The sequence below is a fragment of the Salvelinus namaycush genome, chromosome 23 (genome assembly GCF_016432855.1).
Source record: "Salvelinus namaycush isolate Seneca chromosome 23, SaNama_1.0, whole genome shotgun sequence".
In the NCBI taxonomy this organism is placed as follows: Eukaryota; Metazoa; Chordata; class Actinopteri; order Salmoniformes; family Salmonidae; genus Salvelinus; species Salvelinus namaycush.
This window is the reverse complement of record NC_052329.1, coordinates 12,584,826-13,139,502: the sequence shown is the minus strand read 5'-3', so window position 1 is coordinate 13,139,502 and position 554,677 is coordinate 12,584,826. Positions and strand designations below refer to the sequence as shown.

At 43.4% G+C, this 554,677-nt stretch overlaps 7 protein-coding genes, 2 long non-coding RNA genes and 2 pseudogenes across 17 annotated transcripts; 6 read left to right on the top strand and 5 right to left on the bottom strand.

The window, feature by feature from the left end:
• Positions 1-9,865: 9,865 nt before the first annotated feature.
• On the bottom strand, positions 9,866-18,548 carry LOC120018734 (sodium- and chloride-dependent GABA transporter 2-like). The gene is made up of 13 exons (XM_038961936.1): positions 18,425-18,548; positions 18,024-18,158; positions 17,060-17,200; positions 13,432-13,519; positions 12,860-12,992; positions 12,461-12,699; positions 12,259-12,383; positions 12,042-12,154; positions 11,804-11,941; positions 11,564-11,666; positions 11,231-11,331; positions 10,794-10,964; positions 9,866-10,543 (listed from the first exon to the last, which is right to left on the bottom strand). Exons 1-13 carry the CDS (start codon positions 18,540-18,542, stop codon positions 10,418-10,420), a joined length of 1,731 nt encoding a protein of 576 aa, XP_038817864.1. The 5' UTR covers positions 18,543-18,548; the 3' UTR covers positions 9,866-10,417.
• A 1,713-nt stretch (positions 18,549-20,261) lies between these two features.
• vwa7 (von Willebrand factor A domain containing 7) lies at positions 20,262-45,842 on the bottom strand. Its single transcript, XM_038962180.1, has 18 exons — positions 45,822-45,842; positions 45,147-45,398; positions 42,839-43,072; positions 42,557-42,653; positions 42,345-42,479; positions 41,925-42,120; positions 41,052-41,221; positions 40,354-40,466; positions 40,029-40,145; positions 39,733-39,942; positions 39,289-39,421; positions 39,031-39,183; positions 38,832-38,924; positions 38,418-38,698; positions 37,994-38,130; positions 37,603-37,762; positions 33,700-34,180; positions 20,262-20,440 (listed from the first exon to the last, which is right to left on the bottom strand). Exons 1-18 carry the CDS (start codon positions 45,840-45,842, stop codon positions 20,262-20,264), a joined length of 3,162 nt encoding a protein of 1,053 aa, XP_038818108.1.
• Positions 45,843-45,984: 142 nt separating this feature from the next.
• Positions 45,985-83,928, top strand: LOC120018970 (annotated as a pseudogene).
• Positions 83,929-87,888: 3,960 nt separating this feature from the next.
• On the top strand, positions 87,889-118,138 carry LOC120018088 (von Willebrand factor A domain-containing protein 5A-like). 2 transcript variants are annotated; one of them, XM_038961066.1, is made up of 22 exons: positions 87,889-88,003; positions 104,010-104,060; positions 104,294-104,496; positions 105,238-105,460; positions 105,796-105,971; positions 106,158-106,272; positions 106,499-106,674; positions 106,858-106,946; positions 107,235-107,379; positions 108,505-108,584; positions 109,017-109,131; positions 109,285-109,443; positions 109,661-109,764; positions 110,498-110,715; positions 110,935-110,964; positions 111,154-111,264; positions 111,421-111,468; positions 111,605-111,622; positions 116,474-116,518; positions 116,741-116,898; positions 117,102-117,225; positions 117,498-118,138. In XM_038961066.1, exons 2-22 carry the CDS (start codon positions 104,018-104,020, stop codon positions 117,575-117,577), a joined length of 2,460 nt encoding a protein of 819 aa, XP_038816994.1. In that variant the 5' UTR covers positions 87,889-88,003; positions 104,010-104,017; the 3' UTR covers positions 117,578-118,138. The 2 variants fall into 2 exon arrangements, with proteins under 2 accessions (XP_038816994.1, XP_038816995.1); XM_038961067.1 differs by lacking the exons at positions 110,935-110,964; positions 111,154-111,264; positions 111,421-111,468; positions 111,605-111,622; positions 116,474-116,518.
• A 1,380-nt stretch (positions 118,139-119,518) lies between these two features.
• On the top strand, positions 119,519-138,316 carry LOC120018090 (von Willebrand factor A domain-containing protein 5A-like). The gene is made up of 18 exons (XM_038961068.1): positions 119,519-119,648; positions 125,609-125,659; positions 127,449-127,651; positions 128,393-128,615; positions 128,949-129,124; positions 129,319-129,433; positions 129,669-129,844; positions 130,028-130,116; positions 130,274-130,418; positions 131,542-131,621; positions 132,059-132,173; positions 132,327-132,485; positions 132,703-132,806; positions 133,544-133,761; positions 133,983-134,120; positions 135,546-135,703; positions 137,457-137,580; positions 137,858-138,316. The coding sequence occupies exons 2-18, from the start codon at positions 125,617-125,619 to the stop codon at positions 137,935-137,937; spliced, it is 2,346 nt and encodes a 781-aa protein (XP_038816996.1). The 5' UTR covers positions 119,519-119,648; positions 125,609-125,616; the 3' UTR covers positions 137,938-138,316.
• Positions 138,317-144,877: 6,561 nt separating this feature from the next.
• Positions 144,878-189,304, top strand: LOC120018087 (von Willebrand factor A domain-containing protein 5A-like). Of its 2 annotated transcripts, XM_038961065.1 has the most exons (19): positions 144,878-145,210; positions 165,577-165,622; positions 176,736-176,786; positions 178,578-178,780; positions 179,522-179,744; positions 180,078-180,253; positions 180,448-180,562; positions 180,800-180,975; positions 181,165-181,253; positions 181,413-181,557; positions 182,792-182,871; positions 183,308-183,422; positions 183,576-183,734; positions 183,958-184,061; positions 184,534-184,751; positions 184,973-185,110; positions 186,534-186,691; positions 188,445-188,568; positions 188,846-189,304. In XM_038961065.1, exons 3-19 carry the CDS (start codon positions 176,744-176,746, stop codon positions 188,923-188,925), a joined length of 2,346 nt encoding a protein of 781 aa, XP_038816993.1. In that variant the 5' UTR covers positions 144,878-145,210; positions 165,577-165,622; positions 176,736-176,743; the 3' UTR covers positions 188,926-189,304. The 2 variants fall into 2 exon arrangements, with proteins under 2 accessions (XP_038816993.1, XP_038816992.1); XM_038961064.1 differs by lacking the exons at positions 144,878-145,210; positions 165,577-165,622 and adding an exon at positions 170,658-170,787.
• Positions 189,305-212,639: 23,335 nt separating this feature from the next.
• Positions 212,640-214,876, bottom strand: LOC120018893. Its single transcript, XR_005472273.1, has 4 exons — positions 214,704-214,876; positions 213,309-214,491; positions 213,013-213,227; positions 212,640-212,787 (listed from the first exon to the last, which is right to left on the bottom strand). It is a non-coding gene; the product is annotated as an uncharacterized LOC120018893 (long non-coding RNA).
• Positions 214,877-215,819: 943 nt separating this feature from the next.
• Positions 215,820-216,831, bottom strand: LOC120018723. Its single transcript, XR_005472243.1, has 3 exons — positions 216,739-216,831; positions 216,218-216,346; positions 215,820-215,968 (listed from the first exon to the last, which is right to left on the bottom strand). It is a non-coding gene; the product is annotated as an uncharacterized LOC120018723 (long non-coding RNA).
• Positions 216,832-229,473: 12,642 nt separating this feature from the next.
• LOC120018086 (heterogeneous nuclear ribonucleoprotein R-like) lies at positions 229,474-235,668 on the top strand. 5 transcript variants are annotated; one of them, XM_038961060.1, is made up of 12 exons: positions 229,475-229,655; positions 230,521-230,687; positions 230,813-230,931; positions 231,081-231,188; positions 231,306-231,419; positions 231,621-231,797; positions 232,085-232,220; positions 232,326-232,531; positions 232,663-232,815; positions 232,886-232,995; positions 233,090-233,679; positions 234,433-235,668. In XM_038961060.1, exons 2-11 carry the CDS (start codon positions 230,525-230,527, stop codon positions 233,676-233,678), a joined length of 1,875 nt encoding a protein of 624 aa, XP_038816988.1. In that variant the 5' UTR covers positions 229,475-229,655; positions 230,521-230,524; the 3' UTR covers position 233,679; positions 234,433-235,668. The 5 variants fall into 5 exon arrangements, with proteins under 5 accessions (XP_038816991.1, XP_038816990.1, XP_038816988.1 ...); XM_038961063.1 differs by lacking the exon at positions 234,433-235,668 and having other exon boundaries at positions 229,474-229,655; positions 232,666-232,815; positions 233,093-234,073; XM_038961062.1 differs by lacking the exon at positions 234,433-235,668 and having other exon boundaries at positions 229,474-229,655; positions 232,666-232,815; positions 233,090-234,073.
• Positions 235,669-237,123: 1,455 nt separating this feature from the next.
• LOC120018969 lies at positions 237,124-255,723 on the bottom strand (annotated as a pseudogene).
• A 26,486-nt stretch (positions 255,724-282,209) lies between these two features.
• slc36a4 (solute carrier family 36 member 4) lies at positions 282,210-534,990 on the top strand. 3 transcript variants are annotated; one of them, XM_038961057.1, is made up of 12 exons: positions 282,210-282,476; positions 282,984-283,065; positions 285,001-285,139; positions 285,357-285,447; positions 287,969-288,057; positions 293,274-293,369; positions 296,788-296,872; positions 302,216-302,488; positions 320,521-320,619; positions 334,881-335,050; positions 380,636-380,805; positions 533,306-534,990. In XM_038961057.1, the coding sequence occupies exons 2-12, from the start codon at positions 283,047-283,049 to the stop codon at positions 533,671-533,673; spliced, it is 1,599 nt and encodes a 532-aa protein (XP_038816985.1). In that variant the 5' UTR covers positions 282,210-282,476; positions 282,984-283,046; the 3' UTR covers positions 533,674-534,990. The 3 variants fall into 3 exon arrangements, with proteins under 3 accessions (XP_038816985.1, XP_038816984.1, XP_038816983.1); XM_038961056.1 differs by having other exon boundaries at positions 282,944-283,065; XM_038961055.1 differs by having other exon boundaries at positions 282,941-283,065.
• The last annotated feature ends 19,687 nt before the right edge of the window (positions 534,991-554,677 follow it).

Sequence of the window (554,677 nt, the reverse complement as noted above, 5' to 3'; positions counted from 1 at the left end):
ATTCCAAGTTCAGACAGAAGTGGGGAGTCAGATCGCTATGATCTCCAGGAACTTTACTTTTGGTGTCTATTTTTAATTGTTGCGCTACTGGTGCTGCCTGTTGATGTTAGGTAGGCAGCTACAGTAGCTGAATGATGTTAACATCTTCGGGTTTTGTTTCATTAAATGTATTTTATTTCATCTGGGTGCTTGTGTGACCTACTAACACCCTGGTACTACCCGTAGCTCCCGCTCTCCTCAGTCCGAGAAAACACTGAGAGAGAAAGGTATGTGTTGCAGATTATTCCTTTGTAGAAGTCCATAACTTGAAATAAATAAAACATCCCAAGGTTAATGCTGGTGATATTGTTATAAGGGAGTGTGAGACTATTGAAACATGTAACTTTCAGAGTTTAATTGTTGTTATTAATATAGTTTACAGTGTTAAAAGTGCTGCTGTTGCTAGCTAGCATGCATTTCTGTGATGCAGACGGTTAGCTGTTTTGCCTACTAGTGCTGGCGTTGCATTATGGGAGATGTAGTTTGTTCATCTACGGTCTTAATGGAATAGAGGCGATTTCACATTGTAACTTGTTTATGTTGCAGTGTTTTTGTACATGAGTTGTTGTATTTTGGTACTGTCAACACTGAAAGCACCTAGCAATGTATTGGGGATGTGAGACAGGATATGTGTTTTACCTTTCTTCATGCTCCTGTGTAGAACAACTTGTCAGATGGTGCATTGGAGACTGATGTGTTCCTGTCCTGTCTTTTCATAATACTATTGCAGGTATGGTTCTATTGTCTAAGAATTAAGATTATACATTCTTTGTATTAAGGACTGGTTATTATTTTATAGTATACATTATGGCTTTATGTATGAGTGTGATTGTGTGAGTCTGAGAAAACACTGAGAGAGAAAGAACAACCTGTCAGATGGTGCATTGGAGACTGATGTGTTCCTGTCCTGTCTTTTCACAATACTATTGCAGATCAACATAAAAGCCTAAAAGACAGCCGTGGTGTCGCTCTTCATTTCTTGGTTCTCCTGTGGTACATAAGAAACCCGCTACAAAAGGAATTCTCCTGTTGGAACATTATTGAAGATTTATGTTAAAAACATCCTAAAGATTGATTCTATACATCATTTGACATGTTTCTACGGACTGTAACGGAACATTTTGGACTTTTCGTCCGTACTTTCCACTGGCCTTGCACGCGCGTCGTGAGTTTAGATTGTGTACTGAACGCGCGAACAACAAGGAGGAATTTGGACATAAATGATGGACATTATCGAACAAAACAAACATTTATTGTGGAACTGGGATTCCTGGGAGTGCATTCTGATGAAGATCATCAAAGGTAAGTGAATATTTATAATGCTATTTCTGACTTATGTTGACTCCAACATGACGGATATCTCTTTGGGTTGATTTGTCGTCTGAGCGCCGTACTCAGATTATTGCATGGTTTGCTTTTTCCGTAAAGGTTTTTTGAAATCTGACACATCGGCTGCATTAAAGAGAAGTGGATCTGAAATTCAATGTGTAACACTTGTATTTTCATCAACATTATGATGACTATTTCTGTAAATTGATGTGGCTCTGCAAAATCACCGGATGTTTTGGAACTACTGAACATAACGCGCCAATGTAAACTGAGATTTTTGGATATAAATATGAACTTTACGAAACAAAACATACATGTATTGTGTAACATGAAGTCCTATGAGTGTCATCTGATGAAGATCATCAAAGGTTAGTGATTAATTTTATCTATATTTCTGCTTTTTGTGACTCCTCTCTTTGGCTGGAATAATGGCTGTGTTTTTCTGTGAATAAGCACTCACCTAACATAATCGTTTGGTTTGCTTTCGTTGTAAAGCCTATTTGTGGGTGGATTTACAACAAGTGTATCTTTAAAATGGTGTAAAATACATGTATGTTTGAGGAATTTTAATTATGGGATTTCTGTTGTTTTGAATTTGGCGCCCTGCAGTTTCACTGGCTGTTGACGAGGTGAGACGCTACCGTTCCACATACCCTAGAGAGGTTAAGAGCACAGCGGTCAGAAAGGAGGAAATAAAGATAGCTCTTCTGGCTCTCTAGGAGGTAGCTCTCGGTTAGCGCGGCAGTTTGTGCGTGCAATGCTGCATAAGTCTTGTTTATTTTCAGCGTGTTTAGTTTGTAAAGTGTTTAACTATTTCATCGGTGTTCCTGCTCTAGATCGTGGTTATCTTTTGGGACAGCACCAGTTATTGATCGCATAGATTAGTAGTAACATTGTTGCGAAGCTTTGACATACAAACGTCAGACGGACGGACAGTGCAACTGCAAGCCTGAAGTCAACAGCTAACACGGAACCCAAACCGGCTGCGCGCATACATTTATTTTGTCCCCCCACACCAAACGCGATCACGACACGCAGGTTAAAATATCAAAACAAACTCTGAACCAATGACATTAATTTGGGGACAGGTCAAAAAGCATTAAACATGTATGGCAATTTAGCTAGTTAGCTTGCACTTGCTAGCTAATTTGGCCTATTTAGCTAGCTTGCTGTTGCTAGCTAATTTGTCCTGGGATATAAACATTGAGTTGTTATTTTACCTGAAATGCACAAGTTCCTCTACTCCGACAATTAATCCACACATAAAACGGCCAACAGAATCGTTTCTAGTCATCTCTCCTTCCAGGCTTTTTCATCTTTGAACTTATATGGTGGTCGGCATCTAAACTTTCATAGTATTACTACACCGACTGGCAACACAGTTCGTCTTTCAATCACCCACGTAGGTATAACCAATGAGGAGATGGCACGTAGGTACCTGCTTCTATAAACCAATGAGGAGATGGGAGAGGCAGGACTTTCAGCACAATCTGCGTCAGAAATAGAAGGGAGTTCTATTTTAGCCCTTGGCAACGCAGACGCTCGTTGGCGCAATAATTGAATAACATGGATTTCTAAATTTATTTTGCGACGCTCGCAAATGCGACGTGTCCGGTCTGGTCAGCATGTAAGAATCGCTCTCGCTCTTCAAGTGGCTTTATTGGCATGGGAAACATATGATAACATTGCCAAAGCAAATGAAGTAGATAATATACAAAAGTGAAATAAACAAAAATGAACAGTAAACATTACACTCAGAGGTTCCAAAAGAATAAAGACACTTCAAATGTCATATGTGTATATATACAGTTGTAACGATATGAAAATGGTTGAAGTACAAAAGGGAAAATAAACATAAATATGGGTGGTATTTACAATGGTGTTTGTTCTTCACTGGTTGCCCTTTTCTTGTGGTAACAAGTCACAAATCTTGCTGCTGTGATGGCACACTGGTATTTTTTTTCACCTTTATTTAACCAGGTAGGCCAGTTGAGAACAAGTTCTCATTTACAACTGCGACCTAGCCAAGATAAAGCAAAGCAGTGCAACACAAACAACAACACAGAGTTACACATGGAATAAACAAACATACAGTCAATAACACAATAGAAAAGTCTATATACAGTGTGTGCAAATGAGGTAAGATAAATAGGCCATAGTGGCAAAATAATAATCAACTGTAATGTCAATACCATTGTAAAGCACAATTTCTCCCCTTTCCAACAGAATCAATTACATGACCTAAACACTGCCCGTTTCTGCATAATTCAAGCAAGCAATGAGCCCCGTCTGGTCTTTTTAAAAATGGCGGGGAGGGGGAAGCAAAACTAATGCGTGATAGTGAGAAGGAGAGATGTCGTGTGGGAAAATTGCTTTTTTTCACTCGATCTGTCCAACTTATCACCTTATCGCCTCTAAAATGTAAATAAAACACTATAAAGAGTTTATATAATGTATCATTACATACCTATTTGAAGGTTTGTGTTGAATTTGAATCGGGTTTTTAGGGCGGTGCTAAAGTGATCTTAGAAGTAAACAGCGGCTTTGAGAATGATAATCGCATGCAATGATGACGCAAAAAATGACTAGGTATCCCCCTTACCCCCTTGTTTTTAAACGATGAGAGAAGTGCTACACCTGGTGGAGAGAGATTGTAAGACAGAAATAGTTGCTTTATGCGTGCTGTACGTTACGACATGACACGTCCCGATGTAACGGAGGGCCCGTTTTTTTCAACTTTTCTCCAATACTATAGAGCCATTACCATGTCGATCAACGCTTGAATAGAAACCTAGTTCACACCCCAGATTTTGAAGTCAACACAGTCGCTACAGTCCCATTAGTTTTCTTTGTAGCCTCGTTTGAATGTCGCGGTTACGCACATTTGTACGGAATGGGGTGAGTTTACGTTACCGATTATCCATTTTAGGACTGGGACTCGTCTCGTATGAACTAACCGTTAGGCTACAGGCAGTCTACACATCCCGACAGCTAGATTATAAACTGAATGAGATAGGTGTAATAGAAACGCAGCGCTTAGAGGTGACATAAAGAAAACGTTCAAAGATAGATCTAGAAATGAGGTACTCTAGTCAACAAGGCGAGGCGAGACGGAGCGCTATGCAAGTGAAGTGAGCGTCCAGTGGCAAAGAGTCTAAATTATTATTGGAGGTAAGCTGTTGGTGATTTTTATATATATGTACTTTGAGACAGATTTTTAAAACAATTTTAATATAAAAAGTCCACTGACCACATTTGCTTTATGTGGACTTTTTCCCTTGATTTAAACCTGCTTACCATGCTTAACCGGCCTTTTATCCACTACTAAGAAGCACATACATACAAATTTGACAAGTATTGTTTAGTAATTTTCTTTCTTAGATTTATTTTTTAGACCTAATTATTTCAGACTTATTTCGTGCGTTTTGTATGTGGGGTTTGTTAACGTGTACTAAAGCAATGGTTCCCGAACAGGTACTAGGCTGTCCACAGGGGGTACTTGAAGACTCATGGGACCATAGGCATATTATTAAAATGTACTTCAGGGGTACTCCAGGCAGAGGAAAATTCAGTTTGTGGTACAGTAACCAAAAAATGGTTGGAAACCACAGTACAATAGTGCAAGTGTGTCTGCTCTGCCGAAGTTGTGATGTTAGGTAAAGGGTAGGGGAGAAGCCGCAGGTTGTGACAGTGCACGTTTGATACACATCATGCACGTTTGTCATAGTGGCCGTTTGTTTACTAAAGAACACCATAGAAATTGACCTATAAACAAAAGCTTAGTTGGAACATCATGTACAAGAAAGTGTCAGTTCTGCGTCTATATAGGCCCCTGAAAACACTACTTTGTGCCTTCTAAAAAGCTTGAAGCGCAAATAGATTTAATTTTGTCAGCTTTTGTTTATTACATAAATTTTTAACCAATCATTCTGCTTTCAAGTCTGTCCAATGACTGACTTAAAGCTTTTCTCCATGACGTGTGTGTGTGTGTGTGTGTGTGTGTGTGTGTGTGTGTGTGTGTGTGTGTGTGTGTGTGTGTGTGTGTGTGTGTGTGTGTGTGTGTGTGTGTGTGTGTGTGTGTGTGTGTGTGTGTGTGTGTGTGTGTGTGTGTCAGAACAGAAAGGATGGGGTCGATCGGGTCAGACTCAGGGTGGGGTTTGAGCCGATATAGATGTTTTTTTTCTCTTGTCCTGGACATAAGATACTGTCACTCAAAGAGAGAACATTGAGAGATGGAATGGATGAGAGACGAAATTGAATAAACATGTCTGTCAGAATAGGGTTAACCTATAGGGTCACACAGTGTGACATAAAGAACCACATCCACATAGTCACTCTAAAGACTTCCCCACACACATGAATGTTGTAAATCACTTCTGAAGCTCACATGATCATATGTATGTTAACCACCATGATTTAACATGCCATGGTTAGTGTGCTGTCATGTCAACAGATGCAATTATTATAATGTTTTTCATGGTGATGTTTGATTAGTGGATGGATATGATATTATCCCACACATAGCCCCCCCCATCCTACCGACACGAACGTACAGCCTGCACACACGGGACCCTGATGTGTCTGGGAGTGAAGAGGAGGAGCCAGACAAAGGGAATGGGGCTGTGCAGGGAGAAGTGACTAGAGCAGAGAACACAGTATTTGACCTTTATTTAACTAGGCAAGTCAGTTAAGAACAAATTCTTATTTTCAATGACAGCCTAGGAACAGTGGGTTAACTGCCTTGTTCAGGGGCAGAACAACAGATTTTACCTTGTCAGCTCGGGGATATGATCTTGCAACCTTTCTGTTACTAGTCCAACACTAACCACTAGGCTACCTGCCACCCCAAATGTCAGAGAGGTGGAGCTCAGGCTGCTGATTATGTATCCAGCAGCATACATAATAATTTTATTTCAAACCACAAAAGAAAAACTCCTCACTAGATCATTTTCCCTTGTACTTGGAGCCAAAGTGTCTCTATTTTTATGACATTTTGAAGTACCATAGGCCTATGCATTTTAAAACATATTCCAGTGAAATGTTACTCAGTGGTGTGTATTTGGTTGTCCATCAGTGCTCAGTATGCCTCTGAAACAGGCTTGTCTAAGTGGGAGAGAGCCACGTGCATCCAGCAAGAATACCAAGGACAGGAGCAACACTGCCACCCTCCTGGCCTCCAGGAGTACTGCAGACACAGAGTCCATCGGAAGAGGCTCTAGCAGCGGCTCTGAAAAAGATTCTGGATATTCCGGTGAGGGAGAACGTTCCGGACACTCGCCCCAAAACGTGTCACCCACCCGCACCTTTGCTGTTACTCACTCATTGTGTTTCCTGTAAACTCTCACACTGCCAGACTCCCTCATGAGTCATGACACACATAGGCTAGTCAGTGCAAGTCACAGCTTCTAATAGGATGGTTTACTGACTACAGTATGACAAGTATGTGACGTGCAACCAATCAGTCAGAGGTGTTGTATTCTTAGATAGAGAAGGACACACGTGTAGTCTACATACACACTGGCCCTCTACTCAGTAGTATTCCTGATAGAATTTCATGAATTCCTTCATGAGGGCTACTAGATTACTGTCCTTGATGATGTGTGAGTATGACTTCACAGGTACCAGTGGGAAACTGTATAACAGGAATCATGTGTCACATTTCTTGTGAGGACAGCTCCCACCCCCCCTGTATTCCCTTTCAATCTGTCTGTAATTCTTCATGTCTTTACACTAAACTCTTTCCTTATTAACCTGCTTGTCTCTCTCTCCCTCTCTTCCCTTCTTCCTCTCCTCCAGACAACAACAGCTGTACAGACTGGCTCCATGCGGATGGGGAGGACCGGGGTAGCAGCTTGAGTGAGCCCAGGGGAAGGGAGGGTCTTCAGGGCCAGGTCAAGCCTGAGCAGGTCCCTCTCCAGGGGAACGACTTCCTGGTCCCCAGCCCTGGAGGCCCCGACCTCCCCCCATATTCATCATCAAGAACGTGGTGTTCAAACAGGTGAGAGAGGTGGGAGGCAGGCTTGGGGTCAATTCCATTTCAGTTAGTCAATTGAGAAATTAAACCAAATTCCAATTTCAAATGTTCCTAATCCCTGGTGTGAGGAGGAAAACGGAGGAGGAGAGCATGAAACTGGAACAAAAGAGCGTAGGAGGTTGCCAATCATAGGACAGCAGAACTAAAAGGAGAGAGAAATAAATGTTGTGACAGGTGGAAGAGGGAGAGGAGGTGACAGGTGGAGGAGGAAGAGAAGGTGACAGGTGGAGGAGGAAGAAGAGGTGACAGGTGGAAGAGGAAGAGGAGGTGACAGGTGGAAGAGGAAGAGAAAGGTGGAGGAGGTGACAGGTGGAAGAGGAGGTGACAGGTGGAGGAGGAGGAGAAAGGTGGAGGAGGTAACAGGTGGAAGAGGAGGAGGAAGATGAGGTGACAGGTGGAAGAGGAGGAGAAAGATGGAGGAGGAAGAGGAGGTGACAGGTGGAAGAGGAAGAGAAAGGTGGAGGAGGTGACAGGTGGAAGAGGAGGTGACAGGTGGAGGAGGAAGAGGAGGAAGAGGAGGTGACAGGAGGAAGAGGAGGTGAAAGGTGGAGGAGGAAGAGGAGGTGACAGATGGAGGAGGATGAGGAGGTGACAGGAGGAAGAGGAGGTGACAGGTGGAGGAGGAAGAGGAGGTGACGGGAATGGGTGGAGGAGGAAGTGACAGGTGGAGGTGATGGAGGAGGAGGTTACAGGTGGTAAATGTCACAGTGAGCTAAGTCAAAACGACTGAATGATTTTAGGGATGTATTTGATGGCACCATTAGACTCATCCTTTTTCACAATCCTCTTACAGCAAGTCCCCTTTAAATAAGTTGCCCTTTCTTTACAGTATGTGTTAGCATGAGGCCTCTCTTTCTCTCATCTTCCTTTTATCTTTCCTTTTGGCTTCAATTACCCCCCCCACACACACACGTACAGTATATCCTGTTTTGGTTCAACCTTTGTAATACTCCCTCCATTCCCCCTTTTCTTCATCCTCTTTCAGAATCAGAATCATCTTTATTACATGTACCAGGTATTTGACTATTTCTCTCTCTCCCAGTCTGTGGCGGTAAAGAATGGTTCAGACCATCACCTCCAGAACCAGCTGAACTGGGAGAACCGAGGAGGAAGTTTCAACGACTCTGGCCCCTGTCATGTGATCCTAGTCCAGCAACCCAGTGAAACCTCACCCTCCCCCACATCCCCAAAGCCCCACAGAACCCAGTCCCAGAGAGCTGACAGCACAGCCAGGAAAACCAAAAGCAGAACTTACCTGCCCAATCTTAAGTCCTACCCCCGTATCACCCCCCATCCCAACAAGAGGCCCTCAGACAAGACCCCAGTGGACCCCCATGGCAAGGGGACTGGCAGTGAGGACCAGAGTCAGAACAAGAGGATCTGTACAGAGGACAAGAGGGATGAGGTGTCCACTATTACTCACTTACAGATGCCATCCAGGCAACACGTCCGCAAGCAGCCAGACCCCAAGAGAAGCTTGTCTCACTGGAGGAGCCCTGTCTCCTCCCCCAGCCCCAGCTCTCGATCTCCCTCCAGCCTTTCCTGCCTTGTGTCCCCTCTGTGTCCAGCTTTTACACTTCCACCGCCCCCCTTCCGGTGGCTACTCTCCCCTCCCGGCCAGCAGGTGGCCCTGCAGGCACGGTCCAGGCCTGTCCTTGTTCAGTGCGGCGCGCGACAGGCGCTTCCTGAACACGGTGGGCATCCTAAGCCAGTCAGGCCTGCTTGACATCACACTGCACACCCAGGACCTCCTCCGCCAGAGCAATGCCATAGACCGAGACATCGCCCAGCTCTGCCAGCACACACAGCTGCTGTACCAGGCCGCCAACAAAAACAACAACCCCTATAACAACAACGACCCACACAACAACAACCCCAATGCCAACGCAGGCTGGGAGAGGATACACCAGGCTCAGTCAGGCTGCTACCCCAGCCTCAAGAACCTGGGGAGTGAAGAGGATCACAACACTTATAGTCCAGAGCCAGGAGTGGGAGGGCACGCCAGTTTCAAGACATTCGGTTGGCTCTAATATCAGCAGTCATACCCACAATGAGGTGGGAGGCATTGGAGTCAACATGGGCCAGCATTCCTGTGGAACGCTTTCAACAGTCCATGCCCTGACGAATTGAGGCTTTACTGAGGGCAAAAGGGGGTGCAACTCAAAATTCCTAATGTTTTGTACACTCGGTTTATAACCATATGCTATGGTTTAAAGATGTCATTGAAACATAAAAGGTCATCTCATTCAGGGTCTTATTCAGATCCTAACAGGGAATTATGTGTTAGCATTGGTCATTGATTGTTTGTTTTATTATTGACAAAGTATTTTGATTTTAGACTAAATACTGTATACTGTGTAGTAGAAAAACTGTGTGTGTTTGCTTCTTGAGTCTCATCTAAGGGAGTGCCAAGACACACATTTCCATGTGACAAAGACAAAACACGCTTCATTTTTTTATCTACTTTAATTAGTGTTTTTAGAAAAACATCCTGTTTCTGATGTCTAATAAGGATTATAAAAATGCAAGTGAAGGCTAACGTTGAGGTAAAGCACTAATTTACAAAACAAAAATGCCATTAGTCAGAGTTGCTGTATATTAGCCAAAAGTGGTCTTTCATATTAACAAACTGACAAACTGACTGATGTGACTATAACTGCTACCATGGAAACTGGAGTGAGTGACTTCAGAAAGGTATGTCATGAGGTACTTCCAGTAACCCATGTTAAGCCTTGAGTGGGGACAGTTGAAAGAACATTGTAGATTGTCATTGTACAAAACAGTGTCTCTAGGTTGCTTGACGCTCTGTGCTTGAGCTATGTTCTTTCAAATGTACGGTGGCAACACTTCAAATATGGAACATGATGACACTGTATTGAAACATGCACCATTGTTCATTATCAATGGTATTCTCTCAACGTGTTGGTAAAGATACAAGAGTTCAGCTAGGTGTTGTGTTAAAATAAATGTTCAGTATACGAAGAGCTTTGACACAAAAACTTTTCTAGGTGTGTGTCAGTTCATTTGTCTGTGCTTTCCCCTGCTACAGTCATGAGTACATCCATCTCTGCTCCAGAGGACAGCCTTTCTCTTCCGGGTCAACAGGAGGTCATGGTCTGGCCGACACAAGTGGAGGAAACGCTGGGGAGTTGAGGGGAAAGTCAGCACATCAACATGTCAACTTTAGTGGTTAATGATTTAAACTTCATTATTTCTTTGTTAGTTGGTTTCTTCAATTTATAGTGAATTAATAATACTTACCCACTCAGTTTACAAAAATAATTTGAGATCTATAAGTCCTCCAATTTGACCCTCTAAACATAATTATTCTATGACCAATCCACGAAGGAAACCCGGGTTTAAACTCCAGTCACAGGTCAGTCACACTCACCTCTCTAAGGCTGCCTGTCCCGGTGCAGATCTGCAGCAGGGCCCACCCGGGGACCAGGACGATGGAGGAGAGGGCCAACAGCCAGCCCAGAACATACACCCATCCTGGGTACACATACCAGCGGTTGAAGGTCAGGGGCTGGTACTCCACCAGAGAGCAGATGAACGACACCTGGGAGAGACACGAGGAAATGAGGATTTCTTCAACATTAATGCTTTTAACTTCTAGAATAACTCCAGATCAGTCCTTGTTGACGTGAGCATGTGAATATAGTTGCTTGTGTAAAGCAAGTGAACGTCCAAATGCAACAGGTGCCATTTGGCAAAACATGCATTTGTAAACTATTGCATTGTGATAGTGCCATCTCATGGTACCTTAGAGAATTGCACAATATGAGTCCTGCTTGCCGTTACTGTCCATCAAAGCCTGAAACTCACCAGGGAAACCAGAGGGGTCATATAGAGCCAGCAGAGCTTGAAGATGGGGTTAGGCCTCATCCCTGTCATGTCCTCTATTACACCATACATACGCTCTGCACCTGGTGGGTAAGATTGGGTACACGTTAATGACATTATCTAAATGTTGACATGAATTGATATCAGGTTTATCATCTCAATAAGATGGATAGTGGAATGATACTGGTTTGCCTTTCTATAGGATTCTATGGCACTACAGTGTTTATGTTTTATATATATTTTATAAATTACATTTTTTATTCGACATAAATCATTGACAGAAATGTATTCCAGGTTAGTTCACGTCAGCCTCACCAAATATCCATCCCATGGCCAGGGTCTCGAACACAGAGAGGAAGAGCACACAGGTTCCGTTACAGGCGTAGTAGTCAAACAGCTGGAACACATACATTCCACCCTGGGGACAGGAGGAGAGAGGTGTGAGTAGGACAACCACTCTCTTTAAGTAGATCACAGTTAGAGATCTGGAACACCATTTCTGTCATTTCTCTCTATACTCTCTCACTCTCTACCCTCTCTTTCTCTCTGTCTGACCTCTGTGACCATGATGAGTTGGAAGAAGAAGCAGGTGAGACAGAAGAAGAGGAGGAAGAGCTCCCTGCGCCCAGTCCTCCGCAGCACCGTGGGAAACAGGTCTGATACTGACGTCATCACCACCTCCATGGCAACAAACTGGATGGGGGAGGAATACAGAACGCCATAGTACACGCCTTTAAACTTTAGAGATTAATGTGTGAACTATTGTGTGTGGACTGTGGAGATAATAGCTAACCTGTGTATCCAGACCCAGTAGAATGATCATGATGAAGAAACAAGCAGCCCACATCTGAGGCAGGGGCATCATGGCTACTGCCTGGGGGTACGCTATGAACGCCAGCCCAGGACCTGAAAGAACCCAGTTTAAAATATAATGTATTTGTTTCACTTCATTTCATCCAAGTGTCCAACTGTCCTGAAGATAACATAATAAAAACGAATTTGTGCAGTACCTGACTCCGCCACCTCCTCAATGGGGACGCCCTGTTCATGAGCCATGAACCCCAGGACTGAGAAGACTGCGAACCCAGCAACCACACTGGTGCCGCTGTTCAGCAAGCACAGCCACAAGCAGTCTCTGAAACATACACAGACACAACATTCAACACACACAGTGTCACCACACACAGTGTGCTGATGAGGATAAGGACTCACTTGTAGCAGTTGTTGTTGTAGGTATTGTAGGAGCCCAACACGGTTAAGGAGCCCACTCCCACACTGTAGGAGAAGAAGATCTGGGAGCCGGCCTCCATCCACACCTGGGGGTCAGAGAGCCGGTCTGGTTCGGGGTAGAGGTAGAACAGGACCCCCTGCATGGCCCCTGGCAGAGTCAGGCCTCTGATCAGCAGTACCAGCAGCATCGCGTAGGGGAAGGTAGCAGTGAAATATACAACCTGGACAGAGAGCGTGTGTATGGATGGAGACAGGGAGAGGGGTGTAAAATCACAAAGACAGAAAGCCATGCGAGAAAAAGAATAAGAGATTGTACTCTTTCAATGCTAAACAGAACATATGCTGTGTGTGTGCATATGTGCTGTGCACAAACACACACACCTTGCCTGTTGACTTGACCCCTTTCCAGATGCAGAAGTAGCAGATGACCCACATGACGATGAGACAGAGCAGCACCTCCCACCTGACACTGCCCACCTCCTCTATACCCCCCGAGATGGCCAGCACACGACGCCTAGATGGAGAGAGGGGAGAGACACAGAGGGAAGAGACAGAGAGAGGGAAGAGACAGAGAGAGGGGAGAGACAGAGAGGGGAAAGACAGAGAGAGGGGAGAGACACAGAGAGGGGAGAGAGTCACAGAGAGGGGAGAGAGTCACAGAGAGGGGAGAGACAGAGAGATAGGAGAGAAACAGAGGGGGGTGAGACAGAGAGAGAAAGGGGAGAGACAGAGAGGGGTGAAACAGAGAGAGGAGGGACAGAGAAGGGGTGAGACAGAGAGATGGGTGAGAAACAGCAGCAACTCCCACGTGACACTGCCCACCTCCCCTATACCGCCCAGATGTCCAGCACACGACGCTTAGAGAAAGAGACTGGTGAATGTAGACAAACTGACATTGTCTTTTATGTTGTGGCCAACTGGAAGATCAAGGTATGTTGAATCCGTAAACTTACTCCCAGAATTCAGTGGCTGCAGAGGTTGAGTTCATCTGTCCGGTCCAATTGAAAGTACGGTTTTGAGAGGAGAAGTCAACACAGTCATCTAATGGGGAGAGAACAGAATGTTTACAACTACAACTTGCTTTAACAATTCTTATGGTACACCCTTTATGTTATTATTTTTTCTGTCTTATTTTACCAGGTGAGTTGACTGAGAATACATTCTCATTTACAGCAACGACCTGGGGAAAGTTACAAAACATAGTCAAAATACATACCAAAAACGTGAGTGAAAATCACCTGGAGGTGAGTTGGAGTACTACGTACCAGTGTTCTAGGGGTTGGTGCAGCCGGTCTAGGGTACCTACCAGTGTTCCAGGGGTTGGTGCAGCTTGCCCAGGGTACCTACCAGTGTTGCAGTAGTTGGTGCAGCTGGCCCAGGGTACCTACCAGTGTTCCAGGGGTTGGTGCAGCTGGCCCAGAGTGCCTACCAGTGTTCCAGTAGTTGGTGCAGCCGGTCTAGGGTACCTACCAGTGTTCCAGGGGTTGGTGCAGCTTGCCCAGGGTACCTACCAGTGTTCCAGGGGTTGGTGCAGCTTGCCCAGGGTACCTACCAGTGTTGCAATAGTTGGTGCAGCTGGCCCAGGGTACCTACCAGTGTTCCAGGGGTTGGTGCAGCTGGCCCAGAGTGCCTACCAGTGTTCCAGTAGTTGGTGCAGCTGGCCCAGAGTGCCTACCAGTGTTCCAGTAGTTGGTGCAGCTGGCCCAGGGTACGTACCAGTGTTCCAGGGGTTGGTGCAGCTGGCCCAGGGTACGTACCAGTGTTCCAGGGGTTGGTGCAGCCGGCCCAGGGTACCTACTAGTGTTCCAGTATTTGGTGCAGCTTGCCCAGGGTACCTTCCAGTGTTCCAGTAGTTGGTGCAGCTGGCCCAGGGTACGTACCAGTGTTCCAGTAGTTGGTGCAGCTGGCCCAGGGTACCTACTAGTGTTCCAGTATTTGGTGCAGCTTGCCCAGGGTACCTGCCAGTGTTCCAGTAGTTGGTGCAGCTGGCCCAGGGTACGTACCAGTGTTCCAGTAGTTGGTGCAGCCGGCCCAGAGTACCTGCCAGTGTTCCAGTAGTTGGTGCAGCTTGCCCAGGGTACCTGCCAGTGTTCCAGTAGTTGGTGCAGCTGGCCCAGAGTACCTACCAGCGTTCCAGTAGTTGGTGCAGCTGGCCCAGGGTACCTACCAGTGTTGCAGTAGTTGGTGCAGCTGGCCCAGGGTATCTACCAGTGTTCCAGTAGTTGGTGCAGCTTGCCCAGTCTACCTACCAGTGTTGCAGTAGTTGGTGCAGCTGGCCCAGAGTACCTACCAGCGTTCCAGTAGTTGGTGCAGCTGGCCCAGGGTACCTACCAGTGTTCCAGTAGTTGGTGCAGCTGGCCCAGAGTGCCTACCAGTGTTCCAGTAGTTGGTGCAGCTGGCCCAGGGTACGTACCAGTGTTCCAGGGGTTGGTGCAGCTGGCCCAGGGTACCTAACAGTGTTCCAGGGTTGGTGCAGCCGGCCCAGGGTACCTACTAGTGTTCCAGTATTTGGTGCAGCTTGCCCAGGGTACCTACCAGTGTTGCAGTAGTTGGTGCAGCCGGCCCAGAGTACCTACCAGCGTTCCAGTAGTTGGTGCAGCTGGCCCAGGGTACCTACCAGTGTTCCAGTAGTTGGTGCAGCTGGCCCAGAGTACCTACCAGTGTTCCAGTAGTTGGTGCAGCTGGCCCAGGGTACCTACCAGTGTTCCAGTAGTTGGTGCAGCTGGCCCAGAGTACCTACCAGCGTTCCAGTAGCTGGTGCAGCTTGCCCAGGGTACCTACCAGTGTTGCAGTAGTTGGTGCAGCCGGCCCAGAGTACCTACCAGCGTTCCAGTAGTTTGTGCAGTTGGCACAGGGTACCTACCAGTGTTCCAGTAGTCGGTGCAGCTGGCCCAGAGTACCTACCAGCGTTCCAGTAGTTGGTGCAGCTGGCCCAGGGTATCTACCAGTGTTCCAGTAGTAGGTGCAGCTGGCCCAGGGTACCTACCAGTGTTGCAGTAGTTGGTGCAGCTGGCCCAGGGTACCTACCAGTGTTGCAGTAGTTGGTGCAGCTGGCCCAGAGTACCTACCAGCGTTCCAGTAGTTGGTGCAGCTGGCCCAGGGTACCTACCAGTGTTCCAGTAGTTGGTGCAGCTGGCCCAGAGTGCCTACCAGCGTTCCAGTAGTTGGTGCAGCTGGCCCAGGGTACCTACCAGTGTTCCAGTAGTTGGTGCAGCTGGCCCAGAGTGCCTACCAGTGTTCCAGTAGTAGGTGCAGCTGGCCCAGGGTACCTACCAGTGTTGCAGTAGTTGGTGCAGCTGGCCCAGAGTACCTACCAGCGTTCCAGTAGTTGGTGCAGCTGGCCCAGGGTACCTACCAGTGTTCCAGTAGTTGGTGCAGCTGGCCCAGAGTGCCTACCAGCGTTCCAGTGGTTGGTGCAGCTGGCCCAGGGTACCTACCAGTGTTCCAGTAGTTGGTGCAGCTGGCCCAGAGTGCCTACCAGTGTTCCAGTAGTTGGTGCAGCTGGCCCAGGGTACGTACCAGTGTTCCAGGGGTTGGTGCAGCTGGCCCAGGGTACCTAACAGTGTTCCAGGGTTGGTGCAGCTGGCCCAGGGTACGTACCAGTGTTCCAGGGGGTTGGTGCAGCTGGCCCAGGGTACCTACCAGTGTTCCAGTAGTTTTTGCAGCTGGCCCAGAGTACCTACCAGCGTTCCAGTAGCTGGTGCAGCTTGCCCAGGGTACCTACCAGTGTTGCAGTAGTTGGTGCAGCTGGCCCAGAGTACCTACCAGCGTTCCAGTAGTTGGTGCAGCTGGCCCAAGGTACCTACCAGTGTTCCAGTAGTCGGTGCAGCTGGCCCAGAGTACCTACCAGCGTTCCAGTAGTTGGTGCAGCTGGCCCAGGGTATCTACCAGTGTTCCAGTAGTTGGTGCAGCTGGCCCAGGGTACCTACCAGTGTTGCAGTAGTTGGTGCAGCTGGCCCAGAGTACCTACCAGTGTTCCAATAGTTGGTGCAGCTGGCCCAGAGTACCTACCAGTGTTCCAGTAGTTGGTGCAGCTGGCCCAGAGTACCTACCAGCGTTCCAGTAGTTGGTGCAGCTGGCCCAGGGTATCTACCAGTGTTCCAGTAGTTGGTGCAGCTGGCCCAGTGTACCTACCAGTGTTCCAGTAGTTGGTGCAGCTGGCCCAGAGTACCTACCAGTGTTCCAGTAGTTGGTGCAGCTGGCCCAGAGTACCTACCAGCGTTCCAGTAGTTGGTGCAGCTGGCCCAGAGTACCTACCAGTGTTCCAGTAGTTGGTGCAGCTGGCCCAGAGTACCTACCAGCGTTCCAGTAGTTGGTGCAGCTGGCCCAGAGTACCTACCAGCGTTCCAGTAGTTGGTGCAGCTGGCCCAGGGTACGTACCATTGTTCCAGTAGGTGCAGCTGGCCCAGAGTGCCTACCAGCGTTCCAGTAGTTGGTGCAGCTGGCCCAGGGTACCTACCAGTGTTGCAGTAGTTGGTGCAGCTGGCCCAGGGTATGTACCAGTGTTCCAGGGGTTGGTGCAGCTGGCCCAGGGTACCTATCAGTGTTCCAGGGTTGGTGCAGCCGGCCCAGGGTACGTACCAGTGTTCCAGGGGTTGGTGCAGCTGGCCCAGGGGAGCTGAGCGCTGAAGGAGAAGACCAGATAGAACAGAGACCAGGCCAGAATGATGATGTAACACATACAGCTGTAGAGGAGGATCAACTGCCCTGCATAGCCAATACCTGAGAGGGAGACACATTGACAGACTATATAACCAGATGATTTTCACATGGTCCTAAATGGACAGGTGTTACACTAACCCTAACTTTATCAAGAGTGAATTACCACACTTTCTTTCTGCCAAAGGTTGGGGAACAAGGCTCAGACAAACAGTTCCTACTCATCTTCCATCTCTTCAAAAAGTAACTTGATTACTCCTACTAATCCTATTAATCCCTTCTCCCTCTAACAAAATGTAATAAAACCTTTCCTGCTCTAACACTTGTCTTTTCCTTCTAGCACTGACTTTGCTGATAGCTGCTCTACTGAATGAAAACATGTACTTACTATTACTGTGATATGTGTTTGTCTCACCTAGCCACCTTAAGATGATTGAACTAACTATACGTTGCTCTGGATAAGAGCATCTGACTCAAATGAAAAATGTATATGTAAATGATAGAAGCATTTACCTTTGATCTGTGAGAAAGTGTCACCAGACTTGGCACTTGTTGTGCCTTCAGCCTGCTTACATATTAACCCCTCTGTCACAAATGAACCTCTTCATGTCATTCTTATCCAGTGGCACAGAGGCCATAGGTGTCAGTGTTTTCGGCCTCCTAGAACAGCCATGGATTCCTTTTATTTGTAGTCAGGAGTTTGTGTCAATTTATTTAGGATTAATTGGAAATCCACCCTCATTACACTGTTCATCAGTCCAATTCAGATGAATTGAAATAGTTTGAGCATCATGTATTCCTATGTTCTTCTGCCTGTCCTGTCTACAGCCCTGTTTCTGTGACTCCTCAGTGGGTGGGGGTGTCATCGTGTTGCCATGGTGCTCACCCTCGGCCAGTGGGCACAGCCTCTTCCAGCAGGTGATGCCCCCCTCCTGAGTGTACTGTCCCATGGCCGTCTCCAGCAGGAACAAGGGCACCCCGCAGGTCATCACAAACACCAGGTACGGCACCAGGAACGCCCCTGACAAATACACACCACCAGATCACTACATGAGAACAAAATGATAGCTACTATATAGCTACTGTAAAGTACCTTATAGAAACAAGAAGAGAAATGCCATGCTTCCATACCTTGTCTTTGTCTTGTGACCTCTATACCTGGTCTGTACGAACGGTACTGTATCAAACATGCTGTATGATACAGGGGTTTAAATGATCTAAGTTGCCTAATTTGATCAGCTGATCATCATTTGAATAACAATGGCACCCTCTCCTTCATGGACTCACCTCCACCATTTTTGTAGCAGAGGTAGGGGAACCTCCACACGTTACCTAGTCCCACCACGTTCCCTGCTACGGCCAGGAGAAATTCTGTCTTGCTGCCCCAGTGACCTCTCTCCTCCATCTTCACCTTCGCTGATCCCTCCTTCGCTGCACATCCTTCCTTCACCATCACCAACATTTCCTTCTGACCCAGATCGTCATCCTTTCTTTTTTCGTCCTCTATCCAGGCTTTTCCTTTTGTTCCATCTCTCCCATATGCCTGTCCGTCCATTGTGTTCTGAAGGCTGGTATCTATCCCAAGTTCAGCCAGCGTGACTGAAGCAGCAGGAGTCTGAAATGTACTCATTGACTCAGACAGACACATTCCAACTGCTACTGTTGAGTTTGGACGACTACAATCCTTCAATAAGTTACTAAGGCCCGAAAGGACCCTACTCAAAGACATAGGATCTAGAGTGCATCAATAAGTTAGAATGATGAGTTATGATTAACCTACATAATCTACTTAGGGTTCAAAACAATCAAATGTTCAAAGAAAAGGGTGGAATGGCATTCCATCTCCTTGCATTCATAAAGTTTTTAATTGAATTGAAATCAAAATGGCTTTTGTCTCAACCATTAACACTGTGCCATTTGTTATGTTCAACAGTGTGATCATGATTCCTGACAGAAATTAAGGGGAAATTCCTAACTTGTCAAACCTGTCTGCTGTACGTGTATGAGGAAAACTGACGTGCTACTCGGAGTCTGTGATGCAATCTTTGCAAGGGACCAATCAGTGTGTTGTACAACAAGGTAATCAGGCTTTGTCAACAAACCCACAGTAACAAAAGTGTGAATGGAAACTCGTCTCTTCACACTCAAGGTGTACACATCCATCTTTACATGAAGCGTATCTTGATTTGGGCTCTGCTTTGCAGCCATACCATACCATATGCAGGTGGGTGTATTTAAGGACATTTACATGGCACATGTATTCTTTATATTAATCACATTAACCATATCTTTGCTTAACATATTTACAATTACATTTTCTCTCTGCATGTTCTGTTGTTATGCAGATGCTCAGGTCCTCCACCTACATCACATAGGGTCAGAGGGTGTAGCAGGTCTGCCAGAGTTCATGGGGTCATGGAGTGTAGATGACAGAACCATCCTCCAGTATGACAGTAGCACCATGCACATGGACGCTGACGCCCCAATGCCTGATTGGCTCAGCAGCAACGAGGGTCTCTCTCGTTGAAGGGGAATGAACTTCGCCTCCAGAATCATTTGCAGGTTTTTAGGATTCACCTTGACTACGATTAGGCAGCATGATAACCGTACAGGTGAGTGCTGTCGACTCAATGTCTTTGTATATCCATTATATTATAATCTCGACAATTTATTTACAAAATAACAAATTAAACAATGGGTTGTCTTTTTTCTATTTCAATGAAAAATAATGAACTGTATGTATTTACACCTCCATATACACTCCTGAAGTCCACAAAGATGACAATAATTCTGGGCAGACCTGGGCGGCTGCAGTCTGTCAAGCTGTCCCTATCATGAAGTGCAGAGCCAACGGAGCATTTGATCTGGAGAGCCTTTACTACGAGTGCATCGTAAGGCTAAAGACCATTTTGAAGTACGCACCTTGGATCCACGACAAAAAAAGGTAGACAAAGTTTAGTAGTCTTGAAATGCAAATTATGTCAGTGGTAGAGACAATGTTGACAACACTAAGAACGTTGAGGTGGCTTGATTACACCTGGCGTTCTCGCAGTCCCTCAAGTACGTGTTATTGATAGAAGAGGCCTACGGATACCCTCCAAGGTGGAGGTCACGTGACAGGGTTCTACCCGCAGGCGGTGCAGGTGGAGTGGCTGGGCGCACAGGGGCTTCCCCTGGTGGACAGGGTGAGCAGTGGAGAGGTGCTACCCAACGGAGACGGTTCGTACCAGCTGAGGAAGAGCTTGAGTGTCCCACAGGGATACAGCTGCTCCACAGCAGTGTAGCCAGGAACATCACAGTAACCTGGGATAAGGGAACATGCCTTTGTTTCATCTTTCCATTTGTTAAGGAATGGACTGTTACCTACAGTATGAGGAAAATGTAACCTATGTTCATTTGGAACGTAATTTTTAAATGACTGACACTTTGAAATGTCTTCTCTTTATGCATGTCCACAGTTCCCAAGACCCGATCCAGCTTCGGCAGGAACAGTATCTTAACAGTGATTGGCTGTCTGTTTCAGTCTGTTGGTCTATTGTGGAAGAGAGGAGCAGTCAGAGAGACCTCCACTGTGACTCCCAAGTCTGACCACGGCATGACCCAGTCCAGGTACTGCAGGCCACACGTCACTGTTTAGCGCCAACCGAGAGGAAGGAGCTCATTTGCTATAACCAGTGGCTTGGTTGATGTGCTTTAGTCCTCAGCCTATGACAAGACAGAGACTTAAACCAGACTTGTAAAACCAGACTTGTAAAAACCTGTCATACTGTAATGAACACGATAGGAGACAGAGCTGAAGGTGTTTAATGGAAGGGACCAGGAGGCAGGCAGCTGGGTCCAGGGGCAGGCAGGTCATACACGGTAGGTCCAAAGTGACAACAGTACAGAGAGGGAATAGGCAGAAAGCATTGTGAGTGAGGAAGGCAGAAACTATCATAGGACTGAAGGACGGGAAAAAGAGCTGCAAGAGAAGTGTCACAAAACAAACCTCTGTTAGGTTCTAATTTCTCAGAGTAAATAACTCACGGACACTAGAGAAGCTTAACCAAGTTTAATTATTCCCAACGGGTCGTTACAGCTGTAATTCAGACAGAAACATTCACACAAGCACTGATTTTTAACCCTTTCTCCTAGGCCGAGTCTCCTGCACAACTGAACATCCAATGCATCTGTCGCTAGACAGAACCTTAGTGATATCTGTTCTTCCTCACTTCATCTAACCTGACCTGTACCCCAAAGTACTCATTCCTCCCCAACTCAAGGCTGTCATGGTTATTGATACAAGGCTGTGTCTACTCCCCTCCCAGGGTATTCCTGATGGCTAACAATAACATCCTGACAATATAAACATTATACATTACCCTCAGTGACATATCCTAACATAATGTAAACGTTATACATCACCCTCAGTGACATATCCTGACAATGTAAACGTTATACATCACCCTCTCACCCTCAGTGACATTGTTAGTTTCCAAGATCTCCACCCAACACATTCCAAAGCCATCTGTCTTTCCACAGAAAACCATTAACTTCTGACATAAAACCCAGTCTCTTTCACTCCTTATATTCTATGCTTCTGATCTATCATGTATTTAATATCTCGATGTTCAAAGTTTAGCCCAAATCCAACACTCACAGTGATGGGGTGCAAGGAACTGAACTAAATAGTGTGGGATAATGACAGGTGTGTGAACAGGTGATTAGAATTCCAGTGGTTGGGATCTGGAGAGAGAGCTGGAAAGTGGGCTGCGTTCCGGGGATCTAAGTGTTTGGGAGTGTGAGTTGGACGCAGACGTTACACATACACTTCAAGATAGGATGTGTACCGTGGAACACTGACGTGCTGTACTATGCTGTGTTGAAATATTAGTGTCGTCTAAATTTATACCAACAAGGAAGTCTGATTTTATTTTTAGGTGTTCTATTTTTAGGTGTTAGGTTTGGGAGCTGGCTGGGGAATTCCCAGAATGGTATTGAAAACTTGTATCATATGAAGCATTGATCAGAACACCATTCATAGCTTAATACACAGAACACTAACAAACAAGCAACAATAGAATATTTGTATATTTCTATGGCACATTGTCAATAAAATACATTGAAAAATATCATATGTAGGCCAACAACTTATTAGTATCATTTCCAGTTACAGTGGTTTTCCTTTGAGAAATTTAACAAACATGTACTTTGTGGCCCATGATGAACACAGAGGTATTTTGGTAAATTAATCCACAAAGTGAAATGTTTATGTTTGTGCACGAGATGTGTTTAACCTGCACTGGGTCCCAATCGTGTGTGTTTTGTAAAAGGGATTTCCAGTGCTAGGTTGAGTGGTTTCCAGTGTTTGCTTGAGTTCGATGTCTTTTACTGGTACCACAGCAGAGCTTGAGTTGTGTCTATATGCCACGCATGCTGACCTACAGTAGAACAGTCCAAATTAAACTCAAAACCAGATATAGCTTGGCAGCCAAGTTTCTTATTTTCAATTACATTTTAGTCATTTAGTGCCTTGCTCAAGGGCTCATTGACAGATTTGTGTCGCCTAATCGGCTCAGGTATTCAAACCAGCAACTTTTCAGCTACTGGCCTAATGTTCTTAACCACTAGGCTACCTGCCACCCATCCCATAGAGTTAATTAGAGGACTTATCATGGATATAATATTTTTTTGCATGGACATTGCCATTAAGGGCTTCCACCAGTTTGATTTTGACTTCTGACATTTGGCAAGCGTGGTAAACAGCACAGCAAGTAAGCATTTCACTGTAAGTATACACCTGCTGTTTACAAAGCATATAACAAATCAAATTAGATTTTTTTTATTTGAGTAGTATCTCGTCCTAGGGTGATGTGTCCAATTTGTCCTGATAGTGGCATTATGCATTTTTTCAAACACAAAAGAAGAAGAAAATGGACTACTTCAAAAAGGAGATGGTCTCAATGAGGCTGTCCGTGCTCTCACAGATGCCATAATGCAACAGATACGAAGATGAGTCCACTAACTAACTCTATGCTTCAGGGCGGAACTAACTCTATCACAAACACAATTTGTTTTTACTTAACTAGGCTAGTCAGTTAAAAATAAACCCTTATTTACAATTACAGTCTAGACCAGCCAAACTCTGACAACACTGGGCCAACTTATGGGACTCCCAATCACAGCCAGTTGTGATACAGCCTGGAATCGAACCAGGGTGTCTGTAGTTACACCTCGAGCACTGAGATGCAGTGCCTTAAACCGCTGTGCCGCTCCAGAGCCCTAAAAATCCGTCAGAAGTGGGATATTCTGTAATTTGACTCAAGCCAACTTCCTATTACACTTCAGCTCATAATCTGTGTTCATGAATACACCAACAAGAACATATTATTGGCAATATGATTACCACAATTGTAAATTCATTAATGTAATTCTCCATCCTAGGTTCATTCATTATTTGAGTTATGCTTTTGGAATTCTTGTCTCACCAAGTTGTATCATAGTACAACAAACCAAATGCAGTGTTACTTTGTATACTTTTTTTAAAGGCTAAACCCAGCAAACACAACCACTACACAATGTTGTCTATTGAAACAGGCTACAGAAACGATAACTTCAAGTGTTGTCTTCCAGCCCCTCCTCTTCATTGCATCGCAACCCAATGGATCTTGAATCCAAAACTCGTCCATTTAGCAATGATAGATGATGTCATTGTCTATTAGTACAACAGCAGTGCTGAACAAGAGGCCGTGATGCCAGAATGGTTGAACCGCCCAGAGGGAATTGAATTCTGGCGGGACGTTAATCGAAATCTGAATTGTAATCGATATGTAATGGTTACTGCTGTGAGAGTAACAAGTGAACATTACAATCATTAACATGGTAAGACAAAATATGTGTGCCAAGACAGTGCAACAGAGAGCTAAAGGCATGGCTATACATGCCGTCAGATTTGACACCTCTAGCACTGAGATGCAGTGCCTTAGACCGCTGCATCACTCAGGAGCCCAAGTGAGTAAGTTGCATTTGTTGAGTAAGGCACCGGGACATTTCCCAATATCATTTACAATTGAATTGGCTGGAGATACACTACAGCATGCAGTGGAAGCTGCTGAGGGGAGAACGATTCATTATAATGGCTGGAATTGAGTATAATGGAGTGAATGGAATGGTATCAAACACAAAAAAATCATTCTGACCATTATTATGAGTCGTCCTTCCCTCAGCAGCCTCCACTGACAGCATGTAGTATGGTCACAAGTGTGATCTTTTTATCCAGTTCCAAAGAAGAACCTGGCCAACATGTACATAGTGAAAGGCATCATTTGGGCGCCAGCTAGCTTAGTGGTTAGAGCATTGGACTAGTAACTGAAAAAAGGTCAAATAAAAAATTGTATCTGTTAAATTCATCTTACTTCTCGCTGTCCTGTTCAAGAGGGGTGTGATTGGGCCTTTCATTGCCATTGTGGATCATTACAATTTAGTATGGAGGTGAGTAGTAGGTAAGAGTCAATCTTAAAACCTCTTGCTACACTAGGTGTTATGTTTGGTCAGAGTAAAGTAAACAAGGGCTTAATGCCCCCTCAGCCACATGTTAATTCAGCTCAAAATCAAGAGGAAGAGGATGTATTTATGCTGCAGTAGTTTGTGTCGGGGGGCTAGGGTCAGTTTGTTATATCTGGAGTACTTCTCCTGTCTTATCCCGTGTCCTGTGTGAATTTAAGTATGCTCTCTCTAATTCTCTCTTTCTTTCTCTCTCTCGGAGGACCTGAGCCCTAGGACCATGCCTCAGGACTACCTGGCATGATGACTCCTTGCTGTCCCCAGTCCACCTGGCTGTGCTGCTGCTCCAGTTTCAACTGTTCTGCCTGCGGCTATGGAACCCTGACCTGTTCACCGGACGTGCTACCTGTCCCAGACCTGCTGTTTTCAACTCTCTAGAGACCGCAGGAGCGGTAGAGATACTCTTAATGATCGGCTATGAAAAGCCAACTGACATTTACTCCTGAGGTGCTGACTTGCTGCACCCTCGACAACTACTGTGATTATTATTATTTGACCATGCTGGTCATTTATGAACATTTGAACATCTTGGCCATGTTCTGTTATAATCTCCACCTGGCACAGCCAGAAGAGGACTGGCCACTCCTCATAGCCTGGTTCCCCTCTAGGTTTCTTCCTAGGTTTAGGCCTCTCTAGGGAGTTTTTCCTAGCCACCGTGCTTCTACACCTGCATTGCTTGCTGTTTGGGGTTTTAGGCTGGGTTTCTGTACAGCACTTTGAGATATCAGCTGATGTAAGAAGGGCTATATAAATACATTTGATTTGAGGACCAATGATTAATTAAAAAGTAATTTTCAGAAATGGAGAGAGATGAGGTGCATATCATTTACCGTTCTATACTGCACTTGCCAAGTATTATCTAATAGTGTTTATTTCTGGTCTTCCAAGTGCTAGTTCATATTCTGAGCGATAAGGGCTTTGTATTTCAGTTAACGAAGTAGTTGATCTGTATACATGTTGTAAACATTTCTGAACACCAAAGAAAAATCTGTATGAATTTGTGCTCTATTGTCACGCTCGCTATCCTCAAACTCCCTGTCATAAAACAACCAAGGCGCAGCGTGCATGTCGTTCCACATCTTTTAATCGGAGTGAAAAACTTAACCAAGAAAACAAACAGGTAAACAGCAAAGAACGTGACGCAACTGAGGTGCACACAAACACACACGGAAAAATAATAATTACCCACACGTTAGGTGGGAAAAAAGGCTGCCTAAGTATGATTCTCAATCAGAGACAACGATAGACAGCTGTCCCTGATTGAGAACCATACCCGGCCAAAACATAGAAATACAGAAACCTAGAAAACAAAACATAGAATGACCACCCCACATCACACCCTGACCTAACCAAATAGAGAAATAAAACAGCTCTCTAAGGTCAGGGCGTGACATCTTTAAAAACCTAGTCATTTACAAATGGTAGACTTTCTGCTTTTGTTGTTGTGGTTGATGTTGTAAAAACAAATCCTGTTAATTGTTATTTTACGGTTACATTAGCTGCAATATACACTTGAAACCACAAATCAATGTTTCAGCATATCATTGAAGGAGTGGTTAACATCAGGAAGTAGCTCCATGGAGGAGGATTTATCGATCTGTTCCAGGGCTGGAAAAGTGAATAGTTTTGTGTGACTGTTAAACAGTAGCTGTGCCTGGGTAAAATCGCCAGGGAAGCCAAGCCAGGAAAAAGACACAGAACAACCTATGTGTTGTGATAATTGCATTGTTTGCTCTATAACCTGTTCATATGCCTTGCCATTGTGATATATAGGCCTATGGCCGAGACAATACGAAGACACAGTGGCAATAAATTGAACCACACATTTCTTTCATTACAAAACCGGAGAGCAACATCTGTCCGGTGAAGTCCACAAAACATATTGCATGTAACAAACAGTTACATGACCAACAGCATGGTCAAGCAAGTTAATGTTTCCGAAACTTTCGGACTACTAAACAACTATGACTTACAACCATGAGTTACAGCAAGTCGCAAAGAAAACAGCCGCTGCCTCCACTATTCCAGCACCATTTCAACATCATCTAATCACCTACAGTATGCTTAGTCGAATACAGTGACAACTAAAATATACCAAAAACGATTTAGTCTAATCAATGTAATCTAAATATGACGTGACTGTCCATGGTACTGATTTATGTGTGTGGTGTGTGCCCATGCGTGTGTGCGTGAGTGCAAGTAAAAAACAAACACATGTTGACCAGTGGCAGTCGATGCCGTTTAAGATGAGCATGGCCTTATTTCTATCACAGCATATTGGATGACTGTCATTCAAATTCCATTCACCCAGTTCAATTTAACATTGAAAGGTTTAAACTACTGCATGATACTAAACGTTTCCCTATACCCATCATGAGGTTGCTACAACCTAGCCTTTGAATGAAAGTTTACAATGTAGGTGCACACAGGTGATTTGATTTGAACACCACGTGAATGGTTCGGACTGGGTGAACTACATTCACGGGTAATTCAAGTCTGGTGCAGCGGTCTAAGGCACTGCATCTCAGTGTTAGATGCGTCACTACAGACCCTGATTTGATTCCAGGCTGTATCACAACCGGCCGTGATTGGGAGTACCATAGGGCAGGGCACAATTGGCCCAGCGTCGTCTGGGTTAGGGTTTGGCCAGGGTAGGCCGTCATTGTAAATAAGAATGTTTTCTTAACTGACTTGCCTAGTTAAATAAAGGTAAAAAGGACACGGCATTTATTTGTCTCTAACACCTTGTAGTGGTGTAAACAGTCTGTTCGTGTCATGTTTTGTCTTTGATCATCATGTCTTGTCCCTGTGCTTCCCTCTGCTGGTCTTATTAGGTTCTTTCCCTCTTTCTATCCCTCTCTCTCCTCCTCCCTCTCTCCCTCTCCCGCTCTCTCTCTCTATCGTTCCGTTCCTGCTCCCAGCTGTTTCTCATTCTCCTAACGACCTCATTTACTCTTTCACACCTGTCCCCTATTTTGCCCTCTGATTAGAGTCCCTATTTCTCCCTCTGTTTTCCGCTTCTGTCCTTGTCGGATTCTTGTTTTATGTTTGCTGTTCTGTGTCCTTGTTCCGCCCTGTCGTGTTTTTGCCTTCTTCAGATGCTGCGTGTGAGCAGGTGTCTATGTCAGCTACGGCCTGTGCCTTCCTGAAGCGACCTGCAGTCTGTGGTCGCGTCTCCAGTCGTTCCTCTCTACTGACGAGAGGATTTCAGTTTCCTGTTTTGGATTTACCTTTGATATATCCAGGAGAATCATTGTTTGTTTAAGACTGGAATAAAGACTCTGTTTCTATTACGTCGCTTTTGGGTCCTCATTCACCAGCATAACAGAAGAATCCGACCAAGAATGGACCCAGCGACTACGGATTCTCGCAACACTGCCGTCGAGATCCAGGGAGCAATGCTCGGCAGACACGAGCAGGAATTGTCTGCTGCTCGTCATGCCGTTGAGACCCTGGCCGCTCATGTCTCCGATCTCTCAGGACAGTTTCAGAGTCTTCGTCTCGTGCCACCAGCTACTTCCTGGTCTTCCGAGTCTCCGGAACCTAGGGTTAATAACCCACCATGTTACTCTGGGCAGCCCACTGAGTGTCGCTCCTTTCTCACCCAGTGTGATATTGTGTTCTCTCTCCAGCCCAACACATACTCAGGAGAGAGAGCTCGGATCGCTTACGTCATATCACTCCTTACTGGTCGGGCTCGGGAGTGGGGCACAGCTATCTGGGAGGCAAGGGCTGAGTGTTCTAACGTTTATCAGAACTTTAAGGAGGAGATGATACGGGTTTTTGATCGTTCAGTTTTTGGGAAGGAGGCTTCCAGGGCCCTGGCTTCCCTATGTCAAGGTGATCGATCCATAACGGATTACTCTATAGAGTTTCGCACTCTTGCTGCATCCAGTGACTGGAACGAGCCGGCGTTGCTCGCTCGTTTTCTGGAGGGACTCCACGCTGAGGTTAAGGATGAGATTCTCTCCCGGGAGGTTCCTTCCAGCGTGGACTCTTTGATTGCACTCGCCATCCGCATAGAACGACGGGTAGATCTTCGTCACCGAGCTCGTGGAAGAGAGCTCGCGTTAACGGTGTTTCCCCTCTCCGCATCTCAACCATCTCCTCCCATCGGCTCAGAGACTGAGCCCATGCAGCTGGGAGGTATTCGCATCTCGACTAAGGAGAGGGAACGGAGAATCACCAACCGCCTTTGCCTCTATTGCGGTTCTGCTGGACATTTTGTCATGTCATGTCCAGTAAAAGGCCAGAGCTCATCAGTAAGCGGAGGGCTACTGGTGAGCGCTACTACTCAGGTCTCTCCATCAAGATCCTGTACTACCTTGTCGGTCCATCTACGCTGGACCGGTTCGGCTGCTTCCTGCAGTGCCTTGATAGACTCTGGGGCTGAGGGTTGTTTTATGGACGAAGCATGGGCTCGGAAACATGAGATTCCTCTCAGACAGTTAGGGAAGCCCACGCCCATGTTCGCCTTAGATGGTAGTCCTCTCCCCAGTATCAGATGTGAGACACTACCTTTAACCCTCACAGTATCTGGTAACCACAGTGAGACCATTTCCTTTTTGATTTTTCGTTCACCTTTTACACCTGTTGTTTTGGGTCATCCCTGGCTAGTATGTCATAATCCTTCTATTAATTGGTCTAGTAATTCTATCCTATCCTGGAACGTTTCTTGTCATGTGAAGTGTTTAATGTCTGCTATCCCTCCTGTTTCTTCTGTCCCCTCTACTCAGGAGGAACCTGGTGATTTGACAGGAGTGCCGGAGGAATATCATGATCTACGCACGGTCTTCAGTCGGTCCAGAGCCAACTCTCTTCCTCCTCACCGGTCGTATGATTGTTGTATTGATCTCCTTCCGGGGACCACTCCCCCTCGGGGTAGACTATACTCTCTGTCGGCTCCCGAACGTAAGGCTCTCGAGGATTATCTGTCTGTTTCTCTCGACGCCGGTACCGTGGTGCCTTCTTCCGCCGGAGCGGGGTTTTTCTTTGTTAAGAAGAAGGACGGTACTCTGCGCCCCTGCGTGGATTATCGAGGGCTGAATGACATAACGGTTAAGAATCGTTATCCGCTTCCCCTTATGTCGTCAGCCTTCGAGATTCTGCAGGGAGCCAGGTTCTTTACTAAGTTGGACCTTCGTAACGCTTACCATCTCGTACGCATCAGAGAGGGGGACGAGTGGAAAACGGCGTTTAACACTCCGTTAGGGCATTTTGAATACCGGGTTCTGCCGTTCGGTCTCGCTAATGCTCCAGCTGTCTTTCAGGCATTAGTTAATGATGTACTGAGAGACATGCTGAACATCTTTGTTTTCGTTTACCTTGACGATATCCTGATTTTTTCACCGTCACTCGAGATTCATGTTCAGCACGTTCGACGTGTACTCCAGCGCCTTTTAGAGAATTGTCTCTACGTGAAGGCTGAGAAGTGCGCCTTTCATGTCTCCTCTGTCACATTTCTCGGTTCTGTTATTTCCGCTGAAGGCATTCAGATGGATCCCGCTAAGGTCCAGGCTGTCAGCGATTGGCCCGTTCCTAAGTCACGTGTCGAGTTACAGCGCTTTCTCGGTTTCGCTAATTTCTATCGGCGTTTCATTCGTAATTTCGGTCAAGTGGCTGCCCCTCTCACAGCTCTGACTTCTGTCAAGACTTGCTTTAAGTGGTCCGGTTCCGCCCAGGGAGCTTTTGATCTCCTCAAGAAGCGTTTTACATCCGCCCCTATCCTTGTTACTCCTGACGTCACTAAACAATTCATTGTCGAGGTTGACGCTTCAGAGGTGGGCGTGGGAGCCATTCTGTCCCAGCGCTTCCAGTCTGACGATAAGGTCCATCCTTGCGCTTACTTTTCTCATCGCCTGTCGCCATCGGAACGCAACTATGATGTGGGTAACCGCGAACTGCTCGCCATCCGCTTAGCCATAGGCGAATGGCGACAGTGGTTGGAGGGGGCGACCGTCCCTTTTGTCGTTTGGACTGACCATAAGAACCTTGAGTACATCCGTTCTGCCAAACGACTTAATGCACGTCAAGCTCGTTGGGCGTTGTTTTTCGCTCGTTTCGAGTTCGTGATTTCCTATCGCCCGGGAAATAAGAACACCAAGCCTGATGCCTTATCCCGTCTCTTTAGTTCTTCTGTGGCTTCTACCGACCCCGAGGGGATTCTCCCTGAAGGGCGTGTTGTCGGGTTGACTGTCTGGGGAATTGAGAGACAGGTAAAGCAAGCACTCACTCACACTGCGTCGCCGCGCGCTTGTCCTAGTAACCTTCTGTTCGTTCCTGTCTCTACTCGTCTGGCTGTTCTTCAGTGGGCTCATTCTGCCAAGTTAGCTGGCCACCCCGGCGTTCGGGGTACGCTTGCTTCTATTCGCCAGCGGTTTTGGTGGCCTACTCAGGAGCGGGACACGCGCCGTTTCGTGGCTGCTTGTTCGGACTGCGCGCAGACTAAGTCAGGTAACTCTCCTCCTGCCGGTCGTCTCAGACCGCTTCCCATTCCTTCTCGACCATGGTCTCACATCGCCTTAGACTTTATTACCGGTCTGCCTTCGTCTGCGGGGAAGACTGTGATTCTTACGGTTATCGATAGGTTCTCTAAGGCGGCACATTTCATTCCCCTCGCTAAGCTTCCTTCCGCTAAGGAGACGGCACAAATCATCATTGAGAATGTGTTCAGAATTCATGGCCTCCCGTTAGACGCCGTTTCAGACAGAGGCCCGCAATTCACGTCACAGTTTTGGAGGGAGTTCTGTCGTTTGATTGGTGCTTCCGTCAGTCTCTCTTCCGGGTTTCATCCCCAGTCTAACGGTCAAGCAGAAAGGGCCAATCAGTCGATTGGTCGCATATTACGCAGCCTTTCGTTTCGAAACCCTGCGTCTTGGGCAGAACAGCTCCCCTGGGCTGAGTACGCTCACAACTCGCTTCCTTCGTCTGCTACCGGGCTATCTCCGTTTCAGAGTAGTCTTGGGTACCAGCCTCCTCTGTTCTCGTCCCAGCTCGCCGAGTCCAGCGTTCCCTCCGCTCAGGCTTTTGTCCAACGTTGTGAGCGCACCTGGAGGAGGGTCAGGTCTGCACTTTGCCGTTACAGGGCGCAGACTGTGAGAGCCGCCAATAAACGTAGGATTAAGAGTCCTAGGTATTGTCGCGGTCAGAGAGTGTGGCTTTCCACTCGTAACCTTCCCCTTACGACAGCTTCTCGCAAGTTGACTCCGCGGTTCATTGGTCCGTTCCGTGTCTCTCAGGTCGTCAATCCTGTCGCTGTGCGACTGCTTCTTCCGCGACATCTTCGTCGCGTCCACCCTGTCTTCCATGTCTCTTGTGTCAAGCCTTTTCTTCGCGCCCCCGTTCGTCTTCCCCCCCCCCCCCCCCCGTCCTTGTCGAGGGCGCACCTATTTACAAGGTACGGAAGATCATGGACATGCGTTCTCGGGGACGTGGTCACCAGTACTTAGTGGATTGGGAGGGTTACGGTCCTGAGGAGAGGAGTTGGGTTCCATCTCGGGACGTGCTGGACCGTTCGTTGATTGATGATTTCCTTCGTTGCCGCCAGGGTTCCTCCTCGAGTGCGCCAGGAGGCGCTCGGTGAGTGGGGGGGTACTGTCATGTTTTGTCTTTGATCATCATGTCTTGTCCCTGTGCTTCCCTCTGCTGGTCTTATTAGGTTCTTTCCCTCTTTCTATCCCTCTCTCTCCTCCTCCCTCTCTCCCTCTCCCGCTCTCTCTCTCTATCGTTCCGTTCCTGCTCCCAGCTGTTTCTCATTCTCCTAACGACCTCATTTACTCTTTCACACCTGTCCCCTATTTTGCCCTCTGATTAGAGTCCCTATTTCTCCCTCTGTTTTCCGCTTCTGTCCTTGTCGGATTCTTGTTTGATGTTTGCTGTTCTGTGTCCTTGTTCCGCCCTGTCGTGTTTTTGCCTTCTTCAGATGCTGCGTGTGAGCAGGTGTCTATGTCAGCTACGGCCTGTGCCTTCCTGAAGCGACCTGCAGTCTGTGGTCGCGTCTCCAGTCGTTCCTCTCTACTGACGAGAGGATTTCAGTTTCCTGTTTTGGATTTACCTTTGATATATCCAGGAGAATCATTGTTTGTTTAAGACTGGAATAAAGACTCTGTTTCTATTACGTCGCTTTTGGGTCCTCATTCACCAGCATAACAGTTCGGGAGTCAGCGATGGGACAAGACTGTAACTACCAATTGGGGAGAAAAAGGGAAAGAAATATTAACAAAAACAAATGACAACAAGGATAAGGGTTTGTATGACACAATGTGTAACCCTCGTCTGATGAAGAAGGAGTGGACCAAAGCGCAGCGTGGTACGTGTTCATAATATTTTAATAAATTAGAACACTCGAACAAAAATAACAAAGAGACAAACGAACAGTTCTGTAAGGTAACTAAACTAAACAGAAAACAACTACCCACAAACCTAGGTGGGAAAAAGGCTACCTAAGTATGATTCTCAATCAGAGACAACGAAAGACAACTTCCTCTGATTGAGAACCACACCCGGCCAAACACAAAGAAATAGAAATCATAGAAATAAAGATACTAGAATGCCCACCCTTGTCACACCCTGGCCTAACCAAAATAGATAATAAAAGCCTCTCTATGGCCAGGGCGTGACAGTACCCCCCCCCAAAGGTGCGGACTCCGGCCGCAAAACCTGACTCTAAAAGGGAGAGGCCCTGGCCATAGAGAGGCTTTTATTCTCTATTTTGGTTAGGCCAGGGCGTGACACAATATCAATAAAGTACTATTTAAAAAATAACTTAATTCATCATTGTCTGCTTTCCAGTGAAGGGTTCAAGTGAGGAACTGAAGTCTAAAGTGTGCTTCTAGTGGCCCATAAAAACAGAAGCCTTTTGGTTACAAAACATCTTTAAGGTTATTTGACATAGAGAAATGATCCCACATCAACCTACAGTGGAACAGTCCAAATCAAACTCAACAATGAAAACAACAGGAAGCAACTTTGCAGCGGCATCTCTCCAGCCCTGTTTGACACTCCACTCCTCTCCCGTATACCCCTCTGCTGGCTGGAGGTCAGGTGGCAGCGCCTCACATTGCCGGCCCCGTCCCACACCAGGAGCTCCGCCTGGGGGGAGCAGCAGGGGGAGGTGTACCTCACCCACAGAGGCTTGGGCAATCCACCTGTCCACTGGGCCACGTTCAGAGGAGGGTTACCATGTACCAGCCTGGGATCCAGTTCAGCATAGCTATTCTCCCCGTGTGCTGGGCTTGTCCTCTCCCTGTCTCTCTGGTTCTGGGGTTTGTGCTTGGGGGTGGGCTGGTTCTCCTCCAGGCTGTCCCCTGGGGGGTCTGTGGGGCTGTGGAGCAGGGTGAGAATGCCCTGACCCTGGGAGAGCTGGAGGGAAGCCAGGCCAGAGCGCCCCCTGTCTGTCACAGCCAGAGAGACAGTCCATCTGGCTCCTGTGCACTGAGTCGGGCCTGGGCAGGTGTGTTCTACTCGCATGATGGAACATGACGGGGGAGACATGTCAGGATCCTGGGGGAGAAGGGGACAGGATGTGATATCAGGGTTACCACATAGGAAATCATGACATAAAGAGGGGTGGGCAAGGTGATTAGTATGTGTATATTAAATAGACATTTCCCTATGTATTTTGAATGCTGGATTCCAGTGAGCCTCTGATCTCCAAAGCTGAGATTCAAAGGCCTTGTTTCTACAGTATGTATGTGTCACGTTCCTGACCTGTTTTCTGTTGTTTTGTATGTGTTTAGTTGGTCAGGGCGTGAGTTGGGGTGGGCATTCTATGTGTTGTGTTTCTATGTTGGGTTTAATGTGTTGCCTGATATGGTTCTCAATTAGAGGCAGGTGTTTGACGTTTCCTCTGATTGAGAACCATATTAAGGTAGGCTGGTTTCACTGTTTGTTTGTGGGTGGTTGTCTTCCGTGTCTGTATGTCTACCACACGGGACTGTTTCGTTTTGTCGTTCGTGTATGTAGTCTGTTCCTGTTCGTGCGTTCTTCGTGTATATGTAAGTTCTCAAGTTCAGGTCTGTCTACGTTCGTTTTGTTATTTTGTAATCATTTCAAGTGTTCTTCGTGTTTCGTCTGTTTGTAAATAAATTCATTATGTATTCACAACCCGCTGCGCGCCTTGATCCGCTCAATCACCACAAGACGACCGTTACAGAACCACCCACCAACGAAGGATCAAGCAGCGGGTTAACGGGCAGCAGCGACAGCAGCAGGTGTACAAGGAGGAATGGACATGGGAGGAAATCCTAGACGGAGAAGGACCCTGGGCAGAACCAGAGGAGTGTCGCCGCCCCAAAGCGGAGCTGGAGGCAGCGAAAGCGGAGAGGCGGCGATATGAGGAGGCAGCACGGAAACAAGGCTGGAAGCCCGTGAGTCAAACCCAAACATTTCTTGGGGGGGGGGCTCTCGGGGAGTGTAGTTGGGTCAGTCAGGAGACGTGAGCCAACTCCTCCTGCTTACCGTAAGGAGCCGGTGAGGGCGGAATTGGAGGTGAGTGACGCAGAGACAGTGAAGGAGTTAATGGGGAAATTGGAGGAGAGAGTTATGAGGGATGTACTGGTTTGGTGCATGAGGCACGGCATCCGTCCGACTGAACGTGTTGGTGAGTTGATGTCACCGGGAACAGCTCTCCATACTCGTCCTGAGGTGCGCGCTAGCCGTCTGGTTAAGACAGTGCCTACACCACGTACCAAGCCTCCTGTGCGTCTCCAGAGTCCTGTGCGTCCTGTTACTGCTCCCCGCACTAGCCCTGAGATACGTGTCCCCAGCCCAGTACCACCAGTGCTGGCACCACGCACCAAGCCTCCTGTGCGTCTCCAGAGCCCTGTTCCTCCTCCATGCACTCTCCCTGTGGTGCGTGTCTCCAGCCCAGTACCTCCAGTACCGGCACCACGCACCAAGCCTCCTGTGCGTCTCCAGAGTCCTGTGCGTCCTGTTGCTGCTCCCCGCACTAGCCTGAAGGTGCGTGTCCTTAGCCCGGTACCTCCAGTTCCGGCACCACGCACCAGGCCTACAGTGCGTCTCAGCCGGCCAGAGTCTGCCGTCTGCCCAGCGGCGCCTGAACTGCCCGTCTGCCCAGCGGCGCCTGAACTGCCCGTCTGCCCAACGCCGTCTGAACTGCCCGTCTGCCCAACGCCGTCTGAACTGCCCGTCTGCCCAACGCCGTCTGAACTGCCCGTCTGCCCAACGGCGCATGAACTGTCCGTCTGCCAAGCGCCGCATGAACGGCCCGTCTGTACTGAGCCTTCAAAGCCGCCCGTCTGTACTGAGCCTGCAAAGCCGCCCGTCTGCCATGAGCCGCTAGAGCCGTCCGCCAGACAGGAGCCGCTAGAGCCGTCCGCCAGACAGGAGCCGCTAGAGCCGTCCGCCAGACAGGAGCCGCTAGAGCCGTCCGCCAGACAGGAGCCGCTAGAGCCGTCCGCCAGACAGGATCAGCCAGAGCCTTCCGCCAGACAGGATCAGCCAGAGCCTTCCGCCAGACAGGATCAGCCAGAGCCTTCCGCCAAACAGGATCAGCCAGAGCCTTCCGCCAAACAGGATCAGCCAGAGCCTTCCGCCAGACAGGATCAGCCAGAGCCTTCCGCCAGACAGGATCAGCCAGAGCCTTCCGCCAGACAGGATCAGCCAGAGCCTTCCGCCAGACAGGATCAGCGAGAGCCTTCCGCCAGACAGGATCAGCCAGAGCCGTCAGCCAGCCATGACCAGCCAGAGCCGTCAGCCAGCCATGACCAGCCTGAGCTGCCCTCCAGTCATGAGCTGCCCTCCAGTCATGAGCTGCCTTCCAGTCATGAGCTGCCCTCCAGTCATGAGCTGCCCTCCAGTCATGAGCTGCCCTCCAGTCATGAGCTGCCCTCCAGTCATGAGCTGCCTTCCAGTCATGAGCTGCCCTACAGTCATGAGCTGCCCTACAGTCATGAGCTGCCCTACAGTCATGAGCTGCCCTACAGTCATGAGCTGCCTTACAGTCATGAGCTGCCACTCAGTCATGAGCTGCCACTCAGTCATGAGCTGCCACTCAGTCAGGAGCTGCCACCCAGTCCGGAGCTGCCACCCAGTCCGGAGCTGCCACCCAGTCCGGAGCTGCCACCCAGTCCGGAGCTGCCAGTAGTCCAGAGTTGCCCCTCTGTCCTGAGCTACCTCTCTGTCCTGAGCTACCTCTCTGTCCTGAGCTACCTCTCTGTCCTGAGCTACCTCTCTGTCCTGAGTTATCTAGGGGGGACCGGTGTTAAGGTTCCTAGACCAGGGTCGGGGGCGAGGATCGCCACTCGGAGGACGCTAAGGAGGGGGACAAAGACAATGGTGGAGTGGTGTCCTCGTCCTGCGCCGGAGCCGCCACCCGCGGACAGATGCCCACCCAGACCCTCCCCTTGAGTTTTAGGGGTGCGCCCGGAGTTCGCACCTTGAGGGGGGGGTTCTGTCACGTTCCTGACCTGTTTTCTGTTGTTTTGTATGCCTTTAGTTGGTCAGGGCGTGAGTTGGGGTGGGCATTCTATGTGTTGTGTTTCTATGTTGGGTTTAATGTGTTGCCTGATATGGTTCTCAATTAGAGGCAGGTGTTTGACGTTTCCTCTGATTGAGAACCATATTAAGGTAGGCTGGTTTCACTGTTTGTTTGTGGGTGGTTGTCTTCCGTGTCTGTATGTCTACCACACGGGACTGTTTCGTTTTGTCGTTCGTGTATGTAGTCTGTTCCTGTTCGTGCGTTCTTCGTGTATATGTAAGTTCTCAAGTTCAGGTCTGTCTACGTTCGTTTTGTTATTTTGTAATCATTTCAAGTGTTCTTCGTGTTTCGTCTGTTTGTAAATAAATAAATTATGTATTCACAACCCGCTGCGCCTTGGTCCGCTCAATCACCACAAGACGACCGTTACAGTATGTATTGTACTCATAGTAGAAGCTCGGTTGTCTCAGTGTATGGGTCTCACCGGAGGAACCACAGTCAGGTGCAACACTGCGTAGTTGGAGTCCAGGGAGTCCAGCACTCGCACTGTCAGGGTCATAGTGACAGCCCCTCCTGCCTCAGCCCCCTTAGGAGTTTGGAGCTCCACCTTCCCCCTCGCTGACCCTCTCTCCCCCACAGAGAGCCTGAGAGAATAACATTTTAGAATGAGAAATAACATAGAGTAGGGAGCAGTGATGACTATCTGCTATACAGTATATATTTTTTAATTAATTGTTGTTTATTTTGCTTAACAAAAGCTTTGTGATTCTGTCTGTAATGCAAAGTGCTATAAAAGTGTAATAAATGATTCATTATTATAATAATTTGCCATTTTGTGACAGTTTGACATTGTTGGTCTGTTTTGCCCTGTCTACCTGTGTGGTCCTCTCTGAGAGAGATATCCCCGGTCATCGTCAGCGGTCAGGGTGAGGTTTCGGGCGGGGCCGTGGTTCTGAACATCAAAAAATACTGTCGTACTGTGGCCAGGAACCAGACGTGGGATAGACAGGACCTGAGGGAGGGAGGGAGGGAGGGAGGGAGGGAGGGAGGGAGGGAGGGAGGGAGGGGGGGAGGGAGGGAGGGAGAGAAGGTGCATAATGTCTTACTCTTTCTTCTATTGTGTTCATGGCTGTGTTGTGCTAGACTGTCTTGTTATTTGTAATGTTCTGCTTGACAACTGATTTTTGTGGTGTGTTCTGTTATGCACAGTGCAGCATTGTGCTCGGCCTTATTGTCCATGATGTCCAGATGTTGGGCTGTACAGTATCAGTTGGCTGATAGTTGCTGTTGTTGTTCTACCTGTATCTTAATGTGTGTGTGCTGGATCATCTCCGTGGAGACGCGTTCCAGGCGGTTCCCTCGCCCGTCTCTGCCGGATAGACGGACACAGAACGGCACCCTGGGAACAGAGGCCATCCAGCCAACCAGCTCCTCTCCAGAGGACGCAGATGAAGAGGACGAGTTTAGCCACACTTTCTGGAGGCTCTCCCCATTGGCTCCCAGCAGGGTCACGTGACTGAAAGAGGCCTCCTCATTGGGCAATAGACCTGTGACAGCCAGCACTAGAAAGGTTGGGACACCTGAACGGACATGAAACACCAAATGGATGAATAGATGTGATCATGATTATTCAGTCATGAAGTGTATAGGCTAGACAAATGAAGGATAAATAAATAGATACTGTATTCTAGCCAAAAACCACACCCCCCTCACCTGCGATTGGACTCCCCTCCACTCTAGCCAGGCCTGGATGCGTTCCATTGGCCTCCACAGCAAAGTAATACAGGAAGTCCACATTGCTGTCAGCTTGGGAGACAGGTATTGCTCTGTTATCAGTTGGCCTACTAGAGTTTTGCTCATGATTACCCTGTGGGAACAGGTACTGTGTGTAGTGTAGTGACAGACGGGGTACCTATGGCATTAAAGGTGACATGACCATCAGCAATGGTGTTGAGGTGCCACTGGCCTGGCTCAATAGGGGACAGCAGGCTGATCCTGTACAGACCCTGAAACTGCTCACACTCTGCCAGGGGACCCTGCTGATTCAACAGAGACTGAGTACGATCTGGGAGGGGCGGAGGGAGACAATGAGAGAAGGAAGATGTCATACAGAAAAGGCTGTCGTCCATGTGTGTATCTACACGTCAGTGTGTGTAATGTGTAGTCGTACCAGTTGGGCTGCTGAGGACACATTGTCTGAGGTCTCCAATGAGGTGAAGGGTCACGCACTTCACTGCATTGTCCACACTGAAGGAGTGGGATAAGTTGGAGTCACTATCACTCTCTGCATGTAGCAGAGTCACCTACAGAGGGAGACAGAAGGCTTTGGCGCGAGGGCAGTGTTTCCCAAATGACGTATTGTAGTCTACAAAATCCCAGACCTAGGGCAACATGTGGGAGGCAACTCATCTAGGGATAATACCAATGACAGGTCTCCTGCCTGAAAAGAATAAGCAGAAAAGTACCATTCTAAGAAACTATTTTATTTAGCATTGTATCATATAGTAATAAAACCTATTAATTTCAGACAAATAGTGGATCAGTATGGGCAGGTGCACCTCTGTAGATAATGATTGTACTCTACCACAGTGAGTATTTTGCCTTGTTGCAGTACCTTATCTGCAGCTGTGTTGTCCTCAACTATGGCAGAGACACGGTGGATGTCTGAGTTAGTGGTGAAGACAGTCAGTCCCCCGGAAACAGAGGACAAGGAGGAGTAGAGAGCGAAACGGTCAGGGGACAGAGTCTCCCTCCTCCTCCTCCTCCTCTTCTTCCCGCTGCCCTTCATCTTGTGACTGGGGTCTTCAGTCAGGAGGAAGGTCACCTGGTGGAGCCAGAAGGGATTGGATTGTTTATCTGGGATCCTTTGTTATAAATTATCATTTTGATCACACAAACAAAAAGTGTTACCTTGCATTGTTTCTCCAGTATAAGAGCCCTCACAGCATTGTACAGGTGAGCATCTTTAGGGGAGGCATCAGTGAATACAAAAATCTCTGACAGGGGTGGGCTATGAGTGAGGGCAAGCTGTAACACACAGGTACATGAATGTACATAAGACTATCAACAAAGAGAGGGTAAAAAACTGCTAAAATATAAAAATGAAATCCTCTGAAAATGATGATTTGGCTGTTGCTATGTACAGTTTATGTTCTGTTTACTGTATGTTATCCTATGCTGTTATTAAAACATAATAATTTGATGTCAAATCAGCTGTAGCTACTCTCTGTGTTACCTGTATGGCAGAAAGACACATCTCAGGTTCATCTCCTCCACCCAGAGCCATCAGGTTCTCCATATAGCTCATGAACTCCTCCGGTTTCTCTGTCTCATACACCGGCCCCACCCCTGGAGCACAGAGAACACAGGGAACATACTCACTTCAGCACCATACACACTGCGTCAGTTACACTGGTAGCACCGCAATATAATTATATATACAGTGCATTCGGAAAGTACTCAGACCCCTTGACTTTAAAAAAAAAATTACATTACAGCCTTATTCTAAAATGTATTTAAAAAAAATAATCCTCATCAATCTACACACAATACACCATAATGATAAAGCGAAAACAGGTTTTAGTTTGTGCAAATGTATTAAAAATAAAAAACTGAAATAACTTATTTACATAAGAATTCAGACCCTTTGCTATTAAACTCAAAATTGAGCTCAGGTGCATCCTGTTTCCATTGATCATCCTTGAGATGTTTCTACAACTTGATTGGAGTCCACCTGTGGTAAATTCAATTGATTGAACATGATTTGGAAAGGCACACACCTGTCTATATAAGGTCCCACAGTTGACAGTGCATGTCAGAGCAAAAACCAAGCCATGAGGTTGAAGGAATTGTTCTGTAGAGCTCAGAGACAGGATTGTGTTGAGGCACAGATCTGGGGAAGGGTAACAAAACATGCCCTCTCCCTCCCCTCACCTGGGTCATGGAAGGGCACCAGCAGGAAGGTGCCAGGCTGCTCGGGAGTGTTGGCACGGGCCTGGATGATAGAGTGGGCACGGAGGCGGGCTGCGGTGATCTCCTCAAACATGCTGCCTGTGGTGTCCATGACAAACACCAGCGCGGGAGGCTGCTTCACACTGAAGAGTCTGCCCTCAGGATAGTACAGCCAACAGAAGGAAACAATCTGCCCTCAGGATAGTACAGCCAACAGAAGGAAACAGTCTGCCCTCAGAATAGTATAGCCAACAGAAGGAAACAGTCTGCCCTCAGGATAGTACAGCCAACAGAAGGAAACAGTCTGCACTCAGGATAGAACAGCCAACAGAAGGAAACAGTCTGCACTCAGGAAAGTACAGACAACAGAAGGAAACAGTCTGCACTCAGGATAGTACAGCCAACAGAAGGAAACAGTCTGCCCTCAGGATAGTACAGCCAACAGAAGGAAACAGTCTGCCCTCAGGAAAGTACAGACAACAGAAGGAAACAGTCTGCCCTCAGGATAGTACAGCCAACAGAAGGAAACAGTCTGCCCTCAGGATAGAACAGCCAACAGAAGGAAACAGTCTGCCCTCAGGATAGAACAGCCAACAGAAGGAAGCAGTCTGCCCTCAGGATAGAACAGCCAACAGAAGGAAACAGTCTGCCCTCAAGATAGTAGAGCCAAGAACAGGAAACACAGTGGCACGAGTAGTTACAACACATTATATGATAAGTTCTGTGTACCATGTTTACCATGTTTAGAATATCAGCACAAATGGATTGTCTATAGATCAAATTAAAATGTAATCATATGAAACTTTATTTTAAAAAGTGTATTTAACACCATAATGAAGGCTACATAGTCCCCACCTAAGGAAGCTGATGTTGCCCACACTGTCTCGGAGGTCTCTGAGCACAGTAATGGTTGCCGTGGTAGCGAGGCGGGCAGCCTCCACATGGAGGTAGTGATGGGGGGAGAAGAGGGGGGAGGTGCTGTCCTTATTGATGCCACCCTTGGCCCCCTGGTGACGACTGCTGTCCAGTACACCCCCGTGACTACACTTCCCTGAAAAACACAGTATTTATAATGATTATTCATCAAAGATAAAGTTATTATAAAGTGTGACAGAGATTTTCTCAAATGGAAACCACACTCATGTTGAAGCTTGCAGACGTTTGAAGTATTTCATTTTTTTTTTTTTTAAGATTACAAATAACCGAATCAATATATCTGGCTCAGATGTTAGTTCTTCAATCTACACAGGAATGAAAATAGCTAGGCCTCCGTACCTTGTGGTTTGGGTGGGTAGGTGCTGAAGTACCCGGTGGTGAGCAGTAGAGGGTACTGCTGACTTTGGGTCAGTCTGGGCAGGAGGTTGTCTCTGCAGGTAGTGCTGTGACACTCCATACAGGTAGGTGTGTCCTCTGGGGAGGACAGATAGACAAAGAGAACTATGAACACAGATCTCGTTAATTTAACCCAAGATGTGTTTTAACTGTACCTGTGGCTACAGGGAAGGCTGGCTGCCCAGGCTGCAGCAGGTGGAGGTATATTGAGTGCTGACCCATCTCCACCCAGTTACTATGGCTGTAGAAATCCTGTTCACAGAGACAGACAATCAGCGTCCTGCAGGTCAGACACTGGGGACCTCTCCTGTCATTCTCATGTAAAAGGCTCATTGCATATTCAAATTGCCACAACGCCAAATATTATTGGATGAGTGATATTTACATTTGACATGATGTGCTATCTTACAGAGTACCGTGTGTTTGGCCTATTGTACCTGCAATGAGTGTAGCAGCTGTCCCAGACTGTGTCTCGCCCCCTGGTACTCTTTGGCCCGTGCAGAGAGCAGGGTTTGGGCCCAGAACTGCCGTAGCATCGCCATAGATTCCTCCACGCGCTCCGAGTCAAAGTGGTAGACTGGGTCGGACCGTGTGGAGCTCAGGAAGTCCATGGCCGCATTGGAATGCACCACCTCCCCCACTGCATGCCAGAACCCCCGACCCAGACCTGCCTGTGAGACCGTCAACATCATCATTCTCATCATCCAGCAACTGAGTTTATTCATCATCATCATCGTCATTATGGATTCACAGCGTCATTATGGATTCCACTAATTCCACTCCAGCCATTACCACAAGGCCTTCCTCCCCAATTAAGGTGCCACCAACCTCCTGTGATATCTGACTAATGCAGCATTCAAAACAACTATGAACTCAGAACTCGGAAATCTCCAACTTCTGACTTCAGTGTGTTCAAACTGGGAACTCAGAGAAAAAAAACGACCTCCGACTGGGAAAATTCGTCTTGAACTCGGAATTCAAAGTCTGCAAGTCGGGAACTCGGCCTCTTTCTAGAGCTCCGACTCCCCAACTTAAAATCACAGACGTCATGATATGACCTCGTTTTTTTCTGAATTCCCAGTTGTCTTGAACATACCATAAGGTCATCATAACAGGGTGTCAGAAGTGCTTACACCTCGTCAAATATAAGATAGGAGTGATTATTTCAAAAACATTATTATGCACCTTGACGAAGTTTTGAGTGACCAAAAGTAGTTAACAGCTAACTGTTCTCTCATGTCTCTTCATTAGTTGAGCAGAGCCAGAGATAGTTTAAAGGAGATTGGAAACTTCCTTGGAATTGTATTAACGGCCATTGTGTACGTTGCCAATGCTACATCAATGGGCCGCGCGGTGCAATCTGGGCGATTCTGGGACAAGGAGCACTCTCCTTCAAGGAGTGAATGGGAATCAATTGGGCACTAGCTCAAAAACCCAACATTGGCATGCCTTTCATCAATAAGAAGCACAAGATTACAAATCTTTTCCAAGATGTGAGATAATTAATTTGCTATCTGTAATATTGTATTGTTTTGGAATCGTAACATTAAGTACTTTCGAGGAAAATAGGCACGTTTATTTCTTACTTGACTGTGTAAAACCTAGTAGTACTACTTATTTCTCTGAGAGTGAGGTGGATATATAGCATTTTGCAAAAAAAACATTGTTATTTGTATCTCTGAAATGAAACCAGATGGCGTAAAGGAGCTTGCAAGGATTTGTAGTCTTGCATGATATCTACTTTGATGCTAATTAGCATTTTCGAATCTGAGTATTAATAAAAGTCACGTTGTCTGAGAGAGATTTACATGGTTATCAAAACATCACGCCAGGGTAAGCCTACACGAAACACAGACCTTATTTTAAGTGTTTCTCAAATCCGCTATGGGAAAAATTGTGGAAAAAAACGATTGGAATAATTTTCCTGTTTGACCGCTAGATTTTATGGGTATTATGACTCATAATGTGGTACTCTATTGAACAAGCCCATAACATGATTAGATAGTGAAAAACACCAATCTCTTTCATCATTTCTTTAAACAATAAAAGCTGATTTACCAACATTTCTTAAAATTGATATATAGGGTTTTGGAATTAAACTCTTCGACTCATTCTTTGCATATGTATCCCTAATGCTCCTAATGAACCATACGTCAGATTCTCTCCAGATTTTGTACATGAAGGAATATAGTTATTATATGATAGAGTGCTTGCTTTGTTATCCAACTGATGTTGTGTCCTTTCTGTCATCCTGTGAACCCTGTTCATTGCTGCTCACAGCAATGTATATTTTTTATTCTGTTTTGAGAAATCTATTTAATTGATTCTGTATTGTATTACCTTTATTTAACTAGGCAAGTCAGTTAAGAACAAATTCTTATTTTCAATGACGGCCTAGAAACAGTGGGTTAACTGCCTTGTGCAGGGGCAGAACGACAGATTTTTACCTTGTCAGCTCAGGGATTCGATCTTGCAACCTTCCGGTTACTAGTCCAACGCTCTAACCACTAGGCAGCCAAAGCAACATTTCCCAAAAGCAGCAATAACACAATAATACTGGTCGTGATACTGACAGCAGTCATCATTAGTATTATCATCATCATGTTGTGTCTATAGACATGTTTGTGTCTATAGACAGCCTTCCATGCATCCTCAATTACCTGGAGCTGGATTAAACGCTCTTAAGGTGGAACACAGTACTGCAATGTGATTATGTGTGTGTTTACATACACACCACAGCCTCACCTGCTCCTGTGTGTGTCGGTGCTGGTGTGTGTTGGCCATGCTCAGTGTCTCCAGAGTGACGTTGAGGACACCCTGCTCTGTGATGAATTGGTGTGTGTAGGAGTCCAAGGACAGGGTTAACACACGGGACCAGAAGTTGGGGAGGAAGCCTCTGCAGCCTGGTAGAGTCAGTACCACACACAGCAGAACATACAGCTCCCTCATCCGAACCCCTGACCCACCATGACCCCTGCTCTGTGACATCATCACTTCCTGGGGAATAGGGTGGGGAGAAGAAGACATTACACCTGAAACATATCATTATTTACATTAGACTTTGGTCTTAGGTATGTTGGTACCGGTAGACTTGCAAGGTTTTTGATAATTGTATCTTTACACAAAATGCAAACCAGTGTGTTACGTGTGTTATGTGCCCGTGTGTGTTGTGTTAGTTGTGAGAACAGGAGGATGTGTGTCTTCAACCTTGTGGCCACATAAACATTTGTTTGTGGTGAGAGAGATTTTCCAAATTGAGCAAAATAGGCCATGAACCCCTTTTGCATTTATCCACCATGTTTATGGGGCATTGATCAGTGAAGTCTCCTAAATACCCCACACCAAATGTCAAACCTCCAACTGAACAGTGTTCTGGAATCTCTGAAGCCTTCTAGCACATTCACTGTTGTGCATACTCACCACAGTGACTATCAGTTTCATGTCTCTAACCTCAACCACTTTTGCTACTTGTCCTATCACGTGCCTTGTTTTCATCAATACCCAAAAACATATTTTATTCTATCTGTCTCTCTGCTTATCTTGCTAGTGTATGCTGTAGGAAATTGTTAAAATGTTTAGCACAATGAAGCCTAATTTAACTTTGAAGTACATGCTCACCAGAAATGACATGGTGAGAGTCACAATACACTGTACTGAAATAAGGATGCTTACCTGACATAGTATGTCTTGATGACTAGATGAACTGGATTGTGAGTGGTACCCATCACTGGGATGTTTCCTTGACTAATCTGATGTAGAACCCTAATTAAAGGGTGTGTTTGTAAATCGCCTCCAGTGAGTCAGAGTGCGCTCTGGGACATTTGTAAATTCAAAGCGTTGTCAGAGTGTTCAGAGCGCACACTGGCCGCTCTGGCTGAGGAGTAGGGTTGATCAGAGTGTTCAGAGCGCACACTGGCTGAGGAGTAGGGTTGATCAGAGTGTTCTGATCTCACAATGGCAGTCAAGCACCCAAGCTTGCTAGCTACTTCCAGACACAAATGAGAGAACACCTCACTCTGACCATTTTACTCCCCATAGCAGAGCTAGTTAGGCTGTTTTCATGCCATCTAGTGCATTAGTGACTGTAACTGTGCTGCTAGCAACAATTTAATTACGTTTTTTGGCAACCTTTACTGACACCTGTCATATTCAATGGGTGTTGTGCGTTTGTAAATGAATCAGTTATTCTGCACTCTGGCACACTCAAAGGAGAGTGCTCTGAAATTGGAATACATAGCCAAAATGAATTTACGAACACACCCAAAGTTAACTAATAATATGTATGATCATCGCCATAGTAATAAAGTGTTGTGTTAGTTGTGAGAACAGGAGGATGTGCATTTTTGATAACATATCTACAGTATTTCACTTTTAATGTGTATAGTATTGCTTACTAGGTGTTGTCCAATGAATTCTGTAACCACTCAATCTTCAAATCAGGGTTGATTGGAAAAAGATGTTCAAAAGAGGACATTGTATTATCATATCTTTGACGAAGGCCATGCAGCCGAAACGCGTCTGAGTTTTGAAACTTTGTTTCCATTGAACATACAAATAAAGGCATTTTAATTAATTATATGAAGAGTGCCTTGGTCCTCCTTTATTTTTGAGGAGGATGTGTGTCTTGAACCTTGTGGCCACATAAACAATTTGTTTGTGGTGACAGAGATTTTCCAAGTAGAACAAAATAGGCCATGAACCCTTTTGCATTTATCCACCATGTTTATGGGGCATTGATCAGTGAAGTCTCCTAAATACCCCACAACAAATGTCAAACCTCCAACTGAACAGTGTTCTGGAATCTCTGAAGCCTTCTAGCACATTCTCTGTTGTCCATACTCACCACAGTGACTATCAGTTTCATGTCTCTAACCTCAACCACTTTTACTGCTTGTCCTATCACAAGCCTTGTTTTCATCAATCTAGAGCATTAGTGTCTGTAACTGTGCTGCTAGCAACAATTTAATTCAGTTTTTTTGCCAACCTTTACTGACACCTGTCATATTCAATGGGGGTTGCTTGTTAGTAAATTCATCAGTTATTCTGCGCTCTGGCACACTCAAAGGAGAGTGCTCTGAAACCGGAGTAGCCTAAATGAATTTACAAACTCACCCAAAGTTAACTAATAATGTGTATGATCATTGCCATAGTAATAAAGAAAACAAAGTTGTACATACATGTATTATATAATATTGTGTTAGATAAACAATTTTAGTCCCATGTGCTGGCTTGTAACCATGGATTTCAGCCATAGAAATATGAACCTAAAATTATTTAAAAGAATACCATTGAATAGCATTGCATTTCATAAGCAGTTGTTACTTATAATTACTATAGTTACTATAATTTCTTGCTGTATATCAGATGAGGAAAGCCCTCATCTTCAACTTGATAATCTAATGTATTGCTGTACGTATGTACGTCGCATAGTCATTTTTTCACCTTAATTCATGACCTGTCTTGGTTCTTGATCCTGTTCCTTCTACTTCCTGCTTGATAAGTGAGTTTGAAATATCTCCAGAGTTCAGACACTATTGGCGTACGTATCAGACATGCTATGTGTCAACTGTCTGTAGAGGAAATCCACATGTGAGTTCTGCTGAGCCTTCAACCACAGTCTGTAATCAGAGAAAAGTTCTTCACACCATTATTATCACACCATTATTGAGTCTTCCAGTCCGTTGTCCTTGGGCCTTGTCTCAAGATGTCCTCTCTGGTATGAAAATACATAAATAAGTAATAGATGGGATGGGCGCCGCTGTTGCAGCTTGCATGAGAGTCTGGTTGACACTGAGTCTTTCTGAGGGGGTAAACGGAAGGCTGAAGGTATCCCCCCCCCCCCATTAATGCACGGTGCATTGACTCTCCACAATAAGGCTGCATATATTACCAGCCATAGTGTTCAACTGAAGGCCTCCCTCCCCCTTCTCTCAATCCCTAATTCCCTCTCTTTTCTCCCAAGAAGAAAAGCATTGGGGCGGCCTCTATGATGAAAACACCCTCTCCACACCCTCTCCCTCCTAGTAGATCCTTTCTTATAACTTTATAAAGAAAGGGGGTCAGTTGCTAACCAACGAGAGACTCAGCATTGCACTTCAGCTCGTTGGCCTGTTTGTTCTAAGAAGAGATGGGGCACAGAGAGGTTAGCTGTAACATATCCAGTACAGTGTTGGAAAAAGTACCCAATTGTCATACTTGTGTAAAAGTATAGACACCTTAATAGAAATTTACTCAAGTAGAAGGGAAAGTCACCCAGTAAAATATTACTTGAGTAAAAGTCTAAAAGTATTTGGTTTTAAATATACTTAAGTATCAAAAGTAAATGTAATTGCTAAAATATACTTAAGTATCAAAATTAAAAGTAAAAGTATAAATCATTTAAAATTCCTTATATTAAGCAGTTTTTACATTTATGCATAGTCAGGGGTACACTCCAACACTCAGACATAATTTACAAACAATGCATTTATGTTCTCTTGATAAGTGCGTGAATTGGACTATGTTCCTGTCCTGCTAAGCATTCATCATGTAACAAGTACTTTTGGACGTCAGGAGAAAATGTATGGAATAAAAAGTACATTATTTTCTTTAGGAATGTAGTGAAGGAAAAGTAAAAGTTGTCAAAAATATAAATATTAAAGTAAAGTACAGATACCACAAAAAACTACTTAAGTAGTACTTTAATGTATTTTGACTTACACCACTGATCCAGTAAAGATAGTGAGTGGGGGCCTTCTGCTGCTTACCTGAATTGTATAGCTAGTATTCCATTCCAGCCATTCCCTTGCCTTGTGTCTCACTAGTAACTCAGCCCAGGCAGTTAATCATTTGATCCTGTTCAAGCAGCCAGGCGCCAGCTGACAGACTGGATATCCACAGACCAGTGGTGATTTTAGCATGTAAATCTTGGTGGTGCAAACACATTTTATGGCGAAGCCACAACACAACACAACACTAAACAATACATTAATTGCAGTATAACGGTGAAAAACCCTGCCCACAAGCTGTTAGGACCTACATAAAGCTGTCCCAACAGCAGAGTCCCAACACCTTACCACTGCTAGACCTGGCTATCAGCGGAGCTTATTCTTGCAGCGAAACAGTTCATTCAGGCTTATTTACTGCCTTTTAAAAACATAGCTGATATGGCTGACTTGCTTAAACAAATGTGGTTTCTACTGACATTTGAGATGTACAAACTATGGCATAAGGGGACAATCCGTAATTTTGATTAAGCTAGGACAGACATAGTCAATATAAATATTTGTTCAGCACTTTTGAAATGTACAGCTACAGAATTCAGAACATGGGCCGTTCTTACAGTGTTATCCCTGTACACCAAGTCAGAACCGTAGGATAAATAAAGGGGACATATAAGCAGACAATGAAAGCTCTTACAATATTCAACGATTACATTTCTCTAAAACAGGTTATAGGCTACATGTGCACCACCAAGTCAGAACAGTAGGCAAAATTATTAGGGTCAGGCACATGGGCTACTAACAGCTTACTACACAACATGCACTTAGTATTACTTTCTTAGCTACAGTATACATGGTCTCCCTGGCAGATTACATCATTTATGCAGCAACATACAAGACATTTTGGCTGCCGTTTTACGATCCCGTAACCAATTGTTCTATTGTGTATGTTTTTTCGCGTTATTTGTAACTTATTTAGTACATAATGTTTCTGCCACTGTGTCTTATGACCGAAAAGAGCTTCTAGATATCAGGACAGTGATTACTCACCCCATACTGAAGAAATACCTTTTCTTCAACGAGTCGGACGGGAAGGATTTACTTCAGATGCCTAACAAGGCCCTCATCAGCGTCATTCACAGGAGAAAGAGACGGAGATATCGAAGACGAAGGTCCGGGTGCCTTGCAAGGATCCAACGCTGAGAGGGTAATCTACCTTTACCATCGGTCCTATTAGCCAACTTACAATCAATCGATAATAAAATAGACAAACTACAATCACGTATATCCTCCCAACGGGACATTAAAAACTGGAATACCTTATGTTTCACCAAGTCGTGGCTTGAACGAAGACATGAATAACATACAGCTGGCGGGTTTTAAGCTTTTTCGGCAGGATAGAACAGCGGCCTCTGGTAAGACAAGGGGTGGCGGTCTATGTATATTTGTAAACAGCAGCTGGTGCACAAAATCTAAGGAGGTCTTTAGGTTTTGCTCGCCTGAGGTAGAGTATCTCATGATAAGCTGTAGATCACAGCTTAGAGTTTTCATTTGTATTTTTTGTAGCTGTCTATATACCACCACAAACCGATGCTGGCACTAAGAACGCACTCAATGAGCTGTATACGGCCATAAGCAAACAGGGAAACACTCATCCAGAGGAAGCGCTCCTAGTGGCCTGGGACTTTAACGCAGGGAAACTCAAATCCGTTTTACTTCATTTCTACCAGCATGTTAAATGTGCAACCAGAGGGAAAAAAACTCTAGACCAGCTTTACTCCACACACAGAGACGCGTACAAAGCTCTCCCTCGCCCTCCATTTGGCAAATCTGACGATAATTCTATCCTCCAGATTCCTGCCTACAAGCAAAAACTAAAGTAGGAAGCACCTGTGACTCGGTCAATAAGAAAGTGATCAGATGAAGCCGATGCTAAGCTACAGGACAGTTTTGCTAACACAGACTGGAATATGTTCCGGGATTCTCCCGATGGCATTGAGGAGTACACCACATCAGTCACTGGCTTCATCAATAAGTGCGTCGATGACGTCGTCCCCACAGTGACCGTACGTACATACCCCAACCAGAAGCCATGGATTACAGGCAACATCCACACTGAGTTAAAGGGTAGAGCTGCTACCCCTCAGGGGTGCGTGCTTAGTCCCCTCCTGTACTCCATGTTCACGCGTCTAGTCAAGGTCCAAAAGGCTTCTGAACAGCTTCTACCCCCAAGCCATAAGATTCCTGAACAGCTAATCAAAGGGCCACCCAGACCCCTCTTTTACGCTGCTGCTACTCTCTGTTTATAATCTATGCATAGTCACTTTAACTCTACCTAGATGTACATATTACCTCAATTACCTCAACTAACCGGTGCCTCCGCACATTCACTCTATACCGGTACCCCCTGTATATAGCCTCGCTATTGTTATTTTACTGCTGCTGTTTAATTACTTGCTACTTTTATTTTCAATTTTTTACTTATCTATTTTTTACTGAACACTTTTTTACTGAAAACGTCTGAAAGCATTGTTTGTTAAGGGCTTGTAAGTAAGCATTTTACTGTAAGGTCTACACCTGTTGTATTTGGCACATGTTAAATAAAGGTTAAATAAAAGCCAAATGTGACAAATAAAATTTTATTTGAGTATGGCATTCTCTGGATTTATGGTGCTTTCCAGACAACTGGGAAGAAACAAGGTTGAATCATGATGACTTCAGTGATCTTCAGGTCGTAGCTCTAGAAAGAGGCCCGAGTTCCCGGCTTACAATTCCAAGTTGGATGACCTTTCAAAATGAGTTTTGCCGGTCGTAGCTTGTTTTTTCCCGAGTTCCCAGTTGTATTGAACTCACTGAAGTCAGATTTCCCAGTTCTGAGTTAACAGTTGTTTTGAGCTTGGCAGAAATCATGCTGGATTGACAGCATGGCCAATGTTGAATGTTTATCATTTTAAGCTTGGAATAGAGACCATTCAACCCAGAGTTAGGACCACACACCCACTCCACTGAATAGCAGGCTAGTGATTGCTTTGCAATGCTTGCAGTTAGCCACTGATTAAATTCCCTCTCTGACTGCTCTGCCTTCATGTGAATGTTGTTCTAACTGCAGGTCAGTCTGGCTGCAGGTCATCAGTTTGACCGGGATGTTGAGATGTCGATGTATTACCAAGACACCCATCAGCCTACTGCTATAGTAGAGGCAGCACAGGCTTCTGCCAAGCCAGGTGAGGGGGGGTGGGTTTACTCTGTTGTAGATTGGTGTATATGAGATCAATGAGTAGTCTAGTCTACTACCTTCATCCATGTTTACAGAGAGGGACATGGTGAGACTGAAGGAGAGAAGGAGAAAAGCTGTTGGACACTTCTGTTCTCTCTCGCTCTCTCTGTCTCTGTCGCTCGCGCACTCTTCTCCCAGGCTCTCTGATGGGTGACCCAGTGGTCATGCTGAGCCTGTACCCAGAGTTCCCCAAGGATGTGATGTCATCGATGACCTCACACGGGGAGTTCCTGTTCGTAGTGGATCGCTCTGGCAGCATAGAATACCCCATTCACAATGGATCTGGGTCACAGGACCGTTTTGGCAGTGCCAAGGTATACACACACACACAGCAACCATATTCTAATGAATGAACAGCTTAATCTGCACAGGATTCACCACTAGGTAGTTTGGAGTTAAATCCAGTACACTGTGGTTACTCTGTACTAGTTCTTTAAGACTGTCCTATAAGGTTTATTGAAGAGTAAAGACACTTGTTGGACTTCTCTCTTGCAGGATACTCTGCTGCTCTTGCTGAAAAGCCTGCCCATGGGCTGCTACTTCAACATCATCGGCTTTGGGTCCAGTTATGAGTCCTTCTTTTCGTGAGTGTTTTCTCCTTCCAACCCCTGTTTCAATCTGTTCAAGTCAGTGTCTGAGGAGTTCAGTTATTTACAAACACATTTAGCTTTGTCATTCTAGGGTTTTATCATGTATGTTGCACCAGGTAATCTAAATCCAAAGATAAACAGTGACATTGTTTGACAGTTCATGTTTACATCTAATCATTTGCAGCACGTAGGGGAAAGATTCAAATGTCCATGGCTTGGGTCTATAATATGTTGTGGTGATGACCCTTTGACCTTGTGTGTGTGTGTGTGTGTGTGTGTGTGTGTGTGTGTGTGTGTGTGTGTGTGTGTGTGTGTGTGTGTGTGTGTGTGTGTGTGTGTCTATCTGGACGTCAGTAAAAGTGTGGAGCACAGCCAGAAGACTATGGATGAGGCTCTGCAGAAGGTGAAAGAAATTAGGGCTGACCTGGGAGGTACAAAGATCCTCCAGCCTTTAAAACATATCTACCGCCAGCCCTGCCTCCCCGACAGGTAGCTGACACAGTTTACTCATACACCTCATACACAAACACACACACACACACACACACACACACACACACACACACACACACACACACACACACACACACACACACACACACACACACACACACACACACACACACACACACACACACACACACACTGTAATTCACATAGGCTCCTCCTGAAACACCTGAAACCCCTCCCACCTTTCCATGACTACAATCACATGAACCTTATGTTCACTACAATGGCATGTTTAGTTACACACTCCCACCCAACCAATGGCATGTTTAGTTACACACTCCCACCCAACCAATGGCATGTTTAGTTACACACTCCCACCCAACCAATGGCATGTTTAGTTACACACTCCCACCCAACCAATGGCATGTTTAGTTACACACTCCCACCCAACCAATGGCATGTTTAGTTACACACTCCCACCCAACCAATGGCATGTTTAGTTACACACTCCCACCCAACCAATGGCATGTTTAGTTACACACTTCCACCCAACCAATGGCATGTTTAGTTACACACTTCCACCCAACCAATGGCATGTTTAGTTACACACTTCCACCCAACCAATGGCATGTTTAGTTACACACTCCCACCCAACCAATGGCATGTTTAGTTGCAGTTACACCCAACCAATGGCATGTTTAGTTACACACTCCCACCCAACCAATGGCATGTTTAGTTACACACTTCCACCCAACCAATGGCATGTTTAGTTACACACTTCCACCCAACCAATGGCATGTTTAGTTACACACTCCCACCCAACCAATGGCATGTTTAGTTACACACTTCCACCCAACCAATGGCATGTTTAGTTACACACTTCCACCCAACCAATGGCATGTTTAGTTACACACTCCCACCCAACCAATGGCATGTTTAGTTACACACTCCCACCCAACCAATGGCATGTTTAGTTACACACTTCCACCCAACCAATGGCATGTTTAGTTGCAGTTACACCCAACCAATGGCATGTTTAGTTGCAGTTACACCCAACCAATGGCATGTTTAGTTGCAGTTACACCCAACCAATGGCATGTTTGTTGCAGTTACACCCAACCAATGGCATGTTTAGTTGCAGTTACACCCAACCAATGGCATGTTTAGTTACACACTTCCACCCAACCAATGGCATGTTTAGTTGCACAGTTACACCCAACCAATGGCATGTTTAGTTGCAGTTACACCCAACCAATAGCATGATTAGTGACACTGTTACACCCAACCAATGGCATGATTAGTTCGTGTTACACCCAACCAATGGCATATTTAGTTACAGTGTTACACCCAACCAATGGCATGTTTAGTTACAGTGTTACACCCAACCAATGGCATGTTTAGTTACAGTGTTATACCCAACGAATGGCATGTTTAGTTACAGAGTTACACCCAACCAAACAGTGTATTTTGAGTGTGTGGTATTTAGAGTAACACGCCTGGCTTACTGTGACCGGTAACCAGTGTTTTTGGTTACTAAGGAAAAATACTCAGTGTACTTCAGTGCTGCACGTACATTATTTAACGTTGAGACATGATCAACATACCCGCTCTGTCCTCCACAGCTCTTCTTGTTCACTGAAGGTGAGGTGGGGAACACCAAGGAAGTCCTGGATCTGGTGAAGACGAATGCCGGTTCTCACAGGTACTGTTTCCCCTATCATTACCTAGTTGGGGCAGAGATCCCAGCTCTGTCACCTCCCACCTGAAAGAATTCGACTAACTGGTTTTAATAGAGTTTGTTACAGAACCCATTGCACCTGTTTTGAAAGTAAAGCTCTAACCACTGGTCTTTTTGACTCAAAGGATGAATTGTAAAACCCAATCTAAAGTAAACCAACCCAACCTGTCTGTGAGCAGCAGTGTGGGAGAGTTCTGTAGGTTAGGGTTTTTCACCCATTAGAAAACGAAAGCCTTCATATTGATGATTCTTCCTGTAGGGGTTAGTGGGGTAAGTTGAGACATTTTTTTACACGCAGCATCACCCTGTCAAGAGAAATACAGTATTCTTTCAAAGACATCTACATATACTGTATTTCAGGAAGTTCTGTATCCCTGGAAATAATCACAATTATAAACATTAGCGTAGCATGCTTGACATTGAAGTGGAAATACTACTACTATCAGCTTTTTGATAAGCGGCTTAACAAAATAAATACATAAATACTATTTTGTTCAATTACAAGATATATCCGTTTAATTTTGTTCACCAACCTCGTTTCCTATCAACCTTGCCTGTCAACTTTTCATTGCGCAGCCCGGTGCGCCCTCCTATGGACTCTTAAAAAATGGTTCTTCACCAACATATTCAGTGTTGTAATCAAATGTCTGATCGTTTGTTTTACAGATTAATCTTATGTTTTGAGAAAGTTGTTTAATACTAAGTAGTTTAATACAGTCATGTGCATTGACATAAACAATTAAAACAGTGTTGGAATTTGTGCTGCAGAGATGCACTTGGAAAGTAAAGGAAGAAATACACAAGATGGGTTGAATAAAAATATGTATATTATATTTTAGACATGTATTTTCGTTTTTACAAATAAATAATTTCATATGAAAACAAACAAAATAAAGAATTAAATCTCGACCTCCATCCCTATATTGTCACAAAAATCACAATATAAATCCAGCTCCACCGCCACCTCTGGATCACACAGCACACACCTGCAGTGGAACCAGTGCTGACAGAAGTTACAGCACACACCTGCAGTGGAACCAGTGCTGACAGAGGTTACAGCACACACCTGCAGTGGAACCAGTGCTGGCAGAAGTCACAGCACACACCTGCAGTGGAACCAGTGCTGACAGAAGTTACAGCACACACCTGCAGTGGAACCAGTGCTGACAGAAATCAAAGCACACACCTGCAGTGGAACCAGTGCTGACAGAAGTCACAGCACACACCTGCAGTGGAACCAGTGCTGACAGAAGTCACAGCACACACCTGCAGTGGAACCAGTGCTGGCAGAAGTCACAGCACACACCTGCAGTGGAACCAGTGCTGACAGAAGTTACAGCACACACCTACAGTGGAACCAGTGCTGACAGAAATCAAAGCACACACCTGCAGTGGAACCAGTGCTGACAGAAGTTACAGCACATACCTGCAGTGGAACCAGTGCTGACAGAAGTCACAGCACACACCTGCAGTGGAACCAGTGCTAACAGAAGTCACAGCACACACCTGCAGTGGAACCAGTGCTGACAGAAGTCACAGCACACACCTGCAGTGGAACCAGTGCTAACAGAAGTCACAGCACACACCTGCAGTGGAACCAGTGCTGACAGAAGTCAAAGCACACACCTGCAGTGGAACCAGTGCTGGCAGAAGCCACAGCACACACCTGCAGTGGAACCAGTGCTGGCAGAAGTCACAGCACACACCTGCAGTGGAACCAGTGCTGGCAGAAGTCACAGCACACACCTGCAGTGGAACCAGTGCTGGAAGAAGTCACAGCACACACCTGCAGTGGAACCAGTGCTGGCAGAAGTCACAGCACACACCTGCAGTGGAACCAGTGCTGACAGAAGTCACAGCACATACCTGCAGTGGAACCAGTGCCGGCAGAAGTCACAGCACACACCTGCAGTGGAACCAGTGCCGACAGAAGTCACAGCACACACCTGCAGTGGAACCAGTGCCGGCAGAAGTCACAGCACAAACCTGCAGTGGAACCAGTGCTGGCAGAAGTCACAGCACACACCTGCAGTGGAACCAGTGCTGGCAGAAGTCACAGCACATACCTGCAGTGGAACCAGTGCTGGCAGAAGTCACAGCACATACCTGCAGTGGAACCAGTGCTGGCAGAAGTCACAGCACACACCTGCAGTGGAACCAGTGCTGGCAGAAGTCACAGCACACACCTGCAGTGGAACCAGTGCTGGAAGAAGTCACAGCACATACCTGCAGTGGAACCAGTGCTGGCAGAAGTCACAGCACACACCTGCAGTGGAACCAGTGCTGGAAGAAGTCACAGCACACACCTGCAGTGGAACCAGTGCTGGAAGAAGTCACAGCACACACCTGCAGTGGAACCAGTGCTGACAGAAGTCAAAGCACACACCTGCAGTGGAACCAGTGCTGACAGAAGTTACAGCACATACCTGCAATGGAACCAGTGCTGGCAGAAGTCACAGCACACACCTGCAGTGGAACCAGTGCTGGCAGAAGTCACAGCACACACTTACAGTGGAACCAGTGCTGGCAGAAGTTACAGCACACACCTACAGTGGAACCAGTGCTGACAGAAATCAAAGCACACACCTGCAGTGGAACCAGTGCTGACAGAAGTTACAGCACATACCTGCAGTGGAACCAGTGCTGACAGAAGTCACAGCACACACCTGCAGTGGAACCAGTGCTAACAGAAGTCACAGCACACACCTGCAGTGGAACCAGTGCTGACAGAAGTCACAGCACACACCTGCAGTGGAACCAGTGCTGACAGAAGTCAAAGCACACACCTGCAGTGGAACCAGTGCTGACAGAAGTCAAAGCACACACCTGCAGTGGAACCAGTGCTGGCAGAAGCCACAGCACACACCTGCAGTGGAACCAGTGCTGGCAGAAGTCAGGAACCAGTGCTGGAAGAAGTCACAGCACACACCTGCCGTGGAACCAGTGCTGACAGAAGTCACAGCACACACCTGCAGTGGAACCAGTGCTGACAGAAGTCACAGCACACACCTGCAGTGGAACCAGTGCTGGCAGAAGTCACAGCACACACCTGCAGTGGAACCAGTGCTGACAGAAGTTACAGCACACACCTACAGTGGAACCAGTGCTGACAGAAATCAAAGCACACACCAGCAGTGGAACCAGTGCTGACAGAAGTTACAGCACATACCTGCAGTGGAACCAGTGCTGACAGAAGTCACAGCACACACCTGCAGTGGAACCAGTGCTAACAGAAGTCACAGCACACACCTGCAGTGGAACCAGTGCTGACAGAAGTCACAGCACACACCTGCAGTGGAACCAGTGCTGACAGAAGTCAAAGCACACACCTGCAGTGGAACCAGTGCTGACAGAAGTCAAAGCACACACCTGCAGTGGAACCAGTGCTGGCAGAAGCCACAGCACACACCTGCAGTGGAACCAGTGCTGGCAGAAGTCACAGCACACACCTGCAGTGGAACCAGTGCTGGCAGAAGTCACAGCACACACCTGCAGTGGAACCAGTGCTGGAAGAAGTCACAGCACACACCTGCAGTGGAACCAGTGCTGGCAGAAGTCACAGCACACACCTGCAGTGGAACCAGTGCCGGCAGAAGTCACAGCACACACCTGCAGTGGAACCAGTGCTGACAGAAGTCACAGCACACACCTGCAGTGGAACCAGTGCTGGCAGAAGTCACAGCACAAACCTGCAGTGGAACCAGTGCTGGCAGAAGTCACAGCACATACCTGCAGTGGAACCAGTGCTGGCAGAAGTCACAGCACATACCTGCAGTGGAACCAGTGCTGGCAGAAGTCACAGCACACACCTGCAGTGGAACCAGTGCTGGCAGAAGTCACAGCACACACCTGCAGTGGAACCAGTGCTGGAAGAAGTCACAGCACATACCTGCAGTGGAACCAGTGCTGGCAGAAGTCACAGCACACACCTGCAGTGGAACCAGTGCTGGAAGAAGTCACAGCACACACCTGCAGTGGAACCAGTGCTGGAAGAAGTCACAGCACACACCTGCAGTGGAACCAGTGCTGGCAGAAGTCACAGCACACACTTACAGTGGAACCAGTGCTGGCAGAAGTTACAGCACACACCTACAGTGGAACCAGTGCTGACAGAAATCAAAGCACACACCTGCAGTGGAACCAGTGCTGACAGAAGTTACAGCACATACCTGCAGTGGAACCAGTGCTGACAGAAGTCACAGCACACACCTGCAGTGGAACCAGTGCTAACAGAAGTCACAGCACACACCTGCAGTGGAACCAGTGCTGACAGAAGTCACAGCACACACCTGCAGTGGAACCAGTGCTGACAGAAGTCAAAGCACACACCTGCAGTGGAACCAGTGCTGACAGAAGTCAAAGCACACACCTGCAGTGGAACCAGTGCTGGCAGAAGCCACAGCACACACCTGCAGTGGAACCAGTGCTGGCAGAAGTCACAGCACACACCTGCAGTGGAACCAGTGCTGGCAGAAGTCAGGAACCAGTGCTGGAAGAAGTCACAGCACACACCTGCAGTGGAACCAGTGCTGGCAGAAGTCACAGCACACACCTGCAGTGGAACCAGTGCTGACAGAAGTCACAGCACATACCTGCAGTGGAACCAGTGCCGGCAGAAGTCACAGCACACACCTGCAGTGGAACCAGTGCTGACAGAAGTCACAGCACACACCTGCAGTGGAACCAGTGCTGGCAGAAGTCACAGCACAAACCTGCAGTGGAACCAGTGCTGGCAGAAGTCACAGCACACACCTGCAGTGGAACCAGTGCTGGCAGAAGTCACAGCACATACCTGCAGTGGAACCAGTGCTGGCAGAAGTCACAGCACATACCTGCAGTGGAACCAGTGCTGGCAGAAGTCACAGCACACACCTGCAGTGGAACCAGTGCTGGCAGAAGTCACAGCACACACCTGCAGTGGAACCAGTGCTGGAAGAAGTCACAGCACATACCTGCAGTGGAACCAGTGCTGGCAGAAGTCACAGCACACACCAGCAGTGGAACCAGTGCTGGAAGAAGTCACAGCACACACCTGCAGTGGAACCAGTGCTGGAAGAAGTCACAGCACACACCTGCAGTGGAACCAGTGCTGACAGAAGTCAAAGCACACACCTGCAGTGGAACCAGTGCTGACAGAAGTTACAGCACATACCTGCAATGGAACCAGTGCTGGCAGAAGTCACAGCACACACCTGCAGTGGAACCAGTGCTGGCAGAAGTCACAGCACACACTTACAGTGGAACCAGTGCTGGCAGAAGTCACAGCACACACTTGCAATGGAACCAGTGCTGGCAGAAGTCACAGCCCACACCTGCAGTGGAACCAGTGCTGACAGAAGTTACAGCACACAACTGCAGTGGAACCAGTGCTGGCAGAAGTCACAGCACATACCTGCAGTGGAACCAGTGCTGACAGAAGTCACAGCCCACACCTGCAGTGGAACCAGTGCTGACAGAAGTTACAGCACACAACTGCAGTGGAACCAGTGCTGGCAGAAGTCACAGCACATACCTGCAGTGGAACCAGTGCTGACAGAAGTCACAGCACACACCTGCAGTGGAACCAGTGCTGCCAGAAGTCACAGCACATACCTGCAGTGGAACCAGTGCTGACAGAAGTCACAGCACACACCTGCAGTGGAACCAGTGCTGACAGAAGTCACAGCACACACCTGCAGTGGAACCAGTGCTGGCAGAAGTCACAGCACACCCATGGCACCTCGGTTCTACACTCCTGTGGGGAGCTTGCAGGCCGATCACGCTCCCTGCGAGCACAGCAGGTGGTGTCCTCTTTTATTTGAAAAAGATATATAAAAACATGAAATTGATTAACATGGTTTTGCCAAATGTAGAAGTACTACAGAAACAATAGGAATTGATACAACTGAGAGAGAAAAACAAACCGATTATGAAGTACCTGAGAATGGTGCCATGGGTGGTGTGACAGAGGTGGCCGGTGAAGCTTTTCTCTTCCTTTTCTGTGCTGCAGTTGAGAGAAAAAGTTGTGTTAAAGTGTGCATGTTTCATGAAAACCCTTTTCAACTTTTTTACATCAATACCTCTGGAGGAAGCGGCAGAAGTTTTGGAGGAGGTGGACATGCCTTGAGGGCTGGTGCTATGGACTGTAGATATGTAAAGAGAGAAAAAAAAGTTTAAACATAGCAGTTTTATAAAACACATAACAAACAGTCATTTTTGGTAATTTAACATGTGTTTAGGTGGCTGTATTCAAAATGCAGGGGACAGGGACACCAGACGGGGCTGCTATGGTGGTGTGACTAAGCGAAGGACCTTGGGACTAAACACCTCCCTCTGCAACTGGATCCTGGATCCAGGTGGTAAGGGTAAGGAACAACACATCCACCACGCTGATCCTCAACATAAGGGCCCCTCAGGGGTTCGTGCTCACTACCCTCCTGTACTCCCTGTTCACTCATGACTGCATGGCCAGGCACAACTCCAACACCATCATCAAGTGACACAACAGTAGTAGGCCTGATCACCGGCAACAATGAGACAGCCTATAGGGAAGAGGTTAAAGACCTGGTCGTGTGGTGCCAGGACAACAACCTCTCCCTCAACGTGAACAAGACAAAGGAGATGATTGTGGACTACAGGAAAAGGAGGACTGAGCACGCCCCCGTTCTCATCGACAGGGCTGCAGTGGAGCAGGTTGAGAGCTTCAAGTTCCTTGGCGTCCACATCACCAACAAACTAACATGGTCCAAGCACACCAAAACAGTTGTGAACAGGGCACGACCAAACCTATTACACCTCAGGAGCCTGAAAAGATTTGGCATGGGTCCTCAGATCCTCAAAAGGTTCTACAGCTGCACCATCGAGAGCATCCTGCTCTCGATGGTGCAGGCAGTTAGGAAATATACACAGGCAGTTAGGAAAGCAAAGGCTAGCTTATTCAAACAGAAATTTTCATCCTGTAACTCAAACTCCCAAAAGTTCGGGGACACTGTAAAGTCCATGGAGAATAAGAGCACCTCCTCCCAGCTGCCCACTGCACTGAGGCTAGGAAACACTGTCACCACCGATAAATCCACGATTATTGAGAATTTCTGGCTACCCCTACCCTAGTCAACAGCCCTGTACCCCCCACCGCAACTTGCCCAAGCCTCCCCCATTTCTCCTTCACCCAAATCCAGATAGCTGATGTTCTGAAAGAGCTGCAAAATCTGGACCCCTACAAATCAGATGGGCTAGACAATCTGGACCCTCTCTTTCTAAAATGATCCGCCGAAATTGTTGTATCCTCTATTACTAGCCTGTTCAACCTCTCTTTTGTATCGTCTGAGATCCCCAAAGATTGGAAAGCTGCCGCGGTCATCCCCCTCTTCAAAGGGGGAGACACTCTAGACCCAAACTGCTACAGACCTATACCTATCCTACCCTGCCTTTCTAAGGTCTTCGAAAGCCAAGCTAACAAACAGATCACCGACCATTTCGAATCCCACCGTACCTTCTCCGCTATGCAATCTGGTTTCTGAGCTGGTCATGGGTGCACCTCAGCCACGCTCAAGGTCCTAAACGATATCATAACCGCCATCGATAAGAGACAATACTGTGCAGCTGTATTCATCGACCTGGCCAAGGCTTTCGACTCTGTCAATCACCACATTCTTATCGGCAGACTCGACAGCCTTGGTTTCTCAAATGACCTCCTCGCCTGGTTCATCAACTACTTCTCAGACAGAGTTCAGTGGGTCAAATCAGAGGGCCTGTTGTCCGGACCTCTGGCAGTCTCTATGGGGGTGCCACATGGTTCAGCCTCGGGCCGACTCTTTTCTCTGTATACATCAATGATGTCGCTCTTGCTGCTGGTGATTCTCTGATCCACCTGTATGCAGACATCACCATTCTGTATACTTCTGGCCCTTCTTTGGACACTGTGTTAACTAACCTCCAGACAAGCTTCAATGCCATACAACTCTCCTTCCGTGGCCTCCAACTGCTCTTCAATGCAAGTAAAACGAAATGCATGCTCTTCAACCGATTGCTGCCCACACCTGCCCGCCCGTCCAGTATCATTACTCTGGACGGTTCTGACTTAAATGTGGACAACTACAGAATATGTGGACAACTACAAATACCTAGCTGTCTGGTTAGACTGTAAACTCTCCTTCCAGACTCACATTAAGCATCTCCAATCCCAAATTAAATCTAGAATCAGCTTCCTATTTTGCAAAAAAGTGTCCTTCACTCATGCTGCCAAACAAACCCTCGTAAAACTGACTATCCTACCGATCGTTGACTTTGGCGATGTCATGTACAAAATAGCCTCCAACACTCTACTCAGCAAATTGGATGCAGTCTATCACAGTGCCATCTGTTTTGTCACCAAAGCCCCATATACAGTACCACCCACCACTGCGACCTGTATGCTCTCGTCGGCTGGCCCTCGCTTCATATTCGTCGCCAAACCCACTGGCTCCAGGTCATCTATAAGTCTTTGCTAGGCAAAGCCCCGCCTTATCTCAGCTCACTGGTCACCATAGCAGCACCCACCCGTAGCATGCGCTCCAGCAGGTATATTTCACTGGTCACCCCCAAAGCCAATTCCTCCTTTGGCCGCCTTTCATTCCAGTTCTCTGCTGCCAATGACTGGAACGAACTGCAAAAATCACTGAAGCTGGAGACTCATATCTCCCTCACTAACTTTAAGCACCAGCTGTAAGAGCAGCTCACAGATCACTACACCTGTACATAGCCCATCTGTAAATAGCCCATCCAACTACCTCATCCCCATATTGTTATTTATTTTATTTATTTTGCTCATTTGCACCCCAGTATCTCTACTTGCACACGCATCTTCTGCACATCTATTTAAAAAAATATATATATTTCACCTTTATTTAACCAGGTAAGCTAGTTGAGAACAAGTTCTCATTTACAACTGCGACCTGGCCAAGATAAAGCAAAGCAGTGTGACACAGACAACAACACAGAGTTACACATGGAGTAAACAATAAACAAGCCAATAACACAGTAGAAAAAAATCGATCCCTCCAGTTTTTAATTGCTATATTGTAATTATTTCGCCACTACGGCCTATTTATTGCCTTACCTCCCTTATCCTACCTTATTTGCACACACTTTATATAGATTTTTCTACTGTATTATTGATTGTATGTTTGTTTATTCCATGTGTAACTGTGTTGTTTGTGTCACACTGCTTTGCTTTATCTTGGCCAGGTCGCAGTTGTAAATGAGAACTTGTTCTCAACTAGCCTACCTGGTTAAATAAAGGTGAAATAAATAAATAAAAATGTAGCTCAACTTACCCAACTCTCCCCGACAGTGATGTGTTTTAATTCAGTCAGCCCACAAGCACAAGAAAATGGTAGAAGTGATCGGGATTTGGTTGATAGCCTAATTTTGGTGTTTGATAACAACAATAACAACAATACTAGTGTTTCCTGGGTGTGTCCCTGTCAGGTGTTTCTCCTTTGGGATCGGGGAGGGGGCCAGCACTGCTCTCATTTCTGGGGTGGCCAAGCAGGCCAGAGGGCACGCACAGTTTATAACAGGACAGGACAGGATGCAGCCCAAAGTAAGATCTTATTAGTGCGTGTGTGTTGTGTGCATGTGCATACGTAAAGAGAGTGCTGTATTGGTTTTACCACTTTCCCACCTCCTTCACTCTCCTCTCTCAGGTGATGCAGTCTCTCCGGTTTGCCCTGCAGCCAGCTGTGGTGGACATCTCAGTCAAATGGAATGTCCCAAAGGAGGTGTCTGTCACCCCTCTGTCTCCACCAATCAGAGTGCACTTCCAGGGTCAAAGGGCACTTCTGTATGCCCAGCTCACTGGGGAGGTGAGGTGCCTTCTACTGTTATGTGTGTTAATATTATTTAACATACAATTTGTCAATGTTCAAAGGGCACTGGTAAGGTCATCATTTATTTGCAAGACAACATTTCCTCTTTTGTTTTATCTCTTTCTCTCTGTCTGTCTCCTTCGCTCTATTCCTCTCTCCTTCGCTCTATTCTTCTCTCCTCTCTCCTTCGCTCTATTCCTCTCTCCTTCGCTCTATACCTCTCTCCTTCGCTCTATTCCTCTCTCAGAGCTCAGGGGACACAGAGGGCTCGATAACTGTTATGTTCTGTTAATTACTGATGTCCCCTTTAAGAATGGAGCATCCTTGGTCATGCGCAGTGTTGTTCTATGTTATTCTGGTACTAACTGATTCCAGTAAAATGTGAAGCTCCAGTACCATTTCTTGTATTCAGAGTCTTTCTTATTATATAAATAAGTAATAAGAGCTAAGACACTACAATGGCGACGAGGATGATTACCTGCAGTGTGCATCACGAATGCAGATGGAGCTCGTAGGAAGAGAGGAAGATTTTGACCCTGTAGCACAACAGCTAGCAAGCAGTGACGACGAGGGGAGAGCTAACGAGAACGAGGCGGCAGATCAAAGACCCGTGGAGCCGGAGGTAAAGAGAATGGCTAGCATCGGGAAAATAGATGTGTTTGAGGACACGCAAGAAAACTGGGCAACTTACATTGAACGACTGGAACAGTACTTCATTGCAAACGACATTGCTGATAACAAGAGAGTACCAGCGTTGTTGAGTTTAATTGGCCCAAAAACGTATAGTTTGCTAAGAGATCTGACTGCCCCTCTGAAGCCCTCAAATAAATCATTCACAGAGATTGTGGAGATATTGCAAAATCACCTATCACCTAAACCACTCCTCATCGCGGAACGTTTTCGTTTCCACAAGAGAGATCAGAATGAGGGTGAGGGTGTTAGTACATATGTAGCAGAGTTGAAGAAACTGTCTGAACATTGCCAGTTTGGAGAGAACCTAAATGACACATTAAGGGATAGATTTGTTTGTGGACTGAAACATGAACACATTCAAAAACGTTTGCTCACAGAATCAGATCTCACGTTTGCAAAGGCTGTTGAAATTGCTATGACTATGGAAATCGCGACGAAAGATGCATTTGATTTGCAAAGTAAAAGAAATACTGACCTATCACAAACTTCCCTGCACAAGTTTTCGCGCAGCCGACAGCGCCCCCGTTTGGCCGAAAAATGCAACAGGTGTGACAGAGATGGTCACAGAGCAGAGGACTGCCGTTTCAAAGACGAAATTTGTCACAAATGCAGTAGAAGGGGGCACATTCAAAGAGCATGCAGAGCAAAATTCAGTCACAACAGGAAAACTGAGAAAATTAAAGGGTCTGTGAATGCACTAGCAGAGAACAGTGGCAGTGATTCAGATGAACGATTAATTGGTACAATGGAGTTAAACACAGTGACTTCTCCCAGCAGTAGCATAATATGGGTGACACCAGATATCGAAGGCAAACCCCTCAAAATGGAGCTGGACACAGGATCTGCAGTGTCTATAATTTCCACTACTGTCTACAATGAGCACTTCAAGGCTATCAAGCTGAAGAACACAAATGTGTTGCTGAAGACCTACTCAGGAGAGAGATTGAGCCCAATGGGGGCGTTGCAGGTCAGAGTGAGCTATGGGGGGCAAACACAGCAGTTACAGCTGTATGTGGTGCCTGGAACTGGCCCCCCATTATTTGGCAGGGAATGGCTTTCAAAAATAAAGCTGAACTGGTGTGATTTGAAAATGCTCCACACGTTCCAGTCCAAAGAGAAAGACACAGACCAAACACTGGAACACTTGCGGAAGAAATACAACACAGTTTTCAGTGATCAGATGGGAACAGTAAAAGGCTTCACAGCAAAACTTGTACTGAGAGATGACGCAACCCCAAAATTCTGCAAAGCCAGATCGGTTCCATACTCCCTGAGACCAAAGGTGGAAGCGGAAATCGATCGCTTGCAGGATACAGGGATCCTGACGAAAGTGGACAGAAGCGAATGGGCCACACCCATAGTTCCTATTGTGAAGAAAGACGGGTCTGTTAGAATGTGTGGGGACTTCAAGGTAACTGTGAATTCAATGTTGCATGTGGACCAATACCCCTTGCCACGTCTGGAGGACATCTTTGCTGCACTAGCTGGTGGGAAACACTTCAGTAAAATCGATCTGAAACAGGCTTACCTGCAGCTACCGGTTGAAGAGAGCTCCAAACAGTACCTGACAATAAACACACACAAAGGTCTATACAGGTATAACCGCCTGGTTTTTGGCATCGCATCGGCCCCAGCCATTTGGCAACGAACTATTGACCAGATTTTGCAAGGAATCCCAGGAACCCAGTGTATCCTGGATGACATGATCATAACAGGACGCACCGACAAAGAACACCTGGCTAACCTGGAAGAGGTCCTGAAAAGACTGAAAGAGCATGGTCTACAGGCAAACTTACAGAAGTGTGAGTTCTTCAAAGACAAGATTGTCTTCTGTGGACATGAAATTGACCGCAATGGATTGCACAAAACACAGGACAAAATCGAGGCAGTGGTACAGGCACCACGACCACAAAATATCACAGAAGTGCGATCTTTTGCGGGACTGATCAATTACTACAGAAGATTCCTCCCAAACCTTTCAGCAGTACTCCAGCCTCTAAATCAGCTCCTGGAAAAGAATAGGACATGGCGGTGGACAGAACAGTGTGAAAATGCATTTCTGGAGGCAAAACGGCTCATCACATCTGAACAGGTCCTGATGCATTACGACCCTGAACTGCCAGTGAAGTTGGCTTGTGATGCGTCCCCTTATGGCTTAGGGGCCGTCCTTTCACACACACTGAAAGATGGGTCAGAGAGGCCAGTTGCATTCGCGTCACGAACATTGAACGATGCAGAGAAAAACTACTCACAAATCGACAAAGAAGCACTGGCGCTAGTGTGGGGCGTCAAGAAATTCCACGCATACCTATATGGCAAGCGTTTCACACTGGTTACGGATCACCAGCCGTTGCTTTCCATTTTCAGTCCAAAGAAAGGCATTCCGGCAATGACAGCAGCCAGGTTACAGCGATACGCCTTGTTCCTTGCCAGTCAAATGTATGACATTGAGTTTAAGCCGTCGTCCCTCCACACAAATGCAGATGGATTATCCAGACTGCCGTGTACAAGAGAAAGACAAAGGAGTGTGGATGCAGTGGACATTTTCCATACCGCTCAGCTCGAGGCACTACCGGTCACAAGCACAGTTATCAAACAGGAGACAAGGAAAGATGTGACCTTGTCAAAAGTGTACACCTACACCATGTCAGGATGGCCAGCTACTGGCAGAAAGGAGCTGACTCCGTATTTCCAGCGGAGAAATGAAATTACAACGTACCAAGGATGTTTGATGTGGGGAATGAGAGTCATGATACCCCAGAAATGCCAACATCAGGTTTTGCAGCAACTACATGAAGGTCATGTTGGAATTGTCAAAATGAAGCTGCTCGCAAGGAGCCACTTCTGGTGGCCAGGTCTGGATCAACAGATAGAAAATATGGCAAAGAACTGTAGCGGATGTTTGGAAACCCTTCACATGCCTGCTCCTGTCCCAGTCCACCCTTGGGAATGGCCCACAGAGCCATGGCAGAGAATTCATGTGGACTACGCTGGTCCCTTTGAAAAGCACATGTTTCTGGTTATAGTTGATGCCCATTCCAAATGGCCAGAGGTGTTTTGCACTGACTCCTCCACCTCAGCTCAGACAATAGAGTGTCTCAGAACAACGTTTGCACGCTTCGGATTGCCGCTGCAGCTAGTAAGTGACAACGCGCAAGCTTTTGTAAGTGACGAGTTTACAAGATTCATGTCAGTAAATGGAATCAAACACTCAACCTCAGCTCCGTACCACCCTGCCACCAATGGGCTGGCAGAACGCTTTGTGCAAACCCTAAAGCAAGGACTCCGTGCAGCAAAACGAGACGAAGGGACTTTGCAAACAAAACTGGCCAAGTTCCTGGCCTCCTACCGAAACACCCCACATGCCACGACAAATGAAAGCCCAGCCGCACTGATGTTCGGGAGGCCTCTCCGCACACGGCTGGACATCATGAAGCCTAACAGGCGTAATGAAGTGCTGAACAAACAAGCCAAGATGCTCTCCGGTGGCCGGGAGCGCCATCTCCAAACAGGACAGGAAGTGATGGTGCGAGACTACAGAGGAGGAGGGAAATGGACAAGAGGGACCGTACATACACAAACGGGACCCAGAACTTACCAGGTTCAAGTGAGCCCAGACATAATGTGGCGGCGTCACATTAACCAAATGCATTCCACGGAAAACAGCACAACAATCGAGAGAGAACAGGCACAGAGAGCTCCTGAGAGTGACACACAGGGAACTGTAGAGGGCGGTGGAGCAGTAAAGAGACCCCAGGCTGAAAGAAGGGAATGTGTTGATGAAGGTGCTGCTATAGCAGAACCTATAAGGGAGCAAGCACACACTGAGGATGTTCAGGAGCCTCCAGACAATCCTAGGCGCTACCCAGAATGAAGGCACCGTCCACCAGACAGACTGGACTTATAAACAAACAAACAAAAACTAACTGTTCAAGTTCAAATTAAAAGATGCAAAATAACCACAACAAGTTCTGGGAAGTGTTTCAGTTGTGGTTTGGTAAAAGTAACTCTGATTGTATAAGAGAGGGAATGTTATGTTCTGTTAATTACTGATGTCCCCTTTAAGAATGGAGCATCCTTGGTCATGCGCAGTGTTGTTCTATGTTATTCTGGTACTAACTGATTCCAGTAAAATGTGAAGCTCCAGTACCATTTCTTGTATTCAGAGTCTTTCTTATTATATAAATAAGTAATAAGAGCTAAGACACTACAATAACAGTGAAGTACAGCCTGGCCAAGCAGCCTGTTGAGAACCAGCTGAGCTTCAGTCTTAAGCCTGCAGAGGACGCTGGGTAAAAACAACACTGCAGGCCTTGGTCAGATGCATTAAGGGAATGTGCCACTATTTACAGGCAGGACTGCCATGATGCTCCGTTAACAGAAACTGTGCCAGCACTTCTAATGCATTTCAGCATTGTAGTATGATTTGATATATATAGTACTGTAGGTACCCCCATTTTATCATCGACCCTCGTCTCCCCCACTCCACCGTCTTAATCTCTCTATCCCTCCTCTCCCCCACTCCATCGTCTCAATCTCTCTATCCCTCCTCTCCTCCACTCCACCGTCTCAATCTCTATATCCGTCCTCTCCCCCACTCCCCCACTCCATCGTCTCAATCTCTATATCCCTCCTCTCCCCCACTCCACTGTCTTAATCTCTCTATCCCTCCTTTCCCCCACTCCTGTCTTAATCTCTCTATCCCTCCTCTCCCCACTCCACTGTCTCAATCTCTATATCCCTCCTCTCCCCCACTCCACTGTCTTAATCTCTCTATCCCTCCTCTCCCCCACTCCATCGTCTCAATCTCTCTATCCCTCCTCTCCCCCACTCCACCGTCTCAATCTCTATATCCGTCCTCTCCCCCACTCCCCCACTCCATCGTCTCAATCTCTCTATCCCTCCTCTCCCCCACTCCACTGTCTTAATCTCTATATCCCTCCTCTCCCCCACTCCACTGTCTTAATCTCTCTATCCCTCCTCTCCCCCACTCCACCGTCTCAATCTCTATATCCGTCCTCTCCCCCACTCCATCGTCTCAATCTCTCTATCCCTCCTCTCCCCCACTCCACCGTCTCAATCTCTATATCCGTCCTCTCCCCCACTCCCCCACTCCACCGTCTTAATCGCTCTATCCCTCCTCTCCCCCACTCCACCGTCTCAATCTCTCTATCCCTCCTCTCCCCTACTCCACTGTCTTAATCTCTCTATCCCTCCTCTCCCCCACTCCATCGTCTCAATCTCTCTATCCCTCCTCTCCCCCACTCCACCGTCTCAATCTCTATATCCGTCCTCTCCCCCACTCCATCGTCTCAATCTCTCTATCCCTCCTCTCCCCCACTCCACCGTCTCAATCTCTATATCCGTCCTCTCCCCCACTCCCCCACTCCACCGTCTTAATCGCTCTATCCCTCCTCTCCCCCACTCCACCGTCTCAATCTCTCTATCCCTCCTCTCCCCTACTCCACTGTCTTAATCTCTCTATCCTCCTCTCCCCCACTCCATCGTCTCAATCTCTCTATCCCTCCTCTCCCCCACTCCACTGTCTTAATCGCACTATCCCTCCTCTCCCCCACTCCACCGTCTTAATCTCTCTATCCCTCCTCTCCCCCACTCCATCGTCTCAATCTCTATATCCGTCCTCTCCCCCACTCCACCGTCTCAATCTCTATATCCGTCCTCTCCCCCACTCCACCGTCTCAATCTCTATATCCCTCCTGTCCCCCACTCCACCGTCTCAATCTCTATATCCCTCCTCTCCCCCACTCCACCGTCTCAATCTCTATATCCGTCCTCTCCCCCACTCCACCCTCTCAATCTCTATATCCGTCCTCTCCCCCACTCCACCGTCTTAATCTCTATATCCGTCCTCTCCCCCACTCCAACGTCTCAATCTCTATATCCCTCCTCTCCCCCACTCCACCGTCTTAATCGCTCTATCCCTCCTCTCCCCCACTCCACTGTCTTAATCTCTCTATCCCTCCTCTCCCCCACTCCAACGTCTCAATCTCTATATCCCTCCTCTCCCCCACTCCACCGTCTTAATCTCTCTATCCCTCCTCTCCCCCACTCCACTGTCTCAATCTCTATATCCCTCCTCTCCCCCACTCCAACGTCTCAATCTCTATATCCCTCCTCTCCCCCACTCCATCGTCTCAATTTCTATATCCGTCCTCTCCCCCACTCCAACGTCTCAATCTCTATATCCGTCCTCTCCCCCACTCCACCGTCTTAATCGCTCTATCCCTCCTCTCCCCCACTCCACTGTCTTAATCTCTCTATCCCTCCTCTCCCCCACTCCACTGTCTCAATCTCTATATCCCTCCTCTCCCCCACTCCACTGTCTTAATCGCTCTATCCCTCCTCTCCCCCACTCCACTGTCTTAATCTCTCTGTCCCTCCTCTCCCCCACTCCACTGTCTTAATCTCTCTATCCCTCCTCTCCCCCACTCCACTGTCTCAATCTCTATATCCCTCCTCTCCCCCACTCCACTGTCTTAATCGCTCTATCCCTCCTCTCCCCCACTCCACCGTCTTAATCGCTCTATCCCTCCTCTCCCCCACTCCACTGTCTTAATCTCTCTATCCCTCCTCTCCCCCACTCCACTGTCTCAATCTCTATATCCCTCCTCTCCCCCACTCCACTGTCTTAATCGCTCTATCCCTCCTCTCCCCCACTCCACTGTCTTAATCGCTCTATCCCTCCTCTCCCCCACTCCACTGTCTTAATCGCTCTATCCCTCCTCTCCCCCACTCCACTGTCTTAATCTCTCTGTCCCTCCTCTTCCCCACTCCACTGTCTTAATCTCTCTATCCCTCCTCTCCCCCACTCCACTGTCTCAATCTCTATATCCCTCCTCTCCCCCACTCCAACGTCTCAATCTCTATATCCCTCCTCTCCCCCACTCCATCGTCTCAATCTCTATATCCGTCCTCTCCCCCACTCCAACGTCTCAATCTCTATATCCGTCCTCTCCCCCACTCCACCGTCTTAATCGCTCTATCCCTCCTCTCCCCCACTCCACTGTCTTAATCTCTCTATCCCTCCTCTCCCCAACTCCACTGTCTTAATCTCTCTGTCCCTCCTCTCCCCCACTCCACTGTCTTAATCTCTCTATCCCTCCTCTCCCCAACTCCACTGTCTTAATCTCTCTATCCCTCCTTTTCCCCCACCCTACCCTACACTCTACCTCTCCCTTACTCAACGTTCATCCTCTCTCTCTCTTCTCACTCACCCTACCTCTCTATCCCTCCCCTCCAGAATGACCATCCACAAGCTGGGGGCTCGAACCCTGATCTGCTCCATGGAGATGGAAGAGGGGGATGGGGGAAAAAGGGGGGAGTGAAAGAGAAGGTGGTAGAGCTCAGTGTCCAATCAGGAGTGAGCAGTGCCTTTACTGCCTTCATCGCTGTCCACAAAGTAGATGGAGAGGCCCTGCATGGACAGCTGCTACGTAGACAAGTCCCCACGCCAAGTGAGTGAGTGTTTGTTTGTGTCCCTCTGTCTCTGTGTATGTGTGTGAGATGGAGAGGCTGTGCAAGGAAATTATTTTATGCATATATTATATAAACAGCGCAAAATAAGTGGTAACTGCGAGCTGCAGTTTTCTAGCTGTGCTGTGTGTGTAAAATTGTAGTCCAGTACTTATCCATAAATGTGTATGTACCTGTATGTTTGTACCCCAGCATTGACCAATTCCTTTTTTCCTTCTTTCTCACAGTGTTGTATGGCAGCCCCATGTCCAGGATGATGTATGTTTATGGGTGCCCCATCATGGGCAACTATGAGAGTCATGAGCGCTGCTCAGAACAGGAAGGGGAGGACCATCATCCTTTGTGAATTTCATAAAAATTGTAAAACATTTAAAGTTATCCTCTATAGATAAAACTATACTAAATACTGTATATTTACATGTCACCAAATAATTTATTAAAACACTATTTTGCAAAGGTCTACAGTAGACTCAACAGCACTCTGTAGGGTAGCACCATGGTGTAGCTGGAGGACAGCTAGCTTCCATCCTCCTCTGGTTTATCTGCTAAGAAGAAGGCCAAAGGTTCGCTCGCCTCTAAGATGAAGGGTACGTGTAAACATGAACCTTGTTTAGTCTTTGAACAGATTAAGTTTTAATTTGTGTGATTCATGTTGAATGATTGAGGAAGTTGTTAATACCGCTCTTTGTCCTTTACCTTCTGGTTTCTTCTGTCATGGTGCAAGTAGGATACCTCTCTAAGCAAGGTGTGTCATTTATTAACTTTGTTCTAAAAAAAAAAAATATTGACAAAAGACGAATTAGAATTTCCATGTGTCTTTTTTTTTTTTTTTTTTTTTTTTTTTTTTTTTTTTTTTTTTTTTTTTTTTTTTTTTGGGGTGGATCAGCTTAATATTGCGGAAAGAATGTTGCTTCCAATGTAATTGTCTGCATCATTTCCAATCCCCCATATTTTTTGGGTAAATATATATATCCATACACGCATGCATACATATATACATATATACATACACATACCTATATAGACATACATACTTTTTTAAAGAATATACCTTTATTATTATTCCCCGCAACCCTACCACCGCTCCCCCAATTGGAGTAAACTAATAAACACTTCTGCTTTTACCTTCAATTTATACATCTTATACCTATTTTACAGACACAGACTACTTTATAATAGTTCTCTCTTGTTTGTTCTTAGTCCTTCCTCTATTTCTGTTGTCCATCCAATTTTATTTCCACTTGTAACTGTGCTATTTCACAAAAGCTCCGCACCTATACACATTTCACAGATCCCGTATGCCCTACATTGTTTATCTTGTTATTAGTCCCACCCTTCAGTTCCACTCAACCCTTCCCATCTATCTTCCAACATCATCCATTTCGGATTTTTATTTGCCATATATTTTTCAACTGTGCTGTGATGCTTCACAAAAGATTTGAACCTTCCTATTCTCATAGCTTCTACAGATTGTAAATTAAAAATAAACATTTTTGCTAAAATAATTATTATATTATTGATTGATTGACTATGGCTTTTCAAATCCCCCAGTATTGCTATCTGTAGCGTTAGTTCTAGGCAAATGTTGCAATTCTTCAGCCATTCCTGGACCTGTGACCAAAAACGAGCTACATATGGACAATACCAAAATAAATGGTCTAATGACTCTGCCTCCTCACAGCAGAATCTACAGAGCTGGGAAGATTGTATACCCCATATATATAACATTCTATTAGTTGCAAGAATTTTGTACAATAATTTAAATTGAAAAATTCGAAGTTTTGAATCCGGCGTTGTTTTGCGTATCAATTCATAAACCATGTGCCATGGAATGGGTACATCGAACATCTCTTCCCAACTATTTTGCAATTTATATGGCACAGCTGTCAGTTTTTTGGTCCTTAAATGAAATTGGTATATGTTTTTATTTATCACACTTTTCTTTAACCATTTATGTTCTTTAATACAGGGCCGACATACAAGTTCCTTACTTTTTTCCCCTTCTACTTGCCTCTTCCATTTTTGTGGTAATGCTGCAATTAATTGGTTGTAATTTTGGGTAGAGCAGACATTTCCATATGTCTGTGTGAGCTGCATGTGTGACATAACTCCACCAGTCCTATTTATGATATCATTCACAAAAATTATACCTTTTTTAAACATTTCTTCGATAAATACAGTTTTTTTATCAATTACTATATTTGAATTTAACCACAATATTTGTTGTACTATTTGTTCCGTCCTTTCAGGTGGATTAAACTGAAATTGCAACCAACTTTCTAAGGCTTGTTTAAAAAATAAGGATATTTTGGAGATTATTTCCTTTTCAAACAACCGAAAGTGAGCAGGTGTAATCTGAATAAAGGGAAAAAGGCCCTTCTTGAACATAGGATGAGACATTCGTACCAATTTACTAGAGAACCAGTTTGGATTTAAGTATAACTTTTGTATGACTGATGCCTTTAGTGAGAGGTCTAATGCTTTAATATTTAATAATTTCTGCCCTCCGAATTCATATTCGTTATATAAATAGGCCCTTTTAATTTTATCTGGCTTGCCGTTCCAAATAAAATGGAATATTTTTTGTTCATATAATTTAAAAAGCAGGTCACTAGGTGTAGGCAAAACCATAAGCAAATAGGTAAACTGTGATATGACTAAAGAGTTAATCAGGGTGATTTTTCCACAAATAGACAAGTATTTTCCTTTCCATGGTAGCAAGATCTTATCTATTTTTGCTAACTTTCTATAAAAATTTATTGGAGTGAGATCATTTCTTTCTTTTGGGATTTTTATACCGAGTATGTCCACATCTCCGTCAGACCATTTAATTGGTAAACTACATGGCAATATAAAATGTGTATTTTTTAGTGATCCAATACGTAATATGGTACATTTATCATAATTTGGTTTTAATCCAGAGAGGATAGCAAAGGTATCTAGATCCTCTATGAGGCCGTGGAGAGACTCTAGTTGTGGTTTTAAAAGAAAACATGAATCATCAGCGTACAATGACACCTTAGTTTTTAAGCCACGGATTTCTAATCCATTAATATTAATGTTTGATCTAATTTTAACAGCTAACATTTCGATGGCAATAATAAATAGATATGCCGATAGTGGACAACCTTGTTTTACTCCTCTAGATAGTTTAAAACTTTCTGAGATGTAGCCATTATTTACTATTTTACACCTAGGGTTACTATACATAATTTTAACCCATTTTATAAGAGATTCCCCAAAATTGAAATATTCTAGGCATTTATATATAAACTCCAGTCGTACTTTATCAAAAGCCTTTTCAAAATCAGCTATGAAAACCAGACCTGGTGTCCCCGATATTTCATAGTGTTCTATTGTTTCCAGTACTTGCCTTATATTATCTCCAATGTATCGTCCATGTAAAAAACCTGTCTGATTAGGATGAATAATATCTGACAAAACTTTTTTTATTCTATGCGCCAAGCATTTTGCTAGGATTTTTGCATCACAACACTGAAGTGTAAGAGGTCTCCAATTTTTTAATTGGACTGGATCTTTATATATACCACTTGGGTCCTGTTTCAGTAATAACGATATCAGACCTTCTTGTTGCGTGTCTGATAATCTACCATTTATATAGGAGTGGTTAAAACAAGCTAATAATGGTCCTTTGAGTATATCAAAAAAAGTTTTGTATACTTCCACTGGTATGCCATCCAGCCCTGGAGTTTTCCCATCCTTAAAGGCCCCAATTGCATCAAGCAGTTCCTCCTCTGTAATTTGGCCTTCACATGAGTCTTTCTGTACAGATGTTAATTTTACATTATTAATAGGAAAAAAATCCATACAATTAGTTTCAGTTAGTGGAGATGGAGGAGCCTGAAACGAAAACATATTCTTAAAGTACTTTACTTCCTCTTTCAAAATATCATTTGGTGAATCATGCGTGACTCCATCATTTGTAACAAGTTTTAATACATTTTTTTTGGTAGCATTTCTATATTGAAGATTGAAAAAGAATTTGGTGCATTTTTCCCCATATTCCATCCAGTTCGCTTTATTTTTATAATGTATTACACTGGATCTTTCTTGAATAAGTTCCTCCATTTCTTTTTGTTTTTCCTCTAACTTATTCTGTGCCTCTATGGTACTGTTTTTATTGCTATCTAACTGTACTGTTAGTCCTTCAATTTCCTTTGTTAATATGGACTCTTTTGATCTAAATTGCTTTTGTTTTATAGATGAGTACTGAATTGCATGGCCTCTAAAGGCACACTTAAAAGTGTCCCATACAATAAGGGGATCTGCTGTACCTATGTTATGTCTGAAAAAGTCAGTTATAAAATCTTCTGTCCTAGTTCTAAACAATTTATCATCTAGTAGACTTTGATTAAATTTCCAATATCCTCGCCCACGTGGAAATTCTGTAAGAGAAATATATATGCCAATTATGTGATGATCCGACCGCATTCTGTCCCCTATCAACACTTTTTTAACTTTTGGTGCCAGAGAGAATGGTATAAGAAAGTAGTCAAGACGACTAGCTTGATTCAGCCTCCGCCATGTATATCTCACTAAATCAGGGTATTTAAGTCTCCATATATCCACTAATTCCAATATATCCATGACATTCATGATTTCCTTAAGTGCCTGAGGGTGATAGTTTGTAGTGTGATTTCCTTTCCGGTCTATAGAGGTATTTAAGACCGTATTAAAATCTCCCACTATAATAATAGAGTCTAGTGTTGCTTGTAGAGTTGATAAATTCTTATATATATTTTCAAAGAAGCTTGGATCATCATTATTCGGACCGTATAGGTTAACAAGCCATATTTGTTTATTGTCCAATAACATATTTAAAATAATCCATCTACCTTGAGGATCTGTTTGGACAATTTGCACATTTGGATCAAAATTATTGTTAATTAAAACCATCACCCCTTTTGAATTTCTTTGCCCATGGGAGAAATATATTTTGCCCCCCCAGTTCTTTTTCCACAAAACTTCATCTAAAACTGTTGAATGGGTTTCCTGTAAACAATAGATATTATAATCCTTCTCTTTTAGCCAGGTAAATACTGATCGTCTTTTCTTATTATCTGCTAAGCCATTACAATTGTAACTGGCTATACTTATTTCACCACTTACCATAATGAGACACACCTTTCATTCTTTTAATCAGAATATATTTTTGTAAACGTACTATTAAAAAGTAACATAATGATTGAGTGTCTATATAGTTGTACCATGATATTTGCATTTCTACTAAGTAAACCTCCAATTGGTCCCTACTATTCCACCCGCTAAAAGGCCTCATCTCGAGATGGCTTGTCATCCCAATGCCCGGTAGACCACCCTCGACCCCCTGTATCCCATAGCCCTGAACCGACTGGGATCCATTCTTTGAAAAGAGCATACAGTGCCATTTACCGAATTGAAGAAGATCAATTACCATATGCATTTCCATTGCCCTCACCTCGATTTGTATTATATATATCTGTGGATCATCCTCTATTGTCCCTAACATCTTTTACTTCTTCCTTCGCAACAGTTGTGGGATACACACATACACCCACACACACTCAGCCCTTACCCCCACACAACCATAAGCTCACTTTCTCAACAATTGCACCATCCCAGAGCCCAACTCAAGATGGGTCATGATTTACAAATGCACTTGTAGTTGCAGCTGCATGAGAAGGCCTGCAAGACCGCACAAAAAATTAGCAAAAATTGAGAGATTTATTTACCATTGTCATATCCTAGATAATGGAGGTCAAATGTACACCTTATTCCTGAAACACCCACAATACGGCCACCCGTCATGACCATGTCCCCACGCATCTCCATGCAGTCCGACTTTGATTTTGTGCCGCCAGGGCCACAATAATATACCCCCTCTCTGAATGTCCGAGTGTGACCCCCTCCCCATGGGTTACTGCAGCTAGTGTTGCCAGCACTGCCACTGCCTGGGTGGGGGCACCCCACCGGAATCCCCACCGGCTAGGTACAAGGTCGTCAAGGTTCTCATTAGCAGCTTTGAGAATTTCCTTGTATATTATGCTCTCCCTTATTGGGGCTTTGGCTTTGCAGGACCAACCCTGCCAAGCAGGCTCAGAATCTTGAGGGGGCAGTGCTGCTCTTGGTCTCTGACCTCATTTTAGCTGCATACAGACCGCTTACAGCTGGCACATAAAACAGTTAGGGACTTCTCCTTAGTATCTGGGTCATTCAGGTGGGTGTCTAGGGTATAGTGCCATGGACCGTACCATTAAAATAGGATAATAAATAATTAGATATAATTTATAAAAAAATAAATAAAAAATGTAGTTCTCCATGATAGGACAATAAATAAATAAGACGTATAATTCATTATAAAAGTATATCCATCATCTGAACAACATTGAAAGCCCTCTCATACCCGGCTCACAGCAATACATTGGCTCTGGGATATGCAACCATTTCATTACTCACTCACTCAACTTTCCAAACATAACAAATAAAATAAAAAATAAACACAAACCATACCATCCACACATACTGTGCCTTCTGTTTACTTAGTTTTTATCTTCACTATGTTGAATTAGTGCTTGTGTGTTCAATTAGTTATATGTGAAGATTTATAGAAAAGCTATATTTTTTATTGTATTGTTACAATCAGTAACCGGGCTTGAATTGTGTTTATTTCCCTCGTCTATGAGAACTTTGTAATTTTTAAAATAACCATGGAGTAGTCTTTGTGTCTCTGAACAACTGGTTATCAATATATAGTTTATCAACGACGAGAGCTACTCGTTTCGCTTTTAATCTATTTTCTTTGAAAATTGGATACAGAACTTTGCGCCGTTCTGCAATTTCCTTCGGAAACTGATCATTCATGCCAATTTTGGTCCCAGCAAGTCTTTTACCCAGGCTTTTAACCATTATTTTATCTTTAAATGAAGCAAATTTGGCAACGATTGGCCGTTCGTACCTCTGCCCTCTCTGTCCGAAGCGGTGAACGCGTTCAAGTTGGATTTTGTCGATAACTTCGCGTGGAATCTGAAGCGCTGTAAGGAGGAACTCTCTAACTATAGATTCAGGAACTTCTCCTTCTTTTTCTTGGATACCTGTAAGTACCAAATTCTCTCTCATGGATCTTGTTTGTATGTCTAGTAAGGTTTCCTTCAGAACGGTGTTCTCCTTTTTAATTCCATTCATTTCGGTTTCAATCTTATTGACTGTCCCTTTTAGCGCGTGTGTTTGCTTCTCCAATGTCGCAGCTTTTTCATCACTCATCTCTAGGCTTGCCTTCAACTCTTTTATATCCTTACTAACTAATTCAAGTATACCCAGTTTGTCATTTATTGATTTTAACAGATCGGTTTCGACCTTTACCATTCCGGGTGGTGAGAATATTAAATCATCAGTGTCTGTAGAAGAGTCACGTTTTCGTTTTGTAATCGGTTCCCCTGTCTTACTCTCCGTCATGTTTGGTTGTTGCCTGTTTTCGTAATATTTGTCGATAAATGTCTCTAGTTTTAGGATTTGTTTTGTGTTATTGTCCAGATTGAAGGTTATCACTCACCAGATTAAATAGTGCTAATATTTTAGTCTAATTTAGCAGATATTTCGAATATTATGTTTTATCTTGAGGTGCTCTACATAAATCCCTTCAGTCCGCCATTACCCTTACGTTACCTTTACGTCATACGTCACTCTCTCTCTAAAACACCTAACCAATTCCTTTTTTCCTTCTTTCTCACAGTGTTGTATGGCAGCCCCATGTCCAGGATGATGTATGTTTATGGGTGCCCCATCATGGGCAACTATGAGAGTCATGAGCGCTGCTCAGAACAGGAAGGGGAGGACCATCATCCTTTGTGAATTTCATAAAAATTGTAAAACATTTAAAGTTATCCTCTATAGATAAAACTATACTAAATACTGTATATTTACATGTCACCAAATAATTTATTAAAACACTATTTTGCAAAGGTCTACAGTAGACTCAACAGCACTCTGTAGGGTAGCACCATGGTGTAGCTGGAGGACAGCTAGCTTCCATCCTCCTCTGGTTTATCTGCTAAGAAGAAGGCCAAAGGTTCGCTCGCCTCTAAGATGAAGGGTACGTGTAAACATGAACCTTGTTTAGTCTTTGAACAGATTAAGTTTTAATTTGTGTGATTCATGTTGAATGATTGAGGAAGTTGTTAATACCGCTCTTTGTCCTTTACCTTCTGGTTTCTTCTGTCATGGTGCAAGTAGGATACCTCTCTAAGCAAGGTGTGTCATTTATTAACTTTGTTCTAAAAAAAAAAAATATTGACAAAAGACGAATTAGAATTTCCATGTGTCTTAGATGCACCTCCACCTCCAGTCAAGATGGCAGAAGGTTTGTGCTCCTTTGCCACTGTTGCTGTTGCTGATTCATTTTATTTGAACAAACAATACAAGGTTAATTGTATGATTATTCTTTAAAGTAATACCATTGGTGGTGTGGGTGGAAATCTAACCACTTTATAATTTTGGTTGTGGATTATGTTGATCTTGTGTTCATGTTTTGTGCAGTATATGGTGCTTTGTTGATCTTGTGCTCATGTTTTGTGCAGTATATGGTGCTTTGTGTTGATCTTGTGTTCATGTTTTGTGCAGTATATGGTGCTTTGTGTTGATCTTGTCTTCATGTTTTGTGCAGTATATGGTGCTTTGTGTTGATCTTGTCTTCATGTTTTGTGCAGTATATGGTGCTTTGTGTTGATCTTGTCTTCATGTTTTGTGCAGTATATGGTGCTTTGTGTTGATCTTGTCTTCATGTTTTGTGCAGTATATGGTGCTTTGTGTTGATCTTGTCTTCATGTTTTGTGCAGTATATAGTGCTTTGTACAAGGCTGACAACTCCAACTGTATGTACTCAAGTTGTAAGAAACTACATGTTTTATTAATTTCAGGGTCAAATCAAATAATTTTATTTGACAAAATGCGGAATTGACATTAAACATTTTATAGCTTTATAGCTTCATATCGATTTATTGATAGACTTGTGTTAATGGGAATATACGACAAACACTACCAATTGACAGTTTTTCAGGTGCTTGTGAAGTAAGATAATTTGGGACAACCGTTAATGTCTGTTTTAACCTAATTCCAAATACCTGCAAATTGTTACTGTGTTTGATGCTCCCTACGTTGTATTTTCATTGGGAACTTTATTACTCAAGCACAGCACAAGGATTTAACTGCAACGGTTAGGATTAGAGTTCGGGTTGAGGTATTAATCTACATTATGGAAGCATTTCGATTTCAATTATGTTGTCCAATCCCATTAGACTTTGACTCTCCAGCCCCAACCTCTAAGCCTGTGAGGGACCCTCTCCTCCAGCTGATCTCCCTTCAGAAGGCCTCTGGTTCCTGGGTCCTGGAGGCAGCGTTGGCTGAGGTGCTGGCGAAGACTGAGGAGGAGGTGTCCAAGCCAAAGCCTGCACAGGTAAGTCCACAGAAATAAACTGATATGGCGTTTCCACAGGCAGCAGGATGAACCGAAAATAGATGAGCATGCTGCAAGATGATGCACTCACACACAGTGTCTGCATGTGTGCTCTATAGAAAGACCATCAGATCTGGACAAAGGCATGATGACCATTGAACTGAATCTCATGTCTCAGCGTCCTTATCTTCTGCCTCTTTCCTCTCTCTTTCTCTCTCCCTTACTCTCTCTGTCTGTCTGTTTGTCTCTCCCTATCTAAGGTGGACCAGGAGGTGTGGGCCACGGTTCTAGCCCTGGTATGGCTCTATGGTTTCAAGATGGAGGCTCAGGAGGAGTGGCAGTTTCTGGCCATGAAGGCAGTATCATGGATTCAGGCTCAGAAGGGTAGCTATAGCTTACACTCAAAGTCCTGGCAACTCTTGTCCTTCATCTGCCCTGATTGGAAAGAAATGATTTAGGTGAAAGCAATTTCCACCATATTACTTAAATTACAAATATATTTACATTTTCAATATAATCATTCACAATACAATGTTGGTGGTATTTTGTCTTCAAACAAGTGTTGAAGATACATTTTGCCCATCCTTGCCACCATGATGCCACAGTATAATGATGCCTGTCCTGGTGATGTTGTGTGTTTCAGTGGCCAGTGTGTCTGAGTGTGTCCAGGCTGGAAACACCCTTCTGGTTTGCCAAGTGCAGAAAGACACCCTGGGGCTCTGACATGTTCACCCTCCCAGTCCTCTCTCTGTCCCCCATACACCTGCTACTCTACCTGGGGTGAGATATACGCACAACCCTGCCTGCTCCTAGTCCCCTCCTCCAAGCAAACTGGTGGAGCTAGCAACTGTACTCGCCTGAGCAAGCCTAATTATCAACCTCTTACCTATATTAGCCTATTGTCATTTACTGTTGGGACACTTATGTATCTCAATGTATTGGTTGTTATTAACATATCAACATTCATCTACGTGTTACATATACAGCTGTACTTGTTAGACTTTGCTTTGGTTATCACTTCCATATAGACTACTGGAAACAATGTAATTTCTCCAAATGCTTGGTAAAATGCCTTCCCACTGGGCACAGATGTCAATTCAACATCTATTCCACCTTGGTTCAATGTAATTTTATTGAAATAACGTGGACACAACGTTTATGCAACCAGTGTGTGCCCGGTGGGTTATTATTGTATGTATCCATTATCCATGTATATGGGGCCAAATGCATGCAGGAAGGAGGTGTGGACAATACAGAAAGCTAGATCAGTGCCTTTACTGTTTGATCATGTAGCACTGTCTCTCTATATTCATGTAATTCCTCATATATGACTGCGCTGGATAAAAATGGATCATAATCTACATCTTTATTGGTCATTGTATCAATTTTCTTAATGACTCCACTCTGTTCCTTCTTCCTGGAACCTATAGCAGTAGTTGCCGATCCCTCCTGGAGAGCCACTGGGTGTGCAGGCTTTTGTTCCAGCCCTGCTTGAACACCAGTGGTGTAAAGTACAACTTAAGTAGTTTTCAAATCAAATCATATTGTATTTCTCACATGAGCCAAATACAACAGGTTTAGACCTTACCGTGAAATGCTTACTTACAAGCCCTTAACCAACAATGCAGTTCAAGAAATAGAGTTAAGAAAATATTTACTAAATAAAATAAATGAATAAATACAATTACATAACAATAACGAGGCCATATACAGGGGGTACCGGTACCCAGTCAATGTGCGGTGGTACAGGTTAGTCAAGGTAATTTGTAAAGTGACATTGCATAGATAATAAACAGCGAGTGGCAGCAGTGTAAAAACAAAGGGGGGATCAATGTAACGGTCCGGGTGGCCATTTGATGAATTGTTCAGCAGTCTTATGGCTTGGAGGTAGAACCTATTAAGGAGCCTTTTGTTCCTAGACTTGTTGCTCCGGTACCGCTTGCTGTGCGGTAGCAGAGAAAACAGTCTATGACTTGGGTGACTGGAGTCTTTGACAATTTTTTGGGCCTTCCTCTGACACCGTCTAGTATATAGGTCTTGGATGTCAGGAAGCTTGGCCCACAGTGATGTACTGGGCCGTACGCACTACCCTCTGTAGCGCCTTACGGTCAGATGCCAAGCAGTTGTCGTACCAGGCGGTGGTGCAACCGGTCAGGATGCTCTCGACGGTGCAGTTGTAGAACTTTTTGAGGATCTGAGGACCCATGCCAAATCTTTTCAGTCTCCTGAGAGGGAAAAGGTGTTGTCATGCCCTCTTCACAACTGTCTTGGTGTGTTTGGACCATGATAGTTCATTGGTGATGTGGACACCAAGGAACTTGAAACTCTCGACCAGCTCCACTTCAGCCCCGTCGATGTTAATGGGGGCCTGTTCGGCCCTCCTTTTCCTATAGTCCACGATCAGCTCCTAGGTCTTGCTCACATTGAGGGAGAGGTTGTTGTCCTGGCACCACACTGTCAGGTCTCTGACCTCCTCCCTATAGGCTGTCTCATCGTTGTTGGTGATCAGGCCTACCACTGTTGTATCGTCAGCAAACTTAATGATGGTGTTGGAGTCGTGCTTGGCCACACAGTCGTGGGTGAACAGGGAGTACAGGAGGGGACTAAGCACACACCCCTGAGGGCCCCCAATGTGGAGGATCAGCGTGGCAGATGTCTTGTTGCCTTCCCTTACCACCTGGGGGCAGCCCGTCAGGAAGTCCAGGATCCAGTTTCAGAGGGAGATATTTAGTCCCAGGGTCCTTAGCTTAGTGATGACCTTTGTGGACACTGGTGTTGGATGCTGAGCTGTAGTAAATAAACAGCATTCTCACATAGGTGTTCCTTTTGTCCAGGTGGGAAAGGGTAGTGTGGAGTGCGATTGAGATTGCGTAATCTGCGGATCTGTTGGGGCTGTATGCAAATTGGAGTGGGTCTAGGGTTTCCGGCATGATGGTGTTGATGTGAGCCATGACCAGCCTTTCAAAGCACTTCATAGCTACCGACGTGAGTGCTACGGGTTGGTAATCATTTAGGCAAGTTACCTTCACTTTCTTGGACACAGGGACTATGTTGGTCTGTTTGAAACATGTAGGTATTACAGACTCAGTCAGGGAGAGGTTTAAAATGTCAGTGAAGACACTTGCCAGTTGGTCCGCGCATGCTTTGAGTACATGTCCATGTAATCCATCTGGCCCCGTGGCTTTCTGAACGTTGACCTATTTAAAGGTCTTGCTCACATCGGCTACAGAGAGCGTGATCACACATTAATCTGGAACAGCTGGTGCTCGCATGCATGCTTCAGTGTTGCTTGCCTCAAAGCGAGCATAAAAGGCATTTAGCTCATCTGGTGGGCTCGCGTCACTGGGCAACTTGCAGCTGGGCTTCCCTTTGTAGTCCATAATATTTTCAAAGCCCTGCCACATCTGATGAGCGTCGGAGCCGGTGTAGTAGGATTCAATCTTAGTCCTGTATTGACGCTTTGCCTGTTTGATGGTTCGTCTGAGGGCATAGTGGGATTTATAAGCGTCCAGATTAGTGTCCAGCTCCTTGAAAGAGGCACCTCTAGCTTGGCGCGAATGTTCCCTGTAATTCATGGATTCTGGTTGGGAAATGTATGTACGGGGACGAAGTCGTCGATGCACTTATTGATGAAGCTGGGGACTGAGGTGGTATACTCCTCAGTGCCATGGGTGAATCCCGGAACATGTTCCATTCTGTGCTAGCAAAATAGTTCTGTAGCGTACAGTATACTTTTTTTCCTCTGGTTGCACTTGTGACATGCTGGTAGAAATGAGGTAAAACGGATTTAACTTTGCCTGCATTAAAGTCACCAGCCGCTAGGAGCACCACTTCTGGATGAGGATTTTCTGTCCTGCTGATGAACAGAGAAGCCAGCCAGCTCTATATTATCCGTGTCGTCGTTGGGGTATCTGTACTTTACTGTACTATTTATATTTTAGGCAACTTTTACTCCACTGCAGGTAGCCTAGTGGTTGGAGCGTTGGGCCAGTAACTGAAAGGTTGCTGGATCAAATCCCGAGCTGACAAGGTAAAAATCTGTCATTCTTCCCCTGAACAAGGCAGTTAACCCACTGTTCCCCAGTAGGCTGTCATTGTAAATATGAATTTGTTCTGAACTGACTTGCCTAGATAAATAAAGGTTAGATTTAAAATACAAAAATTATTTTTACTCCATACATTTACTACTTTTTACTCCATACATTTTCCCTGACACCCAGAAGTAGTAGTTACATTTTGAATGCTTAGCAGGACAGGAAAATGGTGCAATTCACACACTTATCAAGAGAGCATCCCTGGTCATCTCCACTGCCTCTGAACTGGCAGACTCACTAAACACAAATGTTTCGCTTGTAAATTATGTCTTCGTGTTGGAGCGTGCCCTGGCTTTTCATTTTTTTTTTTAATTGTGCCATCTGATTTGTTTAATATAAGGAATTTGAAATTACTTTTACTTTGGATACTTAAGTATATTTTAGCCATTACATTTGCTTTTGATACCTGAGTATATGTAAAACCACAGACTTTTTCACAAGTACTATTTTACTGGGTGAGTTTTACTTTTACTTGAGTCATTTTCTATTAATGTATCTTTATTCAAGTATGACAATTTGGTACTTTTTTCGCCACTGTTGAACACTCCTGATTAATAGGGTCCATGAGGAGTGTTAGGTACCTCCTTATGAGGAAGAGTAGGCTAGAATACCGCCCACACAGACTCTAGATGGTTGTGTTTTCGGGAACACACTCTGGACGACGCTTAGGAATCTACCCCCCCCCCCCCCCCCCCCCCCCCCCACACACTGTCAGATCAACCCCACAACCCACTCTTCTTAGCTGCTTCAACAGTGCCCAGACCCATTTTCAACTCACTTATTCTCTATAAGCCTTTTCGTTTTTTCTGCTTTAGTGAAAGACAACCATAACGTCTTATTAAACCTAATATGGGCAGCAGAATGTCGTAACACCGTACTTCAATCTGACAGGAGATATCCAATGAATTGACTATCTATAAGCACAATGACCAGACAGCTATGTTTAGTGTTCACTCCATTGACGAATTGCTATAGCCTATTGAAATATATGCCTAATAATACGTTTAAAGCGTAAGGTAGAAAGAAACTGCACGACAGACGCAAGAACAACGATTGGTTGAATAGGCCCAATGTGTCTTTTCACCAATGGCAAGGAAGATAGCAGGCGTGACTATGAACACTGGCCAATGAGTTGATTGCGCAATGTTTTCTATTGACGTTTATCTTTATAAACCAGAAAGAAGTAGTCTACTCGGATATTAATGCTACACGAAAGTAGAAACGGTGCGATTTTATCTCCAGGACCAGTAAAAGGAAATCATTGAAAACTAGCCAATCACATATGTCAAGGTAATATGTTACATGACTGCGTCTTTTGGGGATGATTCGCCTATTTATCTCTAAATATTCAACATATGTTGAAATGGCATTAATCTACTTTGCTTATTAATGTTGGTGGCCAATAAAAGTTAGCCAGAAATAGCCAATAATTTCGATTACATCCACATATCACACCATACTTATTTTATGGATGTTTAGGTTGCTAGAGTTGACGCAATGACTGCGGAGAAACAAGCAAAGTGACCACGCCTCAGGGTCTGTTCTAGAGTGCGCAACGTTACAGAACGTTCAGAAATGAATCATTTTGGGGAGACCGGAGGCAATTGTGATTTTGTGTGTGTTACTCTATTGCCCAAAGCCCACTTGAACTAGGCCAGTCATTTTCTTATGTAAGACTTACATCCATAGCTGTGTAACGGATGTGAAATGGCTAGCTAGTTAGCGGGTACGCGCTACTAGCATTTCAATCAGTTACGTCACTTGCTCTGAAACCTAGAAGTAGTGTTGCACCTTGCTCTGCAAGGGCCGTGGCTTTTGTGGAGCGATGGGTAACGACGCTTCGTGGGTGACTGTTGTTGATGTGTGCAGAGGGTCCCTGGTTCGCGCCCGTGTCGGGGCGAGGGGACGGTTTAAAGTTATACTGTTACAGCTGCTTGAAGTAGGGGTGCTGAGGGTGTTGCAGCACCCCCTGATAAACTGAAAAAATAAACTCACTAAACTTATACAGTTGAAGTCAGAAGTTTACATACACCTTAGCCAAATACATTTAAACTCAGTTTTTCACAATTTGACATTTAATCCTAGTAAAAATTCCCTGTCTTAGGTCCGTTAGGATCACCACTTTATTTTAAGAATGTGAAATGTCAGAATAATAGTAGTGATTTTCAGCTTTTATTTATTTAATCACATACCCAGTGGGTCAGAAGTTTACATGCACTCAATTAGTATTTGGTAGCATTGCCTTTTAAATTGTTTAACTTGGGTCAAACGTTTCAGATTCCTTTCCACAAGCTTCCCACAATAAGTTGAATGAATTTTGTCCCATTCCTCCTGACAGAGCTGGTGTAACTGAGTCAGGTTTGTAGGCCTCCTTGCTCACACGCTTTTTCAGTTCTGCCCACACATTTTCTATAGGATTGAGGTCAGGGCTTTGATGGCCACTCCAATACCTTGACTTTGTTGTCCTTAAGCCATTTTGCCACAACTTTGGAAGTATGCTTGGTGTCATTGTCCATTTGCGACCAAGCTTTAACTTCCTGACTGATGTCTTGAGATGTTGCTTCAATACATCCACATAATTTTCCTCATGATGCCATCTATTTTGTGAAGTGTACCAGTCACTCCTGCAGCAAAGCACCCCCACAACATGATGCTGCCACCCCCGTGCTTCACGGTTGGGATGGTGTTCTTCGGCTTGCAAGCCTCCCCCTTTTTCTTCCAAACATGACGATGTTCATTATGGCCAAACAGTTCTATTTTTGTTTCATCAGACCAGAGGACATTTCTCCAAAAAGTACAATCTTTGTCCCCATGTGCAGTTGCAAACCGTAGTCTGTCTTTTTTATGGCAGTTTTGGAGCAGTGGCTTCTTCCTTGCTGAACAGCCTTTCAGGTTATGTTGATATAGGACTCGTTTTACTGTGGATATAGATACTTTTGTACCGGTTTCCTCCAGCATCTTCACAAGGTCCTTTGCTGTTGTTCTGGGATTGATTTGCACCTTTCGCACCAAAGTACGTTCATCTCTAGGAGACAGAACGCATCTCCTTCCTGAGCAGTATGACGGCTGCGTGGTCCCATGGTGTTCATACTTGCGTACTATTGTTTGTACAGATGTACCAATTTTTTTTTCTGCGGTCTTGGCTGATTTCTTTTGATTTTCCCATGATGTCAAGCAAAGAAGCACTGAGTTTGAAGGTAGGCCTTGAAATACATCCACAGGTACACCTCCAATTGACTCAAATTACGTCAATTAGCCTATCAGAAGCTTCTAAAGCCATGACATAATTTTCTGGAATTTTCCAAGCTGTTTAAAGGCACAGTCAACTTAGTGTATGTACACTTCTGACCCACTGGAATTGTGTAAACAATTGTTAGAAAAATTACTTGTCATGCACTTTATATCATTAATGTTTATGAATTAGCACATTATCTAGCCTAGGCAGCCAATGTGCATATCTAGTCTAGTGCATATCTAGGCTACATATTATCATCATATATAGCTATTTCTGTACATAACCAATATTTACAGTTACACCCCTGTTTCTGCATGACCATTTTGTTCCTCTCAAAACATCTTAAGTAGTCTGATGGTGCCCAGAATATATTGTTTGCAACTTATTCGGCTTTCCACCTCTGGGGGTACTTGAGAAGACTCATGAGACCATAGGCCTACTGGTAAAATAAACATAAGGGGGTACTTCAGTGGTACTCTGAACAGAGATAAATTTACTTGGTGTTGCATTAACTGAAAAGGTTTGGGAAACCATTGCTCTACAGGACAGCAAGGCTATTTAAAGTAATTTTCTGTAGAATTCATACCATCTTATGGTTAAAATCACTTGTTTTCATAATTCAGCTGCTTGGCTCAGGATCATTTTAATACTGTGCTACAATTGCTCAAACCCTAGCAGTCGTGACAACCTCACATGCCTAGCAAGAGACAACAATAGTCATGTCATTCATGTAAATGTTATCCAACATATAGACGTTAATGCTCAGGACAGTACAATAACAACATAGTGCCCCCCCCCACCCCCCCACCCCCAAAAGAGCAAACATTTGACCATAAAACATGCAGATAGTGAGATACTTTTCAAGCAGGGATAGAACCAAAATGGGCGTACTGAGTGAGTTTCATCACTCTAGCTTGTATCCGTTTGTAGAAATTCAAGGTGTTACATTAACCTCCGGTTACAATTGCCCCTGGTCTCCCCTGAACAGACATGAATCACAGGCTCTATAACTTATTTATCTGCTAGGGTTAATGTTGCACTATTGCATATTCTACCTCAGGTATGATGGGATAAAGTAGCCTAAATGCAAGTCTGTGTGTGTGTGTTTGTACTGAGAAGCTTCTTGCAAAATGTTTATATAATCCAGGTTGATCAAACTAGTGTGAAATGTTTACTTGCATCTGTAACTCAGTTTGTGGTAGCCTAAATCTCTGAAAGATGAAATACCTGACCTCCATGTGGCAGGTAGGCCTACCTCCTGACATTATTGACTATATATATATGTATGTATGTATGTGGGGAGAACAAGTATTTGATACACTGCTGATTTTGCAGGTTTTCCTACTTACAAAGCATGTAGAGGTCTGTAATTTTTTATCATAGGTACACTTCAACTGTGAGAGACGGAATCTAAAAAATCCAGAAAATCACATTGTATGATTTTTAAGTAATTCATTTTTATTTTATTGCATGACATAAGTATTTGATCACCTACCAACCAGTAAGAATTCCGGCTCTCACAGACCTGTTCGTTTTTCTTTAAGAAGCCCTCCTGTTCTCCACTCATTACCTGTATTAACTGCACCTGTTTGAACTCGTTACCTGTATAAAAGACACCTGTCCACACACTCAATCAAACAGACTCCAACCTCTCCACAATGGCCAAGACCAGAGAGCTGTGTAAGGACATTAGGGATAAAATTGTAGACCTGCACAAGGCTGGGATGGGCTACAGGACAATAGGCAAGCAGCTTGGTGAGAAGGCAACAACTGTTGGCGCAATTATTAGAAAATGGAAGAAGTTCAAGATGACGGTCAATCACCCTCGGTCTGGGGCTCCATGCAAGATCTCACCTCGTGGGGCATCAATGAGGAAGGTGAGGGATCAGCCCAGAACTACATGGCAGGACCTGGTCAATGACCTGAAGAGAGCTGGGACCACAGTCTCAAAGAAAACCATTAGTAACACACTACGCCGTCATGGATTAAAATCCCGCAGCGCACGCAAGGTCCCCCTGCTCAAGCCAGTGCATGTCCAGGCCCGTCTGAAGTTTGCCAATGACCATCTGGATGATCCAGAGGAGGAATGGGAGAAGGTTATGTGGTCTGATGAGACAAAAATAGAGCTTTTTGGTCTAAACTCCACTCGCTGTGTTTGGAGGAAGAAGAAGGATGAGTACAACCCCAAGAACACCATCCCAACCGTGAAGCATGGAGGTGGAAACATCATTCTTTGGGGATGCTTTTCTGCAAAGGGGACAGGACGACTGCACCGTATTGAGGGGAGGATGGATGGGGCCATGTATCGCGAGATCTTGGCCAACAACCTCCTTCCCTCAGTAAGAGCATTGAAGATGGGTCGTGGCTGGGTCTTCCAGCATGACAACGACCCGAAACACACAGCCAGGGCAATTAAGGAGTGGCTCCGTAAGAAGCATCTCAAGGTCCTGGAGTGGCCTAGCCAGTCTCCAGACTGGCTGCTGGGTTGTTGCCCTCCTACGGCCTCATCCACGTCTCCTGATGTACTGGCCTGTCTCCTGGTAGCGCCTCCATGCTCTGGACACTACGCTGACAGACACAGCAAACCTTTTTGCCACAGCTCGCATTGATGTGCCATCCTGGATGAACTGCACTACCTGAGCCACTTGTGTGGGTTGTAGACTCCGTCTCATGCTACCACTAGAGTGAGAGCACCGCCAGCATTCAAAAGTGACCAAAACATCAGCCAGCAAGCATAGGAAATAGAGCCAGCATTCAAAAGTGACCAAAACATCAGCCAGCAAGCATAGGAACTGAGAAGTGGTCTGTGGTCACCACCTGCAGAATCACTCCTTTTTTGGGGGTGTCTTGCTAATTGCCTATAATTTCCACCTTTTGTCTATTCCATTTGCACAACAGCATGTGAAATTTATTGTCAATCAGTGTTGCTTCCTAAGTGGACAGTTTGATTTCATAGAAGTGTGATTGACTTGGAGTTACATTGTGTTGTTTAAGTGTTCCCTTTATTTTTTTGAGCAGTGTGTATATATATATATATATAATTATTCATTACAAAAAACACAAAAAAGGGGTAACATTAAAGTATTAGAACATGAAGAACAAACAATACAGCATCAAGACACTATCAAACATGTATCAGTCTTTCCACAACAGAGCCATCCTTGTGTGTGAGGGTGCGTGTGCATGATAGTGATATGTCATAGTTTCCTTTTTCATGATCACAATCTTGTGAAAGCCGAACCCTCCAAGATCCCCCCACAGTTCCCCAATAGCTGTCCCTCAACCATTCGAGACCCCTCCCACAGACCCCAAATCTCCTAACAGTACTATTTATTATTGACTATTGCATTCCATCCTATTTGACCAGTTCAACCAGAGATTACACTGGATGGACATATATTGACATTATTGCATCAGGCTGCTGTGTTTTCATACTTTGTTGTTAACAAGAACTTCAGGCTTAGAAATATACATTTCTGCACAAAGCTTGTTTTTTGAGGAATTGCTGTATGTTCTGGAAAGACCAATATTGTATTACTGTACAAAGCAATGTTATTTATCAGCAACCAGCAGTTATGGTGCATGATCAACCAGGGCTCGATACAAACTTAAACCAATTTAATGAAGAAGCAACATTAGCACGGGAATGCCCCTGTCGGTGCGTGGGTAAGGGTTCCACGTACAGGGCTGCACAGTTAAGCTAAACACTCCAGGCCAGTCAATCGTCCCTGTCAGTGCCAGTTAAAAAATGAAATAATGTTTGTAATAATGCTATTTTTAATCTAGCCTATTTCATTTATTAAATTACAGACGGATTACCGAAGCTGTTTGTTGGTTATGTAGATTATTAATCACACTTGCGCTGCACACATATAGCCTGTATATCAGGGATCATCAACTAGATTCAGCCACAGGATGATATTTTTCTTGAGTATATGGATGGGGACCTGAACATAATTACTAATAATTTGTTGACTGCTCTGTGGGCCACCAGTTAGGGAACCCTGCCATAGATAGTCTCTGTCTGACAGAAAGAATGTACAGCTTTGAAACAGTTGGTTGTTGAGTGGTGCTGGAAGTGGTTCAAAGTGTTGGTTGAATCCTTGGGACATCCCTACCCTAACCCTTACCTAACCATTGTAAATTTCAACTTCAATGAAGGGGGTCCCAAGGATCCTCAATAGCATGTGTTGCACAAGACATTGCAGAGCTACATTGGAAGTGTGTGTGTGTAACTGACCACAAGATGGAGTAGAAGATGCTCTTTCCTCATCCAGAATAATTCATAAACTTCCATTGGAATAATACAACCTTAACCAAGGACTGTTTTACTTGAACTGATAGCAGGTGCAAATGGTAATACAATATGGGTACCTTTTTCCAACCCATGTTAGAGCCGACAGGGAAACCTTCTTACAACTTCAATGGAAATGGCAGATCCCCTGGCTTAGTTCAATCCAATCCATTTGCACTAAAGCATTCTGCCACAATGAAGGAGAACTTTCTTGGCACAGCTGTCAAAGGCCTTCTTTCCCAACCACAGTCAGGACTGCCTTTTATAACATTCTGACCATGTGACCTGGGCTGGTTGCGGGGAGCTTTCCCTGGCTATTGACTTCTCTCTGTGATGCCATTCCATCCCTTCCCAACCAAATACAACAGGAAATAACACTGGAATGCAGGCCAAAACATGAATTGCCTGAATGAATTGACTCCTACCTCAGCTCACCCATTCTTAAGAACTGGAACTACAGTTTACATTTTTTTTACAACTTCAATTATGTTCACTTTACTCATTTTGGTATCTTATGAGTGTTGAAACATTTGGACAGGACAGTCTTTGTTTGCTTGTTTATTTATATGGGCTCCGAGTGGTGCAGCGGTCTAAGGCACTGCATCTCAGTGCTAGAGGCGTCACTACAGACCCTGGCTCGATTCCAGGCTGTATCACAACCGGCCGTGATTGGGAGCCCCATAGGGCGGCGCACAATTGGCCCAGAGTCGTCCGTGTTAGGCCGAGGTAGGCTGTCATTGTAAATAAGTATTTGTTCTTAATAACTTCTTATGGCTGGGGGCAGTATTGAGTAGCTTGGATGAATAAGGTGCCCAGAGTAAACTGCCTGCTACTCATATTATTAGTAGATTTGGATAGAAAACACTCTGAAGTTTCTAAAACTGTTTGGATGATGTCTGTGAGTATAACAGAACTCATATGGCAGGCAAAAACCTGAGACAAAATCCAACCAGGAAGTTGGAATTCAGAGGTTTTTTAGTTTTTCAACTCATTGCCTATCGAATATACAGTGTCTATGGGGTCATATTGCACTTCCTAAGGCTTCCACCAGATGTCAACAGTCTTTAGAACGTTGTTTGATGCTTCTACTGTGAAGGATGAGGGAATGGGAGCTGAATGAGTCAGAGGTCTGGCAGAGTGCCACGAGCTCAGTCTTGCGCGCTCACGTGAGAGTTAGCTTGCGTTCCATTGCATTTGGTTGGAACATTATTGAAGATTTATGTTAAAAACATCCTAAAGATTGAATCTATACATCGTTTGACATGTTTCTACGGACTGTAACGGAACTTTTTGACTTTTCGTCTGCGCCTCATGAATTTGGATTACTGGGCTAAACGCGCGAACAAAATGAGGTATTTGGACATAAATGATGGACTTTATCGAACAAATCAAACATTTATTGTGGAACTGGGATTCCTAGGAGTGCATTCTGATGAAGATCATCAAAGGTAAGTGAATATTTATAATGCTATTTCTGACTTTGTTGACTCCACAACATGGCGGATATCTGTATGGCTCGTTTTGTTGTCTGAGCGCTGTACTCAGATTATTGCATGGTGTGCTTTTTCGGTAAAGCTTTTTTGAAATCTGACACAGCGGTTGCATTAAGGAGAAGTTTATCTAAAGTTCCATGCATAACAGTTGTATCTTTTATCAATGTTTATTATGAGTATTTCTGTAAATTGATGTGGCTCTCTGCAAAATCACCGGATGTTTTTGAAGCAAAACATTACTGAACGTAACGCACCAATGTAAACTGAGATTTTTGGATATAAATATGAACTTTATCGAACAAAACATACATGTATTGTGTAACATGAAGTCCTATGAGTGTCATCTGATGAAGATCATCAAAGGTTAGTGATTCATTTTATCTCTATTTCTACTTTTTGTGACTCCTCTCCTTGGCTGGAAAAATGGCTGTGTTTTTCTGTGACTAGGTGCAGACCTAACATAATCGTTTGGTGTGCTTTCGTCGGAAAGCCTTTATGAAATCGGACACTGTGGTGGGATTAACAACAAGTTTATCTTTAAAATGGTGTAAAATACTTGTATGTTTGAGGAATTTTAATTATGAGATTTCTGTTTGAATTTGGCGCCCTGCACTTTCACTGGCTTGTTGTCAAATTGATCCCGTTAATGGGGTCTTAGCCCGTCTCAGCCATACGAGGTTTGTTCTTAACTGACTTGCCTAGTTAAATGAAAATTAACGGTGCAATGTCGCTTGCGTCAATTTCTTTGTTTGGAGAGCATGTGTCTGGTTTCTCCGTGATGTTTAATGTGTGAATGCGCGTGCTTGAGTATGTATAGATATACCTGGCCTGCCCGCCAAGAATAGGTGCGGCCAAATGTCTGGAACTGCCCGTTTGGGATGTTCACGTATGGTAACTCAATGGGGAGGCTGCATTTAAGCCTAGGAGACTCTACCTGGGCCTTGTATGGTTAGGACAGGTTTTGCTTGAGAAGAGGCCTTTTTCGTTTTGAATGCTCACATTTTAAAGTCAGAAGTTTGTAAATATAATTGAATTGTACATTTATCACGTCATTACCAGCGCTGTGTAAATATATCCAATATTAATTTGCAGCTATATCTGCCTGACTACTGCTGAATCTTTGTCCTTATGACTGCTACAAGGTCCCTATTTTACAGCAGTATGCTGTCTATTTAGTCAGGCAATGCCCACATTATTCTGACATATTTGGAATGTGGTAATGTTTACTTGTTTCATATTGTTTTCTGTCGGCTACTAAAACAATTAAATATCAAATGTAGGTCTTTGAAAATTACAATTACGTGCTTGAAAAGGTCCTTTAAAATGGTCTTGCCAATGTCTGTATAAACCCTGCATTGGGGCTACTTGCCCAGCCCACAAATGAAAGATCAAATCACCTGCTATTGAAATGATGCACGTATCATTCGCTTCCCTGACACATCTTTACTCGGGCACAAGGGCATGCTAATTTAACTCCTTGTGTTGTCTTAAGGGTAAAAAATGACCCGCCACTATGTTTAACAGCAGAGAAACCTCCCTAAATGATCAACTTGAAATTCGGTGACTTTTACTAGAGTGACCCCAACATTCGAAAAAGTGGAATATCACCTTTGTTTATCTTTCCATGAAAGCTGTACACCACCAGGGTACAAAGATTGTCTTAGGGTCATTTTTGACCCGGCAGTTATAAAATCATTCACACACCACAAAGACACACACACACACAATGAGAAATTGAGATTATGTGTGTTACTGGTTGAACTCAGCCAGAAGCTCTTGAAGAGGAAGATCACCATGGTTGGCACAGTTAGAAAGAACAAGCCTGAGCTCCCTCTGCACTCCTCGCAACAAGGAGGAGAGAGGCCTTCTCATCAAAGTTTGCCTTCACCACCACTCTAGTTTCTTACCTCCCGAAGAGAAACAAGAATGTGGTCCTCCTGAGCACACTTCACAAAACGGCTGAGATCAGTGATTGTGAGGACAGGAATCCAGCCATCATCCTGGACTACAACCGTAACAAAGGTGGCGTGGAAAACCTGGACTAGGTGATTGGCACTTACAGCTGCAGGAGGATGACTGCCTGCTGGCCCCTGGTCATCCTCCTTAACATCATTGATGTGTCCTCATACAATGCCTTTGTGATATGGAACAAGATCAACCCTACCTGGATGCCTGATAAGTGGAACAAGAGGAGGGTGTTCCTGGAGCAGCTGGGAAAGGCACTTGTAACCACACACATTCAAAGAAGGGAGCACCTCCCCCGCACAGCAACCTCTGCAGCGCTTGTGAAAGCTGTTCAGGGGGCTGAATCTTGTCCTGATCCACCTGAGGCTGCAGCTGGGGCAGGCAAGAGGAGGAGATGCCAATTCTGCCCACCAAAGAAAGACTGTAAAACAAATACTATGTGCTGCACATGTGAGAAATACATCTGCAATGTCCATGCACACACACTTGCATACTGTCCTACATGTGCTAATTAGTTGATTGATTTATGTTCTTCAAGTTTTTGTTTTGTATATATTATCTTATTGTATTTGTATTTATTGTTGTTTATACACCTTATGGGTGGGGGCAATAGTTTAAAAAATGGGAGAAGACTAGTATTTTGTAGGTGAATTACTCATTGTACAGTATATAAGAATATATCACTATGTTACCAAAAAAGTTTGACTTATTGTTTCCTTTCAATAAATTGCATTCAAAACTACTTTCTGCACATTTCTGCTACTTTCTTAGGTTATCTCTTGCTAAAAAAGTTATGTTTACACCTATGCTGTACCTTTAGCAATAATAATAATAAACCTCTACTTTAGTAAAGAAAACAATTATGACAGGTGTGTTGTAATAAAAACGAGTGGTGTCCACTGATTTAAATGCAGTCTTTCTGCATTGTGAAGAGAGAAAACCCAGATATTCACAAAGTTTGTGATGAATGACAGGTTGTTTCTTCATGCAAAATAGATTTGGGGTTTAAAATTCAATTAAGATGCTTTATTTCAGGGGTTTAGTGAAGGCGGGTCATTTTTGACCCTTAGGACAAGGGGAGTATACAGAATGTTAACTTCTTGCGACTATAGGGGGTGCTGTTTCTCATTAGCATAATTTGCACTACAGATTAAACGGCTTCCTACTCAATTCTTGCTCGTACAATATGCATATTATTATTATTATTGGATAGAAAACAGTCTCTAGTTTCTATAGCCGTTGGAATTTTGTCTCTGAGTGAAACAGAACTCAATCTACAGCACTTTTCATGATAGGGAGTCAGATTTCAAACATTTTGGCCACTGATCTGGAGTCAGTTTAAAGGTCCGTGTAAATGCTATGGAGAAACAGACACTTCTTACGTCTACCCCTGGATGTCAGTGCGTGATGACGCTTTGAATGGAGTCGATTGCGCAATCAGGGGCTGTATAAAAGGCCAAAGACCGGAAGTAGCTTCCCTTTGCTGCCTGCGCCTTGCGCGCGAAGGACATCGGACTCGCCTCCTTCCAAGTTTTAGTTTAGCCAGTAATATTTCTCCGGTCATGTTTTTACTCGTTAGAGGTGTTAAAAACATCATAAGGTAGTTAATTTAAACCGTTTTATAGCAATTTATATCCGTTTAGTGCGATTTTGAGGCATTTATTTCTGAGACACTTTGAACCGCTGGGGACGTTTCCAGTTCATGCCGAACGTTAGTGGGCATTTCCACATGGCAAGAGGACAGCTTTCGACCAAAAGACGATTAGACCCAAGAAAGGATTCTTTGCCCAAGATTCTGATGGAAGAACAGCTCACAGTAAGAACAATTTATGATGATAAATCGTGTTTCTGTCGAAAAATGTTAAACGCTTATGGCGCCATTTTGTTTTGTATAGCTTCGCTGTATTGAAAAGTAAGGATAATTTAAAAAATTTAAATCAGCGATTGCATTAAGAACTAATTTGTCTTTCGATTCCTGTCAACCCTGTATTTTTTAGTCAAGTATATGATTAGCTTTCGATTAAACTAGATCACTCTGAAAGATGACGTCCGACATTTTGAGGCTTGATTTGCTACTATTTTCATTGTATAACCACGGTTTTTTATGGCTAAATATGCACATTTTCGAACAAACAATATATGTATGTTGTAATATGATGTTACAGGAGTGTCATCGGAAGAATTCTGAGAAGGTTAGTGAAAAAATTAATATATTTTGGCGATGATTACGTTATCGCTCTCTTTGGCTTGAATTCATGCTGGGGTAACGTTTGCATATGTGGTATGCTAATATAACGATTTATTGTGTTTTCGCCGTAAAACACTTAGAAAATCTGAAATGTTGTCTGAATTCACAAGATCTGTGTCTTTCCATTGCTATGTGCTGTGTATTTTTAGGAAATGTTTTATGATGAGTAAATTGGTAATACAAGTTGCTCTCTGTAGTAATTCTAGTCGCTTTGGTGAGATTTGTGATGGTGGCTGCAATGGCAAACTATGATTTATACCTGAAATATGCACATTTTTCTAACAAAACCTATCCTATACAATAAATATGTTATCAGACTGTCATCTGATGAGGTTTTTTCTTGGTTAGTGGCTATCAATATCTTAGTTTAGCCGAATTGGTGATAGCTATTGATGCAGTAAGAAAATGGTGGAGTAAAAAAATTGTTGTCTTTTGCTAACAGTGGTTAGCTAATAGATTTACATATTGTGTCTTCCCTGTAAAACATTTTACAAATCAGAGATGACGGCTTGAATCACAAGATCTGTATCTTTCATTTGGTGTCTTGGACTTGTGATTTCATGAACAATTTTTTTTATGATATCCCTGTAACTTTAGGCTAGGCTATGCTAGTCAGCAATTATGCTGGGGGGGATCCCGGATCCGGGTTTGGTGGTCGGTAGAGGTTAAGACTACACGTGTTAAAATATGGCTTGTCATTATTAGGCAGGCTCTGTATGGAATACAGGCTCATTATGGGACACAGGCCAGGTCATTATCAATTATAAAAAGTGAGACCAAATCATGTGATTGGTGCAACAACTGAAAACGTTGGTAGCAGTGGACCCCAGAATAAATACCAGCCCATGGAGAGAACCACAAGATTGAACTTCTCTCAACTTTCTAGAGTTTTCCCTGTTAACACCATCAACGTTTCCCTTTACTGTGTCAATTGTGATCGAATCGACGCAATATTAGCCACTTTAAATGCAACATAACAAAACAAACTATGCAAGAGATTTTGTTGTAGGCAGAAGGCACCAGAGTAGGATTCTATGGTACTCCTTTTGTGCACGACTCAGCCCCTACACTACACAGACCGGTGCAGCATAAACAATCCGAGTTGCAGCAGGCTTATATGCCAATAGACTATTGCCATATATGGATGTGTGCAATTTACCTTTAACTGGTCTGTGTTTACAGCTGTGAACGTGAGTATATGCAGCTTTCTTTCTTCTCAAATCAAGCGCATGTAGCCACGTGCAAATTTTGTTCATATCCTTTGCTAGTTAGTAAGTTATTAGCCCAGTTGTTATAGATAATTTGTAGTCAGAAATAGGGGAGTGATTGCTTCCTACAAGAGCACACAATGTGTACATTTCCAGACATGTTTTATTTTTTTTGTCTTAAAGAGGAGTGTTGTATATTTAGACATATTTAGGCTTGAATACGCTAAGTATTAGGGTAGCATAATGTGTCTGATTCTCTGTAATAATGGTATGGGAATAATAATGCATTATATTTTGTAAAGTGGTTTCTTGCATCAAACACAACAACATTTTCATTCAATCAATCAAATGTATTTATATATAGCCCTTCGTACATCAGCTAATATCTCCAAGTGCTGTACAGAAACCCAGCCTAAAACCCCAAACAGCAAGCAATGCAGGTGTAGAAGCACGGTGGCTAGGAAAAACTCCCTAGAAAGGCCAAAACCTAGGAAGAAACCTAGAGAGGAACCAGGCTATGAGGGGTGGCCAGTCCTCTTCTGGCTGTGCCGGGTGGAGATTATAACAGAACATGGCCAAGATGTTCAAATGTTCATAAATGACCAGAATGGTCAAATAATAATAATAATCACAGAAGTTATCGAGGGTGTAGCAAGTCAGCACCTCAGGAGTAAATGTCAGTTGGCTTTTCATAGCCGATCATTAAGAGTATCTCTACCGCTCCTGCAGTCTCTAGAGAGATGAAAACAGCAGGTCTGGGACAGGTAGCACGCCCGGTGGACAGGTCAGGGTTCCATAGCCGCAGGCAGAACAGTTGAAACTGGAACAGCAGCAAGGCCAGGTGGACTGGGGACAGCAAGGAGTCATCATGCCCGGTAGTCCTGACGCATGGTCCTAGGGCTCAGGTCCTCCGAGAGAGAGAAAGAAGGAGAGAATTAGAGAGCATACTTAAATTCACACAGGACACCGGATAAGACAGGAGAAGTACTCCAGATATAACAAACTGACCCTAGCCCCCCGACACATAAACTACTGCAGCATAAATACTGGAGGCTGAGACAGGAGGGGTCAGGAGACACTGTGGCCCCATCCGATGATACTCCCGGACAGGGCCAAACAGGAAGGATATAATTCTGGCAGCCGTATTTAGCACTAACTGAAGTTTATTTAGTGCTTTATCCGGGTAGCCGGAAAGTAGAGCATTGCAGTAGTCTAACCTAGAAGTAACAAAAGCATGGATAAATTTTTCTGCATCATTTTTGGACAGAAAATGTCGGATTTTTGCAATGTTACGTAGATGGAAATAAGCTGTCCTTGAAACAGTCTTGATATGTTCGTCAAAAGAGAGATCAGGGTCCAGAGTAACGCCGAGGTCCTTGACAGTTTTATTTGAGACGACTTTACAACCATCAAGATTAATTGTCAGATTTAACAGAAGATCTCTTTGTTTCTTGGGACCTAGAACAAGCATCTCTGTTTTGTCCGAGTTTAAAAGTAGAACGTTTTCAGCCATCCACTTCCTTATGTCTGAAACACAGGCTTCTAGCGAGGGCAATTTTGGGGCTTCACCATGTTTCATTGAAATGTACAGCTGTGTGTCATCCGCATAGCAGTGAAAGTTAACATTATGTTTTCGAATTACATCCCCAAGAGGTAAAATATATAGTGAAAACAATAGTGGTCCTAAAACGGAACCTTGAGGAACACCGAAATGTACAGTTGATTTGTCAGAGGACAAACCATTCACAGAGACAAACTGATATCTTTCCAACAGATAAGATCTAAACCAGGCCAGAACTTGTCCGTGTAGACCAATTTGGGTTTCCAGTCTCTCCAAAAGAATGTGGTGATCGATGGTATCAAAGGCAGCACTAAGGTCTAGTAGCACGAGGACAGATGCAGAGCCTCGGTCTGACGCCATTAAAAGGTCATTTACCACCTTCACAAGTGCAGTCTCAGTGCTATGATGGGGTCTAAAACCAGACTGAAGCATTTCGTATACATTGTTTGTCTTCAGGAAGGCAGTCAGCTTTTTCTAAAATTTGAGAGGAATGGAAGATTTGATATAGGCCGATAGTTTTTTATATTTTCTGGGTCAAGGTTTGTTTTTTTCAAGAGGCTTTATTACTGCCACTTTTAGTGAGTTTGGTACACATCCGGTGGATAGAGAGCCGTTTATTATGTTCAACATAGGAGGGCCAAGCACATGAAGCAGCTCTTTCAGTAGTTTAGTTGGAATGGAATCATTCACCTCCTTGTATGAAGGACAAGTGGATAAACAGGTTAATGTCAAGCCCTGCATGTTTTTTTCAAAAGTCTCATGTAATGTATTCATACATTGAACACCACACATTGGCTGCTACTGTTGGCTGAATGATAGAACAGCTACTTCCATGTTAAAATGTTATGGGATACATTTTCTCATTGTTTTTGATGGTATGCCACTCTGGTAGGCCTACATTATGATCAAATAGCCACAGTAGCCTACTTGGCCACTGTTAAAACTGTATCTTAAAGTGGGTACAGCCTCGGTGTTCATAATTAAACGCGCGCTGGAAGTTACACAGTATTTTTTTTTAAATCCAGTTTGCATTCAGCAGACTTGAAATTTGCTCCGTGGTAAAAAATGTTTTAGGGAACATTGTTGTAGAGCCCTGCCAACATGGTTAGCTGAACCTCTCAATGACTGTCATCCTTTTGTCAGTAGTTGTATTCTGTGGTTGCCTTTAAAAAACAATTCATCATAGACACTTGGCATATTACCATTAACTGTTTACTGTTGCACGGCAATTAAACTTTAACGTAAGACGCCGGTAAAAGGACAATGATATGACACATGACTTCTCCATACAGGAGCCAAAATGGTGAACTGCTGTGGATTGGTAACTGTCAAGAATGAACCAGGTACGGTTTGAAAGCATAAATGATTGTTTACTTCCTGTGTCTGTTTCTCTTCCTTTTTTATTAAATAAATACTTCAGAACATTTCACCACATTTATATTGTTTTTCACTAAATTAAACATTTCCATGAGATGAGCGATAAATCACATTTACTATTTCCAAGTGGTTCCCAAACGTTGTCATCGTCAGTTTTCTCTCTTCCATCTATTGCTCCATCCATCCCTCCTTCTCTCAGTGCCTCTGAAGAGTATTGCTGTGGAAGTGAGTGTGCAGGGGCATGTGGCCACTGTGAGCTCCACTCTGCAGTATGAGAACCAGGAGCAGAGCCCCCTGGAGGCCATCTTTGTTTTCCCTCTGCCGGGAGAGGCTGCTGTCTGCAGGTTCAGCGCCAAGATAGGACAGACTGAGGTGGTGGCTGAGGTTCAGGAGAAACAGAAGGTGAGGAGAGATGACAAGTCAATAATGAGACAAATGCAACTATAGACATATTTTTTATGACATTTTCTGAGATCTACAAAAATATAATTTATTGCAGGATTTGGGTTAATTTCACATTAATACCAATCAATAACATGTTAGTACAAGTGTTGTTACTAGTGTAATTATAGCGTTACTACACAGTTTAAGAGAAACTTGGTGTAAAATGTTACCGGCCAGCTAACCTGGCCCCATTTCCATCAAGGCAACCTAATAATCCTTTCATTCCTAATTGGCAAATATCACTCCTCGCCTCTCCACCATGAGATCTGGTGTGTGGTGAGCGTTCTGGTACAAAACGGTTGCTGTGCATCACCCAGGTGGGTACCACACATTGATGGTGGATGAGATGAGTTTCCCCCTTACTATGTAAAGTGCTTTTGGTACCTCAGTTGGTAGAAAGGCTCTATATAAATCCAATCCATAACTTATTATTATCACTTTATGGTTAACCAGCAGTCTATGACCTAGTGGGCTTCAAAAGTTATTCAGATGTTTGTTGACAGCTCTCTGCTCTCAGTATTAGACTTTGACCCTGTAAAACTGGTTCCCAACCTACTGCTTTGTCAAAGCGACTCTCTGTCAAACCCCATTGACCTGACTAGTGTCAGTCAGACAGCACCTTCCCCTGGATGTATGCTACTGTACTATACTGTGTGTCAGGTTGATGATGCGTCCCTGTGTTCCTCTGTCCCTCCTCAGGCACAGGAGCAGTATGATGATGCATTGAGCTCGGGACAGCAGGCCTTCCTATTGGAGGAGAGTGATGAGAGCCCGGACGTGTTCAAGCTGAGTGTGGGTAGTCTGCCTCCAGGGGAGAAGGCCTCTGTCAGCCTGGACTATGTGACAGAGCTGGCTGTACAGGCTGACGACGGCCTGAGGCTCTGCCTGCCCGCCGTGCTCAACCCCCGCTACCAACCCCAGGGTAAGAACATGGGCCCCTGTATAGAGACACAAACCACTAATACATCATAGGGCACTGCAAAACAAAGTAAAAACCTTGTGGGCAGCAGTGTGACTAGGAACCAGTACCTGGTCCCATAGGGCAGTGGTCTTCAGTCCTGCTATTGGAGACCCACAGGGGATGGTGCATGCTTTAGTTACAGTCCCGTTTTAATGAATTAATCATTATTGAATTAATCAAGGTCTTGGTGAGTTGTTGATGAGATGAAAGAAGTGTTAGTGCTGGGCTGGAACAAAAACATTTTAATCTGTGGGTCTCTCTCTCCCCTCTCTCCCTCACCCATCTCTCTCTCTAAGGGTCAGACAGTGGTAGTGGTGGCAGTGCCCAGGTGTCCTCAGTGCCCGCTGGTTCTGTCCCCTACAGTCTGTCCCTCAGTGCCCATGTGTCGTCCCCTCATCCCATTTCTAGAGTAGAGTCCAACTGTCCCCTGGACCCACTCAACTACCTCAACACAGAGAAAACCCAAGCCACGGTACTGTGTGTGTGTGTTCATATGCATGTGTAAGTGTGTTGCTTTACGTACGTATGGATGTGTACACTGTGTGTATGTCTGTGTGCTTGCACTCTCACTAGCACCATAAACCATCAGAATCCTTCATAGTTGTTCAATTCCCTCTCTGACTGCTCTGCCTTCATGTGAATGTTGTTCTAACTGCAGGTCAGCCTGGCTGCAGGTCATCAGTTTGACCGGGATGTTGAGCTGTTGTTGTATTACCAAGACACCCATCAGCCTACTGCTATAGTAGAGGCAGCACAGGCTTCTGCCAAGCCAGGTGAGGGGGGTGGGTGTACTCTGTTGTAGATTGGTGTATATGAGATCAATGAGTAGTCTAGTCTACTACTTTCATCCATGTTTACAGAGAGGGACATGGTGAGACTGAAGGAGGGGCGTCCTCTAGAAATGGAGAATAACTGTTGGACACTTATTTCTTTCTCTCGTTCTCTTTCTATCGCCCTCACGCTTTCTCTCTCTCTCTCTCTCTCTCTCTCTCTCTCCAGGCTCTCTGATGGGTGACCCAGTGGTCATGCTGAGCTTGTACCCAGAGTTCCCCAAGGATGTGATGTCATCTATGACCTCACACGGGGAGTTCCTGTTCGTAGTGGATCGCTCTGGCAGCATGGAATGCCCCATGCACCTTGGGTCTGGGTCACAGGACCGTATTGGCAGTGCCAGGGTATACACACACACACACAGCAACCCTATTCTAATGAATGAACAGCTCAATCTGCACAGGATTCACCACTAGGTAGTTTGGAGTTAAATCCAGTACACTGTGGTTACTCTGTACTAGTTCTTTAAGACTGTCCTATAAGGTTTATTGAAGAGTAAAGACACTTGTTGGACTTCTCTCTTGCAGGATACTCTGCTGCTCTTGCTGAAAAGCCTGCCCATGGGCTGCTACTTCAACATCATCGGCTTTGGGTCCAGTTATGAGTCCTTCTTTTCGTGAGTGTTTTCTCCTTCCAACCCCTGTTTCAATCTGTTCAAGTCAGTGTCTGAGGAGTTCAGTTATTTACAAACACATTTAGCTTTGTCATTCTAGGGTTTTATCATGTATGTTGCACCAGGTAATCTAAATCCAAAGATAAACAGTGACATTGTTTGACAGGTCATGTTTACATCTAATAATTTGCACCCCTTAGGGGAATGATTCAAATGTCCATGGCATGGGTCTGTAATATGTTGTGGTGATGACCCTTTGACCTTGTGTGTGTATATCTATCTGGACGTCAGTAAGAGTGTGGAGTACAGCCAGAAGACTATGGATGAGGCTCTGCAGAAGGTGAAAGAAATTAGGGCTGACCTGGGAGGTACAGAGATCCTCCAGCCTTTAAAACATATCTACAGCCAGCCCTGCCTCCCCGACCAGCCCAGACAGGTAGCTAACACACCTTACATACCTTACAGTGCCTTAGACTGAGTGGCGCAGCGGTCTAAGGCACTGAATCTCAGTGCTAGAGGCGTCACTACAGACCGTGGTTTGATTCCAGGCTGTATCACAACCGGCCGTGATTGGGAGTCCCATAGGGCGGCGCACAATTGGCCCAGCGTTGTCCGGATTAGCGTTTGGCCGGGGTAGGCCGTCATTGTAAATAAGAATTTGTTCTTATCTGACTTGCCTAGTTAAATAATAATAATATACACACAAACACTGCTATAGAGAAATGTCTGTCCTTTCTGTAACGATGCTTCCATTGAAACAGAACCTCATGCGTTGCTTTACTGTGGGTTATACAATGACATTAGGGATTATGTTTTCGTCAGCTGTCCAGCCAAAGTGATAGTTCAAATTATCTAGATGAAAATAATTGTGTGCAATGTTATCAGGTAACAATAATGTAAATGCCTCTGCTAAAGCCTGCCACCGTATCCTCCAACAGACATTTCTTTAGAAGTTTCTGAATGTCCTTTTATCTACTTTACTTAGTTTTGTTTATGCATACGTGTATAGATGACGCAATGTATAACGACTGTTACCCAAAATATAGATCATGTAATGTATTTTTGATGACGCCAAAGGAACCACTGTACCATGTTTGACTAGGTTTGTTTTTTAGTGTCTCAACTATCTGAGTGGTCAACAAAAATCTGTCAGTTATTGTATCATTGTGGAGTGGCATTTTTAATATTTTTTTCTAATCACCTCACTCATTGGCCTTCTAGGGCTGGCTGGCTGTGATTCATACAGGTTCCTCCTGAAACACCTGAAACTCCTCCCACCTTTCCATGTGTAACACGCAGGATATGAACCCTGGTCTCCCACGGGAGCAACCAATGTCTTAGACCATGAGGGAATTCCCTTTTGGGCTTTGGGCATGTTTAGTTACAGAGTAACACCCTAGCAAACAGTGTATTTTGAGTGTGGTATTTACAGTAACACGCCTGGCTTACTGGGACAGCAAATAGACCTGTGATTTTGGTTACTAAGGAAACATTCTCAGTATACTTCAGTGCTGCACGTACATTATTTAATGTTGAGACATACCCGCTCTGTCCTCCACAGCTCTTCTTGTTCACTGACGGTGAGGTGGGGAACACCAAGGAAGTCCTGGATCTGGTGAAGACGAATGCCGGTTCTCACAGGTGGGCCCACAAGCACTGTTTCCCCTATCATTACCTAGTTGGGGCAGGATCCCAGCTCTGTCACCTCCCACCTGAAAAAAATCGACTTATTGGTTTTAATAGAGTTAGTTACAGAACCCATTGCACCTGTCTGGAAAGTAAAGCTCTAACCACTGGTCTTCTTGACTCAAAAGATTAATTGTAAAACCCAATCTAAAGTAAACCGACCCAACCTGTCTGTGAGCAGCAGTGTGAGAGTTCTGTAGGTTAGGGTTTTTCACCCCTGTTAGAAAACAAAAGCTTTTGTATTGATGATTCTTCCTGTACAGTTATGTGTTTTCAGTCACCCCACGAGGACAAGAAAATTATACAAGTGATATGGATTTGGTTGATAGACTTTTTTTGGTATTTGATAACAACAATACTAGTGTTTCCTGGGTGTGTCCCTGTCAGGTGTTTCTCCTTTGGGATCGGGGAGGGGGCCAGCACTGCTCTCATTTCTGGGGTGGCCAAGCAGGCCAGAGGGCACGCACAGTTTATCACAGGACAGGACAGGATGCAGCCCAAAGTAAGAGAGCTTATCAGTGTGTGTGCATGTGTAAAGTGAGGGCTCTATTGGCTACAAACATTTTCATCACCTCCCTTATTCTCTTGTTTTTCTCTTTCCTTTTTTAATTACATTATTTACCACTTTCCCACCTCCTTCACTCTCCTCCCTCAGGTGATGCAGTCTCTCCGGTTTGCCCTGCAGCCAGCTGTGGTGGACATCTCAGTCAAGTGGAATGTCCCAAAGGGGGTCTCTGTCACACCTCTGTCTCCACCAATCAGAGTGGTCTTCCAGGGCCAAAGGGCACTTCTGTATGCCCAGCTCACTGGGGAGGTGAGGAATCTGCCTTCTACTGTTATGAATGTTAATATTGTTTAACATACTGTATGTCAATGTTCAAATGACACTGGTAAGGTCATAACTTATTTGCAAGACAACAATTTTTTGGGTCACGGTCCACGTGTTTTTACTAAACTCTGTATTTCCTTGTTTTCTTTCTCTCGTTCTGTCTGTCTCTTTCTCGCTCTCTCTCATTCTCTCCCCTGCTCAGAGCTCAGGGGACACAGAGGGCTCGGTGATAGTGAAGTACAGCCTGGCCAAGCAGCCTGTTGAGAACCAGCTGAGCTTCAGTCTTAAGCCTGCAGAGGACACTGGGTAAAAACAACACTGCAGGCCTTGGTCAGATGCATTAAGGGAATGTGCCACTATTTTCAGGCAGGACTGCCATGATGCTCCGTTAACAGAAACTGTGCCAGCACTTCTAATGCATTTCAGCATTGTAGTATGATTTGATATATATAGTACTGTAGGTATCCCCCATTTTATCATCGACCTTCGTCTCCCCCACTCCGTCTTAATCTCTATATCCCTCCTCTCCCCCACTCCACCTTCTTAATATCTATATCCCTCCTCTCCCCATCGCACTTTTTCTCTCTATCCCTCCTCTACCCAACTCCACTGTCTTAATCTCTATATCCCTCCTCTCCCCCACTCCACTGTCTTAATCTCTCTATCCCTCCTCTCCCCCACTCCACCGTCTTAATCTCTCTATCCCTCCTCTCCCCCACTCCATCGTCTCAATCTCTATATCCCTCCTCTCCCCCACTCCACTGTCTTAATCTCTCTATCCCTCCTCTCCCCCACTCCACCGTCTTAATCTCTATATCCCTCCTCTCCCTCACTCCACCGTCTCAATCTCTATATCCCTCCTCTCCCCCACTCCACCGTCTTAATCTCTATATCCCTCCTCTCCCCCATCGCACTTCTTCTCTCTAACCCTCCTCTCTCCCACTCCACCGTCTCAATCTCTATATCCCTCCTCTCCCACATCTAACTCTTATCTCTCTCTCTCTTTCCTCTACTTCTTCTCTCTATCCCTCCTCTCCAGAATGACCGTCCACAGGCTGGGTGCTCGAACCCTGATCCAATCCCTGGAGGTGGAAGAGAGAGAGCAGGATGGTGAGAAGGAGGGAGTGAAAGAGAAGGTGATAGAGCTCAGCGTCCAATCAGGAGTGAGCAGTGCCTTTACCGCCTTCATCGCTGTCCACAAAGGAGATGGAGAGGCCCTGCATGGACAGCTGCTACGCAGACAAGTCCCCACGCCAAGTGAGTGAGTGTTTGTGTGACGGGGAGAGGCTGTACAAGGAAATTATTTTATGCAGATATGTAAACAGCGCTAAATAAATGGTAACCGCGAGCTGAAGTGTCTCAAACTGTGCCCCCTGCACTTGAGACAGAATCCTCATTGTTTAGTCATTAATGTGTTCGGTGCATGTACCTTCATGTTTGTAACCCAGTGACCTGTGTTTTCCCCTTCTTTCTCAGTGTTGAATCTAAGGGAATGTTCACTGAAAGGTTTGTGCTACTTTGCCACTGTTACATTGTTACTGTTGCGGATTCATTTTATTTGAACAAACAATACAAGGTACTTATACAAATTGAATTGACTGTTTTATTCTTTAAAGTAATACCATTGTTGGTGTTTGTGGAAATCTAACCACTTTATAATTTGTGTTGTGGATCTTGTGTTCATGTTTTGTGCAGATTGGGATTTATGCAGTAGTGTACTTGAGTGCGATATGAAACTATCTGAACTCGATGACCGAGCTGATCAGCTTATGTGCTCTGCGTCAGAGTTTGAGGTCGGCACGAAGAGTAAGTGTAAGATGCGTAAAAGAAACAGTAAGCACCAAGTCTATTTGGTTTAGAAACAAATTTGCATGATTCGGGGACATTACCATATTTCAATTATGCATAAGTATCACTTATGAGTTTATAATAAACATACTATCACTGTTCATTTGTATTAAGGTATGTCTGCTCAGAAGGCCAAAGGTTCGCTCGCATCTAGGGTGAAGGGTACGTTTAAACTACCCTTTTGTTTAAAAAAAGAAATACATTTTAATTTGTGTGATTCACGTTGAATGATTGAGGAAGTTACTAATACTGCTCTTTGTCCTTTACCTCCTGGTTTCTTGTGTCCTGGTGCAAGTAGGATTCTTCTCTCAACAACGTATGTAATTTGCAAACTTTTTTAATTTTTTCTGTATTATTCACAGCACAAATATTTTAGTGATAATTAGGGTCAGGGTTCCAGTTAGGGTCAAGGTGACCCAGTTGGCCACTGGCGATTCTAATGGAGGGGTTGAGGTATTAGGTTCCAGTATGTAACCGTTTTGATCGTTTGTTGTCCCATCAAACTTTGCCCATTCTGAAGGGAAGCCATTAGTGCCTGGAGATTTGTTTAGTTTAAAAAAAGAAATACATTTTAATTTGTGTGATTCACGTTGAATGATTGAGGAAGTTACTAATACTGCTCTTCGTCCTTTACCTCCTGGTATCTTGTGTCATGGTGCAAGTTGGATTCTTCTCTCAACAAGGTTTGTAATTTGCAAACTTTTAAATATTTTTTTATTTTGACTATTATTCACAGCACAAATATTTGACCGTGATGATTAGGATTAGGGTAAGGGTGACCCAGTTAGCCACTGGCGATATAATAGAGTGGTTGAGATGTTAGGTTCCAGTCATTCAAATCAAATTTTATTTGTCACATACACATGGTTAGCAGATGTTAATGTGAGTGTAGCGAAATGCTTGTGCTTCTAGTTCCGACCATGCAGTAATATCTAACAAGTAATCTAACAATTTCACAACTACCTTATACACAAGTGTAAAGGAATGAATAAGAATATGTACATAAAAATAAATGAATGAGTGATGGCCGAACGGCATAGGCAAGATGCAGTAGATGGTATAGCGTATAGAATATACATATGAGATGAGTAATGTAGGGTATGTAAACATTATATAAAAAGTAGCATTGTTTTAAGTGGCTAGTGATAAATTTATTACCTCAATTTTTCCATTATTAAAGTGGCTAGAGTTGAGTCAGTATGTTGGCAGCAGCCACTCAATGTTAGTGGTGGCTCTTTTACAGTCTGATGGCCTTGCGATAGAAGCTGTTTTTCAGTCTCTCGTTCCCCACTTTGATGCACCTGTACTGACCTCTTCTTCTGGATGATAGCGGGGTGAACAGGCAGTGGCTCGGGTGGTTGTTGTCCTTGAGGATCTTTTTGGCCTTCCTGTGACATCGGGTGGTGTAGGTGTCCTGGAGGGCAGGTAGTTTGCCCCCGGTGATGCGTTGTGCAGACCTCACTACCCTCTGGAGAGCCTTACGGTTATGGGCGGAGCAGCTGCCGTACCAAGCGGTGATACAGCCCGACAGGATGCTCTCTATTGTGCATCTGTAAAAGTTTGTGAGTGTTTTTGGTGACAAGGCGCTACTGCGCCTTCACCACGCTGTCTGTGTGGGTGGACCATTTCAGTTTGTCCGTGATGTGTACGCCAAGGAACTTAAGTTACTACCCTCTCCACTACTGTCCCGTCGATGCGGATTGGGGGGTGCTCCCTCTGCTGTTTCCTGAAGTCGACGATCATCTCCTTTGTTTTGTTGACGTTGAGTGTGAGGTTATTTTCCTGACACCACACTCCGAGGGCCCTCACCTCCTCCCTGTAGGCCGTCTCGTCGTTGTTGGTAATCAAGCCTACCACTGTAGTGTCGTCTGCAAACTTGATGATTGAGTTGGAGGCGTGCATGGCCACGCAGTCGTGGGTGAACAGGGAGTACAGGAGAGGGCTCAGAACGCACCCTTGTGGGGCCCCAGTGTTGAGGATCAGCGGGGTGGAGATGTTGTTACCTACCCTCACCACCTGGGGGCGGCCCGTCAGGAAGTCCAGTACCCAGTTGCACAGGGTGGGGTCGAGACCCAGGGTCTCGAGCTTGATGACGAGTTTGGAGGGTACTATGGTGTTAAATGCTGAGCTGTAGTCGATGAACAGCATTCTCACATAGGTATTCCTCTTGTCCAGATGGGTTAGGGCAGTGTGGTTGCGATTGCGTCGTCTGTGGACCTATTGGGGTGGGTCTAGGGTGTCAGGTAGGGTGAAGGTGATATGGTCCTTGACTAGTCTCTCAAAGCACTTCATGATGACGGAAGTGAGTGCTACGGGGCGGTAGTCGTTTAGCTCAGTTACCTTAGCTTTCTTGGGAACAGGAACAATGGTGGCCCTCTTGAAGCATGTGGGAACAGCAGACTGGGATAAGGATTGATTGAATATGTCCGTAAACTCTGAGGACGCGGCTGGGGATGCCGTCTGGGCCTGCAGCCTTGCGAGGGTTAACACGTTTAAATGTTTTGCTCGCGTCGGCTGCAGTGAAGGAGAGTGTGAGTGTACTCTTGCCGAGGTGACTTGCTTGAGTCTTTCCGCCGGTGAAGACTACTTTCTCCTGGCGGTATACTTCACTGAGATGCCCCTCGACTTCAGGTCCTCCGCCGCCTCATCTGCATGCTCGTATGTAACCGGGTCAGTACACTTTTGCCGGGAATGGTGTTTAAAAGTGAATCCCTTTCTCTTTTAGTACCTTCTTGATAGGGGTGTATTCCTTACTTCCTTTTCAGTATGTCTCCCGTGTAGTCATGATCAAAGAACACTCGTTGGCCTTAGAAGTTATTAACAGGCTTTTTCCAGGCTGCACGGGGAAAAACGATGGATTTTGGTGGGACACAGCTGGGGGGGGGGTTTGAGGCCAGAACTCGGTGTGCTCTCTCGAGTACCAGGTCTGTGTCATCTTCAAGTATTTATTTGAATAGACCCTCCACGAATGTGGGCATCGAGTCTTTTTCTCTGCCCTCTGCCACGGAATAAAGTCTGTTATTACGATGTGAAAAACTGTCGAGTTCTGTCACTTTTGCCTGAAGTGCATGATGGCTTTTCAAAGACTGTACAAGTGCACCCTTGACTGCAGTGTTCTATGTGTCTGTTTCCCAAATGCGCTGATCTGCATCCCACATTATTGTAGATATGCTGTGAAGTTGTTATTTGTTTTCTTTGAGTTTGTGGTTAATGTCCATGTTGAACTCATTTTGTTATTTTCGTACATCTTCTCGAAGTTCCTCTTGAAAGCCTGTGAGCGCATTGCGCAAATCCTCCTTTATCACCTCGAAAATTAGGATACTTTTGCTGCTGTTAGCTTATTTGCGCTAGCATGAGCCATATCTGTTTAGTCTACGATTTTAGCTTCTCCTGACTTGTTACAAACTATTGTTGTAGCTCCACAACCTCTTCCTACTTTCTCCTTTTCCATTTTAACTTCTTATGGCTGCAGGGGCAGTATTGAGTAGCTTGGATGAAAGGTGCCCAGAGTAAACTGCCTGCTCCTCAGTCATAGTTGCTAATATATGCATATTATTATTAGTATTGGATAGAAAACACTCTGAAGTTTCTAAAACTGTTTGAATTATGTCTGTGGGTAACAGAACTCATATGGCAGGCAAAAACCTGAGAAGTTCCACTTCCTGTTTGGAATTTTTCTGAGGCTGGTAGTTTTTCAACCAAGCTCTCATTGAAATTACAGTGAGATATGGATGAGTTTTCACTTCCTATGGCTTCCACTAGATGTCAACAGTCAATAGAACTTTGTCTGATGACTCTGCTGTGAAGGGGGGCCGAAGGAGACAGGAATGAGTAACCAAAGCCATGAGGTGACCACGCGCGTTCACGTGGGAGGCAGCTCCGTTCCATCGCTCAACTGAAGTCAATGTCATTCTCCGGTTGGAACGTTATTCAAGATGTATGTTAACAACATTCTTAAGATTGATTCAATACATCGTTTGACATGTTTCTACTGACTGTTACGGAACTTTTGGACATTTCGTCACGTTATAGTGGATGCGCTTTGTGACTTTGGAATTGTTTACTAAATGCGCTACCCAAAGTAGCTAATTGGACATAAATAAGTGACATTATCGAACAAATCAAGCATTTATTGTGGACCTGGGATTCCTAGGACTGCATTCTGATGAAGTTCATCAAAGGTAAGGAAACATTTATCATGTATTTTCTGGTTTCTGTTGACTCCAACATGGCGGCTAATTTTACTATTGTTCCGTCTCAGATTATTGCATGGTTTGCTTTTTCCGTAAAGTTTTTTTTAAATCTGACACAGCGGTTGCATTAAGGAGAGGTATATCTATAATTCCATGTGTATAACTTGTATTATCATCTACATTTATGATGAGTATTTCTGTTGAAACGATGTGGCTATGCACTATCACTGGATGTTTTTGGAACTAGTGAATGTAACGCGCCAATGTAAACTCAGATTTTTTTTATATAAATATGAACTTTATCAAACAAAACATGCATGTATTGTGTAACATGAAGTCCTATGAGTGTCATCTGATGAAGATCATCAAAGGTTAGTGATTCATTTTATCTCTATTTGTGCTATTTGTGGCTCCTCTCTTTGGCTGGAAAAATTGCTGAATTTTTCTTTGAGTTGGTAGTGACCTAACAATCGTTTGTGGTGCTTTTGCTGAAAAGCCTATTTGAAATCGGACACTTTGGTGGGATTAACAACAAGAGTGCCTTTTAAAATGGTATAAGACACATGTATGTTTGAGGAATTTTAATTATGAGATTTCTGTTTGAATTTGGCGCCCTGCACTTTCACTGGCTGTTGTCATATCGATCCTGTTACCGGGATTGCAGCCATATGAATTAAAATGAGTTACTATAATGCTCAGAGTAAATACTTCAATTTAGGGGGAAAATACCCAACCAATGTGCAGTACGAAAAAAAAGGCAGCCATTGCCTAAGTTGCGTCACCGGAAGCCCTCTACAATACACATTTTATAGCTTTATCCTTTTCACATTTCATAGCTTTTACAGAAGTGTTGGAATCACATAATTAATATTGATAAATTTTTGATAGAAGTAAACTGTAATTGTATTATTTAGTTAATCAATTATTGATAGAATTGTGTTAATGGGAATATACAACGAATATATGTTTTTCAGGTGCTTGTGAAGTATTAGAATGTGACGAAGACTGTGATGAAGAAGGTAATTTGGGGCAGGTGTTAATGTCTGTTTTAACCTAATTCTAAATACCTGCAAATTGTTACTGTGTTTGATGCTCCCTACATTGTTATTTTTATTGTGACTTTATTACTCAAGCACAGCACAAGGATTTAACTGCAACGGTTAGGATTAGAGTTCGGGTTGAGGTATTAATCTACATTATGGAAGCATTTCGATTTCAATTATGTTATCCAATCCCAATAGACTTTGACTCTCCAGACCCAACCTCTAAGCCTGTGAGGGACCCTCTCCTCCAGCTGATCTCCCTTCAGAAGGCCTCTGGTTCCTGGGTCCTGGAGGCAGCGTTGGCTGAGGTGCTGGCGAAGACTGAGGAGGAGGTGTCCAAGCCAAAGCCTGCACAGGTAGGTCCACAGAAATAAACTGATATGGCGTTTCCACAGGCAGCAGGATGAACCGAAAATAGATGAGCATGCTGCAAGATGATGCACTCACACACAGTGTCTGCATGTGTGCTCTATAGAAAGACCATCAGATCTGGACAAAGGCATGAAGACCATTGAACTGAATCTCATGTCTCAGCGTCCTTATCTTCTGTCTCTGTCAGGTTGGCCAGGAGGTGTGGGCCACGGTTCTAGCCCTGGTATGGCTCTATGGTTTCAAGATGGAGGCTCAGGAGGATTGGCAGTTTCTGGCCATGAAGGCAGTATCATGGATCCAGGCTCAGAAAGGTAGCTATAGCTTACACTCATAGTCCTGGCAACTCTTGTCCTTCATCTGCCCTGATTTGGAAAGAAATTGTTCAGGTGAAAGCAATTTCCTAGTAGGGATCCACCATATTACTTAAATGACAAATATATTTATATTTTGAATATAATCATTCACAATACAATGTTGGTGGTATTTTGTCTTCAAACAAGTGTTGAAGATACATTTTGCCCATCCTTGCAACCATGATGCCACAGTATAATGATGCCTGTCCTGGTGATGTTGTGTGTTTCAGTGGCCAGTGTGTCTGAGTGTGTCCAGGCTGGAAACACCCTTCTGGGTTGCCAGGTGCAGAAAGACACCCTGGGACTCTGAGAGGTTTACCCTGCCAGTCCTTTCTCTGTCCCCCACACGCCCGCTACTCTACCTGGGGTGAGATATACACACAACCCTGCCTGCTCCTAGTCCCCTACTCCAAGCAAACTGGTGGAGCTAGCAACTGTACCGGCCTGAACAAGCCTAATTATCAAGCTGTTAGAGCCGATTTGGACATATTTGTATAAAAGACTGAACATACCGAGCTCCATGTACATTTCATTTGTGTAAATATATTAATGTATATGATGAAATATTATGTACGTACCTTTATGATTTATATTTACCTGATTGAGATATATTCATCTGTTGTTAGTGTAACTGTTAGCCCCCCACTCTTGCCCATTTCATTGTACTGTGTTAAGTGTGTTAGGATAAAGGCAGGAAGTTGGGCCTTCGGGGGAAGGAGTCCTTGCTAGATGCGGGAGCGGTATAGTTTTTTGACCATACAGACAGACAGACAGACATACAAACAGGTCATATTAAGTAATCTATGCTTTAAGTTGATTGGAGAATAATTTTTTTGTTAGAAATAAGAATAAAAAAATGTGTTGCACCATATCCCTGGATCTCATTGATTGTTTGGCCGTTTGGAAACCTTGAGTGTGGACTGTATGCGTACGAAACAACCCCGCTTCAGGCTTGGGCAGTGGCTATGGTAAAGAGGAAAGGAAGCCACTACACAACCTCTTACCTATGTTAGCCTATTGTCATTTACTGTTGGGACACTTATGTATTGGTTGTTATTAACATATCAACATGAATCTACGTGTTACATATACAGCTGTACTTGTTAGACTTTGCTTTGGTTATCACTTCCATATATGTAACGGATGTGAAATGGCTAGCTAGTTAGCGGGTACGCGCTAGTAGCGTTTCAATCAGTTACGTCACTTGCTCTGAAACCTATTAGTAGTGTTGCCCCTTGCTCTGCAAGGGCCGCGGCTTTTGTGGAGCGATGGGTAACGACGCTTCGTGGGTGACTGTTGTTGATGTGTGCAGAAGGTCCCTGGTTCGCGCCCGGGTATGGGCGAGGGGACGGTTTAAAGTTATACTGTTACATATAGACTACTGGAAACAATGTGTATGCAGTACTCGTCATCACTAACCAAAATGCTAGCCTTATGCTTGCTCCAAATGCTTGGTAAAATGCCTTCCCACTGGGCACAGTTGTCAATTCAACATCTATTCCACCTTGGTTCAATGTAATTTTATTTAAATAACGTGGAAACAACATTGATGCAACCAGTGTGTGCCCGGTGGGTTATTATTGTATGTATCCATTATCCATGTATATGGGGCCAAATGCATGCAGGAAGGAGGTGTGGACAATACAGAAAGCTAGATCAGTGCCTTTACTGTTTGATCATGTAACACTGTCTCTCTATATTCATGTAATTCCTCATATATGACTGCACTTGATTAAAATCTATCACAATCTACATCTTAATTGGTCATTGTATCTATTTTTTTAATGACTTCACTCTGTTCCTTCTGCATGGAACCTAGAATAGGAGTAGCCGAACCCTCCTGGAGAGTCACTGGGAGTGCAGGCTTTTGTTCCAGCCCTGCTTGAACACACCTGATTAATAGGGTCCATGAGGAGTGTTAGGTATGATGAGTAGGCTAGTAGACTCCATTAACGTCTTTTTAAGCCTAATACTCTGACAGTAGATAACCAATGAATTGACTAGCCATAAACACAATAACCATACAGATATGTTTAGTGTTCAGTCCATTGACGAATTGCTATAGCCAATAGAAATAAATGTCGAATAATACGTTTAAAGCATTAGGGTAGTAAAAACCCGCGCTACAGACGCAAGAACAACGATTGGTTGAATAGGCCCAATGTGACTTTTCACCAATGGTAAGGAAGATAGCAGGCGTGACTATGAACACTGGCCAATGAGTTGATTGCGCAATGTTTTCTATTGACGTTTATCTTTATAAACCAGGAAGAGGTAGCCTACTCGGATATTAATGCTACACGGAAGTAGAAACGGTGGGATTCTATCTCCAGGACCAGTAAAAGGAAATCATTGAAAACTAGCCTATCACATATGTAAAGGTAATATGTTACATAACTGCGTCGTTTATAGGATGATTCGCCTATTTATGTGAAAGCATTCAGGTTTTCAAAATATTGTACATTTTATCAGACATATTTTCAAATTACGTATTACCTACTTTGCTTATGATTGTCGGTGGCAAGAAATAGCCATTCAATTCGATATCATCCACATATCACACTATCCTTATTTTTTGGATGTTTGATTTAGGTTACTATAATAGACGCAATGACTGTGCAGAGCAACAAGCAAAGAGACCACGCCTTGGGGTCCGTTCAGTAGTGCGGAACGTTACAGAACGTTCAGAAATTGGTCATGTTGACGAGACCGGGGGCAATTGTGGTTTTGTGTGGTTTAAAAAAAAAAATGTAATCCGCAGAGCCCACTTGAACTGGTCCTGTCATTTTTTTATATAAGACACTGGGGGTACTTGGCTTATCCTCAGAGGGTACTTGAGAAGACTCATGAGACCATATGCTAACTGGTAAAATGCACTTCTGGGGGTACTTCAGTGGTACTCTGGACAGAACAAAATGTTCTTGTTGGTACATTAACCGAAAAAGGTTGGGAAACCACTGCTCTACAGGACAGCAAGGCTATTTTACATGTATTATTTGTGTAATTCATACCATCTTAAAGTTAAAATCACTTGTACTCATAATTTGGCTGCTTGGCTCATGATCATTGTATTACTGTGCTACAATTGCCCCCAACCCTAACAGTCATGACGGAACCTGATGTGCCTAGCAAGAGACAGCAATAGTCAAATGTCATTCATGTCAATGTTTATCCAACATATAGCTTGAATTGTTGGACGTTAATACTCAGGACCATACAATAAGAATACAAATGAAATACCTGACCTCTAAGTGGCAGGTAGGCCTACCTCCTGACATTATTGACTATTGCATTCCATCCTATTTGACCAGTTCAACCAGAGATTACACTGGCTGAACAGATATTGACATTATTGCATCAGGCTGCTGTGATTTCATTATTTGTTGTTCACAATAACTTCAAGCTTGGAAATGTCAAATTTTACACAAAGCATCTGTTGTATGAGGAATTACTGTCTGTTCTGGAAAGATATTGGAAACCAATATTGTATTACTGTACAAAGCAATGTTCTTTATCAGCAACCAGCAGTTATGGCGCATGATCAACCAGGGCTCGATACTGTGACCACAACAGTTGTATTTGTGACCATTTGACTTGGCAGTGCGACACACATTTTGAATTGGTCACAATGGTGCCAATGAGAAATGTACCTGGTCACGGTAGTTTTTAGTTAACAATTTGCTTTTCAAATTTTGATTAAAATGAAATTATGTATTTAAACAATAATGTGCAATTGGCCCAAATTGAACCAACCTTCTGAAGAAGCAACAACAGCACGGGAATGCTCCTGTCCGGGCGTGCATCAGGGCTCCACATACAGGGCTGCACAGTTATGCTAAACACTCCAGTGCAACACTGACTGTTAGTGCCTGTAAAGAAAAAATGTTCTTGTGTTAATGCTATTTTTAATCTAGGCTATGTAATTGATTAAAATACATGGATTCCCGATTATTAATCACAAGTGCGTTGCACACATATAAATCAGAGGTCATCAACTACATTCAGCCACGGCCGATATTTTTCTTGAGCGGATGGTCGTGGACCGTAACATAATTACCAATCATTTGAAGACTGCATATTGACCGCAAGAATCCCAAACAGATATATTTGACTAAAACAATCATTTGAAACCTTGCATACATTTGTGTACAATCACTTGGATTGATCTATTATGCGTGGGAATACTTGGGATGTCCAAAATTAAAATCACTAGGAGCTCATTTCATGGTGTTTTTACAGTTTTATATCCAACAATTAAAAAATATATTAAAAAATGAAAATTTAAGTTAGGGAACCCTGCAATAGTCTTTCTGGAATAGAGAATGCACAGCTTTCAAACGTTTTGGTTGTTGAGTGGCGTTGAAAGTGTTAAAAAGTGTTGGTTGAATATTTGCAATGCCAAATTCAGTCAACGGAATAAGCCTACCTTAAATTATATTTTGGCCTTAAAGTTCTACTGCTCCAATATAATTATGCTGTGATTTCATTTCAGATCAGTTTATATGATAGATGTTGCCGCTTTCATTTTGTTTCCCACTGTTTCAATTGAAGGGTGTTGCGCTAGTCTGTTGTGCTTGTTGAGGTAAAACCATGTGCGGTTATTATGAGCAAGACATCAAATGTTTGTTTCAACTTGGTTTTCCATACAAGCGCCTTGCGGTCAACTTGGTTTTCCATACAAGCGCCTTGACAGTATCTATGTCACCCCTGTTGATGAGGATGGAGTCTTGTCCAGCCTGGTTCCTCCTGAAGTCCACAATCAACTGCTTTATTTTGCTAATGTTGAAGGAGAGGTTGTTTACATGGCGCCACGCCAGCAGAGTGCCTACCTCCTCCCTGTAGTCTGTCACGTAGTTGATGGTAATCAGGCCTACTACTGTCGTGTCGTCAGCGAACTTGTGAACTTATGTTAGGCACGCAGTCGTGGGTACACAGGGAATATAGGAGGGGAATGAGTACGCACCCTGTGGGGCCCCCGTGTTGAGAATCAATGTCAAGGAGGTAATGTGACCTACATTCACCGCCTGGGGGGGTGAGCCGTCAGGAAGTCCAGGACCCAGTTCAGACCCAGGGCTGTCAGCTTTGTAATCAGCTTATAGGGCACTATGGTATTGAAGGCCGAGCTGTAGTCGATGAACAGCATCCTCACATATGTATCCCTTTTGTCCAGGTGGGTAAGGGCAGTGTGTATTGCAATGTCGATTGCGTCAATTTCTTTCTTTTCTTTGTTTGGAGAGCATGTGTCTGGTTTTTCCGTGATGTTCAATGTGTGAACGTGCGTGCTTGAGCATGTATAGATACACCTGGCCTGCTCGCCAAGATCTGGCCACACCTATTCTTTAGAAGTGCCTGTTTTGGGATGTTCACGTCTGTTCACGTTTGATAACTCAATGGGGAGGCTGCATTTGAGCCTAGGAGAACCCACATGTGCTTTGTATGGTTAGGACAGTTTTTTTTTTTTCTGATAAGAGGCCATTTTTCTTTTTGAATGCTCACATTTTAAAGTCAGAAGTTTGTAAATATAATTGAATTGTACATTTATCACATCACCAGCGCTGTGTAAATAAATCCAATATTCATTTGCACCTCTATCTGCCTGACTACTGCGGAATCTTTGTCCTTATGACTGCTACAAGGTCCCTATTTTACAGCAGTATGCTATTTATTTAGTCAGGCAATGCCCACATTATTCTGACATATTTAGAATGTAAAAAATAATAATCTGAATGTCAATTCATAATGCCATTGGGTAGGCCTGTTAAAACATGTTATTCTTATGGTGGTTATATATATATATATAAAGTAGTTAGTCTGCCTAATAAAGTGTATATATATATATATATATATATATATATATATATATATATATTGGCTATTAAAACAGTTACATTTTTAAATGTAGGTCCTTGAAAATTACAATTAAGTGCTTGAAAAAGTCCTTTAAAATTGTCTTGGCAATGTCTGTGTAAACCCTTCATTGTGGCTACTTGCTCAGCCCACAAATGAAAGCTCAAATCACCTGCTATTGAAATGATGCACTCATCATTCGCTTCCCTGTCACATCTTTACTCGGGCACAAGGGCATGCTAATTTAAAAGATGGCTTGTCATTATTAGGCAGGTTCTATATGGAATTCAGGCTCATTATGGGACACACGCCAGGTCATTGTCAATTATTTAAAAAAGTGAGACCAAATCATGTGCTTTGTGCAACAACTGAAAAAGTTGGTGTAGAGAAATGTTCCCTCTAAAGTGCGTAGTAGTGCGCAGAAGATATAAAGTACCTGTCAAAAGTTTGGACACACCTGCTCATTTAAGGGTTTGTCTTTATTTTTTACTATTTTCTACTGTATATCATCCCATGTATAGAACCACAAGATTGAACTTCACTCAACTTTCTAGAGTTTTCCCTGTTAACACTATCAACGTTTCCCTTTACTGTGTCAATTGTGATTGAATCAACACAATATTACCCACTATCAATTCAACATAACGAAACAAAACTAACTACGCAAGAGATTGTCATATGAAGAATTCATTAGAGTAGGATTCTATTGCGCACGACTGAGCCCATACTTTACACCGAACGGTGCGGCATAACTAATCAGAGCTGCAGTAGGCCTATATGCAATATTTGGATCTGTGCCATTTACTTTGAACTGGACTGTATTTAGAGTTGTGGTCTTGAGTAGATGCGCTTGTTTGGAGATCAAAGCGAGAGCAGCATGTAGCCACGTGTGCACATTTTGTTCATATCCTTTTTTAGTTGCTTCTACGTGCTTCTACACCTGCATTGCTTGCTGTTTGGGGTTTTAGGCTGGGTTTCTGTACAGCACTTTGAGATATCAGCTGATGTAAGAAGGGCTATATAAACACATTTGATTTGTTTTAGTTAGTGAGTTATTAGCCCAGTTAAAGATAATTTGTAGTCAGAAATAGGGAGTGATTGCTTCCTGCAAGAGCACAAAACATGTACATTTTTTGTGTTGTACTTTGAGACCGGCTTGAATACGCTAAGTAGCCTATAGGCAGAGGTTAGCATAATTTGTCTGATTCTCTGTAATAATGGTTTGGGAATAATAATGCATTTTATTTTGAAAAGTGGTTTCTTGCATCGAAACACAACATGAGAGTAATTGTCACCTCCTTGTCTGAAGGACAAGTGGATAAACAGGTAAATGTCAAGCTCTTGTTAGGGTTGCGTCAATTCACTCTGGTATAAGGATAAGTATGACAGAGTCACCGATTGTATGCTATGTATTTTTTATTAACTAAGCAATAAATGGTAAATGCAATTTTCGTATATACGGGTTCAATGTATCATCACGCAGGATAAGACAGAGAACTGACTTGTTCCTGACAAAGACATTATAATATACTCTGACAGAGTTAGTTCCTGCTTCCGAGCCGGCCTGTCACAGAGTAGAGACTGGGCGTGGTTTAGACTCACCCAGCCTATCGCCGGCGCTCAGGCTAGTCCTAGCCTCTTTGCGCTCTTTGGTGTCCCGGCGCTGTTGCTGTGTAGATTACGCTCCCTCACCCCAGAGACTGAGGTCAGACAGCTCTGCAACATTGTCTGAGCTATTTGCACCTGCATACAAAAGCACACTGTTCTCGCTCAAGGCTAACCACAGCTTCCCAGCACACTTATCTGGGGCTAACTGTTACTTCCAGCACACACACACAGACACCCAGGCGCCCAGGCCAACAGTTGCTAATATTCAATCACATGTGATATAGTATTGGGTTATAGTGCATAACTCAGAACCTCACACTCTGCATGTTTAAAAAAAAATAAAGTCTCATGGAATGAAGCCTACATTGAACACCACTCATTGGCTGCTACTGTAGGCTGAATGATAGAACAGCTACTTCCATGTTAAAATGTTATGGGATACATTTTCTCATTGTTTTTGATGGTAGGCCACTCTGGTAGGCCTACATTATGATCAAATAGCCACAGTAGCCTACTTGGCCACTGTTAAAACTGTATCTTAAAGTGGGTACAGCCTCGGTGTTCATAATTAAACGCGCGCTGGAAGTTACACAGTATTTAAAAAATGTTCCAGTTTGCGTTCAGCAGACTTAAAATTTGCTCAGTGCCTCAAAAAATATTTTGAGGGAACATTGTTGTAGAGCCCTGCCAACATGGTTAGATAAACCTCTCAATTACTGTCATCCTACTGTCAGTAGTTGCATTCTGTGGCTGCCTTTATAAAACAATTTATCATAGACACTTGGCATATTACCATTAACTGTTTACTGTTGCACGGCAATTAAACTTTATTAACGTAAGACGCCCGTAAAAGGACAATGATATGACACCTGACTTCTCCATACAGGAGCCAAAATGGTGAACTGCTGTGGATTGGTAACTGTCAAGAATGAACCAGGTACGGTTTGAAAGCATAAATGATTGTTTACTTCCTGTGTCTGTTTCTCTTCCTTTTTTATTAAATAAATACTTCAGAACATTTCACCACCTTTACAGTTGAAGTCGGAAGTTTACATACACTTAGGTTGGAGTTATTAAAACTCGTTTTTCAACCACTCCACACATTTCTTGTTAACAAACTATAGTTTTGGAAAGTCAGTTAGGACATCTACTTTGTGCATGACACAAGTCATTTTAACAACAATTGTTTACAGACAGATTATTTCACTTGTAATTCAGTGTATCGCAATTCCAGTGGGTCAGAAGTTTACATACACTAAGTTGACTGTGCCTTTAAACAGCTTGGAAAATTCCAGAAAATGATGTCATGGCTTTAGAAGCTTCTGATAGACTAATTGACATCATTTGAGTCAATTGGAGTTGTACCTGTGGATGTATTTCAAGACCTACGTTCAAACTCAGTGCCTCTTTGCTTGACATCATGGGAAAATCTAAAATAAATCAGCCAAGACCTTAGAAAAAAAAAGGTAGACCTCCAAGTCTGGTTCATCCTTGGGAGCAATTTCCAAATGCCTGAGGGTACCACGTTCATCTGTACAAACAATAGTACTCAAGTATGAACACCATGGGACCACGCAGCCGTCATACCGCTCAGGAAGGAGACGCGTTCTGTCTCCTAGAGATGAATGTACTTTGGTGCGAAAAGTGCAAATCAATCCCAGAACAACAGCAAAGGACCTTGTGAAGATGCTGGCGGAAACAGGTACAAAAGTATCTATATCCACAGTAAAACGAGTCCTATATCGACATAACCTGAAAGGCTGTTCAGCAAGGAAGAAGCCACTGCTCCAAAACCAGCATTAAAAAAGCCAGAATACAGTTTGCAACTGCACATGGGGACAAATATCGTACTTTGTGGAGAAATGTCCTCTGGTCTGATGAAACAAAAATAGAGCTGCTTGGCCATAATGACCATTGTTATGTTTGGAGGAAAAAGGGGGTGGCTTGCAAGCCGAAGAACACCATCCCAACCGTGAAGCACGGGGGTGGCAGCATCATGTTGTGGGGGTGCTTTGCTGCAGGAGTGACTGGTGCACTTCACAAAATAGATGGCATCATGAGGCAGGAAAATTATGTGCATTTTTTGAAGCAACATCTCAAGACATCTGTCAGGAAGTTAAAGCTTGGTCGCAAATGGGTCTTCCAAATGGACAATGACCCCAAGCATACTTCCAAAGTTGTGGCAAAATGGCTTAAGGACAACGAAGTCTAGGTATTGGAGTGGCCATCACAAAGCCCTGACCTCAATCCTATAGAAAATGTGGGCAGAACTGAAGAAGTGTGTGCGAGCAAGGAGGCCTACAAACCTGACTCAGTTACACCAGCTCTGTCAGGAGGAATGAGCCAAAATTCACCCAACTTATTGTGGGAAGCTTGTGGAAGGCTACCTGAAACGATTGACCCAAGTTAAACAATTTAAAGGCAATGCTACCAAATACTAATTGAGTATATGTTTACTTCTGACCCACTGGGAATGTGATGAAGGAAATAAAAGCTGAAATAAGTCATTCTCTCTACTATTATTCTGACATTTCATATTCTTAAAATGAAGTGGTGATCCTAACTGACCAAAACAGGGAATTTTTATTAGGATTAAATGTCAGGAATTGTGAAAAACTGAGTTTAAATGTATTTGGCTCAGGTGTATGTAAACTTCTGATTTCAACTGTATATTGTTTTTCACAAAATAAAAAATATGTTGCTCCATCCATCCCTCCTTCTCTCAGTGCCTCTGAAGAGTATTGCTGTGGAAGTGAGTGTGCAGGGGCATGTGGCCACTGTGAGCTCCACTCTGCAGTATGAGAACCAGGAGCAGAGCCCTCTGGAGGCCATCTTTGTTTTCCCTCTGCCGGGAGAGGCTGCTGTCTGCAGGTTCAGCGCCAAGATAGGACAGACTGAGGTGGTGGCTGAGGTTCAGGAGAAACAGAAGGTGAGGAGAGATGACAAGTCAATAATGAGACAAATGCAACTATAGACATATTTTTTATGACATTTTCTGAGATCTACAAAAGTATAATTTATTGCAGGATTTGGGTTAATTTCACATTAATACCAATCAATAACATGTTAGTACAAGTGTTGTTACTAGTGTAATTATAGCGTTACTACACAGTTTAAGAGAAACTTGGTGTAAAATGTTACGGGCCAGCTAACCTGGCCCCATTTCCATCAAGGCAACCTAATAATCCCTTCATTCCTAATTGGCAAATATCACTCCTCGCCTCTCCACCATGAGATCTGGTGTGTGGTGAGCGTTCTGGTACAAAACGGTTGCTGTGCATCACCCAGGTGGGTACCACACATTGATGGTGGATGAGATGAGTTTCCCCCTTACTATGTAAAGTGCTTTTGGTACCTCAGTTGGTAGAAAGGCTCTATATAAATCCAATCCATAACTTATTATTATCACTTTATGGTTAACCAGCAGTCTATGACCTAGTGGGCTTCAAAAGTTATTCAGATGTTTGTTGACAGCTCTCTGCTCTCAGTATTAGACATTGACCCTGTAAAACTGGTTCCCAACCTACTGCTTTGTCAAAGCGACTCTCTGTCAAACCCCATTGACCTGACTAGTGTCAGTCAGACAGCACATTCCCCTGGATGTATGCTACTGTACTATACTGTGTGTCAGGTTGATGATGCGTCCCTGTGTTCCTCTGTCCCTCCTCAGGCACAGGAGCAGTATGATGATGCATTGAGCTCGGGACAGCAGGCCTTCCTATTGGAGGAGAGTGATGAGAGCCCGGACGTGTTCAAGCTGAGTGTGGGAAGTCTGCCTCCAGGGGAGAAGGCCTCTGTCAGCCTGGACTATGTGACAGAGCTGGCTGTACAGGCTGACGACGGCCTGAGGCTCTGCCTGCCCGCCGTGCTCAACCCCCGCTACCAACCCCAGGGTAAGAACATGGGCCCCTGTATAGAGACACAAACCACTAATACATCATAGGGCACTGCAAAACAAAGTAAAAACCTTGTGGGCAGCAGTGTGACTATGAACCAGTACCTGGTCCCATAGGGCAGTGGTCTTCAGTCCTGCTATTGGAGACCCACAGGGGATGGTGCATGCTTTAGTTACAGTCCCGTTTTAATGAATTAATCATTATTGAATTAATCAAGGTCTTGGTGAGTTGTTGATGAGATGAAAGAAGTGTTAGTGCTGGGCTGGAACAAAAACATTTTAATCTGTGGGTCTCTCTCTCCCCTCTCTCCCTCACCCATCTCTCTCTAAGGGTCAGACAGTGGTAGTGGTGGCAGTGCCCAGGTGTCCTCGGTGCCCGCTGGTTCTGTCCCCTACAGTCTGTCCCTCAGTGCCCATGTGTCGTCCCCTCATCCCATCTCTAGAGTAGAGTCCAACTGTCCCCTGGACCCACTCAACTACCTCAACACAGAGAAAACCCAAGCCACGGTACTGTGTGTGTGTGTGTGTTCATATGCATGTGTAAGTGTGTTGCTTTACGTACGTACGTATGAATGTGTACACTGTGTGTATGTCTGTGTGCTTGCACTCTCACTAGCACCATAAACCATCAGAATCCTTCATAGTTGTTCAATTCCCTCTCTGACTGCTCTACCTTCATGTGAATGTTGTTCTAACTGCAGGTCAGTCTGGCTGCAGGTCATCAGTTTGACCGGGATGTTGAGCTGTTGTTGTATTACCAAGACACCCATCAGCCTACTGCTATAGTAGAGGCAGCACAGGCTTCTGCCAAGCCAGGTGAGGGGGGTGGGTGTACTCTGTTGTAGATTGGTGTATATGAGATCAATGAGTAGTCTAGTTTACTACCTTCATTCATGTTTACAGAGAGGGACATGGTGAGACTGAAGGAGAGGCGTCCTCTAGAAATGGAGAATAACTGTTGGACACTTATTTCTTTCTCTCGTTCTCTTTCTCTCGCCCTCACGCTTTCTCTCTTTCTCTTTCTCTCTCTCTCTCTCTCTCTCCCCCCCAGGCTCTCTGATGGGTGACCCAGTGGTCATGCTGAGCTTGTACCCAGAGTTTCCCAAGGATGTGATGTCATCTATGACCTCACACGGGGAGTTCCTGTTCGTAGTGGATCGCTCTGGCAGCATGGAATGCCCCATGCACCTTGGGTCTGGGTCACAGGACCGTATTGGTAGTGCCAGGGTATACACACACACACACAGCAACCCTATTCTAATAAATGAACAGCTCAATCTGCACAGGATTCACCACTAGGTAGTTTGGAGTTAAATCCAGTACACTGTGGTTACTCTGTACTAGTTCTTTAAGACTGTCCTATAAGGTTTATTGAAGAGTAAAGACACTTGTTGGACTTCTCTCTTGCAGGATACTCTGCTGCTCTTGCTGAAAAGCCTGCCAATGGGCTGCTACTTCAACATCATCGGCTTTGGGTCCAGTTATGAGTCCTTCTTTTCGTGAGTGTTTTCTCCTTCCAACCCCTGTTTCAATCATGTTTACATCTAATAATTTGCAGCAGGTAGGGGAAGGATTCAAATGTCCATGGCTTGGGTCTGTAATATGTTGTGGTGATGACCCTTTGACCTTGTGTGTGTGTGTCTATCTGGATGTCAGTAAGAGTGTGGAGTACAGCCAGAAGACTATGGATGAGGCTCTGCAGAAGGTGAAAGAAATGAGGGCTGACCTGGGAGGTACAGAGATCCTCCAGCCTTTAAAACATATCTACAGCCAGCCCTGCCTCCCCGACCAGCCCAGACAGGTAGCTAACACACCTTACATACCTTACAGTGCCTTAGACCGAGTGGCGCAGCGGTCTAAGGCACTGCATCTCAGTGCTAGAGGCGTCACTACAGACCCTGGTTTGATTCCAGGCTGTATCACAACCGGCCGTGATTGGGAGTCCCACAGGGCGGCGCACAATTGGCCCAGCGTTGTCCGGATTAGCGTTTGGCCGGGGTAGGCTGTCATTGTAAATAAGAATTTGTTCTTATCTGACTTGCCTAGTTAAATAATAATAATTTACACACAAACACTGCCATAGAGAAATGTCTGTCCTTTCTGTAACGATGCTTCCATTGAAACAGAACCTCATGCGTTGCTTTACTGTGGGTTATACAATGACATTATGGATGTTTTTTGTCAGCTGTCCAGCCAAAGTGATAGTTCAAATTATCTAGATGAAAATAATTGTGTGCAATGTTATCAGGTAACAATAATGTAAATGCCTCTGCTAAAGCCTGCCACCGTATCCTCCAACAGACATTTCTTTAGAAGTTTCTGAATGTCCTTGTATCTACTTTACTTAGTTTTGTTTATGCATACGTGTATAGATGACGCAATGTATAACGACTGTTACCCAAAATATAGATGATGTAATGTATTTTTGATGACGCCAAAGGAACCACTGTACCATGTTTGACTAGGTTTGTTTTTTAGTGTCTCAACTATCTGAGTGGTCAACAAAAATCTGTCAGTTATTGTATCATTGTGGAGTGGCATTTTTTATATTTTTTTCTAATCACCTCACTCATTGGCCTTCTAGGGCTGGCTGGCTGTGATTCATACAGGTTCCTCCTGAAACACCTGAAACTCCTCCCACCTTTCCATGTGTAACACGCAGGATATGAACCCTGGTCTCCCACGGGAGCAACCAATGTCTTAGACCATGAGGGAATTCCCTTTTGGGCTTTGGGCATGTTTAGTTACAGAGTAACACCCTAGCAAACAGTGTATTTTGAGTGTGGTATTTACAGTAACATGCCTGGCTTACTGGGACAGCAAATAGACCTGTGTTTTTGGTTACTAAGGAAACATTCTCAGTATACTTCAGTGCTGCACGTACATTATTTAATGTTGAGACATACCCGCTCTGTCCTCCACAGCTCTTCTTGTTCACTGACGGTGAGGTGGGGAACACCAAGGAAGTCCTGGATCTGGTGAAGACGAATGCCGGTTCTCACAGGTGGGCCCACAAGCACTGTTTCCCCTATCATTACCTAGTTGGGGCAGAGATCCCAGCTCTGTCACCTCCCACCTGAAAGAATTCGACTAACTGGTTTTAATAGAGAGTTTGTTACAGAACCCATTGCACCTGTCTGGAAAGTAAAGCTCTAACCACTGGTCTTTTTGACTCAAAAGATGAATTGTAAAACCCAATCTAAAGTAAACCTACCCAACCTGTCTGTGAGCAGCAGTGTGGGACAGTTCTGTAGGTTAGGGTTTTTCACCCCTGTTAGAAAACAAAAGCTTTTGTATTGATGATTCTTCCTGTACAGTTATGTGTTTTCAGTCACCCCACGAGGACAAGAAAATTATACAAGTGATATGGATTTGGTTGATAGACTTTTTTTGGTATTTGATAACAACAATAATAGTGTTTCCTGGGTGTGTCCCTGTCAGGTGTTTCTCCTTTGGGATCGGGGAGGGGGCCAGCACTGCTCTCATTTCTGGGGTGGCCAAGCAGGCCAGAGGGTACGCACAGTTTATCACAGGACAGGACAGGATGCAGCCCAAAGTAAGAGAGCTTATCAGTGTGTGTGCATGTGTAAAGTGAGGGCTCTATTGGCTACAAACATTTTCATCACCTCCCTTATTCTCTTGTTTTTCTCTTTCCTTTTTTAATTACATTATTTACCACTTTCCCACCTCCTTCACTCTCCTCCCTCAGGTGATGCAGTCCCTCCGGTTTGCCCTGCAGCCAGCTGTGGTGGACATCTCAGTCAAGTGGAATGTCCCAAAGGGGGTCTCTGTCACCCCTCTGTCTCCACCAATCAGAGTGGTCTTCCAGGGCCAAAGGGCACTTCTGTATGCCCAGCTCACTGGGGAGGTGAGGACTCTGCCTTCTACTGTTATGAATGTTAATATTGTTTAACATACTGTATGTCAATGTTCAAATGACACTGGTAAGGTCATAACTTATTTGCAAGACAAGAATTTTTTGGGTCACGGTCCACGTGTTTTTACTAAACTCTGTATTTCCTTGTTTTCTTTCTCTCGTTCTGTCTGTCTCTTTCTCGCTCTCTCTCATTCTCTCCCCTGCTCAGAGCTCAGGGGACACAGAGGGCTCGGTGATAGTGAAGTACAGCCTGGCCAAGCAGCCTGTTGAGAACCAGCTGAGCTTCAGTCTTAAGCCTGCAGAGGACACTGGGTAAAAACAACACTGCAGGCCTTGGTCAGATGCATTAAGGGAATGTGCCACTATTTTCAGGCAACACTGCTATGACACTCCATTAATAGAAACTGTGCCAGCACTTCTAATGCATTTCAGCTATGTAGTATGATTTTATATAGTTCTGTAGGTACCCCCATCTTATCATCGACCCTCGTCTCCCCCCACTCCATCGTCTTAATCTCTCTATCCCTCCTCTCCCACACTCCACTGTCTTAATCTCTATATCCCTCCTCTCCCTCACTCCACTGTCTTAATCTCTCTATCCCTCCTCTCCCACACTCCACTGTCTTAATCTCTATATCCCTCCTCTCCCCCACTCCACTGTCTTAATCTCTCTGTCCCTCCTCTCCCCCACTCCATCGTCTTAATCTCTCTATCCCTCCTCTCCCACACTCTACTGTCTTAATCTCTATATCCCTCCTCTCCCCCACTCCACTGTCTTAATCTCTCTGTCCCTCCTCTCCCTCACTCCACTGTCTTAATCTCTCTATCCCTCCTCTCCCCCACTCCACTGTCTTAATCTCTCTGTCCCTCCTCTCCCTCACTCCACTGTCTTAATCTCTCTATCCCTCCTCTCCCCCACTCCACTGTCTTAATCTCTATATCCCTCCTCTCCCACACTCCACTGTCTTAATCTCTCTGTCCCTCCTCTCCCACATCTAACTCTTATCTCTCTCTTTCCTCTACCTCTTCTCTCTATCCCTCCTCTCCAGAATGACCGTCCACAGGCTGGGTGCTCGAACCCTGATCCAATCCCTGGAGGTGGAAGAGAGAGAGCAGGATGGTGAGAAGGAGGGAGTGAAAGAGAAGGTGATAGAGCTCAGCGTCCAATCAGGAGTGAGCAGTGCCTTTACTGCCTTCATCGCTGTCCACAAAGGAGATGGAGAGGCCCTGCATGGACAGCTGCTACGCAGACAAGTCCCGACGCCAAGTGAGTGAGTGTTTGTGTGACGGGGAGAGGCTGTGCAAGGAAATTATTTTATGCAGATATGTAAACAGCGCTAAATAAATGGTAACCGCGAGCTGAAGTGTCTCAAACTGTGCCCCCTGCACGTGTAAGACGGAATCCTCATTGTTTAGTCATTAATGTGTTCGGTGCGTGTACCTTCATGTTTGTAACCCAGTGACCTGTGTTTTTCCCTTCTTTCTCAGTGTTGTATCACAGCCCCATGCCCAAGATGATGTTGTGTGATATGGCTCAGTGCAGCCCCATGCCCATGATGATGGGGTGTAGTCTGCAGATGAAAATGAGGTCCCCAGTCAAGTTAAAGTTGAGCAAAAAGAGTAAAGGTCAGCACCGAGTCTATTTGTTTAAGAAACAAGTTACATGTCTCTATTTCAATATGCTTACGTATCACTATTATGAGTTAATACTAAACCCTGTTAATATGATCCCTGTTCAGTTGTATTAAGATTGTGATCTTATGGGTTCATGTTTAAAGTCTGCATGTTTTGAATAAACTACATGTTTTATTCATTTCAGGGTTAATTCAAATAATAAAATTTTACAAAATGTGTATTGACACACTTCATAACTTTTACAGAAATGTTGGAATCAACATTGTTAATGTTGAATTATACTAAACAAAAATATAAAACGCAACATGCAACAATTTTAATAGATTTTACGGAGTTACAGTTCATATGAGGAAACCAGTCAATTTTAAATGCATCTAATATATTGATTTTACATGACTGGGAATATAGATATGCATCTGTTGGTCACAGATGCCTTTAAAAAAAAATGGGCCTCAGGATATCGTCACGGTATTTTTGTGCATTCAAATTGCCATCGATAAAATGCAATTGTGTTCGTTGTCCGTAGCGTCTGCCTGCCAGTACCATAACCCCACCGCCACCATGGGGCACTCTGTTCACAACGTTGACATCAGCAAATCACTCACCCACACAACGCCATACACGTGGTCTGCAGGTTGTGAGGCCCTTAGGACGTACTGCCAAATTTTCTTAAACGGCGTTGGATGCGGCTTATGGTAACATTCAATTATCTGGCAACAGCTCTGGTGGACATTCCTGCAGTCAGCATGACAATTGCATGCTCCCTCAACTTGAGACATCTGTGGAGTTGTATGAAAAAACTGCACATTTATTGTCCCCAACACAAGGTTCACCTGTGTAATGATCATGCTGTTTAATCAGCTTCTTGATATGCCACACCTGTCAAGTGGATGGATTATCTTGGCAAATGGGAAATTCTCACTATCAGGGATGTAAACCAATTTGTGCACAACATTTTATTTGAGCTTACCAAAAATTTCCGGCATCTTTTATTTCAGCTCATGAAACATGGGACCAACACTTTACATGTTGCGTTTATATTTTTGTTCAGTGTATTTTGGGTAGAAGTACTGTAATGTTGAATTGTGATCTTTAATAGATAGACTTTTGTTAGTGGGAATGTACGACACTAACATAAACAATTTTAAGGGTTAATGTCTGTGTTAACCTAATTCCAAATACCTGTTATTCACATGGGAATTGTAACACTGTTTGATGCTCCTCAGTGTTCTATTTATTGTGATTGTATTACTCAAGCACAGCACAAGGATTTTACCGCAACTGTTAGGATTCTGGTTAGGGTTAGGGTGACCCAGTTAGCCACTGGCGCTATAATGGAACAGTTAAGGTATTAGGTATGTAATCATTTAGATAATTTGTAACTGTTCTAACCATTAAGTTGTCCAATCCCATTAGACTTTGACTCTCCAGCCCCAACCTCTAAGCCTGTGAGGGACCCTCTCCTCCAGCTGATCTCCCTTCAGAAGGCCTCTGGTTCCTGGGTCCTGGAGGCAGGGTTGGCTGAGGTGCTGGCGAAGACTGAGGAGGAGGTGTCCAAGCCAAAGCCTGCACAGGTAGGTCCACAGAAATAAACAGATGCCAGGGTTTTTCTTTGTTTTTACTATTTTCTACATTTTAGAATAATAGACAAGACATAAACACTATGAAATAACACATGGAATCATGTAGTAACCATAAGTGTTAAACAAATCAAAATATATTTTAAATTCTTCAAAGTAGCCACCCTTTGCCTTGATGACAGCTTTGCACACTCTTGGAATTCTCTCAACCAGCTTCACCTGGAATGATTTTCCAACAGCATGTAAGGAGTAACCACATATGCTGAGCACTTGTTGGCTGCTTTTCCTTCACTCTGCGGTCCAACTCATCCTTAACCATCTCAATTGGGTTGAGGTTGGGTGATTGTGAAGGCCAGGTCATCTGATGCAGCACTCCATCTCTCTTCTTCTTGGTCAAATATCCCTTACACAGCCTGGAGGTGTGTTGGGTCATTGTCCTGTTAAAAAACAAATTATACTCCCACTAAGCGCAAACCAGATGGGATGGCGTATCGCTGCAGAATGCTGTGCTAGCCATGCTGGTTAAGTGTGCCTTCAATTCTAAATAGATCAGACCGTGTCACCAGCAAAGCACCATCACACCCCCTCCATGCTTCACGGTGGGAACCACACATGCGGAGATCATCCGTTCATCTACTCTGCGTTTCACAAAGACCCGCCGGTTGGAACCAAACATCTCAAATTTGGATTCATCAGACCAAAAGACAGATTTCCACCGGTCTAATGTCCATTGCTCGTGTTTCTTGGCCCAAGCAAGTCTCTTCTTCTTATTGGTGTCCTTCAGTAGTGGTTTCTTTGCAGCAATTCGACCATGAAAGCCGGATTCACGCAGTCTCCTCTGAACAGTTGATGTTGAGATGCGTCTGTTACTTGTACTCTGTGAAGCATTTATTTGGGCTGCAATTTCTGAGGCTGGTAACTCTAATGAACTTATCCTCTGCAGCATAGGTAACTCTGGGTCTTCCTTTCCTGTGGCGGTCCTCATGAGAACTATTTTCATCATAGCGCTTGATGGTTTTTGTAACTGCACTTGAAGAAACTTTAAAAGTTCTTGAAATTTTCCAGATTGACCCTCTTTCATGTCTTAAAGTAATGACGGACTGTTGTTTCTCTTTGCTTATTTGAGCTTTTCTTGCCATAATATGGACTTGGTATTTTACCAAATAGGGCTGTCTTCTGTATACCACCCCTACCATGTCACAACACAACTGATTGGCTCAAACGCATTAAGAAGGAAATAAATTTCACAATTTCACTTTTAACAAGGCTCACCTGTTCATTGAAATGCATTCCAGGTGACTACCTCATGAAGCTGGTTGAGAGAATGCCAAGAGTGTGCAAAGCTGTGATCAAGGCAAAGGGTGGCTACTTTGAAGAATCTCAAAAACAAATCAAAATATATTTTATGTTACTTTTTAGGTTACTACATGATTCCATATGTGTTATTCCATAGTTTTGATGTCTTCACTATTATTCTACAATGTAGAACGTAGTAAAAATAAAGAAAAACCCTTGAATGAAGAGGTGTGTCCAACCTTTTTAACTGATACTGTATATTATGAGCATGCTGCAAGATGATGCACTCAGAGTATCTGCACGTGCACTCTATAGAAAGACCATCAGCTCTGGACAAAAGCATGATGAACATTGAATTGAATGTCCCCATGATACCCATGTCTCAGTGTCCTTATTTTCTGTTTCTCTCTCCATCTGTCTGTCTCTCGCTCTCACTCTCTCCCTCACTCAGGTGGACCAGGAGGTGTGGGCCACAGTTCTAGCCCTGGTATGGCTCTATGGTTTCAAGATGGAGGCTCAGGAGGAGTGGCAGTTTCTGGCCATGAAGGCAGTATCATGGATCCAGGATCAGAAAGGTAGCTATAGCTTACTCTCATAGTCCTGGCAACTCTTGTCCTTCATCTTCCCTGATTGGAAAGAAATTGTTTAGGTGAAACTAATTTCCTAGTAGGAATCTACCATACTGTATTACTTAAATGACAAATATATTTACATTTTGAGTATTATCATTCACAATACAATGTTGGTGGTATTTTGTCTTCAAACAAGTGTTCCAGATACATTGTGCCAATCCTTGCCACCATGATGCTACAGTATAATGATGCCTGTCCTGGTGATGTTGTGTGTTTTCAGCGACCAGTGTGTCCGAGTGTGTCCAGGCTGGAAATAACCTTCTGGGTTGCCAAGTGCAGAAAGACACCCTGGGGCTCTGACATGTTCACCCTCCCAGTCCTCTCTCTGTCCCCCATACACCTGCTACTCTACCTGGGGTGAGATATACACGCAACCCTGCCTGCTCCTAGTCCCCTCCTCCAAGCAAACTGGTGGAGCTAGCAACTGTACTCGCCTGAACAAGCCTAATTATCAACCTCTTACCTATATTAGCCTATTGTCATTTACTGTTGGGACACTTATGTATCTCAATGTATTGGTTGTTATTAACATATCAACATTCATCTACGTGTTACATATACAGCTGTACTTGTTAGACTTTGCTTTGGTTATCAATTCCATATAGACTACTGGAAACAATGTGTATGCAGTACTTGTCATCACTAACCAAAATGCTTGATAAAAGGCCTTATTATTGTATGTATGCATTATCCACATATATGAGGCCAAATGCATGCAGGGAGAAGTTGTGGATAATATGAAAAGCCAAATGAGTGCCTATCCGGGTGCCTTTACTGTGTGATCATGTAACACTTTCTCTGTATTCATGTAATTCCTCATATACACTACCGTTCAAAAGTTTGAGGTCACTTAAATATTTTCTATTTTTTTTTAAAGAAAAGCACATTTTTGTCCATTTAAAATAACATCAAATTGATCAGAAATAGTGTAGACATTGTTAATGTTGTAAATGACTATTGTAGTTGGAAACGGCTGATTTTTAATGAAATATCTACATAGGCGTATAAAGGTCCATTATCAGCAACCATCACTCCTGTGTTCCAATGGCACATTGTGTTAGCTAATCCAAGTTTATAATTTTAAAAGGATAATTGATCATTAGAAAACCCTTTTCCAATTATGTTAGCACAGCTGAAAACTGTTGTGCTGATTTTAAAGAAGCAATAAAACTGGCCTTCTTTAGTCTAGCTGAGTATTTCTAAGTTACCCCAAACTTTTGAACGGTAGTGTACACCACCGGTCAAAAGTTTGGACACCCCTACTCATTCAAGGGTTTTTATTTATTTTTACTATTTTCTACATTGTACAATAATGAATAATGAAGACATCAAAACTATGAATTAACACATGGAATCATCTAGTTACAATAAAAGTGTTAAACAAATCACAATGTGAGATTTTTCAAAGTAGCCACCCTTTGCCTTGATGACAACTTTGCACACTCTTGGCATTCTCTCAACCAGCTTCACCTGGAATGCTTTTCCAACAGTCTTGAAGGACTTCCCACATATGCTGAGCACTTGTTGGCTGCTTTTCCTTCACTGCGGTCTGACTCATCCCAAACCCTCTCAATTTGGTTGAGGTCTGGGGATTTTGGAGGCCAGGTCATCTGATGCAGCACTCCATCACTATCATCCTTGTTAAAATAGCCCTTACACAGCCTGGCGGTCTGTTGTGTCATTGTCCTGTTGAAAAACAAATGATAGTCCCACTAAACCCAAACCAGATGGCATAACCAGCATTCTGCAGCGATAAGTGTTTCTTAAATTCTAAATAAATCACAGACAGTGTCACCAGCAAAGCACCCCCACATCATAACACCTCCTCCATGCTTTACGGTGGGAAATACACATGCGGAGATCATCCGTTCACCCACACCGCGTCTCACAAAGACACAGCTGTTGGAACCAAAAATCCAGACCAAAGGACAAATTTCCACCGGTCTCATGTCCATTGCTCGTGTTTCTTGGCCCAAGCAAGTCTCTTCTTCTCATTGGTGTTCTTTAGTAGTGATTTTCTTTGCAGCAATGCGACCATAAAGGCCCGATTCACACAGTATCCTCTGAACAGTTGATGTTGAGATGTGTCTGTTACTTGAACTCTGAAGCATTTATTTGGGCTGCAATTTCTGATGTTAACTCTAATGAACTTATCCTCTGCAGCAGAAGTAACTCTGGGTCTTCTATTCCTGTGGTGGTCCTCATGAGAGCCAGTTTCATCATAGCGCTTGATGTTTTTTTGCGACTGCATCCCCCCCACCTTGTCACAACACAACTGATTGGCTCAAACGCATTAAGAAGGAAATTAAAATTAACTTTTAACAAGGCACACCTGTTCATTGAAATGCATTCCAGGTGACTACCTCATGAAGCTGGTTGAGAGAATGCCAAGAGCGTGCAAAGCTGTCATCAAGGCAAAGGGTGGCAACTTTGAAGAATCTCAAATATATTTAGATTTGTTTAACACTTTTTTGGTTACTACATGATTCCATATGTGTTATTTCATAGTTTTGATGTCTTCACTATTATTCTACAATGTAGAAAATAGTCAAAATAAAGAAAAACCATGAATGAGTAGGTGTTCTAAAACTTTTGACCGGTATCGTACGACTTCACTTGATAAAAATGGATCATAATCTACATCTTTATTGGTCATTGTATCTATTTTCTTAATGACTCCACTCGGTTCCTTCTGCATTGAACCGACGTCAGGAGTTACCAACCCCTCCTGGGGAGCCACTGGGTGACCGGCTTTTGAACACACCTGATTAATAGGGTCCATGAGGAGTGTTACAGTAGGTCCCTCCTGATGAGGAAGAGTAGGCTAGAAGACAACTTTTAACAAACACTATATATACACAAAAGTATTTGTGTATTTTCAAATTAGCGGATTCGGCTGTTTCAGCCACACCCGTTGCTGGCAGTTGTATAAAATCGAGCAGACAGACATGCAATCTCCATAGGAAAATATTAGCAGTAGAATGGCCTTACTGAAGAGCTGAGTGACTTTCAATGTGGCACCGTCATAGGATAGAGCTGCTCCAGTCAACCATAAGTGCTGTTATTGTGAAGTGGAAATGTCTTGGAGCAGCAACAGCTCTGCCAGGAAGTGGTAGGCCACACAAGCTCACAGAACGGGACCGCCGAGTGCTGAAGCGCTTAGCGTGTAAAAATTGTCTGTCTTCTACTGGAACAGTCGCTACCGAAATACAAACTGCCTCTGGAAGCAATGTCAGCACAAGAACTGTTCCTCGGGAGCTTCATGAAATGGGTTTCCATGGCCAAGCAGCCGCACACAAGCCTAAGATCACCATGCGCAATGCCAAGCGTTGGCTGAAGTAGTGTAAAGCTCGCCACCATTGGACTCTGGTGCAGTGGAAATGAGTTCTCTGGAGTGATGAATCACACTTCATCTGGCAGTCTGACGGACGAATCTGGGTTTAGCGGATGCCGGGAGAACACTACCTGCCCGACTGTATAATGCCAACTGTAAAGTTGGATGGAGGAGGAATAATGGTCTAGGGCTGTTTTTCATGGTTCGGGCTAGACCACTTAGTTACAGTGAAGGAAAATCTTAACGCTACAGCATAAACTACATTCTAGACCAGGTATTCCCAAACTTGGGTACGCGCAATGCCGTCGGGGGTACGCCAAATAAAAATGTGATTCACATTAAAAAATAAAAAATGTATCTTCACATTTTCAAACAGTACATTTATATTTTCCAACAGGGCTATACATTTGGGTGAGTTTTTTTTTTCTTGCCTGAGTAGCCTCGTTTCACTGCCAAAAATTGTATTAAACCATCTAGTGTTCAGCAAAATAACAACACAAAATCAAATACAGGTAGCCTAGTCAAATAATTAACATTCAATCTCATTAACTGTTACTCTCTCACGGGAAACCTTCACTCTTACGCAGATATTTAGAAACGAAACATGACCATTTTAAAAACAAGCCACGAGTTTTTTGAGTGAGAAAAAAGACGACTTTCGAGTAGTAAGACCTATAAAAGCAACAGATGCATTAATAAGAAGGGGCTATATGGGTCTTATATGGTGAGCTACAGAGTGGCTATGACAGGCAAGCCCCATACTATTGTGGAAGACTAATTCTTCCTGCTGCCGCGGTTATGGCTGGGACAATGCTGGAGGAAAAGGCCCAAAAAACTATACAAACAATGCCTTCATCAAACGACACTGTTTCACAATGCATCAGTGACATGGCAGGAGATGTTTTGAAACAATTACTGCTTTGCATACAAGCCAGTGAATAATATGCGTTACAGCTGGATGAGTCAACAGATGTAGTGGGCCTGGCACAGGACCTGGTATATGTCTGTTACGTTTATGGGGGGTCAATTAAGGAAGACATCCTCTTCCGCAAACCACTGGAAACCAGGACAACATGAGAGGATATTTTTAAAGTACTAGACAGCTTTGTGACATCAAATGGACTTTGGTGGTCAAGATGTGTTGGTATCTGTACTGATGGGGCAAAAGCCATGACAGGGAGACATAGTGGAGTGGTAACGCGCATGCAAGCAGTTACTCCCGACACCACTTGGGAATGCCTGACAGCTTGAAAAACGTTTTGAACACGACAGTGAAAATGGTTAACTTTGTTAAAGCAAGGCCCCAGAACTCTCATGTATTTTCTGCATTATGCAATGATGTGCAATGACCATGTAACGCTTTTACAACATACAGAAGTGCGCTGGTTATCAAGGGGCAAAGTATTGAAGTGGTGGAAGTGGTGTTGGAGGGCCAGTAGGAGGCACTCTTTCCTCTGGTCTAAAAAATATCCCAATGCCCTAGGGCAGTGATTGGGGATACTGCCCTGTGTAGGGTGCCGTCTTTCGGGATGGGACGTTAAACGGGTGTCCTGACTCTCTGAGGTCATTAAAGATCCCATGGCACTTATCGTAAGAGTAGGGGTGTTAACCCTGGTGTCCTGGCTAAATTCCCAATCTGGCCCTCAAACCATCATGGTCACCTAATAATCCCCAGTTTACAATTGTCTCAATCATTCCCCTCCTCTCCCCTGTAACTATTCCCCAGGTCGTTGCTGTAAATGAGAACGTGTTCTCAGTCAATTTACCTGGTAAAATAACTGAAAAATAAAATAACAGATTTTTTATTTTTTTTATTTACACGTTTTTAAAAAATAATTGAAGAACGAGCTTAAAGTTTTCTTTACTGACCATAATTTTCACTTGTCTCACCGCTTACATGATGATGAGTTTCTCACACGACTGGCCTATCTGGGTGATGTTTTTTTCTCGCCTGAATGATCTGAATCTAGGATTACAGGGACTCTCCACAACTAAATTCAATGTGCGGGACAAATTTGAGGCTATGATTAAGAAGTTGGAGCTATTTTCTGTCTGCCTTAACAAGTACAACACACAGGTCTTTCCATCATTGTATGATTTATTTTGTGTGCAAATGAACTCAAGCTTACGGACAATGTCAAATGTGATATAGCGAAGCACCTGAGTGAGCTGGGTGTGCAATTACGCAGGTACTTTCCCGAAACGGACGACATAAACAACTGGATTCGTTATCCTTTTCATGCCCTGCCTCCAGTCCACTTACTGATATCTGAACAAGAAAGCCTCATTGAAATTGCAACAAGCGGTTCTGTGAATATTGAAATTAATCAGAAGCCACTGCCAGATTTCTGGATAGGGCTGCGCTCAGAGTATCCTGCCTTGGCAAATTGTGCTGTTAAGACAGTGATGCCCTTTGCAACCACGTACCTATGTGAGAGTGGATTTTCGGCCCACACTAGCATGAAAACTAAATACAGGCACAGACTGTGTGTGGAAAATAATTGAAGACAGACTCTCCAATACAACCCAACATTGCAGAGTTATGTGCATCATTTCAAGCACACCCTTCTCATTAACCTGTGGTGAGTTATTCACAATGTTTGATGATCAAATAAGGTTTTATATGTAAGATGGCTAAATAAAGAGCAAAATTATTGATTATTATTATTTGTGCCCTGGTCCTATAAGAGCTCTTGGTCACTTCCCACGAGCTGGGTTGTGACAAAAACACACTAATTCTTATGTTTAATAAATGTATCGTATAGTGTGTGTGTGGCAGGCTTACAATGATGGCAAACAACAATATTTGAGAGTGTGCTGACCCTGGTGCTAGAGGGGGTTACAGAACTATAGAACAATAAAAAGTTTGGGAACCACTGTCCTAGACGATTCTGTGCTTCCAACTTTGTGGCAACAGTTTGGGGAAGGCCCTTTCCTGTTTCGGCATGACAATGCCCCCATGCACAAAGCATACAGAAATGGTTTGTCAAGATCACTGTGGAAGATCTTGTCTAGCCTGCACAGATCCCTGACCTCAACCCTATTGGGATGAATTGGAAAGCCGACTGCGAGCCAGTGTGTGAAATGGCTAGCTAGTTAGCAGGGTGTGCGCTAATAGCGTTTCAATCGGTGACATCACACACTCTGAGACCTTGAAGTAGTTGTTTCCCTGCGGATTTTGTGGAGCGATAGGTAACGATGCTTCGAGGGTGTCGGTTGTTGATGTGTGTAGAGGATCCCTGGTTCAAGCCCAGGTAGGGGCGGAAGGAAGACTGTTCCTTCCGCCCCTAGGCCTAATCAGACAACATCAGTGCCCGACCTCACTAATGCTCGTGGCTGAATCGAAGCAAGTCGCCACCTCAATGTTCCAACATCTAGTGGAAAGCCTTCCCAGAAGAGTGGAGGCTTTTATAGCAGCAAAGGGGGACCAACTCATTAATACCCATGATATATATTTTTTACATTACTAGTCACTTAGTGGACACTCTTATCCAGAGTGACTTACAGGAGCAATTAGGGTTAAGTGCCTTGCTCAAGGGTACACCGACATATTTTTTTCACCTACTCGGGGATTTGAACCAGCGACCTTTTCGTTACTAGCCCAACGCTCTTAACCACTAGGCCAATTCTGACATTTTGGAATGAGATGTTTGACGAGCAGCTGTCCACATACTTTTGGTCATGAGTATTGGTCAATGTGTTATGATAATTGAAGACAGAATTATTCAGAGACATCATACTATGTAAACTTCCCAGTTCCTTTACCGTATCCCGAGCAGCTCACCAACCATCCTACTTGTTGCTTAGTAAAACTGGACCTCTTTCCCCAACTATAGGTGCAAGACAGGAAAACATCTGTACTACAGTGGCTATGTCGCTCCTGCCCTATAGGGCGAACTGGTTTATTTGGCATCGGCCTCTGTCTCTGAGCTCTATTGCCATTTGCCACGTAATCTCCCGAGTGCAGAGCATATGCAGAGTTCATATGCTAGTCGGAACTAGAAAACGTGGAAATGTCAGACTTGCTAACTGGTTGTAGTTATATACGTGCCGTGTACATGGTTAGCAAGTGGGTAAATGTCCGAGTTTCCTAGCTCCGACTAGCACGTGAAAGCGGCAATAGGCATAGGTACAAGGGGCGGATTGCGTAGCAGAGGAACACGAGCCTGTCGGAACCGGAGAACACACGGGCAAGATTTTAGAGGATACAAGTTCATGGGAGAGATTATTTTAGTTTCCCTTGTGTAAGAAATTGTAATAGATACTGGAAACTTGTAATAACAACTTCTCAACATAAGCTATCTTTTATACAAAATACACACCCCCCCGTTTTCCCTTGGACATATGCTGGTCTCATTAGACACCAACCACCGACACACACAACTCCCCTCCCCCATGACAACCACAGACACACACAACTCAAGGTTGGAGCACAAGACAAAGAACTGTGTGAAGAACCAATGGAACGTTGACACCAGGCCTGATCAGGACTACCCACGACCCAGATCGACCAATCAGAAGGCCAGACTACAAGATCAACCTACTTTGCTTGTTGCCTATATAATCTGTATGAACTGTTTAGAGCGCTCTCTTTTCCCGACGATTCCATACGAATCAGAAAGAAGGGGCCGTGTTGCACGATATACTAAGATATTTTTACATGTGATTAAACGGCCTTATTATACAAATATCCACCTCGTCCTATGTCTCCACTTGATCTCCTGTCTCTAGTAACTGTTTCACTAACAAACTTGGTAGCAGAGGATGGTTTAGACACCTTTGAATTCGGTCCATAGAAAATTGATCAGACAGGAGACGTGTGGGAGAAAGATTCCAGAAGGAGAGGTGACCTGTCCGAAGGAGATATCGCGATTCAACTCACCCAGGAAACTGATCAAAGAGCTCGAAACTATAAGGTAAGCAGATGCCTGTTTAATCAAAATCTGTATATTGTATTATAGCCAATATCTAAATTGTGATCAGGAGTACTGGGGTGAGTGTGAATTGTTGTTAAATTTATGTGGAATTGTTTAGAATCTAAGGCATTGTGTAAAGATATCTAAGTATTAATAGGTCAAAGACTTGTTCACATAGTCTGGCACTAGTCGATATGCTGATCGATTAGGTGTACAGTGAGGAATAAGCTTTATAAGGATTCATATAGACGGGCCATAGGTGAAAGTTGACCGTCTAGGGGTTACCGTGAGGAGTCCACAAAATAAAAATAAAAAGGGGATTCATACAGTCGGGCCATAGCTGACAGTCGATCAGCCAGGGGTTACCGTGAAGAATCCATAATTAAAAGATGAGATCCAGATAGTCGGGCAATAGTTGGATTGGCAATTAACTAGGTGTTACCGTGAGGACCCATAAAAAAATATAAAAATAAAAATACGATTCATACAGTCGGGCAATAGATTGATCAGCTAGGTGTTACCGTGAAGAATCTAATGTGATATTGTATGTTCAAGTTGTGTTGGCGCAATGTGGGTGATTGAACGTTCCACGAGACCGATTGCTACTAATTAGCCATATGCTAAGTTGAGGCTGTGTTTAAAGTGACCGCCGAGTCAGAATGTGTGAGCTGCTGTGAAGCAGCTATTTTGTGCTGATAAGTTGACTTGATTTTTTCCCTCTCGTGCTGCTGGGTTTGCCTTAAGGACTAGAAATCATTTGATAATTATTCTAGAAGCGCTAGGATACACTAATATATTGTCCCTAAAGGACACGTTTGAAATACTTTGGGAAAGTATTTAATTAATTAGTTGAATATTGTAATAATAATATTTTTTGAGAAAAATGAGTCCTAGAATTAATTAAATAATTATTTTAGAAGCGCTAGAATATACTAGTATATTGTCCCAAAAGGATATTTCTGAAATGTTTTGGCAAAGTATTTAATTAATCAAAAAAGTTAAAATTAATCGAAAAAGTTAAAAGTAATAATAACTTTTGAATAAAAGTTCCTAAAATTGCCATTCCAATTATTAAAGAAGCGCTTGAATTCACTAATATATTGTTCCAAAAGGATATTGCCGAAATACTTTGGCAAAGTATTTAATTAATCGAAAAAGTGAAAATCAAAAATAACTTTTTGGAAATAGTTCCTAAAATCTTTATTCCAATTATTTTAGGAGTGCTTGAATATACTAATATATGGTTCCAAAAGGATATAGCTGAAATATTGTTGGAAAACGAAAAAAAAATAGAATAGATCCAGATATAGCTTAATTACAAAATGGCCACGACCACCGTCCCCAAACACAAATTCAATGAATACTTAGATCAGAGAATGAAGGACAGAGCAGGGGGGAGAATACAATATAAAGCCATTAAAAAGGTGTGGGAAGAAGTGAGGCTAAAATGGACGCAGGCAGGTTACCTTAGTGGGGCGGCCCCATCAAAAGGGCAACTCCTCACTATGGAGAAAGAATTAGAGGAAGTAGTGAAGGAAGGGATAGAAAGTGAAATTGAAAGGAATAAGAACCACTTATTCACAAAGGAAGGTACAAAACATAGGGAGAAAGCAGAGGCAGAACTAAAAATAGGCATGTGGGCGATTGAAGAAATCAGGAGAGCACTCCCTTACAGGAAACCTGACATGATGGGGGTGGTCACTGGAGCCCCATCTGACACCAGAGAGGGCAGGCCCAACAATAATGACGCCCCACCTACCACCACAGCAGCCCCATCGGCCCCAACCCATCTATACCCAGAACTGCCACAGGGAGAGAAAATAACACCACCTCCCTATTTTCAAAATCCATTCACCCACCTCCCTCAAAACCCTTTTTTGACCCCTGCTGTGGTACAGGCACCGGTGTTTGTGGTGCATGAAGGACACCTAAAAGGAAGCATGACTTTGGGGATCCAAGAAGGGCAACTCGTGTGTGAAGAGAGGCCTGATCATCGAGAAAGGGAGGAAAGGGATAGAGCATACACACAGGGACGTGGGGGGGGTTCGAACTCCGCCTCACTACAGGGACACGGTGGGTCTCTACCAACCTACCCACAAGGACGGGGTGGTGGGTCTTGTCGTGGAAAATCATCTCAGAAATATAACACTCATAAGAACTTGTGAAATCAAATAGACTTTTTAATACAAAGTATATCAAAGCCGGAATGTCCCGCGGAACACACACCTTCTCAGAACTCCAGCTGTTATATTTATACACACATAGTATTATGTCCATCCCTTATGCAAATGACCTTTCTTTTCTTAAGTCTTTCACCACCATTATCTTTTAGTTCAAGCCTCCTACTTGTTCACGCCCAATAACGCTCATATCTGTTTTCAATTTGATTATAATGGTGGCTGGACCCTCTATCTTTTAGTGTGTCAGCATAATGTCTCAATTCTTTTCTTAAATGTGTCTATGTACTCTTTGTTCAGTTTACCTTTATTGGAATCAGCAGATTCTGTCCTATATGCCTCTGTGTAGAAGCAGCTGACTATGAATCTCTTTATCATTAGTGTCAGGTCAGCAGACCATGTGTCTCTTTATCCTAAGTGTCAGGTCAGCAGACCATGTGTTTCTCTATCCTTAGTGTCAGGTCAGCAGACCATGTGTTTCTTTATCATTAGTGTCAGGTCAGCAGACCATGTGTTCTCTCCCTTTCATTAGTGTGGTCTATCTTTAATGTTCAGCCATTTTATACATCTATGTGCTGTCCTATACATCTCATTTACTCCTACAAATCCCTCCTCTGGGGCTAAATAGCCACATAAATTATACAAATAAGACTTTGGGATAGTAAATGAGAATACCTATGATAAACAAGAAAATACAAAAACAGAGTAAAGCATATAAACCAACTGGACCAAACATCTCCAATTTGTTAATGTGAAATAGGAGTAAAAGATCCAATCAGAAACATTAAAGAAAACCTAACTAGACCAAACATTTCAACATTATCCTCCCTTGCAGACACCTACCAACCTTTGTTAGATTATTAAAGACATGGTCCATAGACACTTGTAACCGGAATACCCTCTGTCACCTAACATGTTTTTGTAAAATGATCCTATTTTTAGAAGGCAAAACTAACTTTAATGAAAAGAAAATATATATGTTCATCGATATATATATCTAAAAATTCAAAGAAACATACAAAGTGTGACAAAGCATTAGGCAAAATAAAAATGCTAAAACCCCATTATCTAGGAGCACAGTCCTCATCCTTACAAATAAGACAATCTCCTCTTTGACACTTGGCACAGAAAAAAGGTTCCGGGTGATGGTTATGACCATCCTCATGAATTTTTGTACACCACTTGCAATTGTGACGCAAAAGACACTGTTTGTGTACATGTATAAGTAATCATTCATAATCAACCCTTTATCATTACTTTTACGAACTCCCACATTCTCTAACACCCAAATAGTATCACTTCTACAGTGGTGTTTCCTACATCAATTCCTTCGGTGTGGTGTCTGTAAAAACATTCATATTTTCCTTTAACCACGGTACCACTGTCTAATTGAGGTACAGTTAATTCAGTTCTAATGTTATAGGCAGCACAATCATTGTCTCCCAGCATAATCTCATTCAACATAGTTTTACCCCTAATGCTTACCCAGAGCAATCCTACATTTTATGTCACACAAGGAAATAGAATACTTAATATTGGTACAATGGTCATTTTTCCAACTTACACAGTTTTTAAATGATGCTGGTCCAGAGACTATTAAAAGATCAGACAAAGGTGATTTTCTACACAAAATACAATTGTCCATTCTGTGTTTGTTTGCCATATACTTAGCCCATTCGTATCACTCCTTCTTCACTACTTCTTCTCGTGTGGTGTCCTTGAGTGGTTCTGATATATCTAATTCTGTCGCTTTTACAATGTTCTTATCTTGAGGTAGATCATTAACTTTTATCAGAAAGTTCCAAATGTCAGTAAAAAACTCTCCTGACTCTGATGTCTCAGGTTGCTTTGTGGGTACGGTGGTCTGCTTGGTAATGGCAGTCGATGTCATCTAGTGGTAGCTACTGTGGTCGTCACAGCAGCCGCCACCCTTGTTGTTGTCACAGGTTCTTCCTGTTCAGGTGCAGGGGTAGGATCAATCTTAATGACCGTGGTGCTACTCCCTTCGGTCACTGTTGTTCTTGTTATTTCAACTATTAATTCTTCACCTTCAACTGGTTCAATCTGATTCATGATGAGCACCCTCTCGTCTTTCTCTTTGATTAATGTCAGGTCACATCCTTTCGGGTCCCAAACGACTTGTCCCTTTGTTTGGTGATGTGTCCATCCACAGAGGGCCATCTCCGGTAAGGGTTTGATCCTTATGATTGAAATAAACTTCAGTTCTCCTGCTTCTGTTATAAATTGAGGTGGAACAGAGATTCTAACCTTGTCAGTCTTTTTGGATTGTTCGGCTGATTCCTTTCTTCTCTTCCTGCTTCCACCATACATCTTGATTGTGCATGAGTCTGTTGTTTCTATACTAGCATTCACTATTACTTCTGTTATGTCAATGTCATTATTCTTTTGTTGTTCTAACTTCAATTGTCTGTATAGGAGACCATTCAAGAGTTGAAAAGTCAATTGTGGGGAAATCCCCATTTTCTTCAGCTTGCGGGACTTTTCCTTCTCTTTCTTCACCTGAGGCTCCCTCCTCAGGCCGGACTTAGCTTCCATCTGGAAGGGTTTCAATTTTAGGGAAGAAATGTTCTCATTCTGTTCCTTGTGAGGCCTCTCCTCCTCTTCTGGGTGCATTAGTCGGTGCACCTGTCACATTTTGGCTTTCACTTGATTTGCTGTTTTCTTGGCTCCTCCCTGGTGAATCAGCATCCTCTGTGTCCTCATCTCTATATGGTTGTGTCCTTCTCTCTGTTGGGACTCAGCTGCAGTGGTTCAGATGGTACCACGTCTGGCTTCCTTTCACTTGGACGGATGTTCTTGTTGCTTTGGCCACCTCATAGGGTCCTTCTCTCCTCGGTGGATCCCACTTCCTCCGGAACACTCGAACGTGTACTAGATCTCCTGGTGTCACTGGGAAAGGTCCTTCTGGTCCCCTTGGATCATCAGACGCAGAACCTCTCGTCCTGGTTCAGGTTTCTGCCTTCTGTCTGTGAGGCATTCATACTTAGAGACTTATGGCCTCTGTTCTATGATTGCACCATACATCCTCTTACTTCCATCACTCATCACACAACAAACTGACATTCCAGCTGAAGCTGGCGAACCCCTCTCCTTCTGGTTTCCTAAACATAAGACTTGGAAAACAACAGACAAAACATAACAGCATTGACAATGTTATGTGTTATGCATAAACATATTCATGAAAACTGAAATCTGAGACCATGACAATTCCCACTCTCTCTTCACCTGACTCTATGCCTCCAGGATACTTTTCTGCTGGACTCCACAAAAATAAAAGCCCTAAAAAGCTTCCTCATGCTTCCACCCAGTCTTCCCCTTTTGGCCCCAGGTTCTGAGAGGTGTTCCCAAATCATGTCATTTTTTACTTAGTTTCCCATCTGCTCCATTTTAACTGATAATCATGTGCATAACCTTAATCAACATTATCTCTTCTTGACGTAATTCAACACTATATATGCTTTCACATCAATTCCTTTAACATGTTTGTTTAGAGTATAATATCCTATCATCTATTCTTTTTCACATGATGCATTAAAAAATAAAACAAGTAGCCTCCAAACTCAACCCAGTATGTCTATAGTAGAATCTAGTCTCTCTCTCTTTCTCTCTCTGATTCCACATCCTCTGTCATGGTGTTTTCAAGCTCACCCATTATTCAGCTGGACCTCACTTCTCGTGAGACTTATGCACCCACCAAAGAGAGACATGAAGAACTTTAACCACTGCAGTGTTGTAAGAAGTATACCACCAGCCTGGTGTATCTTGATGTACACTCAGTCTCCAGAATGCAGCCCAAGCCCTTCCATTTCTGGCTGTTTTTTCCTGAGGACATACACACTAACACATGGGTTATTTTCTGACAACAGACTTTCTTCTTATAGCAATATAACTAAATCTTAATTTTTAATAACAGCCCTATGTAAACATTCTGCCTCAAATACCTGGCCTCCTGCCACAGACATATTCATAATGATAGTCAAATGATTGTCCCTACAGCAACTGCTGTAAAATAACATATAATCATTCAAGCGTCTTCCAGTTGGATTAATATCCAATCCTAACAAAACTAAGTCATAAGTTTCTTAAACTTTTGCTCTAATGTTCAAAATGCCACCACTTATTATTTTTACCATATCTTTAGATATGTGAATTGTTCTATTTACTTTAGAATTGTCCCTATATTTTACACAGCCAGCTGTCTTTCCTTTTCTGTGAATTATCTCTATTTTTATACATAGTTTCTAGAAATAACACCCCTTCACTACCATTACCTTCATTTATGAGTCCCCTAACCCATAACAGCCATTGTTTGATACATACTTAAAACATCCTTAAGTCAATTTATATATCATTTATATCAGTATCAGTCCCTCCTCAGGAACATATACACAACCTTATGTTCCTCAAAACAAAAATAAATTGACCAAACGAGAAAAAGAGAAAATTTTTTATAATAATTACACATTTGCAATAAATTACCACTATTTGTAATGTAATTAAACCTGGAGAAAACGTCCATCCGTGTCATTCTATGCCCATGTTATTATTGGTCTCTTTCTTCTTCATTCTTGGGTATCTTCGCACAACAGACTACCTTTTTATTCAATTAAACATCACATTTTATCATTACAATTCCAATGACATTATAAAACAAAAGAAACAAAAAACCTTTAATCTAATATTCTGTAAGTTTTGTCAACCTCCTTGTCTCAGGATTAGATTCCAGAGCGGCCCTAGGCCTATTAAATTTAAACAGTTCTATATCTAAATAACTAAACAGTTATTTATTTATTTATTTTATACATTTTCCAACCCAATATTCAGGATAACAATCCTTAGTGTTTACTTTAACTCAAATTTGACCTTATCTATTCAATACACATCATCCCTTTAATAATTAACATTTATACTAAACACTTTTATTACCAGTACTATCTATTTTCCCAATAGCCCTTTTGTCTCAGTTTCTCTCATGAGTGGCCTGATAATAAAAAAATCAGTACCCCAATTCCTTTAAGTCATTATTCTCCCTGGCCCATATCATTTCAGCATGTCTTTTTTTAGATACAGTTCACAGATCATCAGACACAGTTGTCCCTCACTATTCAGTCGGTTAGGGTGGGTTTGAGCTCCACACCCACTAGTAGTGATATTCTCTCCCATGCCTTAAAGCATTCTGACCTCACCTTTTATGATAACTCCCTTATTCTACTGGTGATCTCTCAGATGAATTACAGATGAGGTATTTATCAACAAAACCCTCACAGAGACCCACACTCCAATAAACCCTTTGGAGTAACTTTCATCACTTTTTATATGCAGAATGAACAAAACACATTTGTATTTACCCAAAGACCATAACCCCAAGGAACTGATAGTTTTACCTATGAACCCATGTTATATCAAAATTAAAATTAAAATAAACCTATTTGAATAACTTATTCAATTTAAGGGTACAACTCTTCATAATTTTCCCAGGGACATAATAGATTTTCAAAGTAATTATACAGTTTGAATAGAGTCTGGTGTCTTTTAATCATTTTATAAGTAAATCCCACCTGTTCCAACAATTTCTAGTAAAAGGTGATCAGTCTTTCACAGGAAATTCTTAGGATTCAGGGCATTTTGACACCATTAATATGTTTCCACTCCCCCTTTCTTTAGGAACAACTTAAATACATTTTTCAAAAACATTTCCATCCTTTTGCATACCCAATTTGAAACTGAATTGGAAAAAACCCTTCCAATAAATCTACTAATGCATATTCATTCCCAGTACATGGTGTACTTACTAGTGAACCATAAGCCAATATCGCAAAGGGACTGGACTCACTCATCCAGAACTCCATTTTTTAGCCTTATCCAGATACTTTTATTTTTAAAGCAACTGACTTTAAGAACTGCTTTCCACAGTAATGCAGTCTCCAATGACATTTTGACCAGAGAAGATTAAACCCTTTTTTTCTGGAAAAGAAAGTATACATATCGTTAATATTCACAATGTTACCTTTTAATCAGCAAATAGTTTTTATTCCATAAACGTCTTAACAGTTTTCAGAGAATGACGGTATAGAATGCCTAACAATTGAAATTCCATCTGTACTCTACTAGATGTCAAGTCAAACGTGATCTAATACTTCTTCTTGACCACATATAAACTGTAATCTCTATGAAACACTCATTGTTCGCTCAGAGACTACACACCGCCAAGTAAAAAATTCCATTCTCACTAACCTCAAACCAATTAGTTGTTTGTTATTTTGACAAGGATATAAACTCTTGTATAGCGGCATTTCCTGCTACCGCACTAAGTTCTAGTGTCACATTACACTATTTTCCCCATACCCAATATACCTATATCCAGAACAGAGAGCTATTTTCTTATTGGTTCTTAGATCTTGTCAATAGTTCTGCTAATCACCCGCACGTCTGCGAGGACTAGAGGAACCACATTTGTACCTCATCGCAATGTATTTTCTGATGATAGAATGTTGACATCAGAACGCCTGCAAATCGAGCTTCACATTTTGGTCCCATGCGACTGTGCCTCCCTTATTCTAGTTAGAGGCACCCTTCCTCAACTTTCTACTCTGTCACAGGAGGGCTGCGCGCTCCCTCTTCTGGAAGCTCTGCCTACACACACACAACCTGTCCTATCTTTCTTCCTAATGTTCTATCTTTACACAGATCCACTCATTTCTTACAACATTTTCATTCATCCTTTTTATTTTTCATCTGTTCATTCAATCCCTTTGTTTTTACCTCAAAACAACTTAGTCTTTCTTTATTGACTTAATTCACTTCCTCCTACATAAGCCTAGACTGCTAAGATTTCTACAATATGACGAGACTACTGTCTAATCGGATCAGCTTGTCTTCATATCCTATTCACCCCCCCAATACTGATCTTTTCTTCTATTATTAGAGTAGTATTGTGGCGTGACCTACTGAATTACAAAACCCTGTTAGCTAGACAGAGCGGTTTTTTATTCGCAGGATTTCTTTTGCATTTGAACGCCGCACAATCGGGCAAACGTTTTTCCTACAACCTAATATTTCACCCGTACAGTCCTCCTTTCAGAGCGTTAACCATGAAATATTTATTTAACTACTGATTTATGCTTTGACCGTATAAGCTACTTTTGCAGTTGAACGCCGCACAATCGGGCTAACGTTCTTTCTGCCTTCTAAATATTCATCCGTTCAGTCCCCCATTCTGGGGCGGTAGCCATGAAATATTTATTTAACTACTAAATATTCACCAACAGATCCTTCTGCCGTGAATATCCCACCCAAGCAGACCTCTTTAAAAATGTTCCTTTTTTAAAGAGCGGTATCGTGGCTTCCTAACTACTTATTTATGCAGTTCTCTGTTATCTTTAGAGCCGTTATTCATAAGTAACCTGTCCAAGCATTCCTTCTACTAATTTTATTGAAGAGGTATCACAGGATTTTCTACCTATTATTTATCTACTGATTTATGCTTTAACCGTATAAACTGCTAGTTGTAGCCCTGCGCCTGAGCCCAGCCGCTCAACTAGAGAGTACAAACAGTCGCGCCAATCAGCCCACACAAGGCTGCTCAAAATGGATGGTCCGACGAGAGGGGCAGTCCGAATCACACACACCCGACACGAGTCGCCCGCTCAGGTTGACTGAGGTGTGTTTACGCACATCCCAAAACAGATCCTGATACGGTCGAACCCGGCCAAGCAGAATCAGACGGAACAACTCCCCCAATCAAACCAGACACATGAGCCCGTCTCGAGCAGTCCAACCAGAACAAATGCCCGCTCCCCCCAGCCAAACACCCAACACAAGCGAAGTTCACAGTTCCAGTTCACTCAATCTCTAGACATGCGCATTCATACAAAACCCAAATTACACATACATGCAAATTCATTGAATTCAAAAGTTCTTTAGTATTTACTGGTTTCTTTTTAGGAAATTTGAAAGAGAGACTTACATGGCGCCCCTCTCGCTGAGACAGGATCTCTGAAGCAATCCATACAAACATTTCAACTATGTAAGAACAAGCTTACCTTTTTCATAGTTGTGGCCATAGTGTTTGCAAGATTGTCCAAAGAAACTATCTCCAGCCCTGAACGCCATTCCTCAGTCCCTGTCCCTCCTGGCTAAGCTCGCCAAATATGTCGTGGAAAATCATCTCAGAAATATAACACTCATAAGAACTTGTGAAATCAAATAGACTTTTTAATACAAAGTATATCAAAGCCGGAATGTCCCGCGGAACACACACCTTCTCAGAACTCCAGCTGTTATATTTATACACACATAGTATTATGTCCATCCCTTATGCAAATGACCTTTCTTTTCTTAAGTCTTTCACCACCATTATCTTTTAGTTCAAGCCTCCTACTTGTTCACGCCCAATAACGCTCATATCTGTTTTCAATTTGATTATAATGGTGGCTGGACCCTCTATCTTTTAGTGTGTCAGCATAATGTCTCAATTCTTTTCTTAAATGTGTCTATGTACTCTTTGTTCAGTTTACCTTTATTGGAATCAGCAGATTCTGTCCTATATGCCTCTGTGTAGAAGCAGCTGACTATGAATCTCTTTATCATTAGTGTCAGGTCAGCAGACCATGTGTCTCTTTATCCTAAGTGTCAGGTCAGCAGACCATGTGTTTCTCTATCCTTAGTGTCAGGTCAGCAGACCATGTGTTTCTTTATCATTAGTGTCAGGTCAGCAGACCATGTGTTCTCTCCCTTTCATTAGTGTGGTCTATCTTTAATGTTCAGCCATTTTATACATCTATGTGCTGTCCTATACATCTCATTTACTCCTACAGTCTCAACCAGGCCCTTTGAAGAGAGAAGACAGAGAGCTGATTCAGTTTTCTTCCACTCCAAACCCAGACTGGTTCAGAAACAGAACACGGGGGGATAGTCAAATAGTCTCTGAAGGGTCATGGTCGTCACCAGGACAATGTTCCTCTGGGGCCTCATTAAGAAGGAACCACAGCAAGGACGATGAATTTGAGAACAGAACAGGACAAGATGAAGAGGAGGTGGAGCGAGACCTCAGGGAGTCAGTGGCACTGGCCAGATCTATGATAGAAGATGCTGAACGTGGAGAGGGCTCGTACCATATAAAAGGGGTAATGATGGGGAAGGTGACGGATTTGGTCGAACCTATTAGACAGTCCGTACGTCTCAGGGAACAGAACAGCAGGGGTGTCTCGTCCAGGGCAGACTGGGATCCCCAACATGGAGGACGAGGAGGGTCGGAGATGCAGATGCCGTTGAGGCCCACTCCGGACGGAGGGCATGAAGAATACCAACCCTGGAAAATAACAGACCTTACCACTTTGATGGAACAATTACCCAGCCTGCATGGGGGTGCCTCTGCATGGCTCCTTCAACTCCAAACACTGACGTCAGGTCTACGGCTCTGTTTAGGTGACATGAGGGCCCTTCTGGCTAGAGCAACAGACCATACCACCATGAGTGCTCTGATAAGAGATGCAGATCTTGCCGCAGCCCCGGCTGCACTGGCCCAGGAAGACTTCCGAGCGGAATTGTGGGCAGTGTTGAGAAGGGCATATCCCACAGAACGAAACCATGCAACCCTTTCATCATTCACCATCAATCCAGGGGAACAACCGGCAGCCTACCTCGACAGAGCGAAGACCACATGGAGAACTGTTCATGAAGAACCATATGACCATACTGGCACCACGGTCAGCATGTGGAAGGAGATGGTGGTGAGCGGTGCTCCAATTGAGGTCCGAACTAAACTTAGGGCCACGGTGGGGTTAATGGCACTTCCCCAGGCTCAGTTCAATTCCCATGTACATCACCACATCACCCAATACAATAAGGATAAGGGAGGGGCTGAAACACAAGTCCAGTCCCTACAGGTACAACTTTTGAAACTACAATTGAAAGAGGCCCAGAAAGGAGATAAACCGAAGAAACAAATGGTGGCTGAAGATCAACAAGACATCTCACAAATCATTGAAAAAACGGTTTCACAAATGATACAGCAACAACAACCACCCATGGCACCACAGGGACCTCCCATGCCAGCACCCGGGATGGAACAACCTGTCCCAATGGCCGCACAACCATACTATTACCCACCACAACCAGGCTATTCGTCTACATGGGGACAACAACCAAGGAACACTGGACCCTGGGGGAGCTGTTACAATTGTAAGCAGACAGGACATATGGCTCGTCTGTGTCCATACCCAGTGACAGCGGCCCAAAACCAGTGGATGGTGAATAGGGGACGAGGATACGCCCTGAGGCCGAGGGGAGGAGTCCGACCAATGATGTACCAACCACGTGCAGCCCAACAACCTGCATACAATCACCCACCCCAAGACCCTAACCAACAGCCGCCTCCTCCTTTCCAGGGCATGTCAGACGAATATGCCCCATGGCCCTGAAGCTGCCCACCACCACAGAACGAGAATGGGGGTCAACATTTTCCACTCCACACCGAACCAACTATCATGTGTGAGGTGGAGGGAGTGACCCACCAATTTTTGGTAGATACAGGATGTACGTATTCTGCCATAAGATCTCGTCAACCACTCTCTTCGGAAACAATACAGGTGGTGGGGGTATCAGGAACACCCGAAGCACAAAACAAGACCATTCCATTGCTTTTCTCATGGGGCCCTTCCAATTTGAAGCATCAGTTCCTATACTGTCCCAATTGTCCAATCAACCTCCTAGGAAGGGATCTACTGTGCAAACTAAAATGTTCAATTTACCTCACTGAGAAGGGCGTGGAGGTCTCCATTGATCCTATTCCCTCAACACCAAATCATCCCGTCAAAATACTAATGCTACCCATCATTCCAACCCCTGTGTTGTCAGCAACGCAAGAAATCTATTGGCTGAAATGCATTGAAACAGGTCCAGGGACCCCGGAGGTCCAGTTTAAGTTCAATCAACTGAAATCACAGATCTATGCATTACACCCATACAAGACCCCACAAGCTGAAATCCACTGTACATTGAATGTGACAGACAATGACGTGAACACATACACCGATGACTGGGATGAGAACATGATGCACCTAACGCCATCCATCAGGTGTTGCACCATTGTGTGTGGACAAGAGGGGGTGGCAGCACCAGTCATCCTACCACCTCATTTGAAATCCTGGTACCTACTAGGGGAGGAGTCAGCTCCCCATGTTACACTGGCAGTGGGTAACGGTTTTGAAGCAAGGAGCCTGGGCCCTATGATCAGACGAGCATCCAAACTTCAGTGGGAACCCACCCAAACACCGGGAATACACAAGGCCACCACTGAAAACATGTGGAGGTTCATGACTGTTGACACTGAAGAACACTGTCTTCCAGAACGACTGACCCTGCCAAGACACCATGGTAAGCCATACACCGACCACCCATCTACCAAAGCATTGATCTCCACCATAGATGAAAGGATATGGACTCACACCCCTTTTGATGTGGGCCAACTACAGGTGGCACCGGTCACCATCACCCTACTGAACCCAGGTCAAATACCTGTTTACCGAACTCAATACCGTTTGAAACCCGAACAGACCATGGGGATCCAACCGACCATTAATGGGTTACTAAGAGTACAGGTTATCTATCGAACTGTATCTCCATGGAACACGCCGATCCTACCAGTGCTGAAAGCTGGAGGAGAAACATACCGGATGGTTCAAGACTTCCGAGCAGTAAATGACGTTACTGCACCTATAGACCTACCTGTCCCTGACCCTCACATCACTCTGAGCAATCTGTCTCCAAAACACCAATACTTCACGGTGGTGGATCTGGCTAATGCTTTCTTCAGCATCCCACTTGATGAAGCCTCACAGCCACTCTTTGCTTTCACGTACGAACATCAACAGTACACTTATTCGGTTCTCCCACAGGGTTACAGGTGTTCTCCCGGAATCTTCAATCACATCCTTAAGACACACCTGGCAGAGTTGAAAATCCCAGAAGGTGTGATACTGATCCAATATGTAGACGACCTTTTGCTGGGGGCTCCCACTTCTGATCTCTGCCTACAGATGACAAAAACATTACTGGACTTCCTGGCCGTCAAAGGATACAAAGTCAAAATGAGCAAAGTCCAGTCCTGTCGCAGAACTGTCCTTTTCCTTGGTAGAGAAATCTCGGGAGAAGGAGCAGGACTCTCCAAAACCCACAGAGACTCTATACTTCATCATCCACGCCCCATCACTGTGTCGGGAATGTTGTCTTTCCTTGGCTTGACAGGGTACAGCCGAACACACATCCCAGACTACACTGCCAGAACTGAGCCACTGAGAGAAATAGTGCGAGAGGCGGGACCAAGGAACCTACACTCGTCATTGACATGGACCACTGAAGCATCAAAGGCTTTTGCACTCTTGAAAACAGATCTCTCAGTGGCAGCAGCATTGACATCACCTGACTACAAAAACAAATTCCATCTGGATGTTTCTGAAAAGGAAGGATTCACATCATCCAGCCTTTTTCAGAAACAAGAGGGGGAGAGAAGAGTGTTGATGTATCACTCCTCCAAATTGGACCACATCGAAGTAGGACAAACCACATGTTCCAGGTATGTAGCTGCAGTGGCAAAAGCTATTGAAAAAACAGCCCATTTGGTAATGTGCCATCCATTGGAAATACACACCCACCATGGGGTTGCAGCATATCTGATGAGCAAAGAATTCACGTTCAGCGTTGAAAGAAAAACGAAAATCCAGAATAAATGCACACAATCACACATCACATTTGTCAACACTGACAAAAACATGGCAGACGCACTCAATGCTGAAGAAGGACTACCCCACTCCTGTGTAGAAAGAGCTGCACAAGAACTGAAACTGAGACCTGACCTGGGGAACGAACCACTCACCAACCCGGACCTATGGTTATACACAGATGGATGCTGCTATAGAGGAGAGGAAGGGAACATAGCAGCATACGCAGTGGTGCAGCAGCTCCCGGATAGATCACATGTGACTTTGGAATCTGCCATCATCACACAACCTGCATCAGCCCAATTAGCTGAAATCATAGGTTTGACACAAGCTCTGGAAAGAGCTGAAGGAAAGACTGTAAACATCTACACCGACTCAGCGTATGCTCATGGAGCAGTCCATACTGATGGACCACAATGGGTTAGACGCAACTTCACCACCACAGGAAACCTGCCAATCAAACACAAGACACAGATGGAAAAACTGATTAAATCAGTCTCACTACCTAAGAAGGTGGCCATCATGAAGTGTAAAGGACATCAACAACTGAAAAACAGAGTCAGCGAGGGAAATGATGCAGCTGACAAAGCAGCCAAGAAAGCTGGTGGATACACCCCGAGAAAAAATGATACTTCAGATCCAACCAGCTCGGACTGAGCTCACAGGGCAACACATAAAAGAACTCCAGTTTTCAGCAGGACCCTATGAACACTCAGTATGGGGACAGAAAGGGGCCACCAAAGGACCTGATGAACTGTGGAGATGCCATGATGGCAGACTAGTGGCCCCTGCAAACCTCTGTCCAGAACTAATACGAGAAGCTCATGGGCCCACACACGAAGGCAAACTGAAGACTTTACAAAAGGTGTCCCACATCTGGTGGCACCCCCACATGAAAGACATGACAGATTTGTTTTGTGACGAGTGTAGCATTTGTGGTAGCCACAATCCAAAGAAACCATATCAAACGCCCATGGGTTCATACCCAGTCCCAAACGCTTGTTTTCAGGACATCAGCATAGATTACACAGATATGGGGCAAGACAATGTGACAAATGGAAAAAGGTACCTGTTAGTTATGGTAGACAGGTTCTCTAAATGGGTTGAGGCAATACCAACAGCAAGGGAGGATGCAAAATCGGTCATTAAGTGGCTGCAAACCGAACTCATACCAAGGTATGGAGTCCCCAGGCAAATCAGATCCGACAACGGATCCCACTTCAGTAACAAACACCTGAGACAGGTGGAGGAAAGATTTGGCATTGTACACAAATTTGGGTCAGTGTACAAGCCCCAATCGCAGGGCCTCGTGGAGCGCTCAAATCAGACCCTTAAGGCTAAGATAGCTAAGGTATGTGCAGGTTCGAAGTTGACGTGGGTTGAAGCCCTGCCCCTGGCATTGATGGCCATGAGAGCCTCGCCAGGTGCAGGCACCCATCTCTCTCCTCATGAGATAATGACTGGAAGAGTCATGCCTGGTCCACCAAGGGAGGGAGGTCATATGCCCGCCCTTGATGTACAACAAATTGTAATGTCTGAATATGTGAGAAAACTGACGGAACTTTCTGCAGCTCTCTCCAAACAGATTCACAAGGTCCAGGAGGGGGAGCTGACGGGAGATCCGGCATCACTGAAGGTAAAAGTTGGTGACTGGGTAAGGGTGAAAGTCCACAAGAGAAAGTGGCTAGAACCCAGGTGGACTGGACCGTACGAAGTGAAGGAGGTTACTTCACACTCAGTCCAGGTCAAAGGTAAATCGGGCGCACCTTGGCATCACCTTACACATTGTACACCAGCCCCAACTCCTTCCAGAACTCTGACTGAAGTCAGGGCCGATTTGGCCAATCTCAATTCGACTCCAACCAAACAAACCTTAGTTGGTGAAAATGGGACGCCAGCCCCAGTTTCCACGAACTAAGGCTACTCGCCTAGGAACGGGATATCTCAATCCCTGGGAGAAACTGGGAATTTCCGGTCCCTTGTTTGTTATTTTCATAATCATTACTGGAGTGTCCCTAGGAACTTTCACATGGCTTATACAACAGCTCACACATTCACCCCTCTCACATCTTACAACTACTAATGTCACGTCCAACATTACCCTCGATCTCACCAGTCCTGCCATACACAAACGTAGCACTACAACCACAGACCAACCCTGCACTCCAACAGAGGTTAGAAGCACCACCTTATGTGTACCCGTTAATGTGACCACCACCATTACACTGTCTTGGGGGGTATTGGGAAAAGCTAGGAATGGCCTGGGAGGGCATGCTTTGGAGTACACCAGATTTAACTGGTATATGACAAAAGGGGGGTTTCAGGAGTGGTCATGGAAGAGCCTGGTCGCTGAGACTGGTCCTGACTGGTCCAGTTATTCATCAGGGCAAGCAGTTCTTATCTGGCGGAAAAGATTGTCACTGACTAGGACTAAATTGCGTAATTGGGGTTTATCACTAATTATCCGACCAGGTACTGGGACGGGTTGTCAGGATTTTATACTAGCACCACAGGTAGAGTCTAGCAAGGATCTACTCTACTGGCCATTAAAAATCTGCATTACACAGCAGGCTCAGCCCTCTGCTATTTCTGACCGGTTTACTGTTTTAACATCTAGGGGGAAGGGTGATTGGGGTCCTATTAATATGGTCCCCACTCCTACCACCCCTGATGATATCATTCTTACTGCCACCGGAATCTCAGGGTTCTCTAACAATTGGCTCCTATTGACTGAACAAGCAGCTAATATGACCCTGCAAAGCTGCGTCGTTTGTATGGGAGCTAGGCCATTGCTCCGCATAGTCCCAGCCGCTATTAGCGGAGACTGTCTAATGCCCCTTATGGACGAAGACAACCCACCTGAGAAGTGTTCACAGTGGGACGCTGTTTATCCGGTAGTCACCACGGTGGTCAAGAAACCGATATTCTCCTCCAGTGTGGCTAGAGCTAACTTCACATGCATAACCATGACAGGTGGAGGGACATTGTTGGGTAAGCTCCCTGTTAGTTGGTGCTCGTACACTCACATGCTCACGGCAATCTTTAAACCAGTGTCTAGAGCTGATGTGTGGTGGTGGTGTGGGGGAACTAGTCTGTTGGACAGACTTCCCCACAATGCCACTGGTACCTGTGCACTTGTAACTCTTTTGTTGCCCATCTCTGTGTACCCCATAGGCGTCCAAGATCTCCTCACCCGTATACAAGCCCTGGGTCCTGAATATTGGCCTATCAGGACCAAGCGCACGGTGGGCCCTTCTGCTGGGGACCCAACTTACATTGATGCAATTGGCGTCCCCAGGGGGGTACCAGATGAGTATAAATTGGTTGACCAAGTAGCCGCGGGTTTTGAATCATCATTTTGCTGGTGGTGTACAGTTAATAAAAATGTGGACAGAATTAACTACATTCATTTTAATGTCCAGAAACTGGGCAATTGGACTCAACAAGGCTTCGAGGCGGTCCATGGACAATTGGCAGCTACGTCCCTGATGGCATTTCAAAATAGAATCGCGGTTGATATGTTATTGGCTGAACGGGGGGGGGTCTGTGCAATGTTTGGTGAACAGTGTTGTACTTTCATTCCCAACAACACAGCTACGGATGGGAGTCTGACTGTAGCATTGGAGGGACTTCGTACCCTTAATGGTAAGATGAAACAGCATTCTGGAGTGGACACTTCTATGTGGGACTCATGGATGGATGCTTTTGGTAAATATAAGACGCTGGTTTCCTCTATCCTAGTATCTATTTCCGTTTTTGCAGGCATTCTTGTACTTTGTGGATGCTGTTGCATTCCATGTGCGCGGACGCTTGTTAGCCGTGTTATCACTGCCGCCATAGACCCTAATCAGGAAAGGGCCCAAATGTTCCCATTGCTTGATGATGGGGAAGCTGGACTTGTCTATCTATTTGAGGACTAAGAAACTTTTATGTCACGTCTCTTGTGAGACGTGAAGAGGGGGAATCAAAATTTGTCTTCTGACAAATTTTATCCCATAGCTTTGTCTTTTTTTACTTTTATGTCACGTCTCTTGTGAGACGTGAAGAGGGGGAATCAAAATTTGTCTTCTGACAAATTTTATCCCATAGCTTTGTCTTTTTTTACTTTTATGTCACGTCTCTTGTGAGACGTGAAGAGGGGGAATCAAAATTTGTCTTCTGACAAATTTTATCCCATAGCTTTGTCTTTTTTTTACTTTTATGTCACGTCTCTTGTGACAAATTTTAACTAGTTTATTCACGTCTATAAGACGTGAAGAGGGGGATTTGTAAGAAATTGTAATAGATACTGGAAACTTGTAATAACAACTTCTCAACATAAGCTATCTTTTATACAAAATACACACACCCCCGTTTTCCCTTGGACATATGCTGGTCTCATTAGACACCAACCACCGACACACACAACTCCCCTCCCCCATGACAACCACAGACACACACAACTCAAGGTTGGAGCACAAGACAAAGAACTGTGTGAAGAACCAATGGAACGTTGACACCAGGCCTGATCAGGACTACCCACGACCCAGATCGACCAATCAGAAGGCCAGACTACAAGATCAACCTACTTTGCTTGTTGCCTATATAATCTGTATGAACTGTTTAGAGCGCTCTCTTTTCCCGACGATTCCATACGAATCAGAAAGAAGGGGCCGTGTTGCACGATATACTAAGATATTTTTACATGTGATTAAACGGCCTTATTATACAAATATCCACCTCGTCCTATGTCTCCACTTGATCTCCTGTCTCTAGTAACTGTTTCACTAACACTTGCAAAAACAAAACATTGAAACGTGGATGTTGTTGATTAAGTAGGTAAGTGAAAGTAACGCTAATTAGGTTAGCTACTGTAGTTATATTTTCGACTGGTAGAGGTGGCGCAAGTATGTGCCAGTGTCGTTATGGCTAGCTACAGAATTCTAGCTAACATTAGGGGATTAGCTAGCTCGCAAACGTTTAGTTTTTGACGTTGAAGTTCTTAACGTAGCTAGTTCCTATATCAGGCTAATAATTATTTAAATATACCCTGATGCCAAATGTTTACATTATCGCATATGTTAGTCGGTCACATGTTGAGCTTGTACTTCTTCGTGGCTTCATGCACTGTTTGACTGACTTGGGCTTAGCAACACTGCCCAAATTCGTTGAACAATCAATCAACCAAATAACTACGTGAAATGACACTTGTATATGGTTGCATGATCATCGGTTTGCATTCCTGTCGACTACCTGTGGATCTTCCTCGTCGAGAAAACCGAAGATTAGGCGAACTAGTTTAATACTAACGTTACGTATGCATGAACATAAACTGTAGCTATTGGATTCAACATGCTGTTCACATATTAAACTCAGCAAAAAGAGAACGTCCCTTTTTCAGGACCCTGTCTTTAAAAGATCATTCGTAAAAAAGGGACACATTATTCCATTTCTGTTAGTCACATGTCTGTGGAACTTGTTCAGTTTGGAAAAGGGAAGTTGGATTAATGGGTGTGATAAGGAAGGGCAGAGCTGTTTAGAATTCTTCAGGAAAGATCTGACTGGGGTGATTGTGTTCTGTAGTCCAGTAGGCTTTATTTATCATATTTTTTTTTTTACACTGTTTACATTTGATTAAAAAATGCAGTAATATCAGTTGGCACAATATAGAACAATAACCTAATGTATTTGCATCACAACATGGCCAATGTTGGGCCAATCCATATGAAATCCTGGGTCTGATGCATGTCCATGATGCCAAAAAAGCCTGTCCACTTTAAAAACGTTCACCAGCCCATTTATATTCTGACAGAGGGATGGATGTTAGACATTTTGACTGTTCAGTACTAAAAAAAAAGACGGTATTTTTTAGAACAGAAGGCCAGCACAGAAAAAATTATGCATTTATCTATACAAAAAAATATAAATGCAACAATTTTATTGAGTTACAGTTCATATAAGGAAATCAGTCAATTTTAAATAAATTCCTTAGGCTGTAATCTATAGATTTCACATGACTGGGCAGTGGCGCAGCCATGGGTGGGCTTGAGAGGGCATAGGCCCACCCACTTGGGAGGCGGGCCCAGCCAATCATAATAGTTTCCCCCACAAAAGGGCTTTATTACAGACAGAAACACTCCTCAGTTTCATCAGCTGGTGAAGAAGCCGAATGTGGAGGTCCTGGGTTGGCGTGGTTACAAGTGGTCTGCTGTTGTAAGGCCGGTTGGACGCACCGCCAAATTCTCTAAAATGACGGAGGCGGCTTATGGTAGTGAAATGAACATTAAATTATCTGGCAACAGCTCTGGTGGACATTCCTGCAGTCAGCATGCCAATTGCACGCTCCCTCCAACATGAGACATCTTTGGCATTGTGTTGTGTGACAAAACTGCACATTTTAGTGGCCTTTTATTGTCCCCAACACAAGGTGCACCTATAATGATCATGCTGTTTAATCAGCATATTGATATGCCACACCTGTCAAATGGATGGATTATCTTGGCAAAGGAGAAATGCTTACTAACAGGGATGTAAGCAAATTTGTGCACAATCTGAGAGAAATAAGCTTTTTGTGCGTATGGAACATTTCTGGGATCTTTTATTTCAGCTCATGAAACATGGGACTAACATTTTACATGTTGCGTTTTTATATTTTTGTTCAGTATATATGCCAACAGTGCAACAATGCCTAATTTATCATAACCATTACAGATAATGAATCCTAATTGCTAAATTGCCTATTATATAGTCAATAAAAAGTGCCATTTTAAGATTAATTTATTGAAACAGTAATATCAACTGGTTATATTAGTGCGTTTGGAAAGTATTCAGACCCCTTCACTTTTTCCACCTTTTTGTTACGTTACAGCCTTACTTTAAAATGTATTTAAACATTTGTTTTATCTCAATCTACACACAACTCCCCATAATTACAAAGCAAAAACTGGTTTTAGAAAATATTTGCAAATGTATAAAAAAAAAAAAAAAAAAATGATCACATACAAAAGTATTCGAACCCTTTACTCAGTACTTTGTTGAAGCACCTTTTGGCAACGATTACAGCCTCAAGTCTTCTTGGGTATGACGCTACAAGCTTGGCACACCTGTATTTGGGGAGTTTCATTCTTCTCTGCAGATCCTCAAGCTCTGTCAGGTTGGATGGGGAGCGTCGCTACACAGCTATTTTCATGTCTCTCCAGAGATGTTCGATCGGGTTCAAGTCCAGGCTCTGGCGGGGCCACTCAAGGACTTTCAGAGACTTGTCCCAAAGCCACTCCTGTGTTGTCTTGGCTGTGTGCTTAGGGTCCTTGTCCTGTTGGGAGGTGAATCTTTGCCCCCAGTCTGAGGTCCTAAGCGCTCTGGAGCAGGTTTTCATCAAGGATCTCTCTGTGCTTTGCTCTGTTCATCTTTTCCTTGATCCTGACTAGTCTCCCAGTTCCTGCTGCTGGAAAACATCCCCACAGCATGATGCTGCCACCACCATGCTTCACCATAGGGATAGTATTGGTGATGAGAGGTGCCTGGTTGCCTCCAGATGTGACACTTGGCAGTTTCTGGCCATGAAGGCAGTATCATGGATCCAGGCTCAGAAAGGTAGCTATATTTTACACTCATAGTCCTGGCAACTCTTGTCCTTCATCTGCCCTGATTTGGAAAGAAATTGTTCAGGTGAAAGCAATTTCCTAGTAGGGATCCACCATATTACTTAAATGACAAATATATTTGTATTTTGAATATAATCATTCACAATACAATGTTGGTGGTATTTTGTCTTCAAACAAGTGTTGAAGATACATTTTGCCCATCCTTGCAACCATGATGCCACAGTATAATGATGCCTGTCCTGGTGATGTTGTGTGTTTCAGTGGCCAGTGTGTCCGAGTGTGTCCAGGCTGGAAACACCCTTCTGGGTTGCCAGGTGCAGAAAGACACCCTGGGACTCTGAGAGGTTTACCCTGCCAGTCCTTTCTCTGTCCCCCACACGCCCGCTACTCTACCTGGGGTGAGATATACACACAACCCTGCCTGCTCCTAGTCCCCTACTCCAAGCAAACTGGTGGAGCTAGCAACTGTACCGGCCTGAACAAGCCTAATTATCAAGCTGTTAGAGCTTGGACATATTTGTATAAAAGACTGAACATACCGAGCTCCATGTACATTTCATTTGTGTAAATATATTAATGTATATGATGAAATATTATGTACGTACCTTTATGATTTATATTTACCTGATTGAGATATATTCATCTGTTGTTAGTGTAACTGTTAGCCCCCCACTCTTGCCCATTTCATTGTACTGTGTTAAGTGTGTTAGGATAAAGGCAGGAAGTTGGGCCTTCGGGGGAAGGAGTCCTTGCTAGATGCGGGAGCGGTATAGTTTTTTGACCATACAGACAGACATACAAACAGGTCATATTAAGTAATCTATGCTTTAAGTTGATTGGAGAATAATTTTTTTGTTAGAAATAAGAATAAAAAAATGTGTTGCACCATATCCCTGGATCTCATTGATTGTTTGGCCGTTTGGAAACCTTGAGTGTGGACTGTATGCGTACGAAACAACCCCGCTTCAGGCTTGGGCAGTGGCTATGGTAAAGAGGAAAGGAAGCCACTACACAACCTCTTACCTATGTTAGCCTATTGTCATTTACTGTTGGGACACTTATGTATTGGTTGTTATTAACATATCAACATGAATCTACGTGTTACATATACAGCTGTACTTGTTAGACTTTGCTTTGGTTATCACTTCCATATATGTAACGGATGTGAAATGGCTAGCTAGTTAGCGGGTACGCGCTAGTAGCGTTTCAATCAGTTACGTCACTTGCTCTGAAACCTATTAGTAGTGTTGCCCCTTGCTCTGCAAGGGCCGCGGCTTTTGTGGAGCGATGGGTAACGACGCTTCGTGGGTGACTGTTGTTGATGTGTGCAGAAGGTCCCTGGTTCGCGCCCGGGTATGGGCGAGGGGACGGTTTAAAGTTATACTGTTACATATAGACTACTGGAAACAATGTGTATGCAGTACTCGTCATCACTAACCAAAATGCTAGCCTTATGCTTGCTCCAAATGCTTGGTAAAATGCCTTCCCACTGGGCACAGTTGTCAATTCAACATCTATTCCACCTTGGTTCAATGTAATTTTATTTAAATAACGTGGAAACAACATTGATGCAACCAGTGTGTGCCCGGTGGGTTATTATTGTATGTATCCATTATCCATGTATATGGGGCCAAATGCATGCAGGAAGGAGGTGTGGACAATACAGAAAGCTAGATCAGTGCCTTTACTGTTTGATCATGTAACACTGTCTCTCTATATTCATGTAATTCCTCATATATGACTGCACTTGATTAAAATCTATCACAATCTACATCTTAATTGGTCATTGTATCTATTTTTTTAATGACTTCACTCTGTTCCTTCTGCATGGAACCTAGAATAGGAGTAGCCGAACCCTCCTGGAGAGTCACTGGGAGTGCAGGCTTTTGTTCCAGCCCTGCTTGAACACACCTGATTAATAGGGTCCATGAGGAGTGTTAGGTATGATGAGTAGGCTAGTAGACTCCATTAACGTCTTTTTAAGCCTAATACTCTGACAGTAGATAACCAATGAATTGACTAGCCATAAACACAATAACCATACAGATATGTTTAGTGTTCAGTCCATTGACGAATTGCTATAGCCAATAGAAATAAATGTCGAATAATACGTTTAAAGCATTAGGGTAGTAAAAACCCGCGCTACAGACGCAAGAACAACGATTGGTTGAATAGGCCCAATGTGACTTTTCACCAATGGTAAGGAAGATAGCAGGCGTGACTATGAACACTGGCCAATGAGTTGATTGCGCAATGTTTTCTATTGACGTTTATCTTTATAAACCAGGAAGAGGTAGCCTACTCGGATATTAATGCTACACGGAAGTAGAAACGGTGGGATTCTATCTCCAGGACCAGTAAAAGGAAATCATTGAAAACTAGCCTATCACATATGTAAAGGTAATATGTTACATAACTGCGTCGTTTATAGGATGATTCGCCTATTTATGTGAAAGCATTCAGGTTTTCAAAATATTGTACATTTTATCAGACATATTTTCAAATTACGTATTACCTACTTTGCTTATGATTGTCGGTGGCAAGAAATAGCCATTCAATTCGATATCATCCACATATCACACTATCCATATTTTTTGGATGTTTGATTTAGGTTACTATAATAGACGCAATGACTGTGCAGAGCAACAAGCAAAGAGACCACGCCTTGGGGTCCGTTCAGTAGTGCGGAACGTTACAGAACGTTCAGAAATTGGTCATGTTGACGAGACCGGGGGCAATTGTGGTTTTGTGTGGTTTAAAAAAAAAAATGTAATCCGCAGAGCCCACTTGAACTGGTCCTGTCATTTTTTTATATAAGACACTGGGGGTACTTGGCTTATCCTCAGAGGGTACTTGAGAAGACTCATGAGACCATATGCTAACTGGTAAAATGCACTTCTGGGGGTACTTCAGTGGTACTCTGGACAGAACAAAATGTTCTTGTTGGTACATTAACCGAAAAAGGTTGGGAAACCACTGCTCTACAGGACAGCAAGGCTATTTTACATGTATTATTTGTGTAATTCATACCATCTTAAAGTTAAAATCACTTGTACTCATAATTTGGCTGCTTGGCTCATGATCATTGTATTACTGTGCTACAATTGCCCCCAACCCTAACAGTCATGACGGAACCTGATGTGCCTAGCAAGAGACAGCAATAGTCAAATGTCATTCATGTCAATGTTTATCCAACATATAGCTTGAATTGTTGGACGTTAATACTCAGGACCATACAATAAGAATACAAATGAAATACCTGACCTCTAAGTGGCAGGTAGGCCTACCTCCTGACATTATTGACTATTGCATTCCATCCTATTTGACCAGTTCAACCAGAGATTACACTGGCTGAACAGATATTGACATTATTGCATCAGGCTGCTGTGATTTCATTATTTGTTGTTCACAATAACTTCAAGCTTGGAAATGTCAAATTTTACACAAAGCATCTGTTGTATGAGGAATTACTGTCTGTTCTGGAAAGATATTGGAAACCAATATTGTATTACTGTACAAAGCAATGTTCTTTATCAGCAACCAGCAGTTATGGCGCATGATCAACCAGGGCTCGATACTGTGACCACAACAGTTGTATTTGTGACCATTTGACTTGGCAGTGCGACACACATTTTGAATTGGTCACAATGGTGCCAATGAGAAATGTACCTGGTCACGGTAGTTTTTAGTTAACAATTTGCTTTTCAAATTTTGATTAAAATGAAATTATGTATTTAAACAATAATGTGCAATTGGCCCAAATTGAACCAACCTTCTGAAGAAGCAACAACAGCACGGGAATGCTCCTGTCCGGGCGTGCATCAGGGCTCCACATACAGGGCTGCACAGTTATGCTAAACACTCCAGTGCAACACTGACTGTTAGTGCCTGTAAAGAAAAAATGTTCTTGTGTTAATGCTATTTTTAATCTAGGCTATGTAATTGATTAAAATACATGGATTCCCGATTATTAATCACAAGTGCGTTGCACACATATAAATCAGAGGTCATCAACTACATTCAGCCACGGCCGATATTTTTCTTGAGCGGATGGTCGTGGACCGTAACATAATTACCAATCATTTGAAGACTGCATATTGACCGCAAGAATCCCAAACAGATATATTTGACTAAAACAATCATTTGAAACCTTGCATACATTTGTGTACAATCACTTGGATTGATCTATTATGCGTGGGAATACTTGGGATGTCCAAAATTAAAATCACTAGGAGCTCATTTCATGGTGTTTTTACAGTTTTATATCCAACAATTAAAAAATATATTAAAAAATGAAAATTTAAGTTAGGGAACCCTGCAATAGTCTTTCTGGAATAGAGAATGCACAGCTTTCAAACGTTTTGGTTGTTGAGTGGCGTTGAAAGTGTTAAAAAGTGTTGGTTGAATATTTGCAATGCCAAATTCAGTCAACGGAATAAGCCTACCTTAAATTATATTTTGGCCTTAAAGTTCTACTGCTCCAATATAATTATGCTGTGATTTCATTTCAGATCAGTTTATATGATAGATGTTGCCGCTTTCATTTTGTTTCCCACTGTTTCAATTGAAGGGTGTTGCGCTAGTCTGTTGTGCTTGTTGAGGTAAAACCATGTGCGGTTATTATGAGCAAGACATCAAATGTTTGTTTCAACTTGGTTTTCCATACAAGCGCCTTGCGGTCAACTTGGTTTTCCATACAAGCGCCTTGACAGTATCTATGTCACCCCTGTTGATGAGGATGGAGTCTTGTCCAGCCTGGTTCCTCCTGAAGTCCACAATCAACTGCTTTATTTTGCTAATGTTGAAGGAGAGGTTGTTTACATGGCGCCACGCCAGCAGAGTGCCTACCTCCTCCCTGTAGTCTGTCACGTAGTTGATGGTAATCAGGCCTACTACTGTCGTGTCGTCAGCGAACTTGTGAACTTATGTTAGGCACGCAGTCGTGGGTACACAGGGAATATAGGAGGGGAATGAGTACGCACCCTGTGGGGCCCCCGTGTTGAGAATCAATGTCAAGGAGGTAATGTGACCTACATTCACCGCCTGGGGGGGTGAGCCGTCAGGAAGTCCAGGACCCAGTTCAGACCCAGGGCTGTCAGCTTTGTAATCAGCTTATAGGGCACTATGGTATTGAAGGCCGAGCTGTAGTCGATGAACAGCATCCTCACATATGTATCCCTTTTGTCCAGGTGGGTAAGGGCCGTGTGTATTGCAATGTCGATTGCGTCAATTTCTTTCTTTTCTTTGTTTGGAGAGCATGTGTCTGGTTTTTCCGTGATGTTCAATGTGTGAACGTGCGTGCTTGAGCATGTATAGATACACCTGGCCTGCTCGCCAAGATCTGGCCACACCTATTCTTTAGAAGTGCCTGTTTTGGGATGTTCACGTCTGTTCACGTTTGATAACTCAATGGGGAGGCTGCATTTGAGCCTAGGAGAACCCACATGTGCTTTGTATGGTTAGGACAGTTTTTTTTTTTTCTGATAAGAGGCCATTTTTCTTTTTGAATGCTCACATTTTAAAGTCAGAAGTTTGTAAATATAATTGAATTGTACATTTATCACATCACCAGCGCTGTGTAAATAAATCCAATATTCATTTGCACCTCTATCTGCCTGACTACTGCGGAATCTTTGTCCTTATGACTGCTACAAGGTCCCTATTTTACAGCAGTATGCTATTTATTTAGTCAGGCAATGCCCACATTATTCTGACATATTTAGAATGTAAAAAATAATAATCTGAATGTCAATTCATAATGCCATTGGGTAGGCCTGTTAAAACATGTTATTCTTATGGTGGTTATATATATATATATATATATATATAAAGTAGTTAGTCTGCCTAATAAAGTGTATATATATATATATATATATTGGCTATTAAAACAGTTACATTTTTAAATGTAGGTCCTTGAAAATTACAATTAAGTGCTTGAAAAAGTCCTTTAAAATTGTCTTGGCAATGTCTGTGTAAACCCTTCATTGTGGCTACTTGCTCAGCCCACAAATGAAAGATCAAATCACCTGCTATTGAAATGATGCACTCATCATTCGCTTCCCTGTCACATCTTTACTCGGGCACAAGGGCATGCTAATTTAAAAGATGGCTTGTCATTATTAGGCAGGTTCTATATGGAATTCAGGCTCATTATGGGACACACGCCAGGTCATTGTCAATTATTTAAAAAAGTGAGACCAAATCATGTGCTTTGTGCAACAACTGAAAAAGTTGGTGTAGAGAAATGTTCCCTCTAAAGTGCGTAGTAGTGCGCAGAAGATATAAAGTACCTGTCAAAAGTTTGGACACACCTGCTCATTTAAGGGTTTGTCTTTATTTTTTACTATTTTCTACTGTATATCATCCCATGTATAGAACCACAAGATTGAACTTCACTCAACTTTCTAGAGTTTTCCCTGTTAACACTATCAACGTTTCCCTTTACTGTGTCAATTGTGATTGAATCAACACAATATTACCCACTATCAATTCAACATAACGAAACAAAACTAACTACGCAAGAGATTGTCATATGAAGAATTCATTAGAGTAGGATTCTATTGCGCACGACTGAGCCCATACTTTACACCGAACGGTGCGGCATAACTAATCAGAGCTGCAGTAGGCCTATATGCAATATTTGGATCTGTGCCATTTACTTTGAACTGGACTGTATTTAGAGTTGTGGTCTTGAGTAGATGCGCTTGTTTGGAGATCAAAGCGAGAGCAGCATGTAGCCACGTGTGCACATTTTGTTCATATCCTTTTTTAGTTGCTTCTACGTGCTTCTACACCTGCATTGCTTGCTGTTTGGGGTTTTAGGCTGGGTTTCTGTACAGCACTTTGAGATATCAGCTGATGTAAGAAGGGCTATATAAACACATTTGATTTGTTTTAGTTAGTGAGTTATTAGCCCAGTTAAAGATAATTTGTAGTCAGAAATAGGGAGTGATTGCTTCCTGCAAGAGCACAAAACATGTACATTTTTTGTGTTGTACTTTGAGACCGGCTTGAATACGCTAAGTAGCCTATAGGCAGAGGTTAGCATAATTTGTCTGATTCTCTGTAATAATGGTTTGGGAATAATAATGCATTTTATTTTGAAAAGTGGTTTCTTGCATCGAAACACAACATGAGAGTAATTGTCACCTCCTTGTCTGAAGGACAAGTGGATAAACAGGTAAATGTCAAGCTCTTGTTAGGGTTGCGTCAATTCACTCTGGTATAAGGATAAGTATGACAGAGTCACCGATTGTATGCTATGTATTTTTTATTAACTAAGCAATAAATGGTAAATGCAATTTTCGTATATACGGGTTCAATGTATCATCACGCAGGATAAGACAGAGAACTGACTTGTTCCTGACAAAGACATTATAATATACTCTGACAGAGTTAGTTCCTGCTTCCGAGCCGGCCTGTCACAGAGTAGAGACTGGGCGTGGTTTAGACTCACCCAGCCTATCGCCGGCGCTCAGGCTAGTCCTAGCCTCTTTGCGCTCTTTGGTGTCCCGGCGCTGTTGCTGTGTAGATTACGCTCCCTCACCCCAGAGACTGAGGTCAGACAGCTCTGCAACATTGTCTGAGCTATTTGCACCTGCATACAAAAGCACACTGTTCTCGCTCAAGGCTAACCACAGCTTCCCAGCACACTTATCTGGGGCTAACTGTTACTTCCAGCACACACACACAGACACCCAGGCGCCCAGGCCAACAGTTGCTAATATTCAATCACATGTGATATAGTATTGGGTTATAGTGCATAACTCAGAACCTCACACTCTGCATGTTTAAAAAAAAATAAAGTCTCATGGAATGAAGCCTACATTGAACACCACTCATTGGCTGCTACTGTAGGCTGAATGATAGAACAGCTACTTCCATGTTAAAATGTTATGGGATACATTTTCTCATTGTTTTTGATGGTAGGCCACTCTGGTAGGCCTACATTATGATCAAATAGCCACAGTAGCCTACTTGGCCACTGTTAAAACTGTATCTTAAAGTGGGTACAGCCTCGGTGTTCATAATTAAACGCGCGCTGGAAGTTACACAGTATTTAAAAAATGTTCCAGTTTGCGTTCAGCAGACTTAAAATTTGCTCAGTGCCTCAAAAAATATTTTGAGGGAACATTGTTGTAGAGCCCTGCCAACATGGTTAGATAAACCTCTCAATTACTGTCATCCTACTGTCAGTAGTTGCATTCTGTGGCTGCCTTTATAAAACAATTTATCATAGACACTTGGCATATTACCATTAACTGTTTACTGTTGCACGGCAATTAAACTTTATTAACGTAAGACGCCCGTAAAAGGACAATGATATGACACCTGACTTCTCCATACAGGAGCCAAAATGGTGAACTGCTGTGGATTGGTAACTGTCAAGAATGAACCAGGTACGGTTTGAAAGCATAAATGATTGTTTACTTCCTGTGTCTGTTTCTCTTCCTTTTTTATTAAATAAATACTTCAGAACATTTCACCACCTTTACAGTTGAAGTCGGAAGTTTACATACACTTAGGTTGGAGTTATTAAAACTCGTTTTTCAACCACTCCACACATTTCTTGTTAACAAACTATAGTTTTGGAAAGTCAGTTAGGACATCTACTTTGTGCATGACACAAGTCATTTTAACAACAATTGTTTACAGACAGATTATTTCACTTGTAATTCAGTGTATCGCAATTCCAGTGGGTCAGAAGTTTACATACACTAAGTTGACTGTGCCTTTAAACAGCTTGGAAAATTCCAGAAAATGATGTCATGGCTTTAGAAGCTTCTGATAGACTAATTGACATCATTTGAGTCAATTGGAGTTGTACCTGTGGATGTATTTCAAGACCTACGTTCAAACTCAGTGCCTCTTTGCTTGACATCATGGGAAAATCTAAAATAAATCAGCCAAGACCTTAGAAAAAAAAAGGTAGACCTCCACAAGTCTGGTTCATCCTTGGGAGCAATTTCCAAATGCCTGAGGGTACCACGTTCATCTGTACAAACAATAGTACTCAAGTATGAACACCATGGGACCACGCAGCCGTCATACCGCTCAGGAAGGAGACGCGTTCTGTCTCCTAGAGATGAATGTACTTTGGTGCGAAAAGTGCAAATCAATCCCAGAACAACAGCAAAGGACCTTGTGAAGATGCTGGCGGAAACAGGTACAAAAGTATCTATATCCACAGTAAAACGAGTCCTATATCGACATAACCTGAAAGGCTGTTCAGCAAGGAAGAAGCCACTGCTCCAAAACCAGCATTAAAAAAGCCAGAATACAGTTTGCAACTGCACATGGGGACAAATATCGTACTTTGTGGAGAAATGTCCTCTGGTCTGATGAAACAAAAATAGAGCTGCTTGGCCATAATGACCATTGTTATGTTTGGAGGAAAAAGGGGGTGGCTTGCAAGCCGAAGAACACCATCCCAACCGTGAAGCACGGGGGTGGCAGCATCATGTTGTGGGGGTGCTTTGCTGCAGGAGTGACTGGTGCACTTCACAAAATAGATGGCATCATGAGGCAGGAAAATTATGTGCATTTTTTGAAGCAACATCTCAAGACATCTGTCAGGAAGTTAAAGCTTGGTCGCAAATGGGTCTTCCAAATGGACAATGACCCCAAGCATACTTCCAAAGTTGTGGCAAAATGGCTTAAGGACAACGAAGTCTAGGTATTGGAGTGGCCATCACAAAGCCCTGACCTCAATCCTATAGAAAATGTGGGCAGAACTGAAGAAGTGTGTGCGAGCAAGGAGGCCTACAAACCTGACTCAGTTACACCAGCTCTGTCAGGAGGAATGAGCCAAAATTCACCCAACTTATTGTGGGAAGCTTGTGGAAGGCTACCTGAAACGATTGACCCAAGTTAAACAATTTAAAGGCAATGCTACCAAATACTAATTGAGTATATGTTTACTTCTGACCCACTGGGAATGTGATGAAGGAAATAAAAGCTGAAATAAGTCATTCTCTCTACTATTATTCTGACATTTCATATTCTTAAAATGAAGTGGTGATCCTAACTGACCAAAACAGGGAATTTTTATTAGGATTAAATGTCAGGAATTGTGAAAAACTGAGTTTAAATGTATTTGGCTCAGGTGTATGTAAACTTCTGATTTCAACTGTATATTGTTTTTCACAAAATAAAAAATATGTTGCTCCATCCATCCCTCCTTCTCTCAGTGCCTCTGAAGAGTATTGCTGTGGAAGTGAGTGTGCAGGGGCATGTGGCCACTGTGAGCTCCACTCTGCAGTATGAGAACCAGGAGCAGAGCCCTCTGGAGGCCATCTTTGTTTTCCCTCTGCCGGGAGAGGCTGCTGTCTGCAGGTTCAGCGCCAAGATAGGACAGACTGAGGTGGTGGCTGAGGTTCAGGAGAAACAGAAGGTGAGGAGAGATGACAAGTCAATAATGAGACAAATGCAACTATAGACATATTTTTTATGACATTTTCTGAGATCTACAAAAGTATAATTTATTGCAGGATTTGGGTTAATTTCACATTAATACCAATCAATAACATGTTAGTACAAGTGTTGTTACTAGTGTAATTATAGCGTTACTACACAGTTTAAGAGAAACTTGGTGTAAAATGTTACGGGCCAGCTAACCTGGCCCCATTTCCATCAAGGCAACCTAATAATCCCTTCATTCCTAATTGGCAAATATCACTCCTCGCCTCTCCACCATGAGATCTGGTGTGTGGTGAGCGTTCTGGTACAAAACGGTTGCTGTGCATCACCCAGGTGGGTACCACACATTGATGGTGGATGAGATGAGTTTCCCCCTTACTATGTAAAGTGCTTTTGGTACCTCAGTTGGTAGAAAGGCTCTATATAAATCCAATCCATAACTTATTATTATCACTTTATGGTTAACCAGCAGTCTATGACCTAGTGGGCTTCAAAAGTTATTCAGATGTTTGTTGACAGCTCTCTGCTCTCAGTATTAGACATTGACCCTGTAAAACTGGTTCCCAACCTACTGCTTTGTCAAAGCGACTCTCTGTCAAACCCCATTGACCTGACTAGTGTCAGTCAGACAGCACATTCCCCTGGATGTATGCTACTGTACTATACTGTGTGTCAGGTTGATGATGCGTCCCTGTGTTCCTCTGTCCCTCCTCAGGCACAGGAGCAGTATGATGATGCATTGAGCTCGGGACAGCAGGCCTTCCTATTGGAGGAGAGTGATGAGAGCCCGGACGTGTTCAAGCTGAGTGTGGGAAGTCTGCCTCCAGGGGAGAAGGCCTCTGTCAGCCTGGACTATGTGACAGAGCTGGCTGTACAGGCTGACGACGGCCTGAGGCTCTGCCTGCCCGCCGTGCTCAACCCCCGCTACCAACCCCAGGGTAAGAACATGGGCCCCTGTATAGAGACACAAACCACTAATACATCATAGGGCACTGCAAAACAAAGTAAAAACCTTGTGGGCAGCAGTGTGACTATGAACCAGTACCTGGTCCCATAGGGCAGTGGTCTTCAGTCCTGCTATTGGAGACCCACAGGGGATGGTGCATGCTTTAGTTACAGTCCCGTTTTAATGAATTAATCATTATTGAATTAATCAAGGTCTTGGTGAGTTGTTGATGAGATGAAAGAAGTGTTAGTGCTGGGCTGGAACAAAAACATTTTAATCTGTGGGTCTCTCTCTCCCCTCTCTCCCTCACCCATCTCTCTCTAAGGGTCAGACAGTGGTAGTGGTGGCAGTGCCCAGGTGTCCTCGGTGCCCGCTGGTTCTGTCCCCTACAGTCTGTCCCTCAGTGCCCATGTGTCGTCCCCTCATCCCATCTCTAGAGTAGAGTCCAACTGTCCCCTGGACCCACTCAACTACCTCAACACAGAGAAAACCCAAGCCACGGTACTGTGTGTGTGTGTGTGTTCATATGCATGTGTAAGTGTGTTGCTTTACGTACGTACGTATGAATGTGTACACTGTGTGTATGTCTGTGTGCTTGCACTCTCACTAGCACCATAAACCATCAGAATCCTTCATAGTTGTTCAATTCCCTCTCTGACTGCTCTACCTTCATGTGAATGTTGTTCTAACTGCAGGTCAGTCTGGCTGCAGGTCATCAGTTTGACCGGGATGTTGAGCTGTTGTTGTATTACCAAGACACCCATCAGCCTACTGCTATAGTAGAGGCAGCACAGGCTTCTGCCAAGCCAGGTGAGGGGGGTGGGTGTACTCTGTTGTAGATTGGTGTATATGAGATCAATGAGTAGTCTAGTTTACTACCTTCATTCATGTTTACAGAGAGGGACATGGTGAGACTGAAGGAGAGGCGTCCTCTAGAAATGGAGAATAACTGTTGGACACTTATTTCTTTCTCTCGTTCTCTTTCTCTCGCCCTCACGCTTTCTCTCTTTCTCTTTCTCTCTCTCTCTCTCTCTCTCTCCCCCCCAGGCTCTCTGATGGGTGACCCAGTGGTCATGCTGAGCTTGTACCCAGAGTTTCCCAAGGATGTGATGTCATCTATGACCTCACACGGGGAGTTCCTGTTCGTAGTGGATCGCTCTGGCAGCATGGAATGCCCCATGCACCTTGGGTCTGGGTCACAGGACCGTATTGGCAGTGCCAGGGTATACACACACACACACACACACAGCAACCCTATTCTAATAAATGAACAGCTCAATCTGCACAGGATTCACCACTAGGTAGTTTGGAGTTAAATCCAGTACACTGTGGTTACTCTGTACTAGTTCTTTAAGACTGTCCTATAAGGTTTATTGAAGAGTAAAGACACTTGTTGGACTTCTCTCTTGCAGGATACTCTGCTGCTCTTGCTGAAAAGCCTGCCAATGGGCTGCTACTTCAACATCATCGGCTTTGGGTCCAGTTATGAGTCCTTCTTTTCGTGAGTGTTTTCTCCTTCCAACCCCTGTTTCAATCATGTTTACATCTAATAATTTGCAGCAGGTAGGGGAAGGATTCAAATGTCCATGGCTTGGGTCTGTAATATGTTGTGGTGATGACCCTTTGACCTTGTGTGTGTGTGTGTCTATCTGGATGTCAGTAAGAGTGTGGAGTACAGCCAGAAGACTATGGATGAGGCTCTGCAGAAGGTGAAAGAAATGAGAGCTGACCTGGGAGGTACAGAGATCCTCCAGCCTTTAAAACATATCTACAGCCAGCCCTGCCTCCCCGACCAGCCCAGACAGGTAGCTAACACACCTTACATACCTTACAGTGCCTTAGACCGAGTGGCGCAGCGGTCTAAGGCACTGCATCTCAGTGCTAGAGGCGTCACTACAGACCCTGGTTTGATTCCAGGCTGTATCACAACCGGCCGTGATTGGGAGTCCCACAGGGCGGCGCACAATTGGCCCAGCGTTGTCCGGATTAGCGTTTGGCCGGGGTAGGCTGTCATTGTAAATAAGAATTTGTTCTTATCTGACTTGCCTAGTTAAATAATAATAATTTACACACAAACACTGCCATAGAGAAATGTCTGTCCTTTCTGTAACGATGCTTCCATTGAAACAGAACCTCATGCGTTGCTTTACTGTGGGTTATACAATGACATTATGGATGTTTTTTGTCAGCTGTCCAGCCAAAGTGATAGTTCAAATTATCTAGATGAAAATAATTGTGTGCAATGTTATCAGGTAACAATAATGTAAATGCCTCTGCTAAAGCCTGCCACCGTATCCTCCAACAGACATTTCTTTAGAAGTTTCTGAATGTCCTTGTATCTACTTTACTTAGTTTTGTTTATGCATACGTGTATAGATGACGCAATGTATAACGACTGTTACCCAAAATATAGATGATGTAATGTATTTTTGATGACGCCAAAGGAACCACTGTACCATGTTTGACTAGGTTTGTTTTTTAGTGTCTCAACTATCTGAGTGGTCAACAAAAATCTGTCAGTTATTGTATCATTGTGGAGTGGCATTTTTTATATTTTTTTCTAATCACCTCACTCATTGGCCTTCTAGGGCTGGCTGGCTGTGATTCATACAGGTTCCTCCTGAAACACCTGAAACTCCTCCCACCTTTCCATGTGTAACACGCAGGATATGAACCCTGGTCTCCCACGGGAGCAACCAATGTCTTAGACCATGAGGGAATTCCCTTTTGGGCTTTGGGCATGTTTAGTTACAGAGTAACACCCTAGCAAACAGTGTATTTTGAGTGTGGTATTTACAGTAACATGCCTGGCTTACTGGGACAGCAAATAGACCTGTGTTTTTGGTTACTAAGGAAACATTCTCAGTATACTTCAGTGCTGCACGTACATTATTTAATCAATCAATTTTATTTTATATAGCCCTTCGTACATCAGCTAATATCTCGAAGTGCTGTACAGAAACCCAGCCTAAAACCCCAAACAGCTAGTAATGCAGGTGTAGAAGCACGGTTGAGACATACCCGCTCTGTCCTCCACAGCTCTTCTTGTTCACTGACGGTGAGGTGGGGAACACCAAGGAAGTCCTGGATCTGGTGAAGACGAATGCCGGTTCTCACAGGTGGGCCCACAAGCACTGTTTACCCTATCATTACCTAGTTGGGGCAGAGATCCCAGCTCTGTCACCTCCCACCTGAAAAAAATTTTACTTATTGGTTTTAATAGAGTTTGTTACAGAACCCATTGCACCTGTCTGGAAAGTAAAGCTCTAACCACTGGTCTTTTTGACTCAAAAGATGAATTGTAAAACCCAATCTAAAGTAAACCTACCCAACCTGTCTGTGAGCAGCAGTGTGGGACAGTTCTGTAGGTTAGGGTTTTTCACCCCTGTTAGAAAACGAAAGCTTTTGTATTGATGATTCTTCCTGTACAGTTATGTGTTTTCAGTCACCCCACGAGGACAAGAAAATTATACAAGTGATATGGATTTGGTTGATAGACTTTTTTTGGTATTTGATAACAACAATAATAGTGTTTCCTGGGTGTGTCCCTGTCAGGTGTTTCTCCTTTGGGATCGGGGAGGGGGCCAGCACTGCTCTCATTTCTGGGGTGGCCAAGCAGGCCAGAGGGCACGCACAGTTTATCACAGGACAGGACAGGATGCAGCCCAAAGTAAGAGAGCTTATCAGTGTGTGTGCATGTGTAAAGTGAGGGCTCTATTGGCTACAAACATTTTCATCACCTCCCTTATTCTCTTGTTTTTCTCTTTCCTTTTTTAATTACATTATTTACCACTTTCCCACCTCCTTCACTCTCCTCCCTCAGGTGATGCAGTCCCTCCGGTTTGCCCTGCAGCCAGCTGTGGTGGACATCTCAGTCAAGTGGAATGTCCCAAAGGGGGTCTCTGTCACCCCTCTGTCTCCACCAATCAGAGTGGTCTTCCAGGGCCAAAGGGCACTTCTGTATGCCCAGCTCACTGGGGAGGTGAGGACTCTGCCTTCTACTGTTATGAATGTTAATATTGTTTAACATACTGTATGTCAATGTTCAAATGACACTGGTAAGGTCATAACTTATTTGCAAGACAACAATTTTTTGGGTCACGGTCCACGTGTTTTTACTAAACTCTGTATTTCCTTGTTTTCTTTCTCTCGTTCTGTCTGTCTCTTTCTCCTTCTCACTCTCTCTCATTCTCTCCCCTGCTCAGAGCTCAGGGGACACAGAGGGCTCGGTGATAGTGAAGTACAGCCTGGCCAAGCAGCCTGTTGAGAACCAGCTGAGCTTCAGTCTTAAGCCTGCAGAGGACACTGGGTAAAAACAACACTGCAGGCCTTGGTCAGATGCATTAAGGGAATGTGCCACTATTTTCAGGCAACACTGCTATGACACTCCATTAATAGAAACTGTGCCAGCACTTCTAATGCATTTCAGCTATGTAGTATGATTTGATATATATTTATATAGTTCTGTAGGTACCCCCATCTTATCATCGACCCTCCTCTCCCACACTCCACTGTCTTAATCTCTCCTCTCCCACACTCCACCGTCTTAATCTCTCTATCCCTCCTCTCCCACACTCAACTGTCTTAATCTCTATATCCCTCCTCTCCCCCACTCCACTGTCTTAATCTCTCTATCCCTCCTCTCCCACACTCCACTGTCTTAATCTCTATATCCCTCCTCTCCCCCACTCCACTGTCTTAATCTCTCTGTCCCTCCTCTCCCACATCTAACTCTTATCTCTCTCTTTCCTCTACCTCTTCTCTCTATCCCTCCTCTCCAGAATGACCGTCCACAGGCTGGGTGCTCGAACCCTGATCCAATCCCTGGAGGTGGAAGAGAGAGAGCAGGATGGTGAGAAGGAGGGAGTGAAAGAGAAGGTGATAGAGCTCAGCGTCCAATCAGGAGTGAGCAGTGCCTTTACTGCCTTCATCGCTGTCCACAAAGGAGATGGAGAGGCCCTGCATGGACAGCTGCTACGCAGACAAGTCCCGACGCCAAGTGAGTGAGTGTTTGTGTGACGGGGAGAGGCTGTGCAAGGAAATTATTTTATGCAGATATGTAAACAGCGCTAAATAAATGGTAACCGCGAGCTGAAGTGTCTCAAACTGTGCCCCCTGCACGTGTAAGACGGAATCCTCATTGTTTAGTCATTAATGTGTTCGGTGCGTGTACCTTCATGTTTGTAACCCAGTGACCTGTGTTTTTCCCTTCTTTCTCAGTGTTGTATCACAGCCCCATGCCCAAGATGATGTTGTGTGATATGGCTCAGTGCAGCCCCATGCCCATGATGATGGGGTGTAGTCTGCAGATGAAAATGAGGTCCCCAGTCAAGTTAAAGTTGAGCAAAAAGAGTAAAGGTCAGCACCGAGTCTATTTGTTTAAGAAACAAGTTACATGTCTCTATTTCAATATGCTTACGTATCACTATTATGAGTTAATACTAAACCCTGTTAATATGATCCCTGTTCAGTTGTATTAAGATTGTGATCTTATGGGTTCATGTTTAAAGTCTGCATGTTTTGAATAAACTACATGTTTTATTCATTTCAGGGTTAATTCAAATAATTCAATTTTACAAAATGTGTATTGACACATTTCATAACTTTTACAGAAATGTTAGAATCAACATTGTTAATGTTGAATTATATAAAACGCAACATGCAACAATTTTAATAGATTTTACGGAGTTACAGTTCATATGAGGAAACCAGTCAATTTTAAATGCATCTAATATATTGATTTTACATGACTGGGAATATAGATATGCATCTGTTGGTCACAGATGCCTTTAAAAAAAAATGGGCCTCAGGATATCGTCACGGTATTTTTGTGCATTCAAATTGCCATCGATAAAATGCAATTGTGTTCGTTGTCCGTAGCATATGCCTGCCCGTACCATAACCCCCACTGCCACCATGGGAAACTCTGTTCACAACGTTGACATCAGCAAATCACTCACCCACACAACGCCATACACGTGGTCTGCAGGTTGTGAGGCCGTTTGGACGTACTGCCAAATTTTCTTAAACGGCGTTGGAGGTGGCTTATGGTAGAGAAATTAACATTCAAATATCTGGCAACAGCTCTGGTGGACATTCCTGCAGTCAGCATGACAATTGCATGCTCCCTCAACTTGAGACATCTGTGGAGTTGTATGAAAAAAACTGCACATTTATTGTCCCCAACACAAGGTTCACCTGTGTAATGATCATGCTGTTTAATCAGCTTCTTGATATGCCACACCTGTCAAGTGGATGGATTATCTTGGCAAAGGGGAAATTCTCACTATCAGGGATGTAAACCAATTTGTGCACGACATTTTATTTGAGCTTACCAAATATTTCCGGCATCTTTTATTTCTGCTCATGAAACATGGGACCAACACTTTACATGTTGCGTTTATATTTTTGTTCAGTGTATTTTGGGTAGAAGTACTGTAATGTTGAATTGTGATCTTTAATAGATAGACTTTTGTTAGTGGGAATGTACGACACTAACATAAACAATTTTAAGGGTTAATGTCTGTGTTAACCTAATTCCAAATACCTGTTATTCACATGGGAATTGTAACACTGTTTGATGCTCCTCAGTGTTCTATTTATTGTGATTGTATTACTCAAGCACAGCACAAGGATTTTACCGCAACTGTTAGGATTCTGGTTAGGGTTAGGGTGACCCAGTTAGCCACTGGCGCTATAATGGAACAGTTAAGGTATTAGGTATGTAATCATTTAGATAATTTGTAACTGTTCTAACCATTAAGTTGTCCAATCCCATTAGACTTTGACTCTCCAGCCCCAACCTCTAAGCCTGTGAGGGACCCTCTCCTCCAGCTGATCTCCCTTCAGAAGGCCTCTGGTTCCTGGGTCCTGGAGGCAGGGTTGGCTGAGGTGCTGGCGAAGACTGAGGAGGAGGTGTCCAAGCCAAAGCCTGCACAGGTAGGTCCACAGAAATAAACAGATGCCAGGGTTTTTCTTTGTTTTTACTATTTTCTACATTTTAGAATAATAGACAAGACATAAACACTATGAAATAACACATGGAATCATGTAGTAACCATAAGTGTTAAACAAATCAAAATATATTTTAAATTCTTCAAAGTAGCCACCCTTTGCCTTGATGACAGCTTTGCACACTCTTGGAATTCTCTCAACCAGCTTCACCTGGAATGATTTTCCAACAGCATGTAAGGAGTAACCACATATGCTGAGCACTTGTTGGCTGCTTTTCCTTCACTCTGCGGTCCAACTCATCCTTAACCATCTCAATTGGGTTGAGGTTGGGTGATTGTGAAGGCCAGGTCATCTGATGCAGCACTCCATCTCTCTTCTTCTTGGTCAAATATCCCTTACACAGCCTGGAGGTGTGTTGGGTCATTGTCCTGTTAAAAAACAAATTATACTCCCACTAAGCGCAAACCAGATGGGATGGCGTATCGCTGCAGAATGCTGTGCTAGCCATGCTGGTTAAGTGTGCCTTCAATTCTAAATAGATCAGACCGTGTCACCAGCAAAGCACCATCACACCCCCTCCATGCTTCACGGTGGGAACCACACATGCGGAGATCATCCGTTCATCTACTCTGCGTTTCACAAAGACCCGCCGGTTGGAACCAAACATCTCAAATTTGGATTCATCAGACCAAAAGACAGATTTCCACCGGTCTAATGTCCATTGCTCGTGTTTCTTGGCCCAAGCAAGTCTCTTCTTCTTATTGGTGTCCTTCAGTAGTGGTTTCTTTGCAGCAATTCGACCATGAAAGCCGGATTCACGCAGTCTCCTCTGAACAGTTGATGTTGAGATGCGTCTGTTACTTGTACTCTGTGAAGCATTTATTTGGGCTGCAATTTCTGAGGCTGGTAACTCTAATGAACTTATCCTCTGCAGCATAGGTAACTCTGGGTCTTCCTTTCCTGTGGCGGTCCTCATGAGAACTATTTTCATCATAGCGCTTGATGGTTTTTGTAACTGCACTTGAAGAAACTTTAAAAGTTCTTGAAATTTTCCAGATTGACCCTCTTTCATGTCTTAAAGTAATGACGGACTGTTGTTTCTCTTTGCTTATTTGAGCTTTTCTTGCCATAATATGGACTTGGTATTTTACCAAATAGGGCTGTCTTCTGTATACCACCCCTACCATGTCACAACACAACTGATTGGCTCAAACGCATTAAGAAGGAAATAAATTTCACAATTTCACTTTTAACAAGGCTCACCTGTTCATTGAAATGCATTCCAGGTGACTACCTCATGAAGCTGGTTGAGAGAATGCCAAGAGTGTGCAAAGCTGTGATCAAGGCAAAGGGTGGCTACTTTGAAGAATCTCAAAAACAAATCAAAATATATTTTATGTTACTTTTTAGGTTACTACATGATTCCATATGTGTTATTCCATAGTTTTGATGTCTTCACTATTATTCTACAATGTAGAACGTAGTAAAAATAAAGAAAAACCCTTGAATGAAGAGGTGTGTCCAACCTTTTTAACTGATACTGTATATTATGAGCATGCTGCAAGATGATGCACTCAGAGTATCTGCACGTGCACTCTATAGAAAGACCATCAGCTCTGGACAAAAGCATGATGAACATTGAATTGAATGTCCCCATGATACCCATGTCTCAGTGTCCTTATTTTCTGTTTCTCTCTCCATCTGTCTGTCTCTCGCTCTCACTCTCTCCCTCACTCAGGTGGACCAGGAGGTGTGGGCCACAGTTCTAGCCCTGGTATGGCTCTATGGTTTCAAGATGGAGGCTCAGGAGGAGTGGCAGTTTCTGGCCATGAAGGCAGTATCATGGATCCAGGATCAGAAAGGTAGCTATAGCTTACTCTCATAGTCCTGGCAACTCTTGTCCTTCATCTTCCCTGATTGGAAAGAAATTGTTTAGGTGAAACTAATTTCCTAGTAGGAATCTACCATACTGTATTACTTAAATGACAAATATATTTACATTTTGAGTATTATCATTCACAATACAATGTTGGTGGTATTTTGTCTTCAAACAAGTGTTCCAGATACATTGTGCCAATCCTTGCCACCATGATGCTACAGTATAATGATGCCTGTCCTGGTGATGTTGTGTGTTTTCAGCGACCAGTGTGTCCGAGTGTGTCCAGGCTGGAAATAACCTTCTGGGTTGCCAAGTGCAGAAAGACACCCTGGGGCTCTGACATGTTCACCCTCCCAGTCCTCTCTCTGTCCCCCATACACCTGCTACTCTACCTGGGGTGAGATATACACGCAACCCTGCCTGCTCCTAGTCCCCTCCTCCAAGCAAACTGGTGGAGCTAGCAACTGTACTCGCCTGAACAAGCCTAATTATCAACCTCTTACCTATATTAGCCTATTGTCATTTACTGTTGGGACACTTATGTATCTCAATGTATTGGTTGTTATTAACATATCAACATTCATCTACGTGTTACATATACAGCTGTACTTGTTAGACTTTGCTTTGGTTATCAATTCCATATAGACTACTGGAAACAATGTGTATGCAGTACTTGTCATCACTAACCAAAATGCTTGATAAAAGGCCTTATTATTGTATGTATGCATTATCCACATATATGAGGCCAAATGCATGCAGGGAGAAGTTGTGGATAATATGAAAAGCCAAATGAGTGCCTATCCGGGTGCCTTTACTGTGTGATCATGTAACACTTTCTCTGTATTCATGTAATTCCTCATATACACTACCGTTCAAAAGTTTGAGGTCACTTAAATATTTTCTATTTTTTTTTAAAGAAAAGCACATTTTTGTCCATTTAAAATAACATCAAATTGATCAGAAATAGTGTAGACATTGTTAATGTTGTAAATGACTATTGTAGTTGGAAACGGCTGATTTTTAATGAAATATCTACATAGGCGTATAAAGGTCCATTATCAGCAACCATCACTCCTGTGTTCCAATGGCACATTGTGTTAGCTAATCCAAGTTTATAATTTTAAAAGGATAATTGATCATTAGAAAACCCTTTTCCAATTATGTTAGCACAGCTGAAAACTGTTGTGCTGATTTTAAAGAAGCAATAAAACTGGCCTTCTTTAGTCTAGCTGAGTATTTCTAAGTTACCCCAAACTTTTGAACGGTAGTGTACACCACCGGTCAAAAGTTTGGACACCCCTACTCATTCAAGGGTTTTTATTTATTTTTACTATTTTCTACATTGTACAATAATGAATAATGAAGACATCAAAACTATGAATTAACACATGGAATCATCTAGTTACAATAAAAGTGTTAAACAAATCACAATGTGAGATTTTTCAAAGTAGCCACCCTTTGCCTTGATGACAACTTTGCACACTCTTGGCATTCTCTCAACCAGCTTCACCTGGAATGCTTTTCCAACAGTCTTGAAGGACTTCCCACATATGCTGAGCACTTGTTGGCTGCTTTTCCTTCACTGCGGTCTGACTCATCCCAAACCCTCTCAATTTGGTTGAGGTCTGGGGATTTTGGAGGCCAGGTCATCTGATGCAGCACTCCATCACTATCATCCTTGTTAAAATAGCCCTTACACAGCCTGGCGGTCTGTTGTGTCATTGTCCTGTTGAAAAACAAATGATAGTCCCACTAAACCCAAACCAGATGGCATAACCAGCATTCTGCAGCGATAAGTGTTTCTTAAATTCTAAATAAATCACAGACAGTGTCACCAGCAAAGCACCCCCACATCATAACACCTCCTCCATGCTTTACGGTGGGAAATACACATGCGGAGATCATCCGTTCACCCACACCGCGTCTCACAAAGACACAGCTGTTGGAACCAAAAATCCAGACCAAAGGACAAATTTCCACCGGTCTCATGTCCATTGCTCGTGTTTCTTGGCCCAAGCAAGTCTCTTCTTCTCATTGGTGTTCTTTAGTAGTGATTTTCTTTGCAGCAATGCGACCATAAAGGCCCGATTCACACAGTATCCTCTGAACAGTTGATGTTGAGATGTGTCTGTTACTTGAACTCTGAAGCATTTATTTGGGCTGCAATTTCTGATGTTAACTCTAATGAACTTATCCTCTGCAGCAGAAGTAACTCTGGGTCTTCTATTCCTGTGGTGGTCCTCATGAGAGCCAGTTTCATCATAGCGCTTGATGTTTTTTTGCGACTGCATCCCCCCCACCTTGTCACAACACAACTGATTGGCTCAAACGCATTAAGAAGGAAATTAAAATTAACTTTTAACAAGGCACACCTGTTCATTGAAATGCATTCCAGGTGACTACCTCATGAAGCTGGTTGAGAGAATGCCAAGAGCGTGCAAAGCTGTCATCAAGGCAAAGGGTGGCAACTTTGAAGAATCTCAAATATATTTAGATTTGTTTAACACTTTTTTGGTTACTACATGATTCCATATGTGTTATTTCATAGTTTTGATGTCTTCACTATTATTCTACAATGTAGAAAATAGTCAAAATAAAGAAAAACCATGAATGAGTAGGTGTTCTAAAACTTTTGACCGGTATCGTACGACTTCACTTGATAAAAATGGATCATAATCTACATCTTTATTGGTCATTGTATCTATTTTCTTAATGACTCCACTCGGTTCCTTCTGCATTGAACCGACGTCAGGAGTTACCAACCCCTCCTGGGGAGCCACTGGGTGACCGGCTTTTGAACACACCTGATTAATAGGGTCCATGAGGAGTGTTACAGTAGGTCCCTCCTGATGAGGAAGAGTAGGCTAGAAGACAACTTTTAACAAACACTATATATACACAAAAGTATTTGTGTATTTTCAAATTAGCGGATTCGGCTGTTTCAGCCACACCCGTTGCTGGCAGTTGTATAAAATCGAGCAGACAGACATGCAATCTCCATAGGAAAATATTAGCAGTAGAATGGCCTTACTGAAGAGCTGAGTGACTTTCAATGTGGCACCGTCATAGGATAGAGCTGCTCCAGTCAACCATAAGTGCTGTTATTGTGAAGTGGAAATGTCTTGGAGCAGCAACAGCTCTGCCAGGAAGTGGTAGGCCACACAAGCTCACAGAACGGGACCGCCGAGTGCTGAAGCGCTTAGCGTGTAAAAATTGTCTGTCTTCTACTGGAACAGTCGCTACCGAAATACAAACTGCCTCTGGAAGCAATGTCAGCACAAGAACTGTTCCTCGGGAGCTTCATGAAATGGGTTTCCATGGCCAAGCAGCCGCACACAAGCCTAAGATCACCATGCGCAATGCCAAGCGTTGGCTGAAGTAGTGTAAAGCTCGCCACCATTGGACTCTGGTGCAGTGGAAATGAGTTCTCTGGAGTGATGAATCACACTTCATCTGGCAGTCTGACGGACGAATCTGGGTTTAGCGGATGCCGGGAGAACACTACCTGCCCGACTGTATAATGCCAACTGTAAAGTTGGATGGAGGAGGAATAATGGTCTAGGGCTGTTTTTCATGGTTCGGGCTAGACCACTTAGTTACAGTGAAGGAAAATCTTAACGCTACAGCATAAACTACATTCTAGACCAGGTATTCCCAAACTTGGGTACGCGCAATGCCGTCGGGGGTACGCCAAATAAAAATGTGATTCACATTAAAAAATAAAAAATGTATCTTCACATTTTCAAACAGTACATTTATATTTTCCAACAGGGCTATACATTTGGGTGAGTTTTTTTTTTCTTGCCTGAGTAGCCTCGTTTCACTGCCAAAAATTGTATTAAACCATCTAGTGTTCAGCAAAATAACAACACAAAATCAAATACAGGTAGCCTAGTCAAATAATTAACATTCAATCTCATTAACTGTTACTCTCTCACGGGAAACCTTCACTCTTACGCAGATATTTAGAAACGAAACATGACCATTTTAAAAACAAGCCACGAGTTTTTTGAGTGAGAAAAAAGACGACTTTCGAGTAGTAAGACCTATAAAAGCAACAGATGCATTAATAAGAAGGGGCTATATGGGTCTTATATGGTGAGCTACAGAGTGGCTATGACAGGCAAGCCCCATACTATTGTGGAAGACTAATTCTTCCTGCTGCCGCGGTTATGGCTGGGACAATGCTGGAGGAAAAGGCCCAAAAAACTATACAAACAATGCCTTCATCAAACGACACTGTTTCACAATGCATCAGTGACATGGCAGGAGATGTTTTGAAACAATTACTGCTTTGCATACAAGCCAGTGAATAATATGCGTTACAGCTGGATGAGTCAACAGATGTAGTGGGCCTGGCACAGGACCTGGTATATGTCTGTTACGTTTATGGGGGGTCAATTAAGGAAGACATCCTCTTCCGCAAACCACTGGAAACCAGGACAACATGAGAGGATATTTTTAAAGTACTAGACAGCTTTGTGACATCAAATGGACTTTGGTGGTCAAGATGTGTTGGTATCTGTACTGATGGGGCAAAAGCCATGACAGGGAGACATAGTGGAGTGGTAACGCGCATGCAAGCAGTTACTCCCGACACCACTTGGGAATGCCTGACAGCTTGAAAAACGTTTTGAACACGACAGTGAAAATGGTTAACTTTGTTAAAGCAAGGCCCCAGAACTCTCATGTATTTTCTGCATTATGCAATGATGTGCAATGACCATGTAACGCTTTTACAACATACAGAAGTGCGCTGGTTATCAAGGGGCAAAGTATTGAAGTGGTGGAAGTGGTGTTGGAGGGCCAGTAGGAGGCACTCTTTCCTCTGGTCTAAAAAATATCCCAATGCCCTAGGGCAGTGATTGGGGATACTGCCCTGTGTAGGGTGCCGTCTTTCGGGATGGGACGTTAAACGGGTGTCCTGACTCTCTGAGGTCATTAAAGATCCCATGGCACTTATCGTAAGAGTAGGGGTGTTAACCCTGGTGTCCTGGCTAAATTCCCAATCTGGCCCTCAAACCATCATGGTCACCTAATAATCCCCAGTTTACAATTGTCTCAATCATTCCCCTCCTCTCCCCTGTAACTATTCCCCAGGTCGTTGCTGTAAATGAGAACGTGTTCTCAGTCAATTTACCTGGTAAAATAACTGAAAAATAAAATAACAGATTTTTTATTTTTTTTATTTACACGTTTTTAAAAAATAATTGAAGAACGAGCTTAAAGTTTTCTTTACTGACCATAATTTTCACTTGTCTCACCGCTTACATGATGATGAGTTTCTCACACGACTGGCCTATCTGGGTGATGTTTTTTTCTCGCCTGAATGATCTGAATCTAGGATTACAGGGACTCTCCACAACTAAATTCAATGTGCGGGACAAATTTGAGGCTATGATTAAGAAGTTGGAGCTATTTTCTGTCTGCCTTAACAAGTACAACACACAGGTCTTTCCATCATTGTATGATTTATTTTGTGTGCAAATGAACTCAAGCTTACGGACAATGTCAAATGTGATATAGCGAAGCACCTGAGTGAGCTGGGTGTGCAATTACGCAGGTACTTTCCCGAAACGGACGACATAAACAACTGGATTCGTTATCCTTTTCATGCCCTGCCTCCAGTCCACTTACTGATATCTGAACAAGAAAGCCTCATTGAAATTGCAACAAGCGGTTCTGTGAATATTGAAATTAATCAGAAGCCACTGCCAGATTTCTGGATAGGGCTGCGCTCAGAGTATCCTGCCTTGGCAAATTGTGCTGTTAAGACAGTGATGCCCTTTGCAACCACGTACCTATGTGAGAGTGGATTTTCGGCCCACACTAGCATGAAAACTAAATACAGGCACAGACTGTGTGTGGAAAATAATTGAAGACAGACTCTCCAATACAACCCAACATTGCAGAGTTATGTGCATCATTTCAAGCACACCCTTCTCATTAACCTGTGGTGAGTTATTCACAATGTTTGATGATCAAATAAGGTTTTATATGTAAGATGGCTAAATAAAGAGCAAAATTATTGATTATTATTATTTGTGCCCTGGTCCTATAAGAGCTCTTGGTCACTTCCCACGAGCTGGGTTGTGACAAAAACACACTAATTCTTATGTTTAATAAATGTATCGTATAGTGTGTGTGTGGCAGGCTTACAATGATGGCAAACAACAATATTTGAGAGTGTGCTGACCCTGGTGCTAGAGGGGGTTACAGAACTATAGAACAATAAAAAGTTTGGGAACCACTGTCCTAGACGATTCTGTGCTTCCAACTTTGTGGCAACAGTTTGGGGAAGGCCCTTTCCTGTTTCGGCATGACAATGCCCCCATGCACAAAGCATACAGAAATGGTTTGTCAAGATCACTGTGGAAGATCTTGTCTAGCCTGCACAGATCCCTGACCTCAACCCTATTGGGATGAATTGGAAAGCCGACTGCGAGCCAGTGTGTGAAATGGCTAGCTAGTTAGCAGGGTGTGCGCTAATAGCGTTTCAATCGGTGACATCACACACTCTGAGACCTTGAAGTAGTTGTTTCCCTGCGGATTTTGTGGAGCGATAGGTAACGATGCTTCGAGGGTGTCGGTTGTTGATGTGTGTAGAGGATCCCTGGTTCAAGCCCAGGTAGGGGCGGAAGGAAGACTGTTCCTTCCGCCCCTAGGCCTAATCAGACAACATCAGTGCCCGACCTCACTAATGCTCGTGGCTGAATCGAAGCAAGTCGCCACCTCAATGTTCCAACATCTAGTGGAAAGCCTTCCCAGAAGAGTGGAGGCTTTTATAGCAGCAAAGGGGGACCAACTCATTAATACCCATGATATATATTTTTTACATTACTAGTCACTTAGTGGACACTCTTATCCAGAGTGACTTACAGGAGCAATTAGGGTTAAGTGCCTTGCTCAAGGGTACACCGACATATTTTTTTCACCTACTCGGGGATTTGAACCAGCGACCTTTTCGTTACTAGCCCAACGCTCTTAACCACTAGGCCAATTCTGACATTTTGGAATGAGATGTTTGACGAGCAGCTGTCCACATACTTTTGGTCATGAGTATTGGTCAATGTGTTATGATAATTGAAGACAGAATTATTCAGAGACATCATACTATGTAAACTTCCCAGTTCCTTTACCGTATCCCGAGCAGCTCACCAACCATCCTACTTGTTGCTTAGTAAAACTGGACCTCTTTCCCCAACTATAGGTGCAAGACAGGAAAACATCTGTACTACAGTGGCTATGTCGCTCCTGCCCTATAGGGCGAACTGGTTTATTTGGCATCGGCCTCTGTCTCTGAGCTCTATTGCCATTTGCCACGTAATCTCCCGAGTGCAGAGCATATGCAGAGTTCATATGCTAGTCGGAACTAGAAAACGTGGAAATGTCAGACTTGCTAACTGGTTGTAGTTATATACGTGCCGTGTACATGGTTAGCAAGTGGGTAAATGTCCGAGTTTCCTAGCTCCGACTAGCACGTGAAAGCGGCAATAGGCATAGGTACAAGGGGCGGATTGCGTAGCAGAGGAACACGAGCCTGTCGGAACCGGAGAACACACGGGCAAGATTTTAGAGGATACAAGTTCATGGGAGAGATTATTTTAGTTTCCCTTGCAAAAACAAAACATTGAAACGTGGATGTTGTTGATTAAGTAGGTAAGTGAAAGTAACGCTAATTAGGTTAGCTACTGTAGTTATATTTTCGACTGGTAGAGGTGGCGCAAGTATGTGCCAGTGTCGTTATGGCTAGCTACAGAATTCTAGCTAACATTAGGGGATTAGCTAGCTCGCAAACGTTTAGTTTTTGACGTTGAAGTTCTTAACGTAGCTAGTTCCTATATCAGGCTAATAATTATTTAAATATACCCTGATGCCAAATGTTTACATTATCGCATATGTTAGTCGGTCACATGTTGAGCTTGTACTTCTTCGTGGCTTCATGCACTGTTTGACTGACTTGGGCTTAGCAACACTGCCCAAATTCGTTGAACAATCAATCAACCAAATAACTACGTGAAATGACACTTGTATATGGTTGCATGATCATCGGTTTGCATTCCTGTCGACTACCTGTGGATCTTCCTCGTCGAGAAAACCGAAGATTAGGCGAACTAGTTTAATACTAACGTTACGTATGCATGAACATAAACTGTAGCTATTGGATTCAACATGCTGTTCACATATTAAACTCAGCAAAAAGAGAACGTCCCTTTTTCAGGACCCTGTCTTTAAAAGATCATTCGTAAAAAAGGGACACATTATTCCATTTCTGTTAGTCACATGTCTGTGGAACTTGTTCAGTTTGGAAAAGGGAAGTTGGATTAATGGGTGTGATAAGGAAGGGCAGAGCTGTTTAGAATTCTTCAGGAAAGATCTGACTGGGGTGATTGTGTTCTGTAGTCCAGTAGGCTTTATTTATCAGATTTTTTTTTTTACACTGTTTACATTTGATTAAAAAATGCAGTAATATCAGTTGGCACAATATAGAACAATAACCTAATGTATTTGCATCACAACATGGCCAATGTTGGGCCAATCCATATGAAATCCTGGGTCTGATGCATGTCCATGATGCCAAAAAAGCCTGTCCACTTTAAAAACGTTCACCAGCCCATTTATATTCTGACAGAGGGATGGATGTTAGACATTTTGACTGTTCAGTACTAAAAAAAAAGACGGTATTTTTTAGAACAGAAGGCCAGCACAGAAAAAATTATGCATTTATCTATACAAAAAAATATAAATGCAACAATTTTATTGAGTTACAGTTCATATAAGGAAATCAGTCAATTTTAAATAAATTCCTTAGGCTGTAATCTATAGATTTCACATGACTGGGCAGTGGCGCAGCCATGGGTGGGCTTGAGAGGGCATAGGCCCACCCACTTGGGAGGCGGGCCCAGCCAATCATAATAGTTTCCCCCACAAAAGGGCTTTATTACAGACAGAAACACTCCTCAGTTTCATCAGCTGGTGAAGAAGCCGAATGTGGAGGTCCTGGGTTGGCGTGGTTACAAGTGGTCTGCTGTTGTAAGGCCGGTTGGACGCACCGCCAAATTCTCTAAAATGACGGAGGCGGCTTATGGTAGTGAAATGAACATTAAATTATCTGGCAACAGCTCTGGTGGACATTCCTGCAGTCAGCATGCCAATTGCACGCTCCCTCCAACATGAGACATCTTTGGCATTGTGTTGTGTGACAAAACTGCACATTTTAGTGGCCTTTTATTGTCCCCAACACAAGGTGCACCTATAATGATCATGCTGTTTAATCAGCATATTGATATGCCACACCTGTCAAATGGATGGATTATCTTGGCAAAGGAGAAATGCTTACTAACAGGGATGTAAGCAAATTTGTGCACAATCTGAGAGAAATAAGCTTTTTGTGCGTATGGAACATTTCTGGGATCTTTTATTTCAGCTCATGAAACATGGGACTAACATTTTACATGTTGCGTTTTTATATTTTTGTTCAGTATATATGCCAACAGTGCAACAATGCCTAATTTATCATAACCATTACAGATAATGAATCCTAATTGCTAAATTGCCTATTATATAGTCAATAAAAAGTGCCATTTTAAGATTAATTTATTGAAACAGTAATATCAACTGGTTATATTAGTGCGTTTGGAAAGTATTCAGACCCCTTCACTTTTTCCACCTTTTTGTTACGTTACAGCCTTACTTTAAAATGTATTTAAACATTTGTTTTATCTCAATCTACACACAACTCCCCATAATTACAAAGCAAAAACTGGTTTTAGAAAATATTTGCAAATGTATTAAATTTTTTTTAAACTGATCACATACAAAAGTATTCGAACCCTTTACTCAGTACTTTGTTGAAGCACCTTTTGGCAACGATTACAGCCTCAAGTCTTCTTGGGTATGACGCTACAAGCATGGCACACCTGTATTTGGGGAGTTTCATTCTTCTCTGCAGATCCTCAAGCTCTGTCAGGTTGGATGGGGAGCGTCGCTACACAGCTATTTTCATGTCTCTCCAGGGATGTTCGATCGGGTTCAAGTCCAGGCTCTGGCGGGGCCACTCAAGGACTTTCAGAGACTTGTCCCAAAGCCACTCCTGTGTTGTCTTGGCTGTGTGCTTAGGGTCCTTGTCCTGTTGGGAGGTGAATCTTTGCCCCCAGTCTGAGGTCCTGAGTGCTCTGGAGCAGGTTTTCATCAAGGATCTCTCTGTGCTTTGCTCTGTTCATATTTTCCTTGATCCTGACTAGTCTCCCAGTTCCTGCTGCTGGAAAACATCCCCACAGCATGATGCCGCCACCACCATGCTTCACCATAGGGATAGTATTGGTGATGAGAGGTGCCTGGTTGCCTCCAGATGTGACACTTGGCATTCAGGCCAGATAGTTCAATTTAGGTTTCATCAGACCAGAGAATCTTGTTTCTCATGAGAGTAATTTAGGTCCCTTTTGGCAAACTCCAAGCGGGTTGTCATGTGCCTTTTACTGAGGAGTGGCTTCCATCTGGCCACTCTACCATAAAGGCCTGATTGGTGGAGTGCTGCAGAGATGGTTGTCCTTCTGGAAGGTTCTCGCATCTACACAGAGGAGCTCTGTCAGAGTGACCATCAGGTTCTTGGTCACCTTCCTGACCAAGGCCCTTCTCTCCTGATTGCTTAGTTTGGCCGGGCGGCCAGCTTTAGGAAGAGTCTTGGTGGTTCCAAACTTCTTCCATTTAAGAAAGATGGAGGCTACTGTATTCTTTGGGACCTTCAATGCTGCATACATTTTTTTTGGTACCCTTCCCCGCATCTGTGCCTCGACACAATCCTGTCTCGGAGTTGTACGGACAATTCCTTCGACCTCTTTGCTTGGTTTTTGCTCTGACATGCACTGTCAACTCTGGGACCTTATATAGACAGGTGTGTGCCTTTTTTCTAAATCATGTCCAATCAATTTAATTTACCACCGGTGGACTTCAGTCAAGTTGTAGAAACAGCTCAAGTATGATCAATGGAAACAGGATGCACCTGAGCTCAATTTCAAGTCTCATAGCAAAGGGTCTGAATACTTATGTAAAATAAGGTATTTGTTTTTTATATCAATATTATAATGAATTTCTAAAATCCTGTTTTTGTGTGTGTGTGTGTAATGGCGCTTGCTTGTAGAAGTCTATGGCTGTGCAATGGCATAGCCTTGTCTTGTTATTTTAGCTGACAAGATGCTCTAATTTCCCTGAGCCCTTATCACAGTCAAGACACCTATTTTATAGTTTATATGATTGTGTGTGTGTGTGTGTGTATATATATATATATATATATATATATATATATATATATATATATATATATATATATATATATATATATATATATATATATATATATATACAATTATGGGAAGTGATGCGCATCTCAGGTCTAGAACAGTTATTCTCAGTGATCTTTTGATACGGGCTCCAAAAAAATATATATTTATATACACAGATGTTTGATTTAGTTTATTCTGCCTGTTCTTTGGAATTTTCAAAATGGATGAACAATTTCACATTGAAACTGCATGGGGATGAATTACGACCACGGCATCTGTTTGGTGAGTAGGCCTAGGCTTAATGACTCTGATAAATACGCTGTTTGTCTTTATCAAACTGTTTTGCGTATTTTTAATGTGGAATCTGTCAGTTTAGGGGGTTATAGCCTAGGCTAACCAATTCCAACGCCTCATGTCCACCAGATAAGTCTAACTCTTTGCGTTCTTGTGTAAGTCATTCCGCAACGCTACATTGGGGATGCCGCACTAGGCTGCGGTGTGTCCTGTGAACCGCATGCCTTCAATATTTTCAACTCGTGCGTTGCTTTACTGTACGGTGATGCAAACGGAAGTACACACACAGACTTTAACTAGCTAGCTTTTAGCTAATTGAAAGCAAAGCACATGTATGGAAAATGTGGGTTCGTCAGTTGCCACAAAGTTATAAACCCCACCTATTTCTAAAATGTATCTAATTAAAATCTGAATTTAAACCTTAACCACACTGCTAACCTTATGCCTAACCTTAAATGAAGACCAAAAAGCATATTTTTGTTTTTAATGTATCTTTACAATATAGCCAATTTTGGCATTGTCTGTGGTAACTAGTGATAACTGCAAAGTAGCCTAAGTGGAAAATGTATTTCAGCTTGTTGTTGGAACACCTAACTCCCTACTTCAGTCAACCAGTCCATTTGGAATTTGTGTTAAAACTTGTCATTTGGCAAGGAATGTAGCTGGTTTATCCCATCAGTAGGATATGTAATTATAGGCATTTCTGTATGACTAATGGGAGCTTGTGTGTAGAGGGAACGCAAGGGAATTTAGGGCAAACTGTTTGACTTGGTTTCTTTTTAGTTGTGCCCCGCGAATGCACATATACAAATGGAACACTAGAGTCAATAATAATAGTTTGACATCTATTTGAGTACTCAATTACCAATGGCCATCCCTACAAGGGAGGGGACAATTCAATGCCAAACAATGAGCTAAAGACTAAACATCCTTCTGGAAATACCAGGGTTGTGTTCAATAGGGCACACTGAAAATCTAGATTGTTATTGTTGGAGAAGTGCAGGTAGTAAGAAGCCTACCTCCCCGTTTAATTATTCAGATAGTAGCCTACCTCCCAGTTTTTATTCACTTTGAAAACGTTTTCTTCTTATTGAACATGACCCGGGTCATCTACCTATCAGTCACTGCTGTGATATGAAAGACAGTCAATCTGAAGGAAGTAGTTTAATACGTCTGAGTGTGTGGAACTACTGCTGACTGGTTCAGACTCTCCCTGTCTGCAGCAACAGCCAAGAATGTTTCAGGCACTATGACACTGCTGAGTATTGAGATTGGGCCTCAGCCTGCACCAGTCTACCAGAATCCACGGTATATCATCCAGGAGAGATTAAAAATGACATGACGGCCTTGCGTATACAATGACAGAATTTACACCACATCACTTTATGTAGCCTGGAATGCAGCATCCAAGAGATGTCTTACTCAAAACCCATATTTACATAGTGTGAAGTGACTATGTAAATGTTGCTATACTAAAATGTCCTTGTTAGCGGATGGTGTTTTTTTGTTGTTTATTAAGTAACAACAACAATGTGCAGCCGTTCTGCTGCCCTGTGTTCGGTTGTCATAGTGACTGGTGTCATTTATTTTCTTCAGAGATCCTTCGGTGGAAGCGTTGCCATTAGACGTGCAGGGGGGAAACCAGGGGAGGATGAACTGTATAATGGTCATTTAGTAGCATTTTAGAACTGGTCATTTCTGACCACACTTGTGGTTTAGGATGATCCTTCATTTGGATTTGGCTAACTGTGTAATATAGATATGGTTAAGTAATGTAAAATATGGTTCTCTTGTCTCTCACTTAAGTCTTAGTCAGACTTAGCCCAAGGTACCAATAAACGAATGAAAATACATAGCCGTAGCCTGATTTGTATACTGTATGTTCTCTTCCTGGTCATAGGTGTGTGGTGTTGGCGAGCAAGTGGACCACTAATGACTGCACCGTCAGAACTGTAGAGGCAGTAACTGTCACTGCATCTGCAGGACTTGTCTGAGAGACTTGGCTGACCCTACGGAGTGTTGCAGTGTGCCTGCCCAGGGAGGGTGCCACCATGAGGCAGCTGAAGGGGAAGCCCAAGAAGGAGACGTCCAGGGACAAGAAGGAGCGTAAGGCGGCCATGCAGGAGGCCCGGTCGCAGGTGGCCACAGTGGTTCTACCCACGCTGGCTGTGGTGGTGCTGCTCATCGTAGTCTTCGTTTACGTAGCCACCATGCCCAGGGCCATAGAGTAGTGGCCGGTTCCACATACCTCCCCTTGGCCCTAACCCCTTGATGTTGCCATGTCTGTCGGGTCTTAATAGGTATAAGCAGTGTCAGCGTTCTCCAACCCTGTTCCTGGAGAGATACCTTCCTGTAGGTCTTCACTCCAACCCTAGTTGTAACTAACCTGATTCAGCCTATCAACTAGCTAATTATTAGAATCAGGTGTGCTAGATGAGGGTTGGAGCGAAAAACTACAGGAAGGTATCTCTCCAAGAACAGCGTTGGCGTGAACCTACAGGACGGTAGCTCTCCAGGAACAGCGTTGGAGAGCCCTGAGCAGTGTAGTACTAAAGCGTCCACCATATTGCTCTTATCTAATAGATCTCGGCCAAGGGGAAGGGTAGGGGTTGAATTGGGTCCTGCTCTAGGATGGCCGGGCCCCGCTGGGGATGTATGCCTCAGCCCTGCCTCCATGGACTGGGTCCCAATTTACCCAGAGACTTGCTGCACCCAAAGGATGACTCCCAGCTTAATGTACTCATCCTTCATATAGCTGTTTTTTAAAATGTTATTTTATTTAACCTTTATTTAACTAGGCAAGTTTTCTGGTCACTCATTTCATCCTCTCACCCACACTTCACTATCTCCTTGTGTCCTCGGGGACCTGCCATTTGTCTTAATTGAAGCTTCCTGCCAAGTGCCGTTTTCCCATGAGAGAATTTGAGCTGCAAAACATTCAAATTGAATGGAGAAGTATTACAGGAGTGGCTTCATAGGTGCCTTTTTGATGGATGAAGATGTGTGGCAACCATGTTAGCTCAAGGGCAGAACTTTTTTCCGCTACATCTCACTCATTCTGTAACAACAGTGGGATTCATGTTGGCTCTGGTGCTGTGTTAGAGTTTCAATTTCCTGTTTACCAAAGGACTTTCAGTACACACCTGGGGATGTTTTATTCAGGTGAAAGGTTGAAGGAGCATTTAATTAAAGTGTGACAAAATGAATCTACTGGCATTGTTTAGCAATGTGTTTTTTAAGATTAAGGTTACATGACAAAAGAGCATTTGACAGTTTTTCAGGCCAGAATGTATACATCCAAAAATGTGCGATTACAAAAAAAAAAGAACGGATTTTCACATGCCAGCAATTGGTCCCATCTGTTCGAATAGTTGAAAGCAACTCAGGATTTTGTCCTGATTGAATGTGATGTTTTTGTACTATACAGCTTGTGAATATGTCACACAGGAGAACATAATATATTCATGTACAATCCAAGCGCTACACACTTTGTACCTTTTTTAAGATATTGACAACTTTGACTTTTGGGTCGCTCAGTATGACATCTGTGCAGATGCGAAAATATGTGCCTTATAACATTTGACAATTCCTCTTTTTCAGTTAATAAAGAACTGAAAACTGTTTGTTGCTCTAGTCCCCTCAAACTTGATTCTGGACCTCGAAGCCATTTTTTCCCCCCATTGTTCCCCTCTATTCAGGGACTGGTTTAGATCTGGGGCACCTGGTGGGTGCAATTACCTCCTAGGGTAAGTCTAGTCTATTTGGTGTAATTGTGTACGTTTGACCCATATGCAGTAATGCAGGCAGCCCGGTGGATCAGTAGCGTCACTTGGCATCTTCTAGGGACACTAAAGAGCACAGTGTTCCTACTGTCCCCTAGGCGTACTGTATGGCTGTGTTGTCCCGTTGCCCAAAGTCTGACTTGCTTTGGATGAGGAATGGTTTTGTGAAACCCAAAGGTGTGCTCTGTCCCTGGTCATCGCTCATTGTCTCTGTGGTGCTATGCAAAGCAGGATACATCCTTCAGTGAGGCACAAGAGATTGTATGTCTGAAGCTATCCTTAACATGTTGTGATTGAATTTGATAGTAGCTGTGACTAAACATGGAATAAGGAATAGACCTAGCCTATTTTATACATAAGAGAGGAGTTATATTGTGTGACGACTCAATTTTGAGTTACTTGTTATACAGCTGTAATTAACTGCATAGGGCTCATGTAAAACCAGCCTCTGGAAATGCCTTTGAAAACATGGCCCATTCCTCATCATTAAAGACAGATTATGACAGGAGGCAAATTTAGCCTATCAGTTGGATTTTGCTCTGTCCTGTAATATATACAGTGGGGAGAACAAGTATTTGATACACTGCCGATTTTGCAGGTTTTCCTACTTACAAAGCATGTAGAGGTCTGTAATTTTTATCATAGGTACACTTCAACTGTGAGAGACGGAATCTAAAACAAAAATCCAGAAAATCACATTTGTATGATTTTTAAGTAGTTAATTTGCATTTTATTGCATGACATAAGTATTTGATACATCAGAAAAGCAGAACTTAATATTTGGTACAGAAACCTTTGTTTGCAATTACAGAGATCATACGTTTCCTGTAGTTCTTGACCAGGTTTGCACACACTGCAGCAGGGATTTTGGCCCACTCCTCCATACAGACCTTCTCCAGATCCTTCAGGTTTCGGGGCTGTCGCTGGGCAATACGGACTTTCAGCTCCCTCCAAAGATTTTCTATTGGGTTCAGGTCTGGAGACTGGCTAGGCCACTCCAGGACCTTGAGATGCTTCTTACGGAGCCACTCCTTAGTTGCCCTGGCTGTGTGTTTCGGGTCGTTGTCATGCTGGAAGACCCAGCCACGACCCATCTTCAATGCTCTTACTGAGGGAAGGAGGTTGTTGGCCAAGATCTCGCGATACATGGCCCCATCCATCCTCCCCTCAATACGGTGCAGTCGTCCTGTCCCCTTTGCAGAAAAGCATCCCCAAAGAATGATGTTTCCACCTCCATGCATCACGGTTGAGATGGTGTTCTTGGGGTTGTACTCATCCTTCTTCTTCCTCCAAACACGGCGAGTGGAGTTTAGACCAAAAAGCTCTATTTTTGTCTCATCAGACCACATAACCTTCTCCCATTCCTCCTCTGGATCATCCAGATGGTCATTGGCAAACTTCAGACGGGCCTGGACATGCGCTGGCTTGAGCAGGGGGACCTTGCGTGCGCTGCAGGATTTTAATCCATGACGGGGTAGTGTGTTACTAATGGTTTTCTTTGAGACTGTGGTCCCAGCTCTCTTCAGGTCATTGACCAGGTCCTGCCATGTAGTTCTGGGCTGATCCCTCACCTTCCTCATGATCATTGATGCCCCATGAGATGAGATCTTGCATGGAGCCCCAGACCGAGGGTGATTGACCGTCATCTTGAACTTCTTCCATTTTCTAATAATTGCACCAACAGTTGTTGCCTTCTCACCAAGCTGCTTGCCTATTGTCCTGTAGCCCATCACAGCCTTGTGCAGGTCTACAATTTTATCCCTGATGTCCTTACACAGCTCTCTGGTCTTGGTCATTGTGGAGAGGTTGGAGTCTGTTTGATTGAGTGTGTGGACAGGTGTCTTTTATACAGGTAACAAGTTCAAACAGGTGCAGTTAATACAGGTAATGAGTGGAGAACAGGAGGGCTTCTTAAAGAAAAACTAACAGGTCTGTGAGCTGGAATTCTTACTGGTTGGTAGGTGATCAAATGCTTACGTCATGCAATAAAATGCAAATTAATTACTTAAAAATCATACAATGTGATTTTCTGGATTTTTGTTTTAGATTCCGTCTCTCACAGTTGAAGTGTACCTATGATAAAAAATTACAGACCTCTACATGCTTTGTAAGTAGGAAAACCTGCAAAATCGCCAGTGTATCAAATACTTGTTCTTCCCACTGTATAATCTGAGAGTGTGTAGGCAAGGATGAACAAGGGAAAGAACATGATCTAAGATTGAGTGCGCCTTAGAAGCTTCAGATGGAGCACTTAAAGCAAGGACAAAATCTGTAATATACTGAGACGGTGGTGAATCCTCTATTGTGTAGTAGATTGACATTTTTTGATGAGCTGCTATCCATAAATGTCAGAGCAGAGAAAAGGCTATTAACCTTATCAGTCTTGAGACCCCAACAAAAATTGTCTTTTCATTTATGACTTTCATTTATCTGTATGTCCAGCCCTTATATTTAGCCTCAAAGTGTTTTACCATTTTATTTTCAGGACAACCAGGGCTACAAGTAAAACAATTTGACATAAAAAGTTGCATTCATGAGTTTTATTGACTAATGTATATATATATATATATATTTTTTTTTAAATGTTATCCCATTTTCTCCCCAATGTTCGTGGTATCCAATCGCTAGTAATTACTATCTTGTCTCATCGCTACAACTCCCGTACGGGCTCGGGAGAGACGAAGGTTGAAAGCCATGCGTCCTCCGAAGCACAACCCAACCAAGCCGCACTGCTTCTTAACACAGCGCGCCTCCAACCCGGAAGCCAGCCGCACCAATGTGTCGGAGGAAACACCGTGTACCTGGCCCCCTTGGTTAGCGCGCACTGCACCCGGCCCGCCACAGGAGTCGCTGGAGCGCGATGAGACAAGGATATCCCTACCGGCCAAACCCTCCCTAACCCGGACGACGCTATGCCAATTGTGCGTCGCCCCACGGACCTCCCGGTCGCGGCCGGCTGCGACAGAGCCTGGGCGCGAACCCAGAGACTCTGGTGGCCACCCGGGAGGCCCGACTAATGTATATTTAAAAAAAAATAATAATAATAGTCAGCCAATGCAAAAACCTGATAATGTATTTATATGAATGCTGTACGTACATAAATTGTTTGGTCAGTGGGAAATGAATATCCAACTCGTCAGTGACAAATGTGCAGTTTGGAGTTTATTACAGCAACTATGTGAGCTTATTACAGTATTATAGGCACTATCTCCTTGGATTTCCTATGATCTTCTTTGTAGAATAACCCCTTACCTTCTAAGGACTCTTATGTAGCTTGTGAGCGTCAAAAACATGATACGTGCATGTTTGTGAGAGTCAGCTTTTTATAGATCGCTTTTAGGTAACTACCCAGCCTCGGGCCCCTTCGGGATCCGCCCTTGTCCCACAAACACCGCTCTAGCTCGGCCCCTGTTAATCACAAAGCTGAAGCAGGAGACATAGACAAATCCAATGGTACAACCCAGAAGTCTGTAGCTCAAACACACAATGTTTAAAAGGGGTTAGAAGTCCAAATCGTGCCGGCGTCGCGGTGGGACTCATTGGGACCCATGTGAAATAGAGAAGGTTAAGCCGAGACACAAGCACCTCACACCATACCCCCTCCCTTCTTCCAACTCACAGCAGCAACATGAAGTTAGTATACTTCTATCTATCCACTATACAGCAAAAATACCCAGCAGACCATTACCTTGGAGAAGTGCTGTAGTCTAACAAGATGTCTGTTTGAATGGATCCAGCCTCTTCCCTATTCTCTAGTCTCCCCTCTCTTCCTGGTGTCTCATTAAAAGTTGGAGGGAGACAGATGGTGCGGTGCAAGTCAAGCATGGCTGACTTCATATGTCAGCTTCTCTATCTCTGTGCTCTCTCTCACTATCCCCATTCTTGCTGGGTTAGAGGTGTGGTGGTTTGGGGTCAAGTGCTTGAGAAATGTTAACAATTACTTTCTATTAGATAAAAAGACATCACATCTAAAAACATTTGTTTTTTTACTAAGACCATAGAATCATGTATACTGTTCATCTGAATAGTTTGAGATGTACAGTAAGACCTCTGATATAAACACGTTGAGAATGGAGGTCGTTCAGAACATTGGAATGTTCAAATCATTATGGAAAATATTGAGTAAAAAAAAATCTTAGTCTCCCTTGAACAGAATATTATCTTGAAACCATCTGCCATCCTCCTTTTCTCCTCATTTGAGACCAAGCACTGAGACACTGATGAATAGTCATTGACTGACAGTATTGGATAGAGTGGTTCAGTGAAGGTGGAGTGAAATGCAGGTGTGTCATAGACTTGTTAGAAGGACAGAATGCCGTGTGAGGAGTTCAGATACACCCCAACTCTGTCAGCGTTTGAGGAAACGACGTTTAAGGAGTCTCAGGCGCCAGGATTTGTCATTGTAACAAAATAAACAGTTGAGCTCTTTTCCAACCCTGCTCATGTGTTTATATGCCACACCTGCATTAAACCCTTTCCCACTACACTCAGCCTCCCAGTAACAACGTCCAGTCAAACCTTCTCTTCACAGCACCTGAGGATAGTCTTCAAATCTCTGTTGTGATATAGATTCCGACGTTCCATATCCAGACATTGCACAGTTCTTCTGTTTTTCTGTCTTCAAAGATGGAAGGCAGGCGTGAGGAAGAGACCAAGTGGGTTTTGTCAGATTTGACTTTCTGGAGCAGGTTAGAATAATTAGGTTAAAGTTAGGGTTAGCTAAAATGCAAAATGAGAACCACATTTGACGTTAATTTAACTTTTAGCCATGACCGATCAGTTGGGACTACTCTATGGTATTATGGCGGTACGCAAACATGTTAGAGGTGCATGCCGCGACCCACTGTACAGGGTAGTATACGAGATAAAATAAAACATTAAGGGAAAGGGGGGAGATAAATCACATTGTTCCCAAATAATAAACAATTGACAAAGAAACAACTCTGATTGCTACAGGCTCTCTGGTGCCTGAGAAAGAATGACATATTCAGACAGTATTCCTTACGTTTCAGCCGTGAAATCCTGGATACCCAAGAACCTTTCACCCGCAGATACAACGATGGCAGTTTCTTGGGACTCATTAGGCCAGTACAAACTTGCACAATAAAACGCCACGAAATCCACCTTGACGAACAGTATATCAGTTTCCCTCAGCTGTTGAAGTGGGACCATTCTAGTCAATGAGACGGCAGATACGCGTGTGAACATGCATATAACACCGATATAACGTATTTTTTTCAAAGTTGCCGAAATTCCAAGTGTCAACTCATATCAGTGCATTCGTAACCTACCATTACGAAACTTCATTTGATCAAATAAACCATGGATTGAAAATTGAGACTCGGAGTGTGAGAACGAGTGGGCTACAGTCGTGACAAAGAAAGGAAACAAAATAAGTAAAGCTGTGATGGAAACAAAGAAATCCCTAGATTAGTTTATAGTCGGAGTGAGGGGTTTGATGTCACCTGCATGGAACGCCGTTTGGGTCTTAAAGCACGTGGTCAAAACGTGATCTTATTGTAATGACCTGACTAGATCATAAAGGAACAATTGTCCAGACAGAGGGTTGAGTTTACGAATTGACGGTTTATTAACCCAACTTTACACAGGCTACTGTTTGGCCGTAGCCCACGCCAAATAAACGAAAGATACCCCACAAGCAACCGTGACCTTCTCTTGTGAAGCCCAGACGTAAGAGAGAGAACAATGGCTAAACCTGGTCTTAACTTCCAATGCTCCATCCCCCTGCCCAACACCCCTCCACGCCACTCCGCCAAACACCAGGATGCCCGGCATCAGAACATTCCAGGCATCCCCGCATGTCGGACCCCGCGAACACTGGTAAGTACAACACAACCCACTAATAGCCTACCACATAACACACCGCTGTCTGTGCGGGTAGCTACATTATTAATGCTACGTTTGTAAAGTAAACAAGTGCAGGCGTTAAATTAACGTCTTCATGAGCTAAATTAACGCCTACACGCGTCAAATAAGCGTGTGCAAATGTGCTTGTAGTCGGTTCAACATGTGCTAAATAAACGGCTGCAAACGGTCCTGCACACTTGTCAAGTTAACGCCTACAGATGCTAAATATACACCTACACACGCTAATTTAACGCGTTCTTAATATGCTAATTTTACTAGGCAATTTCCCTAGCTCCTCCTTTCAACCAGATTTCACAGTTTTAAGGAACTTCATTTTCCACTGCAAGCAGAGTTTGAACCTTTACAAGGTAACTTTGAAATTTGTTGTTACTGAATCGTAACGTTTATCAGCTAGTTTACAGTGGAAGGATCTGTTTCTCATCACTGGCTATAAAATTCAGCTAACATTAATCTAGCACCAGGATCAGCAGTGTTTAGCATAAGCTAAATCAGATATTTTGCTAGCTAATTTAGCTAACTTCGGTAGCCTCGAACCCCGGCCATATATCATAAGTTAGTTAGCCTCAAACTCAGTGAACGGCACCGTCTTGTGTTTTATTAAAAACCCTGCTGAAAAAAACATGTAAACTATAACAGCCACGGAAACACATTGGACTGTGTTAATACTATCAAGGTAAATTCATTTACATACTAGCAAGATTGTTGCTTGTATGCAGGGCCAGGCATACATAGATTAGACAACGGAGATGCTCAAAATCCTGGTAGTACTCGATTTCTGGACTATTGTCTTTATTTTGCTTTATCATTGACTTAAGACAAGCTACCTAAATGTGACTTGTCGGCTAGTACTGAAGCAGGACATGTTTTTGAGTTACGTTTTTAGCCCAAAGCCTTGTATTTAAGCAAAACAACTTATTCAGCCTGACTGGCTTTCATTTAAATGCTAGCGTTAGCCGCGCTAGCTCGCGATTAGCATGAAGACAGAAAAGCTCACAAAGCAAATTTGGCTAGTGACAACCTTGTAAAACCTTTGCTAACATCTAACGTTACATGTCAGCTTTCAAACAGAGTAGACTAATGTGCACGTTCAACTTTTTGAATATATTCCATCGAAGCTTAGTAGGGTAATTAATTAACTTCAGGCATATACCCAGTACTGCTTCAAAGGAATAGAGTTCCCATTCCTTCCGCTTTATTTTCACACAATTGTGTCTAGCAGAAGGGAACCATGAAGCGGAGCTTGGAATGGGCAAGGAGGAGGCTGATAAAGTAGCAGAGAAGACCTGATTCATCAAGTATCAATTAATTTAGGTGATTCTCACCTGGTTGGCATGCATGCACAACGACAAGGTATGCAACATTAAGCCCAATCAAATATCCAATGTTATTAAAACATGTATCCCAATTTACAGTCAAGCAACGTTTTTCAGTTGTGTTAATGTTATGAACTACAATCTATGGTTCTTGGAGTCAATGTATCAATTGAAAGTGACTACAATTAGACATTTTAAAACTGTGCCAGTAAAGATGACAAAGTAATCTGCTCTTATGGTTCTGTTTAAATTTTTTCAGACACTTCAATCTGACACTCTTGTTAATGTTTGACGTTAGGCAAAACATCTTCAGCCACGGTAGGACGGAGTGTCTGTGGTTGTACCAGGAAAGGACATTAGAAGTTAGGTCCCCATGATATCGAAGCTTCTTACCGTCTCCACTGCAGCCCAGTCGATATCGATTTTTTTAAAAACTGGATCAATAGATTGTACAACTCCAGTTTGCCTATTGTCCCAACAAATGTCAATTATACATTTTTACATACGTTAGAGTGCATTTTCTTTTATAGCTTTGCGTTCAACACCATCCTTACCCACAAACTGATTAGCAGGCTCTGGGTGTAAATCCTGTAATAAATTAGATTTTTTACATTATAAGAATGTGTATCCCCAGAATGGACCTGACACTACCATGGTACACATGAAGGAGCTGTGGGACCTGACAATGGTGATAGGACAAGTCTCAGCATAAGCAAAACAAAGTAGATGGGATAATGGTCAAGTATCACCATCTACTGTACATTGACATGGAGATGATCAGCAGCTGCAAGTTCCTGGGCACCCTGATATCCTTTTCTGCCCTCAGTTACTTCACTCAAAGTCCCACTTGTGCTTCTCCACTACCCTCAAACTTGCTGCACCACGACCTATGTACCAACTACAGTGTCTTATTGCCATAACACATGTAAATGAAATGTCCATATTTACTGTAAGATGTATTTATTGTAACAGTCCCTTGACATAACTACTTTGCATAATGCTCAGTTTACCCACTAAGAACTTTTTTTTGCTGATTCACAAACCTGTCGGAAACTTTCATAATATAAATTATTTTGGGACACATCAATTAACATTGGCTGCAGTATTCCGAACTTACTAGGTGGTCATGCAATAAACGTTTTGGATAATTCCCCTTAAATGAATTCTTTAAATCAAATCAAGTTGTCTGTCACATGCGCCAAACAACAGGTGTAGTAGACCTTACAGTGAAATGCTTACTTACAAGCCCTTAACCAACAATGCAGTGACAAAAAAAAGTAAATCATTTAAGAGCATCAGTAAAATAACAATAGTGAGGCTATATACAGGGGGAGTACCGTTACAGAGAATGTGCGGGGGCACTGGTTAGTCGAGTTAATATATACATATAGGTAGAGATATTAAAGTGACTGCATAGATAGAGTAGCAGCAAATAGTCTGGTAGCCATTTGATTAAATGTTCAGTAGTCTTATGGCTTGGGGGTAGAATCTGTTTAGAAGCCTCTTGGACCTAGACTTGGCGGTTTGCCGTGCGGTTGCAGAGAACTGTAGCTGTGGCTCCACTGGCAATCCCAGCCTAGGAATGCTGAAGCCCCTGATGTGAAAATGAAAACCTCCATGGTTAAAGGGTATGTGTTCCCCTCTGAAAAAAGGAAAGGTGGGGACATTAAATTCCATAAGTAACACTTGTTGGAGAACACAATACTCTTAAGTGAAAGTGGTTTGGGATTTAATTTATCTATTACATTCTTAGGGGGCCCATGGAAGAATAAGGCTACAAAATGCTGTCCCACAGTTGTGAGAGTGATTAGGTGATGTTTTACTGATGTGAGCCGTGTTACTTCAATGATCATGGTTTGCATCGAACCTTCCACCTCCAGAAGTCAGTCCCTCCAGAAACAATGACTCTTCTCTCTCTATTGCTCTTTGATTGGTACCAGGTGGGCAGCGCTCTGCTTTGAAGAGGGAAGCTATGTCTTTGGCCAAAAGAGGTTTCTCAGCGTAGATGAAAAGCCTCTGAAGAGGCTTGAGTGTCTATTCATGTAAGGCAGGAGACCTAGACACTCCAGACCCTCTTTGAATCTATAAAGTAAAAAAAAGTCGATGAATTTGCCCTGAAGAATTTAACTAAACTTGAGATTCCTTAGATATATGGAAACTCACTACTCAAGAGGATCCCGTATCCTGCTTTCTAAGTAGAACTTTGTGGCTGACTCCACCAGGGCATCCCTCTCCAATGTACGAATGTATTGCACTGGACCCAACATGACCACTTCCTGTGCCTCGTCAACAGTGCTAACTGGATCTTAGATTGTTTATTGAACTGTGTTTTGGGACAAATTAGCAAAACAATAAACTGATTATCACTACCCTTAAAGATTGACTGCCAACAAAAATAAACCAAATCCATGTGGAAAAGTGAACTATAACCCAAAATGTTATCAAACTTAGTGCAAATTAACAGTAACATAACATCCACCACAGTATAAAGTACTTACCTTCTCCAACTTCTCGCTGAAGTCATATTCCACAATTTCTTTCAGTTCTGGCACAGGAGGTTTTAGGCCAAACACTTGACTGTATAGCCTCTCTGAAAAAATGTGGCTCTACACCCCCATGTACCAGACAGACAGCAATCATGCGGCACACCTGCTTGTATACGCTATCAGAGTGCAGTCACACAGAAGACGTACAGTAAATAAAGGACACATTACATACAAAAATCAAATGTCTTACTCAAGTCATATATATTGCCATAAACAAACGTGTCTTTGTTGGTGTAAAAGTGTAACTCACCTTGAGAGTTGCAAGAAAGGCATTTTTGTCAATCAGGTCCCTCAAATATTGCAGAGGAATGAATGGCACTCATTAGCAGCTGGAGAAATTCTCTTGAGGGACCACCCTCATCAGCTGCCCCTTTTCCGTAAGCATCCCTAAAAACCATGTCTATTTTTGCCTCCGGATTAAAGGGGGCTCTCTTAAAGCCTCTCATTGCACAATCATAAATGTTGTCCCTCATCACGTTCATTTGGTTGGCATCTCTTTATTTTCAGCAGTGTTTGGAGGTCAACACCAAAGAGAGACATTCAGAATAACAAAGTTCAGATACTTCCCACAATTCATCTGTAATAAGACATTTAATTATTTACAGGGATGACTTACTCATTGTCATCACCAACATCAACAGAAGAGTTTGGTGAAGGTGGGTGACAAGCCTCATGGAATGGTGGAGGGGAGGCCACAGGAAGTGGTATAGGTGGAGGGGAGGCCACAAGAAGTGGTGCAGAAGATGGGGTGCCACAGGAATAGGTGCTGCCACAAGTGTAGCCTCGTTTGTAGAAGTAGTCTGTAAAAGGTCATTTAAAGGCTTATACATTTCAAAAACATGGAGAAAGCAATAAAGCTGTCAAACAATGTGATTGCGTTCTGAAAGTGATTTACAGACAGAATGTAGCCGCATGCATCACTCACTATAGAATGTAATCAATGTGTTGGTCAAGAAGACCTTAAGGATGCATGTAGCTCTATCTATTAAATAATACTTTCAATATGTATTACATTCAACAAGCAGACGGTGTTGTTTCCTCCTCCATGGTCCGTCCTAACTCTGGAGGGAACGCCATGTCTGGAGACAGCATTCATCAAGCAATCCATGACAGTACTGCTGCGATTGTTGCTGGAAGCACGGAGAAATACAACGAGGCGGCTGTACCCATCAATGCCACTATGAAGTATCCTCCACCTAAATCAGAAAACAGCACTGGTTGATACAAAAGCTGAACACATGAAATATACAAACATCACCCTCCTCCTTTACCACTTAGATGCTGCATCGGGTTCCTGCAGTATATAACAAAGCAGCAGACCAGATATTAAATTAACATCTAAAATGTGGAACAATGTTAATGAATCAAGAGGACAGACTCCTGTTGTTCACACTTAGGCACAAATACTTTGTTCCAACCGTTTTTGCCTCAGTATGTCCTCAATATAAGCATGTTTGTTAATTTCATGATGCAGATATTCTATCGATCACAGAAGTAGCAGGAACACAATAAAACAATTATTATCCACCTGACTGACATATTGGGCCATTGCTTGCTAAACTGAACTGTTAGTTGTTGATGAACAATGAGTTGTACAACTTCTCACCAGTGATATAGATAATTGTGTCTATCACAAAGATACATCTACCTTATCAGTTTGTGGTTTCCATCAAGGTGCCATAACGAGTTTAGTCCAGCAACACGGTATGACCTTCTATGTAGCCTCTGCGACATGGCTCTGAGGGCAGCCGCTCTCGGGTTACCACGAATCATGCTGTCCCTCACTCTGCGTCTCTGCTCCCGGATTCCCAATGCCCTTAATTGTGCTCGAACAGCCTCCAGTCCAAGTTTGTCGTTCCCAGCCACCAAGTCTTTAATCTTTTCATCCAGAGCCAAGTCTGACATGACAGAATATAATGGTGCATGTGACAAATTGAATTGTCTGGGAAAACATTTGTAACAATGGACAGGGATAAGGGTAATGTATATCATCATAGTCATTTTAAAGTCCTGTCTTGATAGTAGTCATTCTAAATTGTTTTATTGGTAAGAATAGGGAAAACCATGCATCTAAAGTCTGTAGTTTATAGCATTTCGCCCAAGAACAACTGACCTTAGACGACGTTTGAGTGTTGATCGGGACATGTTGAATATCAGCCATCTGAGACACACTGAAAGCACAGGACATCAGAAACCTCAGTTGCTCTTGAGTGATGGCATAACAAGATGCACCTCTAGCTCCTCTCCAAGTCCGAGGAGCCCGGTAACCGGAACTGGCTGTAACAATAATACACTGCGTTTAGGCTACTTAATGTATTGTCACACCGCCCGCCCCCCTCATTCCAAAAACACTTTAAAATTATAGTAACTGTCACAAATTGTGGCCAAGTAATGTTTTTATAATATTGGATTTTAAAGCCAAGACATAAATGGAAATGTTGACCAAGAACAAATACAATGGGCAGCAGAAGGAAGAGTGAAAAAAACAACAGTAAACCCAACCACACCCACTACAATGCTGCTTACCTTGTTGTGCATGCCAGCCAGACAAACGCACTTCCTGAATGAACTGAGATACTTGATCAATTGGATCATCTGCTGAAGCATCATTGATCAGCCTCCCCCTAGCCCAGGCTCCTCTGCATGGTTTCCATTCTGCAAAACGACAGTTTTGTGAAAATAGAGAACATAGGACTGCAATTCTTGTTAAAAGTGCCATAGTACTAACGTTAACGTTCCTGGTTCTGAAGTTGTTAATTTCTGCATTATAGGCTTAGATTAAATATTAAAATTTCAAAGGGTATTCAAAAGTAATATCTGTGCTGTTGGAAAGCTGGTATGTTGTCGATATTAGCAAAGTTTTTGCAGGGTTGTCTTAGGTCAAATGAGCTTTAAGTGAGTTTTGTAAATGTTTTCATGCTAATCGCGAGCTAGCACGGCTAAGGCTAGGTGGCATTGCAATTATAGCTAGCCAGCCTGAAAATACAAAAAAATGCCTAAAAAGACAAAAACATGTTTCACGTCAGTACTCCTCGACAATAAATCACCTTTATGTAGTTAGCAGGGCTGTAAAAATGTTACAAGACTGCGCCGTTCACTGCGGCAATGGCCGGGGTGTGCGGATCAACTTTAGGATTAATAATAGTGTAATGAAACAGCAGGGGGCAGGTCTCGAACCCTCGACCTTCTAGCCCAAGGTCCGGCGCGCTATCGACTGTGTCGCAAAAGCATGCTCGTGCGGCAGACTCGATTTCCGCGCTTATAAACCTAGGGTCGTTACACTAGTATTTAAAAAATAATCAACCTTGTTAACGTGGACTCAAGGGCATCAAGTCCAGGATTATCAGAGAGCAGAAGCCAAGTGCAGTCATTTAGGGTCTGTTTACAGCGGATAAGGAAGTTCCATCTCGCCATCTTCAATTGGGGTGTTGTTGCATCAAACTGACTACACTGATTATTGAAACCTGGTTGAAAGGAGGAGCTATGGAAATTGGCTAGTAAAATGTGCATATTAAGGAACGCGTTAAATTAGCGTGTGTAGGTGTATTTTTTAGCAGCTGTAGGCGTTAACTTGACGTGTGCAGGACCGCTTGCAGCCGTTTATTTAGCACATGTTGAACCCCTGCAAGCACATTTGCGTGTGTTGATTTGATGCGTGCAGGCGTTAATTTAACGCATGCACCTGTTTACTTTACAAACGTAGCATTAAAAATATCACGTTTTGACCACGTGCTTTAAGACCCAAGCGGCGTTCCATACACCTGGGCCTGGGGGATTCTCACCTGGGGGTTTCATTTGGAGTATCGTGTATGCTTTGGATGAAGTGGCGTCAGTGAGTCACGAGCTGGTCTTATTCTGATGTATGTCCGCGGAACAGAAGAAGCGTGCTTTGCGCCTCAAACAGATTTTTGAATGTTTTCATTATGGATTACCGAAGCAGGGCGCCTGTCTGAGGGGTTATCTCTGTGGGTTTTATTTTTTTATTTAACCTTTATTTAACCAGGTAGGCCAATTGAGAACAATTTCTCATTTACAACTGCGACCAGGCCAAGATAAAGCAAAGACCGAGGTAAAGCCAGTTTCAGGTTGGATATTCGACGGATATTCGCCAGTAGTTTTCCTTACGGCCACCAACAGCAGTTAGGGACCGTCAACATAGTGACAAATCACATTTTTCTAATTTCAATAGCTCTTTAACCATTACTCCTAAAACTTTCAAAACTGGTTGTAGCTAACCCGATGGCATAGACACACATTGCACACACTTTTTTTTGTCGATTTACATCTCACACTATTTAAAATTATTTATTTACATTTTTGAATTTCAATAGCTCATTGGTCATGTGACCTAGTGACTTCAAACAAGGTTCAGAATGTCCACTGACTACCCTTCTATATTGCACACCCTTTAGTTTGTCCATTTTCATCTCACATGATTTTACATACATTTTTCAATATTTAAAATTTCAATAGCTCCTTGGTCATGTGACCTACTGACTTCAAACAAGGTTCAGAATGTCCACTCAGTGGGCCTACACATTGCACACACTTTAGTTTGTCCATTTCCATCTCACAAGATTTTACATTAATCTTTCAAACATGTAACATTTCAATAGCTCCTTGGTCATGTGACCTACTGACTTCAAACAAGGTTCAGAATGTCCACTGACTATGCCTTCATATCACACACTCTGATGTTTGTCTACTTTCATCTCATGCTATTAGACTTAAATATGTAAGCTTTGCAGGCCTTCATTTTACATGGGTGTTAATTTTTTGGGGGGCAGGTTAACAAATGTTCCAGCCTCACAATAACTATCTTTCACATGGACACTGAAAAGATCCGCAAATGGCTGTATGTGGTATGGATCAAGGACAGGAGAGGTGATGGAACAGAGGTTCTTAAAGGAAGGCGCACAGGTAGGCCTCATGAAAACAATGTTTCATATGCTCTTTTTAATCACAGTAATAGGCAGGGATTTGTCAGTCAGTGAGCTTGATAACGTGAAATAATAATTTTCATCACTTTCATTTACTGTACATTAACACAAATCCTTCTACGCAGTTTACATAACCTGATAATGACTTGATAGTTGAGTGCATTCACAACAAGCCACCTGCAGACAACGTACAAAATGCTATAGTGCATTTGAGGGTTCCTTTTTCTGATGATAAATTGTTATTTGATGCATGGCCTACTATTTCTAACTGGAAAAATAAATTCCTATGTATTTAGTGTAACACCAAAATGTATAACATTCCAACCACAACTACACTTTCAAACTAGTTTTTTTCCTGTGCAGTGATCAACTTACATTTTGATAGATTTTTGTATTTCTGAGTGACGTAAAGGTTTTTGCAGGGATAGTGATTAATTAACTTTTAATGTCATTACAGAAAACATACAACAACAACAAAATGATCGAGTTAACAACACATTAGAAACAGAGCGTGTCATGAAACTGGCAAATAAAGATGACAATGGAAAGGGAAATATTGATGATGGCCAGAAATTCAGTCAACACCAACTAGATCATTACTCCAGAGACAGAGGGACAAAAGGTGAGGCAGAGACTCTAGAGGACAGGAAAGATGGCATACAAGCACAAAGTGACAATATTTTTTTTATATGTTAAAGGATTGCGATAGTGTGTTTTCAGTTCATGTTTAAGAGGACAATATCTCTTCTAAATGTGTTTCCTTTCCATATTGCAGGTCACAGCTCTGGCGAAGAAACAATTGCGAGGTGGTGGTTGCTGTTGTGAGGTCTACAGACAAAAAGTCCTTTTACCTTCTCCGTCATTCAGAGTTTAAAACTCTGCAGCCCCACAAATGTTTGTGGTTGAGGTAATAAATACTAGCCATAACATAACAATAAGCATTTTTTAAATCACAATTCTAAACATATTGTGTAAAAAAATTAATACAGTGTGAAGGATGAACATAGAAGTACATTAGATGTGCACCTAACCAAGTCTAAGGACATGTAATATCATTATGTAGTTAACTGGAATTGGAGTTTAATGTTTCTGATGACGTACACTTGAATATTTATGGCCCTAATTTTTTATGACATACTGTGAAAAAATCTCTTGGCTGCTGGCTCTGTCACTTTCAGACATGCGCAGAGCAGACTGAAAGGGGAAGGGTAGCTCTTGACTTGAACCACAGGGGTTCTCTGTAAAGAGAGAGTAGTCCAAAAGGCACAGACACACCCCTTGACTTTCAATTGGCACCCTTGACCTGTGTATTCTCTCCTGATTGGCTCTGTGGTGCTTAGTCAATGGGAACTCCGTTGCCTGCCCCATCATAAAGTTTATACACAGTCTGGTAGTCTGACTGAAGTGCCAGAGGTATGAGGAGAGACATCCTCCTTTATGGGAACAAATATTTCCTAACACTTTGGATCCTTTTCTTGGACAGTTAGAAGACACACTGCATCAATGCAACAAAAAAAAGATTACTAATTACTATCCATGAGTAACCTCAACCTTGTGGGTCTGTGGGTGATGGGCCAATAAAGTGGCAACTCAATTCTACCGCTGACTAGTCTCTCATGCCCATAGGAACGAGGACACAGAGCAATAGTTTTTCATCTAAACCAGCCCTTTTTTACTGGACTACACTAACCCCTAATTGGGGCTCTTTTCTTGACACACAGTAGCAGTTTACCAGATAAGAAGTCAAGAAGATCAAAAAGTAGATTGTTGTAAGGGTGTATTACGTCCTGTGCTGTCCCCATTGTCAAATCGATTCTGGATTCTGAGTGGTAAAATCATAGCTGGAAAATGCCTCTATGTATGTGGGAATGTCTTATGTCCATCCTACATGTAGTGTTGGTACATGGAATATTCCTCAACTGCATATGTCATACATTGCTATTGCAAATATAAGTATTATGTTCAACAACTGACATTTTCAGATATTATTTTGACAAACACACTTTACATTTACATTTACATTTAAGTCATTTAGCAGACGCTCTTATCCAGAGCGACTTACAAGTACATACATTCATACTTTTTTTGTACTGGCCCCCCGTGGGAATCGAACCCACAACCCTGGCGTTGCAAGCGCCATGCTCTACCAACTGAGCCACACGGGGCCCACTTTAACACACTTTGGTGCTTACAATTCATTCTCTATTGTCATAGATTTGGCGGGCACTGTCATCTGTGATCTTTGTGATATGACTTTCTTTAAGCACGTACTGATGAAACTGTCACTTAATATTTTTTTCATAAAGTCTAAAAACGCTCTACATTTATTCACTCTGTGATAGGGTTGGATTTTATATGCTAATTTTATTATTGTCCTGTAAATGGTTCAGTGCCTATAATTTAGGCTGTGTGTAGAATGGGGCATAAAGGAAATTACCTCTACTAGATTATAGCGATAAGGAAAACAGCATACAATTTTGGCATGTGTATTAAATTGCCTATAACTAATTTAGAATTCCATTATGTTTACATAAAAAAGAGAATACTTCAAAATGAGAAGATCCTGCCATGGAAAAGACGACTGGGTGGACATCAGTGGAAAGGAGGGGAAATAACTCCCACCATGCAGCAGGACACCTTCAGCTGCAGGGTCTTTGTAATGCAGGTTTGATAGTTATATTTTCAATAATGAATGGTTAGCTGTTATGTGACAATTAGGTCAAAAACTCTATTTAATTTTTTTGGTGTAGATGGCCAAGGAAGTTGCACAGAACTTCCCCAACATCCCCTCCCAAATTGATATAGAACCTTCACAAAAACACATGGAGCAACTGCGAAAAGAAATGGCTGTGGATATACTAAAAATGTCTGGTATGTAATGACATTTAATTCAAAGTAAATGTAAATTCTTTATTTTTATGTAGTTGTGTGGGACAGCTATATGTTCAGTTCATGCCTATGATTTCAGAGTTCAACAAAGCCAACAACTGCTTCATGTGTGCCACTGATAAAGATCCTGGATGTGGCCCAAAGACTGACTGGGTTAGTAACATGTAAGACAATGTATGATATAACACAATGGATGGCTAATTTGTCATATTGCATTGATATTTGATATTATTTATAACGTGTTACGCTTTGTTTTGTTTTAGATTTAATGTTTTGCATGCCAACAGTGGTTCCATGTACTGTGCCTAGGAATGAAGACAAAAGAGTTCAACAGAATAAAGAACACAAACTGGAAGTGCAGTCTTTGTTGTTGAAAATGTATGCTATACCCCATCCACACAGGCTCTGAAATGTACATCAACCAGGGATAAAGAGAAAGTTAACACTGTAAAATGTTTCGTACTTATTTAAAGTAAAGTGTCTGTTGACATGTTGGAAAAGATTAAAGGTCTACAATTTCTGTAATTTGTGTGGTGGCATTTTCCTGTATTACCAAATGAGGAGAGTTACAAACTACACACCAGTCAGAGTTATACTTAAACTTCATCTTTAATGAGCTTTAAGCTTTAGCCTTTGACTTTCAACAATTCACTATCTATAATGAATTATTGAGAGTCACTACAGAAGAATACAAAGATATTTTATAGCCAAGATACACCCCTCAACTTACATGACGAACCACAGATCTTAGGAACTCTTCACAAAGGGACTTTTACTTGAGAAAGGAGTATCCCTTAGCCAGATAGCATTCGCTATAAATTATCGCTCAGTTTGGTCACTAAAACGAGGTTCTAATCTCGTTCCTGGTAGTTCATAGTACAAAAACATTACCTCATCCAAGGCATAACTCAATTATCAACTCTAGATACCCCCATCTCAAGTAAACCCTCTCTTGACCCCTCTAGGTCATACACTGTCCCAGGATAAGTGTAAGATGAGAGAGGACATACAATGTTTTCAGACACTGCCATACACCTCCCCCCAATGGGAAAAGGAGGGAGTAACTGGCGCACAGACATTGTGGAGACAAGTAATTGGTTCCCCATTAATCACGCCATCCCTTCACATGGTTTAAGAATAGGTAAAGACACATTCACATATGAAGACAATGTTCCATTCTGTCCTCTTCCCTTTCTGATATTCTGCATAGCACCAGAGATATGTGAAAGACAAGCCTGACCTCTCCCCTCTCTGGGCCCCAAGTGACTGAGCCCTAGCTGAGGGAAAAGTGCAACTGCCAACAATATAGTCCAAAAGGATACATTCTAATGACAAGTATCTTACATAAGCATATTATATAAATAAAACATCTTATTTATCTATGTTACCCAACTAATTCTGATTCATCTGCCACATTTGTCAATATTACATTTATATCCATTGATTTACTGGCCACCATAACTGTGGTTACATGTTCAGTATATGTATTGACCAGCAAACCCACTGCAGCCTACCTCACTAGCTCACTCTCCATCCCTGCTTTGGATAATTAATAACATGACTCTCGTACTTTGCCATTTTCTTTTATGGTTGATATTAACGACGAAAGGAGATATTATCTGTCTCCTATTGTGTACCGCTGTTAAATACTGTGGGGAAAAGAGAAAAAAAAGGGAAAATAAGTACTTAGAACTACCAATTATTACAGATAAATATTAAAGAAAAGGGTAAACACAACACTGGACTGAACCCCCTAATTGTCAAACTAATATTAATGTACAACAATATAGAAGATACATGACTAGAGGTTATGCAATATGGGTGTATATCCACTGCATGCTTCTTATGTGTGTAATTGACATGACCAAGGAGCTATTGCAAAACTATGAAAAATGTACGTTACACCGTGTGATTTTACAGTACACAACCAAGAGTGTGCAATATAGAAGGGTACATCCTGAACCTTGTTTGAAGTCATTAGGTCACATGACCAAGGAGCTATTGAAATTAGAAAGTTTGAAAAATGTATGTAAAGTCATGTGAGATGAAAATGGACAAACTAAAGGGTGTGCAATGTGTAGGCCCACTGAGTGGACATTCTGAACCTTGTTTGAAGTCAGTAGGTCACATGACCAAGGAGCTATTGAAATTTTACATTTGGAAAAATGTATGTAAAATCTTGTGAGATGAAAATTGACAAACTAAAGGGTGTGCAATGTGTAAGCCCACTGAGTGGACATTCTGAACCTTGTTTGAAGTCAGTAGGTCACATGACCAAGGAGCTATTGCAATTTTAAATATTGAAAAATGTATGTAAAATCATGTGAGTGAAAATGGACAAACTTTAATGGTGTGCAATATAGAAGGGTAGTCAGTGGACTTTCTGAACCTTATTTGAAGTCATTAGGTCACATGACCAAGGAGCTATTGAAATTTGAAATTCAGAAAAATTCATGTTAAATCATGTGAGATGAAAATGGACAAACTAAAGGGTGTGCAATATATAAGGGTAGTCAGTGGACTTTCTGAACCTTGTTTGAAGTCATTAGGTCACATGACCAAGGAGCTATTTAAATTTAAAATTTTGAAAAATTCATGTAAAATCTTGTGAGATGAAAATGGACAAACTAAAGGGTGTGCAATATGTAGGCCCACTGAGTGGACATTCTGAACCTTGTTTGAAGTCATTAGCTATTGAAATTCGAATGTAAAAAAAAGTTTGTACTTTGTTTACGCTCCCTAACTAATTCAACTAGGAATACAAAATGCTGCTGACATTTCCACATGTTTATTAGCTTTGGAAAGTGAATTAATGTCCAAATCATGAAAATGTGCAGATGATGATGTGCAGTAGAGATACTGGAGTGCAAAAGAGCAAGAGGATAAATAACAAAAAGGGGATGAGGTAGTTGGGTGTGTTATTTACAGATTGGCTGTGTACAGGTACAGTGATCGGTAAGCTGCTCTGACAGCTGATGCTTAAAGTTAGAGAGGGAGTGTTACGGATACAAGTGTTCTGTGTGTATCCTGTGTGTATTTCTTTTCTCTCCTTCTCCCCTACTCACAGGTGACAATAATCATTCCCCAATCAGTCATCAATCAGTCGCTAATCGGAAGACACCTGCTCCTTTTCCCTTACCCAATCACAGTCCCTTTCCCTTGGTTTAAAACCCCTGTCAGTTGTTTTCTCAGTAGCTCAGCTCAATCTCTTTGTAACATGCCTTCTGTCTGTAGGTCGCTTGTGTGTTTTGCAGCTACATGTCACTTTGTCCCCCACCTGTGAGTATTGTTTTGGTTATGGTGTTTGAGTGTTTGTTTGATGGTGGGAAAAGGGGGTAACCAGACAAGTCGCCCTTGGGCATACACTACCCGTAGGTAAACTTTGTTATATAAACACTAGTTAGAACTGGGCGGACCACCCCCTGTATTTTTGGTTAGTTAGCTGTTTGTGAAGTAGGCTAGTCTAGTTTAGGGGTGTTTTTGGATTATTCTTTCATTCCTTTGGTCCCGCTCAGCCCCTTTTCCTGCTCCCCCCATTACCGTGTGTTTTTAAATAAACCTTGAGTGTTTGACGGTAGTAATTTAGTTGTCTGGTTATTTTTGTTATTTTTGGGTGTTGGTAAGTTGCTATGACCAGTGAGCTGAGAAAAGGTGGGGCTTTACCTAACAAAGACCTATAAATGACCTGGAGCCAATGGGTTTGGCGCCGAATATGTAGTGAGGGCCAGCAAACAAGAGCATACAGGTCGCAGTGGTGGGTAGTATATTTGGCTTTGGTGATGTGGATGGAATTTATATGTTTAAATGAATTATTAGAATGTTCCACCCTGAAACTATATAATTGTATGTAATTGATTAGAATCATCAATGAAATACATTAGAATCATCAAATTATTATTAATGATGTGTGTGGTGTTAGTCAGTAAAATTATAATAAATGATGTGTGTAGTTTTAGTCAGAATTAGGGTAAAACAATATGTCTCTAAAGTGTCTTAAACACAGACTGTCTGAGCAAGATTCGGTGCAGTCCTTGGCTAGGGGCTACTGAGAGATTTGGGAAAGGACAGAGAGTGCTTCTCACGGTCCCTAATCTTTGTCGGCTGGGTAGTGGGACAGTGTGTGCGTAGGATACTTAATGTTTGTGTGTGAAAGTATGTGCATAAGAAGCCAGTATAAAATGAATGGTTTTGTACCACTAACTAGCGCGCCCGTGAATAAACATTTTGACTATCATAGCTGGGGCCTCGGTCTGTTTCATTCAACCAGTATCTTACAAATTCTGGGTTGCAGACTGAGTAGTTAATTGAAGTTCAGTTTATGAACATTGAGAACATAATTCTCGTAACAGGTGACAAAATGGATTGCACTGTGATAGACTACATCCAGTTTGCTGAGTAGAGTGTTGGAGGCTATTTTGTAAGTGACATCGCCAAAGTCAAGGATTGGTAGGATAGTCAGTTTTACGAGGGTATGTTTGGTAGCATGAGTGAAGGAGACTTTGTTGCGAAATAGGAAGCCAATTCTAGATTTAATTTTGGATTGGAGATGCTTAATGTGAGTCTGGAAATAGAGTTTACAATCTAACCAGACACCTAGGTATTTGTAGTTGTCCACATATTCTAAGTCAGAACTGTCCAGAGTACTCATGCTAGTTGGGCGGGTGGGTGCGGGCAGCAATCGGTTGAAAGCATGCATTTAGTTTTGCTAGCATTTAAAAGCAGTTGGAGGCCACGGAAAGAGTGTTGTATGGCATTGAAGCTCGTTTGGAGGTTTGTTAACACAGTGTCCAAAGAAGGGCCAGATGTGTACAGAATGGTGTCATCTGCGTAGAGGTGGATCATTGAATCACCAGCAGCAAGAGCGACATCAATGATGTATACAGAGAAAAGAGTCGGCCCGAGATATGAACCCTGTGGCACCCCCATAGAGACTGCCAGAGGTCCGGACAACAGGCCCTCCGATTTGACACACTGAACTCTGTCAGAGAAGTAGTTGGTGAACCAGGCAAGGCAGTCATTTGAGAAACCAAGGCTATTGAGTCTGCCGATAAGAATGCGGTGATTGACAGAGTCGAAAGCCTTGGCCAGGTCGATGAATACGGCTGAACAGTACTGTCTTTTATCGATGACGGTTATGATATCATTTAAGACCTTGAGCGTGGCTGAGGTGCACCATGACCAGCTCGGAAACCAGATTGCATAGTGGAGAAGGTACGGTGGGATTCAAAATGGTCGGTGATCTGTTTGTTAACTTGTCTTTCGAAGATTTTAGAAAGGCAGGGCAGGATGGATATAGGTCTGTAACAGTTTGGGTCTAGAGTGTCTCCCCCTTTGAAGAGGGTCATGACCGCGGCAGCTTTCCAATCTTTGGGGATCTCAGACGATACGAAAGAGAGGTTGAACAGGCTAGTAATAGGGGTTGCAACAATTTTGTTTGATAATTTTAGAATGAGAGGGTCCAGATTGTCTAGCCCAGCTGATTTGTAGAGATCCAGATTTTGCAGCTCTTTCAGAACATCAGCTGTCTGGATTTGGGTGAAGGAGAAGCGGGGGGGGGCTGGGCAAGTTGCTGCAGAGGTTGCTGAGCTGTTGGCCGGGGTAGGGGTAGCCAGGTGGAAAGCATGGCCAGCCGTAGAAAAATGCTTTTTGAAATGATTGATTATCGTAGATTTATCGGTGATGACAGTGTTTCCTAGCCTCAGTGCAGTGGGCAGCTGGGAGGAGGTGCTCTTATTCTGCATGGACTTTACAGTGTCCCAAAACTTTTTGGAATTAGTGCTACAGGATGCAAATTTCTGTTTGAAAAAGCTAGCCTTAGCTTTCCTAACTGCCTGTGTATATTGGTTCCTGACTTCCCTGAAAAGTTCCATATCGTGGGGGCTATTCGATGCTAATGCAGAATGCCACAGGATGTTTTTGTGCTGGTCAAGGGCAGTCAAGTCTGGGGTGAACCAAGGGCTATATCTGTTAGTTCTACCTTTTTTTGAATGGGGCATGCTTATTTAAGATGACAAGGAAAGCACTTTTAAAGAGCAACCAGGCATCCTCTACTGACAGGATGAGGTCAATATCCTTCCAGGATACCTGGGCCAGGTTGATAAGAAAGGCCTACTCGCTGAAGTGTTTTAGGGTGCGTTTGACAGTGATGAGGGGTGGTTGTTTGACCGCGGACCCATTACGCAATGAGGCAGTGATTGCTGAGATCCTGGTTGAGGACAGCAGAGGTGTATTCAGAGGGCAGGTTGGTCAGGAGGATATCTAAGAGGGTGCCCATGGTTACTGATTTAGGGTTGTACCTGGTAGGTTCCTTGATAATTTGTGTGAGATTGAGGGCATCTAGTTTAGATTGTAGGATGACCGGGGTGTTAAGCATATCCCAGTTTAGGTCACCTAACAGTATGAACTCTGAAGATAGATGGGGGAGCAATCAATTCACATATGGTGTCCAGGGCACAGCTGGGGGCTGAAGGGGGTCTATAACAAGCAGCAATGATGGAAAGGTGGATTTTTAAAAGTAGAAGCTCAAATTGTTTGGGCACAGACCTGGATAGTATGACAGAACTCTGCAGTCTATCTCTGCAGTAGATTGCATCTCCGCCCCCTTTGGCAGTTATATCTCGTCGGAAGATGTTATAGTTAGGGATGGGGATTTCAGGATTTTTGGCTAGGACATCAGGGTTTGCGGAGTGTGCTAAAGCAGTGAATAAAACAAACTTAGGGAGGAGGCTTCTAATGTTAACATACATGAAACCAAGGTTTTTACAGTTACAGAAGTCAACAAATGAGAGCGCCTGGGGAATGGGAGTGGTGCTGGGGGCTGCAGGGCCTGGTCATCTAGTGTGTTCGGAACAGAGAGTAAAAGGAGCAGATTTCTGGGTGCGGAAGAATAGATTCAATGCATAATGTACAGACAAGGGTATGGTAGGATGTGAGTACAGTGGAGGTAAACCTAGGCATTGAGTGACGATGAGAGAGCTTTTGTCTCTTGAGGCACCTGTTAAGCCAGGTGAGGTCACCGCATGTGTGGGGGGTGGAACAAAAGCACTATCTAAGGCATATTGGGCAGGGCTGGGGGTTCTACAGTGAAATAAGACAATAATCACTAACCAAAATTTATTTGATTTATTTCACCTTTATTTAACCAGGTAGGCTAGTTGAGAACAAGTTCTCATTTGCAACTGCGACCTGGCCAAGATAAAGCAATGCAGTTCGACACATACAACAACACAAAGTTACACATGGAATAAACCAACATACAATCAAAAATACAGTAGAAAATCTATATACAGCATGTGCAAATGAGGTAGGATAAGAGAGGTAAGGCAATAAATAGGCCATGGTGGCGAAGTAATTACAATATAATAAATACAGTATGGGGATGAGTTAGATAACAGCAATTGACAAGGCATATTGACATTAGGGAGAGGCATGTGTAGCTGAGTGATCATAGAGTCCAATGAGTAGCACAAGATGAGTCAAGGAGCCAGGGTTGCACATTCAAATGGATGCAAATGTTATACCTGAGGAAGTAGGTGAAGTGATTGGTGCACGTCGACAGACTTGTATGGTGAATGGAGTAAGGAAACCCACTTCGTCCATATTATTATTATTATTTTTTTTTACAAGTCTCTACCTTCTCATGTTAAACTAGGCTTTATGATATACCCTACAATAGCTTTTGTGCACAATCCCCTCCAGTGTTATAAATGCAAAAGATTTGGGCATGTATCAAGTGTATGCAGAAGGAAATTATATCATATACCAGTTGAGGTTATATGCTGCAACTGTGGTCGCGACTATGCGCCCGAGTTCCCGGATTGCTCTGATTTTCTTTCCCCTTTCATATTTTGTTTCACAAAGTGTAATGGATTTACACTCCAGTCCAGTTTGTGGCGGTAATGCAGCTTTTGGTTGCCAACTGCCATTTTAGAAGTCACAGAAGAAGTCTTATTTTCGTGGACAGATTTTCAGCAGAGTAAATCAATGGAGTAATGCAAATGATACTTTAGTCCCTCTCGTTTCGCGACTTCCGTTCTGCTGAAACATATTATTAACATTTACCATATTGGATAACTCTTTTGGTTAATTGCGGCAAAATATATTTTACGATATTGTTATTTTCCTGGAAAAGATAGGTAAGCGTTTGCTAACTGTTAATTGTTCACCTTTGGCCGGTGGTTTATTTGATTTCTGTAAAGGTGTCCAGCAAGCTAACAAGGCCTTGGCTGTTACTAGCTGGCTAACGTTAGCACTGGTAGCTAACTATTTGCTTAGCTACGCGTATGAACCTTGATACTAGGTTTTATATCTTTTAAATGTTGTTATTTCTAACGTTAAAGCGATTATTTAGCTGGATGTAAAAGTTACAAATTGTGACAATCCAGTCAGCTTTAACTAGGTGGCTAACGTTAGGGGGCGGGACGGTGCTTAGCCGGAGATTTAACTAAGAAATACACACCGCCATCCAAGCTAGCTTCAACTCACAACGTTTTAGTTTGCTTGACCACAGATTTAATTTTGGCTTGACTAGTTCGCTAGATAGCTTGCCACCAATATAAACGTAGGATTTACTTGTCTCCATGTATTTTATATTTCACCTCATGTTTGTCTGTATTGAAATTAATGGGTTAGCTTTTCTGATGCAGTTACACATTTAGCCAACGTTACCATCGGAAAGAAACGTTTTAGATTGTCAGAAGATACCAACTCTACCTTTACGCTTCTTTACACTGAACAGCAGCGTAAACAAGCGTAACGGTAGGGTCTTTAGCATCATGCTAACTTTTTACAGTCCTTTAGAGGTTTTAGCTAAATGGGAGTAACTATTGCAGCAGGGCAGCATTTGCAAATATACATGTTAGAAAAGGGAACGTTTATGTTCCCTACAAGTTGCTAGTGTCCATCTGTAAAAAGCAGCTGAAACAATATATTTGGGTTTTAGATTAGAATGTCAAACTGAAATCCTGTTTTTATCTTATCTATTTTTCCCTTTTTTCTCAGGAGAATGGCTGCTGCCGAGGTGAACAGTAGTTCTGCTCCGGTGATGGAGGAAAAGGAGCCTATAGAAGTCACCACCGAAGGCGAGCACACAGAGAACTACCAGACACTAATTGATGTCGGACTGCCGCAGAAAGTGGCTGACAGTCTCAACAAAATATTCTCTACTGGTGGGGCATCCGTCATACAATGGCTGAGTCTAATCTATTTTCCAAAGAAACATGGTGTTGCTCAAGAATGCATGAAGTGGATAAAGGCCAGGTTGTAATAGTACAAATCTGTCTTGTACCAACAGGGTTGCTGGCATACGCTGACCTAGACGAGAGGGCCATCGATGCTCTGAGGGCGTTCAATGAAGTGGGAGCATTGTCTGTACTGTCGCAGTTCAAAGAAAGTGACCTGACCCATGTCCAGGTGAGTTAGTGGGACTGGAATGAAAGAGAAGTCAGTTTAGATAATTGCATTAGAATGAGTCTAAGAAGTTGACATTGAGGGGTCTATAATTTTTCTTCTGATCATAACACCCAATACATGAATCAACTCTGCTGTGGTTTGCTTTCCAGAACAAAAGTGCTTTTCTTTGTGCAGCTATGAAGACATACAGACAGAGGGAAAAGCAAGGAAGTAAAGTACAGGAATCCTCTAAGGGTCCTGCTGAGTCCAAGATCAAGGTAAAATGCAACTGTTTGAATGTTCATTCAGTGGGTCAATGGAACCTGCTGTGTGTGTGAACCTGCTCAGGTTGTGTAGTTCTGTAGTGGTTATGCTGTTGTCGACGTGTTCCCCAGGCTCTGCTGGAGCGGACAGGATACACCCTGGACGTCACCACCGGACAGAGGAAATACGGAGGGCCCCCACCAGAGGAAGTGTTTAAAGGAGCACAGCCTGGGATTGGAACTGAGGTAAAGCTGCTGGAGATGCTCCATTTTCAAGTAACACTATTTGAAAGGTTTATGGTCATCGCGGCAGAGCTGTTAACTGATATAGAGAAGAGTTTGCAAGTCTGTGGCCCCAAGAATGTCAATTGAGAAGTTTATAGCAATACCACAGCATTCTTCCCTGATCACACTGGAACCCTCATTCAGGCTGTCTTCTGCCTTTAGGTGTTTGTGGGAAAGATCCCCAGAGACCTGTATGAAGATGAGCTGGTGCCTCTGTTTGAGAAGGCGGGCCCAATCTGGGATCTGAGGTTAATGATGGACCCCCTGTCGGGTCAGAACCGGGGATATGCCTTCATCAACTTCTGCAGCAAGGATGCAGCAGCTGAGGCGGTGAAACTTGTAAGTCCTTGCAGTCAGACATGGTCTTAGTTTACCTTCTAAGAAACAAAGGGCTGATTTCCCAGACCCAGATTAAGCCTTGTCCTGGTTTTGAAAATCACTTTCAATAGGGTATCTTCATTGAGTGTGCTTTTTAGTCTAGGGCCAGGTTTAATCTGTGTATTGAAACCGGCCCAAGATGTGATACATATTTAATTTTGGAGCGGTCGTTGGCCAGCCTGCTACCTTATCAACCCTACAAAGCCATCAACCCTACAAAGCCATCTTTCCTCTACCCTTGTTTTCAGTGTGACAACTATGAAATCCGGTCTAGGAAACACCTTGGAGTGTGCATATCTGTAGCGAACAACCGCCTGTTTGTCGGATCAATCCCAAAGAACAAGACCAGAGAGAGCATATTGGATGACTTCAGCAAAGTCACAGGTCAGTGACAGTGCAGACACCCCAATTTGGTTTACTTAGTTTTATGTTCTGTGTGTAAACTGATATGTGACCAATGATATGTCATTCTCGTTCTTGTTCCTCCAGAGGGGCTTCAGGAAGTGATCCTCTACCACCAGCCGGATGACAAGGAGACGAACCGTGGCTTCTGTTTCCTGGAGTACGAGGACCACAAGTCTGCAGCCCAGGCCCGCCGCTGCCTCATGAGTGGCAAGGTGATGGTGTGGGGGAACCCGGTCACTGTGGAGTGGGCCAACCCGGTCACTGAGCGCGACACGGATGTCATGGCCAATGTGAGTCATTTCTCACTTTCTCTGTCCATTTCTCGCTTCCCCCCCATCTTGTTTGTTTTACATCAACACATTTTATTCAACTTTTATTTATACTTCTCTAAACGGAGTTCAACTTTGTCTGTGTGAGTCAGCAGGCGAAGGTTTTGTTTGTCAGGAAGCTTGCCACCTCAGTCACAGAGGAGCTACTAGTGAAGACATTCTCTGCCTTTGGCAAACTGGAGCGAGTGTATAAGCTCAAAGACTACGCCTTTGTCCACTTTGAGGACAGGGACGCCGCTGTGAAGGTGGGTTACCCTCAGTATTTTTTTTTTTACCATGCTTCGTATATCTGAAAATGTTTTCTCTTTTTCTCAGGCAATGGTAGACATGAATGGAAAGGAGCTGGGGGGAGAGGCGATTGAAATAAGAATAGCAAAGAAGAAGAAGGCGCGGAAGACTCAGCGCCAGACCACCAGAAACCCAGGGTGAGGCCACAGAGACTGGTATTGACTTATATCTGATTTAGTAGATCTCCCACCATGGGATTACATTGAAAGTTGTGTTTTTCCTGGTTTTCAGCAGGAATGACGATTACAACCAGCCACCGCCACGCATGCCTCCACCAGATAGGGGCAGGGGCCGTGGTCGCCGCGGGGGCTACGCCGCCTACCCTCCAGACTACCACAGCTATGATGACCACTACGGCTATGACTATCATGACCCCTGCAGGGGTTACGAGGACCCCTACTACGGTTACGAGGACCCCTACTACGGTTACGAGGACCCCTACTACGGTTACGAGGACCCCTACTACGGTTACGAGGACGTGTACAGCGAGAAGGGCCGTGGCAGCAGGGGAGGCCCGCCCCCTCCTAGGGCCCGTGGAACACCACCCACACAGGGCCGAGGGGGCTATGCGCAGAGGGGGCCACCCATCAGAGGGCCCAGGGGTGGCAGAGGAGGGGGCCGTGGGGGACTCTTCCAGCCACAGAGGGCCCACAGTACCCAAGGAGCCAGGGGGAACCGTGGGGGGAATGTGGGCGGGAAGAGGAAGGCAGACGTCTTCAACCAGCCTGACTCAAAGCGCCGGCAGACCAACAAGCAGAACTGGGGGTCCCAGCTCATCACCCAGCAGCAAGGTGGCGACTATTCTGATAACTATGGTTAAGGTAATGACACGCTGGAGTTTCACAGGGTTATTATGGGCATTGGTGGAAGTAGACACATGAAAAAGGTATTTGACCAAAAAAAAAGTTTTTCAATTTTTGAATGTCTTTTTAATCTTCATCCCTTACCAAAAAATAATGAATTGGCTGGAATTGCATTTTGGGCTGGAAATGTGAATGTAACCATTTTGCTGAATAATTACTTGTAATATTACGTATGTTTTAACACACATCACTTATACCTAAAAGTGTCTAGCGTTTTTCTAGAGGTAGATCACTTGTTTAAAAAAGAATTATATTATTATAGCTTCCTTTGTTTTCTTTGGGAAGCCATAGCAGCTTGTTCTGTTTTTGTATTTATAACTTTTACTTTTCAATTAAACTCAGTTGAGCATCATTCAATTGCCAGTCTATTCCTCACCTTACCTAAAATATCACATTTGGAACACTATTTTCTCTACTTTTTGCTCAAGGAATAAATCAAGAGACCAAGTGAAATTGTAGAATACCAAGAGACTCCATGGCAGAGCTCACAAACAATATATGAATGATTTAATATATATATATTTTTTTGAACCCTTTTACTTTTCCAGGAAATGCCTCCCTCTTACAGTGCACCCGGAAAGTTTTCAGACTCCTCGACTTTTTGAGAGGAGTCTTTTTGCAGTCTTTCCATAGAGAAATGCTAAGAGCAAACAACTTTGGTTCAATGACATCCATTTTGTTTGTTTTGTCCTTCTATTCCAATTTACACAGGTGGTGAGGTGAGAGCTGCAGCGCTTGAGTGAGAAACAAACTCACCCTGAACTTTGTTCCTTACAAAAGGGTGAGCTATTACTAGTAGTTTCTAGCCCAAACCGTGCTGAATCTACAGATTATTTTGTAAGAAGACCGATTTCCAAGATGTCTCCTGGTCTGACAAACACTGCTGTTGCTCTGCGCCACCTTCCACTGCCGATGCAGTGGATTGAGACGCGGCCCATGCAAACAAAAGTCTAGTTTAAACTAATGGATTTTAATGGTCATTTTATTGTTTATTTGATTATTATGCTAATTACAGAGCAGGCTTTATACTGCAATTTCATTGCCTTTGCCAAGTCAATTTGCTTGCTTTGCATATGCCATTCAATGTTTTCTCGTCAACTATTTAGATAAAGATTTGAGACATGTCAGCAAAAATCACCAGTGATCAAGCTCCACTGCATATTTCTGGTCTTTTTTCCATGCAAGTCAAAAAGACAATTTAAAAACTTCCCGTCAAGGGGCCCGGCTTAAAGTGTAGGCCAAATTCCTTGACAGAAACCGACTTTGATACTAGTTTCTCTAGACTAATCTCTTGTGGACAGATGAAATGGTGAGAATCTGTCAAGGCTCATATAGAATTATGTGATTACGAGCAGCAGTAGTTCCTGGTTTTGGGTTTTGGTCATTGATTTAAGTGGGACGAATCAGGATTGGGCGACGGCAGTGTAAGAACTGGTGCGGGGAATTTTCAAGCATGTTTGCGGATAAACGGTAACCACATCCACAAAGTCAACTGTTTATTTTGTAAAAATTCATATAAACAAGTGTACTTTTTAATCATGTTAGGACACTAGGCATTACATTTATGTAAAACCAATTCAGTGTGGCTAGTGTCAGTCTATCCCTTCACTCAGGGGACCCCTGTCAACGATGAAGGTCCTATCCAAATAAATTAAACCTCAGTGACAGAATTACTTAGACTTCCCCTCACATTAAGGACACAGTATGGCTACCTTCCTATTTAGTACTAGTCCATACATAGTCCTTACTTCTAAGTGATGTTGTAAAAAGGCTATCTTTTCACACACAGTGAAGGTCCTATGCAAAGTCAATCCATTTGACATCAATGTAAAGGACTTCCCTCACAATATGGACACAGCCTAGGTGTGCCCTCCAATTTTAAGTGGCATTGTACACTGAACAAAAATATAAATGCAACATGCAACAATTTCAAAGATTTGACTGAGTTACAGTTCATAGAAGGAAATCAGTAAATTTAAATAAATTCATTAGGCCCTAATCTGTGGACTTCAGATGACTGGGCAGGGGCGCAGCCATAGGTGGGCCTGGCAGGGCATACAGTTGAAGTCGAAAGTTTACATACACGTAGGTTGGAGTCACTTAAAACTAGTTTTTCAACCACTCCACAAATTTTTGTTGATTAACAAAGTATAGTTTTGGCAAGTCGGTTAGGACATCTACTTTGTGCATGACACAAGTAATTTTTCCAACAATTGTTTACAGATTATTTCACTTATAATTCAGTGGGTAGAAGTGTACATACAATAAGTTGACTGCCTTTAAACAGCTTGGAAAATTCCAGAAAATGTTATTGCTTTAGAAGCTTCTGATAGACTAATTGACATCATTTGAGTCAATTGGAGGTGTACCTGTGGATGTATTTCAAGGCCTACCTTCAAACTCAGTGCCTCTTTGCTTGACATCATGGGAAAATCAAAAGAAATCAGCAAAAAAATTGTGGACCTCCACAAGTCTGGTTCATCCTTGGGAGCAATTTCCAAACCACATTCATCTGTACAAACAATAGTACGCAAGTATAAACACCATGGGACCGCGCAGCTGTCATACCGCTCAGGAAGGAGACATGTTCTGTCTCCTAGAGATGAATGTACTTTGGTGCGAAAAATGCAAATCAATCCCAGAACATCAGCAAAGGACCTTGTGAAGATGCTGGAGGAAACAGGTACAAAAGTATCTATATCCACAGTAAAATTAGTCCTATATCGACATAACTTGAAAGGCTGCTCAGCAAGGAAGAAGCCACTGCTCCAAAACCGCTATTAAAAAAGCATTCTTAAAATAAAATGGTGATCCTAAAACGGAATTTTTACTAGGATTAAATGTCAGGAATTGTGAAAAACTGAGTTTAAATGTATTTGGCTAAGGTGTATGTAAACTTCCGACTTCAACTGTAGGTCCACCCACTGGGAAGCCAGGCCCAGCCAATCAAGATTTTTTTCCCCCACAAAAGGGCTTTCTTACAGACAGAAATACTCCTGAGCACCCCTTCAGATGGTCCCGCAGGTGAAGAAGCCAGATGTGGAGGTCCTGGGTTTGCGTGGTTATATGTTGTCTGTGGTTGTGAGGCCGGTTAGATGTACTGCCAAATTCTCTAAAACGATGTTGAAGGGGGCTTATGGTAGAGAAATTAACATTAAATTCTCTGGCAACAGCTCTGTTCGACATTCCGGCAGTCAGCATGCCAATTGCACGCTCCCTCGAAACTTGACAAATCTGGCATTGTGTTGTGTGACAAAAATACACATTTAAGAGTGGCCTTTTATTGTCCCCAGCACAAGATACACCTGTGTAATCAGCTTATTGATATGGTGAAAGAATTACCATGGCAAAGGAGAAATGCTCACTAACAGGGTTGTAAACAAATTTGTGTACGAAGTTTGAGAGAAATTAGCTTTTTGTGCGTATGAAAGTTTCTGGAATCTTATTTCAGCATGGTACAAATTGTTTATTTTTGTTCAGTATTAAAAGGCAATATCTTTTCAGTTTTGAGCACAAATTAATGAGAAACTACTATATCTGTATAATATCGAAGTCTTTAGGCAGGTAATTTGACCTGGAGGTTAATCTAATCCATGTGATGTGGTATAGCCTAGCTAGCTGCAGAAGCTGTGGTCTAATAGCACTCCAATGACTATCTGTCTGGTGATGGAGTTATCACTTCAAACCTCTCAGTAATGGGCCTATCAATCTGATCTGGTGGTGAGTGCCTGTCTTTGTTTCTGCATCGGTGTGATACTTTGATATGTTCATAAACAATGATAATGTAATTCTTATATAATTATCTTTTCCTTGTTTTAATGAGACCATAATACTCTATAAAACATGTAGATCTGCATAAAGGAGGCTACATCATTAGCATGGACTGTTGTAGTACCCACATGCTATCTGGGATCCTTGTGACATCCCAACCTCATTTAAGTGGACATTTCAGATGGTTTAGGTAAGGATTATTGTTAGGGTTTAGGGTAGGGACGTCAAGGATCCCAAATAGCACTGACAATACCACAACATGGCTGCTTTTACTCTGAACATCTGATTTATCAGCAAAAAAGTAAACATTACTTTAAATTAGTGAGTCCTGTCTTTGAGTTGTTGGCACCAGCCAGATGTCATAGTGTAGTGGTCAGCAGAGGGTGCCAGAAGATATGTTTTTACCTCTCAACATCCTGAAGGCTCAGTCTGCAAAAATTGTACCTTCAAATTTGGGATGCAGTGTGTGCACCCCTAGGTAAAGCTAGGTTCTCTGCTTGAGCACGATTGCCAACAAAGAAATTAAACAGATACAAAAGGCCAGGGATTTCTTTTTCTCTTGTCTGTGTATCGTCCTACCCTCAAAGGGTGTTATGGGGATAGGTTGGCTTCCTTCCTCTATCCACTAGGTGGCAAAAATACCCAGTAGACCATTACCTTGGAGAAGCGCTGTAGTCTAACAAGATGTCTGTTTGAATGGATCCAGCACCTTCTCTAATCTCCCCTCTCTTCCGGGTGTCTCATTAAAAGTTGGAGGGAGACAGATGGTGCGGTTCAAGTCAAGCATGGCTGACTTCATATGTCAGCTTATCTATCTCTGTGATGTTTAGTGTACATCTTAGGCAGCATTCAGACAGGTAGCCTAATTCTGATATTTTTTTCTCTCACTAAATTGGTCTTTTGACCAGTCAGATCAGCTCTGAAAAGATCTTATGAGCACAGCCTGACTGACTCTTCTCCCTCCTGCCCTGAGGGCGAGTGTGTATTCCTAATGGTCCACCCTTCAGGGTAGAGAGTGTGGATGGATTGGTGGGATGAAAGTATAAAACATGTTGGGGTTAGGAGCTTAAGAAATCCTTCATATAAAGAAACATTTCTTATAATACACATAAGACCACAATCATACATATTGTACATGTAATAGTTTGATAATGTACCCATTATTATTCAAAAATAAAAACACCCCGAACCTTGAGAACAATGTACAGAAAAAAAGCTAAGGAGAAGCTCCCCTTGTATCTGAACGCAACATATCATACAGAATAGGTCAAACTTTCAACCCCTATATTGAATAAGTATGCAGTTTATATACAGTAGGACCTCAGATCGGGAATCCAGGTTCTTTCGAAATGTTTGTAATTTTGCAATGTACTGGGGGGAAAGAGTTTAAACAATTATGGATAATATGAATGGAGTATTTCCATGTATTGGTCAACTGGATATGGTTTAGACTCCACCTCTGCTGTCCTTCTGAGTCCATGATAGTTTATTAGTAAACATTCAACATAATCCTCCTTTTCTCTAGGCCAATTTAAGACCTAACACAGGGACACTGATGAATAGTCATTGACTGAAAATGCTGGATAAAGTGGTTCAGTGAAGGTGGACTGGAATGTGTGGAGGTGGGTCAGAGTAGACTAGGTAGAAGGACAGAATGCCTTGTGAGGAGTTCAGATACACCCCAACTCTGTCAGTGCTGGAAGAGGGGGTAGGTATGACCGTCTGCTCATTTGTGCCAGACAGAGAGTTTGAGGAAACCATGTTTAAGGAGTCTTAGGCTCCAGGATTTGTCATTGTAACCAAGCAAACAGTTATGCCCTTTTCCAACCCTGCTCATGTGTTTATATGCCACACCTACATGAAACCCTTTCCCACTACACTCTGCCTCCCAGTAACAGCACCCAGTCAGACCCTCTCTACACAGCACCTGAGGACAGTCATTAAATCTCTCTGTGTGAGGCAAACATAGATGATCATCATCCTCCCATGTCACAGTTCTTCCGTTGTTAGACAGAGAGAGCTTTTTGTGTGCTGTGTTAGGGTCCAGTGTGAGCGCACAGGCATCTGCAATAAAGAGAGGTTAGGAATCGGTACACATGCCAAGATTAATTTATGCATTTAGGAGACTAGAGAAGTTAATGATGAAAAACACACTTCTTCAGGCCTGGTTTTAAGTAGCACTCTTCATTGTGTTCCACACTAAGGGAAGCAGAGGAACAGTGATTTAGTGACAGAAACAAGACTTTGGTTGTAACTCAGTGAAACCAGCACTAAATGGTTTCTCAGACACAGATTACGCCTAGTTTTGGACTAAGGAGCACTTTCAAGTTACTTGATTTACTTTAGTATGAAGAGTGGATCGCCCAGTACATCAGAGAGCAGTCTCACTCCGTCTCCTGGGTGATTGTAGCTCAGATCCAGCTCTCGCAGGTGTGAGGGGTTTGATCTCAGAGCTGCAGCCAGAGAAGCACATCCTTCCATTGAGACAAGACAGCCAGAAAGCCTGCAAAAGGAAGACATCACTATTTTAAAAGCAGACTTCTACCTACTCATTTCACATATGTAAATGGTTAATTAATGAAATGGGCTGTGAATGACAATTTCATAATCTATTAAGTGAAATTCATAACTACCTCAGTGTCTCCAGTTCACAATGTTTATTCCCCAGTCCAGCAGAGAGCAGCTTCACTCCTGAATTGTGCAGGTTGTCACAGAGTACTAGCGTTCTCAGGTATGAGGGGTATGAACGTAGAGCTGAAGCCAAAGAAGCACAGCCTTCCTCTGTGATGCCACAGGATGAGATCCTGCAGGAAGAGTTCAGAGAAATCTTGAAAATATTAAATGCCACAATATTTGAGATTGTTTAAGGTGTAGTTAAAAGGTTAAACCTGTAAAAATTTCTACCTGCAACAAGCACCAAATGCCAGTTACATAGTAGTAGCAGAGGAATAGAAATCTACGAGTGCAAAACGTACTTTGTAGAACACTGTCTGATGGTGTAAAAATCAGCCTTTGTTGTGACTAGCCTGTCCGAATGTTGTGTGTGCAACTTCCTGTATTATGATTGGGTCTCGTTGGCGTGGTTGATAAGGTAAGATCCAGTACTAAGGCTGGGTTTACACAGGCAGCCCAATTCTGATCTTTTGCCCAATTATTGTTGACAGGCAGCCTGTCATTTCAGGTGTTAAGGCATTTTTTTCTCCAGGCTAATGATCCCGAAACGTGCGTATCACATTCGGAGCTTCTGTTTATGCTCTACTTTACGCACATTCTCTGCTCTACTACTCTGGTGAATGGTTAGATCAAAGCTGAATCAATGTCTGCAAGATCGCATAATCATAACAGAATATAATAGTATTACTGTATGCTACTGTAAGACAAACACATTTTTCTCCCATGTGGCCGAAACTCAACATTGTGCGCCACTATGCAAAATACTCAGGTAAACTATGCTATGGTTTGTAAACACCATCTGCTAAAAAATGTGGTTACTGAACATCGAAAACACTGTATAACTCAAGAAAATCTAAATGCATACCCCCATAAACTGATTGAAGTCAAATGGTTGGTATGCAGATGCTGCATGGACATTATCAGTAAAACTTGAAGAATTATCATTCACGATTGACAGTGACAAATGTGAAGGGAAGGTAGAGTTGACAGGTCTAGCAAAAATGTCTAGCCAAATGACCACAAAACACGCCCACAAGGCCTTTTCGCCTCAATTTGTAGGGACATGGACTAGAGGTCGACCGATTAATTAGGGCTGATTTCAATTTTTTTATAACAATCGGTAATCGGCATTATTGGACGCTGATTATGTCCAATTACATTGCAATCCACGAGGAGACTGCATGGCAGTCTGTTTACCTGTTACGCGAGTGCAGCAAAGCAGCCAAGGTAAGTTGCTAGCTAGCATTAAACTTATAAAAAACTATTTTCACATAATCCTTGCAATCCTGCGTTGCATGTTAATTTATCATCGAATCACAGCCTACTTCAATTTCGCCAAACGGGTGATTTAACAAAAGCACATTAGTGAAAAAAAGCACCCTGTCCCTAACCATAAACATCAATGCCTTTCTTAAAATCAATACACAGAAGTATATATTTTTAAACCTGCATATTTAAGAAATTCATGTTAGCAGGCAAAATAGGAAAATTGTGTCACTTCTATTGTGTTCAGTGCAAGCAGAGTCAGGGTATATGCAGCAGTTTGGGCCACCTGGCTCTTTGCGAACTGTGTGAAGACCATTTCTTCCTAACAAAGACTAATTAAATTTGCCTGAATTTTACATAATTATGACATGACATTGAAGGTTGTGCAATGTAACAACAATATTTAGATTTAGGGTTGCCACCCGTTTGATGAAATACGGAACGGTTCCGTATTTCACTGAAAGAATAAACGTTTTGTTTTCGAAATGATAGTTTCCGGATTTGACCATATTAATGACCAAAGGCTCATATTTCTCTGTTTATTATATTATAATTATGTCTATGATTTGATATAGCAGTCTGACTGAGCGGTGGTAGGCAGCAGCAGGCTCGTAAACATTAATTCAAACAGCACTTTACGGCGTTTGCCAGCAGCTCTTAGCAATGCTTGAAGCACAGTGCTGTTTATGACTTCACGCCTATCGACTCCCGACATTAGGCTGGCAATACTAAAGTGCCTATAAGAACATCCAATAGTTAAAGGTATATGAAATACAAATGGGAGAGAGAAATAGTCGACGCGTCATAATTCCTATCGTAACTACAACCTCAAACGAATTAACTGGGAATATTGAGACTCATGTTAAAAGGAACCACCAGCTTTCATATGTTCTGAGCAAGGAACTTAATCAGCTTTTTTACATGGCACAAATTGCACTTTTACTTTCTTCTCCAACACTGTTTTTGCATTATTTAAACCAAATTTAACATGTTTCATTATTTATTTGAGACTAAATTGATTTTATGTATTATATTAGTTAAAATACAAAAGTGTTCATTCAGTATTGTTGTAATTGTCATTATTACAAATAAATATATTTAAAAAACTTTAAAAACTCCCTCACTCTCTTTGACCTCCTCCACGAGAAAATTACCTATTTCTTTCCCGTTTGTTGGCTCCCCCGCGTGGGGGTTCATGCTCTCTGATTGGCTCAGTCACGTTGTTGGCCACTGACGAACATTGCGATTCTACAAGTAGAATGGTAGGTTCATCGCTACCAGGTCGGCATGCTGCAGTTACCGCTTTTGTTCTAGCAAGAGAAAAGGAACGGCCTCCCACTGTGATAAGTACCTATCGGCAGTGAGAGCACGGTGTGTTTCATGCTTTAGTCAATCATTCCATAAGAGGTCGAGGTCTCTACCTTTTCTTTACTACTGAACACGCTTCTTTCTGAAAAAAAAATGCACATACCTCAAAGTCTCCAATTTCTGTAGTCCAGCAGAGAGCAGTTTCACACCTGAATCTTGTAAATCATTGCCACCCAGGTCCAGCTCTTTCAAGTGTGATGAGGTTGAGCCAAGAGCAGACTCCAAAGCTGAACAACATTCCATTGTTAGATTGCATTGATTTAGCCTTAGGGAAAAAATATACAGAATTATGGGTTATAGTCATAGCCTACTCCTGTCTATACAGAAATAAAAAAATCTTTCAAAATAGGCTACTACACCAGAAAGCATGATTTGGCCACAGAGGATCATTAGTTTTTGGGGAAAAAAATACACTGTGGATTGTTTTAAATCACATTGCCTACAAATCAGAAGGGCGAATTTGGGCAGTGCATGCTGAAAATACCAAATAGAGTTGAGTTGCGACTGTCAATGAAAAGTGGAGGCCCAGCTAGCCATACTTTTATTTAACTAGTCAAGTCAGTTAAGAACAAATTCTTATTTACAATGATCGCCTAGGAACAGTGGGATAACTGCCTTGTTCAGTGCAGAACGACAGATTCTTTACCTTGTCAAGTCGGGGATTCGATCTAGCAACCTTTCGGTTACTAGTCTAACGCTCTAACCACTAGGCTACCTGCCTCCTCTAACCACTAGGCTACCTGCCTCCTCTAACCACTAGGCTACCTGCCTCCTCTAACCACTAGGCTACCTGCCTCCTCTAACCACTAGGCTCCCTGCCTCCTCTAACCACTAGGCTCCCTGCCTCCTCTAACCACTAGGCTACCTGCCTCCTCTAACCACTAGGCTACCTGCCTCCTCTAACCACTAGGCTACCTGCCTCCTCTAACCACTAGGCTACCTGCCTCCTCTAACCACTAGGCTACCTGCCTCCTCTAACCACTAGGCTACCTGCCTCCTCTAACCACTAGGCTACCTGCCTCCTCTAACCACTAGGCTACCTGCCACCCCTATTGCAATATTTTAAAAGACAATTGCGGGAAAACATATTTGCTTTCCAAACTTTTGCTGTAAAGAGAAGACAATGAAAATACTTTAGTTATAAAAATGCTCCACTTAATTGATAGAACAGTATAGCCTATCTTATTGGCACCAGCGGAGAGCATCGCCATATCCCGAGCTGAAACAAACACTTGAACTGGACAGTTTTCGCAACCTCTTCATTCAAAGACTCAATCAAGGACACGCTTACTTTACTGACAGTTGTGGCTGCTTTGCGTGATGTATTGTTGCCTCTACCTTCTTGCCATTTGTGCTGTTGTCTGTACCATGTTTTGTGCTGCTACCATGCTGTTATGTGTTGCTGCCTTGCTATGTTGTCTTAGGTCTCGCTTTATGTAGTGTTGTCTCTCTTGTCATGTGTGTTTTGTCCTATATTATATACAGTGGGGCAAAAAAGTATTTAGTCAGCCACCAATTGTGCAAGTTCTCCCACTTAAAGACGAGAGAGGTCTGTAATTTTCATCATAGGTACACTTCAACTATGACAGACAAAATTAGAAAAAAAATCCAGAAAATCACATTGTAGGATTTTTAATGAATTTATTTGCAAATTATGGTGGAAAATAAGTATTTGGTCAATAACAAAAGTTTCTCTACTTTGTTATACACCCTTTGTTGGCAATGACAGAGGTCAAACGTTTTCTGTAAGTCTTCACAAGGTTTTCACACACTGTTGCTGGTATTTTGGCCCATTCCTCCATGCAGATCTCCTCTAGAGCAGTGATGTTTTGGGGCTGTTGCTGGGCAACACGGACTTTCAACTCCCTCCAAAGATTTTCTATGGGGTTGAGATCTGGAGACTGGCTAGGCCACTCCATGACCTTGAAATGCTTCTTACGAAGCCACTCCTTCGTTGCCCGGACAGTGTGTTTGGGATCATTGTCATGCTGAAAGACCCAGCCACGTTTCATCTTCAATGCCCTTGCTGATGGAAGGAGGTTTTCACTCAAAATCTCACGATACATGGCCCCATTCATTCTGTCCTTTACACGGATCAGTCGTCCTGGTCCCTTTGCAGAAAAACGTGTTGTTTCCACCCCCATGCTTCACAGTAGGTATGGTGTTCTTTGGATGCAACTCAGCATTCTTTGTCCTCCAAACACGACGAGTTGAGTTTACCAAAAAGTTCTATTTTGGTTTCATCTGACCATATGACATTCTCCCAATCTTCTTCTGGATCATCCAAATGCTCTCTAGCAAACTTCAGACGGGCCTGGACATGTACTGGCTTAAGCAGGGGGACACGTCTGGCACTGCAGGATTTGAGTCCCTGGCGGCGTAGTGTGTTACTGATGGTAGGCTTTGTTACTTTGGTCCCAGCTCTCTGCAGGTCATTCACTAGGTCCCCCCGTGTGGTTCTGGGATTTTTGCTCACCGTTCTTGTGATCATTTTGACCCCACGGGGTGAGATCTTGCGTGGAGCCCCAGATCGAGGGAGATTATCAGTGGTCTTGTATGTCTTCCATTTCCTAATAATTGCTCCCACAGTTGATTTCTTCAAACCAAGCTGCTTACCTATTGCAGATTCAGCCTTCCCAGCCTGGTGCAGGTCTACAATTTTGTTTCTGGTGTCCTTTGACAGCTCTTTGGTCTTGGCCATAGTGGAGTTTGGAGTGTGACTGTTTGAGGTTGTGGACAGGTGTCTTTTATACTGATAACAAGTTCAAACAGGTGCCATTACAGGTAACGAGTGGAGGACAGAGGAGCCTCTTAAAGAAGAAGTTACAGGTCTGTGAGAACCAGAAATCTTGCTTGTTTGTAGGTGACCAAATACTTATTTTCCACCATAATTTGCAAATAAATTAATTAAAAATCCTACAATGTGATTTTCTGGATTTTTTCCCCTCATTTTGTCTGTCATAGTTGAAGTGTACCTATGATGAAAATTACAGGCCTCTCATCTTAAGTGGGAGAACTTGCACAATTGGTGGCTGACTAAATACTTTTTTGCCCCACTGTATACACACACACACAGTTGAAGTTGGAAGTTTACATAAACCTTAGAAAAACAAATACATTTAAACTCAGTTTCACAATTTCTGACATTTAATCCTAGTAAGAATTCCCTGTCTTAAGTCAGTTAGGATCACCACTTTATTTTAAGAATGTGAAATGTCAGAATAGAGAGAATTATTTATTTCAGCTTTTATTTATTTCATCACATTCCCAGTGGGTCAAAAGTTTACATACACTTAATTCGTATTTGGTAGCATTACCTTTAAATTGTTTAACTTGGGTCAAACATTTTGGGTAGCCTTCCACAAGCTTCCCACAATAAGTTGGGTGAATTTTGGCCAATTCTTCCTGACAGAGCTGGTGTAACTGAGTCAGGTTTGTAGGCCTCTTTGCTCGGACACACGTTTTTTCAGTTCTGCCCACAATTTCTATAGGATTGAGATCAGGGCTTTGTGATGGCCACTCCAATACCTTGACTTCGTTGTCCTTAAGCCATTTTGCCACAACTTTGGAAGTATGCTTGGGGTCATTGTCCATTTGGAAGACCCATTTGCGACCAAGCTTTAACTTCCTGACTGATGTCTTGAGATGTTGCTTCAATATATCCACATAATTTTCCACCCTCATGATGCCATCTATTTTGTGAAGTGCACCAGTCCCTCCTGCAGCAAAGCACCCCCACAACATGATGCTGCCACCCTGTGCTTCACGGTTGAGATGGTGTTCTTTGGCTTGCAAGCCTCCCCCTTTTTCCTCCAAACATAACGATGGTCATTATGGCCAAACAGTTCTATTTTTGTTTCATCAGACCAGAGGACATTTCTCCAAAAAGTATGATCTTTGCAGTTGCAGAATTGCAGTTGCAAACCGTAGTCTGGCTTTTTTTTAATGGCGGTTTTGGAGCAGTGGCTTCTTCCTTGCTGAGCGGCCTTTCAGGTTGTCGCTACAGGACTCGTTTTACTGTGGATATAGATACTTTTGTACCTATTTCCTCCAGCATCTTCACAAGGTCGTTTGCTGTTCTGGGATTGATTTGCACTTGTCACACCAAAGTACGTTCATCTCTAGGAGACAGAACGAGTCTCCTTCCTGAGCGGTATGACGGCTGCGTGGTCCCATGGTGTTTATACTTGCGTACTATTGTTTATACAGATGAACGTGGTACCTTCAGGCATTTGGAAATTGCTCCCAAGGATGAACCAGACTTGTGGAGATCTACCATTTTTTTTCCCTGCGGTCTTGGCTGATTTCTTTTGATTTTCCCATGATGTCAAGCAAAGAGGCACTGAGTTTGAAGGTAGGCCTTGAAGTACATCCACAGGTACACCTCCAATTGACTCAAATTATGTCAATTAGCCTATTAGAAGCTTCTAAAGCCATGACCTCATTTTCTGGAATTTTCCAAGCAGTTTAAAGGCACAGTCAACTTAGTGTATGTAAACTTCTGACCCACTGGAATTGAGATACAGTGAAATAATCTGTCTATAAACAGTTGTTGGAAAAATGACTTGTGTCATTCACAAAGTAGATGTCCTAACCGACTTGCCAAAACTATAGTTTGTTAACAAGAAATTTGTGGAGTGATTGAAAATGTTGTTTTAATGACTACAACCTAAGTGTATGTAAACTTCCGACTTCAACTGTATATATTATTTTTATCCCCCGTTCCCACAGGATGCTTTTTGGTAGGCCATCATTGTAAATAAGAATTTGTTCTTTCCTGACTTGCCTTGTTAAATTAAAAAATAATCATAAATATCCCCGGTGATGGCGGTAGATGAATGGCACGACAATGGGCCTCAGGTTCGCTTCACAGTATCTGTGTGCATTCAAATTGCCATCAATAAAATGCAATTGTGTTTGTTGTCCGTAGGTTATGCCTGCCCATACCATAACCCCACCGCCATCATGGGGCACTCTGTTCACAACGTCAACATCAGTAAACTGCTCGCCCACATGACGCAATACACGCTGTCTGCCATCTGCCCGGTACAGTTGAAGCCAGGATTTATCTGTGAAGAGCACACTTATCCAGCATGCCAGTGGCCAACGAAGGTGAGCATTTGCCTACTGAAGTTGGTTACAACGCCAAACCTGCAGTCAGGTCAAGACCCTGGTGATGACAACGAGCACGCAGATGAGCTTCCCTTAGACGGTTTCTGCAGAAATTATTTGGTTGTGCAAACCCACAGTTTCATCAGCTGTCCGGGTGGCTGGTCTCAGACGATCCCGCAGGTGAAGAGGCCGGATGTGAAGGTCCTGATCTGGAGTGGTTTCACATGGTCTGTGGTTGTGAGGCCGGTTGGAAGTACTGCCAAATGATCTAAAACGACATTGGAGGTGGCTTTTGGTAGAGAAATGAACAATCAATTCTCTGGCAATCGCTCTGGTGGACATTCCTGCAGTCAGCATGTCAATTGCACACTCCCTCAACTTGAGACATCTGTGGCATTGTGTTGTGTTACAAAAAAGTTGACTTGTCCCCAGCACAAGGTGCACCTGTATAATGATCATGCTGTTTAATCAGCTTCTTGATATGCCACACCTGTCAGGTGGATGGATTATCTTGGCAAAGGAGAAATGCTCACTAAAAGGAATGTACCGGTAAACAAATTTGTGCACAGAATGAGAGAAATAAGCTTTTTGTGCGTATGGAACATTTCGGGGATCTTTTATTTCAGCTCATGAAACTACAGGACCATGCTGCGTTTATATTTTTGTTCAGTGTAAAAGGGCAACATTTTCCCGAGGGTGCAGTGAGAACCAATGGGTTGGACGATACTTCTCATCAATCATCTTTAAAAAAAAAAGTATACTTAACTGGAAATCAACCAATTCTAAGTCGTTAACGAACAGGTAAAATGCTTTATTATCTAAAAATTGGAAGTGCGTGGGCTACTGAGAGAAACAAAGTGATGAGGGCACTGGATATAGAGGTGTGTGCTAATGGATCTGGGCAGGTGTGAAGTAGTTGATGTTGTCATTTGTATGCTTCTAAAATATATTAACAAAAGGAATAGTGGGCCATCTTAAGTCTGCAAATGTGATGAATATTGGCTTACCCAAACTTGTAACTCACACGCTGCCTAAGGTAATAGTCTACACACACTGTAATTACACCTAAATGTGGAACGAACAAACAACATTTACTCACCTCAAGATCTTCAGTTTACAGCGTTGACTACACAACCCATCACAGAGCAGATCCATATGGGAGTGTTGCAAGTCATTGTAACTCAGGTCCAGCTTTCGCAGTAAGTTTGTTGACTTTATAGCTGAGGCCACTACTCCCCAAGACCTCTCTGAGGTTACAGCCAGCAAGTCTACAACGACAGAGTAAATACATTTAAACTAACCTCTACAAATGTGTAGGTACAGTGCATTCAGAAAGTATTAAGACCCCTTCCCTTTTTCCACATTTTGTTGCATTACAGCCTTATTTTTAAATGGATTAAATACATTTTTTCCTCATCAATCTACACACAACACCCCATAATGACAAGGCGAAAACAGGTTTAGAATTTTTTGCAAATGTATTAAAAATAAAAAACAGAAATACCTTTATTTACATAAGTATTCAGACCATTCGCTATGAGATTTGAAATTGAGCTCAGGTGCATCCTGTTTCCATTGATCATCCTCAAGATGTTTCTACAACTTGATTGGAGTCCACCTGTCATAAATTCAATTGATTGGACATGATTTGGAAAGGCAAACACCTGTCTATATAAGGTCACACAGTTGACAGTGCATGTCAGAGCAAAAACCAAGCTGAGGTCGAAGGAATTGTCCGTAGAGCTCAGGGACAGGATTGTGTCAAGGCACAGATCTGGGGAAGGGTACCAAAACATTTCTGTAGCATTGAAGGTCCCCAAGAACAGTGGCCTCCATCATTCTTAAATGGAAGAAGTTTAGAACCACCATGACTCTTCCTAGAGCTGGCCACGCGGACAAACAGGGGATAAGGGCCTTGGTCAGGGAGGTGACCAAGAACCCGATGGTCATTCTGACAGAGCGCCAGAGTTCCTCTGTGGAGATGGGAGAACCTTCCAGAAGGACAACCATCTTTGCAGCACTCCACCAATCAGGACTTTATGGTAGAGTGGCCAGACAGAAGCCACTCCTTAGTAAAAGGCACATGACAGCCACTTGGAGTTTGCCAAAAGGCAATTAAAGGACTCAGACCATGAGAAACAAGATTCTCTGGTCTGATGAAACCATGATTGAACTCTTTGGCCTGAATGCCAAGCGTAACGTCTGGAGGAAACCTTGCACCATGGTGGTGAAGCATGGTGGTGGCAGCATCAAACTGTGGGGATTTTTTTCAGAGGCGAGGACTGGGAGATTAGTCAGGATCGAGAGAAAGATGAACGGCGCAAAGTACACAGAGATCCTTGATGAAAACCTGCTCCAGGGCGCTCAGGACCTCGGAAGGTGAACCTTTGCCCCCAGTCTAACAGGACAACGACCCTAAGCACACAGCCAAGACAACGCAGGAGTGGCTTCGGGACAAGTCTCTGAATGTCCTAGAGTGGCCCAGCCAGAGCCCGGACTTGAATCCGATCAAACATCTCTGGAGACCTGAAAATAGTTGTGTGGCGACACTCCCCATCGAACCTGACAGAGCTTGAGAGAATGTGCAGAGAAGAATGAAACTCCCCAAATAGAGGTGTACCAAGCTTGTAGCGTCATACCCTAGAAGACTCGAGGTGCTTCAAAGTACTGAGTAAAGGGTCTGAATAATTATGTAAATGTGCTAAGTTTATTTTTAATACATTTGCAAACATTTCTAAAAACCAGTTTTTGCATTGCAGTTGTGGGGTATTGTGTGTAGATTGAGGGCAAAAAACAATTCAATACATTTTAGAATAAAGGCTGTAACGTAACAAAATGTGGAAAAAGACAAGGGGTCTGAATACACTATGTGCATAATTAGCTTAACACTCACAAAGCGTTTCTGCAGTACTTGATAAGTGGAATCAGCCTCTTTCGTCCCTCCTCACAAGTGTTGAACTTCTTTAGGTCAAGCTCATCCAGAATCTCCCTTGACATCAGCACAGTAGCCAGAGTTGTGCATTTAGCAGGTGAGAGCTTTGTTCCTCCACGATTTCCTGACCTCAGGTACGCTTCAACCTCTTCAGTAAGTGTATTGTCATTTATTTCAGCCAAACAGTATACAAGGTTAATGGATCTCTCAGGGGAGTTGTGCAACCTCAGCTGTTCCTTTATGTAAAACTTTGTTTCTTCAACACTATCTGCATAGCTCTCCGTCTCTGACAGTAGGTCTTGTAGGAGTCTCTGATTGGAGTCCAGTGAAAGGCCAAGAAGGAAGCGGAGCATAAGGTCCAGATGTCCATTCACACTCTGCAAGGCATTGCGCAATGCACTCTTCAGTAACACATGAAAGGATGGTTTTTCATGTAGAACCAGCTCTGAAGACTCAGAGCCAGACACTTCTTCAGCCTCATCATCATTGAATGACTGAGTGTTCCTCAGGCTCTTCCTCCAGAGTTGAGTTGTCTTCAATAGTGGACTCTAGACTTTCTCCAGACTCATCACTCTGCGAAGCATCTGAATGGTCTCCGTTATCGCCCAACAAAGCCGCAGAACCTTCTTCCAGGTCCTCCTCAACAAACCTCTTATGGAGGAAAGACTCCAACACACAAAGGTTATCGGTTGTGTAGCAGTAGAGTAAATACAGAGCGGCAAAGTACTCCTGGATGGTGAAATGCACAAAGCAGTAGACTTTCTCGCAGTAGAGCCCATCTTCTTGTTTAAAGATTTCTGTGCACAATCCAGATTGCACTGAAGCTACATTGATGTCAAGGCCACACTATCAGATCCTTCTCATAAAATATGAGATTGCTTTTATTCAGGTGTTCAAAAGCTAGCTTGGCCAGCTTTAGAATGATCTCTTTATCTGATTCTTTGATCCTCCGCGCATCTGTCTCATTGCTGTTATGATACTTCTGGTTTTTCAGGTTTGTCTGAATGAGCACGAAGTGTGTGTACATCTCAGAAAGGGTTTTAGGGATTTCTTTGCAGTCATTTGTCAACATCTCCCCTAGAACCATAGCAGTGATCCAGCAGAAGACTGGAATCTGGCACATGATGTTGAGGCTCCTTTTTGTCTTTATGTGGGAGATGATTCGATTGGCCAGGTTTGCATCCGAACAGAATCTCTTCCTGAAGTACTCTTCCTTCTGTGAGTCATTGAACCCACGCACTTCTGTCATCTGTGTTATGTTCTTCCTGGGGATCTGATTGGCTGCTGCTGGTCGGGAGGTTATCCAGAGGCAAGCACTGGGTAGCAGATTCCCCTTAATGAGATTTGTCAATAGCACATCAATGGGCGCTTCTTCTGCCATGTCAAACAATATCTTGTTTCGGTTGAAATCCAGTGGAAGTTGGCTTTCATCCAGACCATCGAAGATAAACAGAACTTGACAAACTGCAATTTTCTTTGCATCCTCTATTTCTCTAAGTTCCTCGTGGAAGCTACACAGAAGGCCATGAAGACTGAACTGTTTTTCGACCAAATTCAATTCCCGGAATGGAAGCAGAAATATAAAATCCAGATGCGGATTGGCTTTTCCTTCTGCCCAGTCAAGGATGAACTTTTGGACAGTGACTGTTTTCCCGATCCCAGCAATGCCCTTGGTCATCACAGTTGTGATTATTCTGTCCTCTCCAGGTAAAGGTTTAAAGATGTTGTTGCAGTTGACAGGAGTGTCTTCTGATGTGCATGTTCTGGATGCTGTCTCAATCTGCAACACCTCATGTTTGTTACAGAGCCCTTCGGTCTCTCCTGCTGTGATGTAGAGTTTTGTGTAAATATTGTTGAGAAGAGTTTTATTTCTGCCGTTGCCTTCAAACAGGTGTTTATAGCGGCTTTTCAGTCTGGATTTATGCTTCTCTTTGATTCTCTGTAGGAGAGCATTCTCTGCAAGGACAAAGTTACAAGGACACAAAACACACAGGTTAAAAAAAAGGTACTGTATGTGATGACCACCAGTTGAAAAGCACACAAATGAAATAATCACATTGCCAAATCACCACATGATATCTACTTAGCAGTAGGAAGTCTTCTATGTGCCTGCTTTGCTGTAACTTGGATGTGCACCAGGTACAGGGTGTCAGGCCACCCTTCACTTACTGTAGAAACAGGACGGAAACACACAATCAGTTTATGGTGCTAAAATGAAATGTTGAGGATAAATGCTGAGTCCATTTGATCCAGTTAAGGATACTGTAAAAACCTACTACCACTACAAGTACACTAATCATTTACATAATACACTAATCTATAAAGTGTTCGAAAAATGTATGTCTTACCCTTGATCACTGCTTTGTGGAGCCACTGACAAGTCCCCTGGAATATACAAAACATAAACATTGCTTAGGATACAAATCATTTGGAATTTGAGTGGCACATTCCATATGAAGAAAAAAATAAGCAAAGCACAAGGTCTACCTAATGAAACTAATGTTATCAATGAGCAATTATAAAATGTCATGAAGTTACTGTTTTAAATGTATTCAGATGCTAATTAGAATCATAACAGATACACTTACTGCTCTGCTGAGATGACACGTTAATATTAACAGAGCCCAAAATATAGTTGTTGTTGAGGTGTGGTGCAACGTTAGTGCCTCCAGACTGGGCTGTGTAGGAATGTCCAAAAGCATGTGCTGGTAACATGAGGGATGGGGAGGAGGAGACTGGTGGAATGGATGACAGGAGAGGAGGGCCCAGTGAAAGAGGATGGGGGAGGGGGACGTGTGGTGAAACAGAGGATGACAGAGAGGAAAGGTGAGGATGAGTAAGATGTGGAAGGGGGGGTTGCCGTGGTGAAACAGAGGAATGGAGAGGCTGGCAGTTCGATGAAAAGGAAGAGGATGGGAGTGAAGCTTGTGTCTGCTCAGTGGTAGGTTGATCTCCTAGACCTAGAGAGAGGAAAGAGAGTTGGATACTACATACTTGTCACTTACAAAAACTGACTTAGGGATAGCCCCCTTTGTTAAAATTTTCACCTAAAATGACATACCCAAATCTAACTGCCTGTAGCTCAGGCCCTGAAGCAAGGATATGCATATTCTTGGTACCATTTGAAAGGAAACACTGGAGTTTTTGGAAATGTGAATTGAATGTAGGAGAATAACACACTAGATCTGGTAGAAGAAAATACAAAGGAAAAAAAACGTTTTTTTTTCTACCACCACCTTTGAAATGCAATAAAGGTCCCAGTTCTAGCCATCACTCTGGTTGTAATTCCGATTGTGTCCACAAGATGGCAGCAGTGTATGTGAGTTTCAGACGGATAACTTGAAGTATGAGCGAACTACATGACATTTAGTGTGAAGTCACCCAGGTACATTTGGGAGAATCGTGAAGGAGACATCTGTATTCATATTACATTTTTCTGCAAGAATATCGTCAAATCTGTATACTTGGACTTTGATTTAGCTTTTCCAGTATTAGTAGCCATAGTATAAGTTCAACATTTGCAAAACAACCAGTTTTCATAACTTCATAACTCTGAATATCCTTATAATTTTTGTCCAAAAGGAAAAGGTATGCTGTCGCAAAAGGTTAGCAGCTACATTTTGCAACAGATACAGGGTTTCTGGATACTCCTGTGAAGCCCAGCTCATTGGCTATCTAGCTAGCTTTGTTTGACCGCGATTTGCGCTTATTTGACAAAGCTAGAGTCGATCAAGTGAAGACCGCCCGCGTCATCGGCGTGCCATGAAGGCTTCGCTCTTTGACCAAATTTGGTGTCCTATAGGATATACTACACCCCTAATGATATAGTGAAGTCTGGTTACGTTCTAGGATCTGAGGAATACATACGAACGTGATTTGACCGGTTTAAACTACGTTTAGGGTTAGATTTTCACAGATTCTTTGAAAATTGAACGAGTGGAAATACCAAATCGATTGTGCATGCTATATGGACCTTTTTAGGGTATGAAAAAGGATTTTATCTAACAAAACTTCATGTTATCTCTGGGATGATAAATCAGAGCAAGATTTCAGAATAAGTACACATTTCATCTTCAGAGGTGAATTTATCAAACCTATCGCGGTGAAAAGTGTTTTGTTTTTAGGAGCTTTCAAACAATAGCATGGCATTTTTTCCCACAGTAATAGCTACTGTAAATTGGACAGTGCAGTTATATTAACAAGAATTTAAGCTTTCAGTCGATATAAGACACTTATATGTACCGACATTTGTTGTTTCTCTAAAATTTGCAATCGTGACAAAGCGCTGCATGATTTACAACTGTCCCGTTGAAGGGACGCCTATCCCTAAGAAGTTTTCATTTGAAATGGCTTACTCCTTTCCCTGTTGCTTGAGGGTGGGTCGTTGCGTTCTTGTGGTATCTGTCCAGGCGTGTCAATGAGGGGGGAACTCTTAGGGCTCTCCCTACACTGGAGACAGGATGCTGATGTTGGACAAGACCTGCCAAACATCTTTCCAATACATGGCTTGGTGCCAAGATTCTTCTTCCACTCAGGTTTCTGCAACAATAAGCGTGAATAAGACTACATCAAATGTTATTGGTATTGCTTGAAAAGTTGTTAGAAAGAAGTTATGCTTTTTAGCCAAATCTACTGAATCTTTTAGAAAATGGATGACTGACGACATCATTGTTTATATGACACTTGTTGAGAAATCTGCAATTCATTGACAGATATAACATGTTTAATCATCAACATAAGTGGTAATATGGGCTTAAGTAATGCGTTACAAAGTTACATTGTAAATACAGGAAATAAGCAATACACATACAATTAAGAGAATAAATTAAATGTTCCATTAACCTTAGATTTACAGAGAGCCATTGACTGACCTTTGCCATGGTGCGTCTCTTTTTGCCACAACCCGTCTTTGCAATGGACCTTCTCTTTTTGTTGTTCATGGTGTCCTCCTCCAAAACGTGTTTTGACAGGCTGCGACCAGTTTCCCCCTCTTGTCTATTTCATAGAGGCGGGGGGGATCAACAGTACCATACAATCGAATGTTCATTATGCTTGGGAAAACAATTTGCATGCAGTCTCTCATCTGTAGCTTATATGGGTCATTCTCATGTCATTTTTCACGTGATTTTCTCTTGGATCACTGAGATTAGGATCTGTACATATCTATTTCATAATTGTTTTTTTAATCAGATATGTATTTTACCACAAAATCATTATTAACAGTTTCATAGTCCAAAAAAGTAAACAAATCCATTTCTAATATATATATTTTACATTGCTCCCTTATGAAAAGGCTTGAGTTAAATATAACATTGAAAAATAAAAATTATTCAAATTAAATTACAATTTTTTATTTAAATTAAATTTTCCCAATTTGAGCGTTTTAGACGTTTTGGTATTGAGAATGCCAAGTGGCATTAAGGGGGTGTTTGAAAATAGGAACCTCATGCTGATGGCATTTAAGTGAATAAATTAACTTAAAGATGCACTATGCAGAAATCGCTACACCATTTCCTGGTTGCTAAAATTCTAATAGTTCACCTAATTTTAGTTTGTGACAAAACAAGCAGTCATTGTGTAGAGAATCATTGTACCATCTAAACCACTGAAATATCCTTCTATAAACAAAAATATTGTCTATTCAGCTGTTTGAACACAAAAAGGAAACATAGAAATAATACACATAGAACAGATCTACCACTTAGACTTGCTTTCAACTGGAATGAAAGACCTATATTTCTATGTGAATTTGGTCAGGAATCACAAAAAGTTACATATTGTAGCTTTAACTTGTGCTCATCTAAGGACTACTCCTGGGGATGATGCATCATGGGTGAATACGTTTTTACAGAAACTTGAAAAAGTGTCACGGTAATGTAAAATTCAACTAGTATACAATTTTTTATGATTTATGGACAAACTACCACAATTTTTTTTTGTGTTAATTGAAAATAAAGTAACATTTTATTTAGGGTGAAAATGTACAAAATAATATTCAATAAGACACTTAGCCAAGTGTCAGAATAATAGTTGATTTTTGCCAATGCATCATGGTTTTGTAACTCAATTTCCTACAGACTGGTTTCATTAGAGAGAGATCCAACCAAATCATGAGAAAACAAAAATATATTTAACTGACACATTGGAAAGAATTAACAAAAAAAACTGAGCAAACTAGAATGCTATTTGGCCCTGAACAGAGAGTACACAGAGGCAGAATACCTGACCACTGTGACTGACCCAAAATTAAGGAAAGCTTTGATTATGTACAGACTTAGTGAGCATAGTCTTGCTATTGAGGCCGCTGTAGGCAGACCTGGCTCTCAAGAGAAGACTGGTTATGTGCACACTGCCCACAGAATGAGGTGGAAACTGAGCTGCACTTCCTAACCTCCTGCCAAATGTATGACCATAGAGACACATATTTCCCTCAGATTACACAAACCCACAAAGAAATTGAAAACAAATCCAATTTTGATCAACTCCCATATCTATTGGGTGAAATACCACAGTGTGCATCACACTCAGACTCAGTCAGTCTAAAAGAGCGCGAACTGTACGGCGCAAACATCACCACACGACACAACAGGAACTAGCTCTCTAGACAAATAAGTAGTCCAGATAGCTAGCATATGAGTAGTGGAATGGAAGAGATAGTGTATGCACCTCCGAGACAATCTAACGTTTACAATAAGTAACCTAGTTCACTTTTTTTGGACATATTGCAACAGTGAAAAAAATGCAGCGTGTAGACTGCAGAAGCAACTTACCCGAACAGGCTACTGTCCTCGTCCAAAGCGGGATTTGTACTGTACTTTCATTTCCAAGTCAATTTTCTTTGCATATCCCTTCAATGTATGTTTACTCGTCAACTATTATGATAAAGACTTGTATAAGACATTCCAGCTAAATTCATCGGTGGTACACATTTCGGGATTCATTTTATTCCAGGAATGCAATACAACCACACACACAAAAAAAAAAATATAGTAAAGGGGCGCGGTTTACAGACTGCATTTCCTTGCCAGAAACGAACGGCCATCTGAATACTCGTTTCCCGGTTTACCTCCAATGATTCATATATACACTAGATTACTTATAGGGGGCGCTGTGTTGAAATCAAATCACCGAGTACGACAGGCGTAAACCCCATTCCCAACAAAGCAGAGTTAATTAAAAAGTAAGAAATATTTGCTAAAGGAAATAGTAACACAAAAAATATATTTTAATTTAACACTTTTTGGGTCACTACATATTGATGTGTTATTTCATATGTCTTATTATTCTACAATGTAGAAAATAGTAAAAATAAAGAAAATCCCTTGAATGAGTAGGTGTGTCCAAAGTTGACTGGTACTGTATATAAAAACATTTTCCTTAAAATATCATTTTTAGAGATGACTAATGTCACTGTCCCCACTACCCCCCCCAATAAATAATTTAAATACTGTAGAATTTCATTCATTCCTATGGAGGACTGCTCCTATTAAGGAGTGCAAATATGGCTGACCAGTGGCTTCAAACCTACCAATGGCCAATACATAGCATCAGTAATCCAGGGTTTGTAATCCAGGGTTTGTACACATTGGTTGCAACCCACAATGTAACAATGTCCCAGAATAAAAAAAGTCAGTGTAAGTGAATTTTTTCATATTTCTGCAACTTTGAACCTAAATCCAATGACATGGTTCATTTTGGGGGGGTTTTCACATTGATTGACAACTCAACCAAATGTAAATCAAAACGTTGAACTGATGTCTGTGCCTATAGGCTATATAGAATTAGTGTGTAGCATCATAGTGAAGCACATTTGAATTATGGTAGGAGGACGCTAGGAATTAGGATTCCGTAAAACCAGTCCAGCAGGGCATTAGTGCCAGTCTATCCCTTCACTCATCATGAAAGTCCTATGCAAATAAAGTCAACCTCAGTGATGACATAATTACTAATGGACTTCCCCTCACAATGAATTCACATATGACTACTTTCCTATTTAGAACTAGTCCATAGATAGCCATTACTTTTAAGTGACATTGTAGAAAGGCCATATCTTTTCACAGTTTATAGTAGCAAAATAAAGGGGAACTAGCTCTGTATAATATCAAGGCCTATAGGCAGGTAATTTGACCTGGAGGTTAATCTAATCCATGTGATGTGGTATAGCCTAGCTAGCTGCAGAAGCTGTGGTCTAATAGCACTCCAATGACTATCTGGTGATTGGGAGTTATCACTTCAAACCTCACTCAGGACTAGACTTACAAATATGTTCTGGTGGTGAGTCTGCCTGTCTGTATTTCTGCATCTGCGTGATACTTTGTTGATATGTTCATAATATTCATATGAACAAAGGTTACACATTCCTTCAATTCTTTCAATGCACTTTGTAATAGTTTGGTCACAAAATGTGGCTCTGTTGTTGGCTGAGAATTCACCCATGTTTTGCCTCTGGTGCACAATGTCCTACCTAATTCATAGGCAAAACATTTGCGCAGCAATTATAATTATTTCTTCCTTATTTAAATTAGACTCCGAAACTGGCGCATCTGAAGTGTTGGCCCCCATGTTTCATGAGCTGTAGCATGTGGATAAAATTACAAAGTCATCATTTGTGGGGTCCCTAACACTTAACCATATCGACTACACTATGTTTGCTTTTACTCTTCTCTGAACAGCTGACTTATCAGAAAAAAAGTAAACATTACTTTCTTTGGAAAATAGCAAACTTGTGAGTCCTGTCAACAGTTGTTGGCTCCAGCCAGATGTCATTGAGTGTAGTGGTCAGCAGAGGGCGCCAGAAGACACGTTCTCTTGCCACACAACGTCCTCAATGCCTCCTCGTGGCGAGCTCAAAGTCAACAAAACATTTGTACCTTCAAATTCGGAATGCAGTATGCACCCCTTGGTAAAGCTAGGTTCTCTGCTAGTAGCTTAGGGTCCGGTAAAAATGTGGCCTTTATAACCGCATTTCATGCAATTCTACATAATTTTACGTGACTGGAGAATTTGGCAGAATATTTTTTAATACCGCACAAATGATCGAAATGACAGGCTTCTTTGACACTGACAAACGGAGAATCTGAGATCAATAAAAACGACATTGAATTCATCAATAGCCTAGGCGTGTGGACACATTATAGGCTACAATATGAGGAAATTATAGGACTAAACATGCCTTCCAGTTTTACTGGCTCACCCAATGAAGCGCAGCTCACTCGCTGGTGATGGCCGATGCGTTCCTGCCAAAAGGCCGTATCTCGCGCTCGTCTTACTTTGTAAAACAATATTTGGAAGTTTATAAAATATTTAGTTAGCCTACAGATTATAGTTCTCTTTTCAGCAGGAGCCATTTGGTTTCCAACCTGTTTTCCCGCGATTGTATTTGACATATTGCGAAAGGACTGTTTGTGTACTGTTCACTGACAGATTTGCCGCACGTTCCTTGTTGGACTACATAAAATCTACAGCTACGCAATTTAAAAAAATTAACTAGCAATCATCCGTGGCTTAATTATGGGCATTTTCATGCTGTAGTAGGCTATTCTGAATTATTTCATTTATTTCTGAACAGACAGCAGTTATTCTATAACTTTGGTAAATGTATTTTCATTTATCAGGGGTGCTGCAGCTCCTCTAGAACCCATCACGCGGCTATGATTCTATAAAGAAACAAATTATGAAGTGCAACGCTGGAGAGATGAGTTTCAGGCTCATGTCTATCTGAGCAGAGATAAGCCAAACCACACGGCCAACAACATTGGACACTATGGAACACAAAGCCTTCACTATCTCATCCTGGAATATCCAAGGCCTGAGGTCATCTGCCTTTGGTCTAAAGAGCAGGAACCTGGACTTCAAAATAAAATAAAAAAATACAGACATTGTCATCCTACAAGTAACATGGTCTAGAGGAGATGGACCCACTGGTTTCCCTCTAGGTTACAGAGAGCTGGTAGTCCCATTAATCAAACTACCAGGTGTGAAACAGGGAAGGGACTCAGGGGGTATGCTAATTTGGTACAGAGCAGGAATAACTCACTCTATTAAATGAATCAAAACAGGAACATTTTACATTTGGCTAGAAATTCAAAAGGAAATTATCTTAAGAGAAGAATCTTCTCCTGTGTGCTACCTATATCCCCCCACTAGAATCCCCATGCTTTAATGAAGACAGCTTCTCCATCCTGGAGGGGGAAATCAATCATTTCCAGGCCCAGGGACATGTACTCGTCTGTGGCGACCTAAAAGCCAGAACCTGACACCCTCAGCACACAAGGGGACAAACACCTGCTTGGAGGTGACAGCATTCCCTCCTCCATATGCCCCCCTAGGGACAACATAACCAACAAAAACAGCAGCTCTGTCGCACGCTGGGTATGTACATAGTCAATGGTAGGCGTCGAGGGGACTCCTATGGTAGGTACACCTATAGCTCATCTCTTGGCAGTAGAACTGTAGACTACTTTATCACTGACCTCAACCCAGAGTCTCTCAGGGCGTTCAGTCAGCCCACTGACACCCCTATCAGTTCATAGCAAAATCACAGTCTACTTGAACAGAGGAATACTCAATCATGAAATGCTATAGATGGAAGGAATGTAGTATGGAAACCTACCAAAAAACTATTAGGCAACAGCAAATTCAATCCCTTTTCGACAATTTCCTGGACAAAACGTTCCACTGTAATAGTGAAGGTGTAAACTTGGCAGTAGAAAATATAAACAGTATAGTTGACCTCTCAGCTTCCCTATCAAATCTAAAAATGTCAAAACAGAAAACCAAAGAAAATTAACAGTGACAAATGGTTTGATGAAGAATGCAAAAACCTAGGAAAAGAAATTGAGAAACCTGTACAACCAAAAACAGAGACCCAGAAAACCCGAGTCTAAGCTTCACTGGTGAATCACTAAAACAATACAGAAAACTAAGGAACAGCACATCTGAAATCAGCTCAATGTAATTGAAGAATCCATAGATTACCCACTTCTGGGAAAATTGGAAAACACTAAACAAATAATTATCTATCCAAAATGGAGACATATGGGTAAACCACTTCTCCAATCTTTTTGGCTCTATAACAAAGAACAGCAAAAACATATACATGATCAAATACAAATCTTAGAATCAACTATTAAAGGCTACCAGAAAACACTGGATTATCCAATTATCTTGAAAGAACTACAGGACAAAATAACAACCCTCCAACCCAAAAAGGCCTGTGGTGTTGATGGTATCCTTAATGAAATGATCAAATATACAGACAACAAATTCCAATTGGCTATACTAAAACTCTTTAACATCATCCTGAGCTCTGGCATCTTCCCCAATATTTGGAACGAATGACTGATCACCCCAATCCACAAAAGTGGAGACAAATTTGACCCCAACAACTACCGTGGGATATGCGTCAACAGCAACCTTGGGAAAATCCTTTGCATTATCATTAACAGCAGACTCGTACATTTTCTAAGTGAAAACAATGTGCTGAGCAAATGTCAAATTGGCTTTTTACCAAATTATCGTACGACAGACCATGTATTCACCCTGCACACCCTAATTGACAAACCAAAACAAAGGCAAAGTCCTCTCATTTAAAAAAAGCCTTCAACTCAATTTGGCATTAGGGCCTGCTATACAAATTGATGGAAAGTGGTGTTGGGGGAAAAACATACAACATTATAAAATCCATGTACACAAACAACAAGTGTGCGGTTAAAATTGGCAAAAAACACATTTCTTCCCACAGGGCCATGGGGTGAGACAGGGATGCAGCTTAGGCTCCACCCTCTTCAACATATATAAACGAATTGGCGAGGGCACTAGAACAGTCTGCAGCACCCGGCCTCACCTTATTAAAATCTGAAGTCAAATGTCTACTGTTTGCTGATGATCTGGTGCTTCTGTCCCCAACCAAGGAGGGCCTACAGCAGAACCTAGATCTTCTGCACAGATTCTGCCAGACCTGGGCCCTGCCAGTAAATCTCAGTAAGACCAAAATAATGGTGTTGCAAAAACGGTCCAGTCATCAGGACCACAAATACAAATTCCATCGCGACACCGTTGCCCTAGAGAGCACAAAAAAAACCAATACATACCTTGGCCTAAACATCAACGCCACAGGTAACTTCCACAAAGCTGTGAACGATCTGAGAGACAAGGCAAGAAGGGCCTTCTATGCCATAAAAAGGAACGTAAAATTTGATATACCAATTAGGATCTGGTTAAAAATAGTAGGCCAGCATCCCAGAATCACCTCTTCACTGTTGATGTTGGGACTGGTGTTTTGCAGGTACTATTTAATGAAATTGCCAGTTGAGGACTTGTGAGGCGTCTGTTTCTCAAACTAGACACTCTAATGTTGTCACGCCCTGACCGTAAAGAGCTTTTTATGTCTCTATTCTGGTTTGGTCAGGGTGTGATTTGGGTGGGCATTCTATGTTCATTTTCTATGTTTTGTATTTCTTTGTGTTTGGCCAGGTGTGGTTGTCAATCAGAGGCAGCTGTCTATCGTTGTCTCTGATTGAGAATCATACTTAGGCAGCTTTTTCTCATCTGTGTTTTGTGGGTAGTTGTTTTCTGTTTAGTGTTTTGCACCTGACAGGACTGTTTTGGTTTCGGTTATTCACTTTGTTATTTTTGTTTAGTGTTCAGTTTAAATAAAAAGTCATGAACACTTACCACGCTGCGCTTTGGTCCGATTCCTCTTCATCCGAAGATGACACCCGTTACAAATATACTTGTCCTCTTGCTCAGTTGCGCACCGGGGCCTCCCACTCCTCGTTATATTCTGGTTAGAGACCGTTTGCGCTGTTCCTTGAAGGGAGTAGTACACAGCGTTGTAGTGATCTTCGGTTTCTTGGCAAGTTCTCGCATGGAATAGCCTTCATTTCTCAGAACAAGAATAGACTGACGGGTTTCAGAAGAAAGTCCTTTGTTTCTGCCTATTTTGAGCCTGTAATCAAACCCACAAGTGCTGATGCTCCAGATACTCAACTAGTCTAAAGAAGGCCAGTTTTATTGCTTCTTTAATTAGCACAACAGCTGTGCTAACTTTTCAGCTGTGCTAACATAATTGGAAAAGGGTTTTCTATTAATCAATTAGCCTTTTAAAATGATAAACTTGGATTAGCTAACACAACGTGCCATTGGAACACAGGAGTGATGGTTGCTGATACGCCTCTGTACGCCTATGTAAATATTCCATAATAAAATCTTCCATTTCCAGCTACAATAGTCATTTACAACATTAACAATGTCTACACTGTATTTCTGATCAATTTTATGTTATTTTAAAGGACGAAAAAAATAGTTTTTTTTTTTTAAACAAGGACATTTCTAAGTGACCCCAAACTTTTGAACGGTAGTGTATGTTTCCCATGCCAATAAAGTGCCTTGAATTGAACTGATAAGGAGAGAGATCATAGAAAGTGAACCTCTTTGAGTTCTGTGAGCGATACAGACGTGCTACTCACACTCACAATGTTACGCAAACCATAAACCTGGGCTGACCCAACCCAAATCAACTCTTAGAATATTAGGTCCGGGCTGAAATTGAATTTTTTCACATTAGGGCAGTGGTGGAAAAAGTACCCAATTGTCATACTTGAGTAAAAGTAAAGATACTTTAATAGAAAATGACTCAAGTAAAAGTCACCCATTAAAATACTACTTGAGTAAAAGTCTAAAAGTATTTGGTATTAAATGTACTTAAGAATTAAAAGTAAATGTAATCGCTAAAATATACTTTCTAAAAAGTAAAAGTATGAATCATTTCACATTCCTTATATTAAACAAACCAGACGGCACGATTTTCTTGTTTAAAAAAAATGTACGCATAGCCAGGGGCACATTTCAACACTCAGACATCATTTACAAACAAAGCATCTGTGTTTAGTGAGTCTGCCAGATCAGAGGCAATAGGAATGACCAGGGATGTTCTCTTGATAAGTGTGTGAATTAGACATTTTCCTGTCCTGCTAAGCATTCAAAATGTAACTAGTACTTTTGGGTGTCAGGGAAAATGTAAGGAGTACATTATTTTCTTTAGGAATGTAGTGAAGTAAAAGTAAAAGTTGGCAAAAATATAAATAGTAAAGTACAGATACCCCAAAAAACTATTTAAGTAGTACTTTAAAGTATTTTTACTTAAGTACTTTACACCACTGCATTAGGGTTTGATTAAGTCTTGGACAATTAACAAAGAGGCAACTCGAATTAACTGCGATTGCTTTCATTCGAATTTTGCATTGCAAAATGTGACAATTATTTGTCATGCCATGAGAGGTACCGGATCCGGCCAAATAGGTCCCGGATCGAAACAGTCCAAAACACATTTGCAAATTATTAATAAATGATAAATGGATTTATTCATATTGTACTCAACTGTACAAGCTATTTTGATTTATATAAACCACACTTTAAAAAGATCCAATGCTGTCACGATCGTCGTATGGAATGGACCAAGGTGCAGCGTGGTAAGCGTAAATTTTTCTTTATTTGCAAATGTTGCCAACAAAACAATAATACAACAAAAACGAACATGAAGCTCCATAAGGCTATACATGCACAAACGAAGACAACTACCCACAACTACCAAAAGGAAAAAAGGCTGCCTAAGTATGATTCCCAATCAGAGACAACGATAGACAGCTGTCCCTGATTGAGAACCATACCCGGCCAAAACATAGAAACAAACAACATAGAATGCCCACCCCAAATCACACCCTGACCTAACCAAATAGAGAAATAAAACGGCTCTCTAAGGTCACCCAAAGGTGCGGACTCCCGACCGCAAACCTGAACCTATAGAGGAGGGTCCGCGTGGGCATCTACCCTCGGTGGCGGCTCCGGCTCGGGACGGCTCGGCTCCGGCTCCGGCTCTGGCTCCCCCCACTTCGGTGGCACCTCTGGTGAGAGGACCCTCGTCGCCGACCCCGGACTGGGGACCTTCGCCGCAGGCCCCGGACTGGGGACCCTCGCCGCAGGCCCCGGACTGGGGACCGTCGCCAGAGGCCCCGGACTGGGGACCGTCGCCGGAGGCTCCGGACTGACCTGTGAAGCAGGCACAGGATGAACCGGGCTGTGGGGGAGCACTGAAGATCTGGTGCTTCTCCTTGGCACCACTCTTCCAGGCTGAATGCCCACTTTAGCCCGGCACGTGCGGAGCGCAGGCACAGGGCGCACTGAACTGTCACAGCGCACCGGAGACACAGTGCGCAGAGCCGGCGCAGGATACCCTTGGCCGAAACAGTGCACCGGAGACCAAGAGCGCTGAGCTGGCACAACCCGCCCTGGCTGGATGCCCACTCTAGCGTGGCACTTGCGGAGAGCTGGCTCCGAGCGCACCGGGCTGTGCACGCGCACTGGAGACACTGTGTGCTTTACCGCATAACACGGTGCCTGACCAGTACCACGCTCCTTGCCGTGAGCACGGGGAGTTAGCTCCGCCAACCTCCCCGTGTCCCTCCCCCAATTTTTTTTGGGGGGAGTGGCTTCTCGGGCTTCCGTCGATGACTTGCATCCTCATATCGTCGCCGCTCCTCCTTCGCTGCCTTTATCTCCTCCTTTGGACGGCGATATTCTCCAGCCTGCCTCCAGGGTCCTTTCCCGTCCAGGATCTCCTCCCCATGAGTCCCTTTCTCCATGCTGCTTGGTCCTTTGGTGGTGGGTAGTTCTGCCACGATCGTCGTATGGAATGGACCAAGGTGCAGCGTGGTGAGCGTACATTTTTCTTTATTTGCAAATGTCGCCAACAAAACAATAATACAAAATGGGCGTGACAAATGCAGACGTTTTTATTTCAATATCAAATCATTTCTGGGTAACAATTAACTACCTTACTGTGATCGCTTTCAATTAAAATTGTAAAAAATAAATAAAAATAGCTTATTAGCAAAGAGCAATTTCTCAAGCACAAATTTAGCTTGGACTGTCTGGGAGTGGTCTGAGTGGGGAGGGGAAAACTGAAAACTAGCTGATACGGGAAGAAAGGTTTTGTCTATTAACTAATTTACCACCTGGTGATGTCCCCAGGCAGGCCAAAACTCCATCCCACAAAAACAGGCTGAAATTTCAGGCAGTCTTATCAAACAGCACTTACCCTATGTCACGTCTACTCCCACTCCCCCTCCCCCTCTCCAGTGCTCAACGTCGCCGGTCTAATAACCACCGGTCCTGGCAACCCATCATTACACACACCTGGCAACCTTCATTACGCACACCTGGCAACCTTCATTACGCACACCTGCACCTCATCCTTAGGCACACCTGGACCTCATCACTTCCCTGATTACTCCCCATTTATCTAGAGCTCCTTTATCACCCATCAGGCAGTATTGTTTCTGTGTTATGTTCAGATGCTGCGCTTGTTCCTGTAGCCACTCTGGGTGTTCTTATTACACACTGACTGCACCTGCTTCCTGACATTAAAAGTGCATTATCACAATTTCACAGTAATATTCCAACCTCATAGTGTGGAAATATGTACACTGTGAAACACAGGAATATCACTTTTTTTTTTACTGCACTAGTCCTTTATCCATGACCTATTATGACATTTAAAAATGACCCACATTCAGTTTTGTAACTTTGTGAGTGGTCACGCTATTGATAATGACGCTGTGATTATACTACACTATCTAAGGCATTAATAGGGATGTCATGTATTGCCCACTTGTTATTCAATTATCAAGTGACAGGATTGGCTATGTAACAGAAAGGGGTCACAAAGATAAGAGTGGGAGGTCATAATGGGGGAGTTGAGGGAGGGAGATGGGGAGGTCAGAATGGGGGAGGGATGGGGAGGTCAGAATTGGGGAGGGAGATGGGGAGGTCAGAATGCGGGAGGGATGGGGAGGTCAGAATGGGGGAGGGAGGGAGATGGGGAGGTCAGAATGGGGGAGGGAGGGAGAGAGGGAGATCAGAATGGGGAAAGAGGCAGATGGGGAGGTCAGAATGGGGGAGGGATGGGGAGGTCAGAATGGGGGAGGAATGGGGAGGTCAGAATGGGGGAGGGAGGGAGATGGGGAGGTCAGAATGGGGGGTGGGAGGAAGATGGGGAGGCAGAGAGAGTGGACATCAAAGGATTTCGTAACTGCCATTATAAATGGTACTGCTAACCTAGAGTCCATTCACACATTCAAATGAAATATATACAGGATGACAATGCATCCCACCCAATCTACCTACCTCATCCCCATACTGTTTTTATTTTATTTACTTTTCTGCTCTTTTGCACACCAGTATCTCTACTTGCACATCATCATCTGCTCATTTATCACTCCAGTGTTAATCTGCTAAATTGTAATTATTCGCTCCTATGGCCTATTTATTGCCTACCTCCTCATGCCTTTTGCACACACTGTATGTAGACTTTATTTTTTCTACTGTGTTATTGGCTTGTTTATTGTTTGCTCCATGTGTAACTCTGTGTTGTTGTCTGTGTCACACTGCTTTGCTTTATCTTGGCCAGGTCGCAGTTGCAAATGAGAACTTGTTCTCAACTAGCCTACCTGGTTAAATAAAGGTGAACAAAAAAAAAAAAATTCCTACACACACACACACACACACACACACACACACACACACACACACACACACACACACACACACACACACAGCTTGTGTAAGTAATGACTAATGTGGAGTGTGTGATTGTGTGTGGAGGAAGGAAGAGGAGAGGAGTAGAGGGTAGAAGTGGAGGTGGGTGTATAGGAAGGCATAGCCTTCTGTGGAGCAGCAAATTAACCCCTGAAGAATGTACAGTATGTCACAGCATCTCATCAGTCAGATCTGCTGTGAAAGTCAGAATACGCATGGAACGCTAGCTGCTGTTTCCCAATCAGTTAATTACAAGCAGGGTTGTGTTGTTCTCTGAGTAAATTGGTTCATTATAGGGTCAGCTGAGTTGTGGCGTTTCATAATTAGCTTGTTTGTTTCAGAGGGTGCTCAGTTCAGTCAGCTCATAACCAGGGATTTTGGGTTGTTGACACTGGAACTTTAACTACCTGGACTAACACCAGATCATTCTCGGTCTCGAGACCACATTTTGAGTGTCCAGGTCTTGTCTAGGTGTCAGATACATTTGTATTCGGTCTTGACGCTGTCTCGGACAGTGAGGACTTGTAATTTCTTCCCGAGACCAGCAGAGTAAAAAACTCACAATTATCAGCTTCCATTCAGTAAGCGCATAAAACCGCTTCGCCAGGCCAAATATATACACTCCTTTCTTTAAACATTAATACCTGCAGTCTTTTTCTTTTATTTAACCTTTATTTACCTAGGCAAGTCAGTTAAGAAGTAAAGGTTAGCCTAGTGGTTAGGGCGTTGGGCCAGTAACCGAAAGGTTCTTAGATCGAATCCCCGAGCTGACAAAAATCTGTCATTCTGCCCCTGAACAAGGCAGTTTCACCCACTGTTCCTAGGCCATCATTGTAAATAAGAATTTGTTCTTAACTGACTTGCCTAGTTAAATAAAGGTTAAAGAACCAATTCTTATTTACAATGAAGGTCTACCAAAAGGCAAAAGGCCTCCTACGGGACCTGGGATAAAAAATATAAATATAGGACAAAACACACATCACGACAAGAGAGACAACATTACATAAAGAGAGGCCAAAGACAACAACATAGCAAGGCAGCAACACATGACAACACAGCATGGTAGCAGCACAAAACATGGTACAAACATTATTGGGCACAGAAAACAGCACAAAGGGCAAGAAGGTAGAGACAACAATACATCACATACTTGTGATATATTTACACTACACATACACTATATATACAAAAGTATGTGAACACCCCTTTAAATTTGTGGATTTGGCTATTTCAGCCACACCCGTTGCTGACAGATGTATAAAACCGAGCACACAGCCATGCAATTTCCATAGACAAACATTGGCAGTAGAATGGCCTTACCGAAGAGCTCAGTGACTTTCAACGTGGCACCGTCATAGGATGCCACCTTTCTAACAAGTCAGTTCGTCATGTCTACCCTGTTAGAGCTTCCCGGTCAACTGTAAATGCTGTTATTGTGAAGTGGAAACGTCTAGGATTTGGCGGATGCCAGGAAAACGCTACCTGCCTAGATGCATAGTCCCATCTGTAAAGTTTGGTGGAGGAGGAATAATGGTCTAGGGCTGTTTTTCATGGTTCGGGCTAGGCCCCTTAGTTCCAGTGAAGGGAAATCTTAACGCTACAGCATACAATGACATTCTAGATGATTCTGTGTTTCCAACTTTGTGGCAACAGTTTGGGGAAGGCCCTTTCCTGTTTCAAGAAATTAATAGCTGCTTGTGAAATTGTGTCTTAATCCTAATTGATCAAATAATGTATTTTTTCATATTAATAACTCCCACCGATAGTCCCTGCAGTCCCTTGAAGGTAAACCTCTGTCAAGGTTTAATTTGCTTTGAAGTAGAAATGAATAGATATTTCTGAGTGTCACCCCGAGCACTCCCCCAACACACACAACCTACTTCGTGTGGGTTTACATTGAGTCAGACTTCAAAGGGATTGGCTCAGACTGTCATGGAGTTCTGTATGTGGTTTAGCTCAGAGGGATAACACAGTCTTGTGGCACACAGGATACCCAAGTTTCGGACCCTGGTGGACCACGTTTACCTTGGTTCTAGCATTCAAGTTGTGTGCCCACTTGTTGAACTTACCTCAGCCTCAACTTGTGTGGTCTTAGAGTAAACTCACTTTTGCTACAGACACAAACCGAGAGGAAGTTTGGGAAAAGCAAAACACTTTCTCCCAGTGGCATGTGTAAATCACACAGGAGGGGAGTAGCTAGATGAATTAAAATAAAGAAGGACGAAAATGAGAAGCTTCATTATTATCAAACCCTGGAGTTCCATTTCAGGGGTGCATGGGCATTCTCCAGCTAGATGAGACCATCCAGCTGCAAGTGGAACCAGCCACCAGCCACCTGTCCAATTACATTTCACCTTTAATTAATGGGAAATAATAAGGCTATAATTAAACTTGCAATAGGCTGAAAATGACAATTTCATTATCATCACAGAAAGTAATTTCAAATACTAACATGATAGGTCACTGAATTTGTCTGGGGTCCCTAAAGATCCCCCCCCAAAATTCTCCAATTTGTCTGGCTCTTGGGATGCGAGAAATGACAGTTCGAGCGAGAGAACCGGGAGGAAGAAATTATATTGTTTTTCTGGTCTTGCACAAAGAGCGCTTAAAAGACATAAGTATGAAATTAGGAAAAGTCTGTTTCTTCAGCCTCGGTTCAAGGAAGTTAATTACAAAGTTTGGATTTGTCTCCAACAGATAGGATCAGGCAAAGTAGTGTAGAGATGGTCTAGCCTAATTTAAAGTGTATCCCAACAGGGGTGCAGCTAGTGACCCCAAGCAGATGTTACCATGGTCATAGGAGTCATTCTCTCTCTCTCTCTCTCTCTCACTCTCACTCTCTCACTCTCTCACTCTCTCACTCACTCACTCACTCACTCACTCACTCACTCACTCACTCACTCACTCACTCACTCACTCACTCACTCACTCACTCACATGCATTATGAAGAGCACTGCTAAGGAACAGAACCATTCTAGAAAAGTCAATGTGAAAAGAAAATATCCAAACTACCATAGTAAGGTTTAGGTCGGGCATGGTGTTGTCAAAAGGGCACAACAGTATCCTTCTTACTCTGTCCTCCTCTGTCTTTCTCTCTCTCTGTAGCACTCAGTGTTACTCAGCCTCTCTACCACACCCTCTCAATGTCTATCTGAGAGCATCTCTCTTTCACAACCAATTAATTTCCAATTGGAAGAAGCAAACAAGTATTGGATATGAAACTTGGTACTGATAGCTTTTCTTCATTCCATTTGGTTTTAAATGAACTTGTGGATAATTGTTTATTGTTGTGATGGAGGACAACCCTGAGGGAGTGTATTTAAACGTAAATGGTGTTTTTAGGTTCAGTGCTGTTACAAATGACAGGGAATCACATCTGTCAACACTGTGTTGCTTTCGATTGTTGGTCATTGACCTCAGCTAAGTTTACTAAACAAGTATAATGGCTGACTTTAAAGGGCAAATTTAATTGGCCTGCAAGTTTTTCCACTACAAAATCGAAATTTGTTGACCTCTGAAACAGCATGTTTTAATAAGAAATGGGAACTGTTAGTCTGCAATTATCCGCAACTACCATAATTCAACCATAGTTCAATTAAGAACTATTTACAAGATTAACTCCCCGTAGATGAACATATTAAAGCCATTTGGTAATGTTGCTAATTTTAATAGATCATTTTAGTCTCTGATTCATATCTCTCGATTTGGGCAGACAAGAAATGGGAAAAGCTTTTGGAATAACAGTTCATGAAGGTGACACGCACATGCACTGACATACACAAGAGCACAGAGTGACTTGGTCAGATACAGCTGTAGTGAAAAGCCTTCACATTAGGAGGGAGCACCTCAAAATGTTTTGTGAAAATCTTCTGTTTATTGTTACAGAAAATGTGTTATTTATTACACTGTCATTAACTGTCTCTGGCTAGAATAGTCTGCCTCGTCTAGTTATAGCTTCACAATGTGTCCGGCCTGTAGCAAGTGTTTAGGCCTCCTGTCTTAGTCAGCTTAGCTGAAAACTGATTTGATTTTGCATGCCAATTGAACCGATATGTATAGAGCAAATGCAATTCTGAGAAGAGCTCTACTCCAGTCTTACATTAAATCTTAGATGTGACAAACTGATTAATGGCTTTTGAAAGTCAGATTATTTTTAGAGGACCGGATTTCAAAGACAAGAGAGAGTATAGATCAGAATCACCTTTATTTGCAAAATACATTTGCATGTTCAGGAATTTGACTCGGTGGAATGGTGCTGCCACAATAAACAGAATACACAGACAGACAATGAACACAGGATACGGACAAAATATATAGATGCATAATTTACATTTGGAGCACTAGTCATTGAACAGCCTTTTGAGATAAATTATAAGCTCATATTTTCCTACCAATTTGCCTGCCACAGTGGAGGTGACAATAGCTAGTTCAGCCTTTCAACTTGGAAGTACTGTAAAGCAATCCTCAGTTAATATCTGAATCAAATGATGAATTCTATGAATAATTAATGTATGGTGACGTATTGAGCGATCAATGAATCATAACTATAATAATAAAGCAGATTGATTCTGTATTCAGCAGATTTAGTTAAATTTGGATAAATACACTTTTTGCTAAATGTAATATTTGGCCAAATGTTGAAAACACATAGAATGACTCAGTGCTATTTCTTAATTTGTTGATAGTGATGAAAAAAAGTGCCTGGTATATTAAGGAGTACAGTCAGTGTTCACTAGTGGATTTATCTTTATTTATTTTCTTCAACCTCCAGTTTAAAACCATGCAGGTCACCCATATGCTACGTTCTTTATATAACTTACACTGAACAAAAATATAAACGCAACATGTAAAGTGTTGATCCGATTTTTAAATTCAATGAAATAAAAGATCCCTGAAATACACACAAAAAGCTTATTTCTCAGAAATGTTATGCAAAAATGTGTTTACATCCCTATTAGTGAGCATTTCTCATTTGCCAAGATAATCCATCCACCTGACAGGTGTGGCATTTCAAGAAGCTGATTAAACAGCATGATCATTACACAGGTGCACCTTGTGCTGGGGACAATAAAAGGCCATGTGCAGTTTTGTCACACAACATAATGCCACAGATGTCTCAATTGGCATGCTGACTGCAGGAATGTCCACCAGAGCTGTTGCCAGAGAATTGCAGTTTCATTTCTCTACCATAAGCTGCCTCCAATGTCATTTTAGAAAATTTGGCAGTATGTCCAAACCAGCCTCACAACCGCAGAACACGTGTAACCACGCCAGCCCAGGACCTCCACATCCGGCTTCTTCACCTGCGGGATCATCTGAGACCAGCCACCCGGACAGCTGATGAAACTGAGGAGTATTTCTGTCTGTAATAAAGCCCTTTTGTGGGGAAAAACTAATACTGATTTGCTGGGCCCAGCTCCCCAGTGGGCTGACCTATGTCCTCCCTGGCCCACCCATAGGGTGGCGCACAATTGGCCCAGCATCGTCCGGGCTAGGGTTTGGCCGTCATTGTAAATAAGAATTTGTTCTTAACTGACTTGCCTAGTTAAATAAAGGTAAAATAAAACAAATAACAAATAAAAATGGCTGCTCCCCTGCCAAGTCATGTGAAATCCATAGTTAAGGGCCTGTATTCAATTGACTGATTTGCTTATATGAACTGTAACGCAGTAAAATCATTGAAATTGTTGCATTTTGCGTTTATATTTTTGTTTAGTATAGTTACAGGCACAGTGTCAAAACCTCATCAAAACCTCATCATAAGAATGATGCTCTACCCTATAAAGTCATGTACACAATGCAATCTATAGAAGCCAACCGCTTGGATAGGTCAGCTCATAGTACTGTAGACCTCTCTATAGAAACCAACCACTTGGATAGGTCAGCTCATAGTACTGTAGACCTCTCTATAGAAACCAACCACTTGGATAGGTCAGGTCATAGTACTGTAGACCTCTCAATAGAAACCAACCACTTGGATAGGTCAGCTCATAGTACTGTAGGCCTCTCTATAGAAACCAACCACTTGGATAGGTCAGGTCATAGTACTGTAGACCTCTCTATAGAAACCAACCACTTGGATAGGTCAGGTCATAGTACTGTAGACCTCTCTATAGAAACCAACCACTTGGATAGGTCAGCTCATAGTACTGTAGACCTCTCTATAGAAACCAACCACTTGGATAGGTCAGGTCATAGTACTGTAGACCTCTCTATAGAAACCAAACACTTGGATAGGTCAGGTCATAGTACTGTAGGCCTCTCTATAGAAACCAACCACTTGGATAGGTCAGCTCATAGTACTGTAGACCTCTCTATAGAAACCAACCGCTTGGATAGGTCAGGTCATAGTACTGTAGACCTCTCTATAGAAACCAACCACTTGGATAGGTCAGGTCATAGTACTGTAGGCCTCTCTATAGAAACCAACCACTTGGATAGGTCAGCTCATAGTACTGTAGGCCTCTTGGTGAAAGTGCTGTTCTCTCCCCTCACTAGGACACTGAATCATATGCACAACAACCTTGTGACAGTGTCAATCATAGACAAACTTGTAGCAGTATTTTACAGTGTCATGATTATGCACCTGATGGTGTACAAAAGGCTGTGAAGTATTTGTAGTTAATCACAGTGGTGGAAAAAGTACCCAATTGTCATACTTGAATAAAAGTAAAGCTACCTTAATAGAAAATAACTCAAGTAAAAGGGAAAGTTACCCAGTAAAATCATACTTGAGTAAAAGTCTAAAAGTATTTGGTTTTAAATGTACTTAAGTATCAAAAGTAAATGTAATTGCTAAAATATACTTAAGTATCAAAAGTAAAAGTATAAGTAATTTCAAATTAAGCAAACCAGATGGCACCATAATTTGTTGTTTTGTTTTACTGATAGCCAGGGGCATGCTCCAACACTCAGACATCATTTACAAACGAAGCATGTGTTTAGCGAGTCTGCCAGATCAAAGGCACTAGGGATGACCAGGGATGTTCTCTTGATAAGTGTGTGAATTAGACAATTTTCCTGTCCTGCTAAGCATTCAAAATGTAATGAGTACTTTTGGGCGTCAGGGAAAATGTATGGAGTAAAAAGTGCATAATTTTCTTTAAGAATGTAGTGAAGTAAAAGTTGTAAAAAATATAAATAGTAAAGTAAAGTACAGATACCCCAAAAACAACTTAAGTAGTACTTTCAAGTTTTTTACTTAACTAATTTACACCACTGGTTAATTTATTATATGTCCCCCCCTTTCTTCTCCCCAATTTTGTCATATCCAATTGGTTAATCATATCAGTAATGTTAGTTCCTCATATCAGAGCTGTAGCTCCGCCCACTGGCGAAGTGAAGCAGAGCATGCTGGGCGATCTCCAGCTCAGAGAAGATCAGCTCGAGAGAAGTTAAGTGAGAGAAAGTTCCAGCCATCCTTGTGTTTTCCCACCAGTTAGGTTTTATTGTGTTAGCCAAGGCCAGTGTGCGTCCTTGTTGATATGCAAGTACATATTTCATATCTTTCAGCGGTTTATGTCTGAAGATGCACTCTGCGACGATAATGTCAGATTTACGGTTATGCTAATTAGTAGTTTATACTGCGAGCCACTTAGCTATTGTGAGCTGGTTTGCACTGTTTTAGTTGTCATATCATTTCGTACATTTAACCCTGTATTTGTAAAGAATAATGTCCCCCAGTGCGTTGTTTATATACCCTGTAATTGTATACGTGTATAGTACATCATTATATGGGTATTACATTGTATTTCACTGTTTCTAGGAATTTAAGTTCATTGTGCAGTTGTAGCCCTGTACTGAATATGATGGTGCTATGTTTTGTAGTACAAGTACGGCGGCACCCCATTGATCTCAAATTAGTGCAGTCACAGTCAAGTTGCATTGCACTGTATGGTCCTGTATAGCATTAAGTCATCATAGTCATGTTATGTTGTTTATAAGAGATGTGAATTGGAGATAGTATTCTGTCATTTACTATTGTATCTTTATTTATCTCTTTACTTGCAGACCACACAGACACACTGGTTGAAGCAAGTTGCCAGACCACTAAGTGCCCTAGCCCATCCATACTACTGTCATACTGTAGTATGGATCTGTCTGTCATCTGTGCCCTTACCAGCACATGGGAGCGAACAGATAAAGTAAGACCTAACCTAAAGAATATACAGTCCACCAAGTCCTCACTAACAATGTGTTCTGTTCAAGCCGGATAAAGGTGTTTACTCCTGGATCAAGATGCAGCGAGTTACCGGTGAAGCCTGGACCTGGTCTGATCATCCAAGGCACCAATCCTCACCTTATCCAGGTTATACGAGCACAGGACAGTATGTACATGGACAAGATGACCTTCAGCCTCGCATGGAGGGAGCTGCCAAGATGACACCCCTCACTCCACCCAGCCCCTTCCTCTCCAGCCAGGCCAGATGGGACACAACTCCAGATGAGTGGGAGACCTTCAGAGAGTACAGGGCCATCCTAAACCCTCCTCTGACCCACGAGAGCATTTTACATTTACATTTAAGTCATTTAGCAGACGCTCTTATCCAGAGCGACTTACAAATTGGAAAATTCATACATATTCATCCTGGTCCCCCCGTGGGAATTGAACCCTGGTCCCCCCATGGGAATTGAACCCACAACCCTGGCGTTGCAAGCGCCATGCTCTACCAACTGAGCCACACGGGACCAGAAGGATGAGCAGAAGGATGAGCCACAGTAAGCAGAGTAAGGAGCAACATAGAGGTCTGTCCATGGTCTACAACAGTCCCTGGGAACACAGGAAGCCACCTACACAGCACGAGCTAGTGAGAAAGTACATTGAGCAAGATAGAGGCCAGCTGCAGCAGTCCCAGCGAGCTATGCAGGTCAGGCCCACTCAGCTACGTGAGAAACAAGAAGAGATGGTACAGCTCGCCGAGACTCTCCTCTCCGTGCTGCCACAGCTCACATCCCAGTCTATAGCTAGTCTCTCCCACTAAGCCAGCCCCTACAGTGCCCTCATGCCGAGGTATCCTTCCAGCAGATAAAGTTCAGCTGACACCACCACGGCCCGCGTCAGAGCTGGTTGAACATACAAAGCCATCACCCAACGAAGAAGATACGGCTTGTGATGGACAGTATGACAACAGTGAGTGGCCTGACCCCCCCCCCCCCCCCCCCCCCCCAACGTGGTCTCCAGCATGTGTTGAGTCACTACTGCCATGTCATCAGAGTGACTCCAAGCCTATAGTGCGGCTACCAAGAGCCTCCTCCAGCAGCTATGAGTTCCCTCAGTCCCGGTGCTCACTCCACCTGTCAGGAGGCTACTCTTCCACCAGTGGTCCAGCTAAGAGAAATACCTACCTGTCAGCTCCTAGACACTCCCAGTGTGGAATATCAGCCCCTTGATGGTGCCATGGTGTGTCTACCTGTCCCTGCCATTGGTTCTCAGTTCGCCCTCAGCATGGGTATCCAGCCTGTTCCTGACAAGGTGTTTCAGTCTGCCACCACGAAGGACCCATCAGTCAACAGTAGCCTGCAGCCAGCCACTGTTCCAGAGTTGCCACCCGCTCCTGCTACAGAGCTGAAGTTAATCAACGAGGTGCTCTTTAGCTGCTCCAGCCACAGGGGCGCTGCCTACCCTGTCCTGGAGCCCAGACCAGCTACTGAAGATGTGGCCCAGACTGCCACCTTCCCCAGGGTTACTGCTGATCTCTACAAAGCTAACCCATTCTTCCCTCAGGATCCTGTATGCCACTGACTATGGGGCCGAGCCTACCCCGTGCTCCAGCCTCCTGTCTGTTCCTGCTATAGGAGCTCAGCCTACCCCTGTCAAGTCAGACTCACTGTCTGCCAGGCATGAGGAGCAGCGTTCTCCATCCATGAGGGCCCAGCCTGTTTCCATCATCTTAGACCCGCTGCCTGCTACCCGGGCAGCCCAGCTGGACCTAAAGGTACAACCTGGCCCTGTCTTCAGGTCACCAGATTCTGCAACAGAGAACCATCGTGTTGCAGCCACAGGCCCACAGACCGCCGTTGAAACAGATCATCAGCCAGCATCTCCCTGGTTGCCACCAGCCGCAGCCCAGGGATCCTCAGCTCGTCTCAGTATCTCTCCTACCAGCTGCAGCCCAGGGGCCACCACCTGGCTTTAGACTAAGAGTCATCCCTGTTTCAGTTAGGGGGGCTTCGCCAGTAGCCAACGACAAGCCCCCACCTGCTCCTGATGAGGAGCCCAATTCATCTCCAGCAACGTGCCCTCCACTTGGCCCTGGCTTCCAGACACCGGCTCCGTTGGGGAGCCCACCACTGCTTCCTCCACAGGGGCCGCTTTAGCCGCCGCCCTGAGGTCCCATCCATTCCTTGCCAGCAAGGTTTTCTCTGTTCCTATGGGGCAGCCTCCGCCTGCTCCTCATCGGAGACCTTCAGCGACGCCTCCTGAGGCCAGAGCTCGACCCTGAATTCTGGGTCTTTCAGTCATCTCGCCTGCAACCTCTGCTAGTCCCTGCCTGTGAGGTCCACCCTGGCTCAGCCGGGGAGCCCCAACCTGCCAGTTGTTGAGAACCCTTTGCAGCTCTAGCCCAGGGTCCACAGTCACACCCTGCTTGGGGAGCTCTGCTGCCTTCTCTGGAGAACATGTCTGTCCCTGCTGTCAGCCCGATTATCAGCTCAGATCTGGCTCCTGACCCTAAGACTCAGTTTCCCTTGGTCTGGAGGTCCTTGGCTAATCTGGTTGGGGAGTCTCAGTCAGAGCCTGAGCCTTTTAGGCTGTCCGCCGTAGAGCTACTACCTGGCCCTGCTCTAAGGATCAAGCCAGCTCCTGCCAATGGAGCCCAGAGCACTCCCTCCTTTGAGTCTCAGACTGTGTCAGCCCCAGAGACTGTTTCCTCTGACAAGTCTGCCCCTAGTACAGATTCCCTGCTGGTAGCCCCAACATCCTCTGAGTCAGTTGTTGGAGACCTGTTGGACCATGTAGTAGGACCTGTCTGCCAGCCTTTACTTGCCACAGTGTCCTGCCGTGGGTTATTAGTCAGGCCATGTTGCCAGGCCTTTAGGTGCCACTGTCCTTAGCTCCCCTGTCACCAGACACGCAGGTGTCCCTGGTGCCCTATTAGCTAAGCAGTCAGGTGTTCCCCCTAGTTTCAGCCAGCTGACACCCTAGTAGTTTGGACTGTAACGGACAGCAGCTCCTACACCACTAGAGCAGAGAACCCTTTCCGTCATTTAAGCCCTGGACTAGAGTTTATTTGTTTTTAGTGGTTATGCCTAGCCAGGCCCTCTGTTGATGGGATGGCTAGACACCCCTAGACATCTGGTATTATGTCTGTTAAGTTTGGGTAATTGTTAAGATGGTCCTTCTACATAAAAATTATAGGACTGAGGAGCTCAGTTCAGGTGACTTTTTAAGAGGACATTCTACTCCGAAATGAAATAAGTATGCTGACACCATCTAAAATAGAATTTCCACCTACAGAAATTAACCCAATAACACATTGGTTAAATTATTAGTAAAAAATATTTTAACCTATTGGGTCATGTACAGAATATGGCCTATGCATGGTCCATAATATCAGGTATGCTATTAGCAATAAACATTATCACCTTTAGCCCAACTGATGCAGCAAAGTGCAAATAAATAGGCAACCCCATGCTTCAGCCTATCTCCATTTACCCTATTGTGCATTTACATTTTTTTATTTCACCTTTATTTAACTAGACAAGTCAGTTAAGAACAAATATTTTTTTTTACAAATGACGGCCTACCCGGCCAAACCCAGACGACGCTGGGCCAATTGTGCACCGTCCTACAGGACTCCCATTCAAAGCCAGATGTGATACAGCCTGGATTCAAACCAGGGACTGTAATGACGCCTCTTGCACTAAGATGCAGAGCCTTAGACCGCTGCGCCACTCTTGAGCCTCAACTCAAAATCATTAGCCAGATCTCAAATGTGATCCTTTAACTAGTTATCATATTGATGAATTTTATGACCCAAAACACTTGCATAAACACTGAATGTAATGTAGGCCTACCTGTTAGGGTAACTTAGGGTAACTCGCCACCTGAGGTAAAAAGTCCCCTGCCTGTACTTCTCACAGAAACCACTTCATATAAAGATTCCCCCCCAACACTTTCCTTGGTTTCCAATACTCTTGCTCAACAAAAAATATCTGTTTCATCACAATTTAAGTCATTCCAAAGAAATTATTTTAAGGTAGAGAGGCATTGTACCCCAAGTCACCCTACGATTGACCGGTGTTATATTTAGCCCCACTCTCCCCTCATGCTTAACCATTCTTCTGCTAAAAACCCTGTGTTTAAAAAGGCTCAGTTTGCTCATATTTAGGAGTTGATAAATAAAGCAGGAATAGAAAGCTGGGATTCCTCTCTTTTTAACAAAAGCCATTAAAACTGCTGTTTTTGCAATTGCAAGAATTGTTGTGCATTGACTGCTTGTCAGAATTCATGTTTCCCTCCCTGTGGCACTTATAACATGAATGTGCCAATAGAGGAATATTTATCTAGCATAGAACACAACAACAAGCCGACTAGGTAAATTGATCAACTATTATACCATGGGGTTGTTTGATTTTTCTATTAATTACTTGTTTTGTTTGCAGAGGAAAAGTACATGTGGAATGTTCTAGCATCTTCAATGCGTCTCAGCAGAAATATTTTTTCATGTTCCATATTGTTTTGGTTGCGTAGTGGCAATGATTTTGCCGTGGCGCACCCCCACAGCAAAATGAGTACAGCGGAAACATTGGTCTGGTACATATAGGTACATACAGTAGATTGTGTGAGTGTGACCGGTTGCTTGCTGGGCTACAACCTGGTCTCAGATAATTTCATATTATTCTGTATGTACATCTGAACACCCCATTTAGTGTAGACCCTTTTGCCATACGCGACACACTGACAGATACGCGTGACTCTTGACGGCAGTAAGAAAGCCATTGCCATCTGCGCCCATTCATCATAGCCTAGATTTACGTTTTTATTACTTCTAAACAAAACAACTTTTTGGGGTTCTCATACTCTTACAATGATGTTTTGATTCTTGCTTGAACAGTCGCCAAGATTATATTTGGTTGTGGTCTTTGCAAAATAACTATTTTGGATGCAACAGTTGTTAGCTAGAATTCTAACACTCATTGATGTAGACTGGCTAGCTTTTGCTACAAAGAGACATTTTACTGGTTGAAGTTTAAGTGTTTAAAAAAAAAGTATAATGCAGTTGATTTGCAATGATGACAAACATATTAAGAAAGACATTTATACAAGCCTTAAAATCCAATTATAAACCAAAAGTAGTGTGAAATGCACTCATAAGCAACATGTAAATAGAGGCTTTTTGTTGTTGTTGCTGGTGTTCTATAAACCCCCTTGCTCTGCCACCAACTTGCACACATCGCCCTTGTGCGGCAATGTTTGCAAACATAGAAAGGGTCTATATGGCACTGAGTATCCCGGATTTATATTTACTATGTTACGTCTAGTCTATGAGACCAGGCTGGTCATGTGTGTAAAAATAGCTGCACTATTGTACTGCACTGTTCCAATATGGGACCAGGCCATTAGTTCAGCTCACATGTCATCAGATTTGTACAGGGACTGCATCACTGCAAGGGATCCAGCCAGCCAGGGCTGAAGAGTTGATGACTGTCAACCCAACTCTAATTAGGGCTACTTCAGGCACGAAGCGAAAAAACTTCACAACTGCAAGAGGCATCGTAAATATGTGGACACGTTTCCTTTAAGACTCCCCCCTCCCGGGTTGACAATTGTAGCGGGTGTGACGTTTCCCACATCTCGTCGGCTAAGGAAAATATGCTGTTCTACGCCTTCTAATCCGGAGAATTTCAACCTTGTAATGAAATTGTAACCAAAGAGGACAGCTATGATTTCATAAACTCAATGGAAGTGTTCCCGTCATTTCAACATCCATCCAAAAAGAACAACAGAACGTCTCGACAGGAACGTTTGGGTTTTGACAGAGCTTTCGACCGAAGTAGCAAGTTATCATTGCCCTGACTGAACCGCGAGACAGTTTGGTAGGATCATTCAGAACCCCACACTGCTTATGACTAGACTACAACGTAACTAGCTCTAACTAACATTAACATCATTCATAGAGCCACGTTAAATTGATAGCACTGCTGTCATTGTTATAGTGTATCCATAATAGCACGGCTACAGATTTGATAGCTGGCTACGTTCTATTTTTTGTCTGTTCGTTCGAACAAGAATAGCACTGATTTACCCCGTTTCTTACATTGACGGCATATTTTAGCCCACAACTTTTACTACAAAACCAGTGAATTGCACGTTATGTTTTGATACGTTGCAATATATTATGCGATAGGCCTAAGCTGCTATTAGTTTAGTTAGCTACAATGTCTGTAATATCACGGATTTTGCTGGTGTCTACTACGAGCAAGCCAAATGACAACGTGTCAATAGCGTTGTGAAGATGAATCAATAACATTGTTCATGTTTCCATATATTATCGTATCAGTAGACCAACTGCACGCCTACCCATCTCGCCCTTTCCTGGCCAGGGCTAACCGCCACACAGTGACAGGACTGTCTGTGTCGACTGCTGCCCAGATGCCCGGTGGAGGATGCCTTCGCAACAGCTAGGTAGCTACTAGCCTCTCTGGGAATGATGATGACGCTGGGATTTATGGGTTGGAATTAAAGGGAACAACTGTCATTTCAACGTTTTGGTGGAAACAGATTCAGCCGTGCTATTTATTCCCTCCCTCACAGTAGCCTCTTTTTTTGGTGCGAGACTAGAGCAGTGGTTCCCAACAAGGGGTACTAGGCCTGTCCACAGGGGGTACTTGAGAAGATTCATGAGACCATAGGTCTCGTGGTAAAATGAACATGAGGGGGTGCTTCAGGGTTACTCCAGGCAGAGCAAAATTCAGTTGGTGGTGCAGTAAGCAAAAATGGTTGGGAACCAGTGGACTAGAGCAGCCCATACAATATTGTGCTGTCCAACAACCATTTAAAGACTTTGCTATTAATCTATTGAAGGTTAAAGAGACACTCATTAAATGAACTACCAATATGACATTTCTTAGTAATAATACTAGTATGATAGTAATAATCCAGTGGTTATTAGCATAACATTATGAGAGACTTATACTGGAGATTCAACGCTTGCTGACTGACACTCCTGGTTCCACCACTTTGCATGGCATCTTTGTCAACACTTTGCATTGCATCTGATCTGAGCGTTAAGAAAAAGAATGGATCCTGTGAAATAAGAGTCCATGATGTAGTGTCTTTATAGCCTTGAGCTTCCACCTCAATGTTCTTCTTTGTATGTTAGTGAAGAACGTTAGCGGACTGGTTTTAAGTGGTTTAAATAGATCTGACACAGGCAGCTAAAGTATTCTCTAAATTGTTCCAACAGTGAGTGAGCCACAACCTCTCGCTTGCTCTACAAAAAAGTACACCTTTTTGCTGCCTCAGACTTACACCATGCCCAAACTGGATGTGCGCAAATTGATTTTGTCCCCCCACACCAAACGCGATCACGACACGCAGGTTGAAATATCAAATCAAACTCTGAACCAATTATATTAATTTGTGGACAAGTCGATTATGAAAGTTAGTTGCCAATCGCCATATAAAGTCCAAAGAAGAAAAAGCCTGGAAGGAGGAGAGATGACTAGAAATGATTCGGTTGACCGTTTTATGTGTGGATTAATTGTCGGAGTAGAGGACCTTATAGGTAAAATAACAACTCACTGTTTATATCCCAGGACAAATTAGCTAGCAACAGCAAGCTAGCTAACTAGCTAAATTGCCATAAATGTTTAATGCTTTTCGACTTGTCCCCAAATTTATATATTTGGTTCAGAGTTTGTTTTGATATTTCAACCTGCGTGTCGTGTATGCGTTTGGTGTGGGGGGACAAAATCAATTTGAGCATCGTGGGCGCACTCGCATGTCTGGTTTGGGCATGGTGTTAGACCAGCTCTTAGTGTTGAGACCACATTCTCAAGGACAAAGAGAGCACATAATTATAATTTACAATTGAGTCAGTCTGATAATACATTTAGCTGGTAGTATTTCAATGTCAACAGTCCATTGATATTCAATGTCAAGGCATGGTCTCTTCTCTTTTCCCTGTGTGTGGCTGGAGGTTGAGGTTGCCATGAGTGAACCTGCTCAAAGGTTAAAGAATACGATTGCAATAGAATGAATAACTGATCTTTGCCCCCTGTCATTACCCTGGCCAAACATCTGAAACCCTACCTCTTCAAAGAGTATCTTAAATAATACCACAGTGGATTTAACAAGTGACATCAATAAGGAATGATAGCTTTCACCTGGATTCACCTGGTCAGTCTATATCATGGAAAGAGCAGGTGTTCTTAATCTTTTGTATACTAATACACTACTTCATGAAAGGTGTTAAAAATATAGCTATTACCTATCCTATCTTTTCAGATGCTTAGGGGCTAGGTGTTTAGGGCTCGATTTGGGAGGAACCATTAGATTAAGGAACACTGTGAACTAGTGACTGACCTTAACCTCTAACCTCCTGGTTAACCCTTCCAGACATGGAGGTGATGACACCCCTCATCGAGAACCCTGGAGGAGGAGGAGGGCAGGAGGAGGAGAACTCTGAAGAGGACCAGGATCCAGAGCTGCTGCCTGTCAGACACTATGAGCTGGGCAACAGCCACCAGGGCATCACGTAAATTAACACACCTCTCAACCATGAAACACTTCAAATGCCAGATTCTGAAACGTAGAGGCACTCTCTATTAGTGGTTAGAGTTGTTGTACTGCAGGTCTGTGATAGTGAACACTGAGGCCCATCAGGAATTGAGTTTGACTCCCATGCCATTCAAGATCAAATTACATTGGTCTCAGAGTGGACCCCTAATCCGAACCCTCTTTGTGTTCCACAGGTTTACTCAGGCTCTCATCCACCTGCTAAAGGGGAACATTGGAACTGGGTTGCTGGGTCTTCCCCTGGCAGTACGCAACGCAGGGGTCATAGTGAGTAACTTATGTCGCACTAGGATATTTACATTTGAGTCATTTAGCAGATGCTCTTATCCAGAGCAACTTACAGGAGCAATTAGGGTTAAGTTCCTTACTCCAAGGGCACATCAACAGATTTTTCACAGAGTCGGCTCTGGGGTTCAAACCAGCGACCTTTCGGTTACTGGTCCAACGCTCGTCCCCACTAGGCTACCTTCCGCTTTACACTTTGCACACCATAACACAAACAGGGCTGGGTCACACTTTACATTACATTAGTGTCCTTGTGTACTGCTGTAAGTACATTGTAAGATTGTTTATTTTTTTCTACTGAATAAACCAAAACATTCTCTTGTGAGAGTCAAGGCAGAGAAAAGGCTGGGAACCCACTATATTGGCAAAGAAGTGTTTCAGAAAACTTGGCCTTGGTTGTAAAGTTACTGAGAGAACTTGCGCAATGTGTCATGCCTACAGCATTGCATTATACATCATTGATATTGGTTGGTAAAAATGATTGGGATTCGCTAATGCTTTAACAGAAAAGCAAGGCAAGAAACAGTAATGGACTGGGCATGAATATGGGTTATGCATAAATATGTATTACATGATCATCTCTGATCTGAATGTTCATTGGAAGTAATTATATAAAACACATGATAAGATCATTCTCACGATTCCATTGTTTGATTTAACCAGCAATTCAGTTTGTGTGTTTTACTGGACCAGTCTGTACAATAGAGGAGCAGAAATTAACACACCTTGTACAAATGAATACACACATAGGCATTAAGCTCCAAGCCTTCAGGTGTGTTAATGTAGTGTTGTGGAAGAGTTAGGAGTCATTGTAAGTGGTGTCAGTGGACCTGCTAGACTCCTCTGTCTACAGACAATGATTCCCTGCTGTGGATCCTGGCTCATGTTAAGTTGATTTGGGGTTTTATATTTGGGCCTCTGTGTCATACAGTTCAAAGGTCATAGTAAGTTGTATGTAGACTTGTATGTTTATTGACCTGGTTTGCCCCTGCTAACTGGGCAGGGCACACAATTGTTATCTCTGAGTATTACACATGGATGTGAGTGTGCAATTACACAATCATGTGTCTGTTTGTGTCATGGATGTGATATCAGATGAATATTTGAATCCGTAGATTGCTGCAGTTTCTTTTCTGAAGCAAGGCCTGCTTAATCAGCTAGTGAGGTGTTCATCAAACTAGTCTCCACCACCAATGCTTCAGCAACATGGTATAAACCTGCCTGTGTGTCTGCCTGCTGTGCAGCTGTGGCACTGGCTAGTGGCTGATCTCAGATCAGTTTGTCTCATATCTTTCCTGTGAATCCTCCATTTGCTAAACGGACAAAGGAGGATATGATCATGCTAGACAAATGTCATTATTTGAAAGGACAATCAGGTCAATTTGTACACTTCAGACTAATCTCGTCTACCAGCTGGCTCTGTTGCAATTGAGACTGAGAACGAGGTTAGCTTCAGACCAACAGCAGGCACAGATCACTTGTCGTGTAAAATGACTAAATTAGACATGCTATGCTGTTTTTACTTAGAGAATTGTCCTTTGTTTAATGCTAGTGTTTTTTCCCTGATGCAGGCTTGTTGTCTTGTATGACTTAGTTATAAGTCTGGGCGTACAGATAAGAGCCTGCAGTGTGTAACATCCCGTTTGTACTGTCTGTAGGAACTCCTCTGTATGGAAACATGCAGGAAGGAACAGACAATGGTGGCAACATCATCTATCTTAATCTACACAGACAAGCTAAATGCCTTTCAAACACTATGTTCCGTCACCCTTGTTTGCAGACATCTGCTAACTGCCACATAGACAAAGAGGTTGGACTTTTCTATAAAAGCTGAGAGAGATCTTGTTCGTAGCGCTTTCACCTCTGACTGTTCTTAGTGATGGTTGATTGCTTCATTTTTGCAAATCTTATATTAAAGTTGTTGTTTGAAAGAATCTGCTGTCTCTCTTCCTATAGAATGTGTCTGACACGGCTACCATACCAGTGAAACAGTGATAGCCTGCATGTCACATTTATGACGTTGCCGGGGTTACATTGCGTTTGCTCGACTTTCCCCACAGAATCGGCAGGCTCCATAGACTAGATGATGTTCCAGTGCTAGTATTGTATCTAGGTTGAGAAGGGAACCAAAATGTTGTTGTGTATCCTCTTGCTTAATTTCCCCTCCTTTATGCTGTCTCATAATGATGGTGTGATCATGTCACATGACAGAGAGATCTTGTGTGTGAAGGACAAAACTGAACAGGGCAAAATTACTATTAAAATAAATCACAACACAGTTATGTGAAATTATGTTTTCCGTGACATACATAGAATATCACAGCGCTATCCCACTACTGGTTGTGTGTAAGTGAGAAGTAGCCTATTTCTCAGGGTTATATCTGATGCTTTTGCACTACTATGGACTGATGTTTGCTGTAGTGTTCCTGTCTGGTTTCAGTTGGTGTTGACGTTACTGTCAGTATGTTCACAGTCTGTTCTTTGTGTGTGTTTATTTCTCCAGGTGGGGCCTCTTTGCCTGGTGCTGATGGGTGTGGTCTGTGTTCACTGTATGCACATCCTGGTTAACTGTAGCCACCACCTGTGTGAGAGGTAATAACACACACACAGCACGCCCTTAGCAGCATCCTCACTGACAAGCCCCTCGTGTGTCATGGTGTTTCATATCTGTCTCATTGTGTTTACAATTACATTAATAAAAACACTTAACCGTCAGGGACCCAGCCGCTCTGTCGACTCATGCTGTCTCTGTCTCTCGGTCTCTGTTTTTCTTCTGTATCTGTCTCTCTCTTCCTTTCTGTCTCAGAGAGAGAGAGAGACAGAGATGCTTTTTATTGTCTAAATCCATTTTAGTGCTGAGAGCAGATAACAACCAGCTAGAGGTCTTTACAGGTCCAAAAAGTTGGATCTGTGGCTTTCCCACCTGACCACGATATGCATAAATAATAAAAGAAAATATTGAGACCTGTTCTGAATGTACCCGAGGACAGACAGACCTGTTCTGAATGTACCCGAGGACAGACAGACCTGTTCCGTAAAGGACCGGGGAAACATACCCTTGCTGGTTTGCATCCGAAAAACCTGTTCAGATCCAAAAGAAGGGGAGAGAGAAAAGGAAACCTCCAAATCGGTGCTGCCACGCCATCAATAAACAAGTGATATTGGCCAAGTGATCTGCAGCTACGTGTCCTTAATGTGTAACATATTCAAAACATTATAGTCTGTTATATTGGTTTTTACTTCCTAAAACAATAGTGGTCCACCTTACGGTTCAGCTGTCCGAGATTTGAGCGATAAATGCATCAGTGCATTGCATACATATACTGTAGGCCTATATGCCTAGGCTTCCACTGTGTGATATTCATATTTACTAAATAAATATTAAGAGAGAAGCTTAGTCCTAGAGACACAGAGAGAAGGAAAGAGATGCTGGCGCCATGTTTCCCGACATCGACATGGATTACTTACTTTATACTTGTCAGGCTACTACTGCTATTCAGATATAAATCAAATTTTATTTGTCACATGCGCCGAATACAACAGGTGTAAGAACTTACCGTGCAATGCTTACTTACAAGGTCTTAACCAACAATGCAGTTTGATGAAAATATATAAAAAAAGTAGCACTAAATAACAATGAGGCTATATACAGGGACTACCAGTTCTGAGTCAATGTGCGGGAGTACAGGCTAGTCAAGGTAATTTGTACATGTAGGTAGGGGTAAAGTGACTATGCATAGATAATAAACAGCAAATAGCAGTAGTGTAAAAACAAAGGGGCGGTAGAGTCTTATGGTTTGGGGGTAGAAGCTGTTAAGGAGCCTTTTGGACCTAGACTTGGTGCTCCGGTACCACTTGCCATGCTGTAGCAGAGAGAACAGTCTATGACTTGGGTGACCATTGTTTTGGGCCTTCCTCTAATAGCCCCGTGTATATAGGTCCTGAATGGCAGGAAGCTTGGCCCCAGTGATGTACTGGGCTGTACGCACTACCCTCTGTAGTGCCTTGCGGTCAATGCCGAGCAGTTGCCATACCAGGCGGTGATGCAACCGGTCAGTATGCTTTCGATGGTGCAGCTGTAGAACTTTTTGAGGATCTGGGGACCCATGCCAAGTCTTTTCAGTCTCCTGAGGTGGAAAAGGTGTTGTCGTGCCTTCTTCACAACTGTCATGGTGTGTTTGGACCATGCTTAAATCAAATCAAACTTTATTTGCCTTACTGTGAAATGCTTACTTACAAGCCCTTAACCAACAGTGCAGTTCAAGAAGAGTTAAACTATTTACCAAATAAACTAAAGTAAAAAATTATAAGTAACACAATAAAATACAAGGCTATGTAAAGGGGTACCGAGTCAGTATGTAGGGGTACAGGTTAGTCTGTAATTTGTACATGTAGGTAGAGGTGAAGTGACTATGCATAGATAATAAACAGCGAGTAGCAGCAGTGTACAAAACAAATGGAGGGGGAGGGTCAATGTAAATAGTCCGTTGGCCATTTGATTAATTGTTCAGCAGTCTTATGGCTTGGGGTTAGAAAAGCTGTTAAGGAGCCTTTTGGTCATAGACTTGGTGCTCTGGTACTGCTTGCCGTGCGGTAGCAGAGAAAACAGTCTATGTGACTGGAGTCTCTGACAATTTTTGGGGCTTTCTTCTGACACCGCCTATTATATAGGTCCTGGATGGCAGGAAGTTTGGCCCCAGTGATGTACTGGGCCGTACGCACTGCACTTCCCTCTAGCGCCTTACAGTCAGATGCCAAGCAGTTGCCATACCAGGCAGTGATGCAACCGGTCAGGATACTCTCGATGGTGCAGCTGTAGAACTTTGAGGATCTGGGGACCCATGATAAATCTTCTCAGTCTCTTGAGGGGGAAAAGGTGTTGTCGTGCCTGTCACAACCTGGCTCTTAGATGGTGACAAGCAAGAGAGACAACACGTTGGCAGTTAAGGAGTAATAAAGTATAAAACTACAAAGGAAATCTAACCTGTGAAGTGTGAAAGTAAGCATGTGAAGGGCGTAATGGAGATACATGGATGAAGGTAAAATGTGTGTAAGTGTTGAAGGGTGCACCTAATCAAAAAACAAAATCAACCAGATCACAAAACAAATTAGTGCTGAGAGAGAGAGAGAGGGGTGCAACTTGTCACCTTAACGACCCAATCAGCTCCACCTATCCCCAATCTGCAAGTGAAAGCACAAACACAGAGGAACCAGGGTCCTTAGCTTAGTGATGAGCTTCGTGGGCACTATGGTGTTGAACGCTGAGCTGTAGTCAATGAACAGCATTCTCACATAGGTGTTCCTTTTGTCCAGGTGGGAAAGGGAGGTGTGATTGAGATTTTGTCATCTGTTGGGGTGGTATGCGAATTGCAGTGGGTCTAGGGTATCTAGTAGGATGCTGTTGATGTGAGCCATGCCCAGCTTTTCACAGCACTTCATGGCTACCGACGTGAGTGCGATGGGGCGGTAATCATTTAGGCAGGTTACCTTAGTGTTATTGGGCACAGGGACTGCGGTGGTCTGCTTGAAATATGTAGGTAGTACGGACTCGGTCAGGGAAAGGTTGAAAATGTCAGTGAAGACATTCTCTTTATTTGCGTCGGTTTGTGATGGTAAATAGGCGTACAGAAGGAGGCTAATTCATAAATGTTCGCTTAGAATGTACACTACCGTTCAAAAGTTTGGGGTCACTTAGAAATGTCCTTGTTTTTGAAAGAAATGCAAATGTTTTTTGTCAATTAAAATGACATCAAATTGCTCAGAAATACAGTGTAAATCAAATCAAATTTTATTTGTCACATACACATGGTTAGCAGATGTTAATGCGAGTGTAGCGAAATGCTTGTGCTTCTAGTTCCGACAATGCAGTAATAACCAACAAGAAATCTAACCTAACAATTCCACAACTACTACCTTATACACACAAGTGTAAAGGGATAAAGAATATGTACATAAAGATATATAGACATGTAGACATTGTTAATGTTTAAAATGACTATTGTAGCTGGAAACAGCTGATTTTTAATGGATTATCTACATAGGCGTCTGTTTCTCAAACTAGACACTTTAATGTACTTGTCCTCTTGCTCAGTTGTGCAACGGGGCCTCCCACTCTTTCTATTCTGGTTAGAGCCAGTTTGAGCTATTCTGTGAAGGGAGTAGTACACAGCGTTTTTTTTTTTGCATGGAATAGCCTTAATTTCTTAGAACAAGAATAGACTGACGAGTTTCAGAAGAAAGTCCTTTGTTTCTGCCCATTTTAAGCCTGTAATCGAACCCACAAATGCTGATGCTCCAGATACTCAACTAGTCTAAAGAAGACCAGTTTTATTGCTTCTTTAATTAACACAACAGTTTTCAGTTATGCTAAAGTAATTGCAAAAGGGTTTTCTAATGATCAATTAGCCTTTTAAAATGATAGACTTGGATTAGCTAACACAATGTGCCATTGGAACACAGGAGTGATGGTTGCTGATAATGGGCCTCTGTACGCCTATGTAGATATTCCATAAAAGAATCTGCCATTTCCAGCTACAATAGTCATTTACAACATTAACAATGTCTACACTATATTTCTGATCAATTTGATGTAATTTTAATGGCCACAAATGTGCTTTTCTTTAAAAAACAAGGACATTTCTAAGTGACCCCAAACTTTTGAACGGTAGTGTATTTTTATAAAGAGAACCATTATATTGTTAGTAACTCTCCTAAAGAATTCTTCTTCACCTCAAGTTCAACTGTCAGAGTCATTTGGAGTTCTGGTGCACTCTGCCTTCATAGGCCTGCTGTAGCTAAGCCTAATAATAGCCATACCACACCAAACCTTCACAAAAGTTGCTTAACTTTAATATCAAAAGTAAGTCAAGGCATTGTTTATAGGGAAAATACAGGCAGGTTCTTATATTGTGGCATTAAATTAATTATCAACATAGTCGATTGCCTACCCAACAAATGACAGCAATAGGCTAATGCTATTTCTTTTACAACAGGCCTACTTTTAACCTTCATCTAAATACGGAGCACAAAATTAAAGAAAGTTTGAACTTGATTTAGCCAATGAAAATGTCTCAACAAAATGAAACAAACTCTTTTTGCATAGGCTATTTTAAAAAAAACGGTTTAGATTATTAAATGGGCCTACAGTAGTAATAATAACAATAATGATTTATAATAATAATGACTAAACAATTGATAATAAATAGCAAGTGAAATAGCTAAAAATCAAATAAATAGAACAGTAAACATTACACTCAAAGTTCCAAAGGAATAGAGACATTTCAAATGTCATATTATGGCTGTATACAGTGTTGTAACGATGTGCAAATAAGTACAAAAGGGAAAATAAATATGGGATGTATTTACAAAAACTGGGTCACCTCAAAACTGTCACCTGAAATGACATCTACACAGTATTAATCACTGTGATTATTTCAATAGAGCGTTGGAGAGAGTGACTATCCACAGCAGAGTGATGGGACTGTAATGTAATATATTGTAATCGCCTCATCCAAACCAGAACACAATGTACTCGCTTTCAGACGGCCGTCTCAATCTTCCGTTGTCTGGTTTCCAGCAATCTACCACCCCTTCTCTCTTTGTCTGTCTCTCGCTCTTTTCTGTTGTCCTCTTGTCTGTCGCTCTGCCTACCCAATAAGGACAGAACAGGACTGCAGAGAGACTTTGTCTTTTAATTCCCTCAGATCTTGTGGTCCATCTTCCTCTTGTCACTGTATCTCTTGGTGCCTCTCTCTGTGACACCAAATATGTACAAAATGTATGACAGTCATCCTCCTCTCCTCCCCCAGGTTGAAGAGACCTCCCCTGGGGTACAGTGACACAGTGGCCTTCTCCATGGAGCACAGCTCCTACCAGTGCTTCAGGAAGAGTGCCAGATTTGGGAGGTGAGATGAACGCTCTTTTCATCTGGAGGTCAATTTTTGACCCATCACCGCTGTAGTCACATGACTCCTCTTAGGGCCAGTGGGTGCTAGAAGCTATTCAAATCCCTAATATCTATGACAAAAATGTATGTAGTTCTGTCCTTGAGCTGTTCTTGTCTATTAATGTTCTGTATTATGTCATGTTTTGTGTGGAACCCGGGAAGAGTAGCTGTTGTTTTTGCAACAGCTAATGGGTATCGTAATAAAATACCAAATACCAAAGGTCAACAAGAGCCTAGTGGTAAGAATCGATGATGGTATATCAGGCAGTTTGGGATGGTAGCCATAGTTTGATGTTTTAAGGAGGGATGGTTAACAATACATATCTCTACAGCCAGTTCACTACTGAGGTTCGCCGGCTGTGTGCTCATGCTTGACATAGAGGAAGCTCTAATCTATGTGACTCCCCCATGATAATGGATTGCATTTATGAAGTGCATCTTATGAATTGACTCTTAACTGACAATCCAACAGCACTCTCCATTGATTGGGGTTAACTCAATTAAATTCACTACCACAGCCTTTCATTTGAGATTCATAGATACTGTTTTGGTTCAGCAGAATGCTTACTGGTTGCTTAAGTGTTATAGATGAGGAAAAAATGCATTTAATGTAGCGTTTGAATAGAATACAAGGTTTGAGTGGTGGTCTGAGAATGACTGATTGTTCGGCACTACCTCTCAAATGCTTCAGTTTGACTTCATTGAATATATTTTAATGAAACCTTTCATTACTTATTGTAAGCAACAGCAGTAATATACTACCTGACTACAATGGCGGTAATATACTACCTGGCTACAACGGCGGTAACATACTACCTGACTACAACAGCAGTAATATACTACCTGACTACAACGGCGGTAACATACTACCTGACTACAACAGCAGTAATATACTACCTGACTACAACAGCAGTAATATACTACCTGACTACAACGGCGGTAATATACTACCTGACTACAACGGCAGTAATATACTACCTGGCTACAACGGCGGTAACATACTACCTGGCTACAACAGCAGTAATATACTACCTGGCTACAACGGCGGTAACATACTACCTGACTACAACGGCGGTAACATACTACCTGGCTACAACAGCAGTAATATACTACCTGGCTACAACGGCGGTAACATACTACCTGACTACAACAGCAGTAATATACTACCTGGCTACAACAGCAGTAATATACTACCTGGCTACAACGGCGGTAACATACTACCTGACTACAACAGCAGTAATATACTACCTGACTACAACAGCAGTAATATACTACCTGACTACAACAGTAGTAATATACTACCTGGCTACAACGGCGGTAACATACTACATGACTACAACGGCGGTAACGTACTACCTGGCTACAACGGCGGTAACGTACTACCTGGCTACAACGGCGGTAACGTACTACCTGGCTACAACGGCGGTAACGTACTACCTGGCTACAACGGCGGTAACGTACTACCTGGCTACAACGGCGGTAACGTACTACCTGGCTACAACGGCGGTAACGTACTACCTGGCTACAACGGCGGTAACGTACTACCTGGCTACAACGGCGGTAACGTACTACCTGGCTACAACGGCGGTAACGTACTACCTGGCTACAACGGCGGTAACGTACTACCTGGCTACAACGGCGGTAATGTACTACCTGACTACAACGGCGGTAATATACTACCTGGCTACAACGGCGGTAATATACTACCTGACTACAACGGCGGTAATATACTACCTGGCTACAACGGCGGTAATATACTACCTGGCTACAACGGCGGTAACATACTACCTGGCTACAACGGCGGTAACATACTACCTGGCTACAACGGCGGTAACATACTACCTGGCTACAACGGCGGTAACATACTACCTGGCTACAACGGCGGTAACATACTACCTGGCTACAACGGCGGTAATATACTACCTGGCTACAACGGCGGTAACATACTACCTGGCTACAACGGCGGTAATATACTACCTGGCTACAACGGCGGTAATATACTACCTGGCTACAACGGCGGTAACATACTACCTGGCTACAACGGCGGTAACATACTACCTGGCTACAACAGCAGTAATATACTACCTGGCTACAACGGCGGTAACATACTACCTGACTACAACAGCAGTAATATACTACCTGGCTACAACAGCAGTAATATACTACCTGGCTACAACGGCGGTAACATACTACCTGACTACAACAGCAGTAATATACTACCTGACTACAACAGCAGTAATATACTACCTGACTACAACAGTAGTAATATACTACCTGGCTACAACGGCGGTAACATACTACATGACTACAACGGCGGTAACGTACTACCTGGCTACAACGGCGGTAACGTACTACCTGACTACAACGGCGGTAACATACTACCTGGCTACAACGGCGGTAACGTACTACCTGGCTACAACGGCGGTAACGTACTACCTGGCTACAACGGCGGTAACATACTACCTGACTACAACGGCGGTAATATACTACCTGACTACAACGGCGGTAATATACTACCTGGCTACAACGGCGGTAATATACTACCTGGCTACAACGGCGGTAACATACTACCTGGCTACAACGGCGGTAATATACTACCTGGCTACAACGGCGGTAACATACTACCTGGCTACAACGGCGGTAACATACTACCTGGCTACAACGGCGGTAACATACTACCTGGCTACAACGGCGGTAACATACTACCTGGCTACAACGGCGGTAACATACTACCTGGCTACAACGGCGGTAACATACTACCTGGCTACAACGGCGGTAACGTACTACCTGGCTACAACGGCGGTAACATACTACCTGGCTACAACGGCGGTAATATACTACCTGGCTACAACGGCGGTAACATACTACCTGGCTACAACGGCGGTAACATACTACCTGGCTACAACGGCGGTAATATACTACCTGGCTACAACGGCGGTAACATACTACCTGACTACAACGGCGGTAACATACTACCTGGCTACAACGGCGGTAATATACTACCTGGCTACAACGGCGGTAACATACTACCTGGCTACAAAGGCGGTAATATCAGTGTGTAATCACCAGATTTCTGAGTTTTACACATGATATGCTGATTCATTTTGGATCAGCTAATTACCAGCTATAGTGAGGAACATATTTAGAGACAGGCTAGAGGAGGAGTCAAGACAGGATTCTGATTAGTTTATTATTGCTACTTTATAAAAATGGCTTGCTAGCAGTGAAAATGCCCTCATGCACATAGAAAATATTAAAGAGTAAAATGGTAATACAGAACAGAACTTCTGTATTCTAACATCGTATAAGCCATCCAGATATTTAAGAGCTGTTTTAACATGTTTATGTCCCTGTCATGTCCTCCTGTCCTGTTCTAGGCACCTGGTCAACTTCTTCCTGGTGTTGACACAGCTGGGATTCTGCAGTGCATACTTTGTGTTCCTGGCAGAGAATATAAAACAGGTAGGCTCTGTTCCCACCTATCGAATACAGACCAGTGTGTTGTTCTTAAAAGCCTACCAATCAAAAACAGATGTGTGTTGAGTGTCCGTATACCCACCTATCAAATACAGACCAATATGGTGTGTTCTTAAAAGCCTACCAATCAAACAAACGCCTGTGGAAGTGTCTCTGTACTCCTATCTATCAAAAGCAATGGGTGTGTCACAAGTATGTGTCACTGACCAAATCAATCCTGTACAGATACTGAATTGGTATTATTAACTGGGTGGTTTGAGCCCTGAATGGCTGACAGCCGTGGTATACTTAAGCAATAAGGCATGGGGGTGTGGTATATGGCCAATATACCACGGCTAAGGGCTGTTCTTATGCACGACGCATAACGGAGTGCCTGGACACAACCCTTAGCCGTAGTATATTGGCCATATACCACAAACCTCTGAGGTACCTTATTGCTATTATAAACTGGTTACCAACGTAATTAGAGCAGTAAAAATAAATGTTTCGTCATACCCGTGGTATGTTAGCCAATCAGCATTCAGGGCTTGAACCACCCAGTTTATAATAGATCGTATACTACGTGTATGGCAAAACATTTCGTTTTACTGCTTTAACGACGTTGGTAACCAGTATAATAGCAATACACTACTCTGGGTTTTTTGGAGTTTAGGCACAATGTAATATTGACCAAATATGGCCAATATTTGGCCAATATTGCATTGTGCCTAAGAACAAACCTTAGCCATGGTATATTGGCCGTATACCAATAACCCATATTCAACTGAGCTGCCTAACCTATCAATCCCGGTTGCTTGGGGATGTACCCCTCAATTAGATGGTGTGTTTGGAGGATTACCTCTTGTCATCCCAACTCTTGAGCTGTTCTAATGGTTGACTTGCAGTGACACACAACGTTCCCTAGGAGACGCTAGTGGTGTTTCATCTCTGAGCTCTCTGCTTGCCTGACTTTCTCAGCCTCTCTTTCTCTCTCGTGCTCCCACACAATTTATAAACTGTATTAGATGGTGATCTCTTCCTTATGGACTAGCATAGATAGTCAACCATTTCCATATGGACAACGATAAAGACTTCATGCAGTGCCTCTTTAATTCAAAACTCAAATGTGATTATTTGGTAGGGCATAGTCAGGAGTAGTAATATCAGAGTGAATAAAGTATGGTACAATCTTATATTGAAATGGACTGAAATTCTTCAACCGTTATGATGGAACATTTAAAAAATCAATTTCTCTCTTTCTATCTCTAACAAAGTTTATTGTTATTTATTGGGTTGCAGCTCCTCAATCCAAACATGTAGCATCATTAGACCTTCTGCTAACTGCCGTACTACGTACTCTCTGTGGTCTCAGTTCATCAGAAAACATTTACTGCTGACCCGGGTCTCTCTGTGTGTGTTTAGGCTCAATATACTAATTGTTTATGCTCATATAGGAGTACACACATAAGATGTATTTGTCAAAAGCTGAGCAAAGCTTCCTATTGGTAGTTAAACAGTGGGGTTGAATGGGGCAAAGCCACCAGAGCTTTAGAATTTTCGAACATGGCAGATGAGATATGAGTGTCTAGTTGTTCTGAATTAGAAAAAGTAAACAGAGGCATCTGATACAATATTTAGATTGCTTTAATGATCTGTATAGGGCTGGTTGGTTGGCCCGTTGCATTGTGGGTACATCTCTATTCCCAAACTAGGTTCTAATACTTTTTTGTTTTCACTGTAAATTAACTCTTTAAACTCTTATTTTCACAGTTTTTATCAATGGCGACCATTTAGCCAGAGGTGGAATGTGCACCATTTCCAAACTCTATTCCCAAACTAGGTTCTAATACCTTTTTGTTTTCACTGTAAATTAACTCTTTAAACTCTTATTTTCACAGTTTTTATCCATGGCAACCATTTAGCCAGAGGTGGAATGTGCACCATGGCGCCTTTTGTTCTTTTAGAGCTTGATGTCATAGCGGGATCATATTCTGGACAGCCATTGGTCCATACTAGAGGTGTGCCCACTTTAGAGGACATTGGGTCTGCCCACGTCGTTTATATTATAGTACTTTATTTACAAAAAAACTAGTTTATTAAAATAACGATTTTCTATTATATTGACGAGAGATTTTAAAAAATTGTAAAATTAATTTTACCTTTATTTAACTAGGCAAGTCAGTTAAGAACAAATTCTTATTTTCAATATTCCAGTGACCGCTTTAACAATGGCAATACATTTCCTCAAAGATGGAAGGCAGGCGGGAGGAGGCAAGATCTGGTGGTACCATTCTAGCCAATGGGAGGGCAGATACGTGTGTCAACAACCGGCCATAGAGATAGTGGACTCATCTTTTTATCATTGTCCATATTCAATAAATAATAGGTTACTGGATATATTTCAGTGGAGTTCTTTGGGACGTGTATGTAAGTGCAATATGTAGTATCTAACTGGACTGGTGTCCATCTCCTCTCTATGGTGCTTAGTTATGAGATGATGTGATGCAGTATTCCTCCTTATGGGATTATGTGAGGCTATATCAGTGTGCATTATTTAATACTAGTTGTCTAGAGCTAGGAAGGAAGCCCTGTACTACTCTATCATATGAAATCAATACCACACACTGTCTTTTCTCTCTCTCTCTCTCTCTCTTTGTCGCTCTCTATCCCCCCTCCCTCTCTACCCTCCCCCTTCTGTCTCTTTCTCTCTCTATCTTTCTTGCATAATTTATTTCCTGGCATCCACAACAAACAAGCTTACATGCATAAACATAGTAGATATTCAGTTTACTACACAGTTTATACAAGCAGGCATACATTACTGTAGTAAATGCACTCTCAGGGCTGTGCCATTGAACCTACAGCAGCACATAGAGGTAACGCCAACAAAAAGTCTCTTAATCGAGCATTGGGCCACCATGAGCCAGAACAGCTTCAATGCACCTTGGCATAGATTCTGCAAGTGTCTGGAACTCTGTTGGAGGGATGCGACACATTCGTCCACTAGAAATTCCATCATTTGGTGTTTAGTTGATGGTGATGGAAAATGCGGTCTCAAGTGCCACTCCAGAATCGCCCACAAGTGTTCAATTGGGTTGAGATCTGGTGACTGAGACACTCACACACACACACACATTATACATGTCTATTATATTGACAAGATATTCCAGTGATTGCTCTAAAAATGGAAATACGTCTTTGTATCTGTGCCATTATTGCCTTAATAGTGCTGCCCATGCTGTCACAGACGCTATCTCCCTTTTCAAGTAGTCAATTTTCTACTTCATTGTCTGATTGCTCTCAACTCATTGGAATCCCCACCCAGTTGACTACTTTAAAATGATGGAAGCCCTCAATGGCAATGTCCATGCTAAAACGGGTTATATCCATGATCGCTATGACAACGGGCACAACTCCGATAGTCATTTTATTTTTCAATGTTGCCAACATGCCACGTGCGTTCGTAACAACCTAACCATTACAAAACTTCTATTTGATCAAATAAGCCTCACAAAGCAAATTAGCAATTCAGTTTGATGACCAACTTCAACACTTTTTCTCATTGACCTCCATACAAAAATTCCTCAATTCGTCTGCTTATTTTCGTGGACAGATTTTGGGCTGAGTAAAACATCTCGCTTCACCTCTTCCTCTCTTGTATCCCTCATTTATTTAAGTGTTTACTTTATTTTGGCAGTTTCCTGTACATACCCATCTTTGTATGTGTTCATAGTATGACAACAGCTAGCTACATAGAGTGCATTCGGAAAATATTCAGACCCCTTGAGTTTTTCCACATTTTGTTACGTTACAGCCTTATTCTAAAATGGATTTAAAAAAAAAATGATCCTCATCACTTCACACACTACCACATAATGACAAAGCGAAAACAGGTTTTTAGATATTTGTATTAAAATTGTATTAAAATTGTATTAAAATTGTATTAGAAACAGAACTACCTTCTTTACATAAGTATTCAGACCGTTTGCTCTGAGACTCGAAATTGAGCTTAGGTGAATCCTGTTTCCATTGATCATTCTTGAGCTGTTTCTACAACTTGATTATAGATTCAATGGATTGGACATGATTTGGAAAGGCACACCGCTGTCTATATAAGGTCTCACAGTTGACAGTGCATGTCAGAGCAAAAACCAAGCCATAAGGTTGAAGGCATTGCCTGTCATTATGGGGCATTGTGTTTTGTAGATTGAGGAATAAAAAAAATAACACATTTTACAATAAGGCTGTAATGTAACAAAATGTGGAAAAAGTGAAGGGGTCTGAATACTTTTTGAATGCTCATACTGCTGATGGTTTATGGGTGACGTGGAGTAGCTGTGTAGATGGATCGCTACAGTATTCCCATTAGTGACTGAAGAATGTGGTGAATGGGGGTGATATGACGAATGAATAAGCACTTTAGTTAGATTTATTTAATCATTCTTTATAGCAAGGTCATCAATTGAGAACCTGTTTTTATTTAAAACAACACCCTGAGTAGCACGAGGTGGTGAGTGAGTGACTTATGATAATTATAAATGGGTGATGGGTTAATGGGTGAACGAACTACCCACTGTATTTTCAGGTAGCACCATTTCTCTCCCTGCATTCGTAGCCCTCCACCTCTGGGACTGGGAGACTAGTGGTTAAGAGCGTTGGGCTAGTAACCGAAAGGTTGCTGGTTTGAATCCCCCGACCGACTAGGTGAAAGATCTGTTGATGTGCCCTTGAGCAAGGCACTTAATGCCAATTGCTACTCTTAAGTCGCTCTGGATAAGAGTGTCTGCTAAATGACTAAAATGTAATAGCAGACAGTCTAATTTAATGAAACCCTGATCTTTCTAGCCTGTCTGAGCTGTGGAATGAGATGGAATCATGGGGATATAATTTGGAGCCCCCCTCATCTCCTCTACCCCCTCCCATTTCTAGTCCACTCCCTGGTGTTGTATTGAATATTCATTAATCCCAGAAAGTTTTCTGATAGTTTTTCTCTGGGAAAATCTTTTGTTGTTGATAGAAGCGGGAGAGCTGCTTATCGACAAGCAAGAGGCCAATCCACTTCACTTATCGACAAGCACGAGGCCAATCCACTTCTTCACTTCCATGATAAGCTCCTAAAATGTTTTTCTCTGGCAAGGAGAGAACACGCAGTAGCCTTAATTGCAGTCTGTAGATTTAGTGGGATCTCTATCTAAAGGTTTATCGGAAGGTTCCTTCAGGGTGATGGGGTGAGGTGAGTTTCACTCATGAACAGACTACCATTAATCACAACTTTTTGTGTGTGTGTGCATGCGTGTGTGTGTGTGTGTGTGTGCGTGCACCTGTGTGTATCCATTCCTTCCTCTCTAGGTCGTTGAGGGATACCAAGGTGTAAACATCACCCTGGCAGATGAATCCCTGTCATTCGCCAACACCTCCATGGTGCCAGCCCCGGTCCCTCTACCCACCATGGTGCCCTCTGAGCCCTGGGCACTGGACCTGCGTCTTTACATGCTCTTCTTCCTGCCCTTCCTCATCCTGCTGGTGTTCATGAAGGACCTGAAGAACATGGCCGTCCTGTCGTTGCTGGCCAACGTCTGCATGGCCGTCAGCGTCATCATCATCTTCCAGTACATCACGACGGTAAGCATGTTGTTTACACTGTTGTTGTTTACACTGTTGTTGTGGCCGTCAGGGTCATCATCATCTTCCAGTACATCACGACGGTAAGCATGTTGTTTACACTGTTGTTGTTTACACTGTTGTTGTGGCTGTCAGCGTCATCATCATCTTCCAGTACATCACGACGGTAAGCATGTTGTTTACACTGTTGTTGTTTACACTGTTGTTGTGGCTGTCAGCGTCATCATCATCTTCCAGTACATCACGACGGTAAGCATGTTGTTTACACTGTTGTTGTTTACACTGTTGTTGTGGCTGTCAGCGTCATCATCATCTTCCAGTACATCACGACGGTAAGCATGTTGTTTACACTGTTGTTGTTTACACTGTTGTTGTGGCCGTCAGGGTCATCATCATCTTCCAGTACATCACGACGGTAAGTGTTAACTCGAAATGACACAACGACAAGGTTCCAGTTTAACAAAGTTTACTCAACTATATGAACACACTACAAGGTAGCCATTACACTCCAGGCTAGGTCCAACAACGAACAGCCTTCCAGCGCATGCGCACTCTTGACTGAGTGATAGCCCCGTAATAACAGAAATATAGGGATACTTAAAACATGAACTTAACAATCTCCCCCTTTTCTTTAAAGACAAATAAAACATCAACAACATAATTAAAGGTCCAAGTATTATTCAAGATCCCCATTACAAATGGGTTGTGTTACAGGCTGCCACTTTCCATTACTGAGAGCCTGTAGGAGCGAGAGCCTGTAGGAGCACAAGACCGGATGCTCCCTTTTTAGTCAGACAGTCAGCAAGCTGTTCCTTTGTGGTCGACCACAGAATCCGCTGGATTCTCTGTGCTTGAATAAGTTCCTTGATGCTGCTAATCTCAAAGTCTTTTCTCTGTGACAGACTTGGTTGACTTCACAGCATCAACTAATGAGTAGTTGTCAGTGACACAAACTACAGGTAGGAAGTGCCGTTTTGTCCCACCAGTGATAACCTAGCGAAGCATCACTGAAGACAACTAGTTTCAAAGAGTCATCTTTTCCAACATGCTGAAACTTTAACGTCACTTGTTGTGATTCCAGTTTACGAACAACTTTGTTTGCCTCATGAATGGTTTGTACAGTGGCGTGTTTTGTGTTAGATGCCAAGTTGCAACCATCAAACCAGGTCTACTCTGTCTCGCAGCCCATAAAATTTGTCCCATCTTTGACCTCAATTGACCAGCTTCAATTCCACAGAGGGGAATTCCTTTGTACGGCTCTTGAAGAATCCATGTGGATAGGTTGAAGATTCTTGATATAGCTCTCCTGTTGCATCAGTATTTTTCCATCAACTGTAATAAACTCTATGCCAACATAACAAAAATGATCATGCTCCTCACGGCCAACCTAGAAAACAGCTTTGAGGTGTGGAATCACAGTTGAAGCAAAGGTCTGTGAGCCACCCCAGATAAAGTCATCAACATGACAGGCAAGTACTCCAGTCACATTGCAGTCTTGATCAAGCCAATAGAAGACTGCAGGATCCACTTGTGACATTTTTCCACCTGTATTCAGCATTGTTGCCTTGACTTTGTTGTACCAGTAGAGTGATCCATCTGCCAGTCCATACACACACTTTTTTAGTTTCCACAGTGTTCCTTCACTTTTAGCTTCGGGCGGAGGTCGGATGTGAATGTCCCTTGACAGCTCTGTTCCCTGCAAAAATCCAGATTTGATGTCTATGGAATTAAGTTTCCATTTTTTCTGGCAGATCACTGACATCAGCAATCTGAGTGACTCTGAGGCCCATGTCGGTGAGTCTTTTGGGAGTTCTTTAGCAGCCAGCTCCTCAAAAACTCTAGCCACTAGACGTGCTTTGGGCACTATTCCAGTTAAGGATTCTTTAAGGGTACACACCCACCTTGTTGAGACGCACTTTTGGCCAATGTCTTTGACTTCCTCAAACACTCCATTTTTCCTCCAATTACTGAGCTCATCTAGCTTAGCTGAGTCAAATGACACGTCCTTTGTTTCAAGTACATCATCATTTTGAATGTCATTCTGTTTTTCTCGATTTTCCATTGGTTCAATTCTGATATTATCTACAAGTGGCAGGTCAGCTGACCCTGTTGTACCAGAAAGTGTAGCTGGTTCAGAGTACTGCAAGTTGTACCAGTTCTTGTGTTTTGCTTTTCCTGCTCGTCCAATGACGGTTGCTGTATGTGGAATACCACTTTCTCTGTCCGTGTATTTAACAGGTTGTCCAGTTTTCAGATTGGAACAACCATGTTCTCTTAACACATGTGGCTGTTGAATGTTTTCCTCATTTGAACGCTCAACAGTATTACCTGTGGCATGGTTGAAGGTCTCTGCTCCATTTCCTATGTCAGTTTCGGTGTCCATATCATTGGATGCGACATCTGGTAGGTTTGTGTCTGTTACTGTGTCCTTTTTGTCATTTTCATTAGGAGACTGATTCTCAGCAACAGCCCCTCTATCTTGTTGATCATTTACTTTCCGCAATCTTGAGTGATGCACCCTGACAATCATGCCTCCGTGCCTCACAAATATCACCACACCATCTTGACCAATGACTACTCCCGGTCCTTTCCACTCTTGACAGTCAACTCGTTTGTAGTACACTTTGTCTCCAGACTCGTACTTCTCATCATCATTATTCCCTGAACTGCTGAGTAACTTTTGAAGTCTGTTAACTGTATCATGTCCAAACTGTTTGTAAAGCTTTAACAATACTTTGTGTTTTTCTTTAGTGCTCATGTTCTCTGTGACTGTCAGAATCTTCATGTGCTCTGTGTCAGTCAGAATCTCATTTTTGCATGGACACTGTGTGATGTCTTTGTCTAAAATGTTTACACAATAGTGGCCTGAGGTAGTAAGTTCAAGAGTCACTGGTTGTTTAAACATCACTGCCTTGTCATTTTTTATGTCTAGTACAGCCTCTGCCTTCTTGAGGGAAGCTTTGCTTAATAGTAAGGGGATATCTGTAGGGACCACCTCTGTTTCAATGTGACACTTAGTCTGACCAATTTTTGCTGGTATCTTAACTCTCTTGGTAGAATGGACAATTCTCCCGTCTCCAAATTTGAAAGCTCTGTTGCTTGGTGTGTCAATCATATTTTGTACTTCCTTCATATTTAGTTCACTGACATAGCTATCAAGCCATTTTGCACCACACACTGTCCGTGTACATGCAGTATCAATCACAGCAGATCCTAAGGATTCAACTATAAAAATCTCAGTATCAGAAGCAGATTCATTTGAAAACAGTGTAATGTTACACTGCTCTATCTCTGTGTTTACATTTTCCTCTGTTAGTTTAACTTGTTCATTTTTATGAGGACAGTCTTTAACCCAATGGTAAGTGCTTTGACAAATAGCACATTTCGATCTCCTTCCATATGTGTCCAGTGGATTTGTGCCGGGAAATGGCGCCCTCTTCTGGTTATCTTGAGAACGTGACTTTTTGGCGCCTTTTCTGTGCTGCTCGGTGTAATATGCTGCGTCACTCACTTGCATTCCATCTGTTATTGGCGCGACAGACGTCTTTTCACCAAATATTCTTTTTAGTGCCGACTTCATAGATGCAAAAGTCAGCACAGTACAAGCAGTCAACGCCAACTGTTTCTCCCTACCATCTAGACAAGCAGTGTCTAGCAACTTGAACCCTAACACTGCATCTGGGAGAACCATGTCGTACTTGCGCATTCTATTGTACCTCTGTTCGAAATCAATGATGTAGTCCGCCATTGCAACCGAAATATCTCTCGTAACACTGTCAAAGTTTGAATATGCCTCGTAGGCACGGTCTTTCTCTTCTTTAAGAAATACAGAATCCAGTGCTGTGATCAAAGTTCCCATACCGTCATCCTTGTTCAAATCCTCAACGGATATCTCCAGTGCTGTATCTCTCGCTCTTCCCTCGAGCGATAATACCACCGCAAGTGCTTGCTTTTTCGCGTCCAGATTAGTAACGCGTGTCCAGATTCCCAGTTCATTTTTCCAACTTTCGTACGACCTCTTCTCGTCGAAGCGAGGTGGCACGTTGTAGTTAGAAGCCATCGTCTGCTACCAATGTTAACTCGAAATGACACAACGACAAGGTTCCAGTTTAACAAAGTTTACTCAACTATATGAACACACTACAAGGTAGCCATTACACTCCAGGCTAGGTCCAACAACGAACAGCCTTCCAGCGCATGCGCACTCTTGACTGAGTGATAGCCCCGTAATAACAGAAATATAGGGATACTTAAAACATGAACTTAACAGTAAGCATGTTGTTTACACTGTTGTAGTTTACACTGTTGTTGTTTACACTGTTGTTGTGGCTGTCAGCGTCATCATCATCTTCCAGTGCATCACGACGGTAAGTGGAATAAGTCAATGGGAAACGGTTATCCATGTTTAACACTACACTAGTACAGTTTGTTTATGTGGTAGTCACGCTCCAGATGTTGTCGTCCACCTGCACAACGGTTCTCAACCTAGGCACTTAAAATCTGTGATTCAAATGGGTGTGTGGGAAGATGATATATTCTTCTTTGGACTTGTCTATTTTCTCCAGCACCTAATCGAGGAAGTCTGTGTGAGACACACACACCATACCCCCAGCTGTTCCAGACTGTTTTTACACTGTTGTGGTGACGCGCCCCCATGTGTTGGCTTTGATATTGACCTGAAGCCTGTCTTCAGTGTACCACAGACAGAAACATAGTTAAAAATAATGTAGCTAGGGCCTCCCGAGTGGTGCAGTGGTCTAAGGTACTGCATCGCAGTGCTTGAGGCATCACTACAGACCCGGGTTCGATGTGTCACAACCGGCGGTGACCGGGAGTCCCATAGGGCGGCGCACAATTGGCCCAGCGTCGTTAGGGGAGGGTTTGGCCGGGGGGCTTTACTTGGCTCATCACACTCTAGCGACACTTTGTGGCGGGCCGGGCCCCTGCAGGCTGACTTCAGCCGTCAGTTGAACAGTGTTTCCTCCGACACATTGGTGCAGCTGGCTTCCGGGTGATGCGGGCGGGTGTTAAGAAGTGTGGTTTGGCGGGTCATGTTTCGGAGGACGCATGACTCGACCTTCGCCTCTCCCGAGCCCGTTGGGGAGTTGCAGCGATGAGATAAGATCGTAATCACGGAAAAATTATGTAGCTTATGTAACTGAATGCCTGTAGGTTAAATGGTAAGCATCTTTGGCAATTACCAATTGACTGTGAACAATCTGGTGTGTGTGTGTGTGTAAGCTACTGTATGTGTGTGTGGGAACTGGGAAGTAGCTGTCTGTGTAAAATATTGAATCTCCCTGTGGTCTGCATATGTCCGCTGTGGAAGATCATACCCCTTGTGTCTGTACTGTCTGCTTCTGTGAAACGTGAGACTCCCTTGTATCCACTACATGTCTCCTGTGTACTGCTGAGCGATTAAAAAAACAACAAAAAAAAAAAAAAACGACAACATTTAAACAACTAATTTACAGTTTTTTTTGTTGTGAGCTCGATGTGCAGTTTCTGTAGAGAGACTACCGGTCTAAAGTTTTAGAACAACTACTATTTTTCCAGTTTTTATTGAAATTCACACAGTTTAATGTCTTAATGTACTCTGAAATGAAAGAATAGAACAAATAAACAATTGGAGACAAAAAATAAATCATGGAATCCTTTTGTTCAACAAAATGTAATCTACATTTTTGACTCATCAAAATAGCCAGCTTGGGCAGACATATCAGCCGAACAGACTCGTGCCATTCTTTCTACAATGGAAATCAAATATTGTTCGGAAAGTTCTTCCTAACACTGTTGCAGAAGAGGGTATTGCATGGCGCTGCAAAATGCTGTAGTAGCCGTTTTGGTTCAGGGTGTCACTCACTCTGTGCAAGTCGCCGACTCTGGATCCAGCAAAAGAGCCCGAGACATCCTCCTCCATGTTTGACAGTTGGTGTCACACACTGAGGAACCATCCTGTTACCTACTCGATGGTGTACAAAAACCCTGCGTGATGAATCGAAGATTTAAAATTTTGATTCATAAGACCTTCTTTCAGTCTTCAGTAGTCCACTGGCGGTGCTTTATGGCCCAGGCAAGCGTCTCTAATTTTGCCATTTTAGCAATGGCTTTCTTACTGCCACTCGACCTGTCAAACCTGCAGCTTGAAGTCTTCTCTTCACAGATCAAATCAAATGTATTTATATAGTCCTTCGTACATCAGCTGATATCTCAAAGTGCTGTACAGAAACACAGCCTAAAACCCCAAACAGCAAGTAATGCAGGTGTAGAAGCACGGTGGCTAGGAAAAACTCCCTAGAAAGGCCAAAACCTAGGAAGAAACCTAGAGAGGAACCAGGCTATGAGGGGTAGCCAGTCCTCTTCTGGCTGTGCCGGGTGGAGATTATAACAGAACATTGCCAAGATGTTCAAATGTTCATAAATGACCAGCATGGTCAAATAATAATAATCACAGTAGTTGTCTCAGTTGAAACTGAGACTTGTTTACTTCGACCAGTATTAAGTTGTGCTTGAAGCTGTTGTCCTGTGAGACGGCTATCACGTAAGCTGTTGACTCTCAGAAACTTGTCTTCTGATTCTGTTTTGGCTTTAGGTCTGTCAGACCTCTTCCTGTCAGAGTTCCCTCCAGTTTCCAAGTGCCTTTTGATGATGTAGAAAACTACTCACTGACACCATGGCTTTCTTTGCAATTTCTCTTAAGGAAAGACCTACACTTTTAAGGGTTAATATGGTCTGTCTGGCTTCCTTTGTTAATTGCTTTTTTCTTGCCATTATGATAGCAATATACTACTTATTGCAGTACAACACTGTCCAAATAATACTTAAGAGGGTGTAGTAACAGTCTGTTCCAACACTGCTTTAATACAGACAGAGTAATCAACACAAATTTGGACACCTGTAGGAATTGTTAGCACCAACTTTCAAGGCTTAATTTACTTCCATTGCTGCAGAACAGCTGTACGTTGTTAACCCTTTACTTGTTCCCTGGAAAATAGCTTTTTTTTATAACTCTGAAATGTACATTATTTTTCAGTTATTGGTAACCTTCTGGTAAACTTATATTTTTAACCTCTGGCAGTTTACCGCTTACCTTTGAACCATTTCAGGTTATTCACTGGACTTGAACTGCTTACATTTCACCCACATTTTTGCAGTTTTTATTGTTCTAAAACTTTCGACCGGTAGTGTAAATCAGATCATGCCTGTACCGTGTGATGTAGAGTTGTAGTTTCCAGCAGGCCAATATTTTACATAGAATACCAGTCAAAGGTTTAGGGACACCTACTCATTAAATATTTTAGTTTTAATTTTTTTTTTTTTTTTTTAATTTTCTACATTGTAGAATAATATTGAAGACATCAAAACTATGAAATAAAACATATGGAATCATGTAGTAACCAAAAAAGTTTTAAACAAATCAAAATATATTTTAGTTTCTTCAAAGTAGCCACCCTTTGCCTTGTTGACAGCTTTACACACTCTTGGCATTCTCTCAACCAGCTTCACCTGGAATGCTTTTCCAACAGTCTTGAAGGAGTTCCCACATACAGTTGAAGTCAGAAGTTTACATACACCTGAGCCAAATACATTTATAATTCCTGACATTTAATCCTAGTAAAAATTCCCTGTCTTAAGTCAGTTAGGATCACCACTTTACTTTAAGAATGTGAAATGTCAGAATAATAGTAGAAACAATATTTATTTCAGCTTTTATTTCTTTCATCACATTCCCAGTGGGTCAGAAGTTTACATACACTCAATTAGTATTTAGTAGCATTGCCTTTAAATTATTTAACTTGGGTCAAACGTTTCGGGTAGCCTTCCACAAGTTGGGTGAATTTTGGCCCATTCCTCCTAACAGGGCTGGTGTAACTGAGTCAGGTTTGTAGGCCTCCTTGCTCACACACACTTTTTCAGTTCTGCCCACAAATTTTCTATAGGATTGAGGTCAGGGCTTTGTGATGGCCACTCCAATACCTTGACTCTGTTGTCCTTAACTTGTTTGTGATAGGGGGCAGCATTTTCACTTTTGGATGAATAGCGTGCCCAGAGTGAACTGCCTCCTACTCAGTCCCAGATGCTAATATATGCATATTATTATTAGTATTGGATAGGAAACACTCTGAAGTTTCTAAAACTGTTTGAATGATGTCTGTGAGTATAACAGAACTCATATGGCAGGCAAAAACCTAAGAAAAAATCCAAACAGGAAGTGGGAAATCTGAGGTTTTTAGTTTTTGAACTCACCCCTATCGAATAGAGAGTGGGATATGGGTTATTTTTGGGACGCATTTTTTCACTTCCTAAGGCTTCCACTAGATGTCAACCGTCTTTAGAACGTGGTTTCAGGCTGCTCGTGAAGGGGGGCCGGATGGGAGATGTTTGAGTAAGGGGTCTGCCTACAGCCTCGTTCTCAGTCATGCGCTTTTACTTGAGAGGTTGCTCTCGTTCCAGTGCATTTGTACAGACAATGGAATTCTCCGGTTGGAACATTATTGAACTTTTATGATAAAAACATCCTAAAGATTGATTCTATACTTAGTTTGACAAGTTTCTTCGACCTGTAATATAACTTTTTGAACGTTTCGTCCGAATGGACCAGATCGCACTTTTGGATTGTTTACCAAACGCCCTAACAAAAGAAGCTATTGGACATAAATGATGGACATTATCGAACAAAACAAGCATTTATTGTGGAACTGCGATTCCTGGGAGTGCATTCTGATGAAGATCATCAAAGGTAAGTGAATATTTATAATGCTTTTTATGAATAATGTTGACTACCCAACATGGCGGATATTTCTCTGGCTGGTTTGGGCTCTGAGCTCCGTTCTCAGATTATGCTTTTTCCGTAAAGTTTTTTTGAAATCTGACACAGCGGTTGCATTAAGGAGAAGTGTATCTAAAGTTTAATGTATAATAGCTGCATTTTCATCAACATTTATTATGAGTATTTCTGTGAATTCATGTGGCTCTCTGCAATATCACTGCATGTTTTGGAACTACTGAATCTAACACGCCAATGTAAAATAAGATTTTTGGATATAAATATGAACTTTACCGAACAAAACATACATCTATTGTGTAACATGAAGTCCTATGAGTGTCATCTGATGAAGTTCATCAAAGGTTAGTGATACATTTTATCTCTATTTGTGCTTTTTGTGACTCCTCTCTTTGGCGGGAAAAATTGCTGGGTTTTTCCTGTGAGTTGGTGGTGACCTAACATAATCGTTTGTGGCGCTTTCGCTGTAAAGCATTTTTGATATCAGACACTGTGGCTGGATTAACGAGAATTTTATCTTTAAAATGGTGCCTAATACTTGTATGTTTGAGAAATTTGATTTATGAGATTTCTGTTGATTTGTATTTGGCGCCCTGCAATTTTATTGGCTGTTGGCGAGGGGTTCCGCTAGGTTAAGCCATTTTGCCACAACTTTGGAAGTATGCTTGGGGTCATTGTCCATTTGGAAGACCCATTTGTGACCAAGCGTTAACTTCCTGACTGATGTCTTGAAATGTTGCTTCAATATATCCACATAATTGTCCTTCCTCATGAAGCCATACATTTTGTGAAGTGCATCAGTCCCTCCTGCAGCAAAGCACTCCCACATCATGGATGCTGCCATCCCCGTGCTTCACGGTTGGGATGGTGTTCTTCGGCTTGCAAGCCTACACTTTTTCCTCCAAACATAACGATGGTCATGATAGCCAAACCAGTTCTATTTTTGTTTCATCAGACCAGAGGACATTTCTCCAAAAAGTACGATCTTTGTCCCCATGTGCAGTTGCAAACCATAGTCTGGCTTTTTTATGGCAGTTTTGGAGCAGTGGCTTCTTCCTTGCTGAGTGGCCTTTCAGGTTATGTCGATGTAGGACTCGTTTTACAGTGGATATAGATAGTTTTGTACCTGTTTCCTCCAGCATCTTCACAAGGTCCTTTTCTGTTGTTCTGGGATTGATTTGCACCTTTCGCACCAAAGTACGTTCATCTCTAGGAGACAGAACGCGTCTCCTTCCTGAGCGGTATGACGGATGTGTCCCATGGTGTTTATACTTGCGTACTATTGTTTGTACAGATGAACGTGGTACTTTCAGGCGTTTGGAAATTGCTCCCAAGAATGAACCAGACTTGTGGATGTCTACAATTCTTTTTCTGAGGTCTTGGCTGATTTTCTTTTGATTTTCCCATTATGTCAAGCAAAGAGACACTGAGTTTGAAGGTAGGCCTTGAAATACATCCACAGGTACACCTCCAATAGACTCAAACGATGGAAATTATTCTATCAGAAGCTTCTAAAGCCATGACATAATTTTATGGAATTTTCCAAGCTGGTTAAAGGCACAGTCAACTTAGTGTATGTTAACTTCTGACCCACTGGAATTGTGATCAAGTGAAATAATCTGTCTACAAACAGTTGATGGAAAAATTACTTGTGTCATGCACAAAGTAGATGTCCTAACCGACTTGCCAAAACTATAGTGTGTTAACAAGACATTTGTGGAGTGGTTGAAAAATGAGTTTGTAAACTTCTGACTTCAACTGTTTGCTGAGCACTTGTTGGCTACTTTATCTTCGATCTGCGGTCCAACTCATCCCAAACCATCTCAATTGGGTTCAGGTTGGTGAATGTGGAGTCAAGGTCATCTGATGCAGCACTCCATCACTCTCCTTCTTCATCAAATAGCCCTTACACAGCCTGGGGGAGTGTTGGGTCATTGTCCTGCTGAAAAACAAATGATAGTCCTACTAAGCGCAAACCAGATGGGATGGCGTATCACTGCAGAATGCTGTGGAAGCCATGCTCATTAAGTGTGCCTTGAATTCTAAATAAAGCACTGACAGTGTCACCAGCAAATCACCCCCACACCATCACACCTCTTCCTCCGTGCCTCACGGTGGAAACCACACATGCGGAGATCATCCGTTCACCTACTGTGCGTCTCACAAAGACATGGCAGTTGGAACCAAAAATCTCAGATTTGGCCTCATCAGACCAAAGGACAGATTTCTACCAGTCTAATGTCCATTGTTCATGTTTCTTGACCCAAGCAAGTACCTTCTTATTATTGGTGTCCTTCAGTAGTGGTTTCTTTGCAGCAATTTGACCATGAAGGCCTGATTTTGACAGTCTCTTCTGAACAGTTGATGTTGATATGTGTCTATTACTTGAACTCTGTGAAGCATTTATTTGTGCTGCAATCTGAGGTGACGCTAACTCTAATGAATTTATCCTCTGCAGCAGAGGTAATTCTGGGTCTTCCTTTCCTGTGGTGGTCCTCATGAGAGCCAGTTTAATCATTGCACTTGATGGTTTTTGCGACTGCACTTGAAGATGTTCCGGATTGACTGACCTTCATATCTTAAAATAATGATGGACTGTTGTTTCTCTTTGCTTATTTGAGCTTTTCTTGCCATAATATGGACATGGTCTTTTACCAAATAGGGCTATCTTCTGTATACCACCCCTACCTTGTCACAACACAACTGATTGGCTCAAAAGCATTAAGAAGGAAAGAAATTCCACAAATGAATTTATTAACAAGGCACTGTTAATTGAAATGCTTTTCAGGTGACTACCTCATGAAGCTGGTTGAGAGAATACCAAGAGTTTGTAAAGCTGTCATCAATGCAAAGGGTGAATACTTTGAAGAATCTCATATAATATATATTTAGAATTGTTTAACACTTTTTTTGGTTACTAAATGATTCCATATGTGTTATATCATAGGTTTGATGTCTTCACTATTATTCTACAATGTAGAAAATGGTCAAAGTAAAGAAAAACCCTGGAATGGGTAGGTGTGTCAACTTTTGAGTGGTACTGTAGTTTAGCGCAGAAATCGTGGTAATTAATGACCATAATCCATTGCGTGTCTGCTTAAACTTGTCCGGTCTGTGCGGTGCAGACACGGAGACTGAGGGAAGAGAGAACCACGTGATGGAGAGGGATAGAAAGCGGTTGCTTTGCGTATCTGAAAATACATGATCTAAGTGAAAAGTACACCCTGAAAAAATAAATGATAAAAATATATACACTACCTTTCAAAAGTTTGGGGTCACTTAGAAATGTCCTTTTTGAAAGAAAAGCACATTTTTTTGTTCATTAAAATAACATCAAAATGATCAGAAATACAGTGTAGACATTGTTAATGTTGTAAATGACTATTGTAGCTGGAAATGGCAGATTTATCTTATGGAATATCTACATAGGCGTACAGAGGCCCATAATCAGCAACCATCACTCCTGTGTTCCAATGGCACGTTGTGTTAGCTAATCCAAGTTTATCACTTTAAAAAGGCTAATTGATCATTAGAAAACCCTTTTGCAATTATGTTAGCACAGCTGAAAACTGTAGTGCTGACTTTAAAGAAGCAATACAACTGATCTTTAGACTGGAGCATCTGGAGCATCAGCATTTGTGGGTTCGATTACAGGCTCAAAATGGGCAGAAACTAAGATCTTTCTTCTGAAACTTGTCAGTCTATTCTTGTTCTGAGAAATGAAGGCTATTCCATACGAGAAATTGCGAAGAAATTGAAGCTCTCTTACAACTCTGTGTACTACTCCCTTCACAGAACAGCAAAAACTGTCTATAACCAGAATAGAAAGAGGAGTGGGAGGCCCCGGTGCACAACTGAGCAAGAGTACAAGTACATTAGAGTGTCTAGTTTGAGAAACAAACGCCTCACAAGCCTCACAAGCCCTCAACTGGCAGCTTCATTAAATAGTAGCCGCAAAACACCAGTCTCAACTAGAGTTCCGACCGATTATGATTTTTCAATACCGATACCGATTAATCGGACGATTTTTATTTATTTATATATATATATATTTCCCCCCCCATTGAGTTGTAATAATGACAATTACAACAATACTGAATTAACACTTATTTTTTTTTATTTTATTTTATTTTTTTATTTTTTATCCCATTTTCTCCCCAATTTCCGTGGTATCCAATCGCTAGTAATTACTATCTTGTCTCATCGCTACAACTTCCGTACGGGCTTGGGAGAGACGAAGGTTGAAAGCCATGCGTCCTCCGAAGCACAACCCAACCAAGCCGCACTGCTTCTTAACACAGCGCGCCTCCAACCCGGAAGCCAGCCGCACGAATGTGTCGGAGGAAACACCGTGTACCTGGCCCCCTTGGTTAGCGCGCACTGCGCCCGGCCCGCCACAGGAGTCGCTGGAGCGCGATGAGACAAGGATATCCCTACCGGCCAAACCCTCCCTAACCCGGACGACGCTATGCCAATTGTGCGTCGCCCCACGGACCTCCCGGTCGCGGCCGGCTGCGACAGAGCCTGGGCGCGAACCCAGAGACTCTGGTGGCGCAGTTAGCACTGCGATGCAGTGCCCTAGACCACTGCGCCACCCGGGAGGCCCCAATTAACACTTATTTTAACTTAATACATCAATAAAATCTATTTAGCCTCAAATAAATAATGAAACATGTTCAATTTGGTTTAAATAATGCAAAAACAAAGTGTTGGAGAAGAAAGTAAAAGTGCAATATGTGTCATGTAAAAAAGCTAACGTTTAAGTTCCTTGCTCAGAACATGAGAACATATGAAAGCTGGTGGTTCCTTTTAACATGAGTCTTCAATATTCCCAGGTAAGAAGTTTTAGGTTGTAGTTATTATAGGAATTATAGGACTATTTCTCTCTATACGATTTGTATTTCATATACCTTTGACTATTGGATGTTCTTATAGGCACTTTAGTATTGCCAGTGTAACTGTATAGCTTCCGTCCCTCTCCTCGCTCCTACCTGGGCACGAACCAGGAACACATCGACAACAGCCACCCTCGAAGCAGCGTTACCCATGCAGAGCAAGGAGAACAATTACTCTAAGTCTCAGAGCGAGTGACGTTTGAAACGCTATTAGCACGCACCCCGCTAACTAGCTAGACATTTCACATCGGTTACACCAGCCTAATCTCGGGAGTTGATAGGCTTGAAGTCATAAACAGCGCAATAGCTGCTGGCAAACGCAAGAAAGTGCTGTTTGAATGAATGCTTACGAGCCTGCTGCTGCCTACCACCGCTCACTCAGACTGCTCTATCAAATCATAGACTTAATTATAACATAATAACACACAGAAATACGAGCCTTTGGTCATTAAAATGGTAGAATCCGGAAACTATCATTTCGAAAACAAAACATTTATTCTTTCAGTGAAATACAGAACCGTTCCGTATTTTATCTAACGGATGGCATCCCTAAGTCTAAATATTGCTGTTACATTGTACAACCTTCAATGTTATGTCATAATTATGTACAATTCTGGCAAATTAATTACGGCCTTTGTTAGGAATAAATGGACTTCACACAGTTCACAATGAGCCAGGCGGCCCAAACTGCTGCATATACCCTGACTGCTTGCACGGAACGCAAGAGAAGTGACACAATTTCCCTAATTATAAGAAATTCATGTTAGTAGGCAATATTAACTAAATATGCAGGTTTAAAAATATATACTTGTGTATTGATTTTAAAGAAAGACATTGATGTTTATGGTTAGGTACATTGGTGCAACGTCAGTGCTTTTTTCGCAAATGTGCTTGTTAAATCCTCACCGTTTGTCGAAGTAGGCGCATCGATTATATGCAACGCAGGACACGCTAGATAAACTAGTAATAACTACACATGGTTGATGATAACTAGTGATTATGTTAAGATTGATTGTTTTTTATAAGATAAGTTTAATGCTAGCTAGCAACTTACCTTGGCTTCTTGCTGCATTCGCGTAACAGGCAGGCTCCTCGTGGAGTACAATGAGAGGCAGGTGGTTAGAGCGTTGGACTAGTTAACTGTAAGGTTGCTAGATAGAATCCCGGAGCTGACAAGGTAAAAATCTGTCGTTCTGCCCCTGAACAAGGCAGTTAACGCACCGTTCCTAGGCCGTCATTGAAAATAAGAATGTGTTCTTAACTGACTTGCCTAGTTAAATATCCATCTTAATCTTTTCTTTTTATTGGCAGTCTGAGATATGGCTTTTTCTTTGCCACTCTGCCTTGAAGGCCAGCATCCTGGAGTCGCCTGTTCACTCCCCCTTCCCCCCAAACTACTACCTGCGGCTATGACTACCATCTTGGGACTTTTATTTTGTTTTATTCAGTGTTATTACAACGTTCAATCCACATAGTGCATTTAATGTGTAAAAACATTATCAAAACTGAATCGAAAACTGATAATTATTTTAGAATGAACCAAAACCGAACCGATTTCAAAAAGCATGCTCAGCACTACATGGTTCTCCATTGTAGCCACTACACGTCTCCTGTGAGACATGGTTCTCCATTGTAGCCACTACACGTCTCCTGTGAGACATGGTTCTCCATTGTAGCCACTACACGTCTCCTGTGAAACATGGTTCTCCATTGTAGCCACTACACGTCTCCTGTGAGACATGGTTCTCCATTGTAGCCACTACACGTCTCCTGTGAGACATGGTTCTCCATTGTAGCCACTACACGTCTCCTGTGAGACATGGTTCTCCATTGTAGCCACTACACGTCTCCTGTGAGACATGGTTCTCCATTGTAGCCACTACACGTCTCCTGTGAGACATGGTTCTCCATTGTAGCCACTACACGTCTCCTGTGAGACATGGTTCTCCATTGTAGCCACTACACGTCTCCTGTGAGACATGGTTCTCCATTGTAGCCACTACACGTCTCCTGTGAAACATGGTTCTCCATTGTAGCCACTACACGTCTCCTGTGAGACATGGTTCTCCATTGTAGCCACTACACGTCTCCTGTGAGACATGGTTCTCCATTGTAGCCACTACACGTCTCCTGTGAGACATGGTTCTCCATTGTAGCCACTACACGTCTCCTGTGAGACATGGTTCTCCATTGTAGCCACTACACGTCTCCTGTGAGACATGGTTCTCCATTGTAGCCACTACACGTCTCCTGTGAGACATGGTTCTCCATTGTAGCCACTACACGTCTCCTGTGAAACATGGTTCTCCGGGCGATTTCCATTTCCAATAAAGTATAGGGTCCATGACTTGTGTTTACAATGAAAGATTTGAACAGTCAGTGTCAGGGTGCACTTTGTTTCTATGAGCGATGAAGAACAACGTTTAAAAGCTTGTCTACTTGGACTGTTCCCAAGGTCATTCTAAGAATACAATTAGGCCTTTTGGAGCAGATTGACATCAGATGTAAGTGTTCCTGACGTGTCGTGTAATCCAGCGTTGATTGCTGTTTTAGATTTCCCACAGAAGGTTGTGCCAGCCAGGGTTGTGTATCTGCGAGTGTGTGTGGCACAGCTCATCCCTCAGCTGTGTGGGTGGGTGGCTGGGCAGTGTTCCGGGCAGTGGTCTAGGTGCCCTTGTGAACAGCCCTCATCAATCACCAGCTGAATTAAGTTTTAAATAGATTCATTAGGACCCCTGTCAGTCGCTGGGCGTCTCTGTGTGACGCGGTAGACGACACGCGTCCACAGGGGAACACAACACTGCATCCCTAATTCACCGTTAGGTTAATGGGTTGACGGCTAGGTGACCTAACTCCATTTCTCCTCCCTCTCTTTCTGTTCTGTCTCTTAGTCTCTGACTAATGTGTTATGGGACTCTCTTACTGTCCTTTCATTCATTCCTTCCACTCTGTGCCTGGGATTCTTCTTTTTCTCTGTTCCCTCTCGCTGTCTCACTCGGTTTTATCTGTGAGTCAGGGGAAATCTTTCCCTCTCTTCACTGTGTCTCTGAGCCAGTGTCTCTTGTGTCCTTGGCAGTGATGAGGAAGTTGATTCTGTTCTATAGACCCTTATGGGAGTAGCTCCTCTGACAGACTAATGTGTTAGTGTCCCTGTTTTCCTAATCGCCTGCTCCTCTGTCTGCTGTCGCCCCTCTCTGACAGACTGTCATTGTCCCTGTTTTCTTAAACGCCTGCTCTTCTGTCTGCTGTCACCCCTCTCTGACAGACTGTCATTGTCCCTGTTTTCCTAAACGCCTGCTCTTCTGTCTGCTGTCACCCCTCTCTGACAGACTGTCATTGTCCCTGTTTTCCTAAACGCCTGCTCTTCTGTCTGCTGTCACCCCTCTCTGACAGACTGTCATTGTCCCTGTTTTCCTAATCGCCTGCTCCTCTGTCTGCTGTCACCCCTCTCTGACAGACTGTCATTGTCCCTGTTTTCCTAAACGCCTGCTCTTCTGTCTGCTGTCACCCTCTCTGACAGACTGTCATTGTCCCTGTTTTCCTAAACTCCTGCTCTTCTGTCTGCTGTCACCCCTCTCTGACAGACTGTCATTGTCCCTGTTTTCCTAAACGCCTGCTCTTCTGTCTGCTGTCACCCCTCTCTGACAGACTGTAATTGTCCCTGTTTTCTTAAACGCCTGCTCTTCTGTCTGCTGTCACCCCTCTCTGACAGACTGTCATTGTCCCTGTTTTCCTAAACGCCTGCTCTTCTGTCTGCTGTCACCCCTCTCTGACAGACTGTCATTGTCCCTGTTTTCCTAAACGCCTGCTCTTCTGTCTGCTGTCACCCCTCTCTGACAGACTGTCATTGTCCCTGTTTTCCTAATCGCCTGCTCCTCTGTCTGCTGTCGCCCCTCTCTGACAGACTGTCATTGTCCCTGTTTTCCTAAACGCCTGCTCTTCTGTCTGCTGTCACCCCTCTCTGACAGACTGTCATTGTCCCTGTTTTCCTAAACGCCTGCTCTTCTGTCTGCTGTCACCCCTCTCTGACAGACTGTCATTGTCCCTGTTTTCCTAATCGCCTGCTCCTCTGTCTGCTGTCACCCCTCTCTGACAGACTGTCATTGTCCCTGTTTTCCTAAACGCCTGCTCTTCTGTCTGCTGTCACCCCTCTCTGACAGACTGTCATTGTCCCTGTTTTCCTAAACTCCTGCTCTTCTGTCTGCTGTCACCCCTCTCTGACAGACTGTCATTGTCCCTGTTTTCCTAAACTCCTGCTCTTCTGTCTGCTGTCACCCCTCTCTGACAGACTGTCATTGTCCCTGTTTTCCTAAACGCCTGCTCTTCTGTCTGCTGTCGCCCCTCTCTGACAGGATTTTGGGGACCTTCAACGTCTCCCTCTCACTTCCCCCTTGGGCAAGTTCCCCTTCTTCTTCGGAACAGCCATCTTTGCCTTCGAAGGCATCGGAGTGGTAAGTACTCTTCAACAACTGGGACTCTATTTGCCCAAACCCTTATGTAGTTAGAAACACCTGATTGGTTCCGGCACTTATGTGACCAGCTCTGGATTGGATGATGATTGGGGACCACGGGCCACGGCTGCAGTTAAAAGCCTTGAACACTGCATGGCTTAGAGAATGTTCAAGCCAAGGATAGTATTAGTGTTAATGTCATATAATTGATCCAGGGTGAATAGTGAGGATGGTGAGATCACATACTCATCTTACCCTCAGCGTGGTCGTTAACAAGAGGATGCATCTGGTTTTCAAGGGAAATGAAAAGAGAAGCCTGACTTCCGCTTTTGGACGTCAACAAGTCGACACCACTCCATCTTAACTCCTCCTCCACATTTACTGGATTGGATGAACAGTGTGAAAGTGAACCTCCCCCGGCATTTTATTTTTTTCTCATCAGGACCAGAAAGAAAAACGCTGCTCAGGTGTGCCTGCTACGTTAGGTTAACCTTAGCTAGGTTAAATGCTGACCTCCGATGAGAGGGTTGAAGAATGGAAAAGTCCAATGATAACTCCTGGTGAGAGGGTTAAACTGGGCTAATCAGAGGGTTAAGCTAACGCTAACCTTCAGCTGGAGCTGGGGATTCAGTGGAGCTGGGGATTCAGCTGGAGCTGGGGATTCAGCGGGGATGGGGATTCAGCTGGAGCTGGGGATTCAGCTGGAGCTGGGGATTCAGTGGGGCTGGGGATTCAGCTGGAGCTGGGGATTCAGTGGGGATGGGGATTCAGCTGGAGCTGGGGATTTGATGGGGATTCAGCTGGAGCTGGGGATTCAGCTGGAGCTGGGGATTCAGTGGGGATGGGGATTCAGCTGGAGCTGGGGATTCAGTGGGGATGGGGATTCAGCTGGAGCTGGGGATTTGATGGGGATTCAGTGGGGATGGGGATTCAGCTGGAGCTGGGGATTCAGTGGGGATGGGGATTCAGCTGGAGCTGGGGATTCAGTGGGGATGGGGATTCAGCTGGAGCTGGGGATTTGATGGGGATGGTGTCCTGCAGATAAGGATAAGTGTGTGTGTGTGTGCGCCCGCCATGGGCATGATGATGTATGAGGTGGTACCACGGTGTGTTGACAGAGGGGCAGAGGAATACTCCCTGACCGCCGCTAACCCATTAATCAGCCAACCGGTGGGCACAGGGTGATGGCCGACACGTCACCACGACAACCCGACAGCCAGGCCCCTCCGGATCAGCACATCTCCCTACAGAGGGAGGAAGAAGGAGAGAAGAGTACAAAATAAGAGAGAAAGGTTGTGGAGAGAATTGCTGACGCTGCTCAGATAGGATAGATGACCAGGAAGGAAGAATGAATGATAGCAGATAAAGTAAATAAATAATTGAAGTAGTTAAGCCTCCTCCAGTTATCCCGTTCCACTCTCTCTGAGTGCCTTCTCTCTCTCCTCTCTCTCTGGTAGTGATCCACGACCATATGGGTTCTCTCAGTCACCCTGACAGGGTAATTATCCGCCTGGGGATGTGATCTTCACACCATTCCCCTGGGATAAGCAATGGGGAAGGGAGAGAGCCGGCCTGAAACGGGTGTCACTGGGCCAATTGGTAATAACTGATTGGCCAGCGCTGCTGCCAGTAAAAGTGTATCTAACAGAGGGAAGGGGTTGGGTTAAATGCGGAAGACACATTTCGGTTGAATGCGTTCAGTTGTGATTTAGGTGTCCCCTTTCCTTTCCCACATCTCCAGTAGGTACTTGACTTCTGTTAGCTCGAACTATGGTTCCTTCTAGCACTAAAAACTGGGCCAAAGTGCTTTGGTGTGCTTCTCACTTACTGACATACCTTTATCTGTACATTCTCCACCTGTCTCTCCAGCACAAAGTTCATAAAACAGAGAACTAGTTCAGCTCCCTGCAGATACTCTTGGCGCTAATGCTAATTGTGTTGGCTAGGCCAGCTAAAGCAACTGTTAGGTGTTTTGGCTTTGGGCTTCAGGGTTTAAAGGAAGGTTATTAAGCTGGGTTGCAGGTTTCTTTCCAAACAATCATCTAAACCCCCTTTAATCCTCACCTTACCAGAAGATCTCTCTCACCCCTCTCAAGGATATACTAAGACTGTAAGTAAGTAAGTATTTTAAGACGGTAGATTAGCGCAAGGCTGTGTGCTGCACCTTTGGATGCCTCTGCTTTTGATTCCAGGGAGTTTATAGGTAGTATTTGATTCCAGGGAGTTTATAGGTAGTGTTTGATTCCAGGGAGTTTATAGGTAGTGTTTGATTCCAGGGAGTTTATAGGTAGTGTTTGATTCCAGGGAGTTTATAGGTAGTGTTTGATTCCAGGGAGTTTATAGGTAGTATTTGATTCCAGGGAGTTTATAGGTAATGTTTGATTCCAGGGAGTTTATAGGTAGTGTTTGATTCCAGGGAGTTTATAGGTAGTGTTTGATTCCAGGGAGTTTATAGGTAGTGTGTGATTCCAGGGAGTTTATAGGTAGTGTTTGATTCCAGGGAGTTTATAGGTAGTGTTTGATTCCAGGGAGTTTATAATCAATCAAGTTTATTTTATATAGCCCTTCGTACATCAGCTAATATCTCGAAGTGCTGTACAGAAACCCAGCCTAAAACCCCAAACAGCAAGCAATGCAGGTGTAGAAGCACGGTGGCTAGGAAAAACTCCCTAGAAAGGCCAAAACCTAGGAAGAAACCTAGAGAGGAACCAGGCTATGAGGGGTGGCCAGTCCTCTTCTGGCTGTGCCGGGTGGAGATTATAACAGAACATGGCCAAGATGTTCAAAATGTTCATAAATGACAAGCATGGTCAAATAATAATCAGGAATAAATGTCAGTTGGCTTTTCATAGCCGATAATTAAGAGTTGAAAACAGCAGGTCTGGGACAGGTAGGGGTTCCATAACCGCAGGCAGAACAGTTGAAACTGGGACAGCAGCAAGGCCAGGTGGACTGGGGACAGCAAGGAGTCATCATGCCCGGTAGTCCTGACGTATGGTCCTAGGGCTCAGTTCCTCCAAGAGAGAGAAAGAAAGAGAGAAGGAGAGAATTAGAGAGAGCCAAGATGTTCAAAATGTTCATAAATGACAAGCATGGTCAAATAATAATCAGGAATAAATGTCAGTTGGCTTTTCATAGCCGATCATTAAGAGTTGAAAACAGCAGGTCTGGGACAGGTAGGGGTTCCATAACTGCAGGCAGAACAGTTGAAACTGGAACAGCAGCGAGGCCAGGGGGACTGGGGACAGCAAGGAGTCATCATGCCCAGTAGTCCTGACGTATGGTCCTAGGGCTCAGGTCCTCCGAGAGAGAGAAAGAAAGAGAGAAGGAGAGAATTAGAGAAAGCATACTTAAATTCACACAGGACACTGGATAAGACAGGAGAAGTACTCCAGATATAACCAACTGGCCCTAGCCCCCCGACACAAACTACTGCAGCATAAATACTGGAGGCTGAGACAGGAGGGGTCAGGAGACACTGTGGCCCCATCCGATGATACCCCCGGACAGGGCCAAACAGGAAGGATATAACCCCACCCACTTTGCCAAAGCACAGCCCCCGCACCACTAGAGGGATATCTTCAGCCACCAACTTACAATCCTGAGACAAGGCCGAGTATAGCCCACAAATATCTCCACCACAGCACAAACCAAGGGGGGGCGCCAACCCGGACAGGAAGATCACGTCAGTAACTCAACCCACTCAAGTGACGCACCCCTCCTAGGGACGGCATGAAAGAGCACCAGTAAGCCAGTGACTCAGCCCCTGTAATAGGGTTAGAGGTAGAGAATCCCAGTGGAGGGGAACCGGCCAGGCAGAGACAGCAAGGGCGGTTCGTTGCTCCAGAGCCTTTCCGTTCACCTTCACACTCCTGGGCCAGACTACACTCAATCATATGACCTACTGAAGAGATAAGTCTTCAGTAAAGACTTAAAGGTTGAGACCGAGTCTGCGTCTCTCACATGGGTAGGCAGACCATTCCATAAAAATGGAGATCTATAGGAGAAAGCCCTGCCTCCAGCTGTTTGCTTAGAAATTCTAGGGACAATTAGGAGGCCTGCGTCTTGTGACCGTAGCGTACGTGTAGGTATGTACGGCAGGACCAACTCGGAAAGATAGGTAGGAGCAAGCCCATGTAACGCTTTATAGGTTAACAGTAAAACCTTGAAATCAGCCCTTGCCTTAACAGGAAGCCAGTGTAGGGAAGCTAGCACTGGAGTAATATGATCAAATTTCTTGGTTCTAGTCAGGATTCTAGCAGCCGTATTTAGCACTAACTGAAGTTTATTTAGTGCTTTATCCGGGTAGCCGGAAAGTAGAGCATTGCAGTAGTCTAGCCTAGAAGTAACAAATGCATGGATTAATTTTTCTGCATCATTTTTGGACAGAAAATTTCTGATTTTTGCAATGTTACGTAGATGGAAAAAAGCTGTCCTTGAAACAGTCTTGATATGTTCGTCAAAAGAGAGATCAGGGTCAAGAGTAACGCCGAGGTCCTTCACAGTTTTATTTGAGACGACTTTACAACCATCAAGATTAATTGTCAGATTTAACACAAGATCTCTTTGTTTCTTGGGACCTAGAACAAGCATCTCTGTTTTGTCCGAGTTTAAAAGTAGAAAGTTTTCAGCCATCCACTTCCTTATGTCTGAAACACAGGCTTCTAGCGAGGGCAATTTTGGGGCTTCACCATGTTTCATTGAAATGTACAGCTGTATGTCATCCGCATAGCAGTGAAAGTTAACATTATGTTTTCGAATAACATCCCCAAACACTAGGTAGTGTATAGGTAGTGTTTGATTCCAGGGAGTTTATAGGTAGTGTTTGATTCCAGGGAGTTTATAGGTAGTGTTTGATTCCAGGGAGTTTATAGGTAGTGTTTGATTCCAGGGAGTTTATAGGTAGTGTTTGATTCCAGGGAGTTTATAGGTAGTATTTGATTCCAGGGAGTTTATAGGTAGTGTTTGATTCCAGGGAGTTTATAGGTAGTTTTTGATTCCAGGGAGTTTATAGGTAGTGTTTGATTCCAGGGAGTTTATAGGTAGTGTTTGATTCCAGGGAGTTTATAGGTAGTTTTTGATTCCAGGGAGTTTATAGGTAGTGTTTGATTCCAGGGAGTTTATAGGTAGTGTTTGATTCCAGGGAGTTTATAGGTAGTGTTTGATTCCAGGGAGTTTATAGGTAGTTTTTGATTCCAGGGAGTTTATAGGTAGTGTTTGATTCCAGGGAGTTTATAGGTAGTGTTTGATTCCAGGGAGTTTATAGGTAGTTTTTGATTCCAGGGAGTTTATAGGTAGTGTTTGATTCCAGGGAGTTTATAGGTAGTGTTTGATTCCAGGGAGTTTATAGGTAGTGTTTGATTCCAGGGAGTTTATAGGTAGTGTTTGATTCCAGGGAGTTTATAGGTAGTGTTTGGCCTCTTACCTCTAACTCCTCCATCAAGTCCAGGGCAGTTAGCAGATGGATACAGGCCATGGGTGAAAGTATTTGGTGAATTTGTTAAAGTTTTCTCCTCTGGCTCCGGGGAGGGGGGGGGGGTGAGGGCGAGAAAAGCCCCCAAAAATGTAGTACGGCACAGAACAATTGTTCTAATCTTATTTTAAAGAGAGACCGCTACTTGTGGCTATTGACACAGGCTCCCTGGTTCTCTTGGCAGGTTATTTGTATACTGTGTTGATAGGCTGTTTTGTGCAGAGAGAGATTTCCATGACTTTGATCTCTCCACTTTCCCTGGGCTTTGCTTTCTATTTGAACGGAGAAGGCGTTGCTGCTTATTTGTGTCTTCACGCTACAGTAGATCCAATGTGCACCCAGAGATCTGTTGCCAGTGATCTACTCCTCTGATTTACATAATACTGCTCTGGGTTCCGTTTAATTCAGAGAGCCACTCTGAAGAGAGAGAGAGAGAAAGGACATTTTAAACTACATCTGTTAAAGGACAGTTTTTTTTTAACCAAATCAAAATGTTTGTTATAAGGGTCTAGACACTTTTTTTTTGTAATTTCACTTGGTTTTGAGAAACTCAACCAAGCCGCACTGCTTCTTTAACACAGCGCGCCTCCAACCCGGAAGCCAGCCGCACCAATGTGTCGGAGGAAACACCGTGCACCTGGCCCCCTTGGTTAGCACGCACTGCGCCCGGCCCGCCACAGGAGTCGCTGGAGCGCGATGAGACAAGGATATCCCTACCGGCCAAACCCACCCTAACCCGGACGACGCTAGCCCAATTGTGCGTCGCCCCACGGACCTCCCGGTCGCGGCCGGCTGCGACAGAGCCTGGGCGCGAACCCAGAGACTCTGGTGGCGCAGTTAGCACTGCGATGCAGTGCCCTAGACCACTGCGCCACCCGGGAGGCCGACCAAATACCTTTTCTAAACTGCAAAGCTCTAAGTATAGTGATGCAGGTCTTTTAGATGTTGTACACATGAAATTGTCATTCCAAACTTTATGTGCAACGTTATATTCCATTGTGTTGCCCCTCGAGCGATACCCCTCTGTACAGCTGGATAGGGGAAACCGCTGTAGTCGTACAAAATAATATAACGTTGCAGATAAAGTTCGAAATGGCACAATTTTGTGTCAGACCCTCAGGTTTAGAAATGCATATCTGGTTTTCATTATCTTACTTTTCTCTCTTTCTTGTTTTCTCCCTCTCCCACCCTCTCTCTCTCCCTCTCCCACCCTCTCTCTCTCTCTCCCTCTCCCGCCCTCCACCTCTCTCTCTCTCCCTCTCCCGCCCTCTCTCTCTCTCTCCCTCTCCTGCCCTCTCTCTCTCTCTCTCCCTCTCCTGCCCTCTCTCTCTCTCTCTCTCTCTCTCTCTCTCTCTCTCTCTCTCTCTCTCTCTCCCGCCCTCTCTCTCCCTCTCCCGCCCTCTCTCTCCCTCTCCCGCCCTCTCTCTCCCTCTCCCGCCCTCTCTCTCCCTCTCCCGCCCTCTCTCTCTCTCCCTCTCCCGCCCTCCACCTCTCTCTCTCTCTCCCTCTCCCGCCCTCCACCTCTCTCTCTCTCTCCCTCTCCCGCCCTCTCTCTCTCTCTCCCTCTCCTGCCCTCTCTCTCTCTCTCTCTCTCTCTCTCTCTCTCTCTCTCTCTCTCTCTCTCTCTCTCTCTCTCTCTCCCCCTCTCTCTCTCTCCCTCTCCCCCCCCCCCCCTCTCTCTCTCTCTCTCTCCCTCTCCCGCCCTCTCTCTCTCTCTCCCTCTCCTGCCCTCTCTCTCTCTCTCTCTCTCTCTCCCTCTCCCGCCCTCTCTCTCTCTCCCTCTCCCGCCCTCTCTCTCTCTCTCCCTCTCCCGCCCTCTCTCTCTCTCTCTCTCTCTCTCTCTCTCTCCCTCTCCCGCCCTCTCTCTCTCTCTCCCTCTCCCGCCCTCTCTCTCTCTCTCCCTCTCCCCCCCTCTCTCTCTCTCTCCATCTCCCTCCCTCTCTCTCTCTCTCCCTCTCCCGCCCTCTCTCTCTCTCTCCCTCTCCCCCCCTCTCTCTCTCTCTCCCTCTCCCCCTCTCTCTCTCTCTCTCCCTCTCCCGCCCTCTCTCTCTCTCTCTCTCCCTCTCCCGCCCTCTCTCTCTCTCTCTCCCTCTCCCGCCCTCTCTCTCTCTCTCTCCCTCTCCCGCCCTCTCTCTCTCTCTCTCCCTCTCCCGCCCTCTCTCTCTCTCCCGCCCTCTCTCTCTCTCTCCCGCCCTCTCTCTCTCTCCCGCCCTCTCTCTCTCTCTCTCCCGCCCTCTCTCTCTCTCTCTCCCGCCCTCTCTCTCTCTCCCTCTCCCGCCCTCTCTCTCTCTCCCTCTCCCGCCCTCTCTCTCTCTCTCTCCCTCTCCCGCCCTCTCTCTCTCTCTCTCCCTCTCCCGCCCTCTCTCTCTCTCTCTCTCCCTCTCCCGCCCTCTCTCTCTCTCTCTCTCCCTCTCCCTCCCTCTCTCTCTCCCTCTCCCGCCCTCTCTCTCTCTTTTCTAACAGAAATGCTGACCTAGTAAGTGCAACAGGCAAAAAGGTTTTCCCCTCGGTCTCGTGTCTTAATCTGTTTTCCAGAGCCCCCTTTCTCCTCCGTGGCTCACCTAATTTCTTTGTCTTTAATGGCAGGTCTAGTATTTTCCTATGGCCTGCCGGAGACACTTCTTTTGAACTAAAATTCTGAGGCTGAAGCTTCAGCTGGCCAGCCTGATCGATTGAAATTCCAGAATGACAAATGTAGCAGAGGACATAAATATTGCAATTAGGGATGGGGATTCGGCTCCTGCCTCAAACCAGGGTTTTATTGGGCTGGGGGTTTCTTAAAGGGTTTCTCGGGTGTGGAGGCTGACTGTTATGTAATGCTAATACATACATACACTGTGCTTGGCTCCTCTACCCAGCGCTGCCTGCTTCTCTGCGCAGGAGGTGAGCTCTGCAGAGGGCTGATTGAGCCTTGCTCACTGTAGGTTTCTGTATAAATAGACTTCATCTAATACCCTTGGCCTGGGTGGTAGAGTAATAAAGGAAAAATATATATATAAAAATATATATTTTTTGCTAAAACATATATGGGGGATTGGAAGTGATGTAGACAATTACATTGGAAGCTACAGTCTATCTGCAATACTAAAACTGATCTACCCACTAAAAAAATGAATATCTATAAAAAAATGCCCCCGGCCAAGTTTGTGTTGAAACCACTGGTACGTACGTATGTATTCATACATATAGACATACACATAGCTACCTACACCCCACATGCAATGCAGGCGCTCTTACTAACGTAGGCTACACTCTCTTACTTATCCATATTCATGGACACACACTGTTCAGTAATATACATGGACATGACGTATGTACACAAGCACATCCCAAGCTCATTTTGACATGTATCATAGCATGCCCATTTACACCCAAACAAGATCCAGTCTCCACATATGCAAACACACTTTGTCTCTGTCACACTCTTTGCCCGCTCTGCGAGTGATGTATGAACAGATCCACAGCCTCATTTCGCGCGCACACACACGCTATACTCTGGCCCAAGACTAACAGTAGAGAAAATCTGCCTAGGGTGATGTAATACCGTACAGTAATATAATGTGAAGCGATCATGTCTTACTGGTAGCAGGGACCTTTGACCTCTTCTCTCATTACAAGGGGATTGTGGCCAACCTGAGGTCAGCAGTAGTTAGTTGAGGTCTCAACCTTTTGGCATAAACACAAAATGGCTGTTGGGTTGCTGTGGTGCGAGAAAGACGACACAATGACTCAGGTGATTGGCTTAATGCTGCTACTCCTGATTTGTTGCAATGCGCGGTTGGCGGCAGGTGATTCGCTGAGAGATAATAGCTGGCTAGGCCTCCCTTCCCTACTGACAATCCCATATTGCCCTCTTCATTGCCTTAATACTAAATTGCCATCAATTAACCTTTAATTAACCTTTAATTGATGACAAATTAGTTGGATAGGTCAATGAAGGAGAACTGTTGTCATGACTACAGGCAGAGAGAGAGAGGCTGTTCTTTAGCGTTGTGTGACTGCTTAATCTGCCTGCATATTAGCCGCTCGAGTGCTAAGGTAGTGGCGAGAGAGTCTAACCGAAGGGGAGAGGGGGGCTGATGAACCAGTTTCAACCTCAGTGTCGGATGGACGCCTTGAGAAAGAAATTACTTATCACTTTGATATTCATGGTCAAGAACACATATTTGGGGGAATTAATCATGATTATAACATTTCAGCACTGATAAACTTCAAATAGTTTAGTGTCCTCATTGAATATTTTTTGTCTTTCATCTGACCTTGTCTCTATATTTGCTTTCATTTTCTCTTTCTGTTTCTCATTTACCATGCTCCTCTACCCAGTCTACTGCTTTATCTTCCCTTTTCTCTCTGTGTCTCTCTCTCTGTCGGTCTCCCTGTGTGTGTGTGTGTGTGTGTGTGTGTGTGTGTGTGTGTGTGTGTGTGTGTGTGTGTGTGTGTCGGTCTCCGTGTGTGTGTGTGTCGGTCTCTGTGTGTGTGTGTGTGTCGCTCTCCCTGTGTGTGTGTGTCGCTCTCCCTGTGTGTGTGTGTGTCGGTCTCCCTGTGTGTGTGTGTGTGTGTGTGTGTGTCGGTCTCCCTGTGTGTGTGTGTGTCGATCTCCCTGTGTGTGTGTGTCGATCTCCCTGTGTGCGTGTGTGTCGGTCTCCCTGTGTGTATGTGTGTGTGTGTGTGTGTCGGTCTCCCTGTGTGTGTGTCGGTCTCCCTGTGTGTGTGTGTGTGTGTGTGTGTGTGTGTGTGTGTTGGTCTCCCTGTGCGTGTGTGTCGGTCTCCCTGTGGGTGTGTGTGTCGGTCTCCCTGTGTGTGTGTGTGTGTCGGTCTCCCTGTGTGTGTGTGTGTGTCGGTCTCCCTGTGTGTGTGTGTGTGTCGGTCTCCCTGTGGGTGTGTGTGTGTCGGTCTCCCTGTGTGTGTGTGTGTGTGTGTCGGTCTCCCTGTGTGTGTGTGTGTCGGTCTCCCTGTGGGTGTGTGTGTGTCGGTCTCCCTGTGTGTGTGTGTGTGTGTGTCGGTCTCCCTGTGTGTGTGTGTGTCGGTCTCCCTGTGTGTGTGTGTGTGTCGGTCTCCCTCTGTGTGTGTGTGTGCCGGTCTCCCTGTGTGTGTGTGTGTGTGTCGGTCTCCCTGTGGGTGTGTGTGTCGGTCTCCCTGTGGGTGTGTGTGTCGGTCTCCCTGTGTGTGTGTGTGTCGGTCTCCCTGTGTGTGTGTGTGTGTGTGTGTGTCGGTCTCCCTGTGTGTGTGTGTGTCGGTCTCCCTGTGTGTGTGTGTGTCGGTCTCCCTGTGGGTGTGTGTGTGTCGGTCTCCCTGTGTGTGTGTGTGTGTCGGTCTCCCTGTGTGTGTGTGTGTCGGTCTCCCTGTGTGTGTGTGTGTGTGTGTGTGTGTGTGTGTGTGTCGGTCTCCCTCTGTGTGTGTGTGTGCCGGTCTCCCTGTGTGTGTGTGTGTGCCGGTCTCCCTGTGTGTGTGTGTGTGTGTCGGTCTCCCTGTGTGTGTGTGTGTGTCGGTCTCCCTGTGTGTGTGTGTGTGTGTCGGTCTCCCTGTGTGTGTGTGTCGGTCTCCCTGTGTGTGTGTGTGTGTGTCGGTCTCTCTGTGTGTGTGTGTGTGTCGGTCTCCCTGTGTGTGTGTGTGTGTGTCGGTCTCCCTGTGTGTGTGTGTGTGTGTCGGTCTCCCTGTGTGTGTGTGTGTGTGTCGGTCTCCCTGTGTGTGTGTGTGTGTGTCGGTCTCCCTGTGTGTGTGTGTGTGTGTCGGTCTCCCTGTGTGTGTGTGTGTGTGTGTGTCGGTCTCCCTGTGTGTGTGTGTGTGTGTGTGTCGGTCTCCCTGTGTGTGTGTGTGTGTGTGTGTCGGTCTCCCTGTGTGTGTGTGTGTGTGTGTGTCGGTCTCCCTGTGTGTGTGTGTGTGTGTGTGTGTGTGTGTGTCGGTCTCCCTGTGTGTGTGTGTGTGTGTGTGTCGGTCTCCCTGTGTGTGTGTGTGTCGGTCTCCCTTTGTGTGTGTCGGTCTCCCTGTGTGTGTGTGTGTGTGTCGGTCTCCCTGTGTGTGTGTGTGTGTGTGTGTGTGTGTCGGTCTCCCTGTGTGTGTGTGTGTCGGTCTCCCTGTGTGTGTGTGTGTGTGTGTGTCGGTCTCCCTGTGTGTGTGTGTGTCGGTCTCCCTGTGTGTGTGTGTCGGTCTCCCTGTGTGTGCGCGTCTGTCTCTGATTGTGTGTGTGTGTCTCTGTCTGTCTATCTCTGTCTGGGCTTGTCTGTCTGGGTCTGTCTGTGTGTCTGTGTCTGTCTGTCTCGCTCTCTGTCTGTCTGTCTGTCTCTGTCTGTGTCTGTCTGTTTCTGTCTCTGTTTGTGTGTGTCTCGTCTGTCTGTCTGTCTGGGTTTGTCTGTCTGGGTCTGTCTGTGTGTCTGTCTCTCTGTCTGTCTCTCTCTCTGTCTCTCTGTGTGTGTGTCTCTGTGTGTGTGTGTGTCTCTGTCTCTGTCTGGGTTTGTCTCTGTGTGTGTGTGTGTGTGTGTGTGTGTGTGTGTGTGTGTGTGTGTGTGTGTGTGTGTGTGTGTGTGTGTGTGTGTGTGTGTGTGTCTTTCTCTGGGTCTGTCTCTGTCTGGGTTTGTTTGTCTGGGTCTGCCTTTGTCTGTTTGTATGTGTCTGTCTGTCTATCTGGGTCTATATGTCTGTCTCTGTCTGTGTGTGTGTGTCTCTGTCTGTGTGTCTGTCTGTCTTTTTGGGTCTGTCTCGCTCTGTCTGGGTTTGTTTGTCTGGGTCTGTCTCTGTCTGGGTCTGCCTTTGTCTGTTTGTATGTGTCTGTCTGTTTCTGTCTGGGTCTCTGTCTGTTTGGGTCTGTGTGTCTCTGTCTGGGTCTGTCTGTTTCTGTTTGTGTGTCTGTCTGTGTGTCTGTGTTTCTGTTTGTCTGTCTCTGTCTGTTTGGGTCTGTCTGTTTGGGTCTGTCTGGGACTGTCTGTGTGTCAGTCTGTCTGTCTGTCTGTCTGTGTTTCTGTTTGTCTGTTTGGGTCTGTCTGTCTCTGTCTGTTTGGGTCTGTGTTTGGTTCTGTCTGTCTGTCTGTCTGTCTGTCTGTCTGTCTGTCTGTCTGTCTGTCTGTCTGTCTGTCTGTCTGTCTGTCTCTTTCTGTTTGTCTGTGTCTCTGTCTGTCTGTCTCTCTTTCTGTTTGTCTGTGTCTCTGTCTGTCTGTGTCTTTCTGTTTGTCTGTTCTCTGTTGTCTGTGTCTTTCTGTTTGTCTGTTCTCTGTTGTCTGTGTCTGTCTGTCTCTGTCTTTATCCCTCACTCTCCCCTCTATCTCTCCTACTCTCCTCCATCTCCAGCTCTCTCTCTCTCTCTCTCTCTCTCTCTCTCTCAGTCCACATCTATGTCTCTGTATGTGTCTGCTCCTCTCTCATTAGTGGGCTGTACCCCAGGCTGAGAGGTCAGTGTTATTAGCTTGTTAACTGAACCACCTGTTGTCTGCTGAATGCAGACCAGCTGTCTGCCCAATGCCGCCATCTCACACACCCTGCTTGATGTGGCGGTAAGAAGGCAGGGGCTCCTGGCACTGTGGCTTTAGTCAGGTCTCTTAGATCAGTGGAGTTTTGGCATGTTACTTCTCTGGCTCTGAAGCAACTCAGTCACTGTTGGAGTCTTGGCTGGTTTGCCCTGTTACGGAGTTTGTGGTTTGAGGGCCATGTGTTTGAGATGTTTTGTTGTGAGTGAGGTAAGGTTCTTGGACAGATAGCCAAACAGGAGAGGCCCTTGACAACTTTTTATTGTGATTTAGATGTATCCACTTACTCTGACACCTAAAGATACATTCATGTTGGCTGTGTGCTTTCATACATTAGTCTAATAGTGTGTTTTGTATGCATAATCAGTGCATCAGAAATCAGGTCTTTGAAGTGTTCACCATCCCTCTGTGTCTGTCAGCCTTGTTGGTGCTGCAATTGTTCTCAATTCGCTGCCAGACGAAGTCATGAATCACCAAGTCAAACAGCAGTCCGACAACTTTTCAGTCGCATCAGGAGGAGAGGTAACAAGCCCCTGTCAAGAACTGATCAGTCACTACCAAGAAGGGAAGAGGGAAAGAAAAATACATCTGTTCATTGAATATGTATGTGATTTTGACAGCCAGGTTTAAACCTGTTCAAATGAAACTGTTGTTACCCAAATTAGAAAGCATCTATATTTTCTTGACGTGAGGAGGGGAAGAGCGAGAGGGTGAGAGGGAATGAAAGAAAGAGAGAAAGGGAGGTAGGTGCGAGTGTCTGGGGATCTAATTATGCCACGGTCTCTTTATGTGGAGGTTTGGTGATGAATACCAATCATTAATCCCTCTGCCCAGATCTAGATGCGTTCCCGGGGCAGAGAGCGGAGAGCAGTTCCTCAGTGTGTGTGTGGTACTTAGCAGTGATAATGTTTCCTGCCACCCTGCCATGCTGCATCCCCACAGGGCACGAGCCAAACGACAGCACCTAAAACATCCAACACCCACCCTCCCTCTCACCCAGCATACCAACTCTCCTCATCCCCAGCAAAAGTCTGATCCCTCCCAAAGCTGTGAGCTTGGTAAACGTCTGGGGTTAACGTAGGTCACCATGTATAATGTAATCAGAGACCTCTTATCTGCTCAGTTATCCTTCTCTCTGCCAAGGATTTGTTATTCAACAGAAGGATGATGCTTTTCATCTTTTCGTGGCTTTTTCAGATCTCAATACTTAGTTTTTCGGGGGGACTCTTTCCAGGCTTTTATTCAAGATAATGTATTTATTTGTGTTGCATTACTTTTATTATACAGCATTCCTGTTTTCTTGACAATCTCCCTCTGTGTGTATGTGGCAGGTTCTTCCTCTAGAGAACCAGATGAAGGAACCGAAGCGGTTCCCCACGGCTCTGAACATCGGGATGGGTATCACCATCGTCCTCTACGTTGTCTTGGCAACGCTGGGCTACCTCCACTTTGGTGATGACATCAAAGGAAGCATAACCCTTAACCTTCCTCACAACGCATGGTAAGCCCCGTCACATAAACAGGAAGATGGTTGAACATGGTAGTACACGGTGTCTGTTAGCGGACACGGTGTAGATGGCTGGGTGGCTGGCCTTTTTAAAGGAGCTTGTTGTAAAGAGACCTAGGAACAAATTGACCTGCTCTGTCTCCCAGTAAAGGGTTTCTCTGATGCTGTAGAGGACAGAGAGGTTAGGTTGGCCGTCTCAGTACTATGGCGACGGTATTGTGGGTGTGTACTGTGTGTTTGTAGTCAATGTGCGACTGTGTAGTGTGTGTGTATGTGTGTGGTTACATCATGTTTAATTATGATTTGCGTGTGTGTCAGTATTATATGCTGCCTCCTCTAGACTTGGGCGGTATCCACATTGTCCTACCTTCATACCAACCAACATTTGGTAATGCTAAACACAACGGGCGCTTTTCTCAAACCCCATTGACCTCAAACCCCATTGAGCTCTCAAACCCCAAATTCCATAGCGAATGCTAGCAAAATGCTAACAAGCGCAATGCGATAATGTTATGCAGTCTCTGACAAACTATTTGCAGGACAGACATCACAGCTCATAAACTTATACAAGTATCTCAAAAATGCTACTCAGGTTTCTGCGTGCATAAAACCTATATTAGACAGCAAGGCTCTTGTTTCTAGAAGAAGCTAAATTAACTATCCAAATGCACAATTGAAGTACATTTAGCACATTTTAGACAGTTAACTTAATAGGTAGCCTAGCGGTTAAGAGCATTGGACCAGTAATTGAAACGTTGCTGGTTTGAATCCACAAGCCGACTAGGTGAAAAATTTGTCGATGTGCCCTTGAGCAAGGCACTTAACCCTAATTGCTCCTGTAAGTCGCTCTGGATAAGAGTGTCTGCTAAATTACTAAAATGTAAATGTAAAATAAGATATCTTGTTGGCAAACATTTTAAAGTTGTGAATTCCATACTGTAACTAGGTCAACCGGCGCATGCTGCACCACAGTGAGTGACTCACAAGGCGCTGGTCTCTCATTGTGTGCTTGTAAACAAACACCACATGACTGGGGACTACTGGTAAGGTTCATAATGTAAAATAATGTGACGGGTGAAATGAAGAACGCAATCTGCTTTATCTCCTAACGTATTATACAAGTTGACTGCAGGTATTTACTTAAAAAGGAGCTACAAATATTCACATTTATTAAAAAACTTCAAAGAAATAGTTTTGACGGTATTGACTGTATTGATAAACCATCTCCTGGCTGTTTTCACGTTCCCCGGTATACTGTCCAAGCCAAGTATCGATGTAGTGTGTGTCTCTGTGATATGTCCTTTTGTCCTCTTTGTTTGAGTTTGTGTGAAATGTGGGTGTCAGTTACCATGTTGTATTACTGTAGAGGTCAGCTCAGTGTAACATGACCAGACGAGGTATGCCATGGTGAGTTACCATGTTGTATTACTGTAGAGGTCAGCTCAGTGTAACATGACCAGACGAGGTATGCCATGGTGAGTTACCATGTTGTATTACTGTAGAGGTCAGCTCAGTGTAACATGACCAGACGAGGTATGCCATGGTGAGTTACCATGTTGTATTACTGTAGAGGTCAGCTCAGTGTAACATGACCAGACGAGGTATGCCATGGTGAGTTACCATGTTGTATTACTGTAGAGGTCAGCTCAGTGTTACATGACCAGACGAGGTATGCCATGGTGAGTTACCATGTTGTATTACTGTAGAGGTCAGCTCAGTGTAACATGACCAGACGAGGTATGCCATGGTGAGTTACCATGTTGTATTACTGTAGAGGTCAGCTCAGTGTAACATGACCAGACGAGGTATGCCATGGTCAGTTACCATGTTGTATTACTGTAGAGGTCAGCTCAGTGTAACATGACCAGACGAGGTATGCCATGGTGAGTTACCATGTTGTATTACTGTAGAGGTCAGCTCAGTGTAACATGACCAGACGAGGTATGCCATGGTGAGTTACCATGTTGTATTACTGTAGAGGTCAGCTCAGTGTAACATGACCAGACGAGGTATGCCATGGTGAGTTACCATGTTGTATTACTGTAGAGGTCAGCTCAGTGTAACATGACCAGACGAGGTATGCCATGGTGAGTTACCATGTTGTATTACTGTAGAGGTCAGCTCAGTGTAACATGACCAGACGAGGTATGCTATGGTGAGTTACCATGTTGTATTACTGTAGAGGTCTGCGGGGGACTGTTTTATTTATCCCGCTCCCACCCGCACCTGCAGCCGCACCCCGCCCGCTGCTGGTGGCTTTCTGTCTAACACCCACCCGGTACAGCAATAACTGGTCCCGAACCCAACCGCAGTCCTGCAATGTTATTTTAGGTGTATGTGACGCATCTCACTTGCCAGCCATGGTCCCAGCAATTATGCGCCCTATAGGCAATATCAAGATGCACAAAAATAAATTAAGAAATAGGTTAAATTACCAGAGATTCTCATGTGGCCCATTATATTAGGCTACCGGTATTACTGGGCTATATCAGCCAATAGGCTAGACTTTTTATTATTTTTTTTTTAATTTTTTTTATTTTTTATTTTATTTTTTATTTTTTATTTTTTTATTTTTTTTTTTGGGGTGGATCAGCTTAATATTGCGGAAAGAATGTTGCTTCCAATGTAATTGTCTGCATCATTTCCAATCCCCCATATTTTTTTGGGTAAATATATATATCCATACACGCATGCATACATATATACATATATACATACACATACCTATATAGACATACATACTTTTTTAAAGAATATACCTTTATTATTATTCCCCGCAACCCTACCACCGCTCCCCCAATTGGAGTAAACTAATAAACACTTCTGCTTTTACCTTCAATTTATACATCTTATACCTATTTTACAGACACAGACTACTTTATAATAGTTCTCTCTTGTTTGTTCTTAGTCCTTCCTCTATTTCTGTTGTCCATCCAATTTTATTTCCACTTGTAACTGTGCTATTTCACAAAAGCTCCGCACCTATACACATTTCACAGATCCCGTATGCCCTACATTGTTTATCTTGTTATTAGTCCCACCCTTCAGTTCTACTCAATCCTTCCCATCTATCTTCCAACATCATCCATTTCGGATTTTTATTTGCCATATATTTTTCAACTGTGCTGTGATGCTTCACAAAAGATTTGAACCTTCCTATTCTCATAACTTCTACAGATTGTAAATTAAAAATAAACATTTTTGCTAAAATAATTATTATATTATTGATTGATTGACTATGGCTTTTCAAATCCCCCAGTATTGCTATCTGTAGCGTTAGTTCTAGGCAAATGTTGCAATTCTTCAGCCATTCCTGGACCTGTGACCAAAAACGAGCTACATATGGACAATACCAAAATAAATGGTCTAATGACTCTGCCTCCTCACAGCAGAATCTACAGAGCTGGGAAGATTGTATACCCCATATATATAACATTCTATTAGTTGCAAGAATTTTGTACAATAATTTAAATTGAAAAATTCGAAGTTTTGAATCCGGCGTTGTTTTGCGTATCAATTCATAAACCATGTGCCATGGAATGGGTACATCGAACATCTCTTCCCAACTATTTTGCAATTTATATGGCACAGCTGTCAGTTTTTTGGTCCTTAAATGAAATTGGTATATGTTTTTATTTATCACACTTTTCTTTAACCATTTATGTTCTTTAATACAGGGCCGACATACAAGTTCCTTACTTTTTTCCCCTTCTACTTGCCTCTTCCATTTTTGTGGTAATGCTGCAATTAATTGGTTGTAATTTTGGGTAGAGCAGACATTTCCATATGTCTGTGTGAGCTGCATGTGTGACATAACTCCACCAGTCCTATTTATGATATCATTCACAAAAATTATACCTTTTTTAAACATTTCTTCGATAAATACAGTTTTTTTATCAATTACTATATTTGAATTTAACCACAATATTTGTTGTACTATTTGTTCCGTCCTTTCAGGTGGATTAAACTGAAATTGCAACCAACTTTCTAAGGCTTGTTTAAAAAATAAGGATATTTTGGAGATTATTTCCTTTTCAAACAACCGAAAGTGAGCAGGTGTAATCTGAATAAAGGGAAAAAGGCCCTTCTTGAACATAGGATGAGACATTCGTACCAATTTACTAGAGAACCAGTTTGGATTTAAGTATAACTTTTGTATGACTGATGCCTTTAGTGAGAGGTCTAATGCTTTAATATTTAATAATTTCTGCCCTCCGAATTCATATTCGTTATATAAATAGGCCCTTTTAATTTTATCTGGCTTGCCGTTCCAAATAAAATGGAATATTTTTTGTTCATATAATTTAAAAAGCAGGTCACTAGGTGTAGGCAAAACCATAAGCAAATAGGTAAACTGTGATATGACTAAAGAGTTAATCAGGGTGATTTTTCCACAAATAGACAAGTATTTTCCTTTCCATGGTAGCAAGATCTTATCTATTTTTGCTAACTTTCTATAAAAATTTATTGGAGTGAGATCATTTCTTTCTTTTGGGATTTTTATACCGAGTATATCCACATCTCCGTCAGACCATTTAATTGGTAAACTACATGGCAATATAAAATGTGTATTTTTTAGTGATCCAATACGTAATATGGTACATTTATCATAATTTGGTTTTAATCCAGAGAGGATAGCAAAGGTATCTAGATCCTCTATGAGGCCGTGGAGAGACTCTAGTTGTGGTTTTAAAAGAAAACATGAATCATCAGCGTACAATGACACCTTAGTTTTTAAGCCACGGATTTCTAATCCATTAATATTAATGTTTGATCTAATTTTAACAGCTAACATTTCGATGGCAATAATAAATAGATATGCCGATAGTGGACAACCTTGTTTTACTCCTCTAGATAGTTTAAAACTTTCTGAGATGTAGCCATTATTTACTATTTTACACCTAGGGTTACTATACATAATTTTAACCCATTTTATAAGAGATTCCCCAAAATTGAAATATTCTAGGCATTTATATATAAACTCCAGTCGTACTTTATCAAAAGCCTTTTCAAAATCAGCTATGAAAACCAGACCTGGTGTCCCCGATATTTCATAGTGTTCTATTGTTTCCAGTACTTGCCTTATATTATCTCCAATGTATCGTCCATGTAAAAAACCTGTCTGATTAGGATGAATAATATCTGACAAAACTTTTTTTATTCTATGCGCCAAGCATTTTGCTAGGATTTTTGCATCACAACACTGAAGTGTAAGAGGTCTCCAATTTTTTAATTGGACTGGATCTTTATATATACCACTTGGGTCCTGTTTCAGTAATAACGATATCAGACCTTCTTGTTGCGTGTCTGATAATCTACCATTTATATAGGAGTGGTTAAAACAAGCTAATAATGGTCCTTTGAGTATATCAAAAAAAGTTTTGTATACTTCCACTGGTATGCCATCCAGCCCTGGAGTTTTCCCATCCTTAAAGGCCCCAATTGCATCAAGCAGTTCCTCCTCTGTAATTTGGCCTTCACATGAGTCTTTCTGTACAGATGTTAATTTTACATTATTAATAGGAAAAAAATCCATACAATTAGTTTCAGTTAGTGGAGATGGAGGAGCCTGAAACGAAAACATATTCTTAAAGTACTTTACTTCCTCTTTCAAAATATCATTTGGTGAATCATGCGTGACTCCATCATTTGTAACAAGTTTTAATACATTTTTTTTGGTAGCATTTCTATATTGAAGATTGAAAAAGAATTTGGTGCATTTTTCCCCATATTCCATCCAGTTCGCTTTATTTTTATAATGTATTACACTGGATCTTTCTTGAATAAGTTCCTCCATTTCTTTTTGTTTTTCCTCTAACTTATTCTGTGCCTCTATGGTACTGTTTTTATTGCTATCTAACTGTACTGTTAGTCCTTCAATTTCCTTTGTTAATATGGACTCTTTTGATCTAAATTGCTTTTGTTTTATAGATGAGTACTGAATTGCATGGCCTCTAAAGGCACACTTAAAAGTGTCCCATACAATAAGGGGATCTGCTGTACCTATGTTATGTCTGAAAAAGTCAGTTATAAAATCTTCTGTCCTAGTTCTAAACAATTTATCATCTAGTAGACTTTGATTAAATTTCCAATATCCTCGCCCACGTGGAAATTCTGTAAGAGAAATATATATGCCAATTATGTGATGATCCGACCGCATTCTGTCCCCTATCAACACTTTTTTAACTTTTGGTGCCAGAGAGAATGGTATAAGAAAGTAGTCAAGACGACTAGCTTGATTCAGCCTCCGCCATGTATATCTCACTAAATCAGGGTATTTAAGTCTCCATATATCCACTAATTCCAATATATCCATGACATTCATGATTTCCTTAAGTGCCTGAGGGTGATAGTTTGTAGTGTGATTTCCTTTCCGGTCTATAGAGGTATTTAAGACCGTATTAAAATCTCCCACTATAATAATAGAGTCTAGTGTTGCTTGTAGAGTTGATAAATTCTTATATATATTTTCAAAGAAGCTTGGATCATCATTATTCGGACCGTATAGGTTAACAAGCCATATTTGTTTATTGTCCAATAACATATTTAAAATAATCCATCTACCTTGAGGATCTGTTTGGACAATTTGCACATTTGGATCAAAATTATTGTTAATTAAAACCATCACCCCTTTTGAATTTCTTTGCCCATGGGAGAAATATATTTTGCCCCCCCAGTTCTTTTTCCACAAAACTTCATCTAAAACTGTTGAATGGGTTTCCTGTAAACAATAGATATTATAATCCTTCTCTTTTAGCCAGGTAAATACTGATCGTCTTTTCTTATTATCTGCTAAGCCATTACAATTGTAACTGGCTATACTTATTTCACCACTTACCATAATGAGACACACCTTTCATTCTTTTAATCAGAATATATTTTTGTAAACGTACTATTAAAAAGTAACATAATGATTGAGTGTCTATATAGTTGTACCATGATATTTGCATTTCTACTAAGTAAACCTCCAATTGGTCCCTACTATTCCACCCGCTAAAAGGCCTCATCTCGAGATGGCTTGTCATCCCAATGCCCGGTAGACCACCCTCGACCCCCTGTATCCCATAGCCCTGAACCGACTGGGATCCATTCTTTGAAAAGAGCATACAGTGCCATTTACCGAATTGAAGAAGATCAATTACCATATGCATTTCCATTGCCCTCACCTCGATTTGTATTATGTATATCTGTGGATCATCCTCTATTGTCCCTAACATCTTTTACTTCTTCCTTCGCAACAGTTGTGGGATACACACATACACCCACACACACTCAGCCCTTACCCCCACACAACCATAAGCTCACTTTCTCAACAATTGCACCATCCCAGAGCCCAACTCAAGATGGGTCATGATTTACAAATGCACTTGCAGTTGCAGCTGCATGAGAAGGCCTGCAAGACCGCACAAAAAATTAGCAAAAATTGAGAGATTTATTTACCATTGTCATATCCTAGATAATGGAGGTCAAATGTACACCCTATTCCTGAAACACCCACAATACGGCCACCCGTCATGACCATGTCCCCACGCATCTCCATGCAGTCCGACTTTGATTTTGTGCCGCCAGGGCCACAATAATATACCCCCTCTCTGAATGTCCGAGTGTGACCCCCTCCCCATGGGTTACTGCAGCTAGTGTTGCCAGCACTGCCACTGCCTGGGTGGGGGCACCCCACCGGAATCCCCACCGGCTAGGTACAAGGTCGTCAAGGTTCTCATTAGCAGCTTTGAGAATTTCCTTGTATATTATGCTCTCCCTTATTGGGGCTTTGGCTTTGCAGGACCAACCCTGCCAAGCAGGCTCAGAATCTTGAGGGGGCAGTGCTGCTCTTGGTCTCTGACCTCATTTTAGCTGCATACAGACCGCTTACAGCGTGCACATAAAACAGTTAGGGACTTCTCCTTAGTATCTGGGTCATTCAGGTGGGTGTCTAGGATATAGTGCCATGGACCGTACCATTAAAATAGGATAATAAATAATTAGATATAATTTATAAAAAAATAAATAAAAAATGTAGTTCTCCATGATAGGACAATAAATAAATAAGACGTATAATTCATTATAAAAGTATATCCATCATCTGAACAACATTGAAAGCCCTCTCATACCCGGCTCACAGCAATACATTGGCTCTGGGATATGCAACCATTTCATTACTCACTCACTCAACTTTCCAAACATAACAAATAAAATAAAATAAAAACACAAACCATACCATCCACACATACTGTGCCTTCTGTTTACTTAGTTTTTATCTTCACTATGTTGAATTAGTGCTTGTGTGTTCAATTAGTTATATGTGAAGATTTATAGAAAAGCTATATTTTTTATTGTATTGTTACAATCAGTAACCGGGCTTGAATTGTGTTTATTTCCCTCGTCTATGAGAACTTTGTAATTTTTAAAATAACCATGGAGTAGTCTTTGTGTCTCTGAACAACTGGTTATCAATATATAGTTTATCAACGACGAGAGCTACTCGTTTCGCTTTTAATCTATTTTCTTTGAAAATTGGATACAGAACTTTGCGCCGTTCTGCAATTTCCTTCGGAAACTGATCATTCATGCCAATTTTGGTCCCAGCAAGTCTTTTACCCAGGCTTTTAACCATGATTTTATCTTTAAATGAAGCAAATTTGGCAACGATTGGGCGTTCGTACCTCTGCCCTCTCTGTCCGAAGCGGTGAACGCGTTCAAGTTGGATTTTGTCGATAACTTCGCGTGGAATCTGAAGCGCTGTAAGGAGGAACTCTCTAACTATAGATTCAGGAACTTCTCCTTCTTTTTCTTGGATACCTGTAAGTACCAAATTCTCTCTCATGGATCTAGTTTGTATGTCTAGTAAGGTTTCCTTCAGAACGGTGTTCTCCTTTTTAATTCCATTCATTTCGGTTTCAATCTTATTGACTGTCCCTTTTAGCGCGTGTGTTTGCTTCTCCAATGTCGCAGCTTTTTCATCACTCATCTCTAGGCTTGCCTTCAACTCTTTTATATCCTTACTAACTAATTCAAGTATACCCAGTTTGTCATTTATTGATTTTAACAGATCGGTTTCGACCTTTACCATTCCGGGTGGTGAGAATATTAAATCATCAGTGTCTGTAGAAGAGTCACGTTTTCGTTTTGTAATCGGTTCCCCTGTCTTACTCTCCGTCATGTTTGGTTGTTGCCTGTTTTCGTAATATTTGTCGATAAATGTCTCTAGTTTTAGGATTTGTTTTGTGTTATTGTCCAGATTGAAGGTTATCACTCACCAGATTAAGTAGTGCTAATATTTTAGTCTAATTTAGCAGATATTTCGAATATTATGTTTTATCTTGAGGTGCTCTACATAAATCCCTTCAGTCCGCCATTACCCTTACGTTACCTTTACGTCATACGTCACTCTCTCTCGTCCTCTCCTTCTCCTCTCCTTCTCCCACCCGCACCTGCAGCCGCACCCCGCCCGCTGCTGGTGGCTTTCTGTCTAACACCCACCCGGTACAGCAATAACTGGTCCCGAACCCAACCGCAGTCCTGCAATGTTATTTTAGGTGTATGTGACGCATCTCACTTGCCAGCCATGGTCCCAGCAATTATGCGCCCTATAGGCAATATCAAGATGCACAAAAATAAATTAAGAAATAGGTTAAATTACCAGAGATTCTCATGTGGCCCATTATATTAGGCTACCGGTATTACTGGGCTATATCAGCCAATAGGCTAGACTTAGTTTGAAGAGAGTTGAGTAGGAGTTGGAGGGACTTTTCAGCTACATTTATAGCCTACCTTTTTAGGAGTGGGACAATTTTCAGACTTAGACAAATATTGGTGATCAATATTTATTTCTAGGCAATGTAGTAAACTATAGCCTAATCTGCAATAGTGTGTAGTTCCATAGCGTAGCGGGCCCAGCCATTCACCGTGGGAATTATTTAAGTGCGCCACTTCCCCATGATCTAAGGGCACTCTCTGGTTGAATTGTATCTTTTAGATTTAAATCATTGTAATTTTTAAGGTTAACCACTTTACAATGATTTTGAGATACAAAGACAATATTATAATATCTACTTTTTTTGTATATTTTTTTCATGATTGTAAATTCTCCCTAGACCCCATTTTCATATGAGGCGACCCCTAGTTTGGGAACCACTGCTATAGCCTATGCATGGGCAGAGAAACACAAGGTAGCAATCTTTCCAAGGAAAAGTACTTCCTAAATATGAGACTTTACTTTGATATTACTGGCTGCAATTGATATTGTGAAAACAATGTGTGGGGAGGCAGAGGCACAGAAACTCACATCAATACCTTTGTCAAATAACACTGTTAATCAAATAATATTTATTTCTAGCAATCAAGAGGAAACTCTGATTGAACGACAAAAGAAATCCCCTGTTTATGCTCTCCAACTGGACGTTAGCTGCCACGGCCGTGTCGGGGGGGTGCTATTCACGAGCACATATTGTTCTGTCTCACGATTCCTGAGCATGAAACGGCACAAGGCATGTTCAGTGTGCTACGTGGCTATATTGACGAGAAACAGATTCCATGGGTTTGAATGGTGGTCTTTTGCACATATATGTGGCTCCATCTATGGAGGGCAGGCCTCTGCACTCTAAGTGTCCCTCATGAGTGATGACTGCTCACCTCCAACGCTTGGAAGAGCACTTTGGGAACTACTTCCCAGTCTGTTTGACTGTGATCCTGATTTAGTTGACATGCCGGTAATTGAAATTTAACTGCGAATTGAAGTGTCATGTGACCGAATGCATTCACGGGTCACAACGGAGGAGTTTTGGTTTCTGGCTCAAAGGGAATAAATACCCTGCTGTCTCCCTCTGAGCATAAATGCCACGTTTTAAACAGCCGGGAACTTGGAAGTCGGAAATCTCCGACTTCAGAGCATTCAAGACAACTGTGAAGTTGGGGGGGAAAATTTGCTTCGACTGGGATAAATCGTTTTAAACAGTTATCCAACTTGGGAACTTTCCGACCTGAATCCTGACGTCATGATTTCACCTCTTATTTTTTCCCAGTTGTCTTGAAAGCACCATACAAATCATGGTACCCTTCACCAGTTCATATCATCTGTGTGAAGCTATGAATTAGTGCTCTCGTCTGCATTAAAGCCAAATATCGGCTGTTAATTACACATGGTTGGGGTCGCGAGACTTTTCAGATATCAAACTGTGGTCATGGGACAAAATAGTTTGGGAACCCCTGGGCTATATCCTACTCCATTTAATTGAGACCACACACGCACCAGATCTTGCACGTATGGCTACTGAACTTAAAATCAGATTTTATTGGTCACATACACATATTTAGCAGATGTTGTTGCGAGTGTAGCGGAATGCTTGTGTTCTTAGCTCCAACAATGCAGTAATATCCAACAATTCTCAACAATACACACAAATCTAGAAGTTAAAGAATGGAATTAAGAAATATATCAATATTAGGGTGAGCAGTGTCTGAGTATAAATATATTTACAGTTGTTCCTCCTTTAAAAGCTGCGAGCTTACGCCGCGGGACTTAGAGGTAATTTGGGGTTTAGTACGGCACCCTGCGTCACCACTTCATTGCTCCAGACCAGCGCAAGGGGGAGTTAGAGCACTGATTTTGCTTTTGGGTCCTACTGTGTCTCTGACAATGAATAGGCGACATAAACCTAAATATAAATAATTGATAATTGTGCATGACTTCAGTATTACTTACTAAAACTGTTGTTACACTAAGGTTTTTATTATTTTATTTTGTTTAGATATTTTGCTCTTGCTGTAGTACTGTAGGCCACTCCCGACCAGTCACGTTGTACAGCACCTGAGTGGTGCAACGGTCTAAGTCACTGCTACAGATGCTGGTTCAATACCCATGCCGGCCTCGACTGGGAGACCCATGAGATGACTAGGTTTTTCTCCCTTTAAAAACAGAAATAAGTAATTCTAAATTACAAACTGGCTTTATTTACAAATTAGTAACAATGTCTCACCCCATGTTCAAGAATGGCCTTTTTCTCGCTCATTTTACGTTATTTGAAAACGAAGTCATCTCAAATATTTAAGGGGCATTGCACTAATAATGGAGGTGACTTGGGAAACGATCCCGCTGTTTTGTTCTTAGTGCCAGTCTGCACGTTCAAACTAAAACAATGTAACTAATAATGGCATCTTTATGCTTTCATTAATAAAATAATGATACAAATGATCTTTCAAAATACAGATGTTTATTTAGTTATGGATCCATAACGAATTACTATGGGAATAAATATCACTGAATTACAGAAATATCCTCCAATCCTCTATATGTAATTATTGCCGGAGAGTCACGTCATTTTTCCCCGATATATTGTAGGCCTACCGTAGGCGACATGAGTCTCACTAGTGTTGAGTAATGTGCTGTTAAAAGTGGTGTAGGTCTTATTTATTTAAAGAGCATATTGAAGTTAGAAGCAATAGGCTACTACTATTTTAGCACCATTTCGTGCTGCTCTGAGACAAGCATGGGGACTGGTCTTCATAAATCAATGAGATTTTTATTTTCATGGAATCTCTGTTTTGGTGATGGTTAGACTACAATTATAAAATTAGGGTGTAGAAATGTTATGCTCTTAGTGTAACCTTTATTTAACTAGGCAAGTCAGTTAAGAACAAATTATTATTTACAAGGACAGCCTACTCCTTCCTCCCCGTCGGTAATTGAACCCCGGTCTCCTGCAGGACATGGGGATTCTTTAGCTAAGTAGCCCAGTACTGTACTCCCGACCATCACGTTGTACAGCGCCATATTTTCTGCTCCATCCTAACGGAGACCCAGAGTTTTTTGTTTTCCTTGGAATAGAAACACCATAATATTAATCAAATTAATCCCAAACTCTAAAAGTAATTGGAATGGTAGATACAAAGTATTTGTAACATTGTGGTTACAATAAAGAATGTAAACAAGATGCTTTGTTTTTATTTATAGTAGTGATGGCCAGCTGGTGGCATTTTGAAAACAGGTTTTCAAACACTTGTAGCCCGATTAGCAGGACAATAGACTCTTTATAACCCGGCTACTGTAGGTGTGAACATCCCCCTACCTGCAATGTATTCAATGCTTAAGTACTCTGAAGTGTTACATTTCTAACTCAAAACAGCAGTACAGTATTTCTTCATCAACATCTTTGTTTTCATTAATAAAATAATGAGAAAATTACTCTTTCAAAATGCAGATGTTGATTTAGTTATGGATCCATAACGAATTACTATGGGAATAAATATCACTGAATTACAGAAATATTGGAACAAAGTTGTCTAATGAAGGCAAACAAATAGTTTCTTACTGGAAAATACTCTTTCAAACACACATGGTCACGTTGTACAGCATCATTATGGCTATTAGCAGGGCTATATTTTGGCCTTTTAAAAGATTACAATCGCTCACTGTAGTTTTTTTGCAAACAAAATAATCTCTAAATTATCGTTTTTATATATATCTTATATATATACAGTGGGGAGAACAAGTATTTGATACACTGCCAATTTTGCAGGTGTATCAAACACCTTGATACACTGCCAATTTTGCAGGTGTATTTTGCAAGCATCTCAAGGTCCTGGAGTGGCCTAGCCAGTCTCCAGACCTGAACCCAATAGAAAATCTTTGGAGGGAGCTAAAAGTCCGTATTGCCCAGCGACAGCCCCGAAACCTGAAGGATCTGGAGAAGGTCTGTATGGAGGAGTGGGCCAAAATCCCTGCTGCAATGTGTCAAGAACTACAGGAAACGTATGATCTCTGTAATTGCAAACAAAGGTTTCTGTACCAAATATTAAGTTCTGCTTTTCTGATGTATCAAATACTTATGTCATGCAATAAAATGCAAATTAATTACTTAAAAATCATACAATGTGATTTTCTGGATGTTTGTATTAGATTCCTTCTCTCACAGTTGAAGTGTACCTATGATAAAAATTACAGACCTCTACATGCTTTGTAAGTAGGAAAACCTGCAAAATGGTCAGTGTATCAAATACTTGTTCTCCCCACTGTATATATATGCCTTCCCGCTGTGGACGTCTATTTCAGCTCCATTTTGCGCTGCTCTGAGACAAGCATGGAGAAATGAAAATGTTCAATTATATTCGTAAGATATATGTGTTGAATGAATATAAGTAAGTGATGTCTGCTAAATAATCAAGATAGGTTTCTCCCAGAAATATTTAATTCTAAATAACAATCTGATTTTCATTTACAAATTAGTGAGAATGTCTTACCCCATGTTCAATAATTGCCTTTTTCTCACTCACTCCAGTTTAAATGAAAATGAAATCTCCAAAATATCATTACTTTTTAAACAAAGCTATTATTGTTATTATTATTATTAATTCATTTCGAGTTATATAAAAGCCCCTTAATATCTGAGAATATCTAACAGAAAATGCACCTTAGATATTAATATAGAGTCCTCCAATCCTCTAAATGTAATTATTGACGGAGAGTCACGTCATTGAAAAAAAATATTTTTAGATATACTGTAGGCCAACCATGGGCGAAATTAGTATTTGTTACACTACAATTAGGGTGTAGAAATGTTATTCCCCTTAGATATTAATTTAGAATTCTACTATCTACTACCTCTTATACTGTAGCCTACTCCCGACCGTCACGTTGTACAGCGCAATATTTTCCATTCCATCCTAATGGAAACCCTGAGGGTTTCATTTTTAGTTTTTCTCGGAATAGAAACACCATAATATTAATCAAGTTAATTAAGCAACATTTCTTAAAATCAGTCCCATGTACTATGTTATTACAAAAAAGGTTTTAAATTCTCTAGTAATGCCAATATGGGAGACTATCAAATGCTTCTCAAAGTTGCTTTGACCACCTCTGGTGGTCAAACTAGCACTAACTTGCATTAACGTAAAAAAATCGCTGACAATGAAATAACGTGCCATAGAATGCTGCAGCAGCCCGCAAGGTGCTGCAACTATTAAAGGAGGAACCACTGTACAGTACAAGTCAAAAGTTTGGAAACACCTACTCATTCCAGGGCTTTTCTTTATTTTTACAATTTTCTACATTGTAGAATAATAGTGAAGACAAACAATGAAATGACACATGGAATCGTGTAGTAACCAAAAAAGTGTTAAACAAATCAAAATATATTTATATTTGAGATTCTTCGAAGTAGCCACCTTTGCCTTGATGACAGATTTACATTGGCGCCTTACGTTCAGAAGTTACAAAACATCCTTTGATTTTGCAGAGAGTCACATCAATTTACAGGAATACTCATAATAGACATTGCTAAAAGATACAACTGTTATGCATGGAATTTTAGATGCACTTCTCCTTAACCTCTCTGCGCTACGGATCCCTTTAGCGGGATCATTTTCCTAAACAACCGCTGAATTGCAGGGCGCAAAATATTACTAAAAATATTTATAATCATGCAATCACAAGTGAAATATACCAAAACACAGCTTAGCTTGTTGTTAATCCACCTATCGTGTCAGATTTTGAAAATATGCTTTACAGCGAAAGCAATCCAAGCTTTTGTGAGTGTATCAATCAATGCTAGAACAGCTAGCCCCAAATTAGCATGGTCACGAAAGTCAGAAAAGCAATAAAATTAATCGCTTACCTTTGATAATCTTCGGATGTTTGCACTCACGAGACTCCCAGTTACACAATAAATGTTATTTTTGTTCGATAAATATTACTTTTATAACAAAAAAACACCATTTGGGTTGCACGTTATGTTCAGAAAACTACATCCTCGTTCCTTTCGACGAAAATTCCAAAAAGTATCCGTAATGTTCGTAGAAACATGTCAAATGTTTTTTATAATCAATCCTCAGGTTGTTTTTAACATACATAATCGATAATATTTCAACCGGACCGTAACCTATTCAATAAAAGAGAGAAAGAAAATGGAGAGCTACCCCTCGCGCGCGCAGGAACTAATCAAAGGACCCCTGACTAGTTTTGAAAAATCTCGCTCATTTTTCAAAATAAAAGCCTGAAACTATGTCTAAAGCCTGGTCACAGCCCGAGGAAGCCATTGGAAAAGGAATCTGGTTGATACCCCTTTAAATGGAAGAAAGACGGGCCAGGAAACACAGATAAAAAAAAAAATAACACGTCCGGGTTAGATTTTCTCAGGTTTTCGCCTGCAAAATAAGTTTTGTTATACTCACAGACAATATTTTGACAGTTTTGGAAACTTTGGAGTGTTTTCTACCCTAATCTGTAAATTATATGCATATTCTACGATCTGGACCTGAGAAATAGTATGTTTACCTTGGGAACGTTATTTTAAAAAATCAAATAATAATCTGACCCCTAGCGTCAAGAAGTTAATGCAACCGCTGTGTCAGATTTCAAAAAAGCTTTACGTAAAAAGCAAACCATGCAATAATCTGAGTCGGCGCTCAGAGCCCAATCAAGACACAAATATATCCGCCATATTATGCAGTCAACAGAAGTCAGAAGTAACATTATAAACATTCACCTACCTTTGATGATCTTCATCAGAATGCACTCCCAGGAATCCCAGTTCCACAATAAATGTTTGTTTTGTTCGATAATGTCCATCATTTATGTCCAAATTCCTCCTTGTTGTTCTAGCGTTCAGTACACTTCCCAAACTCACGACGCACGGGCAGGTCCAGCGGAAAGTATGGACGAAAAGTTAAAAAAGTTATATTACAGTCTGTAAAAACATGACAAGCGAAGTATTGAATCAATCTTTAGGATGTTTTTAACATAATTCTTCAATAATGTTCCAACCGGAGTATTCCATTGTCTTCAGAAGTGCGATGGAACAGAGCTCGCTCTCACGTGAATGCTCATGGTCAGGGCATGTTCAGGTCATGATAGAACTGACTCATTCCTCTCTCCTTCGGCCCCACTTCACAGTAGAAGCATCAGACAAGGTTCTAACGACTGTTGACATCTAGTGGAAGCCTTAGGAAATGCAACATTACCAATATCCCACTGTATCTTCAATAGGAGCTGAGTTGAAAATCGAACAACCTCAGATTTCCCACTTCCGGGTTGGATTTTTTTCTCAGGTTTTTGCCTGCCATATGAGTTCTGTTATACTCAGACATCATTCAAACAGTTTTAGAAACTTCAGAGTGTTTTCTATCCAAATCTACTAATAATATGCATATTCTAGCTTTTTTGGCTTTGGCTTTTCATCCGGATGTGAAAATACTGCCCCTTACCCCAAAGAAGTTAATGCGTTTGAGCTAATCAGTTGTAGGGGTGGTATACAGAAGATAGCCCTATTTGGTAAAAGACCAAGTGCATATTATGGCAAGAACAGCTCAAATAAGCAAAGAGAAATGACAGTCCATCATTACTTTAAGACAGGTAGGTCAGTCAATCTGGCAAGAACTTAGAACGTTTCTTCAAGTGCAGTCGCAAAAACCATCAGGTAATATGATTACACTAGCTCTCATGTTGACCGCCACAGGAAAGGAAGACCCAGAGTTACTTACATCTGCTGCAGAGGATAAGTTCATTAGTGTTACCAGCCTCAGAAATTGCTGCCCAAATAAATGCTTCACAGAGTTCAAGTAACAGACACATCTCAACATCAACTGTTCAGAGGAGACTACGTGAATCAGGCCTTCATGGTCGAATTGCTGCAAAGAAATTCACTACTAAAGGACATCAATAATCTTGGCTTGGGCCAAGATACACGAGCAATGGACGTTAAGACCGGTGGAAATGTGTCCTTTATACTGATGAGTCCAAATTTTTGATTTTTGGTTCCAACTTGCATGTCTTTGTGAGACGCAGAGTAGACGAATGGATGATCTCCACATGTTCTCACTGTGAAGCATGGAGGAGGAGGTGTGATGCTGTGGGGGGGATTTGCTGGTGACACTGTCAGTGATTTATTTACAATTCAAGGCACACTTAACCAGCATGGCTACCACAGCATTATGCTGATACGCCAAAGCTGCTTTGCACAGTCTTGGCATTCTCTCATCCAGCTTCACCTGGAATGCTTTTCCAACAGTCTTTGAAGAAGTTCCCACATATGCTGAGCACTTGTTGGCTGATTTTCCTTCACTCTGTGTCCAACTCATCCCAAACCATCTCAATTGGGTTGAGGTCAGTGAATGTGGAGGCCAGGTGATCTGATGCAGCAGTCCATCACTCTCCTTCTTGGTAAAATGTTGAAAAACAAATGATAGTCCCACAAAGCGCAAACCAGATGGGATGGCGTATCACAGCATAATGCTGTGGTAGCCATGCTGGTTAAGTGTGCCTTGAATTGTAAATAAATCACTGACAGTGTCACCAGCAAATCCCCCCCACAGCATCACACCTCCTCCTCCATGCTTCACAGTGAGAACATGTGGAGATCATCCATTCGTGGCTACATTGAAGAATCCAAAATATATTTTTATTTGTTTAACAATTTTTTGGTTTACTACATGATTCCATATGTGTTATTTAATAGTTTTGATGAAAATAGTGAAAATAAAGGAAAAACTCTTGAATGAGTAGGTGTCCAAAATTTTGACGGGTGCCATATGTGATGGGCTGTATAGACATTATGGACAGTATGAAGATATAATATTTACTATATCTGTAGAATACGTAGTAGTGATGCACCGATATGACATGTTCGGCCCATACCGATATCCAATATTTTCCTTGCCCCCCAAAAAACGGTACGATAACCAATATTTAAAATGTTTGCGGCCTTTTAAGTATTCTAGTACAGTTAAATAGTTAACACACACATGTACACAGCGGTCTAAGGCACTGCATCTCAGTGCAAGAGGCGTCACTACAGTCCCCAGTTCAAATCCAGGCTGTATCACATCTGGCCGTGATTGGGAGTCCCATAGGGCAGCTGCATAATTGCCCCAGCGGTTTTGTTATTGATGTCCTTTGACATCAGTTTTGCACATTGGCGTTAAACTGGACATCGGGCTGATACCGATGATGCCATTTTTAGCTAATATCGTCAGATTCCGATATGTTCACTGATATATCGTGCATCCCAAATACGTAGGATAGAATAGTGTGTGTATATATACAGCAATAGTTGAATAGGATGACATTGACTAGAATGCAGTATATACATATGAAATTAGTATCTTGAAGCAGGTGGAATGATGAAAGCGGACACTTGCACTTTCTCTTGAGCTACATGCACCATTTTGCGCTGCTTTGAGACAAGCATGGGGACTGGTCTTGATAAATCAATCAGGTTTTTATTTTAGCTGAATCTCTGTTTTGGTATTGGTTAGCCTACAATTAGGGTGTGGACATGTTAGGATTATTTTGCTCTTCAGTCGCTTAGTAGCCTAGGCCTACTCTCGACCGGTCACGTTGTACAGTGCCATATTTTCTTAACGGAAACCCTGAGGCCTGCATAGGCTACTGTAAATTTTCATTTTGCATTTTCCTTTTTTCATGGAATAGAAACACCATAATATGAATCATTTTAATTAAGCTACATTTCTAACAGTATAAACAGCACATCAAATTCAATAATAATTTACAAACAAATTATAATCAATCCCATATAGTCTGTTCTAACAAAAAAGGTTTTAAAGTCTCTCGTACAGCCAACATTTAAAACAGTCAAATGCATTCGTAAATTCAATCACTTTAGCCGACATGTTGCGGTTTATATATTTTTTTATTATTCAATGCTCCCTTTGTTATTTTGTTTTATAACTAAAATGCTTGACTGGGGGCCTCCCGGGTGGCGCAGTGGTCTAGGGCACTGCATCGCAGTGCTAACTGTGCCACCAGAGTCTCTGGGTTCGCGCCCAGGCTCTGTCGCAGCCGGCCGCGACCGGGAGGTCCGTGGGGCGACGCACAATTGGGCTAGCGTCGTCCGGGTTAGGGAGGGTTTGGCCGGTAGGGATATCCTTGTCTCATCGCGCTCCAGCGACTCCTGTGGCGGGCCGGGCGCAGTGCGCGCTAACCAAGGGGGCCAGGTGCACGGTGTTTCCTCCGACACATTGGTGCGGCTGACTTCCGGGTTGGAGGCGCGCTGTGTTAAAGAAGCAGTGCGGCTTGGTTGGGTTGTGCTTCGGAGGACGCATGGCTTTCGACCTTCGTCTCTCCCGAGCCCGTACGGGAGTTGTAGCGATGAGACAAGATAGTAATTACTAGCGATTGGATACCACGAAAATTGGGGAGAAAAGGGGATAAAATTTAAATAAAAAAATAAAAAAATGGATGGCTTGTATGCTGTGTGATAACATGCATTATTGATTGATTGGTATACTGTATATTGAAGTAGGCCTTTATGCCAATAAGTAAGTTATGCTAAAACCGCTACAGTAAACAGGACTCTTAGGCCTACAACTCCATGTCGTTTCAACAACTTAGCTTTAATGGTAACAATGGCTGACAGTAAAGTACTATGACATGGCACTTCAACGTGCCATACCATTCCGCAGCACCCCGCAAGCTGTGCTGCAGTATGACACAACTTTCAAAGGAAGAACCACTGTACGATATAGCCTACCTTTTAGGAGGACGATTTGCAGGCAGAGACAAATAAATGGGTAATCAATATTTATTGAAAATGAAAGGCACAACACTCACTCACTATGGTAACCTAACCTATGCGCACCTTGCTCCTTTTCATTGATGATAAATGTTTTTTGATTGCACCTCAACTCGCGTTGGTTAAGTGCCCTCTTCTTTCCTTTGTCAATATTTATTTACAGACGCTGTAGTAAACAATGGTCTAATCATATTTAATTTCCTTGGAAAGATAACTGCTCCGTGATTCTCCGCCCATGCTTGCCTACCCTATTATTTTGAGACCACATATATTGGGCGCTCTTCATCTCACACACCCAACTAGGAGAGGAAAGGTAGGCTGCTTAACTTGAAGCAGAGAATTCTGAGTGTGTGTGAATAACTTGGAAGAACGTGTCCCGATTGGTGTTTTTAAATCACTGATTTTGAGGCTGATTCCCTGACCTGTCAATGTTTTTAATTTGCTGTTTTATGATTTTGTTATACTCTTGTAAATTCTATGGTTTTTGCTAGATTACTTGTAGTTTTTCGTGTCTGTTTGTAATTGTGTAATGACTTGGTGCTGCCTATCTTGGCCAGGACGCTCTTGAAAAGAGATTTAAAATCTCAATGAGCGCTTCCTGGTTAAAAAAAAAAAAATGATGTTTTTAATATAATAGATAGGCTAAAGCATACAAATCAGAAAGACAACCGTTTCCAAATAAATAAAAATAATCTCAAAGTTGTCTGTCTGACCGCCTGCTCCCAACCATGAAAAATGCTAACTGCATAGCAAGGATCTCTGTCGGGACCTCAGGTCCTCTATATTACTGTATGTATGGCCCAGCCCAGTGTAATATGACAAGACGAGGTATGCTATGGTGAGGTTTGTCACTCGGGGAGTGAGAGTACAAATGTGCTTTAATTGCCAAAGTCGTTTGGGTCTAATTTAATGAATAGGGCAGGCCCAAATGTAATGAGACAGAGGGGGGCTAGCATTTTGTCTTTCAGGTGATTGATGACTGCACATTTCATTATCCCTCATGTTTGATAAACGCAGCTTCATCAAGTGCCAGCCAGCCAGACCACACACACACACACACACACACACACACACACACACACACACACACACACACACACACACACACACACACACACACACACACACACACACACACACACACACACTAGCATCTAAGTACACTCACTCTCACACATCTCCTTGGCGTGAACTTGCCACAGCTTTCGGAAACTGAATATTTGCAAAAAAAGCTCATACCCCCCAAGATGCCCTGAGTATTTGGTTCTCCATTTTTCACTGGCAAGACGAATTGTATCTGTAGCTCAGTTTAGAGAGAAAGAGAGGGGGAGAAAGTGGTAATAGAAGACTACCCACTGGGCACAGACGTCATTTCAACATCTAGTTTGATTTACATTTTGGTTGAAGTTGTCAACAAATGTGAAATCAACATAAAATGTCAGTCATGTCATTGGATTTATGTTAAAAGTTTGGTGAAAAAAAATATGAAATTCCCTTTAATTACTTTTTGCAAATCGATACATTTTCCACATTAATTCAACATATTATTTTTTTATGAAGTGGAAATAGTCTATTCAGAGAGCCTGGGGGCCAGGGGCAGCAGACACATTTGTTTTCACCATTGGAATAGGGATGTGGAAATATAGTGCATGCATCATATCTGCAGGCCCCAGATAACTAGCTGCCATTGCTTGCATGAGCCAAGATGGAGAGGCTTTTCAGTGGCGCCCACTGGAGAAACACAGTGGAGCGTGCAACTGCCGGTTAGAGTGGTTCTGTTGCTTGTGTCTATTCCCCCACGCAGAAATGATGAGCTTCTGTCCTCAATCTGGTGGATACCATGAGTCTCTCTCTGTCTCTGGCCAATGCAGTGGTTCTCCTCTGCCTGTGAGAGGTGATATTACCTCTCCCCTTCCTCCTCTCTCCATCTTGTCTCATATTGAAGGCTTTTTGCAGTGTTCTCCTCCACTCCCTGTACACTAAATAGTATGAGTTGCTATTCTCCATCCTCTCGGGCTCCTGGCTAGTAGGGATTTACACTATTACCACTTCTTGTCCTCCCTCCCTTTCTCTCGCTCTCTTTCATTGTGCCTCATTCACCTAACCTTTCCCTCACAGCTCAGCACCCAGCATTAACTCTCCTCCCAGGTCTCCACTGTACTTTCCTTCCTCAATTTCCTTCCTCAATGGGTCCGTAATTGGCTCTATTGCCTCCTCTCTTTCCCTATAATGGCCTATTCTCCCTGTCCCTTTTCCCCCTCCGCCGGGTTGCTGTCAGTGGGCTTTGTCTGATATCAGAACTACAGTAGGAGGAGAATGTTTTTCATGGCTTTACCTCTGGTAGTGTGCGGGAGGTCTTTGCCGTGTGATAACCTCGATGAATAATTTCCAATAGAATCCCTCTGTGGCTTGGTAGGGGGCTAATCCCTGCAGAGGAGAGAAAGGGGGGGGGGGGAGAGGGAAAAAGCGGGACAGAGAGCGGGACAGGGGGACGAGCGAGAGCGAGGGAAAGGGGAGAGGGAGCGAGAGACTGACTGACCAGGAGAAAAGATGTTTAGGGACCTGGAGAGAAAACAACATGTCCAAATGACATCAGTTTGACTGGTTGTAAGGAAACAGAAAGCTGTGAAGACGACCCAAAAATGTTGTGACTGTCGAATTGTAACAGCCCATCACTGCTATCATCCTCTTTTACAGCTTTACCAAGTCTTTCCCGAACGTTACTGTTCTGGCCCATCCTTTGCTTTATCTTCAACTCTCCATTTCACAGTTTTTCTCTTATTGAATTAAACTCCGACATTGTCCTTTTTGCCTCCATGGATAGATGTTACCTTTTTCTGCCCATTCCCAAAAGCATTTGGCGATTGGCGCATAGGCTATTTGGTGTGCGTACATTTAGGCCCAAGTTTAGGCTTACGCACTAATGCCAGATAGCCTAAAATAATATAATAAACTTAGCTACATGGCCAATAGCAATTTATAACCTCCCTCTTACCTTCAGTGGTTGCTCCACTAAAAGTTTTGCGATTATGCTGCGGGACATAGAGGTAATTTGTGGTTTAGTACGGTACTACTTCATTGCTCCAGACCAGCGCAAGGGGGAGTTGGAGCACTGATTATGCTTTTGGGTCCTACTGTGTCTCTAACTGACAATGAATAGGCAACATAAACCTAAATAGAAACTGATAATTGTGCACGACTTCAGTATTACTTACTAAAACTGTTGTAACAACTAAGGTTTTTATTATTTTATTTTGTTTGGATTATTTTGCTCTTGCTGAAGTACTGTAGGCCACTCCCGACCGGTCACGTTGTACATCGCCTGAGTGGCACAATGGTCTAAGACACTGCATAGCAGTGCAAGCTGTGTTGCTACAGATGCTGGTTCAATACCTGTGCCGGCCTCGACTGGGAGACTCATGATATGACTGTAGGTTTTTGGTTTCTCTCCCTCTAAAAACAGAAATAAATTATTCTAAATAACAAACTGGCTTTATTTACAAATTAGTAACAATGTCTCACACCATGTTCAAGAATGGCCTTTTTCTCGCTCATTTTACATTATTTGAAAAACGAAATAATCTCCAAAATATTATTTTTTAAACAAAGCGATTATTATTAATTTTGAATTATATTACAGCCCCTTGGATATTTTCACACATATTATTAACCCTGTTATTAGCAGGACAATATATATTGGTCATGGCTCCCGAGTGGCTCACAATGGGATTGCCTTGCAGTTCTCCAGCTGTATCCACTGAAACAGTGGGGCAGGGGGCACGGGATGGGCCACAGAGCCGCGCACAGAAGACGGACCTAGCCCATGGGGAGGGGGGGTGGACCCCTTCCCGCCCCACTGGGTAGCACAGAGTAACACTTTAAGGGGCATTGCACTATTAATGGCGTTGACTAGGGAAACGATCCCGCTGTTCTTAGTGCCAGTCTGCACGTTCAAACTAAAACAATGTAACTAATAATGGCGTGAAAAATGCCCGTTAGATATGAATTCGGAGGGCAGATATTATTAAGTATTAAAGCATTAGACCTCTCACTAAAGGCGTCATTCAAAAGTTATACTTAAATCCGAACTGGATTTAACGAAGAATTACACGAAAAGCACACATTTGTAAATCCCCAAACTCTTTAAGTAATTGGAAAGGTAGATACAAATTATGTGTGACATTGTGGTTATAATAAAGAATGTAAACAAGATGCTGTGTTTTTATTTACAGTAGTGATGGCCAGCTGGTGGCATTTTGAAAACAGGTTTTCAAACACTTGTAGCCCGATTAGCAGGACAATAGACTCTTTATAACCCGGCTACTGTAGGTTTGAAAGTCACACCTTTCCAGGATTCCTCACCCCGCCCCAAACTCCCCCTTAACACAGTTACCATTCAAAAACGATTTGTTTATCTAAAACAAATGACATAGCGACCAAAGAGAACAGACGAAATGGACATTGTTTTCATCAAGCCAGTTTCTTTCTATGGTGCTACCCGTTCCACTTGAAAATGAGCCGGAGCTGAGAGGATCACCAAAATTAAAGGTATTTTGGTTTCAGTGTATTTTCTTTAAAAAAAAGTATATAGCCCATCAATGTGTAATAAAATCGATAATTAAATAAAGGTTAAATAAAAATAAAAAATGTTCTATATTGTGTACTAAAAACTAGAATGTATTTTTGCAGAGCATACAACCATGCTGAAAATCATCCGTGGAGATCAGTGGACAAAGGACTGGACAATGGAATGGGCCGAACCGAGAAAACTCATGGTTGCCAAGAAAGCGGTTAGTTTTCTTGATTCTTCAAATGTGTACACAGCATTTGTGTGTTGGAGTCGCTGTTAATTCTTAATTAATCTACCGTTTCTCTTATAGACCACTGTAATCGATGGGGGCTCAGGGTGGTACCATTCTGGTCATCTGATGAAGGTGCACATGGATCAGATTCAAATTTTGAAGACCGAGATCGGGCCATTGAAGGCAGACCAGCAGAAAGAGAAACATTATCTGAGAGCAGAGATACGGGCGACAACTGATCCATTTGTTCAGAGCCAGGCGGCATTGGCGGAGGTTCAGGTGTTGAGGAGTGCTAGGAATGAGATGGAGTCGCAATCCATGCCAGGCACACCTGTGAGCTCTGGAACTCCACCTCCAACAGGCAGAGTCAACATACTTTGCGGGTTCATCAGGTTGTCGGTTCACCCTGACATTTCCATTCCTCTTCTGACAACAGAACTTGACCAACTGCTCACCAGGCACAGTAAGGGCCGTTTGGACCGTTACGCTGTTCTGCTATAGCCTAATAAACAAATGCAGGTGGCTTATATCTTCAAAATTCTTTATTATCCAAATGTAAAAGCATGTACTGTATTTCTTCATCAGCATCTTTATGCTTTCGTTAATAAAATAATAATAAAAATACTCTTTCAAAATGCCGACGTTTATTTAGTTATGGATCCATAACGAATTATTATGGTAATAAATATCACTGAATTACAGAAATATTGGAACAAAGTTGTCTAATGAAGGGAACCAAATTGTTGCTTACTGGAAAATACTCATGGTCACGTTGTACAGCGCCATTAGCAGGGCTATATTTTGGCCTTTATGGGTGGCGCACAACTAGCCCAGCGTTTCTCTCCCTCTAAAAACCGAAATAAATGTTTTGGGCTTTACAAATATTATTTTGGCCTTTATTCAGATTTTTTAAAATCACCTCCAATATCGTTATGTATTATCAAGTTGATGGCACAGGCATATAGACCGGCACCTACATAAAGCTGAGTGACTCACTCATTCATGGCTTTGGATCAAAATAAATAAGTACCAACATTCTTTCTGATAGTCTTTAATGAATAAATGTTTAGGTTATCCTGACCTGGACACCATGTACAGTACTATAATAGTATTATAATAGCCCATTACCAAATGCTCTCTGTATTTTGATACTTTGTGGATGGGGGCTCCCGAATTGCAAAATGCATTGCTACAGATGCAGGTTCGACGGGGTCGACCCATAGAGGCGGCTTTTGGTTTTAATTTAGAATCCTCTATATGTAATTATTGGCGGAGAGTCACGTCATGTTTTTTGATTATACCGTAGGCGACATGAGTCTCACTAGTGTTGAGTAATGTGCTGTCAAAAGTGGTGTAGGTCTTATTTATTTAAAGAGCATATTGAAGTTAGAAGCAATAGGATTTGGAACAAAAGCCTACAACCATTTTAGCACCTTTTCGCGCTGCTCTGAGACAAGCATGGGGACTGGTCTTGATAAATCAATGAGATTTATATTTTAACTTAATCTCAGTTTGGGTATTGGTTAGACTAGAATTAGGGTGTAGCAATGTTATGCTCTTAGTGTAACCTTTATTTAACTAGGCAAATCAGTTATGAGCAAATTCTTATTTAAAAGGACAGCCTACTCCTTCCTCCCTGTTGGGGAATTGAACCCCGGTCTCCCGCGTGCCCACACAACACAGGGATTCTTTAGCTAAGTAGCCCAGTACTGTAGCCTACTCCTGATCATCACGTTGTACAGCGCCATATTTTCCATTCCATCCTAACGGAAACCGAGGGTTTTTCATTTTTCTTGGAATAGAAACACCATAATATTAAGCAAAATTCTTAAAATCAGTCGCATATAGTATGTTCTTACAAAAATAGGTTTTAAATTCTCTAGTACAGCCGCTATTGAAGGCTATCAAATGCTTCTCAAATATGCCCTCTGGTGGTCAAACTAGCACTAACTAGCATTAATGGTACCAGTGGTTCACACTTACATAACGTGCCATAGAATTCTGCGGCACCATGCAAGCTGTGCCGCAGTACGCTGCAACTTTTAAAGGACAAACCACTGTAGATAAGAAGCTCTCCCTAGAAGAGAAGGGATCCTTAAATGAACAGTGATAATTATCTTGAATAGCAATACTACTCCACTATTGATATTACAATGGCCACTACTAAACTCGCTAATGAAAACAAAGGAATAATTAGCATCAACAATTAACTTTTCAGACTCTTTTGTTTAGGAGAGGTGAAGGTCGAGATTCATGCGTCCTCCGAAACACGACCCTGCAACGCTGCACTGCTTGTTGACACACTGCTCGCTTAACCCGGAAGCCAGGCGCACCAAAGACGCCCGGCCCGCCACAAGGAGGCACTAGAGCGCGAGGGGACAAGGACATCCCGGCCGGCCAAACCGTCCCCTAACCTAGACGACGATGGGCCAATTGTGTGCCGCCTCATGGGTCTCCCAGTCATGGCTGGCTGTAACACAGCAAGGGATCGAACCCGGGTCTGTAGTGATGCCTGCGATGTAGTGCCTTAGAACGCTGAGGCCCTATTTGCGTTTGTATTCTTATATAATAGAGTAGCGATATCAAAGCAAAAAATATGCCCCAAGGTTCGCCAAAGTACGTGTCGTTTTGGTATTTGGTGTCCCAACGCAGGTAGTTCAGCGGGCAATGCACTCGAACCCCCCGCAACCAGTGATTATATAAAACATATTTCATTCAGGCTGCAAAGTTATTGGTTTCCTCCTTAACTAGCTTTAATGGAGTTCAGCCAAGGAAAAAACTGGGAAAATGTGCAAACTGTCTTTAATAAAACCTAGTAGCTTGTGCTACATTATGTACAGTGTCCAGCCAATCAGGTTGCACCAGTCTGTTGTTTACCCTTGTATGAATGCTGTACACAATGTACAGGAGTAGCATTAACCACCCTAGCATGGTGGTGGAAAATGGTATTTTAATAAGACAGTACGTAGACCAAACAATTAGTCAATTTGTGTGGGGAGAAATAGAGGAAAATGTCCCGACGTGGCGATGGCTCACAGGCGCGTCATCACCCTTCATTTATATGCTCAGTGATCGTTACACTACCTCCGGAGAAAACTATTGCAGTTTTCCAATTGCTTGATCTGCTTTTTTGCTTCTGGCCATGACAAGTGGTTATTCTTGACTGGGGAAGCAGAGCCCACTGTATTCTTAGTTCCTACTCTACTCCACAGCCAGCCAGGAAGAGTTATGCAACTGCAGGATATACAGTAGACTAGAGAGCTTCGTCTGTCAATGGCCCTATAATGTTCTATTTCGGGACTATATCTTAATATATTTAGATGCATTTTTCATATGCATATAATTTGTTTATGGCTTAATGCAGATGTATTTTTTTTATAGTGCTGCTATTCATTATTATTATTTTTTTTAACAGAAATCGTGTGTTCGGTTGGCGTTTTTATGTTTGTGATTTAAAATGCAAACCGATGCCAGAATATCACACAAACGCTCCCAGCACCTGTCACACACAGATAAGACCTGGGTTCAAGTACTATTTCAAATGTCTAATTTACTTTCAAATACATTCATACAAGTAAGTGTTCAGCTAGTTGAATATTTTAATGTATTTGGAAATACACTTGGAAAGTATTTTAAATACTAAAATACACTAACTCAAATGCACTCCCATACATTTAACCCAGGTATTTCAAAATAGTATTTGAAATACACTACTGTTCAAAAGATGGAGGTCACTTAGAAATGTCCTTGTTTTCCATGAAAACTTACATGAAATGAGTTGCAAAATGAATAGGAAATATAGTCAAGACGTTCACAAGGTTATACATAATGATTTTTAATTGAAATAATAATTGCGTCCTTCAAACTTTGCTTTTGTCAAAGAATCCTCCATTTGCAGCAATTACAGCCTTGCAGACCTTTGGCATTCCAGTTGTCAATTTGTTGAGGTAATCTGAAGAGATTTCATCCCATGCTTCCTGAAGCACCTCCCACAAGTTGGATTGGCTTGATGGGCACTTCTTACGTACCATACGGTCAAGCTGCTCCCACAACAGCTCAATAGGGTTGAGATCCGGTGACTGTGCCTGCCACTCCATTATAGACAGAATACCAGCTGACTGCTTCTTCCCTAAATAGTTCTTGCATAGTTTGGAGCTGTGCTTTGGGTCATTGTCCTGTTGTAGGAGGAAATTGGCTAAGCGCCAATTAAGCGCCGTCCACAGGGAATGGCATGGCTTTGCAAAATGATAGCCTTCCTTCTTCAAGATCCGTTTTACCCTGTACATATCTCATACTTTACCACCCCCAGACCATCACATTGCCCCCACCATGCTTGACAGATGGCGTCAAGCACTCCTCCAGCATTTTTTCTGCCTCTCACGAATGTTCTTCTTTGTGATCCGAACACCTCAAGCTTAGATTCGTCTGTCCATAACACTTTTTTCCAATCTTCCTCTGTCCAGTGTCTGTGTTCTTTTGCCCATCTTAATCTTTTCTTTTTATTGGTCAGTCTGAGATATGGCTTTTTCTTTGCAACTCTGTCTAGAAGGCCAGCATCCTGGAGTCGCCTCTTCACTGTTGACGTTGAGACTGGTGTTTTGCTGCCAGTTGAGGACTTGTGAGGCGTCTGTTTCTGAAAATGGACAGTAATGTACTTGTCCTCTTGCTCAGTTTTGCACTGGGGCTTCCCACTCCTCTTTCTATTCTGGTTAGAGCCAGTTTGCGCTGTTCTGTGAAGGGAGTAGTACACAACGTTGTACGAGATCTTCAGTTTCTTGGCAGTTTCTCGCATGGAATAGCCTTCATTTCTCAGAACATGAATAGACTGACGAGTTTCAGTAGAAAGTTCTTTGTTTCTGGCCATTTTGAGCCTGTAATCGAACCCACAAATGCTGATGCTCCAGATACTCAACTAGTCTAAAGAAGGCCAGTTTTATTGCTTCTTTAATCAGAACAACAGTTTTCAGCTGCGCTAACATAATTGCAGAAGGGTTTTCTAATGATCAATTAGCCTTTTTAAAATGATTAACTTGGATTAGCTAACACAACGTGCCATTGGAACACAGGAGTGATGGTTGCTGATAATGGGCCTCTATACGCCTATGTAGATATTCCATATAAAATCTGCCGTTTCCAGCTACAATAGTCATTTACAACATTAGCAATGTCTACACTGTATTTCTGATCAATTTGATGTTATTTTAATGGACCAAAAATGAGCTTTTCCTTCAAAAACAAGGACATTTCTAAGTGACCCCAAACTTTTGAATGGTAGTGTGTTTGAAAATCCTGTCAATTTTTTTTTCAGACTATTTGTGTTTTCCAAATAACCATTCAAATACTCAAATAAAAGTACTTGTTTTCGGCTGTGTATTAGAAAATACTCAAATACGCAAAGTAATTTTAAATACCAGATGCACGTATTTGGACGCAGGTCTGACAAACACACACTCGCACACACCTTAATTTGCTAGTGTTGTGCTGGGGAACATACAACGTGGGTTGCAGGTGCCTTTTGATATCTGGTAGCGTGGGCCTGGCTGCGAGGCAAGGCGGGGTGCGTGGATTAAAGTGTTTGGATTGGATGACTTCCTTGTCTGTGTATGGCTGGTAGTAACCTGGGAGATTTAGCGTAAGGTGTCAGGGTTGCCTGAGGTGGCCGTAACCCATAATCTCCTGCTTCACTCACAGGAAACCACAGAGTGGACCCATGATTAATCACACCACACACAGATTTATTCCTGTGTGTGTGTGTGTGTGTGTGTGTGTGTGTGTGTGTGTGTGTGTGTGTGTGTGTGTGTGTGTGTGTGTGGCCTCATCTCAGCAGCCTGCCAGTGCATCAACCATACTTGCTTCCAACACACATATGACATTCCTTTTGCAACACACTTTCTCTACCTTTAGACCAAACACTGTCCCTGACCCCTGTTATTAAACACACTTTAGACCAAACACTGTCCCTGACTCCTGTTATTAAACACACTTTAGACCAAACACTGTCCCTGACCCCTGTTATTAAACACACTTTAGACCAAACACTGTCCCTGACTCCTGTTATTAAACACACTTTAGAACAAACACTGTCCCTGACCCCTGTTATTAAACACACTTTAGACCAAACACTGTCCCTGACCCCTGTTATTAAACACACTTTAGACCAAACACTGTCCCTGACCCCTGTTATTAAACACACTTTAGACCAAACACTGTCCCTGACCCCTGTTATTAAACACACTTTAGACCAAACACTGTCCCTGACCCCTGTTATTAAACACACTTTAGACCAAACACTGTCCCTGACCCCTGTTATTAAACACACTTTAGACCAAACACTGTCCCTGACCCCTGTTATTAAACACACTTTAGACCAAACACTGTCCCTGACCCCTGTTATTAAACACACTTTAGACCAAACACTGTCCCTGACCCCTGTTATTAAACACACTTTAGACCAAACACTGTCCCTGACCCCTGTTATTAAACACACTTTAGACCAAACACTGTCCTTGACCCCTGTTATTAAACACACTTTAGACCAAGCACTGTCCCTGACCCCTGTTATTAAACACACTTTAGACCAAACACTGTCCCTGACCCCTGTTATTAAACACACTTTAGACCAAACACTGTCCCTGACCCCTGTTATTAAACACACGTTAGAACAAACACTGTCCCTGACCCCTGTTATTAAACACACTTTAGACCAAACACTGTCCCTGACCCCTGTTATTAAACACACTTTAGACCAAACACTGTCCCTGACCCCTGTTATTAAACACACTTTAGACCAAACACTGTCCCTGACCCCTGTTATTAAACACACTTTAGACCAAACACTGTCCCTGACCCCTGTTATTAAACACACTTTAGACCAAACACTGTCCCTGACCCCTGTTATTAAACACACTTTAGACCAAACACTGTCCCTGACCCCTGTTATTAAACACACTTTAGACCAAACACTGTCCCTGACCCCTGTTATTAAACACACTTTAGACCAAACACTGTCCCTGACCCCTGTTATTAAACACACTTTAGACCAAACACTGTCCCTGACCCCTGTTATTAAACACACTTTAGAACAAACACTGTCCCTGACCCCTGTTATTAAACACACTTTAGACCAAACACTGTCCCTGACCCCTGTTATTAAACACACTTTAGACCAAACACTGTCCCTGACCCCTGTTATTAAACACACTTTAGACCAAACACTGTCCCTGACCCCTGTTATTAAACACACTTTAGACCAAACACTGTCCCTGACCCCTGTTATTAAACACACTTTAGACCAAACACTGTCCCTGACCCCTGTTATTAAACACACTTTAGACCAAACACTGTCCCTGACCCCTGTTATTAAACACACTTTAGAACAAACACTGTCCCTGACCCCTGTTATTAAACACACTTTAGACCAAACACTGTCCCTGACCCCTGTTATTAAACACACTTTAGACCAAACACTGTCCCTGACCCCTGTTATTAAACACACTTTAGACCAAACACTGTCCCTGACCCCTGTTATTAAACACACTTTAGACCAAACACTGTCCCTGACCCCTGTTATTAAACACACTTTAGACCAAACACTGTCCCTGACCCCTGTTATTAAACACACTTTAGAACAAACACTGTCCCTGACCCCTGTTATTAAACACACTTTAGAACAAACACTGTCCCTGACCCCTGTTATTAAACACACTTTAGACCAAACACTGTCCCTGACCCCTGTTATTAAACACACTTTAGACCAAACACTGTCCCTGACCCCTGTTATTAAACACACTTTAGACCAAACACTGTCCCTGACCCCTGTAATTAAACACACTTTAGACCAAACACTGTCCCTGACCCCTGTTATTAAACACACTTTAGACCAAACACTGTCCCTGACCCCTGTTATTAAACACACTTTAGAACAAACACTGTCCCTGACCCCTGTTATTAAACACACTTTAGACCAAACACTGTCCCTGACCCCTGTTATTAAACACACTTTAGACCAAACACTGTCCCTGACCCCTGTTATTAAACACACTTTAGACCAAACACTGTCCCTGACCCCTGTTATTAAACACACTTTAGACCAAACACTGTCCCTGACCCCTGTTATTAAACACACTTTAGACCAAACACTGTCCCTGACCCCTGTTATTAAACACACTTTAGACCAAACACTGTCCCTGACCCCTGTTATTAAACACACTTTAGACCAAACACTGTCCCTGACCCCTGTTATTAAACACACTTTAGACCAAACACTGTCCCTGACCCCTGTTATTAAACACACTTTAGACCAAACACTGTCCCTGACCCCTGTTATTAAACACACTTTAGACCAAGCACTGTCCCTGACCCCTGTTATTAAACACACGTTAGAACAAACACTGTCCCTGACCCCTGTTATTAAACACACGTTAGAACAAACACTGTCCCTGATCCCTGTTATTAAACACACTTTAGACCAAACACTGTCCCTGACCCCTGTTATTAAACACACTTTAGACCAAACACTGTCCCTGACCCCTGTTATTAAACACACTTTAGACCAAACACTGTCCCTGACCCCTGTTATTAAACACACTTTAGACCAAACACTGTCCCTGACCCCTGTTATTAAACACACTTTAGAACAAACACTGTCCCTGACCCCTGTTATTAAACACACTTTAGAACAAACACTGTCCCTGACCCCTGTTATTAAACACACTTTAGACCAAACACTGTCCCTGACCCCTGTTATTAAACACACTTTAGACCAAACACTGTCCCTGACCCCTGTTATTAAACACACTTTAGACCAAACACTGTCCCTGACCCCTGTTATTAAACACACTTTAGACCAAACACTGTCCCTGACCCCTGTAATTAAACACACTTTAGACCAAACACTGTCCCTGACCCCTGTTATTAAACACACTTTAGACCAAGCACTGTCCCTGACCCCTGTTATTAAACACACTTTAGACCAAGCACTGTCCCTGACCCCTGTTATTAAACACACTTTAGAACAAACACTGTCCCTGACCCCTGTTATTAAACACACTTTAGACCAAACACTGTCCCTGACCCCTGTTATTAAACACACTTTAGACCAAACACTGTCCCTGACCCCTGTTATTAAACACACTTTAGACCAAACACTGTCCCTGACCCCTGTTATTAAACACACTTTAGACCAAACACTGTCCCTGACCCCTGTTATTAAACACACTTTAGACCAAACACTGTCCCTGACCCCTGTTATTAAACACACTTTAGACCAAACACTGTCCCTGACCCCTGTTATTAAACACACTTTAGACCAAACACTGTCCCTGACCCCTGTTATTAAACACACTTTAGACCAAGCACTGTCCCTGACCCCTGTTATTAAACACACGTTAGAACAAACACTGTCCCTGACCCCTGTTATTAAACACACGTTAGAACAAACACTGTCCCTGATCCCTGTTATTAAACACACTTTAGACCAAACACTGTCCCTGACCCCTGTTATTAAACACACTTTAGACCAAACACTGTCCCTGACCCCTGTTATTAAACACACTTTAGACCAAACACTGTCCCTGACCCCTGTTATTAAACACACTTTAGACCAAACACTGTCCCTGACCCCTGTTATTAAACACACTTTAGACCAAACACTGTCCCTGACCCCTGTTATTAAACACACTTTAGAACAAACACTGTCCCTGACCCCTGTTATTAAACACACTTTAGACCAAACACTGTCCCTGACCCCTGTTATTAAACACACTTTAGACCAAACACTGTCCCTGACCCCTGTTATTAAACACACTTTAGACCAAACACTGTCCCTGACCCCTGTTATTAAACACACTTTAGACCAAACACTGTCCCTGACCCCTGTTATTAAACACACTTTAGACCAAACACTGTCCCTGACCCCTGTTATTAAACACACTTTAGAACAAACACTGTCCCTGACCCCTGTTATTAAACACACTTTAGACCAAACACTGTCCCTGACCCCTGTTATTAAACACACTTTAGACCAAACACTGTCCCTGACCCCTGTTATTAAACACACTTTAGAACAAACACTGTCCCTGACCCCTGTTATTAAACACACTTTAGAACAAACACTGTCCCTGACCCCTGTTATTAAACACACTTTAGACCAAACACTGTCCCTGACCCCTGTTATTAAACACACTTTAGACCAAACACTGTCCCTGACCCCTGTTATTAAACACACTTTAGAACAAACACTGTCCCTGACCCCTGTTATTAAACACACTTTAGAACAAACACTGTCCCTGACCCCTGTTATTAAACACACTTTAGACCAAACACTGTCCCTGACCCCTGTTATTAAACACACTTTAGACCAAACACTGTCCCTGACCCCTGTTATTAAACACACTTTAGAACAAACACTGTCCCTGACCCCTGTTATTAAACACACTTTAGACCAAACACTGTCCCTGACCCCTGTTATTAAACACACTTTAGACCAAACACTGTCCCTGACCCCTGTTATTAAACACACTTTAGAACAAACACTGTCCCTGACCCCTGTTATTAAACACACTTTAGACCAAACACTGTCCCTGACCCCTGTTATTAAACACACTTTAGACCAAACACTGTCCCTGACCCCTGTTATTAAACACACTTTAGACCAAACACTGTCCCTGACCCCTGTTATTAAACACACTTTAGACCAAACACTGTCCCTGACCCCTGTTATTAAACACACTTTAGACCAAACACTGTCCCTGACCCCTGTTATTAAACACACTTTAGACCAAACACTGTCCCTGACCCCTGTTATTAAACACACTTTAGACCAAACACTGTCCCTGACCCCTGTTATTAAACACACTTTAGAACAAACACTGTCCCTGACCCCTGTTATTAAACACACTTTAGAACAAACACTGTCCCTGACCCCTGTTATTAAACACACTTTAGACCAAACACTGTCCCTGACCCCTGTTATTAAACACACTTTAGACCAAACACTGTCCCTGACCCCTGTTATTAAACACACTTTAGACCAAACACTGTCCCTGACCCCTGTTATTAAACACACTTTAGACCAAACACTGTCCCTGACCCCTGTTATTAAACACACTTTAGACCAAACACTGTCCCTGACCCCTGTTATTAAACACACTTTAGACCAAACACTGTCCCTGACCCCTGTTATTAAACACACTTTAGACCAAACACTGTCCCTGACCCCTGTTATTAAACACACTTTAGACCAAACACTGTCCCTGACCCCTGTTATTAAACACACTTTAGAACAAACACTGTCCCTGACCCCTGTTATTAAACACACTTTAGACCAAACACTGTCCCTGACCCCTGTTATTAAACACACTTTAGACCAAACACTGTCCCTGACCCCTGTTATTAAACACACTTTAGACCAAACACTGTCCCTGACCCCTGTTATTAAACACACTTTAGACCAAACACTGTCCCTGACCCCTGTTATTAAACACACTTTAGACCAAACACTGTCCCTGACCCCTGTTATTAAACACACTTTAGACCAAACACTGTCCCTGACCCCTGTTATTAAACACACTTTAGACCAAACACTGTCCCTGACCCCTGTTATTAAACACACTTTAGACCAAACACTGTCCCTGACCCCTGTTATTAAACACACTTTAGACCAAACACTGTCCCTGACCCCTGTTATTAAACACACTTTAGACCAAACACTGTCCCTGACCCCTGTTATTAAACACACTTTAGACCAAACACTGTCCCTGACCCCTGTTATTAAACACACTTTAGACCAAACACTGTCCCTGACCCCTGTTATTAAACACACTTTAGACCAAACACTGTCCCTGACCCCTGTTATTAAACACACTTTAGACCAAACACTGTCCCTGACCCCTGTTATTAAACACACTTTAGACCAAACACTGTCCCTGACCCCTGTTATTAAACACACTTTAGACCAAACACTGTCCCTGACCCCTGTTATTAAACACACTTTAGACCAAACACTGTCCCTGACCCCTGTTATTAAACACACTTTAGACCAAACACTGTCCCTGACCCCTGTTATTAAACACACTTTAGACCAAACACTGTCCCTGACCCCTGTTATTAAACACACTTTAGACCAAACACTGTCCCTGACCCCTGTTATTAAACACACTTTAGACCAAACACTGTCCCTGACCCCTGTTATTAAACACACTTTAGACCAAACACTGTCCCTGACCCCTGTTATTAAACACACTTTAGACCAAACACTGTCCCTGACCCCTGTTATTAAACACACTTTAGACCAAACACTGTCCCTGACCCCTGTTATTAAACACACTTTAGACCAAACACTGTCCCTGACCCCTGTTATTAAACACACTTTAGACCAAACACTGTCCCTGACCCCTGTTATTAAACACACTTTAGACCAAACACTGTCCCTGACCCCTGTTATTAAACACACTTTAGACCAAACACTGTCCCTGACCCCTGTTATTAAACACACTTTAGACCAAACACTGTCCTGACCCCTGTTATTAAACACACTTTAGACCAAACACTGTCCCTGACCCCTGTTATTAAACACACTTTAGACCAAACACTGTCCCTGACCCCTGTTATTAAACACACTTTAGACCAAACACTGTCCCTGACCCCTGTTATTAAACACACTTTAGACCAAACACTGTCCCTGACCCCTGTTATTAAACACACTTTAGACCAAACACTGTCCCTGACCCCTGTTATTAAACACACTTTAGACCAAACACTGTCCCTGACCCCTGTTATTAAACACACTTTAGACCAAACACTGTCCCTGACCCCTGTTATTAAACACACTTTAGACCAAACACTGTCCCTGACCCCTGTTATTAAACACACTTTAGACCAAACACTGTCCCTGACCCCTGTTATTAAACACACTTTAGACAAACACTGTCCTGACCCCTGTTATTAAACACACTTTAGACCAAACACTGTCCCTGACCCCTGTTATTAAACACACTTTAGAACAAACACTGTCCCTGACCCCTGTTATTAAACACACTTTAGAACAAACACTGTCCCTGACCCCTGTTATTAAACACACTTTAGACCAAACACTGTCCCTGACCCCTGTTATTAAACACACTTTAGACCAAACACTGTCCCTGACCCCTGTTATTAAACACACTTTAGACCAAACACTGTCCCTGACCCCTGTTATTAAACACACTTTAGACCAAACACTGTCCCTGACCCCTGTTATTAAACACACTTTAGACCAAACACTGTCCCTGACCCCTGTTATTAAACACACTTTAGACCAAACACTGTCCCTGACCCCTGTTATTAAACACACTTTAGACCAAACACTGTCCCTGACCCCTGTTATTAAACACACTTTAGACCAAACACTGTCCCTGACCCCTGTTATTAAACACACTTTAGACCAAGCACTGTCCCTGACCCCTGTTATTAAACACACTTTAGAACAAACACTGTCCCTGATCCCTGTTATTAAACACACTTTAGACCAAACACTGTCCCTGACCCCTGTTATTAAACACACTTTAGACCAAACACTGTCCCTGACCCCTGTTATTAAACACACTTTAGACCAAACACTGTCCCTGACCCCTGTTATTAAACACACTTTAGAACAAACACTGTCCCTGACCCCTGTTATTAAACACACTTTAGAACAAACACTGTCCCTGACCCCTGTTATTAAACACACTTTAGACCAAACACTGTCCCTGACCCCTGTTATTAAACACACTTTAGAACAAACACTGTCCCTGACCCCTGTTATTAAACACACTTTAGAACAAACACTGTCCCTGACCCCTGTTATTAAACACACTTTAGACCAAACACTGTCCCTGACCCCTGTTATTAAACACACTTTAGACCAAGCACTGTCCCTGACCCCTGTTATTAAACACACTTTAGACCAAACACTGTCCCTGACCCCTGTTATTAAACACACTTTAGACCAAACACTGTCCCTGACCCCTGTTATTAAACACACTTTAGACCAAACACTGTCCCTGACCCCTGTTATTAAACACACTTTAGACCAAACACTGTCCCTGACCCCTGTTATTAAACACACTTTAGAACAAACACTGTCCCTGACCCCTGTTATTAAACACACTTTAGACCAAACACTGTCCCTGACCCCTGTTATTAAACACACTTTAGACCAAACACTGTCCCTGACCCCTGTTATTAAACACACTTTAGAACAAACACTGTCCCTGACCCCTGTTATTAAACACACTTTAGAACAAACACTGTCCCTGACCCCTGTTATTAAACACACTTTAGACCAAACACTGTCCCTGACCCCTGTTATTAAACACACTTTAGACCAAACACTGTCCCTGACCCCTGTTATTAAACACACTTTAGACCAAACACTGTCCCTGACCCCTGTTATTAAACACACTTTAGACCAAACACTGTCCCTGACCCCTGTTATTAAACACACTTTAGAACAAACACTGTCCCTGACCCCTGTTATTAAACACACTTTAGAACAAACACTGTCCCTGACCCCTGTTATTAAACACACTTTAGAACAAACACTGTCCCTGACCCCTGTTATTAAACACACTTTAGAACAAACACTGTCCCTGACCCCTGTTATTAAACACACTTTAGAACAAACACTGTCCCTGACCCCTGTTATTAAACACACTTTAGACCAAACACTGTCCCTGACCCCTGTTATTAAACACACTTTAGACCAAACACTGTCCCTGACCCCTGTTATTAAACACACTTTAGACCAAACACTGTCCCTGACCCCTGTTATTAAACACACTTTAGACCAAACACTGTCCCTGACCCCTGTTATTAAACACACTTTAGACCAAACACTGTCCCTGACCCCTGTTATTAAACACACTTTAGACCAAACACTGTCCCTGACCCCTGTTATTAAACACACTTTAGACCAAACACTGTCCCTGACCCCTGTTATTAAACACACTTTAGACCAAACACTGTCCCTGACCCTGTTATTAAACACACTTTAGACCAAACACTGTCCCTGACCCCTGTTATTAAACACACTTTAGACCAAACACTGTCCCTGACCCCTGTTATTAAACACACTTTAGACCAAACACTGTCCCTGACCCCTGTTATTAAACACACTTTAGACCAAACACTGTCCCTGACCCCTGTTATTAAACACACTTTAGACCAAACACTGTCCCTGACCCCTGTTATTAAACACACTTTAGACCAAACACTGTCCCTGACCCCTGTTATTAAACACACTTTAGACCAAACACTGTCCCTGACCCCTGTTATTAAACACACTTTAGACCAAACACTGTCCCTGACCCCTGTTATTAAACACACTTTAGACCAAACACTGTCCCTGACCCCTGTTATTAAACACACTTTAGACCAAACACTGTCCCTGACCCCTGTTATTAAACACACTTTAGACCAAACACTGTCCCTGACCCCTGTTATTAAACACACTTTAGACCAAACACTGTCCCTGACCCCTGTTATTAAACACACTTTAGACCAAACACTGTCCCTGACCCCTGTTATTAAACACACTTTAGACCAAACACTGTCCCTGACCCCTGTTATTAAACACACTTTAGACCAAACACTGTCCCTGACCCCTGTTATTAAACACACTTTAGACCAAACACTGTCCCTGACCCCTGTTATTAAACACACTTTAGACCAAACACTGTCCCTGACCCCTGTTATTAAACACACTTTAGACCAAACACTGTCCCTGACCCCTGTTATTAAACACACTTTAGACCAAACACTGTCCCTGACCCCTGTTATTAAACACACTTTAGACCAAACACTGTCCCTGACCCCTGTTATTAAACACACTTTAGACCAAACACTGTCCCTGACCCCTGTTATTAAACACACTTTAGACCAAACACTGTCCCTGACCCCTGTTATTAAACACACTTTAGACCAAACACTGTCCCTGACCCCTGTTATTAAACACACTTTAGACCAAACACTGTCCCTGACCCCTGTTATTAAACACACTTTAGACCAAACACTGTCCCTGACCCCTGTTATTAAACACACTTTAGACCAAACACTGTCCCTGACCCCTGTTATTAAACACACTTTAGACCAAACACTGTCCCTGACCCCTGTTATTAAACACACTTTAGACCAAACACTGTCCCTGACCCCTGTTATTAAACACACTTTAGACCAAACACTGTCCCTGACCCCTGTTATTAAACACACTTTAGACCAAACACTGTCCCTGACCCCTGTTATTAAACACACTTTAGACCAAACACTGTCCCTGACCCCTGTTATTAAACACACTTTAGACCAAACACTGTCCCTGACCCCTGTTATTAAACACACTTTAGACCAAACACTGTCCCTGACCCCTGTTATTAAACACACTTTAGACCAAACACTGTCCCTGACCCCTGTTATTAAACACACTTTAGACCAAACACTGTCCCTGACCCCTGTTATTAAACACACTTTAGACCAAACACTGTCCCTGACCCCTGTTATTAAACACACTTTAGACCAAACACTGTCCCTGACCCCTGTTATTAAACACACTTTAGACCAAACACTGTCCCTGACCCCTGTTATTAAACACACTTTAGACCAAACACTGTCCCTGACCCCTGTTATTAAACACACTTTAGACCAAACACTGTCCCTGACCCCTGTTATTAAACACACTTTAGACCAAACACTGTCCCTGACCCCTGTTATTAAACACACTTTAGACCAAACACTGTCCCTGACCCCTGTTATTAAACACACTTTAGACCAAACACTGTCCCTGACCCCTGTTATTAAACACACTTTAGACCAAACACTGTCCCTGACCCCTGTTATTAAACACACTTTAGACCAAACACTGTCCCTGACCCCTGTTATTAAACACACTTTAGACCAAACACTGTCCCTGACCCCTGTTATTAAACACACTTTAGACCAAACACTGTCCCTGACCCCTGTTATTAAACACACTTTAGACCAAACACTGTCCCTGACCCCTGTTATTAAACACACTTTAGACCAAACACTGTCCCTGACCCCTGTTATTAAACACACTTTAGAACAAACACTGTCCCTGACCCCTGTTATTAAACACTCTTTAGACCAAACACTGTCCCTGACCCCTGTTATTAAACACACTTTAGGCCAAACTGTCACGATCGTCATAATAAGCGGACCAAGGCGCAGCGTGAGAGACATACATCTTCCTTTTATTAGATGAAGACGTAACACGAAACACTCTTACAAAAACTAACAAAACAATAAACGACCGTGAAGCTATAAACGAAAGTGCACACACAAGCTACTAACGTTCAACATAGACAATTACCCACAAACACCTAAAGCCTATGGCTGCCTTAAATATGGCTCCCAATCAGAGACAACAATAAACAGCTGTCTCTGATTGAGAACCAAATCAGGCAACCATAGACTTTCCTAAACACCTACACTGAACACAACCCCATACATACTACAAAACCCCCTAAACAATACACACACCCTAAACTAGACAAAACACACAAACATCCCCCATGTCACACCCTGACCTAACTAAACTAATCAAGAAAATATATATAACAAAGGCCAGGGTGTGACACAAACACTGTCCCTGACCCCTGTAATTAAACACACTTTAGACCAAACACTGTCCCTGACCCCTGTTATTAAACACACTTTAGACCAAACACTGTCCCTGACCCCTGTTATTAAACACACTTTAGACCAAACACTGTCCCTGACCCCTGTTATTAAACACACTTTAGAACAAACACTGTCCCTGACCCCTGTTATTAAACACACTTTAGACCAAACACTGTCCCTGACCCCTGTTATTAAACACACTTTCGAACAAACACCGTCCCTGACCCCTGTTATTAAACACACTTTAGACCAAACACTGTCCCTGACCCCTGTTATTAAACACACTTTAGACCAAACACTGTCCCTGACCCCTGTTATTAAACACACTTTAGACCAAACACTGTCCCTGACTCCTGTTATTAAACACACTTTAGACCAAGCACTGTCCCTGACCCCTGTTATTAAACACACGTTAGAACAAACACTGTCCCTGACCCCTGTTATTAAACACACTTTAGACCAAACACTGTCCCTGACCCCTGTTATTAAACACACTTTAGACCAAGCACTGTCCCTGACCCCTGTTATTAAACACACTTTAGACCAAACACTGTCCCTGACCCCTGTTATTAAACACACTTTAGACCAAACACTGTCCCTGACCCCTGTTATTAAACACACTTTAGACCAAACACTGTCCCTGACCCCTGTTATTAAACACACTTTAGACCAAACACTGTCCCTGACCCCTGTTATTAAACACACTTTAGAACAAACACTGTCCCTGACCCCTGTTATTAAACACACGTTAGAACAAACACTGTCCCTGACCCCTGTTATTAAACACACTTTAGACCAAACACTGTCCCTGACCCCTGTTATTAAACACACTTTAGACCAAACACTGTCCCTGACTCCTGTTACTAAACACACTTTAGACCAAGCACTGTCCCTGACCCCTGTTATTAAACACACGTTAGAACAAACACTGTCCCTGACCCCTGTTATTAAACACACTTTAGACCAAACACTGTCCCTGACCCCTGTTATTAAACACACTTTAGACCAAGCACTGTCCCTGACCCCTGTTATTAAACACACTTTAGACCAAACACTGTCCCTGACCCCTGTTATTAAACACACTTTAGACCAAACACTGTCCCTGACCCCTGTTATTAAACACACTTTAGACCAAACACTGTCCCTGACCCCTGTTATTAAACACACTTTAGACCAAACACTGTCCCTGACCCCTGTTATTAAACACACTTTAGAACAAACACTGTCCCTGACCCCTGTTATTAAACACACGTTAGAACAAACACTGTCCCTGACCCCTGTTATTAAACACACTTTAGACCAAACACTGTCCCTGACCCCTGTTATTAAACACACTTTAGACCACAGGCAGGCGGTGGGGAGGACGGGTTCATTGTTTTGACTGGAATGGAAAAAATGAAATGGTATTAAACACATGGTTTCCATGTGTTTGATACCCTTCAATTCACTCCTTTCCAGCCAATATTATGAACTGTCCTCCCCTCAGTAGCCTCCTGTGCTTTAGACCAAACATTGTCATTGGCCCCTGTGGTTATACACACCTCTGCCTGTTACTGTACAGTAGGGCCCCATGGGGATGAACTGAAAACACACCTGGACCTGTAGACTAAATACAGCTGAGACTGTAGTCAAAACATGGCAAGGCCTCTATTCCAAACACACTTGGACCTGTAGAATAAAAACGGCTTAGACTGTGGTCAAAACATGGCTGGGCCTCTTCCAAACACACCTGGACCTGTAGACTAAATACAGCTGAGACTGTAGTCAAAACATGGCAAGGCCTCTATTCCAAACACACCTGGACCTGTAGAATAAAAACGGCTTAGACTGTGGTCAAAACATGGCTGGGCCTCTTCCAAACACACCTGGACCTGTAGACTAAATACAGCCGAGACTGTGGTCAAAACATGGCTGGGCCTCTTCCAAACACACCTGGACCTGTAGACTAAATACAGCTGAGACTGTGGTCAAAACATGGCTGGGCCTCTTCCAAACACACCTGGACCTGTAGATTAAATACAGCTGAGACTGTGGTCAAAACATGGCTGGGCCTCTTCCAAACACACCTGGACCTGTAGAATAAATACAGCCGAGACTGTGGTCAAAACATGGCTGGGCCTCTTCCAAACACACCTGGACCTGTAGATTAAATACAGCTGAGACTGTGGTCAAAACATGGCTGGGCCTCTTCCAAACGCACCTGGACCTGTAGACTAAATACAGCTGAGACTGTGGTCAAAACATGGCTGGGCCTCTTCCAAACACACCTGGACCTGTAGAATAAATACAGCCGAGACTGTAGTCAAAACATGGCTGGGCCTCTTCCAAACACACCTGGACCTGTAGAATAAATACAGCCGAGACTGTGGTCAAAACATGGCTGGGCCTCTTCCAAACACACCTGGACCTGTAGACTAAATACAGCTGAGACTGTGGTCAAAACATGGCTGGGCCTCTTCCAAACACACCTGGACCTGTAGAATAAATACAGCCGAGACTGTGGTCAAAACATGGCTGGGCCTCTATTCCAAGGCTCTGTTTCAAATCCACTGGTTCAAAGCAGTTCTCACTCTTATCTCCCCTGTGTGTGTTTCTCTCTGCAGGACCAATCAGATGGTGAAGATCCTGTACTCCTTCGGAGTGTTTGTTAGCTTTGCCATCCAGTTCTTCGTCCCGGCGGAGATCATGATTCCCCCGGTCCAAGCGAGGCTAAGGAAGAGCTGGAGGGCACCCTGTGAGATGATCCTCAGAGGCCTGCTCGTCTGCCTCACCTGTGAGTACCTTCTCTCTGTCTATAGTATGTATGTATGTATGTATGTATGTATGTATGTATGTATGTATGTATGTATATATATATACATACACACAGTTGAAGTCGGAAGTTTACATACACTTAGGTTGGAGTCATTAAAACTCGCTTTTCAACCACTCCACAAATTACTTTTTAACAAACTATAGTTTTGGCAAGTCGGTTAGGACATCTACTTTGTGCATGACACAAGTAATTTTTCCAACAATTGTTTACAGACAGATTATTTCACTTATAATTCACTGTATCACAATTCCAGTGGGTCAGAAGTGTACATACACTAAGTTGACTGTGCCTTTAAACAGCTTAGAAAATGATGTCATGGCTTTAGAAGCTTCTGATAGGCTAAGTGACATAATTTGAGTTTATTGGAGGTGTATCTGTGGATGTGTTTCAAGGCCTACCTTCAAACTCAGTGCCTCTTTGCTTGACATCATGGGAAAATCTAAAGAAATCAGCCAAGACCTCAGAAAAAAATTATAGACCTCCACAAGTCTGCTTCATTCTTGGGAGCAATTTCCAAACGCGTGAAGGTACCACATTCATCTCTACAAACAATAGTACGCAAGTATAAACACCATGGGACCACGCAGCCGTCATACATGTTCTGTCTCCTAGAGATGAACGTACTTTGGTGCGAAAAGTGCAAATCAATCCCAGAACAACAGCAAAGGACCTTGTGAAGATGCTGGAGGAAACATGTACAGAAGTATCTATATCCACTGTAAAACAAGTTCTATATCGACATAACCTGAAAGGCCGCTCAGCAAGGAAGAAGCCACTTCTCCAAAACCGCCATAAAAAAGCCATACTATGGTTTGCAACTGCACATTGGGACAAAGATCGTACTTTTCAAATGTGCTCTGGTCTGATGAAACAAAAATAGAACTGTTTGGCCATAATGACCATCGTTATGTTTGGAGGAAAAGGGGGAGGCTTGCAAGCCAAAGAACACCATCTCAACCGTGAAGCACAGGGTGGCAGCATCATGTTGTGGGGGTGCTTTGCTGCAGGAGGGAATGGTGCACTTCACAAAATAGATGGCATCATGAGGCGGGAAAATTATGTGGATATATTGAAGCAACATCTCAAGACATCAGTCAGAAAGTTAAAGCTTGGTCGCAAATGGGTCTTCTATATGGACAGTGATCCCAAGCATACTTCAAAAGTTGTGGCAAAATGGCTTAAGGACAACAAAGTCAAGGTAATGGAGTGGCCATCACAAAGCCCTGACCTCAATCCTTTAGAATATTTGTCAGCACAACTGAAAAAGCGTGTGCGAGCAAAGAGGCCTACAAACCTGACTCAGTTACACCAGCTCTGTCAGGAGAAATGGGCCAAAGTTCACCCAACTTATTGTGTGAAGCTTGTGGAAGGCTACCCGAGACGTTTGACCCAAGTTAAACAATTTAAAGGCAAAGCTACCAAATACTAATTGAGTGTATGTAAACTTCTGACCCACTTTTGAATGTGATGAAAGAAACAAAGATGAAATAAATCATTCTCTCTACTATTATTCTGAAATTTCACATTCTTAAAATAAAGTGGTGATCCTAACTGACCTAAGACAGGGAATTTTTATTAAATGTCAGGAATTGTGAAAAACAAACTTTAACTTCTTATGGGCAGGTGGGACGGTAGCATCCCACCTAGCCAATATCCGGTGAAATTTCAGAGCGCGAAATTGAAACTACAGAATTATAAATATTTTTATTTCGTAATTTTCATAGAATCACAAGTGTAATACATCAAAATAAAGCTTAACTTCTTGTTAATCTAGCTGCTGTGTCAGATTTCAAAAAGGCTTTACGGCGATAGCACACCATGCGATTATCTGAGGACAGCGCCCCGCTAACAAAAGCATGAAAAACCTGTTTCAACCAGGCAGGTGCGCCACGAAAGTCAGAAATAGCGATATAATAAATGCCTTACCTTTGATGATCTTCTTCTGTTGGCACTCCAAAAGGTCCCAGATACATCACAAATGGTCCTTTTGTTCGATAAAGTCCTTCTTTTATATCCAAAAAAAGTCAGTATAGCTGGCGCGCTTCAGTCAATAATACACCCTGTTTCCCTCCATCAAAATGCATACAAAAGGAATCCCATATGTTACTAATAAACTTTTCCAAACAAGTCAAACAATGTTTATAATCAAACCTTAGGTACCCTAATAAGTAAATAAACAATAAAATTTAAGACGGAGAATTGTTATTGTCTTTACCGGAGAAAAATACCAAAGAAACACTACAGCCAAAATGGGAGCCACCTAGAAAACTACAATTTCTGGCTAATTTTTTCCAAAAACCAGCCTACAACTCTTTCTAAAGACGGTTGACATCTAGTGGAAGCCCTAGGAACTGCAATCTGGGAGGATTTCGCCTTATAATAAAAGTGACAGCCATTGAAAACAGTGGTAGGCCGATTGTTTTTTTGGGGGGGATGGTTTGTCCTCGGGGTTTCGCCTGCCATATCAGTCCTGTTATACTCACAGACATTATTTTAACAGTTTTAGAAACTTTAGAGAGCTTTCTATCAAAATCTACCAACTATATGCATATCCTAGCTTCTGGGCCTGAATAACAGGCAGTTTACTTTGGGCACGCTTTTCACCCGGACGTGGAAATACTGCCCCCTACCCAAGAGAGGTTAAATGTATTTGGCTAAGGTGTATGTAAACTTCCGACTTCAACTGTGTATATATATATGTGTGTGTGTGTGTGTGTGTGTGTATATGGTGAACTGAATGACTGACTGCTTGTTTATCTGACCTGTGAGTACTTACATTGTATCTACTGTGTACTGATGGTGTATAACAGCTGTGAGTGAGTGGGATGATCCTAGACTTTTTTACATTTGCTACAAACTATGTCAAAGGAGATTATTTCTCTAGGGTTTGTGGGTAGCACAACTGCTTGTGTATCCATGTAGCTGGGCTGTGAGAAACATCTGAGAATCTTGTCTGTGTCCTCTGTCTGATTTACAATGTGAGAGTGGTCTCATTTGATCGGACCTGGAATTAATCTCTTTGGCTGAGAATCATGAAAGACTTTTTACATATTTTTCCCTATGCAGGCAGGCAGACAGGCAGCCCCCAGATGTTGAATGAATGAACAAGCAGAAGATTGACTGCGAAATGGCTGGTTGTCATGGTGCTTTCAATTATCTCACTGTGTCTGAGTTGCACTCTTCAAAGACTTTTATGGTGTGTGTGTGTGTCTGTACGTACGGGGTGTTCTAGTGGGATACCCCAGGGAGAACCCAACCCAGGGAGGTACAGATGTAGCTCTTCCCCTCTTCATCTCAAAGTAAACACTGATGCCATTAGTTTCCCTCCTCCTCTTTATCTTAAAGTAAACACTGATGCCATTAGTTTCCCTCCTCCTCTTTATCTTAAAGTAAACACTGATGCCATTAGTTTCCCTCCTCCTCTTTATCTTAAAGTAAACACTGATGCCGGTAGTTTCCCTCCTCTTCATCTCAAAGTAAACACTGATGTCGGTAGTTTCCCTCCTCTCCTCTTCATCTCAAAGTAAACACTGATGTCGTTAGTTTCCCTCCTCCTCTTTATCTTAAAGTAAACACTGATGTCGTTAGTTTCCCTCCTCCTCTTTATCTTAAAGTAAACACTGATGTCGTTAGTTTCCCTCCTCCTCTTTATCTTAAAGTAAACACTGATGCCGGTAGTTTCCCTCCTCTTCATCTCAAAGTAAACACTGATGCCATTAGTTTCCCTCCTCTCCTCTTCATCTCAAAGTAAACACTGATGTCGTTAGTTTCCCTCCTCCTCTTTATCTTAAAGTAAACACTGATGTCGTTAGTTTCCCTCCTCTCCTCTTCATCTTAAAGTAAACACTGATGCCATTAGTTTCCCTCCTCCTCTTTATCTTAAAGTAAACACTGATGCCATTAGTTTCCCTCCTACTCTTTATCTTAAAGTAAACACTGATGCCATTAGTTTCCCTCCTCCTCTTTATCTTAAAGTAAACACTGATGCCATTAGTTTCCCTCCTCCTCTTTATCTTAAAGTAAACACTGATGCCATTAGTTTCCCTCCTACTCTTTATCTTAAAGTAAACACTGATGCCATTAGTTTCCCTCCTCCTCTTTATCTTAAAGTAAACACTGATGCCATTAGTTTCCCTCCTCCTCTTTATCTTAAAGTAAACACTGATGCCGGTAGTTTCCCTCCTCTTCATCTCAAAGTAAACACTGATGCCGGTAGTTTCCCTCCTCTCCTCTTCATCTCAAAGTAAACACTGATGTCGTTAGTTTCCCTCCTCTCCTCTTCATCTCAAAGTAAACACTGATGTCGGTAGTTTCCCTCCTCTCCTCTTCATCTCAAAGTAAACACTGATGTCGTTAGTTTCCCTCCTCTCCTCTTCATCTCAAAGTAAACACTGATGCCGGTAGTTTCCCTCCTCTCCTCTTCATCTCAAAGTAAACACTGATGTCGGTAGTTTCCCTCCTCCTCTTTATCTTAAAGTAAACACTGATGTCGTTAGTTTCCCTCCTCCTCTTTATCTTAAAGTAAACACTGATGCCATTAGTTTCCCTCCTCTCCTCTTCATCTCAAAGTAAACACTGATGTCGTTAGTTTCCCTCCTCCTCTTTATCTTAAAGTAAACACTGATGTCGGTAGTTTCCCTCCTCTCCTCTTCATCTTAAAGTAAACACTGATGTCGGTAGTTTCCCTCCTCTCCTCTTCATCTTAAAGTAAACACTGATGTCGTTAGTTTCCCTCCTCTCCTCTTCATCTTAAAGTAAACACTGATGTCGTTAGTTTCCCTCCTCCTCTTTATCTTAAAGTAAACACTGATGTCGTTAGTTTCCCTCCTCCTCTTTATCTTAAAGTAAACACTGATGCCGTTAGTTTCCCTCCTCCTCTTTATCTTAAAGTAAACACTGATGCCGGTAGTTTTCCTCTTTATCTTAAAGTAAACACTGATGCCGTTAGTTTCCTCCTCTTCATCTCAAAGTTAACTTTGATGCCGTTAGTTTGCTTCTTCCTCTCTTGTCTGAAATGATTAATTGGAAGAAGTTAAGTTAAAAGCTGGCTAACGGATGGAAGAATAATGAATAGCATGACTGCATAAAATAGGAAACTGCTGAGGAAGAGGTGGAGGATGAGGAGGAGAGCATTGGAAACAGATCCTCAGGATATGTCTGTCTGTCTGTCAACAGACACTACATACCAACTAATGTGGCCAGTTGGGCTTGCGCCTGCTAGGATAGGATACTACACTGTCAATGTGGGGAGGCCTGTTTGCCCAGTTCTATTTGAACAGACTCCATACTCTGCCTTGTAGTCACCAAGAGCCCTGTCCATGGTGCTGAACTGGCTGGGTAAATAGTTTGAGCCCTGTCCATGGTGCTGAACTGGCTGGGTGAATAGTTTGAGCCCTGTCCATGGTCCTGCTTTGGCTGGGTGAATAGTTAGAGTCCTGTCCATGGTGCTGAAATGGCTAGGTGGCGAGCTATAACCCTGTCCATGGTGCTGAACTGGCTGGGTGACTAGGCCTGGCTGAACAGACGATGCTGCCCATGGTAGACCTACCATAACCTTGACCAGAGGGTGGTTGGAAGTGAAATTTAGTGACAACTTAATGCAATGAACACAAGCATCAGCTTTGAAGCTTAACATGTATTAGCTTGTGTTGGTGTCGAGTTTATAAATATATCATAAAAAAGTAATTGATGAATTTATGTTGACGGAGGGGAAATTGAGGTCATATAGTATCTCTATTGTTTTGTCTTAATACCCATCTTTGGATAAATTGAATCAGCCGCTGAACCGTGGAGCCACCCAGAAGTGATATATACAGTTGAAGTCGGAAGTTTACATACACAAACTATAGTTTTGGCAAGTCGGTTAGGACACCTACTTTGTGCATGACACAAGTAATTTTTCCAACAATTGTTTACAGACAGATTATTTCACTTATAATTCACTGTATCACAATTCCAGTGGGTCAGAAGTTTACATACACTAAGTTGACTGTGCCTTTAAACAGCTTGGAAAATTCCAGAAAATGATGTCATGGCTTTAGAAGCTTCTGATAGGCTAAGTGACATCATTTGAGTCAATTGGAGGTGTACCTGTCGATTTAGGCCTACCTTCAACCCCAGTGCGTTGTTTTTGCTTGACATCATGGGAAATTCAAAAGAAATCAGCCAAGACCACAGAATTTTCTTTTTACCTCCACAAGTCTGGTTCATTCTTGGGAGCAATTTCCAAACGCTTGAAGGTACCACGTTCATCTGTACAAACAATAGTACGCAAGTATAAGCACCATGGGACCACGCAGCCGTCATAACGCTCAGGAAGGAAACACGTTCTGTCTCCTAGAGATGAACGTACTTTGGTACGAAAAGTGCAAATCAATCCTAGAACAACAGAAAAGGACCTTGTGAAGATGCTGGAGGAAACATGTACAAAACTATCTATATCCACAGTAAAACGAGTCCTATATCGACATAACCTGAAAGGCCTCTCAGCATGGAAGATGCCACTGCTCCAAAACCGCCATTAAAAAGCCAGACTACGGTTTGCAACTGTACATGGGGACAAAGAATGTACTTTTTGGAGAAATGTGCTCTGGTCTGATGAAACAAAAATAGAACTGTTTGGCCATAATGACCATCGTTATGTTTGGAGGAAAAGGGGGATGCTTGCAAGCCGAAGAACACCATCCCAAACGTGAAACACAGGGGTGGCAGCATCATGTTGTGGGGGTGCTTTGCTGCAGGAGGGACTGGTGCCCTTAACAAAATAGATGGCTTCATGAGGAAGGACAATTATGTGGATATATTGAAGCAACATCTCAAGACATAAGTCAGGAAGTTAACGCTTGGTCACAAATGTTTGGCAAACCTAATATGGGACATTTTCACTTAGGGGTGTACTCACTTTTGTTGCCAGCGGTTTAGACATGAATGGCTGTGTGTTGAGTTATTTTGAGGGGACAGCAAATTTACACTGTTATACAAGCTGTACACTCACTACTTTACATTGTAGCAAAGTGTCATTTCTTCAGTGTTGTCACATGAAAAGATATACTCAAATATTTACAAAAATGTGAGTGGTGTACTCACTTTTGTGATATACTGTATATCTATATAATAAATATATATATATATATATATATACATGTATATCTATCTATTTAATAAATACATAACTATCTATATCTATCTATATAATAAATACATATATATCTATCTATATAATAAATACATATATATATATATATATATATATCTATATAATAAATACACATATATATATATATATATATACATGTATATCTATCTATTTAATAAATACATAACTATCTATATCTATCTATATAATAAATACATATATATATATATCTATCTATATAATAAATACATATATATATATATATCTATCTATATAATAAATACATACATATATATATATATACATGTATATCTATCTATCTATTTAATAAATACATAACTATATCTATATCTATCTATATAATAAATACATATATATATCAGTTTACCGCCGTCGCTCGTGCCTACCCTTATTTATGATATTCATGAAGTTTGGCATGATGACAGAACGTCTGTTCATCCCCCAATCATCTATTCCTTCATCTGTTCATCCCCCAATCCATCTATTCCTTCATCTGTTCATCCCCCAATCCCCCAATCCATCTATTCATTTTTTAAATGTATTTTATTTCACCTTTATTTAACCAGGTAGGCAAAAAAAAGGCCATGTCGGCGAAGTAAATACAATATAGCAAGTAAAACACTGGAATGGTTGATTTGCAGTGGAAGAATGTGCAAAGTAGAGATAGAAATAATGGGGTGCAAAGGAGCAAAATAAATGAATAAATAAATACAGTTGTGAAAGAGGTAGTTGTTTGGGCTAAATTATAGATGGGCTATGTACAGGTGCAGTAATCTATGAGCTGCTCTGACAGCTGGTGCTTAAAGCTAGTGAGGGAGATAAGTGTTTCCAGTTTCAGAGATTTTTGTAGTTCGTTCCAGTCATTGGCAGCAGAGAACTGGAAGGAGAGGTGGCCAAAGGAAGAGTTGGTTTTGGGGTGACCAGAGAGATATACCTGCTGGAGCGCGTGCTACGGGTGGGTGCTGCTATGGTGACCAGCGAGCTGAGATAAGGGGGGACTTTACCTAGCAGGGTCTTGTAAATGACCTGGAGCCAGTGGGTTTGGCGACGAGTATGAAGCGAGGGCCAGCCAACGAGAGTGTACAGGTCGCAGTTTTGGGTAGTATATGGGGCTTTCGTGACAAAACGGATGGCACTGTGATAGACTGCATCCAATTTATTGAGTAGGATTTTGGAGGCTATTTTGTAAATGACATCACCGAAGTCGAGGATTGGTAGGATGGTCAGTTTTACAAGGGTATGTTTGGCAGCATGAGTGAAGGATGCTTTCTTGCGGAATAGGAAGCCAATTCCAGATTTAACTTTGGATTGGAGATGTTTGATGTGAGTCTGGAAGGAGAGTTTACAGTCTAACCAGACACCTAGGTATTTTTAGTTGTCCACATATTCTAATTCAGAGCCGTCCAGAGTAGTGATGTTGGACAGGCGGGCAGGTGCAGGCAGCGATCGGTTGAAGAGCATGCATTTAGTTTTACTTGTATTTAAGAGCAATTTGAGGCCACGGAAGGAGAGTTGTATGGCATTGAAGCTCGCCTGGAGGGTACCGTAATTGCTGGACTATTAAGCGCACCTGAATATAAGCCGTACCCACTGAATTTTTTAAAAATATGTATTTTGTACATAAATAAACCGCACACGTCTATAAGCCGCAAGTGCCTACCGGTACATTGAAACAAATGAACTTTACACAGCCTTTAAACGAAACACGGCTTGTAACAAAAATAAATAGGCTTTTAAACGAAACACGGCTTGTAACAAAAATAAATAGGCTTTAACGAAACACGGCTTGTAACAAAAATAAAAAAAATAGCAGTAAACAGTAGCCTACCAAGAAAGTCAAACTTCATTGCGGTGGCGATTGTTTTGGCTTTCAGTCGGATCTGCACAGTTGAAACACCTCGGCCGTCTGCTCTCTGTGTGTTGACCCAGTCTTCAAGCTCATTTTCTAGTTCGGGCAATCTGCTTTTCTTCTTTGAAAGCTTTTGTTGTCAGCGTCAGTTCCTCACGCTGCTGTTTCCAACGTCTTATCATCGACTCATTAAGGCCAAGCTCCCGTGCAGCAGCTCTATTTCCTTTTCCAACAGCCAGATCGATCGCCTTCAACTTGAAAGCTGCATCATATGCATTTCTCCGTGTCTTTGCCATGATGAGGGTGACAAAATGACTACCGTAATCAGAATGATGGGAAGTTTGAGCGCGCTCGATTTACGTGACATTATGTGACGGTGCTCAGTTTTTTGGCGGCGTGAATCTTGTGAAAAAAATTTAAAAAATCATAAATTAGCCGTGTCATTGTATAAACCGCGAGGTTCATAGCGTGGGAAAAAAGTAGCGGCTTATAGTCCGGAAATTATGGTAGTTAACACAGTGTCCAAAGAAGGGCCAGAAGTATACAGAATGGTGTCGTCTGCGTAGAGGTGGATCAGAGACTCACCAGCAGCAAGAGCGACATCATTGATGTATACAGAGAAGAGAGTCGGTCCAAGAATTGAACCCTGTGGCACCCCCATAGAGACTGCCAGAGGCCCGGACAACAGACCCTCCGTTTTGACACACTGAACTCTATCAGAGAAGTAGTTGGTGAACCAGGCGAGGCAATCATTTGAGAAACCAAGGCTGTCGAGTCTGCCGATGAGGATGTGGTGATTGACAGAGTCGAAAGCCTTGGCCAGGTCAATGAATACGGCTGCACAGTATTGTTTCTTATCGATGGCGGTTAAGATATCGTTTAGGACCTTGAGCGTGGCTGAGGTGCACCCATGACCAGCTCTGAAACCAGATTGCATAGCGGAGAAGGTATGGTGGGATTCGAAATGGTCGGTAATCTGTTTGTTGACTTGGCTTTCGAAGACCTTAGAAAGGCAGGGTAGGATAGATATAGGTCTGTAGCAGTTTGGGTCAAGAGTGTCCCCCCCTTTGAAGAGGGGGATGACCGCAGCTGCTTTCCAATCTTTGGGAAGCTACAGACTTCTCTCAGCTTGTCTCTGTAGGACCATATATCCAGGTGCAGCTTCAGGTATTCTACTTTATTACTGTTGTAGAAAACCCTTACATTGACCTGTATTACTGTTGTAGAAAACCCCTACATTGACCTGTATTACTGTTGTAGAAAACCCTTACATTGACCTGTATTACTGTTGTAGAAAACCCTTACATTGACCTGTATTACTGTTGTAGAAAACCCTTACATTGACCTGGATTACTGTTGTAGAAAACCCTTACATTGACCTGTATTACTGTTGTAGAAAACCCCTACATTGACCTGTATTACTGTTGTAGAAAACCCTTACATTGACCTGTATTACTGTTGTAGAAAACCCTTACATTGACCTGTATTACTGTTGTAGAAAACCCTTACATTGACCTGTATTACTGTTGTAGAAAACCCTTACATTGACCTGTATTACTGTTGTAGAAAACCCCTACATTGACCTGTATTACTGTTGTAGAAAACCCTTACATTGACCTGTATTACTGTTGTAGAAAACCCCTACATTGACCTGTATTACTGTCTGTCTTTGTGTTTGCGTCCTAATTGGTTACAAATTAAATATGACTTTACTCTCATGGTTTTAGTTGAAAAAAAAACATATCTTTGCTATTTGATGATGCTGGTCTAACTGGTTGGGGCCCAGATATGCTTAGCGGCCTCTACTGGGTAGAAATATGTTCAGATACCACCTTCGCTAGTTGTTCAGTTTTCGGTAGATAGAATTAAGCCGAAAGTGAACATCAAGGTGTCTGCATGTATTTTAAATGTGTAGGGTATATATAGTGATGTTCTCCTCTTGGTGGTGTTAGAGTAGTGTAAATACAGTGATGTTCTCCTCTTGGTGGTGTTAGAGTAGTGTATATACAGTGATGTTCTCCTCTTGGTGGTGTTAGAGTAGTGTATATACAGTGATGTTCTCCTCTTGGTGGTGTTAGAGTAGTGTATATACAGTGATGTTCTCCTCTTGGTGGTGTTAGAGTAGTGTATATACAGTGATGTTCTCCTCTTGGTGGTGTTAGAGTAGTGTATATACAGTGATGTTCTCCTCTTGGTGGTGTTAGAGTAGTGTATATACAGTGATGTTCTCCTCTTGGTGGTGTGGAGTTGTGGGGACCTTGCTGTTTTTTCATGGTTTATGGCCCCAGTGAGACACAGTGTTTTATTTGCCTTGTCACCCTGCCGTTGGTCAAACCTAAGACACATAAAACATACCATGGAACAGGGTGTTACAGCAAGGTTTCTCTCTCATCACCACGCGTGTGTTTGTGTTTTGTGTGTGTGTTTTGTGTGTGTGTGTGTGTGTGTGTGTGTGTGTGTGGCTCAGTTGGTAGAGTAAGGCGCTTGCAACGCCACGGTTGTGGGTTCAATTCCCACAGGGGACCAGTATGAAAACGTATGCTCTCACTACTGTAAGTCGCTCTGGATAAGAGCATCTGCTAAATGACTAAAATGTAAAAAGTGTGGGTGTGGCAGTGAGAGATAGGTATGAAATATGGGGACACGAGGGACACGTCTCTCTGTGTGTGTTCTTTCACCCCTTCATAAACAGCAATATTATATTAACTCTTATTAAACGCCAGCGAACAGGGATATATACACAGTACCAGTCAAGTTTGGACACACCTACTCATTCAAGGGTTTTTCTGTATTTTCTACATTGTAGAAGAATAGTGAAGACATCAACACCATGAAATAACACATATGGAATCATGTAGTAACCAACAAAGTGTTACACAAATCCAAATATATTTTATATTTGAGATTCTTCAAAGTAGCCACCCTTTGCCATGACAGCTTTGCACACTCTTGGCATTCTCTGAACCAGCTTCAATCGGTAGTCACCTGGAATGGTTTCAATTAACAGGTGTGGCTTGTAAAAAGTTAATTTGTGGAATTTCTATCCTTCTTAATGCATTTGAGCCAATCAGTTGTGTTGTGACTAGGTAGGTGTGGTATGCAGAAGATAGCCCTATTTGGTAAAAGACCAAGTCCATATTATGGCAAGAACAGCTCGACAAGCAAAGAGAAACGAGAGTCCATAATTACTTTACGATATGAAGGTCAGTCAATACGGAACATTTCAAGAACTTTGAAGTTTCAAGTGCAGTCACTAAAACCATCAAGCTCTATGATGAAACTGGCTCTCGTGTTGACCGCCACAGGAAAGGAAGACCCAGAGTTTCTTACCTCTGCTGCAGAGGATAAGTTCATTAGTGTTACCAGCCTCAGAAATTTCAGCCCAAATAAATGCTTCACAGAGTTCAAGTAACAGACACATCTCAACATCAACTGTTCAGAGGAGACTACGTGAATCAGGCCTTCATGGTCGAATTGCTGCAAAGAAACCACTACTAAAGGACAGCAATAATAAGATGACTTGCTTGGTCCAAGAAAAACGAGCAATGGATATTAGACCGTTGGAAATCTGTCCTTTGGTCTGATGAATCCAAATTTGAGATTTTTGGTTCCAACCGCCTTGTCTTTGTGAGATGCAGAGTAGGTGAACGGATGATCTCCGCATGTGTAGTTTCCCCCGTGAAGCATGGAGGAGGAGGTGTGATGGTGTGGGGGTGCTTTGCTGGTGACACTGTCAGTGATTGATTTAGAATTCAAGACACACTTAACCAGCATGGCTACCTTAACATTCTGCAGTGATATGCCATCCCATCTGGTTTACTCTTAGTGGGACTATCATTTGTTTTTCAACAGGACAATGACCCAACACACCGCCAGGCTGTGTAAGGGCTATTTGATCAAGAAGGAGAGCGATGGAGTGCTGCATCAGATGACCTGGCCTCCACAATCACCGACCTCAACACAATTAAGATGGTTTGGGAAGAGTTGCACCGCAGAGTGAAGGAAAAGCAGCCAACAAGTGCTCAACATATATGTGGGAACTCCTTCAAGACTGTTGGAAAAGCATTCCTCATGAAGCTGGTTGAGAGAATGCTAAGAATGTGCAAAGCTGTCATCACGGCAACGGGTGGCTATTTTGAAGAATCTCAAATATAAAATATATTTTGATTTGTTTAACACTTTTTTGGTTACTAGATGATTCCATATGTGTTATTTAATAGGTTTGATGTCTTCACTATTCTTCTACAATGTAGAAAATAGAAAAAGTACATTAAAACCTTGAATGAGTAGGTGTATCCACATAATTGACTGGTACTTAATGCCACTCTAATGAAATCAGGATTCCGAGAAATGACAGATGCGTGCCGTTTCTAATAAGTTTCCCCAGAATGAAACTTAGAAGAAGGGATATCTCACTGCCCTTGCAAACCTCCGATACTGGAATTAGATTTCCCTACATGTACCTTGGCAGCTCTCAGATGTATGGGCTAACAATATGTGTTGTTTTAATTAAAAGAGGGTAATGAGTAGTTAAGGTCTTTGATGAACTGACTGCCTGTACGTTTTTGTCTGCTGGGAAAATGCTGATAATGGGCCGGGATAAGATGTGAGGTCTCTCTCTCTCTTGCCCCCTCCCCTTCTCGGGATGATGAAGTTCGCTTGGACCAACACTCCATATTCTGTTGGCAGTGTGTAGCGCTCACCTTGTGTGTGTACTCGTGTGGTTTCATGTGCGTGTGTATCTGTACTTTGGTATGAGTTGTGTGTGTATTTTTATCACTCTAACCTTGTCTAAGTTCTCTGTCTTTGTGTATGTGAGTGTCTCTTTCGCTCTATCTTTGGGTGTCTCAGTCTCTCTTTCAGTCTATCGCTACCTTTGGCTGTCTTTGAGTGTGTTGTTCAGTTGATTTTTCTGTCTGCCTGAACAGAGTCTGAACATAGAGGCGAGTTGGACATTCTGACTCCAGTGTACACACGCGCACACACACACACAAAAAAGTGGGCGTCTCGATGGAAGAGCACAAAGTCTGGGCCTCGCTCTTAGTAATGTGCCCGGCAACAAACATAATTGATAGAAAACAGACATTACTAATCCGGCCACGTCTAATCTTTATGGAAAACACCCACCTCCGCTCTGCAGCTAATTTTGCTGCTTCTCTACATCTGCCTCCGGTTCCAACACGACGCAGGCTTCCCTGCTAACGCATGCTCTGGATGTCACTATCTCCCCCTACACACACGTACTTATGCACACACACATGTACTTATGCACACACACACACGTACTTATGCACACACACACAGATGTCGACTCACATGCACTAATGCATGCACTCACACTCCCATTTCCAGAAGCCAACTCAGTGGTGAGATGCAGTGAGTTGCTGGCATGAAAAGAGCATATGAAAGAGAGAGTTTATCTACTCTGTGAATGAACAGCAGAGCAAAGCGAATGGGGAGGAGTGTTAAGTTCACCCCCGCTGTGAAGGACTGTCTGTCTGACCCAGTACTCTACTGTGAGAGTACAGTGAGGGTTGTGGTTTCAGTGGAGTTGTGAACTGGGCCTGGAATTCTCTTTGTGTAGTTTGATATTGTGTCTGTTGTGGAACATTTGTGGATGTGGGTGTTAATGTTGGGGTGATGTCATATTTACTTTGTGACTTTCCTCAGTTACTTACCTTTAAACTTTTTTGTTTACTGCAATAGGCTAAGAGTCACTGTGCTTCATTGGTTCAGCTTTGTTATGACGCGTGTAATAATGTTCTCTTTGTAATCACCAGAGCAGAAATTTTGCCTTTACGAGACATTAAACACCGGTCAACAGGCCAACTGGCAGATATTTGTACTAAAGTGACCTTTGTCTCAACTTGTTTGTTAGCTAAGAAGGGAAGTAAAAGGCTTTGCATGCTTTTAACAAACACACACACACCTCATTGACAGACACACTGACAAACACACCAAGAGCGAGCATCAGAGGGACATATCTAGACTGAGGTGATATCTAGGGACTTTCTTTGTACCGTTGTTTTGCGCTGCAGAAAAGAGATGGGTTCAGGGGCTCCCTGCCTGTCTCATCTTTCCCCCTCTCCTCCCCGGGGCAGGTGGCAGCCTGTACCAGATGGGCAGAGCAGGTGTGTGGGGGAAGAGGAAACATTTCGATATGTAATGAGCTCCACCACCCTACTCTAGGAGAAAAGCAACAAACATCAATATTATTATCCCGCTACAGTATATTATTATATACTGTAGTGTTGCAAGGTATTCCGAAACGTTGGTACTTTTTCCATACAAAAAACCCCGGTTCGGTAGTAGAATTTTTGTTATGTTCGGTATTTCTGGCAAATGTGTCTTTCACATGATTGAGAGGATCAAGTCTGTATCAGCACAGCCCCTTTTATAGTGTGGAGAGTAAAGTGGCTGCTCCACTTAGGAATTCATTGCTAGAGCCCCATTAGCTCCGTACTCATGATGCACAGAAGTTAAAACGCTTGAATAATGCTACACGATATGTTGAAACTGTTCGCAAAACAATGTCCATACATGCTAGAACGCTTTCACAATGCAAGATGATACCGGTAGCTTTCAGTTCCCTACCCTAGTGCTTTGTTTGTGATAAAATGCAAACCATAATGCAAAATATGCTGATTTCAAAGCAGATTGTCACCATAAACTTCACATTTTCTCCCTTTGCCACAGAAAACTAATTAACTTCTTCGTCTCTCTCCCCTCCCATCTGGTTTATACTATATTAAATAGCCACAAAGTCAAATTCCACGGCCACATTCTGCCTTGTGAATGCTCTCATTACTTTCTTAAATAGACAGCATACAATTTGACAATAGAGGGGATTGCTTCTTGTTTGTTGTTGATCAGTACAATAAAATATGTTCTAAATGTAAGGGACTGTTTTGTCATCTGTAGCCCCATGAAATCAGCTAATACAAGTTTAAAAACTCAATGCACACATTCCTATTGAATAATATGCATTCACCTGTATTGTGAATAGACCTAGGCTGCATCTTGATTTACCCAGTTTCTGTCTCTAAAAAAATATACATAAACGTTTTCACATGTAGTGATATTGAACTCAAAAGATTCCCAACGATTTAACAGAGTCGTAGCTGAGTGTGTCTGTCTAGATCAAGTGCCATTATGTGACTTTGGCTGGGACGCCTTGTTTTGTTGTGGTATCGTTTTCATATCGAGTATCGTGATACTAAACCTGGTATCGGTGTCAACATTCTGGTATGGTGACAAGTCTAATATGCTGTATCGGCCTTCACACAGAGAGTGAGAGACTATCAGGCAGTTCAGACATACAGTATGTATAAACACACAAAGACGAGATGTGTTGAAGTTCTTCAGGGATTGAACTTTACCTTCACTCCAACAGCCAGACAGAACATCCCAAAATAATCTTCTTATTGATCAGTCATTACCGTTTGAAAATTGCAGCTCTCCACGTTGGTACAGCTTCAAAGCTGTTTCCTAGGTAACTGTTCTTCTATAGTGTTCTGTCTTTTTCTCTTCTCTGTCAAAGGCCGGCATCTGATCTCAAGGGCTGAATGTGGAGAGAGGGAGGGAGGAACACCAACTCCACACTCTGCCTTGTAGTTACCAGGATCCCTGTCCACGGTGCTGAACTGTCTTGGTGATTCGTCAGAACCCTCTCTATGGTGCTGAACTGGGTGGGTGAATAGTTAGAGCCCTGTCCACGGTGCTGAACTGTCTTGGTGATTCGTCAGAACCCTCTCTATGGTGCTGAACTGCCTGGCTAATTAGTGAGAACCTGGTCCTCGGTGCTGAACTGGCTGGTTAAATAGTGAATGGCCTACAGGAGGTTTTTTAGAAAGATGGACTTGTACTTGGTATATGCTCACACAGTAGAGGTGTTTGTTTGAGCAGTCCATTTTTAAGAACTGCCAAAGAAGAGAAGCAGGCCAGTATGTTGATTGCTGTACCTCCATAGTTTGTTTTTGTTGTTGTTAATTAAAAAGTGATGACGGTGCCTGGATCATAACAAGCATAGCATGCTCAGTATAATTGTGCTATAAAACGGTCAAATAAAAGGCTTTGTTGTGTTGGTAGTCACGCCAGGAAGAAGAGTTCTGCTCTCACACTCCAAGCTTTAGTCTGTAGGAGGTCAGCGAAAACATAACTGGGGATTTTAGTGTCAGTATGTTTTTCCCCCGGTATAATGTATTGATAGAACTTCACTGTCGTGTGTCGTGATACTAAACCTGGTATCGAAGTCAAAATGAATGTGTGTGTATATATCAGTGTAAGTCTGTGTAATTCAGTGCTTCTGGGGTCTTAATAGATACTGATGAAAGAGACTGATAAACAACGTACCACCTGTATGACTGGAGGAGCCTTCTAGCTTACTATTAGACTGTTGCGTTAAGCCTAACCTGCTAGTGGACTGTTGAGTTTTCGAATCTGGAGGGTGTTGGAAGAATAGGAGATGGACGGACACACGCACGCACACACTTTCTCCTCAGGAGCCTGAGGCCTTCCCTTCATCTAACACGCTCAAGCACATGCGCATTCATTCATTAGTATGCCCTCCAGGGTGTATGGTCCAGTCAGCTGTGTTAGACAGGCCCACTCTGGCAACCCAACCTCACCACTTCTCCTCTATACAGTGCATTAGGAAAGTATTCAGACCCACATTTTGATGCGTACAGCCTTATTCTAAAATGGATTGACTAAAAATATGTTCCTCATCAATCTACACACAATACCTCATAATGACAGTGAAAACATGTTTTTTTTTTTTTTTTTGCAAATCTATTAAAAATAATAAACAGAAATACCCTTTTTACATAAGTATTCAGACTCTTTGCTATGAGACTTGAAATTGAACTTAGGTGCATCCTGTTTCCATTGATCATCCTTGAGATGTTTCTACAACTTGATTGGAGTCCACCTGTGGTAAATTCAATTGATTGGACATGATTTGGAAAGGCACACACTTGTCATATAAGGTCCCACAGTTGACGTTGCATGTCAGAGAAAAAACCAAGCCTTGAGGTCGAAGGAATTGTCCGTAGAGCTCAGAGACAGGAAGGATTCTGTCGAGGCACAGATCTTGGGAAGGGTACCAAAACATTATGCAGCATTGAAGGTCCCCAAGAACACAGTGGCTTCCATCATTATTAAATGGAAGAAGTTTAGAACCACCAAGATTCTTCCTAGAACTGCCCGCACGGCCAAACTGAGAAATTGGGAAGAAGGGCCTTGGTCAGGAAGGTGACCAAGAACCTGATGGTCACTCTGACAGAGCTCCTCTGTGGAGATGGGAGAACCTTCCAGAAGGACAACCATCTTTGCAGCACTCCACCAATCAGGACTTTATGGCAGAGTGGCCAGACGGAAGCCACTCCTCAGTAAAAGGCACATGACCGCCCACTTGGAGTTTGCCAAAAGGCTCTGACCATGAGAAACAAGATTCTCTGGTCTGATGAAACCAAGATTGAACTCTGGCCTGAATGCCAAGCGTCACACCTGGCACCATCGGGATGATTTTCAGCGGCAGGGACTGGGAGACTAGTAAGGATCGAGTCAAAGATGAATGGAGCACAAGTACAGAGAGATCCTTGATCCAGAGCTCTCAGGACCTCAGACTGGGGCAAAGGTTCACCTTTCAACAGGACAACGACCCAAAGCACACAGCCAAGACAACACAGGAGTGGCTTCGGGACAAGTCTCAATGTCCTTGAGTGGCCCAACCAGAGCCTGGACTTGAACCCGATCGAACATCTCTGGAAAGACCCGAAAATAGCTGTGCAGCGACTCTCCCCATCCAACCTTACAGAGCTTGAGAGGATCTACAGAGAAGATTGGGAGAAACTCCCCAAATATAGGTGTGCCAAGCTTGTGGTGTCATACCCAAGAAGACTCAATGCTGTAATCGCTGCCAAAGGTGCTTCAACAAAGTACGTAGTAAAGGGTTTGAATACTTATGTATATGTGATATTTCAGTTTTTTTATTTGTAATAAATGTGCAAAAATGTCTAAACCTGTTTATGCTTTGTCATTTTGGGGTATTGTGTGTAGATTGATGAGGGGGGAAATAACGATTTATTCAGTTTTAGAATAAGGCTGTAACATAACAAAATCTGGAAAAAGTCAAGGGGTCTGAATACTTTCCGAAGGCACCGTATGTCCTGTGTAATTTAGCTTGATAAATCAATATGGAGGACTAGGATCAAGGCCTTTGACAAGTCTGCCCTAAGTTGAGGTCTATTCAAAGTGTACTAAATTCATCACGCCTGTGGGGATCGGCCTCAAAGCTAGACTTTCATGAGGCTATCACCCTCCACTCCTTACTCGCGCGCAAACACACACACAGTCTTGTACAGCTAACCTTGTGGAGAGACACACACACACACACACACACACACACACACACACACACACACACACACACACACACACACACACACACACACACACACACACACACACACACACACAAAATTAACAGTTTGCGGTTGAAAGCTAATATAGTGCCCTCCCAGTGAGAAAGGGTACATAAAGTATGACACGTACCTGTGTCTGGCTTCTCTAGGCTGTGTGTGGTTGACCTCAGCCTGAACCTATAGAGACATGCTGATTCATAGGCCATCATTATAGCCATCATTGTTTCAAATGTCTTTCAATCTGTTTCAAACAAGTAGAGAGGTTGAGTTCAGTCCAATAGTCCTGATGGATATCCTCTGTGGTTGAGGGTACTATTCCAACTGATGTTTGTCGTTGAAGGTTGACAGGGTGTCTGGATTGAAAACCCTCTGGGCATCTTCCCAACACCTGAACCTGACACAGCTGGTAATGACTCAACAAAACAACAATAAAAAAAAAAGAAGCTTTACAGCATTATGAGAAAATTGTTCCAAAATAGCATGCCGGGCCTGACTCGGACGAAGCTCCGCCTCAGTCTCTGTTCCCTGCATTATTTAGCCTGACGTTTAGAAATGGAGGGTTCCTTTCTCCCGTGTCAGAGTGTTTCTCTCTCTAGTAGAAAGGTGTCCTTATCTTGATGTCCACGCCTCAGGGGAACCATTTTCCTCCAAATTTAGATGTTCTGCTCCTAACCCTCTGGTCATTGATACAGTGCCTTCAGAACATATTCACACCCCTTTAATTCCACATGTTGTTGTGTTACAGCCTTAATTTAAATTGATAACATTTTAGATTTTTTCCCCCCACTGGCCTACAAAAAATACCCCATAGTGTCAAAATGGAAATATGTTTTTTGAACTTTTTACGAATTAATTAAAAATGAAAAGCTGAAATGTCTTCAGTGAATAACTATTCAACCCCTTTGTTATGGCAAGCCTAAATAAGTTCAGGAGTAACAATGTGCTTAACAAGTCACATAGTAAGTTGTATGGACTCATGCAATAAGTGTTTAACATGATTTTTGAATGACTACCTCATCTCTGTACCTCACATATACAGTTATCTGTAAGGTCCATCAGTCGAGCAGTGCATTTCAAACAGACTCAACCACGAACACTAGGAAGGTTTTCCAATGCCTCGCAAGGAAGGGCACATATTGGAAGATCGGTAAATAAAAACAGATATTGAAATTCACTTTGAGCATGGTGAAGTTATTAATTACACTTTGAACGGTGTATCAATACACCATTGTCATTAGAAAGATACAGGCGTCCTTCCTAACTCAGTTGCCAGAGATGAAGGAAACCACTCCGGGATTTCACCATGAGGCCAATGGGGACTTTAAAACATTTACAGAGTTTAATGGCTGTGATAGGAGAAATCTGATGATGGATCAACAAAATTGTAATTACTCCACAATACTAACTTAATTGACCGAGTAAAAAGAAGGAAGCCTGTACAGAATCAAAATATTCCAAAGCATGCATCCTGTTTGCAAAAAGGCACTAAAGTGATACTGCAAAAAATGCACCAAAGCAATTAACTTTTTGTCCTGAATACAAAGTGTTATGTTTGGGGCAAATCCAATACAACACATTACTAAGTACCACTCTCTATAGATGTCACTGGTTTAGATGGACAGTTCTGGCTGTAGATGTCACTGGTTTAGGCGGGCAGTGCTGGCTGTAAATTTCACTGGTTTAGACAGACAGTTCTGGCTGTAGATGTCACTGGTTTAGACAGACAGTTCTGGCTGTATATTTCACTGGTTTAGACGGACAGTTCTGGCTGTATATTTCACTGGTTTAGACGTACAGTGCTGGCTGTATATTTCACTGGTTTAGACGGACAGTTCTGGCTGTAGATGTCACTGGTTTAGAGGGGCAGTTCTGGCTGTATATTTCACTGGTTTAGACGTACAGTGCTGGCTGTATATTTCACTGGTTTAGACAGACAGTTCTGGCTGTAGATGTCACTGGTTTAGACGGACAGTTCTGGCTGTATATTTCACTGGTTTAGACGTACAGTTCTGGCTGTATATTTCACTGGTTTAGATGTACAGTGCTGGCTGTATATTTCACTGGTTTAGACAGACAGTTCTGGCTGTAGATGTCACTGGTTTAGACGGACAGTTCTGGCTGTATATTTCACTGGTTTAGACGGACAGTTCTGGCTGTATATTTCACTGGTTTAGACGTACAGTGCTGGCTGTATATTTCACTGGTTTAGACGTACAGTGCTGGCTGTATATTTCACTGGTTTAGACAGACAGTTCTGGCTGTAGATGTCACTGGTTTAGACGGACAGTTCTGGCTGTATATTTCACTGGTTTAGACGGACAGTTCTGGCTGTAGATGTCACTGGTTTAGACGGACAGTTCTGGCTGTAGATGTCACTGGTTTAGACGGACAGTTCTGGCTGTAGATGTCACTGCTTTAGACGGACAGTTCTGGCTGTAGATGTCACTGCTTTAGACGGACAGTTCTGGCTGTAGATGTCACTAGTTTAGACAGTCTTGACTGTAGATATACTTGAAAGGTACCAGAAAGCACCTGGATGATCAGCAAGTCTCTTGGAAGAATGTTCTATGGACAGATGAGTCAAAATAATAACCTTTTGGACAAAGTCCAGACCTAATCCCAGTTGAGATGTTGTGGCTGGAAAACCCACATGTTGCTGAATTTAAAGCAGTTCTGCATGCAACTGTGGGCCAAAATTCCTCCACAGCGATGTGAACACTGATCAACAACTACAGGAAGCGTTTGGTTGCAGTCATTGCATCTAAAGGTGGCACATCCACTTATTGAGTGTGAGGGGGCAATTACTTTTTCACCCAGGGGAATTGAGTGTTGCATAACTTTTATTAATTAAATAAATAAAATAAAAACATTTTTTTTTTTGTTATTTGTCAACTGAGGCTCCCTTTATCTAATATTTAGGTTTTGGTTGAAGATCTGCTAACATTCAGTATAAAAGAATATGCAAAAATAGAGAATCTCAATGGGGGCAAATACTTTTTCACGGCACTATATACACTGCTCAAAAAAATAAAGGGAACACTTAAACAACACAATGTAACTCCAAGTCAATCACACTTCTGTGAAATCAAACTGTCCACTTAGGAAGCAACACTGATTGACAATAAATTTCACATGCTGTTGTGCAAATGGAATAGACAAAAGGTGGAAATTATAGGCAATTAGCAAGACACCCCCAATAAAGGAGTGATTCTGCAGGTGGTGACCACAGACCACTTCTCAGTTCCTATGCTTCCTGGCTGATGTTTTGGTCACTTTTGAATGCTGGCGGTGCTCTCACTCTAGTGGTAGCATGAGACGGAGTCTACAACCCACACAAGTGGCTCAGGTAGTGCAGCTCATCCAGGATGGCACATCAATGCGAGCTGTGGCAAGAAGGTTTGCTGTGTCTGTCAGCGTAGTGTCCAGAGCATGGAGGCGCTACCAGGAGACAGGCCAGTACATCAGGAGACGTGGAGGAGGCCGTAGGAGGGCAACAACCCAGCAGCAGGACCGCTACCTCCGCCTTTGAGCAGGAGGAGCACTGCCAGAGCCCTGCAAAATGACCTCCAGCAGGCCACAAATGTGCATGTGTCTGCTCAAACGGTCAGAAACAGACTCCATGAGGGTGGTATGAGGGCCCGACGTCCACAGGTGGGGGTTGTGCTTACAGCCCAACACCGTGCAGGACGTTTGGCATTTGCCAGAGAACACCAATATTGGCAAATTCACCACTGGCGCCCTGTGCTCTTCACAGATGAAAGCAGGTTCACACTGAGCACATGAGCACATGTGACAGACGTGACAGAGTCTGGAGACGCCGTGGAGAACGTTCTGCTGCCTGCAACATCCTCCAGCATGACCGGTTTGGCGGTGGGTCAGTCATGGTGTGGGGTGGCATTTCTTTGTGGGGCCGCACAGCCCTCCATGTGCTCGCCAGAGGTAGCCTGACTGCCATTAGGTATCGAGATGAGATCCTCAGTGCCTTTGTGAGACCATATGCTGACACATGCACATTTGTGGCCTGCTGGAGGTCATTTTGCAGGGCTCTGGCAGTGCTCCTCCTGCTCAAAGGCGGAGGTAGCGGTCCTGCTGCTGGGTTGTTGCCCTCCTACGGCCTCCTCCACGTCTCCTGATGTACTGGCCTGTCTCCTGGTAGCGCCTCCATGCTCTGGACACTACGCTGACAGACACAGCAAACCTTCTTGCCACAGCTCGCATTGATGTGCCATCCTGGATGAGCTGCACTACCTGAGCCACTTGTGTGGGTTGTAGACTCCGTCTCATGCTACCACTAGAGTGAGAGCACCGCCGGCATTCAAAAGTGACCAAAACATCAGCCAGGAAGCATAGGAACTGAGAAGTGGTCTGTGGTCACCACCTGCAGAATCACTCCTTTATTGGGGGTGTCTTGCTAATTGCCTATAATTTCCACCTTTTGTCTATTCCATTTGCACAACAGCATGTGAAATGTATTGTCAATCAGTGTTGCTTCCTAAGTGGACAGTTTGATTTCACAGAAGTGTGATTGACTTGGAGTTACATTGTGTTGTTTAAGTGTTCCCTTTATTTTTTTGAGCAGTGTATATTGTAGTAGAGATACAGTATGTTAGATATACTGTATATTATAGGAGAGAAGAGATAGAAAAGGGTATGATGATAGATGTGATTAGAGCAGTAGTTCTGGAATAAAACAAGACAGGCTAGATCTACAGTAGCTGTAATCCTAAAGTTGTTCTAGAATAAAACAAGACAGGCTAGATCTACAGTAGCTGTAATCCTAAAGTTGCTGTATGTCCCCCTAGTAGTCGTGTCTCCTCGCTGCCTCATTACTGTTTGGCCCCGTTCCCCTGTCTCTTCATTGTTTTGTTGGTAGTGTCTCTCCCTTTGCATCTTCCTGTATCCTATCATTTGTAGTCCCCTTTTCCTTTGACCTTGTAGTCTTGTCATTAGGCTTAATCCATCATTCTGTTGACCCTCTTTATTTCTCTATTTTCTCCTCATTGCTATTCTGGTGTGTTCTCCTGGGCCCTTGTCCTCTTCTCCCCCATTCTCTTTCTTCCCTGTTGTCCTTTTCGCCCTATATGCTTTCCCCTCTTTCTTGGTTCTTTTGGCCATTCACTCTCTCCCACCCTCTCGCTCACCCTCCCCCACCCTCTCGCTCACCCTCGCTTCCACCCTCTCGCTCACCCTCGCTCCCACCCTCTCGCTCACCCTCACTCCCACCCTCTCGCTCACCCTCGCTCCCACCCTCTCGCTCACCCTCACTCCCAACCTCTCGCTCACCCTCTCGCTCACCCACTCTCCCCTTCGCTCATCCTCTCACCCCTTTGCTCATCCTCTCTCACTCTCTTTCAACCCCCCTCTCTCTCCCTCTCTCTCACCCCTTCTCTCATCCTCTCTCAACATCTCGCTTACACTCTTTCACCCCCCCGTCTCTGTCTCACCTTCTCTTCACATTTAGCTACCCGACTGGCCTACTTTCCCTCCCCTCTTCTGTTGCATAGGTCACTTTCCCACACCCTCATTACATTGCCCCTTTTCTTTTTTTCCTGTCACTCTCTTTCACACTCACCACCTTTCTCTTTTGCCTCACCCCTTCTCTCCCTCAACTCCTCCTTCTACCTCCTTCCCTTTCTCCTTTGCCTAACATCTTATCTCTCTGGCCTCACCCCCTCTCCCCACACTACCATCAAAACCCCCACCCTCCTCTCCCTGTCCTGGCCTCACCCCTTTCCCCTGTGCCCTGGTGGAGGTGAACCCAGGCTGTGTGATGAGGGGGGCTGAGGGGTCACTGTTTAGTGTGATGAGTTAGACAGACCTGCTCTCTGAGACCAGGGGACCAGGCTGAGACCTGGCAGTTTTTCACACTCCCTAGTAATCTATTTAGAACCTTTCGATGCCTCTGTCGCCTCACAAAGCCCCTGAGTTATTACCTGCCATCTGGGATCTGACAGCCACAACCACAACCTCAGCCACTATCACAACTAGGATTGACTATTTTCACAGTATTTAACAAATGTTCCATCCCGAGAATAAATCACTTTTCTCCCGGGTAACCCGGTATTTCACGGCAAAAACAGAAGTGTCATTCTAAAGCATATACTGTAAATCATATAAATATGTCTGGATTTGATTAGAGCTTTGATCAGCATGAAAATTCAAGCTTGGTGCTACCTGAGCCTGGTGAGCCATACATTGAATACATTTTATGAGCCCAAGCCCCCCCAAAAAACGAATTATTGTGCTGTTATCCAATACAGCATATATAATATACTGTGTATGCTACTGCACATAACACAGGACAGAAGAACAGAACAACCCATAGATGTAGCTATGCTCTCTTGGGTAAATAAATGAAACAAGCTCCAGTAATCTTTTTGAGCGTGGACTGTATTACTGTACTATATTGGATTATACTGTATTATATGAGCTGGAATTACGCACCTCGTTCAGACCATGAAGCTGGGAGAGAGCATGGAATGCTGGTGCAGTACGTGTCCTACAAAGTTACAATTATAGGCTAGCAAATGTGATTTAAATTTTTGTATATTATAGGGCCCATTTAATTCTTTTTTTAACTTAACGACATTTGTGGGTTTTCAAGGATGAACTGCTCGTTTCAAGTCCTGCCACAACATCTCAATTGGGATTAGGGCTGGACTTCGACTAGGCCATTCCAAAACTTCAAATTAGTTAGATTTTTAAACATTTTGATGTAGAGTTGATTGTGTGTTTAGGATTATTATTTTGCTGCATGACCTTGCTGCACTTCAGCTTCAGCTCACAGATGGATGGTCTGACATTCTCCTTTAGAATTGTCTGATACAGAGCAGCATTTATGGTTCCTCCTACTAAGGCAAGTCATCCAGGTCCAGAGGTAGCAAAAAAAAAGAAAAAAGCATTTCTGTCTCTAATAAAGCCCTTCTGTCTCTGATAAAGCCCTTCTGTCTCTAATAAAGCCATTCTGTCTCTAATAAAGCCATTCTGTCTCTGATAAAGCCCTTCTGTCTCTAATAAAGCCCTTCTGTCTCTGATAAAGCCTTTCTGTCTCTGATCAATCAATCAATCAATCAATCAATCAAGTTTATTTTATATAGCCCTTCGTACATCAGCTAATATCTCGAAGTGCTGTACAGAAACACAGCCTAAAACCCCAAACAGCAAGCAATGCAGGTGTAGAAGCACGGTGGCTAGGAAAAACTCCCTAGAAAGGCCAAAACCTAGGAAGAAACCTAGAGAGGAACCAGGCTATGAGGGGTGGCCAGTCCTCTTCTGGCTGTGCCGGGTGGAGATTATAACAGAACATGGCCAAGATGTTCAAAATGTTCATAAATGACAAGCATGGTCAAATAATAATCAGGAATAAATGTCAGTTGGCTTTTCATAGCCGATAATTAAGAGTTGAAAACAGCAGGTCTGGGACAGGTAGGGGTTCCATAACCGCAGGCAGAACAGTTGAAACTGGGACAGCAGCAAGGCCAGGTGGACTGGGGACAGCAAGGAGTCATCATGCCCGGTAGTCCTGACGTATGGTCCTAGGGCTCAGTTCCCCCGAGAGAGAGAAAGAAAGAGAGAAGGAGAGAATTAGAGAGAGCCAAGATTTTCAAAATGTTCATAAATGACAAGCATGGTCAAATAATAATCAGGAATAAATGTCAGTTGGCTTTTCATAGCCGATCATTAAGAGTTGAAAACAGCAGGTCTGGGACAGGTAGGGGTTCCATAACTGCAGGCAGAACAGTTGAAACTGGGACAGCAGCAAGGCCAGGTGGACTGGGGACAGCAAGGAGTCATCATGCCCAGTAGTCCTGACGTATGGTCCTAGGGCTCAGGTCCTCCGAGAGAGAGAAAGAAAGAGAGAAGGAGAGAATTAGAGAGAGCATACTTAAATTCACACAGGACACTGGATAAGACAGGAGAAGTACTCCAGATATAACCAACTGGCCCTAGCCCCCCGACACAAACTACTGCAGCATAATTACTGGAGGCTGAGACAGGAGGGGTCAGGAGACACTGTGGCCCCATCCGATGATACCCCCGGACAGGGCCAAACAGGAAGGATATAACCCCACCCACTTTGCCAAAGCACAGCCCCCGCACCACTAGAGGGATATCTTCAGCCACCAACTTACAATCCTGAGACGAGGCCGAGTATAGCCCACAAAGATCTCCACCACAGCACAAACCAAGGGGGGGCGCCAACCCAGACAGGAAGATCACGTCAGTAACTCAACCCACTCAAGTGACGCACCCCTCCTAGGGACGGCATGAAAGAGCACCAGTAAGCCAGTGACTCAGCCCCTGTAATAGGGTTAGAGGTAGAGAATCCCAGTGGAGGGGAACCGGCCAGGCAGAGACAGCAAGGGCGGTTCGTTGCTCCAGAGCCTTTCCGTTCACCTTCACACTCCTGGGCCAGACTACACTCAATCATATGACCTACTGAAGAGATAAGTCTTCAGTAAAGACTTAAAGGTTGAGACCGAGTCTGCGTCTCTCACATGGGTAGGCAGACCATTCCATAAAAATGGAGATCTATAGGAGAAAGCCCTGCCTCCAGCTGTTTGCTTAGAAATTCTAGGGACACGTGTAGGTATGTACGGCAGGACCAACTCGGAAAGATAGGTAGGAGCAAACCCATGTAACGCTTTATAGGTTAACAGTAAAACCTTGAAATCAGCCCTTGCCTTAACAGGAAGCCAGTGTAGGGAAGCTAGCACTGGAGTAATATGATCAAATTTCTTGGTTCTAGTCAGGATTCTAGCAGCCGTATTTAGCACTAACTGAAGTTTATTTAGTGCTTTATCCGGGTAGCCGGAAAGTAGAGTATTGCAGTAGTCTAGCCTAGAAGTAACAAATGCATGGATTAATTTTTCTGCATCATTTTTGGACAGAAAATTTCTGATTTTTGCAATGTTACGTAGATGGAAAAAAGCTGTCCTTGAAACAGTCTTGATATGTTCGTCAAAAGAGAGATCAGGGTCAAGAGTAACGCCAAGGTCCTTCACAGTTTTATTTGAGACGACTTTACAACCATCAAGATTAATTGTCAGATTTAACAGAAGATCTCTTTGTTTCTTGGGACCTAGAACAAGCATCTCTGTTTTGTCCGAGTTTAAAAGTAGAAAGTTTTCAGCCATCCACTTCCTTATGTCTGAAACACAGGCTTCTAGCGAGGGCAATTTTGGGGCTTCACCATGTTTCATTGAAATGTACAGCTGTGTGTCATCCGCATAGCAGTGAAAGTTAACATTATGTTTTCGAATAACATCCCCAAGAGGTAAAATATATAGTGAAAACAATAGTGGTCCTAAAACGGAACCTTGAGGAACACCGAAATGTACAGTTGATTTGTCAGAGGACAAACCATTCACAGAGACAAACTGATATCTTTCCAACAGATAAGATCTAAACCAGGCCAGAACTTGTCCGTGTAGACCAATTTGGGTTTCCAGTCTCTCCAAAAGAATGTGGTGATCGATGGTGTCAAAGGCAGCACTAAGGTCTAGTAGCAGGAGGACAGATGCAGAGCCTCGGTCTGACGCCATTAAAAGGTCATTTACCACCTTCACAAGTGCAGTCTCAGTGCTATGATGGGGTCTAAAACCAGACTGAAGCATTTTGTATACATTGTTTGTCTTCAGGAAGGCAGTGAGTTGCTGCGCAACAGCTTTTTCAAAAAATTTTGAGAGGAATGGAAGATTCGATATAGGCCGATAGTTTTTTATATTTTCCGGGTCAAGGTTTGGCTTTTTCAAGAGAGGCTTTATTACTGCCACTTTTAGTGAGTTTGGTACACATCCGGTGGATAGAGAGCCGTTTATTATGTTCAACATAGGAGGGCCAAGCACAGGAAGCAGCTCTTTCAGTAGTTTAGTAGGAATAGGATCCAGTATGATAAAGCCCTTCTGTCTCTGATAAAGCCCTTCTGTCTCTAATAAAGCCCTTCTGTCTCTGATAAAGCCCTTCTGTCTCTGATAAAGCCCTTCTGTCTCTGATAAAGCCCTTCTGTCTCTGATAAAGCCCTTCTGTCTCTGATAAAGCCTTTCTGTCTCTAATAAAGCCCTTCTGTCTCTAATAAAGCCCTTCTGTGGGGAAAAACTAATTCTGATTGGGTGGGTCTGGCTCCCCAGTGGGTGGCCCTATGCCCTCCCAGGCCAACACATGGCTGCGCCCCTTTCCAGTCATGTGAAATCCATAGATTAGGACCTAATTTATTTATTTCAAATGACTGATTTCCTTATATGAACTGTAATTCAGCAAAATTGTTTAAATTGTTGCATGTTGCGATTTATTTATGTTCAGCGTGTGTGTGTATTTTTGTTCAGTGTGTATGTATGTATGTATATAAACTCAGCAAAAAAACAAACGTTCCTTTTTCAGGACCCTGTCTTTCAAAGATAATTTGTAAAAATCCAAATAACTTCACAGATCTTCACTGTAAAGGGTTTAAACACTGTTTCCCATGCTTGTTCAATGAACCGTAAACAATTAATGAACATGCACCTGTGGAACGGTCGTTAAGACACTATCTATCAATCAATCAAATGTACTTATAAAGCCCTTACATCAGCTGATGTCACAAAGTGCTGTACAGAAACCCAGCCTAAAACCCCAAACAGCAAGCAATGCAGGTGTAGAAGCACGGTGGCTAGGAAACCTAGAGAGGAACCAGGCTATGAGGGGTGGCCAGTCCTCTTCTGGCTGTACCGGGTGGAGATTATAGCAGAACATGGCCAAGATGTTCAAATGTTCATAAATGATCAGCATGGTCAAATAATAATAATCACAGTAGTTGTCGAGGGTGCAGCAAGTCAGCACATCAGGAGTAAATGTCAGTTGGCTTTTTATAGCCGATCATTCAGAGTATCTCTACCGCTCCTGCTGTCTCTAGAGAGTTGAAAACAGCAGGTCTGGGACAAGTAGCACGTCCGGTGAACAGGTCAGGGTTCCATAACCGCAGGCAGAACAGTTGAAACTGGAGCAGCAGCACGACCAGGTGGACTGGGGACAGCAAGAAGTCATCAGGCCAGGTAGTCCTGAGGCATTGTCCTAGGGCTCAGGTCCTCCGAGAGAGAGAAAGAAAGAGAATTAGAGAGAACATACTTAAATTCACACAGGACACCGGATAAGACAGGAGAAATACTCCAGATATAACAGACTGACCCTAGTCCCCCGACACAAATTATTGCAGCATAAACACTGGAGGCTGAGACAGGAGGGGTCGGGAGACACTGTGGCCCCATCCGATGATACCCCGGGACAGGGCCAAACAGGCAGGATATAACCCCACCCACTTTGCCAAAGCACAGCCCCCACACCACTAGAGGGATATCTCCACCACCAACTTACCATTCTGAGACAAGGCCGAGGATAGCCCACGAAGATATCCCCCACGGCACAACCCAAGGGGGGCCGCCAACCTGGACAGGAAGATCACGTCAGTGACTCAACCCACTCAAGTGACGCACCAGTCCTAGGGATGGCATGGAAGAGCACCAGTAAGCCAGTGACTCAGCCCATGTAATAGGGTTTGAGGCAGAGAATCCCAGTGGAGAGAGGGGAACCAGCCAGGCAGAGACAGCAAGGGTGGTTCATTGCTCCAGTGCCTTTCCGTTCACCTTCACACTCCTGGGCCAGACGACACTCAATCATAGGACCTACTGAAGATATGAGTCTTCAATAAAGACTTAAAGGTTGTGACCGAGTCTGCTACAGTAGTCATTTACAACATTAGCTATGTCTACACTGTATTTCTGATCAATTTGATGTTATTTTAATGGACAAAAAATGTGCTTTTCTTTCAAAACAAGGACATTTCTAAGTGACCCCAAACTTTTGAACGGTGGTTTACATACATACAGAGATGTCGAAAGTTTAAATACAGTTAGGTTGGAGTCATTAAAACTTGTTTTTCAACCATTCCACAAATTTCTTGTTAACAAACTATAGTTTTGGCAAATCGGTTAGGACATCTACTTTGTGCATGAAACAGGTAATTTTTCCAACAATTGTTTACAGATACACTGTGTCATAATTCCAGTGGGTCAGACGTTTACATACACTAAGTTGACTGTGCCTTTAAACAGCTTGGAAAATTCCAGAAAATGATGTCATGGCTTTAGAAGCGTCTGATAGGCTAAGTGACATCATTTGTGTCAATTGGAGGTGTACCTGTGGATGTATTTCAAGGCCTATCTTCAAACTCACTGCCTCTGCTTGACATCATGGGAAAATTTGAAGAAATCAGCCAACACCTCAGATTTTTTTTACCTCCACAAGTCTGGTTCATCCTTGAGAGCAATTTCCAAACGCCTGAAGGTACCATGTTCATCTGTACAAACAATAGTAAGCAAGTATAAACACCATAGGACCACGCAGCCGCCATACCGCTCAGGAAGGAGACGCATTCTGTCTCCTAGAGATGAGTGTACTTTGGTGCGAAAAGTGCAAATCAATCCCAGAACTACAGCAAAGGAACTTGTGAAGATGCTGGAGGAAACGGGTACAAAAATATCTTTATCCACAGTAAAACGAGTCCTATATCGACATAACCTGAAAGGCCGCTCAGCAAGGAAGAAGCCACTGCTCCAAAACCGCCATAAAAAAGCCAGACTACGGTTTGCAACTGCACATAGGGACAAAGATTGTACTTTTTGGAGAAATGTCCTCTGGTCTGAGGAAACAAAAATAGAACTGTTTGGCCATGATGCCCATTGTTATGTTTGGAGGAAAAAGGGGGAGGCTTGCAAGTTGAAGAACACTATCCCAACCGTGAAGCACCGGGATGGCAGCATCATGTTGTGGGGGTGCTTTGCTCCAGGAGGGACTGGTGCACTTCACAAAATAGATGGCTTCATGAGGAAGGACAATTATGTGGATATATTGAAGTAACATCACAAGACATCAGTCAGGAAGTTAAAGCTTGGTTGTAAATGGGTCTTCCAAATGGACAATGACCCCAAGCATACTTCCAAAGTTGTGGCAAAATGGCTTAAGGACAACAAAGTCAAGGTATTGGAGTGGCCATCACAAAGCCCTGACCTTAATCCTATAGAAAATTTGTCGGCAGAACTGAAAAATTGTGTGCGAGCAAGGAGGCCTACAAACCTGACTCAGTTACACCAGCTCTGTCAGGAGGAATATGCCAAAATTCACCCTCCCATTGTGGGAAGCTTATGCAAGGCTACCCGAAACATTTGACCCAAGTTAAACAATTTAAAGGCAATGCTACCAAATACTAAATGAGTGTATGTAAACTTCTGCCCCTGGGAATGTGATGAAAGAAATAAAAGCTGAAATAAATCATTCTCTCTACTATTATTTTGACATTTCATATTCTTAAAATAAAGTGGTGATTCTTAATGACCTAAGACAGGGAATTTTTTACTAGGATTCAATTTTGGGAATTGTGAAAAACTGAGTTTAAATGTATTTGGCTAAGGTGTATGTAAACTTCCGACTTCAACTGTACATACAGTGCATTCGAGAAAGTATTCAGACCCATTGACCTTTTTTCCACATTTTGTTACGTTACAGCCTTATTCTAAAATGTATAAAATATTTTTTTCCCCTCATCAATCTACACACAATATCCCATAACGACAAACCAAACAGTTTTTATTTTTGTTTTGCAAATGTATTAAAAGCTGAAATATCACATTTCCATAGTAATCAGACCCTTTACTCAGTACTTTGTTGAAGCAGCTTTGGCAGTGATTACAGCCTCGTGTCTTCTTGGGTATGACGCTACAAGCTTGGCACACCTGTATATGGTGAGTTTCTCCAATTCTTCTCTGCAGATCCTCTCAAGCTCTGTCAGGTTGGATGAAGAGCGTCCCTGCACAGCTGTTTTCAGGTCTCTCCAGAGATGTTCGATCGGTTCAAGTCCGGGCTCTGGCTGGGCCACTCAAGGACATTCAGAGACTTGTCCCGAAGCCACTCCTTTGTTGTCTTAGCTGTGTGCTTAGGGTCGTTGTCCTATTGAAAGGTGAACCTTACTCCCAGTGTGAGGTCCTGAGGGCTCTGGAGCAGGTTTTCATCAAGGATCTCGCGGAACTTTTCTCTGTTCATCTTTACCTTGATTCTGACTAGTCTCCGAATCTCTGCCGTTGGAAAATCATCCCCACAGCATGATGGTGCCACCACTATGCTTCACCTTATGGTTGGTGGTGGATTCTTCCAGAGGTGACACTTGGCATTCAGGCCAAAGAGTTCAATCTTGGTTTCATCAGACCAGATAATCTTGTTTCTGAAGGTCTTACTCCAAGCGGGCTGTCATGTGCCTTTTACTGAGGAGTGGCTTCCGTCTGGCCACTCTACCATAAAGTCCTGATTGGTGGAGTGCTGCAGAGATGGTTGTCCTTATGGAAGGTTTTTCCATCTTTTTTCCAACTCTTGACCTCTGTCAGAGTGACCATCGGGTTCTTGGTCACCTCCCTGACCAAGGCCCTTCTCCCCCGATTGCTCAGTTTGGCCGGGCGGCCAGCTCTAGGAAGAGTCTTGGTGGTTCCAAACTACTTCCATTTAAGAATGATGGAAGCAACTGTGTTCTTGGGGACCTTTAATGCTGCAGTAAGTTTTTGGTACCCTTCCCCAGATCTGTGCCCCAGACACAATACTATCTCGGAGCTCTACGGACAATTCCTTCGACCTCATGGCTTGTTTTTTTGTTTGTTTCTCATAGCAAAGTGTCTGAATACTTATGTAAATAAGGTATTTCTGTTTTTATTTTTTAAATGTACAAACATTTCTATAAACCTGTTTTCGCTTTGTCATTATGGGGTATTTTGTGAAGATTGATGAGGAAAACATTTGAGCAATTTTAGAATAAGCCTCTAACAACAAAATATGGAAAAATGAATACTTTCCGAATGCACTGTAAATATCAATGAATTGACGAGGTCACTAGACACACAAACAATATATCCAAAAGTATGTGGACACCCCTTCAAAATTAGCGGATTCGGCTTTTTCAGCACATCAGTTGCTGACAGGTGTATAAAATTGACCACAAAGCCATAGACAAACATTGGCAGTTGAATGGCCTTACTGAAGAGCTCAATGACTTTCAATGTGGCACCATCATAGGATGCAACCTTTCCAACAAGTCAGTTCATCAAATTTCTGCCCTGCTAGAGCTGCCCCGGTCAGCTGTAAGTGCTGTTATTGTGAAGTGGAAATATCTAGGAGCAACAACGGCTCAGCCGTTAAGTGGTAGGCCACACAAGCTCACAGAACACAACCGACAAGTGCAGAAGCGCGTAGCGTGTAATAATCATCTGTCCTCAGTTGCAACACTCACTACCGAATTCCAAAGAAATCTCAGCACAATAACTGTTGGTTGGAGGATTATCTATTTTAAATGGAATTGATAGAGAGATTGCGAGAGAGTTCTCTCGTATGCACTGATTAAAAGCAATGATATTCGAGTGACAGGCAGTTTTAAAACTTTGTAGCTACAATAAAAATAAAGCATCTTTACAAAAAAGGAAATGAGGTGTCCCCCAAATGCCAGAAGGAGATGTGTAAATTAGATGTGCATTCAGTCCTTTTATTACTGTAGCGTAGGCTATGCTGCAGCAAATGTAGGCCCACCTGTCCGGGGAAAACAGTTACCATGGTGAGATGTGCTGTCTGTCCCCACCCTGAGCATTGCTGTTTGATCGTGCAGATGACAGTGAGAAGCCAGATTTAGACATATCATTTAACAGTTCCATTTCACTTCATGATGTCGATAGAAATCATTTACCGGTTTCTCGCAGTTATTTATCCCGGGAAAAGGGAGTGGGTTTCGGCGGGAAATCTCAGTAACCTGGTTCCCGCTATTCATTCCTAATCACAGCCAGAACCACAGCCACTGCCACATACACAGTCACAGCCACAGCCTGCACGGCCAGGCCCCACTACTCACTGCTACACCAGGCCTGTTTTCTTCTTCATGCCCGGAGGTTGACCATGTTTCAGAGTTAGTGTCCCCATGTTCCCTTTGGTCTTCTTAATGAGACTGTAGGTGTAACCTGGAAATGTTAGGCGATCATGATTGGACAACATTTTACTTGAGCTGTTTTGATGAAGGCTCATTATGTTGCTATCAGCAGTTGTAATGGATCACCTGTCATAAGCTGTCATAAGTCCTTATGTCATGCGTATGAAAGGTTTAAGTAGTCTTTGCATCAAAGTTAAAGTGTTGGCAATTATATATATTTTTTTACCAACTTTCTGCCAACCTTCTGCAACAAACTGCAAATTCCAAGAAAAGTAATATCTCTAGTCAGCAGCTGTCCTGCTACGTACGGCATCGTTTGGCCGCCTTTCCTTCCAGTTCTCTGCTGCCAGTGACTGGAACGAATTGCAAAAATCGCTGAAGCTGGAGACTTATATTTCCCTCACTAACTTTAAGCATCAGCTATCTGAGCAGCTAACCGATCGCTGCAGCTGTAAATAGTCCATCTGCAAATATCCCACCCAATCTACCTACTTCATCCCCATATTGTTTTTATTTACTTTTCTGCTCTTTTGCACACCAGTATCTCTACTTGCACATCATCTGCTCATTTATCACTCCAGTGTTAATTTGCTAAATTGTAATTACTTCGCTACTATGGCCTATTTATTGCCTACCTCCTCACGCCATTTGCACACACTGTATATAGACTTTCTTTTTTTCTATTGTGTTATTGACTGTACGCTTGTCTATTCCATGTGTAACTCTGTGTTGTTGTTTGTGTCGCACTGCTTTGCTTTATCTTGGCCAGGTCACAGTTGTAAATGAGAACTTGTTCTCAACTGGCCTACCTTGTTAAATAAAGGTGAAAAAAAATACAAGAGTCCTACGAAAGAGAAGAGGGGAGAGAAGTGAAAGAGAGACAGACAAGTCTGAGTGAATGAAAGACGAAAAATATAGAAACGAAGGGAGGTAGAGAAAGAGAAATGAACAAAAACAGAGAGATTGAGAGGCCTGGAGTAACATAGGAAGTGACAGTCAGAGTGATTGAGAGGCCTAGAGTAACATAGGAAGTGACAGTCAGAGAGATTGAGAGGCCTAGAGTAACATAGGAAGTGACAGTCAGAGAGATTGAGAGGCCTGGAGTAACATAGGAAGTGACAGTCAGAGAGATTGAGAGGCCTAGAGTAACATAGGAAGTGACAGTCAGAGATTGAGAGGCCTAGAGTAACATAGGAAGTGACAGTCAGAGAGATTGAGAGGCCTAGAGTAACATAGGAAGTGACAGTCAGAGAGATTGAGAGGCCTATAGTAACATAGGAAGTGACAGTCAGAGAGATTGAGAGGCCTGGAGTAACATAGGAAGTGACAGTCAGAGAGATTGAGAGGCCTGGAGTAACATAGGAAGTGACAGTCAGAGAGATTGAGAGGCCTAGAGTAACATAGGAAGTGACAGTCAGAGAGATTGAGAGGCCTGGAGTAACATAGGAAGTGACAGTCAGAGAGATTGAGAGGCCTAGAATAACATAGGAAGTGACAGTCAGAGAGATTGAGAGGCCTGGAGTAATATGAAGTGACAGTCAGAGAGATTGAGAGGCCTGGAGTGACATAGGAAGAGACAGTCAGAGAGATTGAGAGGCCTGGAGTGACATAGGAAGTGACAGTCAGAGAGATTGAGAGGCCTGGCGTGACATAGGAAGTGACAGTCAGAGAGATTGAGAGGCCTAGAATAACATAGGAAGTGACAGTCAGAGAGATTGAGAGGCCTGGAGTAACATGAAGTGACAGTCAGAGAGATTGAGAGGCCTGGAGTAACATAGGAAGGGACAGTCAGAGATTGAGAGGCCTGGAGTAACATAGGAAGGGACAGTCAGAGAGATTGAGAGGCCTAGAGTAACATAGGAAGTGACAGTCAGAGAGATTGAGAGGCCTGGAGTGACATAGGAAGAGACAGTCAGAGAGATTGAGAGGCCTGGAGTGACATAGGAAGTGACAGTCAGAGAGATTGAGAGGCCTGGCGTGACATAGGAAGTGACAGTCAGAGAGACAGACCGACAGAGTCAGTGTTTATTTCCCTCTTAGCTTTATCCCACAGGGAATATCCTCCAACTAACATGCTCTGTGGGGACAGTTACCTAATATGCTCTTTTCAGGCCTCCTATCTCTGACATCATGTGTTGCAGGGCTGTCTGAGCTATAGTAGGGTTGGTCAGAGGTGTGTGTGTGTGCGTGCGTATGGCGTGTGTCTTCGGGATGTGATGGTGTGCCAAAGTGTGTCATCGGGCTGGCTGAGCTGTAAAAGGCAGGACTGGTCAGATGTCAGTTACAGTCAGGCCATCAGTCCCTCCTTTTCGTCAGATAACTGGCTGGCTGGCTGGTGGCCTGTCTCTCCCTGTCTGTATCCTGTGACTTCACTTGTTTGACAGATCAACCCCATCCCTCAGGCTAGGCAGGGTTGGTTAGATGGGTTTGGATGAGGTGGTGTGTGTGATGATGCAACCACAGTCTGCGCAACCACAGACACAGCCTGCACAACCACAGCCTGCACAACCACAGCCACAACCACAGCCTGCACGTCCACAGCCACAGCCACAACCACAGCCTGTACAACCATAACCACAAGCACAGCCTGCACGGCCAGGCCCCACTACTCACTGCTACACCAGGCCTGTTTTCTTCTTCATGCCCGGAGGTTGACCATGTTTCAGAGTTAGTGTCCCCATGTTCCCTTTGGTCTTCTTAATGAGGCTGTAGGTGTAACCTGGAAATGTTAGGCGGTCATGATTGGACAACGTTTTACTTGAGCTCTTTTGATGAAGGCTCATTATGTTGCTATCAGCAGTTGTAATGGATCACCTGTCATAAGTCCTTATGTCATGCCTATGAAAGGTTTAAGCAGTCCTTGCCACAAAGTTAGTGTTGGCAATTATGCATTTCTTTACCAACCTTCTGCAACAAACTGCAAATTCCAAGAAAAGTAATATCTCTAGTCTGCAGCTGTCCACCTACGTATGGCATGAACATGTGAAACTGTTGTCTTTTGGGACTACCAATGCAAAAATCCATACAGTATGTGGAAAAAAATGAAACGATTTGACAGCAAGTAGACATAGGGATAGAAAGAGGAAAGGGGACAAACTCTGGGGACCTGCTCTTTCCTCTGAGAGTGATTGGCCTGTGATAGGAAAGGAGAGATGGAGGGGAGGAAGAGGAAAGGAGAGATGGAGGGGAGGAGACAGCATTTCTCCCACACTCTCATCTGAACACACCACAGGTATTTCACAAGGCTGTTGCTGAAAGCCCTCTGTTTACCTTACAGAGTACCATGGGAGAGGAGAGGAGAGGAGAGGAGAGGAGAGGAGAGGAGTGAAGGAGAGAGAGGAAATGAGAGACAGAGAAAGGTCTGAATGAATGAAAGAAGATGAAAACAAAAGAAACCGAAAGAGAAGGGAGGTAGAGAAAGAGAAAAGAACAAAACAGTCAGAGATTGAGAGGCCTGGAGTAACATAGGAAGTGACAGTCAGAGATCGAGAGGCCTAGAGTAACATAGGAAGGGACAGTCAGAGAGATTGAGAGGCCTAGAGTAACATAGGAAGTGACAGTCAGAGAGATTGAGAGGCCTGGAGTAACATAGGAAGTGACAGTCAGAGATCGAGAGGCCTAGAGTAACATAGGAAGTGACAGTCAGAGATCGAGAGGCCTAGAGTAACATAGGAAGTGACAGTCAGAGATCGAGAGGCCTAGAGTAACATAGGAAGGGACAGTCAGAGATCGAGAGGCCTAGAGTAACATAGGAAGTGACAGTCAGAGATCGAGAGGCCTAGAGTAACATAGGAAGGGACAGTCAGAGAGATTGAGAGGCCTAGAGTAACATAGGACGTGACAGTCAGAGATTGAGAGGCCTGGAGTAACATAGGAAGTGACAGTCAGAGATCGAGAGGCCTAGAGTAACATAGGAAGGGACAGTCAGAGAGATTGAGAGGCCTAGAGTAACATAGGAAGTGACAGTCAGAGATTGAGAGGCCTGGAGTAACATAGGAAGTGACAGTCAGAGATCGAGAGGCCTAGAGTAACATAGGAAGGGACAGTCAGAGAGATTGAGAGGCCTGGAGTAACATAGGAAGGGACAGTCAGAGAGATTGAGAGGCCTGGAGTAACATAGGAAGTGACAGTCAGAGATCGAGAGGCCTAGAGTAACATAGGAAGGGACAGTCAGAGAGATTGAGAGGCCTGGAGTAACATAGGAAGTGACAGTCAGAGATTGAGAGGCCTGGAGTAACATAGGAAGTGACAGTCAGAGATTGAGAGGCCTGGAGTAACATAGGAAGTGACAGTCAGAGATTGAGAGGCCTGGAGTAACATAGGAAGTGACAGTCAGAGATCGAGAGGCCTAGAGTAACATAGGAAGGGACAGTCAGAGAGATTGAGAGGCCTAGAGTAACATAGGAAGTGACAGTCAGAGAGATTGAGAGGCCTAGAGTAACATAGGAAGGGACAGTCAGAGAGATTGAGAGGCCTAGAGTAACATAGGAAGTGACAGTCAGAGAGATTGAGAGGCCTAGAGTAACATAGGAAGGGACAGTCAGAGAGATTGAGAGGCCTGGAGTAACATAGGAAGTGACAGTCAGAGAGATTGAGAGGCCTGGAGTAACATAGGAAGTGACAGTCAGAGATTGAGAGGCCTGGAGTAACATAGGAAGTGACAGTCAGAGAGATTGAGAGGCCTGGAGTAACATGAAGTGACAGTCAGAGAGATTGAGAGGCCTGGAGTAACATAGGAAGTGACAGTCAGAGAGATTGAGAGGCCTGGAGTAACATAGGAAGTGACAGTCAGAGAGATTGAGAGGCCTGGAGTAACATAGGAAGTGACAGTCAGAGAGATTGAGAGGCCTGGAGTAACATAGGAAGGGACAGTCAGAGATCGAGACGTCTAGAGTAACATAGGAAGGGACAGTCAGAGAGATTGAGAGGCCTGGAGTAACATAGGAAGTGACAGTCAGAGATCGAAACGTCTAGAGTAACATAGGAAGGGACAGTCAGAGAGATTGAGAGGCCTGGAGTAACATAGGAAGTGACAGTCAGAGAGATTGAGAGGCCTAGAGTAACATAGGAATGGACAGTCAGAGAGATTGAGAGGCCTATAGTAACATAGGAAGGGACAGTCAGAGAGATTGAGAGGCCTGGAGTAACATAGGAAGGGACAGTCAGAGAGATTGAGAGGCCTGGAGTAACATAGGAAGTGACAGTCAGAGAGATTGAGAGGCCTGGAGTAACATAGGAAGTGACAGTCAGAGACTTTTAGCTTTAGCGCACAGGGAATATCCCTCCATTTCATATCCTCCAACTAACAGGCTCTGTGGGGACAGTTACCTAACATGCTCCCTTCAGGCCTCCCGTCTCTGATGCCCCAGGCATCATGTGTTACAGGGCTGTCTGAGCTGTAGGAGGGTTGGTCAGAGGTATGTGTTCGCGTGCATGTCTTCGGGATGCTATGGTGTGTCATCGGGCTGGCTGAGCTGTAAAAGGCAGGGCTGGTCAGATGTCAGTTACAGTCAGGCCATCAGTCCCTAATATCCGTCAGATAGCTGGCTGGCTGGTGGCCTGTCTGTCTGTATCCTGTGACTTCACTTTTTTGACAGATCATCACCATCCCTCAGTTTACTGGCGTGACCTCATAGGCTGGGCAGTGTTGGTTAGACAGGTTTGGATGAGGTGGTGTGTGTGTGTGTGTGTTGTGTGCTGTGTGTTGTGTGTTGTGTGCTGTGTGTGTGTGCCTTCCTCCTGACCCTGACAGGGTTATTAGCATGGCTGGGGATGAGTCAGAAATGTGATGGATTTTGAGAGGAGGTGTAAGCACTCCCTCAGCAGATGGATGCACACACTTCTCCCTCCTTCCCTCCCTTAAAGGCTTAGGTGAGGCTATCTGTCAGTTTGGTTTGGGGTTCATTGTTCTTAATCTAATTACCACTGTCCTTCATTACCACTGTCCTTCATTACCACTGTCCTTCATTACCACTGTCCTTCATTACCACTGTCCTTCATTACCACTGTCCTTCATTACCACTGTCCTTCATTACCACTGTCCTTCATTTGGTTTTAAACAGAGTGAGGGACTAAGTGTCCCTGCTATATTAAGACCAGCTGGCTGACTGGGGTGGTACATGACACCCAGGACAAACACAGGTCTGAACACTGTTCTAATGGTTTACCAGATGTCAGTCACTGGCAGCTACAGGGTGTGTACTGCAGGGCATCAGCCAAGTCAAAGCCCTTAGTCATGCTGCTCAGCTTACCCCAGTCCGTACTGAAGCTCTCCAGTTGGAAGCTGTGAGTCCGAAATAATGTTTTAAGTTGTCTTTCCACCTTTGCTCTGACAGGATGGAGAGGAGACATGGGGCTGCCGCTAAGCTCCTGAAAGGGAGATTTAGATATCCCAACGGAATGTTTAGGAAATGAAGGCCAACTTTTTTTAGGTTACCCATTCCCAAATAAGTTAGTTTTTTTGCAGCGTGATGGACATCAATCGAAGCATGTTACCAGACCTGGGTTCCAATAGTATTTGTTTTCTTTCAAATACTTTGCTCTCTGCAATTGATTGAATCAGGGCCTTACATGAGTGCTGTAAGAATGGTTAGGTTAAGTCCGGCTTGTTTTTTTCTCCTGTTAGTATACTGATGCAGCATGGCTTACAGCGGAAACTAACAACAGTGGGTTGACTGCAGTCCCCCACAGACGAAAGACAGAGAAGACTGAGGGAATGAGAAAGAAAGAAAAATGAGAAGGAGAGAGAGGAACACAAACAGCCCTATTCACAAGAGGACAGGTGTGTCACTAACTGACAGTTCCCATATAGGGTTTGTGGGGGTATAGGGGGAGGTTGGTGGGGGTGATAGGGGTGTATGGGGGCTTTAGTGAAGTCTGTCAGGAAGTTACCCCTGGCTGCTGACATCACCAGTAAAAACACATCCAGAACTACTGGACTGTTTAATTGCTATTCATGAATTAAACAGTTATTTGTAGTGTGTGTTATTTTCTTGCTTACCCTAAAGCCGTGCAGTACAAGGGTTGCTGCTCAGCATTACAGTAGAAAGGCTGCCATTTGTTGTGCGGTCTGTTGGTATTAATAATAGATTATTTTAGATGAGAAGGTTTTGACCTGGAGATTTTAAAAGCCTCTAAAACGAAGGTTGGTGGAGGGAGGGAGGCAGGCAGGTCATTTGAGGATAGGCATCAACACAGTACAGACCTTCTGAATGAAGTATTTCGCTGGATGAATCCCCGTGAGTCCAAATTATGTGCATGTCGCCAAACAATGTTTATTCACAAGGCTTGGGCCTGCCTACTTATCACAACAGGCATTCTGTGGTGCATCCAGAGTCTAGTCTCTCTCTGTGAAACACTATATTAGGCTGAAACATTCATAAGAAAACTAAGTTGTATAACTAACATGAGCCTTATTCAATGCAGTGCTATGTTATGTTCTGAGCATAGACATGTACTATGTAGAACTTACAGTTCACGATTCTGTAGTCTATCAAAATGACTGAGCCATGTCCATTCAACATGATTCTGTAGTCTATCAACATGACTGAGCCACGTCCATTCAACATGATTCTGTAGTCTATCAAAATGACTGAGTCATGTCCATTGAACATGATTCTGTAGTCTATCAACATGACTGAGCCACGTCCATTCAACATGATTCTGTAGTCTATCAAAATGACTGAGCCATGTCCATTCAACATGATTCTGTAGTCTATCAACATGACTGAGCCACGTCCATTCAACATGATTCTGTAGTCTATCAAAATGACTGAGCCATGTCTATTCAACATTACATTTACACTTAAGTCATTTAAAAGACGCTCTTATCCAGAGCGACTTACAAATTGGTGCATTCACCTTATGATATCCAGTGGAACAACCACTTTACAATAGTGCATCTAAATCTTTTAAGGGGGGGGGGGGGGGGGGGGGGGGGTTAGAAGGATTACTTTATCCTATCCTAGGTATTCCTTAAAGAGGTGGGGTTTCAGGTGTCTCCGGAAGGTGGTGATTGACTCCGCTGACCTGGCGTCGTGAGGGAGTTTGTTCCACCATTGGGGTGCCAGAGCTGCGAACAGTTTTGACTGGGCTGAGCGGGAACTGTACTTCCTCAGAGGTAGGGAGGCGAGCAGGCCAGAGGTGGATGAACGCAGTGCCCTTGTTTGGGTGTAGGGCCTGATCAGAGCCTGAAGGTTCGGAGGTGCCGTTCCCCTCACAGCTCCGTAGGCAAGCACCATGGTCTTGTAGCGGATGCGAGCTTCAACTGGAAGCCAGTGGAGAGAGCGGAGGAGCGGGGTGACGTGAGAGAACTTGGGAAGGTTGAACACCAGACGGGCTGCGGCGTTCTGGATGAGTTGTAGGGGTTTAATGGCACAGGCAGGGAGCCCAGCCAACAGCGAGTTGCAGTAATCCAGACGGGAGATGACAAGTGCCTGGATTAGGACCTGCGCCGCTTCCTGTGTGAGGCAGGGTCGTACTCTGCGAATGTTGTAGAGCATGAACCTACAGGAACGGGTCACCGCCTTGATGTTAGTTGAGAACGACAGGGTGTTGTCCAGGATCACGCCAAGGTTCTTAGCACTCTGGGAGGAGGACACAATGGAGTTGTCAACCGTGATGGCGAGATCATGGAATGGGCAGTCCTTCCCCGGGAGGAAGAGCAGCTTCGTCTTGCCGAGGTTCAGCTTGAGGTGGTGATCCGTCATCCACACTGATATGTCTGCCAGACATGCAGAGATGCGATTCGCCACCTGGTTATCAGAAGGGGGAAAGGAGAAGATTAATTGTGTGTCGTCTGCGTAGCAATAATAGGAGAGACCATGTGAGGATATGACAGAGCCAAGTGACTTGGTGTATAGCGAGAATAGGAGAGGGCCTAGAACAGAGCCCTGGGGGACACCAGTGGTGAGAGCACGTGGTGCGGAGACAGATTCTCGCCACGCCACCTGGTAGGAGCGACCTGTCAGGTAGGACGCAATCCAAGCGTGGGCCGCGCCGGAGATGCCCAACTCGGAGAGGGTGGAGAGGAGGATCTGATGGTTCACAGTATCAATAGACATGACTCAGTCATTGATTCAACATGATTCTGTAGTCTATCAAAATGACTGAGCCATGTCCATTCAACATGATTCTGTAGTCTATCAAAATGACTGAGTCATGTCTATTCAACATGATTCTGTAGTCTATCAACATGACTGAGTCATGTCTATTCAACATGATTCTGTAGTCTATCAAAATGCCTGAGCCACGTCTATTCAACATGATTCTGTAGTCTATCAAAAATGACTGAGTCATGTCCATTCAACATGATTCTGTAGTCTATCAAAATGACTGAGCCATGTCTATTCAACATTTCCATTCAACACAAAAAAATGTCTGCAATGTTCTTTGGGGCGGCAGGGAGCCTAGTGGTTAGAGCGTTGGGCCAGTAACCGAAAGGTTGCTGGATCGAATCCCCGAGCTGACAAGGTAAAACATCTGTCGTTCTGCCCCTGAACAAGGCAGTTAACCCACTGTTCCCCGGTAGGCCGTTATTGTAAACATTTTTTTTTTTTTACCGACTTGCCTAGTTAAATCAAAAATCAAAAATAAATTGATAGGCCTATTTCTCTTAACCACCCCTTAATTTCCCTCCCCTCTCTCAACATCAGTTCTTGTTTCTCGACGTAGCTTCTTCTCTACCCGTTCATTTCCTTCTCTCGACGCATCATTTTTTTATTTTGCTTTGTAGCTTCTATACTTGGAGTTTGTTTTTCCAACTGCATTATTTCCATCTGGGTCTATGCCCTCCCAAGCCCACCTATGGCTTAACCCCTGCCAAGTCATGTGAAATCCATAGATTAGGGCCTAATTTATTTCAATTGACTGATTCCCTATATGAACTGTAACTCTTTGAAATCTTTGAAATTGTTGCGTGTTGCATTTATATTTTTGTTCAGTGTAGTAATACAGGGTCATACACTGTAGACCTTAATACAGGGTCATACACTGTAGGCCTTAATACAGGGTCATATACTGTAGACCTTAATACAGGGTCATATACTGTAGACCTTAATACAGGGTCATATACTGTAGACCTTAATACAGGGTCATACACTGTAGACCTTAATACAGGGTCATACACTGTAGGCCTTAATACAGGGTCATACACTGTAGACCTTAATACAGGGTCATACACTGTAGACCTTAATACAGGGTCATATACTGTAGACCTTAATACAGGGTCATACACTGTAGACCTTAATACAGGGTCATACACTGTAGACCTTAATACAGGGTCATATACTGTAGACCTTAATACGGGGTCATACACTGTAGACCTTAATACGGGGTCATACACTGTAGACCTTAATACGGGGTCATATACTGTAGACCTTAATACGGGGTCATACACTGTAGGCCTTAATACGGGGTCATACACTGTAGGCCTTAATACGGGGTCATACACTGTAGACCTTAATACAGGGTCATACACTGTAGACCTTAATACAGGGTCATACACTGTAGACCTTAATACAGGGTCATATACTGTAGACCTTAATACAGGGTCATACACTGTAGACCTTAATACGGGCTCATACACTGTAGACCTTAATACGGGGTCATACACTGTAGACCTTAATACAGGGTCATGAACAGCCTCAAGTTGTCGAAAGCGCTCCACATGGATGCTGGCCCATGTTGACTCCAATGCTTCCCACAGTTGTCAAGTAGGCTGGATGTTCTTTGGTGTTGAACCATTCTTGATACACACGGGAAACTGTTGAGCGTGAAAAAAATCCAGCAACATTGCAGTTCTTGACACACTCATGCTAGTGTCTTTCCCATTCACTCTCTGAATGGCACACATACACAATCCATGTCTCAGATGTCTCAAGGCTTTACAAAAATTATTCTTTAACCTGTCTCCTCCCCTTCATCTACACTGATTTACAGTTGAAATTGGAAGTTTACATACACCTTAGCCAAATACATTTAAACTCAGTTTTTCACAATTCCTGACATTTAATCCTAGTAGAAATTCCCTGTCTTAAGTCAGTTAGGATCACCACTTTATTTTATTAAGAATGTGAAATGTCAGAATAATAGTAGAGAGAAGGATTTATTTCAAGTTTACATACACTAATTTAGTATTTGGTAGCATTGCCTAATTGTTTAACTTGGGTCAAATGTTTCGGGTAGCCTTCCACAAGCTTCCCACAATGGGAGGGTGAATTTTGGCCCATTCCTCCTGACAGAGCTGATGTAACTGAGTCAGGTTTGTAGGCCTCCTTGCTCGCACACGCTTTTTCAGTTCTGCCAACAAATTGTCTATAGGATTGAGGTCAGGGCTTTGTGATGGCCACTCTAATACCTTGACTTTGTTGTCCTTAAGTAATTTTGTCACAACTTTGGAAGTATGCTTGGGGTCATTGTCCATTTGGAAGACCCATGATGCTATCTATTTTGTGAAGTGCACCAGTCCCTCCTGCAGCAAAGCACCCCCACAACATGATGCTGCCAGCCCCCGTGCTTCACGGTTGGGATGGTGTTCTTCGGCTTGCAAGCCTCTCCCTTTTTCCTCCAAACATAACAATAGTCATTATGGCCAAGCAGTTCTATTTTTGTTTCATCAGACCAGAGGACATTTCTCCAAAAAGTACGATCTTTGTCCCCATGTGCAGTTGCAAACCGTAGTCTGGCTTTTTTCTGGCGGTTTTGGAGCAGTGGCTTCTTCCTTGCTGAGCGGCCTTTCAGGTTATGTCGATATAGGACTCGTTTTACTGTGGATCGATATAGGACTCGTTTTACTGTGGATATAGATACTTTTGTACCAGTTTCCTCCAGCTTCTTCACAAGGTCCTTTGCTGCTGTTCTGGGATTGATTTGCACTTTTCGCACCAAAGTACGTTCATCTCTAGGAGACAGAATGCGTCTCCTTCCTGAACGGTATGACGGCTGCGTGGTCCCATGATGTTTATACTTGCGTACTATTGTTTGTACAGATGAACATGGTACCTTCAGGCGTTTGGAAATTGCTCCCAAGGATGAACCAGACTTGTGGAGGTAAACAATTTTTTCTGAGGTCTTGGCTGATTTCTTTTGATTTTCCCATGATGTCAAGCAAAGAGAGACTGAGTTTGAAGGTAGGCCTTGAAATAGATCCACAGGTACACCTCCATTTGACTCAAATTATGTAAATTAGCCTATCAGAAGCTTCTAAAGCCATGACATAATTTTCTGGAATTTTCCAAGCTGTTTAAAGGCACAGTCAACTTATTGTATGTAAACTTCTGACCCACTGGAATTGCGATACAGTGAATTATAAGTGAAATAATCTCTCTGTTAACAATTGTTGGAAAAATTACGTGTGTCATGCACGAAGTAGATGTCCTAACCGACTTGCCAAAGCTATAGTTTGTTAACAAGAAATGTGTGTAGTGGTTGAAAAATTAGTTTTAATGACTTTAACCTAAGTGTATGTAAACTTCCAACTTCAAGTGGATACAACAAGTGACATCAATGTTTTGTACACTCAGTGTATATAGATAGATTCAAATTAAGTTTTCTCATCACCTAGGCTAAAGTGTGAAAGCTCAGCTAATTGAAGTGTTGGATGTTGAATGTGTTGGTCCTCTATGGATCAGTTAATTGAGCATGGAGCCTGCAGCATCTGGATTATGGTTTAGATTCCCGGGGCCACCGATACTGTATGTAAAATGGATCCACGCATGACTCTTAAGTTAATTTGGATAAAGGCTTCTGCAAAATTGCATTTTTATTATTATTATTATTGTTATTATTGTGCAAATGGGGTTTACAAAGAGTAGAGGTAAGGCTCTACAGCTTGCTGTTTAAGTAGAGCTAGAATGGCCTATTAGGCCCCATCTCCAAGCAGACAGATTTATAGTATAGCTCTGATCAACCTTTAAACCCTTAAAACCATTCCTGACACCTTGAGCCAATCTTATCCCATCCTTCCACATCTCTCCCTCTCTCTCCCCCTCTCCCCTCCTCTACCTCTCCCTCCTCTCCACTCTGGCTGTGTTGTTCACTACACCAGACAACCTGTCTGTCTGACATGTGGTACACCAGACAACCTTTCTGTCTGACATGTGGTACAGCAGAAAACCTGTCTATCTGACATGTGGTACACCAGACAACCTGTCTGTCTGACCTGTATTACACCAGACAACCTGTCTGTCTGACCTGTATTACACCAGACAACCTGTCTGTCTGACATGTGGTACAGCAGAAAACATGTCTGTCTGACATGTGGTACACCAGACAACATGTCTGTCTGACATGTGGTACACCAGACAACCTGTCTGTCTGACCTGTATTACACCAGACAACCTGTCTGTTTGACCTGTATTACACCAGACAGCCTGTCTGTCTGACATTTGGTACACCAGGCAACCTGTCTGTCTGACCTGTATTACACCAGACAACCTGTCTGTCTGACCTGTATTACACCAGACAACCTGTCTGTTTGACCTGTATTACACCAGACAGCCTGTCTGTCTGACATTTGGTACACCAGGCAACCTGTCTGTCTGACCTGTATTACACCAGACAACCTGTCTGTCTGACCTGTATTACACCAGACAACCTGTCTGACATGTGGTACACCAGACAACCTGTCTGTCTGACCTGTATTACACCAGACAACCTGTCTGTCTGACCTGTATTACACCAGACAACCTGTCTGTCTGACCTGTATTACACCAGACAGCCTGTCTGTCTGACATTTGGTACACCAGGCAACCTGTCTGTCTGACCTGTATTACACCAGACAACCTGTCTGTCTGACCTGTATTACACCAGACAGCCTGTCTGTCTGACATTTGGTACACCAGGCAACCTGTCTGTCTGACCTGTATTACACCAGACAACCTGTCTGTCTGACCTGTATTACACCAGACAACCTGTCTGACATGTGGTACACCAGACAACCTGTCTGTCTGACCTGTATTACACCAGACAACCTGTCTGTCTGACCTGTATTACACCAGACAACCTGTCTGACATGTGGTACACCAGACAACCTGTCTGTCTGACCTGTATTACACCAGACAACCTGTCTGTCTGACCTGTATTACACCAGGCAACCTGTCTGTCTGACCTGTATTACACCAGAAAACCTGTCTGACATGTGGTACACCAGACAACCTGTCTGTCTGACCTGTATTACACCAGACAACCTGTCTGTCTGACCTGTATTACACCAGACAACCTGTCTGTCTGACCTGTATTACACCAGAAAACCTGTCTGACATGTGGTACACCAGACAACCTGTCTGTCTGACCTGTATTACACCAGACAACCTGTCTGTCTGACCTGTATTACACCAGACAACCTGTCTGACGCTGCATTTCTGTTCCTATCCGGTCCGCTGTCACTAAGACGTTGCATTTCTGTTCCCGTCTGGTCTGCTGTCACTAAGACGTTGTGTTTCTGTTCTCGTCTGGTCCGCTGTCACCGAGACGTTGCGTTTCTGTTCCCGTCTGGTCTGCTGTCACTGAGAAGATGTGTTTCTGTTCCCGTCTGGTCCGCTGTCACCAAGACGTTGCGTTTCTGTTCCCGTCTGGTCTGCTGTCACCAAGAAGATGAAGCAGTTGTCTTTGTGTAATCCAGCCAGTCATAAATCACCCCAAAAGGTTGTACTTTAATCTTTTGGCCACTTTTGGCCGTTGACAGGAGAAATGTTTTTAGGCCTATGAGATAGATTTCATCATCAGGTACATGTGTCGGACCTCTTCATAAACCACAGAGGGCTCGTAGAGAGAGTCTTTTAGCAGAGATAGGCAGTCAGGGGACATCCCTTGCTCTCTGTCCCTGACTCTCCTGACAATAGATCCAATTACAGGGCTTGATTGCACTCTCTCATCGGACAACACCGTCATATATGACAAATTAAATCACATTTTATTCGTCACATGCTCTGAATACAGCAGGTGTAGACCTTACTGTGAAATGCTTACTTAGAAGCCCTTAACCAATGATACAGTTTTAAGAAATTAGAGTTAAGAAAAGATTGACTAAATAAACTGAAGTATGGGCTTGTGTTTGAAAGTGGACATAACTTTGAGCGACTATGTAGTATAAAGCCATGTTACATTGTTTGACATCCAGAAATGGGGAACCATTGTCAGTTTTCAGGAGGCCGGGGAGATTGAGCTTCAAACACAAGCCCAGTGAATGAAGGGCACCATACAGACAGATGACTTGGTTCCCTTCTCCCTTCATCTCCTCCATCCTTCATTCTTTGGAGTTGTGAATGAATGGTGTGTGGGGTACAGAAGACATGGTGCCCTCCCCTAATCCCACCCCACTATAGTCCCAGCCAGTAATCCACCCTCTCTGTGAAGTAACCACAAAACTAATCCCAGCCAATACTAAATTCACAAATTAGCACCCAAAATATATCAGAGACCGAGAAAAAAGGATGGAAAGACAGAAAGGAGAATGGATGGCAGAGAGAGAGAAGTTTACTTATTGTCTTACTCATTTTAGCTAATAGCTCTTTGATTTGTTTTGTGCCAGGACCTTATTTGACTTCCTTATCTACAAGCTGAAGCAGATGAGAGGGGAAATTGGTGGTATTAACGATGCTAGCAGAACACGAAGCTAATCCGTTTTTCCGTCTCAATCTCTAATTGCGTGTCCTTCAGTGGAACAACAGAACACCGACACCACACCGCAGCACCATGCTACTCTGTCATGCTAATATACTAAAATAAAGTTATTACTTCGTGATTCTGGGGATTTTCCATCTCAGCGAAACCCACAGTGCTTTTGAGGAAAAAACATTCCTATTCAGTGGCCCGGAAAATTACGGAATATTGGTGAGAAGTGCAGGATATAATGAAGGGGTTTATGAACCAGGCCAGTTCTTCTGAGGGTGTGATTTCATTTCTCTCTCTCTCTCTCTCTCTCTCTCTGTCTCTCTGTCTCTCTCTCTCTCTCTCTCTCTCTCTCTCTCTCTCTCTCTCTCTCTCTCTCTCTCTCTCTCTCTCTCTCTCTCTCTCTCTCTCTCTCTCTCTCTCTCTCTATCTCTCTCTAAAATCCCTGGCAATATCCAGGATCATAGCATAATGGTAGAAAGGTAACCACACAGCACCCCTCCACACACTGCTGGAGTGATGCTCAGCCATCATTTTATGGGGTCAATGGTCAGCTAAGTACGATGAGTCAGCCTGATGAGGTAATTGTGTGAAGCAGTCCTGGAAAACAATGAGAGTTAGTTTGTTTTTAAGGTTCAGGTGCTTGTTCATGCTGGTATTGAGGTAAGTAGGTGAAGTGTTTATTTTTATTTTGTTAAGGTCATAAAGTAGCTAGGTTTATGGTGAGATAGGGTTGTAGTATGAGGCATATTTGGTCTTTAGGTGTGAGGATTGCCTTGGGTTTATGAGGTAAGGGTTATGTGTTTATGCTATAGGGAATGGATTTGGTTGTGTTGGGGTTAGGACGTTAGATGAAGGTTTATGCTATAGTGATGGATTTGGTTGTGTTGGGGTTAGGATGTTAGATGTAGATTGTCTCAAAGGTTAGGGTTGTTTGTTAGTGTTTGGACATTGGGTGAAGGTTTTCTCAAGGTTAGGGATTTGTTGAGGGGTAGGCTTTGCCGCCCACTGGCGCCCCATGTCATTACTTATATGTTCACTTCAAAACTCACTTCTATTGACCTCATTCTCAATTAAACAAGTTTTTTTTTGTTTCCGCCCTCGTCTTAAGCATCAATGAGCCTTTGAAGTGCCTTTGAAGTAATTACGCTGATCCACATTCCTTTCCAAGCACCCGGTCGGCGAGACAAAAGAAACTGTTTAAACTCCCTTGAACCACATTCCTTTTCAAGCACCCGGTCGGCGAGACAAAATAAACTGTTTAAACTCCCACAGATTTACGTCTAACTCTTCAGGTCATCGGGTGGGAATCTCAGACAAGCATGCTGTCCATAAACAATGAGATCTGAGATGGAAATAGAGAGCAGGTCGTCTCCTCCCTCCTCCATATTCATAGTCTGTGTTCATATTCATATCCTGGGGAGAGCAGCTGTCCCTAGGCAGAGGAGGAACCTGCTGACGGGACAGGTGACATGGCAGCCCACGCCACCCTCCATTTTATTGCCCAGCATTATTCACCGACTCTTCTCGTTTCTTCTCCATCAGCTCCTGTTTGTGTGAATAAGAGTCCTCTGTTTGTGGATTATCAAATGAAATCAAAGTTTATTTGCCAGGTGCGCCGAATACAAGGTGAACAATGGGTAAGTAAAGAAATAAAACAACAGTAAAAAGACAGGCTATATACAATAGCGAGGCTATAAAAGTAGCAAGGCTACATACAGACACCGGTTAGTCAGGCTGATTGAGGTAGTATGTACATATGGTTAAAGTGACTATGCATATATGAGGAACAGAGAGTAGCAGTAGTGTAAAAGAGAGGTTGGTGGGTGGCGGGACACAATGCAGATAGCCCGATTAGCCAATGTGCGGGAGCACTGGTTGGTCGGGCCAATTGAGGTAGTATGTACATGAATGTATAGTTAAAGTGACTATGCATATGTGATAAAAAGAGAGTAGCAGCAGCGTAAACGAGGGGTTGGGGGGGCACACAATGCAAATAGTCCGGGTAGCCATTTGATTACCTGTTCAGGAGTCTTATGGCTTGGGGTAAAAACTGATGAGAAGCCTTTTTGTCCTAGACTTGGCACTCCGGTACTGCTTGCCATGCGGTAGTAGAGAGAACAGTCTATGACTGGGGTGGCTGGGGTCTTTGACAATTTTTAGGGCCTTCCTCTGACACCGCCTTGGTTTGTTTGTGAATTTGTGTTTTACATTAGCCAGCCAGCCAGCCTACTTCTTGATTTAGTTTGTTCTTTACATGTATATTAGATTAAATAGCTTGCTACGTTGTGAATGTTTCATATTAATGTCAATGGCTGCATACCAGCAGAATACCACCCTTCATCCCACTGCTGGCTTGCCTCTGTAGCGAAGCAGGGTTGGTCATTAGATGGGAGACCAGATGCTGTTGGAAGTGGTGTTGGAGGCCAATAGGGGGCACTCTTCCCTCTGGTCTATGGAGATCCCAATGCTCCAGGGCAGTGAAGGGGACATTGCCATCTTTCGGATGGGACGTTAAACGGGTGTCCTGACTCACTGTGGTCATAACAAATCCCTTGGCTCTTATTGTCAGTTGAGTCTACTGAGGGGAGGACGGCTCATAATAATGGCCATAAAGGAGCAAATGGAATGGCATCAAACACATGGAAACCATAGCTGATGTGTGGTGAGCGTTCTGGCACAAAAATGGTTGCCGTGCGTCACCTAGGTGGGTGCACTGTATAAGTCCAATCTATTACCATTAATCCCTGGCTGTGACCCCACTTTCTGAGGGTGTCGGGGGGAGTGGGATATGCAAAAAATACATTTTGCATGCGTTTAGTACACACGTGGGTCTTTTTATATACTAGGGACAACTTGTTACAGCTGTTGATAAGTCATTGATAATATTCTGCCAATTTTTATCTATACAAGCTCATAGCAAAACAGTAACAAGGTAATCACACATCACGCCTCCACACACTCCTGGAGTGATGCTCACCTGTCACTTTGTGGGGTCTGGGGTCAGCTGAGTACGGTGAGTCCCTCCTCGATCAGACGGACAGCATCATTGCGTTTTGGTACACCAGAAGTACATTCTGGGGTTAAGACTAGATGAAGGTGTTATAGTGGATAAATTTGGTTTTATTTTCAAACACTCGGTTGGCGAGACAAAATAAACTGCTTAAACTCAAAGATTTACGTCTAACTCTTAAGGTCATCGGGTGGGAAACTCCATAAAAAATGAGTTCTGAGATGGAAATCATATCTTCCTTACTTTTTTTTAAGAACTCAGTCGGTGTCTTAACTTACTGTTAAGAGTTAGAATAGTAGAATACACAAGGTGACATTCAGAAATGTGGTGGTGCATCAGCAGTTTCTCTGTTGTCAGTCACTAACCACATTTAAATCCACAGTTTTTATGCGAGTAAAGTCATACCGTATAGAAAAAAATCACGACAGTCAGACAGTTCCTTCCGGATGCTAACATCTGTAAAATGAGTGTGTTCAGCCTACACAGTGAAGGAGGGTATTTGTGTGTAGTCTCATTGTGTTTGGTCTGGAGCCCCTGATGGTGTTTGGGGGTGGCCATGGTTAATATTCTTTTGACCTTAAGGCTGCCAATTTTGGTGGTCCTCCATGCTTTTCTTTGGTCTGCATCAATCCAGATCTCATTATGACGTGTCCTTGAAGAACTTTATACGCAGTTGCTAATATGGAATTAGAACACAGTCAGCACCGTGACGTACAGTAATACCGTAAAACTTCAATTAACCGCCCAGTCTCAAATAGCCGCCTGTCCCTTTTAGTAGCCGGGTATTGGCACACATTTCAGCAAATAAACACCTGTTTAAAAAAAACACTGGGTCTAAAATAATTGTTTACGAGTGAACTTCAGTGAGTACCGTAAAGATTGAGCAAAAGAATAGAAAGGAGAGCAAGATGGATGAAACAGCAGTGTGAAACAGAAGTTTTACTGTAATAGCCTTTTGTTCAGATGTTACACGTTTCTGGCTTCAATTAGACTGCACAAAGAAGGAGCACTATTTTCAGAAGATGCCTGTTACGCTTGATACTAGAAGCAACATTTATTTTATAACCTCTAATTTTGCTACTTCTATGAGAGGGCAGAACTATAACGAGCAGCTGTTCACAGGACAAAACATATCTTACCTTGTTTTCAACTTCTTACAGTATCATTTGATTAAAGACTTTGTCAACTCTGATGTATTTTTGGAGGAGTGGTCAGTCAGTACCATAACCAATCAGTGTCTAATAAGACAGGAACAGAAGACTAAAGTGCAGCCCTGGAGTTTGGGTGGGTGTTATATAAATCGGCATGCAGCTGGTAGTGGAGAGTAAGGGGAGTGGCGGTAGCGGAACCTACGGGCCAGACAGAGGATCCATCAGAACAGATCTGAGGACATGTCTGTCTCCCATAATCATATAGAACAGACCTAGCACACCCACTCACACCTGAGCCACAAACACACACCTCTCAAACCCTGCTTGATGCTCAACCACACACACCTTTCAGACCCTGTTCAGTGCACACACACCTTGGCTCTTCGGGCCTTCACTCAACAAAGGGCTTTTTACAAATCCTTTGTTGTAAGATTGAAAGAAAGACGGAGAGAGGAGGAGTGAGCGTGTCCGCGCCCAGCCTGACTTCATCTGTTCTCTCTTGATTTCTCTGACGTGGTAGCAGACTTTTTCTTTACAAAGGCCCCAGTGAAGCACTAAGCCCTCTGGTCCTGGGAGGGATCTATTCTCTGTCTGTAGACTAATATATCTGACCCATCCGCTCTCTCTTTTGTACTTCACAAGCTATGACTTAAAGTGTCAGATGCATAGCTTTGGGAGAATAGGGAGACTTGATTACTCTCCTAGCTAGCCAAAGTCAGCATGGAGTCTGAGACCCAGACAGACCGAGCAGTAGGCCTATGCTTTATAACTCTACAGACAGACCTCCAGGGCCCCCATCCTGCTGGCTTTCCTGTCTCACTGGCAACTTCATTAATCAGTTTATGTAATTGATAGGCTAAACCAGGGGGTAGGCAACGCTGGTCCTGGAGATCTATCATGTTCCCAACCCAGAACTAACACATCTATATAAAAATAATGAAATTACACGGAACTAAAGATCAGTTTGGTGTTTCCCCTCCTGATGGATGTGGTCAGGATTTGGGGAGGGGTGTTAATCCTAGTTCTTCTACCCGGAGAAGAACTAGGATCAATTCACCATGGTACTGTGTCAAGCCAGGGGTCTAAAGGGCCTGACAGTTCTATATTCACCTTGGTAGGCCTAAAGGACATGTGTCTGTGTTGGCTGTATAGATACAGTTTCTATTTGTTTCTGTTGTGGACATGGTTGTGTGGGTGTGTGAGAGAAAATAGTTATTCTGAACAAAAATATAAACTCAACATGTAAAGTTTTGGTCCTGTGTTTCATGATCTGAAATAAAAGATCCCAGAAATGTTCCATATGCACCAAAAGCTTATTTCTCAAAATTGTTGTGCACAAATTTGATTACATCCCTGTTAGTGAGCATTTCTCCTTTTTCCAAGATAATCAATCCACCTGACAGGTGTGGCATATCACGAAGCTGATTAAACAGCATGACCATTACACAGGTGCACCTTGTGCTGGGGACAATAAAATGCCACTCTAAAATGTCCAGTTTTGTCACACAACACAATGCCACAGATGTCTCAAGTGCAATTGGAAGATAATTTAATGTTAATTTCTCTACCATAAACCGCCTCCAATGTTGTTTTAGAGAATTTAGCATTACGTCCAACCGGCCTGACAACCACAGACCACGTGTAATCTCACCAGACCAGGACCTCCACATCCGTCTTCTTCATCTGCAGGATCGTCTGAGAACAACCATGCATACAGCTGATGAAACTATGGATTATTTCTGTCTGTAATAAAGCCCTTTTGTGGGGAAAAACTAATTCTGATTGGCAGGTCGTGGCTTCCAAGTGGGTGGGTCTATGCCCTCCCTAGCCCACCCATGGCTGCACCCCTGCCCAGTCATGTGAAATCCATAGATTAGGGCCTAATGAATTTATTTCAGTTGACAGATTTCCTTATATGAACTTTAAAAAAAGATGATGTAGTTCTGTCCTTGAGCTGTTCTTCTCTATTAATGTTCTGTATTATGTTTCATGTTCTGTGTGGAACCCGGGAAGAGTAGCTGCTGCTTTTGCAACAGCTAATAAAGATCCTAATAAAATACCAAACTCAGTAAAATCGTTGAAATTGTTGCATATATGTTTTTGCTCTTTTCAGAAGGAAAGATGCAGTAATAGACAGGTGTTGAGTAAATCTGTCAATCACATTCAGGCTCTTCTGCTGCTGTTTTAATTTGATAACAAATTATTCTTATACATTTTAAATATTTTTTTGTCATTTAGCAGACGCTCCAGAACAACTTACATACATTTTTCATATTTTTTATTCTGTCACGGCCGTCGTCGGAAGGAGACCATGGTGCAGCGTGGTGAGCGTACATTTTCTTTTATTATAGTAAATGTCGCCAAGAAAACTAAGAAACGACCGTGAAGCTTAACAGGGCATTAGTGCCACTAACAAAGATAACTACCCACAAACACCAAAGGAAAAAAGGCTGCCTAAGTATGATTCCCAATCAGAGACAACGATAGACAGCTGTCCCTGATTGAGAACCATACCCGGCCAAAACATAGAATTACAAAACATAGAAATAAAGAAACTAGAATGCCCACCCTAGTCACACCCTGGCCTAACCAAAATAGAGAATTAAAACCTCTCTATGGCCAGGGCGTGACAGTACTGGTCCCCCGTGGTAATCGAAACCACAACCCTGACGTTGCAAGCCCCATGCTCTATCAACTAAGCCACATGGGACCATGGCATGACTGACTCACAAACAGCCAGGGAACAGGGGTTTGGCGCAAACATCAACTCGAAAACATTAACACAGAGAAGGCATGCACTTTAATGCACGTTGGTAGGAGCCAACAAATGTGCAGTCTATTGCCAGTTCATTAACCTGTAAGATATGACTGACATTAGTTACAGCTCTTAAAGGAATGGTTCACTGATGATTTTTCACTTACCTAGGCTGTTGCCAACCGACCCAGACAGAATTTGAAGTACATATTTGGGTTATTTAGTAACGTTCAGAAGCCTCTGCGTAGCAATAGCTTTCCCCAACCAAAGGCTAATGGAATCATTGGGGGCAGCTACTTCATACACTTAAAAGTTAGAAAATGTACTTATATCAACTCCCAAATCGAAGTTGTGCAGGGATTTTATGAATAATTTATGAATAATTCCTTTAAAAGGAATTCATGAGTGTTCTCGTCATTGATCATTATCAAGAATTGGAGTAATTACAAAATTACTAGTACACTGTGTTGACCTTGATTCAACACATATTTTAATGTGTGCCGTCCTAGAATGTAATGTGTGTTTTGAAACCAATGACTGTACTTTATGTTCTCAAAACTACCAGTACTTGTAAGTAACCAAATAAAATAAGCAGCTAATTATGTTCCTACTAATCCCCTAGTTATCATAAAGAAATTGTCATTTAAATAACTGCTAGATAGCGTAGAGCATTCTGTGTTGTGGTATTGTAATAAGCAAGCTTGTTCATAGAGAACATAATTAATTCATGCCTCTGCACGTGTGAAAACACGCGCACACACATATACACATACACGAGCGCCCAGAAACATACCCGGCAAATACGCATCTGTCTCAGCCAAGCATCAACCCTTTGATCAACCCGCCCTTTGTGTGTGTGTGTACACTCCTCCCATGCTGGGACGCAACACTTCATTGGCAGCCGTAGGGGGTAAGTGTGAGACATTTACCTGTGAATTGCAACACAGTATGTAGGTGCTGTTTTACCAGTAAGCTCTGGGCTCTGTTGAGTGTACTGTTCTGAAGCTAGTGTTCTGTAGCCAGTGTTCTGTAGTCGGCTCCGGTGAGTGTACTGTTCTGTAGCCAGTGTTCTGTAGCCAGTGTTCTGTAGCCGGCTCCGGTGAGTGTACTGTTCTGTAGCCAGTGTTCTGTAGCCAGTGTTCTGTAGTCGGCTCCGGTGAGTGTACTGTTCTGAAGCCAGTGTTCTGTAGCCGGCTCCGGTGAGTGTACTGTTCTGTAGCCAGTGTTCTGTAGCCAGTGTTCTGTAGCCGGCTCCGGTGAGTGTACTGTTCTGTAGCCAGTGTTCTGTAGCTGGCTCCAGTGAGTGTACTGTTCTGTAGCCAGTGTTCTGTAGCCAGTGTTCTGTAGTCGGCTCCGGTGAGTGTACTGTTCTGTAGCCAGTGTTCTGTAGCTGGCTCCGGTGAGTGTACTGTTCTGTAGCCAGTGTTCTGTAGCTGGCTCCGGTGAGTGTACTGTTCTGTAGCCAGTGTTCTGTAGCTGGCTCCGGTGAGTGTACTGTTCTGTAGCCAGTGTTCTGTAGCCAGTGTTCTGTAGCCAGTGTTCTGTAGCTGGCTCCGGTGAGTGTACTGTTCTGTAGCCAGTGTTCTGTAGCTGGCTCCGGTGAGTGTACTGTTCTGTAGCCAGTGTTCTGTAGCCAGTGTTCTGTAGCTGGCTCCGGTGAGAGTACTGTTCTGTAGCCAGTGTTCTGTAGCTGGCTCCGGTGAGTGTACTGTTCTGTAGCCAGTGTTCTGTAGCCAGTGTTCTGTAGCCGGCTCCGGTGAGTGTACTGTTCTGTAGCCAGTGTTCTGTAGCTGGCTCCGGTGAGTGTACTGTTCTGTAGCCAGTGGAAGAAAGGTTCTACCTCTGACAGTTGATCTTCCTTTACCCCGTCGTAGAACTGACAAGTTACTGTTCTGTGCTCTTACAAGCGTGATATAACTGGTGTCACAAGCCATTGTAAAGGCAGACAGTGGTTTCTGGTAAATATTTGTAAGCTGTTGTGAAGAATATTTCTGTGATATGTTATCATAGCAAGCTGTGTAGGGAGATAACTAGCTCATCATAATAAGTATTTTTGTCAGAAATCTGTTTAGATTGGCATGTCTTACCGGCAATTTCACAGAAATGGTTTGAATCCTCCTGGTGTGTGAGGCTGAAAATGTACAGTACCAGTCAAAAGTTTGGACAGACCTACTCATTCAAGGGTTTTTCTTTATTTTTACTATTGTCTACATTGTAGAATAATAGTGAAGACATCAAAACTATGAAATAACACATATGGAAACATGTAGTAACCAAAAAAGTGTTAAACAAATCAAAATATGTAAGTAGCCACCCTTTGCCTTGATGACAGCTTTGCACACTCTTGGCATTCTCTCAACCAGCTTCATGAGGAATGCTTTTCCAACAGTTGAAGGAGTTCCCACATATGTTGAGCACTTGTTGGCTGCTTTTCCTTCTGCGGTCCAATTCATCCAAAACCATCTAAATTCGGTTGAGGTCAGGTAAGTGTGGAGGCCAGGTCATCTGATGCAGCACTCCATCACCCTCCTTCTTGGTCAAATAGCCCTTACACAGCCTGCAGGTGTGTTTTGGGTCATTGTCCTGTTGAAAAACTAATGGTAGTCCCATTAAGCTCAAATCAGATGGGATGGCGTATCGCTGCAGAATGCTGTGGTAGCCATGCTGGTTAAGTGTGCCTTGAATTCTAAATCAATCATGACAGTTTCACCAGCAAAGCACCATCACACCTCCTCCTCCATGCTTCGCAATGGGAACCACACGTGGGGATCATCCGTTCACCTACTCTGCATCTCAAATTTGGATTCATCAGACCAAAGGACAGATTTCCACCGGTCTAATTGGCCCAAGCAAATCTCTTCTTATTGGTGTCCTTCAGTAGTGGTTTCTTTGCAGCAATTCGACCATGAAGGCCTGATTCACGCAGTCTCCTCTGAACAGTTGATTTTTAGATGTGTCTGTTACTTTAATTTATTTGGGCTGCAATCTGAGGTTCAGTTAACTCTAATGAACTTATCCTCTGCAACAGAGGTAACTCTGGGTCTTCCGTTCCTGTGGCAGTCCTCATGAGAGCCAGTTTCATCATAGTGCTTGATGGTTTTTACGACTGCAGTTGAAGAAACGTTCAAAGTTCATGTCTTAAAGTAATGATGGACTGTCGTTTCTCTTTGCTTATTTGAGCTGTTCTTGCCGTAATATGGACTTGGTATTTTACCAAATAGGACTATCTTCTGTATACCACCCCTACCTTGTCACAACACAACTGATTGGCTCAAATGCATTAAGAAGGAAAGAAATTCCACAAATGAACTTTTAACAAGGCACACCTGTTAATTGAAATGCATTCCAGGTGAATACCTCATGAAGCTGGTTGAGAGAATTCCAAGAGTGTGCAAAGCTGTCATGGCAAAGGGTGGCTACTTTGAAGAATCTCAAATATACCATACATTTAGATTTGTTTAGAATCCTTCAGAACTAACCTGTTCCCTGACTAACTCCATTTATCCTTAATGAAGGTTCTGAGCCGTGAGTTGAGGACCAATGAAATCAGATTCCCTCCCTTTCGCACAGATTGCGTCATCATCCCCTTAATTTGAGCAAGGCGACTGATTAAATATTTAAAATGTTTATTTGTTTGTTAAAAAATGGTAATGTTAAAATACCTATCACATTAGACCAGCAGCATACCACCCTGCATCCCTCTGATGGCTTGCCTCAAGCTAAGCAGGGTTGGTCCTGTTCAGTCCCTGGATGGGAGACCAGATGCTGCTGGAAGTGGTGTTGAAGGGCCAGTAGGAGGCACTCTTTCTTTTGGTAAAAAATCAATAAATGTGTAAGGTTCCGTCTTTCAGATGGGACATTAAAAAGGTGTCTTGACTCTCTGCGGTCACTAAAGATTCCATGGCCCTTATTGTAAGAGTAGGGTTGTTAACCCCAGTCTCCTGGCCCTTATGCCATCATGGCCACCTAATCATCCACAGCTTCCAAGTGGCTCATTCATCCCCCTCCTCTCCCCTGTAACTATTCGCCAGGTTCTTTTTGTAAATGAGAATGTGTTCTCAGTCAACTTACTTAGTCAAATAAAGGTTAAATAAAATAAACACATTTAGTAATGACAGAATGCATTTGAAACTTGTGTATGACTTAATTATCTGTTTTTTTCCGTAGCTGTCTTTATACAGAGCGAGGTTGGAACTAAAACCGCACAAAATGAGCTGTATTCCGTCATAAGGAAACAGGAAAACGCTCATCCAGAGGCGGCGCTACTAGTGGCTGGTGACTTTAAAGCAGAGAAACTTTAATCAGTGTTACCGAATTTCTATCAACATGTTAAATGTGCAACCAGAGGTAAAAAAATTCTAGACCACCTCTACTCCACACACGGAGATGTGTAGAAAGGTCTCCCTTGCCCTCCATTTGGCAAATCTGACCATAACTCTATCCTCTTGATTCCTGCTTACAAGCAAAAATTAAAGCAGGAAGCACCAGTGACTGGGTCTATAACAAAGTGGTCAGATGAAGCAGATGCTAAACTACAGGACTGTTTTGCTAGCACAGACTGGAATATGTTCCGGGATTCTTCCGATGGCATTGAGTAGTACACTGCATCAGTCACTGGCTTTATCAATAAGTGCATTGAGGACGTCGTCCCCACAGTGACCGTACGTACATACCCCAACCAGAAGCCATGGATTACTGGAAACATTCGCACTGAGTTAAAGGGTAGAGCTGCCGCTTTCAATGAGCGGGACTCTAACCCGGAAGCTTATAAGAAATCCCGCTATGCCCTCCGACGAACCATCAAACAAGCAAAGCATCAATACAGGACTAAGATCAAATCATACTACACCGGCTATGATGCTCGTCAGATGTGGCAGGGCTTGCAAACTATTACAGACTACAAAGGGAAGCACAGCCGAGAGCTGCCCAGTGACACGAGCCTACCAGACGAGCTAAATAGCTTCTATGCTCGCTTCGAGGCTAGTAACACTGAAGAATGCATGAGAGCATGAGCTGTTCCGGACGACTCTGTGATCACGCTCTCCACAGCCGATGTTAGTAAGACCTTTAAACAGGTCAACATTCACAAGGTCGCTGGGCCAGACGAATTACCAGGACGTGTACTCCGAGCATGCGCTGACCAACTGGAAAGTGTCTTCACTGACATGTTCAACCTCTCCCTGTCTGAGTCTGTAATACCAACATGTTTCAAGCAGACCTCCATAGTCCCTGTGCCCAAGAACACTAAAGTAACCTGCCTAAATGACTACCGACCAGTAGCACTCACGTCTGTAGCCATGAAATGCTTTGAAAGGCTGGTCATGGCTCACATCAACACCATTGTCCCAGAAACCCTGGACCCACTCCAATTTGCATACCGCACCAACAGATCCACAGATGATGCAATCTCTATTGCACTCCACACTGCCCTTTCCCACCTGGACAAAAGGAACACCTATGTGAGAAAGCTATTCATTGACTACAGCTCGCCGTTCAACACCGTAGTGCCCTCAAAACTCATCACTAAGCTAAGGACCCTGGGACTAAACAGCTCCCTGTGCAACTGGATCCTAAACTTCCTGACGGGCCGCTCCCAGGTGGTAAGGGTAGGTAACAACACATCCAACACGCTGATCCTTAAAACGGGGCACCTCAGGGGTGCGTGCTCAGTCCCATCCTGTACTCCCTGTTCACTTATGACTGGACTGCCTGGCACAACTCCAACACCATCATTACGTTTGCTGATGACACAACAGTGGTAGGCCTAATCACTGACATCGATGAGACAGCCTATAGGGAGGAGGTCAGAGACCTGACCATGTGGTGCAAGGACAACAACCTCTCCCTCAACGTGATGAAGACAAAGGAGATGATTGTGGACTACAGGGAAAGAGGACCGAGCATGCCCCCATTCTCATTGACGGGGCTGTAGTGGAGTTCCTTGGCGTCCACATCAACAACAAACTAATATGGTCCAAGCACACCAAGACAGTCGTGAAGAGGGCACAACAAAACCTATTCCCACTCAGGAGACTGAAAAGATTTGGCATGGGTCCCCAGATCCTCAAAAGGTTACAGCTGCACCATCGAGAGCATCCTGACGGGTTGCATCACTGCCTGGTATGGTAACTGCTCGGCCTCCGACCGCAAGGCACTACAGAGGGTAGTGCGTACGGCCCAGTACATCACCGGGGCCAAGCTTCCTTCCATCCAGGACCTCTATACCAGGCGGTGTCAGAGGAAGGCCCTAAAAATCATCAAACTCCAGGCTCCCTATTCATAGACTGTTCTCTCTGCTACCGCATGGCAAGCGGTACCGGAGCGTCAAGTCTAGGTCCAAGAGGCTTCTAAAAAGCTTCTATCCCCAAGCCATAATACTCCTGCTAATCAAATGGCTACCAAACTATTTGCACCCCCCCCCCCCCCCCCCCCCCACGCTGCTACAACTCTCTGTTATTATCTATGCATAGCCACTTTAACAACCCTACCTGCAAGTACATAATTATCTGAATTACCTCGACACCGGTGCCCCCGCACATTGACACATTGACTCTGTACCCCCTGTATATAGCCCCGTTATTGTTATTCACTGCTGCTCTTTAATTATTTGTTTTTCTTATCTTACCTTTTACTTAATTTTACTTTTTGGGTATTTTTCTTAACTGCATCGTTGGTTAAGGGTTTGTAAGTAAGCATTTCACTGTAAGGTCCACACCTGTTGTATTCGGCGCATTTGACAAATAAAATTTGATTTGATTGGATTACACTTCGTTTATTGACAGGAGAGGGGAAAAAGGTGATAGTGCATTGATTTCTGCACAAATGAAAATGTGGCACTGACTCACCCATTGATTGAGGTTTCAGCGTTGTCTCATTGAAGAGTTTGGTGTTCAACTCTCCAAGTGCAACATGCACGCGCAGTTACAAGCCTGCTAGAGTTAACGGCAGGCGGACAAGCAATATCCACCATCGTAGTGCGGATGAAGGCTGAATGAGAAGCTGAAGCTGGCTGGCTTTAGACAACCCTGAGTAGATCTAGCTTCAATCGTACTATACCCCTCTGCTCTTTTCATAAATTCCTCGATGCTGGGTTGAACATAATTCTTCCTCACTCTCTTTCTTTCTCTGTCTTCTGTCTCGCACACGCACACACACACACACACACACACACACACACACACACACACACACACACACACACACACACACACACACACACACACACACACACACACACACACACTTTAAAATGTATTTGAGTCCACCAATCATAATTCATACAATAAAGATTGAAACATTTCAGGACGGGGATATCTGGACCCCTAAGGAAAAAGAGAGCACCTTCTCCTCCACACAGCAAGGCAGACCGTGACTGCTGACACAAAGCAGTAGCTGCTTCCCCTTCGCCTTATGTAGGCCTGCTATCTGAAGGCCAGGCACTGTCAGCCTGTGAACATGGCCCAGAAGGCTATCTGAAGGACAGGTACTGTCAGCCTGTGAACATGGCCCAGAAGGCTATCTGAAGGCCAGGTACTGTCAGCCTGTGAACATGGCCCAGACTGCTATCTGAAGGACAGGTACTGTCAGCCTGTGAACATGGCCCAGACTGCTATCTGAAGGCCAGGCACTGTCAGCCTGTGAACATGGCCCAGAAGGCTATCTGAAGGCCAGGTACTGTCAGCCTGTGAACATTGCCCAGACTGCTATCTGAAGGACAGGTACTGTCAGCCTGTGAACATTGCCCAGACTGCTATCTGAAGGACAGGTACTGTCAGCCTGTGAACATGGCCCAGACTGCTATCTGAAGGACAGGTACTGTCAGCCTGTGAACATGGCCCAGACTGCTATCTGAAGGACAGGTACTGTCAGCCTGTGAACATGGCCCAGAAGGCTATCTGAAGGCCAGGTACTGTCAGCCTGTGAACATGGCCCAGACTGCTATCTGAAGGACAGGTACTGTCAGCCTGTGAACATGGCCCAGAAGGCTATCTGAAGGACAGGTACTGTCAGCCTGTGAACATTGCCCAGACTGCTATCTGAAGGACAGGTACTGTCAGCCTGTGAACATGGCCCAGAAGGCTATCTGAAGGCCAGGTACTGTCAGCCTGTGAACATGGCCCAGACTGCTATCTGAAGGACAGGTACTGTCAGCCTGTGAACATGGCCCAGAAGGCTATCTGAAGGCCAGGTACTGTCAGCCTGTGAACATGGCCCAGAAGGCTATCTGAAGGACAGGTACTGTCAGCCTGTGAACATGGCCCAGAAGGCTATCTGAAGGCCAGGTACTGTCAGCCTGTGAACATGGCCCAGACTGCTATCTGAAGGACAGGTACTGTCAGCCTGTGAACATGGCCCAGACTGCTATCTGAAGGCCAGGTACTGTCAGCCTGTGAACATGGCCCAGACTGCTATCTGAAGGACAGGTACTGTCAGCCTGTGAACATGGCCCAGACTGCTATCTGAAGGACAGGTACTGTCAGCCTGTGAACATGGCCCAGACTGCTGTCTGAAGGACAGGTACTGTCAGCCTGTGAACATGGCCCAGACTGCTATCTGAAGGCCAGGTACTGTCAGCCTGTGAACATGGCCCAGAAGGCTATCTGAAGGCCAGGTACTGTCAGCCTGTGAACATGGCCCAGAAGGCTATCTGAAGGCCAGGTACTGTCAGCCTGTGAACATGGCCCAGAAGGCTATCTGAAGGCCAGGTACTGTCAGCCTGTGAACATGGCCCAGAAGGCTATCTGAAGGACAGGTACTGTCAGCCTGTGAACATTGCCCAGACTGCTATCTGAAGGACAGGTACTGTCAGCCTGTGAACATTGCCCAGACTGCTATCTGAAGGACAGGTACTGTCAGCCTGTGAACATGGCCCAGACTGCTATCTGAAGGCCAGGTACTGTCAGCCTGTGAACATGGCCCAGACTGCTATCTGAAGGACAGGTACTGTCAGCCTGTGAACATTGCCCAGACTGCTATCTGAAGGCCAGGTACTGTCAGCCTGTGAACATGGCCCAGAAGGCTATCTGAAGGCCAGGTACTGTCAGCCTGTGAACATGGCCCAGACTGCTATCTGAAGGACAGGTACTGTCAGCCTGTGAACATGGCCCAGACTGCTATCTGAAGGACAGGTACTGTCAGCCTGTGAACATTGCCCAGAAGGCTATCTGAAGGCCAGGTACTGTCAGCCTGTGAACATGGCCCAGAAGGCTATCTGAAGGCCAGGTACTGTCAGCCTGTGAACATGGACCAGACTGCTATCTGAAGGACAGGTACTGTCAGCCTGTGAACATTGCCCAGACTGCTATCTGAAGGCCAGGTACTGTCAGCCTGTGAACATGGCCCAGACTGCTATCTGAAGGACAGGTACTGTCAGCCTGTGAACATTGCCCAGACTGCTATCTGAAGGACAGGTACTGTCAGCCTGTGAACATGGCCCAGACTGCTATCTGAAGGACAGGTACTGTCAGCCTGTGAACATGGCCCAGACTGCTATCTGAAGGACAGGTACTGTCAGCCTGTGAACATGGCCCAGACTGCTATCTGAAGGACAGGTACTGTCAGCCTGTGAACATGGCCCAGACTGCTATCTGAAGGACAGGTACTGTCAGCCTGTGAACATTGCCCAGACTGCTATCTGAAGGCCAGGTACTGTCAGCCTGTGAACATGGCCCAGACTGCTATCTGAAGGACAGGTACTGTCAGCCTGTGAACATTGCCCAGACTGCTATCTGAAGGACAGGTACTGTCAGCCTGTGAACATGGCCCAGACTGCTATCTGAAGGACAGGTACTGTCAGCCTGTGAACATGGCCCAGACTGCTATCTGAAGGACAGGTACTGTCAGCCTGTGAACATTGCCCAGACTGCTATCTGAAGGACAGGTACTGTCAGCCTGTGAACATGGCCCAGACTGCTATCTGAAGGACAGGTACTGTCCCCAATATCACCCCAGCAAGCTTGAACTGATATCCAAGGCTGTTTAGGCGTGACACGAAGGGCTGGTATTCAAGCAGCTTGTCTGAGATCTCATTTTCTGCAGATGATGGCATGTGAGTCCCTCCAGGATTAATAACTTTTCAGTGGGAGTATCTCTTCTGTGTGGTCTGCAGGTAGTGGCTTGCACAGTGCTAGCATCTGTTCTACTGCTATACCAGCTTTCTCAAATGCCACTTGCATCCAACTGGAGGTACACCTAACACATGCCAATCATCAGATGCCCACTGTGTGTGTGTGTTTTGTCTTCTGTTTGTGTGTGTGTTTTGTCTTCTGTTTGTGTGTGTGTGTGTGAGACAAAGAGGGAGAGAAAGGCACAGAGATGGGATGGTTTTATGTGTCTTTGAGAGAGAAGAAAAGACAGGAGAGAGAGAGTCACCAAGATAATGAGCCTGTATGAGTACACGCACATGTTCACATAATGTATGTATTTCTGTGAAAGGAGAGAGCAAGTGAGAGAGGTTACATGTTTACCATGAAACAGTTAGCGACACATCAGCCTTGTCGACCAAACCCTTAACCCCACTTCCTCCCCTCTAACCAACACATTCACGTTTCAATTCGTTCTCCATTCTCAGCCTGGAACCGACACAGACAGATAACAGGAACAAAAAGAAAACTCTCACCACTCATCCTCAGTCTGTCTCTCCCCCTATCCACCCCTCCCTCCTTCCTCCGTGTGTGTGTGTGTGTGTGTGTGTGTGTGTGTGTGTGTGTGTGTGTGTGTTCACGTGTCAGGTAATGTTTGTGTAAGGGGGGAACCTGCTAAAATGGAGCCTTGGAGCCACAGAGGGATTGTGTAGTAAAAAGAAAAGTCGGCCTTCGACCCAGAGACAAGCAGAATAGGTGGGACAGCTGTGTTTCTACCATGGCAGGGCAGGCTAATTAGTCTGGGCGGTATGTGTGTGTGCGTGTGTTCACGTTCAAGGTAATGAGGCTTTTAGGTCTCTTTTGTACTTACTGCAGGTAGTCTGCTATTAATATTGCCTGGAGCCTTATGGGTTAGTTGGTTATTTGTGTAAAAGTGCCATGATTCGCTGTACTGCACATTCGATTATGTAGATCAAGATTTTTTTTATTTTATTACTTTTAAATCTGCTTCCAGAGTCCAACTCCATACATACTGTAGTAGACAGAGTTTTCTCTCTTCTCAGAAGGTATAACTTTACTCCACCGTCTTCAATCGTTTTCTGCAGATTTGGCCCTCTCTCTGCAGTCTTTTCAGTGTCAGGACTCTAGCCAAAACCTTGAAGCGGTAAGTGGTAAAAGAGAGAAAGCCTTTCCTTTTCATGCGTAGAATTGGCCCATTTAGAAGTTACAACATTGTAAAAACGGATACTAAAAGTTAATGTGGGATTTTAGGCATTGTTGATTTTACAGTGCATTGTTAAAGGGTAGGGCAATGGTGGGTGGTGGTGGTAGTGGAGGAGATGAACAGAACAATGAAATTATATTTTTTCCAGTTGCTTTTATTTGCCTTCGTCAAACAAAATGGAGGCTGCTTATTGATTGACCACAATTCCTACTGACCTTGTTAGGGTTGAAGTTGAAGTGGTTGCAGCTCTAGTTTAGCATTAGCGTAGCGCAGTGGTTCTCAAACGAAATGTTCCTTTGACCCTCAAGATGAACCAACAAATTAGCTGCTGCTCACCAGTCAGTCCACTCACCATTTCTGAAAAACACTGGGGAAGCTTAGCAAGTTTGCAGACGACACAACAGTGGTAACACTGATCACCGACAACGACGAGACAGCCTATAGGGAGGAGGTCAGAGACCTGGCCGGGTGGTGCCAGAATAACAACCTATCCCTCAACGTAACCAAGATTAAGGAGATGATTGTGGACTACAGGAAAAGGAGGACCGAGCACGCCCCCATTCTCATCGACGGGGCTGTAGTGGAGCAGGTTGAGAGCTTCAAGTTCCTTGGTGTCCACATCAACAACAAACTAGAATGGTCCAGACACACCAAGACAGTCGTGAAGAGGAAGAGGGCACGACAAAGACTATTCCCCCTCAGAAAACTAAAAAGATTTGGCATGGGTCCTGAGATCCTCAAAAGGTTCTACAGCTGCAACATCGAGAGGATCCTGACTGGTTGCATCACTGCCTGCTACGGCAATTGCTCGGTTTCTGACGGCAAGGCACTACAGAGGGTAGTGCGTACGGCCCAGTACATCACTGGGGCTAAACTGCCTGCCATCCAGGACCTCTACACCAGGCGGTGTCAGAGGAAGGCCCTAAAAATTGTCAAAGACCCCAGCCACCCCAGTCATAGACTGTTCTCTCTACTACCGCATGGCAAGCAGTACCGGAGTGCCAAGTCTAGGACAAAAAGGCTTCTCAACAGTTTTTACCCCAAGCCATAAGACTCCTGAACAGGTAATCAAATGGCTACCCGGACTATTTACATTGTGTGCCCCCCACCCCTCTTTTACGCTGCTGCTACTCACTGTTTACCGGTGTCTTTATGTAGCCTTGCTACTTTTATAGCCTCGCTATTGTATATAGCCTGTCTTTTTACTGTTGTTTTATTTCTTTACTTACCCATTGTTCACCTAATACCTTTTTTGCACTATTGGTTAGAGCCTGTAAGTAAGCATTTCACTGTAAGGTCTACACTTGTTGTATTCGGCGCACTTGACAAATAAACTTTGATTAGCCTTAGCATTAGCATTAGCCTATAGGGAGACGTTAGGCTAGCTCTGAAGTGGAGGAGATATAGATAGCGAGATGAGGGATCTCCAGGACTGAGGATTCGATCCGATAACAAACCCCCCCCCCCCCCCCCCCTCTCGCCCGTCCTCTGTCCCTCTCTGAGAGAAACTGATACATTACATTGTCTCATCTGGCCTCTAACAGGATCTAATAAAGACCAATAGGATGTTGTCTTTTTGGCTTGTGTGACACTGCCACGATCTATGGTGTAATCTCCTCAGAAGCAATTCCAATACAGATGCAGGCAGCTCAGGTCACTGAGGCGAGGAAGGTCAGCTTGGTGGGGTTATAGGTCAAGGGTCAGGTTGCCAAAGATGTACAGTATGTATGTGGGTTGTATATATGTTTTACCTATAAAGGTGACCCACAGTGACTCATCCATTGCTGTTGTGTTCTAACTGAAATTGGTTAGGGATGGGGTAATGCATGGGATGGCGTTACACTTTGAGGGATGTTGTAGTAGCTGGGTGTACAATGAGTCAATAAGAAAACGGAGGTCAGAAAACTCCGGAAGACTGCAAAAAGGAATGGTTGAAACTTACAGAAAAGAGAGACTGTAGCTTTAATCTATGCAACTCCAGATACTGTAGAATAAATAGGAAGTTCATGGATGAACGAAGACCTCAACAACAGCTGGATTGGGTAATGTTGATGTTGCCCCCACTAAGAGTTAGTCAAGCAGATTTAATGTGTATGGTGTGTATGGTGTGGAGGCAGCTTAATGTGCTCCAGTAGCCAGGTATGGAGGCAGCTTCATGTGCTCCAGTAGCCAGGTGTGGGGGCAGCTTAATGTGCTCCACTAACCAGTAGCCAGGTATGGAGGCAGCTTCATGTGCTCCAGTAGCCAGGTGTGGAGGCAGTTTAATGTGCTCCAGTAGCCAGGTGAGGAGGCAGTTTAATGTGCTCCAGTAGCCAGGTGTGGAGGCAGTTTAATGTGCTCCAGTAGCCAGGTGTGGAGGCATGTTTAATGTGCTCCAGTAGCCAGGTGTGGAGGCAGTTTAATGTGCTCCTGTAGCCAGGTGTGGATGCAGTTTAATGTGCTCCAGTAGCCAGATGTGGAGGCAGTTTAATGTGCTCCAGTAGCCAGGTGTGGAGGCAGTTTAATGTGCTCCAGTAGCCAGGTGTGGAGGCAGCTTCATGTGCTCCAGTAGCCAGGTGTGGGGGCAGCTTAATGTGCTCCACTAACCAGTAGCCAGGTATGGAGGCAGCTTCATGTGCTCCAGTAGCCAGGTGTGGAGGCAGTTTAATGTGCTCCAGGTGTGGAGGCAGCTGAATGTGCTCCAGTAGCCAGATAGTAAAGTGTTTATGTATCTTCACAAAGACGGCCCTACTGATCAGCACTGCCTGGGATCGATGGCTCCTACCACCTTTAGCCTGGGGCTCGCAATGAGGAGGACACACACACACAATCTGGAGGAGAAAATGTATCACTGATTGGCCAATTGGCTCAGTGACCTGTGTTGACACAGGAAGTAGGCTCTCATACGCCCTCAGGTTTCATCCTGCCAGTTCTCTGAGAGCCCTGCCTCAATCCCATCTCACGTCGATAATATTACAAGGACTCCCTGGTTGTAGATGGCAGCAACAACATGTTTCTCTCTTATTTACTCACTGCAGGCAATGAATTTGAATACATTTTTTAAACACAGCAGGTGGCTGAAGCAGCCAAAACAGCATCTACTTCAGAGGCGTGGTAGAAAAACACTTTAAATGAGACATGCCTCAATAAGGCATGTCTCATTTAAAGCGTAAGGGACATCCTTACATCTCAGACATACATAAGAGACATTGGCAGCGAAGACCTGAGCTCAACTCGTCTCAATTTTTTTTGTCTCTGAGACTCACATTAGTAAGAGTCATTGGTGTCTGTTGTTCTGTTCCCTATTAAGGGGATAGTTCAGGCAAAATGTATATTTGGTTCGAATTATCCTTTAAGATTTTTGAGGACGTTTCGACTTGTAGTGCAGCTTTGCTTAAATTGGTTCGGCTGTTTACTGTCATGAATTCAGACGATTGTAATATGCTAAATCATAACTGTATCCAGACATAAATAATGGATTATTGTAGATTTGGTCACGATGGGGCCTTCAGACACAACTCAAGGTGAGGGTAATTTGACCCAAATATACATTTTGCCTGAATTATCCCTTTAGGAACAAAAGTTTGTGCTCATCTTGTCAGGTCTGTTGTGTTGTCAAAGAGAGATTAGTTTGAGTCTCAGCTCAACTCGCCTGGCTTATATTCTTCTCCCTCAGACTCTCCAAAACAGGAAGATTAAATTACGTTTCAAACCCGGTGACCTGGCTCTGGTGCAGTCGTCTTCTTTTGTTTTTCTGGAAGTCTAGATGGAGAGGCGTGGTTGGCGGTGCGAGGTTCAACTCGCTCGGTCTTTATCAGAATTTCCATTATCAGCTGCTCAGCAGAGTGGGGAGCTTAGCCGTGTGTGTGTGTGTGTGTGTGTGTGTGTGTGTGTGTGTGTGTGTGTGTGTGTGTGTGTGTGTGTGTGTGTGTGTGTGAGCAACGAGGGGCGTTTAATAAGAGGCCAGTGGTTAGAGATGTGACCTATATAAAAGACGGGCTGAGGAGGTCAAACACACACTGTCGATAAGATTGACCTGTGTTGGTGAATGGGTTTGTGTGCGTGTGCGGATGTGGCATTGTGAATGTGTGTAGATGAGTGTGTACAGAAAGTATGTGTGCCTCTGTCTTAAATAAGTGATAATAATTTTCATGAAGACACGCACATTATGGAAAAGCTTATTGATAGCGGTCCATTATAAAAGTTACTTACCGCATCAGCTTTCAAGTCAGTCTTAGTCGTTTGGTGGGTTCAACCAATAGATTGAGAGATATGCAAAATAGCATGGGTAAATGTCCTTCATCAAGTCAAGAATGGGTGAACGTCTTAAGTAGGACAGATTTCCATCCAGCGCCTCATCACCACATTAGCTAATTACAACAATAATCCTTTCATTGTTTAGAACACCATTAGATGTAGTGTACCTACCCTTTAATCAAGGGCTTTAAGTGCATGATTTATGCTTTTGACAATGTCATCTAAATAAAATCTTTATCAAACCTGCTGCTGTTAATGGTGTTACAACAGTGGTGATTTTGAGATCTTATTATATTGTTTTGTTGGTTTGTGCTGTTTACTTTGCATGGTGGGTTGAGTTGAGGCCCACAGTCACGTGGTGAAATGCAGACTGCAGAGACACACACACACGGCTCGAGAGGAGAGTTAGCCTTCCCTCTTGTGTATGGAGGATTTATCCTTTGATGTCACTAATCATATTATATTTCTCCCTCCCTCCCTCTCTCCATCCCTCCCTCCCTCCCTCTCTCCACCCCCTGGGATGCTGTGTCTGCTCTGTCTAATGTGGACTCTTCTCCTCTAGGTAAGTTTGTGTATTCACTCACAACATAGGTCATGTTAATCACTCCATTCTGAGCCAATTGTATGTCCATATCACCTGGCAGGATGCCAACCACTCTGCCTCAGATTGAGTGGAGTGTGTGTGTGTGTGTGTGTGTGTGTGTGTGTGTGTGTGTGTGTGTGTGTGTGTGTGTGTGTGTGTGTGTGTGTGTGTGTGTGTGTGTGTGTGTGTGTGTGTGTGTGTGTGTGTGTGTGTATGCAGTCATCAGAAGGCCCTTAGAAGACTGTGAGGTGGGAATGTGTGGGCCTGTGTGTGTGTGTGTGTTTGCAGTCATCAGAAGGCCCTTAGAAGACTGAGGTGGGAGTGTGTGGGCCTGTGTGTCAGGGTGTGCATTAAGAAACAATGATTGATATCTGTGAAAGGCTATGAGGATTTCACTAAGAACTTCCCTCAATGTCAGACCCTTATTCTCCCCTAAGGGACTATTTAAATCTGCCTCTCTGACACAGTAGGGAGGAGAACGTGCTGTTGGTAATTCACTGTGCTGAATTATAACGTTCAGTCAAAGTTATGGACCGGGAGACGAAGACAACAAGAGTCAGTCCATAAAGAGGAGTGATGCATTGTGTGCTGGGAGTGTGTAGGGGGGAAGTGGGATCTCGTGTGTGTGTGTGGGAGGGAAGTGGGATCTCGTGTGTGTGTGTGTGGGAGGTAAGTATAGTACCAGAGGACAGATATATACTTTATTGTAGTGTATCTTTGTGCTGAAATATGCAATTTTTATCATGATGAGAGTCAGAGAGAAGAAAAACAGACGCGTTCTGTGTGTGTGTGTGTGTGTGTGTGTGTGTGTGTGTGTGTGTGTGTGTGTGTGTGTGTGTGTGTGTGTGTGTGTGTGTGTGTGTGTGTGTGTGTGTGTGTGTGTGTGTGTGTGTGTCCATGCATGCCTGTATGTGTGATGAGAAAGGCATCATCTCGTCAGTGTGTGTGGGATGTCCAGACTCGTGACTGTGATTGTATACATGGGAAATTGAGCTGATCTGATGTGCAATTTAGCAGGTCTAATGCAAGGACACACACACACACATATGAACACATACACACACGTTACGTGGTAGCAGTCGTTTAGAACGGACAGCCCATGCTCAGTGGTTCAGCTGTGGTCATTCTGCGGTGTAGTCGAATCCTAATGACACCCTCATTAATGTCTGCATTCACCTTGTCTCTGGACAGTACTACACCCATCCAGTATGACGACAGGCAGGTTGACGTGACCGTGACTGTGTGGAGCTGCTGTGTACCCAGGCAGGTTGAAGTGACTGTGTGAGCCTACTGTGTTCCCAGGCAGGTTGACGTGACTGTGTGGAGCTGCTGTGTTCCCAGGCAGGTTGACGTGACTGTGTGGAGCTGCTGTGTACCCAGGCAGGTTGACGTGACTGAGTGGAGCTGCTGTGTACCAAGGCAGGTTGAAGTGACTGTGTGGAGCTGCTGTGTACCCAGGCAGGTTGACGTGACTGTGTGGGCCTACTGTGTTCCCAGGCAGGTTGAAGTGACTGTGTGGAGCTGCTGTGTACCCAGGCAGGTTGAAGTGACTGTGTGGGCCTACTGTGTTCCCAGGCAGGTTGAAGTGACTGTGTGGAGCTGCTGTGTACCCAGGCAGGTTGAAGTGACTGTGTGGGCCTACTGTGTTCCCAGGCAGGTTGAAGTGACTGTGTGGAGCTGCTGTGTACCCAGGCAGGTTGACGTGACTGTGTAGGCCTACTATGTTCCCAGGCAGGTTGAAGTGACTGTGTGGAGCTACTGTGTTCCCAGGTAGGTTGAAGTGACTGTGTAGGCCTGTTCCCAGGCAGGTTGAAGTGACTGTGTGGAGCTACTGTGTTCCCAGGCAGGTTGAAGTGACTGTGTGGGCCTACTGTGTTCCCAGGCAGGTTGAAGTGACTGTGTAGGCCTACTGTGTTCCCAGGCAGGTTGAAGTGACTGTGTGGAGCTACTGTGTTCCCAGGCAGGTTGAAGTGACTGTGTGGGCCTACTGTGTTCCCAGGCAGGTTGAAGTGACTGTGTGGAGCTACTGTGTTCCCAGGTAGGTTGAAGTGACTGTGTAGGCCTTCTGTGTTCCCAGGCAGGTTGACGTGACTGTGTGGAGCTGCTGTGTTCCCAGGCAGGTTGACGTGACTGTGTGGAGCTGCTGTGTTCCCAGGCAGGTTGACGTGACTGTGTGAAGCTGCTGTGTTCCCAGGCAGGTTGACGTGACTGTGTGGAGCTGCTGTGTACCCAGGCAGGTTGACGTGACTGTGTGGAGCTGCTGTGTTCCCAGGCAGGTTGACGTGACTGTGTGGAGCTGCTGTGTTCCCAGGCAGGTTGAAGTGACTGTGTGGAGCTGCTGTGTTCCCAGGCAGGTTGACATGACTGTGTGGAGCTGCTGTGTTCCCAGGCAGGTTGAAGTGACTGTGTGGGCCTACTGTGTTCCCAGGCAGGTTGAAGTGACTGTGTGGAGCTACTGTGTTCCCAGGTAGGTTGAAGTGACTGTGTAGGCCTTCTGTGTTCCCAGGCAGGTTGACGTGACTGTGTGGAGCTGCTGTGTTCCCAGGCAGGTTGACGTGACTGTGTGAAGCTGCTGTGTTCCCAGGCAGGTTGACGTGACTGTGTGGAGCTGCTGTGTACCCAGGCAGGTTGACGTGACTGTGTGGAGCTGCTGTGTTCCCAGGCAGGTTGACGTGACTGTGTGGAGCTGCTGTGTTCCCAGGCAGGTTGAAGTGACTGTGTGGAGCTGCTGTGTTCCCAGGCAGGTTGACGTGACTGTGTGGAGCTGCTGTGTTCCCAGGCAGGTTGACGTGACTGTGTGGAGCTGCTGTGTTCCCAGGCAGGTTGACGTGACTGTGTGGAGCTGCTGTGTTCCCAGGCAGGTTGACGTGACTGTGTGGAGCTGCTGTGTTTCCAGGCAGGTTGACGTGACTGTGTGGAGCTGCTGTGTTCCCAGGCAGGTTGACGTGACTGTGTGGAGCTGCTGTGTTCCCAGGCAGGTTGACGTGACTGTGTGGAGCTGCTGTGTTCCCAGGCAGGTTGACGTGACTGTGTGGAGCTGCTGTGTTCCCAGGCAGGTTGACGTGACATTTTGGCTTATTGTCTGCGAAGCTTCCAGAAGCCAGGATGGCTCTACCGTCGCTGACAGTTTCAAGTCAGCTTCAGAGACGAGGAGAGGGAGGGAGAGAGAGAGACGAAGTAGAAGAGAGAGAGAGTGGGAGAGGGAGAGAGAGCCTGTGTTGTCTTCACTAGGGCTGTTACGGTGATATTACTGCCACACCGGTGTTCACGACTCATGACGGGGGTTAAATTCCACATGACTGTTCAGTCATGGTAATTAGGCTTCTCCAAGCTCTGATGCTGCTGCTGGTCATTAGTAGCCTACCAAACTTGCTAACTGCTTTGTACTCAGCACTCAATTGTCCCTCCAATCACTCTGACATCAATGCAAATGTATTCGAAAATCTAATCAAACACTTCACGAGAGCCCATGAGCTCATGTTGCGCAACATTTCTATAGACTATGCAATTGCGGGAGAAAACAGAGTGATGGCCTCTACTAAAAAGAGGAGGTTCCCATCAGCTTTCTATAGGCTAAGCCTACTATATTTATTTCTCAACTTTCCTAATATTAAGCATATTGCTTTTCTTTATAACAGGAGTTTAGCCTACCTGACTAAAATGAAAATGAATCACAGGAAAAGTGTCATCCATTCGCTATTCAACTGCATAGATGACATGTATTTTTTCCACTGCCCCTGTTTTGAGACATGTGCATGATAATGGTCCATTATAAATTAAAACAAATTTCATACATACTGTATATTGTTAATTATATGTAAATAAAAGATTAGATCAAGAACAGTCTGATGGGTGACAATATAAGCCTATCACTTGTGAATGATATATTATCACTTGTGAGTGATGCCCAGCTTGTGTGCAGTGAGGCAAGAAACAGCGTTTTTTTTTTTTTACTTCTTAAAATCATAGTCACACACCTCATGTAGCCTAGCCCATAGGTCTATTAGTTTTGATAAGGTTTGTATCACAACTAAAGTGGCCGAATAACTTTTTTTAAATCAGCACATTAATCCACTTTACAACGGGTGTAGAGCCTAACTGGCAGACATAAGCAGCACATGAGTTTCAAGTTTGGGTAAGATCATTTTCACCATAGAAATGCACCTATAATAAAGCATTACATGCAGAATTACATTTACGGTCACTTTTGATAATGGTGTTTTCCCACTAAATTATTGCATTTTGGAACCTTCACACTTATAGCCTACTGCCGTGTGCGCATTAGTATGCTTATAATGTGAAGAAATAGCCTAATACTTTATCAACATTTTAAGCTAAACATTCTGATCTGTTGCACCAGCCTCATTGCTTAAAACATGTTTTTTGAGTAGTGGTTGTATTCATTTAGGGTCTATTGCATCCCACAACTGTCCCAGACTATGTTTGGAATATTTATTTCTCGCACAGAATAGGTCAACTTTTGTACTATGGGGGATAGTAGATCGACATAGGCTAATGCTTTTGCTGTTCGTTAGGCCTACTCATCTTGTTTGCTGACAAAAAGTAAATGTGGACAGTTCTTCCAATATCTTCAATGTGCACCTCGGAATTGGATAAGGACATGCGCAGTTGCGTCCCTGATGTGTCGGCCTTCTTGTAGCCTGTGAGAAAGACCTGATCACGTGACAGGCATTGGCTAATAAGAATTGAGCTGTCTGAGAGCGCCATGTGAGTGAGAGGTGCTTCGGAGCACACAGCCGAGAAGGAAAATATAATTATTATATTCAGCCCAAGGTCACCCTGGCCATTGGCCTTCATTCATTCTTTTAGGGGGTATTACAGCCACACAAAGGGGATACCCCCGGGAAGTTTGAGGACTTATCAGGTGTTTTTCAAATTGTGAATGAGAGACTGATGAAATGTGTGCAGCCTGCGCAAAAAAACTAATCAGAGCTCTTCCCTTAATGCGACTTTTTTCAAATCATCATTAGAGTCGCATCATGCAGGCGTAGAATGTATAAAAAATATATAATGCCCAACTTTTGCATCACAACTAAAGTTGCATAAATTACTCTAAATTAAGGATATAGGAGTACCTGTTTATTGGTTAACTGCTCAACACAGAATAGCCATGTGTGCACTCCCTCAAATCATTTGGAGAAAATATCCTCTATTTTATTCAGCTTTGTTTATTTGTATTCTTCATACTATAAAATAATGCCATGGAATTCTAAGCAATTCTTGTCTGCTCAATGAACTAGTGTAGCTCACCGCCATTTGGCATAGCCAGATCGGGACCTAACATAAGGACAACTCAAGAGTATGCTATTCTTTTTTTCTGAAATACACTACATTTTCTTCATATCATGTTTCTTTAGACCTGTCTAAAATAGAAAATGGATTTAATGTGGTGGTGTAGACTATATTACATGGATTTATTAGACTTTTTAGAATGTAGATGTTCCAAAGGTCTGCATCACTGACTTGTTGGCTATACGTGAAAGGAGATTTTTATTTTATTTTATTTCACCATTATTTAACCAGGTAGGCCAGTTGAGAACAAGTTCTCATTTACAACTGCGACCTGGCCAAGATAAAGCAAAGCAGTGCAACACAAACAACAACACAGAGTTACACATGGAATAAACAAACATACAGTCAATAACACAATAGAAAAGTCTATATAAAGTGTGTGCAAATGAGGTAATATAAGGTAGGTAAGGCAATAAATAGGCCATAGTGGCAAAATAATTACAATTTAGGAATTAAACACTGGAGTGATAGATGTGCAGAAGATGAATGTGCAAGTAGAGATACTGGGGTGCAAAGGATTTTTTTTTTATAACAGTATGGGGATGAGGTAGTTGGATGGGCTATTTACAGATGAGCTATGTACAGGTGCAGTGATCTGTGAGCTGCTCTGACAGCTGGTGCTTAAAGTTAGAGAGGGAGATATGAGTTTCCCGCTTCAGTGATTTTTGCAATTAGTTCCAGTCATTGGCAGGAGAGAACTGGAAGGTAAGGTGGCCAAATGAGGAATTGGCTTTGGGGGTGACAATTGAAATATACCTGCTGGAGCGCGTGCTACGGGTGGGTGCTGCTATGGTGACCAGTGAGCTGAGATAAGGCGGGGCTTTACCTAGCAAAGACTTACAGATAACCTGGAGCCAGTGGGTTTTGCGACGAATATGAAGCGAGGGCCAGCCAACGAGAGCATACTGGCAGGTCGCAGTGGTGGGTAGTATATGGGGCTTTGGTGACAAAACTGATGGCACTATGATAGACTGCATCCAATTTTCTGAGTAGAGTGTTGGAGGCTATTTTGTAAATGACATCGCCGAAGTCAAGGATCGGTAGGATAGTCAGTTTTACGAGGGTATGTTTAGCAGCATGAGTGAAGGATGCTTTGTTGTGAAATAGGAAGCCGATTCTAGATTTAATTTTGGATTGGAGATGCTTAATGTGAGTCTGGAAGGAGAGTTTACAATCTAACCAGACACCTAGCTATTTGTAGTTGTCCACATTTGTAAGTCAGAACTTAGCTTCAAGTCCAGAATCACTACTCTGGACGGGCAGGCAGGTGAGGGCAGCGATCAGTTGAAGACTGTGCATTTAGTTTTGCTTGCATTTAAGAGCAGTTGGAGGCCACGGAGGAGAGTTGTATGGCATTGAAGCTCGTCTAACACAGTGTCCAAAGAAGGGCCAGAAGTATACAGAATGGTGTCATCTGCGTAGAGGTGGATCATTGAATCACCAGCAGCAAGAGCGACATCAATGATGTATACAGAGAAAAGAGTCGGCCCGAGAATTGAACCCTGTGGCACTCCCATAAAGACTGCCAGAGGTCCGGACAACAGGCCCTCTGATTTGACACACTGAACTCTATCTGAGAAGTAGTTGGTGAAGCAGGCGAGGCAGTCATTTGAGAAGCCAAGGCTATTGAGTCTGCCGATAAGAATGCAGTGATTGACAGAGTCGAAAGCCTTGGCCAGGTCGATGAAGACGGCTGCACAGTACTGTCTTTAATTGATGGTGGTTATGATATCATTTAGGACCTTGAGAGGTTGAAAGAGAGGTTGAACAGGCTAGTAATAGGGGTTGCAACAATTGCAGCGGATGATTTTAGAAAGAGAGGGTCCAGATTGTCTAGCCCGACTGATTTGTAGGGGTCCGGATTTTGCAGCTCTTTCAGAACATCGGCTATCTGGATTTGGGTGAAGGACAAATAGGAGAGGCTTGGGCAAATTGCTGTGGGGGGTGCAGGGCTGTTGACTGGGGTAGGGGTAGCCAGGTGGAAAGCATGGCCAGCCGTAGAAAAATGCTTTTTGAAATTCTCAATAATCATGGATTAATCGGTGGTGACCGTGTTTCCTAGCCTCAGTGCAGTGGGCAGCTGGGAGGAGGTGATCTTATTCTCCATGGACTTTACAGTGTCCCAGAACTTTTTGGAGTTTGTGCCACAGGATGCAAATTTCTGTTTGAAAAAGCTAGCCTTTGCTTTCCTATCTGCCTGTGTATATTGGTTCCTGAAGTTGCATATCGCGGGGGCTATTCGATTCTAATGCAGTACGCGACAGGATGTTTTTGTGCTGGTCAAGGGCAGTCAGGTCTGGAGTGAACCAAGGGTTATATCTGTTCCTGGTTCTACATTTTTTGAATGGGGCATGCTTATTTAAGATGGTGAGGAAAGCACTTTTAAAGAATAACCAGGCATCCTCTACTGACGGAATGAGATCCTTCCAGGATACATGGGCCAGGTCGATTAGAAAGGCCTGCTCGCTGAAGTGTTTTAGGGAGCGTTTGACAGTGATGAGGGGTGGTCGTTTGACCGCAGACCCATTACGGACGCAGGCAATGAGGCAGTGATCACAGATCCTGGTTGAAGACAGCAGAGGTGTATTTGGAGGGCAGGCTGGTTAGGATGACATCTATGAGGGTGCCCGTGTTTATGGATTTGGGGTTGTACCTAGTAGGTTCCTTGATAATTTGTGTGAGATTGAGGGCATCTAGCTTAGATTGAAGGATGGCCGGGGTATTAAGCATGTCCCAGTTTAGGTCACCTAACAGTACGAGCTCTGACGATGGATGGGTGGCAATCAATTCACATATGGTGTCCAGGGCACAGCTGGGGGCAGAAGGTGGTCTATAGCAAACAGCAACGGTGAGAGACTTGTTTCTGGAAAGGTGGATTTTTAAAAGTAGAAGCTCAAATTGTTTGGGCACAGACCTGGATAGTATGACAGAACTCTGCAGGCTATCTCTGCAGTAGATTGCAACTCCGCCCCCTTTGGCAGTTCTATGTGGGGCCGCACAGCCCTCCATGTGCTCGCCAAAGGTAGCCTGACTGCCATTAGGTACCAAGATGAGATCCTCAGACCCCTTGTGAGACCATATGCTGACACATGCACATTTGTGGCCTGCTGGAGGTCATTTTGCAGGGCTCTGGCAGTGCTCCTCCTTGCACAAAGGCGGAGGTAGCGGTCCTGCTGCTGGGTTGTTGCCCTCCTACGGCCTCCTCCACGTCTCCTGATGTACTGGCCTGTCTCCTGGTAGTGCCTCCATGCTCTGGACACTACGCTGACAGACACAGCAAACCTTCTTGCCACAGCTCGCATTGATGTGCCATCCTTGATGAGCTGCACTACCTGAGCCACTTGTGTGGGTTGTAGACTCCGTCTCATGCTACCACTAGAGTGAAAGCACCTCCAGCATTCAAAAGTGACCAAAACATCAGCCAGGAAGCATAGGAACTGAGAAGTGGTCTGTGGTCACCACCTGCAGAACCACTCCTTTATTGGGGGTGTCTTGCTAATTGCCTATAATTTCCACCTTTTGTCTATTCCATTTGCACAACAGCATGTGAAATGTATTGTCAATCAGTGTTGCTTCCTAAGTGGACAGTTTGATTTCACAGAAGTGTGATTGACTTGGAGTTACATTGTGTTGTTTAAGTGTTCCCTTTATTTTTTTGAGCAGTGTAGTTATGGTTGGAAATGTCAGGGTTTTTGGTGGCCTTCCTAAGCCAGGATTCAGACACGGCTAGGACATCCGGGTTGGCAGATTGGGCTAAAGCAGTGAATAAAACAAACTTAGGGAGGAGGCTTCTAATGTGAACATGCATGAAACCAAGGCTTTTACGGTTACAGAAGTCAACAAATGAGAGCGCCTGGGGAATGGGAGTGGAGCTAGGCACTGCAGGACCTGGATTAACCTCTACATTGCCAGAGGAACAGATGAGGAGTAGGCTAAGGGTACGGCTAAAGGCTATAAGAACTGGTCGTCTAGTGCGTTCGGAACAGAGAGTAAAGGAGCAGGTTTCTGGGCGCGGAAGCATAGATTCAAGGCATAATGTACAGACAAAGGTATGGTAGGATGTGAATACAGTCGAGGTAAACCTAGGCATTGAGTGACGATGAGAGAGGTATTGTCTCTACAGACATAATTTAAACCAGGTGAGGTCACCTGGTGTGGGAGTTGGAACAAAAGGGTTAGCTAAGGCATATTGAGCAGGGCTGGAGGCTCTACAGTGAAATAAGACAATAATCACTAACCAAAACAGCAATGGACAAGACATATTGACATTAGGCAGAGGCATGCGTAGCCAAGTGAGTAGCTAGGCGGTCTGGAGACACGGCGATTCAGACAGCTAGCGGGCCAGGGCTAGCAGACTAGCCGAAGGGTCTTAGAGGGACGTCGTTACGGAAGAGTCAGTTGTAGCCCCCTCGGGTGGATACGTCGGCAGACCAATCGTGATGGATCGGCTGGGCTCCGTGTAGTAAAAGGGTCCAGGCCAATTGGCAAAATAGCTATTGTAGCCCAAGAAAATTGGCTGATGGACCTCTTCACCTAACAGTCCGATATGCTCTAGACATCTAACAGGCTGCGCCTAGCAGGCTAGCAGATGAGCATTCAGGGGACATCGTGACGGAGGAGCCTGTTGAAAACCCCCTTGGGCGGATTACGTCGGTAGATCAGCCGTGAAGGATCGGCAGGGCTCCGTATCGGCAGTGAAAGGGGTCCATGCCAATTGGCAAAATAGGTATTGTAGCCCAAGGAGTGGCTGATGGACCTCTTCAGCTAGCCGGGAGATGGGCCTAGCATAGGCTAGCTCCAGGGTAATTGGTGCTTGCTTCGGGACAGAGACGTTAGCCAGGATTAGCCACTCGGATGCTAAATGTGTTTGTTAATCGTCAATTACCGTGAGATCGTCAGTTGCTTGACAATCACCTTCTGACAAAATTTTGTGACCGCCACAGCCCCAGTCTTCACCACCATGTTCCCTTCAGTCTACCAACAGAACAGAGCTGTAGTCAGACGGAGAGCCATTAGGATTTATTAACCAGCGACTCTACTCATTCAATTAATTGCTACACTCCCTTTCTCTGTCTCTCCCTCATTCACAGTCCCACTCATTCTCTGTTTCTCCCTCATTCATAGGCCCACTCATTCTCTCTGTCACTCTCTCAGTCTGATTCATTGTTCACCAGTAGTCTAAATGTAACCTTAGATCATGAAAGATGCAACCATAGTCATTAGCAGTAATACACCGATTCTTTTCACCTGGTCCATTATTGATTTACTGTAGGCCATTGATTTCAATCACGAGTAATTGACCCATTCACTTTTTAGTGCTGTTAGGATATCATTGAGTAGAGTGAATCTTTTCAGCATTAGAGATTTTCCTGGCCTGCTCTACTTCCCACTCCTAAATATCTCTACAGATAATTTCTCTGAAATTTAAGGCAGTGCTTGACTTGGGCAGGAGCTCACCAGAGCTGAGTACCTGCACCTCACATTTTCTACTGCTTGAGCTCCAGTTCCTCATAGAATATTAGCTCAAATGTATTGTGGATCTTCTGCACCTAAATATAAATAGTACCAGCACCCAAAATGAGTACCGGCACCTATTTTAGTCCAAGTCAAACACTGGTTTAAGGTCACATAAAACATAATATTATTTATCTGTCTCTCTTGCTATTGTTTGCTCAGCGAATAGTCTACTCACACTTTTCCATAGATCAAGGGCCTCCTGAGTAAATTACTGAGACAATATATCATCACCACATTAGAGTAAACATCCTCCCTCATTGAGATTTACTGTCCTGTTTACCCCATGCAAAGCCATTGCTCACTAACAAGAGACGAAGCGAGGAGAAGAGATAGATGAATCCATTTGAAGTTTGCACGCGAGAACAACTTCTCTTATCTAAGTCTTGGATGGAATACCTAAATAACCGCCCAGGTTGTTACTGTCAGACTTTTCCTCATATCCAATGAGTGAGACAGTGTAGTTGACATTTTGTCATACTGTAGGCCTAAATGGACCTGCTATTGTATTGGTTCATACTGATGATGGGGTAAAGTTGATTCAACCAATAGTAGAGGAGGGAGCGGCAGGCAGTTCCTAGTCTGCTCTGTTTATATGGTATTGTCTCCTTTACCTCGTTTTGGGACCGGAAAGGGAATTTCCCCTCAGAGTTTTTAATAATTTTATTTCATTTCTTTATGCGTCTTCTTTACTGCACAGTGGCTCCTGCTGTTTGACATATTGATGTTGTTCTCCCATGAACCTTTGAACTGCACTGACAGGAACGCCTTCGGTGGAGAGCGCATGGTCTGGCCGAGGCCTGGGAAGAGAAGCGTGTCGCCGCTGTGCCTCGAAGCCGAGGCTGAGATGACAGCCTCGGCAGGAGCCAATGATGGGTCAGGACGACACAGCATCAGACTGGGGTATTGGAGAAGAAATCTAGTGTCCTTGTCAAGAGATTCATCAATATCTATCTGGCTGAGATGGCACTGCCTCCTCCCCAGGGGTACAGTCCAAACCTGTAGTTATTTTTTTTACCTCTTCTCCAAAAAGTGCCTACTCTCTGACCTTGTCGTTGGAGGATCTGTCACAGTAGGGAGAGACAGAGGCAATAGGAGAGAGGAGAGGAGGAAAGAGGCCTAAGAAACTTAGTGAAGAAAGACGCAAACATAGTGTTTATAGATACACTGCTCACTCTGCAACGACAGGCCCCTCACCCACAGTTCAGTTCTCCAGATGGATACATAGCCAACGTCCTTCTGTCACTGTGACAAGTGTGATTTGGGAAGCCTCAGCTATGTGATGTGTTTGTGATGCTGAGAGATCATGGAGGAGTTCTCCTGTGGAGACAGAGCTGGTGCTGGTCTGCTCCCATCTCCCATACCAATTAGAGAAAAGGGCATTATGCAAACGAGATGGCCCGGAGTTTGTCATCTTCATCATCAGTGATATTAGAGGCTGAGACTGAACCTCCACTGTGTCTGACTGAGTCTAAACCTCCACTGTGTCTGACTGAGTCTAAACCTCCACTGTGTCTGACTCAGTCTGATCCTCCACTGTGTCTGACTCAGTCTAAACCTCCACTGTGTCTGACTCAGTCTAATCCTCCACTGTGTCTGACTCAGTCTAATCCTCCAATGTGTCTGACTCAGTCTAAACCTCCACTGTGTCTGACTCAGTCTAAACCTCCACTGTGTCTGACTCAGTCTAATCCTCCACTGTGTCTGACTCAGTCTAATCCTCCACTGTGTCTGACTCAGTCTAAACCTCCACTGTGTCTGACTCAGTCTAAACCTCCACTGTGTCTGACTCAGTCTAAACCTCCACTGTGTCTGACTCAGTCTAAACCTCCACTGTGTCTGACTCAGTCTAATCCTCCACTGTGTCTGACTCAGTCTCCACCTCCACTGTGTCTGACTCAGTCTAAACCTCCACTGTGTCTGACTCAGTCTAAACCTCCACTGTGTCTGACTCAGTCTAAACCTCCACTGTGTCTGAATCAGTCTAAACCTCCACTGTGTCTGACTCAGTCTAATCCTCCACTGTGTCTGACTCAGTCTAAACCTCCACTGTGTCTGACTCAGTCTAAACCTCCACTGTGTCTGACTCAGTCTAAACCTCCACTGTGTCTGAATCAGTCTAAACCTCCACTGTGTCTGACTCAGTCTAAACCTCCACTGTGTCTGAATCAGTCTAAACCTCCACTGTGTCTGACTCAGTCTAAACCTCCACTGTGTCTGAATCAGTCTAAACCTCCACTGTGTCTGACTCAGTCTAAACCTCCACTGTGTCTGAATCAGTCTAAACCTCCACTGTGTCTGAATCAGTCTAAACCTCCACTGTGTCTGACTCAGTCTGATCCTCCACTGTGTCTGACTCAGTCTAAACCTCCACTGTGTTTGACTGTAGTATGAGCTATGGATCTCAAAGGAGTTGTCATTTAGACATTATTCTCATAGGTTTATGATGTTGCTTTTCTCTTCTGACTGTAAGAAGCCACAGTGACAGTACACTTCCAGGGAGGCCTTCCCAGACCCAACTAAAGAAATATTGCATTAAAATGTCAGCTTGTTAACTGCTGCTGTTTCGAGCCTTGTCACTTTATTTGTAGCTGCACATAGCCGCGGGAGGTAGGGGTGCTGAGGGTGCTGCAGCACCCCCTGAAAAATCACAATAAAAAAATGAATACAAATGTTAAGAACTAGGTCCTGTATTAGCAGACCGATATCGCTGTCTGTAGACCGGGCAAATTCACTCATGTTTATATCAACTGCTGCTTGATAATCCACAGTCAAAAGGATTGCACAAAACACTTCACACAACTTTCTGCTCTGCTGCCGCAATCCATTCATTTCATTAATTCATTCATTAATTTTGAAAAACTTGCTTTTGAAATACGTTTTCTGTTTGGGAGCGAGAGGAGGAAAGGAGCTGGGACGTTTAATCACAACACGGAAATAATTGATAAAGCACCCAAATGTTTAATTTAGGGATGTGAGACACTTACTCCATACTTATACAGACTGCCACAGGCAATGTAGAGAGCGAGACAGAATGCAGAGAGGATAAAGCTCTTTGAAATGGGGAAAAGCATATTATATGCTGCAGCTGTAGCGTAACGTTAGGAGCCGTGCAGATGGAGCAGAGTGTTAAGACTCAGATTGATTGCGGTATTAGTTTGTCTGATTCAGCTATAGTGTTCGCTTATGGACCTGGATGGAATTGAATGGACTATTTATTTCTTATACTAATGTGATGTGATATGGTCTGTAGAGTTAGTGTACAAATCGGCTCTATAGCAGGTGCAGCAATTACCAAAGATTTGCTTGTTTTCTGTTCAGTTAATTGCTCAATTAATATCATTGATTGGCCGGAGTCCATTTACTTGATGCGCTCCTGGACCGTGATAATTGAATCGGCCTGCTCTGTAGTGATTGATTATAGGTTTAGTGTATAGAGTGAACTTGGACATTGAGTCGTAATAGTCTGCCCTATTGCATGTCAATTGATCCCATTGAACAATTAGACAGACTGTAGTACACAGCTTTGAGCCATACGACGGACATTTCATAACCTTTGGCCTCGAATTGAACCGTTGGTCTGTAAGTGTTGTTGAGCTTTAGGTTTCTCTGTCAGATGTTCTGACTGCTGTTGGAATATGTACAGGCTATGTACAGACTATGGCTATGTATAGATTGTAACACAGTTGGGACACCAATGCTATGCGGTGGCTGCCACATGACCTATACACAGACCATAGTCACCACTCGAATGTCCCATACTGTACCTGCCGCCCTTATTCACAAAAACAGATCCTCTTGTTCACGGGCTTATTCAAATGTCATTCAAACCCGTCAGAGAGCTAACGCTCTGAGCTGGTTGAAGACAACACGATTCATTGTTTAATCTCACACGTCTATTTTGAGTCTGTCTCGGTTTTGGGCCAGCTGCCATTGCATGATAGGATCGGAAATTGTCACTTTCTTTCTGATTGTGACTCCGTCTCTGTCTGTTTTGTCTGGAATATAAGCCACCCGGCTGGCTGAGAGAGTTGAGAGAGACGATGACTTTGGAGCCAGGTCGTTCTGTCTGTGTAGTACTCTGACTGACACCTCAGGCCCGTGGTTTTTAAAATGTCACTTTTTGTTAGACTCTTCAGGTTTGGGTCTGGGGCTCTTCCATGTCTGAGACCCCATAAGTTAGGTGGTGTGGCAGGTGACTGACATCTTTATGATTCTCAAGGCTCACGTGCACGCTTGTTTTGAAATCTGCCCCTGTGCTCTCGTGCACTCTCCAACTAATCTGTGTAGTCTGGCTCACATGCACGCCCATGTTAGGCTGCATTGCTACGTACATAGTCATGCTCCAGTCAGGTGATGTTGCTATAGACTCATCTTCAGCATGTTCCTGTTTCGATTGGCATTTAGTGCTACACACACGTGCATGCTCCCTGTCAACCTCTGTTGCTAGACTCACCTGCATGCTCCCTGTTAACCTCTGCTGCTAGACTCACATGCATGCTCCCTGTTAACCTCTGTTGCTAGACTCACGTGCATGCTCCCTGTTAACCTCTGTTGCTAGACTCACGTGCATGCTCCCTGTCAACCTCTGTTGCTAGACTCACGTGCATGCTCCCTGTCAACCTCTGTTGCTAGACTCACGTGCATGCTCCCTGTCAACCTCTGTTGCTAGACTCACGTGCATGCTCCCTGTCAACCTCTGTTGCTAGACTCACGTGCATGCTCCCTGTTAACCTCTGTTGCTAGACTCACGTGCATGCTCCCTGTCAACCTCTGTTGCTAGACTCACGTGCATGCTCCCTGTCAACCTCTGTTGCTAGACTCACGTGCATGCTCCCTGTCAACCTCTGTTGCTAGACTCACGTGCATGCTCCCTGTCAACCTCTGTTGCTAGACTCACCTGCATGCTCCCTGTTAACCTCTGTTGCTAGACTCACCTGCATGCTCCCTGTTAACCTCTGCTGCTAGACTCACATGCATGCTCCCTGTTAACCTCTGTTGCTAGAATCACATGCATGCTCCCTGTTAACCTCTGTTGCTAGACTCACCTGCATGCTCCCTGTTAACCTCTGCTGCTAGACTCACATGCATGCTCCCTGTTAACCTCTGTTGCTAGACTCACCTGCATGCTCCCTGTTAACCTCTGCTGCTAGACTCACCTGCATGCTCCCTGTTAACCTCTGTTGCTAGACTCACCTGCATGCTCCCTGTTAACCTCTGTTGCTAGACTCACGTGCATGCTCCCTGTTAACCTCTGTTGCTATAGGCTCACGTGCATGCTCCCTGTCAACCTCTGTTGCTATAGGCTCACGTGAGCACCATGCCTTAGCCACCATAGCTAGGCGCACGTACAGGTTCCTGTGTTAAGCCAGTGCTGCTATGCTTACCAGCATGTTTACGTTAGCCGTTATCAGCATATTAATAACCTGTTGCTTGGCTCACTTTATGGCCCTATTATGCCCATGTGCATGTTCTGTCAGTTTTCATCAGAATACAAGCCCACTCACATGCACACTCCTGGTCACATCTAACTCTAAACTGTCTGGCTCATACATAAAGCAGCACACAGTTGTAAACCATGACAACCATACGTCATACAGTACATAACAGCTCCCTTTCATGCTCTCTCCTGCTAGTCTTCATTGGCTAGTCTCACATGTACACCTACCTCTGTCTGCCTCTAATCCCTTTCACGTGTACACCTAACTCTGTCTGCCTTTAATCCCTTTCACATGTACACCTACCTCTCTCTGCCTTTAATCCCTTTCACATGCACACCTACCTCTCTCTGCCTCTAATCCCGTTCACGTGCACACCTGCCTCTAATCCCGTTCACGTGAACACCTGCCTCTGTCTGCCTCTAATCCCTTTCACGTGTACACCTACCTCTGTCTGCCTCTAATCCCTTTTACGTGTACACCTACATATGTCTGCCTCTAATCCCTTTTACGTGTACACCTACCTCTGTCCGCCTCTAATCCCTTTCACATGTACAGATACCTCTGTCTGCCTCTAATCCCTTTCACATGTACAGATATCTCTGTCTGCCTCTAATCCCGTTCACGTGCACACCTGCCTCTGTCTGCCTCTAATCCCTTTCACGTGTACACCTACCTCTGTCTGCCTTTAATCCCTTTTACGTGTACACCTACCTCTGTCTGCCTCTAATCCCTTTTACGTGTACACCTACCTCTGTCTGCCTCTAATCCCTTTCACATGTACAGATACCTCTGTCTGCCTCTAATCCCTTTCACATGTACAGATACCTCTGTCTGCCTCTAATCCCTTTCACGTGCACCTCTTTCATTTGTGTGTCTATTTATGACTCTGCATAGCTAACCTCTCGTGCAAGCTCCTGTGATAGGGTAACATATCTGTCCCTTTAATAGAGTGCAGTCAGCCAGCCACAGCAGAAGGAGCTATTTGAGGGAATATGATTTTTTTGTTACCCTCTTCCTTCCCTGGGATTTTAGCAGACAAGCACTTTCTCCTGCTATGCCTTGTCCGCTCAGTTCAAACCCCCACTGATGGGGAGTCAGGGACCTTCTTTCTCCCTCAGAGTTCATGCACCTAACGTCAAGCATTATTCCGTTTCAAATCTAACAAAAGGCCATGGAACTGTGCCGTGTTGAATCACCGGGGAGTCCAGAGAAAACATTACCGCAAGAAGAAGCTCCCAGCTTCCTGTTTAGTTTTTATCCCGGCTGTTGATCTGGGCTGTTTAGTTTTTATCCCGGCTGTTGATCTGGGCTGTTTAGTTTTTATCCCGGCTGTTGATCTGGGCTGTTTAGTTTTTATCCCGGCTGTTGATCTGGGCTGTTTAGTTTTTATCCCGGCTGTTGATCTGGGCTGTTTAGTTTTTATCCCGGCTGTTGATCTGGGCTGTTTAGTTTTTATCCCGGCTGTTGATCTGGGCTGTTTTGTTGATATTGGGATATGCCTGTGGCTTCCTCTCCTCTCTCAACAATCAGCTTTTCTGGCAGGCCACGCGGATTAGTTGTGTAATTCAATGCTCCTTGGAAATCCCCCTCTGAAAAATGGAGAGGACTATGTCACTCCAAAATAGGATGAAGATTGAAAGTGTTGTGTTCTATGGAGTATATGTCTAAGAGTGGCAGTGGGGATTGAAAGCTGTTCTACAGGATAGAAGATCAGGGTTTTGCTGATGTCACATAGCTTAGCTATTTGTTTTTAAGTCACACTGGTTGGCCATTGTTCTTTAGTAAGCTTTTATTTATATTTTATTTGTCCGATGATTCCTTTCGTAGAGGCGTTCATACAGGCATACTTATATTTAAGCAATAAGGCCCGAGAGGGTGTGGTATATGGACAATATACCACGGCTAAGGGCTGTTCTCTGTACGACGCAACGCAGAATGGCTGAATACAGCCCTTAGCCGTGGTATATTGTACATATACCACAAACCCCCAGGGTGCCTTATTGTTATTATCAACTAGTTACCAATGTAATTAAAGCCGTAAAAAGAAATTCCTTGTCGTACTTGTTGTATACCGTCTGATATAGCATGGCTGTCAGCCAATCTGCATTCAGGGCTCGAACCACCCAGTTTATAATATTCTATAAATACATCTACAATTCGTGAACAGATTTCCCCATAATCATTCCACCATTCCAAGGGTTTAAACCACATGAATACGTGTTGGGCTTATAGCTGTAGTGGTCTTGTATATGACCTATAGCTGTAATGGTCTTGTATATGACCTAGAGCTGTAATGGTCTTGTATAGGACCTATAGCTGTAATGGTCTTGTATAGGACCTATAGCTGTAATGGTCTTGTATATGACCTATAGCTGTAATGGTCTTGTATAGGACCTATAGCTGTAATGGTCTTGTATATGACCTAGAGCTGTAATGGTCTTGTATAGGACCTATAGCTGTAATGGTCTTGTATAGGACCTATAGCTGTAATGGTCTTGTATAGGACCTATAGCTGTAATGGTCTTGTATAGGACCTATAGCTGTAATGGTCTTGTATATGACCTATAGCTGTGATGGTCTTGTATAGGGCCTATAGCTGTAATGGTCTTGTATATGACCTATAGCTGTAATGGTCTTGTATATGACCTATAGCTGTGATGGTCTTGTATATGACCTATAGCTGTAATGGTCTTGTATATGACCTATAGCTGTAATGGTCTTGTATAGGACCTATAGCTGTAATGGTCTTGTATATGACCTAGAGCTGTAATGGTCTTGTATAGGACCTATAGCTGTAATGGTCTTGTATATGACCAATAGCTGTAATGGTCTTGTATAGGACCTATAGCTGTAATGGTCTTGTATAGGACCTATAGCTGTAATGGTCTTGTATAGGATCTATAGCTGTAATGGTCTTGTATAGGACCTATAGCTGTAATGGTCTTGTATAGGATCTATAGCTGTAATGGTCTTGTATGGGACCTATAGCTGTAATGGTCTTGTATAGGACCTATAGCTGTAATGGTCTTGTATAGGACCTATAGCTGTAATGGTCTTGTATAGGACCTATAGCTGTAATGGTCTTGTATAGGACCTATAGCTGTAATGGTCTTGTATATGACCTATAGCTGTAATGGTCTTGTATAGGACCTATAGCTGTAATGGTCTTGTATAGGACCTATAGCTGTAATGGTCTTGTATAGGACCTATAGCTGTAATGGTCTTGTATAGGACCTATAGCTGTAATGGTCTTGTATAGGACCTATAGCTGTAATGGTCTTGTATAGGACCTATAGCTGTAATGGTCTTGTATATGACCTATAGCTGTAATGGTCTTGTATAGGACCTATAGCTGTAATGGTCTTGTATATGACCTATAGCTGTAATGGTCTTGTATATGACCTATAGCTGTAATGGTCTTGTATAGGACCTATAGCTGTAATGGTCTTGTATATGACCTATAGCTGTAATGGTCTTGTATATGACCTATAGCTGTGATGGTCTTGTATATGACCTATAGCTGTAATGGTCTTGTATATGACCTATAGCTGTAATGGTCTTGTATATGACCTATAGCTGTAATGGTCTTGTATATGACCTATAGCTGTAATGGTCTTGTATAGGACCTATAGCTGTAATGGTATTGAGTTGATGATAGCTGTACCATTACAAAGTTGTGTGGTAGTTTGAAAGAGACCGCCCGAGTTCTTGGAGGATAAGTACAATGCCATAAAATGAATTAGTGAAGACACACTGACTGAACAGCTATAAAAATGTTATTGTCCATTGATCGATAGCTGTAATGGTCTTGTATATGACCTATAGCTGTAATGGTCTTGTATATGACCTATAGCTGTAATGGTCTTGTATATGACCTATAGCTGTAATGGTCTTGTATAGGATCTATAGCTGTAATGGTCTTGTATAGGACCTATAGCTGTAATGGTCTTGTATAGGACCTATAGCTGTAATGGTCTTGTATAGGATCTATAGCTGTAATGGTCTTGTATATGACCTATAGCTGTAATGGTCTTGTATAGGACCTATAGCTGTAATGGTCTTGTATATGACCTATAGCTGTAATGGTCTTGTATATGACCTATAGCTGTAATGGTCTTGTATAGGACCTATAGCTGTAATGGTCTTGTATAGGACCTATAGCTGTAATGGTCTTGTATAGGACCTATAGCTGTAATGGTCTTGTATAGGACCTATAGCTGTAATGGTCTTGTATATGACCTATAGCTGTAATGGTCTTGTATAGGACCTATAGCTGTAATGGTCTTGTATAGGATCTATAGCTGTAATGGTCTTGTATATGACCTATAGCTGTAATGGTCTTGTATAGGACCTATAGCTGTAATGGTCTTGTATATGACCTATAGCTGTAATGGTCTTGTATATGACCTATAGCTGTAATGGTCTTGTATAGGACCTATAGCTGTAATGGTCTTGTATAGGACCTATAGCTGTAATGGTCTTGTATAGGACCTATAGCTGTAATGGTATTGAGTTGATGATAGCTGTACCATTACAAAGTTGTGTGGTAGTTTGAAAGAGACCGCCCGAGTTCTTGGAGGATAAGTACAATGCCATAAAGTGAATTAGTGAAGACACACTGACTGAACAGCTATAAAAATGTTATTGTCCATTGATCGACCCCCCCTTTACTTTTCTTTACCTTTGTGTTTCAGCCTCATCCTAATTCACTTTCTCTACCTTTGTTTCTTCCTAATTCACTTTCTCTACCTTTGTTTCATCCTAATTCACTTTCTTACTCTTCCCCTTTCTGTTTTTCTCTCTTTCTATGCTATCAAACTAAAGGAGTAATTAACCTGATGAATGAGCTCATTAAAACCTGTAGAAAACAGAGAAGGATTCACACTACAGCTTGAGAGAGAGAGACCGAGAAAGAGCAAGTGAGACTGAGAAAGAGCGAGAGAGACTGAGAAAGAGAGAGAGAGCGAGAAAGAGCGAGGGAGACCGAGAAAGAGCGAGAGAGACCGAGATAAGGAGAGAGAGTCTGACCGAGAGAGAGACCGAGATAAAGAGAGAGACCGAGATAAAGAGAGAGAGAGACCGAGATAAAGAGATACCAACAGAAAGATAGAGAGACCAACCGAAATAGAGAGAGAGACAGAGACGAAGAGAAAGAGAGACAGAGACAAAGAGAGACATAGACCAAGAGAAAGAGAGAGATACCAAGACAGAGAGCGAGAGACCAAGAGAAAGAGCGAGAGACCAAGAGAAAGAGAGACCAAGAGAAAGAGCGAGAGACCAAGAAAAAAAGCGAGAGACCAAGACAGAGAACGAGAGACCAAGAGAAAGAGCGAGAGATCAAGAGAAAGAGAGACAGAGACCAATAGAGACAAAGAGAAAGAGAGAGAGAGACCAAGACAGAGAGCGAGAGGACCAGGAGAAAGAGTGAGACCAAGAGAAAGAGAGACAGGGACCAATAGAGACAAAGAGAAAGAGAGAGAGACCAAGACAGAGAGCAAGAAGACCAAGAGAAAGAGCGAGAGACCAAGACAGAGAGACCAAGAGAAAGAGCGAGAGACCAAAAGAAAGAGCAAGAGACCAAGAGAAAGAGAGAGAGACCAAGCGAGAGAGATAAAGAGAGAGAGACCAAGCGAGAGAGATAAAGAGAGAGACCAAGCGAGAGAGATAAAGAGAGAGAAACCAAGAGAAAGCGCGAGAGACCAAGAGAAAGAGAGACCAAGAGAAAGAGAGACCAAGAGAAAGAGAGACCAAGAGAAAGCGCGAGAGACCAAGAGAAAGAGAGACCAAGAGAAAGAGAGACCAAGAGAGCGAGAGACCAAGAGAGCGAGAGACCAAGAGAGCGAGAGACCAAGAGAGCGAGAGACCAAGAGAAAGAGAGACCAAGAGAAAGAGAGACCAAGAGAAAGAGAGACCAAGAGAGAGAGAGACCAAGAGAGAGAGAGACCAAGAGAGAGAGAGACCAAGAGAAAGAGAGACCAAGAGAAAGAGACAGAGAAAAGGATAGTTGATTATCTATTATGGCATTTTGCAACAGGGATTATGGACTACTTGGAATACAGGAGTTATAACCATGTTATTTGGCAGACATTTAGTTGATTTTACTGTTTGATGAGCAGGCAGGTTGAAGGTTAAGTATTTATGTAAAGTTTATGTTCAGTAAATTTGACTGCTGGTCCACAAACCTCAGCGTAGTGCAGGTGGTGTCAAAGCATCACAAACACACAGATACACCCACCCACACACACACACACACACACACACACACACACACACACACACACACACACACACACACACACACACACACACACACACACACACACACACACACACACACACACACACACACACACACACACACACACACACACACTATTACCAGGACCTTCTCTCTCTTCAGTACTCAGAGATCACCCTCCCTATTACCAGGACCTTCTCTCTCTTCAGTACTCAGAGATCACCCTCCCTATTACCAGGACCTTCTCTCTCTTCAGTACTCAGAGATCACCCTCCCTATTACCAGGGCCTTCTCTCTCTTCAGTACTCAGAGATTAACCTTTCGAGCATAGCTGACCTAAGTTGTAAATACAGAAAAACGGAGTTGCCTGGTATGTATCTTTCAAACCTTGGAATGTTCTCAAACCATAACTGTCCATGATATCGGTAAGGGATTCCACATGTGGACCATTGGGGGGGTGCAAAGGGCCGACCTCCAGATTGCAAAGCATTATTGTGAAATATTGAAGCGTGGGCATACCATTTTGATTCCCAGTTCAGTTTTTTTTCAAATTTTGCACCAAATAGAAATTGTGTGAGCAATAATAGGACCAAAGCGTAGTTTACATTGTTTAAGGGACATATCAGTGAAGACCACCTCTTCCAGGTCAATAGTAGACACCATATTCTCTCTGTACTCAGCCATATAAACTCTGAAACCACACTATGAATTTTATAGGTAGAAGGGGGAGCCATGGGAAAACATTGAACTACAGAAATTCAGCCGTGACAATACATTCATTTTGACAATAGTTATTCTGCCGGTTAAAGCAACTGGGATATTATTCCATTTACTGAGATCGGTTTGAATTGATTTGAGCGTTCTGTTAAAGTTTCTGGCAATGGTTTTATCTAAGGAAGGAAATACATCTACTCCCAAATATAAATATTATACATATTTTAAATGGGAAACGATTGAGATTCCACCAGTAGAGATGAAGTCCTCCATCAGGGTCTTGAGAGGCAGTAGGGCTGATTTTGGTTAGATTAATTTAATCATTTGAGATGACGCTGAATTTATCTATGATCTTCATTGCATTTGGGAGCGATTGAGATACATTGTCTAGATATAGTAAAATATTGTCTGCCTATAATAAGATGAAGTGAACACTAGATTTGTGAGAAATTGGTGTTATTTCCTTTGATTGACGAATTGCCTGGGCCAGCGGTTCCATGGATAATAAGAATAGCAAAGGCTAATTTGAATCGCCTTGTCTGCTCCTTCTAGTGATTCTGAACGGAGCAGAGCAGATATTGCCTGTTATAACTATGGCTGAGGGATTGGCATATAGTATTTTAATCATATTAATGAAATTGGAGACAATTCGCATATGTTCCAAGACAGACCAGAGATATGACTATTCTAGTCTAATGTATCAAAAGCTTTTTCTGCATGGAGAGATAATACAGGGCAAGGAGCTGTTGTTTCTAATGAAGCATCTCCTGATCAGCATGATGGGGTCCTTTGTAGCTCAGTTGGCAGAGTGTGGCGCCTGCAATGCCAGGATAGTGGGTTTGATTTCCAGGACCACCTGTGCGTAAAATGTATGCATGCATGACGTAGCTTTGGATAAAATATAAGTAGCTTTGGATAAAAGCGTCTGCTAAATGGCTAATATTATTATTGTTATTGTTATTATGCTACATATGATACACATCTGGCTGCGTCTGAACTCTGAACACTCCAATTTGTCTATTGTTCATCAGAAAAACACTATGAAACTGATTTGAATTTCATGTGGTAATCAGGTGTTATGAACCAATGTGATTAGCACAGTGTTCAGCTGAATTCAACAATGTATTTTTTGTGCCTTGTCTTTTTTTCTTCAGGGTTGAATACACGCCCTGGGTCATTTTAATCATCAAACATCCTCTTTACCTGCTAACTGAATGAGTCTAGTTATGTAAGAACCAAATGAATGTTATTTTATTCATCATTTGTCTGTTGAATGAGCAGAACTTCCTGGGTTTCTCATCGTAAAACGCTCAGTCGGGTTAGGGTGTAGTTTGACATTACGTTGTTCAGGGTCAGGTCAGTGGGCTAGGCTCTCCAGTTTTCCACCTTTCATCATTGTTTTGATGAAGAAACGGTGGACAGTGTGTATAACAACAATATGGCATGTTTACAGGGAGATTCCCTAAAACATGACTCTTCGATTCAGCAGTGACTTTTTTCGTAGCAGGTTAGGAGAATTAGCATAGAGGTTAAGGTTAGGAAAAGGAATAGGGTTAGCGAACATGCTTTGCTAACCTGCTACAAAAAGTGGCAAGTTTTTAGAGAGTCCCGTTTACAACAGGAAGTTAGGAGACAATTATGGGAGCCAGGATGTGTGATATTTGACCTCTACGTAACCTTTGAACCCATAAGAAAAGACAGAGAAGGGCCTCCCGGGTGGCGCAGTGGTCTAGGGCACTGCATCGCAGTGCTAGCTGCGCCACCAGAGTCTCTGGGTTCGCGCCCAGGCTCTGTCGCAGCCGGCCGCGACCGGGAGGTCCGTGGGGCGACGCACAATTGGGCTAGCGTCGTCCGGGTTAGGGAGGGTTTGGCCGGTAGGGATATCCTTGTCTCATCGCGCTCCAGCGACTCCTGTGGCGGGCCGGGCGCAGTGCGCGCTAACCAAGGGGGCCAGGTGCACGGTGTTTCCTCCGACACATTGGCTGACTTCCGGGTTGGAGGCGCGCTGTGTTAAGAAGCAGTGCGGCTTGGTTGGGTTGTGCTTCGGAGGACGCGTGGCTTTCGACCTTCGTCTCTCCCGAGCCCGTACGGGAGTTGTAGCGATGAGACAAGATAGTAATTACTAGCGATTGGATACCACGAAAATTGGGGAGAAAAGGGGATCAAATTTAAAAATAAAAATAAAAAAATAAGAAAAGACAGAGAAAAAGGGGGGGGAGGTCGGGCTGCCTTCTGAGAATTCATAGGCGAGTAAACCCCCAATGCCATCCGTTCTATTGGCCAATGTGCAATCATTGGTAAATAAAATTGATGACCTACGATCAAGATTATCCTACCAAAGAGATATTAAACTGTAATATCTTATGTTTCACCGAGTCGTGGCAGAACGACGCCACGGATAATATAGAGCTGGCAGGATTTTCCATGCACTGGCAAAACAGAGAAGCTACGTCTGGTAAGACGAGGAGTGGGGGTGTGTGTCTGTTTGTCAATAATATTAAAGAATGTACAAGGTATTGCTCGCCTGAGGTAGAGTATCTTATGATAAGCTGTAGGCCACACTATTTACCAAGAGAGTTCTCATCTATATTATTCGTAGCCGTCTGTATACCACCACAAATCATTGCTGGCACTAAGACCACACTCAACCAGCTGTATAAGTCCATAAACAAACAAGAAAATGCTCATCCAGAAGCGGTGCTCCTAGTGGCCGGGGACTTTAATGCAGGCAAACTTACATCCGTTTTACCTCATTTCTACCAGCATGTCACATGTGCAACCAGAGGGAAAACAACTCTAAACCACCTTTACTCCACACACAGAGACACGTACAAAGCTCTCCCTCGCCCGACATTTGGCAAATCTGACCATAATTCTATCCTCCTGATTCCTGCAAGAAGTACCAGTGTCTCTCTCAATACAGAAGTGGTCATGTTTTTCCATTATTTTACCAGGTAAGTTAACTGAGAACACATTCTCATTTACAGCAACAACCTGGGGAATAGTTACAGGGGAGAGAAATGAGCCAATTGTAAACTGGGGATTATAAGGTGACCATGATGGTTTGAGGGCCAGATTGGGAATTTAGCCAGGACACCGGGGTTAACACCCCTACTCTTACAATAAGTGCCATGGGATCTTTATTGACCTCAGAGAGTCAGGACACCCATTTAACGTCCCATCCGAAAGACGGCACCCTACACAGGGCAGCGTCCCCAATCACTGCCCTGGGGCATTGGGATATTTTTTAGACCAGAGGAAAGAGTGCCTGCTACTGGCCCTCCAACACCACTTGCAGCAACATCTGGTCTCCCATCCAGGGACTGACCAGAACCAACCCTGCTTAGCTTCTGAAGCAAGCCAGCAGTGATATGCAGGATGGTATGCTGCTGGCTATGTGATGTGGATGCTACGCTACAGGAGTGTTTTTCTAGCACAGACTGGAATATGTTCCGGGTTTCATCCAATGGCATTGAGGAGTATACCACCTCAGTCATCGGCTTCATCAATAAGTGCATCGACGACGTTGTCTCCACAGTGACCGGTATGTATATATCCCAACCAGAAGCCATGGATTACAGGCAGCATCCACACCGAGCTAAAGGCTAGAGCTGTCGCTTTCAAGGAGCGTAACACTAATCCGGACTCTTAAAAGGAATCCCGCTATGCCCTCAGGCGAACCATCAAACAAGCAAAGCGTCAATACAGGATTAAGATTGAATCGTACTACACCGGTTCTGACGCTCGTCAAATGTGGCAGGGCTTGAAAACTATTACGGACTACAAAGGGAAACCTAGACACGAGCCTGCCAAACGAGCTAAATGCCTTTTATGCTCGCTTCGAGGCAAGCAACACTGAAGCATGCATGAGAGCACCAGCTGTTCTGAACGACTGTGTGATAACACTCTCGGTAGCCGATGTGAGCAAGACCTTTAAACTGGTCAACATTCACAAAGCCGCGGGGCCAAACAGATTACCAGGACGTGTACTCAAAGCATGCATGGACCAAATGGCATGTATCTTCACTGACATTTTCAACCTCTCCCTGACCGAGTCTGTATTGCCTACATGTTTCAAGCAGACCATCATAGTCCCTGTGCCCAAGGAAGCAAAGGTAACCTGCCTAAATGATTACCGCCCCGTAGCACTCAAGTCGGTAGCCATGAAGTGCTTTTGAAAGGCTGGACATATCAACAGCATCCTCCCGGATACTCTAGACCCACTCCAATTCACATACCGCCCCAACAGATCCACCGATGACGCAATCTCAATCACACTCCACACTGCCCATTCCCATCTGGACAAAAGGAACACCTATGTGAGAATGCTGTTCATTGACTACAGCTCAGCGCTCAACACCATAGTGCCCACGAAGCTCATCACTAAGCTAAGGACCCTGGGACTAAACACCTCCCTCTGCAACTGAATCCTGAACTTCCTGACGGGCCACCCACAGGTGGTAAGGGTAGGCAACAACACATCTGCCATGCTGATCCTCAACACTGGGGCCCCTCGGGTGTGTACTCAGTCCCTTCCTGTACTCCTTGTTCACCCACTACTGCGTGGCCAGGCACGACTCCAACACCATCATTATGTTTGCTGACAACACAACAGTGGTAGGCCTGATCACCGACAACAATGAGACAGCCTATAGGGAGGAGGTCAGAGACCTGGCAGTGTGGTGCCAGGACAACAACCTCTCCCTCAATGTAAGCAAGACGAAGGAGCTGATCGTGGACTACAGAAAACGGCAGGCCGAACAGGCACCCTTTAACATTGACGGGGCTGTAGTGGAGTGGGTAGAGAGTTTCAAGTTCCTTGGTGTCCACATCACCAACAAACTATTGTGGTCCAAACACACCAAGACAGTCATTAAGAAGGCACAACAACACCCTTTCCCCCTCAGGAGACGGAAAAGATTTGGCATGGGTCCCCAGATCCTCAAAAAGTTCTAAAGCTGCACCATCGAGAGCATCCTGACTGGTTGCATCACCGCCTGGTATGGCAACTGCTCGGCATCTGACCTTAAGGCGCTACAGAGGATAGTGCGTATGGCCCAGTACATCACTGGGGCCAAGCTTCCTGCCATCCAGGACCTATATACTAGGCGGAGGAAAGCCCAAAAAATTGTCAGAGACTCCAGTCATCCAAGTCATAGACTGTTTTCTCTGCTACCGTACGGCAAGTTGTACCGGAGTGCAAAGTCTAGGAGCAAAAGGCTCCTTAACAGCTTCTATCCCCAAGCCATAAGACTGCTGAACAATTAATCAAATGGCCACTGGACTATTTACATTGACACCCCCTCTCCATTTGTTTTGTTCACTGCTGCTACAGTGAAAAGTTTTGCGATTATGCTGCGGGACTTAGAGGTAATTTGTGGTTTAGTACGGTACCCTGCGTCACTACTTCATTGCTCCAGACCAGCGCAAGGGGGAGTTAGAGCACTGATTATGCTTTTGGGTCCTACTGTGTCTCTAACTGACAATGAATAGGCAACATAAACCTAAATAGAAACTGATAATTGTGCACGACTTCAGTATTACTTACTAAAACTGTTGCTACACTAAGGTTTTTATTATTTTATTTTGTTAGGATTATTTTTCTCTTTCTGTGTTACTGTAGCCCACTCCCGACCGGTCACGTTGTACAGCGCCTGAGTGGCGCAACAGTCTAAGACACTGGTTCAATACCTGTGCCGTCCTCAAATGGGAGACCCATGAGATGACTGTAGGTTTTTGGTTTCTCTCCCTCTAAAAATAGAAATAAATAATTCTAAATAACAAACTGACTTTATTTGCAAATTAGTCTCACCCAATGTTCAAGAATGGCCTTTTTATCACTCATTTTACATTATTTGAAAACAAAATCATCTCCAAAATATTGTTATTTTTTTAAACAAAGCAATTATTATTATTAATTTAGAATGATATAAAAGCCCCTTGAATATTCTTACAGATACAGTTGAAGTTTACATACACCTTATCAAAATATTTTTAAACTCAGTTATTCACAATTCCTGACATTTAATCCTAGTAAAAAATGTCCTATCTTAGGTCAGTTAGGATCACCAATTTATTTTAAGAATGTGAAATGTCAGAATAAAAGTAGAGAGAATTATTTATTTCAGCTTTTATTTCTTTCATCACTTTCCCAGTTGGTCAGAAGTGTAGCATTGCCTTTAAATTGTTTAACTTGGGTCAAACGTTTCGGGTAGCCTTCCACAACCTTCCCACGATAAGTTGGGTGAATTTTGTCCCATTCCTCCTGTCAGAGCTGGTGTAACTGAGTCAAATTTGTAGGCCTCCTTGCTCGCACATGCTTTTTCAGTTCTGCCCACACATTTTCTATAGGATTGAGGTCAGGGCTTTGTGATGGCCACTCCAATACCTTGACTTTGTTGTCCTTAAGCCATTTTGCCACAACTTTGGAAGTATGCTTGGGGTTATTGTCCATTTGGAAGACCCATTTGCGACCAAGCTTTAACTTCCTGACTGATGTCTTGAGATGTTGCTTCAATATATCCACGTAACTTTTAGCACCAAAGTACATTCATCTCTAGTAGACAGAACGCGTCTCCTTCCTGAGCCGTATGAAGGCTGCGTGGTCCCATGGTGTTTATACTTGCGTACTATTGTTTGTACAGATGAACGTGGTACATTCAGGCATTTGGAAATTGCTCCCAAGGATGAACCAGACTTGTAGAGGTCTACAATGTTTTTTTCTGAGGTCTTGGCTGATTTCTTTTGATTTTCCCACAAAGTCAAGCAAAGAGGCACTGAGTTTGAAGGTAGGCCTTGAAATACATCCACAGGTACACCTCCAATTGACACAAATCAGGTCAATTATCCTATCAGAAGCTTCTTAAGCCATGACATCATTTTCTGGAATTTTCCAAGCTTTTTAAAGGCACAGTCAACTTTGTGTATGTAAACTTCTGACCCACTGGAATTGTGATACAGTGAATTATAAGTGAAATAATCTGTCTGTAAACAATTGTTGGAAAAATTACTTGTGTCATGCACGAAGTAGATGTCTTAACCGACTTGCCAGAACTATAGTTTGTTAACAAGAAATTTGTGGAGTGGTTGAAAAATGTGTTTTAATGACTTTAACCTAAGTGTATGTAAACTTCAGACTTCAACTGTATATTATTAACCCTGTTTTTGGCAGGGCAATATACACTACCATTCAAATGTTTGGGGTCACTAATACTAGTACTCACAAAAAAACAGTCTCAGCGACTGCGGGATGCTGGCCTTCTAGGCAGAGTTCCTCTGTCCAGTGTCTGTGTTCTTTTGCCCATCTTAATCTGTCCTTGTATTAACCAGTCTGAGATATGGCTTTTTCTTTGCGACTTTGCCTAGAAGGCCAGCATCCCGGAGTCGCCTCTTCACTGTTGACGTTGAGACTGGTGTTTAACAGGTACTATTATTTAATGAAGCTGCCAGTTGAGGACTTGTGAGGCATCTGTTTCTCAAACTAGACACTCTAATGTGCTTGTCCTCTTGCTCAGTTTTGCACCGGGGCTTCCCACTCTTTCTATTCTGGTTAGAGCCAGTTTGCGCTGTTCTGTGAAGGGAGTAGTACACAGCGTTGTACCAGATCTTCAGTTTTTTGGGCAGTTTCTCTCATGGAGTAGCCTTCATTTCTCAGAACAAGAATAGACTGACTTCAGAAGAAAGTCCTTTGTTTCTGACCATTTTGAGCCTGTAATCGAACCCACAAATGCTGATGATCCAGACACTCAACTAGTCTAAAGAAGGACAGTTTTATTGCTTATTTAATCAGCACAACAGTTTTCAGCTGCGCTAACATAATTGCAAAAAGGTTTACTAATGATCAATTAGCCTTTTAAAATGATAAACTTGGATTAGCTAACACAACGTGCCATTGGAACACAGTGTTCATGTTCATGTTCATGTTCAAGATGGTTGCTGATAATGGGCCTTTGTAGGCCTATGTAGATATTCCATTAAAAATCAGCCGTTTCCAGCTACAATAGTCGTTTATGTCACGTTCCTGACCTGTTTTCTGTTGTTTGGTATGTGTTTAATTGGTCAGGGCGTGAGTTTTGGGTGGGTAGTCTATGTTATGTGTTTTCTATGTTGGGTTAATGGGTTGCCTGGTATGGCTCTCAATTAGAGGCAGGTGTTTGGCGTTTCCTCTGATTGAGAGTCATATTAAGGTAGGTTGTTTCACATTGTTTGTTGTGGGTGGTTGTCTTCCGTGTCAGTACATGTTACCACACGGGACTGTTTCGGTTTGTCTGTTCCTGTTCGTGTGTTCTTCGTTTCATGTAAGTTCGTAAGTTTAGGTCTGTTTAGTTCGTTTTGTTATTTTGTATTTCTAAAGTGTTATTTCGTGTTTCGTCGTTTTGTCTAATAAATCATTATGTCCACATACCTCGCTGCGTGTTGGTCTGATCCATGCTCCTCCTCATCCGAGGAGGAGGAATATGACGACGATCGTTACAGAACCACCCACCAAACCCAGATCAAGCAGCGGGTTAACGGACAGCAACGACAGCAGCAGTGGGTCAAGGAGGATTGGACATGGGAAGAGATTCTGGACGGAGAAGGACCCTGGGCAGAGCCAGAGGAGTGTCGCCGTCCCAAGGCGGAGCTGGAGGCATCTAAAGCGGAGAGGCGACGATATGAGGAGGCAGCACGGAAGCAAGGCTGGAAGCCCGCAAGTACAACCCAAAAATGTCTTGGGGGGGGGGGCTAAAGGGTAGTGTGGCGAAGTCAGGTAGGAGACCTGCGCCAACTTCCCGGGCTTACCGTGGAGAGCGAGAGTACGGGCAGACACCGTGTTACGCAGTAGAGCGCATGGTGTCTCCTGTACGTGTTCATAGCCCGGTGCGGGTTATTCCACCTCCCCGCACTAGCCGGGCTAGAGTGAGCATTGAGCCAAGTGCCATGAAGCCGGCTCAACATATCTGGCCTCCAGTACGTCTCCTCGGGCCGGTGTACATGGCACCAGCCTTACGCATGGTGTCCCCGGTTCGCCAACACAGCCCAGTGCGGGTTATTCCACCTCCCCGCACTGGACGGGCTACGGGGAGCATGCAACCAGGTAAGGTTGGGCAGGCTCAGTGCTCAAAGGAGCCAGTACGCCTGCACGGTCCGGTATATCCGGCGCCACCTTCCCGCCCCAGCTCAGTACCACCAGTGCCTACACCACGCACCAGGCTTCCAGTGCGTCTCCAGAGCCCTGTTCCTCCTCCACGCACTCTCCCTGTGGTGCGTGTCTCAAGCTCAGTGCCTCCAGTTTCGGCACCACGCATCAAGCCTCCTGTGCGTCTCCAGAGCCCTGTACGCACTGTTCCTTCTCCCCGCACTCGCCCTGAGGTGCGTGCCCTCAGCCCGGTACCTCCAGTTCCGGTACCACGCACCAGTCCTATAGTGCGCATCGAGAGTCCAGTGTGCCCTGTTCCTGCTCCCCGCACTAGCCTTGAGGTGCGTGTCTCCAGTCCGGTACCACCAGTTCCGGCACCACGCACCAGGCCTACTGTGCGCCTCAGCAGGTCAGAGTCGGCTGTCTGCCCAACGCCGCCTGCACTGCTCGTCTGCCCAGCACCGTCTGAGCCATCCGTCTGTCCAGCGCCGTCTGAACCATCCGTCTGTCCAGCGCCTTCTGAGCCATCCGTCTGCCCAGCGCCTTCTGAGCCATCCGTCTGCCCAGCGCCTTCTGAGCCATCCGTCTGCCACGAGCCATTAGAGCCGCCCGTCTGTCCCGAGCCATTAGAGCCGTCCGTCAGTCAGGAGCCGCTAGAGCCGTCCGTCAGTCAGGAGCTGCCAGAGCCGCCAGCCAGTCAGGAGCTGCCAGAACCGCCAGCCAGTCAGGAGCTGCCAGAGCTGCCCTACAGTCATGAGCTGCCCTACAGTCATGAGCTGCCCTACAGTCATGAGCTGCCCTACAGTCATGAGCTGCCCTACAGTCATGAGCTGCCCTTCAGTCATGAGCTGTCCTTCAGTCATGAGCTGCCCTCCAGTCATGAGCTGCCCTCCAGTCATGAGCTGCCCTCCAGTCATGAGCTGCCCTCCAGTCATGAGCTGCCCTCCAGTCATGAGCTGCCCTCCAGTCATGAGCTGCCACTCAGTCCGGAGCTGCCACCCAGTCCGGAGCTGCCACCCAGTCCGGAGCTGCCACCCAGTCCGGAGCTGCCACCCAGTCCGGAGCTGCCATTAGTACAGAGTTGTCCCTCTGTCCTAAGCTACCTCTCTGTCCGGAGCTACCTCTCTGTCCGGAGCTACCTCTCTGTCCGGAGCTACCTCTCTGTCCGGAGCTACCTCTCTGTCCTGAGCTACCTCTCTGTCCTGAGCTACCTCTCTGTCCTGAGCTACCTCTCTGTCCTGAGCTGTCTCCTCTATGTAGGAGGGGCCTTAGTGAAGGTTCCTGGACCATGGTCGGGGGCGAGGGTCGCCACTCAAAGGACGCGAAGGAGAGGGACAAAGACAGTGGTGGAGTGGTGTCCTCGTCCACCGCCGGAGCCGCCACCGCGGACAGATGCCCACCCAGACCCTCCCCTTGAGTTGTAGGGGTGCGCCCGGAGTTCGCACCTTGAGGGGGGGGTTCTGTCACGTTCCTGACCTGTTTTCTATTGTTTGGTATGTGTTTAATTGGTCAGGGCGTGAGTTTTGGGTGGGTAGTCTATGTTATGTGTTTTCTATGTTGGGTTAATGGGTTGCCTGGTATGGCTCTCAATTAGAGGCAGGTGTTTGGCGTTTCCTCTGATTGAGAGTCATATTAAGGTAGGTTGTTTCACATTGTTTGTTGTGGGTGGTTGTCTTCCGTGTCAGTACATGTTACCACACGGGACTGTTTCGGTTTGTCTGTTCCTGTTCGTGTGTTCTTCGTTTCATGTAAGTTCGTAAGTTTAGGTCTGTTTAGTTCGTTTTGTTATTTTGTATTTCTAAAGTGTTATTTCGTGTTTCGTCGTTTTGTCTAATAAATCATTATGTCCACATACCTCGCTGCGTGTTGGTCTGATCCATGCTCCTCCTCATCCGAGGAGGAGGAATATGACGACGATCGTTACAGTTTACAACATTAACAATGTCTACACTGTATTTCTGATCAATTTGATGTTATTTTAATGGACAATTGTTTTTATTTTCGTTCAAAAACAAGGACATTTCTAAGTGACCCCAAACTTTTGAACTGTAGTTTCCATTAAGCTGAGTGACTCACTCATTCATGGCTTTGGATCAAAATAAATAAGTACCAACATTCTTTTTGATAGTATTTAATAAATATAAGTTTTGGTTATCCTACCCTGGACACCATGTACAGTATTATAATAGCCCATTATGGGCTATTACCAGGACAATATAAACTCCAAAAAAAGAAACGTCCTATTACTGTCAACTGTGTTTGTTTACAGCAAACTTAACATGTGTAAATATTTGTATGAACATAACAAGATTCAACAACTGAGACATAAACGGAACAAGTTCCACATAGATTTGACTAACAGAAAAGGAATAATGTGTCCCTGAACAAAGGGGGGGGGGGGGGTGTCAAAATCAAAAGTAAGATTCAGTATTTGGTTTGGCCATCAGCTGCATTAAGTACTGCAGTGCATCTCCTCCTCATGGACTGCACCAGATTTGCCAGTTCTTGCTGTGAGATGTTACCCCACTCTTCCACCAAGGCACCTGCAAGTTCCCAGACATTTCTGGGGGGAATGGCCCTAGCCCTCACCCTCCGATCCAACAGGTCCCAGACGTGCTCAATGGGATTGAGGACTGGGCTCTTCGCTGGCCATGGCAGAACACTGACATTCCTGTCTTGCAGGAAATCACACACAGAACGAGTAGTATGGCTGGTGGCATTGTCATGCTGCAGGGTCATGTCAGGATGAGCCTGCAGGAAGGGTACCACATGAGGGAGGAGGATGTCTTCCCTGTAACGCACAGTGTTGAGATTGTCTGCAATGACAACAAGCTCAGTCTGATGATGCTGTGACACACCGCCCCGGACCATGACGGACCCTCCACCTCCAAATCGATCCCATTCCAGAGTACAGACCTCGGTGTAACGCTCATTCCTTCAACGATAAACGCGAATCTGACCATCACCCCTGGTGAGACAAAACCGCGACTCTTCAGTGAAGAGCACTTTTTGCCAGTGTTGTCTGGTCCAGCGACAGTGGGTTTGTGCCCATAGGTGACGTTGTTGCCGGTGATGTCTGGTGAGGATCTGCCTTACAACAGGCCTACAAGCCCTCAGGCCCTAAGCCTCTCTCAGCTTATTGAGGACAGTCTGAGCAATGATGGAGGGATTGTGCGTTCCTGGTGTAACTCGGGCAGTTGTTGTTGCCATCCTGTACCTGTCCCTCAAGTGTGCTGTTTGGATGTACCGATCCTGTGCAGGTGTTGTTACACGTGGTCTGCTACTGAGAGGACGGTCAGCTGTCTGTCCTGTCTCCCTGTAGCGCTGTCTTAGGCGTCTCACTGTACGGACATTGCAATTTATTGCCCTGGCCACGTCTGCAGTCCTCATGCCTAGTTGCAGCATGCCTAAAGCACGTTCACGCAAATGAAAAGGGACCCTGGGCATCTTTTTTTTGTGTTTTTCAGAGTCAGTAGAAAGGCCTCTTTAGTGTCCTAAGTTTTCATAACTGTGACCTTAATTGCCTACCGTCTGTTAGCTGTTAGTGACTTAACGACCGTTCCACAGGTGCATGTTCATGAATTTTTTATGGTTCATTGAACAAGCATGGGAAACAGTGTTTAAAGCCTTTACAATGAAGATTTGTGAAGTTATTTGGATTTTTACGAATTATCTTTGAAAGACAGGGTCCTGAAAAAGGGACATTTCTTTTTTTGCTGAGTTTACCTTTACCAACACCTTTCTGTATTTTGATACTTTGTGGATGAGGGCGCCCGCAGTGCAAAATGCGTTGCTGCAGATGCAGGTTCGATACCCGTGCCGGCCGCCACCGGGAGACCCAATAGGCAGAATTATTCTCCGATCCTCTATATGTAATTATTGGCGGAGAGTCACGTCATATTTTTCGATATACTATAGGCCTACCGTAGACGACATGAGTCTCACTAGTGTTGAGTAATATGCTGTTAAAAGTGGTGTAGGTCTGATTTATTTAAAGAGCATATTGAAGTTAGAAGCAATAGTCTACTACTATTTTAGCACCATTTCGCGCTGCTCTGAGACAAGCATGGGGACTGGTCTTCATAAATCAATGAGATTTTTATTTTCATGGAATCTCCGTTTGGGTGATGGTTAGACTACAATTATACAAGTAGGGTGTAGAAATATTATGCTCTTAGTGTAACCTTTATTTAACTAGGCATGTCAAATTCTTATTTACAAGGACAGCCTGCTCCTTTCTCCCCATCGGGGAATTGAACCCCGGTCTCCCGCGTGCCCGCACGATATGCAAATTATTTAGCTAAATAGCCCAGTACTGTAGCCTACTCTCGACCGTCACGTTGTACAGTGCCATATTTTCCTATCCATCCTAACAGAAACCCAGAGGGTTTTTTGTTTTTCTTGGAATAGAAACACCATAATATTAATCAAATTAATTAAGCAACATTTCTTAAAATCAGTCCCATATACTATGTTCTTACAATTTTTTTTTAAATTCTCTAGTATAGAAGGCTATGAAATGCTTCTCAAAGATACCCTCTGGTGGTCAAACTATCACTAACTAGCATCAATGGTACCAGTGGTTTACACTTAAATAATGTACCATAGAATTCTGCAGCACCATGCAAGCTATGCCGCAGTAAACTGCAACTTTTAAATGAATGACCACTGTACTCGCTGTTTATTATCTATGCATAGTCACCTCACCCATATATGTACAAATTACCTCGTCTAACCTGTACCCCTGCACTTTGACTTGGTACCAGTACCCCTGTATATAGCCACGTTATTGTTATTTTATTGTGTTACTTTTTATATATTTTTTTGTTTAGTTTATGTGGTAAACATTTTCTTAACTCTTTCTTGAACTGCACTGTCGTTTAAGGGCTTGTAAGTAAGCAGTTCACAGTAAGGTCTACACTTGTTGTGTTCGGCGCATGACACAAATAAAGTTTGATTTGATTTGTTATGTTTGTCCATGTCACGAATACTACCGAAGGTGGCTCCCCTTCCCGTTCGGGTGGCGGTCGTCGTCGCCGGTCTACTAGCTGCCACCGATCCCTTTTTCCTTTTCGTTAATGTCTGTCTAATTGTTTTCACCTGTTCCTTGTTGGGGTTTTGGGAGGTGTACTATTTAGTTTCGTTTCGCCCGCTAGTGTTTGTGCGGGCTTATTGGTTGTCATGTTACGTCGGAGGTGGATTATTGATTTTGGGTTTTCGCTGTCCAGTTTATTTCACAGTGGTCTTTGGGTTGTGTTTGCGCCTGTGTTTTGGCATTCCCCTTTTGTACCTGTTCCTGTTTGACTGTGGACATTAAAGCGTTTTTTCCCGTGAAACTTCTGCTCTCTGCGCCTGACTCTACACCCATCATTCTCCTGACGTTACAGTCCAGCCATACATCAGGCTCTATACTCACTTTCCAACCACCGGGACCCTGAAAATGATTCAGTTGATACTTATATATTCTGTTTATTTGGCATGTGGAATGAAATCCTAAACTTCTGTTGTTACAAGCACTTACGGTACGGTCTGACCATCAGAACTACAGTATTGTGGACCCTGCCCCACCTCTCACCAGCCCTCCTGCATATTTTACAATGCAATGAGTTGAACTGAGTGTTCTATTTCCCTTCTGTCCCGTCCCTTCCACCATGATCACCCAGAGTGGTGAACTTCCACCTGGGCTGACAAGCACACCGGTCTCAATAAGCAAGGGAGCAGAGGAGGGAAGAAGAGGAGAAGCATGCATAGAACAGTGATTTCTGTGTGTCCTGCTGTGGCTGACTGAGTCTCAGACAGAAGACACTGGGGCAGTATGGTGCCTGGCTGGACCGTGCTGTGTATCCCCTGCTGGGGCGGTGCCTGGCTGGGGCTGTGTATCCCCTGCTGGGGCGGTGCCTGGGTGGGGCTGTGTATCCCCTGCTGGGGCGGTGCCTGGGTGGGGCTGTGTATCCCCTACTGGGACGGTGCCTGGGTGGGGCTGTGTATCCCCTGCTGGGGCGGTGCCTGGGTGGACCGTGCTGTGTATCCCCTGCTGGGGCGGTGCCTGGGTGGGGCTGTGTATCCCCTACTGGGACGGTGCCTGGGTGGGGCTGTGTATCCCCTACTGGGACGGTGCCTGGGTGGGGCTGTGTATCCCCTGCTGGGACGGTGCCTGGGTGGGGCTGTGTATCCCCTGCTGGGGCGGTGCCTGGGTGGACCGTGCTGTGTATCCCCTGCTGGGGTGGTGCCTGGGTGGGGCTGTGTATCCCCTGCTGGGGCGGTGCCTGGGTGGGGCTGTGTATCCCCTGCTGGGGCGGTGCCTGGGTGGGGCTGTGTATCCCCTACTGGGACGGTGCCTGGGTGGGGCTGTGTATCCCCTGCTGGGACGGTGCCTGGGTGGGGCTGTGTATCCCCTGCTGGGGCGGTGCCTGGGTGGACCGTGCTGTGTATCCCCTGCTGGGGTGGTGCCTGGGTGGGGCTGTGTATCCCCTGCTGGGGCGGTGCCTGGGTGGGGCTGTGTATCCCCTGCTGGGGCGGTGCCTGGGTGGGGCTGTGTATCCCCACTCAGGACTAATGTGTTAGACCTGAATGCAACACTTTGCATCATCTAACAACCTTAAAGGCCTAGTGCAGTCAAAATGTGATTTCCTGTTTTATATATATTTCCATATTATGAGGTTGGAATAATACTGTAAAATTGTGAAAATTATGATAATGCCCTTTTTGTGTCAGAGCTGTTTGAAAAAATTCAGCCTGTTTTGGTGGGATGGAGTTTTGGCCTGCCTGGTGAATTAGTTAATAGACCAATAAGAAAGAGAGTTCCAAACCTCTCTGCCAAAAACAGCTAGTTTTCAGTTTTCCCCTCCCCACTCAGACCACTACCAGACAGTCCTAGCTAAGTTCTTACTTGAGAAATTGCTCTTTGCTATAAAGCTATTCTTGTTTATTTTTTACCATTTAATTGAAAACGATCACAGTAAGGTACTTACTTAATTGTTACCCAGATATTATTTGATATTGAGATAAAAATGGCTGCATTGGGCCTTTCGCACATTTGAGTATGTGTGAAGGTGTCTGTACTTTCTTGTGTGTTCTTGAGGATTGTTGTGTTTGCTTCACAGTAGTACAGGAGACACAAATTAGCTACAGTACAGTACATGTGTAATTTGCTTTGGAAATGCAGCATCTTAAGCATGAAGTGTATCTATCTCTGCGTGACTCAATTACCCTTGTTCAGCAAAGTAATTAGTTGATTGATTTGCTCCAGTCACCCCGACATCTCCTGGCCTTGAAATAATGAAATAACCATTTACCCTGAGAGACTATGCAAGATCAGATTAACAAATGAAGGCCCTAAACTTTGTTACAATGAGTTTATTTCATTTAGTCAAGCAGGCAGTTCCGCTAACTGCAGCATCTGCCTCGGCATTAGAAGAAAAGAGACTGGAGACGGTAAAAGGAACATATAAACAAAAGGATCCACATGTACAGTTTCGAGATTTTCTGCCCTCATCTAATCTTTTGGTTTTGAAGCCCATCTCTTTGTTCATTTTCACTAGTGCATTTTGTGGTATGTGTTCTTTGGATGCCAAATAGTTCATTCTGTGTGATTTCAGCATCAATTCAGTCCTACTTCCAGCTTTGCCCCATAGAAATCACCACATTATGTTAAGTCATACTCTGCAGTACAGGTTTAGTAAGGTCATGCTTGGCAGGAGCTTGTATGCCAAATAGACAGCTGGGATAGATCCACTGATTTCTGTAATATGAATATGGTCATAAAGATTATGAGAGTCACAATAGTCACACTTTTTCTCTCTTTTCTCTCTTAGTGCTGAAGGAAACTATTAAAGAGCAAGAGATCTGATTGAATAATGTGTAAATCTAACATATTGTATGCTGGGAGATACTGTACAGTAGGCTGATGACAGCGTGATTGTTATCCACTGTCACCTACAGAATGACCTTAGGGTCACACACACACACACACACACACACACACACACACACACACACATCAGACATCTGAACATTTTCTTCTCCAACCTCACCTTTTTGTGAGTCACCTGTACGTTTACTGTGCCTGAATAGAGAAACTCTCAGAGTGCGTCTGAAATGGCACCCTATTCACTATATTAGTGCACTACTTTGGATCAGAGCCCAATCAGTTCACTATATAGGGAATAGGGTGCCATTTCATTCCCATCCTCCGACTCCTAATCGTTCCTGTAAACCCACTGTTCCCATATGGCTCTGGTCCAAATGGGAAACATGAAGGAGAGGGCATTGAAAAAAAATGTATGTAATGAGGCCTAAGGGAGCTTTATCAAAGAGACCGAATTAAGTTCAAGTAATATCACTGAAAAGGGTTCTGAGAATGGTGAAGTTGGGAATTTGCTACAAAACTTTGTCTTTCATGGCAGGTTTGTTGAGTCTGCTACTGCTGTTGGTTGTAATTGAATTGTTGAGATGTGATCGGTGTATTCCATGAATGTGGTTTCGGCAAAGTGTGCTATGCAGCAATCAATGTTAAGTTGAGGGCAGCTGCCTCAGGTTGTTTCAAGTGCCGTTCTCATGTGTCTTAGTTATTCCCTTTGAGAGGTTGGTTGTCTGTCTCTGGTGTTTGTTTAGCTCTGTTTATGAAGCTGTGATGTTTTAACTTGTTTTGTGTTTCAGGCTGTCCTGTCCTTTGATTTTGTTTATTGAGGTTGTCTTGCATGAGCTTTGATTTAGCCGGTCATGGTATGTCTGTGGTAAAGTGGCGTCGCCAAAGCTGGCTTTGCAATTGTATTCAGAACTTTTCCTCCTCTGATCTGCTTCTTGTTGTTGTCCTGGCTGACGTTCTCGGTTGTTGTCTTTGATTACTTTTCATCACCCGTGTCTTAATTAAGCAATAAGGCCAGAGGTGGTATGGCCAATATACCACGGCTAAGGGCTGTTCTTATGCACGACGCAACGCAGAGTGTCTGGATACAGCTCTTAGCCGAGGTATATTGGCCATATTCCACAAAGCCCAGAGGTGCCTTATTGCTATTATAAACTGGTTACCAACGTAATTAGAGCAGTAAGAATATTTTTTTTGTCATACCCGTGGTATACGGCCTGATATACCACGGCTGTCAACCAATCAGCATTCAGGGCTCGAACCACCCAGTTTATAATAAAGCTTAATACAATCCTCACTCTCCATCTCTTGGAATTTAGACTATTTATCGGTCGAGTGATGACTAATCAGTGGTAGTTAAGTAAGATAGATGAGACTCCCCTGTGTGTCAGCTTGGCCTTATTACTGAGGAGGGGAACATTGTAAAATCTTTATGACTAATAACCTATAATGAATATATGAGGATAGACACATTGTCTGAGTGTTTTATGTGGCGGATTATCGAGAAAAAAAAACAGTTCACTCACTGTCTTCAGATCATAGTCACATTATAGCACATAATTTAAAAAACAGCTTCCACTCCACATTCCCTTGGAGAGAAAGACCTCATTTGGTAGATGATGAAAATCTATCACATGCTGATTAACCTACTTGGATCTTTTTAATAAACTTGTTGGATATAGTTTTATTCCCAGATGGTTATGGACAAGAGCAGTTGTCCATAACGGACAACAGGTGTGACAAGGTACAGAACGGCAGGCTCAGGGTCAGGGCAGGCTCAGGGTCAGGGCAGGCTCAGGGTCAGGGCAGGCAGAATGGTCAAAACCAGGAAAACTAGAGAAAAGACAAGCGAGGGAAACCGCTGATAGGCTTGACGAAACAAAACGAACTGGCAACAGACAAACAGAGAACACAGGTATTAATACACTGGGGATAATGTGGAAGATGGTCTACACCTGGAGGGGGTGGAAACAAGCACGAAGATAAGTGAAGCAGATCAGGGTGTGACAAGTGGTGTTATTAACTTACAGTGGGGCAAAAAAGTATTTAGTCAGCCACCAATTGTGCAAGTTCTCCCACTTAAAAAGATGAGAGAGGCCTGTAATTTTCATCATAGGTACACTTCAACTATGACAGACAAAATGAGAAATAAAAATCCAGAAAATCACATTGTAGGATTTTTTATGAATTTATTTGCAAATTATGGTGGAAAATAAGTATTTGGTCAATAACAAAAGTTTCTCAATACTTTGTTATACACCCTTTGTTGGCAATGACAGAGGTCAAACGTTTTCTGTAAGTCTTTACAAGGTTTTCACACACTGTTGCTGGTATTTTGGCCCATTCCTCCATGCAGATCTCCTCTAGAGCAGTGATGTTTTGGGGCTGTTGCTGGGCAACACGGACTTTCAACTCCCTCCAAAGATTTTCTATGGGGTTGAGATCTGGAGACTGGCTAGGCCACTCCAGGACCTTGAAATGCTTTTTACGAAGCCACTCCTTTGTTGCCCGGGCGGTGTGTTTGGGATCATTGTCATGCTGAAAGACCCAGCCACGTTTAATCTTCAATGCCCTTGCTGATGGAAGGAGGTTTTCACAAAAAATCTCACGATACATGGCCCCATTCATTCTTTCCTTTACACGGATCAGTCGTCCTGGTCCCTTTGCAGAAAAACAGCACAAAAGCATGATGTTTCCACCCCCATGCTTCACAGTAGGTATGGTGTTCTTTGGATGCAACTCAGCATTCTTTGTCCTCCAAACACGACGAGTTGAGTTTTTACCAAAAAGTTCTATTTTGGTTTCATCTGACCATATGACATTCTCCCAATCTTCTTCTGGATCATCCAAATGCTCTCTAGCAAACTTCAGACGGGCCTGGACATGTACTGGCTTAAGCAGGGCACTGCAGGATTTGAGTCCCTGGCGGCGTAGTGTGTTACTGATGGTAGGCTTTGTTACTTTGGTCCCAGCTCTCTGCAGGTCATTCACTAGGTCCCCCCGTGTGGTTCTGGGATTTTTGCTCACCGTTCTTGTGATCATTTTGACCCCACGGGGTGAGATCTTGCGTGGAGCCCCAGATCGAGGGAGATTATCAGTGGTCTTGTATGTCTTCCATTTCCTAATAATTGCTCCCACAGTTGATTTCTTCAAACCAAGCTGCTTACCTATTGCAGATTCAGTCTTCCCAGCCTGGTGCAGGTCTACAATTTTGTTTCTGGTGTCCTTTGACAGCTCTTTGGTCTTGGCCATAGTGGAGTTTGGAGTGTGACTGTTTGAGGTTGTGGACAGGTGTCTTTTATACTGATAACAAGTTCAAACAGGTGCCATTAATACAGGTAATGAGTGGAGGACAGAGGAGCCTCTTAAAGAAGAAGTTACAGGTCTGTGAGAGCCAGAAATCTTGCTTGTTTGTAGGTGACCAAATACTTATTTTCCACCATAATTTGCAAATAAATTCATTAAAAATCCTACAATGTGATTTTCTGGATTTTTTTCCCTCATTTTGTCTGTCATAGTTGAAGTGTACCTATGATGAAAATTACAGGCCTCTCTCATCTTTTTAAGTGGGAGAACTTGCACAATTGGTGGCTGACTAAATACTTTTTTGCCCCACTGTAAGTGCATCATCTGTTTGTTGCCACCCGAAACCAACACTGGAGATGGTACAGATTCCTACGAACTTTGATAAACCTTGGGTGAATCTCAAAAGTAGTTTCCTCGAGTCCTCACGTCTTTTTTCCTCGATCTCCTTCTCTAAACGCCAGAGGGAGGTGAGGAAAACAACCTAAGGAGTAAGATCTTCTGTCACGTTCTGACCTTAGTTCCTTTTTTATGTCTTTATTTTAGTTTGGTCAGGGCGTGAGTTGGGGTGGGCATTCTATGTTGTTTTTTCTATGTTTTGTTCTGTTGTTCTATTTCTATGTGTTTGGCCTAGTATGGTTCTCAATCAGAGGCAGGTGTTAGTCGTTGTCTCTGATTGGGAGCCATATTTAGGTAGCCTGTTGTCTATTGTGGGTGGTTGTTTTCTTTGTCTGTACCATACGGGTTTCGATTTTTGTTTGTGCAATCACTTTGTTATTTTGTATTTTTGTAGTGTTCAGTTTTACATATTGAAATGGACACTTACCACGCTGCATATTGGTGCGATATCTCTTACTCCTCGTCAGAAGAAGAGGAAAGTCGTTACATCTTCATGTTTTCACAAGGAGGCAGAGGAAAGACAACTTGAGGAATTGAGGAAAATACTTTTGAGCTTCCCTATGGTGTGAACCTATAGATTGTGTGGGTGGGTTATTATGTGAGGTGCACTTGACCCTGTCCACTGTCTTAGTTATAAATCTGCTGAGGGAGGTATTTAGGTCCTGCACATTAAGCCTAAGTGATCTTAACATCCTGAGGAAATCCACATGAGTGATAGTTGTACATTTTTAATCCTCCAGATTTAAAGGGATTTGGAAATGAAGACTTTAAACGCTGCAGGCCTTAAAGTCAGACTCAGTTCAGTTTAAGACTTGTGTCAGCATTTGTTCAAATGTGTTTCTGTCCAAAAAGTTTTGACTGGAGATTACAGTAAATTGATATCGTCCTCAGACATCTTTAAAGTCATCCGAGTTTCCCCAAATTAAATTCATTCACGCAAACCACTTAAATCAACAGAGAGCTAAACTTAAACTCAGACCAAGGCCCTTCATGTAATTAGTTGTGATATGTCTGAGTTTTTTAACAAGACAGATCTGATTCAAAAAGTCAGTCTCAGACATCAGGACACAGAGTTATATAAGTGTTTTCCAAACCTCTACTGGAGTACACCCCGCCTTTGATCTATTCCCAGAACTAGCACACCTGATGAAGGGCTTGGTGATTAGTTGACCAATGGATTCAGTTGTACTAGTGCTGGAATAAATCAAATCTGTGGAACGTCTAGGGGTACTCGGGAATAGGTTTGGGAAACACTGAGCTTGGTCAATTTATCAATTGCATTCACTGTCAGTCAGACGGACACAAAGCTTAAATGGTTTTTAAATCAAGTTTACCCAGCTGGTCACAGGCGGCTCTGCTCATGACTCACTGGTGTCGCTTTTAATGAGGCCCGTGAGCTGTGGAGGACAAGGTTGAGGACGGGGCTGCCGTGGTGTTTGTTCTCTCTTCCACAAAAGGGAATGGGAGGAGGTCATCTCACAGCCCAGTCTGTGATAAGTCACAGCAGGTTAGTATGCTCCTCCATACCGCTGCCGATTAGCAAGGTGGCTGCTAATTATCAGGTGAATTGAAAGGGCACTCCTCGGATACCTTTTTCAGAGATATACACACACAGAGACAGACACAGAACAATACACACACACACTAAAATACACAGTTCCTAATAGAGACTGAAATAGAGCAAAGTAATGTGTTTTACTACCTCAGTGAGGCCTGTGGTCTGCGTTGGCTGAAGGTCATTAGCAGGATAAACCGGTCTGACAGAGATCCATAGACAGACACATACACACTCATACACACACTCTACATACAGCTCGAGGAGGAGCAGAGTTAGGAAGGCAGTATTGGGCGTACCACCTAAGTGTTTTTTCAGGCAGCCTATGTCCAAACAGTAAGCCCAATTTTGATCCATAAAAATCCTGGAAGGAAATGACAGGTTAATTTATTAAGAATCTCCAGTGAAAAAGTGATGAAACGGAGCATATCGGTTCGGATTCCAGGCTCTAGAGAAGCAAAGTTCATGGCACTGGATGAATGGTATCGGTCAGCACTAATCAAAACAGAAACTGAGATTATTAAACGTCAAAATGCAAAATTATCCTTTTTATCCTGATCCTATTCACTGCTGCTCTGCAGTCCTCAGCAGTATTAGACACAGAGTGGATGGAGTAGATGGAAACTTGCAGCTTTGCAGTTAATGACCTGCCCTGGCTGCTTGTGTTATTTAATTGGGCTGCTAAGGATGTGTATGGTTGCAGTGAGCCGGTGTCCCTGGGTGGGGATCGGTTCAAGGCCGGATGGGAGGCAGCTGTCCAGCAGACTGATGGGGGCTCAGTGCTTTGCACTAGGCACTACAGATGGGCCGTCTCACTATGGGGATCATCCATTCTTTGAGCTCCTCCACAGTGCAATACTATGGTATTTTTATAAAGTCTAACAGCTGCTGTGAAAAACTTTTGTCGGACAGATAGGAATTTCAAGGCATTTTGCACTGGCTACGTCTCAAGTCTAGAACAGTCTAGGAATGCAGAAAGTGTTCTAGTTCTAGAACAGTCTAGGAATGCAGAATGTGTTCTAGTTCTAGAACAGTCTAGGAATGCAGAATGTTTTCTAGTTCTAGAACAGTCTAGGAATGCAGAATGTTTTCTAGTTCTAGGACAGTCTAGGAATGCAGAAAGTGTTCTAGTTCTAGAACAGTCTAGGAATGCAGAAAGTGTTCTAGTTCTAGAACAGTCTAGGAATGCAGAAAGTGTTCTAGTTCTAGAACAGTCTAGGAATGCAGAATGTTTTCTAGTTCTAGAACAGTCTAGGAATGCAGAACGTGTTCTAGAACAGTCTAGGAATGCAGAATGTTTTCTAGTTCTAGAACAGTCTAGGAATGCAGAATGTTTTCTAGTTCTAGGACAGTCTAGGAATGCAGAAAGTGTTCTAGTTCTAGAACAGTCTAGGAATGCAGAAAGTGTTCTAGTTCTAGAACAGTCTAGGAATGCAGAAAGTGTTCTAGTTCTAGAACAGTCTAGGAATGCAGAATGTGTTCTAGTTCTAGAACAGTCTAGGAATGCAGAAAGTGTTCTAGTTCTAGAACAGTCTAGGAATGCAGAATGTTTTCTAGTTCTAGAACAGTCTAGGAATGCAGAAAGTGTTCTAGTTCTACAACAGTCTAGGAATGCAGAATGTTTTCTAGTTCTAGAACAGTCTAGGAATGCAGAAAGTGTTCTAGTTCTACAACAGTCTAGGAATGCAGAAAGTGTTCTAGTTCTAGAACAGTCTAGGAATGCAGAATGTTTTCTAGTTCTAGAACAGTCTAGGAATGCAGAAAGTGTTCTAGTTCTAGAACAGTCTAGGAATGCAGAAAGTGTTCTAGTTCTAGAACAGTCTAGGAATGTAGAATGTGTTAGTGAGTTTAGTGAGTCCAGTGATGTTCAATCGCCCCTCCCTAACTTCCTCATTATCATCTAGGTTGAAGATGACGATGGGATTCTAATATCCCATAATTCTTTGCAACAATGGGACCAGCTGCGCTAGTTAGCAACGGCGCTGCTCCCAGATTTGTGACGAAATTGTCTTAACCTGTATATTTTCGACTTAGATTGTCATTGGCATAAAACAGAATTTTGCAGACTGTAGGTGGGATTTCAGAGGTGTTTTGGGACAGAATACGTTACAAGATTCAACCACAGTCTTAAAGTACCAACCTTCCTGTGTGTGTGCGGGCTGTATGCTAACCAAGCGCATCCGTCCCACCACTCGTCTTGGCATTGAGTGAAAAGCCAACAACAGTACAGTGGCTGGACACACTCCACTGATGGTGAGTCATAGCTACCAACAGAGAGCACACACACAGAACTCGACACCTACCAAGTGTTAAGTTAAATGAATTATATGCCCATTGATTATTGAAGAATATCATTTATAAATGCCTCACAAGCAGAACTCACTCTACGCCAACAAAACCCTTTAAGTTACGATTCTCTCTGATGTTTATTGAGCGGTATGTATGGTTTAGGGGCTTGTTAAATAGCACTTCATAACCGTTGATTTCCTCTATTTTAAGAATAATCACCAGCCGTCACCAGAAACTCACCTGTGGAAAAATCTGCATTTTATGGGTTTTGAATTGATACATTTGTGTGCTGTGTTAGTTACTCCCTGCTGTCCTTGGCCTTTTCTGGGCTGTTTTCCCCATTAAATCTAGCTGTTGAAGCGCTATAATGCTGATGATGCCAGCGATAGCTTTGTCTTAGTATTCACAAAGGCACTCTCTTAATACACCGATGATTTCCCCTCTCCACCCACAGAGATGTTTTCTATTTTGTTATCATCAAACAGGAGGGTTGTTTTCCAGCAAAGGGCAATGTCATCAGTCTTTGGCTATGTTTACACAGGCAGCCCAATCTTCTTTTTCACTAATTGGTATTTTGACCAATCAGATCACATCTGAAAAAGATCTGATGTGAAAAGATCTGATGTGATTGGTCAAATTAGTGGAACGAAGATCAGAATTGGGCTGCCTGTCAGCCATTGTGTCTCACTGCTTCACAGTTTTGATGAATTACAACATTGCTTTGTGGCCTACATTTTGAGACATTTTGTCATACATGTTCAGTCTGCTGTCAGTGAGTTCTGATCTAAATTAGTCTAAATTGGTGTCTGTCATTGCGGGTAGTAGATATCCCATAATGCATGGCAAAAGATGTGAAATGTGATAAAGAGGAACCTGCTTGATGTTGCTGATCTCTTGTTGGGTATACAGCTAGAGAATAGTTTATATTAATATATCAGTACGTTTGTTTTACACCAGTTTACCACTTCTTTATGGCAATACTTGTGAATAGCTGAGAATGAGCAGGGAGGGAGGTATTGTTTTTTCAGCCTGGGGTGAAAAATTCTCCACTTCAACAGTCCGTTGACTCCAGATGGATATGCCAACAGGGGACTCTCCCTGTCTCTTACCCTTGGCTGTGTTCCTTGGCTGCTGGGTTAAAAAACAAATTATAGAATCATTTAGATTCATAATGTTTGTTTTCTTCCACCTGTTTACCACGACTGATTAGGAAGTTGTTGTTTTGTGGCCTGAGGTGAGAAGGGTCCTCTGTCCTGACTGAACCTCTGGCTGTCTTGTTGTCTTGGCTGAAGCATGCCATTAATAAATGTCATTGGCAATTGTTACAAGTCACCCCTTCTTGGAGAAGTCCACTTAGTAGGACGAATGTGGTTTGGAATGTGTGAGGCTGGGACTGTCAGGTAATAAGGAGTGTTGCCTTATTAATGCTGCTGCTGGTGTAATCTTTAATGTCTTTATTCAGATGTCCTTCGGGATAGTAAGAGAGCGAGAGACTCAGACTCGATGGCCATCCAAAGGAACATACAATTTGTCACGTTCTGACCTTAGTTCTTTTGTTATTTCTTTGTTTTAGTATGGTCAGGGCGTGAGTTGGGTGGGTTATCTATGTTCGTTTTTCTATGTTAGTTTTTGCGTTTGGCCTGGTATGATTCTCAATCAGAGGCAGGTGTCGTTAGTTGTCTCTGATTGAGAATCATACTTAGGTAGCCTTTTTCCATCTGTGTTTCGTGGGTGTTTATTTTCTGTGTCTGTGTGTTCCACACGGAACTGTTTCGGTTGGTTATTTCACGTGACGTTTATTGTTTTGTTTCAGTGTTCGATTGTTTTAATATAGAGCATGAACACGTACCACGCTGCGCATTGGTCCTCCGATCCTTACTACTCCTCCTCATCAGAGGAGGAGGAAGACAGCCGTTACAGAATCACCCACCAACAAAGGACCAAGCAGCGTGGTAACGGGCAGCAGCAGCGATCGCAGGACTCCTGGACTTGGGAGGAGATTCTGGCCGGAGAAGGACCCTGGGCACAGGCTGGAGAATATCGCCGCCCCAAGGCTGAGCTGGAGGCAGCGAAAGCGGAGAGGCGGCGGTATGAGGAGGCAGCACGGCAGTGCGGCTGGAAGCCCGAGAGGCAGCCCCAAAAATTTCTTGGGGGGGCACACGGGGCGTGTGGAGAGACCTGCGCCAACTAGGTAGGAGACCTGCGCCAACTCCCCGTGCTTACCGTGGAGAGAGAGGGACCGGGCAGGCACCGTGTTATGCCGTGAGGCGCACGGTGTCCCCGGTGCGCAGGCAGAGCCCGGTGCGGTACATAGCAGCGCCTCGTATCGGCCAGGCTAGAGTGGGCATCGAGCCAGGTGCCATGAAGCCGGCTCAGCGCATCTGGTCTCCAGTGCGTCTCCTCGGGCCGGGGTACATGGCACCAGCCCTACGCATGGTGTCCCCGGTTCGCCAGCACAGCCCAGTGCGGGCTATTCCGCCTCGCCGCACTGGCCTGGCTACGGGGAGCATTCAGCCAGGTAGGGTTGGGCAGGCTCTGTGCTCGAGATCTCCAGTGAGCCTCCACGGTCCGGTCTATCCGGTGCCTCCTCCACGTACCAGACCTCCGGTGGCAGCCCCACACACCACGCTGTCTCTCCGTTTCCTTCCTCCAGGTGCTCCCGTCTGTCCAGCACCGCCTGAGCCTCCCTCCTGTCCAGTGCCGCCTGAGCCGCCCTCCTGTCCAGCGCCGGCTGAGCCGCCCTCCTGTCCAGCGCCGCCTGAGCCGCCCTCCTGTCCAGCGCCGCCTGAGCCGCCCTCCTGTCCAGCGCCGGCTGAGCCGCCCTCCTGTCCAGCGCCGCCTGAGCCGCCCTCCTGTCCAGCGCCGCCTGAGCCGCCCTCCTGTCCAGCGCCGCCTGAGCCGCCCTCCTGTCCAGCGCCGCCTGAGCCGCCCTCCTGTCCTGAGCCGCCCTCCTGTCCAGCGCCGCCTGAGCCGCCCTCCTGTCGAGCGCCGCCTGAGCCGCCCTCCTGTCCAGCGCCTCCTGAGCCGCCCGTCTGTCCTGAGCCGCCTGAGCCGCCCGTCTGTCCTGAGCCGCCCGTCTGTCCTGAGCCGCCCGTCTGTCCTGAGCCGCCGTCTGTCCTGAGCCGCCCGTCTGTCCTGAGCTGCCCGTCTGTCCTGAGCCGCCAGAGCCGTCCGTCAGCCAGGAGCCGCCAGAGCCGTCCGTCAGCCAGGAGCTGCCAGAGCCGTCCGTCAGCCAGGAGCCGCCAGAGCCGTCCGTCAGCCAGGAGCCGTCCGTCAGCCAGGAGCTGCCCTTCAGTCCGGAGCTGCCCTTCAGTCCAGAGGCGCCCCTCAGTCCAGTGGGGCCATTTATTAGGGTCCCCAGTCCAAGGTCGGCGGCGAGGGTCGCCGCTCTAAAGACGCCACTGAAGCGGACTAAGACTATGGTGGAGTGGGGTCCACGTCCCGCGCCAGAGCCGCCACCGCGGACAGATGCCCACCCAGACCCTCCCCTATAGGTTCAGGTTTTGCGGCCGGAGTCCGCGCCTTGGGGGGGGGGGGGGTACTGTCACGTTCTGACCTTAGTTCTTTTGTTATTTCTTTGTTTTAGTATGGTCAGGGCGTGAGTTGGGTGGGTTATCTATGTTCGTTTTTCTATGTTGGTTTTTGCGTTTGGCCTGGTATGATTCTCAATCAGAGGCAGGTGTCGTTAGTTGTCTCTGATTGAGAATCATACTTAGGTAGCCTTTTTCCACCTGTGTTTCGTGGGTGTTTATTTTCTGTGTCTGTGTGTTCCACACGGAACTGTTTCGGTTGGTTATTTCACGTGTCGTTTATTGTTTTGTTTCAGTGTTCGATTGTTTTATTAAAGAGCATAGAGCACAATTAGGATCTGGCTAAAAATACTTGAATCAGATATAGAACACATTGCCTTTTATGGCTGTGAGGTCTGGGGTCCACTTACCAACCAAGAACTCACAAAATGGGACAAAAAACTAATTGAGACTGCATGCAGAATTCTCCAAAAACATCCTCTGTGTACAACGTAAAACATCAAATAATGCATGCAGAGGAGAATTAGGGACGACACCCACTAGTTATCAAAATCCAGAAGAGACTTCTACAGACACCTCAAAGGAAGCCATTCTCAAACCTTCCATAACAAAGCCGTCACCTACAGAGAGATGCACCTGGAGAAGAGTCCCGAAAGCAAGAAGAAAGCATAAAGATAATTACTTTACACATGGGAAAGAACTAACCAAAAAACTGTTCAAACTGGATTTTTTTTTTTTTACATAGTGGCAGAATACCTGACCACTGTGACTGACCCAAAATTAAGGAAAGCTTTGACTATGTACAGACTTAGTGAGCATAGTCTTGCTATTGAGAGAGGCCGCTGTAGGCAGACCTGGCTCTCAAGAGAAGACAGGCTATGTGCACACTGCCCACAATTGAATTTGCTGCGTCCTGCGTCCTCTCCTCAGTCCTCTCTCGCTTCCTTTTGAAAAAGGTCAACGGTAGTCGAGGAGAGGCGGTGAGGAGAAGGAATGTGAGCGAAAAAGAGCTTGGCCTTTTCTCAATTGGATTCGCTCCTGCATCCTCTCTCTTTTTTGTCCACGTTCCCTCTCCTCGCTGCCTCCCCTAGATTACCTTTGACCTTTTCAAATGGCGGCGAGAGGGAACATGGAAGAAAATTCGATTGTATGAAATGAGACTCTCCTTCTCCACTCGCAATACAGTTTCAATAAAAACGTTTTTTTTAAAGTAAGAGAGAAGAATAACAAATGATTACAGAGCAGCAGTAAATATCAGTAGCGGGGCTATATACAGGGGGTAACTGGTACAGAGTCTGTTCAGGAGTCTTATGATTAGCTGTTCAGGAGTCTTATGGCTTGGGGGTAGAAGCTATTTAGGAGCCTCTTGGACCTAGACGGCAAGCGCTCCGGTACCACTTGCCGTGCGGTAGCAGAGAGAACAGTCTATGACTAGGGTGGCTGGAGTCTTTGACAATTTTTAGGGCATTCCTCTGACACCGCCTGGTATAGAGGTCCTGGATGGCAGGAAGCTTGGCCCCAGTGATGTACTGGGCCGTACGCACTATCCTCTGTAGTACCTTGCGGTCGGAGGTCGAGCAGTTACCATACCAGGCAGTGATGCAACCCGTCAGGATGCTCTCGATGTTGCAGCTGTAAAACCTTTTGGAGGATCTGAGGACCCATGCCAAATCTCTTCCGTCTACTGAGGGAGAATATGTTTTGCCGTGCCCTTTACACGACTGTCTTGGTGTGCTTGGACCATGTTAGTTTGTTGGGGATGTGGACGCCAAGGAACTTGAAGCTCTCAACCTACTCCACCACAGCTCCGTCGATGAGAATGGTCCCTCATTTTCCTGTAGTCCACAATCATCTCCTTTGTCTTGATCACGTTGAGGGAGAGTTTGTTGTCCTGGCACCACACAGTCAGGTCTCTGACCTCCTCCCTATAGGCTGTCTAATCGTTGTTGGTGATCAGGCCTACTACTGTTGTGTCATCATCAAACGTAATGATGGTGTTGGAGTCCTGGCCATGCAGTCATGATTGAACAGGGAGTACAGGAGGGGACTGAGCACGCACCCCAGTGCTACGGGTCGGTAGTCATTTAGGCAGGTTCCCTTAGTAGTGTTGGGCACAGGGACTATGGTGGTCTGCTTGAAACATGTTGGTATTACAGACTCAGAGAGGGAGTGGTTGAAAATGTCAGTGAAGATGCTTGCCGGTTAGTCAGCGCATGCTCGGAGTACACGTCCTGGTAAGCCAATGACTGGAACGAATTGCAAAAATCAGCCTTCTGAGCAGCTAACCTATCGCTGCAGCTGTACATAGCCCATCTGTAAATGGCCCACCCAATCTACCTACCTCATTCCCATATTGTTTTTATTTACTTTTCTGCTATTTTGCACACCAGTATTTCTATTGCACATCATCATCTGCTCATCTATCACTCCAGTGCTAATTTGCTAAACTGTAATTACTTCGCTACTATGGCCTATTTATTGCCTACCTCCTCACGCCATTTGCACACACTGTATATAGACTTTCTTTTTTTTCTATTGTGTTATTGACTGTACGCTTGTTTATTCCATGTGTATCTCTGTGTTGTTGTTTGTGTCGCTCTGCTTTGCTTTATCTTGGCCAGGTCGCAATTGTAAATGAGAACTTGTTCTCAATTAGCTTACCTGGTTAAATAAAGGTGACATAATTTTTTTTTTATCCGTCTGGCCCTCCTGCCTTGTGAATGTTGACCTGTTTGAAGGTCTTACTCACATTTGCTGCGGAGAGCGTGATCACAGAGTCGTCCGGAACAGCTGAAGCTCTCATGCATGTTTCAGTGTTACTTGCCTCGAAGCGAGCATAGACGTTATTTAGCTCGTCTGGTAGGCTCGTGTCAGTGGGCAGCTCTCGGCTGTGCTTCCCTTTGTAGTCTGTAATAGTTTGCAGTCCCTGCCAGTGTAGTACGATTCGATCTTAGTCCTGTATTGATGCTTTGCCTGTTTGATTGTTCGTCGGAGGGCATAGCGGGATTTCTTACAAGCTTCCGGGTTAGAGTCCCGCTCCTTGAAAGCGGCAGCTCTACCCTCTACTCTAGCTTAGTGTGAATGTTGCCTGTAATCCATGGCTTCTGATTGGGGAATGTACGTACAGTCACTGTTTAGGATCCGCTTCATCTGAACACTTTTTATAGAGCGAGTCACTGATGCTTCCTGCTTTAATTTAGCTTGTAAGCAGGAATCAGGAGGATAGAATTATGGTCAGATTTGCCAAATGGAGGGCGAGGGAGAGCTTTGTACGCGTCTCTGTGTGTGGAGTAAAGGTGATCTAGAATTATTTTTCCCTCTGGTTGCACATTTAACATGCTGATAAAAATGTGGTAAAACTGATTTAGGTTTCCCTGCATTAAAGTCCCCGGCCACTAGGTGCGCCGCCTCTGGATGAGCATATTCCTGTTTGCTTATGGCGGTATACAGCTCATTGAGTGTGGTTTTAGTGCCAGCAACGGTCTGTGGAGACAGCTACAAAAAATACAAATGAAAACTCTAAGCTGTGGTATACAGCTTATCATGAGATACTCTACCTCAGGTGAGCAAAACCTAGAGAGTTCCTTAGATATTGTGCACCAGCTGTTGTTTACATAAGTGCATAGGCCCGCCCCGTGTCTTACCAGAGGCTGCTGTTCTGTCCTGCCGATACAGTGTATAACCCGCCAGCTGTATGTTCTTATTGTCGTCGTTCAGCCACGACTGTGTGAAACATAAGATATTACAGTTTTAATGTCCCATTGGTAGGATAAACGTGCTTTCAGTTCGTCCCATTTATTTTCCAGCGATTGAACGTTAGCTAGCAGGACGGAAGGCATGGGCCGATTAGCCTCTCGTCTCCTGATCCTCACAAGGCACCCTGATCTCTTTCCGCGAAATCTGCTTTTCCTTCTCCTGCGAGTAATGGGGATCTGAGCCTGGTCAGGTGTCTGTATTATATCCCTCCCGTCAGACTCATTGAAGAAGAGCTCTTTGTCCAGTTTGAGGTGAGCAGTCGCAGTTCTGATGTCCAGAAGCTCTTTTTGGGTCATAAGAGATGGTAGCAGCAATATTATGTACAAAACAAGTTACGAACAACGAAAAAAAAAATACAAAAAGCATTGTCGGTTAACATCCCACCTGGCATTGTTAACGGTAGCGTCCCACCTGGCCAACATCCGGTGAAATTGCAGAGCGCGAAATTCAAATGACAGAAATATAAATATTTAACATTCATGAAAATACAAGTATTATACATCAAAATAAAGCTTCACTTCTTGTTAATCCAGCCGCTGTGTCAGATTTCAAAAAGGCTTTACGGCGAAAGCACACCATGCGATTATCTGAGGACAGCGCCCTGCATACAAAAGCATGACTTTTTTTTTTCAACCAAGCAGGTGCGACACGAAAGTCAGAAATAGCGATATAATTAATGCCTTACCTTTGAAGATCTTCTTCTGTTGGCACTCCAAAAGTTCCCAGTTACATCACAAATGGTCCTTTTGTTCAATAAAGTCCTTCTATATATCCATAAAAACTCAGTTTAGCTGGCGCGCTTCATTCAATAATCCACCTGTTTCCCTCCTTCAAAATGCATACAAAATGAATCCCAAACGTTACCAGTGAACTTATCCAAACAAGTCAAACAACGTTTATAATCAAACCTCAGGTACCCTAATACGTAAATAAACTATACAATTTAAGACGGAGAATAGTATGTTCATTCCCAGAGATAAATAACAAAGAATGCGCTTTCATCCACGCGCCTGGAAACACTACAGCCAAAATGGGAGCCACTTAGAAAAACTACAACTTCTAGCTAATTTTTCCAAAAATCTGCCTGAAACTCTTTCTAAAGACTGTTGACATCTAGTGGAAGCCCTAGGAACTGCAATCTGGGAGGACTTCGCCTCATAATAAACATGAAAGCCATTGGAAACAGTGGTAGGCTGAAATTGTTTTGTTTTTTGGATGGTTTGTCCTCGGGGTTTCGCCTGCCATATCAGTTCTGTTATACTCACAGACATTATTTTAACAGTATTAGAAACTTTAGAGTGTTTTCTATCCAAATCTACCAATTATATGCTTATCCTAGCTTCTGGGCCTGAGTAACAGGCAGTTTACTTTCGGCATGCTTTTCATCCGGACGTGAAAATACTGCCCCCTACCCAAGAGAGGTTAAGAACCGATAAGACGGCAGCCTTCCCCTCTGGCGCCATCACTGTACGTCATCAGGCAAATTTACATTTACAGGCATGGATCCAAAAATAAATATGTAAAGTGATAAAACATATTGAACAAGTTGTGCAATACATTTTATAGATAAAAGTATAATTAGGATATTGTTTTTAAACATGTGCATGCTTTTCTCCTTCAAGAAAACAATGGGGGTGTGGCAGATATCAAAACTCTGCAATGATGGACTCAGGTAGGATACACATGACTATCCTTGATTAAAATCAACCACTTATCGGTTTCACGGTCACGGAGGAGAGAGGACGGACTTTTGCCCAATTGAAAAAGGCACTTGACACTTCATCCTGGCTTTGCCGAGGCTGCCCTCCTAACTGATTGTTGCTAAGCAACACACACACCTCTCTACACCAACCACATGTTAGACCTAAGTGTTAAGTTATTAGGCTACAACCATTCTCAATAATGTATTTAAACTAATGATATTTCCCTTGACTCTTGAAGAATAACACTCGTAAATGCCCGACAAAAAACAGAGAATTCTACAACACACACACACAAACACACACACACACACACACACACGCACGCACGCACGCACGCACGCACGCACGCACGCACGCACGCACGCACGCACGCACACACACACACAGCGAGACTAAATAGTTTCTCGGGAGCCTTATCGACTGCATTCCATGCAGAATGCCTGACTGTACCTACACCTGACCCTGAGGTGTAGAGAACAGAGTTTTAGTTTTGTGATTGAGATGCTCACTGTTCCTCGATCAGAGGTTGTTTCATTTTGTGTGACGCAGGATGATTTTATTCATCATGAATTATTCATTCATTAATCGACTCAACCTTGATTGAGTTTGAGTAAAGATTAACCACACTCTGTTATTCTTACTGCGTACTCCCTTCTCGCTCTCTCTCTCTCTCTCTCTCTCTCTCTCTCTCTCTCTCTCTCTCTCTCTCCCCCTCTTTTACCCTCTATATCTTTCTCCCTATCCCTCTCTCTCTCTCTCTTGCTCTCTCTTTCTCCCTATCCCTCTCTCTCTCCCCCTCTTTTACCCTCCATATCTTTCTCCCTATCCCTCTCTCTCGCTCTCTCTCTCGCTCTCTCTTTCTCCCTATCCCCCTCTCTCCATCAGTGAGTGGGTTTATTTTGTCCTCTTCTCTACTTTGCTGTGCGTGCAAGTCATCTCCAAAAAGAGGATGAAGAGGGCAGACACTCCCTTGAACGATCCCACATAATCCCTTTAACAATGGGCAAGGAATTTGCATCACAGCAGCGTCTGATGTCTGACAGAGCTGGGCAGCAGATAATAGCACAGGCAGCCAGTCAGCCCCCCCCCCACACACACACACACACACACACAGCCCAGCACTGTCTGACTGGGCAATGGATTCTCTCATCACATCAATGTGTTATGTAAGTGCACCTTGAGGGAGTCAGATGAACTTGTGGATACCATTTTTATGTCTCTGTGTCCAGTATGAAGGAAGTTAGATGTAGTTTTGCGAGCCAATAATAATTAGCATTAGCGCTAGCTTAGCCGCATGCTAGCTGTACCCAAAGACTTCCAGTTTTTGCGCTAAGCTAGTTAGCATTGGCTCGCTAAACTACCCCTAACTTCCTTGCAGCAGAACTATCCCTTTAACTATGGACCGGAAGGCTTACTGCTGCTGTGGCACACGGCATAACGAATGTCATCAAAGACTGAAGAAAGCCTCAGAACAGAGACCAGAGCCTGGTTACCATCTAGCTCTGTAGCTTAGTAGACACCTGCTTCACAACGTCTGCTCTCTCTTTCTCTCTCTCTGTCGCCCAGCTGGGACTGGTTTGTTGGTGCCTGTATGTATTGAAGTGGTTAAGAACTGCTGAACAATTAATCAAATGGCCACTGTTTTTTTTTACTTTAACACCCCCCATTTTTTACACTGCTGCTACTCGCTGTTAATTATCTATGCATAGTCACTTTACCCCTACCTACATGTACAAATTACCTTGACTAACCTGTACCTCTGCACATTGACTCTGTACTTTTTATTATTTTTTACTTACATTTATTTGGTAAATATTTTCTTAATTATTTCTTGAACTGCTCTGTTACTTTTGGTTAAGGGCTTGTAAGTAAGCATTTCACGGTAATGTCTTCACATGTTGTATTCAACGCAGGTGACAAATAAAGTCTAATTTGATTTGATGTTTGTCTAGAATGGTGTCTACACTGTTTGCGGTTTGCAAACAATGTGTTTAAAAGAAGCAGAGTTTGGACGAGTGTGTTTAAAAGAAGCAGAGTTTGGACGAGTGTGTTTAAAAGAAGCAGAGTTTGGACGAGTGTGTTTAAAAGAAGCAGAGTTTGGACTAGCTGTGTGTCTGCATTACGCCTATTGAGTTTAACATTTTAAAAAGCTTTAGGCAGCAAAGAAAACATTAGTTTTATGGATTTGTTTAGTTTTGTTTCCCAAAATGTAACTGCTTGAGGACTTTGCTCTGAACTATTTCTGGGCTTCTGCTGCTAATACTGTTTTATTGACTATTCTCCACCTCTGGCTCAAACATATCTGTGTTGACTATTGGCTTGGTTATTGTGGAAGCCTGACCTGGCAGGCTTAAAGATTTTAGATGTTTTTTCTTCACCTGACCCCGAGGTGTAGGGAACAGTGTTAGAGTTTTAGTTTTATGATTGAGTGGCTTTATGATTAAGGCTGTATTATTTTATTCATCATTAATTATTCATTCATGTTCCCCAAAAGTAAACTGCTTGAAGACTTTGCTCTGGGCTTCTGCTGGTAACACTGTTTAATGGACTATTCTCCTCCACCTCTGGCTCAGAGTTATGCGAATTGACTATTGGCTTGGTTATTGTTTTTATAGGATTATATCATTACGCTCCCTGAAGTCTTTTAATGGTAATAGAACAGTGTACTGCTGTGTGGAGGTAGCTAGATCAGCTGACTTCTTAACAATGTCTGAATTGTCCCAGTGGGGAAGAGGACCACAGTCAGCAACACTGAATGGACTCTCTCTTTCCGTCTCTCTCTCACCAGCTGCTAGGCTTTCATTCCTTCTACACACATGCACATGCACGCACACACACACACACACACACACTCCACATCCTACTCTCTCACTCACTTGCTGACTCGCTCAGCCACACACTCCACATGCTTCACTCTCTTGTCTCATACACAAGCACATGCACACGCAGACACACACATACACACACTGAGCTACATATCAAATGTGCTGTCCTAATTATAGTCGACATTTAGCTGCTTTTCCGGGACAGGTCAAGTCAAAAAGCTGAACATGGTTTAAAACACGGGGAAGGCCATGTAAGGTGAAGCATAGCTGTCCGCACTAACACTCACTGTATTGTACATTCACACTGTTCAACCATTACTGTACGCCTCATTTCATAATGCCCACCATGTCTTATATAACATCATAAGGAAACAGGAGTCACCCTCTTTAATATGTTTCATTCCAACACACAAAGCCATTTGATAGGCCAATATGGAGCTGCTCTGCGCCTAATGTAGAGGGGTTATTAAAGACAGATTGTTGAACCATTAGCTATGTACAGTGCATTCAGAAAGTATTCAGACCCCTTAACCTTTTACAACCTTATTCTAAAATGTATTAAATAGTTTTTCCCCCTTTTCAATCTATACACAATACCCCATAATGACAAGGCAAATGTATTAAAAAAAACTGATATCACATTTATGTACGTTTTCAGACCCTTTACTCAGTACTTTGTTGAAGCACCTTTGGCAGCAATTACAGCCTCAAGTCTTCTTGGGTATGACACTCAAGCTTGGCACACCTGTATTTGGGGAGTTTCTCTCATTCTTTTTTGAAGATCCTCTCAAGCTGTCAGGTTGGATGGGGAGCGTGGCTGAACAGCTATTTTCAAGTTTCTCCAGAGATTTTCGATCGGGTTCAAGTTCGGGCTCTGGCTGGGCCAATCAAGGACATTCATAGACTTTTCCCGAAGCCACTCCTGCATTGTCTTGGCTGTGTGCTTAGGGTCGTTGTCCTGTTGGAAGGTGAACCTTCACCCCAGTCTGAGTTCCTGAGCGCTCTGGAGCACGTTTTCATCAAGGATCTCTCTGTACTCCGTTCATCTTTCTCTCGATACTGACTAGTCTCCCAGTCCCTGCCACTGATTAACATCCCCACAGCATGATGCTGCCACCACCATGCTTCACCGTAGGGATGGTGCCAGGTTTCCTCCAGACTTGACGCTTGGCATTTAGGCCAAAGAGTTCAATCTTGGTTTCATCAGACCAGATAATCTTGTTTCTCATGGTCGTAGTCTTTAGATGTCCTTTTACCAACTCCAAGTGGGCTGTCATGTGCCTTTTACTGAGGAGTGGCTTCTGTCTGGCCACTCTACCATAAAGTCCTGATTGGTGGAGTGCTGCAAAGATGGTTGTCCTTCTGGAATGTTTTCACATCTCCACAGAGGAACTCTAGAGCTCGGGTTCTTGGTCACCTCCCTGACCAAGGCCCTTCGCCCCGATTGCTCAGTTTGGCCGGGTGGCCAGCTCTATGAAGGGTCTTGGTGGTTCCAAACTGATGGATGATGGAGGCCACTGTGTTCTTCAATGCTGCAGAAGTGTTTTGGCATGCTTTCCCAGATCAATCCTGTCTCTGAGCTCTACAGACAATTCCTTCGATCTCATGGCTTGGTTTTTGCTCTGACATGCACTGTCAACTGTGGGACCATATATAGGCAGGTGTGTGCCTTTCCAATCATCTCCAGTTAATTTAATTTACCACAGGTGGACTCCAATCAGAGTTCACAGACTACAAAGGGAAGCACAGCCGTGAGGCTGCCCAATGACACGAGCCTACCAGACGACCTAAATGAGTTCTATGAGCGCTTCAAGGCAAGCAACACTGAAGCATGCATGAGAGTAGAGGTCGACCGATTAATCAGAATGGCCGATTTAATTAGGGCCGATTTCAAGTTTTCATAACAATCGGAAATCGGTATTTTTGGGCGCCGATTTGCCGATTTTATTATTTATTTATTTTAATATATTTTTTATACCTTTATTTAACTAGGCAAGTCAGTTAAGAACACATTCTTATTTTCAAGGACGGCCTAGGAACGGTGGGTTAACTGCCTCGTTCAGGGGCAGAACGACAGATTTTCACCTTGTCAGCTCGGGGGATCCAATCTTGCAACCTTACAGTTAACTAGTCCAACGCAATAACGACCTGCCTCTCTCTCGTTTCACTCCACAAGGAGACTGCCTGTTACGCGAATGCAGTAAGACAAGGTAAGTTGCTAGCTAGCATTAAACTTATCTTATAAAAAACAATCAATCATAATCACTAGTTAACTACACATGGTTGATGATATTACTAGATATTATCTAGCGTGTCCTGCGTTGCATATAATCTGACTGAGCATACAAGCATACAAGTATCTAAGTATCTGACTGAGCGGTGGTAGGCAGAAGCAGGTGCGTAAACATTCATTCAAACAGCACTTTCGTGCATTTTGCCAGCAGCTCTTCGTTGTGCGTCAAGCATTGCGCTGTTTATGACTTCAAGCCTATCAACTCCCGAGATGAGGCTGGTGTAACCGAAGTGAAATGGCTAGCTAGTTAGCGCGCGCTAATAGCGTTTCAAACGTCACTCGCCCTGAGCCTTGTAGTAGTTGTTCCCCTTGCTCTGCATGGGTATCGCTGCATCGATGGTGGCTGTTGTCGTTGTGTTGCTGGTTCGAGCCCAGGGAGGAGCGAGGAGAGGGACAGAAGCTATACTGTTACACTGGCAATACTAAAGTGCCTATAAGAACATCTAATAGTCAACGGTTAATGAAATACAAATGGTATAGAGGGAAATAGTCCTATAATTCCTATAATAACTACAACCTAAAACTTCTTACCTGGGAATATTGAAGACTCATGTTAAAAGGAACCACCAGCTTTCATATGTTCTCATGTTCTGATCAAGGAACTGAAACGTTAGCTTTCTTACATAGCACATATTGCACTTTTACTTTCTTCTCCAACACTTTGTTTTTGCATTATTTAAACCAAATTGAACATGTTTCATTATTTACTTCAGGCTAAATTGATTTTATTGATGTATTATATTAAGTTAAAATAAGTGTTCATTCAGTATTGTTGTAATTGTCATTATTCAAAATACATTTTAAAAAATCGTCCGATTAATCGGTATTGGCTTTTTTGGTCCTCCAATAATCGGTATCGGTGTCGGCGTTGAAAAATCATAATCGGTCGACCTCTACATGAGAGCACTAGCTGTTCCGGACGACTGTGTGATCACGAACTCTGTCGCCGATGTGAGTAAGACCTTTAAACGGGTCAACATTCACAAGGCTGCAGGGCCAGACGGATTACCAGGGCGCGTACTCCGAGCATGAGCTGACCAACTGGCAAGTCTCTTCACTGACATATTCAACCTGTCCCTGACCGAGTCTGTAATACCAACATGTTTTAAGCAGACCAACATAGTCGCTGTGCCCAAAAACAACAAAGTAACCTTTCTAAATGACTAACGGCCCGTAGCACTCACATCTGTATTCCTGAAGTGCTTTGAAAGGCTGGTCCATGGCTCACATCCACACCATTATCCCAGAGACCATACCGCCCCAACATACCGCCCCAACAGATCCACAGATGACGCAATCTCTATTGCACTCCACACTGCCCTTTCCCACCTGGACAAAAGGAACACCTATGTGAGAATGCTATTCATTGACTACAGCTCAGCGTTCAACACCATAGTGCCCTCAAAGCTCATCACTAAGCTAAGGATCCAGGGACTAAACACCTCCCTCTGCAACTAGATCCTGGACTTCCCGACGGGCCGCCCCCCAGGTGGTAAGGGTAGGTAACAACACATCAGCCACGCTGATCCTCAACACGGGGGCCCCTCAGGGGTGCGTGCTCATTCCCCTTCTGTACTCCATGTTCACACATAACTGCATGGCCAAGCACGACTCCATCACCATCATTAAGAACTATCATGGTCCTAACACACCAAGACAGTCGTGAAGAAGGCACGACAATGCCTATTCCCCCTCAGGAGAATGAAAAGATTTGGCATGGGTCCTCAGATCCTCAAAAAGTTCTACAGCTGCACCATCGAGAGCATCCTGTCTGATGGCATCACCGCCTGGTATGTATGGCAACTGCTCGGCCTCCAACTGCAAGGCACTACACATGGTAGTGTGTACGGTCAAGCTTCCTGCCATCCAGGACCTCTATACCAGGCGGTGTCAGAGGAAGGCCCTAAAAATAGCAGAAGACTCCAGCCACCCTAGTCATAGACTGTTCTATCTGCTACCGCATGACAAGCGGTACCGGAGTGCATGTACATATTACCTCAACTAACCGGTGCCCCCGCACATTGACTCTGTACCGGTACCCCCTGTATATAGCCTCTTTACTGTTATTTTATTGTTTCCCTTTAATTATTTGTTATTTTTCTATTTTCTTATTATTTTTATTTGTATTTATTTATTGTTTACTTCATGTTATTTAGTAAATACTTTCTTTACACTTATTTTTCTTACCTGAATTGTTGGTTAAAACTTCTCTAGGATAGGGGGCAGCATTTTCACGTTTGGATGAAAAGCATACCCAAATTCAACTACCAGCTACTCATCCCCAGAAGATAAGATATACATATTATTAGTAGATTTGGATAGAAAACACTCTGAAGTTTCTAAAACTGTTTGAATCATGTCTGTGAGTATAACAGAACTTATTTAGCAGGCGAAACCCCAAGGACAAACCATTCAGATTTCTTTTTTTGAGGTCACTCTCTTTTCAATGGGTTTTCATTGGGAATCCAGATTTCTAATTGACCTTCTTGCAGTTCCTACCGCTTCCACTGGATGTCAACAGTCTTTAGATATTGGTTGAGGTTTTTTCCTTTGTGTAATGAAGAAGTACGGCCATCTTGAACGAGGGTCACTTGAAGTGTACTGTTAGAGGCGCGTGACCAGAAAGCTAGCTACAGTTTGTTTTAATCCTGTATTGAACACAGATCATCCCGTCTTCAATTTTATCGATTATTTACGTTAAAAAATACCTAAAGTTGTATTAAAAAAGTAGTTTGAAATGTTTTGGCAAAGTTTACAGGTAACTTTTGAGATATTTTGTAGTCACGTTGCACAAGTTGGAACCGGTGTTTTTCTGGATCAAACGCGCCAAATGAATGGACATTTTGGATATATATCGACGGAATTAATCGAACAAAAGGACCATTTGTGATGTTTATGGGACATATTGGAGTGCCAACAACAGAAGCTCGTCAAAGGTAAGGCATGAATTATATTTTTATTTCTGCGTTTTGTGTCGCGCCTGCAGGGTTGAAATATGCTTCTCTCTCTTTGTTTACTCTGTTGCTATCCTCATAATAGCATTGTTTGCTTTCGCCGAAAAGCCTATTTGAATTCTGACATGTTGGCTGGATTCACAATAAGTGTAGCTTTAATTTGGTATCTTTCATGTGTGATTTAATGAAAGTTTGATTTTTATAGTAATTTATTTGAATTTGGCGCTCTGCATTTTCTCTGGCTTTTGGCCAAGTGAGACAGTAGCGTCCCGCCTAAACTCAGATTTTTGGATATAAATATGAACTTTACCGAACAAAACATACATGTATTGTGTAACATGAAGTTCTGAGTGTCATCTGATGAAGATCATCAAAGGTTAGTGATTCATTTTATCTCTATTTCTGCTTTTTGTTACTCCTCTCTTTGGCTGGAAAAATGGCTGTGTTTTTCTGTGACTTGGCTCTGACCTAACATAATCGTTTGGTGTGCTTTCGTCGTAAAGCCTATTTGAATTATGACATGTTGGCTGGATTCACAACAAGTGTAGCTTTAATTTGGTATCTTTCATGTGTGATTTCATGAAAGTTTGATTTTTATAGTAATTTATTTGAATTTGGCGCTCTGCATTTTTACTGGCTTTTGGCCAAGTGGGACGTTAGCGCCCCACATATCCCAGAGAAGTTAAGGGCTTGTAAGTAAGCATTTCACTGTAAGGTAGTAATGTTAACCTGTTGTATTTGGCGCATGTGACAAATACAATTTGATTTGATCAAGTTGTAGAAACATCTCAAGAATGATCAATGGAAACATGATACACCTGAGCTCAATTTCGAGTCTCATAGCAAAGGGTCTGAATACTTATGTAAATAAGGTATTTCTGTTCGTTTTTTAATTACATTTGCAAACATTTCTAAAAACCTGTTTTCTCTTTGTCATTACGGGATATTGTGTGTAGATTGATGAGGATTTTTATTTATTTAATCCATTTTAGAATAAGGTAACGTAACAAAATGATGAAAAAGTCAAGGGGTCTGAATATTTTCCGAACGCACTGTAAGGGTGTGTGTGTGTGTGTGTGTGTGTGTATATAAGTATTCATGCCACTTGAATTATTCCACACTTTGTTGTGTCACAGCCTAAACTCAAAATGGATCCAATAGAATTTTTTTTTTTTTTTTTTTTTCTATTTATTTATTATTATTTTTTTTTATTTTTTTTTTGGGGGGTGCAATAGATTTTTACAGTAATATTTCATTTGCATAAATATTCATACCCCTGAGTCAATACTTTGTAGAAGCACCTTTGGCAGAGATTACAGCTGTGAGTCTTTCTTGGTAATGCCGGGTGTACGCTACACGACTTTCAAAATCCTAACATCGCTGTGCCTCTCACATTAAACAACTGACTCTCCTGTAGTGTTGTCTTGCCAACGTAGTGGTGCGCACACTAAACGATGTGGCAAAGACGGGGGCTCACACACTACAACATTCTTCACTTAGTTGTGATGATTCTCCATACACGCTGTCTCGCCAAAATTATGTGATTAGATTGTTAATGAAGCTATAACGAGCTTTGGCTCTATTTTCAGTCAGAAATTCACGCTTGCCATACAGAGTTGCAATATCTAGTTAACATTTTGAATTGAGTAACATTGCTTGTGAACTTCAGAGATGTAACAATAAACGCATACTAGTAGTAGTCATCGCTCATCGCTCGAGAGTCTGCTGTTCACCTTTCTCAAAACTTGTTGTTGCACATCTCACACTACAAGAGAATTGCAGGTTTTGTGCCGATAAAATCAAACATGTTTGAAAATATCAGGATGTCTGGGACAGCTCAAGACGGGATCAGTAGCCCTCAGATTGCATCTCTGACCCGCTCACATTACAGAAGCGTTGGTGACGGCTGCGCATCTGTGTGGATGGTGCAATATTTGACCATTATTCTTTTCAAAATTCTTCATGCTCTGTCAAATTGGTTGTTGATCTTTGCTAGACAACCATTTTCAGATCTTGCCATAGATTTCCAAGCAGATTTAAGTCAGAACTCTAAATCGGCCACACAGGAACATTCACTGTCTTCTTGGTAAGCAACAGTGTAGATTTGGCCTTGTGTTTCACTCTGCACACAGAGTGAGTCCATTCAACTTATTATGTGACTTATTAAGCACATTTTTATTCCGGAACTTATTTAGACTTGACATAACAAAAGGGTGAATACTTATTGACGCAACACATTTCAGCTTCTCATTTATCATTCATTTGGAAAATATATATATTTTTTAATGACTTTTACATTTTGGTGTATTATGTGTAGGCCAGTGACCCAAAATCTCAATTTAATCAATTTTAAATTCAGGCTGTAACACAAAGGAAATGTGGAAAAAGTCAAGGGGTGTGTGAACTTTCTGAAGACACTGTATGTACTTTGCATAATGTGAACAACATGGAAGGGTACAGCTGGTTCCATGGTGCCCGCCGCCCAAGTTTTACACAGACCCCACTTACCATTAGCACAGCTCTCACGTCGTCTCTACATCCTCCTCTGTTATTGGGGAATAGGCATTCTATTTTTTAATGCAGTGGATGATTTTTATCTTAAATGGGTTTTTTCTACTCGTATCCTGTTGTGGTGGGGCGTTTCATCTAATAAGCATTCTATCTCCACTGTAATTAAGTGATTAGAGAGCACTGAGGCACAGGGTGAGAGTTCCACACACACACACACACACACACACACACACACATGGGTGAATTGTTAGGACATTGGGGTCCTGATCAGGAAGGAAAACAAGTACACACACACCTTCAGAAACTATTCACACCACTTAACTTTTTCCAAAATTGTTTGTTACAGCTTAATAAAAAAAGTATTAGATGGAGATTTTGGGTCACTGATCTATACATAATACCCCATCATGTCAAAGTGTAATTGTGTTTGTAGAACATAAAAATAAAATACAAATACAAATAAAAAAAAGCTGAAATGTCAATAAGTATTCAACCACTTTCTTATGGCAAGCATAAATTAGTAAAAATATGATCGCATAATAAGTTGCATGGACTCATCCTGTGTTCAATAGTAGTGGTTAACATGATTTTTGAATGACTATTCCATCTCTGTACACCACACATACAATTATCTGTAATCTCCCTCAATCAGGTAGTGAAATTCAAGCATATATTCCACTACAAAGACCAGGGAGATTTTTCAATGTCTCACAAATAAGGGCATCAATTGGTAAAAAAGCAGACACCTTTGAGCATAGTGAAGGTATTAATTACACTTTGGAGGGTGTATCAATACACACAGTCACTACAAAGATATAGGCGTCCTTCCTAACTCAGTTGCCGGAAAGTAAGGAAACTGCTCAGGGATTTCACCATGAGGCCAATGGGGATTTTAAAACAGTTAGAGTTTAATGGCTGTGATATGAGAACTGTGGATGGATCAACAACATTGTAGTTACACCACAATACTAACTTAAATAACAGAGTGAAAAGAATGAAGCCTGTACTGAATAAAAATATTCTAAAACATGCATCCTGTTTGCAACAAGGCACTTAAGTAATACTGCAAAAAAATTGGCAAAGAAATTAACTTTTTTTCCATCTGAATAAGCATTATGTTTGGGGCATACACAAAACATCACTGAGTACCGCTCCTCATATTTTCAAGCATGGTGGTGCTGCATCATGTTATGGGTATGCTTGTCATCGGCAAGGGAGTTTTTAGGATAAAAATAAACAAAATACAGATACAGGCAAAATCCTAGAAGAAAACCAGTTTGTCTGCTTTCCAACAGACACTGGGAGATAAATTCACCTTTCAGCAGGACAATAACCTGAAACACAAGGCTAAACCTAGATTGGAGCTGCTCATTACATGGTATTGTGTGTAGATGGCTGAGGGGGAAAAAATATATTGAATCCAATTCAGCTATTGACATAACAAAATGTGCAATAGGTCAAGCGCTATGAATACTTTCTGAAGGCACTATACATATGTACATCCAACAGCTGGATATCAATGACTCATTGCTATCTAGATGTAGCATCAACAAGCCTGTCTGCCTCCTCTCCTTTTTACCTCCCTACATTCCTCTGATTGTTTTAATTTTATTTGTTTTCCCATTTCTCAAATTGATTATCTTTGTTTGCGTTTTCTCTAATAATCAAGGCTTTCACGGGGATATTAAATTATAGGTTGCAAACCAACTAGACAGGAAGTGATTGAGAAATTAAGCATAGGTAGTGATTATTTTTGTCAAAATAGAGAGAAGTAGCTCTATAAACTCTCCTTCAAACTGTAGAGATGTGGCTCTGTAGAAACATGTCGCTCACTGAGGTAAAGAGAGTCATTCTAAAGAGGTGTGGGTTCCCACTAGTTTTTGTGAAGTTACCATTATACACTAGCAAGACGTTGCTCACTGTGGTTCAGAGATATACTATGCTACAGTTGTATAGAGGTATAATAATGTATTACAGAAATATACTATAGTTGGCATCCCGAGTGGCACAGCGGTCTAAGGCACTGCATTTTTACTATTTTATAATAATAGTGAAGACATATGAAATCATGTAGTAACCAAAAAAGTGTTAAACAAATCAAAATATATTTTAGATTTTAGATTCTTCAAAGTCGCCACCCTTTGCCTTGATGACAGCTTTGCACAGTCTTGGCATTCTCTCAACCAGCTTCACCTGGAATGCTTTTCCAACAATCTTGAAGGAGTTCCCACATATGCTGAGCACTTGTTTGCTGTTTTTCCTTCACCCTGCGGTCCAACTCATCCCAAACCATCTCAATTGCGTTGAGGTTGGGTGATTTGTGGAGGCCAGGTCATCTGATGCAGCCCTCCATCACTCTCCTTCTTGGTCAAACAGCCCTTACACAGCCTGGAGGTGTTTTGGGTCATTGTCCTGTTGAAAAACAAATGATAGTCCCATTAAGCGCAAACCAGATGTAATAGCGTATCACTGCAGAATGCTGTGGTAGCCATGCTGGCTAAGTGTGCCTTGAATTCTAAATAAATCACCTACAGTGTCACCAGCAAAGCACTCCCACACCTCCTCCATGCTTCATGGTGGGAACCACACATACTCTGCGTCTCACAAAGACAGGGCGGATGGAACCAAAAATCTCAAATTTGGATTCATCAGACCAAATGACAGATTTCCACTGGTCTAATGTCCATTGCTCGTGTTTCTTGTCCCAAGCAAGTCTCTTCTTCTTATTTGTGTTCTTTAGTAGTGGTTTCTTTGCAGCAATTTGACCACGAAGGCCTGATTTCATGCAGTCTCCTCTGAACAGTTGATGTTGAAGTGTGTCTGTTACTTGAACTCTGTGAAGCATTTATTTGGGCTGCAATCTGAGGTGAAGTTAACTCTAATGAACTTATCCCCTGCGGCAGAGGTAACTCTGGGTCTTCATTTCCTCTGGCAGTCCCATGATAGTCAGTTTCATCATAGCGCTTGATGGTTTTTGCAACTGCGCTTGAAGAAACTTTAAAAGTTCTTGAAATTTTCCGGACTGACTGACCTTCATGTCTTAAGGTAATGATGGTCTGTCATTTCTCTTTGCTTATTTGAGCTGTTCTTGCCATGGACCTGGTCTTTAACCAAATAGGACTATCTTCTATATACCACCCCTACCTTGTCACAACACAACTGATTGGCTCAAATACATTAAGAAGGAAAGAAATTACACATATGAACTTTTAACAAGGCTCACCTGTTAATTGAAATGCATTCCAGGTGACTACATCATGAAGCTGGTTGAGAGAATTCCAAGATTGTGCAAAGCTGTCATCAAGGCAAAGGGTGGCTACTTTGAATAATCTTTTTGGGGTACGACATGATTCCACATGAGTTATTTCATAGTTTTGACATCTAAACTATTATTCTACAATGTATAAAATAGTAAAAATAAAGAATGAGTAGGTGTCCAAATTTTGGACTGGTACTGTGTATATATACATGTATGTGTGTGTGTGTGTATATATATATATATATATATATATATATATATATATATATATACTATAGTACAGTTCTAGAGAGGTATGACTCGGTGTTGTGTTCAGAAGGAATAGGAGAGGTAGGGAGCTCCCTACACAGCCATGAAATATGAATCTAGTTTTATTTAATCTATCTGTCATTCTCCTGCTCTCAGGTACAAATCTGTTCTTCTTCTCCTCTTTGTTGTCTCTCATTCTCCACCTGAAGTCTTGACAGGTCCTGAAATGTGGGGCTCATATACAGATTTGGGTTTGAATTATCGTGCTTTTCTTCACCAAACATCTTCAAATCCTGATTGATTCACCCTGGATGTTGGATCAGGATTAGAAAACATGGCGACGTAATGTTTGCTGCTTATCCCGAGCCATGTGCACGCAGTGCAAATGTTAACAAGTTTGCTTTCTGGATTTTTCCAGTGCAGCTTAAATGTCAGGGAGTTACCACGCGCACACCACACACACGCGGAGAGGAGAGTTATCTGGCTGAGGTTTGAGTTTTGTAGACATCCTAGTAGCGTTTCTGCTTTGGCGGGAGACAAAAAGTAATTAGAGCTGAAATGCACTAAGGTGGTTCTGGAATTCTAACATGGAGCTTTCAATATCTCTCTCTCTTCTTTCTCTCTGTCTGTCTCTTTCTCTCGCTTTGTCTCTTTCTCTCTCTCTCTCCCCCTCTATTTGCCTTTACACTCACACTTTTTTTCTCTTTCCGTCTTATCCCTACTTCAATATAATGTTCACTTGCTCTTTCTCTCTCTCTCTCTCTCTCTCTCTCTCTCTCTCTCTCTCTCTCTCTCTCTCTCTCTTTCTCTCTCTCTCTCTCTCCCTCCCTCCACCTCTCAAACAAGGCAATATAATCCTCCTAGGCTTTAATGAGACATCATTGCATTCCAAAACTACGCTACATGCAGACGGCTCTTTCCTCCAGTCCAGCAGTCCATACTGGTAAACCATGCAGTGCAGCATTGTTTGGTTTAACCAGGCCACACTATGGACTCCATTAGAGCCTCATCTTCCCAGGGGGAAAACCGGTGACCAACAAAATGACACTAATGGAAATTGTGTCAGAGTGTGACAGGGCAGACTGGCACAAGCTTTTAATCAAATAAATAAGTTAGGAGTGTCCAGACTGGGAAGTAGCTACACTTCAATCGAGTACAGGGTTAACTGAATGGCAACAAAGACAGAATCTAGATGCTGGAGAGTGAGGATGGAATTATACCTAGTGTGACTGCGGTGGTTGCAGCTCCAGTTCTGAAAGAAAGACTAGTGTAGCATAGAGGGGATAGATAACCCCTTTTTATTACTTGAGAAAGGAGAGAATAGGCAGGAGTAGAAGCGAATGATGTGGAGCAGAGCAGGGCCGAGTGTGCAGCTCAAACAAAACTTGTAAAATGAACTATAGCCATTGAATTCTACTGTGCAAATATACTGTGCATTATAATGAAATAATGCACGCTCTAGAATGCTCTTCAAGTCAGTCAGAAAGGAGTATTCAACCATGGTATAAATAGTGGTAAAGCATGAGAAGGGATTGAGTGTAAGTGCAAGCTATTATGATAGTACCCCAGGAAGCCAATTTAGAATGCTTAAGAGTGAGGCTAGTGGTTAGGGTGATAAGACCTGGTCAGAACCTAAATCACGTGAAGGAATAAGGAGTTGTGAACGCAACATTAGAAGGAAACCATGGCAAACCAGTAAGACGACAGAGGGTGGAGGGTAATACGGAGGTAAACCGACTTGTCTGAGGCTGCGAGCCTATGCTGGAGAATAGGAGGTCACCAGTAATTTAGGGTTGAGATTAAAACGGTTGTGTTGCAATGAAGGATGTTGTGCTAATTGAATAGGAATGGGAAAAAGATTGCACAGGACAAAGCAACTACACATAATATTGCCTGAAATGATGTGATTTGCCTAGGGTGCACCGTGCTGTTGAGGCCCACTATAGAGTTACCAACTTAATGTGTTGAATGTTTCTGTTTTTGAAATGTATTGATTTTAAAATGTTATAACTGCCATCATTTTGCTGGACTCAATAGCTGCTGACTTGGCAACAGCTAATGGGGATCCATAATAAATACAAATTATCCATAATGTAAAACTGACGATCTGCTGACTACTTAGCTTGACAATCCTCCCAAAAGTATGCAGATTGGAGGGTTGGTTGTTACAGTACAGTATACAGTGCTGGGATAAGAGGTTGGTTGTTACAGTATACAGTGCTGGGATAAGAGGTTAGTTGTTACAGTACAGTATACAGTGCTGGGATAAGAGGTTAGTTGTTACAGTATACAGTGCTGGGATAAGAGGTTAGTTGTTACAGTACAGTATACAGTGCTGGGATAAGAGGTTAGTTGTTACAGTACAGTATACAGTGCTGGGATAAGAGGTTAGTTGTTACAGTACAGTATACAGTGCTGGGATAAGAGGTTGGTTGTTACAGTATACAGTGCTGGGATAAGAGGTTAGTTGTTACAGTACAGTATACAGTGCTGGGATAAGAGGTTAGTTGTTACAGTACAGTATACAGTGCTGGGATAAGAGGTTAGTTGTTACAGTACAGTATACAGTGCTGGGATAAGAGGTTAGTTGTTACAGTATACAGTGCTGGGATAAGAGGTTGGTTGTTACAGTACAGTATACAGTGCTGGGATAAGAGGTTAGTTGTTACAGTATACAGTGCTGGGATAAGAGGTTAGTTGTTACAGTACAGTATACAGTGCTGGGATAAGAGGTTAGTTGTTACAGTACAGTATACAGTGCTGGGATAAGAGGTTGGTTGTTACAGTACAGTATACAGTGCTGGGATAAGAGGTTGGTTGTTACAGTACAGTATACAGTATACAGTGCTGGGATAAGAGGTTAGTTGTTACAGTACAGTATACAGTGCTGGGATAAGAGGTTAGTTGTTACAGTACAGTATACAGTGCTGGGATAAGAGGTTAGTTGTTACAGTATACAGTGCTGGGATAAGAGGTTGGTTGTTACAGTACAGTATACAGTGCTGGGATAAGAGGTTAGTTGTTACAGTATCCAGTGCTGGGATAAGAGGTTGGTTGTTACAGTACAGTATACAGTGCTGGGATAAGAGGTTGGTTGTTACAGTACAGTATACAGTGCTGGGATAAGAGGTTGGTTGTTACAGTACAGTATACAGTGCTGGGATAAGAGGTTGGTTGTTACAGTACAGTATACAGTGCTGGGATAAGAGGTTGGTTGTTACAGTACAGTATACAGTGCTGGGATAAGAGGTTAGTTGTTACAGTACAGTATACAGTGCTGGGATAAGAGGTTAGTTGTTACAGTACAGTATACAGTGCTGGGATAAGAGGTTGGTTGTTACAGTACAGTATACAGTGCTGGGATAAGAGGTTAGTTGTTACAGTATACAGTGCTGGGATAAGAGGTTGGTTGTTACAGTACAGTATACAGTGCTGGGATAAGAGGTTGGTTGTTACAGTACAGTATACAGTGCTGGGATAAGAGGTTGGTTGTTACAGTACAGTATACAGTGCTGGGATAAGAGGTTGGTTGTTACAGTACAGTATACAGTGCTGGGATAAGAGGTTAGTTGTTACAGTACAGTATACAGTGCTGGGATAAGAGGTTAGTTGTTACAGTATCCAGTGCTGGGGTAAGAGGTTAGTTGTTACAGTACAGTATACAGTGCTGGGATAAGAGGTTGGTTGTTACAGTACAGTATACAGTGCTGGGATAAGAGGTTGGTTGTTACAGTACAGTATACAGTGCTGGAATAAGAGGCTGGTTGTTACAGTACAGTATACCGTGCTGGGATAAGAGGTTGGTTGTTACAGTACAGTATCCAGTGCTGTGATAAGAGGTTGGTTGTTACAGTACAGTATCCAGTGCTGTGATAAGAGGTTGGTTGTTACAGTACAGTATACAGTGCTGGGATAAGAGGTTGGTTGTTACAGTACAGTATACAGTGCTGGGATAAGAGGTTGAATTTCCATTCCGTATTGGCACAGGTTTAAAGTGGGCGGCTGTAGATGCAAGGGTTTTGCATACAGAGTTGAAGGAGATTAAGCCTGGATCTTTACTGTACACGTTTGACAGAGGTTCTGTCCAGAAGAGCAAGTTGTTAGTACGCTGAAATATGGATAAATGAAAAGCTTGGCCATGACACCATGCTTTACTGTGAATGAGAAGGGATAGGGGGGGAAAGGGGGAAACGAGATGGAGTGAGAGATAATTAGAATGAGCGACGGAAGTGAATGAAAGTATCAGAGAGTAAGAGATGTAAAGAATGAGAGGATGATTTTGGGCTTAGCGGGAGAAATGAACATATATCACAGGGGAAATGGGGCGAGGGGAAGAGAAGGAGGGAGAAGGGAAGTGTTGTAGCAGAGAAAGAGAGTTTAAAGGGTCGGAAGCGTTACTCAATGAGATGGATGAGAAATGAAAGCTGGGACTGATTAGGAAAAGAGGATGGTGGGAGAGAAGGAGAGTGGGGCTTGATAGAATAGTGGCAGATTGGACAGAGCGGGTGATTGGAGAAATCTGAAGAGGATGTAAGAAATGTAGTGGTAAAGCAGTGGTAATGTTGAAATGGGGTTTCTGTTAAAAACAAAAATAACCACAGTGTCAGGAACCAGATAAAGTTATCAAGATGACAGTTCTCTCACTTTAAGTATTAATTGAGAAGTTTGCTGGGGTCTGACATATAATCTCTCACTGAAATGTTCCTCTCTCGAGGACGGCCATCTTGAAAAACGTGGGCCCAAGTTAAAGACACATGAGGAAAAAAAGTCTACACATTAGAATGTATCTTTCTTCTGCTGTCTGTCTGTCTGCCTCCCGGGGCGGTCTGGGCTGGAGCCTAACCTTCCTGCTGTAGTTTGGGCCAGAGTGTTTCAAATAATATTAGTGTTTACACTGTCTTTCACACTATGATAAGAGTAATGAAATGGCAATCACCACTCCAAGAATGAAGGATTCCTAGACTGTCGGTAAAGGCAGGGTTGGGGTCAATTCCTGTCAATTCAGGAAGTACACAGTAATTCCAAATCCTATCATCTTCAATGCTTTACAATGAGGAACATTTGGAACAGTGACAGTCGATTGACACAGTGACAGTCGATGGAGTTGAGCCAGGCTTGGTGCTTCCCTGTCCCTGGAGAGTGTGTGTGTGTTGTGTCTGTAGTGGACATAACCTAACACACACACAGCCACGTCACGCACACTCCACTCATCACACAGTAATCCAGGAACACGTGAAGGGCATTGGGCAGGGCTGTGTTGGTTTAATATGGAAACTGGCTCAGTGTAACTGGTTGGGTGCTCACTAAAGTGTTAATTAAGCACTAGTAGATGTATGTGGTCAAGGCTCATGTTATGTCATGTCATGTACCATCATATTTATAGTATCATGTTCACTAATAGATGTAGGTGGTCAAGGCTCATGTTATGTCATGTCATGTTCCATCGTATTCATAGTATCATGTTCTCGACTTGGTCTACTGTCTCGCCCTGTATGTACACACACAACTTCTGAGGCCTCTGCAATAGATTTACTTTTGAATTTCCAGTGAAATACCTAGGTGAAGCATCACTGTCATGTGTAACTCATTGATATTCACAGCAGACTCCCTTTCAGACACGTTTTATTTTCTCAGTCTCTCAACTGATTTCAATTGAAGCCAATGAGACACACATGAAAAATAGCATTTATGCTCCAAAAACCATATCAATAGGAGTCACATAAAAACATTAAACATATTATTTGTGAGGGTGGATGGACTTTTGTGAAACAAGAACTAAATCCTTTTCCTTTTATAAATTGACACTAAAGCGCTTTGCACATTTGAAAAGATAACCACTCTACTAGGTGATGCATGTACAGTAGTTCTGACTGACAGGCTGCATTCTGGGCCAATTTATTTATTTTATTTGTCATTTAGCAGATGCTTTTACCCAGAGCAATTTACAGGAACAATTAGGAGTAGATGCCTTGTTCAAGGGCACATTGACAGATTTTTACCCTAGTCGGCTCAGGAATTCGAACCAGCGACCTTTCGGTCACTGGCCCAACGCTCTTAACTGCTAGGCTAGAAATGACTCATAACAGACAGTGATTAACTATGATTGGTCAGTTATTCATCTGATGTTCTAATACTAATTTGCCATTTGATGTTCTGCTCTGAGGTAAATAATGTATGATGAAATGTAACTATAGTCATGACAGATGTTTGGGGGATCCTCTGAAGGGAAGAATACTTTTTTTGTGTGTGTGTGGGGGTGTCTGTGTTTAGTCTGAGAGTTATTTGGGTGTGTGTGTGTAAGCGCTACCTCTGCTCCTTCTGTGTGGATCTGGATCATGTCTCTCCAGAGACTCTCTCCTGTGGAAATGTATGTTAGGTGGGAGAGCTGCATGAGACTATTCGGTTATGTTAGATGTCTCGGTTGCTGTTGTTGGTGTCTCAATGACCATGTACTGTCCCCAGAACCTGGGCAGATCTAGATGAGCGTACTGCATGTGTGTGCCTCTTATAAGCCCCTGCACTTTAATCCTGTACTCCTCTCTACCTGCCATACCCATTCCTACCTCCCCTCCTCTCTCTCTCATTCTCAGTCTTTTTCTCTAACTGCTATCCCCTCTTCCCTATCTCCCTTTATCCCCCGTTCCATCCCTCTCTCTGCCAACAAACACATCCCCTGCATTGGGGGTCTGCCTGCCTGGGAGACTAAGAGAGATTACTGTCAGCGTGCTAACAGTAACACTAAGCCATGTTCACAGTTACCTCCGGTACTCCCCTCCTCCTGTACTCCCCTCCCCTTAACCGGCCCCTGAAAGTGAAATTAGGAGGCCAACTTAAAAGGGAAGTTTACATATTGAAGGTTTAGGGTAGTGTGGTCTGGGGTCGGTTTTTCAGTGTGTCTATGGGGGCCCCTAAGGCCCCAGAACTTTATATTGACATCTGCTTTCATGTTGTGTGACTCATTGTTCCAGCTGGAAGGTGGTTTGCAGGTGTTGCATTATTGTTGATTGTTGGGATGACCTATAGGGATGGGAGAGTTGGCATTCTCCACCATGGAAATATATTGTATGGGAAATGTCTGCGCTGTAATATGCATGTGTGGAAGATTAATTTGTCTCTAGACATCTGTTTCCATGCTCTGTTTGATGACCTCTGCACTTCTCTTCTCTCTCTCCTCCTCCCCCCGCTCTATCCTTTTCCCTTCCTTTTCTTATCTCCTCTCTCACTTTACTTCCCCACTCTTTCCTCCCCCTCCCCTCTTTATTGCCACCCCTCTCTCGGCTTCCTTTATCACCTCTCTACTCCTGTCCCCTCCTCTCTACTCCCCTCCCTGTCCCCTCCTCTCTACTCCTCTCCCTGTCCCCTCCTCTCTACTCCCCTCCCTGTCCCCTCCTCTCTACTCCCCTCCCTGTCCCCTCCTCTCTACTCCTCTCCCTGTTCCCTCCTCTCTACTCCTCCCCCTGTCCCCTCCTCTCTACTCCTCCCCCTGTCCCCTCCTCTCTACTCCTCTCCCTGTCCCCTCCTCTCTACTCCTCTCCCTGTCCCCTCCTCTCTCTCTCCAGTCTCCTTTGCTGTGCTGATCCCTCGTCTAGACTTGGTCATCTCCCTGGTGGGTGCCGTGTCCAGCAGTGCCCTGGCCCTGGTCTTCCCCCCCCTGGTGGAGCTCATCACCTTCTCAGACCGACCGCTGAAGCCAGCCATGTTGGTCAAGGACCTTGTCATCGCTGTGGTGGGCTTCATAGGGTTCCTGGCTGGGACCTATGTCACCCTGGCCGAGATCGTCTCTCCAGAGGAGCCTCCGGAGGTCATCAGGGAGGCAGCTCAGAACCTGACTGTTGTTGCTGCTACTGCTGTGGCTGGGGCCTTGGGGATGTCTGAGGAGCTAGGCGGGAACTGGACCACACCTACTACTGCTGTGAACTTGGGATGACCTTGGTTGACCTTAAAATGACCTGTAGTCATAGCTCCTAGGGCAACAGGAGATTAAATGACGAGCAGATAATGTGTTCACTTACAGATTGTTTTTCATATGGTTGCTGGATCCTTGTTTTGTCAAATCTATAGGAAATGAAATGGGCAGCATAGTCCCTGACGACGATCTGACAGGAATACTCGAGTGTCCTTCCGCACAGTGTAGTCATTGGAACATGAAGAAGTAGAACCAAACACACATCATAGAAACGTAGGAAAGACACTGTACTGTACACAGCCTAACCACATAGAACCCTTTCATATGGATGTTATGGACTGCGCAGACATAAGAACAACATTTGTGGCACACACACAAGCGTAAACATCCCCAGCTAGCTTATCCCACTCATCACCAGCTTCAGCACATTGCCCCGCAGTGATCAGAGTTCTCTCTCCATCTCCAGCAGAGCTAGTGTGACATTTCCACTGCCTCATCTCTATCAGAGGGAAAAACTAATCAAAAACGAAATCATGAATGTATGATGTTGCAGGGAAACAACAGCCCTTCTTTATGCAGGTCCCACAGTACGTCATCTGAAACCAGATTCTCCTTCTTGTATTGTTGGTGATTCTATAACCTCTGATATGGTTTTTCAACCCTTGGGGAGTGGGGCCTGTAGCCGCTATCAATTCTTATGATAAATGTTCCCTCCAAGCTGCCCTCCTTCGGGCTGCCGCGCAGATGAAATATCAGCCCAAGCAGAAAAGCACGAGATTGAACTTCACTCAACTTTCTACAGTTTTCCTCTTTAGTTAACACCATCAACGTTTCACACTACTGTGGGAATTTTGCTCGAATCAACGCAATATTAGCCACTTTCAATGTAACATACCGAAACAAAACGAGCTATGCAAGATTTAGTATGCAAAACTAACTGTGCAAGAGATTTTCTTTTGGGCAGAGCACATTGGAATAGGATTCTATAGAATTTACATGAATAACTCAGGCCCATATGCTACACAGACCGGTGCACCATAACCAATCAGAGCTGCAGAAGGCCTATATGCAAATAGCCATTGCCATATATGGATCTGTGCCATTCAGTTTGAAGTGGACAACATGAGCGGTATTGAGTAGATGTGTTTGTTTTGAGATCAAAGCGAGAACTGCATATAGCCACCTGTGCTCATTTGTTCATATTCTTTGCTAGTTAGCGAGTTATTAGCAAATTTTTTGTCAACAATCAGGGAGTGGTTGCTTCCTACACGAACACAAAATGCATTTCTAGTCATCTTTGAAAAGCAAGTCAAGTAAAGAGCTTTTTTTGTCTTAAAAGGGAAGTGTTGTATTTTGAGACGGTTTTGAATAAGCTAAATAACCAGTAGGCAGAGGGTAGCATAATGTGTCTGATTCTCTGTAATAGTGGTATGGGAATAATAACCAATTGTATTTTGTAAAGTGGTTTCTTGCATCAAACAACACAACATTTTCAGTCACCCTGCATGTTTTAAAAAAAAGTCTCATGTAATGTAGTCATACATTGAACACCACTCATTGGCTGCTACTGTAGGCCGAATGATAAAACAGCTATTTCCATGTTAAAATGTTATGGGATACATTTTCTCCATTATTTTTGATGGTAGGCCTCTCTGGTAGGTCTACATTATGATCATCCAAAGTAGCCTACTTGGCTTGGCCACTGTTAAAACTGTAACTTAAAGCGGGTACAGCTTCAGTGTTCACAGTAAACTTGCGCTGGAAATTGCACAGCATTTTCACAATGTTCAAGTTTGCACTCAGCAGACCTGAAATTTGCTGTGTCTTAAGGGAACATTGATTAGGATCGACAACAACCTTTGAAAATCAGATCGGCAGTTACGATCCTCAATTCTGGCTTCAACTTTGACTCATCTGCCCTGGGCTCTTTGTGTACCTCCGACCCAATCTTCTGGCTACCCAAGTGAAAACACAGGTGAAAACGAGGCAGGAGAGCGGGCGTCCTGGTGAGACTAAGGCGATGGGAAAAACGGCTTTGCAGCTTGTCTTCTCCTCTGGTTTAGTGTCTGTAGGAGCTATACAGATAGGAACACTATTGAAAACCAAGAGACTCGGAGCCTTGCCCCTTCATTCCCTGCCCCATTTAACCAGGACTCAACCAAGACTCAATTACCAAGACCTTCCAGGCTGCTCTCTGTGGCAGTATCTTCCAGCACAGCAATATGATGTATATTTATTTATAGATATAGGAGAAAATAATGTTTAACACTGAAATGTCTGTCTGTTCAATAATGATACAGTAGAATTCAGCAATGTCAGGAAGGAAGCCTTAACTGATGAGAGGGAATCCATTGGGGAACAACTGGTTAAATCAATGTTGTTTCCACGTCATTTCAACAACAAAATTCAATGTGAATGTTGATGTTGAACTGACATCTGTGCCCTGTGGGAAGGCTGTGATTGGCTTCCTGTATGAGATTGACAATGAAAAGACCCACATCATTCCATATCCATTGGTTTGTTAGTATGTTTACCGGAGTGATTGGTTGGTTCTGTCAGTGTATCATATGATCACTATGTCCTCTATTCCATTTCACTGCCTCTCAACCGACCATTCCACATGATCATGTCATAGCTTTAGGTGTCCAATTTGTCCCTCAGGACTTTCTACAGTCGTCTATGGTAATGATAATGTTCCGTCTGTTTAAACAGTAAAGGTCATATGCAGCGTCCGCACACTAGTGAATTTATGGTGCAATAAAGTAACTACTACCTGGTAATAACTCAAACTCTGCTCCCTATTACCGTCCATCACAAAGTTCAACGACCTCTGTCTGATCCTGCTGCGTTATAAAACCTTTAATGCTCAAGTCTTCATTATGTCTCATTTGTTGCTCTGCTGTTAAACCTAAGTGTTAGTGTCAGACGGTGTTAAACAATGTCACAGGGCTCCAACAGTCTTTTCCACACAACGCCAACGTCACTCAAGACACGCTTGGTTTGTTCTGAGGGTGTCCTCCAGCGAGTTCCCCAATTAAACCAAAATAATCGTAGCTGATCGGTGATGATGGGCATTAGATGGTATGCTAACACTTCAAGCTAACTTCTAAAAGAACAGCATCCGCCTCTCACAGGTACAATGCACCAATATGTATTAATGACTTGTTTTGCACATTCATCATATTTCGTTTTACATGGATGAGTTCCTCACTCCGCTGCTGTTCCCCCCACCGCTGCCGAATCCCGCCCAGACATTCTACAACGATTTGCTTTGTTGTGCCTTAAAGACATCCATTTATCCCTGTTCTGTTCGTGGAGAAACCTTTTCAGTTGGAGCAAAGCGGAGGGGCGACGATGATTCACGGATGGATCCCTCCGCTCGGGAAAAACACTCTCAAATAAAAGACTCTCTCGCTGCATGGATTGATAACCAATGAGGAGTAGGAGTGTAAGAGTTGACAACAGACGACAGTTTTTACCACAACTTCCAAATACATTTCTATTATAAAGTTTCCTTTTGACAAAAATGTTTAAGTTGTGTATCTTCGAAACGGTCCTACAAAGTTAAGTTGTTTCCTTTTTTGACGTATAACTTTCATTCCAGCTTGTAAAAGGAGTATTGTTGAAGTATTTAGAAGGTGGTGGTACCTAGGGTCTGTAATAGGATCATTGCAGGTATAAGACTAGGTTATATTTAGGTGGGGATCATACCGGGGCGGCAGGTAGCCTGGTGGGTAGGAGAGGTTGCTGAATCAAATCCCCGAGCCAACAAGGTAAAAATCTGTCGTTCTGCACCTGAGCAAGGCAGTTAACCCACAACAACAGTTGTTCCCCGAGCGCCGACAGCGTGGATGTCGATTACGGCAGCCCCCTCGCACCTCTGATTAAGAGGGGTTGGGTTAAATGCAGAAGACACATTTTTGAATGCATTGTTGTACAACTGACTAGATATTCCCTTTACTTTGTATCATGTGAGGATATACACTGAGTATACCAAACATTAGGAACACCTTAATATATATATTTTTTAACTTCTTTAACTTTTTAACATCTACATTGATTTGAAGTGGATTTAACAGGTGACATCAATAAGGGATCATATCTTTCACCTGGATTCACCTGGTCAGTCCATGTCATGGAAAGAATAGGTGCTAATGTTTTGTACACTCAGTGTATATCATGTACCACCTTTATTATGTATTCAATCGATGTAACACACGTTATTATGATTGAATAAATGAACATAGATTTACTGAGGAAAGACGTTGTATTCTGTCCATTATTCTGGTCAGGGTAAGGTCATGAGTAGGATGTGTCTGCCTTCAACTGAACTAGGTAAGAGACATTACCTACTCTGGATGAGAGTGTCTGCTAAATGTCTCAAATGTAAAAGGATGAATACTGTATCTAACAGGATAAGGTATTGTGTTATGAAGTGGTGCACTGTGTGTGAATGCTGAATATGACATTGGTAAAGGCTGTTGATTGTGTGGAGGGTTTGTATGGTACAGCATGCTTTGGAGGGCATTAGTGCCGTTAAAAGTTTTGGGTTGGAACGCTGATCGCTGGCAGAGCCACTTATATCTGCAGGTCAGGCGGCCCTCTGTTTTCATTTACATTACATTTAAGTAATTTAAGTTCCCATCATGCCACAGTGTAAGCGCACACCTCGCGCTGCGCTGGGAGCCTTCACACACCGCTGTGTAATATTATTCAAGAGGTCTGAGCACCAGGGAAATCACTCACACTGTCAGAGCTCTCTCTGCCTACCTCTCCTCTGCTCTGTCCAACAGCGGAGCAGAGGAGATCTGTCACACACACACTTTCCCTTATTCAGTCTCACTCACACACACTGTCTCTCTCATCTACACACAGAAACACTGTAACTTGCTTTGTATTGATTGGCAGCTGGTCAAATTTGAATTTGGGCTACTTATTTGATAACTCCAGAGGAACACTGGGCCTATTCAAACTGAGGGTGTGTGTGTGGGTGGGTGGGCGTGTGCCTATGTGTTCGTGTGCAGGCTTGTGTATGTGCTGCTGGGGAAGCACAGAGTGCATGTTTGGAAGAGATATACGGTCTTAAACAGTCAGAAACACACTGCCTGCCTCTCAAGGAAAATCTATTTACAGTGGAATATACTTTATACCTCAGTTAAATGAATCTAGAGCGACATTAAGCCTAACACTGTTCAGCAGGCTCTAACAGCTGGGCCACTTAGGCTCTGATTTGGACATTTTCTGTTCAGTATATCACTTTAGAATTCCTCCCTTCTTCCTCCCCCATGCCACACCATGTTTTCAAGAAAACAGATTTTTTCTTTTGACTTAGCGAAGGAAAGTAATACATCCTAACCTACAAGCTGTCTATAAGGAACTATACCAGTCAGTCAAATTATGCCCCACTGTGATGTGGAAACTGGAAATCAATAATATGCTTAACACTAGCTCCGAGGTGAAACCCTTAGGTGTTTTTAAATAGAATAATGTTCTGTGGTGCAAAGGCTATCACTATATTCAGATGAGCATATTGATGGATATCCATCGTAGTTGGCACTCAACTCTATTTTTGTTTCACTCTGTCATTCTCCCTCTTTTTTTTGTTAATGGTGAACAATGCCTGCACTAGAGTTGGTAATGAGGTCTGCAATCCCATCCCCAGCTTCTTCCATTCATCATTTCCATTAGTAATTTCTCTTTGCTAGGCCAGTGATAACAGCTGGAGATTATGAAACTGAGCTGGAGATTCTTATTAAGGCACCACTGCTTTCCTAACTCTGCTCCTCCTAGAGCTGTGTAGTGTATGTGTGTAATTTTTATTAGGATCCCCATTAGCTAATGCCGTAACGCTAGCTAATCTTCCTGGGGTCCAACACCAATTAAAAATACATTACAAACAACCACAAATCAAGACTTCACAAACATTCAACAAGTAGACAATACAGACAATTAAAATACCTGACAGGAAACACATTTAACATTCAGTTGATGCTTTCTATTTCCTGTCCAGTCACATGGTCTATCACATTAGATGTTCTTTTATTTTTTCTTGAAGGTGTGTGTGTGTGTGTGTGTGTGTGTGTGTGTGTGTGTGTGTGTGTGTGTGTGTGTGTGTGTGTGTGTGTGTGTGTGTGTGTGTGTGTGTGTGTGTGTGTGTGTGTGTGTGTGTGTGTGTGTGTGTGTGTGTGTGTGTGGACTCTGCTCATCCATGAGCTTTGGGTGATCACTGAAGATTTGTCAGCAGATTATTTTTCTCTCAGAATCAGCAGAGACACGGGGTGTGTGGAAAACTAGAAAATTCAAATAGAGTGAGCTTATTTGTCTTAATCAAACCATGTCTATCTATATGCAGATTATCTCTGGGGATGGACATGCTATTTCCAGCCTCTATCCCTGACCATCCACTTAAAATAAGAACTGCCGGATATAGGCTGCATAGAGCATGGCAGGACATTGACCAGTCCGGTGCCTCTGAAATATTTAATAGTATGCATATTAGTGGTAATTTCAGAAATAAATTCCCAGGACCTCGTCGTATGGATTATCAACCACTTGCCAGTTGATTATTTGATGTGGCGATCATAATGGTTTCATTGAGGTTGTGGTGAGTCAGTGACTGACATGGTATTTTAATCATGTCTAAAATGGAGTTCAGAGCTCTCCTACTTTCTTCCTCATTGTTCATCAGCATTACTACCGTCACATCTATAAGCGGTGTCTGTCTGTCCACCACAGGGTTAATGTGGTCATGGATCTGAAAGCGTCTCCTTTTACCCCTTCTTCCAGGTCCTGCGGTAATGCCAATTGATCAGCTTATTGACTATGACACTCTCACTATCAGCCTCCTGTAATCACTTTGTCGATTCCTGACCCTACGATTGTCCTTGTGAGACCTTACAGTGCTCCAGAGAGTGGCTCCAAGCCAAAGCTGGATGTTTCTGCTTCTTCAGCCAGATAAAGGGCTGAGGTTCTCGCCTGCCATCCCTCACCGGTTGGCCAGGTCTGGAGGTGAGCTTGAGATGCAAGGCATTCCCTCCCTTATTGTGTTATCAGCGTTTTGCGGCAGTGCAGAGATGCCGAGGTTGTGGTGGGGAAATGCCATGCTTAAAGGGAAATGTTTCCACCCATCTCTCCCCTCTGGCATCATTAAGCCTGCTCAGTCTCATTCATATGGAAGCTAATGCTCCAGCATCTGAGAGGCCAACACCCTGATCCCTGAAGAAAAGCAGAGTGATGGCGCAGCTGCCAGATATACAAAGAGCGAGAGGGGAAAGAGGGCGAGAGAAAGAAAAACACTTACAGAGAGTCCTGGGGAGAGACACACATGCAATGTTTGCACCAGACCTGGGCAGAAAATAGTTGTATTTGGTAGTTTATTTGAAAATATCAACTTTTTTTAATGCTTTAGTTGAATATAGTTTATATAGAGTTTCAACTTAAAAGGCAACTGTTTTCTTTGATATTCAAATACAGGTCTCAGAAAAACAAATATTTGAAAGTATTTTGAATACCTCTCAGAAAACCCAATAATATTTGAAGGTATTTGAAGAAAAAAAATGAATTTGATGGCTGCCAAATATTTGATGAAGAACCAAAAACAACAACAGTTAGTTGAATTAGTCTAAATATATGATAATTCGCACATGGGTTGGAGGGCTCTTAGATATGAATCTTAATATAGCCTATAGCCTAGATTGAAATACATTAGGAACATGGAATCATCTCAACATTAGAGCAGACCACTTTTGCAACTTCAAAATGAATAGTAAATATATTTTCATAATGAGTGACATAAGGTAATGCAGTAACACTTGAAATCAAGAAATTCTACATGTGTCGTTACTCTGATTATTACAATCTTCGTATATATTTTGTATATGTTTTTTATATTTTTCATCTCAATTTCCATCTACGGACTGAACATACCTCTCCTCCTACTGTATTTATTTATTTATTTTGCTCCTTTGCACCCCATTATTTATATCTCTACTTTGCACATTCTTCCACTGCAAATCTACCATTCCAGTGTTTTACTTGCTATATTGTATTTACTTCGCCACCATGGCCTTTTTTTTTTGCCTTTACCTCCCTTATCTCACCTCATTTGCTCACATTGTATATAGACTTATTTTCTACTGTATCATTGACTGTACGTTTGTTTTACTCCATGTGTAACTCTGTGTTGTTGTATGTGTCGAACTGCTTTGCTTTATCTTGGCCAGGTCGCAGTTGTAAATGAGAACTTGTTCTCAACTGGCCTACCTGGTTAAATAAAGGTGAATCTTTTTATTTAAAAAGAAATAAACAATAGCAACATTATGTATTATGTAACAACATGCTAATAAAATGTTGCTCCAAATGTACAGTTTAATTAAAGTTAAACTGAGTTTAAAGTTTTACTGAGAATGCTAACAGTAACAAAGTATGGCTATTATGTTTTGAAAGGAAACTAAATATCCAAAACTGCCTTCTTAAATCATCTACAGCCAAGGTAGGGGGAAAATCATGTTAGTTGTGTTATCATAGTAAACTATCCTTTTAAAGATGGTATAGTGTGTGTTTGAAACAAGAACATTTCCCCTCAGATGGAAAAAGAGGTTAGAAGTTTATACTTATCTGCACAAAATATCATTGGTTAATTGGTTTGACTAAGTTATGTACACCTGGGTCAACTGACATTCAGGAGAATGGACATAGACAAAATGTTCAGATAGAAATGTATCGTGCAGATTAAATATGACTGTCACATAGATTGGAATAGTATAGGTGTAACGTCCTGACCAGAGTTCTTATGTGTTTTGCTTGTTTAGTGTTGGTCAGGACGTGAGCTGGGTGGGAATTCTATGTTGTGTGTCTAGTTAGTCTGTTATTGTGTCCAGCCTAATATGGTTCTCAATCAGAGACAGCTGTCAATCGTTGTCCCTGATTGAGAATCATATATAGGTGGCTTGTTTTGTGTTGGGGATTGTGGGTGGTTGTTTCCTGTCTTTGTGTTTTGTCTGCACCAGCTAGGACTGTGACGGTTAGTTTGTTTTGTCATTTTGTATAGTGTCTTGTTTTGTGTGAATTAAATAATGGAAAATTACCACGCTGCACATTGGTCCTCAGATCCTTCTCGCCTCTCCTCGTCTGAGGAGGAGGACGACTTAGACTGCCGTTACAATAGGAGATTGTGTGTGCTCTATTTATTATATTTCTATCTTCAACATGCAGTTCCAGATATAGCCCTGCCATTACTTGAAGGCAGCCAATCCAATAGTTTCCAAAATGTAGTCACTACCCACCACTGCGACCTGTATGCTCTCGTTGGTTGGCCCTCGCTTCATACTCGTCGCCAAACCCACTGGCTCCAGGTCATCTACAAGTCTCTGCTAGGTAAAGCCCCGCCTTATCTCAGCCCACTGGTCACCATAGCAGCACCCACCCGTAGCACGCGCTCCAGCAGGTATATCTCACTGGTCACCCCCAAAGCCAATTCTTCCTTTGGCCGCCTCTCCTTCCAGTTCTCTGCTGCCAATGACTGGAACGAACTGCAAAAATCTCTGAAGCTGGAAACTCTTACCTCCCTCACTAGCTTTAAGCACCAGCTGTCAGGCAGCTCACAGATCACTGCACCTGTACATAGCTCATCTGTAAATAGTCCATCCAATCTACCTCATCCCCATACTGTATTTATTTATTCATCTTGCTCCTTTGCACCCCAGTATCTCTACTTGTACATTCATCTTCTGCACATCCTACCATTCCAGTGTTTAATTGCTATATTGTAATTACTTCGCCAACATGGCCTATTTATTGCCTTACCTCTCTTATCCTACCTCATTTGCACATGCTGTATATATACTTTTTCTACTGTATTATTGATTGTATGTTTGTTTATTCCATGTGTAACTCTGTGTTGTTGTATGTGTCGAACTGCTTTGCTTTATCTTGGCCAGGTCGCAGTTGCAAATGAGAACTTGTTCTCAACTAGCCTACCTGGTTAAATAAAGGTGAAATAAATAAATAAAATAAAATCTGTGTTCAAATATTTTTGAAAAGTTGTGCTTTTTTGGGATCTGTGTTCAAATAGTTTTCATAAGTAGTCCTTTTTTGGGGATCTGTGTTCAAATAGTTTTAATAAGTAGTCCTTTTTTGGGATCTGTGTTCAAATAGTTTTAATAAGTCGTCACTTTCTGAGAACTGTATTCAAATCAACTCAGCAAAAAAAGAAACGTCCTTTCACTGTCAACTGCGTTTATTTTCAGCAAACTTAACATGTGTAAATATTTTTATGGACATAACAAGATTCAACAACTGAGACATAAACTGAACAAGTTCCACAGACATAAATGGAATAATGTGTAATAATGTGTCCCTGAACAAAGGGCGGGTCAAAATCAAAAATAACAGTCAGTATCTGGTGTGGCCACCAGCTGCATTAAGTACTGCAGTGCATCTCCTCCTCATGGACTGCACCAGATGTGCCAGTTCTTGCTGTGAGATGTTACCTCACTCTTCCACCAAGGCACCTGCAAGTTCCCTAGCCCTCACCCTCCGATCCAACAGGTCCCAGATGTGCTCAACGGGATTGAGATCCGGGCTCTTTGCTGGCCATGGCAGAACACTGACATTCCTGTCTTGCAGGAAATCACGCACAGAACGAGCAGTATGGCTGGTGGCATTGTTATGCTGGAAGGTCATGTCAGGATGAGCCTGCAGGAAGGGTACCACATGGGGGAAGAGGATGTCTTCCCTGTAACGCACAGCGTTGAGATTACCTGCAATGACAACAAGCTCAGTCCAATGACACTGTGACACACCGCCCCAGACCATGACGGAGCCTCCACCTCCAAATCGATTCCGCTCAAGAGTACAGGCCTCGGTGTAACGCTCATTCCTTCGACGATAAACGCGAATCCAACCATCACCCCTGGAGAGACAAAACCACGACTCATCAGTGAAGAGCACTTTTTGCCAGTCCTGTCTGGCCCAGCGACGGTGGGTTTGTGCCCATAGGCGACGTTGTTGCCGGTGATGTCTGGTGAGGACCTGCCTTACAACAGGCCTACAAGCCCTCAGTCCAGCCTCGCTCAGCCTATTGCACACAGTCTGAGCACTGATGGAGGGATTGTGCGTTCCAGGTGTAACTCGGGCAGTTGTTGTTGCCATCCTGTACCTGTTCCGCAGGTGTGATGTTCGGATGTACCGATCCTGTGCAGGTGTTGTTACACGTGGTCTGCCACTGCGAGGACGATCAGCTGTCCTTCCTGTCTCCTTATAGTGCGGTCTTAGGCGTCTCACAGTACGGACATTGCAATTTTTTGCCCTGGCCACATTTGCAGTCCTCATGCCTTCTTGTAGCATGCCTAAGGCACGTTCACACAGATGAGCAGGGACCCTGGGCATCTTTCTTTTTGGTGTTTTTCAGAGTCAGTAGAAAGGCCTCTTTGGTATCCTAAGTTTTCAGAACTGTGACCTTAATGGTCTACCGTCTGTAAGCTGTTAGTGTCTTAACGACCGTTCCACAGGTGCATGTTCATTAATTGTTTATGGTTCATTGAACAAGCATGGGAAACAGTGTTCATAGCCTTTACAATGAAGAAAGTTATTTGGATTTTTACGAATTATCTTTGAAAGACAGGGTCCTGAAAAAGGGACGTTTCTTTTTTTGCTGAGTTTAGTTTTAATAAGTAGTCATTTTTTGGGATCTGTGTAGTCACTTTCTGAAATCTGTATTCAAATAGTTTTAATAAGTAGTCATTTTTTGGGATTTGTGTTCAAATAATTTTAAAAGTAGTCACTTTCTGACATCTGTATTCAAATAGTTTTAATAAGCAGTAATTTTTGGGGGTCTGTATTTAAATAGTCGTAGTCACCTCCACAAAGCATAGTTATAACTTATCCCAGGTCTTGTTTGCACCTCTTATTTTCCAAGAAGGATTAAGCCATGGAAGAATAAACAAGACGATTTCTGCAAGAGATGCAAATTATTAGTCGAACTGGCCCCAAGACATTTTTTTGAATTTTATCTTTATTTAACTAGGCAAGTCAGTTAAGAACAAATTCTTATTTTCAATGACGGATTAACTGCCTTGTTCAGGGGCAGAACGACAGATTTTTACCTTGTCAGCTCTGGGATTCGATCTTGCAACCTTTCAGTTACTAGTCCAATGCTCTAACCACTAGGCTACTTGCCGCCCCAAATTAAGGTACTTGGACTTTCTGAGCCAGATAAACGACACCTTTTGAGTAGCGACCCACAAAGAAACAGCGCAGGCGGTGATACTGTAGCTGTCGTCTGCCTAGCCTGCCCTGGGGGACTATTCATCTCAGCCTGGCTCTGTGCTGTGTGCCCTGTGCTGGACAGACACACACACACACACACAGTGCCCTGAGCTGGGCAGGGTTAAAAGTCCTTCTCTGTCTGTAAAATCTAAACTAATCTGCTGGTCCAGATGACTTCTGCCTTAATTGCCTTGCCTTGCATAAGGAACTTTACACTAAGTAGAGGGAATTACTCAGCTGTTGCATAAGCTATTATAGCGAAGGGGCAGAGAGGATAGCGATGGGGGAAGACCCTGTTCTCTCTCTGGCCTCTCTCTGGCAGCCTGTCATACATTGGTTTCCTCAGGCTCAGACTCCACACGGTCATGTATATAAAACCTGGCCACTGAGAAATGTTAAAAATATATTCACAGTACCAGTCAAAAGTTTGGACACACTTACTCATTGAAGGGTTTTTCTGTATTTTACATTGTAGAATAATAGTGAAGACATCAAAGCTATGAAATAACACATATGGAATCATGTAGTAACCCAAAAAGTGTTAAACAAATCAAAATATATTTTATATTTGAGATTCTTCAAAGTAGCCACCTTTTGCCTTGATGACAGCTTTGCACACTCTTGGCATGCTCTCAACCAGCTACATGAGGAATGATTTTCCAACAGTCTTGAAGGAGTTCCCACATATTCTGAGCACTTGCTGGCTGCTTTTCCTTCACGCTGCGGTCCAACTCATCCCAAACCCTCTCAATTGGATTGAGGTCAGGTGATTGTGGAGGCCAAGTCATCTGATGCAGCACTCCATGCTGGTTTAGTGTGCCTTGAATTCTTAATAAATCACTGACAGTGTCACCAGCAAAGCACGCCCACACCATCACACCTCCTCCTCCATGCTTCACGGTGGGAACCACACATGTTCACCAACTCTGCGTCTCACAAAGACACAGAGGTTGGATACAAAAATCTCAAATTTGGATCAGTCCAAAGGACAGATTTCCACCGGTCTAACGTCCATTGCTTGTTTTTCTTGGCCCAAGCAAGTCTCTTCTTATTATTGGTGTCCTTTAGTAGAGGTTTCTTTGCAGCAATTCAAAGGCCAGATTCACACAGTCTCCTCTGAACAGTTGATGTTGAGATGTGTCTGTTACCTAAACTCTGTGAAGCATTTATTTTGGCTGCAATCTGAGGTGCAGTTAACTCCAATGAACTTATCCTCTGCAGAGGTAACTCTGGGTCTAACATGACACTAGGCAAGACCCAAACGCAGACACAGGAGGCAGATGGTTGAGATTAAGAAGTTTAATAAATCCAAAGGGAATAGGCAAGAGAATGGTCGTGGACAGGCAAAAGGTCATAACCAGATACGAGTCCAGGAGGTACAGAGTGGCAGGCAGGCTCGAGGTCAGGGCAGGCAGAATGGTCAGGCAGGTGAGTACAAAGTCCAGAACAGGCAATGGTCAAAACCGGGAGGACTAGAAAAAGGCGAAAAGGCAAAGCAGGAAAACGGGAAAACCCCCTGGTAGGCTTGGACATACAAGACAAACTGGCACAGAGAGACAGGAAACACAGGGATAAATACACTGGGGAAAACAAGTGACACCTGGAGGGGGTGGAGACAATAACGAGGACAGGTGAAACAGATCAGGGTGTGACAGGGTCTTCCTTTCCTGTGGCGGTCCTCATGAGAGCCAGTTTCATCATAGCGCTTGACGGTTTTTGCAACTGCACATGAAGAAACTTTCAAAGTTCTTGAAATGTTCCGTATTGACTGACCTTCATATCTTAAAGTAATGATGGACTGTCGTTTCTCTTTGCTTATTGAGCTGTTCTTGCCATAATATGGACTTGGTATTTTACCAAATAGGGCTATCTTCTGTATACCACCCCTACAACACAACTGATTGGCTCAAACTTCTTATGGCTGCGATCTCGTTAACGGGACAACAGCCAGTGAAAGTGCAGGGCACCAAATTCAAACAACAGAAATCTCATAATTAAAATTCCTCAAACATACATGTATCTTATACCATTTTAAAGGTAATCATGTTGTTAATCCCACCACAGTGTCCAATTTCAAAAAGGCTTTACAGCGAAAGCACCACAAACGATTATGTTAGATCACCGCCAAATCACAGAAAAACACAGCCATTTTTCCAGCCAAAGACAGGAGTCACAAAAAGCAGATATAGAGATAAAATTAATCACTAACCTTTGATGATCTTCATCAGATGACACTCATAGGACTTCATGTTACACAATACATGTATGTTTTGTTCGGTAAAGTTCATATTTATATAAAAAAATCTCAGTATACATTGGCGCGTTATGTTCAGTAGTTCCAAAAACATCCGGTGATTTTGCAGAGCCACATCAATTTCCAGAAATACTCATAATAAACGTTGATCAAAGATACAAGTGTTATACATGGAATTTTAGATCCACTTCTCCTTAATGCAACCGCTGTGTCAGATTTTTTTAAAAGCTTTACGGAAAAAGCAAACCATGCAATAATCTGAGGTCGGCGCTCAGAGCCCAATCAAGACAAAAAGATATCCGCCATATTGTGCAGTCAACAGAAGCTAGAAATAACATTATAAATATTCACTTACCTTTGATGATCTTCATCAGAATGCACTCCCAGGAATCCCAGTTCCCACAATAAATGTTTGATTTGTTTGATAATGTCCATCATTTATGTCCAAATAGCTACTTTTGTTAGCGTGTTTGGTAAAAAAATCTAAACTCACGAAGCGCGTTCACTAGTTGCAGACGAAATGTCAAAAAGTTCAGTTACAGTCCGTAGAAACATGTCAAACGATGTATAGAATCAATCTTTAGGATGTTTTTAACATAAATCTTCAATAATGTTCCAACCGGAGAATTCCTTTGTCTTCAGAAAAAGCAAATGGAACGGGAGCTACCTCTCATGTGAATGCGCATGACCAGCTCCTGGTACTCTGCCAGACCTCTGTCATGCTCTGACCTTAGAGATCCTTTATATGTCTCTATTTTGGTTTGGTCAGGGTGTGAGTTGGGGTGGGCATTCTATGTTTTGTGTTCTATGTTTTCTATTTCTGTGTGTTTGGCCGGGTGTGGTTCTCAATCAGAGGCAGCTGTCTATCGTTGTCTCTGATTGAGAACCATACTTAGGTATCCTTTTCCCACCTGTGTTTTGTGGGTAGTTGTTTTCTGTTTTGTGTCTGCACCAGACAGAACTGTTTCGGTTTCGTTTGTTCTCTTTGTTGTTTTTTTGTTATTCAGTGTTCAGTTTTATGAATAAATCATGAACACTTACCACGCTGCGCTTTGGTCCACTTCTTCTTCAGACGGCCGTTACAACCTCTGACTCAATCCCCTCTCATTCAGTCCCCCTTTACAGTAGAAGCCTCAAACAAGTTTCTAAAGACGGTTGACATCGAGTGGAAGCCTTATGAAGTGCAACCTGACCAATATCCCAGTGTATCTTCAATAGGGGCTGAGTTGAAAATCGACCAACCTCAGATTTCCCACTTCCTGGTTGGATTTTTTCTCAGGTTTTTGCCTGCCATATGAGTTCTGTTATACTCACAGACATCATTCAAACAGTTTTAGAAACTTCAGAGTGTTTTCTATCCAAATATACTAATAATATGCATATATTAGCAACTGGGACTGAGGAGCAGGCAGTTTACTCTGGGCACCTCTGGGCACCCCTGGGCACCTTATTCATCCAAGCTACTCAATACTGCCCCCAGCCATAAGAAGTTAATAAAGAAGGAAAGAAATCCACAAATGAACTTCTTAGGGATAGCCCCAATTGTCGCCTAAAATGACATACCCAAATCTAACTGCCTGTAGCTCAGGCCCTGAAGCAAGGATATGCATATTCTTGGCACAATTTGAAAGGAAACACTTTGAAGTTTGTGGAAATGTGAATTGAATGTAGGAGAATATAACACAATAGATCTGGTTGTTTTTGTCTTTGTATTTTCTTCTTTCTACCACCATCTTTGAAATGCAACAGAAAGATCCCAAATCTAGCCATCACTCTGGTCGTAATTCCGATGGTGTCCACAAGATGGCAGCAGTGTGTGTGCAAAGTTTCAGACGGATAACTTGAAGTATGAGCAAACTACATGACATTTAGTGTGAAGTCACCCAGGTACATTTGGGCAAATCGTGAAGGAGACATTTACATTCACATTACATTTTTCTGCAAGAATATCATCAAATCTGTATACTTGGACTTTGATTTAGCTGTTCCAGTATTAGTAGCCATATTATCAACATTTGCAAAACACCCAGTTTTCATAACTTCATAACTCTCCATATTCTTATAATTTTTGTCCAAAAGGAAAAGGCTTGATGTTCCACAAGGTTAGCAGCAACATTTTGCGACAGATACTGTGTTTATGTAACTCCAGTAAAGCCCAGCTCACTGGCTATCTAGCTAGCTTTGTTTGACCCCGATTGGTGTTTATTTGACAAAGTTACAGTCAATCAAGTGAAGACCGCCCACGTCATCGGCGTGCCATGAATGCATCGCTCTCTGACCAAATTTGCTGTCCTATAGGATATACTACACACCTAATGATACAGTGAAGTCTGGTTACGTTCTAGGATCTCTGAGGAATAAATATGAACGTGATTTGACTGGTTGAAACAACGTTTAGGGTTAGATTTTCACAGATTCCTTTGTTTGCAAATTGAACGAGTGGAAATACAAAATCGATCGTGCATGCTATATGGACCTTTTTAGGATATGAAAAAGGATTTTATCTAACAAAACAACACTTCATGTTATCTCTGGGACCCTGGGATGATAAATCAGAGCAAGATTTTAGAACGTAAGTACACATTTCACCTTCAGAGGGGAATTTATCAAACCTATTTGTTGTTAGGAGGTCTTCTCAAACAATAGTATTGCATTTTTTCGCAGTAATAGCTACTGTAAATTGGACATTGCTGTTATATTAACCCAAATTTAAGCTTTCAGCCGATATAAGACACTTATATGTACCGACATTTGTTGCTTCTCTAAAATCTGCGACCGTGACACATGGCGCTGCATGATCTACAACTGTCTCGTTGACGGGACGCCTATCCCTAACAACCATGCACATCTGTTAATTGAAATGCATTCCAAGTGACTACCTCATGAAGCTGGTTGAGAGAATGCTAAGAGTGTGCAAAGCTGTCATCAAGGCAAAGGGTGGCTACTTTGAAGAATCTCAAATATAAAATATATTTTGATTTGTTTAACTGTCACGTTCTGACCTTAGTTTATTTTTTATGTCTTTGTGTTAGGTTGGTCAGGGAGTGAGTTGGGATGGATAGTCTATGTTCTTTTTTCTAGGTTGTTTGTTTTCTATGTGTTTGGCCTGGTGTGGTTCCCAATCGGAGGCAGCTGTTTATCGTTGTCTCTGATTGGGAGCCATATTTAGGTAGCCTGTTTTCCCCGGTGTGTTGTGGGTGGTTGTTTCCGTTTCAGTGTTTTCACCATTCGGGACTGTTTTGGTTTTCATTTTGATTCTCTTGTTCTTTTTGTATTTTGTATTCATTCTATTAAAAGATATTATGGATACGTACCACGCTGCACATTGGTCCGATATTTCCTACTCCTCCTCAGACGAAGAGGACGAAAGCCGTTACAGAACCACCCACCAGAAAAGGACTAAGCAGCGTGGTAACCAGGAGCAGAGGGTTCTGGACTCCTGGACATGGGAGGAAATTTTGGACGGCAAAGGACCCTGGGCACAGCCGGGGGCACACGGGTAGATTGGGGGGGGGGACACGGGTTTTAGATTTTGGGGGGGCACACGGGTAGATTGGCGGACTCAGGTAGGAGACCTGAGCCAACTCCCCGTGCTTACCGTGGCGAGAGAGTGACTGGGCAGGCACCGTGTTATGCGGGGGAGCGCACGATGTCCCCAGTGCGCACGCATAGCCCGGTGCGTTACATCGCAGCTCCTCGAATCGGCCGGGCTAGAGTGGGCATCGAGCCAAGAGGGATGATGCCGGCTCAGCGCATCTGGTCTCCATTGCGTCTCCTCGGCCCGGGGTATATTGCACCAGCCCTACGCACGGTGTCTCCAGTTGCCAGCACAGCCCAGTGCGGCCTGTTCCAACTCCCCGCACTTGCCGGGCTACAGGGGGAATCCAGCCAGGACGAGTGGTGCTAGCTCTACGCTCGAGACCGCCAGTGCGCCTCCACGGTCCAGTGCATCCGGTGCCTCGGCCAAGGACAAGGCCTCCTGCATGTCTCCCCAGCCTGGTGAGTTCTGTGCCTGTGCTAAACACTAACCCTCCTGCATGTCTCCCCAGCCTGGTGAGTCCTGTGCCTTCTCCCAGAGCCAGGCCTCCTGTGTGTCTCTCCACTCCAGTGGTGATCCATGGCAAGAAGCCTCCAGTGATAATCCATGGCACGAAGCCTCCAGTGATGATCCATGGCAAGAAGCCTCCAGTGATAATCCATGGCACGAAGCCTCCAGTGATAATCCATGGCACGAATCCTCCAGTGATGATCCATGGCACGAAGCCTCCAGTGATAATCCATGGCACGAAGCCTCCAGTGGTGATGCATGGCAAGAAGCCTCCAGTGGTGATCCATGGCAAGAAGCCTTTTGCGGCCGGAGTCCGCACCATTGGGGCGGGGGGGGGGGGGGGGGGGGGGGTACTGTCACGTTCTGACCTTAGTTTCTTTTTTATGTCTTTGTGTTAGGTTGGTCAGGGTGTGAGTTGGGGTGGGCAGTCTATGTTCTTTATTCTAGGTTCTTTGTTTTCTATGTGTTTGGCCTGGTGTGGTTCCCAATCAGAGGCAGCTGTTTATCGTTGTCTCTGATTGGGAGCCATATTTAGGTATCCTGTTTTCCATTGTGTGTTGTGGGTGGTTGTTTCCGTTTCAGTGTTTTCACCATTCGGGACTGTTTCGGTTTTCATTTTGATTCTCTTGTTCTTTTTGTATTCATTCTATTAAAAGATATTATGGATACGTACCACGCTGCACATTGGTCCGATATTTCCTACTCCTCCTCAGACGAAGAGGACGAAAGCTGTTACGTTAACACTTTTTTGTGTTGGTTACTACATGATTCGATATGTGTTATTTCATAGTTTGATGTCTTCACTATTATTCTACAATGTAGAAAATAGTAACAATTAAGAAAAACACTTTTGACTGGTACTGTATATCTTTTTTGGGGACAGAGGTCTAAAACAAGGTTGTCTGATAGTCTGAGCTCTTTGGGATGTTCTGTGTTAACTTTCAATACGAGGCAAATGTATTAGGTTTTGTCACATCTCAGATATATTGGGTACGTTTATTTGCACACTCAGATTAATATAATAGTTTGATTTAAACTTTTACAACTTTTTACATGGACATCTGAAATTAGGCTACCTGAGGGGTCTTTGATAAATGCAGAAAATCGCCAATCAAAAGAAACATGTTATTTTTGAGTTTGGAAATATAAAGTTTGTGTCACGTTCCTGACCTATTTCTGTTAGTTTGTTGTATGTGTTAGTTGGTCAGGACGTGAGTTTGGGTGGGCATTCTATGTTTTCTGTTTCTATGTTGGTTTAAGGGTTGCCTGGTATGGCTCTCAATTAGAGGCAGGTGTTTGGCGTTTCCTCTAATTGAGAGTCATATTTAGGTAGGTTGTTTCACAGTGTTCGTTGTGGGTGGTTGTCTCCTGTGTCAGTGTTTGTCGCACCATACGGGACTGTTCGGTTTGTTTGTACATCGTTCTTTTTGTGTAGTCTATTTTCCCTGTTCGTGCGTTCTTCGTGTTATATGTAAGTTCGTATAGTTCAGGTTTGTCTACATTTGTTTTGTTATTTTGTTAATTATTTCAAGTGGTTTCGTTTCGTGTTTTTCCCGTCTTGTTTTATTAAAATTATGTCATTTCACAACGCTGCGCCTTGGTTCAATCCATGCTCCTCCTCTTCGGATGAAGAGGAGGAGGACTACCGTTACAGTTTGTATGTGAAAACTATTTCTTAGATGCATTCTTTCAGTTTTTCTGAACTCACTTCACTCCAGAAAAGAGTTATGAGTTAAGAGTTATTATGCTGCTGGTGCTAGCACATGCGCAAATCAAATACACTGCTGGAACTCCGCTTAAGGTGTTTACATGTCCTAATAATTAATAAGGATTGGTCATGAATCCAGTTGTTTTAGTCAGCGTGTGTTTACTTAAATCATGACCTTAAAAGCCATTTAAGATAAGCAGAGTAAGGTGTTTACATGACTAATGCCATAATCGGCCTACTGCCATAATCAATTTAATAATAGTGAATTATTAGTGTGCATATAAACATACTCATTGCTGCCTCGCATTCCAGGCTTCTATTGATCGGAAGACATCAGAGCCGTTTTCTGCAAACACAAATGTATGAGGCTGTTGGTAGCGATACAACACACATGGCCACCCTCTAGTCCTTTTCCCCAGCATACCGATGCCCTTGACTTCACTCAAGCTTGTCTCACAATCACCCTGATGGAGGTACCAGATGATGGACTAACACGACAAATCCTGGTTGCTAAATGGTCTTTTCACACAGCCTACCTCATATACAGTATATCCCAAACTGCAATTTTCAGCATTGCCTCCATGGCTTTGACACGTCTTTAACTGTGGTCTGGTTGACCAATAGAGGATGTATTATCTGTTAAGAGATCATACTGGACAGATTATTGTGATTCATTGTGTTTCATCACCATGAATGTGATGGAAGAGGCTTTAGTATCGCTGCTTGGCCCAATGGGAGAAAAGAGTTC

Bases quoted from the DNA above. Each gene is read 5' to 3' on its own strand.
- vwa7 (XM_038962180.1), bottom strand. From the start codon at position 45,842: ATGAAACTGATAGTCACTGTG. The intron at 39,422-39,732 runs GTACTGCAACAA...CTCCCTCTGTAG, and splicing joins ACAACACAGCTGCAGATAAG to GTGACTCTGCTACATGCAGA. The intron at 38,699-38,831 runs GTGAGGGGGGTG...ATGTCCGTTCAG, and splicing joins GGAGGGGAGTCCAATCGCAG to GTGTCCCAACCTTTCTAGTG.
- LOC120018087 (XM_038961065.1), top strand. From the start codon at position 176,744: ATGGTGAACTGCTGTGGATTGGTAACTGTCAAGAATGAACCAG. The intron at 181,254-181,412 runs GTGAGTGTTTTC...TCTGGATGTCAG, and splicing joins AGTTATGAGTCCTTCTTTTC to TAAGAGTGTGGAGTACAGCC. The intron at 184,062-184,533 runs GTAAAAACAACA...CCTCCTCTCCAG, and splicing joins AAGCCTGCAGAGGACACTGG to AATGACCGTCCACAGGCTGG.
- slc36a4 (XM_038961057.1), top strand. The intron at 285,140-285,356 runs GTAAATTAACAC...TGTGTTCCACAG, and splicing joins AACAGCCACCAGGGCATCAC to GTTTACTCAGGCTCTCATCC. The intron at 335,051-380,635 runs GTAAGCCCCGTC...TTCTCTCTGCAG, and splicing joins AACCTTCCTCACAACGCATG to GACCAATCAGATGGTGAAGA.
- LOC120018088 (XM_038961066.1), top strand. From the start codon at position 104,018: ATGGTGAACTGCTGTGGATTGGTAACTGTCAAGAATGAACCAG. The intron at 104,497-105,237 runs GTGAGGAGAGAT...GTCCCTCCTCAG, and splicing joins AGGTTCAGGAGAAACAGAAG to GCACAGGAGCAGTATGATGA. The intron at 109,765-110,497 runs GTAAAAACAACA...CCTCCTCTCCAG, and splicing joins AAGCCTGCAGAGGACACTGG to AATGACCGTCCACAGGCTGG.
- LOC120018090 (XM_038961068.1), top strand. From the start codon at position 125,617: ATGGTGAACTGCTGTGGATTGGTAACTGTCAAGAATGAACCAG. The intron at 128,616-128,948 runs GTAAGAACATGG...TCTCTCTCTAAG, and splicing joins CCCCCGCTACCAACCCCAGG to GGTCAGACAGTGGTAGTGGT. The intron at 137,581-137,857 runs GTAGCTATAGCT...GTGTGTTTTCAG, and splicing joins ATGGATCCAGGATCAGAAAG to CGACCAGTGTGTCCGAGTGT.
- LOC120018734 (XM_038961936.1), bottom strand. From the start codon at position 18,542: ATGGAGGAGAGAGGTCACTGGGGCAGCAAGACAGAATTTCTCCTGGCC. The intron at 12,155-12,258 runs GTACTGCACAAA...GGGTTCTTTCAG, and splicing joins TGAGGAGGTGGCGGAGTCAG to GTCCTGGGCTGGCGTTCATA. The intron at 10,544-10,793 runs GTGAGTGTGACT...TCAACTCCCCAG, and splicing joins GGACAGGCAGCCTTAGAGAG to CGTTTCCTCCACTTGTGTCG.
- LOC120018086 (XM_038961060.1), top strand. From the start codon at position 230,525: ATGGCTGCTGCCGAGGTGAACAGTAGTTCTGCTCCGGTGATGGAGGAA. The intron at 231,420-231,620 runs GTAAAGCTGCTG...TTCTGCCTTTAG, and splicing joins AGCCTGGGATTGGAACTGAG to GTGTTTGTGGGAAAGATCCC. The intron at 231,798-232,084 runs GTAAGTCCTTGC...CCTTGTTTTCAG, and splicing joins CAGCTGAGGCGGTGAAACTT to TGTGACAACTATGAAATCCG.